The sequence below is a fragment of the Ischnura elegans genome, chromosome 3 (genome assembly GCF_921293095.1).
Source record: "Ischnura elegans chromosome 3, ioIscEleg1.1, whole genome shotgun sequence".
Lineage (NCBI taxonomy): Eukaryota > Metazoa > Arthropoda > Insecta > Odonata > Coenagrionidae > Ischnura > Ischnura elegans.
The window spans coordinates 35779156-36355871 of record NC_060248.1 but is presented as its reverse complement, the minus strand read 5'-3'; the positions used below and the strand labels follow the sequence as shown (position 1 = coordinate 36355871).

Below are 576716 nucleotides of genomic sequence, written 5' to 3'. Positions count from 1 at the left end.
TTTTACGGCTTTCTGTGGGATATTTTGTTAAAGCTTACACTATTCTAAAAGTAATATTAATGCAATTACGTAAAATGGATTAAACTTTAAAATCTCTCTGAGCTCTGGAGAGGGGGGTTTATCCCCCAAGCTCCCCCTTCGCTGCGTCACTGCTCGTACGTATTTTACGAATGTTTAGCATTTCAATACTCCACCCTGACTGAGCTGAAACATCGGGTTTCGCTGTGTTTGTATTTGGATATTAAAAATAGGCGGTTCCAATAAATTTGTTTCCAATTCCTATCTAAATCATTTTTCTTCTTGTATTATGCTAAAAATGTTTGACTGTGAGACTCGGCGTCTCCATTTTTTTCTCCTTTGTTTTTTTCATGTATTTGAATTTACTGAGCCTTGCTGTCGTGTTTTTTACTTTGAACTTCAGTGAAATGCTTTTTTTCTGAATAGTTGTGCTCTTGTAAAATATCTCATGGGCCAAAAAGGCCCACGTTAACATATTAATTGAAATTAAAATTAACACTTTTCATAAAAAGTCCGCATGACTTCGCGTGGTATTTCATTTGAGCAATGAGCAACCATATTTTGATTTCAACCAATGAAAAGGAAAGTAGCAACGTCCATTGATAGTCCTAAAAAACATCGATAGCTCTCTTAATTCGTTTCCACGATAGTTGCACAGTTTGAGCTGTGATTCATGAAATTTTCACATGCTAGTCTTGGTTATCGCCATGTAAAGTAGTTACGAATGAGGCTCATCTCTACTACTGCGCCCTAGCTTTATAAATAATTGACTTGAAGCGACAAATATCTCAGTATTTCAAACATCATCACTGGTGGCCCCCAGGGGCGGTTATAGAAGTTTGAGAAAGGAGGGGCGTGTGGAGTTAGAGGGGAAATTAAAACTTGCAACTATAAAAAATTAAATTCATGTTTCGCTACAATGAAATATTATATTGGAGCTTTCAAATGCTATTTTATTTTTATTAACAGTACTTCTGAAACTATCCTTCACCTCTTCAGTTTATTGTGATCATTCTTTGCACGCCTACTTAAGACTTTCTATTTGCCTTCGCAGCTTTTTTTTACATAATAATATGCTAAGCGCTACCTAACCTTCCATGGATTCGTCCTGAACGTTTCGCTCATGGTCATCACGGTTCAAGTATCTCAAGCGCCATACCGTTTATAATTGCGTCCCCATGAAGAAGATATACGAACCGGCTAGTAGAAGCCATATTGATTCGGATGAACAGTATAATATATTCAATTATATACTACTATACAAGCCGCTTCAATAGGAGTGTGGCGAGGGGTGCTAAGATAAGTGCTAAGAGCAGCCGTTAATAAATAAAAAGGAAATATACTTACGAAGTTCCGTCCAGTTTTTACTAAAGTCCTTATTTGTGCGGGGAGAGAAGTGAATTCCTATACCTATCCGTTCGGCTAAATGTCTCTCTCAATTCATCGTTTCTGTAGTACCTGGAAATATAGTACAGTCCTATTATGATGAAATGAACAAAGACAGCGGCTCTATACATCTGCAGAACGGGGGACTATCTCCTGAAAGCCAGAGGTGACGGCCGACGGAACAGGAGACCCTTCGAGAGGGAGCAGAGGAGCCCAGACCAGAGGAAAAAAGTATTTGAACATGCAGCTATTAAATGGAATGGCTTTTGAACTCTTGCATCCCAGATGACGATGGGCGAACCTCTGGAATGAGAGAACCTAACCCGGTCACGTGGAACTCGAAAAATCTTCACCGACAACATTTTCCTGCGTTGATAGTGATCTTGCGATTGTATTAGTACATTATATATTAATTTAATAAATATGACCAAATATTCAAGTAAATTTATCGATTACGCTCTCATAAAGGCGGTTGCAGTGGGTGCAACCGCAGCCAGTAATCCAAATGCACTCTTCTGGTCCAACTCAGTGCCCTTAGTGTGCCTAATAAACCCAACTTTCAATTCCAACCAAACCATCCCTGATTTCTGAAGCCTTTTCCCCAGCGTATTCCACCCCTCAGTCACGTGGTCGCTCGCCGTCGTCATGACGATTCCCGTCTCCTCCCCCGCGCGCCAGTCACGACTTTCCTCGCAGTGAAAGTCTCGTCTTCCCCCGCCCTCATATTCCTTGGATAACCATCATAGCCCAGCTCCATACAATCAAAGAGCCAAGAGGACGAAACTGATCATATCCCTCCCTGGCCCTGTGATTGCCATTAATACTGATATATTGATCTAGGGCAAGCTCTGTAAGAACAAGGATATACAATCATGGGCGTACCCAGAATCAAAACTAGGGGGGCTGGGGGGGGGGGGGGGGGGCGCAAAAATAGCTGTGGTCATTCATAAAAGGTTAATGAAAGCAAAATTTTAAGGAAATAATGACAGCAATTTATTAGTTTTTATAATAATCATTTGCTTGAAAAAATAATGATTTTTGTTTTAGTTTCAAGTCATATACTAATATAATTTTTCTTCAAAAGGAAAATTTGTTCATAAATTTTGTTTTGAACTAAATTTATTTTCGCTTCTAGAGGGGGGCAGTTGCCCCACCGCTGGGTACGCCCAATTATACAATGCGTCCATGTTTATGTCCGGTTTTACTATGGCAGTCACATATTTTGAGTACATTACAATCAATTACAAGGAAGCAGAAACTGAAGACGTACGTGCATAGTTTTTAATTTGACACAATGTAACTATCACACAGAAGGCATTTATAGAACATTCTTTTGATTCATTTGTAATGAAATATTATTAGATCAATTTTTTTCCGCCTTAAGATACATCTATTCATACTGTTTCGTTGTTCTGACCAAAACCCAACTTCAAATATTCTGCCGCTGCATTGAATACTCCTATGATTTTATTGAAAAATCTAGTGTTTTTTTAACTATTAAATAGTGTATATTTACTGTTCCAATTTGATTCGTTGATGTTGGGTGGGTGTTCTATTATTTTATTAATTATTGAGTTCGAATACCGGTGGCAATGTTTCTACCAAAGAACGGCGGAATACCATAACCTCGTGATTTATGAGGGACCTTCGTGATAGAATACTGCCATCTTCTGGTTTTTTAAGAATATCGGGTAAACAAACGAGTGAGGATGGTCGTAGATTTTTTCGGAGGCCTCTTTTCGCTTACGATGAAGCTATGCAATTGTCTGGCACAATATTTGAGGATGGCGCGGCGGCCAAAAGAAATCGCATTGATACATGCAAAATAAAAAAGTAGCCATTTTTGTGCATTGTTATGCTACAAAGGTCACGCATACTCCAGTCATTCCTCACCCCTCTCGGACGCTGAAAAATGTTGTATTTATCAGTTACGCCATGGTGAAATAAGCCGTCCCGGTACGCACTTTCCTTAACTTTTTTTAGAAGTGAAATATTACTGTTGAAGAAGTTAGAAGTAACTATTATGTGTTTTTATTACAAGTTATTATTTACATTTTACTACATTTTTTGTTTTGTTTACGAATGTATGTAATTGATATTGAAGGCGATACGGCGCGTTCTGACACCATGACACCACTGGTATTTATTGGGAATATTGATAATTACTTCGCGATTGAACGCGTAATTGATTTAAATGCCTACATCAGGTTGCATTCCAACCTTTCCACTTGCCTACCACAACTCGACTATGATTTTGCTCGATGCAGCTTTCCCATCAATGAAATTCAGGACGTCCCTGGCTGCTCCGCCGTGTACGCACAGCCCGTTTCGTGGGCGGATTAAAGTCGTTGTTTGGTTGAGGAGGTTCTTTACTTTCCGAGGCACATGCGTGGAATGCAACATCTCTCAGCCTAATGTGTCTTAGATAAGCGTTGACAAGTGAAATTTAGATATTCATTGGTTATTTTTAAGTATTTTTAGTTTACCTAGTGAAATAAAACACTTTCATTGGAAAATCACCATTACCATCTTCTCAATTAGCCAGAAATTACTGGGGGGCGGCCGTTCCCTTCCCAGCGCGACTCGGCGGCCGCTTGTCAACTGGGCCTTGCGTTCCTAACTGAATGTCGCGGGCAGGGCGCGAATCGTGCGAATAATTCCACCTTTTCAGTGAGATTAAGGAGGAACCATCATTTCAAACATGCCCGAAAACCTCCCCTTATTTTGACATATGTTGTTGCTCATTATTTTTTCTATCGAATAGTGAAAAAATATTACTATGTCACCGGCCATTTAAGAAAGATTTATGGATTTGAAAATGACGGATTTCCACCTTGAAATACATTGTCTTTATGGGAGAATGATGACCTTCCCTTGTAAAACATTTTTTATCTCAAATTTGGCCCGAAATTTATCGTTGAAAAATTAGCACAGCATAGAATAGACATCGATGCTTAATATATGTATTTTTTTAGAAGGGGTTACCGATATGTTAGCGCCAGTATTTAAGTTTAAAGAACATACTTCCGGTTTTCTGCAGAGCGAGCAGCCATTATGCGGCGGAGGTAGTGGCAACGTTGCAAATATACGGAGGTTAAATATGAAGAGCGATATTGCACCTGTCGACCGCTGCATAATTCCAGTGAATTGGATTTTTCGGAGTCATTTTTATACGTATTCATTAAACGAATATTCAGTTCATCTCGAAACGTGCTATACACCGAAGTATGAAATTTATCAGAGCTGGTTGTTAAAGTAATTCCTATATGCGACTACATTTTATTAAACATGCGAATAATCATGACCGGAATTCAATACATCCCTTGAAATTGTCGACGTATCGCTTCAAAAGCGAAAATGATATAATATAATGAGACTTGCGATAGTTTATCTGTTCTTCTGAATACTACTTAAATTTTTTTTACGTTTATTACGAAATATATGCATCGTTTTCAACTTGTAGAAAATACTTATTTAAATAGAAGTTCTAAGCGTAAAGTAGAAAATCTAGCGCATTATGTATTTAATCATCAGTTTAATTGATATTAAATGTCTAGAATAAGGTGTACAGGTAAATGAATATACCACGAGACAAGCATATTGCCGTTGGGTACCGACTATGTAGTATTTGGAAATACAACTTCGCGAACGTACTAATTAATCGAATATTCACCCATGTAATTCTTCGAAAGTATAAAATAAAATAGACAAGAGTACTTCCTTTTTCACTGACCAAACAATTTACTTTGATACGTTTTCCAAAGGTCCAATTAGCATAATTTGAAAAAACAACAGTAAATACATTTACCTATTCATGAAGTCATTGCAGGAGGATAAAAATTAGGATGCATTCCTGAACAATCGATGGCAGCTGACATAAGTGAGTCCGTAGAAGTTGTAATGCCAGCCTTCCAAATTTACTGAAACTTCGGCACTAGGAACAAGTATTATTTAATTATCCTGATACTAATGATTCGAATTACATTTGGGTTATAACTGACACATTAGTTTCTAATTTTCACTAATCAACTCCTTATTAATAGTATGGATGAGGCTATTGATTGGAAAATCTACGAAGAAATAAACATTAAAGAGCTTTGTGTCAGTCATTCGACAGGGACTTTAATCTTCATAAATCAAGGCATAAACATTGATTATTTAAACAATGATGGACACTTTATGTTGGGAAATATTGCAAAAATTTCTTAAGAAATTAAAAATGCACGTAAACGATTCGGTATCCTTCAACAGATGCACTCGTTGAAATCGCTTCGATGGAATTGATGGATTCACTTTCGGCCACATTTCGTTTCCTCAAATAATCCAAGCTCTTACCTTTACCTTCAGACACAAATTTGCCTTTAAATCGGCATAAAGACGCCATCACTTCAGCCCAAAGGTATATTTAATAACTTAAGGCTAAGTAAAAGGGATAATAAAACGAGTAATATTGTCACAATGCAACATAACTCTACGAGGTAACGTAAACAAACAAAGGTGCTTAACCGCTGTGAAACTACGATATGTTGGCAGCGTTGTCAAGTTGGTGGTCAGCAATTATAAATAAACCATTTTTCCAAATTAGGTTGAAATTAACAGAGCAAAAGGTCTCATTAGTTAAGTTCATTTTTTCATCACAAATGATGTAGTTATAAAGCTTTACTGTATTTCCAGAGAAAGTACTTAAATTCTTCCGATACCTAAGAGTCAATATAACAGCCATTCTTCATATCACTAGATTATTCCATTTTAAGTAAAATTCATGCATTGTACAGCTATTTTGATTGATTTAGCATTACTTTAAATTTTTTTGAATGACTAATTTAGCGATTTTAACTCGTTGTTATCGAGTTTATCTAACTAATGAAAGCAGTATTTCGAAGCGCAGGTTCCTCCTTAAGGGGCTAAAGCACGAAGGGGCGAATGGAAACGAGTGTAGGTACCAGTGTGATACATATCGGGGATACATGGGGGGTGCGCGCTCTCCATTGCGGGGCCGCCCGCTTTACCGAACATTGTAGAACCACAATTGTCACTTTTTCATATCATAAAATGGCATTGTCCTGCATATGTGCATAATCAGTTTAAACGAAACTTTCTTAAACTTTGCATTTGACTTGATTATTTTTTTATTGCGATAAAAGAAAAGGTATATTGTGTATACCGTAAGTTGGCGCACGGGCCCACGAAGTACCTGAGCCGCGAGCAAAGGAAGGGAGGAAATGACCGACAAAAAAACAGTATAGGACCGACACAGGTATCTGGCGGGTCCGTTCGCCCGTCCCTTTATTCCTCCCCCGACGAAGGCAAACTAGCACCTCTAATAGAATTATTAACTTTTTTTCTTTCTCATAATATCTCAATCTAAATAGTATATTTGTAAAGTACTAAAAAAGCTAAGAAGAATGATGTAAAACACGAAGTGCTCCGATCATAAATAACGAAATGGTCGAAAGTTATTTTTTAGCCGCTATACTGTATGTTTTGTTTTAACTCAAAGGTATATCTAAAGATGTCTATTGCGCCCCTCCCCTAGAGTGTTTTTCTGTATCTGCAGTGTGATCATTCCAATGTTAACTAATGTAATTGCGAATCGGGAAGGGAATTAGGTACTGTTAACGCTACGGGAAAAGCTCTCGTTCGATAATGGGAATGACTGCTAGCATTGCCTCAAATTAAATAACTATTTGTAACAATGTGTCTTTGTAAGCCGCATGTTGCTGTTGTGACGGTGACTGTTTTGTCGTGAGTCATTTGTAATTTTAAACTACATGTTGCCCGCATATCGCAATGAATACTTACCGTTCAAAAATGCCGAGTGCAAGGAAAAGAGTTCGCTTTAGCTTTCCCCAGGTACAACTGGATAGAAACTCCAATCCAAATCGTAAGTTTCCGTACTTTCAGCGATAATTACTAGTGTATGTAATTACTAATGTATCTGCTTGCTACCATCAGTGGCGTAGCCAGGAATTTCGCTCGCGGGGGGGGCGGTCCAAAACCAGGGGGGAAACTTTTTGAAAACAGGGCACTAAGTAATGGATTTAAAACTAATTTTAACACTTTTCATAATCGAAAAAGCATAATTTGTTAAATAACCATTTTGTAAATTCCTGATTTTTCAATATTTTATTTTCTTTTATGATGGACAATAATTGTGTTTTTGTATTTTGGCCCCCCGGATCCCCCCTGGGTACGCCACTGGCTACCATCTCCGAATTTCTTTGTTAGCGGTGATGGGAGCTACCGCCCAACAATTCTGCATGCTATGTATTGTTTTCACGATCCTCATCACTTAAACTTTTCATAATATTGCGTATCTTTCAAGTTAGCATTTGAACACACAATATATTCTGATTCTCAGTCATAGCTAGAGACGTGCAGCTACCCTCCCCCCAAAAAGTAAGTGGTTGATGTATTATTTGATTTGAACCTACGGGAAATACGGCACGAGATACCCTGTCCATGTGTAAATCCTGTCCACGCCCATATTTTGGCCCTCGGCGAAAATAAAAAGGGTGTTGCACCTTTATTTTGGAGCTCCTTCTCAGATAGTAATTGAATGTTACCTTTCATTCCTTGACAAAAGTATAAAGGAGTGAAGTACCGATTAACCTCCAGTTTTTACCAACCCTTGCTTGCTATACGCATGCATTCATTTTTCCATCTTAATATGTTTTTCCTTAAGAGCCGGTTTTAGAATGTACAGATAAATTTTTTGGAGTATGGATACAGGAGCCAAAGAATTCTTCCATTTATGGCAGCTTGTTAGCATTATTTTAATATTAACAGACGGCCATAAATGTTACGTATCGTTAACTTTAATGTCATTCTGAGCTACTGAAAAAAATATTACTGTAACCTAATAATCTATTAGAATAACTAGGATAAATAAGATGCTTAAACAACCAATAAATCACATATGAAAAAGAAGAAGCCTCCAGCCAGAATCAGACAAGGCAGGGGACGATAGGTGGGGTGAGGGGGAATGGGGTGGAATAGGGCAGCCACCCCCTATAATTGCTGGAAAAATAGAAAAGGTTGATAAACATTGGTTTGGATCCCTAATGCAAGTTTTAATTTCACTAGCTCAACAAACATTATTTTAAGATATTTGAAAAGGCATCTTAAAGGCAATTGTATAAACAAGAAAATTTTCATTCAAAGGTATTGCATACCACCAAGGCATCATGGAAAGTAGTGAACCTCCCCCAACCTCCTACGTAACAACGCCCTTGATCCGACTTTGCCTTCAAAATGGGAGAAGTAATTGTAATAATTTAAAAGACATGGCCTAAAAAATAATTAATTGTGACCTACAGTATAGATATTTCAAAAGACACAAAGTGCAGAAATGGAGAGCAACTTAATTTCAGGGTTTGTGGTACCAAAATCGCCAGCATGAGGCTGGATCTCGGGTGAGCTCTACTTTCATCTATCCTAGCCTTAGTTTGAATTATCTAGTGAGCACTATGGAGCATATTGTATTATTTCAGAGTGTTCAAAAACTATCTTGGTGAGGTTTGTGAATTTATTGACAGCGATATTGCTTTTTCTTCATGGAAGTAAGTACTAAGTATCTCAGAAGCTGAGATGATATTTTCAGTTATCTTGAAAGTTAAATTTAAAAGTGACATTTTATTTTTGTGAGCAGTCTCATTTCCAGACTTTTCTTTTAACTCCTAATCTGCAACCCTACCTTAGCCCTTAGAAATTATAAGTGCCTAGTTCTTTGATAATGATATTCTTTTAGCCAGCTAAGCAACCAAGGTGTCATTCCCCTCAGCGGAAATTTGTGGATCAAACCTTTCCACTCTTTCTCTTAGTTTCACTCTGTGGAAATTTCAGCAGCTCAGGGGAGTGATGCCTCGGAAGTTTAGCAGTCAAAAGTACTAGACCGAAAATCAAAGTATCCAGGTTTGAATACTGATCAAGGTGAATGATTTTTCTCTGTAGAATTTTTGCCCAATTTGTGCATAGTGGGTGACTCCATAAAGTTATCACTGTGGCTAGTCCCGGTATACTCAAATTTACATCCACGTTAAGTTTCAAATTGTGTCTTATTGAAACTTTAAAACACTGCATGGCAGGTGCGCAGCTAGGAATTAAGGGTGAGGGGGGGCATTTGGAGCAAATAATACTGGAAGGTCTGGGGGGTATGTAATGCCTGCCAGGGTAAGCGGGAGGTTGATGCTCACCAATGAGTACTCACTATCAAAAATGGCTTATTAGCATTTTTATGCCAAGTATTACTTCAGTTTTTTTCCTTCCTATCCAATCCAGTGAAATCTAATGCCAGAAATGCACTTTCATTGTCAGTGCATTTTTAGTATTTAATTTTCCTAATGTCAGGAAGTCTTCTTCAGGGTCAGGGTCTCTTGCCACCCTAGGAACATAGGTAGCAATAATAAGTCAATCTGTGTGGAAGATTTGAGAAGACTTTCTGAATTTTGTGATGTACCTATACCCATATACATTCAGTATGACCTGATATTCATCTTTCATGTTCGATTTTTGATAATTTTTTTGTATTCATAATTTACTTTTACCATTGTTGTGACTACTAAAAAGTTTATAAAAACAAATCTTATTTTCTTCATAGCTTTTGAATATCTTCAACTCTTACAATGAATGCGTGTGACTAACAATGCCAATCAACCTGCCCTCCAACTAAGTATCATCAAAATCCAATGCCAGATATGTACTCCCCTTGTAAGTGAATTTTCTTTATTTAAAATTCAAAAATAATTTTGTTAAGTTTCCTTTCTTTTCATCATTTGTTGGAAGTATGTAGTACAATCTGTCGAAGTAGATATGTAATGATATCAATTTTACTCTGATGGTATTAACTAGCATGGAGTAGTTTATTGCATTTAAACTAATATTTTCAGTGCCCACTATCACTGACATATCTATGGTTTAAAATGAATGCAAATTCACACCAAGAAATTGCATAAACGCTCAATAATCACCCACCGAATCATATCCGCTCATCTACATAGCCTTTATTCTACTAGATGAGCGGATTTGATTTGGTGGGCGATTGTTGAGCATTTATGCAGTGGAGGTATCGATTACTTAATAAAAATTAGTATTTTTTGATCTGAACTAATTATAATAGAATTTAATTCAGGATTTAGAGCTTTTCAGATTAAAGTATACAATTATGCTATTTTCTTTTTATGTATTCATGGTAACTTAATTGCAACCCTCGGATATTGTAAGCGGGTGCCACGGCTACCACTGTAGAGGAGTGTCTATGGCTATGAGGGTCAGTGAATACGGAAAATTTCTCCCATAAGCCAAAACAAAAGTCTTTTTTCCATAAAGCTAGCAATTCAGCTCTTTCGAAATGTAAATTTTAGTAGATGATGGAAGAAATTTTATTTTATAGGTGTGAGCCCTTGTTATAGGTTGGAAAAGAATTCGATCGGTTAAAGGAAATACCATGGGGCCTGAACCTACCGATAAGAATGATTCAACAATTCAATCTTGTATTCAATTATTCAATAAATGGACAGGGTTATTTAAAACTTCTTTACATTTACAAGGAAATCTTACTTATACTTATGAGGAGATCACCCCTTCTTCCCAACAAAAGGGTTGGAGTTTTAGGTCAACCAACTGAAGTGTCCAACTGCAGCGAAATGTTTTCCAACCGACGGTTTCTAACCTGTGCCCTGATGACTAACTTTCATTCCAAACTGCAGATTATGGGGCTGGAAAATACTCCCCTGGTTCCCCAAAAACCCATGTATTCATCCCTAGGTCTGTTATTTTAAGAGTTGAACTGGTGATAGGCTAGGGTTGTGGCCAGGGTTGAGATAGGGTCAAGCCAGAAGTCTGAGACAGAGTTACCAGCTAGAGTTCCTAGTCTCCAGCATTTTGAGTTGGAGGATTTTGAGCAGTCTTTTGTGCAAATGTCCTTAGCGTGGATGTCATGCGGCTAAGTCCGCGGGGTAAGATTTCCGCAGAGGGTATATTTTCAAGGGAAGGGGGGTACTTGAAAAATGCCACACAGCTGAAGAATGAGAGATTTCTTGAAACATGATTGAGAGGGTTGGTTAGGGAATCAGTGCCTGAGCTACCGATCCCTCAAAAATCAGATAAACTTATCAGATTTGAAGAGAGAATTTTTTCTTCATGGAAGTTACCTTATTTAAAACTATTGTCTAGTTTTGATGTATAACAACTGGGTCCGCTGAAAGTTAAATTTTATGTGCCAACATGATGTAAAATGCATTTCCAGGCATGTCATTTTTCAAAAATTTTCCCGGACCTCCAGTTGCCGGAGAGGAGAGGGGGAAGTCGTTTCCCCATGCCCCTCATCCCCCTCCAAAGCATATTACTAGTTATGCCGCTGGACATGCGCATTAATTCTCTTTTACCTTCCTAATAACCTGTCTACTGTAAGTCATTAGGAGCCACCATTGGCCATATCATGTCTCATGATGTATCTGTTCAGTTGTCCCCTCTTCCTCTTGAAGCTTTAGAAAACTTCTTTTTTTCCCACCACTTTTTTCAGCACTTCCTCATTACCTATTTGGTTGATCCATTTTATCTTCATCATTTTTTGGTAGCACCACACCTTGAAAGCTTCCACTCAAGACTTCCTGCTGCTTCCAGTACCCATGTCTTGATCTCACAGGGAAAACTCCATTGGTACCATTTAATGAATTGTTTTCTTACTTCTATGGTAGTATTCTCAACTGTACGCAGACACTTTATTTTGTGGAATTCTCTTATTTGCCTGTGCTATTGTACTGGTAATTTCTTTCTAGTGGGATAATGTGGAAAATATGATACCTGTAGAAATAATGCTAGTTAAAAACAATTTATGGGTATTCTACTTTTCTCCTCTCACTCGGGCTGATCCTGGTGTTGATGACAGGGCTTGCAATTTCCTATGATACTTATAGTAGAGGAGATTACCTGTTTGACTCCAAGTAATGCCTCTATACAGGATGAGTTGAAGGGACAGAGTCTGATGAAAGTATTTCCATCTTTGTCGCATGGAAAACAAGGTCCACATGGGTATGGACAGCCCTACCTATTACTGTATCCCAGAAGACATGGAGCAAAATAGGTAATGAGTCTTGGAATCTCATAAAAAGGGACCCCCTCCTCCTCTAACAAACATCCACAAATTAAGAGAGGAAGAAGATGAAGATGGGGAAGAATAAATCAAAAATGAATGTTAAGATAGTGATGATGGCAAAAGGCTAGATAATATCACACACGAAATGAAGAAATGGCTACACCATTGTATGCTGGGTGAAATATTAGTTGCTCATGTTATTTGGGCATACTATTTATTGCGGTATGCAGTGGAACTACAGGGTTCATGCTGTTTATCCCTATAGCAACAATCAGCCGGTGGGAAATTATATCTGAACTCAATGATGAAAGAAGGGCAAAAAACCTACAATATTGAGGGCACATCTTAGCACATTCTTAGTACAATCCCTCTCCCCACTTAGCAGACTCAATATTGATGGCATGGCATGAGCTAATTTTTGGCATTGGCAGCATGACTGCACCAAGTTTTTAGAGAGTTGAATCTGTTTTTAATGGGGAAGTGAGGAACACGTAGTAGGACTTGTAAGTGATCGTGGTTATGGAGAGAGAAGCGCACTTATCTCAGTAACTTTGACGTGATCCTGGCTGACCAGAAACCAGAGTTCACAATTTCTAGGATGAGGAGGTGAGAAGAATAGTCTTTTGAAAACCTTAGGTAGAAAACAGGACAATTTAATCGATCACATCGTGAGATACGAGAGTTTGATGAAATTCATTGTTGAAAGACAGTTGGAAGAGAAAAATGGCAGAGAGAGGCCACAGTTGAAATACATAGAGAATGTGATGAAGGATATATAGCAGGAGAATTACGATGGTGTTAAAAGATACCCTGATGGGAGGATTGAGCGGGGAGCTGCGTCAAACTAATCTCAGGATTGATGGCTGACAATGACGAAGGAGAAACCGATTAGATGCTTAGAGAGTAGTATGTCTTTCTAAGAAATCAAGTATTATGTAAGAAATTGGTAAGAAAATGGAGGAGAGAAAGAAGTGGAAGAAAATGTATTAGAGCAAGTTAGAAATAAATATGTATAGGGATCCCTGCGCCTATTCCTAACTTGATTTCAATTGATTTTGACCAAAAAATGGATTACAGATAGAAATGAAACAACAGGAGAAGCTTAGTTGAAAGGGCAACTTAATGAAAAAGAAAAGCTGAAGAATAGATAGTGCCCACTATGCCAATGATGAGGTCAGTGCTGGATGGAAATATGTAAATGATATCATACCATACCAAATACTTCAGTTTGTAAGGGTGGATGTTTGAAATGGGTAGAGTTCTGAGTAGTTGGGAGGAATGTGAGGAGAATTTGTATGAATGTAGGAACAGGCCTTAGAGATTACACATGAGCGATTAACACTGTAATTGTTCTGGGTTTGGAGTCGACTTTTAATTCTCGTAGTTGGTAAGCTGGCTGCAGAAAATAGCCAAAAGCTGGCAGCTGACATCGTCCAAATGGTTATGCAAGTATTATCATTTTGGCATTGGACCAATATCAACAGCTTGACGAGCTTAAAACAACTGCCTGGCATTACAGGCCACTACAGGCCCTTTTGTCGTTTTGCTTTTTGGGTAAACACTTGGGAAAGCTTGGGATGTAATAATGTTCTATTGACACCTATTAAATTGGTCAGTTGTATTTTGATATGCTATATGGCTACTTAGTTGTCAGTCAGCAGTTTTAGATATTTTACATCATATGTATAGGACCAGTGAATTGGAGATTGTCAGTGGTGGATCTATGAGGGGGGGGGGCTAAGGGGGCTATAGCCCCTAGGGGCACAGCTAGGGATTAGGTGCAAAACACTGGGGTGTCTGAGGGTGTGGAACACCCGCCAGGGTAAGCGGGAGGTGTGGGGACTCTCCCCTAGAAAAATTTTCATATAAATGGTTCAAAATGGTGAGATTTACGGCCTTCCGAGGGATATTTTATTGATGTTTACACTATTCTATAAGTAATATTAATCCAATTAAGTGAACTGGATTAAACTTAAAAAATTATCTGAGCTCAGGGGGGGTTTTATCCCCCAAAACCTCCCCCCATGGACATCCAATTTACACCACATAGCAAATTTTTGTTCGGACCCGCAATACTTCTGGGTGTTTACCCCATACTTAGCCCTCCCCTTGTCCCTATCCTGGTTCCGCTACTGGAGATTGTCACAGGTCCGTGCAGCCGGTCACTCAAGGATAGTCGAATGAGCATGTTAATTGATACACTTCTTCCTTTCTCAGTACCTTCAAAAGAGAAAATCCCGTATGTCATACATTTATTGAAAGTAATGAAATTTATGATGGGTAGTAACTCACAAGTCGACCATTCATCATGGAGTAAAAGTCTCTTCTGAATTACCCAAAATATTGTATCCCATTAATAGCAAACTGCCATCATAACATTATAGTTTATTTTAAGAGGTGTTATTGATTTTCTTGTGGGCTATGTTGTTGTACCATTCACATTCAGATCTGTCATGAGGAAAGGCAACTCTGTTAGAGTGTTGGTAATTGCTGGTATCGCTGGGACGTTCTTGGAGTGAGGTTATAGGCGTGAAAGGGCTATCAGCCAAAGTATGGTGCTCAGAGAGTTTGGCATGGATATGAGAACCAGTTAGGCCTTTTTAGGCAATATAACTGATTTTCCTTGAAGAGTGAACGCTTATGCTGCTACTATGGAAGAACTCTCAGCATGATCAGCAATTGCAGGCTAAGAGTTATCCACTTTTTTCGGTGAACCGTAAATTATGGGGGCTAATCTCTCATAATCTCGCCGGTTCACATTCCTCTTGATACCTCAAGCGGTTAATTGAACGCTGCTCTTTGAGTTCCATTGCATGATAAAGACCTTTTTTCTAATCAGTTTTGCCTAGGTGTCCTATGGGAGTTTTAGGGAGCTAGCGATTACGCTGATTCAGCATTTCTATCCTCCAAAGTTTGCGCCATCGTTGCATTACTTACTAAGCGTCACATGAGGGGTGTTATTTAAACTGTTGATGGCTATAATACTAACCTCTAGGCATCCATTCCTACGTCAGATGAAAAGTAAATCTTTTAAAAACACCCTCTTATTCTAAAAATAGCCTGAAGGTTGACCTATCGGGACAGTTTCTCCAACAAACATTCAGCATCCGCATTTGCATAACAGGTGTAAGCGGTGCAGGTTACTTGGTACGATATGATTTTCATGAATATTATTTCTCTGTATTAGGATATTCCTTGGGTTATCAGCCTGAATCAATCCATTTAATTTGTTTTTCCTCTAATTAGGATATTTTTCGGCTAAAATTGATTTTCTCCATCTGTTTCCTTACATGAATCGCTGACTAACGTAGTTCATACAGCAAATATGGTCGGATGTAAGTTATCTTGTCACCGAGATGTGCATGTTTTTTTTCTTGTTTTGATAGGAATACGTCCTTCGAAGGATTGCGGTTATTTTATTTAAGATAATGGTCTAATCCTATTTCATGAAAACCCTACCTTTTAATTGCTATTCGTGTAAAACCTGAGTATCCTTCAACCATATATAGTCGTCGTTATCACTGAAGTTCTCAAGATGTTTTAATGTTAAATATTGCATTGGTTATCTTGTCTCGCAGTTTGGTTTCCTATGATGAAGCTTAAATTTTTAATCGGCAGTTCTTCGAAAGACGTCTTGAATCCCATTTTCTTTCGCTTTATCTGAGTTATGTTGTTGTACCGTTCACATTTATTAACACTAATTCGATAAACAAAACTGTTCTTACCTCAGCACCGTTGAGCCCGGAAACTCTCCAAAAGTTTCGATCCAGCTTTTATTCGGATCATAAGAACATTTTGGCCCAAAATGTATGCACCCGGGTTGATCCTTTGGAGGCTTGTTTATCAAGGAAACACCTTGAAGAAACCCAACATGTATTCACCCATAAGGTTGGTTCGTTTTGTTTAATTCTTTTTAATGAACACCACTGATGAATATTGAATATAATTTGTTCGTTTCAAATGACAGGTGGAAGTTGAAGGAAAACCAATGACTAATCAAAAAAATTCTGGCAGATGTTGGATCTTCGCAAGTCTGAATGTCATACGTATACCATTTATGAAACAACACAATATAGATGAATTTGAATTTAGTCAGGCTTATTTGTTTTTCTGGGACAAGGTGTGTATAATGATTTTTATGCACTGTGGTTCAAAGCTTTGTTTCCCATATTAATGGTCTCCCTACCATTTCAGATTGAGCGGAGTAACTACTTCCTTAGTAATGTTGTAAATACTGCTCGGAGGGGTGAACCTGTGGATGGAAGGCTGGTTTCGTTTCTTCTACATGTAAGCTATTTTCATGAGGATAAATTAAGGCACATCAACGTTCGATTCAGTCGGTAATGTGTATGCATAATTTCATAGGATCCTTCTTGTGATGGTGGACAATGGGACATGCTTGTGAACCTAATCAATCGGCATGGATTAATGCCGAAGAAGTGTTTTCCCGAATCATTTAGCTGTGAATCAAGTTTAAGGATGGACACGATACTTAGGAGTAAGGTGAGTAAAGTTACTGTTATTCTAGGTCAGTGACAGGGGGTCCCGAGGGCCCTTGTGTTCATACCCATATGTTTAAATTGTTGTCTGTGCGATCACCAGGTTGGATCGCATTGCTTCTAAGAAAAGTACCAATACGGTCATTATGCGTGCTTAAAGTAAACTATACATTAAGAATAATATAGAGAATGCACCGAAATTAGGAATGTGACCTGCATAACCTGGCTATGCTCAACCATTTACTAGTTAATCCTTTTAAATGCTGATAGTTCAAAGACATTCTCCTTAGTGATCTGGATCTTTTATGGGTAAATTAAAACCTGGTTTGGCTAAAGATTTACTTTTCCAGGTGTAATTACAATTCTATTTATCATTATCAGAAATCTTGTAAATGCTGAGTATGCCCCTTAATCAGAATCTTGCTGCATCCTTTTGTAATGGCTGATGCTAATTGTAAGACAAAATCGTAATCCAAATGGAGATGTTCTATGATTGAATCATATATCTTAGGTATTTTTCTTTTTGTACCACTCATATTCAGTCTATAACAGTATCACTTCATCGTTTGTTATTTTAGTTAGCTTGTTTTTATATATGCCAAACGTAAAAATGGAATTGAATGAGGTTGTATCTCGAGAATAGGCTTCTAATGTATACACCCTATGGTGAATCCTTCTTGACTAAAATATATGTCAGGTAAAATTACCTAAGTCTGCTAAATTATTTTGCTGTACCCCAGTAATAGAAGTAGATCATTGTGTGCAATATTTCTTTGAGAACAATTTTCAGTTTGGGATTATGTATGCATATTGACTGATAGGCTGTAAGGGCTATTCAGTGGTGTTGGAGTTATCAGGGAATCACATTGAGAATATTCAAGTCTTGTCTTGGTTACACTTCCCACTAAAAAATCCACATGTAACTCAAGAAGAAGAATTATATCCAGGTATTCTATTCTACTTGATCCTGCTATAGCGGATGCTTTTCACTAATTTTTATGTGGAATGTCTTTTGAATTTTGGTAATTTGTGTAACATGATTCTATGCAGGGATGGGTTACTGATTATTGTAGCTAGTAATCATTATGGTATACCATAGGAAAATATACATTATGTAATTTTGAGGCTTTTCTCACTTACAACGTGGAACAACCCTCAAAGTTCTCATATGCACCTCAACTGTGATCTTCTCATGGAATAGGCATTAAACCTTTGAGGTGGTTGTTGTTTATTGTCCCTAGATTGATAACTAGTGTCCTTTTTTGGAATTCCACTTTCATAGGTTTACCACCAAAACATACCAGGTTTTTGTAGTCATTACTTTCTCAGTTATTCATATTATGGAGCTGGCTGTATCCATTTCTTACTGCTTCAACTTATAGCCCCACGTCCTTTCAAATTCAATCTGTCAAGTATGTAGAACCATCAAGGCAGTTACCTCTCCATCTAACTTCATACAGCATTCCATTAAAATGAATAACTTTTTTACATTTCACCAATAATAATAATTATTATTCAAGTATTCAACTAATTAAGGTAGGTTTGCTTGGAGCATTTTCAAATCATTCAGGTTGTCTCTATATTCCCTTTTTTCTATTTATATTGAAATCCTATTCTTTTCGTTCTCCACCTTTCATGCATTCTTTTTATATAATGCATCAACCAGTGCCTGTACCTTTTCTGCCAGCTGACTGATCAATTCCTTTTAAACTGCAAACCTCACTGATTTAAACATTAAATCTCATACTCCCGCATCAACTCACCCCACCCACTATTTCTTCAGCAAAAACTGATTACAGAAAAGGTGATGGTAGACAGTTTCCATCGATATGAGATTGAGTTTTGGGCTTTTCAAGGCTGAAATATCCATGTAAGATTTCATTCGCGAAGATAATCTGAAAAGGCTCCCATTATTATCATGAAGAGGCACTTTTTTTGTGGCATATAATTTTACTCATCATATCAGCCTCTTTTTCTGTTTTTTCTTTGAACATTTGTACAATGTACTTTAGGCAATTCCTCCTGCCAAGTGTTACTTAGCACTATTTTTGGCATTATTACAGCCTAAAAGAATGAATATATTTTCCCTACAAATGAAAAAGTTGTTGGTGAATTTTTTTCATTAAGAACATAATTTGACATCCATTTGTGATTTTCAAAATGCAACTGTGTAAAATAACTTAAACTGGAATTGATATTTTTATGTCTACGTAAGAGATAATGGCATGTGCGATAGGAAAAATTTTGGAAACAAAATAAGGCACCTATATTTGTGGTATCACTTGTGGCAGTTATGTACATATCCTTTACTTATGAATCCATTTTGTCTTCTGCAGCTCAAATCTTCAGATGTGGGTCCTAATGAACTTGTAATTCATTTTTCAGTTGCGTGAATACACCAAAGTTTTAAGGGATTTAATTGATTCGGGTGCCAGTGATGAAGCAGTACAGGAGAAAATAGAAGAGCAAATGTCCGAAATTTACAGGATTGTTGGAATTTGTTTGGGTATTCCATCAGAGACATTTACTTGGGAATACTATGATAAGAATAAGCAGTACAATAGTGTTGGACCAGTCACTCCTCAAGAGTTCTATGAGAAGTATGTGAAGCCTTGTTACAATGTTGATGATAAGGTAAGTGAAAATTAACTTTCAATAATCAAGTGAAATTGTTTTATTATTGCTTTTACATGGTTTTAAATGTGGATTCTTAAAGAAAAAGTTCATTTCTGAAATGGAAAATATAAAAAAAAATACCTCTTAAGCCTAATTGATGGAATTAGGGTAATTTCTTGAAGAATCCTCCTCTAGTGTCAAGCGATTCTTGATACTTGTGGAATGGTGACTTTGCAGCAACTTATTGTGAGCAATGAACGGGATTTAAACAATCTTGCCTGCGTATTTCTCATTATTGAAAAGAAATATCAACTATACCATTAAATGATCACCTACTCAATAAAAAATCATCGCTTGACTCACTTCTGGGTTGAGTAAGCACGCTTGAATCACCCATATTGGTGCGCTGTTAGCCCAGTGATGAACTGCTTCGGCTGATGTTTTGGCACAGATGACATCACCGAAGCTTATTCAGCTGTGGCTTGGGGGAGGGAGTTTTTGGCACACTTTAAAATTTGTTGTATTTATCATTGAATATCTTACGTTGGAAAACTCAAATTGAAGTGCGGTTTTCTTTGTTGAATTCAGAAAATAATTTTCTGTCTGCCTGTGGAATAAAAATAGTCCATTCAAGTTCCCCATTGAACAGAAAAAGTAGGTATTTTCTTTTCCATATTATGATATTCCATGGTGGCTCTGACACTGTTATTGCATATTCTAAGTAACCCACAGAAACAAACTTTTCCTGTTTCATATTTCTAAAGTTGTAATGTAATGATTTTTCAGTAAAATATGCACTTGCCAAGCTGGTCAACATGAGACACAGAGTTGTGGAGGCCACTTAATTAATTATTATGTATATGCCCATAGAACTCTAATTAACCTCAAAATGATTAAGACTTTATAAAAATGACGCAGGGTGTTCATTGGATGCTGATGAGTTCCTGGCACTCTAAGGATTCATTACTTGGATAATCTCACTTTCTAATGTATTCCTTCATTCAATTCCCATACTCAGTGGCATAGTGAGGGGTCTGGATGCCTTCCCCAAGTACAATAACACAATTACTTTGCTTCATAAAAGAAAACAAAATATTAAAAAATCGTGAATACACTAAAGATTTCTTTGAGGATTGATGTTTTATCCATAATGAAAACTGTTAAAAATAGTTAAAAACCCTCTTCTTAATACCCTGTTTTTCAAAAATTTCCCCTACTGGTTTTGATCCCTATGAAATTCCTGGCTACCCCACTGCACATTCACCATGTGAATAGCCAAGGAGCTGAAATCAATGGGCGATGAAAGTTCACAGTGTCCATAATTTTAGATGCTCAATAATTTCTCAACTGTCTTTCCAGCTCATGATCATTGACAAAAAAACAACCACTTAAATGCCCTCAAATATTTATACCAATTTATCCCTTTACTTCATACATATCAGGATATAAATTGATGAAGAAAGGAAACAAAAATAATTTTTAATCTGTTGTGTATCTGTTGCCTCCCATGATCTTCAATTGGTGTGGAGGCCATGGTACTACAAGGCACATTTTGTTCTCTGAAATTATTTGTGCTGGTTAGAATAGTTAACAAATTATTCTCTCATCTTAGATTTTTCGTTATCTAATGTAATTTATGTACCAACATTTGATTGATAATCATTTTACATCATTTTGAAAGATTTCCTTCATGCTCAAGCTGCGGTGGAGGTTCAAGTCCTCTCTTGTTAGCCTTTAGGTTACCAATTTGAATCCCACATAGGCAGGCTTTTTATCTCCCTGAATGTCGCTGGCTGAGTTTTGTTGTCTGGAAAGTCTGTTTCAAGAGAATACATACCTACTGCCTGGTCCAAATTCCTTATTGTTGATTTAACGCACATTTAAAGTAATCATTTTATTGTTCCTTTTTACCTGAACCTTATTGACTGGACTAATTATTTCAGGTTTGCCTCGTTACTGATCCCAGGCCAACAAATCCTTATGGAAAGGCTTACACTATTGATTGCCTTGGTAACGTAATTGGAGGAAGAGGTATCATATACAATAATCAACCTGCTGAGCTGCTTATGAAGCTTGCTGCAAAGTCCATTAGAGCTCAGGAAGCAGTATGGTTTGGGTGTGAAGTCAGCAAACGCTTCGCCGGAAAACAAGGGATTGAAGACATTAATGTGTAAGGAAAAGTTTTATGCATTCACTTATACATCATGGTAATTATGTAAGTAGATAATTGGAGGAGTGAGTTAAGGGTGTTATATAAACCAGGGTATAAAGTTAAGGGTGTTATATTAAGAGCAGCTTTTGTTGACTATTGTGACATTACCAATAGTGAGTTTACTATCAACTCTATAGTACAAGTTTTCACAGATCATTGGAGAACAAATGATTGAGGTGAATTGATCAATCATCTCTTCACTGTTATTTTATTAGTATTGCTAATAATAATCGGCTCTGAAGTGCCTTAAAAAGAGGCAATATTATCCTCCCATTCATGTGATGAAGACAGCAAACACTAAAGAGTTATTTTGATAACTTTCAATGTACAGCCTTTTTCTTTACAATAGTGTCAGTATTTGTACAATAACCTCACTAGGGCCTGCATAAACTCAATCAAGGAATGATTTTTGTTAATTTTAATCACAAATGTTCTTGCTGCTTCTTTCCCTGTTTGCCGTGCTTTCTTAGCAAGGCCAATTCTGCTTAGCGGAATCCAAACCAAAGATTTATTAATGGTTTCTTGCCACAATAACTCATAGTAGGCTTAATTCATTTATTTTTTGGTTCATTTGTTTAGTACTTGGAAGTTGTCACCATTCTCATGAATATTTTCTTTAAAGTAGAGATGGGACGTTCAAATAGTCGAAACACGGAATACCTCAAATAATGAGCTTTACACTATTTGATACTCCATGACACAAAGTTATTCATTGTTCAAATTACGAAAACACAGCACAGATCTTCCGTGATTCTCTTTAAATCCGTAGAAAATGGTTGGGTCTTGCATGAAGGTTTGCACATTTGGTTGGTTCCATTCTTTAATTATAAATGTGATGTTGGGTGGCGTTACTGGGTGGAACTCCGTCATGATGCACAAATATAAGAAAAAAAAGACTGCTGTTCCACAAATATATATTTTATTTTGTGGGAGAGCAAAGTCTTTTTTTCTTACCGTTTGTGCATCTTTAATTATGTTTTTACGAAAACTTATCATTGAAAGTAAGCTCTAAAATATGTAAAATGCTGATGCCTCCAAGAGAAAAACATTACGAAGGATGTATGTATATGTTCAGATGCAAACGTGATTGGCTGTTCCTTTTCCGACTCCCTGTTGCATGATGAAATTTATGTTTTACATATTCCAATTATAAAGTTATTGTCAATTTTTTATGTAAGTTTTTCATAAATGTAGTGAAGCATTACTATGTAATAATACTCCCTTCTATGTGCATATAATAAAAAAACAAAGGAATTGGGGTACTCCATGCACGCAAGTTTGATGGTAATACATAGTTGCATCAGGATTTAGGAGCCTTATTGAAGTAGAATGACTTGCAAAGTGTTAAGCATTTTTTTTTTGTTTTAACTGTCGTTTATATTTAAAATTGGCGGAAAAATGCATATTCAGTAATGCAGCATTCGTTATCCAGAAAATGATTAAATATTCGTATTCGAGAAAAATGCTATTCAACCCATCTCTAGTTAAAAGTGAATGGACAAAATTTCCTTCAATTTTAATTTTTTAGGTTTTTTTTCTGTTAAGTACCAACTTTTGGGGCTCAGCCGTCATTTATAAATTGGTGTTTCTTGTCCGTCTCAGCAAAAAACCCACTAGAAATATAATTAATTAAATGATGATAAGATGGTATTGTTCATTTTATTTATATTTATTATCTCCCATTGATATTTAGGGCCTCTTTCCAAAAATGGATTTTATTTTCTTCTGTCAAATGAGATTTGTTGCATCCATGATGAAAGAACGCAAATGGCAATTTCCACACTTTTTAATTCCAAAACTTTAAAACCGACCCAGGTTTCCACACATCGTTTCATTTTCAAGGGATACTTCAAGACCTTGAACATGACACAATGTGTTGAAACCTGGGTCGGTTGTTGAGTTTTGGAATTAAAATGTGTGGATATTACCATTTGTTTTTCATCATGGATATACCGTATATCTCCGAATATAGTCCCCCCCCGAATATAGTCCCCCCCCCCCCAATTTTGAGACCTCAGTTTTGGGAAAAATTTTAAAATGTAAAGGAAGGCAATTTTTCTGTGGTTAGCAAGTTAAGATTCTAGATTCGATAAAAACTATTATTTTCTGTGAAGATTAAGAACAAATCTGTTCACATATTTTCCATCACAACAAAATAACTACAGGCATCCCCCGAGTTACGTATGTCTCGACTTACGTAAATCCGTATTTACGTAAGTGATAACCGTATTTCAAATGATTACGTTAATTTTCGAATGCGAGCGCGTAGAAGTAGATATTCGCTCGTACAAACTATGGTAGAAAAAATATCGAATAGTTATCGAGTTTTTTACGTGCTAGAAATAACAAAGTGACCCTTTTTTGTCATTCCTCGAAGGAATTTCCATTAATTTCTGTAGAAAAATCGCTTATAAATCCCAAGTCAGCAATCAACGTGAAAATTTGCAGTTCTAGCAATGGAAGTGGTTATGCTCACTCCTATACCATACAGCTTGTTACACAGCATACACACCCAAACTCCGATTTTCAACTATTTAAAAATTGTATCCTTAAGTTTGGACATGTCCATCTGTGGAATTAAAATAAATTGAAGTTCAAGCAGAAATCTTTATTGCGGAAAAGAATTGTTTAGTACCCACGTAACGGGATTGAAATTTTGAGTGTTGGTAATGAACGCTGCGAAAAAGTTAAGAAAAAGTTGACACACGATGTTAATTGCGTAATTGTTTACATGTTTCTGGCGGAAGATTTTATTAAGCTGCATTTTCTTGTTCTCTCATATTGTGTGTAATTGTAAATGAATATTGCTTCATTGAAAGCTTTTCCCCACTAACTTTGTTGCACGTAAATGACGGAGTTGGCTGAATAAAAGCTCACTTTTATTAGCTTCGTGCATTTGAAATACTCTTCGATGTTTCCAGCGAAGTAAATATTCAAATGTTGACATTTTCACGTTATTTTATTGAGATATGAGAGAATGAAAGTATGTTTCCGTGCGTGAAAGATTGTGGATATATGCGTGTGAATGTATCTAAGAATATAGTAATTAACTGGTATTTTTTTGTGTTATTTGCCCGTAATCCTAGACTCTCTTCCTACGTGTATTAACTGTGACCGTGAAACCACCAGATTCATCGATTAACGTAATATATTAAAGGCAGAAGATATAATGACTATAGGTAGGTAGACAATGCATTCTTTGGGCCCTTATATCGCAGTATAACATAATGAATCAATTTAAGTACATATTCAGTTTAGTAATGTAGCGTTGAGATACCGTACTTTCCCGAATCCACGCGATCGGTCAACTCTGGGAATAATATTACGCATTTTGATTGGCAATGCTCAAGATACAACTATCAGACTATATTAATGTTTATTGATATTGTATCTAATAACGTAAGAATACGCGGAAAAGTTAATGAATATCGCAGTGAATTGAATGAAACTTCACCGAGAATTTACTGCGCATTTCTCCGCTGAGAATTCGGAGCCCCAGCGATCGAAATGTCTGAAGCACTAACGCAAAGGTTCGACTTACGTAAATTTCGACTTACGCAGAGTCTGCCGGAACGCATCTCTTACGTAACTCGGGGGATGCCTGTATACCTAAAACATGTTGTGATCCATTGCATGTATCAGTAATTTATAGTTCCTTAACCAGATGTAATGAAGAAATGAGAAATTTTTTTAAGTATCCAAGGCTATTGTATTTTTTAAACCTTCACAAATTATTAATATTTTTGATTTCCAAATGACTACAGACAATGTCAATATATAAGCTTTAACTTAAAGCCCATAAACAGTATTGCATTTGGCCCTGAAACTTCCTTAGATCCAGTGTAACACACCCATCAAGTCATCACAAATCCAAGTGACCTGAAGAATTTAGGAAATCTAAATAAAATTGTGTTAAATAAATTATAAATATTATAAAAATATTGCTATCAAATGCCTGCTAAGCAAAACAATTAAACTACAGGACTTACAAATATCAAAGTAATAAAATTAAGAAATAAACTTTTTCAACAAACATTAAAACTAAAAAAAAAAATTATATCAATTTTCAATGCCTCGTCGCGAATCATTGCATAGGTTACACAAAGAGCTTCTGCTCTGCATTTGCGCACAAATTCGACGATATTTTCCTCTAATTCTTTGAATCTGCCGCATCGAGACCCCCGAAAAGACTTCCGCGATGTATTAGCGCTTTGCAAGCGCTGTAAATACTATGATTTACGGCGTATTCTGCAACGGCTATTTTTAAATTGGCATCGAAACTCCGTCTTTGAAGGCCTCTAATCTGCGGCAGGATTGATCCTCATCTTTCTACTTGATCCATCACCGCACTGTTGAACGTAAAATTATTTTTAATAAAGAAAATATCGCGGAAATAATTGCGAAACGTTATGCGACGTAATTTATCGATCCTATTTACCCTGACGAATTGAAGATATTCCTCAATAAATTGATTACACTTTCGATGCTGAGTCGCTGTATTTCGATCAAATGCAGTAATGCCGGCGCTTCTGGTTTAAAGTCGTCGATTATTGCGCCTTTTCAGAAACAAATGCATCACCTATTGCGCATTCTTGTCCAGCGAAGGCGGTAAAGGAAGTGGTTGTAAACACGAACCGCACGGGTAGGCATGGGCGGTACTTGAAAAAGTACCGGTATTTTTGTGATGAGTATTAAAAAGCAATATTAGTACTCTCCCGGTAGTACCAGCTAAAAAATACCGGTATACCGGTACTTTCATAATTGATAAAATATGTTAATAAGTTGAGATTTAACGATTGTATTGCCCTAATTATCCGGTATTTCGGCGAATTAGCGTAATATACAGAAAGAACACACTGAAAAAATCATGAACTGGATTTTTTTACAAAAATTTATCGGAAAAATACATGAAGGATAGAGTCTCTAATAGTGAGAAGGGTGATAGCGATGAAGTTTTTAAAGGCAATGATTTTGGTGCATACCATTAAATTTTGGTGTTTTCCTGGCGTATATGAAGTGTAAAGGTCTCTTGGGTATCAGATGACTTGTTTTCCTAAAGCCACCGGTTTTTTTCAGACTTGGGCACAACATTAGAACGTCTTCTGCCGAGAACTTATAATGAAAAGTCTTCTTTTTCAAAGAGCTTACGCTGTCAGTCTGAGATTACCAAGAAAAAGCCCCTCTAAAGTTAAGATATTTAATTTTATGATTTTACACAACAAGAATCGGTGTTAGTTAAGGCTAAAACACTGCGATCGAATAAAATTTGACGTGTAGGCCTCTGTTTCATTTATTTCAGATAAAAAAATACATACATGGAGCGCGATAACTTTGACTTTTCTTGCCTTATTTGAGTAAATAAATATCTTCTATATCAATAATGATAACACTTGTCTCGAACTCACAGTTTAGTAAAAGTGCCGTTAAATGACTAGAAAACAAGGAAGAAACTAAGGAAGGAAGACACATCTTAATAATTAAGGAGCAAAATAAATTTGGTCCTCTTTTGGTGGTGCACTTCATTGGTTGCATGTAAAATAAAGAGAAACGGATGAACATTGTTAATACATTAAAAAAGTTGATGGCTATTTTAAATAAGCTTAGCCTATATCATGATAGCACCGCTATTTTTCAGTCTCTTCCTACGTTGATTAACTGTATCAGTGCTTATACTATCAGTTTAAATTAATAAACGGATGGTATTATTTTAAGTGAGCTTAAATACAAGTTGTGCACTTATTGCATAAGTCTGCATCTACATTTTCTCGTCTCTTGTTATGATTTCTTTAGAAATATCCTTGGCATTAATTAAAAAAATTCTTGCTCAAAGTCATTGTGAATTTGTGTTTATTTCTTGGAAATGGCCTACTTCGCTTGATATATTATCAACATTCAATTATTTAAGTAGCTGGGTATAAAGTTGATTGATAACACATAAGATGGCAGCGCCGTCGACGTACCGGTATTTCTAGTACCGGTAGTACCGCTAAAAAAATACTGGCCGGTACTACCGAAGTGGAAAAAAAATAATACTCGGTACTACCGAATACCGGTATTTTTTGCCCATGCCTACGCACGGGCACATGGACGTATAGTAGCTACGGACGCAATGAAATGCTAAATCGTCACGAAAGGTTTACTTTATCTGTTTATTTTTCGCAATTATTTAAATCGTGTAGTTATTAAATGAGCGACGGGTACATATACTATTGATTCAAATCTAGTGTTCGATTAATGTAATGATAGTGTGTGTTTAGTTTTCATTTTAATTATTTACTGTTTTGCGTCATTAAGTGATCAGTGTCGATTGAATTATTCTAACAATACTTTTCCAAGAAAAATTAGCGGCTACCCGATGGATTCCGTGAAAACGCATATTCGATATGCTATTTGAATCGGAATAATCGTATCTGTACAACATTTGTGGTAAAAATTGTCTTAATTTCTGGTAAAACGTGGCAGTATTTACTAATATCTCCGATTATAATCCTCATAAATATACTCAAATAGAAAGACTACGAGAACATTAGCCATTATGCCGTTATTTATTACTTTATGGTCACCTTTAGTATGCTAAACTGGATTATACTCGATTATAGTCCCCCCCCTTACTTTTCCGCGGCCATTTTTGGAAAAAAAGGGGGGACTATATTCGGAGATATACGGTATGTATCACCAAATCAAGCCAGAAATAATTTTATAGATTTTTTGCATTTTGCATCTAGAAAAAAATTCTGATGCATGACTGAAAAGGAAAAGGAATTGGGAGTGAATATCCATGGAGAAAAAATTAGCATGCTAAGATTTGCCGATGACATAGCCGTTATAGCAGAAACGGAGAAGGATTTGAAAAATATTCTGGTTAATATGGGTAGGGTAATGAGTAGGTATCAACTGAAAATAAGCACGAAGAAAACCTAGATCTTAGTATGCAGCAGAAGAGAAGAAGTCAAGACCAACATTAAAATAGGGAGGCAAAATCTGATAGAGGTGGATGAATTCTGTTATTTGGGAAGCAAGATAACTAGTGACGGGAGAAGCTAGAAAGAAATTATCAGCAGAATAGCCCAGGCGAAGAGAGCATTCCACCAAAAGAGAGACCTGCTTACAGCAGGAAACGTAAATATGGAAGTAAAGAAACAATTTGTAAGAACCTACATCTGGAGTACGCTCCTATACGGAAGTGAGGCATGGACAATGGCTGCAGCGGAGAAAGCAAGGATAGAGGCCTTTGAAATGTGGTGCTACAGAAGAATGATGAAAATCAAATGGATCGACCGAGTTAGTAACGAGGAAGTCCTAAGAAGGGTAGGAGAGAAGAGAAGCCTCATGAAAACCTTAATAAGAAGACGGAACAACCTTATAGGCCACATCTTGAGACATGATGGCCTGATGAAGACAATCGTCGAAGGAGAAGTGGAAGGCAAGAATGGAAAAGGAAGACCTCAAACAAAATATATGGAACAAGTAAAGAGAGATATGAAAGAGAAGAAATACGTAGGTGTGAAAAGATTAGCTGATAGGAGAACTGAGTGGAGAGCTGCGTCAAACCAATCCTAGGATTGTTGACCAGTGATGATGATGACTGTTAAATAATTACTGCCAATTTTATTTCTGTTAAAATCTCTTAAATTAATTGAGTAAATATTACGCTTTTTTGTCATTAGTCAAAATCACTACTGTATCTCTAAATCTGCCTCCAGTGATGTCATTATTGAGTAGAAGTTTTTGTTGCTATTGAGTAATTCCTGATAGTCATATATGTATTCTGAAAGTCTATAATCCTAAAATTTTGCATCCCATTAGTTTTGGTAAATAATAATAAAGAATTCCGTAATCACGTACATACGTTGAATGCCACAGATTGTGGTCACTCACTCCTCCAACTCTCAAATTTGTTGGGTTGAATGTAGAAATTAATGACTCCATGTATAGCATAACTATTAGTTTAACTTGGGCATTTATTAAATACTAAAATGTGAATACCTCCATTACGCAAGCTCCACATGAATACATGTCAGAGCTTGCATAATATGCATGTAGAGCATATTATGCTGTCATGTATTCATGTAGAGCTTGCATAATAATTTGAATATCCAAGCAAACATTTGGGAAGTTAAGTAACTGTGACTGCATTTGATGAAATAATGACTGACTAGTCCTCAGCACATCTGTATAGAGTTGCCTGCAAGTGCACTTTGAAAAAAGAGGAAACATCAGCCTTAACCAGGATTTCAGTTTGATTTTACCACTGTCAAATTTAAGCACCTTACATGAGCTTGCAGGTGACTCCCTTACGTTGCACCATGCATTCCTTTTTATATATGTACTTGTCTAATTGTACTAGTCAGCATTTATTTCTTTGGATAATGTTAATGGTGAAACCCTAGCTGTCAAAGATGTGCTTTTAGCCTTGAGACTGTGGTGCTATACACTCAGAGATGCTGACTGGTGGAATTGTATGTGTGGCTGCATGAACCATCATGTCCTCTAAATTCAGCATAACTCTGCAGAGGAAGAATATGCATTGATAGCTTTAGTGGTAAAGCACCTGAATGGATTTTAGAGGTCGAAGGTTGAACCTTGGTCAAGGCAAATGATATTTCCTTTGTGGAATTTTAACAATGACCGACTACTTTGGCACACTCCTTTATTTGTAGTCATAAGACCTTCATAATTGCGCTATAGAGAAATGGCAATCTCGAATTTATGCAATTGTTGTTGTCCCACCTCCAATTTAATAGAATTCTGAAGTTTATTGCAAATAATTTGATGAAAATTCATGTTACTGATGCACCTGTTTCAAAAATGTCTGTCCCAAACTCTTTGGAAAATTTTTCTTAGTTTTGGAAAATAGAGGAACCTCTATTTTTCAAAACTATTATAGTGCATTGGCAGTGACATAGTACATCTGAAACATAAATTTTCATTTTTTTGATGATGATTAAGTTAATGTAAAAACTTATTTCTTTTTAGACACGACTACAAACTTGTATTTGGAGTTGATGTGACCATGGGCCTTAGTAAAGCAGAGCGTTTAATGTTTGGAGAGTCAATGATGACTCATGCCATGGTGTTTACTGCAGTATCCTTGGATGTGAGTATAATATTTTAAAATAATATTTACAATTGATGCAGTTAATGTGTGAAGATTTTGAATATGATAGACTTATATTATTGATTATTGAATGTATTGCTCTTAGCAAAATTATGACTTACCTGGACAGTTGTAACTTTCTATGTTCACGACTGTCAGTCAGTATTATTGATCTAGCCAGGTAATTAGAGGTGACTGATTTTCGAGGAAGATTTTTAAGAAGGGAAGCATAGCAAATTTACTTATAAACCTAACTTTTCTCAAGTTCTTAGGTTTATTTTTTTCTTTAATTTAGGTATGGCATATGGCTGTTTGTATTCTCTGTGAATCCTTTTATCTTTCTCCAGCTTACTGAAGATCTCCCTCTCCAGTATGATTTTCAGCCTTTCAGCATGTAGACGGTCCCAATCTTCAGCCTCCTCCATCCTCTAGCCGTTAGGTATTTTACCCCCAATGCACTCTTCTTTCCTACTTTTTGTTATTCATGTTACCTTGGTTAAATCTCAGTTCATCTGAGTATATTCTCTTTGCTTCATAATAGTACATACCTTGATAGCACTTAAGGATATCTGCATGTTTTGACAAAAACTATGGAATTTATTAAGGAATACAATGGATAGATTTTGAGTTAATCTCAATAAGATTATTTCTATCTGTTGAATGTATGTAATAAAAAGTAATATAGTAAGTATAGGTACTCGAAGACATATGAAATATTATTGTAGAACAAATTCATGGTTGTAAAATATTAGTTGCAGTAAAGATTCAAAGATACAATGTAATCCTATATGAATACTTGTTCATGGAATAACCATGGACTAGCAAATGGTATACTTATACATTCATCTGGAAGTGAACACATGCCTGTGGTTATTCCTTCATTTATGTCTCAATGAACGCTTCAGCATTCATAGTTCTGACTTTACCCTCAAGACTATGGTGCTGTGAGCATGCATCCTAATGGCTATTTATTTCCAGCAGCAAAAAAGTGTCTTGGAGGAGAGGATGCCTTGATAGTTCATGTGGTAGGATACCTGGTGCGAATTTGAAAGGTTAAGGCAAAACTCACCTTCCGGTGGTGAGCTATGCTCTCACCTCTTCTGACCAATTTTGGCAGAATCACTGCAGGGGTGACACGCTATCTGATCAAAGCATGTTCAATGTAGGAAATTGTGTAAACAGTAATCCTATCAATAATTGATGGAGTTGGTTTATTTTTGTGCTGATAATATTATCATGCTTACATATCTTCTTCCTGTCCATTAAAATCTTGTCGTTGGGTTTATAATGTGTCATTAGGTGCCTACTATTTGTGAAAAGCATAATTTATGATAGATATTAGTTATGTGTACATGAATTGTATGTCTCATTTCAGGGTAGTGCCTTTATAGCTCGGTGTCTAAATATCTTTTACAGTACTCTCGTTATTACGAACAACCCTATTACGAAGTCCTCGTTATAACGAAGGAAATCATTGGTCCCGACGAAACGGCCTATCCAATCTATGGTATGAGAAACATTATTACGAAATTACGAACTTCAGTCCTGGTCCTGCCACCTTCAAAAAGAACTTTATTACGAAGTTCCAGGTATAAGCAACGGCATTTAAGCGGATATACACTTCTCTACATTATAATCATTGCGCTACGTTTAAGTTCTCCTCGTGATTTGAAAATTATGGTAATTTCTTCAGTAGGAGATACTTTAGCATGCGTGCAACATCATATTATAAGCTTCATTCCTGTGGAGTCATGGTGACCCACTCATTACCGCTCGTAAATTGGACGTTAAGTAAGTCCTCTTCTAACGAATATACCATTTACAAATTTTCGGAGATAATGAAAATTGGAAAAGGTCATGCATGCCAGAAATTTGAAATTTGGTGCCTTTTGAGTTGGCTGATTCGATGTTTGGAATAAGGAACTCGCACTTAAGGCATAATCTGAATAAGTACCACTTAATCCGAGATGAAGTCAGGAACTGTTCAGTGTTTTGCACATTATTCTTTCCCGGGAATGTTGATTTTTTCAGCTCTGGCTGCGTCGCATGCCCAGCTACATCAGTTTTTCATGTTAGTGAGTTCACACAAAATTGTGATGCAGTGTTGCATTGTGCAGGATAACTGTGCTTCTCGATGCCTTTATAAACTAAAGATTCCCAAAAGAAACGTTCATACTAACTTTGTTATTATGAATCTCCGGTTTTTCGGTCCTGTGAACGTAATAATGAGAGTCTGTTGTATTTTCTTTGGCTTGGAATCTGTCACTGAGGTAAAAAGATTTTAATTCATATTTCTTTTTGCAGAGTGAAGGAAACCCAGTGAAATGGAGGGTGGAGAATTCATGGGGAGATGAACGAGGTGAAAAGGGATTTCTTGTGATGAGTAGCGAATGGTTCAAGGAATTTGTGTTTGAAGTGGTCGTGGACAAGAAGTTTGTGCCGCAAGAAGTCATGGATGTTTTTGAATTGAAGCCCATCGTCCTGCCTGCCTGGGATCCAATGGGGACCTTGGCCAATTGATGTGTGCTGAAGTTAATTACTTACCCCTACCTCGTTACTCTCCCTTTGAAATGGTTTACAGCTCAGTCTTTAAAAACCATGGGGATGTGGACTTAGGTGTAATTTCATTGCTAATTTACAAGCTTAGATAAAATTGTTTATAACTGAGGGTATATTTATTGAGGTGAAGAAAATGAAAAACATGGCCACAAGAACGAAGTATCAGCTGGCAAGGAGTTTTGCTTAGGTTATGTGGATTTAAAATATTTACCATTAACCACTCAATAGTTTTGTGCCATTATAATGGATTTAAGGTTCAATATGTGCCAGAAGACATACTACATATTTGTTTTTTAAGTTTAATATAAAGTGATTAGTAGTAGATTTATGAGAAGTGAATCAGAAAAGTCATTCTGTAAATCAAGCACTGATGCTCTACATTTCTTTATGGCTTTGAGGATGTTTGAAATGATATTCCGATTGGTTAATGCATATTTCATGAAATTATCTTATTCTTATGATCAGAAGTAAAAAATTAATGCATTAATGACCTAAGCGAGCATGTACTGAAACCTAAAAATCTAAGGGCTGAGAACTGTGAGAGACAGCTGTAAATCGCTTTTAATACAACAAATATGAAGGAATTACTCTGTTGTTTCTTTTAAATACTGCCAAAATATGCTGGTTATCAGACTCACTAAATGGCTCAATCATGCAGACATAGAAGAGAAATGAGCAAAGGAGGATTTTAAATTATATAGCTTTGCCCTCTATTCAAGTGACCCCTTTCCCCAACAGTAAAGATGGTGTAGGCTCCTTATGGTTGCACAGCCTCACTTCCTGAATGGGATTGACTGGTCTATATTCTAAATACCTGTAAGTGATGTAAATGGAGTGGGCTCTAAGCCTAGCAGATGACTACTAGAGTAATAGGCAATCACTAGCTGAGAAATGTCTAATGGCAGTAATGATGCAAACAGCTGTAGTAATTTTTCCACACTTTCTAATTTGCTCAACCAGTTTCAATGCTTACACATCATTATTTAGAGCTGTCTAAATGAAGAGCTCCTTGCTAGGAGGTGTAAATGGGGTAAAATTTAGAAGTAGGAATGGGAGGTTAAGGTTCAGTGCTCATTTGCGTGACAGAGGCCTCGTCAGTATCATAGAACGAGGTTTTTAAGGGGGTAGGAAGGACTCTTAAAGAAACGAAAGTTCATTGTCGGCCCCACCTCATTAACCATACTTTCTCCAGCAAACTTAGAATACACTGCTTTTTAAAATTTCCTACAAAATCCAATTGTGTACCTTTGTCAAATACACGTAAAATTTCCAAGATAAAGTTGGATGAATGGTCACTAGTATGTAAACGTTTTGCAAAAATAGATTTGTTATTGCAGTTTAGAAATAATTCCTAAGGCTGATCAATTCTTAAATAAATTTCCTCCCAGTCTAGCCAACAACAATTACAATCATGTATGATACATCTCAGGAAATAAACATCACTATTTTCTTTATTATTAATGGGATCTCATGAATTAAACCAGTTTACGGGAGTTGATAGGATTACAAAAATAGGCACTTAAAACTATCTTCAGGAAACAATTTTCCTAGGATAGATGACCCAAAAATGGTAATTTTATCCACTTATCATTTCACTAAGGAACAGGGAAGATGTTTGTCATTGATAACAGAGTATTCTTCTTTAATTTTTCTACCAATTCTTCTTTATCATTCTTCCCGCGTACATATTTCAGGACGCTTTGTGTTCACCTCCTTTTCAAAACCTGAGTAAGGGGTATTGAAAGTAGGCAATGTATAACGCATCAAAAGCGACCAGTTTGTGCAAGTGGTGGTGATTAAAATCTTTTTGAAGAACCACACTACCACAATAAGCTGTATGTATCATTACCATTGATGAATTTCCATAAAATGAACTCATCAAAAATCAATCTAATGGCACTTTTTAGTTTGACGTACACTTCTAACTTTAACATTCGCCTTTGTTTAATGTTGATGGAGACTTTCGCGGGGTGGTGCAGCATGCGTAGCAAGGTTTTCGGGCTGACCTCCGCGTCGTTTCATCTTCATGACGACAGTTTCACTGGCGTTGCAGCTAGAGTCTTCAGGTACGAAGTGTTTGATGCAGGTTTTTGCCCGTCTTATAAAGGCCTTGGTTTGGGCTAGGTGCGTTCTGATTGGTCTGTTTGGGTAAGAGTCTCTTGCAGGTGTTTGAGAGCGAATAGCTGTCCTCCCTGTTGAAAGTGGATGTTTTCGCTATTTTGATAGCCTCTCGTATGAGTCGGGGAAAGTAATGCTTGCCATGAAATGTAATGCCATGAAATTCAGAATGCAAGAACACCTATGGGCCACCAAAAATAGACAGTTTCGGTTATCCGCCATCGCCGAGCACGTATGGGAAGGACCAACGCACGAAGTGGACTTTGAAAGTGCAAAAATCATGGCTAGAGAAAAGCATTACTTTCCCCAACTCATACGAGAGGCTATTGAAATAGCGGAACTTCAGGTTTAATTTTCCTGAAAGAGGGAGGATAGTGCAAGTTATATTAAAAAACTCAGCACCCTAATTGGTGTCCCTTTTTTGTTATTAGAAGTTGAAAAAGTGGCATTTTTCAACAAAAATCATTAGCGGAATGATCATTTTCATAATATTTATCAACAAATGAATTGAAAATTGCCCAAAACCTCACTCTATTTTAAAGTTGTTGGTCTTTACCATATTTACAGAGATTTTTATGTCTTTCATGTGATGAAAAAAGTTTTCAAGTGAAAATCGTTTAGATAACATTTTTGAAAACTATAGCAGCATGTTTATAGCCTCTAAAATTTTTACTATCTTCGCGCATTTGGTTTAGGTTTTACAGGGGCACAAAAATGGTAGTTTTGAATAATTTGACTGGTGCGCAGAATTTTTGTGTGTGCCTCATTGACTTCAAACACTCATATCTTGGAAAATACTTGCAATGGGTCTTTAATATATTGGATTTTTCTTAACTAAGGTTGAAACTAAAAACAGGGAAAAAATGATCAAAATCTGAGATGGTGGGCGTGGGACCCTGGTTGCGTTGACATGGAATGACCCAGGAGGGAAATTAAAGTTTCCCTGTTCTGTGTAGTCCAGCAAAAAAGATTTTCACATCCAAGAACTATGGTATCTCTAAGGTACAGGATATCAATCAGGTAGGCTAAATAACACCTCATGAGTACCTCTTACTTAGAGAGGTGGTGGGTGGTGAACTCCAATGAAGTGGTGGGTAAATGATAAAGCATCATTCGCTTCAAGAGATGATTTTATTTACAACCAAGGTAAATTAACACCGCTATCACAATTCAATGCTAGGGCTCTTTGGACATCAAATATTTCCTCTTTCCTTGTAACTTTCGGGTATACTTCAGTTTCGCCCACATTCCCTGGCACATACGTATCAGTCTTACATCTTTCACTTCCTCAGGCTCAGACTTGGCTATTTGGTATTGCCCATAAATTATCTTTCGCGCTATTTTTAACCTTCCACGTTGTATTAGGCTTAAGGCAAGATACAGTTTGCAGCGTGCCACTGTTTGGAGATCACCAAGTCGCATGGCAATCTTGAATTGGTGCACTGATATTCGTGCAGCAACCCCAGCCTAATTGGAAGGATGATGATATGTAAGTTACCAGAAGAGTTTTTATAAGATCCAAATAACATTTACGTAAGCCTAATAAACACTTACGCAGGATGTTTTGGCGTCCCCCAGTGCTGAGAAGGCCCCTCCGAGAGTTGACAACCAGGACATCGTTTCACTCAGCACCATCCTCTCGTAAGCGAGTTGTTCCAATTTCTTGGACCTAAGACAACATTTTATGTATTTAAAATTGGAATGAATTTGCAGACGGATCCAAACAAACACTCACCATGAATAATCGATGATATGTTGCTTGGGAGGCACCAACTTCACTTTAACAGGGATTACATTCACGTTTCTGAATGCCGTTGATTTCAAATAGGAAATTAAGTTACTTCTAAATATTTGAGAGCTAAGCAAGCAGTATAAAAACACCGATAACTCGTATCCATTGAAATGAAGTAATAACTTTGGTATTTTCACATGACCATTCAATCGCAAACTATCACACCACCAAGTAGTGGTGCAAACTGGATCCGAGCGTTCGCACTTGCCTCCGTCGGACCCCTCAAAACGTTCTGGAATGCAAACACAGCTTTTCTCACATCTACATATTTTTTCAACGCTTAAAAAATGCCCAAATGCCTTATTTTTTATATCCTCTTTGTATTGTACAAAAGCGTGATCGTTCGTAGCACAAATATCCTTTGACAGATAGTAAAGATCCCATTCCTGGCTATTCTCTACAACAACGAGCCGAATCACATCCATTTATGAGTTGTTACTATTCGAACATGACTAAAAACGTTAATTTACACTAATTCTGGCGGCTTTAACAACACCCGCGATGAAATCATAGAAATATCGAGGCAGCATATCGATCGGCATACGGCAACCTTTGAAGTTATCGACTGTTATCGACTTTCGATAGATCGAAATGAACGACACACCTATTTTTTCACCCAATCAAAATCCACGGTAGTAGTGACGTTACCAATGGCTGATGAAAAATTTAGTAATATACTCTGTGGTATCCTACATCAAGTCATCTCCCCTGCAAAGATATACGCCATCTAATTCATCAGATATTATTATATATATGCTATAATATAATATTAAATCGGAAGAACACTCATGAATTTTGAAATATTAAGAGTGAGAACATGGCATCTGTGAACTGCAACGATGAATTTTTCATAATGCTATGACGACAGAGTCAGGCGAGCTTTTTCTTTCGAAGCCGGATTGGGTTTATTCAGGTTTCAGTGGCGACGGAAGAGAGACGTCCTCCTCGAGTGTGCGACGAAAGTAACTGGCTTGCTGTTATCTGCCTAGGGTTTTGTGGTCAAGATTATTCTCTGTTTTGAAACGTAGCCCGCGGAAGGACTCGGACATATCTTTCAACGCTGCAGGAAATGGCGTTTTTGAGAGTGGCGGTTAGAAGCAGTGTTTCAAACAAAATTGGTTCTCGCCATCTTCTTAAGTACTTCCCGAAAAGTCGTTCGTTGGTTTTTGTAGAAACTTCCCCCTATGCCTGCAAGTCAACACACGCTACTGGAGCAATTGGCTTTGATTCAACGTTGGATAAGGCTGAAAGTAATCCTAGGCGAGACAAATTAGATCTAAGTTTCGAAGATACTCACGCCGCGTTCAAGAGCAAAACCAATTGGGAAATATTTCGAGCCTACATTGTCTACACAATATGTTCGTCGAATTACTTGGTCGAGAACAACATGAAGGTAAGTTGAACACTGCCATTGTTAAACGATACTTTCCAGACTTAGCCATAGTTCTAAAATTTATTCAATGTGGTACCGATGCACATGGATCGTGTGAAGATAGAAAAACACGCCATATCACTTTTTAATATCATTTTAGCTCTAAGAAGTGTCATAATTTTTGTTTGGAGATCCCGGTTATTGCCGATTTCTGGCTAGCTTTCGCAGTCTGTTTCTTTGGCTTCTGGTTTTTATCTTCCAAATGAAGAATTCTTAATTTTTGGTTGTCTACTGATATTAATTGATTTTCAATCTTTTGTGTATTATAGTTACGATTATTATTTACTTATCGTTATGTGTTTTCTGTACCCGATGCTTCTATGCAAAGCTGCTTTACCTTTATTTCTTCCCTCTTTTATAGGCCTTTTCGTTATACCTTGTTTCCACCACAATCGGATTGCAGATTTAATTTATTCTTTCTTTTGATGATTATCATGAAACCTGCAATTGTAAATATTCAATATCTATATTTGCTCCTTTCCCCTTTTTATAGACAGTAATTTTTTGTTTGGCTATGTTAAGCCTGGTAAACATCATAATGTAAATGTAGGATGGAAATTCCTTAAAAAACCATGGATCAATTATGGCTTTGACCTTTTGCTACTTTTTTTATCACATATTATTGCTCTATGTTGATGAAACCTGTTGTTTTCTTTTGCATAATATGTCACCCCTTCCGTCTTTCCCATCTCAAAATGCGGGATTGTCGGTGTATTGGAAAATATCTCGGTATTGAAGTGGTAAAGTGTACGAAGGGTTCACCTTTTTTAGGATTAGATTTCTAATAGTGGTGATGGATGTGGTCGAAAGGATTATGAAGCGTTAAATTTTGCTTAAGTTATCAAGCTATGGTTATTGCCGTCAAAAAAAGATTGCCTCGATGTGTGATGGGAATGTTATTATGCTAGATGGGATCCATGTGGCTGTTACGCTTGTAGCCCGCTTGTTTCATTGTTGACAATTTGGATTCCCTCGTCAGCTTGATGGTGTAGCTAAGTCGTATTAGTGTAATTTTGTGAATAATTCCAAGACCGGACTCCCTCTATGTGTCGGTAACGGAGGAAACCCCATTCTTTTTAGTGCCGCCCACCCCTTGCCGTCCCGACTGTACTCGATCGATGAATTGCATGTATGGAAGTAACACTTTCTGGAATATTCCGGCTTATCCTGAGTAGTGTCGTTTGTGGTACTGTCGTAGAAAATGTAATGAACACTTAGATGGTCATGCGTTTGTCTGGTGTTGGTTTCTATCTTATTTTTGCATCTGAAATTTTCCTTTGTCTTCTTTAATTAGTTTTTGGGCCGAGAGAGCGACGCAGGATCGTCTGCCCATTAATGTTTTCAAATGAGTATCTTGGTGTAATCACTAATTTTTTTACCCTTTGATACTTTTTTCATTTCGAATTTTCGGCTACATTTCTTTCGGTCGAATTAATGTATCACGGAGGCGTATCCTAAATAGTGAGCTGTGCGTAGTATCGAAAATAGGGGTTGGCAGGAAAGGTGTGCGTTATATCTTGCCGAAGTGGAAGGAACATTTTGTGCGTTTGCATGTAAACTTTGGCGTGCGAAAGCCCATTCCTCTACGCTTATCGTCTTACTCTTTCGAGCTTTAGTCGTCACCTTAACGCGTGTCGAACTCGTGAAATAAATTTTCTCCTCCACAGCCTGCGTGTGATTTCCGTTAACAACCGAAGGTGCTATGTAGTGCGTTGGGTCACTCTTCTCGCAAACCTGGGATGAGTTCAGCTTGGTAGCGATGGGATGAGGTTTTTGGGGTAAAAAAACTACCCTCGGGATACCAAGAGGCGACGCTGCCACTTACTTCCCCAGTGTTGTCAAGAGTAGAGCATTTCATGACCCCTGCTGATGTAGTTTTCCAAGCGTTGCACAGTCGTGACTGGAAGGCGTCCTGTTTCCACATTCCGCTCCTTCCGCGCTTGCCGTCTCTTCCGAAAGGAATGCAGTTTTCACTCGGAAAGAGGCGGTGCTGACAGAAACTTCCTCTTCGTGTGTCAGCGCTAGGTGCAGTGGGAGTGGAAATATGTTCATTAAAACTACTCCTACTGACCACACGGGGAAACTTGTTGGTTCGTGCCAAGGATGGAATTCGTTTCGCCTCATTTGTGTTATTTTCGAATTAAACTCAGTTGCCTCAACAATAAACGTGTAAAATAAAGTTTTACCTAATGCATATCCTGTTTATTATGTTCTCTTGTAGCGCACGAGGATTAAGGCCATATTTCAGATGTTCCACCTCGGTGTGTAAAATTCGTCTTGCAAACTCGGACGTTACAGCATCTTATACCAGACTAATGTGGACCTTTAACCGGTGTTCATTAGAGCGATTCTGTGCGTAGCTTAATTTTAAGAAAGTACGGGAATGGTTGCCTTCAGAAATAAGCGTCGGCAAGTAAAAAATCCTTTGTCGTTCACACACAAATTACTCTTTAAATCGTTGTCTTTTTGGAATGTGTAGCGTATTCATGTTTTGGAATATGTAGCATATTTATATACTTCAAAAGTGTCCATCTTGTCGGATCAGCCTTCAGCATTCCACTCCTATTTTAAATGAAAATCATTTCACGATTTACGTCATTATGCAATTGAATGATAATCAGACTGTCGGATAAACTGTCTAAAAATACAAATTTTCATGGCGTATATAAGCCCAATGAGGCAACTTCGTAGCTCCTTTTCATTGTCATTGTGATTTTTGTGGAAGAAATTGTAGTTGCTTATGTCAGTGCTTCTCGCTATAATTATATTCTTTAAGACGCATAGCGTTGCTTCCACCTGTTACTGCTCAATTGCTTGACCGTTATTGTACCCATCAACGTGTTGTGGTATTTTTATAAAGCCATAAAGGATGAAAACACGAATAATAGTGTTGTGTGTGGGAAAGATCTACGTCTTCTATGTAATCATGTGGTTTTTTTCTGATACGCCGGAGCTTGAAAATAAAATCTCGCATTTGGTCTAATTTGGGCATTATGCGTTTATGTAAAATTAAGTTTTCTTCCGATATTCCTTACTGCTGCGTTAGATTCCTTCCTGTTCTCAAATCAAATATTTTCTAGCCCTAATTCAGCTGTGCTGTAAACATTTTGAATTCTAAATCATGATCCGCATCGATGAGATGCTTTTATAAGTAAGAAAGATTTCCTGTGTCTTCTCCTGGGCCAGCATGAGCGTATCCACGTTGATTCTAAGAGGTGCACGTTGCATAAACCCAAGGATACATTTTGCTTTGTTTTTATAGCTTGGTCATATATTTTTCCCGATGGTCAGGACGCCAATAGTTTCGCTTTTTTGTCTTCCTGCTGATTGATGGGAATTATTTTTAATGGAATAATTTGAATTAATTCGGAGATGTCATTTTAATCGTCCCTTTTGCGTCCCTAAAACTCTCATATCTTTGGAGGATGTGGTTACCTTTTTCGGGAACCTCAGTGGCGCCTGAGATAATACGTGAAGGACTTTTTGAATATGCTCTGGGATTTTGGTAGGTTTATTATAATTTTATGTCCAGTAATGAGTGACTGTGAGGTTGTACATTGCTAGCCTGTTTAGCTGTTATTACAACTGCTAGTTTGGCCGGTAGAGTTTTTGGTAAAATGAGATTTGTGTCATGGGAATGTTATGGTTAACTCTCATTGTGTGGAAGTATACCATATTTATGGGATATTCAAGATAATTTGTGCTAATAATTCTTAAATTAATGGTTCTCGATCAAACAGATGCCATTACTGGGGTATTAGGCGGGCAGCGACGTTTTTATGTTTTATTTTTGAAAATCTATTCCAATTCATCTTTTAATTTGTGTGAAATACTTTTTGTTTGCATATCATTGGGTGGTTTGAATGTTGAAGTCACTGTTCCTTCGTCTTGATGTTCCATTTTCATATTTATCTGGTAAGTATTAAATGTGTCAGTAAAGAGTGCCATACCTAGGTTTTCGTTAAAGGTCTCATATGAGGTTTTTAATGGCTTTTTATCTGTGGTAGGTGACTTCTCGGATCAGCTATGTTTTTAAAATCCTTTATGCAATCAATGAATGCACGTTGCTCTCCTTTCATCAACTCTCCCCCGGAACTATGGCGCCACCTTCTGTTGCCATCAGACTTTTTTCATGCGCAGGGTGCTTCGTGGAATGTCGTATGGCTGAAATTCTGGTGAGGCTTAGCGCTGCGAAACCGTTTGTCGTCTCAATCTTGTAGCTATACTCGGTTGGAAGCGACTGTAAGGTTTCTATTTCATACGAGTTAGTTTCAGTTTCACGCTGTGATTAAGGCTTTCTTTTTGCCTGCGACCCAATGTTTTATGTAAATCGCTTATTTTTCTGTGAAGGCACGTTTTAATGCCTTACTGTGTCCTGTAATTCTGTTGAAAATACATTTCCGTGTATCCGCTGCAGTGAAATGTTTTTATTCGTAAAGAATCGCCTATACAGCAGTTTAGTTTTTGTAATGATGGCTTTAATTTTCTTTTTAATGGCCAAAGCTTTTTCGAAATGCATATGATTGCAATCTAGTGTATCGCGGGAAGCTTAATGGATGGAGGCCGGGGTCTAGTTATGAAAAATGCTCTTTTATTTGAGTTGTTTTAATTTTCAGGCATTGCTTTGTATGAAAAATGATTTAATCTCTTTCTGAATCTTACAGTTTTAAATGTAAAAAAACTGATTATGTTGTGTTTTTTAAAGATATGAGTTAATAAAAAAACATATTTTGCCTATCAATGTCCACTTCTCACCAGTAATTTGACCATTTAGGACCATGAGCACTTACAGATAATGTTGCGAGAAAAGCATTGTGTATTATCCCAGATCATAAAACTGTCTCCAAGAGTGGGACCGTGTTTGTGAAGTATCTGTTGTGGAAATGTCTATTTAGTTATCACTCTTCGTTAGTCTAATCGCTGTGTTATTTGTCCTGGTCCTTTATTCTCGCTGCAGTTGTATGTTTGTACTTTCCTTGACTCGAATCTCTTTAAGCTGTATCCCACTAATTTACTCAAAGAAAATAATCTGGTCTACGACGTACCTTGATCAGTGTTTTCATGTATGGTTTCTGATCCGTATCTATCCGCTATCGAATGTCCTATGTTACTCGGTAAATGAGATTAGTGCAGCGTCATTTTATTTTCAGTACGCTTCCAAGCCTTCGCGCATTTGATCATGTTATTGTCATCTCCCATCTCCTTATTTGGGTCTTAATGTTAAAATTCGCGTGTAAACGATATGAAATAGTTGTGTGAATCGGCTTTCAGGCACTATTTGCAATATTTACTGTGTTTTTCCAGTCTTTTATGACTAAAAATTAAAACTACTCTTCATCTCGAGGTGAGCCATTATAATTTTAGTACTTTTGTGTCCTTTTATGTTCTTTTTCATCTTTGTCCTAGCTATTTTCCGAGTGGTATACTCTGGTAATAGTTTCGTTTCCTGTTTAATATGTTGCGCCCAACATTTTCTCTTCTAGTATTTGGATTTTGTGTCGTTTCACATACCTATAGTGTTAGATAAACTGTACCGTTCATCCAACCTTCGTTATTTCACAGGTTATTACATTTTAGCTACAGGGCTAGCGGCTATTATTAGATTATGCGGTTTGCATGATTCTTTCTTATTTTTTATCGGTGTTCCGTTTAGCTCTTCCTTTAACGTGTTGATATTTATATCATTTTAATATTACCTGACGACTAATGGCGTCAATTCTCTGCGCGATTTCCTCCGGGCTATGTCTTCTCATGAAGGCGTTTCGTTGGCTAACTCCGCCATCGTTTTCAGGGCGTTAACCGTTTAACTTTTTAACGATGATTTAAGGCCTGAGGACAATGGTGCAGTTTGAAATCGAAACGACGGCGGAAAAATTCCCGACCCGTTGGAAACCCCGAGAAGAATGTACTTGAATAGATAGTTCTTCCGCAATCCAAAGACGTTCGTAATGATTGCCGAAATTCAATGCCAAGTCATCGTTATCTTAGTAGCCACGGCTATCAACATGCGAATCAAGGGATGACTCATTCATAATGCCCTGTGTGGTCCTCAAATCCTGACGCACATGTTGCGGGAATCGTGAGTTACGAATGCCAGCTTCCGGTGCAGATAAATCGGAAGTTTTTTCTTCTCATTCGTCGGGGCTTCATTCCTCCGTCAAAGGAGTTACTCAAGACGACTATCTCCACCCCCTTCTTCCCACCTTGGCCGAGCTGCCTCTTCGTTATCTTACAGCAACAATGTTAGTTAGGTCCCTTCCGCGCCCCTCCGTCGCGCTCTTCAAGGTTGCAACCACCCCTTCCTCCTGTCCCCTTGCCCCGTTCTCTTCCCGTGACTGCAGTGATTTCTCCTGGCCCGCGTCTGCGCTGCTTTCCTCGACCTTCCCTCGGAGTCCATCGCGAGGTTTTCGCCCGTGGTTGGTCGGCGCTTATTACTTCATGGATCATTACCTCTCTCCCGATGTTGCACATTTGTCTGGGGAGCGCTTTTTTCCGGCAAAAGTCTATTGCCCCTCGTGTGGAGGCGTATTTGAATGTTTTACCGCTTTACGAAAAATGAACATATATTCTACATATTTTGGAGTATTTAAATTTTTCATTTAGTTGCACTGGAAGTCTTGAAAACGCTTCTTTGCGGTGATTGGCCGACGTATCTAGTTATATTAGAATAAATGTGTTTTCCTTTATATAGTGGTATTAAATTATATGTGTTATTTTTAAAGAAGGCTAATTTTTAATGAAAATATTTTGAGAACTAATTGATGTATTATTATTAAGTGATACTTCGGAATATCTGACAATGGGACCAAGCAAATTTCTCTTTATCCAACATTTCTTACATACCAACTAATTCACCGAAACAAGCTTGAATTTTTGCATTCCTTTAGCCTGAAGTGAGCGGCATCGCTCTGTTAACTAGCGCAGACCTGCATTCGTCTCATTAGCAATTATTCCGGATGATGTGTGTAGAAAAATGACGTGCGTGGATATCCTCCGCTTTGATTGCTCTTTAACTCCTCAAAATTATTGCACGGACGACAAATGCCCAAATGCAAGCGTTGTCTTGGCATTCCTTCCTGCGTACATTATATGATATTGTGCCATTACATTTACCATTGATGATATTGAGCTTAACCGCGGCAGAGGATTGAGGAGTTCACTTGATCGATTTTTGGGGATCGATCAATCTTCGTTGAGTCATTGAGTGTTATTGTGCAATAAATTTATTAAATATTCTTCCATTTCTCATCTTTCACCACGCCACCCTATGTGACCTTCGAGTAACATCTAGCAATGTTATGACACGCATACAGTTTGAGCTAGTTAAAGCCCTTATTTTAAGGTTGTACCTTCGAATTATATTACCGCCACCTTAAAAAGTACTAGTGCATATGTTGTCCTTTACACCGCACTTGTAAATTCCTCTAATTTATAAGAGTAACTTTCAATGAAAATATTAGTAGTCGCGCCACAGTCAGAAAATATCTAACATAAGAAATTGTAGCGGTCCAAAAATCAGGTTGGATTTTAAGAGTGCAAACGTCGTCGCTTATCTAGTCTGTGATTCTTACGTAACGGCTAAGTCTGTTATTACATTGTAGTTCGTAGTGTTCATCTAGCGATTGATTGTATCTGCCAGTGCCACACGATAGGGGACCGTGTCATCGAGAGGGATATGCCATAGCATGGAGTTGCAGTAGCCAGGCGACAGTTAGACACAATAGGGGTTATAAATAACAGGGTTCCCACTCAACCGTGAAAACCTTAAAACCGTGAATAAGCCGTGAATTTCGTCATAAAACCTTAAAAATCTCTCAAACTTGATTGTAGAACAACAATAGACGGGTTAAAAGAAAAAAAAACGATATTTCAATCATGTTTCAAGGTCATTCACGTGCAGGCAATGCCCACGCATTTAGCTGCACACGTGTATTCGAAAGCGCAACTATTAATTGGTCCGTGTGTGCCATGACAGCACATTGACCTTAAGCCTGCGATTGGAAGACGTTAATCCTGGCAAAAAATCAGGCTCTTCTTCACTTCCCTGCCACCCTGCTCTCTCCATTTTCCCACTCACATCCTTTTAGCCGGACCTGAATTTTGCTTACGATAGGTGACGTCATGAGAGATAGCACTGTCATTGCTGCGTTTGCATTCAAGGCATCTGTCGCGTTTGTTACATTTTTAGTTAACATGCGGCCGATGATTGTTACGTGATCAATATTTCTGACTAAAATGCCTTATCTAAAAACCATGAATATGATGACATTTAGACCCAGAAAACCTGGAAAAACCGTGAATTTTATGTAGTTGGAGTTGGAACCCTGAATAAAAATACACGGCAGCCAAAGGTACAATTCTTTCGATATTACTTCTGGAATATTTCTTTTCATTGTGTCGTATGACTGCGGGGTGTTAGGCCGTGGTTTTTTATTGTCTCTCATAGGTTGCAGTAAAAAAAATAATTTGTCTAATAATGTTATAACTCGTTGTACTGAGAGATTTGACGGCCTGCTACCATAAGATATACGGTAAATGGATTATTGAGAAGTTGCTCAAAATACCCAGAAATCGTTTTAGATCGTCCTCCATAAATCCAAGGTCTTTGCCGGATTATTCGAGGGTTAGGCAAGTGTTAGGATGCTCATTTGTACCCCTAAATATGTACAAAAGTTTAACTCCTTGATATCCCCCCTTTTGGAGGCTGGCTGCATACTGAAGCTGCGTATTCTGAGTAACATGTTATATAAACAAGTTACATGTAACATGTTTTACGAAAAAGTTACGAAACCGTGTAACATGTTACATTGTGTTATAAAACAAATATTCATGCTATACGAGTTTTTGGTTTCCCACACGAAGCGGAACACCAAAAACTTGTTGTACAACACGACTTTTTGTATTATTACACAGCGTTACATGGAACATGGTGCACGGATTTGTAACTTTTTCTTAAAAAATGTTGTATGTGCCTAGTTTGTATAACATGTTACTCCGTGTAAAAGCAGCTAGACTCTGCGTTCTCCACGCTGTCCTGTCCAATTATTTTCACTCCATCCATTTGGTTATCTGGCTGATCTTTTTCACTCTCCTTTCCCCGAATCTCATCTTTGCCTTTTTTGTCCACCAAACGTGTGACTTCTCTTCCACCGCCCCTTGCAAATACTTCTGTTATTTCATTATGTCTCACCGTCCACATTCCACATCTCACGATCATGCATTGCCGTACTCCGCACACAGCCCTTTTTTACCCTTTTCCTAATTCAGGTTTAATCCTTTATTTATTTTCTGAATTCATATTTTGCCATTCTGACCTCTCTGTTCTCAAATCTTTCGTTTTCTCTGCCACCATCATGCTATTATTTTATTCTTGCCCACTCTATTCTTCATCATTTTATAAAAATGCATTCATCCCCATATTTTTAATTATTCCTAGTCTTTTCGTACTCAGCCTTCCCCACATTTAAACATCATTGGAAAAGTGATGGTTCTGAGAATTATCCTTTTTAGCTTTCTAATGGTGGAGGTTAGGTTACTGAATCCCTTCGAGCTTAATCATGTTGGCCGTAGATGTAGATTTGTAAAAATGTCATGAACAAAGTTGAGTGAGATTCTATGCGGCAAAGTGTTGAGACCGTAGTGATTAACTTAATGTATGTGCATACCTTGCCTATTTACCCTAAGTCCGTAGTGTAATTAATTTGAAACTATTTTCTCAGGCAATGGCTTTTATTACAAACAAATTAAACTATGGTTCTTAAAAGTACTTATTCTTTTATTGAAGATTCGCTTTGCTGGGCACTAAACGGAGAATTCATCTATTAATGGTGGTGTACATTTTCTTCCTGCGTTAGTGAAGTTACCTGTGACACTCCATGGACTTCGATTTGCGCTCCAGCAGCGTTCGGTGTGCGCCTGCGCATGCTTCGAGGGCGTTCCGCAAGGTGTTCTCTCCGTCCCCACTTTCCTTTTACGGTGTCATGCGCCGAGCTCCCATGAATGAGCGTGCGTGGCGTGCTAGCGGTTGCGCAATCAATGCTGCCATGTGTCGCCAAGGTAACCTCTGATCGGTCATGTCGTCGCCGCTTGCCCGCTTTCTTTCCCACCGACCCGCACTTTTTGTTCATTACCTTTTTGACTTTGGCGTAATCTTGAATGGCTATGGTGAAGTAGACCGTCACCCCAATTTAGGAAATTCGAATTACTCCGTCGCTGTACTCCTCCCCGATTGCGTTACTTAAGTGATCTACTAATTGATTGATATTTAGTAGATCTGAATGTATCTATAATTATTGTTTTCATACGTATTATATCACGTTTATAATATTGTCGTGCCGTTGAATATAATATTCCTTTTCTGATTGAATCTTTGTTCAATTATGGATGTTTATTATTTGTAAAACTTATTATCTCACATACTTATCTCTGCTCTTATTTTTTAATGTAGAATCAGGGTTTTATGCAATTACACTAGTTAGGCCTTTGATTGTAATTTAGTCTTTTTTCTTGGTACAGCTTCCTTAATGGTTCTTTGTTTGCATATTTAACGCAGGATTAAGCTATCCTGTAGCATCATTGCGTTGTGAAAGAATGAAATGTTTACGGATAATGGTAGTTCGTAGACATTGATACCAGCTTCGAATTCGATAGGCCTTTCTATGCTCGACACTTCCCTTGGTATTCATACATTTTTTAAACCATTGTCTATAAGTATGCCTGTATACCCATCGTTGGTAGTGGTGGTGCAGGTGGAAATGTCGTTATCATCGAATTTTTGTCCCTCAAACAATTATGTTGAAGTCCAAGTAATGAAAGTCGCATACGTATGTTTATGTTTTATGTATAAGCGCTTTGTGGGAATAAGTACCGGGTAAGGCTTGAATTAGAATTTGTCGAAACACTGGATTCAATGGAACGACCAATTTTAGTTCCATTGAATGGGTAGCATTGGTGTGCGTTTTCTTATCGGATGAGACCTCGTCTCTATTGTTAGCTTTCCCCTCTGCTCAGAATGTTCTCATTTAGTGGCATCGTTTTTCCCTAAATGTTTTGCCCTCCGGCACTCAGTATGGTGTTTTCAGGGCGGCTTCATGTGTTAATTTTGGTTTGTTAAGAAAACTGTGTGAATGTTTACGGAATGTTTATTGTAATGCAGTTTGAACTATTGTTTAACTGCAGGAATTGTTCCTTTTTTAGTAGTTCTTCAGTTCCTTTTTCCTTTCCATATTCCTTTTTTTAATTTATGAATTTGAAGAATTCTATTCATGAAATAATTTCGATCGCGTTTAGCGATGTAGTTCACTGAAATTAATTTTGCTTCGAAATTCGTTTATTTTGTGAGAAGTGGACATTTTTTTATCGAAATCGACAATCGTTGCCAGAAAATTTAGTCGCAACCTTAATTTTTGGTGAAGCGGGATCAAGTACAATAAAACTGTTCAATGATATTTGAATATTCAGGTCTATGGGAATTCTCCTGTGGGTGAATAAAAGTATGATTTACGTTCATTTGGTTCGAATTCGGTCTTAATTTTCGGTGGTCCTTGTAATGGAGAATGGTTACATGTTCGTCACGCGGCTGGAAGTAGTGTCTCAGTTTCCATGGTGGGGTTCATGTTCCATGGTTCCCATGTTGCCAGAGACTTGCCGAATAGAGGCTACGCATTTACGATTATTTCGTAAGGTGAAAGGGCTACGAACCGTGTGGGGAGTAAAAGACGAAAGGGAAAGATAATAGACTCTGCGGTCCCCCATCATTTTGAAACTATTTTACAGGAAAAAATCGTCCGAGCCGCAAGATTGTTTTCGTCTAGTTAGCCAGGATAGACGGACGAACAGGAATGAGCCTAGGCGAAAGTGAAAGTTTTCTTTTCCTTGGCATAGTTTCGTGGGCTATTCTGATTATTGATTTTCCAACCTTAGAGACTTCATAGACCGCGAAAGATTTACAAGCATTCGCTTCGTCATCCACGTTCCGTTATTGTTTTCCTTCTGTTTGGAGTGTATAAGTATATGATGTTTTTTTTGCCTTGTGACCCAAAATGCTGGCCTCGTTCTCTTTTCGTAGTTAGCAGTATTTTATTCCTCATTGTGTGTAGTTACATCGTTTCTCGGAAATGATATAGGCTTCCTACTGCTGCTTCCGCATGATGGAGTGAAAATGCGGTTCCCTATCACGCGCGTCACCCCTTAGGAGTGACTTAATCGCAGTGGTTGCAAGAAACGTAGCGGGTCAAAGAATTTATTGTAGCCTTTTTAATTGAGGCCTCGAAATTAACGAGACACAATATTCATGCCGATATTTCTGATGAAGTTTGCTCGAACCTTTCTGGTAATAACTACTGTCAATTAATCACGCCAATATTTGGAAAGAAGATACGAGAAGGAAGACAGGTTTTTTATGTAGGAATTAGTAAAACTTAAACCAAAAACAAAAAGGAAAGGATGCTCGAAGAGCAGGGAACGTGGAACATAATGGGATTTTGCATAAAATGAAATGGGATAGACATGAGTGATTAGTTTGTAATTGGCTTATGCATTAGTTAATTAACTTTAATCGTAGTTTGATTTTTGACTGAATGAGATTCAAAAGGTAGAAATTTTTCACGCTCTCGGGAAAATCGGGACTTCACCCAGAGGCGGATACAGAAAAAACTCAAGGGGGGGGGGGCGCAACATATCTTGAGTGGTCTTTACTTTTATCGTAATAAAAGGTGATCAAGTCACAGGCAAAGTATATGAAAATTTTATTTAAAGTGATTATAAAGATGTAAAAGACAATGCCATCTTATGATAAATAAGCTCTTATAAAAAAATTTTTTTTAAAAACCAGCCTTTATATTTAGATTACAGGGGATGAGCAACGTTTATATATGACACAAAGCAAAAAAACTCAGTGACCCCGAAAAACCAAAAGTGACGTATTAAAAAAGTCACTATATTTAATAAATTTTCAGTGAATGGTAAGCCCCCTATGTTTCAAAATGCCACCCCTATGCTTTTAAATGCCTACCCCTATGTTAAAAATGCCACGAAACACGAAAATCGACCATTTGGAACTTCTTAGATCAAAAACATGTTTTGGGGGGCTATAGGTTGACTGGGGGGTGGTTAAAGGGGGGTTGGAGAGAAAAAGTTATATTTTCATGTATTGTCATCGGAAATGAAGAAGTGTGCAAAATTTCAGCGTTTTTGCTTCACAGGAAGTGAGTCAAATTTCAGTTACAAGATTTGTACCAGACAAACAGACAGGTTGGTGAGTTGATATAAAGACTGTAAAAAAAGTTACAATTGTGGTTTTGCAATGTTCGGCAATACAAGCGGACCCGCAAGGGGGGGGGCGCGCGCCCCCTGCGCCCCCCATCTGTATCCGCCACTGACTTCACCACATGCTTACTGAATGCGGTCTTAGAAATGGCCGATATAAGACTGCATTTGAAAATGATGGAACGTCTCCGATCACAGTCTCCGTCGGGTATTTCCAGTCTTCGAGTTGGTATTCCGCTTGTTGATAGCTTTTCCCCGAGCGCGGTGAGGAAGAGGGTGGGCATAGGAAGTGGAGGTAAACGCTGGGTTTGGTCAATAATGGCGTGCGCATTCGTCGTCACGGATATTTTCTATTGTTTCCCCTCGTTCGTCGTTCTGAGCCACTCCCCCTTAGTCACGTTAATAACGCAGAGAGTTTTTGCGGACATCTCCCATGTTAGAGAGCGCTCTTACTCGATTCCCCATGGCATTCTAAGCTTGTTCAACACCGCTTTGGTTTTGTGGAAGAAACCGGTCAGGAACTACTCAGTATCTCAACTTCGGAGTTTGGTATCCTGATTTTTAACCTGATGACGACCTAATGCTTTTTGTATCTTCAGTTATCATATTTTAATCACCAATTTCCTCTCTTTTATTGTATTTTTTCTCTAATGGTTCCTTACCTTTTATAGGTTATTTCCATGTTACTGTTATTTCTCCGTGTCCCAATATTTTCGCGAATTCTCTTGATATCATGCGTTACCGTCATTAAGTGTTGTATGCGGTTGTAATTCCATAGCGTTTAAGAAAGTATATCTGCTGCTATTTTATGGGGCTAATGATATTAATTTTGTCGGCTACCTACTCTCCGGTTATCCTCCTCATTTGCCTCCTTCTTTACTTAGGGGAGAATTTATTAATGTTGTGACTAAATGTGTCTACTGTTATGGTGGTGAATATCTGTTTTAAGTTGTGGAAATAGATTATTTTTCCTTTATGGAGCTTTAAATTTTTTTTATGCGTTTGCCGTTTTACTCATCTTCATAGATTTTTTTATAGTAGTGTTACAAGTTGGATAAGAATTTTCTTTGAATATCTTCATGTATGCATGCTTTGTATATTAGCTTCTCCCCTTTGCTTTCATTTATTCTGTGACTAAGTGGTGGCCGAAGAAAATTTTGTGGGAACAGTTGCATTCAGCATTTGGTGCAGTCTTCGCAAGTGTACTTTATCCTGTTTTTCTTGAATTATTATGGATATTTCTAGTGATAATTATCTTCTAAGCTAGGGTTGGAGGTTAGGAACATTTTTACGTGGTATTCAGTTTCACGGAACGTCTTCGAGTAGATCGGCTCTGTTGTGTTATCCACGTCTTCGTCAGTTGGGCGTGTAGGGCCTGCTTCCTCGCAAGCGAGGAATGCCCTTCCCGTCTTTTTATACTCTTCTGCCCTCCGTCTAACGTCATCCGATCTCCTGTAAACAAGCATGAGAGCATTTTTCCGGGCATTTCTGTTCCATTTTTTTTCTTATTTACACAAAAAAGGCTGGGCGCGGCGGTGCACCCGAACCGTGTTCACTCCCTCGTCCTGCGCGAAATATTATTCAGTAATAGCAGGTAGCAGGAATAGCTGGTGGCTTCGAAACCTCGCCCTTGTTTATTTACATTCCGCCGTCTTATAGGGCGCCTACCGTCTTGTTTACCCCGCAGAGGGCGCGCTACCTGTGTTTTACTCGCCGCTTCTTGCTTTTTAATCTATCCTTCCATCTTGCAGAAAAGTTTCTTCGGTTTTCCACCAGTTGATGTCGTCCACGTCTCCCGACGTTTCGATCCGCGACTTGCTGATCGAAATGTCGGGAGACATGGACGACATCAACTGGTGGAAAACCCGAGAAACTTTTCTGCAACTGATACGCCGGGAAAACCTAAGATCTTTCCATCTCTTTCCTCGTCTGTTGCTTGCTTCTCCTTAATCGTCCGCGACGACGCCACCACGAGTATGGTTTTCTCCTATTTTTACTTTCCCATTAGCATCCCCTCATTTCCTTCTTCATTTCCTTCTCGAACTCAGGTTATCCTTTTTCTCGGTAGGCCGCCAGTCTTCTAGTTACCTTTGATGAGGTGTTTTGAGATTAGTCTAAATGCTTTCTAAATGTGTCATTGACTATTTTCGGTTGCAACGAATCATTTAAATCCGTCAATGTGACTTTTTTTCTAGCTTCTAATGGTATTCGCTCATTTTGAAGTGGTGGTGCTGGCGTATGTTTAACATCGTCGGGAAAGAGAAGTTTGACTCCTTTCCTTCGTAGAGACCGTAATGTTGCTGAGCATCGTGTTTCTGTCCGTGATAGTCATAATGTAGAAAGGTTTTCGTTCGCCGCCCGAAATTTCAATTATTGACTCCTTTTTTATAGTCGTAGAATCGCACATGAATTTACATTTTCTGTCGCCGATACCCCGTGGCACCCTCTCTAGCCGTTTCAAGTCATTATCCCCACGTTCCTTTACCCTTCTTCCTCATCTAGCTGCATTTGTTTCGTATATACTGTCTTTCTTTATCCTCTCTCAAATCTCTAGCATTTGTCTATCCATTCTGAGCTTCCGTGACAGCTTGGTTCGTTGAGCATTTAGGAATTCTAGGATTGTTTCATGTTATTCTTCTTTGAAGTATATCGCTTCGTCCATTCCATTGCTTCTTATAATCGTAAATTTGCTTATCTCAATTCTCTTATGAGAATTATCGTTGAAAACGGGTATTAGGAAGGATGGTAGAATTGGCCTCATAGGATGGTACATAGAGCAGGCGATGAAACATGTCCATGTTAAATGCCCAGCTGAGAATTGGGTTGACAGCTGCTTCTTACCAATCTTGGAATTGATGACTTTTGATGATGACACAATCCTTAGCTTTATGGTCATGCGACTGACATTATTCTCCTCTAGAGCTCTTCGCATGTGTTTGGTGTACTGAGTAATTAAATCTCCTATCTTAGGTATAAGGTTCATCTAAGATCTTATTATTACTTAGTTTCCCACTTTAGCTTTTTTAGCTGGGTCAATAAGGGATACCCACAAAGTAGGTATCCCTTATTGACCCAGCCATATTATTACGAAGACTTAAGTATCCGAGAGCCCTCTCAATATAGTCCCGATTCAGGCGTTAGCGTTTCGGAAGCCCCCCTTAAGAATAAACTGACGACGTTACAAGCAATCGCACAACCTATTCATGGTTTTATATCCTAATAAGTGAGCTCTTTGCTTCATTGTGAGTGGCATGGAGTCCCATCTTCCATGAATCGCCCTCGCTAACCAGTCGCCTGTATCATTTGCTTGCATGTAAGATGGGCGAAAATGATGAACGTCATTCGTTTATGTCATTATCTGGTAGATGAATGTGTGTCATGAGATATTCGAAGGTAAAAAGTCTGAAGGAGAGTCTTATGTATGTGACTAAGAGAGCTTTCTGAACCGGTTTGGGCGTGTGTGAGCGGGAGGCTGTGATGAAAATGCAGTGTAATTTGATGTCTTGGAATTACTTGATTTTTTTTCCTCAAATTATGGCCATTACGTAATACTTAAACTTGTTCTACTATTTTTTACGAAATATTTTTCGCCGCTGTTGGGTATGGTCGGAGCGTAATGTGGAAAACTTCATCACGGAATTTTGATGTGGGGTTTTGAATAATGGTTCGATGTTGTGAAGATTCTGTATTAGGTTGGGACTTCCGTTTCGAAACATATACTCTTCCGTATTCCAATATATTTGTTTACCATTGCTAAGGATTAGTGGAGTACTACGAGTATCTTTGGCTTGAATCATCCAAGAACCTCTTATATACTCTAATTGACATTGAGGGCTCCTTAAAAAGAACTTCATGGCATGGGCAATATTTGTTTAATAAAAATATAGAGCAAATGAATCAAGATGTGATAGATGCATCTATTTATTCACTATATATTTATAATCAATCAGAATCGGTGTTGATATGAATTGCGTTAATCCGAGTGTACTCAGTGGTTTAGCCTTAGCAATGCACAGTGATACTCTTCCGATTTTAATTTGCGATATACAAAGAGCTGTGCTGAAGATTATTCTAATTTGATCTTTATGTTTAATTTTAAGAAAGCGCTTCGGCTTTTACTTTAAATTTTATATAAGTACGTCAAAGCGAATACAGTTTATTTACGAATTTACGTAGCGAATAGATTATTCGGTAATGATATTTCGTCAGAAATCGACTATTGATATTAGGAGGGAAGGTGGAGAGAGTTTGACGTGAATTGGTGGGGAATACCCTTTCCAGTAGTGACCCTCCCCTTGATGTCATCGTGCGGCAGACTGTGGAACAGGCACCGATAATGGCTTGATGTCCGAACTGCGACGTCTCTGCCTCCTGTGATCCTTCATCGTTCACGTTACGCGGTCGCTCTGCAGTTTTTATGTCCTCGTTCGTTATTCGTGTTTGACTCGGTGGCGCAATTTATTCATCCACCCTCGTCAAAGAGAGAGAGAGGTGGGCCACATTGCGCTCAATTTCTCCCAAGGTCGGCATAAGTTTTTTTTTTCAGGGTGTTTGTTCGCGCCCGCAAGGGCAGTCGATCTCCGCCCATGTTTTACTGCCGCCCAATTGAGTCCCGTGGGGGTGTGATTCGGTCGTCCTGCATTGAACGCCCTCCTCCCTTCATTTTACTGCCATAGTCTCCGTTGCCGTTACATTTTTTATTCCCATTTCCCTTGGGGGCCGAGAAGACAGGGGAGGTCGTCATCCCTTGATGTTTCTCAGAGTCACGTGTTGTTTGCTGAGACTTAATGACCTTTATGTCCCTATCCACTCTTTCGCGAACGTTTTAGCATGTCTCGTTTCCACGGATATCTTGAGACGACAACATCCTTTCCTCTCGATTGGTTGTACTTGGTCTTTCTTGGTGGCGGATTACTCGCTCAAAACATGCGGTATCATCTTGATAATTTTCTGTAAATAGATGTTACCTTCTGTAACGTTTTCTTTATGTTGAAAATTAAAAAAAAACAGATCTTATAAATTGCTGAAGTGAAACCGTCAAATTTTTAAAATAGTTATGAAAATGTTGACCAGGGTCTACACTTTTATGCCCGGCAATTTTCAATATTTTAGCCTAAGTTTGTATGAGAGTTATCCGTAAACAAAATGATACGGTCCAGCAGGAGGTTGCCTAGCTGTCAGCCGCCCTGCTTCTAGTATTCTTCGTGTAAGAAGTTTTCAGCAAATGATGGCTTAGTGTGTATATTCTCTAAAGTTCAAGCCATTATCAAGCCCTTAAGGCAGTATGTTTCAATCCAACGAGTTACTCAACCCTTACATTGATTTGTACTATTGATTGAGTGATTTAACAACGGGCCATCGCTATTGAATTCGTGATTCAGAAATGTTTCGGGAGGATGAATCAAGTTACCAAATCGGTGGCGAAAGTTAACGTTATTGTCGTCGACGTGTAATTAATTCTCTCTCTACTGACGCCAAATGGCAATGCTGAAATCCAAGAAAAAACATTGGTAGAGTGCGGAATGATCTTTAGCTCAATGCACCCACTAATGTTAAATCTACCGGGGGGTCATTGGCAGTAAGTTTTAACATGTAGTTACACGAGTCGTGGTTATATGCTTTTTTGTGCTCTTGTTAAACGTTATCATTATACACATCGAAGTGGTAACAATAAGTTAAAGCATCTACTCATTTCACGCATCAGCAAAGGCTTCGAAATCAAAGTTTCAAGAATAATGTTTGTCGTTTGTCGCTATACATTTCTTAGTCGTAATCCTCAGACGCCATTCACTTTTCGTCATTCGTAAATATTCGTCTGCTCGTAGATGAGGATCCTTAATGGTAATGTGTGTTCTGGTGTTGAGGTTGAATTTTAATGAAGTGTAGACGGGGAGATGCCCTATGTTTTCTTTCGAACGCCTTAACCTTCCCTTTAATTGCTCTTCTGTCCGTCAGGAGTCATTCCGGTTAATAAGATAGTCGGCGACAACATCCCCTTTGACTTCTTTCGTGACGCGGACCCCATATGCATAATTACGGATTTCATTGTCATGAGATGCTATGAAACAGTCTTTTTTGAATGCATCTCAAAATGACGTTCTTTGACCCTACAAGATTTTTTATCTGCTTCTCTTCAGCTTCGAGTCATATTAAAAGTTTTCCATTTACATTATACGTAATGGTGGATTATTCATTTTCTCATTTCGCACTTTTAAATGTTTTGATATAAGTCATTTACATAATCTATGTAAAATATCGTATTATTCTTAGTTTATTTTATTAGTTTTGCACGCATTTAGTGTCTTCTAAAATTTGGTGATGCTGTAGTTATTTAATTTTATACCATCTTGATGGTGTTACTGTTTTGACCGTCTATTTTTTTCTAATAGTTCCCAGGAAGCCTGCTAAAAATTTGAATTTTTCCACTATAGGGCATGTATAAATATACTTGACCGCTGGGGATAATATTTTGTTCTAAAATTGTGTTAGTTAAGTATCGCATAGGTTTTGCAATAAAGTGTTTTCGTTAAATGTGTACCATTTCTTCACATATTGTGTGCTTGCATCGGTCCAGCTGAACTTGAAATTATGACTTCTTGTTGTAAAAAATCCAATATAACTTTTTCACTTTGATGTATTATTAAATATCAATCAACATTTTAGTGAGGATTAAATATAAGTTCTGGGGAGAGGAGGTTCTATTGTTTTTAGATTTAATTTAATTGGGGAAAACACTTGACTTTTAAAGAGGGATAACTGTTTCAAGTGTCTCGTATTACGTGTAAACTTGCCACTCTTCGTGTGTAAACTTGTCACTAAACGTATTTATGTCTAACGTAATATTAGCGGCCTAGAATTCACGTTGAGATAGGTCTAGTATGGCGAAAGGCCAAGGATGTTACTGGGAACGGTTCTGAAAATAAACTGGTGAATTATAGTTTTGGCAATAAGGATGAGTCGCGTGACCGTTAAAATGTTTTCAGTTCTGCTTAGCATGTTTGAAATTCCGATGCTCGAGTCCGGAATACGTTTTTACTTTCATCGAAATCTGCTGCGAATGATCATTATTTTCTTCTCACAAATTTTCTTGTCAGCATGAGGGGCAGTCTCGTGTCTCGTCTACAAGCTAGCGCGATAGATATGGCTTACCAAACTAACTCAAAGGAGTTGTAGCATAGTTCTGTATGAATTGTTCTATTACAGCTGCCTTTCGGTCCCTGTAATTTGCTACGATGAACACAGCGCGTTCCTTGAAAATCGAAGCTGATTGGTGGTTTTTAGAGGGCAGTAGTATAACGCACGGAGACTTTCTTCAAAGTACACGTCATGGAATATGCGATAGAGAATTGTCTACTGGTCCTTTTATTGGAAGCGCCACAACTTTTTTCTCGCCTCACCAAATTCGCCGTCTATACGCAGGGATACTCACAAACTGGTATACATCGCCGTCTATTATTGCATTCTTTTGGTTTGACTACCACGGTTGGATTATGAATTTGGTTGTCAGAATATTTGAATTTCTCGGAATTTCCTCTCCTTGACGGACCGACGCAATAGTTCCTGTTCTGTCTTTTCCACTAATATCATTTCCCAAAAGTAAATTGTAAGAACATTTTTATTCATGACTCGATTATATTTTAATGCGTTGAAAATTATTTCCAAATGTGATCATTTTTGTTCTCCTGGGGAAAGAGAACGCGCGGGGTCTTTGGTCGAACGGTTTACTCAATGTCACGGCACGAATCTCGGGCAGTGGTTCTGTATCTAGATCAGACTGGTGGCAGGTGATGGCCGCCCAGTCCTGAGGCGCCCTTAATTTTGATGAGGTGGATTGAGTAATACGTCGTGGCTTGTTTTATTACGCGTCGCATTTTAATTTTTGACCAGTTCTACCTCTGAAATCGTTTCTTCGCTCTTAAGCTTTCCTCGTCTAAGAGACGCACTCCTATAATGATTGCATAATTGCCTACTTCCTTCCTCACGTTGAAAACCGCACCATGGTGGTGGTTTCCTACGGTTCTTCTTTGGCCTGACTTTTTAGGTCTTTTTACGTAAAATCAAAATTACTCTCTGCTCTTTGCATGCATTTTGCTCTTTCGCGTATTAACTAAGTATATCAATTTTCCTCCTCGTCGCACCCCTTCTTCAGGTGAAAGGCATGAACAATATTTTGTTCATCGGAAAAAGCAGTTTTGGTTGGAAGTTATTCGCGGAGGCATTAACGTTAAATTGTGACTGTTTTATAGGCTGATATTATGCCGTCCCTTTGCGCTAACAAGGTATCTATTCGTCACATGACGTAGAGCTACCATTCATTTAGCTTTAGTTAGTAATTCATAGCAAAAGTTTATGTAGAATACTATATTTTTTCATTCCCTCCATCGATTTTTCTATTCACGGGGGAAGGAAATACTTCTCATAGTTCTATTTTTATCTCCTCGGAGTTTCTTGGGATCTACTTTTCTTGTAAGTCCATCGAGTTATGCGGAAGAACCGCCGGAATTCGCGTGAACTAAGTGTACCGGCAACCTCGCTGATGGAGGCTACTGAAGTTGAACTAATTCTTTTGGTGTATGTGCTGAACCCTATCCTGGCGACGTCGATGGGGGGCATTAATCCAATTATGTATCATAGTCTCCTTAAGTTGGCTTCGGCTGGTTTTTATCATTATCCTTGACCTAAGGTTTGGTTTTACGAAGCCAAGAAAATGCCAATGAGCATTTTTTGCGAATGAAATGGCGATCGTTCGCGTGACATGTTGAATTCCGATGCTTATAAGGTACAGGTTTGTTGCTGTTGAACATCATAAATATCGTGCCACATTAGAAGTACCTTATAATAATTGTGATATATCTATTATATATCGTCATTATTGTCGGATACTGGTGCCCCAAATTCCTCTTTAGAAGTTAATCGCCGAAAGGATTCATATGTATATTTATTCAGTCAGTGAAAATAAAGTTAAAATGCTTATGGGGTTAATTGATTATAATTAGTTGTGGTTGGTCGACCCATTTCTATTAGAGTGGAATTTCACTGCTGACGTTTTTACTACAATCGTGGCTAACATATTTATCGGCCAGCATGTAATGAAGATAAAAATGTTTGTATTTCAGTGTTTAAATTAACTTTTCAGAGCTCTCTCACCTCATTTTTGTGTAGTAGTGGAAATCTCATTATCTGGAGCCTTTTGATCTTGACATTAGGTTCGTATGCCCAATTATTTTTTGTCTACCTACCTCTTTGCTAAATTCAATGGCATGTGTGTCATGAGAAATGAGTGCGCTGTGGTAATTAGAGAAGAAATGGATTCCTCATGATCTTCAGCTATTCTGTCTGCCCGTATTTGTTACGGTGTTTTTTTTAAATGTAATTGCTTTCCCTTATAAAAAATGAGACTAAGTATAGTTCCTTGTTTCTCACGCCATGTGTCTTGTCATATTGAATTTCGAGATGATATGAGAAATTCTTTAGTGTATATTTGTATCATAACTTCCCGGTGTGGGCTCAACAGTTTCTCAATTCAAGGAATATTTTACCTGACCTGTAGTATACTACTTTAATGAATACCTCTGATGCTATTTGTATCTGTATTGTGCATATAGTAAATCAATTTACCATGATCCCTCCATTTGGCTCGCTATTGTTATACCTCCTCAACATGAAACTTCCATTTTCATCTAGCTTCTGGCCACTAATAGAAGTCGTTGGTTTCTTCTTTCGTTTTGTTACTGCGTAAACTGCGCCATCGGTTAGCGAATCGATTAAGCGCGTATTTACCAGTTCGCTAATGGGTTACTCGAGAGGTGTGACTTTTAGATTGTCGGTCTCCTTAATTACTAGGTTGCTACCTGCATCATGGCGTAGGTTTTAACTGTTGGATCAAATTTTCCATTCACTTATGCTCACCATTTTGCAAGAACATCGTTATTTTTATTGAATTTCAAGATTTTATGTGAAATCTCTTTCATGGGTCTTAAATTTTTCTAATTATTATAATGCTGATGTGAGAATTGCCTTCTTTTGCAGAAGCTTAATTGAATATTAGATGATGAATATGATCAGTCTTTGTCTAGATCGTTTCGTCTTTATGCGTCGCTCTCATCTGGTTGTTTATTTTTTGTTTAATTTTAGGTTGTTCTGTTGGTTATAGTGGGGAGATAAATTCCTACTTGTCTTTTACGAGACCTCCGGTGCATTTTACCATTTTAAGGGCCCGATTAATTATTTCCTGGCGGTGGATGTTGAGGACTTGTTGTGGTCGTAAGTTTTATTCTTCAGGTTAAAAATCTTGCCTTCCCATAATCGAGTTCGCGATGGATGATCATTCTTATGGTTTGGCTCTCATTGGATGGACAAAATTACCTAAATATTGCCTGTAATATTCACCCTTGTGATCGTCATTTTTTCTTCAGTTGGAGAAAAATAGTAATTTACTCATGAGGTCTCTCTATGGGTTATATTTAGTTCATTGTGTCCATTTTAATTGGAATTCGATTTATGGTTTCTTGGAAACGTGCGCTTCGAGCATAATATTCCATTCCATTATGAGCATTCCATTTCCCACTATTCTCAATTATCTACTTCGGTTTGGGTTTCAAGAAAAACGTGGCATATTTCATCTTTAGCGTGCTGAATTTTTTATCTTGTAACTGATCGTTTATAGCCGTGCGGGTTTCGAACCCTTTCAACAATATTTTGGTTGTACATTAGGCATGTTGTTGTTTCCCATCGATTAAATGAATACCAGATTGAAGCTGTTATGCAACTGTGGTAAAGTATTTCTTCGTATGAGGTGGATTTAGTTCATATTCTCAGTCGGGTATGGGTAAATACCGTGTGATTATTGGACTTTGTATCCATTGATTGTGACTTTTTCTCATCTGTAGTTTGTACTTTACCATATGAAATAATTTTTATCAGAGAAAAGTCTTGTGTATTCATAGTGAATAAACGAAGAATAATGGGTTTAGTAAAAAAATATGTGTGTAGCAATAGCTCCTTAGTTTTTTTTTTCTAATCCCGTCAATGGGTTTTAATGATGAAGCCCGCACACCAGTTACAGATTGTGAGACTGGGCCATTCTAGTGACTGTAGTCGTTGATGTCATTCCAAAAATCTCTTCTTGTGTTCTCAGCAAAGGAGGGGATACACCCAATTTACACAAAAAAGATCTGTGTATCAAGCCGTCGCCGCGAGATCTCTATCCGAGACTGAATCAGCGTAAACAAGGTCGTTGACGCCTGTCATATTTGCCCAACGGTCCTTTTCCCTAGCTCTCGAGGCTTTCTTACTTTCCTACTGAGGGGGACAACTTCTATTTGATCTCCCGTCTGCCGCGTTTCTCACGGGCACACTCGAGCTGCCCGCGTATTAAATGGAGAAAGGCGAAATCATCGAAGACATATCGATTGAAATGGGCCGTTTTTATCGACCTGGTTAAATAAATAAAGTTAAGTGGAGCTGTGCGGGTTCGATGAAATGCATTCTTTCATTTTCCATTGTAATCCGCATTTGATGGCCATTTTCTTGCCTCGTGCGCGACTAGCGGTTTCGTTATTTCGAGCAAGTGATTCTCATATGCATGTACAAGTACTTAGGCGCGCAAAATTTTATGATTTTGGTAGCTGTTCAGAGAAGATAACTAGTTGAACTGACATGTTTAGAAACTCTCTTCGTAAGGAAATTATCATGCATTACTCTAGGGATATATGCATTTACTTAGAAATAATAACTAATTTTTAAAATGATTTGAATCTGTAATTCCGCTCAAATATGGTATTATGTCGCTTTTGTTTTTTTTTCTCAGTCATTCCAGTACTGCCTAGTTTTCATTTTTTTGACAAGATATTGTCTTAAAGTAGATGTTAATTTGGTAGTCTGTGATGTCAAGTAAACATCATTAGCTATTATATGTCATGCTACTTTTTTCAACCGGGAAATTCAAAAAAATGTTTTATGGGCACGCAATGTCTGAAGGATCGAGGTGCCCTCAAACCTGTGAACCTTTTTTGCGTCCTGGCTTTAGTGGCGCTTCCAGCTGCGTATCATTTCGCGAAGTCTCCGGTGCGCATTTTCGATTGATTGGTGCGGATGTCGATACATTCGTCCGTTCCCCTGATTTCTCTTTAAATGGCAGTTTTGATACTACAGACGCCCAAGTTTTACCACGAAATGCCCGATCCACTGAAATGTAATCAAAATAATATTGCAAACATCATTGATGTTTATGAAGCTTGATGGACTACTGCGAGACCCATTTACCATCATATTTAATTTTTTTAATTAGACCTTGTCGACTTTCAGGATGTGGGGTACGTCAATTGTACAGATAACGTTTTATGGCGCAATTTATTGGGGAATATTGATTTTAGGGGGTTGAATTTATGCGTTAGTCAACTCGAATCAGCTCGATCTTACTTTGCAAAGACGAATACGTATTTAACTATATGGGGACGCCGTGTTTTCGTTGTCCTGAAATCTTGAAAACATACTTCAACTATGGTTTTTAGGGAATTCGTAAACCCATTAGAGATTAATAGAAAAATTGTACACCACAGAGGAAATATTTTACTCTGTAAATCCCACTTCGATGCATCGATTAAAAAAATTGCTGTAGATTTTGCATTCTTGAGAATATTGGACTGTTAATCTGTACCAAATCGCCAAGAAAAAGTACTGGCTCTAATATTACATGCGTGTTTCCCTAAATGTTTATCCCTGCTGTTATGGAGAGTAAACGAGGACATTATTTTCGGCATTGATAGCGGTAACCGTTCGGTATCATGATTTCCCTATTAAATTTTCTCCCTCACCCACTCTCCCATAAGTCCCACATGAAAGGGGTAATTATTATGATCCATAGGGGGCGTGACGGGAGCATGTACTCCTTGTTACGCTCGTGATATTGGCGTGGCCTATATTTCGGGTAAGTTAGCTCTCGTACCTTTCAGGGAAGTCACTATTTCCACTAGAGTACGGAGCAATGACCCCGGATCACATTCACCTCTTTATCCAGAAATAGTGACTACTCCGGTAATTGCTTTTCTGTTATCCCCTTAAAACTATTCGTGACGGAGTGTAATAAGGATTTGGCGTCACGTTAGAAAAGATAGAGCTGGAATATGATCTTATAGAGAACAAAAAAACATTAAAACCCACTAGCAGAGTATTTTTGTGACTGGGCGTATCATTATTCAAATGATACGCCCAGAATTTACGCCTATGATGTGCACGAAGCTGGTGTCGTCCGGAGGAAAAAAACATTTCCTGCGCGAAAATAATTGTTTCAGGGTTAATCAGTGGTTTAATGACATAGTGCAGTATTTTGGAAAATTCTTTTAACTCCTATTTATTTCTCTTTCCTTTCTACCGCATTCCCTGCCCTACTTCCCTGACTTCAATCGCAATTTTTGTTTTTATTGGACATGTTTGTCCAATTTGTTTTTTTTTTTGACATGCTTGTCACGCGAGGATGATGTAAACTGCTACGATAACTTTCGAAAGTTAAATTCTTATTGTACGAAATTGCCATATATTCTCGTAACCATATTTTAAAGATATAACTCTTCGGGCATTTATAACAAAAAAATGTCATGTCACGTCTCAAAGAAAATTGTATTTTGCGCGAACAGATAAAAATTATTACGATACTGAACTTGCGGAAAAGCATTTTCAATATCTCAGGTTTTTAACTTTTACCAACGGATTTTGCCATGACACCTTTCATTGAAGGGTAAGATTAGTTAATGAAAATTCACATAGTGCCTAAAAAGAGAATGCGGTACTTCCATAGAACTTGGAGGCCACTTGTAATTGTGGGTTTGGATCATAGTTCCCTTGGGAATTGATAGCACTTACTAGTATTGACCTGTGTCTAAAGCATAGAAAAAATTCTTCGGTATTTTGTTCGAAGGTTTTTTTAAATTTATTTCGTGGAGGAATTTTATATTTATTTGTACTGAAAAACGTAAGCCACTCTCAGTTTTAAATCTAATATATCAAGCAGAGAAATTTGTTATTTTTTCATCATAAATGCCGCGAACATCCACAAAGCCTGAACCGATTACTTATGATTTTTTGTGCATGATAAATGTGTAAGTTGACAAATACCTTGAAAATGTATGTGGTGATAGAGAGGGAGTTTTAATCAAGTAATAAGCCAGTCAATCGAGGCAAAATATCCTTGAGCCGGAGTGATGCGTCCTCTTAATTTCCCCCCTCCCCATCTCCCTCCAACCCCTGGGCCTTTACGCGCTAATTACTTCTCGCCCTGCCCTCGTCTCCCCATCGTGCTTCTTCGCTTTAGGTTCCTCTCGTTGTCATGACCGTGGTGCGGCGGGCTGTCGCGCTCAGCGGGTGCGGGGACATATTGGGAGCGGTGTAACGTGTTTTCCACTCCCCCGCCCCCCGTGCATCCTCGGAAGAAACGCCTCCCACTCCCTCCGGCGACCCATTTAATGGCTTTCGGTGACGACGGACGCCTTCATCGCGCGCGCACTTGTAAATCCTTCCGACGAGGAAACTGTACTCGCCAGTCGCTGCTACTGGTGCTCGAGGGCGAAAACAAGCAAGGGAGGAAAATTTATGTTTTTTTTTCGATTTTACGAAGCTCTCAGTTACGCTATAACTTATGAAATGCTAAAATATTCTGTCATAAATCTTTTCTTTTGAATAATGAAATTGAATCGTGATTGTCTTGTGGGGAGATGGCTTGCCTGCTCTGATCGAAGGGTCCAGGTTAGTTAAGTGAAACATTGTGTGAAAATTGTACGGAGGAAAAAAGTCATTCGCCGACGCCTTGGTAGCTTAACTGGCTCAAGCACTCGACCGGAAATCGGAGAACCCGGTTTCGAATCCCGGCCAAGGCGAATGATTTTCCCCGTAGAATTTTCGCACAGTTAGCGAATTGCGGGTGAGTCCGTTAGGTCATCGCCGTGGCTAGTCCCGGTATGCTTGAATTAAAATTAAATGTATAATTGCAATATTTCCACTGGATTTATTCGAACACGACGCGTTTCGTTGTTGTAACAACATAATCGAGTGCAACATATGCTGCCAAGTTCTTCCTTAAATATACCCACGAGCTAAAGGTGAGGGGCTAAATGGAAGAGAGGTATACCTTCAATATTCCCACTTTCCGACATCCAAACCCCATCCTTCCTCTTACCCCCTTCTCTTTTGGCACTACGCCTGTCTTTACAGCCTCTCCACATACTCCTAAGAATTTTCTGCTTACCATTCTTGAATATTTTCATTTTCTCGTTGACCCAGTCCCTAGCCCTGCAGATCCAGTCGCCCTTCTTCAAATTTTTAAGCAATTCTCCGCTGCTGTCTCAGTTTCCCTTTTCAGAAGATCTGCCCCTGATTGCTTCTCTAGACATTGATATTCCCTTCCTCGCCCATTCCCATTGTAATTCCCAGCCTCGTGCCTCGTGGTCACCATGTACATATAATTACTGCACTAACGCATTGCTAGAATTCGAAATGCTCTTTTAATTTCCTTCTTCGCGTCTTAGGTTTGTGGTTACATTCGATCGAATGCCGAATAGGGTGGTTTCCTATTTTATTTTTATTGCCTAAATCGAAAGATTGTTACTCCTGGAGTACTTATTTCACGCTTTAGATTTTTAAATGACTGTATCTATTCTTCGTGATTTAATGTAAAGTGAACAATTTCAAGCGCTCGAAAACGCGACGGTTTAATCTCAGACGATTTAAAAGTCATGACTACTCGTATAGCATCTAGGTCCCTTTGACGTCACGTGGAGTAACATAGGATGGGCGCAATCTGGCCTTTTTCAAATGAGGTCAAAATTGACCATTAACATTCCTCTAAACTGGGATTTCTAAAACCAAATAATTTGTATATCATGAATACACTAATGGTGGGTAACGAATCGCTATCAATGCCTTTCGTTTTCTTTGATGAAGGAAACTACCCTATTGTTCATTGCACAGCCGGCCGACAATGTCATTTGCCCCGGGAGGATGATTTAGTTTAGATAGGAGGTTTAGTTTACTAGAATAGATTGTTGGAACTTCGCTACGTGATTGGCTTACTTATGGTGGAATGAATAGGAGTAATCAACCTGCAGTGACGCATGGTGGTCTACCCTGCAACCCTATTCTATTAGGACCATTGTAGGTAACAAGATTATTCTGAAAACATGTATTCATATTTATTTAAATTTGAAGCGAGAGCTTAAAGCTGCCTCTTGTAAAGTACGTGGGTGATGGTTTTTATCATCAAGCACTTCTCGTCTTTTGTAACGCCATGAAAACGTGTTACTTATTGCGTATCGAAGCCAGTGCTCAAAGCCTCGTTAATATTTTTAGTTTGGTTTTGTAGGGATTACGTAATTTTGGTGAATTTGTAAATACGAATCCGGAAAGCCATGGTTGGGTCATTAACGTCCGAATCAATACGAAAACAAGTTATTTTTTCAGTCCTTTTAGGATTTATGCTTCCACTCTGGCCGGTAAATGTGTTGCCTTGACGATTTAGCGATGTTTATCGCCTACCATGAGCTGATTGCGTTATTATAAGAGTAGGGTCGTTAAAATGGCATGTGTGATGCCATTAATTTCGTCATCAAGTTGATTGAAAAAGTGCTTCAATTAAAGTACTCAGGTTTGGCGAAGGTTATATTTTTATATTTAATCGCGTGCCTTGGTTTTACAATGAGTGGCGGTGGAGGCTTCAAGTCTCCGTATCTCCGTAACGATTTCTCTTTCTTTCTCCTCGCCCGCTTGGCACCGTTTCATCAATTCGTACAGAAGTGAAGATATTCCGCTCGCTCTCTTCCATCCCCTGCCCATATTCATATGCATCCATACCCCTACGTCCCTCAACCCCTTTCCGACTTTTTCCCTCTTGCAACCCCTCCACAAAATCGGCGGAGATTCTGGAGGGCCGCCTCTTCTCCTTATTTGGAGGATTGCGACTGCGCGATTCAAAGGGAATACTCTCCAACCTACATATAATTTTACCCTTTTATAAAAATATTTTATAAAATACTGGTTTCGCCTGACGCTTCCTTATTGAAGTAGTTTGGTGAGGTTGCGATGCGCATTATATCAAAACAGCATTGGTATTTTTGTAGCAATTAACAAGATGAGTTTCCTGTGCTACTTATAGGCATCCATCATTAATGTAGAAAATGAAGTTATTGCAGCTCACGTAGAAACTATATTAATTGTATATTTTACGGATGATAGGCATTCTTCGCCAACTTTCTTCCTTCTTATTCTATATAATATTTCTGCCAAATATCTAAGTATTTATGGATCTTTACATATTTTTTTAACGAATTTACAGTTATATCGTCATCTATTTTCTTAAGAAATATTTTTTTCTGCACTCATTGTCAGTCATGCTCCGCCAGAAAAACCTACTTAGATATTTGGGTTTCAGCGGAAATTTGTAATAACTATGGCTAGGTGAGCCCAATTGTACATATCGTCAGTTGATGAAGTATAGCTATATGGGCACATATGATGATAGCTCCTCCGTTTCCTGGCGTAATATCCTTTGCACCTCCAAATTTTCGCATCGGCCAACCCCTTCACTTTGAGTTCGTCGGAGGTCCTCGAGGACCGCCTTTGCTCCGCATAACACGCCCCCGCGAAGAGACAGTCAGAAAAACTCCCCCGTCGGAGCTCACCTACTTTTCTCCCTCCGCCCACGCCATCCATCCACCCTCCCGAAATCCTCCCAGCCAGCCAGACTCTCCTGCACGTCAGCGCGGGGGTGGGCGGGTAGGGGAAGGAGAGAGGGGAGGTGGCTGAGGGTGTGAGGAAGGTATCGATTCCCAGCCACGGCACAATGAGTGCCGACTCCTGGACGATGTCGCTTCCCCTGCCTCCCTTCCTCGCCGTTCTGCTTTTTGCGGATCGGTGTTGGGGGATGAACGGGTATGGATGGGGTGAGGAAAAGGGTATAGCTAGTTGTCGTTGATGTGACCGCTGTGTTATCCACCTCCTACACGTATCGAGTACATGCTGTGAACCTTTTCATTGCGGTAGTGTTGAGATAAGGGTTAATTCCTACTCCACAAAGGGAGAAAAAGGGCTTGACTAGCTCTCGTTGATGCTGTAACTGTCTCCACCCTACTACACCTATTGAACTCAAACTATATATGGTTTTCATTTCATTGGTGCTGATAGAGAAGTTTATTCCTACCCCAAATCGGTGGCGGAATTTAAACGGCGGTTTTCTGCGATGGCGTTATGGTTTGCGTGCTTCCAAACTCATTCGCGCAAAGATTCAGGTTTAGTCCAGTGTGAATTAGACGATCTGCGGAATGTTGGCACTTCACAGTTTGTATACTGGTGACTCATGCAAATACCAGCGTTGAGTGATCCATGGTTTTCATACACCAGTATTTCCGCTCTTCCGTAATATTTGAAAATGGAGATTTATTCAAAACTAATTAATGAAGATCATGAACTCCGCGGAAGACTGTATCATTTATATTATTATTCTTAATTACGGAACAAATTCGCTGTTGTGATTCCGAATAGGTCGTTTAAAAAACTATAGAACCCTGTTAGGGAGTGACGCGGATTTTTACTTTCAGCTGGACGTAATGTCCCATTCTCCTCCTCCCTTCCTACCTACCTATCCCCCTCCCGTTCTAGTTTTGCTGATCTATGCTCGGTAGGGGACTAGCGATGAGTGAGCAGAAAAGCTTAGCCGGCAATCGTTGATTCGACCTCCGTCTACTTCTTAACCTATTGAGCACATAGTAGACGTGGTGATCGTTTTCATTGCGACGGTATTGAGAGAGCAGTTAATTCCCACCCTGTAGTAAAGGCTGTGGAAATGAAATGGCAGTTTTACACATTGAAACTTTGGCTTGCTCGCTTCATGTTATCCATCTCTATCTTCAGAGTCTTCGTTGGGTAGTCCAGGCCATGAATTGATTAACCAACACTTTTGCTTTTTAGCGTATTTGCAAATGGCCATAATGCACAGGTAGGAGATTAAAGAAATATTTCTCCGCCAAAAGATATCCGATTTTCATCGTTCTCAGGAAAAAATCGATGTTGCTATCCCGGTAGGTAAAATAAAATTACTGCTCCTCTCTCTGAAGACCCCTGCGTTTGAATTAGGTAGATTTTTCGTTTCTGCTAGAATGGCATGGAAAGAACTTCCTTACACTCCCCGAACGTCATTTCAAAGCAAACTGAAACTAATTCGAGTCTACTAAAGCCCTTTACCTCTTGAAATCGATAATCCCCTTTTAAATTGCGCCATAAAACGTTATCTATATGCGTGACGTACTCCACATCGTGAAATTCGACCTCTCCTTTTATGATTGCATGGCTGGTCCGTTACAGGTGCGCAAGGTTTCATATTTTATTCTGTAGTTTTGGTCTGTTTACGTGTTATTTTTGACTCTGGGCTTAGTCCTGCTGTGTTTAGCCATTTGTTTTTGTTTACTGTTATATCTTTTTTATGAAATTCGAAAAATCCAACCGAATGATATTTTGGTGAGGTTTAATCTCCAGGGAAGTGAAATTTGTATTCAGTTCTCATATCGTCAAGTATTGTATGTCCCAAGCCTAGGGTATTTCCCCCGTCCTGTGGTCCTGACCGACTTCCCGGCCTTACTATATTTTTTTAAGTTTCTTTTTTGTAAATAGAAGTTCAAGGGAAAAGGACTCATGCCCTGAGGCATGCGAGTGGTATTACCTCTCCGCAGAAGGGAAACCTTATGACTACTGGTCTCATAGACAGGTACGCTCTCGTGTCGGCGAGAGTATGAAAGTGGTGAGGCAGGGAGACTGGATCGCTTATTCGGCACTACTCGAGAGGGGGTGGGGGTGAAGGGTTTGCGAGGGAACTTGAGGGCTCCGGAGTGGGCAAGGAGGTAGTGGAAGGGGAGGAGAGAGGTCGCACGCAAACTTCAGGGTGCGACGCTGTCGACGAAAGCATGGCGGCAACTTGGGGAAGACTACATTACTGCATGGCCAATTCATGGAAGAAAGGTGGCAATAAATTAAGCTCGGGGACCACTTATTAGCTTGAAATCACCGTACCCATAATGAGTGACTGGTTTCATAGAAAAAATCACGTGAAGTTAAGCGTGGAGTTTGGTCGGTTTTGTATTAGCGTAAAATCTTTGAAATGGGCCATCGTCATTCTTGTAGTCGTCTGTTGTGACTGTATTTACGTTTTAGTATCGTGTTTGGTTAACTCTTTCTTTATACGATTTATGCAAACTGCTAATCATGTTAGACAGCTCGGTATATAAAATATGAAATGAATAGCCTGGGTGCAATGATGTAGTGGATAAGCAAGCTCATGATAACAAATCGAGGCAACTAAGGAACTACTCACTTATTTGTAATACATTATGTACTACAGTTTGCACTCAGTTTTTCGGAAGAATGATAGATTGCGTTCAACCCGCGTCTATCAGTAAATTTTTTGTATTTTAAGTTAATAGTAGCATAAAGTGGTAGTGTTATCTAGTTTTGTTTATAAACACCCAAGGTCCATGAAACATATTTTTCGTTATGTGCTTAATTTTAATTTTAGAACATATTTTTGCAAACCGGTCGCTATGCGTTCTATTGAAGATAACTCAATCAGCGCTCAAATCAGAGTAAATTTCATTTTTAAGATATTGACTTATCTTGATTTCTCTCTCTCCCTTTATTCAGTGGTGAGGATATATTTTTTTTTCAACGGAGTGTGTTTCAGTCATCATTTTATGGCGCTATATTCTTTTAGGGGGGGCATAGTGTGCCTCTAATATATGGATTTTACTGTCAGTTGTCATATTTCTCTTGCTTTAGATATTTTTCAACGACTTTCGTAGGAATTTTCGAAATTCTTGTCATAAAATCTAACTACATAGTAGAAACTACTACTTTATCCTATTAAACGATTTTTAAAACTCAATATCGTACGAGTATTAAGGTGACAATTGGGTTGCTTTGGTGGCCACTGCTACTAGTAGAATACTGGCTTCCACCCTGTGGTATCCTTGCGTGGCTGCCGAGTGGAGGGCACTTGCGGCATAGCTTTTCGTCCGTCGGATGGGGTGTACTCCCCTTGACGCCTTTCGTAAAGATCAGGCTGATGCCGGCGCCAGGTTTCTCTCCAAACTTCCTTCCCTACCATTCTGTATAGCGAAAATGACCTTCGCTTTCGCTCTCTTCCTCCAAATACCGTGTATTAAGGTTTTGCTTTCGCTTTAATTATTTATTTTCTTTTGGACTCCCTGGTACCCGGTCAGCACGGTGGTCGTTGGATGTGTTTTGAAGTTGGGAGGGGTGGGTTGGTTGTGGGACACGTTCCGGTTTGTTTTATTGAGCGTGGAAAACTTTCCGTTGTTCTTTTCGGTAACGATGCATTGTTGGCTGCACGTATCCGTGGTGGCATTTTTCTATGTTTTTGCTGAATTCCTCTTTTTCTCCCTCCCTTGGGGATTCTGCTGTGTTTTTTCTATTCCGGCATGTATAAGAATATAGTCAAATAATGAGGTCGGAGCTGGTGTATCGATTCTCAGTATACCTTCCTCGTGTCGTCGGTTCTTCTGTTTTTTTAGTCAAGTACACTGTATCTTTAGACGGTATATCTTCAGAAGAGGGGAGATTTTGACTTGGGCATAATAATGTCCGGTACTTGCGATGAAAATTGCCTCCGCCCACGGAGTTTTTATGCTGTCTATCGCACTTTTATCTTGTGGCAATATTTCATTTATTTTATAATGTAGCATTAAATGCCGTTTTATCATACAATGTTTCGAAAAGGTTGCATTGGAGAAGCTGGCCTAAAAAAGGGTTTCTTAGCAAAGGCTTCACATATTCCATCTCGTTTGAGATTATTATCCCTCAAAATAAAATGAACTAGAATAAATCCGGGTTTATCTTTTGTCGTCATACCATATGCATTGCCTCGCAGAATGAATTTATGCTATAAATTAACGTAGCGTGAAATGGTTATCGTTCTTAGAGCCGTATTAGTCGATTATGCGATGATTTTATTAAATAATTATCTGAACTATTGATTAAAACAAATCATTCAAGTAAGGAAGGTATTACTGCCGTTTAAAATCAGCGTGATGGTGCATAGTTTTATCATAGAGTAAGTATATTCTTATACTTACTCTATGGTTTTATTCACATGTATAGATGTATATACTAGCCCATTTTTGAAAGTCTGTTGTCTTTAACCTTACTTTTTATTTCAATTGTGCATGAGTAAATCAGGATATGTAGCTTAAGTGCTCTTAGTAAATAGTTGGAGGGATGAAAGGTTCATATTTTTTGTTTATGTAGTTTGAAGGTTTTATGCTGTCGTACTACCTTTATGGTCTGGAATCACTTTTCGAGTCTCTATTTTTGACGTCGCAGACGTTACAGCACTCGCATTCTTTTTAAATTATCTTTTCAAAATTGGAACGTTTTTTCGTAGACATGATTATTATGGTAGATATTATCACTCGAAATATTCCCTTCCCCTATCGATTTTTGGGAATTAGAATCTATTATCTAGGAAAATACTCACTTCCGTGGTGCGTATTTGAGCTGAAAGAAGTGTTCGTGTCCGCCAGTTGTTACGTGATACCTACAGCTAGCCAATTCTGCCGGAACTGTGATCGGCCTTAAACCGGTTGGTTCTTTTGGATTCGCCGCCATCTGTCGAAATTTTCTCCCCGGCCAATTTCTCCAGCTCCGCCATTAGGGGTAATAGAATGGGAGGTGGCCTCTGACCTTGATCGAAGGGAAAGAGCTTACGGGAGAGGGCCAGCCGCCGTTTCGCAATCGAAAATTCGCGTGTGTTGCAATATGCCTTGACAATTAAGAGGTATTCCTTCTGCGTTGCTCGGGAGCCCAAGTTGCTTGTTTTTTCATTTTATATTACTGAGGAAGCTTCCTACCTGTTCACCTTGCCCTGATATACGATTTGATGCTGATGAACTGCGGTGTTGACAGTTTTCCGATGTTTCCTGCCTAATCTTAAACCTGAAAAAAAATTTTTCGTAGGTTTGTACATGGTACAGACATTATCGTGGGAATATTGGTGATTTGATTTGCTGAAGCAATATATTATAGGAAAAGTGTCTTCGTTTAAAAATGATAGCGAGTGAAATTATTGAACCATCTTTGCCTCTAGCGATCATTTTCACTGTTGTCATTATTTTTACTTTTTCAAATTAGTGACATTGCAATAATCTTTTCGCCAAAAAATGACGAATGTGATGGTACTTAACCTTTTTCTTCTATGCTAGTTGATGTTATTAGTAAACCGCTTATCATCCTTACAAGTCGCCGAATTTCTTGTGACCAAGGCTCCCCTCTCTTTTACAATGGTTGTCTTCAAGAGTCTTTCAGTCCTCCCCATACTCGGTGCTAAATCCCGATGGTTTTTCTACATTCTCCTGCATCTTTACCCGACTCCCTCACCTCATAAGTGGTTTTTCTCCACACTTTTTTTCATCCTCATCCGTATCTGAAACCACTCACAGAAAAGCCCCTTGTCTTTGCTGATCGTTATTCTCGAAGAACAGTTATCGAAGCCACGTAGCGCTAAACTCATACAAATCTTGACTGCTTTTACGTTGAGACTTCATCTCATAAGCTTTCCCTATTTTCTTCCTTGGCTAGTTCAGAGCGTCTAAAATTTGGTTTAGTTATGATGTAATATATACGTGCCGTAAATGTGCCGCAAAGACAGCTTATTTTTCTTATCAGTACAAAAACGTGGAATATCTTAGTTGATCAAGTGAAACGATAAGCTCCACCATCTCGTTTTCCAATTAAAGATTTTACAGGGTGTTGAGGCAATCGTATACCAAAATTGGGTTCCTGAAGGTCATCAGTCGGGCTTATAAAACTTACTTATGCTATTGAAATTAAAAAGTGTTTGCTAAGTGTTCATAAGAATCGTTTAAAGAGTAGAAACTACAATTCTGTTGGTATGCATTTCCTTTTTTCGTTTGTATTCGCATGTTTTTAGAGGAGCTGAGGTGTGAAAAATATTTTAATAATACTGATTAACTACTCACAGAAAAGTCGTTCCGTGCCTTATCCGTTATTCCCATGAAAAAAGTCTATTCATATTTTATATTGCCCTGAGGTTTTTATCTTTTTTTCCTTTTTCACCCTCAATAAGTAGACTAATTTCATATTTAGATTTTCTCTGCTCCTCCTTGGCTTTCTGTTTGGTCTGCCGACGGCAGCATTTATTCGAGCGAGGGAATTTTTTTTTTAATCCCATTTATTTTGTGTAGAATACTTCTCCGTTTAATGTTCGACGTAGTCATAATTTGTTGTGGAAATAAGGAGACCGTGGGAGAGGTAATTTAGAAACAGGAACGAGTGACCGAGAAAAGAACGATGAAAAACACGCCATTGGTTAAATTTCTCTGGGAATGTTTAGTGGGAGGAGTGACAGCCATTAAGAGTAATTGGCGTCATTTTCTCGACGTTTTCTAAAGCCGCGGGATACGTATTTTTTCCTCCTCTGTCGTATTGAGAGAGGCTAGCGTGGAAGCCAGCGGGGTCTCCAGGTATTCTGAAACGTAATTCTCTCAACGCTGCGTCCGTCAACTGTTGGATTGTTGTCTCGACCTCCTTAACAAAGGGGAGGAATAAAAAGAGCCCTACTTCTCTATGTCAATGGTATGGGTATAACTGCCGCGCAAGGTATGGAATCAACTTAACGAATTTGGTCATTCTGATCCTTAGCTACTCTCGTGGCGTAGCGAGGGGGGGAAGGTCATGGGGCTCCGAACCCCTTCCCCCGAAATATTGCCTAATTATTATAACAAAATATTACGATTGTTATAACACAATTACTTTCCTTGTAAAAGAAAACAAAATATTGAAAAATCATGAATTTACAAAAGATTTTTTGACGAGTGTTTTATCGGTTATGAAAAGTTTTAAAATTAGTTTAAAACCTTCTACTTAGTACCCTGTTTTAAAAACATTTCCCCACCTGGTTTTGGACCCCCCCGAACGAAATTGCTGGCTACCGCACTGGCTACTCTAGTGTGCTCCTCGCTTTGAAAATTAATTATTATGCGGATTCATTTAATTCGGCTTATATGTGAGTTATATCCTTCTTGGAATATTTCAGTGCAGCTTTTTGATGTGTTCATAAAGTTACCGTATTCATTGTAGCCAATGTAGATTTTGTTTTCCGAGGAGAAACGATAATGCCTACTGTTAAGATAGGTGAATGGCTAGATCATTTTCCCATAATTACAAGTTCATTTTCGCTCTACGTCTTGTGGATAGTGTTTCTTCTCTTTAAATACCATAGTAAAATGTAATTTGTACTTAAGGTTTTTTTATTGCAAGTATATATTTTAGGTTTTTAAAGGAACAAAATTCTATCCTTACGTCATCCGTTGGTAGCTGTAACTTTACATTTCAATTTATGGCCTTCTGTTTTGGCGAAATCGGATTTATTCTGTGATGTTTTTGTATCGCTCAATTTTTATTACTTTTAACGAGCTATTATCGACGGTGGATAATGGAAGTAGACTTTAAATTCAATGACCTTCGTACAACTTCGTCTTAAGACGTAGGAACTACTTTCGTCATACGATACGTCGAAAATAACGCTGCACCTCTATGGTGAATGCATCGCAATTTAAAATATATTCATGAATCCGTCAGCAATTCTTTAGTCTTTTACTGCTAAGGCATCTGAACTGGTGAAGGTGTAATTACATTTGGGAGTGAGCTTTGCGAACAATATGGTAAAATTTTGCTCCTTCCTCGAAGCACACAATTTGTATTACTTCTTTTGTGAGGTTATTCCGTTTTTATGTTGCTCTAGTGTTTATGCCAGTTGCGTGCTATGCAAGTTTTCTCTCCTTATTGTCTTTCAATTCCTATTATCATCTCGATAAAATTTACTCTTATTCCGCCGTCGCCTTTTGAGCAGTTTAAAATCCTCCGTTTTGCGACAGTGTTCATTGGTATGTAGCAATGGTAGTATTGCGGCGGGTTGGTCATATATATTTATTTTTCTTCGGATTATTTTATTTTTTAAGCTGACTATTTCGTTTCCTCAACTGTCGGTTATTTTTCCCACTTTAACTTTACTGATAAAATTAGTTCTCGTGTATTTTGTGCTTACTGGAATGCAGGTATATTTTTTTATGTATTGAGAGATTCTTTTCATGGCAGTCGTCAATTAGTTTGTTTTTCGTTTTGCGGTGTGGTTTCCTTCTGCACACGTGTCAATAAATATTTAGTGCATATTTTTCTGACATAACGAGAGTCGTATATGTCTGGGAACCATCGTGTAGCTGAAGCCACTTCTTTGAGTCGCGATATCCATAAAATATCACTTACGGGTCAAACTCGCGAGGTAAAATTCATCAATTTTAATGCTTTTGAATAAGGCAAGCAATTCATTCGGTGCCTGTTTGTCGTAAAATAAGAAAATATTTATTACATAGGTTTCAATTGGTTGTGCACGTGCAAGTGGTGCTCCTTCAAATTTTTAGCCCTCTCTTCCTCAAGGTCAAGTACACGTGTAGTTGCGAGCGGTCGTCGGCAGTTACGCTGCTTAGGCAGCACTTGAGATGGCCGTAAAAATATTCTGCGTGCCGAAGGGAGAGGAATGTGCTATTTTTTTGGCTGAGCTGGCGTCATGCAGCATTTTTTCAATTATGCCATGTTCACCCCGAAAACTTTATATATGAAAGGGATTGATAGACAGGGTTGGGATATCTGTGTAGGACCCTCGATGTTGTTGGGCAGGGGGTTTCTAACAACACGAACCCGCTACTCCGTAACGTCATTGCTTTTTAAGAACATATTTAATATATTCATACTTATGCGGATATCTATAAACTACTGGTGTCGACCTTTAAAGGTCATGAAGCATGCCGTGATGAATAAATACACTACTATTCCGGGTTTGTAAAAATACGCTTTGTTATATCACTTTTGATATTTTATATTTAAAAGGGAGTTAACATGTAATTGAATGACATGAATTTTTTCATCCTAGGAGTTGGCGGAAAGATGTCGAAATCTTAAGGATTTTCCGTGTTGAACTGAATAATTTTTAATAGCATTCGCTCAGTTTATCTTGAGGCTTAGGACATCCTCAATAGTTCTTGAATATTGCAATCAGTTCCGGTGGTGTTGGCTCTTTTTCTCCGTTATGGCTCTGGAGAGCCAACGTCAAACCTTATCATGCCTGCCCTGCCGCTAATAGCCGTTCCTGTTGCATTTGGGAATGGAGGGAGGATAGAGCGCGGCCCTTGTGATTTTAATGAGCTGAGATGACGTACTTTACTCATGAATATGAAACTGATCATAGGCGAGGCATTTTTCCTTGTTGTTCTCTCGTATTCGTTGTTATCACCCAATTAATGGCGGTATATCATTGACTCGCCATGAGAAACTTAAGTTTGGTAATGGGGTGATTTTTTCATAGTTGGCTTTCCAGATGGCTGAAATGAGCGTTGTTAAGCCTTGGTGCGAATCAGCACCGTGCAACGTGCTCCATCCCTCTCCCCTGCCGCGTTCAGACGAGGGATTTCGGTCAATATCGGCCGAAAAGAGGTTAGCCATGTGGCGGGTCTGGTGCTGCGCAGCCTAGCGGTTGCATTGAGCGCTGCAGGATACTATTCCGTGGTCTCTGACGGTGAAAATGCCTTTTTATATGCCCACAACCGAAAAATTGGGAAAAAATTGCTAGGTATAGGGAATGTTAGCTTTATGGAGTAGAAATGTCTTCAACCTTTGCAACTAGCGTTTTTTGTGTCAGATGTTAACGGTTCCAAGGGGAAATGAAAAATCACACTCCCAATTGTCAATTTCTAAGTCCGACAGAAACGAATAAATAAGAGAGATATTTTGACGAACCGATGGGTATTGAAATTTTTATGTCACCCGAACGATTGAGGAATGAATAATAGATGGAGCTCAGTAGACGCATTTATCTTGCGCGCATCTCATTGTCTTTTTTATGTCAGCTGATATACCCCCGCCGCCCATTGAAGCGGCTTGCGGAGTAGTTAGTAGTTGTAAATGTATTATTTTTAGATAAAATTTATTTTTTCCTTGCTTATATATGTGATACTTCGAAAACAACCTTCATATACTGATGTATACTATACTGCATTTTTCCCCGAGTAGAGAGCGCTCTCTGTGGAAGCATTTGCGATATTATTTCAAAGTGAAACCTCTCCCTAAAGACCTAAAGATCTTTTTTTCCCATATTTCCCGCTTTTCGTTCCCATATTTCCAAATTATGTGTTGGAAATTACCAACGCTCTCCAGAATTTATCCTCCCAACTTTTTCACGTTCAATCTCAAATCCACACCTGGCCTCTAATAATAAATATTTCTATGTATTTATATTTGTGAAAAAGAGCTTGGCTTAATTAGTCTTTAAAAGGCGTAGTTCAACAAAGAGTTATGTCACCTTACGATTCGTTATGTTGCTGTGATTTATCTCATTCTCATAGCATGTATGAGGTTTTTTTATTTTTGTATCCATAGATTGAAAGCTGGAGTAAGTCATTATTTATTGAATAGAGGTTTTTGTTGAATTAAAGTTGTGGATGTTACTTTTCCTGGATACTTCAGGTAGTAGATTACGCTGAATAACAGTGGAACTCCTTTTCAGACGCGGCTGAACTTAACGGTATCGTATCCATTTATTCTGCGTCGCAAGTTGCTTTCATTATGGCGTGTCTAACCTTTAATATGGTTACTACCATCCTGGAAAACCAACTTGCAATAACGGCTAAAGAATCCATATATGGACTGTGATAGAAGAGTAACTCAATTTAGCCATCGGAATGGGAGCGCACTCTGAAGATCAAAAAAAGTATTCCACGTGTTTCCTCTGAATTGTCTCTTGCATTCAGTCTCGAGCTCCATGTAGAAAATAGTTCTTTTTCAATGGTATTTCTCAACAAGTTTTGGTTGTAGTCGGTGATAAAGCATGAAAATTTATGAAATAATTATTTTCTCGTGTTTTTAGTATGTCGCCTACATTTCTAGATATTCGTGACGAAAAATCTACGACCAGATAAGTTGATGGCGTCACGAACTCGTGTCGAGCAGGTCACAGCTACACCTTTGTCTTGTATGGTTCTTTATTTTGTGAGCTCGTGTAAGGGATGTCTTCTCCAATGAGCGGTTTTCTCTGGGCGATAATGCCCTTAAACACTTAACGTCATTTACTCATGAAATGTTAGCAGCGAAGTTCAGATTGTTTTATTTTAAAATTACGAGAGAATGTCGAATGAGGAAGTTATTTTTCGTTGTATGCTGTCTCTCCCTTCCATTTAATGAATTGCTTTGAAGAATTGGGCTTTCGGCTCTGGATGAACGAGCCAAGTCGTGAGAATTGAAACTCTACAAAATGTTTGATCAAAGAATTTAATAAAGTTAGTACATATATACGAATAGTGATGCATTTTCTTGGCAGTTGATTTTTTTTCAACTTTCAACCAATTTCCAACCGATTTCAACCAATGAAAGGTGATATCGCTTAAAATTTTGTAGACTTTTTAGGTTTCCAATCTGTGCTGTAGATCGTCCGCGTTCTCCCAGCGGCAATGCATAATTCGGCGACCATATAGCTTTTTCGCACGCGAAGTATCGATCGATATGCTCCCTGGCTAGTGTCTTCGTATTTCCAGGAGAATTTTTTCACGTGTGAGGTAACGTTGTACAGTTTGAAACAAATACCCTTTTTACCGATACTAATCGGTATTTTTTAGTCTTTAGTTCCATTCGGTTGTTTCAGGTCGCCACGTATTTAGGGTTGTTAGAAATATGTATGTATTATCTATGTCACTATCTGTGTGATTGACCTTATTTGTCTTAAATTTTATGTGAAAGCTCGCAGTGCTTGATGAACACCCGAGAACTTGCTGAAACTGCTTTTAGCTTCTGTGAAACACTCGGTTTACTACTGTGAGGCCGCAAAACTTAACCGAACGGGAGAAGTACCGAATTTTTGCGAAGAGTTATTTTATGTGGGTATAGTTTTTTTCAACAATATTCATATCCATAATTGTTATAAAACTTGACAACTATGTCTACTTTCTAAGCATCTATAACATTTCCATTCAGTCTGTATCACAATCATGATGAGAAAAATCGTGAAGCTGATCTCAGAGATTTCGCTGTTTGTGTTTCGGTTCCTCTAACGCATTGATGATTTTTTGTAAGTGGATTCGGCGTGGAAGGGTTTTTAAATTATTCCTCATCGTACCTCATCCCATCTCGAGTTCATATTTAAGCCATAAACGATCACTATATGGATTTCCCTGATGAAAGTAAACCAGATTTAGGATCTGTACCATGATTTAATATTTGTAACTGAAATCCTGCGGGTTTTTTGATCCAATCGGTTTTGTCGTGATACTATGCCTTGAAAATATTTCTTCTTCTGAACTTGTAATGGATAATTCTAAGTCCGAATTGTCTTATATCTTTGTAGAATTTAATTTGTCGGGTGAAGTGGAGACTGTATTTTTATCGATCCATCGGTGCACCGTAAGAATTCATACCCAACTTAAATTTGCAATAAAAAATTCCTTTCTCTTCAGTTTTCCCTCTTATCGAAATGATTCCCGTTAAAATTGCTTAGAGAACTTTCTGATCTGTCTTCCATTATTGATGTATTTCCTAGTAGACTAGCGTATTCAGTGCATAAAAATCCTCTCCTGATATCTGAGGGAAGATCGATTTACCTACTTGAACTCATTGAACTTGCATCAGCGTGTAAATAAGTTATTAAAAGAGGACATTGGTGTTTGAAAAATGGAATACATAATTTTAAAGTTTTTAATATCGCTTAAATTCAAGGCTAATATCTGCGTGATGACACGAGCGCCCTATTTTGCTTCAGCAACGGTTGTGGGTTGCCTAATATCGTTCTCATTCGATAGCTTTTTAATGTGGCTTCCTTTGTCGGCTGGCTCGATGAAATTGGTAATGGTAATAAATTCCACACCGCTTGCTTACCTGCGTTTATTTGACAAAATGCCCTGTTTGATTGGTAGCTGGCCAAAGACTGTGCCTTTTATCGGATTGTTTTGAATTCAGGGAAGGGGTTCTCGTTGCATTAGTTTGCTATCGCGACCGCATCCACCATGTACGTAATTGGCAAAAGGTCACGAATCGTCGCCAAGTGGTAGTTTCAAAGGGAACTTTGGTGTTAATTTAGGCTTATAGGATGATTTACACTGTTCAGAAGTCGAGGCCAATGTATCATGTGGTTCCGCGGACTATTTTTCTAATTGTTATGCGTAGCAACACGTAAGGGGATTTTTGTTTTTTAATCTAAATAAATTAAAGAGAATGTATGTTTATCTGTCCGCTATGCGTTTCCATTCAACGGTACGTATTCGAACCAAAGTTAGTGGATAGGTGCATCTCGTGTTCCCAAAGCAAAAGTGCTACTTTTGGTTGCGTCCGACGCGTCCTTAGTGTCGTTTTTCCATTACAATTTGTTGCGTCACGTCATGCAACTTCTGCGGTTGGACATCCTGCCGGGTAGGCACACGTATTGACATGCTCAAATCCTGCTATGCGATTATTAATTCCAAGTTACAAGTTTTCCACATCTCTATGATCCTATATACTTCCCGAGCAACGCCGGGTGGCCTGCTTGTAATGTATAAAAGTTACCGAGCGCCCTAATTTGCTTATGTTAAACATGACAGAGAGAGAGAGAGTATGAGGGTTCTGGGCGAACCCTTCGAAGGATACAACACACCGGGGCCGGGAACCAAGCCCGTGGCTTATACGCCCGATCACCCGGGGAGGGGCTGGAGAGGAAGGAAAAAGAAAAGAGGCGCCGCCGCGATAGGAGCCCGTCGACGCCTCTGGGAAGGGTAAGGGACGGAAGGGACGGGACGAGGGAAAAACACCCCAACGCTATAGAAGCGAAGAGGGCCCTACTATTAGCGAAACCAAGCATACGCAATTAATGTGCCAGCGATTTTAGTGGGTTTTCCTATAAGGAAGAAAAATCCATCGATCAAATCGCTAGATTTAAACATAGCTTTTAGTTCCTGATTTTATTTCCCAATTTTCTCGGGCTTTTCGCATTTTTAAAGCTGTTAGGAATATAATCGATGTAGGGAGGAAATTGAAGACAGTGTCATGCAATGCCTGTTAAGCTGTCGTTATGCGCTGTGCAGAATATCATTTCCTACAACAACTGATCTTTGGTTATTGAAATGCCCATTTTATTTCACTTGATTTCTCTGCATAATCTATTTTTCCTAATTTCGTGTGAAGCCGCTATTCTTATTAATATGAAAAGAAATCCTGAACTTAAGTTACCCACAGTAGTTTTTCTAAATATTTTACGTACAAGAGGAGGTTTTATGACCAAGGTTGATTTTTTGCTATTATCTTTTGATCTTTTGCCATTATATAACTTACATTATACCACATTGCCGTCGAACCTACACGATTCGATAAATTTGATCCTTATTGTTTCTCAGCAATCTTAAGTCCTTGAGGCTTGGTCGGTGTTTTGGTAACCTTGGAATGTGTACTATGTGATCCTCCAAATTTCTCTCTCGGAATTATGTTTTTTTTACCCGAAAATTGAACCATATTTTGTCGAGATTATCTCCAATTTGCGTTGTTTTTGTTACATAATCTAGATAGGATTCCGTGATATTCGTGGCAAAAATTGTTTATTTCCTGCCGTAAAGAATTGTATAGTTAGGTCATTAAAATTGATCATCCTATTACATAAATTTTCCTTAGCACGCAGTGTTCGTTTCAACTTCAATTTTTTTTCTCGACTTTTTTCTGTGCAGAACGGGCAAAATTCGCGGTATTTGATCCAACCGTGGCAGCTTGTTACTCGGATTCTCAGAAAATTGAAAATCATACTTTTTCAGTTCTCGTCCTTGAAAACCGTAGTGACCCAATTTTGAACTCTTCTGGGAATGTCTGAGCTTGAAAAATGAAAGCCTGCTCTAATTTCTTTTCAGTGGAATTTTTGGTTGGTGGTGCGAGTAATGACTTTATCGGGTTACTCTTTCGCCTATTCTATGCCGGAAAATTTAAAATCTCCATTCTGGTCATTCGTTACATGTCTGAGGAAAGCTGTCTTAGCTAATTTGACAAATGTAGTTAGTCGTAGTATCTGTCTTCCTAGTAGATCTATAATGTGACCACGAATGTGAACTAGTTCATTTCATTCTTCGTTGTGTTTTTTTGATGACTTATGATGAAATTCGCCATTTTTATGAAGAAGCTGTCGGAATCGATCTTTCAAATGATTGAAATCTGAAAGTCGAATGTTAATTATTCGGTATTCTTGGCCCTCAAATAAAGATATTGTATTTTTAATTGTTTCTGGTGCTGCAGATGTTGTTTACGATCCAAAACCTGGGGGTAGGACCCGCGTGTAGGATGAATTTTACGTCAAGGTGGAGATGTTTCTAAGTCGTCCATCTCCCGAAAAGGCGCTTCGCACTTAACTACCGTAGTCTTTTTACAATTACACCCAATGAACTCCGATGTAAATACCTTACGTCCGTAGCTAAAACAATATTTCGGGTCATCGGATTTCAATGTGTCTTCTAATGAAGGAATGGTGGTTCACGTTTGAGACTCCGAAAAATCAGGTTTATCTTAAGCACAGTATGAGCCTGAGGCATTAGTTTTTATACGTAAAAAGTTAGCTGTTCTTTAAGTCGATGCTTGTGTAAATTTCACCGGTAACTTTGCGGGTTGCGATTAAAATTCAAGTTGTTACCAGTGCACTATTATCTATTATTACTTTTTTATCAATAGCCGTACTATTTTTTGCTATTTTGCGTCGCTGAATGGAATTTTCGGAAATAAAATATTACAAAATGGTGATTATAGTTAGCTTTCCGTCCCGTGTTAATTCATACAATGGTATTTAGAATTGGCTTCTCGTGTGTTTATATTTTATGTAGCACGTTCGAGTTGTCAGTAGAAAGTCACGGGGAGTACCGATTGGGCCATAAAGTAGTAATATGAGTGAATCCAGTCAAATGTAGTTTTTATTTAAGGAATTAAAATATTTTAGTAAGACTTACAGGAAGAGTGTAGGATTACATTATTATTATTTTTTTCCTTTTCTTGACCTTGTTTAATATACGATATAATATTTCCTGGAGTTAGGTCAATTTTAAAACAAGTTTCAGCCAAAGTTTAGATTTATTTTTAAATCATCATCAGGGCTATGTAAGAAAAAAGTATGAACAATATAAAATACAAAGATTAAAACGATATACAATATTTATTCATTAAAAAATGTACAATCGGTTTTTTTATACAATAATATAATTTTAAAATTAATTTTTTTTGTATATATATTTTTTTAAATTATATTATTGTAGAAAAAAAACCGATTGTACTTTTTTATGTATAAATATTGTATATCGTTTTAATCTTTGTATTTTATATTGTTCATACTTTTTTCTTACATAGCCCTGATGATGATTTAAAAAGAAATCAAAACGTTGGCTGAAACTTGTTTTAAAATTGACCTAAACTCCAGGAAATATTATATCGTGGATTACATAATGTGAGGACGATACTAGTTTGTAAGTCAAGATAGTGTGGTAGTGAAGGTTGCTCGGATGCTCCACCGTGTAATCCCCTCCATGGCTGCCGACGTTTCGGTCGCACTCCATCAGCAGGGCAGAATCCAGATAGTGTGTATCAGCTGTGTAAAATTGATGAAATTTTATTCTATATGGCAATCAGCTGTTAGTATACCAAACGGGTGTTTGTGTAAGGATAATTAGGCTACTTAAAGATAAAGTAAAAGGAGAACCTCTTTTACGGGTTTGCGTTTGAAACTGTTTTCGTAATTGGGAAGTGGTTGATGGGGAGGGAGGATCCCAGAATTCTTCTCAAGTACTCCATGGAAACCTAACTCAAACGGTAGAGTACTTAATAATATAAGATAATTAATAATAATATTTTATAATTATATAAGAATATATACTTAATAATAATAATATTTTAAAATTAGCCCTTAACCTTATCCTTTCTCATCAGTTTTTTCCCATTTACTTCCTTGATTATATTTCAAAAGATGGGCAGCTCCCATGTCGAAAACGCAATGTTTGTAACTTATAGTAATATATTAATGCTGCCGCAAAAATGCTGGCCTTGGTCTCTGCACGCAATGCCGTTATCAGGGTGTTATTGACACGCATCAGCACTTTCATTACCAAGGCCTTTTGTGAAGGCTCTGCGTGCCAAAGCTACCATAAATTTTTTAGTGACTGCAACAAAACAGTGAGAGAAGTTTGTTTTTCTTTTACAAAGAAATACTTTTGAAATTTTCCGCCAAATACGGACTAATTTAATTTTGTGGAAGATAGTTTCAATTTTATCGTCTTCATTCCGAGCTTTTTCTCCATCTCTTCATAGGATTTCTTTATCAGTAAATATTTGAGATCAGTTGAATCGTTGTGTCGTTTTCCTTTAAAACGTACCTCGTTCAATAGATTACCCGTATTGGGATCTTACTCGAAAGAAATACCAGGTCATTGAAAGAATTCGGTGAATGGATGGGACAGATAAGGTACGACGAAAAAAGATTAACGTTTCAGCCATTCTCTCGGAAGTTTGAAATAAGATAATGATAAAACGGCCGCTCGTTTTGGATAAGCTTTTGGCGTCATTGCGTTCATTTGCTCATTTTGGGAGAACCTTTCATTGGGAAAAGGATTCGCCTAAATGAGTGTAAACAACGTTGAACCGATTGAGACCGAAGAAAAGAGTAGGAGTAGCTGAGCATAAGTGATGCGCTGTACTTAACGCTCGTGATGCCCTCAACTTATCAGATTTTTAGACAGAATGAAAGGGAGTAGGCCTTACTGTGATTTGAGGTCCATGAAGGGAGGGGATATTACCTGAATGCATCTTTAAGTACTCCATGGAAACCTACCTTAATCGGTAGAATACTTTAATTATAATTAGCTCGAAAAGTAACTGATGAATCGAAAGATAGGAAAATAAGGGTCTTATTATTTTTCAAACGCCTTCGAAATGGATCAAAAAATTGTTAAACGAACCTACTATAGTGACTTCACTGTGAAATGTTTAAGGTGCCATAGTAATTCATGCAAACTTTCCTTGCGAGCCAGATATTCGATGGAGTACTGGTCCTGTTACAATGATTTCCGTTGTGCAGGTTGCCGTGCGCCGTGGATGAGGATCACGAGATCTGGAGGAAGGGCGTGAATCACGGCTGGAAGGAAGGCGGGGATTGGGAAATGGACGTCGTTCAGCGGTGTTGCTGGGTGAGGTGATCAGCCGATGCCTTGCGTCGATCTGCAGTGGGGTGATAAATGAATGGGAAAGCACCTGAGCCCCTCTGTACTCTCGCCGCGGTTATTTAGGGCCCATGGGTCACGTGACTCGGTACCTGCGTATGCATCGAGATGCTCTTGGCATCATCCGGCGCATATTTTTTTCTTATTTTTCTGCTGGATATTACGGAGGCTAATGAGCTGATGAAGGAACTATGTAGGAGTGCGTATGGGAAAATATTTGTGGAATCCCTTTTGTGGTCCACTCACTTGAGTCATTTAGGGGTGGAAATGGACTGGAGGTTTTTACGAGTCGGGGTAGAGCAGTGTTTGGAAGGTGCGCAAATGAGGATTGTGCAAGCTTCATCGTTTGAGTGTGTGAAGGAAGCTTGGTGGGAAAATTTGGTAGGCTAAGGTAACTGGAGGACTAATTAAGAGGGTGATGATATTCATACTCCTAGTACTGCCCATCTTGGAGTTAAGCAATAGTGTGGAGCTGCACGTGGAGAAGGATCCGTAACATTTTAAAAAAGATAAAATTTTGAAGAAAGTTTGATGTATGAATCCCCGCTCTGAGTTGCAAATCATAGGGCTGTCATTGGAAGTAAAATGCAATTTGGCCTGCTATCAATGACTGTCTTTAGTGCCAAGTTGCGTGATGTATTCTTCTACTACTCCACTTCTTAAACACTCCTCATACTTCAAGATATTCTTATATTTTTCCTTCGCCTTTGTTTGTAGCTATAAATTCCTCTAAATTCCTGGTTGATCATGTTTTTTTTTGCGCTCACTGTCCCCTTCTTTGACACGTTCAGGATTTGAAATCAACCTTCATATTTTTTCTTCTTCGCTTTCTTCGTATTGATTTCATGAATAGTAGCTGTATTTTTTTTCTGTAGCCGACTGATACAAGGACTTCATTTGATGCGACTTGAACATTTTTATACTCCATTCGTGTGTATTACCTTAATGCCATAAGGCTCTTTCTTTCCTAACACTTCTGTTATCTCTTAACTCCTCTATTTTAATATGAACATTCCTCGTGTCATAGTTTTTTTTTTAGTCTTTCATTCCTAATTAAGTGCTTACATTCATGTCTACATTTTTGCATTCTCTTTCATGACCCAATTGTGGTTGGCTGATTAAAAGATAGTTCATTTATAAATCATACTAAGCCAATACCTTAGTAATAGTTTGGCTTTTTAGTTTCCCTAAGCATTTTGTTTTTCGAAGTCTTTTTGTTTAACTAAAATTTACATTTTTAAAAAGTTAAAAAATATGTTTGGCATGGATGACATTGACATGGCACGAATCAATTGGTTTGATGCAGGTGTTTGTCAGTTTTTGCATTTTTTAATCAGAAATCGTCGTGGGTGATTAATTTGTAAAGGAAGAATACAAGTGGGAGATGTGGATAGGATGAAGGGCTAAGGGCTTACGTCGAGCATGTGAACAAATTCTCGTCAGAATGAATATGGCGTTTTAAATACTCATGTCTCTATCAAATTTTAATTTTATCTACGATCGCAGTTTTATATTTTTGATGAGACGGTGTACGAAGGGCATCGTTTAGATATAGGAATGATTGACATTAAATCTTTGATAAATCTGGTTTTACAAAATCAGTTTGGTTTGTCTTCGCCTGTAAAATTTCATTTAGGATAGATTGATGCGTAATCCAAATTCAAATTCTTCATTCATAAATGAAATCAGTAGGCTCAGTATTCTACATCACTCCACATGATGATGACGATAAATGACAGGATGATATTTGGCGAAACTGTTTGTATTGTTAATATTCGCGAAAATCTTGTGGGATTATTATAATAATAAATCATAGTACGTATTGCTGTGATTTACGTTGCATAAACGCGATCCCTGTAGAAGGAGGACGAGAAAAGATTTGAAGGCGTTGGAAACGTGGTTACGAAGAGGCATGGAGTTTAGATGTACGTAGAGGAAAAGGAACGAGGAAGTGATGGACGTGCTGGGCGTGGAGCGGAAACTGAACTTTTAGATGCTGATATAAGATTCGTAAGAAAAATGGTTTGAAAGGAGCAAGTTTTAAGGGAAAGCGGGTGTTAAAAACAGGGTTAGATGTAAGAATGTATGGTTAGCGGGGGAAAAGACCGGGATGATGGGGAAAATGCCTGTAAAATTAAAAAAAAATACTATCCGAGAGAATTATTAATTTTTAAAATCTGCATGTACACTCCTTTTACTCCTTTGCAAGGATACAAAAACTATCGAACTGATAAAAAATAAAATTTTTGGTGAAATTTGGGGGGATCAACCTGTGTCCCTCCCCTAAATCCGCCACTGATGTAGACCTGCTTAGAAACCTGTAATATCAATCGTTCTGTTAATTTGAAAAAAAAATGAAATAATGGACGAAAGGATTAGTCTCTTATAAAGAAATATTCGACATCTAATCTTCGAAACTTTTTGTGAACTGTGATGAGGTCCCTTGGCTTTTGGTTCTACATAGTGAAATTAATTTCGAGAAGATGAAATTAAATCGATTGAGGCAATGTATTCTCTAATCAAAACAATATACATCTGCTTTCAAAAAATATTTTTCCTCACTCCGCATGGCGATGATTTTGGCTACTTGGTGAAAGTGGTAGTACCGTCTGTATTTGTGGGTAGTACATTCTGTGAAGCAGGGACGGATCCAGGATTTCTTTCTGGGGGGGGGGGAGGGGCACAAGGATACCTCGTAATACAAAATGAACGCAATGATGATGGGACCGTATTAAAAACCTTACTTTTTTTTAAGGGTCTGGGGGAGTCACGTGCCCCCGTGCCCCCCTAGATCCGCCTAGGCTGTGAAGTATTCACCCGCCCTTGGCCCGAGTATTGCTACTCGCTCGGAGCGCGGTGGGATCGGGGTCTCGTATTTCGGGGCGACCGCGTGCAGATAGCCTTGGGTGGAGGGCGGCTCAGTCAGTGGAGGGGAGACTATTCTCTCCCTCTGGATCGGGAGAGCGCACTTCTCCTCTCAGATTTATTTCGGAGTCCCACTCTCCCCCCTCCTACATTTTGCGTCGTCGCTTCCCTCCCCTCCCTTCGCGCTGCACCTTGTGACGTCTGCCCCTCTGACGACCAGTCTGTGACTCACTTTCGCTCCCTCTCCCATCTACTCCTCCCACCATCTCCCGCAGCTCGCGTGGTCCTCGGCGTCAGCCCACACAGACTCCCGTGCAACCCGACTGTCCGTTTGAACTACACCGCCGCAAACTCCTTGGGATGGGTGTCGCGCGTCCATCGCCGACGGATGAAAGTTGCATAGCTTACCAATAGTGGGAAAAGATGATTAGTAGTTGTCAGGACCTATAAATCCAGTTTCATTCCTTCGTACAACGAACCAAGTGTCATATAATCTTTCTGTTTATAAGTGCAGCGACGTATGGCATCTTACCCGATTTTTCCTGAACTCAGGGTTGAAATACGGCTGCGATATAGAGTCAAAATTAAAATAAAAGTTTTTTGTCCCTATATCAATTATGTATTGACTGTCTGGCGCAATTGATGCGCTAAATTGATTCTTTAATTTGGAGAGCTTACGTAAACCACACGCTCGCTCATGTATGGGTTAATGTGGTGATTGCCATGTAGCAGATGATGAATAAATGGCTACTTGGGTATTTCCACAATTTTTTATTTTTTAGCGCCCACTATTTACATCTACTATCTACCATTGACTGGCTTAGCGGTCGTGCTATTGTTGGCCTTTCACCACGTCGCGGCGTTTTGAATTAATCCTTTCGAATCCTCTCTTTAGAATTTTCTGTATAATGTTTTTGCTTCATTGGAAGTCACCTTCAGCTGTTTTTCTGCCCTTCACAGGCAGGTCCCAAACACCAAAGTCATCTCCACCTCACTCTGTCCAAGACCTCCCCTTTAGTTTCCATGCAGCGTCTTCCTAACCTCACCGCGTCCGTCATCTTTAGCCTTCTTCTTCCTCTTCTCATTTTTCCTTCCACTGTTCCCTCGGCTGCTGCATTCAAAATCCCATTCCCTCTCAAAACATGCCCTATCCAATACCCTTTTCTCTTCATTACAGTTCTCAGTTGTTTTCTTTCCTTTCCAACTCTTTCCAGCACCTCTTTATTCCTTACTTTATCCTCCCACTTCACTCTTTCCAGCCTTCTCCTCGATACCATCTCAAAAGCATTTATCCTTTACCTATCTCTTCTTCCCATGGTCCATGTTTCACATTCATATAACATAGCACTCCAAACGTAGCATTTCTCCATTCTCTTCCTCAGACGTAAGGCCATGCTGCTACAGAATACCTCTGTGTTCTTATTAAATGCTACCTTTCCCATAGCTATTATTGTCTTTATCTTTGTCTCACTCCTCCAGCTTTCAGTCTGCACGCATCCTAAATTTCTATGCGTTATAACTTGCTCTTTTTTTCTTCATTGAACATAGCCGCTATAATTTCACATTTCCGCTATAATTTACTGTCATAACTTTCGTTTTCACAACGTTTACTTTCATTTAATAGTCTTTCATTCCTTCCTCTAAAGTTTTTATCATTCTTTGAAGTGCCAAATTGTCTTCGGCAAGAATATCCATGTCATCGACAAACCAGATGCATTTTATCTCGCGTCCTCCAGTGCCTATCCCTTTTCACTTTTCATAGTTTTACTGGCCATATCCTTTATTTATATATTATATACGGTGGGTGAAAGGCAGCATCCCTGCCTTACCCCCCTGCCCAGGTCCATTCTTTCTGTCAATTTTTCATCGACTTTCATAGACACCGTCCTTGTTTTGTACAATTCCCTAATCAGCCTCCTATCCTTCCAGTCCACTTTCTTCATTTAAAGAATACCCGTTAGCTTATCCCATTTTACCCTGTCAAATGCTTTTCCCATAACCGTAAAGCAAAGACTTAAACCTTTTCCTCTTTCCCAGTGTCTTTCACAATTGCTCATTGGGAGTATTCAATTCTAAAATGTCCTTGTTTATCGAGTTGTGCTACAAATCAGGTAGTATCATGCTGAGAAATATCTTAAGTGATTTTAATCTCTGATTAATAATTAAATATAAAAAATATTCGTTAGAAACAAAATAAATGCTTGTGATAGGATCCCATGTTGCGACATGTTCCTTTAGTAACCCATGAAACCCTTGCGCTTACTCGTTGAAGGAAAATTTCGTTAGTATACTTAATTTGCTGGAGTGTTTCTCAAACGCAGTCGATTTCTTCCTTCACCTAGGCAGTGGGTAATTAATAAAGGCCGTCGTTCATTCCTCTGTGTATCTTGATCTGACGATGGATTGTGATTTTCCCATGCCTTTGTTGTGTGGATACGAGGAAATTCCTGAGGCTGGCGGAGCCCTAGGACGTGGTAGCCTTTAACGCGTGTTGTCGCCGCAGCTGCAGTCGTGAGCCCATTCCAGCCGTGTGTATTTTCGGCCGCCTCTTGGCTCCGAGTAAACTACCTTTCGAGATACGGTCAGTGTTATATTTTTTTGCCTCCCCTCCCCTGAGGAGTCGTCCGTCACGCCGCTGTGTCATCGGCGCCCTACTTAACGAAAAATAGCACCCCTCTTCTTAAGGCGCGGACAGTGGTTTTACTGTACTTCATGGCCGCCCTCATCTTGGTCCGTTAAGAAATGTACCCGCGAAAAAACTGAGGAAAGTGATTACTCTTGGTCGCCGTACGTTTACTCCCTCCCGGATCTTGTCACATTTTACTTGCCTGGATGTATGGGTAACTTTGAAAAGACTTTCAATTAAATAAAAAAACTTTTTGAGGCAGTTTAAATTCGCAGAGTGCTTGTATGTTGTAAGTGTTGCGGTTAAAATTAATGAGATTCCATCGCGACGGATCAACTCAATAGAGATACTATTCACTCATTTTTTGTTTACTAAGAATGGATTTCGTAAATGACAATTTTAATGAGTAAAATCAGGGTAAAATAAATTTGGAATATGTAGTGGTTATATGCTTAAACGAATGCTTTTTCTATCTTGATGATTCTCCCGTAACCCCGTTTTCATGTATCGTTTGCTAATTACTCAAAAAAAAGTTGTTTAGTGACGAGCTTTAGTTTTGTTGTTATAATGATTCTTTCGGTAGAGAAAACTTGCTTGCTTTTTTTTGTCATAACTAAGTTTATACTGTCGTTGTAATTGACAAGTTTCCTGCCCTCATACCAGCTCTTCCGTTTGTGTTTTCAAATTTAGTTTTCAGAAAATGTTGCTTGACAATGCTAAATTTACTTTTCTACTTTCTAAATACTTTCTAAATTTACAGTTGATGAAGTGCCATCATGAAGTCCGTTTTACTAGAAGCACATTACTGTAGAACCTGATGCGCGTACGACAATGTAAATTCCAAAATTCATCGTGTGAAGTTCTGAATTGGATGAGCCCTATTGCGTGAAATCTGAGTGGTAGAGCTGTAATTTTGAAATATTTGCAAGCCCGGTCGAGATAAACGTGCAGTTTGGGGATGTCGTTAAATGGCATGATTGCATTTTATATTACTGTCGAAAATGACGTTATTTTCGCTTCTAAGACCTTTGAAATTCGCGCAAATGTGTGAGCTCTGCCGGAGGTGTGTTATTACAAATTTTTGGTTGCACTTAAAGCTAGGAAGTCTGGAAATCCTCGCATTTGGATTGCCCTAGCGCATTGCGATGCGTCTTGTGAACTCAACCGAGTAATAATAGATCCTTGCTCCGCTCCAGGATTCAAAGAATGTTTTTTTTCCTCTCAGCCCTAACAGTGCTAAGCCAACATCTTGAGAGAGTTTAGGGCGACCGAAAATGCTCCTTTCGTGGATAGATTTACGTCCCTCTGACGCACATCTGCGGCTTGATTTCATTCCGTCTGTGAGTTCTCCTCTATGTTAATTCATGGCACCCATTTGCAGTGGTCGTTTCTTTTCACACAGTTTAGGCTCCGCGAATACGGAAACCAAATCGTTTAACAATATGGCCATAACTTAAATTATCACATTCAGTAAAATCACAATTTTTATTTTTTATATGCATTGATATCTTAATGTTGAACCCTTAATTACCCTGGAATTACGTAACATAACGAGATTTCATAGTTAACTTTACATGCTTAAATTCGTAACGTAGGACCTCCGCCTTATGTTAATTTCTCATAACTTATTGATGCATTTTGATTGCCTATCTTGTGTCTCTAGGGGCTGCATGGAACCTTGACCTGGTATTTACTTTGCCAATTCTAATTTGATATTCATGTCGTGCGTGAATTGATACTCATAGATTTGAAGCGCCTTTAAGTTTGGCACAAATGAATGGGAATACCTGTGTCTTGCCAAGGGCTTGAATAGTTGCCTAAGTATTACATTGTTAGCTTTTGTTATTGTCATGTGGTCATCCTTTATCGAGTTTTCATTTCTCCCATTCGTTCAACATCACTTTTATTTCTTCTTACTCCGGAAATATCGTATAGAAACAATGTGAAACGTTCCCATCTTGCGGCCCAATTAATTGGTGCTTAAATTTTTTCTAATCCCGGTAGCGATGCTCTTTAGTCAGTTGACATTTTAATGCGTGATTGAGTAACTTGATGAATTAAGCTTTAACATTTGACTGGAGATTTAATTAAAGGCATACGTTATTTAATTTTCGCTTTAACATTTTTACACAAGTGCAGAAATTGTTTGATTAGCTGATCTTTCCGTCATACCACGGTGTATTCAATGCCTGCCATCTCATTATATGTACGGAATTTTTCGATTCTTAATTTTTAATATATTCCGGAATCAACGGGAGAGCAGGAGTTGTGTATGATAACTTTTACAGGGCGTGGGGAGTATCCTAAATTTGATTCAAGTAGACGTAGATCGTCCCTTGTGGGTCATTTTTTCTCTCAAATTGGTCCTAATGCTGCGATAAACGCTCGCGCTGCTACCCTGTTTAAGCTTGCTTGAATGTGGGATGGCGGAAAGCGAGGATCGCCTGTCCGGCAGTATCGTAACGCGGCCTTGTGATGTAACGAGGTATTTGCGGCCATGCGGTGCTTTCTCTACTGGGAAGTGAGCGTAGGTAGCGAGAAGAGACGTGGAAGAGTCGTAAATTGCGTCTTTGTAAATTGGATGAGAATCAAGGTATTCTACGCGTCGACGACTGATTCATTGTGCGTAAAATGTGTTCGTTGGACGAAAATCTATGGATTACGATTATCAGCCAGTATGTAATATTTTCGAAACGGCTTGAGAAAGCGATGGATTGTTCCCGAAGGAATTAGTTTGCAGAATAAGAAGGGAATGACCTTTTTGGAGCGCAGCAGGTGACATTTGGCTCGCGTGCCATCATTTCGGCCAAGGAATCTAATTCTTATCGATATATTTGGTTCTCTTTCTGTTCACGTTGTCATGGAAAAAATACCCCCTGACCGAGAATCGAACTTCGGACCTTTGGCTTGGTTCGATCTCCGTTCGAGGGGAATTTTTTCACGGCGACAAATGTGAATTTATGCGTACTCATGGTGCGCCTAGGTTCTATCTTCCAGCACAGCTACCTGATGCTATAAACCTAATTGAAGTGCTAAAAGGGAATATTCCTGAAGCGATTGAGCTGTTGGTATTCCATGATCACTCACCGGTTCTCGAACAAGTTCATGAAGTTTTACCGTTACTCTTTGTCTCCCAAGTGATGCCCTTCAAGATACAGGAACTCTCTTTAAAGGAAAGCCACTCGGTATTGACTTCTTGTGTGTTTGCCACTTGTAATATTTTTTATCGTTGTAAGGCATTCATGATCCTCGGTTTTATAATGTTGTGCGGTAGTAGCAGTTTGTGCTGGAAGTATGCCGAATCTTAGAACAGGTGTCAGTTCGAAATTGCATCGTGTAAACATCGGAGTTTAGCACGCACATCACAGAGAGTATTGTGAAAGCGCTGATGAATGCTCGTGAAACAGTACTTTGCTTTTTCTATTCTTTCTTTCACGTGTGTTCTCGCCTAAAAGGGTGCAACCCAGTGTCTCCTACGAACGAGTCTTCTCGCCATTATCTTTAACTTTCCTTCTAAACTATTGCGTAATTATGTAGTTGAATATTTTTTAAGGGGACTTGGTAAATTCGCTCCCATTTTTTTGTTTGCGACTTTTGGAGATAACGTTAGCCAAATGAAGCGTGCATGCTAGCTCGAATCTCCCGTCACTGGCATTTTATTTCGCAATAAATTCTATGTTTGTAATCGCACATGCTTGACAAGATGAGGTTATACGTCAGTCGTGAACATTTTCTTCTTTTTTTTAGAAGGATGCCTTAAGTCTGGAACGCGATTGCTATCTAGCGTGGAAGTGACCTACTAGGTTTTTGGCAGAAGATTTTATCGTATGATATGAGTTGAAATGAGCAGGTACTGAATGGTTGAAATCTCTAGCAGCTAGTATCTGCTAGGGAAATCGTCTCCTGCCAAAACTTCCTGTTCCCTCTCTCGTCATTTCCGCTGTCTCTTAGTGACTCATTCGTTAGGTTTTCGGGCGTCTGTCGGTGCCCAAATTGACAGCACGTGCTTTTCATGAGTGAAAGTCTGCCTGCCACCCTTATCTGAGATACAGTCCTATTTATCTAGAATTTTATAAAATTGATGCATTAATGGCGATTTTTTAATATGCTTATTTAAATTTCTCCTAGTTTCAAATGCACTTAAATGCTCATGCATTGGCATTTTTGCTTCAAACTGAACTATGTAATATTAAATACTTGAATGAAACTTCTCCTTGCCCTAGGGTAGGCGCACAGAAACACTTAGTTATACAGGAAAAATAAAAAAAATAAAAGGAGGGAACTTAAGGGGTTCTATGTGTCCATCCTAGTGCAAGAGGAAGTTTAATTTATGTATTTATAAATAATATTATATATACTTCTACAATTAAATTGCCAGTGCAATCTGTCCCCAAGCTATACTACACCGCCGAACGCTTTTAACGAAGTAATCGTGTAGTCTCTTTCATTGCGTCTTTTAAAACTTAACCTACGGTCTTGCAGGAGCACCGAAAATTCAGTTTGGTGTTAGTGCCAGAGCTATGGCGCAAGAAATCGTGCTTCTTTTCCTTCGATAGTTGAAGAGTTTTTGGTAAAGATTTTAGCTTCTTGTGAAGAGATAGCTATGGATTATGAAAGCCCTTCTCCGTGACCATACCAGTTCCCGAGTTTATTTAATGGGCCCACAGCGAACTCTCCTATGAACTATAAAATATTCGAACTCTGCCGCGTGAACTCAAACTTAAGTCGCAGAAAATATGACAGTTATGTACATTACGTTTAAAATCGAAGTTTTCAATGGCCATACCTGTTTCTTTTTTAACTTGTAGGTTGATTGTTCAAATTTGTCTTATCCTGGAAAAACTAATCCTCCTCAGAGTATTAAAAACTTAACTGGATAGCTCACAAAATTCCTACGGACTACCGCTGACTGTTACGTTTTTCTTTCTTTCATTTTTAAGCGAACTTCAAAATAGTTATCCACTTCTCTCATCTTTTCTTGGCAATGTTCATAGAATTTAATAAATAGGTGAATGCAGGAATAATTGATTGGGGAATCTGTCAGTTATTTCTTTTTCATTTAGCCTCGTTATGGCGGAATCCCAAAATCTTGCCAATTGAGTGCATTTTGCGTTAAGTAAATGTATAGCTGAGAAATATATTAAGTAATTCAGTACAACCTCAACTTTTCTGCGCCAGTAATATTTTAATATACCAAAAAAATAATCACCGTGAAAATCTCCTGCTAAATTTTATATTTTCGGGCTAAGTTGAGCCAATGGTAATGATGATATTTGTTTTTTTTTACATTCCGTGCTAGTATTCGTGAATTTTCCCTTTGTATGCAGAATCTTTGATTCTCAAGATGCATTACAGAAATCGTCATCATCAGTCTCGGGTGCCTAAGGCTTATGTCTTGTTTACCCATCCACTCGAAAACCAACTTGTAAACAAGTCTCAGAAAGTGAAATGTTTGGGAAATTTGATGGAGGCTGATGGGAATTCCTCCTCAAGTTGCACGTGTGCATAGAGCGAACTCTCACTGAACCAAGTTCCGGAATGTTACCGTTATGCTTGTCTTCTGTGTTGCTTGAAGGCATATTGCATGTCGCCATAGTCTGTTAGCTACAGAAGAGCATTACTCTATTCGTCATTGTCATTGCCACCGGTGTCCTCCGTCGGCAACCTTGATGTACGTGTAAATAGATACAGTCAGGTAGAAATGGTACGTTTAATCCGAAGGTATGGAACGTAGAGGTGTTTCGGTAACATCGATGCTGTCGTAATAAGGTTTGCCCCGCGCGGTTCACGGAGGCGATTTCTTTACCTTCACAGAGGAAGCTTTCGCTTTGGCATTGACCTCAAGCGAAACTTGCGTTTGCGCCAGTTGGTTGTGCAACGAGACTGAAAAGGCCGTCCTTCAGAGTTATTACTACCCTGGGGTGTTACTTGGCGACGAAATGCAACTTTCAGTTGCTTAGCTCCTGCAACAGTTAAGTATAACATATAAAATACCCTGAGCTTGCAAGTTTCAATGCCTATGCGAACGCTGTGATCGCAATCAAAGAATGAATTTGAAAGTTTTGTTGAGCAATATAGTCTAATTACAAGGTATACGTCTTGGGAATCCCTGATTCCTGCTCGTAAATAATCTTAAAATGGGAGTTACTAACATTACTTTCGTTTTGTTATGACTCTCTAAATTATCAACTCTCGTTGTTTTCCATGTGGCCTCTTTTCTCTTCCTTTGCTATTCCGCATGGCTGTAACGTCTGTAACACCAATTTTTTCGCCAGTTTAACGGAGAATTATCGCATGTTAGACTCCCTAGAGCCTGTTGACGATGGTACAAATCCACATTGACATCCTGATTAAGTATAATATCTATATGTATAATGTATATAGGTTGTCTGTTTGTCTGTCCGCTATGGGTTTCCATACGGCTTCACGGATTACGACCTAAGTTTGTACATAGGTGCATCCTATGCTGTCAAACTCCGAAGTGCTATTTTCTGCTACATCCGACGCGTCCATTGCGTTGTTTTCTCGCTACAGTGTGTTACATCACGTCGTACAACGTTTGCGGTTGAACATCCTACCGGGTAGGCACACTTCTTGACACGCTCAAAGGGAAAGCATAACTCAAAGGATTCTACACTTAACTATTAATCCTCTATGTGCAGCCTTTTTGCTGGGGTATGCGTCCACACGACGTATTTTGGTTTACGCACGTATGGATACACATTACAATCAATATTTTGGAGCGGTGTATAAGCTGAAATATATTAAAATCGTTTTTTCTATTGCTTACTGTTATTTATGTATGTATATGAAAGACTGGAGGCATTCGAAATGTGGGTGTGGTGAAGAATGTTGAAGTTGAAGTGGACGGAGAGGAGGAGGAAGGACGAAGTGCTGGATATGGTGGGAGAGGAGAGGCAGCTTGTAGATGAGATGCGGGGGAGACAGAAGGTATGGATGGAACGAGTACTTAGCGGGGAGGGGATGTTGAAAACAGTGTTGGAGGGTAGAACGTTAGGTAAACGAGGTAGAGGAAGGAAAAGATTGGATTTTAAGGTAGAATGAAAGGGAGTAGGCCTTATTGTGAATTGAAGAGGGAAGTGGTTGACGGGGAGGTAGGATCCCAGAATTCTTCTCAAGTACTCCATGGAAACCTACCTCAATCGGTAGAATACTTTATTAATATATATGTATACCGTCATCATTTGTGCTTTATTTATTTACATAAAAATCCTGCCATAAATGACAAGTTTTCCCAGAATCTTAGATTTATGATTGGCCAGAAATCTCTTTCATTCGTTTGTGCTACCTTGAAATAGCTGGCCAAATAACGTTGCTGGCAACGATACTTCAATCTCGGTGATGGAGGCGCGTGAGGGAGCCTCTGGAGAGTTTGGTGCCGCGGGCAAGTTCAGCGATTCCTGGGAATGCGAGGGGGAGGGTGGACGTTGAGATCACAGCGCTCCCATTAACCCGAAGGGAAAAGTGTAAACGAACCTCATCTCTACGTCCCGCGTCCCTTTCGTGCGGCCGGGCGGAAATCGTTAAGAGCGGGGTGGGGGCTATGAGGGGCTGTCTTCGAGGAGGCGTCTGGCGCGGAAGGGGAGGCGGCCGGCGAGGAGTTATCCTTGGGGAGGGAAGAATGGGGTCGGAGCGGGGGTGGAGTGGACAGCCAGATTCTAAAAAAACGGCAACCTCGCGACCACAGATGTAGTAGATTATTGTATATGGGTGGGAATTGATCGTTATGCTTCATAATAACGATAGCTTTGCATGTATCGTATTAGTATAATAAAATTACTGGCAATTTTTCAACAAAACTTTTATTCTACTTCACGACCGGTTTCCACACAAGTTGTATTATCCTCGCGTGAAATAATAAAAAAAATTATCTCTTGAAGAAAATGCGAAATATATTGAAACTGGTCGTGCATTAACATTAAAATAATGGTGGAAAGTTGCCTGTAACTTTTAATTTATCAATATGTTAGAATTCCGCCAGATCAATCCTGAATCAACTCTCGTTAAAGGTATAGAATTTTATACGAATCATTCTGGCGTGCCCACTCCTACATTGAACATTCCTCCGGCGTTCACTATAAATCCTTTTCTCTTCCCCCTTCCCCGCTGATCTAACATTCTTTCCTCCAACAATTTTCAGCACCCCCTCCTAGCATAGTATTTGCTGCATCCAAACCTTCGGTCTCCTACGCATCTCCTCTGGGGGTTTTCTCTACTTTTCACCATGCATTGCACCTCCTCGTTCTTATTCATCGTCGACCATTCACCTTCATACCCACATTTCGCACGCTTCCTGTCTCCTCTCGTCCTTATCCCTCATAGTCCACGTTTCTTCATTTTTGACCGTGTTCGATGTAATATTGCCTATTTTGCGGTCTTTTTTAGGAACATGAAAACACCATCATGCTTGAAATAGTCAATTTCCACTTGAAATGTATACTTATAGCACTCATCTCGCTAGTTTAGATTCTTGCGATGATGCTGTAGCATGCAAAACCGATAGTGGTGAAAAAATTAATTGGAAGTCACCTATTAATTTTTAAATGCGATGGTGCATCACTTCTACTCAATATCATCTCTAATCTAGGATTATATGAACGCTAAGTGAAAAGATAATGAAATTGTATTGGCCACGTAACAAATTCAAGTATATACATCGAAGCATTGCGCCTTCCTGAAAACTGTGGGGCGCCAGCGTGGGAAAATCTTCTGGAATTCATCCCGGAATAGTGAAAGTTACGTATTTTCTGTTTTAGGGCTTTTGAAAGTCTCCTGTAGTCATATGTGCCAGGATTTCTGTTTTTGGAACCTTTCAGGTGAGGAAATGACGAATTCCTCCCTCGTCATAATTGTTTTTCCCACCGTTGTCATTAGGGGAGCTTACAAGTTTTTTCCATGATGGCTCATGACACAATTCGGGGGTCCTCCGTCGCCAGTGCCCAGGTGCAATCTTCAGCCCCGTCGTCGCCGCCCGTCTGTTGCGACACAGACTTGCCTTGACCATTCATTCCACGTTCCATTGGAATGCGTCCAGGTAGGCAGGGGCCCTGGCGATGGAGCCGACGCGACGTACGATTGCGCGCGGAAGCGTCGGCAAGTTGACTCGATTTCCCGCGCGGTGGGTGATGGCAGCACTTGAATTCTCATGGGGCTCATGGGGAAGGGGATGGTTGAGCGCGGTCTCTGGTTTTCCGGGAGAAAAAATGGGTAGCGGGGGGGGGGAAGGGGTAGTTGTCTGCTGATGTGCCAGTCGCAGTCTAGTCTAATGGGATGGGGGGGTGGAGAGGGCTGCGGCCAATCAGGAGGCTCCGCGTATGCTCACACACCTCCGTCGATGAGTGACGTAACTGTGGCGCTAAAATATTTTTCCTGGAAATGCCTGGAAACTGAAAGTCTAATCGAGCGATGGGAGACGGCCACGAGTGGGCTATCGATGTCCGAGAAGCCTCGTAAATTCCACCAGGAAGTCAAGCGGGGAGCTTCTTTTTCAAATGATGAAAAAATTAATATAATTCTTTTATGCAGCCATTCCTCTGGGAATGTCGCAGTTGGGTTTCATATGTATGGCGGCAGTGATAATTAGTTGGCTTGATTACGTTGAGCCCGCTAAATGAGCAATATAGTGGGCGAATAATGGAACGCTATGATTTTTTTTGCCATTTACTTGAGTTATATAGCATTTTTATGTATTTATAATTTAATTTGTCCTTTACGGTTATCAGGGTAAATCGAATTCCCATATCTATCCGTTCGGCTAAATATATCTCTTAATTAATCATTTCTAAGTTAATATGTGTCATAATAAATTATAATATAATGAAGCTAATATCTCCCACAGAATGGTAGCGTTAAAATGTCTTACTTTCTGAAAATACTTTTCACACCGCGAAAATATCTTTAGGAAATATCCGACTCTAATTTGCATCTGTGGCTAAATTTTCGATTCAGTTATATGCACGTACTCAGTTTTTCAATAAGTGAAAGAGACTCTCCATTGTATGGAGTCGCCAATAAATCAGGGCCAAAATTTTATCTGTAAATCCAAAAAAAAAACAATTACGTACTTATCTATAATTTTGTTATTTGGCGGTTGTGAATATTTAGTGGTAGCTCTAAGATGTAATCTTTCACTTTGATGTATCTTGTTAAATAATTTATGCTTTCCTAGCTAGTGGTTTGAGTATGTACATTCAGCTGTGTGCACAATGTGGATTTTTATTACAATTTAGTTGCTGAAAATATCTTTCTATCTTTTTATTAATTGCAGTTGATGAGGCTTGCCAAATCCATCATGGGGAAACGCCTCTTCACATTGGCCATGAAAGCAACATTTTACGGACACTTTGTTGGTGGAGAAGATCAGGAGAAAGTCAAGCCAACATTGAAGCGTTTGCGATCTTTTGGCGTCAAGCCCATCCTCGACTACTCGGTAGAGGAGGACCTCAGCTCGGAGGAGGCTGAACGTCGAGAATTTGAGTAAGTAGTAATAATATCTTAGTTTGCATAGAAATGATTAGTGGAGACATTTATTCAGTGCAAGTTGTATTTCACTCTCTCCAGATCTCTGTACAGCTCCAGGACTTGCATCTGGAGTGGTAAATACTTTTGCCAGCTTTGTTAAATAATTTGATTATAAGGTATTTGTTAAGTATCAATTAAACATGTTCAGTTCAGTTGTGGGATTCACCTTTATCATCACCTATAAGATTGAGCATTCTCTAAAAATGCTGATTCATAACTCTTCTTTATTTAGTTAATTGTATTGAATTTGGTTATTTTCCTTTTACCAAAAATAAATATATCCACGAAATGTTGGGATCTCATAAGTACGAAGCAGTTTTTCTCCCTTTTAATGGCAAAGGGCCAAGTCGATATGTTGGTTTGACTTTTTTGACTGATTTTATTTCATGATCGTGGGCTCGAAGTATAACTTTAGTATTGGGGAAAAAATCTAGATATATTCACTAAAATTAAGTACTTATGATACTTTAAAACCTGAAATCTTGCACATTCCGGAAAATGGCCTTGACAGTCTATGCATATCCCACCCAAAATGGACTTGCAGTAAAAGGATTTAAACATTTCTGTTCATTGGTATTATTGAATCAAATTGATTGATTTGATTTAGTTTTTATATCTTTTTTATTTTAAACGAGATGATGCGGTGAACTTCGTATCACCTTCATCTACTTATCAATGTATGCAAAAATCAATTGCTGTTCGTTTATCTCTCTAAAACTCGAAATAAGCGTAACTGATATGGCTAATTTTGATTATAAAATATTTATGGAAGTCCAAACATTTGATGTTCAACCCGTTCCTGACTTTTAACGTCACATGACTGGTTACAAAGTAATTAGAAAATAACTGTTATATATTTTTTTAATTTTGGCCAAGAAAGGCTTAGAATCATTTCCCATCCAAGAAACTAATGAGGGTAATGAAGGTGGCGCCAATCATGGCAGTTTAAGTTTTCCACCAGCGCAACATAATACATTAGATTTTCAGCTGTATTTTAATGCTTTACAATATAGAAAAAATGTTTTTCATTTCGCCAATTGTTATTGCTTTGTTGGCTAGGAATGATATTCTCAGCTTTCAAACCTTCCCTGTACTTCCTCAAATATTTTAAAACGTTAATTAGCCAAATCGGTCCCTGGGTTTAATATTCATTTATGAGCATGAATTTTCACTTTCAGTGAAAGTGGAGAGGATTTAGCTTCACTCTTTATCAACTTCTCTCTTTACTTTCAGGTCCTGTGTATCAGAGGCAGGAGATGAACAGTCTCAAGTTAAGTATCTAATATTTTTAATTACTTTACCCGTAATAAATTTTTACAATTTTAAGACTTGAGTTTTATATTGTGGTGTTTTAACCTGTTTCTTAGATTATTTTGGTTTTTCCCAGTTTATTATTGGTGTACTTTCTACTTAACTCATTTGACGTTCTTTTGTAGATTTTATTATTTTCTTTTTTGCATTTATCAATTTTTTGGGAAATTTTAATCACTCTTTTATTTGCTTTTTTAATGTGAAAATTTTCTCTCGTATTAAGTGTTGCTAATTTCTTGAAAAAAACATGTTTGACTGAAGCATGAAACCATGGTGTATGGATTTCTTAAGAATAATAATTTCTGATGCTTTCTTTTTTATTAAAATATTTTCCACATTTCCATTCTTCTTGAATAAAATATTTTGATTTTTCATTCCTAGTGCTATGCCTGAAAAATTGATGGAATTACAGTGTTAAAACTTTTTAGTACTCTCAAATAACCATTAATCTTTGAATTTTCAGTAAAAATTGTTTGTTGTTTAGAACCAGATTTCAGATGTTGAAGTAGAAGTAAAGTTACCGAGATTACCCTGAAAATGTGTACATTTTAGCTTTTCAAATGATAATGGCGATGAAATGTCTCGATTCATACCTGGAAATATTTTTACCTCTTTGTGTTGCATGATCTTCTTCTTCGTTCATGTGTATTATATTTGTCCATTTATTGATAGAATGATTATCTAGAAAATTTGGATGGGAATAAAGGAATGAATGCAATTGAAGTGTACCATTGGCTATGAATGATGGACTTTTAGTTGCAAACTACCATATTTATCTGAATATTTTCCCTCCCCCCCTTTTTTCAAAAAATGCTCATGGTAAAAGTAAGCGGGGGCTATATTCAAACAGATTTTTTTTAAGTCTTCCAGAAACTGAAGCTTCAACATCAGGGGGCGGTGTGGTGCTATAATCAGGGAGGGACTAGATTTGGAGAAATACCGTAATTAAAAAGGTGTTGTTATTATGTCAGAGTAATATTATGCTTGTGAATACGGAAGGCAGGGCTTGAGTATGATGAAAAATTTGTATCGTAGATGCTATCAATGATTAATTGAACAGTATCTCCATTCCTAAGTATACTCAGAAATGAGTTTACTCCTCCTTATGTTAATATCATAGCTTAGCTTTATTTTATAATCAAGGTCAATACTTCTATTAGAGACACTATCTTAGGAGAGTGCTTGATGGAGTAAGACATCTTAATGCAAAATCGATTTCCTATGTATAGTACCCTAATTTTAAATTCTGGGTGAGAAGTTTCCTTACAGGATTTCCCAAGATAATCAAACTTGTCTAAATATTAGACTTATCCTCGAAAATTTGATTTGCATCTCAATATTTACAATCTTTTGTTACAGCACAGAATTCATTTTCACTATGACATGTACCTTGGGCTTCAGAAATGGAAAACGGTCAGTAAATTCAATGCCTAAATTTGCCAGCTCATGTCCAGAAGAGAACCATTGTAAGCTCATGTTTTTTTCCCGGAGTACTTTATTCATTCATGTAGCTACCATCACTTTTAAATTTTATCTATTTTTAAGTAGGTTTGAAGGTTGGACCTTTGGCATAAAATTTTTGGTTTTCATATACATTGAATTTTTTTAGGGCTTGTAGAAGATACTGCCAGGTTAGTGTAAGCAGTCATTTTTCTTTGATTGGGTTCAATGTAAATATTGAATATTAAATTAAAAATTAAATTTTCGGCCATTTTCATGGCATTTTGCTGAAATTTCTGTGTTACCCAGGACTCCCGTTTGATTTTCATTTTTGAAAGTTAGTTAATTTAACAACATCTAATACATTTTTGGTGTTCATGTGAGGAAACTTGCTGTTTATTTACACAATTACTGGGTGCTGTTAACTGTGGAGATTATTCGCTAACGCGTTATCCATCCCTTTATTGTATGCTACTTACAGAGTGATATGAATTGGGTACCATAACTGTTTGTGTTAACCAGAATTAATGTTTTCGCACTAACACATCCAATCACGAGAACCTGAAAAGTAGTCTTAAAGGTTTTAATTTACCCAAACAGACATCTCAGTCAAGTGCAATTAGTGTTTTATTTTCACTCAAATTCACAATTAAGTTCTTATTGAATGAGCACTTGATCTCACCAAAATCATTGCCATTGCCTTTCAACTTCCGCAAGAAGATTACATAACGTAGGCCTAATGATTGCAAGTCATTGACTATTCAAAAATGGGTGGTTGGTTTCAAATACATGATGGCTTTATAATGTAATTATTATTTGAAGTAAATGATCCAATTATGCATGTACGTGATTAATAATCTTTTACTGTTTGAAATGCAGTAGTGCTTCGATTAGTTTTCATTGTAATGAGTTGTTAAAGTGCAGGGAAATCAAGGAATTCAGAGAAAAGTCTGGGGGTTTGAAATGTGTGAGGTAAATCAGGTGCAATTGTTGAGATTATTATTATGAAATTGTAGATTTTATAGCATTGTTTATGTTTTATCACCAAATATATATTTCTTTCCTCCAAGAAATTCTAGGAGTTAATTCCTCTCCTTCATGCTCAGCATCACCCTATATCTCTGAAAGAAAATTTTATTCAAGTGTGAGTGTCTTTGAATGTTGCATAGAAAACTATGTCATGCATTTCCCATGCAAACTGGAATTGGTGGTGAGGTTGGCCATGATGCATTGAGCCGAGAAAAAAATGCAATATGCTGATTGAAAGGAATGTGTGCTCAAGTCAGGGAAAATGGAGTTCTTGTCAGGAAATTTGAGTTCAGAAATCTTGTGAAAATGCTAGGGAGGAAAACAAAGCAGATAAATCCTTACATAATCATTGTCTTAGCAGTTTTTTCTTTTATTTTGGTGCCATACTTACCCTGCATCTTTTTTTTCCATTTTCATTTATCAGTGCAGTTAGTTGTTTTCAGGTGGGGAAGGCCAGGTAGGTTGAAGGGATAGCAGAGGAGAGTAGGAAAAGTCCAGTATGGAGAGTAGGAGAAGTGGAGTAAGGAGAGTTTGGGGGTTGGAAAATGATACGTAGATGATCAAATGAATGTTTTATCAAATGGCAAGTAATACAGGGTGCGTTCTGAAGGTAATGCAATGGAATTTCTTGTGTCACTCCTGCTGGTCTGAATGGTATCAAGCAACTTGGGAGTCGGTGGATCCTGAAGTTGCCCCAGCAGACTTCTTTCTGCTCCCTCAGATTTAGGCAACCCTGAAATGAACCCATTTTTTGTCCATAGAACAGATCCAATCACCCGCGACGAAGACTTTTGCGAGAGGTCCCCGAACAAGCCTTCCAGTGTGCATACTGGTCCTGGCAGAGTTGCTGGAAAAAATGTGTGGAAGCCCAAGGAGAGTAATTTGAAGAATTTAAAGTGTTTATGCAAATTTTTTCTATAAATTACTTTAAAAAATAATTGCATTACTTTTGGAAAGCTCCCTACATCCAGGCTTTTCTGTACAGTTAAAATTGACATTGGTGTGTAAAGGACTATAAATAACTAATCTATATATCGGTCAGTACGTTTTTTTTTTAATTGCTGTATATTTGTTCAGGATTTAGTTCTATTCTAACTGGGCGAAGCTTTCCTTTTCCCCTCCATCAAATATGATACAGTTGGGAAAAAAAGTATTTCACGCTTTTGGATTTTTAAATGACATTATTTTTTGCGATTAAATGTAAAGTGAAAAATTTCAAGCGCGCAAAAACGCGATGGCTTAGTATGAATGCTGGGAAAAGCCCGTGTGACATCATTCTGGTTCCAGCTGCCAACGTGTGAGGCCACCTTGGTGCGAGGCTATGAGCGCTGCTACGATGCAGACTGCTAGCAGGTAGCGCTTGGCTTAGATAAGGATTGTTAACCCGGCAGTGGTCGCGTGGGGTGTCCCAGACACCCCAGTCTTATATAAGCGCTATTTTTTCATGCAATTGTGACTGCAATGACCTGTAACCTCCTCTAGCTGATTTTTTAAGCTTTCTGAGGGTACATGTAAAAGATAATTATAAAATCAATGCAAGTTTTTAAGAAAAATTACTTTTGTCAAAGCTCTGCAGAGTGGGGTGCGCCAGACACCCCACGCGACCGTTCTCGTTAAGGTTTGCCGCCGAATGTTTTTCATCCATTTTCATCACATTTGATAGCTACTTTTCTGAAACTGGCCATTCAAGTTGTCTTTTACGTTTACATTAATAAATATTTATTTATTGGTATATTTTTTGCCTAAATTTATGTAAACAAATAGAAAGTTAGTATTTTTTTTATAATATTACAGTGATTTTTCTCGAAGTGAGCCACGAAAAATCGATCATGTAATACATTTAGCACGTTCATTCAGTACACTATGGATTCCTGCAGTCTTTCTAAAAAAAGGAAAAAGCTAATATACTTTGACTTTTGACTGAAATTTTGGATGAGGATTTATTTGTTTCTGACGTCAACTTTTGTAGAAAATGCGATTTCTTAGAAGTGATTTTTTGAAGACTTCGTTCAATTACGTTAGTGCAGTAGTTATTCAAAAAAAGTCGTTATTTACATGTTTCTGTGAATTTACCAGTGAGGGTTGGCTTTATAATACTTACATTCATCGATTTCAATTCATACTAGATGTCAGCTACCTCTAGAGTAAAAGAATGAGTCTTTGCCTTTTCAATGAATCTTTGAGGGAAGAAGATTGATTCTGATGAAAAAGAAGATGGGTGTCATGTAGCTGCGCATGACACTTACACTGAACAACAGTGCAGAGATGATTAACTTTTGTAAAAGGGAAGGGAGCTTATGTACGTTGGGAAGTATGGAGTTGAAACGTGTAATACGCAGGGATCAAGACCAAACATAAGAACATAAAATTGTAGCAGTGTTACTGAGAGGAGTGGACTTATTAGAAAAATAAATTGGATTCAAAACTCGAATGGTTTGTTTTCGTATGATGTTCATTGAAAGAATGGTAGAGAAAATTGTGAATTGCACTAATATTCAGGTAGAGAAAGTCACTGAAAATAATTCTCGTAAAAGAGATAGTGAAACAGACAGGAAAGAATTAGTGTTCCTGAATAGTATTTTACTTTTAGCCAGGGCAAATAAAACTGAGTAACAGAATTTTTTATAGTTTTGGAACCACAATGGATTAGGAGTGGAAATATGTTATTCCTCCATGAGCCATAACATATTTCTCTTTTCCCCTTTATCTTTTCGTTTCCACAACGTGACTGCTAAAGTAGAGAAAATGAAAAGTGGAAAATTAGCACAAAGTACAGATGTATTTGAGATGTTTGCTCGCAATACACGGCAACATTATAGAATTGGGCCATGAGAAAAAGCTGATGAGCAATTGATTCCTTTTCAAAGAAGATGTTCATATAGGCAATATTTACCTTCCAACCCCGCAAAATATAGCATCAAAAGTTTTGCATTGGCAAATTCGATTGTATTTGAAGATGTACCTACTCAGAGTGGCAACCAGAGGGTCCATTTTTTTTAGTTAACGGTCCAAAAGAGGAGTTAAAGCGAATGTTTTCTTTTGTAAACAGAAACGGGAGGAACATAGTTTGAACTACTGATTCAATAATATTCCGCAAGTACATGAAATTCTAAGCAATAATTTGACGGTTGCGGGAACAGTGCGCAAAAAATAAAAGAGATTTAGCACTGAAAGTCGTATAAGTAAAAGAAAGAAGATAATAGCAGCTTATTTTGGTTTAGGAAGAAAAAAGCTCTAGTTTCCTGCGTCGTAAAATGGTCAAAGAATGTAATTCTTTCGCCAACAATTCACACAGCTATATCTATCAATGAATCCAAGACGAACAGATAATAAAAGAAAACCGGAAATATTGGCCTTTTATAACTGCACTGAAGGAGGTGTAGCCACATTAGACAAAATAGGCAGCACCTATCATACAAGCAGAAACATCAGGAGATGGTCCATGGCCATTTTCTTTCATTTGCCAAACACTGCTGACATCAGTGCATTTGTTATACGTAGGTATTCTAATTCACTATTACATTGCAAAGAAGTTTTCTTCGTGAGATAACTCGATCGTTAACTTTTCCATACAGTAAAATTAGATCGATATTGAACACGATCTCTAGAGACTTGAAAAATAGAGGAATATGCGTAAAATGAGCCTGAGAAAAGGATGTGGAGAAAAATAGAAAAAAGTAGGAAGATGTGTTTTTTTCCCCACAGATATAAAAACAAAAATATACTGTAAACTGTGTTAGAAACTAATGTGCGGTACACATTTGCTGAAAATTTTGAGAAGTGATTAGAAGCAAATAAATAGTTTACATGATTTATTTTCTGCATTCTTTAGATTCAATAAAACTTTTCAATAGCGTGAAATTGAACTTCTATTGAGGACTACATATTTGTTAGTTTACCTTTCCAATGCTGTATATAATTTGTAACAGGAGTATTTCAATAGTTATAAGTGACCGTAATATCATCTTAAATTTTTCCTCAAGAATACATTTTTGGAAATCGATTCAATATCGATAAGTAAATTAATTTAGTACAATTATTAGTATTTACGTAAGGCAAATAGAGGTCGACGCTGAAAATATGATGAGATACAGTGATTGATGTTTATAAAAGTATATGCCATGTATTTATATCTCAACATTTCAACTGTGTCCTTTGGCTGAAACAAAAAAAATTGGCAATTTTTTCGGAGGAACTGGGACTGCCTACTGGAAAATAGGGTAGGTATTCAAAAATATTTTCTTAAAAAAATAAAAGTTGAATTATGGTTTGAAATATATAGTATAGCCATTCCTAAATAAACAAAGGATACGTCGAGATGTGAAATTTTTAAATGATATATACTATTTGAAAGAAATTGAAGAAAATCTTTTGGGGTGTCAGAGACACCCCACGCGACCGTTTATGTTCGGAAAATGGGCGCGACTACCGCCGGGTTAATACCTTATCAAACGAAGGAAACTTTTCTACCTGAGGCAATTTTAATAGGTGATTATTAAGAAATGTTTCCCTGAGCTCCGTGCCACATGCATGCATTGGTAATCTCAGACGATGTAAAACTCCTGACTACTCGTATAGCATCTAGGTCCCTGTGACATCCTGTGGAGTGACATCGTATGGGTGCCAATCTGGCCTTTTTCAAATGAGGTTAAAATTGACCATTAACATTCGTCTAAACTGGGATTCTAAAACCAAATAATTTCTATATCATGAACACACTAATGTTGGGTAACGAATCGCAATCATTGCCTTTAGTTTTCTTTGATGAAGGAAGCTACCCTATTCAATATTAGGGCTTATTATGGAAGCTGTCTTTCGAATATGGCTATTGTTTAGGTAGCTTGATCAGTAGGTCCACAATTATTATTTCATCCCTTTTACAATGTCCATATTTGCTTCATTTATGTGTATTTTCAATGTAACCCTTATGAATATCTAAATAAATTTACAACACAATCTTAGTATTTTCCTTGGTACAAATCACGTACAGGTAATAGTGTGGTAGATTTTGACAAATCCAGGAAAGTAGTGATTTTGGTGTAATAAGGATCCATGGTATTTATGCTTTGAACATATAGACATTACCTCTTCCAACTCCAATTCTGTGATGTCATTTTTAATTCAATATTTTAAATCATTTCACTTCTTAGTGCCCTTTGTAAATGGTCTTAGTGATTGGTGATGGGGTCTACCTGGACATTGTGGATAAAGGGCGTAATGTAAACATTTTTGTTGCTGTCTGGTTTGTTTGGTTCCCATTATAAACTGTGTGGACTAACTAAATTAATCACTATTCATAAAGCCATTGTATATAAATCCTGAACCCTTTGTATAAAAACATTGTGAACCTTAGATTTTTTGTGGAATACATGTCAGATGTTTTTCTACCCTGAATTAGTAATGGTGTGGACTATTCTTTATCACTATTTATCATGACTAATATGTCTTAGAAATGTGTAAAATCAAATTTGGATATATTTTTCATGGCTTTGACATTTATCTCTATCATCCACTGGGAAAAACTGTAGTGAGCTCTAAAATAATTTATTCAATTATGAATATTGATTGCTCAGTTTTTGGATTATTTTGGAGACAAATAATCATTGATGTATGCTTGAAAATCTTAGTGGAGTAGCATTGGAGAGGATTTTTTATTTTCATGTGGTTTTATTGTTTTGAGTGAAGGGTATCACTCGTTCTCATTATCGATTTCTGTGTCAATACAATTATTTTAATTTGACCTCTTTTCATCACATATAGGCACAATCAAAAGGTATCATGTGCACAGGGAGTTTGCCGATCGACGTTACAAGGTGGAAGGTGCAAGAACATATTTCTACCTCAATGAAGCCCAATGTGAAAGAAACCTGGAAGTATTTCAGAGATGCTTGGAAGCTACCTCAGGTAAAGTTACTTTCCTGGGGTTTCCCACTCATGTGTTTGTTAGTCTTCATTTTAGTGTCATTCATACATGTTAGAATTAAGAGAGAGTTGAAGTTATGGACACGTTTTGCTTGGCTTTAAGATTTTGTCATTTTTAATTATTTTTTGACATTCAGTGAAATTATCAAAGCTTAACAGTTAGTTTCCCATTGTTTAATTTGTTGTTCAAGAATGGATTTAATTGGAATATCAGTAACTGTGAGACTAAACTTTGAATCAAGGAAATAAATTCCTTGAAAATACTATTGAAATTTTTATACCTTCCATTCTTGCTACAATGAGCTTGTATATGTCCAATTTAAAGAAAATTATGTTAAATATGCTTATTGTTAGTTTTAAATTTGTTTTGCCAATTTTTATTAACTTGCTGTTTTCTTTGTCCATCCATCTGTACTGCTTGATGTGGGAAGTATTTTTTCTCATAGTTTATTTTTTCGGTGTTGAATTATATAAATTTGTCCCTGTTGTATCTGCAATGTTTTGCCCCTCCCAATTTGATTTTCAAATGGTTTTAATGGAGAAAAGGTTTGCTCCTTAAGATGGTTCTTCTGCATATTTAGATCATCAACTCTTCAGGTTTACTTTTATTGCAAACCTGTTCAGCTGTGTGAATGCCATGCGTAGTTGCTGTTGTTATTCACTTGGTGAAACAGCCTGATAATTCAGCCTTATTTTCTTGACGTTGATGTCAAAAATCTATTCAAATTTCTAAGTATAGTTGTGCTTTAAGTATTCTCCCCAAATGAAGGAAGACGTAATGATTGATAATTAATTAAGATGAACAATCTTTTAATTGCAATTTTATTAGCAGTTTTTAAGTTAGTTCTTTTGCCATGCCTTTTGTGCATATTTGGTGCCCATTCCATTGAAGTAGTAAATATTTTCTGATGGGAAACATAAACTATTTTAGGAATATTTTCTTGTAGGTTTTTGAGTGCTTATTAGACCCCTTCCAATTTATTGTCTCTTACATGAATGGTTATGAACCAAGGGCAGTAATGAATGTAAATTTAAAAAAAGTTAGTTGGAGCGGTTACCTCCTTATCTTGTGTTTGTGGGATTAAAGGTTAAATTTATATTGCATAGTTTTTGTAGGTTTTCAAGTCTACTCTTATGCCTCTAACAGATCACATGTGGGAGTTCTCACTATATAGCTTTTGGTGGGAAGGGTGTAAATGGGTGAATAGAGGAAGATATGAGTGGGAAATAATTAATACTTTGTTCAACTTGTGTGTAGTCAAATGGTATAAAATTGTGACTCTGTTGTATATCATCAAGTGAAAAGTCTTCCTTTATATTGGGTTGTTGGATTGTGGTCTTATTTCTCTTTCGATAGGAATGCATTTCAATATGACCAATTAATGTTAAACATTCAAGAGGTTATGTTCATTGTGGTGACCAATCTCTTAAGGAGCAGACCATTTCCCTCTCTGATGATGCAATTTGAAGTTTGTTGGTTGGTCTCCATCCGGGGTGGGTGTTGTGTGCAAATTGTTTAGTGGGATAAGCGGGTGGGCTTTCACCTTTGTGTGATGCAAACACTCTTTTCCAGACTTTTGAGCCCCTGTAGCAACGCATACGGTACACACCCTCAAGAGGAGATTGCATACAAGTATGGGGGCGCATTGGGTTTAAATGGGTGCATAATTGGTGCCCCAACTCCAGTCAGTCCACCCCCTGTCACCACCTCACCCTCCGTGGTTCTCGCTACCACCATTTGCCTCCATCTGATCTCATGCTGAAACAGGGTTGTTACGGGATTAGGTTATTCAGTTGGGCTCATATCGGGGGGGGGGGGGGGGGGGGAAGTAATAGAAATACCAGAGAAATAAAAATAAGGGCTATGAATCATGGAAATATCAGGGGCATAAAGTTATGGTCCTGAAATAATGCCAAAGATGCATCAGAGGGATGAAAATTTTGGTTGATTGCATGGGATGTTGCGGAGTACGCATGGCAAGGTGGGTGTTTTAATGTCATCTAGGCTGGATAGCTCATTTTTCCACTGTACAACTACTTTGAGATAGATATAAATGAGGATTGTTTTGAAAAATCTTACTGGAAATCAGGGAAGAGTCGGTGGGAACGCTGGAAATGTCAGTGAAAACGACTTGGGGCTTTTTGACGTTGTATATGCTACTACTACATAAAACTAGGTAGTTGAATTAATTCCAAAACATACCTTGCTGCATTTATTCATAATTTGGTTGCGTTGCCAGTGATTTGATGGCAGGGAAATTAATAAAAATTGGGACTGAAAATAGTCAGGGAATCATAATAGGGTAATCTTGTAACAACCCTGTAAATTTCCTATCCCTACCCCCCTTTCTTCTCTGGTCCTGCTCCTTCCTTACCATCTTCATCTCAACTGGCCGTCATCATGCAAGGTGCCCACAAACTCATTCCCCCCCGACCAACCTGTCATCCCATAGTCCATTTTTTCGCATTTGCCCATCCTTAGGTACCTTTCAGGTGAGCAATAACCTCGGAAAATGAATGAAAAGAGTAAATTGTTTGCATTTTTTCACATGATCTGGACTTGTAGAAGAATGATTTTTTGTCTGCTAAATTTTGCTTAGCCTCATTTTAAGACTCACTAAGCCTGAAGCCAAAAATAGAGCTTTTTTTTGAGAAATGAATATTTTCTGGCTATTATTAAATACTGGTTTCAAAGTTGTTTTTTGTGCATTTGCCTGTTAGACTATATTGAAGTTTTTTTAACTCTGGATGTTCCACAATGATTGATAGATATGAAATGAGGAGGACATGAGAAATAATATGTTATTTAATTGCATAAAAAAAGTAGATGTAGATGTAAAGAAAAATTACTAAAAAAAACTTACATTGCATAGTCAAATTTCATAAGTTGTAAAAAAAAATACTAGTAAGTTAGGATAGATTTTATGTACCATACCATTCTCCATAGGCTGTGCTACTGTTTGTTGATAAAAGTTAAGAAGCCAAGGGAAAATAATAGTTGTACCATGTATGATTAACTAAACTTAATTTTAAAATATGTACTATGCAGATAGATGTAATTGAGGTACTGAAAAAGTGGACGAATTAGATTTCTGGAATTATTCGTGGTAGAAGTTTTGTCCTAAACGTTAGACTTTCTGGGTGTCTGAGTCAGATATCTCTATCCTTTATTTAGATTTCTTGTGGTCCATGTTGAGAAGACAATATATATGCATTTTTTGTCATAGCGACAGAACTGTGAAAATTATGTGATTTTTCTCATCGCTGTAGATACTTTGTCCCTCTTTAATAGGTACTTGGCTGTACTACGTTTTAGATTCCCACTAATTTAAAAAAGTGATGACCATGTGAAACATAAATCTTTTTTTAAAAGCTATTTTGTCATTGTTGTTTTCATTTTACCATAGTAGGGTTGCTCTGATAGGATATCTATCAATCTTTGTGGAAATATTTCATGCCAGTCGTTTTGGAGAATATTCATTTTCTCATTCAATGCATATAATATTTTGGCTAGCTAGAACTATGAATGAACCAGATATTTTTATATCTTGCCACTTAATCTTTTACACCTTGATTCATATTATTTACACCAGTTAAATTAAATGCTGAATACATATATGGCAAGTTAATATTTATTTTGCCTCATCTTCATTGGAAATGTCAAGAAACTATCTGGTAATTTTTTGTTCTAACTAGTTACACAATTTCATAAGTGATCATTCACCCTTAAAGAAATTTCTCCCCTGGAATTTTATCATCTCTCTATCTGCCAATCCTATAAAGAATTTTCCCAAATAATCACTTCCTGAAAAGTTGGAAGACTTTTGCAGAAAGGAGGGAAAATTATTTTAAGTCCTTCAAACTTTATGTAGAGATTGTTTTTCAGGTGTAATGGAATCTCATGTAGTCTGGGTTGAAACATAACTTAAGTATGCATTTGACAGTTGGTGATAATAATTTTATCTTACTTTGCAAAACTTTTGTTTATTATTTCTGGTGAGAAAAATTCTCTGCTCATAGATTCTTGGGAACTTAAAACCTTGAGGAGGTACCCATGTTTACAAAAAGGAAAATACATTAATTTTTATTTTCCTTCTGCGGCAGAGTTGTGTGAAGTTTTGCAGCCTAATCATGCCAACTTATTCTTGAAAAAATGTTGTTGACCATTGTTTAATCTGCAATTAAGAGGCCCTTTGTGTGTTAGAAGTAATGGTCGGACTGCATGGGATTCGATTGCATCTTCATGTAATGAGTGATTTTCTATGAAACTTGATTAGATTGCTTAGGAGTAATAACCACACTCTTTCCAGGAGTGTACATATGAGATTGTATAAATGAATGACCATAGAAAACCATTTGAAACACAAAAAACCCAACTGGCCTGATTCATATGGTGCTTAGAAAAAGCCCTTTCAAAGCCTGCTCTCCAAATTAAGAGAGAATCACAAATGTTAATTTTTGCCTGTGATAAGGCTGTAGATAACTTGGAGAAACCAGATTTGTTTCGTCTCAGGTTTGTACTTGGTAATACTTGTGTGAAAGGTGTGAGAAGGACCCTATATAGCTCACAAATAAAATTAATTTGATTTGACATTGATGATTTGCCAAAGTATATTCATGCTTTGGTGGACATCTATGGAAGTTTTCATTTTCTGTTTCCCTTCACCTGACCAGTTTTGTGAGGTTTGTGTTTCAAAGGTTGTTCTCTGTTTTCTGAAAATTATCTCTTGTCAACGATTGCAGAAAGGACAGTGATTTGTTGCTTGTCAGTGCAAAAGAGTATGTAACAAAACAAAAAAAAGAGAGAGAGAGAACAGAAGGCAATAAAAGGCGCTTAGCCGTGGCGATTTGGTGGCTGTCTGCTCTCGGAACTGTAGTAATTGGATGGAGCGGAGAGGATTTAATGGAGGGTGGGACAGAGGATGGGGAATTGCTGGATATAGGGGATCGTAGCGAGAGGTGGTCGAGAGAGGGGAAGGCGAGCAGGAGGAGGTGGTGCGTATGGGGCAGGGGGACGTGGGGGCGGAGAAGTGGTGGTCGACGCCCCCTACGGTCCTCTCCTCCTTCCCCCTCTCTCCCTCCCGTTTCCCTCCACGCAAGGAAGCTAAGCGTGCACTCTGTTCAGCTTCCGCAACCGCACACCAGAAGATGACGAGAGAGGAGATGGATGAGGGTAGATAAGTCTTAATTCCAACCTTACTACATATTTAAAAGAAAGTTCATTTCAATAAAGTTTTTGGAACTCTTCATGCAGATAAAGTATCTTTTTTTTTAAGTGCCAGAAAATCATGTGTATGCATAACTTGTATCTATCCCAGGCTCTCTGTTGCTGTTCATTCATTTCTTTTGAAAAGATACATTCAAGACTCTTAAAAGTGAAGGCATTTAATGAGTGGATTTTCATTTGAGGAAATTTTTACGTGGTGTGTGAATTTGTTGCTCTTACCCTTGTAATGTTCTTGTTTGCGATTGTTAATTGTTCAGTGCCAATATATTGATATATTTCCTTTGTCTCAAATGTAGGGATGAGCAGGATAGTATTCTTAATCTCTTTTCATTAAATTTCGTTTTTCGTGATTAAAAAAATGCTTTTAGGTCTAGGGTATGATTGGATTATATAGTGAATACCTTGAGTTGGAATTAAAATTGTAATTTTATGCTGTTATGTTTTGAAGGTGTCTTCCTTTCATTGCATGATTGCAATAGAATGATTGATTTTGATACCTGAATAGTTGTGTTTTACTGCTTTTAGTTGTTTTAATTGGTGATCTTGGCATAGAATTGCTATCACTCAAACTGCTCTTGTCTTTAAACAAATCAGGAGATTAATGTTGAGAGCCATAAAATGCTTGTGAAAGTGGAAGAGAAATTTTTTAGTTCTTACATATCTTTAGCTTCACGTGACAACACACTGCAAATGCTGGAATTAATTAAAATGGTAATTACTCCCTTGATTTATTGGTTCACAATAATGTTTTGATGGTTCCTAACTCTAATGTCAACTAATTTTTATCCTGTCCTTGGTGCGTGGTATAAATTATTCTACTTAAAATATGGAAATCATGATTAAATTGTGACTTCGACTCTTCATGTACCCCATAAATAGGGCTGCAGTGTTAGGCATGTTGAGATACTTCTGCGTGCTTTCAATTGATTTTCCAGTGATTTTAATGTGTAAATTATGCCATAAAAATGCTCTTTTAGCAGAATTTAAATCAAATAACAATCCAAATTAAATGTAAAATTGTTGCTAATATTCAAAATCCATCCCTGTTGCCTTCTCAGCTTTTGTTTGTGGAGTGGTTTTGCATTAGCCATGGATTTGTTATAGTCGATACAATTTCTTGTGTGTAGTGATCTTTCTGTTTGATTCCAATCTATTATTCACTATATTGAATTCTGTCGTGTAATGATGCACATTTAACTAATATGAGTTTGCCTTGGAATGTATAATCATTTCATGAGGTCAGCTACTGTTCTACTTTCCATGGGCACACAAAGGTCTCTCGATCATAACAAACTATCTACTTGTTGTCTACCATTCTTCAGAAATCTTGTCTTATTAATTAGACTTACATTTTATTTTTATTTTGAATAATTTTCCTTCCTGTGGTTTTATTCGTGAAATGACTTCTTGTCTTCAGTAAAATCATAAGCATAATTAATTGCTTACCTTTTTTATCCTGCTTATCCCTACACTCTTCAACTACTAAGAAAATGAATTAACCTCATTTAATAATGGCTTTATTCCATTTTATGATAACTTTGAGTGCGCAAGTTAAATTTTGATGATTATCGTTTTTATATTGTTTTATTAATGCTATAGTCACTCATTATCTAGACTTGGTTTGCAATCATCAAATATATTTTAATCATTCTTTTCATACCATAATCTCATTAACTATTTATTGTTGGCCACGGAATTGCAAGCTGTGCTTAGTTCTTATTCTGTAATTAAGGTCAACCAAGCATTGAATTCTCACACCACTCTTGTCTATTGAATTATAACCTACAATGGCTAAGTTTTCCTTTATCTTTCTTTTATAGTATGCTTTGGAATGTAATTGAAAGTATTCTTATATACCTGACTTAAAATTTTGCCAACTAAATCTTTCAAGAACTTTTGATTCTAAAACTTAAAACTTAGCCATTGTGAAAACTTACTGATGTTAAAGACTCCCTCTTTCTCAATTAAGTGATTTTGTTGAATATGAATATTTATTCACCACTTAAATGAACTTTATATTCCTTTCCTTTGGAATGGAATATTTTTATAAACCTCTGACAAATAGAGAAACTATCAAATTATACTAGCTGGCTCACCTTATACCTCACATATCATCTCTGCAATAAGGAATCATCATGTGTCCTTTTCACCAAGCATATGGTAACAGATCATTGCTTGTATTACAGGTTCCACCTATGGAACTGGATTTACTGCTGTAAAATTGACTGCTCTTGGTCGACCTCAGCTTTTGGTAAGCATCATCATCCTTAGTCAGCAGTCCAAATATTGATTTGAGACAGCTCTTTTCTCAATATTGATATCACCTTGTCTTTTAACTCCTATAGAGCGTTCCACATTTAGTTGACAGTATGGGCTCTTATGGAGAATCGTTTCCCATGTTATTCTCCATAAGGCCAGGAGCCTGTCAACAACAGCACGAAAATTAATGTTGCGTTATGCACTGATTAAAAATTGCATTCTAATGTAGAAAAAGGTGCTGCATTCATTGGTACCAATAGTTTTTCGATAAAATTTATAACAAAAGCTATAAAAAACATTTCCGTAAATTTCCGTCAGAAACGTGTATTTTTTTACTTTATCTTCTTCTCGCAATTTCTACCTGACCGTTGTCTGTATTGAATTGAGTCTTCGGCACAAAATTCTTCACACTATTTTCTCCTTGAAGGCCCTCACCAATTGTACAAATATGGAGTTTTAATGTTGTTATGCCGACGTAACACACTTTAGGACAAGAAAATTTTGATTTTGCAAGGTAAAAAGTAGTTGCTTACTAACTTACGTTTCTTACGTCGTAGGTCCCTATATGCTGCGTATCAAATGTGAAGAAAACTACAAGGTTATTTTTGGTGAAAAAATCATTAACTTACATCAATTCTGAAGCGAGTTACAAGGTTTTTATCTTAAGAAAAAATATTACGGTGCCACTGGGCCAGGCTTCTTGCTTTTTCTTGCGTGCAGAGGGAAAATTCTCGGGCGGAAAAGGAGTTTTTTGTCAATGCATACTATGAAATGTATTTATCTATTCGTTTGATATCGTAAACAGAGAATACCTCGTAACAGCAGTGTTTTTATCTGAATACATTGATACACGAAAGTAAGCAAGTGGCTTGGAAGTAAGACTCTTTCGCCTAGGGTGTTTAGGTCACATCGTGGAAACCTTGAAAAAGAATATCTCATAATCTGTACCAAACACTACCCCACCCAGTGCACGCATTTACAAAAGGGGGCTTGGGTTTTTTCTGAGTTCCTTTCATAGGGTACCATAAAACCTGCCCCAAAAGCGACCCAGGCCGAAGGGGCCGAGGGAAGAATTTACGAAGGCGTTCAGTTTGTCATTGCATTTTTTTGGAGTGAACAAGTGTTGTGTGGTGTATTGAACTTGAGAATTGCGAAGTGTGTTTTACACTTATCTTTGCTGTAACACGCCCAATCAATATGCCCGATACAAAGAAGAGGAGAAAAGGTGAGAAGCTCATAAGCCGCGAAAGACGGTTGGTGCTCAAAGTCTTCTCGTACATAGGAAATCTCTCAGCATTAGTGAGGCCTGCCGAGAAGCTTCGAAGGCTACAGGGTGCTAGGAGTACACTATTTACAGAGTGAGAAAGGAAAGCTCCCGTGGTTCATTGGTAACTCCTTCAAAAACTAAATAAATTATACAGCTTTACAGAAATTCGAGGGCAGTGATTTTCGACGGTTTGGTGAGATCGGGAATTAGAAGGAAGGTACATGAATCCTTCGTGAAAATTATTCCTCCGACTTTAAAATCCATCTGAAACCTGGTGAATATGGATAGTCTTCTTTTGGACATAGGCTTCGTGTACGAACGCAGGGGGAAAAGAATCATCCTTATCGAAAGGGATGATATTATTCGTTGGTGGCACAATTAATTATCTAAGGTAGCTAAAAAAATATCGTCGCGAACACAGAACGAGTGTATTTACAGGCGAAAGTTGGATTAATGTTGGACAAATAGTGAACATTAGTTTGCGAAACAAACAATTAGAAAATCCGCGTCAAGCTTTCCTTGCTGGACTAAATACTGGGCTTGGCCCCCACTTCCCGAGGAGGACGATTTGCAATTATACACGCAGGAACGGAAAATGGCTTCATAAAAGGAGCATCGCATGTGTTTCTGTACAAAAAGAACTCAATGGATGAGCATGAAGAAGTGGGTGGCGAGTGTTACGAGAGATTGTTTGAGCACTTACTTCTTGCAAACTTACCCGAAGGATCAATTATAGTGGTAGATAGTGCCTCTTATTACTCAAGGAAATTGGAATTCTTGCCTACTACAAGGTGGAGGAAAGAGAACATTAAGGAAATTAGCTTTGAAGATGTCAGCTTGAGAAGAGATCTTTATTTTAGATCTTTAATTTACATTAAACCAAGTACGGGAAAATTTTGAAAAATTAAAGATTGATGATGTCTTATACAACATTGCCTTTCATGTAATACTAGCTAAAGCCAAAAAATATTGCATAATATGGAAGGAATAGAAATTTTGTCTCATTCAGGAGCGGCTATAATTTTTATTATCCTTCAATTTATTGTTATTTTTTACATTACAGATTATTCATTATTCATCTTGTGCATTGAATAAGTACGTACATAAAATAACAAAAGACTTTTCCTCTTATATTGCAGCAAAGGTATTGTAATTTACGCTAAAAAATTCCTTAATTTACGTCGTCTTTCGTGCGATCCCCAACTCCTTTTTGAACTTAACCATTTTGGCGCTCTATTATGTGTGGTTGCATACGCTGTTAGGATGCCTTCCGGCGGAGCGGAAGCTTGGCAACACTGTTATCCATAAGGCCCGTACTGTCAACTAAATGTGGAACGCTCTATACATAATTCTTCTACTGTACGTCCTTCATCACCCATATATGTGTATCATGTAAGACCTTCATTATTACCTGCCTTATTCATTAAGACCTGCCTTCCTTATTCCATGCCACTCTTCCTTCAATGATAATTTCCATTATTTCATTGTATCTTCTGGTTATTTGGCTGATTAAGTTTTGTTCTCTTCCATCCAAGGTTTCCAAAAGAACTCTTTTCTCTAACCTTTTTTTTAAAACTTATTTACTACTCACCAGAGTGAATTATGTTAGTAGAAATATTAGTTTCAGTAGTGAATGTTATCTTATTTTCTTTGTTTCCATCATATTTGGTACGAGAGCACAAATGTGGCAGCATAATTAATTAATGTTGCCGAATTTCCAGAATTCAAGGTGGAACATTGATGTTTCACCTAGAATTCTTTCATTGTGAGGAATAAAACCAGCTCTATGATACGCGGAATTGTTATATAACTTTTTCAGGCCTAGTCATGTGTCAATCAGTAAATACCAATGTTTCATCTTATGAATTGATTTCTCTCTCTCTTCTTTTGGTTCATCCATGTCGCTTTGTCCTCTAAGCCCCACCTTATGATTTCATTGGCAAAAATAATCAAGCTTTGATCTGTCATAGTTTTCAGTTCTTGTTTTCCTTTTTCCTTCTTTTCTTTATTCTGAATCATATAATTAATTAATATGGCATTAGGAGTAAGAAAATAAAGACTCATATTGGCATTTCTCTTAAAATTCTCACAGAAAAAATGTTAATCTTGAAAATTGTTTTCCTGAGCAAGGGTTTAGCTCTCGCTTGATGTACCTGCTTTTTTGTTTATTGTCCTGAAAAGAATATGAAATTTAATTATTTCAGAATTTATAAAACTTAGAAAATGAATATTAACAATACATTAAAAAGCAATGGAAATATTTTTTTGAAAATGAATTACGTATGTACTGAATTGGGGAGTGTACTATGTGATCGTTAATTGTAATTCCTGTGCCAATCAAATTTAAAAACAAGTTCTCTGAATTTTACTGTACTCTTAGAAGTTTTTCATCTTTAAGGCAAAGTTGATGTATGTATTATTTCCCATCATTTATTTATAATTTTTTCCTAATGCATCCTTTTCGTTTTCAGCTTCAGCTTTCTGAAGTAATCATGCGCACACGTCAGTATTTCTCAGAAATGACTGGTGAGAAAGGACCAGTCAAAAATGTGCTTCAAAAGCATGTGCACCCTGAAGATTTGCAGAAAAAATTCGAGCAGGCACACATTCTTGGTGAAGCCCCAGTGAAGAAATTTTTGGACAAAATTACATACGACAGGGATGGGTAAGAATCTTTTATTCTATTGTTATATCAACTTGCATTTATTTTTAATATGTGCTGATGTTAGGCATTTCAGCATGTTGGGTTGAGAGCTTGGCTACGGACTGAGGGTTGCTGGGTTCAAAGCCTGGCTGAAGCCTATGGTTATATATCTTCAAAGTTTGAGATGGCCCAGGGAAAGGGAGTGGCCTCCCTTCTCTGAATGTGTGTTTGTCAAATGCTTCAGGCTTTGTCTGGGTGGGCTCTACCCTCGCCTGTTATCCTATCCAATTTCAGATTGATTACTAGGTGATTAAGTTGTCTCAATGGGGTCATTCACTTTGTTCAGTAAGCTCAATTTATAAAGAGAATTTAGGAGGTGAATGGGAAAGGTGATATGGGACAAAAAACCGTTCATATGTATTTCCTTTTCATCTATTTGCTTGTAAGTGTACAAAAAGATGGGAACAAAGTTGCCACCCACTTTTTGATTTTAGAGTAGCTGATGTCATAGAAGATGTGTCATATACCTGTTCTTTGAACGTAGGTTTTCGCAGCGAGAGGCATCGTCACTAATGGCTTCCGGGTGCAGCTGCGTGTTGCGCTTTGCCGTGCAAGCTTTCGCGGCCGTTGCAGGACGCATCATCAGGCGATGAATGAAATTACGGAAATTGGTGGTCAATTAATATACTCGTCCAACCTCCCCCATCCACCGAAGTAGTGGGGGAGGAGGGCGGAGCTGACGTCAGCAGAACTCTCACCCCTGTCCTTGAGCGGCGAGCGGCGATAAGAAGAGTCCGCTCGCCGCTCAAGGACAGGGGTGAGAGTTCTGCTGACGTCAGCTCCACCCTCCTCCCCCACTACTCCGGTGGATGGGGGAGGTTGGACGAGTATATTAATTGACCACCAATTTCCGTAATTTCATTCATCTCCTGATGATGCGTCCTGCAACGGCCGCGAAAGCTTGCACGGCAAAGCGCAACACGCAGCTGCACCCGGAAGCCGTTTGTGACAATATACCAGTTCAGTGAGAAACTTTCACTGAAGGATGGAAACGATATGAAGTGTGTGAACAATACTGAACCACATGAGTTTAATGTGCAAGGTACATGGGTAGCAGAGACATTTTAATGTGATCAGCATGAGCTCGCGACATCATGAACTTACCTGCTAAAAGGTTTATGCCTTTTTTTTATTTTTCACCACAAATATTCGAGAAGGAATCTACGGATTGAAAAATGGAAAAAGTTTTGTCTATGTATTTTTCAAACTTGATCATGATTAGCTACGAAAGAAGATTGGTGATCAAGGCCATTACTTTACTATGTATCACAAAAATAAGAATTATTTTGGTCATACATGTTTTTTGTTGTGCTCACTTTACCCTTAACATCATCCCTCCCAATGGCCTTTGAAAAGTTTATGTTAATGTGCCATCGCCGTGCGAAATGATTTTTTTTCCTGAAATCTATGTGATAATGAAATGATTTTCCCTTGTTTAGTTTGTTAATGATTGTCCCTGTGCTTAGTTTCACAAATTAAAGGCTTCGTAATCAATGAAAGAGTACTTTCTACACCCAATAATATTTCAGCAATTTACTCAGAATATTAACGATTTTGTAAAGATTGTTTCTGGGATTTTTTTATTGAAAGTGACTGCATGCTATATGAGAACTATGAGGGACAAAATACAGAAGAAGAGCTACATATTATTAAATTAATGATCACTCAGCAGTAATGTAGGCCTATTGCAGTTAGTAGGTTGCCAGCCGATGATACATTCCTATTCATTTTTGTCCTTTTATAAGGTAATAATACTGCACCCCTGTGATTTATTCTTATAAGTACGAGTTTAACTCTGGGTATCAACCTGTGCTATTTGATTAATATATTTCTTATGCATAGTAATTATTTCTGTCCTCAGTGTGATCCACTTGTTTCCTTGGAGTGGAATTATCGATGAGAATGCTCAATTGAGTGAGACCTTCAGAGTACCAGATCTCAAAACTGGTAGGATGGTACGTCTTATTACTCAGCTCACCCCCAAGGAAGAAGAAATGTTCCGAAATATGATCCGACGTCTGGACACCATATGCAAGGTAAGCTAATTTTTACCTCAATCTACCTAACTACAGTGGAACCTCGTTAAAGCGAGTACGGGCTACAGCGACACCCCCGCTATTACGAGAGATAGCCGATGCACTGTCAATTGACCCTATAATAAGCGTGTTAAAAATTCGTATTTACGAGATCCTTTCGGTGTTGGCTCTCGCCATAGCGAGGGTTTCACCGCCGGAAGACTTTCATCAAGACTCCTTAACCTCTGTAATTGCTAGCGATCTGTTAGAAATGAAGTTAATGGAGTGCTCAGTCTCAAATTTATGTGGTAAACTGTCGTTCGATAAATATAATGATTGACGAAACAATGCTTTGCATGATTTGTATTCAGTGCGGCGCTTATAAATTGTTTGAATAGTTAGTCGTTATTTGAGTAAAGAAATTTAGTGATGCAAAAAAACATCGCCTTTCGTCTGGATTTATGCTTACGTTTATCGGATAGATGTTTATCTGTCGCCGCACCACTCCTGTTCCTGTATATCTGTTCGCAACAGGTATATTGGCTATTATTTGCTCCACCTCTTGTAAAGCGACAATTCGCTATAGCGAGTGTTTATTAGTGCACCGTGGGGTGTCGAGGTTGCACTGTATTTCAGGAAAGATATGGAGTAATAAAATTTCAACAATATTGTAAAAATTTGTAGAACTGTGCTGTTTATGATTTTTATTCAATAGAAATGACAGTACACTCGCTATTATCTGGGCTAATGATGGGGAGAGACGGCAGGAATAATCAGGAAACACGGATAACCCAAACTTTCACTTTAATGTCTTGTAATGTTCATAATTTACATAAAACAAACAATATATGTATTTATACAGTTATTCTTTTATTGTAAAATGTTTCCCGGACACATTGAGAGCTTTCTTTGCCAGCTCGCAGTCTTTTTAGCGACGATAACATGATTGTACTCGTATTATTGATGCTCCATGTAAGGCCTGGTTTCGAAAACCACACATCCTTGGCCATGTGATCATGGATACAGAAAAATTGTTTGCACGAATGCTTCAAAATCACTGCTCGACGTCGGAAACTACACCATGCCACGTAGTCGAGTCTCACACAAGTCACCCGGGTTGCAACTGTAGTGGGAGGTGTATTCATGATCACGGAGCGCGGTCGCGCACTGTAAGGCTTGGAAAACAGGGACACGGTGCTCCAGTGAATGCAGATAGCGTGCGATCGCTTCCGTTTTTACGAAGGGGATTCTAATGGAAATAATTAGCCCAGTGTATCGAAGAATTAATTCAGTCATTCCGATAATTTTGCATCCGATTTTATTTTTTTATAAATACCACGGAATATATTGAGCAAAAGTGAAATTATGCACGGATAATCCACAACACGGATGTGCCGCGGCCAGATGATCGGGAGTCTGCTGTATGTGCAAATTTTTTTTTTTTTTTTTTTGACACCTCAGGCCTAGTCTGACAATGATATTTTAGTGTCGAAACTTAGTGTTTTTAAAAATTAAAAATTGTGGGCTGTGCAGTACTCATGAGGTTTTGATTCATTTTTTTGTATTGAATTAATTTTTAAATTCTGAGTGCCTTGAAGAAAGCTTAATCTCAAGTGCTCATTCTTATTATTACCACATCTATCCTATGTAAGTGGTTTTAAGGAAGTGGTGGAAGTCTGTGGTGTAAAACAATTTGTTTTTCATCGATATTAATTTTGAGTGGAGTCTGAGTAGTAAAAATTGGTAATGGAAGGAAGTGGGCTTAAAACTAATTGAACCATTGGAAGTAAATCTCTAAACAGGAGTAATTATGGGCATTTTTAATATTAATCCTTGAAATGAACTTTTTTGACTTCATTTATTTGATTAACGAGCAGCCATTGAATCGGTGGTTGGAAGAGCTGTTTCATGGTTCCATTTTTTCAAATATTATACTATAGGTGGTAATTTCCGTAGCATAAATATTCTTGGATGATCTTTTAATTTCAATGAAAGCATATTCAATTGCTTTGAATTGCAATTGTGGGTGAGTGAGCAAAGTATTATGTGGATCATTCATTATACAGTGTGTCCCAAAAAGAATGACCCGATTTTAAATAAGATTATTTATTAGGAAGAAGGGCTTGACATCAACATATTGTATACTAAATTACTCAAAAAAGGCAAAAGTTTATAAAAAACCATCATAAATGTTCAATACGTCCTCCATTGGCTGCGCGGACGACATCTAGCCGATAGCTGAATTCATCCCAAACTGAGTGTAAGGTGTCTTCTGTCACTGAAGCTACAGCAGCTGATATTCATGTTTTTTGTTCATCAATGTCACGAGGTAAGGGAGGAACGTAAACACGCCGTTTAACATTTCCCAAAAGGAAGAAATCGCATGGTGTTATGTCAGGGGACCTAGGAGGCCAAGAGTGTAAAGCCCGTTCTCGTGGTCCTGTACGTCATCTTCAGTGAGACTGGCTGCACCTTATTGTTAGACCTAATTGTTAGACCAATGGTCTAAGGGTTTCATGCTAAACATCAGCACTCGTAGTGACATTCAGCGGATTTTTCTAAAACTCTAAACAATGCCGATCACATCTGGTGCTGTTTCGCTTGCCTAGTGACATTTTTTTCAATATAATTACAAATTAAAATCGGGTCTTTTTTTTGGGGACACACTGTATAATGGAGTACGAATGGGTTAACTCTAAAATCCAAGTGTTATACATAACTTTACAAAACCGTGATTGTTCTGTGGCCCTTGTTTGGGCTAATACTTCTCAAATGGAAACTTGTGGACCAGTAATTCATCTCCTACCTACTCGTAAATGTTAGAACACTGCAATAATTACATTTATTTCTTAGTGTAAAGTATTTGTTACATTATTAACCATTTAAAGTAAAATTTTATGAAAAAACACATGTGGATGTATAAAATGTAGCGTCATAATGTTTTTTTTTCTCCAAGCTGCTATATTTTATTAAGTTGCCCTCAGCATTTCTGATTAGTACACCGGGAAGGTTATAGCTGAGAGGGTTAAACGTGATCCTGGTAAATATTTTTGTATAATTTAAAGTCTTGATCACATAATAAATTGCAATGGTTGCCAAACTTAAGATGGAATATTTTTATAGGGAAGCAGTCTGTGTATCTTTTACTTTTTTATGTAATTTGTCATTTTCCAATATTTTAGATGGCACAAGAATTGGATGTTCGCATGATGATTGATGCTGAACAGACTTACTTCCAGCCGGCTATATCGCGGATAACTTTGGAAATGATGAGGAAATACAATAAAGAGAAGGTAAGAGTGGATGTATTCAATATCTCTGTGCTTGACTAATGCGGATAGTGCTGTTAGAAGTATGACTTTTGCTGTTAATTTCTCATGGAGCTCATATCCAGTCCTTGGTTATAATTTTTGTATTGGTGACCTCATTTTTAATTTTTGAGGAATCTATATTAGCAGTTTTTTAAATTCTTATTTAGGTGATGTTTTCTTTTCAATGAATGGTATTGGTGATGGTTTTCCGGGTTTCCGGGTTGATGTGTAAACCCGGAAAACCATCACAAATCAACTAACCGCGGAAGCCTCCGTAATAATGAATGGTATTGTTAAGATTCATATTTAGACAATTTTGATGCTTTTCCTACAGACAAAACCCATTTTTCAGATCATCCAAGACTTGGTGTTCAAGTACCGTATATCTCCGAATATAGTCCCCCCTTTTTTTCCAAAAATGGCCGCGGAAAAGTAAGGGGGGGGACTATAATCGAGTGTAATCCAGTTTAGCATACTAAAGGTGACCATAAAGTAATAAATAACGGCATAATGGCTAATGTTCTCGTAATCTTTCTATTTGAGTATATTTATGAGGATTATAATCGGAGATATTAGTAAATACTGCCACGTTTTACCGGAAATTAAGACAATTTTTACCACAAATGTTGTACAGATACGATTATTCCGATTCAAATAGCATATCGAATATGCGTTTTCACGGAATCCATCGGGGTAGCCGCTAATTTTTCTTGGAAAAGTATTGTTAGAATAATTCAATCGACACTGATTACTTAATGATGCAAAACAGTAAATAATTAAAATGAAAACTAAACACACACTATCATTACATTAATCGAACACTAGAATTGAATCAATGGTATATGTACCCGTCGCTCATTTAATAACTACACGATTTAAATAATTGCGAAAAATAAACAGATAAAGTTAACCTTTCGTGACGATTTAGCATTTCATTGCGTCTGTAGCTACTATACGTCCATGTGCCCGTGCGGTTCGTGTTTACAACCACTGCCTTTACCGCCTTCGCAGGACAAGAATGCGCAATAGGTGATGCATTTGTTTCTGAAAAGGCGCAATAATCGACGACTTTAAACCAGAAGCGCCGGCATTACTGCATTTGATCGAAATACAGCGACTCAGCATCGAAAGTGTAATCAATTTATTGAGGAATATCTTCAATTCGTCAGGGTAAATAGGATCGATAAATTACGTCGCATAACGTTTCGCAATTATTTCCGCGATATTTTCTTTATTAAAAATAATTTTACGTTCAACAGTGTGGATGGATCAAGTAGAAAGATGAGGATCAATCCTGCCGCAGATTAGAGGCCTTCAAAGACGGAGTTTCGATGCCAATTTAAAAATAGCCGTTGCAGAATACGCCGTAAATCATATAATTTACAGCGCTTGCAAAGCGCTAATACATCGCGGAAGTCATTTCGGGGGTCTCGATGCGGCAGATTCAAAGAATTAGAGGAAAATATCGTCGAATTTGTGCGCTAATGCAGAGCAGAAGCTCTTTGTGTAACTTATGCAATGATTCGCGACGAGGCATTGAAAATTGATATAATTTTTTTTCAGTTTTAATGTTTGTTGGAAAAAGTTTATTTCTTAATTTTATTACTTTGATATTTGTAAATCCTGTAGTTTAATTGTTTTGCTTAGCAGGCATTTGATAGCAATATTTTTATAATATTTATAATTTATTTAACACAATTTTATTTAGATTTCCTAAATTCTTCAGGTCACTTGGATTTGTGATGACTTGATGGGTGTGTTACACTGGATCTAAGGAAGTTTCAGGGCCAAATGCAATACTGTTTATGGGCTTTAAGTTAAAGCTTATATATTGACATTGTCTGTAGTCATTTGGAAATCAAAAATATTAATAATTTGTGAAGGTTTAAAAAATACAATAGCCTTGGATACTTAAAAAAATTTCTCATTTCTTCATTACATCTGGTTAAGGAACTATAAATTACTGATACATGCAATGGATCACAACATGTTTTAGGTATAGTTATTTTGTTGTGATGGAAAATATGTGAACAGATTTGTTCTTAATCTTCACAGAAAATAATAGTTTTTATCGAATCTAGAATCTTAACTTGCTAACCACAGAAAAATTGCCTTCCTTTACATTTTAAAATTTTTCCCAAAACTGAGGTCTCAAAATTGGGGGGGGGGACTATATTCGGAGATATACGGTATTTCACTTTTTAAAGTTGCTTATCCTGCAGTTTTTATACATTACTTTTATTAAGGTCATTGATCAAATATTAATTTATATTTCATTTTATTGTACTTTTAGGGAATTGTTTTTAATACATACCAATGTTATCTGAAAGATGCATTTGACAATGTCACCATTGACTTGGAGCAAAGTGCGAGGCAAAACTTTGTGTTTGGGGCAAAACTGGTACGAGGAGCCTATTTGGAACAAGTAAGTGAATTAATTCATTATATCAATGTTTATTTTTGTCCATCAAGTTTGATATCATTCTTAAAAATTATTTAGGTACTCTTTGATAGTTGTTGCAAATGTGAGGATTTACATTAAATTTTATCCTTCAGCGTTTTGTTGCCCTATGGCATTTTGATGCATTTTTATTAAATCTTCATTATCAGGCTGTTGATTTCATTTTGTAAGTTTTTATTATCGCTGACATTATGAAGTGCCCCATATTTATCACCATAGGCTACCATTCTGAAGAGTTTTATTAATTTACTTGTTTGATGAAAGTCATAATTTATAAAAATGGGTGTACTAATATAATCTACTGCCTATACTTTAGTTGGGAAAGTGTTGCAGCATATTTTTCTCTACAATGAATATTTAATTTATTTTTCATGACAAATGTTTATGTGTTCTCTTTTTCTCATCTGTTTCAAAATTGTTTCATTGATTGTATTGTTTGACTGCAGGAAAGAGCTCGAGCAGCAGCATTGGGCTATGAAGACCCCACCAACCCATCATTTGAAGCCACATCAGAAATGTTCCATAAAACACTAACTGAGTGCTTACGTCGCATCAAAGACAACAAGGAGAAAGGGCAGGAGCGAAGAATAGCCATCATGGTTGCTAGTCACAACGAGGACACAGTTCGTTTTGCAATTGATAAGTAAGTATGAAACAGTTGCCAGGGAGAAAAAGATTTTTATTCCTTGAGACCCAAAATATGAAATAAATCATGAAATTAAGTCTTCATTTATCTTATTACCCGCCTTTTTAGCATGTTGTTAATTGTGTTCTCTGAATTTTTAATCTAGAATAAAAATTTGACTATAATAAATGTCATTATTTAAATATAATCCTAATTACTACCTTGTGTAAATGTATGCACCGCAAAATCAGCACAACTCTGTTAATGCATCAGTGATATACTTGCCGAGTGATTGAAGGTAGTTTGTGCTTTCTTGAGGTGCTGGAATCCCAGATGGAAAGAGGTGTTCATGCTTATGCTCTGCATTTTTGTTGTGCTTTGCTTCAAGATATGCTTGAAGTTTATGCCACATTTACAAGCATTTAATTATTTATCGCAAGCGACTTTTGCATGCAAAGGAAATCATTAGTAATACTTTGTTAGTATTTTGGCTTGTCATGTGTATATGTACAGTATTATAGATTGTTTTTATTTTTATAGTTTCATGTTTTGTATCTTCCATTTGAGCCAATTTTTAACTCTTCCCTTTAAAGTTTGATTTTTGTAAAGTGCGCAGCGAAATGGGCTGTGTGGGTTGCCTAGCTCCTCTGGAATCTTTCTTGCTTGTGTTCACTGCTTTGGATAGATGTTTATGGCAGGCAATGACAATTATGAATCCATTCCATCCTAGAATTGCAGAAATTACCTTCTGTTAAACACATAAAGTATCTCATGTTTCATTTTTGGTATGGGATAGTGACAAATTTTTATTTTGAATTTTCAGGATGAACGAACTTGGTTTCACACCACAGGAGAAGGTGTTGTGCTTTGGGCAGCTCCTTGGCATGTGTGACTATATCACATTTCCATTAGGTAAGACTCAACCCTTGTCTCCCTATAGGTCCAATCGTTTCGTTGTCTAGTACATTTAATCATACTTTCAACAGCAAAAACCAAATAGTAATCAGTAATCAGAAAAGGTCTAGTGGCCGCAGTCCCAGAATTAGAGCAGGGCGGGCACATGCCCCGGGTTGCATATTTCATGGGACGGCAAAATGTGAAAAGTTTATTTAAAAAATGTATTTAATATTGTAGTTATTCTAAAAAATAGCCTATGGATGTCTTATATTTTAATAGTGAGGAGAGGGGGTGTGGCAATCTGATATTTGCCCACCCCTGACAAAAATCCTAGTTCTGGCTCTGTTTGGCAGTTATAATTGTAAGACTCACGAAGATATCATTATCTGGTCAAACGTGGGTCGTAAATTAAGAAATTAACTACTTATGTAGTGTAATGTAACCATTATGTAGTGTAATTATTTTTTAAACGGAAAGGTTTTTATAGTTAAGTTTAGTATTCTTAGTGTTGGTCATGGGAAAAGTATCTTTCATTGGATCCTATGTTTCATTGAGTTGTAGTGGATTAAATTGATCGAAAAAAAGATTTTTTCATGGACAAAATATGATTATTGTGAATATATCATGAAGAGAGAAGTCATTGGATAAATATAACACAAGTAAATGTAGAATCTAAACTCATGAGAATGAGGTTTATTTATGAATGCTTGGAACGTATATGGTCATTTCAGGGCTTCTATAGTATTATTATGATTAAATTTTAAACTGAAATAAAATTTTTAATGTTCCTAATTAAATTTGTGTGCTACATTATGCACATACGGTATGTATGCTTATTACATTCCCCCAGTCCGTGAAGAATGCTCCTAATTAATTCCTTCAAAATCAAGTACCAATTGGATAAATGCCATTCAAGTTACCAAGTTCGATTAAATCTTATGTTATTGGTCTTAATTCATCCCTTAGACGTCACTTTCACAAGTTTCATACAGTAGGAATTTGGCTAGTTTTATCTGGTTCTCTGCTTTTCTTTCTCTCAAAAATATATTCACCATGAACTATTGTATTTCTTAGGATTGTGCATTTTCTAACTCTAATCATTTTTGTATGTATTTTAGGTCAGGCAGGCTACTCAGCATACAAGTACATACCATATGGTCCTGTTGATGAGGTCCTCCCTTACCTATCTCGAAGGACTCATGAAAATAAGGGTATTTTGAAAAAGATCAAGAAGGAGAAGAGACTTCTGATTTCAGAGCTGCGTAAAAGGTTAATGCGGGGGCAAATATTTTACCGTCCCAAGGGCAACTATGTGCCAGTGTGAATCACTTCTGGCAGAAGTTGAAGATGCTATGGATTCCTTGAGAAGAATAGTGAAGATTAGCTTGCCTTGTCTCTGATAATTGATCTGAAGGGACAAGTGACAGTTGTGAAAATGGATTTAGTCTGTGTGTAAACATGAGTGAGAGGTTGAGTGTGTTTGGAGTATATATATTGCTGAGTGGTTGTGTGTGACTGTGATGTATGTTCTTCTACTGTCTGCCTGTGACTGTAAATTGTTTTTTTTTTCTTTGGGTAACTGCAGTTTTGTGTGTTTTGAGAGTAAGGGAGAGAGAAAAAGAGGCATGTGTTTGTAAATAGTGAAGTGAATAGGGCTTGAGGGTCCTAAATGCTTGTTAAATGTGTACTTGCATTTTATGTATGGTTGCTACCCAAATGTTTTTGTAAGACTGAAGAGTTCGGGTTCATTGAAGGGTAAATGCAATTCCAGGATTGCATCTACTAAAATTTTCTTGTTTTAATGAGCTTAGGATTTTGGCATTTTGCTGAGAAAATCTTCCTTTTTTTAAACAAGTTGAAAATATTTAATGCTTCTTCAATGTTTTGGTCAGTTTTGGGCGTGAATCTCAAAGTCGTGTAATCCATTCTTGAAAGTTTCTCTTGGTTTGCTCAAAACCATGAGTCACTACCAAAATCCACAATCTCTTGATTATTATTTGTCAAGGTGGTGTATTATTTATTAATGTGAATTACTGAAAGTATTAAAGGTGATAGAACATCAAGTATAGGCATGATTTACATGAAAGTATTGTTTAAAAGATCACTCTACTTTACAAATTACATTGTATGTGTTTCTCGATCAAAGATCTCTTGTCGTTCCTTGGGTGGTAATACTCTTATTTTCAACAGAAAGCCCGTAACTTCGGGCCGATAAGGTATTATTTTAAAGACTTGTTTGCCACAGGTGAAGTATTAATTTCTCGAAGTTACTGAGGGACTCAAATTGGCCCAGGAGAACAGATGGAAATTTTTGCTGGAATTTTGATATCTTTGCTAGCAGAAATTTTGAAGCGGTTAAAAATTGCATGAAGAGGCTATATTATCTCTATAAATGATTATTCTCAACAAAAATTTTTCCAAAAGCACTTTGAGAATGCAAATGTTTTACATCTTAACTTTCTGGCCTTATTTGTTATGTAAATGGGCTTGAGTAGATGAACATTATTTTGCTCAAATTTCGAATTGCCTGAGATCATTTATGGCTCTAAGCAAATAAAGTGATATTGCCTTTTAGTGCTGGGTGTATGCATAAATGGATGCATCTTTGAAAGTCCCGATTGTGTACGATGTGTTCCATGTGTGGGGGATGATGGAAATCTATCGATATGTCGTATAAGAGCACACTTCAGCTAATCGTGGCTGTAGAAGGTACCTTGTTGATGAAGCATCCGGGTAAATGGTTCAGACTAGTATCAGTTAGCAAAAATGTTTTCTCGTAACAAAGTATTTTGTGTCTAATTGTAGTAGTGGTGGCAAAGTGGAAGCAATTATGATAATATGCCAAGACAATAAATTTTCACAGCCATTTAATGCAAAAATAACTTGCAATAGGCGCAAGTAACTTCAATTAATGTCCACTACTTAATAAGGAATGAAACGATTGTGATACGCTCGTAGAGGTAAAATTGAGATAAAACTTCAATTTTTTAATCTGATTTTTTTAAATTCAGCAACTTAGGTTATTGCATCTACTTGCGGTAACATGTTTTGAGATGCAAATTTCATTGTAAGCATTTATAATTGAAAGTAAAAAAAAATTGTTTTTGGTTGAGTAATTAGGATTTAGGTTCTGTGTACATTTTTAGACGATTTATTTTGTTTTTATGGTGGAAGCATTTTAAGTGAAAACATGTCCAAAGATATGGTGGTTTTTTGTGGAAATGTGTATTCGTAAGTGGTAGCCTGATGTCTATTGGAGTATTAAACCATCACATATTACCTTAGTTGATGGTATGTATGTGACAGAACTTAGATTCAAGATGTCTGAACAAGGAATGATTTTTTTAATGGAAAAAGATCTGATTTTTTTCAGTTATCTATCATTTCAAGAGTTAAAATTTATTTTTGTTTAACTGATCTGTTAATCAATCAGTAGAGGAAAAAAATGTGTAACTGCTGTCTGTAAAACAAATTGTAGGAACCTTGACCACCCATCATTCCTATTCATCAATAAAATGGAAATTTGTGAAAGTCAATTCTGTTGAGATTTTTTCAACTTTATTGCACATTATTTGGTTGTATGTATTGAGTAGCAAAGTTAGGGAATCACAGTGGATATTCTAGATCATATTTTCATTGTGGAAATTACTTCTGCCAATGGAATTTTGGACAGGAATTACACATCAAGTCTGATTGTTAGATTAGGCTGATTAATGCTGTGGTTTAGGTGTGAGTTCCTCAGTTTCCATGGTCTTTTACAATGCCTCTCCGTGAAAATGCATCTGAGTTCTGACATGCATAAACGGCCTGCTTTAAGGTATTCTTCAGTTATTTTAAAACTGTTTTCAAGCTGATGAAGAAAAAACTTAATGGGGGGCTTAAAGGTTGCTATCTTTCCAATTTTTCCAAGAATTTCAGCGGGCAGCCTCCTCCTTCTGCCCTTCCCACTTAATTGTAGTATCCTCCAAAAAAGTAACCTTTCCAGAGGTTTGAAAGTGGTACTACATGTCTTTACAATGAATGTTAGGCTTTCAGAAAGTAGTTAGTTGTGCTTTTATGTGCTGTATAAAGTTTTCATGTCACATGATTCTTCCTAAAATCAGCACAAAAAATAGAAAAGTCAGTATTGTCCAGGAATCATGGTACACTCTACCAACCCTTAAGCTGCTCAAAATTTTTCTTCCACTGTGTGCGGGACTCGAGCGGGGAAGATATTTTTCCCTCGACCCCGGGCGTGTGTCTAGCAGGTAATGGACCCTCATAATCTGGGACTGTCCACCCTACCACCAGATGACAGACCATGAATTCAATTGAGCCATTTCTAAGAATAATAATTGGAATTCAAATATTTGAACGTGAATTTTTGCAAATCGAATGTAAATGAATTTTTTCCTCAAATTTGGCGATCATGACATAATTATGAGTGATTTGATATCAAACGGTAATAAAATTCATTGATTTTTATCCATATTGCTTGATATTTCAACCATATTTCAGCCGATTTGAACTTCGTGAAGAAGTTTGCATGAATCTTTGGAATTACTGAGAGTAGGTAGTTGATTAGGAGCAAACAAACACCACCGAAACTGAGCAAAGCTCTGGAAAAACTGAGCAAAGATCAGTAGAGCATGTTGAAAAGGCAGGGTATTCAAAGGGAAATCCAGAATGAGATTATAACACTCAAAGGAAAGAAATGTCCTTGGTTATTACGCAGGGGCAAAAGACCCACCACCGAAATAATAAGAAAGAGAGACCAATGCTTTCAAATAAGTTTCCCTGGTTAATGGACAATGACAAGATAAATTAATTACTAGGAAATGCAAGAATTCATTGGAATTGTTTTCATTGTGAATGCGCCGTGGAGAGCAGGGAGTTCTCTCTTGGAGAAGGGATAATCCAGGTAGTGCTCCCAGTGGTGAGGGTGCCCAGTCCGTGAAAGATGCCTTTGTGCTCCCTGCCTTTAGGTTTCACCGAGTTCAAGCAACCACCGAAAGGATGGCAATAAAATCTTAAGGAAAGGCTGCCAGTGGTAAGATTCTGGTCACCCATTGAAAAACGTTTTTCCCACACTCACCACGCAGGCCGTTTAAAAACGTTCTCACAGCCTAAGGGATAAAGGTCAGGGTAGAAGCCAAAACACTTAACATCAGCCACCACAAACTGCGTGCTATGTGGAATTTCTCAAAGAAATGTCTAGTGACGTAAATAGATCTCAGGGGTCCTCCATCTCCATTCTTGCTGTTGTTTTGATGAATGACCTTGTCATCGTCATCAGGGCTGTTGATGCTGGTTCTCGAGTGGACAGATTTATATAGTGTGTTGCTCAGGTGAGGTTGTTTCCTATTGGTGGATTCATTTTTGCTTTTTCCCACCATATGGTAGGGATAGAGATGGGGGATCGAACGTGGATGGAAACCCAAGAAATGTTTTATGTCAGCCATTCGCTGGGAGAAAGTTAAATCTTTCATAAATGCCTAGTGAGGCTGATTGTTTCAATCAGAAACTCACAAATCTGCAGTTCCTGGGTTGCTGATGGTGCACACTGGGCCATTGAAATTTGGGGATTGAATGGGTGGGTTCATAGATAGGGTGACCAGATGTTAAGAGATGAAAAAGAGGACAGCACCCTGTGAAAAAGGACTAAGGGGAAAAAGTAGGACACTTGAAAAAATTTGGCTATTTCATAAGTAAGGATAGTAAAAATTTATTAGCACTATTCTTTAATATATTAAATCTGATCTGTGGATCTAATTTTTTCAAGCAATATTGGAATTTTTACCTGAAAACTATAAAATTCCATGAGAGAATATGTTTGAAATTGTAATTGACCATTATAAGAGCCTTTCCTGAGGCAAATTTTTTCTCTCATCTGTCCACTGAGATGAAATAAGAGAAAGTACCCTTTCTCCCTTTACATTGTGACCTGGCATGCTGGAGAAATGTTCGGAAATTTTGATAAGTTCCAAATGGCTATCAACAGATTTATTTACTATATATATTTAATCATAATGACCGGAAAGGAGGACGTACATGGTCCGTTCAACAAGTATCGGGACTGGTTCCAAAAATAAAAATTTATCGCAGTTATAATAATCTCTTAATAATCTTCGAAATACATTCCTCCTGCCAGTGGCGCAGCGAGGGGGGGGGGGGGGGTTTGGGGGGTAAACCCCCCCCCCCCAGAGCTCACAGAAATTTTTAAATTAAAGCTATTTTACTTAAATGGATTAATATTGCTAATAGAATAGTGTGAGAATTAATAACATATCCCTCATAAGGCCGTAAAAATCACTATTATGAACCATTTATCTTAAATTTTTCCGGGGGAAGGCCTCCGCACCTCCCGCTTACCCTGGCGGGTATGCAATACCCCCAAACCCCCAGTATTACTTGCGCCTGAAACCCCCCCCCCCCCCTAGCCTTAATTTTCTAGCTGCGCCCCTGCCTCCTGCATCAATACACTTCTCGGCGCGCCTGGCACGTCAAAAGCCCGCTGGAAGTCAGTTTTCGGAATCTTGTTCAGAACCTTTGCCGTCGCCGCTTGAACCGCCTGGCTGGAGTCGAACCCTTATCCTTTGAACTCCCTTTTTATTCGCGGAAGCAAGAAAGTCAGGTGGAGACAGATCGGGGCTGTAGGGGGGAGGTGAGGCAGCGTTACCACGCCGAATTTCGCTAGGAGCTGCCGCACAACAATCGCACTGTGGCACGGTGCATTATCATGGTGAAGTTTCCAATTCTTGGCTTTGGCTGATTACACGTGCGTTACGCGATGTCGCACCAGCTTCGCGCACATTTCCTCATCGCAAGATCTTCTATTACAATGGTGTGGACAGTTCCGACTGAAAGGCCGGACTCCTCACTGATAAGAGCAATGGCTAAACACCTGTCAAGAGTCCAAAACGTTTTTCACTTTGCTCACCTGAGCATCGGTTCCAGCGGTCGTCGGGCGCCCGACGCGGTACTCGTCTTCGACGAGCCGTCGGCCTTTCTAAAAAATTCTGTGCCACTCAAAAGCTCTTGTGCGGCTTAAGGAACCATCCCGATAAGCCTATTTTATAAGTTCAAGGGTCTCCGATGCGGATTTCCCGAGTTTAATGCAAAAATTCACAGCGTAGCGTTGCTCGACAGTGAGCTCCATGCAGGGAAGCGACGGCACCACAAACAATCACACGACACAACATTAAGCCCGATGTCTCAACACATGCCCGGAGGCAGGGGCGCAGCTAATAATTAAGGCTAGGGGGGGTTTTATGCGCCACTAATACTTACGGGTGTGGGGGTAATGCATTCCTACCAGGATACGCAGGGGTTGCGGGGGCCTTCCGCCAGAAATTTTTTAAGAATAATGGTTCAAAATGGCGAGTTTTAAGGCTTTTTGAGGGATATTTGCTTAATCCTATCACAATTCTATAAGTAATACTGATCCAAATAAGTAAAATGGATTAAACTTAAAAATTTATCTGAGCTCTGGGGGGGGGGGGGGGGTTTATCCCCTAAAACCCCCCCTCGCTGCGCCACTGCCCGGAGGCGACTGAACTAAAGTGCGCCTGAGTGGTGGGGGACCCCTCTACCGAGCCGACAAGTCGGACCCCCTATCCACCACATTGTGGAGGCTACAGCGAATCAGTCCCGATACTTATTGAACGGACCTTGTATATCCGATACTTAAAAAATCCGCCCGGATACCGGACAAACATTTAAAAGAATGACTCACTGGATTAATTTGGACGTCTGGTCACCCTAATTCATCAGATGCGACGTATGGAGTATGTTTCTCTATGGAAGCGAGGCTTGGACGTTGACAGCAGCAGAGAAGTCTAGAGTGGGAGCATTCGAAATGTGGTGCTGCAGAAGAATGATGAAGATAAGATGGATTGATCGTATAAGTAACAAGGAAGTGCTGAGAAGAGTGGGAGAAAAGAAAAGCATACTAAAAACCTTAATGAGAAGATGGGATGATTTAGTAGGCCACATTTTGAGGCACGATGGTCTGATGAAGACAATCGTTGAAGGACAAGTGGAAGGGAAAAAGGGCAAGGGACGGCCCCGAATGAGTTACATAGGACAGGTTATAAAAAATGTAAAAGAGAAGAAATACGTCGCTATAAAAATGTTAGTGGGTAGGAGAGAGAAATGGAGAGCTGCGTCAAACCAACCTTAGGATTGTTGACTGATGATGAATGATGATGATGGTCACCCTACTCATAAAGCGTCTGGGCAGGGTTAGTGGAGATAAAATAGTCAAAATGGGTACCGGTGGCCAATGAAATATTTCAGTTTTGAGGGGGGAGTGAGTTATCGTTTTATTGATGAATTTAGTCGTCAGTTTGTGGTTGATGACAACTCTCCAGTAATACCTCTAAGCCCAGGGGTGGATTAAAGCCACTTTTTATGGGGCGTTCATTTTCTCGGCGCCTTGGGGGACATCCGTCAATTACGTGAGGCGTTTACGGAGGGGAAGGCCGATTCTCGCACTATCTCACGTGAGGGTGGAGGGGGTCCTGCAAGTGTCTTGTAATTTTTTTTAATGAAAGAATCAGTGTAAAATGTGATTCTAGACTATGATCTTAGTAATATTAAACACTAGTCTTCACTAATCTTAAACATTTTTTTTATAAATCCAACGCAATGAAGAATTGATTAATGTATTTACACCGAAAACACGCATTTTGAACAATCTCACGTGAGGTTAGAAATCTCATGATATCTCACTAAAGGGGAAGAGGAGATCCAAAAATAGCCAAAATCACCTCACGTAAAAATGGAGGTCCCCTTGGTTGTGTGCAATTCCTCTCAGGGATAATGCTTCCGAGGTCTGATATGCGTTGACAGGTAGCTTTTAGATAAAGGTCCGGGGGGTCCGGACCCCCCTCCCCCGAAATATAAAAACACAATCCACAATCATTTTGCTTCACGAAAGAAAACAAAATATTGAAACATCGTCAATTTACAAAATATTTCTTTAACAAATGAAGTTTTTTCGATTGTGAAAAGTGTTAAAATTAGTTAAAAACCTATTACTTAGTACCCTGTTTTTCATAAAATTTTCCCCCTGGTTTTGGACCCCCCCCCGAACGAAATTCCTGGCTACGCCACTGTTTGTGGAGATCCATTTTGAGGTATGAAGTGAAACGCTTTGCAATTTCCATGTAAAAATTTATCTAACTACCTTTGACATGTTTCGCAAAACATGTCGACGGTAGTTTAATAAATTTTTATGTGGAAAGTGCAGTGTTTTTTTTTCATATCCCCTAGCTTATAGACATTTTTTTATAATTTTTAAACTTCGTTCGCTAAGTAAGTGAAATAAAAACCTTGATTGGGGAGTCACCTTAAAGATTACCATCCTTTTCATTTTTTTGGAAATTCCGGGGAGAATCGTTCCACCAGCCCTGTAATCCCTGTACAACTAATTAAGCAGCGCCTTCATATCTCGCAATTAAATTTCATTCTCAAGATCATCCAAAAAATCGCCTTATTGTCCGTTGGAAGAACTCCAATCGAATTATCTTTCGCAAGATCTTTCGTCGTATATGACGGCCTAAAAATTCGTGGCATTAACATCAGTTTTTGTCATCGGCGTCTAAATCGACAGTATATCTACATCTACATCTACATAATACCCTGCAAGCCGCCTAAAAGGCGTGTGGCAGGGGGTGTTAGGACACCAGCCGTTTACAGCTATAAAAAAAAGAAGTGCTCTAACGAGGTTGGGAGAAGCGTTTATTAAAGTCCTTTATTGATCGGGGGAAAAACGAATTCCCATATCTATCCGTTCGGCAAAAAATCTCTCTTAATTTATCGCTTCTGTCGGACCTGGAAATATGAAAGCTTACGCTGAATATATAATTACATACCCACCATAACACGCAGTTCGCTACTCTGATCGATAATTTGGTATAGCTTACTTTTTGATCTTTTATTCATGCACACACGGAACGAAAAATCACATATTCGATTCCTAAACAGAATGTGAAATCATTTTGCGGGAATGATTCATCTCCGAAAGAGGGCAAGTAGTTTATAATTCTTCCCTCAAACAGCGATATAATTGGTGCGAGTAAAGAAAGATTTCGCACAGTCACTTGAACTCGTATCTTCTACCTTCATTATTGTGTGGCAGTATATCAGCCTAGAATGGGCCGGCAAGGAATCAGTTATCTCAACTTTACCTACGACTTCCAGAACTTATTTTGCCTATTTTCTAGCTTGAACAAGGGATGGGCACAAACCATCATTGTATCAATTTTTCAGTGGTCCATTGTGTCAGCAATGGGGCTAAGGTAATGGTAAATTGGAGATTGGCGGTAAGTTTATAATATTCATATTGGATTATCAGGTGATGTAGCAAGTTGGCTCCCAACGCGGATAATGGTATTGGTTAGTAGTCTCGGGAATGGAATGAACACCACTGCAACGGCGGTTGGTTTATGGCTCTCTTTCCGATTAAACCTCTCTAAAAATTTTGTCATTTTTCAACTAATTGTCGCCTCGATCCAGCAGAAGATTCACGGGTAAATGGAATACCTTTCGGGGAGGTTACGACCGTATCTGCCAGATATTTCAGGGGGTTTTGAACCCCCATACCCTCCCTCTCGATAAAAGCTCGTGCCTAGCCAGAAATTTGCTTCGGGGAGGGCTAGGGTGGAGCAGATTAGGCGAGCTCTACAACCCAAATAGTGAACCAGAAAAGAAGTCTCCAATGGCCGTAAAGTTACTACTTTTCTGTTTTAGGACGGGTGGTATGTGGGTTGCCTATTGTGATGAATTTTGCTAATTCCTACGCATCGGAAAACCATAAACTTTTTTGAATATGATTTTATATTAATTTCAACGATGCTGAAATTCATTTTCATCGTTGTTTTTTTTCCGAGATGGTCGTAGTAAATTTGGCTTGGTCTTCGTAGGCATTTATTTCCAAAATCCGCCTGATTCTCCGAAAAGAATAATTCTTTGGGGTTCTGACGACAGTTGTTAAAACTCATGCCCAGAGTTATCCAACTCTGGGCATATATCGAATCTGAGACCCTGATCATAGTCCATAATTTATAATAGTTGAGAGACAGTTGGAGGAGAAGCGACCCTGGACTAGTTGTCTCCCAAGGGGAAGTATGGCAGTCACCGCAAGGGTTAATAACTCTGGGAAGGGTTCCCCGAAGCCCTCAGAGCCCGCGTTGGAATGCGTGCCAAATGTGACATTTTTCATAAAACAATTTGAAATAAAAAGTAAACTTAGATATGCAATTCTGCCTTTCCCAAATTAGTCCGTCTCCCTCTCTTAAGGCGCAGCACGCAATACTTTTTCCCCAATCATCTTCTGCGCTCTCTGATAGTCTCACTTGAAGTGGGTAAACATTAAAGGATTCCGTAAGTGATTGAGATCGAATGGAATAGAGTATCAGAAAATCACGAAAAAAATGAAGACCAGTTTCGTAGACCTGAGACAGCTTATTTGCCCAATTATCTTCTCTCAATTGACGATTGTCCACCATCCCTTCATTCTTAAGGGTGACTGATAGTCTTCTTGTTGAATAGCTGTGGTAACTGCATTAACCAGATGATAAACAAATTAGGCTGGGAGCCGCTGGAGACTCGGAGGCTGCGCTCTAGGCTTAGATTGCTTGAACGATTGTGAATGGATATCTTCAGGAGCGACACAGAGAACATAATATTAGAGCCACACTATATTTCCAGGTCCGATAGAAGCGATAAATTAAGAGAGATGTTTTGCCGAACGAACAGATATGGGAATTCGTTTTTCTCCCGAACCATAAAGGACTTTAATAAACGCTAGTCCCAACTTCGTTAGAGCACTTCATTTATTTTATGTGCAAACGGCTGATGTCCTAACACCCCGTGCCACGCGCCTTTTAGGCGGCTTGCGGGGTATGATGTAGATGTAGAACTGAAGTGGACACTTCCCTCCTGCCCTACCGTAGGGGTCGTTTTTCTAGGGGGGCTTCCATTTCTTTCCACGGCGCATTGGTGGTATACAATACCTCTCAACGATAATGCGTCTGACGTTTGATATGCGTAGACAAATGGCTCTTAGGTAACCATCAAATATTTTAAAATATTGTTCGTTAACCTGGTGAAATAAAAAAAATTATTGGAGAGCCACCTGAAAGGCTACCATCTTTACAATTTTTCCAGAAATCACGGGGAAAGCCCCATTGCCCCATTAATCCGCCATTGCCATATCGGTCCAGCTTACTTTAATTCTTCCCCCCAAATTTTTTTCAATCGCCCAACTTGCGCCATACAAAATCCCTATTGGCGGTCCTGCTCACTTGTGCACATATTGCCAGCTCTCTTTGCCTAATCATCATTTCTTTTGTCAACTTCAGATTGGCAGGAGAGATCATGGTTTTCTACATGCATATGGACCGGAGGGATGCTTGGCTGGAGATAACGTGTCTCTTTCTAAACTCGCTGACCACCATTACGAGAATGACATTTTTAAAACTGAAGAGAGAGAGCGTTTTCAAGATTATGTATCATTGGGAGGAGATGTTCGTTCGGAATCCTTTGATCAAGGCGAACGTGAAGAAGGTGAGGCAGAAGATTCGCAGGATGGACATCTTCATGAAGATTCTCATACTCCTCACCGTCCTTTCTTACTTACACTGGATCCTGAACCCCAATTTCGGACCCGGAGACGGAGGACGGAAACTCCCGCTCAAGTCTTGGTACCCTTACGACATGTACGCCAGCCCAAATTACGAGATCACCTTCGCCTTCCAGGCGTTCGTGGCCCTCGTGTCCGTGTACTCGATGTTCGGCGTTCAAGGGTTTTTCATAACAATTTGCGTGCTCGCCAAGTTTCAAGTGAGGGAACTTCAGGGCAAGCTGGTGTCGATCGGGAAGAGCGGACGAGGACGGATGTCGATCGAAGAGCCGAGAGAGAAACGGAGGAGGAAGATGGAGAGGAGACTGGTCGAATGCGTGCAGCACCACAGGCTGATCAGAAGGTTTGCCGATATTCCTTACAATTTCAATGAATATATATTTTAAGTTTTTTGAGTGTCAGTCTGTCTGCATCACACATCCAGACACATTCAAGGGTCCATCTGGTATGGTATGGTATTTGGGAAAGGCGACGGACAGCTGAGGTCATTTGCGCCATAAGGGAAGGGTGGAGAGAAACCCGGCGTCGGCATTAGCCTGCTCTTAACGAAAGGTGCCAAGGGGACCACGGATAAACGTCCCATCCGACGTACGGAGTGTTGCGCTTGAAATGTCCTCCAGACAACACTCAAGCAGGGATCGGGCAGTGTCTGAAAATTCTCTGCCACTGACGGGATTTGAACCCGAACCCGCCGGGTGGGAAGCCAACACTCTAGCCACCACACCAACCCGATCCCCCGGGTCTATCTCAGACGCACAAATTGCTACAGGGATGGGGTTACCAAGCGTAATAGGGAATCTCTGTACGCACATTTTAGCCCTTTCGCTGCTGTTCAATCTCCGAAAACCTCCTCAAATGCGGCGAAAAGGTTAAAATGCGTTTCATGGGGCCATGGAGCAGGTACTTCCAGGATGGGCGTGGTACACCCTCCGAAGGGTCGCTAATCCGAGACCCTTTCTTCGACGAGTTCACCCTCGCTGGCCGGTATCTTCGACCCTCCGAACGGGGGGCCTCCCTCCCCAAAAGTGACCGCTCCACAGTAGGCGGAAATCGGAAAAAGCCGGATAAAATTACAAAATGGCTTTTTTTGAGTTATAAACTTGAAAATTTGCAATTATACTCAAAAACGATTGAAATTTATGGATATGTACTTCATTTGACATAGATCCCACCCGTTACTGAAGGTATGATACACATTTTAAAAACCTAGACGATCCCGTGGAAATACCCCGTTAAGACGGTCAAAGGCTCCGCTCCGCGGTGTCATAAAACGACCGTTTTCGCAGTAGAATCCTGGGAGTCATGGATCGGAGAGTAAAGAAGGTATAAGAGTCTCAGCTGGTGTCTTTCTGGTAGGTCTTTTTGTATGAGTCCCAGGAAAACAACTCACTTTTTCGAGGTTTGAAAGCTTTTAATAGAAGCATGGTCTTCGATCGTATCCAAAGAAAACGAAATGAACTTCAATGAAACGTGCATTTACCTCGGCTGATAAACCTCCAACGTGTTCACCATAGACCATTTAAGAATCGGTGTCTTGAAGCAAAACATAAAAATGGTGAATGCTGAGCGTTAAAACCCATAAAGCTTCAATAACCTTACCGCGTCGCGGCTAATCCAACTCCCGACGCGCGGAGACGAACCCTGCCGCGCGATCAAAAAATCGATATAATTTCCGGCGACGCAAACTTATTTCAAAGATAACTGAATAAGCACGTCAATAAATCTTCAAAAAATGCTCTCATATAAGTTACTCCGCGTGACTTTGCCAAAAACCTATTTGAAACTCTACCTAAATGTAAAACTTTGTCGAAAAACAGTGTCCGCCATTTTGTAACTGCACGGTAACAATTTATCGATGATATTCTTTAAGATTACGGAAAATTAAATAAAAAACCCTGTGCCAATAGATTATGTGGTTTTTTATTCCGCAAGAATACACCCATAACTTCACCATCTACATACTTTGAAAGATTTTCAGAGAAAATTGTAGACGGGCGTTTTTATGGAAATTAGTTCAAGTTTGAGCCTCTGTATCTCAGTAACGGGTGGGATCTATGTCAAATGAATTACATATCCATAAATTTCAATCGTTTTTGAGTATAATTGCAAATTTTCAAGTTTATAACTCAAAAAAAGCCATTTTGTAATTTTGTCCGGCTTTTTCCGATTTCCGCCCACTGTGCGCTCTGACTGCAATTAGAAAATCAATCAATCAATCCGATCATCACAAAATGATTGTTTGCACCGCACTCCTGCCAGTCAAGAACGTCTTTGAACCGTGTTTCTGCGATGAAAAATAATGAATTGATAACTTTACTAAAATGGCCATTTTCCGGTGGTCCGCAGCCACGTTTTTAGCACAGTTAACAAAATCGTTATTTTCCATCGCAGAAACACGGTTCAAGGACGTGCTTGATTGGCAGGAGTGCGATGCAAGCAATAATTTTTTGATGGTCGGATTAATTGATAGATTTTTCAAATTGCAGTCAGAGCGGTCACTTTTGGAGAGGGAGGCCCCCCGCTCGGAGGGTCGAAGATACCGGCCAGCGAGGGTGAGCTCGTCGAGGAAAGGGTTCCGGATTAGCGACCCTTCGGAGTGCTTCGGTGAAAGTGGTGAGGGCATGGTAGGGAGAAAGAAAAGGTACGTTCACAGCAGTCTGCCGTGCGAACGTACCAGATACGCTCGCAGCAGTGAAAGGGTTAGATGCCCAGTTAACTACGTAAACTCTTCGTAGCACAAGCAATAATTTGGACGAAATGAAACTCCCGGTTCTAGATGTATAGCAAAACGCGGAGCAGGATAAACCAAATGAGGGAGAGGAGGAAACTATACTAGGTAACAGGGCAGGAGATCGAAAAGGAAAGATCCACATGGTCCCAATGCTCTAGCTCGACATTGCGTAAAGTTGTGTGCAAAAAAACGTGTACAAACTGACCAAAGACTTTCTGCCCACAATGCGGGAGAATACGGGAGAGGCAAGCCGCAATTAAATCCTGTCTTCCCACTGCAGTGGTTCACCTTTGCAAAATCAATCGACCAGAAACAGATGCAACACTAAGACAGGCAACAGCGCCACAATGATAGGCGATAAGGCGGCGACCGGAAGCGCAGCAGAGTCAACCTCATTCTTTCGTTCCATTTGATATTCTTAGATCAAATGGATCGACCATGTGTAACGGAATGCTATTAACTGACCATTAAGACAAGTAGTTATGCAAAGCTTCAGCATCTCCTATAATTTATTCAGGTTTGCCAAAAATATTGTGTACGCAGTCTTCTGTGTAGTCTGGTATTCTCGTCCATCTTCGGGGTCACCGTCGCGTTAGTTGACTTTTATTGAAACCAGTTTCTTCCCCTAGCCTAGAGACTGGGGAACTGGAAAAGGACTGGAGGACCCGAAAGATAAACGCTGAGCATTGTGAACGGCTAAATTGAATGGGAGTGAATACAAAGTTCATGTAAAACTAATAATTTTCTTCAATATAATTCTAAGTCAATTCAGTTGATCATAATGTAATGAGTAGGGTTTAATTTCATTCATTTTTACTCCTTTAAACAGGTTCATCCAAGAGATAGATGAACTTTTCGGATATGTTCTCTTGATCGATTTCTTGCAACTAGCCGCTGTGATGTGTTTGACGACAGTTGAAGCCACATATGTGAGTCGACTGTATTTCTAAATTCTGTATGTTCTGTGGCTATCTTGTCGTTGCAAACATTCTAGGTTTCTGAGTTATGTTAAACGGTTGAGATAAAAATCATGGGATGGACTCCTGGTATTTATTATTTTTCTTATCTCCAGACAAACCTGAGTGAATCTAGATCTCTCGCGTGGCTGGAATACCTTCTGACCTCTCTTCAGCAGCTCTTCCTATGCTGCTGGTGTGCGAACGAAGTGACAGTTCAGGTATAGTACCGAGGAGAGGAGGACCAAGCCCATGTTATCAGAGCGTATGCGTTTTTGACGTAGTTCTGGAGCTGTGGCTCAGATGGCTCTAAGGCTCACAGCTCCAATCGCGCGGGCTATTTGACTCTCGTCGTATAAAGCGCTCCACATTCAGTTGACAGTATGGTTTCTTATGGAGATTCGTTTCCCATGTTATTCTCCATAAGGCTGGGAGCGCGGTTCCAAGTCGTCAATTACAGCATGAAAATTAAGATTGCGCCCTGCATTAGTTAAAAAATGCATTCTAATGTAGAATAAGACGCTTCATTCATTGGTACCAATAGTTTTTCAATAAAAGTTATAACAAAAGCTATAAAAAACATTTCCTTAACTTTCCGTTAGAAACGTGTATTTTTTTACTTTGTCTTCTTCTCGCAATTGCCGCCTAACCGTTGAGTGTATTGAATTGAATCTTCTGCATAAATTTCTTCATACTATTTTCTCTTTGAAGGTTTTCACCTTTTTTTAAAGTTATTGGGAAAAAAATTGTTATACCGATGTTACACCCACCAGGACAAGAAAATTGGGATTTTTGTAAGGTAAAAAGTAGTCGCCTACTAGCTTACGTTTCTTACATCATAGGTCCCTATATGCTGTGAATCAAATTTGAAGAAAACTATATAGCTATTTTTAGTGAAAAAATCATTCACCTATCTCAATTTGGAAGGGAGTTACAAGGTTTTGTTATTACGAAAAAATATTACGGCGCCACTGAGCCGAGCTTCTCGCAACCTCCATGCGCGCGGAGAGAAAATTCTCGAGCGGGAAAGGATATTTTTGTCAATGCTTACTAGGAAATATGTACTCCTTCGTTACATATCCCTAAAGGAGAATACTGATTCGCTGTAACTTCAATACTTACTTACTTATTCAGGAAATAAAGCAATTTTTGACGGCTTGGAACGACGAATTTCGCCTTGGGTCTTTATAATGAGGTGGTTTCGAATTCTGGGGCCTTGCTACCCAACATAAAGTTTATTTTCACTAATTTGGGGAGTTATTCTGACCAAAGACAATGTTTTCGGAGGATGAGTAGTGGGTTTCTCGAGAGAATAGCAAAGGTTTATTTTTCATTTTTAAGAAAGTTTACCAATTTTGGTTGTAGGAAGACTTGTCTGCTGTAGAAGGGCTTGTCGGCCCTTGTATACATATACTCTAAAAAACATCGGTTGCTGTATCATAATTTATAACACAATTTTCAAGGTTCTAGGCTCCATTTACTATCATTTTACTTCTGCGTTTACCGCATCAAGAATCTTGAATTTCTGTCTTTGTATGGGGAAGATCTTCTGGCATCCCTATTGTGGTAATTAAATCGTATTGTTTTTTAATAACACCAGTGTGGGATGCTTTATAAGTTTTCACAACATTCACTTCTACAAAAATCCGAAAATTAATATTTCATAGATGAGGAAACCATTTTTGCGACTAGGTTTCTATTTTTCCCGATAGAAACTCCATATACACGCTCACATATACTTCCCATCATTTTCGATTAGTCTGCATTTTTTCAAAACAACATTAAAATTACTTGACCGCATTGAATTTTGTCAATTTTACGTAGGCCGTTTAAAACATCTTTATAAAATTCTTTAGTGCAATGTGGGCATTAAATGTTTCAAGACAGTCCATACATATTTTGATAGTATATAATATTTCAGAGAGCTGTTGCCACTATTCACCTGAGTTACCATTTGAAGCTTTTTCTCTGCTACTGTAGTTTTTTGTGTAGTTCAATACAGTTACATCAAGTTACACCCTGAATCTATCCGTCTATCACGTAATAAGTCGAACTCAATTCTTAATTCTTGAATTTTTTCGGCGCCAAAGAATTTTTACCTCATTCGAAGACAAATATCCTAGAAAGTGAACCGTTAACTTTACTGTTTCAGCTTATGATTGATTCCAAGTATTTTGGAGCCATGATTTACCAATTAAGAAATTAATATAGTATTTATTTAATATAATTAATTGCCATGTTAAGGTAATTTGTCTTCTAACTTATCTCAAAACGTTCAAGCTTGTAATCATTGAAAATTACTTTCTATTTTGGTATAAATAAATCCGATGACCTTCGATATCGTTTTTATAGTCGTTCAAGAGATTTCCAGAGAATATTTTCAGTAAAGAGTAATTTTATAAAAAATGAGTTTTTTGATGGAGAGAATAAAATAACATGATTTGTGTAAAGAAGAGTGTACTAACTTCAGTTTTTTACTACAAACACATATATACCACTTTTTTTTATTTATGAGAAAAAATTCTTATCTTATCTCTGCTATTGCGTTTACTGACTGACATCCATTTACAATTTTTTAAATTGGGCACGTAAAAAGCAGGTCAAATGCATAGAATAGATGCAATTTGCATTCAAATTGAATGCTCGCGTCGGTGTGGCCCTCTAGTTTCTATTTCAGATTTCTTTTCAACTTAGAAATTAAATTTTTTCATACATTTTGTTTATGTGAAATTTTTTGAAAATTCTTTTGGAAACTTTCAAGGCAGCTTTAGTAAAAACAAAAAAAGTCACTGGATGGGTAATGAAGACCAGAAGATGTATTCTTCAGGCCAGGAAAGGTCTTATATAAAATTAGGAGTTGAGACTTATCGCTCATGTCCTCCTTGTGTACAAACATTTCCTTGCACTTGGGACAGGAAAATCTTTCTTCTTACCAAGTACCCTGAGAAGTATACGTCGGAGCAATCCTGGAGGGTGATCACATCCGTTCCGATATCAGAGTTGACGTCAACATGCTCCTCGGAGGAGTTTGTTGAAGTGTCTTCTTCACCTTCTTCCATATCGGTAGGCAAAGTTGAAGAGCATGGCTCCATGGATCTAATCCATTCCTCATTCTGTATGTCCAGCATGTAGCTATCATCCAAGTCGTAGCTTGAAGATCTAGGAGGTTTCAGCAAACTTCTTTCAGCACTGAAACTTGCCTGTAGCTCGTTCTGAATCCCTTTACTGTGGGATTGCGATTAAATCTCCCCTTCTGCCTCATCACGGGTAAAAATTTTTCCAGGGCGTCTTGGTTTAGTTTTGCTGTCGCAACTCCCTCTTCACTAGATTATAAAAGTGCCATAATTGACTTAATCGACAAAAGAAAGCCGTCGAAACACGGAGGTCGACTTCCGTCTACTTTTGTTATCCCACTCATTATCCGATACCCTTCATGCAGCAGGTCCTTGGTTTTAATATTGCTATCACAAAGGCGGACATTTAATTTACAGTTGAGCAAATAAAAAATGTTGTTTATCATCTCAATGAAGTCCGCAGTAGAGGTAGCTGATGGTAGTATCAGCTCTTCTGTGGAGCAACTCGCACGGATTGCGGCGGCGACGGACAAACTGAATATTTGAGTAGCCAGCTTCACTGACATCTTCTGAAAGGCATTTGGCCACAAATGAGCCGGCGTTAATTTCCACATCGCTCTTGTGGTTGAGCTCGAAGTGTCGCTCTTATGGACACTGCGGATATTTTCGAATGAAATTATTTTTCCATCCGCTACAAAGTCACTAGTAAGTAAGTTATTTCTTAAAGATTTGACTAGATGAGGCACATCTAATATGCAATAAATTTTTCTATTTTTTACCTCGAAATAAGGATTTTCAAACGAGACGACCAAGTCTTTTAGAGCTTTTCTGTTTCAGCTTCCCTGATCACAAATAAAACTTTGTGGACTTAATCCAACGTCCAAAACCTTAAACCGCCATCGCGTAAGTATTTTGAGTTATCCATTCATTGAAGGCTACAAAATATTTGATGTTCTGTACTTTAGATATTTATTGACTTTTTGCAAAGAATGTAACGAGCCAAAACTAATTGTTTGTCTTAGATAACAAATTATTCAATTAAATATCGATTTTCAATGTTAGTACAGTATTTGTTCCCAGTGTGCAACATGAAGTTCAAAGTTCTAGCTGCAAACGACCTGTTGACGAGCCCCTTCGGAGATACTTTCACTGACATGTATTCTATAAATAATTTTCCCGAAGTAAAGCCCTCAATTTCCTCCATTGTTAGGGACTATTTTCCCTACGATTGAAAACTAGTAAAATGTTTTCAGACGTTAAAAAATACTTCCAACAGAGGAAAAATATTTTGTAGGAGTGTGTGTGTGATCGTTTAACTTAGAATTTGTCCGAAAATAACCTATTTTCAGCGTATATAAAAAACATCTGTTCGCAGGAGAATGTTTGAGTTAATCAAAAGGATTGAGATAGTGAACTATTTTGTGTAATTCTTTTCGCATGTTGTTGTGCGCCAACTTTTACGTTTTATATGCTCTTCATTCCTGAAATAAGAAACTCCGAACGAAAGATTCCTACTTTAATAAATTTGTCTCCACTTTTGCGTCAACTTATCAGCGGATAATATTTAATTGCCTCATTTAATGGAGCCCAATAAGTTTCACAAAGTGGCTTATCTCTTCCGACAAAATACTATAAACGTTATTATCTTTCAAATTTGCCTTGGTGCCAGTACCGAATTGCGGAAGGCTGCAGAACTTCGTCAAAGGACTCATTGAGTTTCACATTGCTGAATATAAAATCCTCTGTTAAATGAAATAAAATAACTATGCTTTATTTCATTGAACATGAAGCAATTCCATAAAATAACGCCTGAGACCTTGTCTTATATTGAAATCCTCTGAACGTCCATTCGATATTCGTGGATTTCTCCTCTCAAAATTTCATAAAAATCCCTGGAGGTCGAGTGGATACTTCCCTGAAGTTTTCTCACTGATAGCTTATTCGTTTAGTTTATCAATATGGAACAAAATACCCTAAAGGAATATGACCCGGAATGGAGATGCATTCAGAATTTAAGAATCTGTTCTTTCGGACTGATGGATAATATTTTTGCGGAAGCGATGATTAATTCAAGGTTAGATTACATAATTTTGAGTTTTCAATAATGAAGGATGCTTCATTTTTCACTTATAACCATCAAACCGGGGGTCCCGGTGCCCTGAAATTTTTTTCTCTCCTGCCTTCGGACCGCATTCTTTGAACTATGAGACTGTTTCAACAGTTATTCACAGCTGCATGTTGTAAAAGTGTTTTCAGTAGTAACGGGAAGATCCAAGCAGAGAGATGAGGGAAGGATTTGTGGAAGACGCAGCTCGCCAGGCGATAAAAAAATCCCTCCTATCCATGCTTCTTTTGTCCCAACAGCCCTCTCCCTCACACAGCCCGATCTGATTTCGTCTCCCGTCGGACCAAGGTGTCGAATGTCACGAGTGTCCCCCCGTCAAATAGTGAGGGGAAAGAAGGGAGGGAGAGGACCCAAGGTCAGCTTACCCGTGCGAGAGTACGCCACTGCCCTCTCTCGACAGCAATTCACAACAACAAATGTATATCCTTTTCCCCATAAAGGCTGGCCCTCTCTTCTCCTCTCTGATAGTACTAAAGAAATCTGTTTTTCTTGAATGAAAGCAAGCACTAGATTTAATAACTGAAATGTTGCAAACGTCTTTGAAGCAGCCAGTGGCGTAGCGAGGGGGAAGGTACAAGAGGTCCGGACCCCCCCGAATTATAAAAATACAATTTCTCTCTTCCAGACTCTGATTTTCTCTTCCTTTATTTCTCAATATCACTAAAAAAGGAAACAAAACATTGAAAAATCATGAATTTAGAAAAGATTTCTTTGACAAATAAAGCTTTTATTCGATTATAAAAAGTGCTAAAATTAGTTTTAAACCCTCTATTTAGTACTCGTTTTTTTTCAAATATTTTCCTCCCTAGTTTTGGACTCCCCCTTGAACGAAATAACTGGCTATCCCACTAAAAGCAGCCTTAACAGTCTTCGCCCATCCCACACAAAATCGGATGGCATTAATAGGGTTGAATTAATATCTTGGAAGGGGAAAAAAATCATTGAACAGTGCATGCTCCCGCTTTAAGATGGATTTGACTTACGAAGGACTCGGCTCACGTTCTGAGCTGATTTTGCGCACGATCAATTATTTTTGTCACAATGTGCCACCATTTATGTAATTCTGTGCCTTATTCGCTAACTAAGAATATTTTTTAACATAGCAGCATTTGCATGCCCTAATGCTGCGAGTTATCTTATCATTATCATAGCGTGTCACTCACATCTCTTTTTATTTATTCATTTTCATATCCCCGAAAATAGCACAATATGGGTTTTTACTGTGGGTGTTTTCAGCATACAAGAATAAATAACGGTCACATCCATTTGTCCTTAAATATTATCTGGTGAATAATTTGTATTGAGCCTTTTTTCAATAATTCAATGTAACCGAATACAATAAATAAAAATTGTTGAAAACGATTCCATTAACTTTCGTGTGGACGATTTTCGAATCACATGAATATTCGTGTGATACATAACTCGTCTTTAAACCCGGTCCTCGCCCGGTAATAATGATATCGTTTTAACAAATGATGGGGTTTGCTTTATGATCGGTCGTCTGGAACGGATTAATATGGTAAAGCGAGGATCTACTGTGGATTTGTAAGCACTGTAGCTTCCGGAGGAATGAGAAAAGTTTCTTGAGAGAGTGAAACGAAATATAAATGACATGAACAGGCGTAATTGCTTTATTTTTTCTCAGATGAAGCGCATCACAATTGCTGTGACGGAAGCCATCAGCGGTTACATTACGAATGAAATGAGATGGAACCTTAATTTCATGGTGCTTCACTGCAGCGGAGAGGTTCTCTTGACAGGAGGGGGCTTTATAATTCTCTCCATCGATACGTTCACGAAGGTGAGAATCATTATTTTAGCACTACGGCTATTAAAGCAATGTACTTGCTCTGTGACAAGAAGAGCAATATGTAGGCTCAATTCACTTATAATTGGAATTTTTTTATATAAATTCTTGTAATCCTTCATGAATAGAAACAATGATTATTAGACAAAAAAGATAATAATTCGCATTGTTTTTTCATTCTAGGTGATCGGCTTGGTTCTGTCAAATTATGTTGTCTTGAGACAACTGAGAGAGTCAAGAAAGCAGTGAATAACGCATCTATTTCAATATTTTTTTACAGTATTTCCATTTAATCAAATACAATAAACTGATATTGTGGGAAACGATTTCATCAACTTGCGTATGGAAGATTTCCGAATTCTTCATAGTGTATAATGACAAGATTTTATTTCGACTTTATTTTTAAGATTAAAACTCATGCTATAAAATTTATTTGTAAAATAAATCTGTCTTACTTGGCAGGAATTTGATGTATTCTTATTATATGTGTAAAATAAGACGGAGATTTGGTATTATTGAGCCAACGGACAAAACCATATGATGTTAATCAATTCTGCATCCTTTCTTCTTTAGCTTCAGAATTTTTCATTGGAAAAGGAACTGGCGCTACTGCTCAGTTAATTTTTTTTGTTAAAGATGATTTAGTGTTTTTATATTAAAAGCCTTGTGTATATTCCTCCGACCTTTCGTTCAAATTATTTACCTTTTGCCCTATAGTTACTGCGCCACTTGTATCACACCCCTCGTCATACACATTCGAATTTTTCCTCATCTCATTATTGCCTTTGATAAATGTTCTTCAAAGGCGTGTCGAAGGTATAGACCTCGCAACTAGATATACATGCAATGAAAAGTAGCTTACATTGAGGTAGAGGGATCGAGGTCAATCAAGACTGAATACCTGGTGAACTACAATCGCTGAGTTATAACTTATGTTTGACTTAACTTTAAGTAATAAATACAATAATGGAGTAGTTCACTCAGATCTGAAATTGAAATTCATAAAAGAATTCGGTACATGGAAAGGAAAGATAAGTCTAGATGAAAAATCTTCGTATTATGTGTAATAAATATCACGGCTACGTACTATTAATTACATAAAAATTATAATAAACTATACACTCGCTCTGGAGATGGCACATGGCTCATATATGTATTTTGTTATACTTTTGAACCAGAAAGGTTTTTACTGATTTTACTAGATTGAGACTTAGGTTTTTTTGTTTAATAGATAAGATAATTTTAATTATAGACGGTAATTTCATACCTAATTGCTGAAGCTAAACATCAGAAGGGTGTACCTTCCGTGCAACGAATGCGGTGAGAAGAAAGGGTAGTTTCCTTCATCAAATAAAACGAAAGGCATTGATTGCGATTCGTTACCCACCATTACTGTATTCATAATATACAAATTATTTCGTTTTAGAAATACCGGTTTAGACGAACGGCAATGGTCCATTTTTATCCTCATTTGAAAAGGGCCAGATTGGTGCCCATGCGATGCCACTCCACGTGACGTCACAGGGACCTAGTTTATATACGAGAAGATAGGAGTTATACATCGTCTGAGGTTACCAATGCATGCATGAGGCGCAGAGCTCAGGGAAACATGTCTTAATAATCACTTATTTAAAATGGCTAAGGTCGGAAAGTTTTCTTCATTTGATAAGGCATTAATAATCCTTATTTAAGCCAAGCGCTACCAGCCAGCAGGGTACTCAGCTACCCGCTTGCAGCCTGCGTCGTATCAGCGCTCAACTCGCCTCAAGGTCACCTCACAGGGCGGCAGCGGGAACCAGAAATACGCCACACGGAGATAGATTTCCCGGCATTCATACTTACGCGTCTCGTTTTCGCGCGCTTGAAAATGTTCACTTTTCATTTAATCGCGAAAAATAGATATCGTCCTTTTATAAATCTAAAAGCGTGAAATACGTACTCCAGGAGTAATAATCTTTCGATTTAGGCAATAAAAAAATAATAGGAAACCACCCTATTGGTCTACATATTCTCAAATTACGTATGAGTAATTGACCGATAGAATAAAAAAAAAGTCTCTTCGTGTGATGATTGGCGTGAACTTTCTCCATCGAAGCTCTTACGAATGCCTTTGATTATTTATTTAAGCAAAATATTCTATCGATCTCGCAGTTACCTTCGACTGCACATCGGTCACGAATGCTCGAAACATATTATTAGTTCTCGATCGCGCAGCTTATTGATCAAAAGTCGGGAGCTTTTCAGGATTCTTTTGTGATTGGCACCTTTTAAAGTTCAAAGGTTACAATTGAGAAAGAGGAATTGAGGACACTCAAGATTGAATACGTGATGAACTACAATCGCTCACTTTTCACTTATGTTTAAATTAACTTTAAGTTGTGAATAACGGAGTAGTTCACGAAGATCTGAAATTGAAATTTATGGAAGAATTCGGTAAATTAAAAGGAAAGATGAGTATAAATGAAAAATCTTTGTATTGTACCTAATAAATAGCACGGCTATGTATAATTAATTAATTACATCAAACTTAAAATAAAGTATATACTCGGTCTGGAGATGGTATGCGGCCTGAAATAGCAAAGAAATTTCCTATAGGAGGCTTGCAAATGGACATTCTCGCCGTAAAGATATATTCTCTCTTGGACGGATAAACTGTCAGCCACGCAATTTTGCTGGCCTTTTACGCAGTGGATAACGAAACGAAAAGAGGATTAATTTGGAGACCAACATCTAAGAAACTTTCAAAATGGTGGCACGAGGTTTGAATGAGTAATGCGTTACCAAAATTACTTTTTTTCTTCGTCTCTGCCAAGGATTGAGTGTAACGTTCTTCAATATACGTGTCATTGAATGCAGGGCCGGAATTGGGAGTTTTGTCAGGCGGGGCAAAGATCAGTTTGCCACCCCTCCTTCCCTAACGTCCCCTCCCCCAACCACTAAAACACAATAAGTCAGTATACTATTTTTTTGAGATACAGTTTTCGAAATTACGCCCTGCATGTCTGCTCTTAAGAAGTTAATTAATATTATAGTGACAAAATGTGATAGATGATGTCATGAAGAACATGAATATGGATGAACAGGCTGAATTATAGCTCAATTCTTTGTGAAATTCGGATTGATCTAACCTTCAGTGATGCGAGTGGCGACTTTTGTAAGCCCGTTTCAATGCTCGGTGGGTGACAAAACATCTTCCCATGTCGGCCTCTAAATGTGTTGTTACCCGCCGCGCATTTAAATTTCGTGTTGCTGGCGGAAAAATTGATCCGAGTTACACGGGGTAATAAGGTATAATAGGTTTGAACGTAGGTTTTCGCAGCGAGGGGCATCGTTGATAATGGCTTCCGGGTGCAGCTGCGTGTTGCGCTTTGTCGTGCAAGCTTTCGCGACCGTTGCAGGACGCATCATCAGGCGATGAATGAAATTACGGAAATCGGTGGTCAATTACGGTGGACGAGTATATTAATTGACCACCGATTTCCGTAATTTCATTCATCGCCTGATGATGCGTCCTGCAACGGTCGCGAAAGCTTGCACGACAAAGCGCAACACGCAGCTGCACCCGGAAGCCATTATCAAGGTATAATAGGGTAGTTTCCTTCATCAAAGAAGACGAAAGGCATTGATTGCGATACGTTACCCACCATTAGTGTATTCATAATATACAAATTATTTGGTTTTAGAAATACCGCTTTAGACGAATGGCAATGGTCAATTTTTATCCTCATTTGAAAAAGGCCAGATTGGCGCCCATGCGATGCCACTCCACGTGACGTCACAGGGACCTACTTTTTACACGAGAGGAAAGGAGTTTTACATTGTCTGAGGTTACCAATGCATGCATGAGGCACAGCGCTCAAGGAAACATGTCTTAATAATCACCTATTAAAACTGGCTAAGGTCGAAAAGTTTTCCTCGTTTGATAAGGTATTAATAATCCTTATTTAAGCCAAGCGCTACCAGCTAGCATGGTACTCTGCTACCCGCTAGCAGCCTGCGTCGTATCAGCGCTCAACTCGCCTCAAGGTCACCTCACTTGCGGCAGCGGGAACCAGGACGATGCCACACGGGAGTTTTCCCGGCATTTATACTTACCCGTCGCGTTTTCGCGCGCTTGAAATTTTTCACTTTTCATTTAATCGCGAAAAATAGATGTCGTCATTTATAAATCTAAAAGCGTGAAATACGTACTCCAGGAGTAATAATCTTTCGATTTAGGCAATAAAAAAACAATAGGAAACCACCCTATTAGGGGTATTAACCAAATTTTATGCACATAATGATGTGATGTATGAGATGCAATACAATTCAATGCTTTTTCCTGCAGTGACAAACATTATACTGCAAAATATTTGTAAAAAATTAAATCAAGTTGCACTCCTCACTGCGCCACGGACATTGCTGAAAACTGATTAAAATGCGACCGAAGTGGCAACTGAAATCAGCCTTATGAGATGGAATTGTGCCCCCTATATGAAGTCCCGTTGGAGGAATCCTCTATATTAATATTTGTGCCATAAATGCTCTACACAGGATTCTCCACTCCCATGGTTCCATTGATTCCCACCGGTCGCAATAAATAGCGTCGCTCTAGTTACTAGGATACGAGTCTGCCCATACTTATTTGCCCGCAAGAGTTACGCTACGCGTTGAATGATATCGTTTAATGCTCAAAATCAAGCTCAATTAAATAATATTAAGCTCAATTTCATATCAAATAGTTAAAATAGAATTAAACATTTACAAGTGAAATGTAGTCCCTTCAAAAACTTCTTGTAAATATAGTCTAGTGGTTACGGTGCTGGAATACTATTTAAGGTTCCATGTTGGAATACTATTAGTGGCATTTAAAAAAATAATGTCCTACTTTTCTTTTTGCAGAAACCTGCTGTTCAAAATTATATTCATAATTTTCACTGAAAATTTTTAATCTGTGCGAGGAAATGTTTTTGTACACTTGCGACGTCTGATGTTTCCCCATTTTTTCATACAGTAAGCTTTCTTTGAATTATTTCATTTTCGTGTCGCAACGCGACGCGTTATTAAGATACACATGTACATGGATGTCTTTTATGTTGCAATTTCATATCGAGGACTCATTATTACCATTTGTACCTAGTTTTCGAATCGGATTTCGTTATTAGTTGACCGTTTAATACCCTGCGGAGTAGGATAAACATAACCGGAAGAGATATATGCTTTGATGATTAAAATTGATAATTTTCTTGATGGAAATAGAAAAATTCACCAAAAAGACGCTTCTCTGTACAGTGGCGTAGCGAGGGTGGGGGTTTTGGGGGATAAACCCTCCCCCCCACCCCCCCTGAGCTCAGAGAAATTTTTAAGTTTAACCCATTTTACTTAATTGGATTGATATTACTAATAGAATAGTGTAAGGATGAATAAAATATCCCTCAGAAAGCAGTAAAATTCACCATTTTGAACCATTTATCTTTATATTTCCGCAATTTATTAATCTCGCACCTACCGATTATCCTGGTGAGTATACCATACGCCCACACACCCCGGTGTTAGTTGCACCTAAACCCTCCTAGCCTTAATTCCTGGCTGCGCCCCTGTCTCTGTAGCCTTTTGTTGGATGACTGACAGCTAGCTGAGGGAAAAGATGGTTGGCCGTCCCCAACTTCGAAAGGAGCTTCCCTGGCTCTCTCTATCTGGATTCCAAAGGTTGTTTTCCAACGATTCGAAAACTAGGCTTGAATTGTAAGAGTTCACAAACCAGTACTACAATATGAAAGGAGTGAGAGTACATGTATATCTTAAAAATGCATCGTGTTGCGACAAGGAAATAAAATAATTTAAAGAGAAAACCTGGCAAAATATCGCATACCGCATGAGCAAAAAAATCCTCGCACAGAAAAACTGAAAATTTCAATGAAAATCAAGAAAATAATTTTGAAAATCAGGCTTCTGTAAAAGAAAAAGAAAGGAATATTTAAAAAAGTACCAATGATGTGCCTTGTTCTTAGAATCGCGACATAGAATTCGAGCACTAGAGCCACTGGGCCGTGCATAGTTTGTCTCATAAGAAGTTCTGAAGGGAATTCAAAGCCAAATACATTGACAGCTCGTGCCTCTAGCGACTAAAGTTGGAGTGCAAATTAATGCGAGGAGAACAGTTTCACATTAATAAAAATTACAAGTATTGTCTTTTTTCTTATCGGAAAAAGTCATGGCTCGCCGAAAGTTTACAAAAAAGTTTCCTAAAAAAGTTATTGCAAGGGTTTTATTTGATGCAAGCAGTGAAGATGTATATTTTAAAACTCAAAAGTCCGGCCTGTACACAAAATTGAAAGACATTATTCTGGCGCTATGGTTATTTGCCATTGAAATTCTGAAAACTCCTATTGTTATGTATGTCCCTCATTGACGCAAAAGCGTCTTATTTAATCCTTTGAAATAGCATGTAAAGATGTTTGAATTGTAACAGCATGGAGTTTGAACCAAAAGGATTTTGTAAATTTATGACAATGAGCTCTGCTGCCATTCCAGAATTCGATGAAACAGTATCATTGAGTATGCCACCCGCGACACAGCCATTATTATTCCGTGGATTTGTTTTGATTTCACGGATCTCTGCAAGAAGCCCTCCTTGTCGTTTGATTGAAACAAGCACGTGTTTGTCATAAAATATCGTAATATATATGTTAAAGTGTATCATTACCATTTTTACTTCATCCAAGAGCGTTTATTAACGATTTGTAATGCTATGTCGCATATAGTGAAGATGAATATAAATGAAGTCCCTTCAGATTTGTGAAAATTCACTCCACCCTTGCTGAATGGCCCAATACTCTAATTAAAAAAGCAACTTTTCTCAGTACGGCTTGAATCCGAACCAGATGCAGTATTTCATGAGAACATGACGCAAATGAATCGCGATATCATATAAGTAATCATAAGTAATAAGTACTATAGATACTGTGTGCAGCTTATTTTTATTTATAACAGTTATCTTACACATCGGTGTTTATTATATTCAATTCTTCCATAAAAATTCCCGAATCATTATTAAAGTTTATTCTCTGTCCTTATAAGTGGATTTGGTTGAAGTAGTTGGAAAAATATGCTATGAAATGAGCAGTTTTCCATCAAAAAACTATCAAAAATTCGAGAGTTGATTGAAGAGATAGGGTTAATTTATTAATGGGAGAATGTTTTTAGTTTAACTATCATAAATTGATAGCAATTATATTAGGTACATAAAAATTATTTCCCCCGAAAAGGCGGACAGAGGTTCTGATCAAAGGTAGTGAAAGGTCAAATAAATAAATAAAATTCACATTCTGAATAATTGGGTTCAAGGTTTAATTCAACAATGAAACTTGTGGAATACTTATCTCAATTTGAATATCACAGGGAGAGAAGTAGAAAGACAAGTCAAATACATTGTTCCCTCATCAAAATATCTCAGTCACAACTGCATCTGAAATTCTTTAAAAGAGACAGGACACTAAAACAGAGATGTGTAATCAAACTTATGACAGAACATACAAAAAGTTTATACAATCCTCATATCTTTTGAGCAAATATCTAGTTCTACATTTTTATACAAATTGTATCAAAACTTTAGCTGCCCCTGGGAAACCAGTTGCACTCTCAAATCATTCTGTGAACATGGACATAATATACAACAGTGAATGAAAAATATCTTGGAAGTAGGAATAATGAAGTGAGTTCTTTTGTTATGAAGGTAGATTTTCTCTCTCTCTCTCTAGCTTTGCCGCAAGAATAATTCATACTGCAATAAAAAAGATACTTCCTCTTCCATGACTGATTCATCATGGTAAAAAACGCACTGCATAATTGGTACAAAGAGCTCACCAAATTGAAATAAGGTGACTCACAAATCTCATTTTTTTACATCTCCAATGCTCTAGATATGATAATTTCTTTTCTGCGCTGACTCTGTACTATATGAGAACACTTGCATTCTAAAAAATTATTATTTATGAGGAAATGATACATATGGCATACAAGAGGCAGGTCTATCATATATGTGTAAAAGTACACGTGTTTTGATTACCACATACTGCAAATGAATCATTTGATGCAAGGGAAGTTAATGCTACCAGTTTTTCATGTGATGCATATTCTTTTGTTGACTCTGGCTTTTGTTTTCCTGAGGAACTCTAAGTTATTTAGTAAGTTATCCAATGGTGGAAAATCAAAATGATGCATTTTGGATCCACAGGGTCATACCTGTCCTCCTATTATATGTGGTGGGATATATCTGAGGTGTTGTTGGAACAATTTTTCAAAACTCCACTAGACATTTTGTTTGATATGTAATATACTACAAGCAACCTAGGAAACGCTTGATGTAATGCTGCCAATAGAAATATATTCTAATTTTTTTCCACAATCAGTTCCAAAAAGAGGTGAGTAATAAGAAATTGGACATAGTTATTAGACATTTCTTTGATCCCAAAAAAGTGATAGTTGATACTGCTGAAAAGCTGAATGATATTCCTCAGGTATTGTAAATGCATCAGTTCCAACCCATGAATAAATTCAAATGGAAAATTTCCTATGCCCAAAGGTGAATGGCTCATTTATCTAATATTTGGGCTGAGATCTATAAGCATGAGGCTTTTATTTGGTTCTTTTATGAATTTCTATTGACAAATAATGCACTCTCCTCAAGAAAATAAATGAGTAATGGGTATAATATTTTTACAGTGGATATCACAACATTTGAAGGGATCAATTTTCACTGATAGAGTTTTTAAACAAAGAAATCCATAAAACTTAATCACCAGCCATTTAAAAGAAATATGTAGATCTGATACTCTTGAAGTAACCGCAGGGTTCTTTAAGAATCATTTGTGGGCCCTGTTATTTTATTAAAAATATTCTTTAATACCCTTCACTCTAATGCACCAACAGACAAAGTGATATTGTTCAATAATAACAAGTCTACTTCAAATATAGGTGGCACTTTTACAGACACTACTGGCATTTCAGCTCAATGCAAGTATATTTTAGAGTATTAGCAGGCATTATTTTTTGCTAATAATTAATGTGCTTTTTAAATTTGCTTAATATTGTGCTCATACTGCTAGACTTCTCAAACATATGCAATAAAGAGACGTAATTCACCTATGTGAAAGCAGTTACCTTTTAGCATTGCCAGGAACTGAAAATCTCGACTGCCAATCTCATGACTATAGGATTTAAATAAACCATGAAATGACAAAAAAGATGAAACACACCATGGGAAAATTCCTCGGATGGCAATTTTAAAATCTATGGAGCAGCCAAAAATTCTCTCATTGTTAGCCTGAAGCATGGCCTCATTATCAAGAATGGTTTTTAAAGTAAGGCCTAAACAATAAATAAAATTGGTAGCTTGCATTGGAACAGTCAATAAAAGGCTCTCGCCACTCTACTGCTGTGGTACCTATTCATAACTTAAGTTATAGTTAATCAAAAATAGTCAAATGATTAATCTGTAGCTATTGTGTATTACTACAGCATCACTGAATTTATGTTTGACCATTGGGGAATAAATATTTAACATAGGATTTTCATATAGGATTTATATATAATTTTCATTTGCACTCCTACCGGTCTGATCTGCTACTTGTACACTGATCAATTCCTTTTATCCCATGCTTTTCACTGAAGCTGTTCTATGCCAGAAAATAAATTAAAATTTTTCCTATTCTTTCTCCAAGACCTATTCTTCAATTTTAGGTGAACACATTAAAAATATTAACAATGAGTCAATCAAAATTAAAAAAAAAGTTTTTTACAACTGACGAAATCACAAAATATACATTGAGAAATGAATATGGAGACAACTTATGTCTAGTCGGATAAAACTTCTTCAGAGAGATGATGCCAGCGCTCATGGGTCCGATCAGGGAATTTGATTGTGTCCACCCAGTGCTGTAATCTCTCTCCTTTAGATTTCCACCCAAGTTCAAGGCCACCTGTTTTGAACAAAAGAAAAAGAATGTTAAGAAGATAAGGCAAGGACCCAGTGAGAAATGGGTGGTGGAATCCACGTGGAACCCACGTGGAATCCACGTTGAGTGGTGGATATTTGGTGGTGGTGGATATTGAGTGGTTGGACCCACGTGGAATCCACATTGATTTCAAGTGGATTTGTGGTGATTATCATAAAATGTTAAACAGAATTTCTAATTTGTGGAACTTAACTCTCTGGTGATATTGCGTCATTTATCATCCTGAAACCACGCTAGTTATGTGAAAATGTATCACACATTCTATTTTTATATAATTCGTGGAAAGGCAGCCATGAGAGCACATGAAAAATCGTAGACACATATATAGAAGGTTTAGATATAGAGTGGTTGAGGTTTTAATGGTTTTAGGACAGCACCAACTGCTGTTTTAATTTTTCCACCAAATTTCCACGTGGGTTCCACGTTGATTCCACGACCAAAAACACGTGGTATCCACGTTAATTCTCCACGTGGGTTCCACGTGGATTCCACCACCCATTTCTCACTGGGGATAAGATTAACCTTAGATAAGTTATAAAATGCTGGTATCCCATTACCCAAGTAACATTTTTGGTTGGCCCTCTGTTGGCAGATGGTGGGACACAGCGGTTGGCCCATGGTATGATTTGGCCACCTCGCCAACCGTATCCCAACCAACGATTCCCCAACGATGGGCCAACAGAGCATTACAGTCGGGCCTTCGTATTCCCAACCCAAGGCCAACAAATCTCCAACGATACACCGTTGGCCCTTTTAAATTCTGCCATCCGTTTCCCAACAAAAGCTATATTTTACTGGCATTTCTTATTTTTATAGAATGAGAGTTAAATTAATTTGCCTTCTCACTTGATATGATACCGGTAGATAGAATCTTTACCTTTAACTCCCTATAAATCAAAATGAAATTAAATACATTAACAATCAATGCTATAGGACAAAGTAAGGTTACAGTGGTTAAAAGTGGAAAACAAAAAATCAATATCAGTTCAGAAGGTCCCCAACTTTTATTTTCACAAATTAGGACAATTTTTATTAGGACAAAAGTAGGAAAATTTCAACAGCACCTTTCCATATTACAATATGGCACACACAAAAACTGTCCATCTTCTTTGTAGGGCAACAAAACACACTTAGATAAAATCTGGGTGGACTGCAATTTGCATCCAGGTACTATTTTTTTTACTACAAATATACCAATGGTACCACTTCTAAGAGGTAATTCAAAGAAATCCTCCTTAATTTCAAACATGTCACACTGCAAGATGTACACCCCTGAGTTATTTGATTCAATTGCCTTCACAATTCCTATTCTCTGGTCTTCGGTAACAAAATTGTTAAGTTTAGTCCATTTTACTTAATTGGATTAATAAGTGCAAGATTTAGGGATATTAATAGGAATCACAGAAACACTGATTGAGTATAATAGTTGATGTATTTTCCATAAAATAATAATTGTGCAGTTGTTATTTAGGTTTACTCATACAAATTCAATCTCATTCTCTTCAGAGAGGACTAAATCACTCACTTTGTCCATTGAAACACTGTTTTCATTAAAACTTCCACTGATACTAGATATGCCACAATCTGAAAAAAATATACATATCGATCTATCTAAATTAATGATGAAAAGTTTAAAATTCCACGAAACTATCTGTGTAAGGTAACATGATTTTAGGAATGCCAGTTTTGTAAGACTTACCAAATGAGGTCAATGACTTATTTTTGTTAGAAGCACTCGACTTATTTTATTTAACTGCTATCACAAAGACATAGTGAATGATTAACATATAAAAGCAATCCCTAACAACCAAACAAGTTTTGGTTGTTAGGTTGCTAGGGAACCATGTGAACCGTATCCTGCAACGTATGCAATCGTACTATAATGTTATGATGTCCCAACGGTGGCCCAATGATAATCCATTTCGTAGGGCCATCGTTGGGGATTTCCGTTGGGCCAACAGCATAAACCCTTTCGTTGGGCCGACGAACAATATCTGCGTTGGGCCAACAGTGGAATTTGGTAGGCATATCCACCCACAATGAGCCAACCGTGACTACGGTTCCCCAACCGAGGCCCAACGGTCAATGTTACTTGGGTAAATGCCATGGAATTTGTTAATATACACTTCATATCATATAAATTACCCTTACGTGGTTACATTTGTCAAAAGAAAATATTTAAAATGAGTAATATTTTTTTTTTTAATTTTCAGCAATTTATGATGAAAATTTCTGGTTTGATACTTGATACATATTACCAATGTATTTCTTTCCCAATATTCTACAGACAATTGAGGTTAAAGTAGTGTAGAGATTTTTTAGTGTTCCCCCCCAAATTTCTGGTACCCCCCAAGAAATTCCTCCGAACTTATCCGCAGAACTTAGCGCGAAAAGTCCTTAGCGGGAGAAGTTCTGCAGATAAGTTTGGAGGAAGTTCGGAGGAATTCGGAGGAATTTCTGGGGGGGGGTACCAGAAATTTGGGGGGGAGGACACTAAAAAATGCCACAGTAGTGTCAAGAAGTTCCACTGTAGTCATGAGGTCCAATTTTCTACTGGGTGCTTAAAGTGCCAATTGTGAACACATTTAAATATATATGTATGTATAAAACATTTCTGTTCTGCTATAAAATAAAATGATCATAAGAAAAATTCTTAAAATGCTAATGACTTTTTTCAGCTAGTATGCTGATTGCATGTTATAATAATAGTTAAAAAATCTGAAGATTCATATACTATTTTCTAGCATTCCTCAATTAAAAAAAATAAATCTTATTTTCGGTAAGATTAATGGTATAAAACTAAGTTATTTACATCAAACAATGGTAAATCAGAGTCTTGATTAATTTTATTACATGTATGGTAATTATTTTAAGCTTAAAAGCAAAATTTGTGAACTTGACACATGCCTAGGTAGTCATTACTCTTTCCGTAATCCTTGTCCCAAACAGTGATTACAAGAGCCTGCCGAGATAGGTCAGTAGCTTTGGTCTCAAACACAAATTGTTCATTGAATTCAGGGTTGAGATTTTTCCATTTGATGGATGTCTTGTATTTTCTGTGGTGAGGATCTGGTTTCAAATGTCTGCAAAATAAATTTCATGATTTTACTTATGGGAAAAATATGACCAACTTTCAAAATTAATGGGATAGGCAGAATTCTTTATTTTGAAATGAACAAAATATCAAGCTGGTTTTGTATGTATTTGAAATAATTATGAAGTTTTTGTGTGATACAGTTTAGGCAGAAAATGATTTAAACAATACATGATTTTGATTTAATGATTTTGTTGAGAAAATATATGAGAATATAAGAGAAATATGAGAATATATGAGCATATTTTAAAAATTAACTTATTTAGTGTTCATGACCAGTCAATGGAATTGATCATTTACTCAGGTCATCTATGCTTGAAATTTTTAAACTGAACTTTTTTTAGGTTTGGAACACAGTATATTACCTCAAAATTTGTATTATCAGTAAAATATGAGGTATGTACACTATGAAGAAAGTATAACATAACAAAATTTGATGTTGCTACGTACCATAAGTTGGCAAGAAACATGGTTTCCTTTCTAATGGCACACTATTCTTTGTATTGATACAGAATAAAAGAAACTTAATCAAGTCTGTCATATTTCTCTCTTAACTTAACTGCTCTAAGTTAGACTGCACTTTCAACAGTACTCTGTCACTATGTAGAGCATACACTTTCAAAATGGGTAAGATGGTTTTCACCATTGTTAGGCTAAATGCCACTGATCGCCTTATTAGGAAATGGACAGATATTATGATTTTTTAACATGTTAATAGAACTTTTATGATGATCCTTATGCATTCAAAAAGAGTTGAGGTGATTTTCTGAGCCTATGAGAACCAAAGTACATACAAAACATTTTAAGGGTGGCCCCAATGAGAAGGTCTAAAATAAAGTGAAAGCTTTGACATTTATTCTTGGTGTCATTAGAAATGTTTTTTGCTGAAAAATTGCCCATATTTCTTCATTTTCAATTGAAAAATTGAAAATAAGCAAACACCATTCACTATGATGACTATGATGCCACACAGCCCACCATTAATGATGTGGAAAACAATAGTGAGCGGCAATGACTCTACTTCATACTTATTATGAGGCAAGTTTTTATTCTAATTGATTGATTTTGTAGTATACTATTGAAAGCTCCGTCCAAAAATTCTGCCCACGTTTCCTCTATCACCTATTCTTACTTCAAACCTACAAATTCTCTTGGACAAGGTCCCATAATTCACTCTGAGTCTGTCTAAGAGCTTGAATTTCCCTCTATAGAATTTAACATGAGAATAAAACAGTCAGAATGGAAAAATTCTCTCATTGAATTATATTGGCGACAAAAGCATTGCCTGCGTTATTTTTTCTACCATATAGCTTGTAGCCGCACTACGTATCCTGAAAGATAAGCAACCCACACACCTCCTACAAACCGAGTCTGGGTATCCTGAGACACCAGCAACCCTTTTAACATATATGAAATATGCACTCAATCCTCCATATAACGGATTTTTTAAATTATAATGGGAATGGGAATATTAGGGTCTCAAATCTGAAATTCGCTCAAATTATATTAGGTTCTAGAGCCATAAAGTTTCAAGTTTTAGAAAAATTTTGTGGAGTTCCTAAACAAATGCATATGGAAACCAAACCATTCAAACTAACCTATGATGACTTTAAATTCCAGCTCCATGCAAACAATATAGATAGCTTAAGTTATGGTTTTCCAATGAGTGCAAATTGTGCACTAACTACCATTGCAGGTGACCCACATACCCTAGCCCTTCTCACAGAAAATATACGGCTATGTGCTAGGTATGCGGAGGTGTCTGCTAAGGCAGGTTTGATTATAATTTAAAAAAACATGTTTTCCATGACTTTTCTGAAGTATGGGTGAATAGCAAAAATACTCACAGCTTTACAAAAGGATCTGAGAATCCATTGGTGTCCATGGCTGCAAGATTTACACAACGGATAACACCGACAACGAGAGCTCTCCTCCGTGTAGAGTAGCAAAGAGTCAGAAGAATTCGACCCCTATCCCAGTCGCCCACGTCCTCCCAATCCTCTTCATCAGGGGTTTTGTCTTCATCATCTATGCTGTCCACAGAATAGCTCCAGCTGTTCTGGTCCAGCCACATTTTGCCCTTGCCGTAACTCCCCCTGCAGTCATCGTACCTGCCACTGTCGTCTGAATTTTGCCGCCATTTTTGTGTGACCTAAGAATTCCAAGATAAATAGATATTTAGAGAGAGGGTCATGAAGTTGAGACACACTAAATACATGCATGCAGTGATTAAGAAAAAAAGCCATCAAATTATGCTCTACAGCGCATGTAGTATATAAATAAAATGGGTACCTTTGTTTTTCGATCTCTGATCAAAATTTACAGTGAAAAATTTTTAAGAACAAGTCCTTTCCATTATATCCACCTATTGGACCTGCCATTGATACCAGTAGACTCTGATCAAATAAAAACTTCCCATCTTCCAAACATGGAGAATTCAAAAAATTAACCATCACACAAGTATTATTTCAGAATATCACATTAACAATTGCAAGGAATGTCGCTAAAATTCTCAGTGGATTACTATTATGGCACAATCTTATAATGGGTAAAACACTCGCAAAAATTTCATGAATGACATAAAAATTTTGATAAAATCACTTACTGGAATATGTTGTCCTAAGTACACATTTAAATGCCGTGTTTGCTGGGGCCGGAGGCCTTTCAGAGGAGCTCGAACTTCACCAATGAAGTCATGACCATATTTGTCATCATCTTCAAAAATGAAAAATACCAAAAGATAATCAGTAGAAAAATTTCTTTCAGGTTACTTACAGCGTCAGTACAACTACAAGACAAATTAAGAAATGTTGAATTTAAAATAACATGCAGAAATGAATGCAGTGACTAATTCCACAAATCTCATGAACGCTTCAAGTCTGTGTGTTCATTCAGGAGAAAGGATTTTTATTGCTTTCCCAAAATTTGTTCTTGAAAGCTAAATTTGTGAACTGTATCATACATTAAGTATGCACATAGAGTAATACAAGGCATGTGTTGGGTTGTGGAAGATTATAAAATATGGATTGGTAAATGCTTGAATTCATCAAGCTGGTAGCTATAAGTACCGAGACATGATTATGTTATTTGATTGGCATAAAGCACAGGTAAGTGGTTTTAAAAATGAAATAGAGTCAATGAAACAAATAGATGTGTGAAAGGAATTATGTAAATTAGAATGTAAGTCAAATCAGATATTTTCAACATTAACAATGCTGGTAAGGTCTGTTCACTTTATCTTTGCGGGTGAGCTGGTGTGGCTTAACCGAGTTGGGGTGAGAGGAGGGAAAGTTTATCTACACGTGACTTTCCCTCTGCCAATCAGCAGACAGTAGGCGTGGCCTAGCACTTCGGAACTTCAGTCGCTCTCAGACCTCCGTCGTGTCAACTTCGTGAATCTGCTAGCTGTGTTACCAAATCTTGCGCATTCTCTTGGTGCTCTTCGATTCTTCCATTTAAATCCAACTTATAACTTACTGTTCCTTATTCTTCTACTTCAATCCTTTTCCATCTCCTTTCCAGAAAATTTTTATTCATCTTTTGCATTCCCATCAGCACCGACTCCCTCCCTCCACCTATTCCCTCTCAGTACTTTTCCGATCCCTTTCTTACCAAACCCTAACCCTTTTCCTTAACTCCGTATTTACTTTTGGGTATTACAACCTATATAGTTTTGGATACCTTGGGTGTTTATTGAAGACGCTATGGAGAAGAAAGTCAACGTGCTGCTTCGCAGTAGCGCGAAGAGCATTGTGTTTAATGTTCTTCGTTATTTTCGATGGGAAAAGGAATTGGGCTGCATGTGTCCGTCACGCAGAACAGCTGCAAGATGAAGATCTGAAAAAAGAAATTGCTAGGGACTCTATTATGGAGCCGATAATTATACAGATCACGGAAAGTGACTCTGAAAATGAAGACACTGGCAGGAGGGAAGACAAGGAGGTTGATTTATTATCCACACCACTCCAGCAATAAGTTACAAAATAAATTATTTAATAAAATACCCGTCGTGCTACTTTTCTCCATTCTTTTTGCATCCTCATCCTTGCGAATTCCCTTGCACTCCCCCTTTATAAGAATGTTACGCCTATGTATGCCTTTCACCAGCGGTCTCGCGTTTAGCGGACAATATCCTGGCTTCTGAGATGGGATTATCCTCAATCCCCTCTAAATGAGTAGGTATACATTGTATGCATTGTTTCACCGCCGGGCCCAAAATATCTGTGGCCACGTATGAGTCACACCTTTTCAGTGAGACACACGGGCGGCTATATACATTTGGCAGCGTTAAGGTCGCTCCTGCTCTCTCTCTCTCGGTACTACCCCTTCCCCTTCAGCGAGGCCCTCCGAGAGTGTCCGGGATCTCACGAAAGCTGACCCGCAGAGATAAAATGAACAGATAATAGTCATGTTAGCATCCATTCCGAAAACAAGGATAAAATCGACAAAAAAATACATTGGAACAAATTATTTGCCAAATTTGAGAGCAAGTGAAATCAAAGGATTTATAAAACAAGAAACTTTATCTGCTCCTCCTCTTTATGGTCCAAGTCAGAAGATTGAAGCTTGTTTTTCATACTTTAACCCCTCAACGCCGTCATGCGTACCCAGTACGCGCCCTTTAAATTTCGTATGCCGCCGTCATGCGTACCCAGTACGCTTCCTGACGTACTGTTTATAATATTTTTTCTCCGCCAGATATTGTATGTTAAATTAAAACTAATTACTCTATCTTTTGAAGAAATGTTTTTCCTTTCCAATAAAATATTCATAGCGGTTTTATGCCTTCAAGATTTTTAAAAAATGCTTCGATAAAATTCCGTTTTAAACCAGCGCCTTGACGACTTCGGTCCAAAAACTCATCGCTTTTTTCAGCTGTTCTATCATGAAAACTTCCGCCTATTCTGCTTGAGAGACGTCTAGAAGGGTCAGCTACTTTAGCTTGAGATACGGTATCTTCTAAGCTCAATGCCATCTCTCCGTCTTCTCCTTGTTTGTCGTCACCTCGAGCCCCAAGTGTGTTTGGACCGCCTCGTTAGTCCTAAGCGTCCTAAGCGAAGGGGCCATGTGTTTCGCTCTGCATTTATTTTTTTATTTTTTTTCTGGACAGTAATCAACGAAGATAAGATTCCATCTAAACAGCCAGCGTATACCAGGGCCCCTTCGAGATATTTTGTCGTCTCTTGAGGGAGCTTCTAAACCACGAGCTTCAGTCCACCCAGTCCACCAGAGTCATTCATGCTGTGTGGTGTTCGTTCAGGCAGTGTGCTGAAATTCTCATCGGGTGTACTTCCTGTGTGTGGTATTTTTTTATAATTGGGGATCCTACGAAATGGGAATAGTATTGAAAGGCAAAAAAGAGACTCGGAAGTCTGTTTGTGTGTTAGGCTATAGTAAAATCATTGGTGGGGTGAATTTCAAGGACCTGTTATTGCATTCGTAGGTAATGGAAAGAAAACGCCATTACAAGTGATGTATGAAGTTATTTAGGAGACTATTGAATGAGGCAGTCCTAAATTCATATGTTGTTCACAGGAAAAACACGTATAAAATTTTGACTTATCATTTCGCGTGCCATTGGGCGAGATAATATTTTTGAAATATCCAACGTCATACGAACTGTATGGACTTGGCCGTCACTCATTACACAATTTAGTACCAAGACTCACTAAAATTGATTTCCTAAAGACAATTCCTGCAGCTGGGAAGAAATCAAAGTCTCAAAGGAGGTGTGCAGTTTGTGCGTAACATGGGAAATGAAGAGTTTGCGTGTACTGTGGTGAAAAATGTGCAGTGGGATTATGTTTGGATTGCTTCACATCATGTCAGAGCAGATTTTCTAAGGTAAATCATTTGAATATTTGGATATTGACGTGTGAAACTTTAGCAAGTGATTACCTACATGAAATGATACGGTAATAATGGAACAAAGTCAGAGAAGTGGGCGGAGTGGTAAATTTTCAAGTAGGCGAAACGGGTAATCCTATCGAAAGTATCCAATCTGTTATGAAATGTTCAACCCCAAATAACTAAATTACATCATGTAATTGTATTTTTTAAATGCATGAAATGTTAGAGATCTCGCAGCTTATTCGAAACCAAATAAAAATCTTTCAAAATTGAAAATTTATTCATTAGTTCATAAAAAGAGATACTTAAAACAATAAATATTTTTTCCAATCGCTCGAAAAATTAATATATTGTAGCGCATTATAACACGCAAGTTTACAAAAATTTTCAACGATACTGATCGTATATTATGAAAGATATAAATTATTGAATGATAGTATACAAAAAAGGCGAAGATTTTTAAATCTCATCCGGCCGCTGAGATGGGATTTAATTAAATGCCTGCCGCGCTTGAGGGGTTAATAATGGAACGAATACTGCCTAACAGAAATAGTTTTAGATTATATTTAAACCAAAGGAAATTTTTCAGCTAAGTAGATTTCATTGTTTAAGATTTTCAGTTGTTTGTTAATTGATATACTTAACATTAAGACCCTCTGAAAATCAGAAACTTCCATGAAATTTCCAAGTAAACATTCTTTTGAGTCAATGAGTCGGTCAATTAGTCAGTGTTTTTTGAGTACTTGTGCACAGCAAATGTAGAAAAACCCATGAAAATATACTTGTCTAATAATTAACTTACCAAGCACCACAATCCTCAAAACAGTGACCTCAATATCTGCTTCGGTTACACCATGGAAGGATAGGGTTTCATTAAATTCAGGGTTCCTTGTTTTATGAACTGTTTTACTCCGCAACCCATGAGACTGAAAAGAAAAAAAATGGATTTTAACCGCATGAATTTCATAGGGAACACTTTTTTGTAATACATATGAAGTGAGGACTTTATATCTTCAAAAAGATCCGAAAAATTCACTGCAGGTACAGACAGATAATGACAGATTTAAATTAAATGCATGCACAAAACACAAAAAGTATTGGATCAAATTGCAATGAATATGTAATTCTCTTACATTTGATGATCGTGGAAGAAGAAAAAGCTTGCAGAATGGATCAGCTAAACCATGTATATCCATAGCTCTTAAACCCTGCGGATAAGAATGGTTCAATATCAGGTGACCAGTTGCAATGCATTGAGTATATCCTAACATTATGTGGAAAATTGCACCATGACTTAATTATTCAATGTAACTTCCATGAAGTGTTCCCCAAAATATTTCAAGTTTCATTCCACCACAAAACAGGAGAAAACAGCAAAAGAATTCATTAAGTCCTTCATTTTGAAGGAAATTTCTCATAAGGATATCAGTGTTGCGTCATTTAGAGGATATTTTTTGTTTTTACCTTGGCACGATGTAACAGGCAATGCAGCGCACATGTTACTGAGTCATACAGCAGAGAAAATTCCAAGATACCCAGGTAAGCTGTAAAAAGAAAGACAAAATGAAAGGGATCAGCAAGCACGGAAACAATTTTATTTTCCATGGGAAAAAATAAGGCTTTGCACATCATGATCAATTTGAAACATGTGTGCTTTCATATTTGCATGAAAACTTAGCATTTATTTATGCAATTCATCTCATATAATTAGCTGCTGAGTCACTATATTCCCAGTGAGAAATGGGTGGTGGAATCCACGTGGAACCCACGTGGAATCCACGTTGAGTGGTGGATATTTGGTGGTGGTGGATATTGAGTGGTTGGACCCACGTGGAATCCACGTTGATTTCAAGTGGATTTATGGTGATTATCATAAAATGTTAAACAGAATTTTTAATTTGTGGAACTTAACTCTCTGGTGACATCGCGTCATTTATCATCCTGAAACCACGCTAGTTATGTGAAAATGTATCGCACATTCTATTTTTATATAATTCGTGGAAAGGCAGCCATGAGAGCACATGAAAAATCGTAGACACATATATAGAAGGTTTAGATATAGAGTGGTTGAGGTTTTAATGGTTTTAGGACAGCACCAACTGCTGTTTTAATTTTTCCACCAAATTTCCACGTGGGTTCCACGTTGTTTCCACCAAATTTCCATGTGGATTCCACGTTGATTCCACCAACTTTCCACGTGGGTTCCACGTTGATTCCACCAAATTTCCACGTGGATTTCACGTTGATTCCACGACCAAAAACACGTGGTATCCACGTTACATTTCCACCTAATCTCCACCGTAATTTCCACGTGGGTTCCACGTGGATTCCACCACCCATTTCTCACTGGGTTTGGCCTATTTGGTTACAATGTTACTTTGGCTTTATTAGAAAAAAGAGTGAACCATAAAAAGTCAATAATACAAGTACATATGTACATATAGAATTTAAATTCAACCACTATTTTACGGATTATTACAAATTTTGTTTTCTTTCATATCAGTGGTTCCTAACCCAGTGAGAAATGGGTGGTGGAATCCACGTGGAACCCACGTGGAATCCACGTTGAGTGGTGGATATTTGGTGGTGGTGGATATTGAGTGGTTGGACCCACGTGGAATCCACATTGATTTCAAGTGGATTTGTGGTGATTAGCATAAAATGTTAAACAGAATTTCTAATTTGTGGAACTTAACTCTCTGGTGACATTGCGTCATTTATCATCCTGAAACCACGCTAGTTATGTGAAAATGTATCGCACATTCTATTTTTATATAATTCGTGGAAAGGCAGCCATGAGAGCACATGAAAAATCGTAGACATATATATAGAAGGTTTAGATATAGAGTGGTTGAGGTTTTAATGGTTTTAGGACAGCACCTACTGCTGTTTTAATTTTTCCACCAAATTTCCATGTGGATTCCACGTTGATTCCACGACCAAAAACACGTGGTATCCACGTTACATCTCCACGTGGGTTCCACGTGGATTCCACCGCCCATTTCTCACTGGGAACCTATATGAGTTTATAGTCTACTCTCACCCAGTGAGAAATGGGTGGTGGAATCCACGTGGAACCCACGTGGAGAATTAACATGGATACCACGTGTTTTTGGTCGTGGAATCAACGTGGAACCCACGTGGAAATTTGGTGGAAAAATTAAAACAGCAGTTGGTGCTGTCCTAAAACCATTAAAACCTCAACCACTCTATATCTAAACCTTCTATATATGTGTCTACAATTTTTCATGTGCTCTCATGGCTGCCTTTCCACGAATTATATAAAAATAGAATGTGCGATACATTTTCACATAACTAGCGTGGTTTCAGGATGATAAATGACGCAATGTCACCAGAGCGAGTTAAGTTCCACAAATTAGAAATTCTGTTAAACATTTTATGATAATCACCACAAATCCACTTGAAATCAACGTGGATTCCACGTGGGTCCAACCACTCAATATCCACCACCACCAAATATCCACCACTCAACGTGGATTCCACGTGGATTCCACCACCCATTTCTCACTGGGCAGCTAGAAAATAAATCATTTTCAAGGTATGATAAAAAAAAGACCGGACTGATTCTTTGCAAACCATTCAAAGGATCAAAATGACCATCTTGCGACACATCTGACGATGAAAACGAAAGGTGTTGCGTTTGTTTATGTCGTGCCGTTACTTAGCAGCAGCTGTATGTGTCTTAACCTATTTGTCGTCACGTGCAACGGTAGCAATGAAAGAGCTAGAGGAATGGCTTGTGCGCATGAAATTTTGTTTCAAACTTGGAAAAAGTGCTTCAGAGACATTGAATGATTCAGCAAGCCTTTGTTAACCCTCCGTCAGGCGCAATGGATCTGACAGGCACAGCGTGTGTGCTTTTTCATTTCTTCGCTCTATTAGGTGGCATAGACCCTTGACGCTCTTAGTAGCCGTTCGTTTAAAAATGCTCTATGCAGCCTTCTTGCTTAGTTTGACTCCGGCCATCCCAACAGGAAGTTGTTTAAGTTTCGATCAGAGAAGCTCATTGCGCCCGAACTCGTAGCAATTTTTAAGATATGTATTTTTGATAGGCGGAATGGTTTTTTTTAGGCATTTTCACTTGAAGGTTCTATGATGTTTGTTACTCGATGCTTGAATACACTTAGTGAAACATAATTACCTAAAGAGCACATTAAATCACAGCTAGCTGTATCAGTTTGGAGCAGTATAAAGGGGTGAAAAGGGATGTATGTATTACACGTAAGACATCATTTAAGTGTTTGACCACACTGATAATAGTGCATTAACGTTTCAAGTAGCAGCTCTGAGCCAAGCTTTGACTTAATCATGTCTTTTCGTATATGTGCCTATCAGGCACATTTTGCCTGAACTCAGGAGTTCAAATATTGTGCCTGACAGAAGGTTAATGAAACTATCCCTATTGGAAAATTCTTATAAGAAAATTTCCTATCAGAAATTGGGCATTTTTTCTTATAAGAAAATGTCTTAGAAAATGGACGTTTTTCTTATAAGAATATGTCTTATAAAGCAAGGCTTATATAATATTAACAAGTTTCATATAAAGAAGCCTCCACTTCTTGGAACCATTTATGTCAAATACCATGCTGAGAATGCCAATAAATTAGCAGAAAATTACTTAACAAAGACTTATACATAATTTCCCAAAAAATCTTATAAGAATTTCTTAAATAATTATCAATTGCCAACATAAGTTATGGTGATTTAAATGCCTGCCGGATAAAAACCTGAAAGTTGTGCGACCTGCGCAACATTCTTATAGAATTCTATTAGAAATGCAAAGTTCTTATAAGAATTTCTTTAAGACTTATAGAATCCCATAAGAATTCTGTAAGACTTATAGAATCCTATCAGAATTCTGTAAGACTTATAGAAATCTAAAAGTCTTACAGAATTCTTAAAAGAATTTCTGTAAGACTTATAAGAAATTTCCAAAAGGGATGAGTCGAAGCCAATCTTTAACCAGTAAAGTATCATGAACGGCATGGAGCAGGGAAAGACCTACCCTCTTCGGGTGGATCTTGACCATCAACAGGTAACAATTGGCCAACATCTTGATTACTGTGGTGGTAGTAGTGAACATGACGAGACTGCTGAGGTGGGTATGAAAAATCCTGCTGCTGAAATTCTAGAGGAGTTGGTTGATAATAGCCAGGCTGAGGTAGAGGTGGATGCGATTGGTATCCATGAGGTACTCCAGGTGGCAAGGAATGAGACTCTGGCCACATTTGCTGTGATGACTCCGACAACCTACAAGGTCAGGATGGAACCATGTAAGCACAAGAATGTCACATTAAACAAAAAAATGCAATGAATAAAATAATAAAATGCAATATAGTGAATTGAGATGGAAATAGAAAAGATAAAGAGAACTATGTATCAGATTACTTAGAACTGTTAATGCTTTAATTTACATAATTGTAGTTTTACTTGATAATTGTATTTATTGATGATGCTTGAAGGACATTGAGTGCAAGATGAAAAATAAACTATGTACCTATAAGATAGAAACTTGGCTAGCTAATACAGGTCTATTAATCATAATTCAAATGAGCCAAATTAGATAAGAAAGATTTTCATTGAAAATAATAATATACTGAAGTTAGTCCTTAGTACTTGAGGTTAATGGGCAATTTCAATGGTGAATTTCCTGTAAATGCAAAGTTTCAAGTAGTACTGACTCCCACATTATTACAGCCTTATAGGTGAAGATAATAATATCATATGAGATATCATACGAAAATGCACACAAATAAACAAAATTGTAGTTCGCTGGTATAAGATTTGAACCTCAGAGCAGATACATTATATTAAAAGTTATTTGTGATTTTATATGTAAAATTTTGCTCTATTAGAGCCTTCAATACTTTAAAAAAAAAAACCTTCCGTGTGTGTTGTCTATTTGAGGTGAGTAAAATTTTAGCATTTAGAACCCTCTAACCGAGTCAGGCAAACATATTAGCTTTTGTAAGTTGAGCAAAAAGAGCAAAGGGTGGCTCAATCCTCAAAATTTCTACCCAGAGGACCAAAATCAAAGACAAAACAATAATGGGATTTAATTAAAAAATGGGGAAATGATATGAAGTTTTGATATAATTTTGTCAAAATTAGATAATATGTACTTGTTACTCTGCGGAGCTGGTGTGAATGATAGTACTGTCCAATGCCTAATTTTGGCAATGCACATGACCAAACAAAAATTATTTATCAAGGAAAATATATGCCAGGCATGAGTTATGAGTTAAAATTATAAACGAGCATCAAAAATTAGCATCTAAAAATTTATGGCAGCTGAAAACGATATTTTCCAGCTGTTTGTATTGTTTTACAAAGCTTTCTCCTGGGGTTCCCTTAACAAACTAATTTTAGTCTAATTTTAGAAATGAAAGCACCAAAAGTACACCAAGAAAAGCATGGGATTTAGCACCTTAAAACATACAGTAGCATTGCTAGTGACTAGAAGTACCTGACAGAATGAAAAATATAGCAGAAGAAGTACAAAAGAATATTGCAAGAAAATTAAGTATCCCACCACCTATGGAAAAACCCACAGATGAAATTCGAAGACATGGAAAAAAAGCAACTGGATATGATGAATGCATAGCCCAACTAGGTTAATTAAAGGACTATGATTTTCCTCTGTGTCTTTTTCAGCTGCTTCATGAATTGGGTCATCACTTCATACCTAACATAACTCAGTTAAATTGAAACAAAACCATTTCAGAGTGTCCAGCAAACGCTAGAATAGGATTAGTATGTACTGCTACATATCTCAACTAGGTGCATGCTCTTAGGCCCAAATTGATATGTCATAAATAATCTTCTATTTCTAATCAAAGGACAAGAGATTTCCACAGAAGAAAAATGCTGAAGAAATAGTATAGGTAGTAGTTAAGCGAGGAGAGAGGAGGCATATTTGAAAAAAAGATTAGTTTTCCATTCCAGATTAGCTGATCAGTAAACAAAAGCCCATTTCAATATAAATAAGACAGAGTCAAATGCACAGTGTGGTTTTGTTGAGCAAATTTGCCTCTTCAAGAGAGTCAAAATTACAGCTGGTAAGAAAATTTTGAAAAGACGTTAGCAAGAAAATAAATGCATAAAGAAAAATTCTGGCTGACACTTACAGTCTGCGTATATTTTGAACCTGTCAATGAATCTCACAGCACATGAGGACACTGTCCACTGTTAACCGAGGATTCTGCTAATATGATGAAATCACTCTGCTGCTACTACAAATGAATATGCATTAGGAGGTTGTCAGGTAGATGTTTGATTCTTTAACTTTTGATTCCAAACTTGAATGTCCGTCTTAGAGATGAAACACAAAGTATTGATGAGTCTCTTCACAGCCATTATCCAAGCACAATTACTATGAATGAGGAAAACTCCCACAATTTGTTTACTTAGTGTGGTACGTAGCCCATTTGCATCTCACTCAAGCTAGGAGATTATGGGCAAAGTCTGGAGATAAAACTTGGATGAATCATACTTGCTACAGCTTTAACGGTAACTTCTGACATTTTTCTATAATTATACATTGCCTAGGAAATTCTGAGATATTGATTTCTATGAGACAATAATCAATAGGTGTGTTAAAAATATTTGATTATTTAAAATCTTCTCTATTACAAAAGGTGGCTACCAAAGATTGGTAATTGCTTTCAGTGGATGTTTTGTCATTTTGATTTTTAGTTCTGCATTATTAATTCAATGATTTATAAATTTCCAATTTATAGAAAAACCCTGAATAAAAGGTAAATGAATTTATATCATATCAGTGCTTTTAATGTAATTGAAATAGTATGAGCTAGTTCTGTTTTCATAAACTATTTCATTCATTAACTTTCAATGTTAAGGTGACAATGGGGCTATATCAATAAAATAAAATAGACAGCAAAATTATCTACCCAATATTTTTCTAAATGACCAGAAAGGTAATCATTTCTCTAAAATCACATTCATTGCACCATTGAATGATGAATTATTTTCACTGGAGGTGAGTAGAAAAACACTCTGCTTTTGTAAGCATAAGAAGAAAAATATTTAAGCCTATTTTTTAAAACTGGGCAGGCATTCATTCAAAATAAAATGAGTTCAATGAATTTTTATTGGTTATTCTTTGAGGCATAAAGCACAAGTTTATATTCTTGCAATTTTAATTGATAATTCACTAACCATCCTTACTATATCAAATACATTTGAATTTTTCATTCTAACTACTTCCTATCATGTCAAATGCATGCTGGACACCCCGATTGGGTCAATGTCTCTTCAGTAAAGAAAGATGATCTGTTCAGTTCATACAAGTTTAAGACCAATCAGAAGCTGTACAATAATAGTTTCAATAATCACAGAATAGTAACACTCATAGTTTTCTTTTTCTGCAATCATCTGTCACGAGATCTATTTTAAAAATAGGCCTATGCATATAATTTCTGCTAAGAAAGCCTAAGCACCTGAATATATTTACACAAGTGCTATCAAAATAAACTCCATTAATAGAAAATTCATTTAGGGACTTTATACAAAAAAATCAGCAAAATATTTAAGTGAAATGGATTTCCTAATCTTCCCATTAGTATATAGTCAGATAAATTCAGTCATGCTTTCATAAGCACTCTCTTGTCTCAAGTCTTTCCATCATTTCCCATTCCAACTCATTTCTCCTGCATGAAAATCTCTGCTATACATCACGCTGAAACTAACTTTTGCTACTCGTTCCTAAGAAAAAGTAAAATGCCAACACTACATGACTTGGCAACCACTCGCGGCTTCATCTCCTGAGACGCAATTCCTCCTCCACAAGTTTGAACGTTCTCCCCTCGCTTTAGAGCACCTGCGCCTCCGACTGAGATGGGGCTGCTTCTGCAAGCGGTTGGCCGACGAGTCAGGGATAGCCTTGGGCGTAGACTGGTGGTGATGGTGGTGGGGGTCTCCACCGTCTGTCGACTCCCACGTCTTCTGACGCCCGCCGCTCGAGAAAGACGAGGAGGAAGAGGATGCCGATCGGCCGCCGATGGACTCCACTGTCCCCTGTCGACTGACTCCTGAGGAGCCAGCTGAATCCCCACTCTCGGCGCTGCCCTCACGGTGGAAATCCCTAGATGATCCTGGAGAGAGAAATGATAGCACTAAGCAACAAACTGCAAGGTCACAAAATCTTCAAAATCAATATAGGCCTCTACTTTAATACTGAGCAAAACTAGGTATCTACATACTGTTTTCTTTGTTTTCGCCTTCGTTGACTGGACATAAATCCCCTCAATATGAGTGAAATAATGAGCAATGAAAAGCCAATGTTAATCTGAAAGAAAAAGTAATGACCATTGCTAATAATATGCATGACCTATCACTTCTAAAGTAAGATACATATTTTATTTTAGCACAAGGTCCTGGAGCAAAAATACATGTGTGCACTCCAGGAAAGTAAAAATATTCAGAGATGGACACTCGATGAAAATATTTAAATTAGGAAGCAACAGGCAGGGAGGTCCAGAGAATGCACTGAAAAAAGGTGTCAAGGTATGGCTAAATAAGAGTGGAGTTTCATAATAGGCTATTCAAATCATTTGATTACCTACTGATCATAGGCAGATTTAGGGGGGGTGTACATACCCCTTCCGATGCTTAAAAATAAAGACAAGATTTATTAGATTTGTTTTGTTTTGTGCATCATAGATCCTAAATAATTTTATTGCATATAAAAATTAAGAGAATATTTTGCGCAGTAATTGTTGTATGTTGTTTTTAATATCAAATATAAGAAGAGTATTTGCCTGTAAGACCCTTGTGCCTGCACTAGAAAAAAATCCCGAATCCAGTCTTGCTACAGATGGTTCTGATTGAGAGGTAAAATAACATTTTTAACTATATCCTTACAGTTCAAATAAAAAAATACCCTTAGTTTAATTCATTAATATGATGTAGCAGCTATTCAAAATAAACCTCGTTGCTGATTAAAAAATTTTATAATAATTTTTTAAGGTCATCATAAAATCATCTTCCTGAGCTATAGTCTCAAGATGTACTTCAAGAAAGAACACTTCAAAGCTGTTACAGGAAAGGGGTTAAGAAAGCAAAAACAGGATGCAGGGCCAGAGTTGAAGTTCTGTTATAACACTCCCCCACTAAGTGAGGTACATATAGCCAATAACAGATTTTTCATCTTTGTGCATTGAATCGTATTCAATCTATGCATATTTAACCTGAACACATTATAAGTAACTTTCACCACTAAAAAAAGAGGTAATTACAAAGAGATTTTATTTCATTTCATTATACTATTCCACCATATCCCCATAGGTACAGTGGAGATTATTAGTTGTCATGCAAACTGGCCCCAAGTGGAGAACATAAATTAATGATAGAGCAAATAATTTTTGTTCAATGGAATTTTTCCTTTTTACATGCATTCATGGGTGACTCCTAAATGATACACCACAGAACTTTCCACTGTCATTTCTTTGATTGATATCTATTGTGAAAACTCAATATAGCATTTGAAGTTCTGACTTAAATCTTGGGACTGTGGCACTATGTGTACAAACATACTGCGCTCTGATGTTAATTTCCATGCAACATAAACTAAACCTCTTTTATACTCTTAAATCAGTAGAGCTGTGCAGAGAACAAAAGATGCATATGAAGTTTTAAAGGTAGCAAACCTGAGGAAAATTTCAGAGATCAGGGTCTGAATCATGGCCAAGACATATGATTTTACCTTTTATGGAATTTTCACCCTCACCTTTTAAAGACTACAATATTTATGCTCAGACTTCCAAAGACTACATAGTAGGAAACGTACCTTCCTTCTCATCAAATCAAATAAGGGGAATGTGGATAAAAGCAATTTCATTCCTTAATTTGATAATCTGAGCAAGTAGGCAACATTAACTGCATAGAGAAGAAAGCACCACTAACGAACAACCAAAAGAGAACACAAGTGAGACATATGTACATATTATCCATTTTTGATGGAAACTAGTACATTTCATGTGCATCTAATTTTAAGCATGTTAGTTCCCATTTATTAGTACATTGCGTGCATATAATCATGATTTTCATGAATATATCTTGCTGATTGTCACTTTTGCTAAATGCATATCAGTAGTGGATACAGAAAAAACTCAAGGGGCGGGCGCAAAAGATATCTTGGGCTACCTTTAATTTTGTGGTAATGACAAATAATTAAGTGACATTCAAAGTTTAAGAAAGTTTCTTTTAAACTGATGGTATGCATACACAAGTATATCTGTATATACATAAAATAGTTACAACTGTGGATCTGCAGTGTTCGGCAATGCGGGCTGCCCTGCAAGGATGGGGCACTTGCCTCTGCGCCCCCATATGTATCCGCCACTGTACATATGCATGTGTGCTTATTCAATTTGCATTTATACTTCAAACATGTTAGTCATAATTTAATTTTCTAATTGGTAATTACATATATTAATTGCTGGGTTTTATGGAAAATAAACTTGGAGTTTACTTAGAGTTGCAATTTACTAAATTACTACAGGATGTCATTCTGTTGATGAATTAGTGATTGCTGAATATTCGATGTGGTTAACCATCAGTAATCCACCAGTAAGGAACTATGAGCATATTCTGTGGTATTAATCAAATGAAGATTTTGAGAGGGTTTGATAGGGATAGTTTTTACCATCCAGATACATATTTATTTTAATCTGACAGCAAGGAGTAAAAATGTATTGTAGTACACAACTTTTTATAAAACAATTGGTCCACTAAAATGGAAACTAAATAAACTACCCAATTATGGCATGTTATGTTTTTCACAGGAGGCAATTGATATTTAAGGTCATTTTCATCGAAAGGTAGAGATGGAAGGGTAGAAGGTAACCTTGCATTAGCGTTAGTCTGATCTTAATGATAAGTATGGAGAAGAAGCAATGAATTATGCAAGGCATTGAGGGAAATCTACTTATTGCAGAATAAATTTAAAAGAAAGTCAGACAGTATGTATTTACATGGTTATAAGGAGGTGACAGGGAATACACAGAAATAAAAGCACCACAAACCAAAGTTTATTAGAGATTAGCACCACCACCAAAAGTACATAAATGCCAAGACTTATAAATATGTAGGTGTGAATACAAGCTATAAAGCATTAGCAAAGCATCAAGTGATCATTTGGACATAATCATGGTTAGTACATAGGTAACAATATTTCTCCAGGAAAAATATTCCGGCCAGTTCAGAGCATTTCAAGCCAAAATAGTCTCTTGAATGCTTTAGCATTTATCCACAAGGTGAATCGGCATCAGAATATAACTTTATTACTATCTCATCTTGGAATCCAGATCAGAATGAATTTATCTCCAACACTAGAAGACACATGATGTAAACCTGTCTCTTGAGCATGCTTTCATTGCTCAATACAACATCTTTAGATTCCAAATATGTGTAAATATGTATATAGTATATCCATTGTCTTAAAACCTGATTGAAGATATAATACTTACAGTTGAATGATTTTTTCGTTTCCATTATTAAATAAGTATACCAAGATATTGAGCATAGATGCACGACATCTTTCCTCTTCTTCCATTAAGAGCTTACGTGGTTCTTGACTCCATGTGCTTGGTTTATCTCATTTTTTGACTTTTCCTCTATATGATGACCATTCTCTATGCTTATGTGTGAGTTCAATGGATTCCATTACATTCTGAATTATCTCGGGCTTGCTGTTTAAGTTTACCTTCAATCTCTATAATTCTTCCTCGACACCATCTCCGGTAAACACTAGGCTTTCGTAATTCGACTTTTTCTAACCCTGAGTCTAGATGGGAGTCTTCTTTGCGTCTTTCATACTCATGAAGTTGACTAGTACTGCCTTTATCACTTTCAGTCACCAAATTATTCCAATATTCTCTTTTGGTTGGATTGGTTTTCATGGCTGATCTAATTGGTAAATCTTCTGGCCCTGAAAGATAATTAATGGAAATTTGCATGTGTGCCACTAAATTTCTGACTGAAACAAACAAAATGAAATTTTGAATAAATTTTCATGCGTAAATCACAAAAAGAAAAGATGAAAATCAGACTATCCATCAGCATAGTACATATACAAATCCGAAAATCAGACTATACACTAAGTAGTACTCATTCATGTACATTCCATGGTTTTTTATTCTTATATACTAGCTTGTTACAGCAGTGGATTAAATGCAACTCAAAAATAGCTAAAATTATCTTTAGACATACATATTTCCATTCAATTTCAAAGTTTTCCCATAGGGTTCTTCAGGCCTCTTAAATTTTACAGATTTTTACCTGAATTCCTTGAAACAGCGGTAGTTTTCTGTGTTACATACATGGCTGATGGCTCCACATAAATACAAGATTCATCCCATGACTTGGCAGTATACTAGAGTATATACAGTATAAGAGTTCGAATGGAACAGGTCATACCCTGAAAGTTCAGAAAAATGATTTCCAAGGAAGATCATAACATCTCATGCTTTGAGATTCCAATGGTTTGAAGAATCACATCAACAATGGCATTGTTTATAGGTAAAATGTATATACCCAAGCTTCCAACTATGCCTATTAATAAATCTGAGATGATAAAATTTCTGGGTTTGCATTTCCGTATCAATGAATAAATTCAACCTTGTAAAGTGACCTTAATGAAAAATTGTAGCAAACAATAGTTAAGAATGATTACCACTTGGTTACAGTTGAATATTGACAAGAACCAGTTAAAACAATCTTTTGATGCATCATATAAATTTCAGCTTATAAAATTAACAAAAATGGCACTTCTCTGTGAACAAATACAACATGCATGGCTTTAAAAGACAAAATTATTAAACATACATAAGTTATAACATTGAAACAAATGTCATGCTTTGGCACAAAATAAACTGTCCATATAGATAAGACCAATGAATTCGCTTAATCTCTGAACTCCAAAACACTTATGACTAAGTAAATACAGTGCGAAAACATGTGAGCAGAGCAATGCTCTGTAGATTATTTTCACGGAATGTACAATAGTCTAAAATGAGATAAACAACGAAATAATAAACACCTGAGTAAGAGGAATGACAAAGTATTTCTATTCCAACGTTTTTTAACACACAATGGTGTATTTTCGTGTAAATTGATGCATTCATACATTTAGACAATGACTCCTACGAGTTAATGTACAGTGTAAACATGCCTTCAGGAAGAATGTGGATTAATAGATACGAATTATCTTCATCAACCTCCTCGTTACCATTTCCGGGGATTACATGGCACATTTGCACCTCCTTGGGCTCTTCATGCTCCTGCAGTAGCTATAGAATTTTTCTCTTCCTAGTTACGGGGCGGTCTGGAGAGACTGGAATGTTCTGATCCCGGCATTCACACTGTTGTTTTTATCCTCGAAGGACCTCACGTCATTTTCCAGAAGATGTATTTTTCTGCATCCTCTTCTAACTGTAAGGCATTAGCGAATATTTTACTAAAGACACAAATCAATACCTAAATGATAATGATCGGAGAGAGTTAATTGATGGCTATGTCCTGAACTGCTCATTAATTACTATAATTCTTCGACATATTCTCAATAGTTATTCATTTGTGAGAAAAACCCTTCATATACGAGTTCATTGTGATAGAGAATTATACTTAAATGCCATAAAAAACAGCTAAAAAATGGATTCTACTGCGAGAACTGATATTTAAACTTAATCGGTCTGAATGGATTGTATTTTATCACGCAAAGATCATACAAAATATTAATTACACTGAGAAATTAATTAGTCCTGAAAGGCTAGATACACACAAGTTCGTTGGTTTACTATCGAATAGAGAAAAAATTTCCGTTTACTTACATTTAAATGGTCAGTAAACAGTAGATGGGTCAATGATGCTGACAAACTGATGCTGTATTCTATTAATCCCTTTTTGCCAGTCTCCACTGCAAAAAAGGGATCATTTTCCTCTTCCATGGCGTACGTCAACGTAAATTTGCTTGTAAAATAAGATTTTACCGCACAGCTAAATTCACAAAGTCAAAAATACAGTACCTACGAATGTAAACACAACGAACACAACTTTAGTGGCGATGGCTGTGGGCGCTGTAAGTAGAGCTGTGCGAGAGTCTCGTCTCGACGGTTGAGACGAGAAATTCATTTCTCGGCATTGTCGGGACGAGACTCTCGGCGCGGCGAGAGTCTCGCCTGGGTCGAGAGTCTTGACGAGAGTCGAGAAGTCTCGCCCCTTCGAGACTCCCGAGCAAGGCGAGAAATTCCGATGAATACCGCAATCAGTCGTTAATAGAGATTACTGGGGTATCCCTTACTACTTTTATGGATTTATTCACACTATAAAAATATTTTATTTAATTGTAAATTTAATCATATTTTATTACTTAATCAACCAAAATTGACTGGTAACCATGAACCTTAGTTACCATAAATAAACATTTCAAAAAGATACATAAAATTCTATTGAATTCTATAGAAAAAATAAAACTGTGCTTAAATTGTCAATGTCGATCTTATGTTATAACTAATTTTAGTTTTGGAAATATTTAATATAAAATTTGAATCATGGAGTGTAGGTCTTTAAATTGAAATGTAAATTGTGCCAACGTTTCCGTTTATTTACAATCCATTATCAGGGCTTGTAATGAAATTGAGCAAATAATTTTGATACACAGGCATGTTAAAGAGTTACATCAATGTTAAATATTATAGTAATATAATAGAAAAGAAACATTCACTTGATCATAAAAAAAAGAATAGATCATCGTTTATTTCTATAGAATTTTATATATTTTTTGAAATGTTTATTTATGGTAACTAAGGTTCATGGTTACCAGTCAATTTTGCCTGATTAAATAATAAAATATGCTTAAATTGTCAATGTCGATCTCATATTACAACTATTTTTAGTTTTGGAGATATATATGATGTCTTAAAATAATCTTTTTGCTAAATTATTTTCAATGTCTAAAATAGAAATAGTGTTATTTTTTCGAGGAAGCGGGAGTCTCGACGGGTGTCGAGAAATCTCGAAGGGGCGAGACTTCTCGACTCTCGTCAAGACTCTCGACCCAGGCGAGACTCTCGGCGCGGCGAGAGTCTCGTCCCGACAATGTCGAGAAATGAAATTCTCGTCTCGACCGTCGAGACTCTCGGGTGGTCGAGAGTCTCGCACAGCCCTAGCTGTAAGTCACATGTTATATAAGATGGCCGCCGGTCGTTATGGCGCAAGTTTCGAAATACGATTTTCCAAGTCCAAGTATATTTGTCGTGGTTGTTTTCCGCTGTTCCCAGCTTTGCAGCTGTCTCCTGGGGGGTTCGTTTAGTAATAATGCAGGCAGAATAGTTTATCACGTTTTACAGATTAAAAGAGTCATGGCATAATAATACTTGACAGGGAATTAGGGGATAGGGATATGGGAAGGGTTGAGGGCACATCTGGGGAGGCGGTATTTTGGTTTCAGCGGATGTTCATAGTCCCAAAGATTTTTTAACAGTGCATTATTTGTTTTATCAAATGTAAGGGCAAATTTTTCTAGAGCAGATTTTAGTTTCGCTAGAATAGAAATATGATTTTTAATCCGTTATTATTAGATAAGTACGTAATATAATGGTTCCAACGAAAAATATAATAATTATCACCGTGGAGGAAATTTGTAAATGCTATAATCACCAATTCCAAACTATAGGTGCTTGTATTCGACAGAAAACCTATATTAATAATGAGCGAAAACCAAAACTTGCAGGAAAAACTTCGAATGCCAATTCGAATAATTTTTGCATTCAGAGTTGCTATTTGTATTCAGTTAGTTTTCATCAATGAATTTGCTGTAACTGCATTGGTATTGTGCAAATCTGAATGCAATAATGGTTACAATTGTATATTATTGTTATTAAAGCTCTGTAACCTATGATCATCCCATTCGGACATTTTTCGGATAATCCGACTTCGGATATCCGTGGGAGATCCGATGGATATCCTGATTGCCGGCAGACCTAGATAGGACATAGCGGACCTGAAACGGATATTCTGCTTGCATTGCTATATGCTTGCATTCGACAGAAAACCCGCATTAAAAATGAGCGAAAACCAAAAATTGCAGGAAAAACTTCAAATGTTAACTCGAATATTTTTTTGCAGTCAGAGTTGTTATTTGTATTCATTTAGTTTTCATCAATGAATATGGTACAACTGCATTGGTATTGTGCAAATCTGAATGCAATAATGGTAACAATTGTATATTATTGTTATTATAGCTAAGTAACAGAATATCCTATGATCATCCCATTCGGACATTTTTCGGATCATCCGGCTTCGGATATCCGTGGGAGATCCGACGGATATCCTGATTGCCGGCGGACCTAGATAGGACATAGCGGACCTGAAACGGATATCCGTAGGATATCCGGTGTTGTTAGGGTAGTCAGGAAAGAAAATCCACCTTATATCAAAGAAACAAAATTAACTTTAGAACTATGTAAAAATCTATTTACCAACATAATGACTTCTAATAAAGTATTATTACATCTAAGAAACATTTCATTTTTCTTGCATTTCAATAAAAATATCAGTAAATAATTTTTATAAAGTAACTTACCTTATTTCAGGGTTAACTCCTTATCTTTTGCAGACTATAATGGCATATTTCATTAAACCTCACTGAGAAGTTACACTAGAGTTTGCTTGTATTAGTACAGAAAACAGATGGCAGTATATTCCAATTCAAAGTGGGCAAAGATAATTCTTTTGCCTAACACTTCAGTCTATGTGCTAATTAAGATGGTTTACAGTGAGATACATACATGGTGTCAAGACGTATGCAATGCATTCAGATGGTACAGTACTGGTTGAGAGGCAATATACAGGTTTTCCTTCAGACCAGTAGCCAAATATTCGCATAGGGGAGGGCTTGGATGGTATGTAGTTTGCATACACTGTCAATGCCTATGCATTGGAAAAACATACTATATATTTCGTTAAATGAGTTACAAATTTTGTTGACGTATAGTCTATGTTGGTTTTTACCAGTGCTTAATTTCTGGTGGAACAGCATTCTAGCACCTTCCAGGTAATTTAATTTGGCTCTGAGAGGTGATAAAGAGTATGAAGAAGGCAACATTTTTCCTGATTTAAGTCCGACTCAATACAGTTTTTTTTAAGCAAATGATTGAAGATGAAAAGTAAAGTTGATATGATTTATCTTAATTTGAGAGTACCGTACATAAAAAAGTTTTAACAATGTCATCACTTTTAATACTTGGTAAAACATGATTCCCGATTTTGAATTTTACTTCAAGTTCCAAAAAAACAGAAGTTTTAGGGGCTCACACTTGAAAATAATATGTGGACTAATTGTGTGGGTAAGCATTCTGATACCTAAAATTTTAGAAATTGAGCACTGGTTTTCACCAAATGGCTGTGGTTATGATGGCTCAGTCCTATAACGCATTTATTTCTGAAAATAGCGAGGCATAATTCCAGAAGAAGTTGAAAATCCACATCCTATGAAAGCAGTGGTGTATTTCATGGGAGGGAGAGGGAGATTTTCTTGGTTATAACCCTCCCCTTGAGACTTTAAAGCTTTTAAGCCATCCAATTTATATACTATATTTTAAAAATATTCATGCAAAATTAATGTTTTTGAGTCCTAAGAATCACGTTTTCAACATAAAAAAATCCCAAAATTTTCCAGGGGAAGACCTGCCTTTGCCCTGGGGCATTTAGGAAGGCCCTGTAATCTTCGGTTAATCCCCCCAATTCAAAATCCTGGCCACGCCACTGGTTGAAAGTATTTCTTAATCGAACAATGGAATTTCATTCTCTTAAAGTTATTTCTATTCTACATCCACGTTCATTTCTCTTCATCCCTTAATCTATCATCTGTAATCCTTTATCAGTTTCTTAATTCTTCATATCTTCATCCAGTTTAAAGAAAATATTAGCTGTAAATCATCCATACGTGGAAACAAGTGTACGTGTTCATATAAGTATATACTTGAGATTTCCAGTACACTCACGTCTGTGGCTGTGTTTGTTTGAATAATTATTGTGGAACCCAGTAAAATTAGCATGAGGTCTTGTCGATTTTGAATGATTGGGAAAATTAGAGAAAAGAGGGTTAGAGGGGAAGAGAATGACTTAGGTAAGGAAGACAAAAGTGAGTCTACAGGTTGGGAGTGGATGTGACCAGATATTTTCTTGAAGGGGGAATGGGGATTAGGCAGTGAGGAGAATGCTATCAAGTCATTTGACAAATCCTTATCGAAGAGCCAATATAGTGAGAGAATGTGACATAATTTCAAATTTATCAATAAAACCCAGTTCAGCACCTTCCTCAACAACATTGAAATGTCTAATCAAAAATTAGACACAGGATTAAAATTTAATAAATGATCAGTAAAAACTGACATGATGTTACCAAAGGTAAAACATTTAAAATGCTGGACTGCCCTTGCACTAAATTACATGATTTTTTTTCAACAGGAACAAAAGGACTCACTCACCAGTTATTGATTTACCGTCTTGCTCTGAGACCTGCAAATTCGTCGTTGCTGCAGGTGGGTTCTTTGTCGGATGGTGTTTTTGGGCTTCAAGTGCTGAAGGTGGCAAATGATCTCCATCCACTCCAGCATAACTGGATGATTCGGAACGCTGATGCTGCAGTGTCCCCCGGTTTGGACTCTTTGTGGCCCATGAAGGCATTATGGTGGATTCAGTAGACATAGAACGGGACCTGATGGGTACAAACAGTTGATGGAGAAGAAATTAACTTGTTTATTTCAAAACATATTTCACATGTAGTGCCAGTTAATGGTATAATATTAAGAAAATATGAAAGAGGACAAAATATTTACCCAGGAGTGAGCTCTGTAGCTCTATCATCAACTATCCAAACCATCCTTCATGATGAATCACAATGAGATGTGAGTTTATGAATATTTCAATTTGGGATATGGGTATCTCTAGTGTTCAAATAACTAATATTTTAATATTTATTGATTCCATCCATATCTGCATTTTTGATTAAGAATTCACAATAGGTTCACAAAACAAATAATTTGCTTTAATCAAAATAAGTACCTGGACACCCCAAAATTGCATGAGGTACTTATGTCTTTGCAGCCGAAAATTTCAGCTGAATATGAAGCTGCCTCAGTATCTATGGTAGTGAAGTATTCATTGAAATTTGAAGGGAAGGGAATATGGACCTGCCTCTTCCTGTAGTGAACCCTATATGTACCACCACTGAAGCTATGCTGGATTGTAACTGTGGTATATTTCAATTGTACCATGCTAGCAGTAGTGAAATTTACATTTGATCTGCACAGTAGCCTGGAAAGCTAAAAGTCTGTGGTTTGACTTGCTGTCCGACAGAATTTTTTCCTGAGGAATTTAACATGTGTCTGGTGCAATGCTGTGCAAGTTGGCATCCTTGCTAAGAAAAACGATTTTCCTCCGTGAAATTTTTGCACTTAACATGCATGAAATTATTTTCAGAAACTTCAATTTTTGATCTGGATACCTCCACCCCAGTTTTTATGATTTGATTCCATGATTTTCCAGCATTTGAATGATTAAGAGACAATTACAATCACTCACCAATGGGCCCCATGGTCAGTGCTCCTATTCAAGGCAGCCGCTATTGGTGCCATCCGCCCAGCCCCTATCACTTGGTCCCCTGATGAGGTCTGGTTTTGACCCGAAGCGGCATCCGATGCCCACGTGAGTCGAGCACGCCTCCCCAGCTCGTCCTCTGAGCTGCTCTCCTCGTCATGGTCCAGAGATCGATTGACTTCACCATTCAATCCAATGATTGCATGCATAGTGAAACAAAAGTGAAAAATAAAACTGGCAGAAAAAATAGAACCAAAAATTTAAGGGTATGGTAAGAACCACACTTTTAAAAGTAAATTTGCTGCTACTGATAAATTGGGAGGCTAATTGTTTCTTCGCATGGGTATAGTTCTCTTGGTATATTTAAGATTGTAAATTGATTTTCATGAAGACAAGGATTCCACAGTTATGTTCATTATTTATAATTCTTTTTTCTAAAAATTCTAGTTTCTCATTTATTATCTCATTATCATCAGACCATCAAAGCTGTCATATACTTTAGAACACAATGTATGAATGAACTTTTATGTTACTTTGATGAGTCGTAAATGAGCTGTTTTTGCTAACTCTGCTGCTCTCAAATTTACTGCTGAAAAATGCCATATTTTCATTGAATGGAAACCCTTATATGAATTATATCTCTGTGGTGCCCAGTTTCACTAATTTTGTAAAATTTTGGTTTGTATTTACTGCAGGGACATAAATATTTTTTTAAATATTGGACAACAGTGAATATAATATTTTTATGGATGAGTAAAATTCTTTTCCCCACGAACACTGGAGCATGTAGTGTGAACATCAAATTTTGTCATGAATATTGTGGTTGAATGTCAAATTATCACGACAGGAATTCAGTTATTTTCTTGCTTCACTTAACAATGGCCTTTGATGAACATTCATTTCTATAGTAGAGCTTTCTAATCTGCATGGAGAAGAAATCCCAGATAGATGATTGAAAGAGAAGTAAAATCTGTTAAAAATCTTTTTTTAATGTAATTTGTATTTGAGTTTCTGAGTCATTCTCTTTCAGTATTATTTGAGTTTATTCCATTGAAAAAAATAGTAGTTGGGAAAGTAAACAGGTGGGAAAGGGTAGAAAAGAGGAGGGTAGGTAAGGGAGAATAGGGAAATATTTGGAAGGAACTGCATAGGCAAGCAATAAGAGGATTGTGCTATGAACAGTTGAACGAATGAAAAATTGTAGCTTCTCTGGGTGAAAATCAATTTTTTGGTATTTCTAAGTTTTAGTGACAGCACTAAGTTCCTTTAAATTCAATAACAATTCATAATATTTATAAACAGCTCATAAGGCATTCTTGATTGAAATTGATTTCTGCAGTAATGGTATTGCTAATGTACTTTTAATCATTCAACATATTTTTAAACATTAAAAAATGCATAAAATGGTTTTCCACTAAGATTGAAAATGAAAATTATTGTCATATCTTGAAGGGCATTTGAGGCAAAAACTGGATTCCTTCTTGAATATCAAATGCTAAGAATAATAATCATGTATTCATGTTATTGAAGCAGTCAATCAATCTGGTGACCCATATTCAGCGAAAACAAATATTACTGACAGTGGGGATAGCGGAGAATCTCACTCACCTAGTATTCCCCCCCCTTTTGCCCAGCTAGCTCTCTGCAGGGGCGGTCTGCTCCGAGAGCTGGATCCCGAGGAACTTTTCCCAGTCTTAGGCACTCCAGTCTTAAGGATACCCACATCACGGTTCTTTGATGAGGACTGAGGCTTCTTCTCAGGTATCACATATTTAGGTATTCCCTGGAAGGCAGATAATTAAATAAGGTAAAAGATGAAAAATAAAGATACCTGAAGATTAGAAAATCCCGATGAAAATTAAAGTTGGAAAATGTATGACATATTATTATCATTCATTTATGGCCAGTTAGGCCACATTTTTACCCTCTGATTTCTAGCTTTTTCCATTTACCACAGCACTATTGTCCTTGTCCTTTTTCTGACATGTGTTCTTCCTATCCCTTTCTTTCCTTACCTGTGAATTTATTTGCATGTATTATTATATTTATATATATATTAAATAAAAATATATACTCTAAAACCTTGGCCTATTGAGCACCTTCATTTCATAAACCTCCTGTTACACAAATATTGGCAGAGTACCAGCCATACACAATAAATTAAAATACAAAAGACCTCTCTATTTAGTGCCTATTTTACTAGTAATCCTTCATGTATTTGTTATGCATGCTTTGCGAGATGTTTTTTGATGTTCATTTGTTTACTTGTGTGTAGCAGTCCTGTTCAGCAGGAGAAAGCGACAATTCACGACAGTTGCTATCAAACTTCCGGGCATAGGCGGTTTTAGGGGGGGGGACATGTGCCCCTCTACACGCTTAAAAATAGACAAGATTTTTAATGAAAGTATTAACACTTATTATATTTTAATATAATAAGTCATAAACAAATATTTACATAATGACAACTGTTACATTGAAAGTAAGAGTATATTTCGTAATTGTTGCATGCAGTTATTAATCCCTAATATGAGAAGACCGCTTGCCTGTCAGACCCTAATGCCCCCCCCCAGAAAAAATCCTGGATCCGTCCTTGTTTCCAGGCTTGCAGGATACAGCCCTGACTAGCTGCCGTAGTATCTTGTATAGAGTGACGTTGAGGATAAGTCCTGTGACATCCAACGTAGAAAGTGTTATTGCAACCCGGAGACAAAACAGTACATATTGAGAGGAATTGGAAGCATGAAAAGTTAAAATTAAAAGTCCACCTATGTTCTGTTTCACTAAAAAAGCTCAACAGACAGCAAATTCAATTGTTAAACTTTACCGCTTCACTGATGTTTTTATTCTTGAGTTTTAAACTTTACCTCACCTCTGGAATATTACCATTTAATAATAACATTTAGGTGTCTATTCCATCTTTGAGAGTAAGACTTCCATTTACATACCTTGAAGAACCATGCCCCAGACTTCTTCCACATCTCCCGCGTCTCTGAGCAAATTTTGCACAGCCATTGGACTTCCTTCTGGTTCGAGGAGGTTGGGTTCGTGCTGGACGAAGGCAATGCTGGGGTCGTCTCGATGCCACACTTACCACACACGGCCTGCCAAGGAAATAAAGGATTCATGTGAGATGATAAAAAAAACAATTAATGAGACCATTCAAGTTAATGTGAGACAAAAGAAAATGGAGGATTTTCATAAATAAAAAAATATGCCAACGTTTTAGTGAAAACCAAAAATTGCCAATTTGTATTTACATCGATGGTTGGTTTCCGGGTTATTTCCGAGTTGACTCATTTTTGGGTCCAGCACATTTTTGAGTACCGTCTCCGGGAAGGAAGCTGGAACGTGCCCGAAACTGTCGTCCACCAAAAGTGAGTCAACGCGGAACTATCCGGGAAACCAATCATCAATTCAATTTCCGCGGAAGCCTCCGTAATAATTCTATTTACATGGTTTGAAATCAGATACTGTGGTCTAAAGTCTGGCGTGATGAGGGTATCGTGACGACAGGGTGAGTGTATTCCTAGAGCATGCATGCAAGTTATACAAGCTGTTTCAGGAGTAAACCGCAATACTTCAGGGGCAGGTAAAGGAGACAATTTATGCATTTTTTGCCCATAAAAATAGAGTCACGACTCCGTTGTAACTGAGCTATGGGGATAAAAACTTTTTTTGGATGATCTTTGCAGTTTACTACCATGATTACGGTTTTTCTTGGGTATTCAGTCTCAACGAAATTTAAAAAAATATTATGGATTTCTAAGGACGTCAAATAATTAAGATTGGACGAAAATGTGTGACTATAAATGCCTGAAACAATTAATTTTTGAACTTAATTAAACGAAAGCTTTGAGCGAGTATCAACAATATGATTGCAAAATCTCACCCATTTTGAGATTAATTGTTTCAGACAGTATTACAATCTAACATTTCTGTCCAACCTCAATTATTTAATACCCTTAAAAATCCAGGGTATTAAGTAAAATACCGAAAAGGCTGGATACCCAAGAAAGCCGTTTTCGTGATTACTGGACCGTACAGTCAAAAAAATGCTTCCGTTGTCTTGTCTCAGTAACTAAGGGGACAAAAATGCTTAACTTTGTCTCCCCTTCCACCTCCTGCAGATTCCTTCTGAAACACATTGCATTTATGATCTAAGGCTGGATACCCAAGAAAGCCGTTTTCGTGATTACTGGAACGTACAGCTTGTTTTTACGTCATTTTTCACTAAATAGATTAATAAATATTTCCTATTTAGAAGCGCTCAGGCAGGGTATAACTGCTATGCGCACAATCCAAAAGTTAAAATCGCTCATGTGTATTCTATGATCATTGAAAGTTTCAATAAATTGCAAATTTGTCCATTTGTCAAGTCGGTCTTATAATGTAATGTCACCCACCGCGCATTTAAATGTGCTTAAGGCCGCTATATACGACGAACGATGATTGCATGATCATTCAGCATGATCATGCGCATGATCATTCACCGTGTATGACGGAACAATTCGCGAATGAACCTTCATGCGCATGATCATTCACTGAAAATTAGAGCATGTTCTATTTCGCTCGCATGATCCTGTGAATGATCACGTGATCATTAAGCATGATCATTCGCATGATCATTCATCGTGTATAGCGGCCTTTACAGAAGTCGCCACTCACGTCGCTGACGGAGAAATTGATGCGAGTTTCATTTTTTACAGGAAACACGGTAAAATTAGGGGTGCTAACCGAAGGGTGTATGTTAGATATCAAAGTCATAACTCTTCAATGCTATTCCTCGCAATCACAAACATTGTAATGCAAATGATTGGAAAAATAGTGGATCGGATTGCACTCATCAGCGCTTTACGGACATTTTTGAAAAACGATTAAAATGCGACCGAAGCGGCAACAGAAATCAACCTTCTCAGAGATGTGATTGGGCCTCCTCTATGCAGTCCCATTGGTCATCGATTTCGTGGCTCCACCTAAAGACGGAGAGAGAAAATTGCTGAGCCTCAAATGCGAGCGTCATCGAAAGATGAGACGGTGAGTGATCGATAAAATTCCCGCAAGAGCTTCGAAATTCAGACAGACGCTCGCTCCGGAAAATTCGAGGTGAAGTCAATGGGACGACACTCGAAGAGTGTCATCGAAAGACCGAATTCGGGAACTAATGCCTTAATGCGATTTGCGGAGGTCCACGCGGCTCAGCCTTTCACTTTTTTCCTCCTGCCATCATTCTCCCGCCACGAACCCACCAGCGGGTGTGAAAGATGGCACAAAGCGTTCGGAGGAGGCACTCGAGACAATCTTTGATCAAAAACCAATAACGAATTATCGAATTATTTCTAATAAGCCACTTTCATCTGTTTTACCCTCGCTCGATATCGCGATAATCCTCTTAAGAAGCGTTTTCAGGAAATCAAAGGAAAGAACAATAGACCGAGTTTCTCGATAGGTTGATCAACTGATTGGTAACAGACAGGTTATCTGAACAAAAAGAAAGAACACGGTAGATTTTCCTAAATTAAATATGAAACCAATTTTGTTTCCTCGATGCCAGTTGATTCAACTTTGTGGGATAGCTACTGTTAAGCTCCACATAAACTATACTATGGATCTGATAATTGCACGGTTCTAAAATGTTAAAAATCTGTAAATATATGTATTTGGCCAAAATTAAGGTTTATTTTAACTGTCCTTGTTAACTAGATACTTGACCAGTAAGTGAGCCGAGATAGTTTCAATAGAAAGAAATACATTTTCCCGAAAGGGAAAAAAATTGATTTCCTACATTGTTAAATAATTTTAATGTCTTTTGACAACGGTAATGGAATATGTGGGGCAAAAGAAGAGTTTTGCACAAAATAAAACACAAGATACATAACTGTTTACTACAAGCACATGATACTCCTTGTGATACAATGATGACTTATTTCAAGGGAAAAATTGCAAATTCTCATGAACATGTTGAGAATGATGAAGGAAGATATAGAAGAACCTTCTACTCTGAGTTTGCGTACCCTCATTTTACGACGGCAGAAAAATAATTTAATGGTACCCTATTATTCTTTCGTAACTCAATTTTAGATTCATCATGAACGACGGGGTGAAGTTACTCCAAATTATTAGCTTGATGAGAAGTAGCCTCAGATTTACTCAGAAAAACAATAATTTCTTCATTTTCTAAGGAAGCATGGCATTAAAAAGAAGCTTGCATTAAAAACTTATTTCGTCCAAATTGTGCTTTCTATTCCAACGAAACGTGGGGTGATCTCACAAAATTTTGGCTCCTCTTAGGTGACATATTTGCGGTCAGAAAGACAACTGTTATTATTACCATTAGAATGAGCAAAATGTTTCATACCGACGAAGAACCGCCAGTACATATATAAAATCCGACAAAGAGAAGAAGGGACATAATATGTGCAAAATGAGAGCTGTTTTTTTACAGCATTTCCATGACAGCAGAGATGAAAAATATAAAACTTTATAACTGGCTTTTTAATATTATATATACTGGTCAATGTACGTTCACATGGACACGATACATAAATCATTTTCTAAATTTATGGAACGAGGAGCCTTGAAAAAAGTTTCGAATTACATCAACAATCCGATATCCAGAACATCTGTATTATTTTCGCTTGAGCTACCTTCTTGGGTCCAATGCCCAAACCTAGTTGTATAAGTATCCTGTATGTTATACAACTTATACATACACAACAGTGTTTTTAGTTGCCGCTGCTCCAGGATAGAATAAGCTGTCCCAGTTGTCGCCTACGTTTTATGAGTTGGTGACGTCATGAGTTTCGACTCGTGAATTCGTTCGTGGGGGGTGGCTCTTATTGAATGAAGGACACCCTTACGATTGTATTATCAACAACACAATACTCGAGGTCGATGCACGAGGTCCATGCAAAGCAGAGACGCGGTGAACCGCTCGGCAGGAGTCAATGACTTCATCAACTTACTGGTGAAAGCGTAAAGGGCGCCAAATTTTCGTCACGAATAGCTCGAGAGGCAGGCGATGGATCAAATAGGGGTCTCATTAGTTTTCTCACTCTTTTACAAACGAAGGGGTTAAAAATTGGTAAAAAAGTCCATTAAAATAGGTCACTAAAAGAGGATTATAATTTATGCAATGACGGAGATTATAAAAAATAAAGCCTCACATCGTGAAAAATATATTCCATAACAAATAAATCTAGGAATTATAGGTAGAAGAATACGTTCTTTCCCTAAAAAAAGAGGAATTAAGCTAGGATAAATGCTAAGTCGAACTCAAGCTGTCCAATCTCTCGCAACACGCACCCAATCATTTTATTCTCGAACACATTAACAGTTTGTGTCTAGCAACTCCTGCCACACTCCAATTGATACGGATTGCTGTGTAGTTCGTCGGTGCAGATGTATCAAGATGAAAAGTAACGATGAAGCTTAAACATTTCGATAGCCTCTCTTCCTATGCATAACATAACCCCAACCCAATTCAAAAGAATATTATCCTGAGAGATCTCTTGGGCAATATGCCCATTTAAATAACATAATTCTACGGATGAAAAAGTTTGATAGGAAAGGATCCACTAAAAATTATTCGCGAGCCTGGTAAAAAACTATAAAAATTCCACTGCTTGAGATACTTAGAATTTCCTTCAGATCCGCAACTTAAATTGAAACGACCCTTTGCGAAAGTCTGACTGGACCATTAAAGTGGTTTAACTGATCAAATTTGACCCAAGAGAGGGAGTAAGCGGGCGAGATACTCACCGTTATTATACATCGGGAAACGATGCACTTCCATCAAGCGATCCGGCGCATATTAAAAAACTTTTAAAATGAAACACCGGACTCCGCAGAATCTGAAGCAAAAAGAGGACTTATTTCGTAATCGCCATTCCTTTTCATTTTGGCCCTCATATCTGGGGAGGGAGGGATGCAAACTTTCTCGTCTCGGCGACGAGGGCGACCTTGGTTACGACAACGTGTACCACCCATACCCTCCCACATTCTCTTCACCCAACCTCCCGCTAAAAAAATCGAAAAACGGAATTCTCCTCCCATTTCAACAGCCTGAATCCACACGCGCGCTTACCCTCTTTTTGTTTTCATCATTATTATTCAGGGAGGATTCCGACCGAATTCTTCTTATTCTCGTCTCCTCCTTTTTCTTTCCATTCCTTAGCGCCATTTTGCCAACACCGGGACTCTTGTATACGTTTATATCTTTGTCTCTCCTCGGGAATTCCGAAAATATTTCCGCTTTAATAATGCACGCGGAATGCTTCTCTCCTCTCCCCTCCTACTACACGATCGCAAACGGATGAGAATGGAGACAAGTGAAATAGCCAAGGAGTCGCTTTCCTCTCTTTTTTTGTTTTTATTCTGCCGTGTCTTCGCTTCATTGCGTCTTTTTCTCCCTCTCTTTCTTCCCTACGGCCGATCGGAGCGCCAAGCTGGCAAATTCGGAAGACGGAATTCGGAAAATGTGCCACTTAGATTCATGGAGAGGGCAATATTAAAGTGTTTTTTAATCAATTTTCTTACTGTCGCACTGGCTTTCATCATTCGCAAATGCGATTTTTAGACAAGCCGGACGACAGTTGTGATCAATTCCAGAATCTCAAAGCTAATAAGTACTGATGGAAGATGAAATGCTCAAGTTCTCCATAGATTTCCGCGGCAATGTTCACTATGAAAACACGATTTCAGGATTTCCGGCCACGTTTGCTGATTTAAAGAGAAAAAAGTTTCAAATGCAAACCTGTTTTCACTTTCAGGATAAATTTGGATACCTGGAGACGAAAGTAGGATGGCTTTTGATACTGTTGCCTCTTTATATCAACAAACGCAACTGGTTAACCAGGAATTTGGCACAATTCAAGATGAAATGTAATGAATATCTGATAAAAAACGTTGAATATTTCACAGCACTATTCGTACCTCTACCTGGATAAAATTCATAACGAACCTTTATAATCATCAGACGGTGCTTTTTCCATCCAACCTGATTATGAAAGGATCCTGAAACATAAATTAAACAGCTCAGAGACTCATGAGTGTGAAGAGGATAAGATAGCGTCTCCCATCCACTCCTAGTGGCCAAAAACATCGCTGCCTAATGCACTGCTGGCCTTGTTTATTTAAGTGGATTAAACGCCAAACGCGAAGCAATATATGCATGCTGTAATGAAAATTATTTTCAGCGATATAGGAACAAAAAGTGTGAAATCTGACCCATAATGACTACTTCGGATTCAGGTCATTTCCGTAAAGGATTTCTTACGCTGTGATATGATTGCTACCAAGTGTTCCGAGCAGTACAAAAAAAAGTTTGTCGCATTACCTCTTGTAAACAAGTCTATATTCGGGGATTATTTTCCGAGATATTTACAACATATCCTAAACCTGATTGAGAAGCGATTAGTAAACATTAAATACCAATAGTTAGCAAATAGAGATAATGAAAGGAAAACAGGTGAAAAAAAACCAACGCCATTGGTAGGGACCGAGCTCATTACAACCTTTGGATGGAAGTATTCCATTAATTTTAAAATATTTAAAGAAATTAGAGCTGTTAAATGATAAATAATAATAAATTTGTTATATTGTAAAGCTCATAATTTGGAGGCCCCTTAGAAAAGTGAAAATAAATTGCAATAAAAATAAAAATAAATGAGGAACTGATAATTACTTCCACCGCGAAACATCAGATCAAAATATCAAAAAAGAAATAAATTTTATCATTGCATGGGTAATATATATTGTATGTTTCATTAATCTAAATCTTAACAATTTTGCGTTTATTTGTATTAAGGAAAGAAAATAAATGATTTTAGCAGCGACCGAATCATATTTTTCGTTAGCTCTTACAAATTTCAACAGGCATAGGTCTGTCATGGGTCAAAGGCAACGATTTGATTGAAATAACTCTCGCTTACGTGATTTCTGTTCCCGGAATTTGCGATGGCAAAACGAGGTCTCTCCTGTTCCAGCTGCAGCTTCTCCATAATTGAGAGTCATTTTCACTTGGCTTTTCCAACAACTCACTACCCACTGAACCTATCACACCACTTCTGACGCCTGATTAGGAAAATATGCGAATTATTAGAAAAGCTCTTTATCCCACCGTTTATCAAAAAAGTAATTAAACCAAAATCACGACAAAACCCGAGATATTACATTTCCCATTTAAGAATAAAATTTAAAGTAACTAATAGTAAGTTAATACCCTGGTTTTTATTGAATACCTCGATATTTTTTTAACATTATATTTGATTTATTCTCCAGCACTAAGGGAAAAATGAACACATGAGTGTCTATATTTTTCAAAGCACTAATAAGAATAATGTATTGACCCTAGACCTGGCTCTCTCCTATATCGGATAATAATTTTCCCAATTCAAAAGCATTAGCAAATAAATCTTGACGGTGACTAGTGAAAAAGAAAAAAAAATGTAAAGATAATGTGATCTTCGGATGTATTGAGATTCAAAAATCCAAATCCAACGAGATGATAAAATCGAGCACCTCCGTTTCCGAAATTTATCACCACTCTCAAGCCATTCGGTAGGGATGAGAAATGCAGTCTCAAGCGAAAGAATACCTAGACGGTGCAGTGGAATTTTCATTGAGATAACTCCGAACATAGTTAATCACAGGGCAACATGGGATGGGAATAGTGTGGAGGAAGTTGGACAGTACTGAGAGGTTTGTGAATCCAGCACTCGATCGGCAAAATAGTGTTATGACCCAAGGCTTTCCAGACCGCCGTCCTTTAGGATCAGTAGAAACACACTACAACACGTGAGGGGACCATGGTTTTGGTAAGCCAGATAATGGTGTGAATTTCAAACATGGCACATTTATTGCTAGTAATCTAGGATTCCCTTAAGACACCAAATATAGGCATGTTATTTAAAAAACATTGAAGGATTAGTTAATAACTTTGAACGTTATTCGACATTACTCGGAGAATTCTTTGAGCTACATGACGACAACGACCTATTTTCAAGTATAATATTACCACACATGAATGTGCATTTAACACATCACATGTGCTAAGTGCAATGGTTGGTATACTGAAGGGCAAATCAATCGTATAATATCGTTCGGGCGTATTAATCGTAAAAGAAGGCGATATTTGTGACGGTACGATGCCATTTAACCCTTAGACTGCGGGAACGTTTCTATACGTATTGTACGCTGACTGCGGAAAAAAACGTTCTTAAATGTTTGGCCATTGCTTGACTACCTTCTTCAGTTTCCCAAAATTTTTATTACTATCCAGGTTGAGCCCAAGTGTACTTTCCCTCACTGGGAATAGGTAAGTAGGTAGGGATAGGTAATGCAGCTTAAATCTCTCCGACAATCTCAGAAAAAACAATGCGTTTAAAAACGTTCCCGCAGACTAATTGTTAAACAATTAAGGTAAGAAAGCCTTCAGAGTTTACATACATCGTTCCAAAAGTCCTTAAAAACTACAAAATATAGCTTTCGTAGTTTTTAAGGACTTTAACTTTTTTTAACAAACTCCATTCAAGTTTCAGTGAAAGTAGATTGAAAAATATTGATAATGGTTGATAAAGATTGTCGATTGAGGTTTTTGCTTAAATGTAAATATCCATGAAAATATAATAATTCAAGCGTTCCTAGATGTATTTTATTCGAAACGGCAGCTACAGTGGCTGATGATATATGCATTACTTTCAATTCCAATACATCTCTCTCATTCTAGAAATTTTCCCCTTCCCCTAATCAAAACGCTTACCCCGATCTTCCTCTGTGTCTCCTTCCAGCTTCCTCCATTCAATCCAATAAGAAACCCCCACATCGATGACCTTTCTTCGGATTTTGTTTGCCTACACGAAGACCGGATACCAATTCGTTTCCTCCAAAGCCCCTCCCTTTCCTCCAGTTTCATCTCGTTGCTCCTCTGTGTAATTTATTTCCTTCAATACACAACCCTCTTCCAACGCCCATGCTTATTTCGCCTTCATTTTTAGTGGAATAGCTGAAGTACGATTCATGTTTACTGTAGCAATGGAACTGAGTGTTTCGAAGTCAGACAGTTGGGCGGAGGAAGATACGATAACTGAAAAAAATGCATTTACACAATACATAAAAAAATTCACAAAATATGGTACACGTGAAGTAGCTCCTTAGGGGAAAAACTGGTCAACTATACTGCTTGTTAGCTGCACAATTTAATATGCAAATTAAAGATTTGTACGCTTTCGTACTGTACAAATGAGTAATGTACTTTTACACCCTAAGCTTTGTTTAAATAACTATATCTACCATATGTGGATTAAAAACGAAAAAAAGAGAGAAATTGAGGAAAATATGAAAACTGCAAATAAAAATTTGAGTACATGAATGTCTTTTTTCCTTCACTCACTTTTAAAATTTTCTCACTTCCCTATGAAGTCTATTAACTACATTTTGCAATTAAAAATACGAAAGAATCTCTTCATTAAAGTGGAAAATGCATTAGGAGTAAAAGTTGATAATATAAACTTCACTATGCTATGTCCATATCACTTGTAAAATACATACATTTTCACGTCACATTTAAGGGAATATACAATTCTGAAAGTGGCACGCCCATTGACAGATAGTCAAAGACAAACATGTAGGAAGGATAGTGCGGTAGTGATTAGTATACTGAAGGTCATGTTAACGGAGAGAAGGCGAAATTTGTGAAGGTACGAAGCTACTTAACAATTTAGGAGAAAAAGCCTTCGGAGACAACATATTTCGTTCCAAAAGTTCTTAATAACTACGATATACAGTCAAACTCCATTCGTATTTACGTGAAACTAGATTGGAAAATATTGATAAACACTTTCACAAAAAAGCAAAACGTCAAAGGGACGGATATTTGTGCTAAAAAGGTAGTAGGTTCTACGCATTCATAAGTGGAGTTAGGAGGCTGAGTAGAAGGCATGTACGGTAAGAATATATAGAGATGGGCGGAGAGAAAGATAAGTGGAGATGCAGCAGATGGGGTTGAAGTGAGGAAGTTGGACGATAAGTAAGAAATATGGTCGAATATTATTTAAGAGACAGTGAAACGTAAGGGACTGAGAGAGGATGAAAAAAAGTTGGATAAAAACAGAAGAAACGACTAAAGAGAAGGAATTTTGGACGAAACAACGGGGGAAAAAATATCCGAGATAAATTTGAGGATCTGAAAAGGGAAGGGTGAAGGATATATTAGCTGGGAGGAGGTATAAAGAGGCTCCCCAATATACTGCCTTCTTCCCTGGTTTTCGGGGCACTGCCAACGTGCAAGTGATGGTAAATTGTAAGCTTTCACTGAATGGAGAGAAACAAAAAGACTTTTTTCCAACCTTTAAGAACCGTGCAGCATGATTGAAAGGGACCTTGAGTAATACGATTTGGTAGGGCCGTTGCAGCAGGCGATACAAGAAACTCGCGCTGAAAGCAGCATCACAAGAAAATATTTCACCGACATCTACATAGTTAAAAATATATCAGTGCATTGAATTTATTGATTATTTTTTATACAAGTCGCGCTGGGTCGTACGGGATTATTTGGGTGAGTTGATTGTTGTAGAAGAAGGATGTCGGTTAAGAAGAATGAGGTACCTAATTGAAAAATAAGATGACTTTTTATAGAATTCTATTTTGCAAAACAATAGATTAGAATAGGAATACATTTTGACAGATAATCTTACGAATGCTACTGGAAATGTACATAACAATACCTTATTATTTTACTATGCCAGAAAAATATTTACAACGCATTATTATTGCTTAAGGGTTAGAAATGTAATTTTTTTAAATACTAGCGATCGAAATTAACGCTGACAAAATTTTTAACAACACCCTTTAGTAAAAAAGGAGTTAGAGGGCATTCATCAATTTTGTATCAGGCGAAAACTACGGGAGTTCAAGTGAAAAAGAGGCAACTTCTCTATCTTCCGTGCTTTAGCATCATGTTATACATATAGACATATTGGTATGTTCTTCCTTAATAATATTCTGAATAATAAGATTAAATCTCCTGATTTATTGTCCTTAGTAACTTTCCGAATCCCAAACATCCATACGAGAAATTCATCTACATTCTGTGTTCCTTTTCAACCATCCAATTATACAAAAAACTTGATTATTTTCAGAGCAATGTCAGAAATTAACTTATATTGTGATAACTTCGATCTATTCCATTCTTCATATACTTGTTTTAAGAAATATGTAATAAATAACGTAAAATGTGATACCGTTACATATATACTTTGTATACATATATACTTATAATATATACTTTGTTATTATATCTCATGTATAAAAAAAGTTCTCTGTATACTTATGTATTTTATGTATGTATCTTTTCAATTTTTTTTCTTTCTTTGTAAAACTTTCTGTAAACTTGAAAAAGGGTGTAAAGGGTGTAAAAAGGGCCGGCCTCGGTGGGGTAAAGTCCTCGCCTGCCAAACCGTAGGTCGTGGGTTCGAATCCCGCCTGGGTAGGTGATCCCTATCCAGGGCATGGGTGTTTGTGTTGTAATTTGTTAATATTGGAAACCCTCGTTGTAAGAGGCCGTTATGTGCTGTTTACGGGGGATGTGATAAATAAATAAATCCCGTTGAATAAATATTATTATTATTATCGTCAAAGTTTGGCGATGATCCACCTGCCGATCCCTCGCAGTGTCGTATTTAATTTTGGTTTAAATGTTAATGCACTTGCATTCTATAGTTCTGTTTAGGGCGAAAATATAAAAAAAGCCAAGTATTACTCTTTAAATGAGTGATTCACATTTATTTATTATAGATATGTTTCTAAGGAAAGTTAACGTATTTTTTAGCAGAAGCTTAAATCATCCCCTGTGTAAGAACGCCGTGGGAGAGCCATTTTTGATGTCATTTTATGTGAATGATTACAATGGTGATTTTAACCCGCAATTCCTACATATATAATGCAAAATTTACATGAGATTTCTTGGAAAAATAAGTCTTTTATTTGTGCAATCATGAATTTCCACCCAGTGAAGGCTGATGTTTTACGTAATGTGAACCGTTATTATAGCAGAGAAAAAATTAAAACTTTTATTTCATAAGCCCTGGTCTCCTCAGCGCAAAAAAAGAATACCTCAAAGATTCTCTATGCAAGAGAATCCGCGTCTTCTCATTTCCTGTCACATTGTCTCACATATTTATTATGGCATGAACGTGACCCCTTTTCAGCTTTTTTTTCCACTAAAACCCTAGTAATTAGGTAGAAGGCTGGGATCGTCGCACAAGATGAAAGCACATGCACATATTATGATAATGGACTTGAGAAATAATCCAAGGTCTTTCGACGTCGACATAGTTATGAGAAATTGCAATTTACTGAGGTTCGGCCTTACTTATTAATTTTTTATTGGAGTTGCTAGGCTTCCGAGCCAGCGAGATACGACAACTGCACCACTCCGCGGACATTTTTATTGGAGTGTACGGTGAACAGTCATGCCTTAATTTAAACCCCTCTATTGTGTAATACAAAGAGGAAATAATTTGATACCATCCTTATCGATATTGAGTGATATGATGCCACAAACAAAATGTCCATGCATGTAATCGCATTCATTTTTCCTTCCAAACATTGCGTTTGTCACTTTTTACAGCGTCATAAACTTACTTCGTTTTTTGCCGTCTTGCCCGGTTAAAATCTCGAAACTTAATTTTGACCCACTTTCCAATTATCAATCAACCTGGAATTTTCAGGATAAATCAGAATCAGATGATAATTCGGCACTATACCATTTTTATAATGATTGGAACTATATCTCGATTTTTATTCAGAATTTAAAATATAAAATGGAGATTGGTATAAAAAATGGCCACCACAAACCTATGTCGACGCTGCGATCACGAAATGGAAGGAGAATGATTGGAAATCATAACAACAAATGTGTTTACATCAAAGTTTACCGAATCATTGGTTGAACTAAAATTTCCAAACCAAAGAGGCAGAAGTGAAAGAAAAAGAGGAAAATAGGAAAAGGAGGAGCGAAAACGAAAAGAGGAGGAAGATAAAGTAGGACATTTGCAATGTAGTTCAGAAAAGTCAGATTCTTCATGGCTTGTTATTATTCACTAATTTAATTTTTATGAATTCTAATTTTTTTTAGCCACACGCGAGACGGAAAGGGATCGTTCAACCAGACCCGAAATCGTGTTTCCTTTAAAGAATTCAGTGGATGAAAGCAAAAGAAAAGCTACGACAAAAAAATCTTTCACCTTCATCCATTCTCTCGTAAGTTTAGAACAAGAATACGCGGAATTCCCTTCAACTTTTCCTCACTTGGCGACGCAATTTGGGTCGAGACATACCTAATTTAATTTACCTAACCTTGAAATTGAAGTTGAAATGACACACCTGTAATATTTGGAACATTATTTTAGTTATGATACATAGGAAGTCTTCACTAAACAACTTTCTTAATACGCAGAATTATGTGCGAATATTGTTAAAATAAAGGTTCAAGCCGGAGTTAAATTCATTACCACATAATAATTGAAGGATTCATTCACTCGTTCCTGGAGACCATTTAGTTCAGGAATGGAATCATTCACGAGACTTAAAACAACAAGGAACGGTGCGAAGACGGTGAGAGAATCCGAGGTATGTCTGAGAAGAGATAACCCTTGTTGCTTTGAGTTGGAGACGTCATCAACTAATCTTCAAAATGGTTAACGTCGTCGATTTTTGCCACGAGAAAAGTAAGAGATGGATCGAGAAACGGAAAAATATCAGCCCCTCAGTATTCAAGCTCCATCATAAATGACAATGAAATAAAATTGGTCTCTTCGTCGCATTTCTAGCAATGAATCCATTACGATATCAAAACGTTGATTAGTGACAAACATAAGCACCTACTAGTAGTAGCCGTTACCTACTTTTTTCAGTATGTAACGGCTGTCAATCGTAGTTTTATTCATACATACTACTGTAACGGTTGACTCTTGGTAAACTGCTATAAATAATCATTTTGAAAACGTCAACCGCAAAGGAGACATAGGGGATACATTTGAAAAATAATTTGTACATTTCTTGACTATTGCACATTTTTTCGGTCGTCTAGCAGTTGATACCATTTCTGGTTTTCTTTTGAAAAGAAAGTAATTTAACTAACCTAAATTTAAAGCGGGAAAGGCATATTTATACAGTCTTTATTCGTGATACTTTGGCAGATACATAGTCTGCAGGAAACAGCTTTTTAAGTACACGGATTTTAATGGAAAATATTATAACGAAATAATAGGAGTCATTAATTGTCCGAGTAATACTTATTACCACTCAATAAATAATCTCTGAGGGATTTATAAATAAACAAAAGGTTATTCCCTAAATTAATGACTCCATGAAATTATCACGAGGTATTTGTAGTTTGTTTTAGTCGAGTGGTCCGAGTTGGGTCGGCAGGCATCATCCAATCTTTCACGGGGGTGATTTTTAGTTCTCCTGGTTTTGATTACAGTGTTAACATATTTTGAGCCAACTCTTGAAAACGTACACTATTTTTCATCACCTGAAACACACCAAATTGCCCTTGCAAGCAAGTAATTTACCTAACCTTGAAACTGCAGTTGAAACGACACATATATAACGTCTGGAACATTCTTTTAGCTGTGATGTATCAGCACCTTTTTAAATAAGTAGAGGAATTAAGGTTAAAAAGATTGATGTAACGTTGAAAAATATAGGCCAAACTTATGTTAACATAGAGTAACTCCGGACGAGACTTTATAAAGTAAGGGTAAAAGTGAGAGTTTAATTAATCGTTGCATAATAATCGAGAGAATCATCACCTCTCCAAGCAGTGATAAATTAAATGTGAGGTTTATTCCCCAAATAAATGCTTCCGGCAACTTCTCGCGAAGTATTATTTTTTTACTGAATGGTACGGGCCTGTTAAATATTAGACCAGCATCATCCAACCTTTCTTGAGAGGACCCATTTTTTTCTCGAAGAAAAGCTCGCGTCTGTGGGTGATTCTTTCTCAGAAGACAAAGGCTTTCGGAAGGGATGGGGGATCCGGAGAATCTCGGGAATTCCGTCCGTGGCTGTCCGGAGAGAGCGCTCACCTTCAGTCGGACTGCACGTGTCGGCCGGGCTGCAATACGGGGGAACGAAACGCCGCGCCACCGTTACGGGTGGTTGATTAAGGATTCCGGCTACCTGGCATGTTACAAAGGCTAAGGCTAAAGGATGGGGGAGAAGGGACGAACAATGAACAGGAAAGGGTGAAAAAATAATCAGACGGGTTGTAGACAAAAGGTAACTGCTCTCGATGGAGAAGTCTAAGAGGAAGAAGGAGTTTAGATGGTGGTAGGAGAAAGTAGATGTTTTAGAGTCGGGTATTTAACGCCTATTGGTATAATGCATAAGCTACATCACCGGAATAATAAGGATGAGGTGATGGTTGCCTATACATTCTCATAGTAGGTGAAGAGGATAATGAAAAACGTGTACAATAAGGAACGTAGTTAGGCAAAAGGAGTTTCACCGGTATAATAAAATTTAAAATTTCAATATACTGACATTAATTGACAATGTTAACATTAGTTTACCAGTCAGAGTAATACTTCCTACTGCTTAATGAATCATCTCTGCATACAATGAAAGATAAAAGACTTGGGCCGCTATCTCTCGATATTCTCCAAGTTAATGACTCCGGCAACTTCTCACGAGGTATTCGTATTTTTTAGTCGAATGGTACAATCCAGGTTTATTACAAATTACAACTTATTACAAAAATTAAACAGGCGTCATCTAATATTTCACGGGGACGATAGAAATTTCAAAAAGGGATAAGTCACTGTGTTTTCCAAGTAAGTTCATGTTTCCGTAGCCCATGATATGAAAGTGTAATTTCTATACCTCTATTATTTTTGCCTTTTGCGTTTCAGCGACATAAACTGTAACTTAGATGAATGACTCACATCACTTTTATGTATTTTTTATAAAAAAATTTATTTTGCTTCATTTTTTTGAAGTTCGTTTGTTGTATGTTTTAGTTGCTTTTTGATTATTTAGTGTTTTGGTTGAGTTGGCGCCTTGGTAACAGGGATAAAAACAAAGGATCGTTGTACCATCAAGATTGTTGAAGTTTCTATCATCACTTTGATACATTAAATTCCTTTTCTACATATTTTCTCTGGTTGAAAACTTCAACTAATAATTTAAAGCCAGCAAATAAATTTGGCGCGTTTTAGCGGCGCTGCTTCCTTTGAAGTTTTTGGTTTGAAATTGTGCTCATAGGGGGAACTGGAGAGGGACACGTTACGTTTCATACCATTGGTCGTATTAGGAAAAGAGAGAGTTGGGAGAGAAAGAAATAGAGAGAGGGAGAGAGAGAGAGAGATTGGGAAATGAGTCAATTAACCAACGGATGAAGGGAGCGAACACGGAAAGTTGAATGCGTCTGGTTTTCTCATCAGTCCTATTAAGGGGTAATAAAATGGACATTTTCCTGCTTTCACTAATTAGAGCGTTAACTTCATCGATTGCCTTTCTTGATATTTTTTTCAGGGGATAAACAATTTGCTGCGCCATTTCGGAAATCATGATCCTTGACAATACTGTTATTAACGTCATTATTATTTCAACACCATTAAAATCACATAAGGAGATTGCACAAAAATCGCGATTAATTATTTATTAACTGGTGACACCACAAGAGTGAATATTACACCTATTTTTCAGCCTTCGGAGTTCACCCAAACTGTAAAATTCCCAGCAATTTACTTGCCCATATATTTTTCTAATGAATAGCTTTCACTCGTAATTGATATTCCGCAAATAAACTTGATTAATTTCCAAGAACACTGCTTAATAAGTGGCGATTAAAATTATCATGATTGAAGGCGTTATCATGACACTCCCACTCATTCTCAGAAATTTACGGGGAGGGAATTAATATTTCAATGATCAAAGACATTCCTCGTTTATCTCCATATTGTTCACATGAAATAAAATAGGAAAATCCAAGTTAATGTAAATTTTACCACGCGCATTTCACAAAAAATCTTTCATTAACTGATGAAATCAAACGGGTCACAGTCGCTGAACATGTAACACGTGTTTCGTAACCGCTGTAACATAAAACATCCGAAGCATATACCTCCATTTAATTGCAACTCAACATTTTTGATTTGCTTATCCTTGAAACTAAAACAGGACAGATGAATAATATACGTAACAATGAAACTCAATAGGACATATCGAATTCTAGTCTTTGAATAACAAATATTTTTTTTAATAATAAAGAAAGGGACTTTTTATTCCATTTTTATATCCAATAGAAAATATGTTTTCAGATAAATGGAAATATTCGGAGGGATTCTATTTTATGAAAAAGGAAAAAGTCAAACGAAAAATAGTAATATATTTCAACGTCAACACATAGACGACCTAAAAGATATTTTATATTTATTCTGTCGTAAGCATGGGGCGTGAAGCATATAAAAATATGGGCTGTATATACATGAATCCACTGTTACAAATCCAATGTTTTCGTAGTTTACCCTACATTGCGAAGTAAAGAACGTCATTGTCTTCACCCACCAGATTATATTTCTCATTTCCAAATCGAAGAAACCCTGGTTCAAATCTGGCTCAAGCACATCCCGCTACTCCGAACTAAAATTCTCTTATTTCGATGTGGTCTATGGACTGGCCACCCTGACCTGCAGGTGAAATATTAACCCCACATTAATTAACTTTATGGAGAGCTCTACCCTCATATTATCAAACAACCTTCGGGTCCAAGCACAGGAGGAAATACTTTGATCTATATAAGTTATGTTTCACGCTAGAAGTCATTAAGGAGAGTATAATGATTTATCGTACACACGTAGCCCTAACATAAATGCGTTGAACAAGTTTACGTATCACGACAGTTACTAAAATTTAAAATTTTCTGTAAAGGCCTGTTTACCTGGTACATTATCTCCTACGAGTTAACGTGTAAATGCGTGAACAATTTTGGTGGACCGGAACGGAACATCGATGTACATCAAACTGAGGGAGAAGTAGTAGGTAGTGACACATTGCACATACAGCTAATGTTAGGGGCCTTGAAGCTGGATTGGACGACGCGGAAATGGTAGTCAAAATTCACTCCACAGTCAACTGCCCAAATTGTTATGCAATATAGTAGTTGAATTTCAACAAATAAATAAGCGCGTGATAATTCAATAGCCATGCAACATCTTATGGACCTGTTGATAGGTATTGCGAAGTTTTAAGATCAGAAAAATGTTTAAAATGTGTGTGTGTGTGTGTGTGCAGCATCAAGTCATCCATCACTGAGACTTGATCCGTGGAACCTCTGATTCGTAGAGTTATACTTTACCCACTACACCGGAACGATTGGGTTTTAAGGCAGTCTCAATGCCCAATATGTCGGCTATGTCCGCTGATGTCCCGACGAGAGTAGATTCTATTGTAGGTGAGTCGAGGGCGAAGCATACTTCGGAGAATATGGCGAAGAATTCGCAGCTGGATCTTTTGCGCCTAGTCATAATGCGACAGGTATGATTATTTCCCCGGTATAAGGGATATATTGATTTTAAAACTCCCGGTTGTATGAGAGCATTACGAGGGCAAAATTTGGAAGACAAGTAGTTCCTGAACTGGCCGCTGTCAGACGCCAACAAGCTTTGCGTTAATTTTTTCCGCCACTGTGCGATACGAACGCATGAACCAAATTAGAACAGTTTATATTTCCTGTTCGGTCCTATGCGTTCGCATAAGATGGGTGGTTACACGGTAAAATTCCGTGTTAATCCACGTGTTCATACACTCAGATATTAGCTCATACGGGTTTATTTACCGTGTAAACCGCCCTTAAAAATGAATTTCAGCGCTACTTGAACGGGAAGAGCAAACTCTGTAACTGTTAGAATCGAAAAATATCATAAGATACAGAATGCATATAAGTTAAGGCGCTCGATAAAGGCGTTTAGCCTTCAACAGCATAAATGTATAATTAAGCCCCTGGAAACACTTTAGCGTTAAGGCAGTTAGTCCCACATTCAACTCTGGCCCCTGACATTTTCGAAAGTTAACCATAGCTGCAAAATCATTAACGCGGCTTTGATCGATAATGATGACCGATAGATGTCTCTACCGTTGGCCATAGTAACTTTTTATATGGGCTCGTTCTCTTTCGTCATCAATTGCACTCAAAATTCAGTCAACTGAATAATAGACATTTTTGAAAACACCCTTAATACAAGTTGTTATTTATATGCTGTTTTACCATAACGATTGGGGGTTAGAATTCGCTCACGTAAACAGTAGATGTGTTGCTATGGAATATTTTGGCTCCATTACCATAACTAATAAGGGAGTCATGAGGAGTTTGCTTTGACCACTACTGAAACACGCCTTTTGAGACGTGCAGCATATGCCCGAATCGAAACGACCATATCGGGCATGGACTCCTCAGGTGAAAATATAAACAGCGCTACGTCAGTGGCTCGTGCTGATGGCGTAACCAACTGGTTCAATGGTGAAGCATATCAAGGGACCAGTAGCGTAGTCGCGGGAGGGGGTTTCCGGGTTATAACCCCCCCCCCCCCCCTTGAGCCTTTAAGAGAAGTGCCAAAAACGAGAATGATGGCATCAATAAATAACTTTTAATAAATACTCTAAAAAACTACTGTTCTTATTATATATTGTAATGTTTTTGAGTCCTAAAAATCACGTTTTCTGCACCAAAAATCCCGAAATTTTCCTGGGGTAGGACTTGCCTTTGCTCTGGGGTGTTTTTCATACATCCCGGAAGGACCCAGAAATCTCCGGTGAGCCCCCTTATTTCAAAATCCTGGCTACGCCAAGAGACACTCCCGTGTATGTACATGCTCAAAGTGTTAAGGTGACAATAAATAAGAAGAGATATTACGCCGCACGACAAGCGGGACAGTACAGGAGTTGAACAATGAATTTTTATTCTCGAGATGAACACATTAATAAATGGCAAGCGCATACAATTTTTATACATTAATTAACTGCAACACTGCGAGGAAATGACAGAGGAATTATAAAAAAAATTTGGCGAAAATATGATGATTAGAAACGGAGGATTGTGGAAATGACAACGTTTTTTCATTTCTGCATCATTTCCGCAGTAATTTTCACGTGATAAGGGTTTGAAAAATACACTCCAACATGTTCTTAAGGTAATTAGGGCGCCTCGATAAGAGTATAAAAAATTTGATAAAAATTTGGCCACATATTCTTTGAAATACGCACTTTAAATTATCCAAATAAAAATTAATTATCATGTGCCGTTTTTGAGATATTTCACGGTCAAATTAGGATAATGTAACGTGGGCTCTTATGGAGAAATAAGTTTTTTTTCGAGCCAGTGAAGCCGTTTGTATCAAGACGCTGTTGTGACGGCATTCATTAGAAGCAAAATTTTGTGACCAACCTAAATATGTCCGGGAAAATATAAGTTCATGATGAAATATTTACAAAAATCTACCTGAAACTAGGAAAATGGTCGCCGGGATCTCTGGTACCAACATCGCAAAACAAAAGCCACTACACCGACTTCATTTATTACTTACCGACAAATTATGTAAATTTTTGCAACTTTCCGGCTTTTACATTCGTCATTTCGAGCCTTACATATCTTTTGTTAATAAATAAATACATTTTTTTAAAGGATTTACCACTTAGATTGTAAATATTTAGTCATGGTGTGTCGTCAACTGTTCAGTGTGCATCGGTTGGAACCAGTGTTGAAACTAGTCAAGTTAACTACTGTATATACCTTTAAAAGAATCACTTATGACGTTTTCATTGTGCTAAGGTGTAAAATTACACTCATATGTGATTCCTAATTATGTTTTCTTTTGTTTAAATTTTTTTGGCCACTTTTACGTAAATAATAGGTAGCTTGAGTACATCACTTGACTTCAACCGACGCTACTCCAACTACATTAATAAAAAAACTGTTAAAATTACTACTACGCCGCAAATGTTATATACAAAGGCACATATTCTAAGAATATGATCGATGCTACAAGGTGACAAAACATCGGAAGAGATATTAATATTAAATCGCAAAGCAGAGCAGTGCAGGAGTGACAAATGTTGGCGACAAGAACACGCTGAATCATTGAATGTATGAATAAGTCCTGCACAATATTTGTTAATGCAGTCATTTTCTCCCAGCTTCCACAGAGCAGCGTGGGTGATAATGGGAAGGGCTCGGGTCTACTCGACCGAGTGAAAGCTTTGGTACGGAGCAGGGGAAACGGAGGCGAGTGTTTTTCCTTCCGGACGCGACGAGCACCCTGTTGAATCAGCGGCGACGCCGAAATATGACGCTCGAAAAACCTTTTTGATATCTATTATTGTCTGCAGAGACGATTTATTAAGTGGTGATAAATATATATCTGACTAATAAATAAATATTGAAACATTTTCTACAAATTCCCGTTGATTTTTAAAAGATGTTTCATGCAGACTTAACCTATCTGACAATATCTACGGGTAACGCATAAACGCATGCTTCAGACCAAACAACTATGCCATTTCCACTTCGTGATTAGGTGAATTTATTAATTTATTAAAGTAATTGCTCATATACAGAATTTCCGCCAATTTATTGTGACGCAGTAATAAGCATGAATTATGAACGTAAATAGTCAAAACAAAGAGTAGAGAGTAAAAATAGTAAAGAACACAAATACGAGATACGTGGAAAGGTTTATTTATTCACCGTGGAATGGGTCATGGTGAGATTGAAAAATGAGTTTCAGGGCAGAAAAATCGGATCAATACTATCCAGCAAGGTTTCAGCAAGGAGTAAAGGCAGTGGTAGTGTGAGCGCTTAACGTGGGATAGGCGTATGGAGTTAGGAATGCGTACGTGTGAGTCGACTAGGGACTCTGATGTTAACAGAGGAAAACAAATCAGGATAATCAATTGGTGAATTTAGAATATTGAAAACAAATTTTAAATCTACAAGAATGCCATGAGAAAAAATTCCCCTGGACCGCGAATCGAACCACGGACCTTTCCATGGCAATTATACCGAGGCTCATGGTGCTAGGTGTTAGGCCCTCGCGGTCCATCAAGGATGGCAACGCGAGGGAGAACATGGATAGCGTAGTGGTCTGCGCAGTACCCGGAAAGCCAAAGGTCCGTGGTTCGATTCCCGGTCCAGGGGAATTTTTTTCTCACGGTAATTCTTGTATATTTCTCTGCCGTTCACGTGGCAGGATTAGAAATATTACACAAATTTTAAATCTACTTTAATTCTTTGACAGCAGATATCAAGGATTGACAGAGAAGGTAGACTCGAGCTTGTAGGCATGTTACAGAAGCGGGGAACTCTGTGTTTCACAATTATGACGAAGAAACTAGATACACTGTGAGGAGAGGTGAGATTGGAGGGAACTGCGATGGACCATATGGGAGAATAATATCCTGTGACTTGAAGGATAAATGCTGTGAAATAATGATTTAAGATCTTGAGGCTCGGTTATATCCGTGAGGTGCTTTTTTATTGAGGCAAAGTAAAATTTTTTATTTATAAGTCAGATGATTCAAAATATTGCAAGTTATCGAGCTTAAAATTTGCCAAAAATATTTCAAATGTATCCTTTCAAAGAATAGTTACACGTAAAATCATTACATGAATCACTAACGTCCCACGCAATTGACGTTTATTCCGTCATTTCAGCCCGACTTCCACGGTGATCATGGGAAGTTCTCGTCTCCTCTCGGTGGAGTGAAAGCTTTGGCTCGGAGCAGTGGAAGCGGGGGCGAGTGTTTTTCCTTCCGGATGCGATGAGAGCCCTGTTGAATCGGCGCCGGAATAGCGGCGCTCGGAAAAAGCAAGCAAGATTAAAGGCTGAGAGTCCACTCTCTCTCCCTTTCGACCGCCGCCACGTCCATTCATGTGGCGGAGTTTTTTTTTGCGGATATAGGGCGGGAAACTCTCACCAGACCTCGCGACGGAAACTGAGACTGGAACGAAGTCGATGCTCCATTTAAGGATGTTGGTGCGATACGCGAAAAGCATGTCATTTCCATGAAATTTTCAAATTACAGGGACTTGCGACCTTTGAAAACCCGCCAAAATTTCCTCTTCGACTTCCGTTGGTTACCCTTTTTCTAAGACACTGAGTTCGCTCAATTTACATTATCATTTAATCATATCGTATCAATTTTTTTGTTTTGAGGGAAGTATTTAGATTTCGCAATTTCGTTTTCATTCATTAGTATCAATAATATTTTTAAAATATTTAGATGACCTTAAGGTACATCACTCGGCGAATCTATGTCAGTCGGCAGAGCAGCATGCAATGCAAGATTTTGGCCCGTAGATGATGTAATACCTGTATATTTTTGTAATTTTTGACTTTCGACCAAGTGTACGGAACGCATTTTGTTCATAAGTTTTGGCGCAACTGCTTACTCAATATTGAAATAACCCAGTTGAAATTTTCCACAAAATATACTTAAAACACGCTATTAACCAAGATTTCACCAGGTAATGACATTCTCAAGGTTCTTGCTTTGCGAAGTGTGAAGTGGGTGTACCTTGATAGTGGCATTGCGTGCCGAAAATTTAGTGGTACACGGAAGAAATTTTGGATATTTTTGGTCATTCGATTCAATTTCAAACCAAATTTAGTGGGTGGCTGGGGTATGACCCCTATTACCCCCCTAAATCCGCCCCTGGACATGAGTCACTAACAAAAAAACAACTTAATTTTTCGGCCCACACCAACAGATTCAACAGTGAAACATATGATTGAACTTGTTGTTCCGGGTTGGTTTTCAAGCTGGGTCGAAATTAATTAGCGACTTGAATCTTAAAAGCACTTGTATTCTCTATGTAAGATTTTACATTTTCCCGGCGAACAATATGTTTAGACTCTTCTCGGGATACCGCGCGGGTAAGATTATGTAAGAGCGCCGACGCGACGTTTCGGGTACCGACTCGTTACCCATTCTCACGGCTACAAATGAGAATGCCGTGAGAGTGTGTAACGAGTCGGTACCCGCAACGTCGGCGCTCTTGCATAATCTTGCCCGCGTGGTATCCCGAGAGGAGTTTATACACATGTATTCTCTGTTTTAAGATCCAAAAACTGAAACGTATAAAAAAATCAACAAACAACAATTAAAATGCTAACTCAGAGAAATAAATATTTGTAAGTGTCACGCTGACTTGCATTCCCACCATGGTTAGCTGTAGAGCATGCAGATACATAATGCCTTCCTCCCACCACACCTGCATCCGGTGAGGAAAAGCTGGGAAATGCAAGCTAACGGATGCGTTGGTGGGAAGAAAACACGACGTTGGGAGTTGGTTTCGGGACGACTTGCGGGATGGTTGTACCTGAACGCGAATAAAGTGGGGTTATGCAAAAGACCGGATTTTTGGTATTAATTCTTTAATTCCCTTCCTCGCGTTCCCTCTGCGGCCTCCGGCGCAACCGAGAGACTTACATATTGAAATTTCATAAACATGTATGAAAACAGAAATAAGGATGACTAGAGCTAAAAAAAAAGTTACAAAAATAACAAGCCCAGTGCAATGATGGACGAGTGATGATGGTATGTGCAGTTGATCATTACCTTTTTACAGTCGTGGCAGAGGAGTGAGGGGGCTCCTAACATGCCGAACGAGTCACCGCAAAGGACGCACTGACTCGTCCCGTTGCCCATGGCATTCCTCTTCATGTTGTCCAGTCGCTCGACCAGGCGGCTACGGGTTGAAAGAGCCACAGCCGCAGATGCAATGGAAAGAAGAAAAAAAAACAGGAGATCAGGCAAATGAAAAAAAAACAGCAGTAGCGAGGATGACGGGTATAATTAGAACGTGCATGGCCGGGGGGAAATAAAAGGAGCCGACGACGCTTCTAGCATTTAGTTTTTATTTTTCACTTTTTTCGTCCAGTGTTCCAGGGTCAGCCTTGTTCGAGAAGTCTTTCTGAAAGAGAAGACCGTTTTCGGTCTTGCAAATTAGGGCCGAAATCATTTCACCCCCTCGGACGACCCCCTCACTTCGACGAGCAATCACACGATAGAGGTGCGAGAGAACCGTGGAAGGGTAAAAAAAAGATGCCGTCAGGATAGGAGTGGATAGTTGAGGTCGTAAGGGGTAAAAAGAACTAGGGTCTTAGTGAAAAAGAACTTTTGCACGAATTTTAACCTATATCATCCTACCATAGCCGCATGGATACATCCTACCATTCTGAGCTTACGAGGCTCTTGAAGAGCATCCGCTCTCCCTATCGTTGTCTTATTTGCCACTAATATGTTTTTGAAGCTTGTTATATCTTAATCCACTTGTTAGCAAAATTTTGAAGCCAGTCAAAATAAACCCACTGATGGGAAGAGACGTGTGCCAAAAGGATATCCAATATGTACGTCTACTGGCTATAAATTCCATGCAAATGTCATTAAAGTAAACAGGAAATGTAATAGCATGCATTATTTTAACTTACTTTCGCAAAAAAATTGCCCTAAAGATTCATCCTCTCTATCACCCTTAGATCACTCTCAGAAATTGAAAAATATTACATTCCTACCTCGTTACCACCCACAGTGGCCACGAGCTTTTATGAAGGAAAACGTTCATGTACATATAACCGAAATATTTAACTGGTTTACTAAAGACGACCAAAAAAGCAACGTATATAAATATATTCGCAATTGCAAGCAGAAATTTTTATGGCTGGAAATGGGTTAAATTTTATTTACGATACTTTTAATACCACTTTCAACAATCGAAAAACTTAGTTTAGTCGAAATGCGACGTTAATCAACTAATACAAAATCGGCCTCTTCATTCAATAGGTGAACAATTTTACTGGTGAGGACTTTAAGATAACTTATGTCCTTTTAAAAAATTTAAAATTTTTTAATCTGAAAAGTAAGGTCTAAAAGTCAATTTTTTCTTCGCCCATCCAAAAAAAATTAAATTGCGTTATGGCTTGGATCACTGAGAGTTAAAAATCACAAAAAAGTTGCTCTCTAAAGGAATTATAATATGAATTTCACATTCACGCAATTATACGTTAAATTCAGAACAGCGGTTCTTCTCATGGGATTCAGGCAGGAATCCAGTTTAAGTATGCATCTGACCTCCAACCCATCCCCAATAGGATCAATTAGGATCATACACTGAAAGTTTTCACATCATTTGTAAGCCCATAAACACAAGTTTTCGTTTTTATTTACTTAAAGTGAAACTAGGTAGTTGTCTGCACATAATACATAGGTATGTGCTAAAGAAATATATATTAGAATTTTTAAGAACTTCACTTTTATGTAATCGCATCTGATAAAAATTTGGTTTTACTCACTACTTCAAAATTTAAAACCAAAAGTAAAGTTCCACCCAAACCTTGGGTCGGTCACGCAATTTAACTCGAGAGGAAAGTTGCAGCTGATTTCTGACTTCGACGCGGAAAAAACCACATATTTTAGTGTGTTTGAATGTGCAGTTAAGGACTCCCAGATATTATTTACGCCCTTTTTGAAAACTTTTGACTTTTCGTTTAATAATTGTAACACTGTTGGTAAATAGATCGCAAAAAGATGATTTCATGGTTATGCCTAATCAAAATTAGTTTAATTACATTATATGTGTACATTACCTAAGATGAGATATCTACACACGTGTTTTACCTTTTATTATTCGTTCCTGGCGACAATTCCACTCAAAGCGAATCCCTATGAAGCTGAATGGGTGTGATGGCGTCAATAACGGTGTTCATTCTCTTAGGCTTCTGGCATTTCCGTTCAATAGACGTGCGGCTGTCGACACGGAAACATCAAAGAGCCGATTAATCATTTCGACTGTCATGAGCAACGTATGTCCTCTTTTGACTCAATCGCTGTGGCTCAACTTGGTAGTAATTCGTCTTGATGGTGGGTGTAATAACTACATAGTAATTTTCCACATAACGATTATTAAAGCCAACCGGTTTCGACACTTACTGTGTCATTATCAAGGGTTCAACTCAGGGTACCAGGGTACAAGGAATTTAACTTTTAACGATGAAAAATTAAGTGTACAATATGGTTGGGTTTAATAAACGTTGCGAGGAAAATAAATGATTCGTAATTGCTTCCACATCACGTCAAGTCCCTTTTATCCATTTCGCTAATAAAAATTCAAGAGTTCGAAAAGTTGTTTAGTCCTTCAAAATAAGGAAGAGCTGCAGTGAATAACTCAAAGGGACCTGAAAAACTGCTCGTCAAGAGGATAAGGTCATTGTTGAATCATTTGATTTGTAAATTAGTAATAAATTTCTGTAGTGGTTGAGGTCACGTATTGTTGATCCCACTCCAAGAAACACTAATGATTTCTCTTTGAAATTTATAAAGAAAATATATTTATTTAAGAGTTCTTTAGCGATAATGCACAAAACCTTACAGGGCACTTACGTTAGACTAAGGGTTCAGTATTTTGAGTAATACAGGAAAGAAAAATAGAAGTTCAGGAACAGAAAAAACCAGATCAGCAATAATAAATTTCAGGAAAGTCATACTGAATATTATCTGGACGAGTGTAGCTAAATTAAAAGTGAAAGAAAAAAATCTCTAAAGAAATGGTTAAATTTCACATTTTAGAGGCGATTCTAAAGGAATGGAGCACAATAAAAGCTTATAATTCAAGATTGCTTCATATTTGGGTGAGTCGAAAACAGAAGGGACAAATTAGTACTTCACGTTGCTCTAATTCACCTAAAGAGTAACCTGCAATGAAAAGTTTTGGGGATTAACAAATATGGGCAGTTGAAGAGAAATCAGAGGCATTAGAATAAGAATAATGATATTCTTACTGATTAAAATATATATCTCATTTGTAATGCCAAACTGTCATGTTTTAAGGGAGATCATAAAAGTAAAGGAAACTGTAATCGTATTGAAGTAAAATGTGATGCTTTCCCGGCGAATATATTCGAAAAAGGCTATTCGGGGGGCTGCCTCAATTTTTAGCAGAATGGGGGGAGACCAACCGGCTGGAAGCCCGAATAGCCTTTTTGTAATCGTATTGCTCTGATGCGTTGAAAAAATTATTTCACAGACGATTGCAATTCCACCGAGAAAAGGGGCGTCAGGGCATTGTAAACTCATTCTTTACGGATAGTGCTTCTGCTGCCTAAGACCTGTGCGCGTTGATTTCAAAATATCAGTTTATTATGAAAGGCTGTAACGTTTACTTCATCCCGTTATTTCAAAAATCTAGTTAATTTACAAACAGATTGCCAACACACTTTATAAATTCTTCGGCGAAAACCTTGGGAGCGACGACACGCACACCTTAACACCACTCTTTTCACAACCATACTCATCTATTTTCTGTTCCGTGCCGTCAGCAACAATTGTTGTACATTTTAGTTTTGTTGTCAATTATCGCTTGACTCATTGTTTTTTTCCCATTGTCAACATTAATTGTTACATTATTCCTATTAGAAGTAACGTTGTAAGGGACTTAAAACATTTTCTTTTAAAAGCCTTCGAAACTCAACTTTTTTTAGACAATTAACAATTTAGACAATAAACTTGGCAACTTTTAAAAAATTTGGCAACGATATCCTTATTTTCATTTTACGATGGAACCGTTCAGGTTCAACCGTTTAAAGCGGGTTTACATGGAGAATTTTGCGAATCAACCCGCATGTTCCGCACGCGTCGTGCTTATTGTTGTGGTAGTGCGCCATTTTTATCTCACATAGATAATGGTTATAGAGGGCACACTGGATGATAGCTGCAGTGGATGAAACTTTCGTAGTTAATATATTTTTTTAAACAAAAGACTTATCTAATTAACCCACAAAAAATAATCATCTAATAATGAAACTTATAAAATTAAAAGATTCACCACGCTGTTTTCACACCAACACTAACAAAACCAAAGAGCAAGAGGCGAACCAGTAAAACGCAAGACCTCTGGTATTACTGCAAATGAGCAGCAGTTATGCTAGAATATCAGAAGTTTTACTTCAAGTCCAGAAATTTGATTACGAAGTTAATTAGACCCAGTTTTAACTTCGTTGCTCCATTACGAAAGGAGGGTTGAAGATTAAAAATTATAAAATAAGCACAAGAATTCAGCATCAAAAGAATCAGTTTCAAAATAAATAAAAAAGTGGATTAGGATGAAAGTTCCGCGGCTTTTGTCGTTGATTTAAAGACCTCACAAGCGAAATTTCATTTTAGCCCAGAACAATATTAGACCGGCAGGTTTACAAGATCAAAGAGAAAGAATATTATAAAGAGAATTTAGTATAAAAATAACGACCTCAACACAATTGTCATATTTAAGTTGAGCCGTTAAAAATATTCGTTGGATTTCATAATAAAACCTTTTTCTCATTCGCACAAAAAAACAGCAAATTCAGATACAGAATTATATGCGGGAAAAAACCCTTCACTTGGCAATTATGACAAAGAAATGTTAACAATAGCGGAAAATTCAGATAGCAACTGGAACTATGAGCAAGATAATAAGGAAGTAGCTATGAGTTATTTCATATATAGGGAAGTGCACTAGTGTTTCAAATGTACCAAACACATTTTTTAAATTAGAGTTCAGAATAACATAATGTCGTAAAACCACAGTTTAAATCCTAATAGTGAATACTTTATTCGAGATGACCGTCTGAAATATGGAAAAATTCAAAGGCCGCGAAAACGGGTGTCCATGTTGAATATTGGCCGTGACGTCACAAGGCAGTAGCAGAAGGCACCTTCTACACCGTTTAGTTATACCACTATTATTGCATAGAAAAATTACAGAATTTGAGGGTATCCGTTTTTTGCTGTCATAAAATATCTTCAGAATATATATGTGGCTGCTTCTCTTTTGAGTAAACGACTTCATCATTGCGTAATATATTAATATTCATTTACGTGTCAACTTCAAGTTTGGAAAGAGTAGTACGAATAGCACATTGAATCTTTAATAAAGGCATGATGGCATTTATTTTTCGCTGGGTATATTTTGACACAATGCCGTTTATCATGCCAAAACTTTTGTTGTAAGAACCGAGTCAAACTAATAAACCTATTTCAGACGTTTGCTGCAAGACATATTCGTTGCGTATGTATTCACGCCGGCCGGAACGTTCGCCCTTCGCAACTAGAATCATGGGATGTTAGCCTTATTTCCGAGCTCGCTGGTTGTTGCAATGGTTCGCTGTCCAGGATGGGTTCAAGAAAAGATAATCTTGGTTGGGAGAAGGAAAATTCCAACGATTTATAAATGGTACACCAAACTTTGATGTAATTATGGTTACTGAATTTTTGAATAAGGAGGACAGGTTCAACGCTCCATAGAAATGCGAGACGTTAAGGCTAACAAGGGGAGACCGCGTACCTTGCTGCATCTTTTTCAATTAGGGCGTTAGTTAGGCTGTAATTAATTAATTTTCATGCGTGACTTTTTACAAGTTATATATATAAATACAAAATGTCCATCATTACGTGATGGGTCGGTTGGGGTAGTGGTAGCGTGCGCGTATCGAAGGATATATCTCACCCGAAGGACCGTGGTTCAAGACTGCGGCATGGCATTATTTTTTGTTGTCTTCATTGTGATTATACGGCATCAAGTTTATCATTAATTATAATTGCAGCAATCATTGACATGAGACAATTTTTTTATCATCATTATGGCGTTTAGGTATTTTAGCAGTGTCATTACAAACGCAGAGCTACGATGACTACAAGGGTTGGTGTGCGCTAAAATGTTAATTTTTTCTTTGCTTATACTGACCAACTTCCACATTAAAAATGAAAACCACTCTTGCAAGAGCACATACCATTAAAGGCTCGCGGCAAGCAACAATATGCGTACAGGCATAATTAATAAGAACACAAAGCGAATATAAAATGCCATATATCTTGAACACTTGTAATTCACATTACTCCAAAGGGAGTTTACTTACTCAGTACATACCTCAGTACCTACCAGTTTACCTCAGTAGCAGTGCTAAAAGAACCATTCTGAAATATAATTTCAACTAACAAATAGGATGAAATAAAAGTTGATAACCCTGGACCGGGCGCGCTGGCGTATAAAATACGTCAATCTTTGAAAACCAAGGATTTCGACATTGTACGTACATTCTGGGCTATAATGGTCTCGTGTATTCTTACAATGTACTTTGACTGCCTGTATTGCGAGTTTTCAAAGTTCGAGGTATTATTGTAGCTAATTTTTTGGATCAGCAAGATGAACCCGTCCATGGCCAACTTTAAACGTATTAGAGTTGGCCATGACCCGTCACCAGTGGAGTACAAATTACGCCGCGCGACCTGCCGTGTACCTTTATATCTGTATCACCTATAAATGTACTAATTTCAACAAATAAAGATTAACTTTAACAAAAATCGTTTGTTATCATATATGCACATATCATGGGCAAAATACGCATTTTGCCCGGTCGTGTAAAAAAAACAGTCGCGCCATAATTCTTTAACCAAACTACTTTCAGTTTATAAATTACGTAGGTCTACGCGGAAGATGCTATATTTTGACTCAACACACTTTCTGATGTGACTGAGGTACCTATTAAGTAAATTATCTATATATATAAAAGAAAGTTGAAAATCGTGTTAGTTAGAACACTTATAACTCGAGAACGGCTGCACCGATTTCAATGAGATATGGTTCTTTGGATTCGTCTCAGGCGGGGTTAACATATAGACCATTAAAAAAAGGATAATTTCAAACAAAAAATTCATCTCTTTCCTATGGACATGCTTTTAGGAGTTATAGTAACACAACAATTGATAAGTCGGTCAAAACTACAAATTAAATAATTTTTTTTTTACCACTTTAATAACTGAATTTAGTAACAATATAACATTTTAATTACTAAATATATTCAAAATATTAATTAAATTGAAATTACATTTCAAAAGTTTAATTCGAGCTGATTGTAAGCCCAGCCGTGGCCCAGCTCGAGTTGACACTTCACTACCGTGTTTGTAAACAAATCTCCAAGCAATTGTTGACAAACGGTAACGTCCGTGTTCCTGTCGAGGAATCGAGTAGTTTTAACTCATTAATGATTGCAAATTAATTTCAGCGGAAGGTGAGCTCATCAACAAAGAGTTCCAGAATATGATTGATCACCAAAAGAATCAAAGATGGTTGATTTAGCGAGCAAGAACGAAGATGTGGATGACTAAAACGAGGTAAATTCAAATAGTTCGTACTCTGCATGGATTCGAATCTTTTAAATGTGCAACAAACGAAGACGAAATCACCAATTATTTATCTGAATATTTTAAGTCCTTGGACGGACCTGGCTTACCAAGGCACGATTTACAGAAAAATGTAGTTTCTGTGCTCGTGATCTTTCGAAGCCTAAACCAACCATAACTATCCAACGGAACGTGTTTGATCATTAAAAAAATTGGTGATGAATGTGATTCACGCAACTTTACTCAACGGAAAATTCAAAGGTTAGGAAGTCCTCATTCCGTAGATTCCATGAACAACTCATATGCCCTTTTGAGCTTAAACGTATTCAATTTACAATTCGTGTTGCATTCGTGATAACGATTAAAAAATCGCATGGTCATTCTTTCAGTTTTTGTGTTGTTTGTGCTCATGTGCTAATGAAAACCCATGATTTTCTCATGGTCAATTCAGCGTGCTATGTTCACGAGTCGATAAACCATCCTCTGTATTTCTTCCTTCGCTTCAAGTGCGTAGCTAGGATAGGGGGTTTTGGGCGCAGCTAATACCACGGGTCTGTAGGGTATAGAAAACTCGCTAAGGCAAGCGGGAAGTGTGGGGGCACTTCCCCCAGACATTTCTTAAGAGAAATGGTTCAAAATAGTGGGTTTTGTGGCTGTGTGAATAGTTAAATATGTTTTGTTTGTTAGTCATCCGTCCCCCAAATATTAATAACAAAATCTTTCATAAAAAAATTCTCTAAGCTCTTGGGGGGGGGGGGATTTATCCCCCAAAACCTCCTCTCGCTGCGTCACTGCTTTGCTTCGCTATATTTATTTAGCTTCATCCGCTTCATCTTGCGCCTGATAACAAAACAAAAACTGTTGTTTCTCAGAAGGTGCTTGACGCAAGACATTAAACCCGAATGTGTAGCGCTCACCGTGGTGCGTTTACGCATGCAGTACGTTTACGCAGTGCATTTTTTCCAAACAGAGATACTAAAACTGGCGCGCCTTAAGTCATTTAATGCGAATGCTGCTTCATAGGGGCTTTTTTTGCACGATTTTGAGCATTAGTCAAGCGTCGGTCTGGGGTCGTGTCAACCTGCCCCCTGAATGGGCCAAGTGTATGCAACAGACTTGGACCTAAAAACATTTTTTTACAGCTAATAACGCAAATAGGCAACAACTGAATGCGTATAATTTTTATTTCATGAACTGCTTTATTAAACCACAATGCCCAAAATTTCTTAAGCTAAAACGTAAGAAAATTTGTTGAAAAAAATCCGCGTTAACGTGCTCCGATTCACCCTATGTAGATTCAATAAAGAAAATGTCTTTCTGACAAGCAATTTTGGTACTCATTTACGTAGTTTTATTGAATTTGTATCCTTATTTTATTATAATAAATTAAACATGATTAAAAACGATACAGCCGCTCTTGATTTATAAATGGTGTAAGTAAACTGTAAGTTCATTGATTGTTAGGCGGTACGAAGTTCGCCGGGTCAGCTAGTTATAATATAAATATCAATTTGATCTTACAATACCTCCAAATGATCTTCAAAACAGAATATCATCGATAGGTAAGAGTCAGGAGCAGCCTTGAACCATTTATTCCGTATAGCTTGTGCTTAAGGCACGAGAATGAATATCTTCTCCAGGCTTTTGTTTCGACGTCGAGATGAAATTTGGAACAAAAAATCATTTATAATTCTATTTTGAATTCATGTTTTCGGTACTAGACGACATTTTTAGGAAGCAAACTCCACCGATTCCCGGAAACTCTCGCCGCGCTAAAGAAGGCGACGTAATACAGCGATACTCCAGTGGCGACTACTGCCTTGTGACGTCACATCTCAATCAAGATGGAGGCACTGTGTTTCAGCGCAACATGAAATTTTCCGACTTTCAAAACGTTTTAAAGTGCATACCCCAGATGCAGAAAATAAAAGTGACTATACTAATGTTTCTTTTTTAGGCTAAACTTTCAAATTCAGCAATAAAAAAAAATTAGTGCACTTCCCTATTGACTCCAACTCGATCGGTGTTAATGAAAATAACCGAAAAGTTATTTCCACGCTTTATTAATATCATCAGCGACTCATACTTATATTTAACAATTTTTACCGGATTTGAATATAAAAGGTTAGATTATTTACGCTCGGAAAACGGTAGTTGCTCTTTGAACGCTTTTTTAAAAAGTTCACCATGATTTGAATGAGAGTCGATAGGATGAAGAAAGACTATTATACGTGGATAGGCTTATATTTTGACTTTTCCACACTCCATTGCAATTTTCTTCTGAACACGCAATGTATATTTTATACCATCGTCTAATTAGAGCATGACAATTGTTCACCAAAGATTCTAGGTTCACAAACTCCTGACTAATTAATTCACTTTTAGCTTGACTAATAAAACCATGGAAAATAAAAAGAGACAGTGCAATAAATAGCATCAATTTTTTCGTATTTTTTGTCTTCGTGGCTTGGTCCAAATTTAATCTTGGTTTAACCGTTAACCTTGGCTTTAAAATAATTTTTTTCAATCACCGGTCAAATCCAACCTTTTACATCATCAGAGATCGTCAGTCATAAATTTTTCATGTCATTTTGGTGAGCCAGAGCGACAGTGCAGTATTTGGTCTCCAATACTTCACTATAGAAAACGCAAATATACATTTCATAATTTCTTAGTAGCTAGTTTACAAAGAGTACGTGCAAATTTTGATCCATCGGTGGGTATTAACTTGTAAAAAATACTATCTTAGAATTTAATAAAAAATGATGGTAACGATGACCATGTTATTACAATAAACAAATATAAATGATTTATATATAACTAAACATAATTTCAAAAGACACCTTAGGGATCTAATACCCTTTTACTCACAAAAGCATTGAGAAAACATCACGGATGTTAATTATTTAACGTCTCTCAAATAAATTATATTGAAACATTCAAATATGCGTAAAAGTATTCAAGAAATTGAATGTCAAGGAATTCACTGTTTTCTGTGTGAACGAAGAGTTTGGTTTGAAGAAATATGAGCGATAGCGAGCAGCAAATATAAACCTGACTTTCAAGCGATCTTCAGAATAAGAAATATATATATTTTTCCCTCGCGTGTCAGTAAGAACCAAGATAATCCATTGTGCATCAAAACGCTTTTTTTAATTTTTATACCTGAGTGGATAGCACCTCCAAAGGGATTATAGCGAGGGAGAAAAAAACCTGGAAACGAAGCCACGACAGAAATCGCACGTGGATGCAAATAAAAATTCTTGCTCTTTTGGACTGCCACTGATTTTAGGACAGGGAAGTAAAATTATGTAAATTAGTACTGATAAAATTCCTCTCGACTGCAGTGACTCAGTGAGCAGAAAGAGTACGGAGTTAGTCTCGGGAAAATGGAGGATGACAACGTCGCTTTCGCGAGATGAACAGCACGTGGCGGCTCGCCCGATCTACAAAGACGGTCGAGCGAGAGAATGGCGCTACCAAACCAACGATGCTGGAAGAGAGAGGGAAAAAAAGAAGACAGTCGAGCAGCGCGAGGAAGACGAAGTCGGAGAAGCGGGAGAATCGATATTACGGCAGGTCCGCCTCGAGACTGCTTCACTCTCCGGTGTGCCCAGGAATTTAGACCGCAGTGAGCTACGACGCTGTACGTCTACACGAGCGTTGAAAGAACGGAAAAAAAGATAAGATAATCATGGGGGTGAAAAAAGACGGTTGCACAGTCACTGAAAATCATGGCCACCGCTATGTTTTAAGGTGGAAGTCATTCTTAACTTCAATCAAATAATTAAGAGGCACTGAACGAAATTCGAAGGTCCTGTGTTCAAATCCCAAGTAAATCCTTCGGGGTGAAAAAAGAACGGTTGCGCACTTACTGCAAATCATGGCCGCCGCTAGTTTTTATGGTCAAAATTTATTCTTCACTTCAATGAAATAAAGAACAGGCACGAAACAAAAATTCGAAGGGTCGTATGCTCAATTCCATATGGTAAATCCTTCGGAAATTCCAGAATTAAATCCTCGAAGAGCCCAAAGTAAGGAACTAGCACCATTATCTGAATGTGTGATATTTTTTTTAACAATCAAAGTTATTTATTGGAACAAAGATCATTTTACATTATATAAAAAAATATATGATTCATTAATGGTTATACCCACGCAAGTAGCCTATAAAAATGCATTATAGTTGCCAAGCCTTGTCACTAAGTAGGTATTTTTAATCAAATAGCAATATTATTAAAAGTTTGCAATATAACACGGTAGAGTGTGTAATTAGATTGCATCGAAATGATATAAACGTTCACAATCGCAACGGCTCCGAGAGACGTGGATGAACATTTCGAAGTTATGCATTTTTTTTTAAACAAAAGACTTATCTAATTACCCCCCAGAAAATAATCTTCTCATACTGAAACTGATAAAATTAAAAGATTCACCACGCTGTTTTCGCACCAACACAAACAAAACCAAAGACCAAGAGGTGAACCAGTGAAACGCAAGACCTCTTGTATTGCAAATGAGCAGCAGTTATGCTAGAATGTATCAGAGATTTTACTTCAAGTCCAGAAATTTGACTACGAAGTTAATTATACTCAGTTTTAACTTCTTTGCTCTATTACAAAAGCAGGGTTGAAGATTAAAAATTATAAAATAAGCAAAAGAATTCAGCGTCAAAATAATCAGTTTCGTAATAAACAAAAAGTGGTTTAGGATTAAAGTTTTGGAAGCTCGTCAGGAGATGCTTGCACAGGAAAAAATAGTGAGGAAGAGGAAAGCGCATTATTTGATGAGGTACAATTGATATTTTCTCTTATTATGAAGTAACTATATCTAAATTAATTACTTGTTATCAATTAAGCATATGTACAGAAAAAAAACCAATCCATTTCATTAAGTTATAGTTGATATTCTAGTAATAGCTTCTTAGAACTTCTTTTTATTTACGAAATTATATTTATATTCGGTGTTCTAAAATTTAAATTGTTAAAAAATTCACACGTCTTTACCTAAGTCTGAGGTTATCTCTTCCTTCATCTACCCAAACCAGTAGTCTGGTTGTATCACTGAGTGAATGAATTAAAATGAAATAAAAAGTAATGTCTATAATTTTTGGACCACGAGCCAGTAATTTCAAATGAATAGTTACCTTAAAAGTATTAAGAGTAGAATAGCTGTTTCTCGTTTGAGACAACGTTTTGATAAACTAATCGGTGAAAGAAGAGTTGAATTTGCATCTAAAAACAATAGATAAACTTAGTAAAAGGGTATTTTCGTCCATTTATCTCAAACTTCTCTTTTAATACTTTTGAGGTAATTATTCTTTTGAAATAACTGGTTAGGTCTTTCCTTAAGCACCGCGGAATGAACGCATCACTCTTGCTTGACTAGTGTTTCCTCGTGACATAATATTTGTTTAAAATTTTCCTGAGCGTCTTGATATTTTTAAAGTTCAAATATAGAAAAAGATCACCTCGGTAAAATTTTTGTATCTAAGGTGAGGCAAAATACTAGTAAGTCCGGCGCTATTACACTTTTCAACACGGTAGCTTAAAATGCCAACTCAATAGATCAAAGCAGTATAAATGCATTAACCCTCCGTTGGTCACGTGGCGTCTACCGGACGCCAAGCCATTTTATTTTTCTTTACCCACATAGTGTTTTCAAAGTTAGGAAACTGTCTGTCCTTGCATATTATTGTTTGATGCTTCTAAATTAGTCACCTATATAATTTTATGTTTCGTCGCATTTCTGGAATTAATACGAATATTTCGTTGCTTTTGGCATCTGGTAGACGCCGCGCGACAACTTGAGGTACAATACGTTAATTAAAAAATTATAAAAATTCCTTAGCGATATTCATGGAAAAGTTTTAAATGCGTTTAATAATTTAAACCAGCATTATTAACATCTATTTAAAACATTAAATTTGGGGTACGCGACTTTTTGCTGCACCTTTATGATTGTAATTAATATATCTTACGAATGAAATTATTATTGCTATAAAAAACGTGTTTTAAGTATTTTATTAATATGTATGTGAGTGACGCGTCTTCTTAAGCCCCTTAACCAACGTGATGTTGCCTAAACACTGACGAAATGTCCGTTAAAGATCGAAAAAACAAATGAAGCAGCTACTTTATGCGTGATAGGAAGTCTAAAGTAATCGCAAACTTTAATCAAACGATATAAGGGCCAGAAGTGACTTAGCTATATAATTTACACTACGGCTTTCTAAGCCCAAGCATTTTTTTAAATGAATAGCTACCTCGTAATTTGAGAGATCAGTGCCGCAAGGCCTTCATTCGCCCCTCCCAGCTCTCAAATTGGCACTTATACGAGTCTGCTATTTAATTCGTAGAAGCAGACTGCAAATAAGGCATCCTTTCTTCCCATAATGGTTCCTCATAATGGTTTTTTCAACCCCACACTTAGAGCATGTCTTAATCCTTGTCTCACCACGGCGAAGATATGCTCGTTTAAAATTAAAAATGTCAAATTAGTTTATCTGCGATTTTAATTCATGTCAAAGTCAAATAACTACTAAATTTTGTGAAAAACTTAACCTTAATACATGATGAATATGCAATGGTTTGGTATTTTTAACAAATAAGGTCTCTTATTCCGCAGAAATTTTTATTAAATCACGATCATAATTTCGACCGTTATTGCCATCTTCTGTTGAGGAATACATTGGTGCACCATCTTAAAACGGGAACCACCCACTCTATGGTTTGGTACTTGGAGGAGGCGACCGATAGCTGGGGCTATTTTCGTCATGATGAAACCCGGCGTCGGCATTAGCCTGCTCTTAAAGAAAAACGCCAAGGGGACTACAGGTTAAAGGCTCATCCCTCGGACGGTATGCTGTACTTGAACTGACTTTTTAGCAACCATTAAATTACACCTTTTAACCATTAAATGTTTTCCAAATGAAATTTAAATCACGCATCACGCAGTTTACATGAAAACAGTGCTGTAGTTCACCGAAATATCTTTAAAATGTCTTCACTGAAAAATATAAGCATTAAAATATCCAGATTTTTTATATTCTAATTTTGCTTTTAAGCCCCAGCAAATTTGATCTATGATGTCACGACATTTTTCAGTAACTTACTCGAATAGAATTTGTTTTTAAATAGCGTACCCACGTATCTAACTGCTACCAGGTTGCTATGAATAAATATAGTACATGTATAATGTAATGTAACTTACAGTTAGCCTTTTGTGTTTAAGGAGAACAGTAGAAAATGAAAAATCATGGAATGAGATTCAATGCTAAAATTAAATCTAAGAAAAACGAGGAAAAAATCCAAGGGAATGACATTGGCTCCCGTACTATGAATGATTGAAATTCACAAGCCTTTGGTTTACTTTGTGATGAGCTCGGCCCTCACCTATTCCATCCAGCCTTAGGGTTGAAACACTGAGAGAGTGAGCTACTAAACGCGCTGTCCACTGTTCATTATATCCATTTATTCTATTCTTATTATCGGTAGAAGTTAATTTAATTAATTTTAAAGCCTCATTCAGTCAAAATATTTGTGGCGCAACAAAGAAGTAGCCACTAGGCAGTTTTTCCTGAGTTTGAATACCCATGGACATTACAAAAGGGGATCCTCATGTCGGCCTCTAAATGTGTTGTCACCCACCGCGCATTAAAATGGGTTTACAAAAGTCGCCACTCGCGTCGCTGACGGACAAATTGATCCGATTTTCACGGGGAAATATGGTATAATTAGGGGTGTCAACCAAAATTTACGCACATGATGATGTTATATGAGTGAGTCAGAAGACAAGGGGTACAGGTTATTTCTTTTTTCTATGCAGTGTTAGGTATAGAAATTAGATGTAGAAAACTAACGAGATCAATTAGATATTTAGGTGTAAACCTGATTTTCCACTCGATGTCAATAAAAAACGGAGACTCACTCGTATCCCATGACAACCAAGTTTCTATGTATTTCTTCTAACCAATAACTCTACCTTACTCTGTTGAGAAAAATATCATTACGATACATCCACTGCAAAAACGCTCAACAATCGCCCACCGAATCAAATCCGCTCATCTAGTAGCCCAACAATACGAATCCTCTCAGCTGGCAGTGTCCAGAGCATAAACGCTCACCTCCAAGCTTGGAGAATAGGAGATGAGCGTTTATGCTCCAGACACTGCGGATTCGTATTGTTGTGCTATTGTTGAGGTATCGACTAGTACCCCTTGACTTCTCACCCTCTCATATATCAAACTCATAACTCTTTAATGCTATTTATCGCAATCACAAGCATTGTACTGCAATTTATTGGAAAAAAGTGGATCGCATCGCAGTTATCACCGCGCCGCGGACATTTTAGAAAACAGATTAAAATGCGACCGAAGTGGCAGCAGAAATCGCACTTCTATAGGATATAATTGCGCCTCCTATATGCGGTCCTCTAATGAATGCCAATTGATTAAAATGAAAAGTTCTTAATATGCTTATGAAAAGAGAAACGATAAAAAAGACGCGAAAATATCAAACCAAAAGTGCGACTTTACAGTTAACTCCGTTTGAGTTTTCTGTGTTTCAATGAGTCACCTAAAAAAAGAAATTGACCTTGACCTGGAATTGAACCAGGAAAATCCTCAATCAGCCTCTAGTGCTCTTCCACTTAATCTACCGAGGGATTTGCTTTTCACACTTTGAGTGCACTTGCAAAAGTTACTCCAACACTTTTCAACGCCGGCTACCGCGCAATCGATTACTTAAATTAGCGTCGTCTAATTTATTTAGCACCAAAATTTTACTTGTCTTTAGCTTGATAAACTCAGTTAAAATAATAAATTTTAGGTTATAGATTTATGCTAGTTCTCGAAAGACTAGAAATACAGCTATTTCATAGAAGCTGCCATTCTTATTTGCCTCTGTTAGCCTTCACACAAAATCTGCACGATAATCAGCACAATAAAATATAGGTTTCGACCTGAATGATTTGAATATCAGTGAACACATCGTACATGGAAGGTAGAAATACAATAAAATATTACCTCTACAAACGGAATACGTCTCAAAAATATTTTATGTTATATAAGTAATGAGGAAGTAGATTAGTTTAACTTTATATCCTGACAAAAAATGGTGAAAGTCCATTGAATATGCTAGGAGTAGTTGCCTCGATAAGGGTTGAAATCGGAGATAAAATTAGGAAAAGGTCCAAAGATATTCGGCGGCATTAAAATTAAAAAATGGTCCCAAGTTCCTTAACATGTTCAAAATACAGGTTTCATCCCCTACCTGTCGCAGGATACAAATAAAGAATAGCGTAGAAAATGAAATAGACAATTGGACTATATATCTTAGTATTTTGCAGATTCCAAATACGGATTGGGAAAATTAAACGATGCTCTAGAATCCTATGCCTGCTTTTAAGCTCCCAGGTCCGTCCGTTATTTATAAATTAACATGAAGTTAAGAACACCGATAAGAACATCATAGCAATTTACGGATGACGCGTTTCCACGCAGGTTACCCTCTAGTTAATATTAATAAATTCATGCACTCAACGTCAATATTTTCATAATAACACAAAGATGAAACATGCTTCTTTCCATTCCAACATTTTCAACAAAATGAGCAGCCTTAGGGGTTAAGCAATGAAAAATATTGAAGGAGGTTCCCTTCGAAGTTTCCATTTGTGGAGGATTGGCATGTTATTTTAAGCTCACATTATTAAAACACGCTCCCAAATGAAGTTCCGCCTGCGGGTAGAGATAGTAAAAATGTGTTTTAGGGTTATAAACTGGAGGTAAATTTAATCTTGGAGAAGGCCACATAAAAAATTTACTCTAAAGTTACTGTCAGCAGGTTTTAAATTTTCAAGGAACTTTAATCTTTCCATTTAGCCAAATATCCCCAGAAAAACATTTACAATACAAATATTTTTATTTTAAATTTTTGATTTGAGCATTTTGACTTGATATATATTTGAGATATATTTTTCTTGTAAAATTAGGCTGTTTGGATAGTTAAAAATTGACTGTACAATTTTCCCCAGTAAAATATATTTTAAATATAATATCTGGGTAAGTTTTTCTTCTAGGAAAGATAAAAATTTCATGTTATAGTTTACTAGAAAATATACATTTTTAGCACAATTTTCTGGGAAAATTTGGCTATTAGGGAAGATGAAAATTCCTTGTATACCACATACACGAAAAGAATATCATATAAGCGTAATTAAAATATGGAAAATGTGAATAAAAGTGTTTGTGAAACGGAATGATCATAATGTAAATGGACCCCTAAGGAAGTAAATTTGATTAGTGAGATGACTTTAAGGAAGGTATCAGTTTTAATCAACACTTGGAAGGAGCGAGGCAGACAAAAAAGAAGCGAGGAAGCGAGAGGAGCTAAACTGTAAGCTCCTTATAAAGAGAATGCTAATTTTCATCGCACCTTTTAAAACTTTTCCACTCCAACTAACTCGAAGCGTCTTATGGCTATGTTGCAGAGACTCGCGGAAAAATGAATGGAAGATGTTCTCGGGAAAAGCTTTGATTATTACGGCAAAATGAGCCGATATAACCATTATACCGCCTCAAACTTTCAAAATAGCAGGTGCTCGACGTACTATGACTACCAGCTCGCAAAAAAGTAGGCAATTTCCTTTAAAAGCCATACCGAGCAATTACTACCCTGTTAGCAGAGAGAGTATGAATAATTTACTTTTCAGCCGCAAAATTTGGATGAAAATGGACATGCTTTGAAGTGTTATTAATTAATCACAAAAGAGTCCATCAAATACGAAACGTTTAGTTACATTATCATTAATAATGCTGAGCAAATGTTGGCGAAGAGCATACTACCAAGAATGTTGGAGGAGCTTGCAATACCGCAAGAAATGGGTGGAGACACATGAGCAGTATAAGAAAAGGTTAATCACAAGGAGGGTGCATAAATAATGAAGGAAAATAAAATATAGGTCAAAGAGAGAGGAGAGAGAGGCAAAACCTAAGTTGGTCAGTTGATAATGCAAAGGGACATGTATTATCGCTGTTGCGATTGGAAAGCACTGCAAATGTAGTCATGAAATTTGAGATAAGATTCAGATATGAGAGGGTTGGAAGCCGAGGGGTACAAGTGATTTCTCTTTTCTATACCGAGTTAGGTACAGAAATTAGGCATAGAAAACAAACGAGATCAATTAGATATATAGTAGTGAATTTAATTTTCCAATCGATGTCAGCACAGGACAGAGACTCACTCGTTTCCCTTGGCAACCAGGTTTTTGTGTATTTATTCTAACAACTAACTTTAAGTAACTCTGTTGAGAAAAAACTCACTTGTATCCCTTGGCTTCCCACCCGCTCATATGAGGTCTGCTTGTAGGCAGGTAAAACGTTTCAAAAAAACTTAGGACACGTAATGGAAGAAGATGGAAACAACCAACTGAATGGGGTAAAAATTGAATTAACCCTAAAACTAATTTGATAGATGCCACTTAAACTTATCCAGCGCTTGCCAAATATGATATGTTAACTTCACAGATTAAGGAGTCATATTCTTCACCATGGAATTTATATTGAGAGAACATCACATCATGGACGTTTTTACGTGAAAATTGGAAATGTAGTTAAGGCGCAGATTTTTTGAAATTTTGATGAGGCTGACCTGAAAGGTTTAATCCTGATTTAAATCCGGGAACCTACATTGTGCAGCCAAATAATCCTCCAGGTCACCTCGAAATACGATACAAATGAACTGAGAAAAAAGGAAGCTAATAAATTCTTATCTATATACAAATTAGAACCTATGAAAACTCAAAAGTAAAATTTTTATAGACCCTTTTTTATTTATTTTTATATAGATAAATAAGGTAATAGAGAAAATAATATTTCTAATCATAACATTTTACCTAATATTTGCAGATACTTCATTGACAAAGACTTGATTTTTTACTTCATGGATTCAATGGTGCATCGTTTTTCCTCTAATTTCACGGATCGAATTGCAACGCCTCGTAGAAGTTGACCTGTGCCACCCATATCGATGTTATGGATAAATTGTTTTCAAGGAATTTGAATTTTTAATTTGAATGATTCTTCATCGTCCAAAAATATTGCACTCTGACTAACTCTATCTAATCATTGGCTAAAATACTGGCTCTGAAAAAATCACTTTAATTGTGTAACCTTTTGGTATGGTATGGTATGGTATTTGGAGGAGGCGACCGACAGCTGAGGTCATTTGCGCCATGAGGGTAGGGTATGGAAGGAAGGGTGGAGAGCAACCCGGCGTCGGCATTAGCCTGCTCTTAACGAAAGGCGCCAAGGGGACCACGGCTTAACGTCCCATCCGACGGACGGAGTGTTGCGCTTGAAATGTCCTCCACACAGCACTCAAGCAGGGATCGGGCAGTCATTGAAAATTCTCTGCCACTGCCGGGATTTGAACCCGAGCCCGCCGGGTGGGAAGCCAACACTCTAGCCACCACACCAACCCGATCCCCCAGTGTAACCTTTTCAGGGAGGTTTTCACATGATATTTACACTTTCAATCTCCGCAGCACCGTCATCTCAAATAGTACATTTCTTTGAATTGAGTGAGTCTTGAGAACATGTATTAGTATTTCACAACATTTTCCGATATAATTCGTGGAATAAATTAAAAAATTGATGAATTATATCATGACTATTATTCGGCCAAAATTTCAACTTATTGCTGTCACAGTTTATTTAAAGAATAGTCTAAGAATTTGAAGTAAGAAACTTGGCAGAGAAATAAAAGCATCATAATAATTGAAGCGCTGTCATGGGAGAGGAAGGGAGTCACTAAATGTGGATTTTACAGGAGACTAAAGAAAGAGGTTTACCAGCATTGTGAAGCTTACATTAGTGTACTAACTTCATCAATCATAGCAACTGATATATTGTACCAATTGACTTTCTACCTTATCCATGCCTTTGGCACGTGCATGTACAACCTTCTCCATGAAAAAACGAAATTTCGATTTGAGACTCAAGGTAAAGTAGGTGGGGAAAAGCTTGAGCAGGTAGAGCAATTCAACTATTAAGGTGGCACATTAGAGGAAAATGGATACAATAGTAAGGTCATCTGAAAGCGAATTACATTATCAAAGGAGGCATTCATGAACAGGAAGGAGCTTCTGAGAGGATCGTTATGTAAGAGTTTAAAGAAAAGGTTAGTGAAGAGTCTGATCTGGAGTGTAGCTCTCTACGGTGCGGAGACATGGATACTAAGGAAGGAGGACGAGAGAAGATTGGAAGCATTCGAGATGTGGGTATGTAGAAGAATGGAGAAGGTGATATGGACAGAGAGGAGGAGGAACGACGAAGTGCTGGACATAGTGGGTGAGAAGAGACAGCTTTTAGATGAGATACGGAGGAGGCAGAAGGTATGGATGGCGGGAGTACTTAGCGGAGAGGGGATGTTGAAAACGGTGTTAAGAGGGTAGAATGTTAGGTAAAAGAGGGAGGGGAAGTAAGAGAATAGGATTTTTAGATAGATTGAAAGGGAGTAGGCCTTGCAGTGAATTAAAGAAGGCAGTGCTGGAAGGAAAGGGAGGCTTCCAGATCACTTGTTGAACACTCCATGGAAACCTACCTTAATCGGTAGAATACAACAATAATAAATAACTTTCCCATGTTAACGCTTCAATTACTTCAATTAATGAAGTTATTTATCCATTAAGTATTAATATGCATGCATTGAAACGTTACATTTTAGAATAATTATTTATACTTTATTTGCCAATACTATTATATTTAAATATTCTTCCTTTATTATCTTCCACTTCGTAAGATGCCGCTACTCAAACGATTGATACCATACACGTGAGAATTCCCACGTGAAAAAACATGGCACTAAACGAGATCGGAGTAAACTCGTTGTAAGAAGATCCTTCCTTCCATTCGCAGCATAAAAGCAGATTCACCTCGGGTCGCCTTGGGATCTCCGGAGTGCTGAAATTCCCCTTCGATGGCAATGTAACACCACCTACCGTGGACTTGCGAGTCAGCTCCGAAAAGAGATAGTAAAACAAGTGAAAGCCGAAATCGGATCGGAGATCTTGAGCTTCGGGGGCGACCCGGCATTCTCGGAAATTCACCCGGGCCAATATGGACCCCGGGAGCCCAACGGGCGTAAAAATGAAGAAGGGAGGAGGAAAAAAAAAACAGGCGTGCCTCGTAAGCCGCCGCGTACTTCGACGCCGCCGTGCGTGGACTGCCGCCGAACTTCATTTCCCAATGGGGACGAGGAGTCCCCCAGGGGGAAAGGCTGAGTGACCTTTGGCCTCATGCGGCCTCAGAATCAGAATGGAGACAATCGCGTGGACCCACTGTAGGGGCTGGACGAAATAGCACATAATATGATCGGTCAAACATTTGAGAAAACCCACACAGCAGAAGCCTTAATGCGAATATCAAACGGATTGATTACATTTTATATCGTATTTAAGACGTATTGGATATTTTCTAATGTCATACTTTGGAAATAAGCTAAATGCATATTTCAGAACGAAGTGAACACAAATATGGGGACATATTCAAAATATATATATAGCAGGGTGGTCGGAACATGTTTCACCACTTAATACGTATGTTAAAAATTTGTTATTAAGAAGAAAGAAAGCTACTTTGCCGGACAGGACTTCATGTAATTGTGAAATTCATTGACTTGCGGCTAATAATTTATATTAACTTCATGCATAGGACGAGAATCATTGAAATTTTATTCTTTAAACTGCCATTTTCTCGTACGCATGTGCTATACACTTATTTTGTCTCGTAAAACGAAAAAGACGAATCATTTAACAGCCTCTTTAAAGGTAACTTCTTTTTATGTGTGACGAAGCTATTGGGAATACCTTACATGCAATGAAAATATTTATGCATGGTAACTTATAATTAAAAAAGTGTTATGAGATTAACATTTTAATAAATTAGTCAGACATATCTGATTCGTGATTATTCACAGGTAAGCACTCTGAAGATAGATCAGTATTATGGAATAGAGTAAATGAAACGAGGAATCCTCAATATGAACGCTAAAGGGAGCGTAAATTGAACCAATTGTTTCTACGTGAAGGTAATATGAGCCAGTAACATCATATTCCACGGGTTTACAGCTCGTGTGGCCACAATAATGACATTAATTACAGCCTATCTCTCATTTAGAAATGAAAACGTACAATGGATCTTTTCACGGCGAAACGAATCCTTTCTACGTGCACAAAGCTACAGGATAGATTATGTGAAAAAAATAAAGTACACGAGGCTCATAATAGCCGCTCTTATCTTTATCCCTTTCCCACCAGAGGTACAAAGCGTTTACAGCGTTACCCACACGTACGTTGCCTTTATATCCAGCCACAGCAGCCACTGAGCACGAAAAAAAAGGCAGAAACAAACCAGCAAAATCTGTTACGGGGGAGTGAAATGGAAAATGTGTCGCAGTGTCGGGGAAATGGGGGATGCGGGTGAGATATTGAAAGCGTGATACGGCGGCGGAGTGAGGCGACCAGACGGAGAGATGGACGGAAAGTTGCGATTCGACGACCGGAAAAGGTATCGCTACAAAACGGCTCGGCTCCGGCCAGGATCAAAAACACGCTAGGGGATTCTTTCGTCCTTTTCGCTTCCACTATCTCAGCACGGGCGAATAAATCGCAAGTCCGGCGAGCTGGCTAGAAGCTCAGAGGAAAATACATGCAAGGGCGCTAAAATCGGCTGCGGATCAAAAAAAAAAAAAAAAAAAACTGAAGCCAAAATTGAACGCCTAACTTGAGTATTAATGGGGAAAAGTTATAAAATTCCAGTCCGGCCGCATTTTTACCCTCTGATTTCTGGCCTTTTTCCATCTACCACAGAACCGTTGTCCTCGTCCATTATATGTTCCTATCCCTTTCTGTGCTTACCTATGAATTTATTTGTATAATTATAGTAAAAGTTATTCTACCTGTTAAGTTAGGTTCCCAGGAATCAGTAGGAAAATCACTGGTGCTTATGTTGTACTAGAAGATTTTAGAATATTTAGTTCGAAGCTAATAGGAATGAGAGTTTTTGTTTCTAGTAAACAAGGTAGTATTACTATTACCGGTTAAGGCACGTGCAGCACCTTGCATCAAGTATTTTGCGAATAATCCTCGCCAGTCTTTATGCACAAAATAAACTTTCCTCTTCAATTCGCCATAAAAACTTTTCTCTCCCTTTCATTCTATTTAGTAATACCATTCTTCTCCTACCCCGATTACCCTATATTAATTATCTCCTAATCTTTTACATGAGACTCATTTTACCTCTTGTGCGTATTTTTAACATTCTCTCCCCGTTTAGTACTCGCTACATCCTCTCGGTCTCCTGTCTACTCTTGAGGCTTGCAATCCTCGCCCACCATGTCTAGCACTTCTTGTCCCTCTTTTTCTCCATCCACATCACCTTCTATAATCATCTCCAAACTCACGTATCGAAATCCCTAGACTTATCAAGTCCTTATCCTCAGTATCCAAATTTACCAAATATCCAAAACGCTACATTCCTGACTGGATTCTTCACTAGTCAATCCTCAATATTCCGAAATGACGATTCTCTCATTAACTCTGTCCTGTGCATAAGCGCCTTCTTTGTGAACACAAATGAATAACTTTGACGAAATACAAATGCTTATGCGATTGCATTAATTTGAATAATTTTTAGATAAAAATAAACAGCATGAAGTTGTTCATCGTCGTAGTCTGCGAAAGAGACCCATCGAGTGATCTCTGACTCATCCATTTTAATAATGGCCCCATGCATAGAATCCGGATATTGATAATGTTTATATCTACTTTGACACCAGACTCCTCTAGATTGTTTTAATATGAGAGGACGGAGATTTCCGTGGTGTTCAATAAAATTCTTCATTTTCCGTTACTTCCGCGACGGTTGCAATGGCCAATTGGCCAATACAACAGTTTTGCTGGCACTACTGCCATCGTTTTTGTGGGGACACTTCAAATACAGCACTCCTATTGGTATGAAGTTGATGGTATTTGGAGGAGGCGACCGACAGCTGAGGTCATTCGCGCCATGAGGATAGGGGTAGTTAAGGAAGGGTGGAGAGAAATCCGGCGTCGGCATTAGCCTGCTCTTAACGAATGATGCCAAGGGGACCACGGCTTAACGTCTCATCCGGCGGACGGAGTGTTGCGCTTTAAATGTTATCCACACAACATTCAAGCAGGGATCGGGCTGTCTCTGAAAATTCACTGCCATCGCCAGGAATTGAATCCGAGCCCGCCGGATGGGAAGCCTTTAGCCACCACACCAACCTGATCCCCTACAGCACTCCTTCCGTCAGATGGGACGTTGAACCGTGGTCCTCTAGGCACCTTTCGGTAGCAGTAGTTAATGCTGACGCCGAGTTTCTCTCCATCTTTTCTTCTCCACCCTCCCCTATGGTGCAAAAGATCTTAGCTGTGGGTCGCCTCCTTCAAATCCTCCCAATTATCGTATTCGACACCTTCCATTGCCGTTCTTCCCTCTCAATTATCTTTCAACAAGTGCGTCTATTAAAATCATCATAATTTTCACATCGACAATGCCAATGGGTTTTCGAATACTTTGATACTCTAATTGGATTATTATTTGATTATGAATTCTACCAACGAAGAAGGGTAACATCTTCACGACATACACCAGAAGAAGGGACGGAAGACGTTGGATCCGCTCAGAATGGTGTGGTGAGATAGCGCAACAAGGGAAGAGCGAATCGATGCCTCATGCGTTGTACGCGAACCCTTGGGGGTAATAAAACACGAATATAAATTTATTCTCCCAGTTCCGAGACTCGCATTCACGGAAATCGCTACGTTTCAGGTTTCAAAGGGACCGTATTCGATGTTTGTTCGTCATTTTCCCCCAGCGATGATGCAGGAGTTCTCAATTTATGGCAGACATTCCAAAGTTGGCCGAGGAGGACTGTTCTCATAAGAATGGGGTTTATTGAATCCACATGCAGGTTGCACAAAAGGCACGAAAAAAATTCTCTTAAGCTTCCACGTATTCTTCTCTTTTGATTTGGATTAGATTTATTCCTGCATGCGCTTTTCACATGTGTTGATGATTTACTTCAGGCAAATTATACTTAACTCTATAATTGTGCGAAAAATCCACAGAGAAAAAAGTCATTCGCCTCTCCCCTGTGGAAATTTGTGGACTATACCGAGCAAGGTGGTATTGACTGCTGAGCATACTATGCGACTAGCGGTCCAAATCGTGCGAACAGCGCCTCAGCCGGAGAGCAAGCCCGAACTTTGAACACAAAGAGGTGTTGATTTTTTCTCTGTTGATTTTTCGCACAATTTGTTCATTGCGGGTGACTCTTGTAAAGTTATCACCGTGGCTAGTTCCGGTATTCTTAAATTTAACCTATAAGATTTACTCCGCGAGCTGACCACCTTCGTGTGGTTTCAGTGGGATGCAATATTTGCATTCACGAACCCGCATTCAACAAACGCAAATCAATCCTATCCGTATATTTACGCTATGTTCTCCTTCCCCATTCTACCTCAGACGACACGGACGTTCGGCGGCAGCTTAAAGCGATTTTTATGAAAAATTTGCAAGCAATCGAGTCCGCCAAGAAAAATTATTTTTGTGGCAAATATATTCTTTCTCTTTTACTTCGATTTCATTAATTCAATTTCTAACTATAAACAAAGGGCACTATTCCTGGAGCTTACTTAACTGCGGTAAGTGGATTCCTTCTCAGGTGAAAAGAGCACAGTCACTTCTTTCTACCCTCAAGACTCCCTTCTAAGCTTTAAAGAGAGCTTTCGCTTGATTAACTCCATACCTCACGTAACGTACCGTACGCACTCAGTAGGCTTTCCGCGGCAGACCCGACTATACTTGGTAAGCAATCTTTGAAGGTAGGTTTCACCCGTAAAAAGGTGCAAAAAAGCTGAAAATAACAGTAAGGTTGCACATTGAGCAATAATTACTTATTCAGCTACAAAGTAAAGACTTAGGCAACGGAGAATAGAACATATTGAAGTTCATGTTCACTCTGATTAAAAACTTTTGAAAGATATGAAAAGCTTTAAAACTTTTCCACTGCATGACTTCTTTGATAAAAATCTCTAATATTAAAAAAATATTCGAACATTTAATTTTTTTAAAGCAACTAATGAAGTTATATTATGCACATTAAAAATTTTATGAAAATTAAAACTATATCAGTTTCAAAAAAGGCGTTAAATGGCATGAAATTATAATGAGGATTGATAAAATATATCAGGTGCTGATATGCATAATAATGACTCACAAATTGGTGACTTCTTTCGCACCCTTTTTGCTTCCTTGTGAACATATTAAGTTTGCATTAACTATTAGGGGAGGGAGTTTTCGGGCCGGTGGAAAATTTTGTCACTACCCCATTGAGTTCACAAAATTTGACTTCGGTGTGAACCAAAAGCACCAATAATCTAATAAATTTGCAGAAAAATACTCAATCGCAATATAAATTGACCGGCCTCGGTGGCGGTTGAGTAAAGTCCTCGCCTACTAAAGTAGGAACTAAATAAATGTATAAATCAAATGCCTTTGGAGCGAAGTTCAAGCAATTGAAAAAAATAGAAGTCTACGGGGAAAAATACTCGGAATGAGGTCCTGCAAAAGTCCTGAAAAAAAGGTCTCGCAAAAGGTCCCGAAAAGGTTCTGCAAAGTGCACCGAGTCACTTTACAACAAGATGTAAAGGTATGTGCACTCGAATGAGAACATCATCAGCGTGTTAGGATCTACTAAGGGCAGAAATTGTTGCGCATGAAGGCAGGTACAGAGATAAAAAATACTGCTATAGAAGATAACAAAGCAAAGGAAATGCACATACAGACCAACGTTAAAAAGCTAGATGATGGCCTGCGAGGAGAAAGATAAAACGTTAGAGCAAAGCAAAACAAAACTAAAATAGGACAGTTTTAATAGATAACTGCCTAAAAGTTATTTTTCATTACTATAGAAAGTGCTTCTATTGGGCTCTCTGAATTGGCATTAGCTTTCGAAACCCCGCCACTTATATGAAAAGAATGCAGAGTAACAGATTATTTGTTAGGAGATTTAATTAGATAGGAGATTTAATTAGGAGAGAATTTCAGTATATATGAGAAAAGTTAAAGCAAAAATTGTGAAGAGTGGAAAAAATAAATAGCCAAAATGATGAGATCAGCAATGAGGAGATGAAAAGTGCAGCCGAGGAACAGTTTTAAGGTGAGTGAGAATTTATTTCACCCCTGGTTACTCACAGCCAACGGCGAATAAAAACAGATTTCTAAGTTTCTGGATTCAAAAAGGTTTTTCACTGAAAAGTAAATGGATAGCAGAGGTAGGCATAAATTGGTTCAGCGAAATTACATGGCAGCGAAGGTTGATCCACTACGCTACAAAGTTTAAACTCATACCCAGCTGAAGTTTTCGCATATTCTTTTACAGAAGAATGGCACTGAGAAAAGTGTAAAGACTAAATTATCGAAAAACAGTTACGTTGAGCCGTCATCAATTCATACTTAATGAGAGCAGAGTGGGTGTACTCCCCTTCGATGGGTAATCATGGATTTGAAAGAATGTATACTGACAGAAAAAATTGTAAAACGGTCTCAAGAAATTAAAACCACGAAAGTGAAACTCAAGAATTGAGGAAACACTCAATAAATAGAAGTTCAAGTTGAGTTCAATAGATGTTTAGCAATGAGGGTGGAATATCATGAGGAGAAGCCAGAGAAATCATTATGAAAATTGTCGTATCTGTCTGAGACTGATTGCAGTACGTCTAAATACTCGAGTATTTGCAATAGGCATAGAAAGTAATGGAATTTGTTATTCCACATAAAACTTTTATTCCAAGACCGGGATTTCGTCGAGGATAGAAAACATCAGGTGGTCGACATATAAAGATTTTTATGTGGAATAACAATTATTAAAAAAAATATTTTCCACTGTATTGTATTTACATAACTAAATATGGATACAGTAAATTACAGCAAAAATTGATAGGAGAGAGATATTCGTTACGTAAAATAGTTGCCTAAAATATTCGATAAAGTGTTTGGACACCTCGACGAAGTTGCTAGTCTTCTTATGGGACGGGCATTTTTTCAAGGATTCAAAAGCAAGAAGACTAATTAAAGTTTTGCTTAAAAGACATTGTAATTCATTTGTGTATCAAACTACTTTTACTCAGACTTTCTGAAATCCAAAAATATATTGCATATTTTTCGAGTCTTTGTTATCGAAAACACGATGCCACTTAATAAAACAAGGCAATAAAATTTAAGCAAAGAGAATTTGCCGAACGATATCGTGTTTGCTTTCAAAAAGACCATATCAAAAATTAGATACTATTACATGAAGTTGATGGTAGGTGAATTAACTTTGGGGAAGTTATACATGATATAATAAAATAAAATCAAATCACTCAATACTTTCCACAAAATTTTGATGTTTAGCGACCAGTTTCGACGTGTTCTGCATCATTTTCATGTCAGTCTAGCTTGAAAATGACGTAGAACACGTCGAAACCGGTCGCTAAATATTAAAATTTTGGGGAAATCACCAAGTGATTTTATTTTATCACTATCACATGCATCACTAAAAGGAAGAGAAAGTAACAACATTGAAAATAAGGCTTATTTCCATTTTTACATAAGAAACTAGATCCAAATGTTTATTGCTGAAAGATTGCGAGTCAGTCTATCAATTACAATGACCCCAGTGTGCACCACTTTGGGTCCCTTAGAAAGATATTGCTATCATTATTATCAATTAATTTTGCTTGCATCAATGGCCAAGTACTTTCATTGGGGTGAATGGGTACAGAATAAAAAATGTCCTATGGATAGCGCTACACTTCTACTGTGCATGTGAAGTATATTATCAAAATTCTTGGTGGATTATTTTATATGGGCTTCATAACTGAGGGCAATACGCATTCATCACACACAAATAAAAGCAAGAGCAATCGCTACACTCGAATCAGACTTTTACTTAAAAACAAAGAAGAACAAAAACACCTTCGGTGGCGAGATGAGGCCGTAAAATATGAGACCTTAAAAAAATGAAGAAGAAAGATACTAAAAGAGGGCGTCATGAAAGGGGAAAGGAATCACAGGCATTTCTGAATGATACGACGTAAATAAGGAGACTTGTTGCAGCCAAGAGAGAACGAGAAAGGGGATGAGTGAGTTTCGTTTTTTTGAAAAAAAAATATATATATATGAATAGGCACTTCACTCCTTTATTCCTTTCCGCGCCAGAACGAGCCCCTGTCTCGCCCATAACAAAAGAAGTATGAGATTCGTGTGGCGGAGGAATTTTTCTATTCCCGTTCTCGGAGAGATCGTGGAACCACGATGATGGTGTTGAGAGAAGACACAACTGGGGCTAAAAAAATAAGAAGGCCGGGTTGGGGTCGAAAATCAGACTCTCGACTTGGCAGGTGGGAAGGAAATGGAGTCCATGTTTCTCGTAATGGACTCGGGGATTGAGGCAGAAACGAAAAGGATTGCAGGGGGCATTACGAAGGGGAGGGGGGGGGGGGGGAAAGGGATGCCAAAGGAATTTCCAGTGACGAGATGGACAGAGATGTCCTTTTCCAACATTTTCTGCAGTTTGATTAAGAGATCAAGCAAAAAAAAACACGAGTGATTTTCCACACTTTCAAATTTATCGAGCGATTAAAGTGATTTACATAGTCATTTTGAAGAGGCTTCTGTCGAGTAACTTTTCCTTTGTCTTGGTTGAAAGACTCGCGCGTTCAGAGAACATCAAGAATAATTCGTTTGAGTAGAAGAAATTAAATTATGCTTTTCCTACATGATATTTTATTTTTTCCAAACATGGTTTACAGGATAAAATTTTAATATATTAATTCCTTCAACTCCTACGATATACGATTTCCACCAATGCATGCTACCATTACTTACGCATAGAATAAATCTTGAAAAATCTGCATCTTATCGCATTTTTAAATTTATTAATTTCCTTCAATCCTATCTGCATTCAGCACTTATACGACGGGCCTATGAAATTTCTGAAGCCAAGTCAATAACATCGGAGAAAAAAACTCTGATGGTTACTCTAAGACGTAATAGTTGGAACGATAAGGAAGTCCTAAGAGGGGAGTGAAATACGCAGGTGCACGAAATCTCGTCTCCAGGAGCATTAAGGGGCCACAAAACTATCTCAAATAACCTGACCTTGCAGAGTTAACCTATATTCGCTTTTCCTCTCTTTTTCTTTTTGTGCATTGACCCTAACTCTCATCTAGCCACATATATAAGGCAATATGGATGTGCGAGTACTCGAAAATTCGAGTCGAGTAGTTGGTACACGAATCAAAAGCTTCAGGTAGTATTACGAATGCCGAGTCGAGTTGAGTAGTTTCAGTTACGGAACTGTTGACGCCAGTAAGTTCAGAAATCTGCCGACAGGGGGCGCTATCAGAAAACTCATGTAATAATACCGTTTTTAAGGTCAATAAGTCGCTCTAAATCCGTAGCCTTTGAGATTCAGCTTGTTGTATGCGTAGCAGTCAACCACCATAGTAGTCGATGTGGGCGCCGGATACTTTTTTGTCAGACGCGGTGGCCGACCGTCATCCGACCCGGCGGCGTAATCGCAGTGGACCACTGTACCGCTCATATTTTCTCATTGGATACTTTTGTATCCTATCGTATTTTCTTTACTTTCCTAATTCTGACTCGATTTATATCAACGTTCCTCATTATCTTTTCCTTTTTACATCAAGCTAAGCATAGAAATATCACTATTTAATAGAAAATTGGGAATAGGAAAAATGAGTATGTGTTCGAGCATGCATTCCTGTATTTCCTAGTTCAATAATTACCGTACTCGACTCGAGATCAAAAAGTACTACTCGTACATCCCTATAAGGCTATAATAAGCTGCAACTCGATAGTCACTCATGTTTGGATTGGCGAGAGTTGAGTTCACCTCAGAGTAAGCCACGAGAGTATCAATTTCTCATATTACGGAAATCAAAGGACAGTGCTCTTCACGGAGTCACGTCGCACTCCGAGGATTTTTGTTCGGGGAGTCGAAAGGATTCACTCGGGATAAGAATTTAGGATCTTTCAATCAGTAGCCCTACGCTCTAATGCTTAATAATATTCTCAATTTAATGACACTGCAAACGTTCGAAACCGATTGAGGTGTTTAAAATTGAATAAGAGAAAAAAAAACTAGCCAGTTCATTTATTCCCTTCATCACATTGATTTCCACGCAGTGAACTCGTCAAAAATTGATCTTATTTCTGCCGTCCTTACTGACGGGAAAAAATTTGGGCCATCTCTCTCTATTTATTTTCTGGTCTCCCGACCACCTAGGGTTTAATCAGATTGCTGGGGAAAATTAAGATCTCACCCCTCAGGGGTTTGGACCAGGAAGAGACTATAAAAAGAATGGAGCATAGGATATTCCCAAGACTCCAATAATCGAATCTGCCAATGATTACTAGCGGATTATATTATGATGAGATTAGCAGGGCAAGATGTGGACACAATGCGGAAGTCAGCGAGGCACAAAAAGGCAATACAAGAAGAAAGGTTCTTTGCAGTAGGTAATATGAGGCCGATAAAAGATTTGAAGGGAAGGAGCACTTCGCTTTCGGATCAGGTCATGTTCGGCTCCACCTCATAAAGTTACCGAATCAGTGACACGTCAGTCAAAAATGACTGCTAAATAAAGCTAATGAATATTCATTGATTTTAACGTCCGTTTGAGAGAAAATTGTAACCGATTGGGTAGTTGAGATACCAAAAAGAATGTAAAAGCCAACATTGAAAATATTGCAGAGAATATTTAAATTTACTTTTAGCAGCATAAGTATTTCAAAAAATATTTGAATGCCATTTTTTTTAAAGATTTGATCATAAAAAATGAAATAAATATGACAAACTAGAGACTAATAGGCACCAGGCACATTAATTGATAAAAGAGGACTTACACTCTTATAAACCCCTCCTCCCCCAGCAAAATTGCATTTACTCATGAAAAAATATGTATTTGCTATTTTTTAAACTTATCCATTTTAGGTACAACATTTTTATAACTATAACGCTTGTCAAGTATTTTTAAATTTAACTTACAAGCAAGGGTGGTAATCATTTAGATGCTTCTTATTTAAAAATTTTGCCTCTTGCATGATTTTATGTGAGTTATATTTATAAAGCAGAATAACATAATTCACTTAAATTACTTACGATTAGCGCAAAAAATAGTGGTAACGTATGCTACTGAAATGTTGTAGTAAAGATGAATTATTAAGGGGAATATGATAATTGAGACGTATTATTATTCCTTATAGAGTAAAAATTGATCTCAAAGCTATTTCAAATACCAGCAGTGATTGGAAAATCCTTCATTAATCCTTAAATTACATAATGTTAACGAATCAGGAGACTTTCCACAAAAATTCCAATCAAATTCCCGAAAATATTTTCTTGCCTAAAGGGTGAACGCAATTCAGCGCATACTTCAATGACTTAATGGATAATAAACAACCTGCTAAACGAAATGACTGTAAATAAAATCAATTTCGCTAGATTTGCTATTATGTAAAGGAAAATAATCAATCAATTATACAAATTAAACAGACTAATTGATAAAAACGATGGAGAGATTGTTTTCGACACTTGATTGACGGTTGATACGTTTTAACGAGGAAAATTTAGGAAATAATTACTGCCAAATAGTGAATTATTATCCAGAAATACCTTGTGAAACTGTAACACCAGCATAGTGCATAAAAGAATGCAATTCTTTCTGCCAGAATAAAAAAATCGGAATACGCAACACGTTTCCTGATCTGAATCTGACATAGGCCAACTAATCTGTTAAAAAAAGTACCTTTTCCCTTGCTGTGATTTTTTTCATCTTCCATTTCTCCATAACTCCAAGGAGGCAAAACTTTACTTCCATCCGTAAAAATAGCAAGAATTCGGTAAAAAGCCTTCAATTTATCCACCCCAATGAGGAAGAGACAGGAGGTAAAAAAGAAGAGGAGCCTCTCTGTCTTCCAAATCTCTCGTCATCCAATTGAAAAAGGAAATCATATTTTTTATATTGATCACCGAAATTACTTCAATCCAAACGAGAGGAAATGACCAAATTCGATAAATTCCTTGAAACCCTCAACAACATAACTTTATCGTCGGATTGTAAAGTAACGAGATTATCATTAACGAGCATTAACTTTATCGACTTCTACAACGAGACTTTGTCCTCTGCACGTGGGTAAGTTAAATTACATGTTCATTAAGGTTAGGAATACTAAATATATTTCTTTTTCTCATTTTTTCGGTGATGAAATGTTCACCCGGTTAATTATAGTTACTTTTATAAACCTGGTAAATATTTTGGCTCGCATTTACTCATTAAATAATAGTTTTTTACTCTTGCAACTTTAAGGGTCAAGGAAAACCTACACGTCGTGCATGATTAAAAGCCCACGAAACAACTTGAATAGCTAAAACTGTCACCAAGATGATCGTGTATGCTGGCTACATGCCTATTTATTAGCAGTGATGGGTAAGAAATCTAGATTTATATTACAAAATATCATAGTATATGAGTGGGTTGGAAGCCGAGGGGTACAAGTGATTTCTCTTTTCTATGAAGTGGTAGGTACAGCAATTAGGTATAGAAAACAAACGAGATCAATAAGATACTTAGTATGCGATATAATATTTCCTGGAGTTTAGGTCAATTTAAAAACAAGTTTCAGCCAACGTTTCGATTTATTTTTAAATCATCATCAGGGCTATGTAAGAAAAAAGTATGAAGAGTATAAAATGCAAAGAAACCTTAGGTGTGGCAATACCTTAGCAACAAAACATCAATAAATATGTTCAAAGTTAAGAGGTATATCAACATTTTTTGTGTATTCCATTCTGTTCTTATATATATATGTCTATATACATATATTTAAAAAAAATTATATTATTTTATAAAAAACCGATTGTACGAATTTCACATTCCCACTGGCACAGAAACAAGAATTCTCGATTATTTCGCACAAAACTTTGGCCCCGCTCCAAGACGAGTGATACTACATCTTGTTCGATTGGAGATTTAAATTCCTTGGAGAAAATGATAGTATTGACGTGTAAGACTAGCGTTCACCACGAACGGCCGCACGCTCTCCGCTCGGATAAGGGATGGGAATCCAAAAAAATAAATAAAACTTATTTGCTGATTTGTGAAACATTTCTTTCATCGTGTTCCCGATTTCGATAAACAAGAGAGGCGCCTCTTTTCTCCCTCCCTCCTACTTGCTCGCTGTGACCGTAAGAAGGGTAAAAAGAACAGTACAGTATATGCACATGGAATGGAAAATCCATAGTGAACGAAAGTTTCACAGAGAGAGGAAATGCTTTGCTTTCATAAAAATTCAAGATTCTGCTCATCTAAGTCAACGCGGTTCCTCTTCTCACGATAGGAACGAGAGGGCTTTCCTGTCTTGGTACATCCACTGGAAATCGCATTGAATATATGTACCAGGAACTGGACAGTAAGGATTTTGAATGAGCTCTTTTGGCAAAGCTAACCTAGCCGTAGGCAAATGTGAATTAGAACAAATATTTTGTAATAAAATGGCAATAAAAAGTCATTTATCAAAAAATAATCTGGGTAAAAGCGAGCACTTCAATATGATTTAGACTGATTGTCGACGAGTTGACTTTGCGAAAGTCCATTTACGCATCATTTTCCATTATTACTTCAACATGATATATTTTGAGTTTTAAATAGCGTTCCTTATTTTCGGGAAGGCGAGGTTTAGCTCTGCATACATGGCTGCTGTTTTTAAACTATTTTTAATGTAGTTGCTATCACTTCCGATGTTTTTCATTTCGATTTATCAGGTTTTTAGGTCTTGAAATATCAAGTGACATCTGAAAACAATAATGGTACCGTGTAAATACGTATTCGCGAAAATCAAGGAGCCCGAGGAAGGATCTGGTGCTTCCCTTGCGAAACAATTGGAAAATTCTTCTCTCATGTTTCCAACTGGGCGAGAGAATCCATCGGGTCCAACGCGATGGATCTTGAAAACACTGGATCTAACTCCATTCTATTACCCAGCACGAAACCCGAAATAACTTTATTCAAGGAGCCCAAGTTACTAACGAAAGAATTCCATAACTGAAGTAAAATCGAGTAAGTAATATGAAAATGGCGTTGCGGTCGGGTCGGACAAAAATATAACCTTTCGTTAACTATAATGGCTTCAGAATTTTGAAACTCTCAAGAAAAGGGATATTGACAATTTCCCTTTTTATGGTCCGATTCACATGCTATTTTTTCACTTATGGCCAAATTAATATCATTTACGACTAGATTATTACCACGATTATCGCTCGGTGATTCAAAAGGGGTTCTCAAAATGACCGTAAAATTTTTTGACACCACTCGTCAGAGGAAAAAACCTAAAAACACTTCACCAAAATGCCCTCCTGTGGCAGGGAATTACTTCCACGCCAGGGACTACCACGGACACAAGCACCCACCCCCGAATGGACACCTCAGCAAGGCTGTCGGACCTCACTAAGGTGACATTGGGTTGTAAACTGGGACCCTTCGTAGAGCTGAATGGTCTCTCCTAAGGAGGTCAGGTTATTACACACTCACACTTCTGTGTGTGGCGCAAAAGATTTTTACGGCCATTTGAGAACCCCTTTTGAATCACCTTTCTTTAGAGGCCATAAAACTCATTTCCCTTGTTATCTAACCACGATTAACGGTAAAAATAATAATCATCGCCAGTAAAGGTCAGACTCATATACTCTGTTCTTATAGATCGAAACGTTGATCATTTGTTACTGCTTATTTACTGTTACTACTAATCATGGAATAGTAACTTAATGAGGAAGTACGTGCATAGTTGGGATTGTGGGATCATAATTCCAAACGCCTGTGAGTAATGTGTTATCGGCTGCCCAGACCCTGTACTTAAATCAGTTGCATACCATAGGTTAAAATATAAGAAAATGAGTTTAACATCAATGTAAGCAAGTATATACGTCAATATGATAGTATAATGTACGAGCTTCTTCCTACAAGACCTTATTGCGTCACGAGTAATTAAAAAGAGAACACACCTGAGTGTATTGAACGTCCCAAGGGTCGTCTTGCCAGGCTCTGCTTTTAGTAAATACTTAAAAAAAAATAGAATATACGGATGTATTTTATTATTCGTTCCGCCACGATGAAACCTCCTCAAGACTATCGAATGAAGGCATCGGCATACCTTCGGTGAGGCGTTTAAACGACGCAAGCAGAGAGCAGAAATAATTATAAAAAACAAAAGAGCAAACACAGACAGACTCATGTGTGCGCGCGCCGCGCCGCACAGTGGGCTAGAATCGAAAAAAGCTGGCCAAAACCTCAAAATCGATTTTTTTGAGCTAGGAAGTTGAAACTTCGCATACACATTCTCAAATAAATTGTGCATAACTACCCAGATTATTTTGGTCCTGTGTTTTCACTTTAACAATATATGTGAGGTCAAAGTTGAGCAAATTTAGCGAAAAACGACCACCCTCGATTTTTTCTGAAAATTGCCGACTTTATCCTCGTGCAGTGGTTTTATAAATAGTTTTATCGACAAAACTGTTATACCATCTTAATTGACACTTCTTATTCTTTCATTTTAAAGGTTTTTAAAGATTTTGTTTCATCAACAACCATAGATACATAACAAAATGGCGGAGCCTGTTTTCAACCCATTTTTTTTACATAAACGTAGAAAAAAAGTAGACATTGTCACCGGCTTACACTAAGTAACTTATATCATGTCGTTCTTTGAAGCTTCTACATTGTGAATCTAAAGTCAAACCTTGCACCAATTTGCAACCCCGAATTTTAAATCGTTTTTTCGAACGCACGGACGACTCCGGTTCTGGCCGGCGGCGGCGGAGAGTACGGCGACGCGGCAAGCGGGTGGATGCAATATGGTCTCATTCACTTTTATGTGTGGATAACAGATATATTAGTGACAGAAAATAATCACCAGAAAGTAAAATTTATAAATATTGCTACGAATGACTCTCATTATGCAATCGCTGGGCACTGCAAGAGGTGCACTGGAAGGTTTCTTTCTTTGAGTGCATTCCATGGAGAATGGACCTAAATCGCGTTCTTGAAACGGGGAAACGGACTCTTTCACTAACTAATAAACTTTTTAAAAATAACAGTTAATGTATTCCTTAAACGTGATGGAAAATGGCTCAATACAGTACTTGATTTTGCCGTATTTTGCCAAATCAAGTACTGTCTTGGTGCTTGAAGAGTTCATTATTCGTATTTAGTTTATATTCTTGATTTAAAGCAATTAATAACTATTCCTTATGCAGCACAATTTACATTTTGCTCTAGTTTAGCCAGTGCAGATGGACGTCAATTCATGTTTTCAGGGTTGTATCGAAAGAACGAATAGGAGGAAAACGAATGCAAAAGGAAGATACAGTGACCATCCTCGGAGGCAAGAAGAACTCTTGCCAAGTGGATAAAATGCAACCCCAAATATTATGTTATGTCAGATTAAGAGGCCCTCCTACTAAGTAATTGTGTCCATGCAGCTCACAAAATTTCGGTGCAAGGGTGTTATTTGTAAATTATTGTAGCAGAGGTTATATAAGAAGTTTCCAAAAACGGTTCTGCATCTTACTGCGACTCGAATCTTAAAGTGCATTTCCACAGATCCAAGTTTCGCGTCGCATATAAAGTGCACTTTAATTTGCAAACACGGCTTTGACAGCAGTTAGGACATGCGCAATATAATCGCACGTGGGAACGAGGGCCTATGTCTCATGAATTATTGCTCGTGAGCACTTTTGTGCCTTCTTGTTAAGGTAAAAAATGCTGTCCGTTAGGCGAAGCATGAAACAGGCACGAGTATTCAAAAGTCTTCACAATTATTCTAGATTTCCTCTCCAAATAATTTAATTTTCTCTCTCTCTCGAACTGACGCTTTAAATACAATTATGGTATGCCACCAACCGTACATAAGGTCTTCATTGAAGGAGCTGACATTGCTAAAGAGTCCATTCTTAATTGCGACAACTGTCAGGGGAAGCAATATAGGCACGGTATAAGGACGTGAGAAAGTTCCGTGAACGGTTGACTAGAAAAATGGCACGAGTGGCCCCAAATAGGGATTTATTCCGAAGAAAACTCCTGATGTAATAACTGATAATGACAAAAATTAAGCCAATTAAACTGGAGGAAACACACACCTTGCCGAAAAATGTATTGGATCTGTTTTTGAAAAATGAAAACAATGCTATAGCTCAGACAGTGAAAGTGATAAAAACTCGTCAGATAGTGAATGAAAAACAGTAACCTTTTATTGCTGACAGTGCTAATTGCAGAATGTTAGTTGGGAAGAGCGTAAATTGTGTTGCTTTTGTTTATGTTATGTTTGTATGGTAAAATATTCCTGAAAAATAACCATTTTGTCAGCAGCGCAGTTTTAAGAATAATGACGTTGATATATAGGTAAGAGTTTTAAATCAATAATTTATATTGAGCATAAGACATAGATTAAAATGAACTGTTATTCTTAGAAAGAATACATTATTCGATGTGAGTAATATGCCTTCCGAAGCTTTTAAAGTTAAAAGGAGTTCAAACCAAAAACAAGTTCGAAGGACTCGGAACTACAAAAATACTATAAAACGACCGTTGTCCGAAGGCCTTTAAATATGTATGGCTGGTTAGGAAGTGGAGGCCATGGATCATCGAGGGCTCTTGCCTAGAAATAGAGCTTGTTAGTTAATAAAAGAGTCCGTTTCCCCACTTTAAGAACGCGGTTTAGGTCCATTCTCCATGGAATGCACTCAAAGAAAGAAACCTTCCAGTGCACCTCTTGCAGTGCCCAGCGATTGCATAATGAGAGTCATTCGTAGCAATATTTATAAATTTTACTTTCTGGTGATTATTTTCTGTCACTAATATATCTGTTATCCACACATAAAAGTGAATGAGACCATATTGCATCCACCCGCTTGCCGCGTCGCCGTACTCTCCGCCGCCGCCGGCCAGAACCGGAGTCGTCCGTGCGTTCGAAAAAACGATTTAAAATTCGGGGTTGCAAATTGGTGCAAGGTTTGACTTTAGATTCACAATGTAGAAGCTTCAAAGAACGACATGATATAAGTTACTTAGTGTAAGCCGGTGACAATGTCTACTTTTTTTCTACGTTTATGTAAAAAAAATGGGTTGAAAACAGGCTCCGCCATTTTGTTATGTATCTATGGTTGTTGATGAAACAAAATCTTTAAAAACCTTTCAAATGAAAGAATAAGAAGTGTCAATTAAGATGGTATAACAGTTTTGTCGATAAAACTATTTATAAAACCACTGCACGAGGATAAAGTCGGCAATTTTCAGAAAAAATCGAGGGTGGTCGTTTTTCGCTAAATTTGCTCGACTTTGACCTCACATATATTGTTAAAGTGAAAACACAGGACCAAAATAATCTGGGTAGTTATGCACAATTTATTTGAGAATGTGTATGCGAAGTTTCAACTTCCTAGCTCAAAAAAATCGATTTTGAGGTTTTGGCCAGCTTTTTTCGATTCTAGCCCACTGTGCGCGCCGTGGTGGAAAAAGCGGAGGAACACGGCAGGGCTCCGGAATGAAGGACGACCCAATTTCTAAAAGCGCTGACGGAGGACAAGGGAGGAAAAAGAATCTGCGAGGCAGCGGATGGGACACCACCGAGGGACGCCCGCCGTCGCGGGAAAAAATAATAAGAATCACGGCGAAGTATGGCATCGTGATTAGCGAGAAGGGATGGTGGGGATGCGGAATTCCACTGTCCCTCTTTCGTTTTACTCTTCCCCATACCTTTTATCTTCTCCTCCGCGAATCGTATAACTCGCTCGCCGTCGTCTCCGCGAAATAATCATTGCGTTCGTCTTTTGGAACTGGGATAGGGAGCCACGCCCCCTTCTGGCCTGAATATTCTACTTTTGAAGGTGAAAGGAGATCCATATTAAGTCCGTCAACTTTTCCGATAACACTTGCAGGACAATTTTTTTTTCGAGCAGTTGCAACTGTGAGCAATGATGATGACAGTTATGACCAGGCTATGTAAAGTGGATGTGATACTATTTATTACGGGATATTGTTAAACACATGATGACAAATTGCATAAAAATCATAAAGTATTACGTTAAAGATTGGATAAAATCAATCTCCTAGTGTTTATTCACTTTTATTTATTATTTGCTGCATAAAATATAATATTACGGTTACAGTTAATTTAAATGCCAAATTTATTGTGCTCAGGTCTGAGTTAAATCAAGAGATGCAGTTGAGTAGCCTGAGAAACTGGCGGCGTAATATCATTCGATGACACAAATATAGATCAGTCACGGAATTAGTAGTCGAACAATTATAAATCGAATACCTACGGATAATATTCAGTTATAATGTTCATTGAGTATTTTTCTAGAATGGAAATTTCCTACGCTTGTATCCACATAAGTAATTTCTGGTGCATACAGTAACTTCATATTTTGCCATTAACCTAAATCCTAAATAATTTAATACTGCCATACAAGTTTCGCAATGATAACACTGAAATATTGGTATTAATGGTTTCCAAACATTTTGAAGAAATTCAGAAAATCTCAATTATGGATAAGTCTACATCTGATCATAACTTTTTCAAGGCTAAAATCTGTCAAAATTAAATTAATATGATTTTTTTCGGGGATATTTATAAATAAGCGAGAAAATTTCATAAAAATTTATAACAAAATACGTTTTGCATTTATTTACTTTTGCTTTATTCTCTGCTGCATAGGAAGTGATATTACGTAATAAATTAATTATGACTGCCACGTTCATCTTGCTAAGGCCCAAGTTTAGTTCAAAGTTATATGACAGACAATAATGATTGACCAGCGTTTCCCGGTTAATTAATGGCATTAAATTCATGCAAATTTAATCGTAACATAAGGAAATTATTCATAATTACTACGAAGTGTAATGACAAACAACAATATCATGAGTTGCCACTGAAAAGATCCCATTAAATGGACGGAGAATGGAAATTTACCGCCAGAATGGGGAGTGAAATTGACGCAAACTTTCCAAAAACTCGGCAGTGCAATGCGGCTTTATAATCCAATTTATCCTCAAGGCTGCGGTTTCGAAGGTCCCACGCTATCGTGAAACAGATGATACATCTATGGTGCGATTTCAATTCATTTTAAGAGCGGGGAGCGGTAAATACCTACCGCCTTTTGCATCATCAAGCATTTCGTAAAATACGTAAACACCATACAAAGTATTGGTTTATATTGGTACTAAAGTGTCGAAATCACGGTTGGTAGAAAAATTTCACTTTGTAACAAAAGGAGTAAATTTGCTTTTCCAATACAAAGTACATCATATACTTAGCCAATAGGTAACCAAAAAAAGCTCTGTACATGCTAAAAAAGATCAAGGACATATATTATATTGCTGGGAGTACTTAAAATAGCAAGCTAAGTCCATTTAACGCAATGTATAGAAAATATGACACAATTAGAAGATCTATGTTCCGATCATTCGAATTATTCCGTTGGGCAAGAGAATATATAAAGTACTAGAAAGAGTTACCATTGTAATGCGACATCTTTTATTATCTAGATTACATCTTGTTTCACGACTTGCATTGGTCCTTCGAAACTCCGGAAATGCGTAGGAGGAACCAATTCATATTCAGGTGCCATTTCATGGTGATGAAAAACTTTGTTGTTTTTCAAATCGTAATAAAGAAAATGAATTTCTCACGTTTCGTCTTTCCTAATTGTACAAATTTACATTAAACATGATTTAAAAACTATGATAATTTCCTTGCTGAGAGTATATAATTGGAAACATAATAAAAATTGTTGAAGATTTTGGGAATATTCTCCGAAAGCGTTGTCACAAACAACTTCGAGAGTATAAATTTTCCATAAGTAGATATTGCAAACGTTAGTTTCACTCGTTAACTAGGAAAAAGTAAATAGTACAAGGTTTTTCTATCTCAAAGACAACCTTGCACGTCAAAATGTGCATCCTACACCTGATTAACATTTCATGAGCCCAATTCACATTTTGCTTTTTTGTTACCTAAAGCTCTAAATCAAAACAGACCAAAATAAATTCGTTATTAATCCTTTACCTTATATTTCAGCTCTATGTCGAACAGTATCAGCTAACAGGATTCAGTTAGTATTATTATTCACTTTTTCGTTCAAAAAAAAGTTCCGTGCCTCTTGCGAATAATTCTTATGTAATAATTTACATATTTTTCGCAACATAAATTGACTAAATCAATACAAAAATCCTGTCCCTCGTATATTCTATGTACTTCATTTAAGCAATTAAAAACATATGTATTTAACTTTTTAATTCCTTAAAAAATGAACTCTGAATTGTTACTGTTTTAGCAAGTAGCCATTTTGTATGTACGCAACGAAACCGCAAGTCTTATTTCAATTCCTATATCCGTTTATGCCATTCACTTATTGCTTGGTTTTTGGTATTATCATGTAAATATTAAGAAATAGTTAAATATGAGGGAATAGTCAATACTGTTCATAGGTACTGCCCTGTATGGACTAAATATACAACAAATACTGTAAAATAATGATAATTCATTGTCCCGGTATTATACATCACACTTGAGAGGAAAAATTTCAAGGATCACTTTAAAGATAGGGGGATTTTCAGCTCACGTTATCATCCCTCGGCCTAAGGGTCCTTAGCAAGTTTCAGTTTCCGACACTGGAGAACCAAATATTTTTCCCTTATCTGACGTCATTAGCGTATATTCGTAGCAGCAGCATGTCTTAACGCCCGCTTTCACATCGAAAAATCCCTACAAATCGTGGAACGCCGACGTAAAGGAGCGTTGAAACACATCAGCTTGAAGCGTCGCATTTTGCGAACTCATTTTCGTAATTCTGACCAAATCTCCGCTCCGAGACCGGTCGAAAATCTCTCCTCCCTTTCCTTTCTCCTCAGTTTCTTTCTTTTTTTTTGACCAGTTCTTCCGCCGATCGATAACATCAACTATCTCACGTTTGCTCTCGTTTCTGATGGACGCGACTAAATAAAAAAAAGCAAAGCCTTGAAAAGCGTAACGGTTTTTCAGAGGACCACTCGTCTGCTAAAATATTTACGATGGCCCACGCGGACGTTAATATTCAGGATTTTTTTTTGTCGGCATAAAAGATAGGTGAGCTTTTTTAAGATCTTTTTCTTTTGCAGGGGCTCCAACGCGCTGTGCATGCGAAAGGCCCCGGATATGGCTTGATTAAAGGGGCCAATTTTTTTATGCGCACTATATATTTATTTTTAGAAAACCGCACACGTTTTAAAGAATTAGTGCGAACAAAAAGCGCTAAAATGCAACCTTGCAGGCAGAAACAGATTCATGCTACTGTCCGAGCGATGCTTCGTTGCTTACTCAGCACTATATTTTGAGAACGCGCTTGTAAAATAATATAATGCTATCCGTGCCAAAAAGGTTTCGTGCACGCGATCACAACATTCAACGGAAGTAAATGAAACCACATCCATAAAGCATCACCAAACATGGAATATAGTTATTTTTTAAGCACTCACACGGCTAAATAAAACAGAGAAAAGAATGTGGCAATACGCGAGGCCTTGATGGATAGGAAAATAGCACTTGCAACAATGACGGCATGTATGTATAACAAATATTTGACAAAAGCTGCAATAGCGCTCTCCACAAATGTACGTAAAAAGTCTCGGAGTTCCGATTTCGAGTTCATATTAAATCATTCGGCAGACGCATTAAGCACTCTAGTATATCAAAAGGCTACCGATCCAATGCAAATTTGATCGATGGAATTCAAGCTACAAATTCACGCAGAAAAAAACCTCGCTTCGTCGCTAAGTGCTGAATTGGAAGTGCAAAAGCGCGAAGGGAAATGAAAACTGAAAGCAACCACGAATATAAAGGCATTATGGTAAGACCTGGAATGGTGAGGAATTAGGCCAGGCGAACTAAGAGTGGTTTCACCAACAAAATATAAATAATTCAAATAAATGTTTGCAGTACAATACAGGCAGCACTGAAAGTCGACCAATCAGAAACTAGGTCACCAATATTATCTTTGAGGAATACCTTCTATAAAAACCCATTGGTAGCGAAATGGAATTGAGTCACGCTGTGAGGAATAAGTGCTCTTATGATCCACAAAATATACTCCATCTAACAAGATGTAAAGCCTGGAAGCACTTTATCAATTAAATAATGTGGTGGCACCTCCAATAAATCACCGCTGCTAATGGGATTTGCGGATTTATCAAATTATCTCATGAAACAAGAATCACGATCTCAATCGGCACCTGCGTGACTACATTTGAGAATAAATTCCATTTTGATACCTATGGTTTATGATAAAGATAATATAGAAGAGCATAGACTGAATCAGAGCAAATGATTTAGCGCTTTGGATGTTTTTTTAAAAGTGAAAAGGCTCTGTACTAAAGATATCAAGCAGAGAATTGAACCGATAAAGGAGGTGAGCACCGAGAGAATAGTCGACGACTGAAGTATTGGATGAGAGTAAAAAATCCCACGAATGGGACCGGGTTTGGAGAATATCTCGTAGTTTTGAACAGAGAGGGATTGCAGATTACCTATCCCTCTAATACACGCCTGTCAAAGAAAGCCCGTTAGCTTTACAAAGCCAACACCACAAATGCTTTTCAAAATCCACAAAGCAAGAGTACACATCTTGGTTATATTACATGCTCCTCTTCACTAGGTTTCTTATTATTGCTATCGCATCACGGGTCGACTTATTTTTCTGAAACTTTCGGGTAATTTCCTCAATAGATTTAGCCTAGTCTCCATTCTATTTAATTTAACTTTCATTCCACTGCTTTCATTTTCACTAGAAACCACATGGTTTCCACATTCTTGAACCTTTGATAAGATTATGAGGGGGAAGGAAGAGGCCGCCAAACGCGAGGGAGATTTGGAGAAGTAGGTGTGAAGGAGGCGAGAGATAGATCAAGGCCGCGGGAGGGGGGGTGTTCAAGAGGTTCATCCCCTCGAAATATATTTACAGGAGGTACCGTCTTCGTTGTACCTCCTCCAAATGAAACTCCCCTCTCAAAATGCAATCACACCTTATGAAAACCCCCCAGAATTTTTTTCTGACCACGGCCATGATTGAGGCGGACGGAGACAGTGGCGCTGCGAGGGGGGTTTTGGGGATAAACCCCACCTCACCATTTTGAACCATTTGCCATAAACATTTTCTGGGAGAGGGCACCCGCTCCTCCCGTGTTCCATACTCGCGGCCCCCGGTATTAGTTGCTCCTAAAATTCCCCCTAGCCTTAATTCGTCGCTAATTCTCTCAATCCTTTCGGGGAATACTTTCTTAAGTTGCGGGAAAAATAAATTTCCTTTGAATCCTTTCTTTCAAAAGTAACTTCTTGAAAGCATTATACATTTTAGAAACACTGGAAAAAAATCCTCTGGAGAATTTTTTTGAGAAATAAAAAATGAGGTGAAGGGAGAATGAGATTTCACTGAACCAAAAGGATACATCTCGAAATTTGAGAAGTTCAAGTCACCAAATGGAAAGAATTTTTTGCATTTTATTTCATAGAGAAGAGTACTAGATCTCATAGCAGTAGTGAAGAGGCAATATGGACGGCTATGAATTCTTCTTTTCCTTTTAAAAAGAGTTTCAAACGCGATACAGCTCTCGAGTTCAATGACGCGTATCGAAAAATAGTGTCAGGGGATGAATATATCCCCCAGCGTAAAAAAAACTAGGGATGAACATTATACTATTTCATTCAGTGAGTTTTGCAATACCTTAATACGAAAATACGTGAATTATAATTCTGTTTCTTGCTCTAAGTAAGAGGTTGGTTAAACTGTTCATTTTCATTCTGTTCAGTAAAAAAGCAATTCTAAATATTTAGTCTTGATGAACAGTGACAATTATATATATTGTCATATTTTACATATTATTTACTGTTAGAGCTCTTCTTTAGAGAACGATGGGGGCTGATGATATTCCTATATTTTACTATGACACCCGGTGAATGAATCTTCCTCCTAGAATTTTCTCCTTATTCAGTGCTCACAATTCGCAAATACAGTTCCTACCGCTATAAATAGCATATGCGATTCAAAGCCGTGGTTCTTACATATTCCACGATGCTGACTTTTACGATTCTACACACACTTAAATTTGAAAAGTAAATATTTATTCATAACTTCCTGAGGCGGAATAAAACTTCCTTTAAAACACGTTGCGAATTTTGGTCGATTCGTTCAACATTAGTGTATGTGTCCCTTTAAAATGCCTCGATCCGGTAAAATAGTGCTTACCGTCGGTTTCACGCCTTCAAGTTTGCTGTTGCTTACCCCTTGCCACGATTTCTGCAATTACTGTGATCTGGAACACACGAATATTAGGTCGACCGCAATACGTAATATTTGAGTACTCATAAATGCAGCTTAAGAGGAGGTATCCATCCCGTTCAAATGCGCTTTACTGTAACGAATTGCACACTTGAAGTTAATGCATTCGTCTTGAAATTTTTAGGTTAGATAAATTACACCCTGATTTACATTCGACTCAAACAATAATTTGAAAATTTTGCCTTATTTTTCTCTCAGTTGCAATGTTATTAAAATTTGATGCTAAAAGTGATGTTGAAAAATGCCTACTCGAGTTGAAACCTGAAAATTTCAAGATAATAGCGAAAGATTCTATTAATTAGCGATACCGGCCTCGTTTGCGGTGAGGTAAAGTCCTCGCCTACCAAATCGTAAGTCGTGGGTTCGAAGATTCCGGGGCCCTTCCATGGTGTATGAAAAACACCCCAGGGCAAAGGGAATTTTTAAAAGGATTTTTGATGTTGATAACGTGCTTTATAGGACTCAGTAGGTTTTATTTATTGAGGCCATTTTACTCGTTTTTTATAAATCTTTTAAAGACTCGAGGTGGGGGGGGGGGGGGGGGGGTTATAACCCGGAAACCCCCTCCCCCACCACGTGGCTATGCCACTGCCTATCCAGGGTATGGATGTTTGGGTTGTTCTGTGTTAATGCTGGAAACCCAGTTGTAAAGGTTTGTTCACAGGGATGTTAGTACTAAATAAAATATAAGTCATCAAAAGTGAAAAAATGGGAACGATATGAGAAAGAGATATGCATCATCTTAAATTCATTATCATACATTCTCTCTCTCTCTTAAATCTCTCTCACAAATAAAATAAGTGATGATGATTAATGGAGAGCAAAGGGTCTAGCAGGTTAAGATGGTAAAAAGTGCCCCCAGATATTTTGAGAAAAAAAAATATACACTTAAAGTGCATCCAAAATTATATATTTCCCCAAAGTTTCAGGCCTCAACAATGGAAAATAACCCCAGAAAAAATTGAAACACGATGTTTAGTTTTTTAACCATATTTCCAGTTTTTATTTTTGTAAAATCGTTTTCTTGATTTTAAATTGTGTTTACTATTATGGCCTACCATCCTGATTTTTTTCAAAAATTTTGAACCGTAAACTAAACTTTTACATAAGTTTGAAAATTTCAAAATTAAATTAAAAATTTTAGGGCACAATAGACACGCCGAAAAAATATATGTTGTTACCTCTATTTTAAATTATAATCCTCATTTTTTTCAGATTTTTAAAATTGGTTTTTTATTTTTTTTAAAATTTCCATTGTTGAGGCCTGAAACTTTGGGTAAACATAAAATTTTGGATGCACTTTAAGTGTACATTTTTTATTTCTCAAAATATCTGGGGGAACTTTTCTTCATCTCAACCTGCTAGACCCTTTGGAATTTGGATTAATTAAGAAGGGTAATCGAACGACAATATACGGCAGGATGAAAAAGAAAAACATGGATGAGGCAGAGGCAACTGTTTTGAGAACTGGAGTAGAAGCTAGCGCAAGGAGATAACGAGAGCAACGTGAGATGAAAACGGGAGTTTCAAAGTAAAGGTTTGCGGAGGCAAACTTAATTTGCGCCCGTCGAACGCCTCGCCTATTGCGAGGCAGAAATGGCGATGCCCTGAGGAAATCAGTCTCCACCCTTCCGCTGAAAGCTTTAATTCCTACTCTCGATAATTAGCCCACGTATTCTCCGGTTCACGTCTTGCTTTCAAGAATCGTGATGATGAATGAACGCCCCAGCTCTTTGAATCACTCTTCAGGCAACAGCAAACGACTTTTCATTAATGATGAGGACGTCAAAGAAAAAGAAGAAACTAACAGTTTATGGCTATTACGATCAAAAACATTTTAAGTTTCAAAAGGGAGTGCTCGAAATATCATCTTAGCAGAACCTTGGGCAAACCCAAAGTAAATACGAGTACAGTGGAAAACAAAGACAGTTAAAAATGATCAATCAGACTTGAAAAAATATTTTTTTTTCATAATATCAGTGCAAAGTGTGCTAGAGTTATTTAAAGCAGCTGCTGACATTGGCTATCGGAATTTTCTTGACGTGTGAGTAATTATCAAGCAACGGAGTTACGAGCACTACGATTGGATTAATAAATATTTATTGCTAGCTAAAACTAGGTGCGTAATGCAAGGTGGGCTAAGATTGGACATTTTCTGGGGGAAATATTTAATCAATAAATACATTAATGCCATTTCTTTCAAAAAAGGATTTATTAATCGATGCGGACAGATATGCTATATTTTAATACATTAAACCTAGCATTATTACTAGAATATCAACAACATTTTAAGATGACGTGCTGTCAAATTAATGCTGCTTATTTGATTTTCCTCCGCATTTCCCGAAATGTTCTATCGCTAACGCAAATTAGCTGGGATTACCCTCCTCCAGATTCTTGCATGAAATCCTAGTATAGAATAATATATCTCCTGTCCCAATATTTTAAAACACGGACGTAATAAACACAGCGACATATTATCCTATAACTTGTTATGTATAAAATTCTCATCAACTACTGGTTATCTACAGAAATTTTCCTTTGTGTCAACAATTATTGCTTGCCATTCTCAAAGATATCGTACAGTCCTCATCTTTCCTCATTACCACATCCCTAATGCCTCAACTCGAGGGCTATTCGGGGAGAGATGACTCAAAACTTGGTCACATACACCACTGTGAAAAGTAAACTAGAGGATGGAAGAGAAAGTCTGGTTGCAGAATAACCTACCGTTAATTATACATATGGGGTAAGTAATAGTTTTTCGTGTATAGAAGCTTCCACTAAACGAGAGAGCTTCTATACACTTGAAAATCTTTTAACGTACCACCATGTAGTATAAAATATTCATTCACATAAAAACTCTAACCACTCAAGTACTATATCCCTGCATTCTGAATGGATATCAAATAATGCAATTACTTATTGATAGGAATATATTACTGGTTAGTTCCCATCACGCCAATCAGAAATATTTTCGCTTAAATAATGATTTCCGCACAATCCTGAGGTTCACCAATAGTAGATGTAATTAACAAAATCAATCATTTATACAGACTAAGTGCTTTATTTCAGTTGAACCAAGGCTTAAAATTTGCTGGCAAAAATAATGCATCCAACAATTTAATTAATATTGTTTAAGATAGTATTTTTGTAAATTAAGATATTGGTATGATGTATAACTATGGATAATTATTATTATTATTTTTTTTCCTCTTCTATTCTTGACCTTGTTTAATACATTTAATAATATTTCTTGGAGTTTTAGGTCAATGTAAAAACAAGTTACAGCCAACGGTTCGATTTATTTAAAATCATCCTCAGGGCTATGAAAGAGAAAACATGAACAATATAAAATACAAAGATGACAACGATATACAATATTTTTACATAAAAATGTTACGATCGCGTTTTTTATACAGTAATGCAATTTAAAGTATACACATATATATTAGAACAGAATAGAATACACAAAATTTTTTGACATACCTCTTAACTTTGTACATATTTCTTGATGTTGTGTTACTAAGGTATTGCCACACCTAGTTACCATTAATTTTGATTGATTTTCAATAAATCGAAACGTTGGCTATAACTTGTTTTTACATTGACCTAAAACTCCAAGAAATATTATTAAATAAATATGGATATGCATATAACCTCCAATTAGTATTAAAATATAAACGTTGGTGAAATTATTCCTCAATGTTGGTCATGTAAGCCAGAAACTATCCTCAGAACTTCTTTTTCAATTTCCTTTCTGTATAATTTTGTAGAAATTATAAACATATTTCTTTAAATATCTATTATTAACACTAAATTATCGCCACAATAGTCGCTTGTAAACTCTTCCGTTTACTTTATCTTCCGTTTACCTCATCTTCCGTTTAATAGGTTAAATAACAGGTTTATCCTCGCAGAAAATGTTTTAATATTATAACAATATTTATATTCTCCAGAGAACTTTAATAAAAGAAAACTAGCGTTAAATGAACACAGGATGACGGACTAAAAAGAAAAAGAAAGTATCCAACGAAAGATTAGATAAGAATTGCTGAGGAGATTGTGGTATAAACATACTATGTTGTTGATCTTAATTTTAATAATTGTATTTGTCGTGGCAACACTTAAGTTGTTTACTTAAACTGTGTTATTCTTGCTGAATAAAACCTTGATTAGGTTTTTACTGAAACTGATATTTTACTACAATTTATTCAGCAAGAATTCTTTAGTAAGATGGAACAGCTTTTAAAGCCAGAAAGATTTGATACTGACCCTTCACATGTGGGTGCTGAATCGAAGTGGAAACACTGGAAAAGAACATTTGCTAATTTCCTGGGCCAAGTGAACAAGGTTTCAGAAGATAGTAAACTGCAATTACTCTGCAATTATGTATCTGCTAACGTCTTTCGGTATATTAGTGACTCAGAAAACTACTCAGATGCCATCAAAATACTAGATTCATTATATATCACAAAACGAAATGAAATATTTGCAAGACACTGCCTAGCATCTAGAACTCAGCAGACGGGTGAATCAGTCGATGAATATCTCCAGGTATTAAAACAAATGAGCAAAGATTGTGAATTTCAAGCAGTAACAGCTGATAAATATAAAGATGAGTACATAAGGGATTCTTTCATACGAGGCCTCAAGAGCTCTCGTATTCGAGAAAGATTACTGGAAAACACCAACGTCACATTAGAGAAGGCCCATGACCAGGCTAGGTCACTTGAGCTGGCTGAGCTACATTCAGCGTCTTATCTGAATACAGCAGATTCAACTCCTGTTGCTGCTGCTGACCATAGAGAAGATAGCCCTGAAGATACTACAACAACATCAGCTGCTTTGGTACGATCTGAAAAATGTTTCTTTTGTGGTAACAAACGGCACCCAAGGGACTCTTGCCCAGCAAAGGATATTATCTGTAGAGGTTGCGGAAAAAAAGGACATTACCAAAAAGTATGTAAATCAAGATTTAAACATTCATCTACAAATTCAACAGCTTCTACGTCGTTTTTGGCTTCTGCAGTAACAGCACCTCTATGCCTTCAAAAATCCATGACTAAGGTATTGATCAATGGAGTGGAACTAAATGCACTTATCGATACTGGAAGTTCTCTTAGTTTCTTGAATGAACGTTTTGTGGAGAGATGCGGAATAGTCGTTAAGCCTTACTCCGGTAAGATAACCATGGCTAATTCTTCTTTGAGTTCTGATGTTACTGGATGTGGTACGCTGACCTTGAAGATTCAGACCTATACATATGCAAATATTAAGGTGTTAATCATGAAAAATCTGTGTGCTGACTTCCTGATTGGGCACGATCTTCTGAAGAGTCACTCATCTGTAGAAATAGAATTCCATGGAGAACAAACACCTCTTAAAATCTGCTCACTAGCTACTGCTCGAGTTCCAGCAGCATCGCTATTTGCCAATCTCACACCAGACTGCAAACCCGTCATAACTAAGTCAAGACGTCACACAGAATCCGACAAAATATTCATCGCTGCTGAAGTGGAAAAATTGCTCAAAGAAGGTGTAATAGAACCTAGTAACTCACCATGGCGTGCTCAAGTTTTTGTAGTTAAGGGAGAAAATCATAAACCTAGGATGGTAGTTGACTACTCACAAACTATTAATAAATTTACAATGCTTGATGCCTACCCTCTCCCAAGAATAGAGGAGTTGGTACGGAATGTATCACAATACAAGATATTCAGCACCATTGACCTCAAGAGTGCCTATCACCAAGTACCTATTCTAGAATCAGATAAGCCATATACTGCTTTTGAAGCTGCTGGAAAACTTTACCAGTTCCGCAGAATTCCTTTCGGGGTAACTAACGGTGTCCCAGCTTTCCAGAGAAACATTGACAGAATTATCAAGGAAGAAAAGCTCAAAGGTACTTTTCCTTATCTAGATGATGTAACAGTTTGCGGCCATGACCAACAGGAACATGACCAAAATTTGGAAAGATTTTTAGGTGCAGTAGAAAAGTATAATCTGACATTAAACCAAGATAAATGTAAATATTCAACTAAATCTGTGAAAATATTAGGATATCTGATCGAAGATAGAGTTATAAAGCCTGATCCGGATAGGCTTGCACCTTTGATGAACCTACCTGTCCCAAATGACATGCCAGCCCTTCAGAGAACCTTAGGTATGTTTGCTCACTATTGCCGATGGATTCCCAAATTTTCAGAGAAGATTCGCCCTTTTCTGGTAAAAGGACCATTCCCGCTGTCTGAAGAAGCTGTGACAACATTCAATTCACTCAAGAAAGATGTAGCAGAGGCATCACTCTCTGCAATAGAAGAAAATACACCTTTTCGAGTAGAAACTGACGCTTCAGAGTTTGCCATTGGGGCCACCCTGAGTCAAGCCGAACGTCCCATTGCCTTTTTCTCTAGGACACTTAATGCAGCTGAGCAAAGACATTCCTCTGTTGAGAAGGAAGCTTATGCTATTGTGGAATCACTGAGGAACTGGAGACACTACCTTATCGGAAGACATTTTGAGGTCATCACTGACCAGAGGTCTGTTGCCTTCATGTTTGATCAGTATCACTCAAGTAAAATAAAGAATGAGAAAATTATGAGATGGCGACTTGAATTAGCTAATTACAAATTCGATATCATTTACCGACCAGGCAACCAAAACACAACTGCAGACACAATGTCGAGGATTACAGCAAGTACCTACTTAGAGGGAAGAATGAACCTCAAAGAACTACATGATGCTTTATGTCATCCGGGTGTAACAAGAATGCACCACTGGGTTAGAGCTAAAAACCTGCCCTACACACTAGAAGAAATTAAAGGAGTGATTAATTCTTGCACCTGCTGCAATGAATTAAAACCTCGATTCTGTAGAAATGAAGGGCAGCTTATAAAGGCAACTTCTCCATTTGAGAGATTAAGCTTAGACTTCAAAGGACCCTTACCTAGCTCATCCAAGAACCGTTTTCTACTGACTATTGTTGATGAATATTCAAGGTTCCCTTTTGCATTTCCTTGTACAGATATTTCGGCATCTACTGTTGTGAGAGTATTGACTATGGTGTTTTCGCTCTTTGGTACGCCAGCTTATATACATTCCGACAGAGGAGCTTCGTTCATGTCACATGAACTGAAATCATTTCTCACCTCCTTAGGCGTTGCTACAAGTAGAACTACTGCCTACAGCCCCCAAGGAAATGGTCAGGTCGAAAGATACAATGGAATAATATGGAAGACTGTACTTTTGACCTTAAAGTCAAAAGGGTTAAAGACAGAACAATGGGAAGAAGTGCTTCAGTCAGCACTTCACTCTATTAGATCACTGTTGTGCACCTCAACAAATGCTACCCCACATGAACGTATGTTCACTCATCCCAGAAGATCTTTCAATGGTCGCTCCTTGCCTACATGGTTAACTAAACCAGGTCAAGTTTTAATGAAAAACCATTTGCGGCACAGCAAGTATGACCCGATTGTTCAGGAAGTCGAATTAATAGAGGCAAATCCAGACTATGCATATGTAAAGCTTCCCAATGGGCAAGAATCAAGTGTTTCCATTAGACATTTGGCTCCAAGAGGGGACTTCCCAGTCAAGCTTGACGGACCTCCCTTGAGCCCATCTATTGACTCCGGAGAACTGACATCACAAAACTCCTCATGCGATGAAGAGACAGGGCAAGATAAGGGCATACCTAATTCGAGTAAGAGTGTCTCTGAACAACCCAAGAGTCCATCTCCACAGAAAGGTTCTCCACGTGGACGGCAGCGAAGGCTACCAGCCTATCTAAATGACTACATCAGATACTAATCGATTTTTAGTGGGGGTGAATGTGGTATAAACATACTATGTTGTTGATCTTAATTTTAATAATTGTATTTGTCGTGGCAACACTTAAGTTGTTTACTTAAACTGTGTTATTCTTGCTGAATAAAACCTTGATTAGGTTTTTACTGAAACTGATATTTTACTACAGAGATGTTAAAAGTACGCCTTCACACGAAAAATCACCTCCTTTAGTGATCGCTATCGCTACACTTTTTTCGGAAATGCTTCCTTTTATGAAGGTAATAAAGTATGAGATGGACGGCTAAAATGATCATTAATTACACTCAATGTCAATATCTGACGGGATTCCTAGGGTAAAAAAATATAAATGCATACCACACGTTATTAAATTGAGGGGTAATTTGAGCCTTAAAATGTAGAGAGCGCTACAATGGTTCAGGCGAAAATTGTATTGCGGGAGATATAAAGGAATGTAGAGTCATAAAAAACGAATTAAGATCTAAACCTCGAGGAGAAGACGGATACCCGCGGAATTAAGGCAATAAAAGATGAAAAATTGCCACGGGAGCTTGCTCTCGGGATAATGGAGCTTATAAATGCTCCGCCGCGGGCACTGCGAACGAGATTTAAAGGCTAACAACCTCCTCAGGGAATGGAGCTCACTCTGTGAAGAAACAAAGGCAACTATGAAGAAGAGGGCAAAGAAAGGGATCGAGTTGGCTAAAAGATTAAGGCCAATGATAAACCTTGCATTTTAACTCTTACTTTCCACGAGGAAATATGGAGTATGTACCAGGAAAACGTCAGAGATTAAACTCTTTCGTAAAAAAAACATTTTTAGCAGCGAACATCAGAAATATCATAATCATAAGGTTAAGAAGTTTTTAAAATACTCAAACAGTTTAAATTCCACAGAATACACTCTCCATTGAGAAGAACAAAAAATTATATTAGAATTATCTAGGTTATTACTACATATGGTCATGATAAAAATATAAAATAAAGTAAACACATTTTATGTGCTCAGAATGCTCTTAATTTCAACTAACTTTCCTTCAAACGAATGAAAACAACAGAACTAACAAGGTTAAGAATTATTTTTTTAATACGGAAGGAAGGAAAAAGAAGTTCAAATTTCATATAGGATACTTTCAGAATATTGAAAAGATTAGCTAATGGCATGGTTAAGCAGACAACTGCGCATTAGGAATCTCAAGATTAATGTTCAATGACGATGATTCATATCTACAAAGGGTAAAGTGCTAACAATTCCTCCACAATATACAAGAACCCACAATGATTATTACGTATGATACTTAAGGTAATTGGATATAAAAGGCGCACTACCAATTACTGGGTAAAACTTAGGTCGGTACAGTCCTCGCTATAGCCACTCGAGAGGACTTTTCATAGACCATAGGCTCCTTTCCTGCGTTCTCGGATCTAAAAATATTTAATCATATCTCTAAAAGTTGTTAACATCGATTTGTTTAACGCCGACGAGGCGCCCAATAAGGGACAAGTCGTCTCACTACGCTTCCTTTATTACCTTCTACCATCTTCCGATTTATATAATCAAAGATAAACGTCCTCCTAGCAGCATGCGCGGGATGAATTTTGCTGTATTGGAGGCGTGGGAGGGGGAGAAGCGAGCGTGGAGGGGAAGGGATCGGCCTGCGGCTCTTGTATCCGCGACGCTGCGTGGGCGTTGGAATATTTTCTTCGCGGACTCGGACTCAAATTAGGCATTTCGTGGCTAAACGGTGGCAGATACGTCAAAATACACGAACTTTTTGATCTAAAGGGAAGTAGCTTGGCAAAATCTATAGGGAATGACCATAAAATACTATATTTCTCGAATTTCGACCCTCCTCCCCTAAAATGCATTTGAGCGAGGGTCAGGGGTTCACCTAGAGGTCTCAAATTTTTCAGGCCTTATTTTTGATCGGTCCCACAACTTTTTTTCATTGGGCCAGATGGATTTGAAAAAAAATCGATTTTTCCGATCCGCCCTAATATTCAATGAGTATATGTGATCCGGAGCAACAGGACTTAATGCATGAACTTAATAAAATACAAAGGAAAGTTGCGCTTTTCGTCAAAAACTGCTACGGGCGTAAGGAAAGATTTACACGGATGTTAATTAAATTTGGCTGGGGGCCGCTAGGGTCTCGGAGGCATCTCGCTTGACTTACAGTGCTTGAGAAATTGAGAATGTACATCTTTCAGAGTGACAAGGACAGTGGCGTAGCCAGGAATTTCGTTCAGGGGGGGAGTCCAAAAAAAACAAGGGGGAAAAATTTTTGAAAAACAGTACCAAGTAATGGGTTTTAAACTAATTTTAACACTTTTCCTAAACGACAAACTTGATTTGTCAAAGAAATATTGTAAATTCATGATTTTTCAATATTTTGTTTTCTTTTTTGAAAGAAAAAATGTGTTTTTATATTTATTTAAAATTGTATTTTTTATATTTCGTTTCCGAACCCCCCAAACCCTCCCCCCTGGCTAAGCCACTGGACAATGAACATCATATTAGAGCCCTACTACATATCCACTTCCGATAGAAACGATAAATTAAGAGAGATATGTTGCCGAACGGATAGGTATGGGAATTCGTTTTTTCTCCGAGCGATAAAGGACTTAAATAAATGTTAGGCGATACTTGAAAGCATTTCCTTTCTATTTATTAACGACTGGAGTCCGAACGCCACCCGCCACTCACCTATTGAGACGGCTTGCAGGGCAGTATGTAAACGTGGATGTAGACATATCTGGGGAGAATCGCGTCGCGCATAAATTACACTCACCCTATCCTCTCCTGCTCGTTGGCTTCAAGTGCCTCGGCCCTCTTGATCACCCGCAAGATAGCCGCCTGCTCCGTCTCGTCCAGAGCCGCCGGCTTCGGAGTCCCGAAGGACTGAAGCTGCTGCGTCTTCACCGACCATCCCGTCTTCAGCCTGTAAAAAGACAATAAGAAAAAAAGTCCATTATGAACTACTCTATGCCTCCAAATTGTTTTTTAAGTTTATGAGTAAGTGAGACGAGAAATTATGGGAAGCGTTCGGAGAAATCAAGGATAGAGGCGAAATGTGGTGCTACAGAACAATGATGAGGATCAGATGGATCGACCGAGTTAGAGATGAGGAAGTCCTTAGACGAGTAAGAGAGAAGAGAAGCCTCATGAAAACCTTTACAAGAAGACGGGACAACCTTAAAGGCCACATCTTGAGACATGATGGCCAGATGAAGACAATCGTCGAGGGAGAACTTGTAACTTCAACTTCAAAATCACTGGATTGTGGTCGTGATTAAAGGCGGTGGGAAGTAGGATCACAAGCGACGGGAGAAGCAAGAAAGAAATTATCAGCAGAATAGCCCGGGCAAAGAGAGCATTCCACCATAAGGGAGACCTGCCTACAGCGGTAAACTTAAATATGGAGGTGAAGAAACAATTTGTAAGAACTTACATTTGGAGTATGCTCCTATATGGAAGTGAAGCATGGATAATGACAGCAGCGGAGAAAGCAAGGATAGTGGCTTTCGAAATGTGGTTTGTGGTGCTACAGAAGAATGATGATGGTGAAATGGATCGACCTGGTTAGTAATGAGGAAGTCCTTAGACGAGTAAGAGAGAAGAGAAGCCTCATGAAAACCTTGACAAGAAGACGGAACAACCTTAAAGGCCACATCTTGAGACATGATAGCATGATGAAGACAATCGTCGAGGGAAAAGTGGATGACAAGAACGGATAAAGATGACCTCGAATGAAATATTTGGAAGAATGGCTTAAAATGACGCAGTCGTGTTCACGGCAGGGCCGGATAAGTAAAAAGTCGGATTATAGAGAAAGTGCTGTAACTGCATTTTTCTTTTAACGAGATTTTTGTACACCAATTGATCCGTAAGTATTCAAAGATTAAGAAAAGATATTCTTAAACAAATCAATGTAAACGATATTAAGGATACGCAGAAGACCCATTTTCATTTATTTGAGGAGGGGCCCGTTCACCACAGCATATTTATAATTCGTTTTCTTCCTCGACGTGAGATGGGATTGGAGAAGGGGGGATCGACAGAGTCTATGGGAAGACCCTCAAGGAAGATATTGAAGGAAAAAGAAATGGAATCTCACGGAGGGAGACGCATCAGCGAGATCCCATATAGGATTCTCAGCTGCTTCGGAGAGGAGTGGGCGATTACTGGGGAGGACGACGTGAGACACAGCTCTTCTTTGCTTCCCAGCGGAAGAATAAAAAATAAGATCCATTGGACCGATTCCCTCGGCGTACACTTGGCTCATACATTGTATTCCCTTTTTCTTAAGGAGCCTCTACCACTACCACATAATTCAAAACAAAAGCTTAGTCATACAACGATCGTTTAAATAAATTAATTTTCCACATTTGGCATTCTTGGATAATAATAAGTGAATTTATAATAATAATAATAAATTTACAGAAAACACTCTCCTTCAGAATTAATAAATATGTAGAACTTGCTGCAGAGAATAACGCCATGTGGGAAATAGAATTGTTGCACGTATGCCCAATATGCATAACAACAGCAGGAATCACACCACGTGAAGTGCTACATCAATTATAAAAAAACTAAATATGGAATGTAACCTAGGAAAAATATAAAAATCATTCATCCTAAATCCTAGAACAATAAATAGTATAATTATTATTATAATTATACGATTTATTGTTGTTTAGACTTGTCCATTCTTAGAACATGTTGGCGTTATACAATGCAATAGAGCTCATAAAAGGCAAATAACAAAAAATTATATGGGAAAATATAGCGACGGACGACAACAATAGTGAAAATAACATGAGAATATAAAAGAGATGAAGTAATAACAATAGTTATGCATTTTTGATGGTTTGCGTGTAGCGAAAATATATTTTTGCTCACAAAAAGACAAAGAGACAGAAACCGTCACATTTTTTTGAAAAATGTTACATTATACATAATTTAGGCCATAAAACAAGTGGATTCGTAAAATTATAATATGGGTCAGTGGTATGAGCCATGGGTTTCTCCAGAGGAGAGAGTCCGCAGCCCACTGCTGGCATCATTTTTTTTTATTTCGGACTCTTTAAAATTACATTTCCAGATGTTGTCTGGGATTTTATTGTATACAAGACTATGTAAAGAATTCTGCCCATTGATTAATCGAGAAATACCGATCTTCAATGGTTCAACATACGATCGAAACATTGTACAACAATGGCGTAAACAAGCAGTTTGAAGGAACTATCTCATAGTTAATTTACTTAACTACTAGCGTCAGTTACTGCATTCATTTCCTACAAATTTAGGGCAGCATGAGAATTGTCATAACTCCTATGTTTACCGGCAAATTTTACCCGTTACTTTTGCTAACTATAAAAATCGTCTATCTTTAATTTTATATTTTTACTAACAAAAGATGAGTACCGTCGAGAACGCTACAATTATTGAAATAGATTCCGAGACAACATTTTCTTTTATTCGATGATAGAAATCAAAGAAAGTCGATATAGCATAGAGATTAATACATGAACGTAATATGATGACATTCGCAACTGTGACATATTTATATTCTGCCGCGTGAACGGCGGTGAACTTCAATATAATCGCATGAAACAAATCACCAACGCTGGAAATTTAGCCTCGGGCCAACTCGGTTTTCCGAGTCATTGCGCAGACCATTACGCTATAAATGCACCGTATGTTCCCATGGCAATTGAACCTCTGGATGTCGGACCCATGAAGATCATCTAAGATGGAAACGCAAGGGAGAACACATGGCTCCCTGAATCTTGGAAAATTGCCGCAGGACTTGAGAAACATCAGTATCGAAGCAGTATGTGCAGTGGCCGGGAAAGCCAAAGGCTCGGGAAACGAAGAGGGAAAACTCTAACTGCAGTTACAATTTGATTTTATCTTTTCGTTTAAAAATTGACACCGTAAAGCCTAATTTCCCTATTCAAAGGCCAATGGATCGCAGCACAGAGAACTTTTTCCAATGGCAATTGGTGTGAACACAGTAGCTTTTTTGAAAGATATTAGGACCAGTTTCACTTAGCTGTTAGTTTCAGAAACACAAAAATAATTTCCCGCAAATTAAGGCTGTACAAAAACTACTTTTTATACTTTTCATGACTCCTATCACACACGTACCTTATAACTAATTTTGGACCAAACGACGCGAGTTATAAATTAGCATTATGCACTTATACTGATGACAAATAAGTATCATACTTGGATACTAAAAATGTAGGTGAATTGAAATTTTGGGTTGGAAAGCGCACTTTATTGCACCGAAATTCCATATAATGTAAACAGAAGAGTATTATGTGAAATTTTGATGGAAATTTCTCTCATCTCAGGTATTTCAGTGAAACTTCTTCAACTGTTTTATAGCGGAGAGGGCGATTACTGAGGATGACATGAGATGCAGCCTCACCGCTTCGACACACTCCAGTGGAAGACCAAAAAAGATTCATTCGACCGATTCCCTCTCGCAAATCCCATATCCTCTTTTTCTTTAGGAGGCTCCTCCACAGTTGCGCAGTGCAAAACAAATACTAAATTTCGTTCCATTCTTGAACTTTATTATTCTTACTCACTGCTGCAAAACTTCTTTTCGGTTGAAGCGGTCATATAATGGAATTCATTCCCTCAACAGATCCGTCAAGCAGCAAGATCAATACGCTCCGGTCACATTAGAGCATTTGCTCACTTTTGGGAAACTGCGTTAAAGCGGATTCTATGCCAGATAAAAATGCTAAATTTTAAATATTTCATCCACAGGAGTCACCATTACTTCATTATAAATTGTTAAAATGTAAAGAATTGCGATTGCAATGAAACACATGAACACGTACCAGACTCCCTACTATATTTCCAGGTTCGACAGAAAAAATTAACTAAGATAAAATTAAGAGATATTCGGTCAAACGTATAGGTATAAGAATTCTTTTTCCCCCCGAACAATCAAGGGCTTTTATTAAAGTTAGGCGGAACTTCGTTCAAGAATTTCCTTTTTATTCGTCAACGCCTGGTGCCTTAGCACCCCTGCCAAACCCCTATTGAGTCGGCTTGCGGGGTACGGTGTAGATGTACTTGTTACATTATTACTGTCTTGTGGTGTTTTATTTTCTTTACTCCACATATTGATGTACCGTATTCAATAAAAATGCTCAATAATATTATTTGTTTTTTAATAATGGGGAAAACAAGGTGAAAAAGCCAAAATACTTCGAAAAATAACCTGGTATAAACATAATCTTTTAGTAAACTAAGAAAAGATAATATTCGAAGGTATTATTAATATTACCTATACTATGACTACAAGATCCTAAAGAAATGTGTTGGGTTTCAAAATGCTTCGTACAAAAAAATAAAATTCTGAGAGCCGAATATTCATTGCCAGGTGTCAACGGTGCAAACAGAGAAGCATTTGTTTCGTGAGGGTGACGTTTATTTCACGTCTCCTAGGAGGAGCTTCCTCCAGAATCGTTTCCACCGCACGTGAGGGGTTTGCCGTTTCAGCGGAGGGAAGAGCCTTCCTTCGATCGGTCTCTCGTAGTCGCGCCACGCATGGCTTGGAGCAGGTAATCGGTTCACGTTCCCCTGAAGCACTGATTGTTTTCAATTGTCAAAGGAGACTTCCCGATTTGTACTCTCCCCTAAAATCACGAATCACGAGAAAGTGAAAGAGGCATCAATTTTAACGATACGCAAACAATGCATACGGAAAGTTGAAAGAAATAAATCAATCCATAAATGAACTGGCTGTTTTGATTTTAAACAACATACCATCCAATGCAATAAATTTTATGGAAATACATCGCGGTGTTTTGAGTTTCAGAGGCTTTAAAATACGACCAAAACTTACGCGTCGGCAGTTATCCAGCTCCTGACCCGGTGGTGATCCCGAAAACATTTTACGAAGTCTATTTGCTGGGAATGCACCAAATAGTTTTTACCTATTTGTTAAGTTTTGGTCGTATTTTAAAGCCTCTGAAACTCAAAACACCGCGATGTATTTCCATAACATTTATTGCATTGGATGGTATGACGTTTCGACGTCCGACTCGGCCATCGCCCTCAGGGCTGTGAGTGATCCGACTTGGCCATCGAAACGTCGGCAGTTATGCAGTTCCTGACCCGGTGGCGATCCTGAAAACATTTTACGAAGGTAAAAATTAGTCTGTTGCCGATTATGATTTCTCTGCATCAAGTCAATAAAGGTAAGAGGTATTCTAGCAGAAGATGGCAGCTGAAAAATTCAACCACTTGTGAAGTTAAGTGTCAGTGACTGAATGCACTTCGTGAAAGTTGTCGCACATGGAAGAATCCATGACTTTAGTACTTTTGCATACTTGAATTATAAAAAAAGTGTACCCACTGGAGAATGCAAGATAAAACCGCCAAAAATGTAGATGGAATACACGCTTAATCACACGAGGGAAAGTACTAACAATAAGTTGATTGATGCTTCCATCACGCTACAGAAATACTAGCGTTAATAACGCTACAGAAAATGAAATAAAACAAATAATATGAAAAAAATGAATATAGTTATGCATTAATGAGACATGAGCAAAATACATATGAAATAACGGAATATTTCGGGAAAAGGTTACCGCTAGATGTGTTATCAGGGGACTAGTTGACTATCCTTATAGAGGGACCTCAACGATAAAAAAGTAAACATAATTTTCATGAACATTTTACAATACGCTATTCCAACTGAAATTTATTGACACATTAATATAACTGAGTATACTTCCACGGCAGATGTGATACAATTTTCCAAAACGGAGTTAGAAGAGGAAGAATAAATTAGAGTTAAATGTCAATATTTCTCCACTGCTTGTACTACCATACTGTCAATTTTTCATTGAATAGTACTATCATGTGTCAGAAAGAAAACTGTATAAAACTAGGTATATACGCAAATCACATTGTAAAGAGTTAAGAGTAACAATGGAAAATTACCAGTGTTTCCATGCATGTCAATATCGACGGTATTTCCAAATAGCAACGTGAAGTAACTATTCCGTCTCACAGGCATCCCCAACTCATTTTTGCCTTCCGATTCGTAGTCCCATTGGGTCGCATTTGGGCCCTTTGGAGCAAAATATACAAACCCCCTTTGTGCAGAGGAATTCTTTCGATGATTTCAACGGGGGAAATATTTCGTCGACAAAGATCGCATGTGCCAAACGCCCGTACTCCTGGGAGCCAAAATCTGGAAAGGAGGCAATAACCGAATAGCTGTCAGCCGAGAGGGGATTCACGCGCTTTGGGGAAGTAAGAGGAAACATTCCTCAGCTCTGATTCAAACCCTCGTTCCTTCAATTTTAACCCAAAATTCTTGAGAACTTAAAAATAAAATATGAGACGGACTATATACACAGAAAAAGAGTCATTGCATGCATAGAAAAATATTACATTAATAAATATATTTATTTCGCGTGCAAAGAGAATAAGACTCAAGGTTAAAGTAGGTGGGCAAAAACTTGCGTAGTTAGAGCCAATCAACTATTTGGGCAGCACATCAGAGGAAAAATGATACGGAAATAAGGACATAAGGAAGAGAATTGCGTAAGCAACTTGTATAGACTTGTATAGAAAGGGGCTTATGAGAGGATCGTTATGCAAGAATTTAAATGAAAGTGCATTGAAGAGTCTGATCTTAAGTGTGGCGCTGTACGGTGCGGAAACATGGTCACCTCCTAAGGGGGACGAAAGAAGATTGGAGGTGTTTGAGATGCGGGTGTGTAGAAGAATGGAGAAGGTGAAGTGGACGGAGAGGAGGAGGAACGACGAAGTGTTTGTCAAGGTGGGTGAGGAGAGGCAGCGTCTAGATGAGATACGGAGGAGGAACAACATACCAAAAGATTGGTTTGACGCACCTCTTAACTCAAATCTCCTATTAGCTAATCTTTTCACACCTACGTATTTGTTATCTTTCACATCATTCTTTACCTTTTTCATATACATATAAATATTTTTGAAGTCTTCCTTTTCCATACTTCCCATCTCTTGTCTTTCGATCATCAGGCCATTATGTTTCAAGATATGGCTGAAAATGTTGTTTCGTCTTTTTTATCAAGTTTTTCATGAGGCTTCTCTTCCATTCTTTTAACGACTTTCTCATTGCTTACTCGGTCGATCCATTTGTTCCTCATCATTCTTCCTTAACGCCACATTTGGAAAGCCTCTACCTTTTTTCCTCCGCGGCTGTCATTGTCCATTCCTCCCTTCCTTACAGAAGTATATTACAAATGTAAGTTCTGATTAACTGTTTTTTTACTTCTAGGTCTAAATTTTCCGCTGTAATTAGATCTTTCTCAAGGTGGAACGCTCTCTTCGCCAAGGCTATTATTCTGATAATTTATTTCTTTTCCTTCCATCGAAAATGTGTTTTAATTAAAAAATTAATGAACAAGGACTCTCTGTTCTTCAGCTTAGTTATGCTGGTTGTCAAAAACTCACCACTATATACTCTTCCTTGCTTTCCACTTGAAATTTGAAACTCTCAGCTCTCGGACTCTAAATTTACATCAGAGTAGTGCCATTCGTGGATACAGGACATTCATGAAAGGACTCTACGCGCATTTCGTCTTTAGTCTATGGTTTCCATGCACTGTCTCATCACGATGCGGTATGCGCTCCAAGAAATTGGCTATCCTCTTTTTCATTTCCCTCGACAAGCTCCTTTTTTGTGAAGGTCTCCCTAGGCTCTCTTTCAATTGTAATTTCTTTGATCCAACCTGCTTCTCCCAGGCTTCTGAAGCACCATCTATTTTTTCTTCTTTATCTTCTTGTGTACGGTCATGAAAGGCACTCCTCCATAAGTAAATTTTTCATTAAATTTTCTTTACTGCTGCACGAAAGCAGTTTGGTCAAAGAGCTTTGTTTATTTAAGAACTTTTTGTACCTTCTCTGGTATTATTATTTCTTAGCGGAATTAAATCCAAACAACCTTTCCTTGAAAGAATTCATGGAAATAGAAAACCATCATTCTTACTACACTTTCATTTCTAAGAGGTTACAAGAATGAGGGTTCAAGGGTACAAGGATTACACACGAGTGAAGAAACTAAAGCGTTTGGTATGCTTAAAAAATAGTGTAAATTATACTATGAATTGGATCACAAAGCATCATCTGGTCCAATTTAAGTCATTACCCTTTACTTGCTTCTCCTGTAATAGAAAACCGTATTAGCGAAAAATGAACGCACTTGCATAGAGCCTCACCTTAACTACTACGGAGATATTTACAGAGCTTGTAAATAGACTTCAAGATCCAGCTTCAAAAGCTTGCGAGCAAGACTCGATATATATTTATGGCCTTAGAAAGCATGTTCATAGCACTCTGTACCAGGCGCGCAGTTAAGAATTAAAGCTAGGGGGTGTTTTAGGAGCAACTAATACTGGGAGTATGAAATACGGGAGGTGCGGGGGCCCTCCCACAAAATTTTTTTAAGAGAAATGGTTCAAAATGGTTAGTTTTACGACTTTCTGAGGGATATTTTTGTTAATTCTTCAGTATTTCTCTGTATTTCTATTCCTCTGTATCTGCTATTATGTAAGTAGTAACTGTTATCAAATGAAGCAAAATGGATTAATTTTTAAAATTTCTCTTAGTTCTGGGGGGGGGGGAGTTATCCCCCAAATCCCCCCTCGCTGCGCCACTGCCCGTACTGACGGGAACTGAAACGATTGTGGACAAATGTTCGGGCTAACTTTGGTGATTGAGAAATGTATTAGGCATTGCGACTGAAGGATTCATCGTACCTAGCACCGCTATTCAAGCCATACATATCCACCAAGCCAAAATAATGCCGCCGTCGAGACACAGGAATATCTCCTATATCCTTTCACTAGCTGTGAAATTTATTGTGCTTCTTCAATGATTCGCCGCTGAAAAGTGAATAGAGATAGTTGGCCAGTCATTTTGCTTTGCGATCCATTTGGACGTTCTATTCCTTTGTATTTTAAGAAATAACACACGAGACGTAGAATTCCATGGGAAAAGTAACAGCTGATTCCAAGATTAACTTTCATGGATAGGAACTCGAGATTGGATAGGAACTTACATGGATAAGAATTCAGGGATTCGAAACGTGAAGTTACGATATCTGCAAGAAAGGATCGGGAATTGACTCTGGAACGACATTTAGTTTTTATATATCCTGCATGCACCGCAACCAGCAATTCTCAATCGCAAATTTGGCTACTTATTTCTTCCCCAAAATTTCCCAAAAACTTCAACCAATACTAAGCAAAACGATATAGTAACCAGTACCACGCCGGAAAGACATCCTCGCGGATCATAAAAGGATAGCTTGCCAAAAATAGTGTTAAAATTATTTTCTCATCCCAGACATGCACACAATTAAATAAATATAGTTAATGTGATGTAAGAATTGCCGAGACATGATGAGGCAGGTTGGAGTAACTAGAGACGTTTAAAAGTAATAAAACAACACTCAGAGCCTAGATGTTTGGTGAAGATTTGGATTTTTTTCCCTTAAAGGTAGGCGGATGATCATCGAGGGAGTTGTACCACTGGAGGCACGACGCATTGAAAGAACAAGAAGGTGGGGGAAGGCACGGAGCGGCAAGAGAAACTGCTACAGAGCTGGGGAAGTGAAATAGACTGAGATAATCGAACGATAGTAAAAAAGGGTTACTGAAGCGGTGACGTACTAACGCCAATCGATGAACGAAAATAATCTTGGTTTTCCTTCACAGGCAAAAAAACGGAAGATTATCTCCTCATTTCTTTCCTCGCATCTTGAGGCTCAAGATCTCCTACACATAAGTCTCATGTTCACAAATTCTTCAATTCTATCAGAAAGCTCTAATATTAACTCAAATTTACCTATATTAATTGACTGGATCTGCATTTTGACCTGTAGACAATTTGAGCCTTGAGAAAATGTATTATAGAGTAACCCTTAGGTGCACGCTAAGCCGGGATTTTGCCGCATTTTTCAAAAATTCGAAATAGCGCGTTTACTGTGTATGGATCACTTGTGGCACACTTTGATATTCTATTACTGTACTTTTCCCTCCACCAAGAACATATGTTTGCGTCAATTTGACGGCCAACTATTGTGTAAGTGAGAACGACGTAACTTCGGGTGATTTGCCGCTAGATGGCGTTCACCCGATCCTAAGGAACTTCTGAAAATCTGTCGTTACCGTGGAAACTTGGAAGCATAATTCTTTTTGCAACACTATGTTAATATTGTGTCTCGTATATATTATATTTTTTGTAAGCATTTGCATTATCATTTCTTCACTATTATTATTTGTTTATTTATTTATCTCAACCTCAAACTATTTACACTTGAGAAAATAAGTTATGCACGTTCTTCATAATATATTATGCATTGGAGTTTGAAGGCGAATAGTCGGCACTTGGTATATCTACTGCGAGAAAAGAACATAATGCTGAAAAGGCATTATAACAAGATTTAGGAATCGTAACCCCCTTATGGATGTAAATTGTATTATGATTTTATCGAATTGTGAACAAATGGAGCCGGTGGTGACTAATGTAGAGTATATGATATTCCAAGGTGAGAACGTATTTATCACCCTGATGAGTTCTAACGAGTGCTTCAAAAGCTTGATAATGCTTGAGCTTGTTTTCCAGAAATCAGTTGGAAAAACTTAGGCTTTTTCTTTACTTACATGAATTTATTTTAGCATGTTTTTAATATCGTTAATATTTGTTAACAAATTACATATATATTTTTTTCAGAAGATAGTTTAATATTACTTTGTATTACCGTGCAATACCCGAGAAAATAGATGGCGATTTTCTGTATTTTATCGATTCATTATAATTGCTTTACTCACTTTATTCCATTAAAAGACCATTTTGGAGGAAGAACCGTGTTCCACAAACAATAAGGAGGAATGGAGTTGTGAGTTCATTTTCAGAAGAATTTAGGGCAAACTGATAAGAAAGGATTAATTATAGCATTTTCATTAGTAGCAAGGAAGTGTGAAAAGTTTCAAGCAGATCAGAAAATTGAATCGTTTCAGGCTTGATTTTGTGGAAGTTTGATATATCTATGATAAAAACACGAATGGTAATTTCCACACTATTTAATTAAACACTCAGCGACCGACTATGGTTTCAACACTTTGTGTCATTTTCAAGAAAATGACATGAAGTCTTAAAACCATGGCCGGTCGTTGAGGGTTAAATTAAAAAGTGTGGAAGTTACCATTTGTGTTTTTATCACAGAAATGAAAAGTAGGTTAAAAATCAAATACAAGATTTCATCGATGATACAGACAAATAGACAAGGCAAGTTTAGAAAACGCGTGTAAATAAAAAGGAAAAGTGGGTAGAGATGCTAGTACAATGTGGATGCGTAGTTTTCCGCGGCGTTGTCTAGATGATGTCTCCATGTTCCTGGGTTTCACCGCGTGGATTTTCTTTGTGACGACAGTTTCGCCGGTATTCCAACCGGCGTCTTCAGGTCGAACTGTCGTCACAAAGAAAATCCACGCGGTGAAACCCAGGAACATGGAGACATCATGCTAGTACAATGATGAATACATAAACTAGGGTGTGGACATTTTGCAGTGAAAAACCTGCACAAAAATGCGTGAGGTAGCGAAAGCCTTCAGGAGAATCAAGAGCCTTGGCTGACTTCCCCAAAATCTTCACCTACTCTTCTCAATCAACCTAAATGAAACCGTTCCCGTTTTACCCCCGGAACACGAGTTTTTCAATCAGCCGCCGAACCAACTCCTGCGTACAAACCTACCAGAGAGCATCACCCTCTTCCACTCTCTACCTCCCCCTTTCGCCATGACGCACCCCAGGGGATGAGAAGGGAGTGGTTCAGGGTTCCCCCAAACCCTTGCGAACGCACCGTCGGAACTCCGACACGCGGGTAGGGAGAGGCAGGCGACGACGCGGCGTTGCCAGTTTTACGGAGGACGGGAAGTGTAACGGGGTAAGCAACGCACGGGGGCTTAAAAGGTACGCAGAGTGGAAATATCCGCAGCCTGGGAAAAGGGAAAGACGAGGTGCGGAGGAATTAGAAATGAGCCAGAAGAAAGGTTCCGTTAAAGTCAGTGAGCGACCCAATGTTAAGTGCGAATTTCTAATAAAAAATAGAACTAATTGCTTGATGGGTAACTAGAAATGAGACAAGAAACGTCAGGTGAAAATCAGTGAGCGTTCTAATATTAAGAGCGAATTCATCATCAACTAGTTTTCTGCCCACTGGCAGGTACCAAACAGCAAAGTTATCTCCACCGCCTTCTGCCAACGGCCACCTCATTGTTTTCTTTAGACCTTCTTTTTCAGGGGCGCAGCTAGGAATTAAGGCTAGGGGGGGTTTAGGCACAACTAATACTGGGGTGTCTGGGGGAGTGGAATACCCGCCAGGGTTAGCGGGAGATGCGTTGGCACTCCTTCAGAAAAATTTCAAGATAAATAGTTCAAAATGGCGAGTTTTACGGCTTTCGGAGGGATATTTTATTTATATTTACACTATTCAGTGAGTAATATTAATCCAATTAAGTAAAATGGATTAAACTTTTAAAAATTTTCTGAGCTCTGGGGGGGTTATATCCCCCAAAACCCCCCCCCTCGCTGCACCCCTGTTCTTTTTAACCTCATTGCATCTTTCATCCTCAGCCCTCTTCTTACTCTTCTCCTTCTAGTGCCCCCTCGACTGCAGTATTTAAAATCCTCACCCCTCTTAAAAATATGCCCGATTCAATGACTCTTTCTCTTTAATATAGTTCCCAATAATTTTCATTCCTCCCCAACTCTTTCCAGCACCTCCTCATTGCTCAATTTATCCACCCAATTCACTCACTCCAGCCTCCTCCACATCCATATCTCAAAAGCGTTAGCTATTCTTCCCAAGGTCCACGTTTCACATTCATACTTTGGATTGCTCGATAGGCAATCAACTAGTTAAGGAAGGACATAATAATGATGGATATCAAATAACTCGTAATTATCATTCTAACTTGTAACTAATATGGCAAACATACTTTCCTTCATTGCGGCTTTCTGTATTCTCCAGATTACTTGCGAGTGGGTAATTAGGAAGTAATAAGAACAACGGGAGAAAAAGCGGAGTATCTAATCGATTGTTGACGAGTTCTCTTTGAGGAAACTCGTGCTAACAAGTTAGAAACAGCCGCAGTAGTTTTCCTCATTTGCTTACCTGAAACGATTTCAACGTTTACACACACGTCATTAGCAAGACCTGTCTATCTTGAAAACGTCGTGTGATAGCTCTTGAAACTTCCGCATTGACAATGTTGAAAACAGTTGATAAAAATAAATGTGTAGAAAATTACTACGGCTGCTTCTATCTTGTTAAAATAAAGTATGTCGTAATATTTGCGAAGAAGGCGGAACAACTTATCAACCACGTGAGGCCTGATGAATACAATCGCTGAGGTACTCCGGGATGGCAAGTATGGCAAAGGAAAACCTCAGATGAAACAAGTATATGGAGCAGGTATTGAACGATGTGAAATATTTCAAACACCATCCCAGAATATTCTGCTGCCCATATTAAAATTTCCTCAGTAATTTGGCATGTAACTTTATTTTTTTCATATAACCATAATTCATGTTTTCTACTTCTAAATTTCTTGTTATCCTAAAAAAACTTCCCATTGTCATTGTTTTCTTCATTCTCTATCTTCAGAGTAGGTACTTGCTTTATCCTCACCCACTATACCTTGTTTATCTCCCATAAGAATAACTGAGTCGTTGTAATTCATCTCTTTGATGGAGTTTGGTATGACGATCCAGCTTTTTCAGATTCAAGTGTCAATTTATCGAAAATGATCTATTCAATTGCAAATAGTTTAGAGACAAAAGTCTCGTTTTCTGATTGGTAATAGTTTATCATCTGTTAAGTGCTGATCTGATATGAAAATCTAAATTTTCCATTCGGCCGGGGGACTGTCAATTTTATTACTGAGAAACTCTATCCACCTTAGATATAATGTGGGGAGAGAAAGGACACAAGTCTTTCTAAATTGGGAAGGATAATGAAAACTGCACCGCATGCTGGCATGGATAATTAATTTGGAAATATTGAGAAAATGGATGAAAAGCCTAGCAATAGAACAGATAATTGAAAAAAAAATGTAACAACAAAAAACAATCGGCAATTAAAAAGTCGGAAGAAAAAGCATCCATACCTCTGTGACAATAAAATTCACGATGCCAAAGGTTTTTCTTGATTTTTTCAAAGCGGTATTTTTTTCAACTACTTATGCAGGAGCTTAAGTTTTTCCGAGTTAAATAGTAACATTAAACCTAAACATCAATTTCTCCTTAACCAAGCCGAAGTGTTAAATAACCTAGAGGAGTGGCTTTCAAATGAGCTCTGAATTAATTGCTGATGATGGTGATGCCATTTATTTTTGTTCCAACAAAAGAACCCTCCACTCGGACCATCTTTCCCTTGAATAATGCCCGTTTCACTACAGAATCATTATTCAGGGTAATGCATCTTCAGCTCAAGTCTTCACCCTAGGAATGATGCCAGTCTTATTAACAATTTGAGTCGCGCAAAACAAAAGAGGTAGCTTTACATTCTGTGGGCCAGAGGTGGGCAATCTGCGACCTGCGGACGATCTGAATATTTCACTTTCAATTCGCCCATTAAATTAGAATCACTTAAGGTTTTAAAGCCTTAATTGCTGTTATGGTTTTCCGTGGTTTGCTGTGTTAAAAAAAAAACATTCACATATTTGAGGAAGTCAACACAGCAAACCGACCCTCTCTGACGCCTTTCATATTTGGCTTTTTTTAAAGATTTTCGCTGGGAATTAAATGAACGCCATATTTTTACAAATAAGTTGCAGGACTCCGAAATTGCGAAATTCTTATAAAAATTAGCGTGTGTATTGCAAGATAAACAATATGCATTTACAATAATATTGCAGTACTTATATATGCATTTTCAGAAACGAAAGAGCAAGAGCAACGAATTGCGTGGCGTCTACCAGACGCCAGGCCATTTCCTTTTCTTTGCCCGCATCGTATTTTTATAATTAGGACACTCATATTTTTTGTGAGTTATTATTTTATGAGTGTGAATAAGCCACCTATATGATTACATGTTTTGGTAAATTTATGAAATAAATTTTGATATTTTATTGCTTTTGGAGTTTGGTAGACGCCACTCGACAAGTTGAGCTTGAGACAATCCGTCATATGCTACTAGCGTCGTGATATTCATCAAAAAGTTTTTAAATACGTTTAAAATTAAAAAAACAACTATTTAAACAATTAAATTTTGGATATGCGTCTTATTTCTTCGAATTTTTTACTGCAATCGATTTAACACCTGAATAAAACTATTATTACATAGAATTTACTATGGTTCTCACATAACTGGAGTTAACTTTGGCGTATAATACACCATTTTTCCCTTCTGTTACAAACATTCATGGTGGCTTATAACATTGATGTAGACGCATAACATTAGCCGTAACGATACACATACTTTTTTTGTTGCATCGAATAACAACTTTCCAATCTGATATTTTGGTTCAAGTTCAACTGAACGGGCTATCAATATAAAATGCCTCCAAAATAAATAATTTATCCTGTCGTAAAAATTATTTGTTACGTTATTAGCAAAATGCGTACTGTGAAACTGTAAAAAATTTGTGTGTATTTACTGCTCAAATTAAGCATATTGATATAATTTCGGTGAAAGAATATCGGTAAGAAATGTCAAAATAAGTTGTTTACAGTCTTTTATTAAAACAAATATCTCCATCTTTATTAAGCATAAATGTGTTGTCCATTCATGGAATTAAGTATTCCATGAAAGATTGATTGTAGTTAAAACAGTTATTTCTACTTCCATGCGTTTTATTTTACCATTCCTATTCTGTGAGACGTCGCGCGAAAAATAGCGTTCATAAATGTGACGCGACTGACGGAGGGTTAAGAATGACAATGGTTAACAGAATAAATTTAACTGTAATTTTGTTTGAGGCTGTTGCCATTAATGTGATCTGATATTTTTTAAGGATAGAATACCAGAATTTTACCATAAGAAAGAGCACATTTTCAAAATTAAGGAGGAAGTATTCAGACAATCGAAGTCGAAGTTTAAAAATGTAGTTTAAATTTCATACAAACATGAAACCAGATCCATCAAAATAGTTATAAAATTTTTAAGTTAACTGAATTGGCTAAAATGAATCTTCTAACTGTAGATTTTTTCCTCCGACTTCATAATTTCATTGACCATGTAACCTGGTACTAGTTATGGCAGGAGTAATTTTAATTAGTATTATTTCGCCATGCGTTAGAGAGGAAGAATTGCACGCTCTTCAGAAACAAACGGCAATGAGTGTAGTGTATCTTATGAGTGGGTTGAAAGACAAGGGATACAAGTGATTTCTTTTTTCTGTGGGCAGCTAGCCACAGAAATTAGGTTTAGAAAACAAACTAGATCGATTTTCCACTCGATGTCAGGACAGAACTGACAATGAGACTCACTCGTATCCCTTGGCAACCAATTTTTGTGTATTTTTCCTAGCAATTAACTTCACCTCAGCAATTAGCTTCTAGCAATTAACTCAGAGAAATAAATCACTTGTAACCCTTGTATTCTCACCCCCTTACATATGATACAAAATGCAGTGAAGGTTTAACCTGGCTTACTGAGTTTTGCTGTAAATCTGAGTCATTTCAACAAGCATTTTTTCGCCTGGAACCATAAAGTTTATTTTTTCATTTAAATGCCACGGAGAGTTATGAAAAACGACTCCACATTCCGCTTCACGGTGATATCATCGCCTTATCGGGGCGCTTTCGTCTGCTCTGTGATTACCAACACATAAAACCGTGAATGGGATACGAACAGTGGCATCAGCTCAGTGTTGGAAGGCGAGAAATCTCGGCGAACGCTAACAGGCTCGCGTCGACCCGAGACAAAGCCTAGAGATGAGGATGGAACTAGATACGTGCTCGAGATAAGTAATCCGCTTGACGAGGATCGGTTGGATTACACGCGCTTGGAGAGAGACAATGAAGGAGGGAAATTGGATGGAATGAGAGACGCATCTGAACGGGAGGGAGAGCGAGAAGTGGGAACATTCAAAAGAAATAAGCGGGCAGCACGACGAGTAAAGCATTCCGTTCCTAAGAGAACAAAGGATTATGGGAAAGATGGAGTCAAAAATCTTCAGCTACACCATCACCCTTGGAATACATAGAGATCAAACATTCAAGGAGAACAAATCAGATGCTATTAGGTAATGTATATCAACAATTAAATTATCGTAGGCTTTCCCGGCGAAAGCTAATGATAAAATTTTCTCGGGTTCGGCACCGGCCAAGGCTAATGACGATGATAAGGAAGCTTCTCATCGAAACGTTGGTCTCGAACAGCCTTACTCGGCGCCGAAACTGAGAAGATTTTATCAATACATCAACAGTTACGTAACAGTGTGCGCTATTCAATTTATTGAATTGAGTCCACTCTCTTCTAAGGCTTAGGAAAGTTATAGGAAGGTTGTACTCCCTCGTGACCCAACATGTATACTATTGCCCTGCGGAGGGTTTTTAAATTAGTATTTTTATATGTAAACATGCGGGCAGCATGATGAGTTTAGCGTTCTGTATATAAGAGGACAAAGGATTATGGAAAAGAAGGAGCCGAAACCCTTCAGCCAATACTTCACCCCTGAAATATAGATATATCAAACATTCAGCTAGATAAAATCAGATAATTTCGGGTAAAATATATCAACGGTCATGCAATAGTGAGCAATGTTCAAAATTTCAAATTGAGACCGCTCGGTTTTCAGGCTTGGGCATGTAGAAAGTAGGTTTAACAACCTCGTAACCCAACTTGTATCCTATCATCTTGCTGAGAATTTTTAAATGAAAAAAGAAATACGCGGGTGGCGTGATGAGTAGAGCATTCCGTCCATGAAAAGACAAAGAATTATGGGAAACATGGAGTGGAATCTATTTAGTCAAAACATCACCCCTGAAATACATCGAGATCAAGCAAAGAAAAGACCTGAGGATTCGAGATGGATAACGAGAAATAGCTTTGTGCTATCAGGTAAAATATATCAACAGTTATGTAATAATGCGCCATTTTCAATTTATCAATTTGAGAGCACTCTTTCTGAAGGTCTAGACAAGTTGAAAGAAAGTTTTACTACCTTGCAACCCAACTTGTATTTTAGTCATCCAGCAATGGTTTTTTAAATTACAATGCCAATAAATAATAACTATTAATTAGGGGGTTTACTACTCACAATAAATGGCTGTCATATAATAATGGTTGCGGTTTCAGTAGTTCATAGCAAAATAGTAAGGATAGAGTGGCAGAGATTTTGAAAGGCTGCCCGATCCCTCCTTGAGTGCCACTTCAAGTACAACACTCCGCCCGTCGAATGGGACATTGAGCCGTGGTCTCGTTGGCATTTCCCTTTAGGAGTAGGCTAATGGTGACGCTGGTTTCTCTCTTGCATTGCCACTAAGGGGGCACATTATGAAATTTATTAAATATGCAAAAATAACCTGCTTGAGACGATACATTTGAAAAATAGAAAAACATAAAATTTAATTGTTTTAACTTAAACCATGCTCAAAGACACCATTCTTTTATTAGAACTATTTGTATCAACACATATTTATCATGAAGTATTTAGTGCTTTCCCAGCGAATCTTGCTGATGAAGTCTTCTCGGGAAACAGCCGGGTCAGCATGGGCATTGGTGCCAACGTTTCGATAGCCTTCTCTGCCATCGTCATCCGGGCGAATAGCGGACCTGGTTAATGCCGGGTTTATATACGCAGCTGGGGCGGTCAAGTCTTCCCTGATTGGTCCGTTTTTGGTGTCCTTCTTCCCCTAAGCTTACTCATTCATTTGATGACTGGATTCCATGTTTTGCTCAGGTTGAAACCCGCGTTTCTATTCATTGAGTTCTTTGGAAGTCTTCTTTCAATTGCCTCTTTGGCAAGCCGATTCTAATATCCGTTTGTCATGCAGAGGATCGGTTTCATCGAACGGAATGGCATGAGCCGAACACATCGCAGATGGCCTTCTCTACCACCGTCATGACGATGGCAGAGAAGGGCAACGAAACATTGGCAGCATTGTCAATCCCGACCAGGCTGATTTCCCGAGAAGAGCTCATCAACTTATTTATCAGATTGAGAGCACTCTCTACTAGGGCTTGAGTAGCTGAAAGAAAGTTTTATTGCCTCGTAACCCAAATTGCAACCAGTCAAGAGATTTAAAAAAATTAAGCCTTTCAATCTCACAAAAAGTAGTAATTTTAGAAAAAACACACACCTGAGGACAGAATCAAACAAGAGACGTGCCTTTCCCTTCAAAATCTCCGGGTAGGGCTTTAATTTCTCATAGAATGCTGGGAATATGAAAATTAAATGCCGCCATAAATCACGGCTACAATCCAGTGATTTTGACGTAGTGGTTAGGAGGGCACAGAAAAGCCCCCTTACTCGACGAACCGAAAGGTTTCTCAGAGAGAGAGAGAGAGAGGTGAAAAAAATATGCGGGAGAACCTTTTCCTGACCACCAGGGTAAAATTCCTCTGGTCCTTGCGTATTTCAATACGAAGGGCAAGCCAGGAATAATCTTTCCCCGGGGAGACATTCTAGCGCGTTGTAATCAGGCCTCCTTCAGGGATGTTTCCGAATAAAAATTTCAGAAGCGAAGAAGAGGTGGAACAAGATATTTTTTTAAGATGAGATCTTTTGGAAAAGCGACCAAAGAATTTTAAAGCGGCTAGAAAGGTATAAATCTCGAAAGGGTAATTTTCTGCGACGGAAAAAGGGGTCAAACAAGAATTGTGCGGTAAGAAAGTAAACTTCCAGCAACACTTCTAATAGAGGCGATTGCATTGGAAAAAATTACTATTTCTTAGTTTCTTTAATCCACTGAGTGTATCTAAGAACGCAAAAGAGTGTATATCTCGGGGAAATGTCAGCTCGAAGCCAGTAAAATGCGATTTTATTCGCGAACATTTAAAGAATTTAGGTAAGGTCTCGTAAGAGAAACTGTGATTAGGGTTTCAATTTTTCATGCGGTGCGGTGAATTTGAATATTAAATCATCATCATCATCACTGGTCAAAAATCCTACGATTGGTTTGACGCAGCTCTCCACTCAATTCTCCAACCAGCTAATCTTGTCACACCTATACTTATTTCTTCTCTATCATATCTTTCTTTACCTGTTCCATGCATTTTGTTTGAGGTCTTATTTTTGCATTCTTGCCATCCACTTGTCACTCGACGATTGTCTTCATCTGGCCATCATGTCTCAAGATATGGCCTATGAGGTTGTTCCGTCTTCTTATTAAGGTTTTCATCAGGCTTCTCTTTTCTCCTAATCTTCTTAGAACTTCCTCATTACTAACCAGGTCGATCCATTTCACCATTATCATTCTTCTGTAGCACCACAAACCACATTTCGAAAGCAACTATCCTTGCTTTCTCCGCTGCTGTCATTGTCCATGCTCCACTTCCATATAGGAGCATACTCCAAATTTAGGTTCTTATAAATTGTTTCTTCACCTCCATATTTAAGTTTCCCTCTGTAGGCAGGTCTCTCTTATGGTGAAATGCTCTCTTTGCCCGGGCTTTGCTGATAATTTCTTTCTTGCTTCTCCCGTCGCTTGTGATCCTACTTCCCACCGCCTTTATTCACGACCACAATCCAGTGATTTTGAAGTTGAAGTTACGAGGGCACAGGAAAGCCTCCCTTACTCGACGAACTGAAAGGTTTCTCAGGGAAAGAGAGAAGAAAAATTATTCAGCAAAAACTTTTCCTGGCCGTCACGGTAAAATTATATTGCTATTTTTCTCCTTAGATTTACTTTTTGACTCCAACTTCCCAAGCTTACGCTCTTAGTTTTAACCAACTCAAGTGAAAATGTGGAAGCCTAAATCAGCCAACAAAACTAAAAGTTAGAAGATATCAATGTTAAGAAGCTACAAAGAGGTAAATTCAGCCCATTAAAAAAGATAAGCGCTTTTATGTAAATGTGCGCTAACTCAATTAGATAGACCGTGTGAGGACTCTTTCGAAATATGTATAAAATCCAAACTAACACAACCGTAATGTATTTACTTATTGGAAAATATTAAAAAATAACGCAGCAATGTTTTTAAAATAGAATTTAATCGATCTCAATATTTGCCAGATATACTTTTCCCGCAAACTCATAGACGATCGTTATGGTATCGTGGGATTGGGTGCTGTTCGATGTTTTAGGATTAAAATTTGTGCAGAGTCTTTGCACAACCTAAAAAGTCTTGCAGAAACAATGTGAACCAGGGAAAGTAACTATTCCTCTTACCCTGATGAAGTAAAAATCACGCGCCTATCGCTTAGTAAGGGTTAAACTTCTTTTTCGCCCATCAAACGCAACCATAGGGTTGAAGTAATGAGTACTCATAAGACTGAGATTAAGGCTATGAAATTAGAATAGGGATCACTGATATATCACCCACTTCACATTCTGCTATACATCTCCAATATCTGCTATACATCTCCAAATTCTGCTATACATCTCCAAATTTATGACGTGTTACCAATGTTCAAATCACATTATCATCTAGACTATTTGCATAAAACGATAATCTATTATTGAATAAAAAATAAGTTAGATATTATTAGCAATAGGCATAGAAATTCTCAGTCTCAACGAAATCTCAACAACAATAAATAAAGCTTATCCGTGGATATTTAATTTGATTTGAAGTAAAATAATGATTTTAAAAATTTTCAGTTTAAAATCATTATTTTGCCTCACTGCACTTTGCAAAAATTAAAGAGAATAAAAATTCAAATATCAATGGATAATGTAAGTAGCATTAGTACGGAAAGTAATAATGTCATTTAAAAAAAAACAGCTTCGAAAATTTTTAAATTATTTATGTAGTGCGTGCTTCGTCTTCCCTCGCTTTCCTATCCTAAGTCTTCACTTGTAGAATAACTCGTAAAATTTTATAAAGTTTTCGTCTCGTAAATTGTCCTTAGTATTACATTTCTTTTACTTTTATTGATTTATGCATTTTTATGTTCTTCCATATTCTTTTGACGACATTGTCATTTATATTCCTTGACTCCCAACTGATTCTTAGGATTCTTCCGTTCACTAACACTTCAAAAGCTTCTATCCTGTCTATATCTCTCCTTTTCATGATTTAGTATCCCATTCCATGTAATAAAGTTGAAAATACATTTTAAAAGCCATATTATAGTATTTAAAATAACGTACCTTATGCAGAAGCATTCATCATTTTGTTAACAATGCTTATGGCTCTCCCTATCCTAGCTTTAATCTCCATCTAGCTGTTGGCATCTTATTTTAAAGTCGTTCCTTAATATTTGTACCTCTGAACTTGATCAACTCTCTCCCGATTGAGCGAAAAGTTCTCTTGCTGATGGATTTTAGAAGTCTTAGCCTTGTTTACATAGTGGGTCAAAACTAATTCTTCGCTCTTTTCTGCTACTTTGCTGTGAATTTTCTGCAATTCCTCTAGATTTACAGCCTACAGTACAGTATGACGGTAATAATACATACCTACAGTAATAAGGATCTGAAGGCCGCTATACACGGCAAATGATTACATTCGCATGATCATTCACCGTGTATGACGGAACAATTCGCGAATGAACCGTCATGCGCATGATCATTCAGTGAAAATTAGAACATGCTCTATTTTGCTCGCATGATCCTGTGAATGATCATGTGATCATTCAGCATAATCATTCGCATGATCATTCACCGTGTATAGCGGCCTTTATGGTATAATAATAGTAACTTTTGGAATAGATCAAGTTTCACTTTCGTTAAAAATCATTCCCTTTCCAGCCCAGGTGGGTACAAAAAATGTTTCACAGCGGACAAGACGTACTTTAGAGGCCCAAAGAATTTACGACAGCCCAAAATTGTCGGTGGCATTGAAGAGAGAGAACTCGTTGACTCCATTCTCTCTCCACGAGTCTTAAGTCGGATTGACCGACGAACATTGATGACGCTCCAACACAAGCACCAAGAGACCTTCCCATTCTCCGCAACGTCCCTCGTTCACTCGGCTTCTTTTATCCATCATTCCTCGGTCTGATCTCTTCCCCTGCGAACTTTTTCCAACCCGTTTCTTGCGCTGCCGTCTTTCAGGCACTTCCGCCTCTCCACGCCAACCCATCCACCCTCCCGAAGAGACTTTTTCCGTCATCGCGGACAAGAGAGAGAGAGAGAGAATTCTAGGGATCTCGAGCTGAGAAGGACGACAGCCCCTCCTCGCAGAAAGACACTTGACGTCTTTCTTTTCTCTCCGAACAACTCCGCGTTGTATGTGTGTGGGAGGGGGGCGGGGTCTCAAGGAGAAGGTATGGAAGGAAAGGTAGAAAGGAAGAATGAAAAGGACAAGGATAAAGAATCACGACAACTCAGCTTAACTTAAGGGGACGCATGCGAGGGTAGCCATTTCAGTGTCGGGAATCGAACGTTCCTTACCACCTAGAAACTATGAATGGGGTTTATAAACAACTTTTTGAGTTATAAACGATTTAAGTTTTTCCTGGTGAATACTTCTGACAAATATTTCTCCTGTTTGCATCTAGGTTAAAGCTTTTATGCAAGCCGACGTAGTGAAGGAAGCAATAGAGATCCGCCTCAATCCCAAAAATTTCATTCGGGACACCGGCTTTAATCTAAGCACTACATGGAGACCTGTAATCAGCTGTATGAAAAACATAAGGGAAAACGTGAAGAATTTCAAAAGACCTACAGTCAATCGGACGACACCTGAGCCGTATTGTTGTCCTCGGTAAACGGTCGATCCAGTTCAGTGTGAAATTGAACTTCGATAAAGTAACACAGCCTTGAGGATAGAAGACAAGTCGTCTTCCGAAACGTCGGCTTGCATAGAAGCTTTAACCTGGATGCAAACCCGAGAAATATTTTTCAGAACTTTTTCAGTTGGTTAATGCCCATGCAAAGTTTTATTAACCCATTATAACCCCAAGCAACATCAAAAATTAATTAATTTTCTGTTCTATTGAGGACATATCTAAACTATGCATTATTTTGTGGTGTAAATTGTAAAGGCGAAATATATAGATGCCATGATAATTATTTATAAGTGGAGAATATTTAAACTCTCAATTTGAAAAATCGTGATATTTGGTTTCCCCTAGAAACAGCTCTGGGTTAGAAAGAGTTAATATCGGCCTGATAGTTTTAAAATGGTGGCGTGACAAAGCTCCCAAGTCACTGTACGAGATGGAATTAAGTCATGAACAGTACCGCACCATAATTTTCTATAACTTTCGACGAAGCCTTACCCAGCAAGATTGCGTTACTGAACCTTTTGTTGTTTTTGGCGAAGAAGCACCATCAAAGATAACCGTTTATCGCTGTTATGCAGAGTTTCAGCGTGGACGCTCTAGCCTCAGTGACGAACCGCGTGAAGGGCGAGCAAAAACCGTTGCATAAGTGCATTGACTATCGTGGAGAGTACTTTGAAAAAAAATTGAAAAATTGCGTTAGTGTACCTCTTATAGTTTTCTTTATTCCCGACGCTTAAAAGGCTACCCTCTCATCTCCAGTTCGATCGGTATTTTAAGTTTAAGAAGTACTTGCTTAATACTTATGCTCTCACCTTGAAAATGTCAGGATTCACAGAGTATTTCAGGAGGAATCTACAATACTTCAGGGGGTGATTGGGAAGACAATTTCGAGCATTTTTGCCTGTAAACATGGGGTCGAAACTCCTTGGCTACTCAGCTATGGCAACGCAAACATTATTTTGGATGCACTTTGCAGATAATTTCAGTACGAATGTGTTGGGGGAATGAAAAAAAATATTAATACCCAATTATAAAAATATTAGCGAATGGGATGATTAACTGGACAACTGTGTCACAGGAATCTCAAGATTTATAACGAATAATGATGATTCGTATCTACGAAAGTTAAAGTGCCAAGAATTCTTCCACAATATGCAGGGCATTTCAGGATGAATCTGGAGTACTTCACGAGGTAATAGAGGAGACAATTTTAAGTATTTTTTGTCCATAAATATGGGCTCGAACCTCCTTAGTTACTGAGTTATGGCAACGAAAACATTTTTGTAATGCACTTTGCCTTTAAAATGAAAACGGTATTTCTTGGGTATCCAGCCATTTCGACATTTTATTCCACAAGCTAGATTTTTTAGCACATTAAATACTTTTGGTTGAACGAAAATATACGGCTATAATTGCCTTAAACAGTTAATTTCGAAATGAGTGAGATTGTCCATTCGTATAATCGACACTCTTGCTCAAATCTCTCGCTTAATGGAGCTCAATGGTTAATTTAGTAATTTTATTTTGTTAATAAAAGTACTGTTGATTTTTTCTGTAACTCCCTGAATGAAACAGACCCCTTTAAAATTTTTTTTATTTTTTAGGCTATATTTTTAGAGGGAAAGGGGTTTTAAATGCAGCAGCCAAGGGAAAAGTGCATAGAGTTTATATTACCTACTATAGGAGGCTCCAATAGGGAGAAGTTGCCGCGTTACTGTGAAACCGGTCTCCACGCATTAATTCGCACTCCACATTTAGTCACTAGTGGTGCAAGGACCGGTGGCTGTCAATGCACTTGGTTTTGAGTTCCCTTCAGAACACTTTTCGAAACGAACAATGTTGTGGCCCAGTGGCAACGGTGTTCCACTCCTACGTCCAAGTTTAAAGATCAAGTCTCGTCTATGGTACTTTTAAAATATTACTTTCTACTTTTCCTTTTAAAGAAGCCTGCTTTTCACAATTATTTTCATGATTTTCACTGAAATTTTCACCTTTTCTCTACGAGGATTTTTTTTGCTCATACGGCATGTGATGTTTTCCCAATATTTCTCTTTGAATTATTTTGTTTCCTTTTCACAACACGACGCATTTTTAAGATACACGTTTAAGTACTTGGATTCCTTTTAATATTGTATTACGGGTTGTCGACTAGTTTTCGATTCGTTAGAAAAGAACCGTTGAAATCCAGAGAGAGCGAGTCAGGGAGGGAATCGATTCTTCCTCTGGAGTTGGAGACGGTCTTTTCACACAGGAAGCTGTCAATCATCTAGCAAGAGGTTCCTTAGAACTGCCTTGTAGGTAAATTTTGCTCTTTAGATCAGGAGAACTATCAATTTTTATCATCAAAGAATATGGCTTTTCCGATTATGTTTTTTCCTACTCCTCAGGGTGTTAAAAGTTCGACTAGTAACGGAAGCCGATTCGAAAACTTAGCATAAATGGTAAGAAATAATCCAAAATATCATATTGAAACATGGAAGGAAGCCAAATACATGTGCATCTTAATAATACGTCGTGTTGCGACACTAAAATGAAATAATTCGAAGCAAGCTTCCGTGTGAAAAAATGGGAAAACATCAGGCTTTGCAAGTGTGCAAAGACATTTCCTCGCACAGAATCAAAATTTTCAGTGAAAACCGTGAATTTAACTGTTGATACCAGGTTTTATCAGAAGAAAATGTAAAAGGAAATTATGAAAAAAAATTACTACGGATGGAAATCGAGCATGGAACTTCAGAATGGTATTCCAGCGCCGTAAGACAAGACCACATTTACAAATACATGCATACAGTTTTGGAGGGAATTAAATTCATATGTAAATGTTTAATTCCTTTTTTAACTATTAGATATGAAATAAAGCTTTATATTAATTAATTGAAATTGAGTTTGAGCAATAAACGATGACATTCAATGCGTAGCGTATCTCTTGGGAGCTAATACGTATGTTGACTTGTATCCTATCTGGTATTCTAGCTACTGGAGCGCCGCTATTTATTGCAACCGATGGGGATCAATTGAACCATGAGAGTGGAGAATCCTGTGTAGAGTATTTATGGAGCAGTGGATTGAGAAAATCGAAAGGGTAGAAGCGGGTTGAAGGTGACTGACCAAGTGAGGTTAAAAAGAAGATATAAGGAAACCAAGACGGACGCACGGGGCAGGAGGAGGTTGAGACGACTTTGGTGTTTGGGACCTGCAAGTGTGCAGGAAACCAGTGGATGATTATTATTTTCTCAGATTTCCACATTTGAGAATTACGCCACGGTAGCTTAAATGACTAAAGCACTCGGCCGGAAATCGAAGGATCCGGGTTCCAATCCCGGTCAAGTCGAATGATTTTTTCTTTGTGAATTTTTCGCACAACTTGATAATCACATTGATATCAAGTTAACTTGATTACTGGCGATTTGAAAAAAACGCCCATAGGGATGGTAAACCTAATTATCATGGAATCGTATTTGGCACAGTATGCCAAGTTACGCCAAGCCATGGGCGTACCCAGCGAGGGGTAGGGGGGGGGCAGCTACTTCCAACCCCCCTAGAAGCAAAAATCGCAAAAGCCTTTAAGCAAAATCAGCACTGAATTGAAACGAAAGTATTCAACAATTTTTATTTAAAGCCACGAAAAAATATATGAATTAGCATAAGATATGTAACTAAAATAAAACTACATTTTCAAGGAAATAATCTCATAAACTAATAAAGCGCTGTAATAATATTCTTAAAATGTTGTTTTCATTCTCCTTTTCCATGCTAAAATGTCACAACTTGGCTTGCCCCCACTAGACCATGACTTGCCCCTCCCTACTCATGATCCTGGGTACGTCCTTGCGTCAAGCTAAGTTGTTGTGAACGGTGCTGTACACTGTACAGAGGAGGAATATAGGCTCCTTAGAGGAGAAGGTCGGTAGGGAAGGGAGGAACGAGACAAAAGTGAGGATAAGAATACGAATGGAAAAGGGCAAGAAAAGATCCTGTCTCTCCTCCTTTTATCGCGTCTTCCTCGATCTGGCCCCACTCTAGGGGAAGAGGGACACGACAGGGACTAAGGCCGCTCCCCCACCCCCTTCACGTTTTCCCAGCTAAAAAATCCCCCGTCCTCCCCTCTCTGCTCGCCACTCTTATTTTTTTACGATTCCCCGTCGCCCAACACCTCAAAAAGTTCTCCCTCGAGCCATTGTCGTCATTCAAAATTTTCCACCACCAACGCACTCGTAATAACCATGGAGACTTCTCCGAGAGGGAAAGAGAGTCCGTGATCTGCCTCTCTTTTCTCCTTCCCGTCTTTTGTTTGCGACCGGCAGTGGGCTTACCTTTCCAACCCCACTCCACCCGCCTTCTCTAGTTCCATCTCATTCCCCCCGCCCTCCAGACTATTGCGCTTGATATCGATGTAAAAACATGTAGCAAGGTAAAGAATATGGGATGAAAGTAGAAAAAGTAAAGGTTACCGTTAAAAAATTGTACCTTAAAAAACTGAATAAGAGTTAAGAGTATGTACCCTTCGACCTCACCAAAAATAATCCAGATTATCAGCACACCTGTGCAATTCCCCGAGAGAGACGTAAAAACTGCGAAAATTTTGCTTTATTTCCGGACATTAATTTTTTCTATCGAACTATGCGTTTTCACGGGTAATTAGTTATAATGACTATTTAAGATGAATAAATTTTCAATGCTTACATATATTTTCAATTTTTGGTGAAGTTGAGCTAATTAAAAACTTAGGCTATCATCTCGAAATTCTCAGGATATGTGGATTTGAACCTTTGCCAGCGCTTACTTTTATCTTAAATATAAATAAATGACATCTGATAAAATTCTGTGTTACAATTTTCAAATTTGAGGCTCCGGCACATGTTTACCAGGGGTCAAATGTTTACTTTATCTACTTCCCCTTAAAATATCAAGATGATAGCATGAGTTTTGAGAGAGTAGTAATATAAAGCAAATAGACCAGCCGAACAGGAGGAATGCATGACGTTAAAAATAGTATTTCAAAGTACTTTCAACTCATATTATTCATCAAATCTATTTTTGAAACATAAAATCATTATACTTTGGGGGGTGTATATAATAAAGGTAAACAGATTCGGGAATCAACTAGAAAATTGAAAATTCACGCATGGCAATATTAACAAAAAGTAGGTTTGTTGCGCATATAGAATTGACGCATTGAGGCGTATATCTTGAGTCAACAACTTCGGAGCCGAAAGCCCGGTTTATTCTCACAAGTAAAAAGAGGACTAACTTGAGATTCTATGTACATAATATTATATATTAAATGCACTGCGTATTGAAAATGAATCTACGCCATATATTGAACTGACAAAGAAATCGAAGCTATTTTATATTACATTTTTAAGATTCAGAGCTAATAAAGAAAGCTGGTTAATGTAACCGCTCGGTTTGTGAGAAGAAAACAATATTGGCATGATGTAAACCTATTAATATCGTTGACTCCATGGTTTGATACGAAATGAAAAAAAGGATAAGTGGAACCCAATAAAGTATTAATATTACCTAGAATTCGCACCTCCTAACAATGTTTTCAACCAGGAAAAGTAAGTTAACATTTAATTTTCAACCCTTGCTTACCCCGGACGTATTCCCGTAATGGCCTAATTATCCAGGTCAATTCACGATTATTAAAAGTAACCTTATTACATTAAATGAATTATGGTTGTTATCGTATGATACTTATGACTGACAAAGTGGCTAAATATAATGTAATGCAGGGAGCATAATTAACTGAACATACACGTGCAAGAAATGCTATTGGCGTCAAAAACATAATGCGGAGTCATTAAAAAATACTCAATTCTGAAACGAAAAGAAACTAAAAATATCCACCCACCTGTATTTATCTGCATTAAATTTATTCAACTAATCCGAACCTTTTGAATTTGAGGAGGCTTAGAAGACCTTTTTTTAAACTTTGAAATTCGGGACGAAATGCCAAATCCTGAAAATCTGAGAAAGGAACCGGTGGATAGGTCATGTCATTATGAGCTATTCCAGAATCTCATGGCTTATTCATCGGGTCCTTCTCTGACGCATTATACTCCAGTTCCCTTTTATCTCCCATTCTTCCTTACGCCTCCACGTTTATCAAATAAATAAATTTGAGCCTTCATGTAACGGCCACAAACATAAAGCAGTTAATTTTGTAATTCTTTATCTTACATAAACATAAAAACCAGATGATTTCCTTGGCATCAATAATAATTTGATGCCTCCATTCACGGCGCCACGTAAGAAATGATTAAAATATATATTTTACGATTAAGAAGTTCTCTTTCATCGGTACACGTCTCATTTCTTACCCTATTCATTCATAATATATGTGGAGATGAGTGAGTGAGAAGTACTCCGCGTTTATCAGATAAATTAATTAGGGCCTTTTTATAATGGCCAAGAAAATATCAATGCTATAACCGCTATAACATACATGAAAATACACAAATAAAAAGGTGTCCTTGGCAACAATAAACAGATGACACCTCCATTGAATACCGTCACATAAGAAAATTTTTTACCATATATTTTAATCATAAGAAAGTATTCAAACTGACTTGTACATAGTGAGGTACTTGGAGACAATCGATATGAAAAAAATAAATTAGAGCCTTTATTTAATGGTTACAAAAATCTAAATATTACTACTTTTATAAATATAAACAAATCAGAAGGTCTCCTAGGCAACAATGATTAGATGATATCCCCATTTATGGCTGTCACGGAAGAAAATGTTATATTATATATATTTTACTAAGAAGAAAGTATTCAAATTGGCTTGCACTCAAGTACGTATTTGGAGACAATCGATACGTGCTTATTCACGGTCGCATCGCTGAATGCCACTTGTAAAGGGATGTGGAGATCTCCTCATTTCACTCGCGCCATCAATCCCTTTCTTCTCAAGCTCTATATTCCGTGTTCAGCGAGGGAGTTCATCCCGCTCTACCAATCCCCGCGCACTTCCTGTGCACATCCGTCATAAAACTCGATGCGCCCCAAACCACTACACCCTCACCGTTTCCTTCCCTCCTCCCCTCTGTGCCATTCAACCTAAGACCCCCGTATTTTATGCTCATACCCCCCCCCTCCATCACGTGGTCCGAATTCCAACTCAAAACCCACCCTCCCATCACCGTATCTCTCCACTATTCACATTGACTAGTCCTCGGGTCGCTCATATACGCTTCCCCATCCTCAGAAAAGGGAGTCCCTTCACCAGGGGCTCTTTCTACTGATAGCCTAGTCCTAGTTTCTCCTCTCTCTCCTAGTCTCCTCATCTAGTTTTCTCAAGTAGGCAGGGAATGGATTCCTCGTCACCTTGCACAGCAGTTAAAATGGGTTTCTAGTTCATCCAGTCATTGGGCTGAAAAGGTATAAAGCCATTGTATTGGTACTGGGTCCAGCGTAAGAGTATGCTCTATTGGTCTGGATTTCTTCATCTCATACTTCGGACCTTCATCTCACAAATCGGAATATATAGTCCTGTACGTGCAGAGCTTAGGAAAGCTTAAACGAGGATGAGATCTAACGCACAATAAAAATAAAACCAATAAGTATTATGAAACACTGACTTGTAATATTTATCGCCTTGTAACTAGGAAGGCGGACTTAATAATAAAGAAAAAATGAACGGAAGCAGTTAGTAATTAAGGCGCCTTAATTCACACAGGGGAGAGAATGATACATGGAATGAAGGAAATTATCTATCTCGCCAGATGAAAAACAACTTCTGAACTCACATATAAATTTCAGACACGTAAGCGACCTGTATTTTGGCCTTTTTTTCTATCGATAAAGTTTTCAGGAGCCTAAGTAAAAGAGAATGGAAACCAGATTTGACGGGCAGTTAAATTGGCAGTGAAAATCACAAAATTGTTCACAATTTTCCGCGAATATTTTAATTAAGCATGGAACGGACTGCACGGAACAACTGGAAACACAGTTGGGTATCATAGAAAAAGTTGATTCGATCGTGATTCAGACGAATAATTCTTGATAAAATTGAAAATCTCATGAGAAACGAGTAAGATTAAAGAAGACAAGAAATGGATAACAAGGGTGGTGGGAAGAACAAACAATGTGAGAAGAATCAGGAAAATATTTTACCCCTAAAGGAATTGAAAAAGAAAGAAAAGAGACCATATTAGAAACCAGTTTTCCTTACCCTAGGTCATAAATTGCGTACATTCTTAGGAAAGTATTCTACTGGTAATTGTAGGCATACACGACGCATTTCGAAGATGACCCCTGCCTATCAACCCTCCCAGCTGGGACTCCCCTATTCAATTTCCAATATGGCATAATTTCTTTTGTTTAACGCTTAAATTCTATTCCCATCCTTCCTCCCCTTACTCACCAAACATACTTCCCCCGACACTCTTTTTAACACTCCATCCTCTCACAGTGCTCGTTCTATCAGAACATTCTGTCTCCTCAGTATCTCATATGGGAGCTTTCTCTCCTCTCCCACCATGCCCAACATGTCGGTCCTCTTATTCTCCGTCCGTATGTTGAACGCTTCATGTCATTCCTCGTCCTTCTTCCGTAGTGTTCATGTTTCCACACAGTGAAGCGCTACACTCCACATGAGACGCTTCGCTAACCTTTTATTTAAACTCGCACACAACTCTTTCCTGTTCATGAACGCTACCTTTGATAATGCATTCTTTATCTGATTTTCTCGTTGCTGTAACCGTTTTCCTCAAGTGTGCTGCCCATATGATTTGAAAGAGAGGCTTTTTCTAGATAAACCTTTATTTACCACTGAATAAATATGTCTAACGTCGTACTTCATTGCAATAAAACAGCGCTTCATGTTTACTCAGCTAATGAGCGACAACGATAACGATGTAACTGAAGTTAGGACGAGAATAGTTATTTATTTGTGAGACCATCAAGAGGAGGATGCAGTAATGAATGGCAACGACAACCGAAATTCGGAGATAAGGTGCGTGTAAGAGCATCCATTGTTTGCAAGTAAAGCTAAAATATAGGGTTCATCTGAATTTAGGAAGCAGTGGAGAGAACAGATCGTGTGATAAAGTGTTTGTGCGAGGATAAAATCAAAGATTATTGAATCACAAAGCAAAGGGATTTCATTGTAAAGATACTGATTTTCTATGAGAACTAAGACGAATCTTAAATCACCTTGAATAGGAATAATACCTAGTTCCAAGGCCATTCACCTACTGAGGAACAACGGAAATGAAGTCAAGACCAGATTAAGTTAGTTGCTTTTCATCCAGAAAAATTTTGAATGGTAATGATGATAGGTCCAGAAATTCTGATTCCTGATTCTGATAAATTTTCCTATAGAAATGAGCCTACTATCTGGATACTAATAGATCGAAGATCAGGGACGCTAATTTGGGGAACAAGTCACCTTAACAAGGGATAATGATGTTGGTATACCACTCCATAATTGCTTTGAGTGAGGAAATGTTTGAGTTGCAGTGTTTATCTCCACGTAACTAAGCCTACGGGCATAATAACGAAGAAAACCCGTTTGAAACACAGCAGGGGATCATAATGGCTCGCAGATATATATATTCAGCGGAGGGTCTTGGGGTGAAAATTCTCGCAAAGTTCCGAAAATTTCCCATTCAAGTTGGAAACTTCAACCAAACCCTAAAACTCTGCGAGTTCCCCATCCTACCTTTTCTTCGCCGGTGACAAATTTTCCACAACTCTCTTCCCGATTCAAAGAGAAGAGGGGGAATAGGTATGAGAAACTTGGTGTTGGACGTGGCTGCTGAAAATCAAGACGTCGAGAGTAATGGTAAATCAGGGAGGGTTGTGGGAAAAATGTAGGGTATCCAGTGTCACATCCAGTGTTATCAAAGCTTACTTAATCATAAGTTCGTAAGAGTTCTGGACAGGAACCTGATTAGCTCAACCCGATGTCATGTGCTCATTTTCATGTCTCAAAAAATTTCCTGACAGAAGTCCTTACACATGACATGTACGTACTCTTTCTCCTCGTTCTTCCTCGTATAAAGCAAAATATACCAATGATGGCTTACTCTTTCCAATATGGACAAGCATAAAAATGCATCACCCGACCTTTTCGACCACGAAATTTCTCGTCTACTGCAAAAAAATACTTACTACTTTTTCATCAAGGCTTCTCATGCCATGGATCAAGGCTTTCACACCTTGGAAAAAAAATTGACATTCAGCAAGAATGGCAAAGGTAAGGAAGAGATGACTTTCAAAACATTCATATTTTGCAAGTTAATTCGGTATGCCTCACAAATTTCAGTAAAGAATTTCACAAATTTTTGCACATTTTTCTTTAAAACTGCAACAGATTAGAAATAATTTGCAATTTCATGCTGAGGAAAAGATGCGAATTTCAAAAATAACGTAGATCCACTGTGATACACGTCATCACCAAGAAACGTATCAAGATTACATTCTAAGAGAGCATGTACAGTTATAGAATCTCTTAACAATGATTTTATTTGACAAAGTGCATTTGTGCTGTAGAAGCCAATATAGCATCTATTCTCTGAAAAAACTTCACTTACTACCAGGCACTTTAACATAAAGTAGCTAAAATTCTGAAAGGCAAGGCTAAAAAATAAAAAAATTAAAAGGTGAAGGAAGAGATAACTAACTAATCTAATTCACATTCATACTTTCGCTAGTGGTCTTGCTCTGTGAACCAAGTTTAGCATCGTAGCTCGACGATCAAAATAAATAGGCTCTATTTTGGCGGTTGGAACTTGAAAAATCCAAAAAATAATCAGTCGTAATTATGACCGAGAACGAATAGGGTCGAATTAGGATTATTGTTTCGGGGGAAGTCCACTGCTACACCAAAAATATACTACGTTGCGTTCGGGAGAAGCTCAACGAATCGGGGGTTCTAGAGGACTTATTTCGGAAGGTGTAAGAAAAGCGAATGAACATCCACGCGAAAGATAAAAGTAATAAATCTAGAACAGGCGAAATAAAAGCCTGAAATTACTGATGCCCCTCTTCTTCTGCGAGTTGATGATGACCTGCGTATCCTGATCGACTATCTACATAGGAATGGCTTTTGGGAAGTCAAGTGATTACAGAAAATCGCTTGACTGCCGGTATTCGATTGGTTTTAGATGATTTGTTTCCCGCCAAAAATCAGTTGATTGCTGATGGTTGATCATCAAAAATGTTGATTATCGATAATTGCTTGACTTATAATAAACAGCTTACCATAAAAAATCGAGTAAAAATCGACAATAGCTCGGAATAAAGTTTAGCATGCATGATGCATTCAAAATAAAACACAAAAGTAAACTCCACCATTAATTTAATATCGATCGACCCGGGTTACGACAGCGGAGAACCACATTATAAAAAACGATAATGAGAAGAAATGACCCAAAAAATGGTCCTGAGCTGCCGAACCCCGTTTTGATCGATTTCAAATGAAGAGACGAATTTACCTTTAATCTACGTCTACATACTACCCTGCAAGCCGCCTAAAACAGCATGTGGCATGGGGTTTAAGGACACCAGTCGTTTAATATAAAAAGCAAACCCTAAAAAAAATTACGACTAGTATTTATTAAAGGCATTTATGGTCCGATATCATCAAATTAACTATTATCAATAAAAAACAATTTTTTACTTCCACACAATATATTTAAAATTCCGACCGGTTGCGGCTGTTACACCATTGAAGCACATATATTATCAAAAAATTTTGTGAGGACAGGTTTATATGTAGGGTAGAGTGTTGTACCAAGGAACACTTTTTCAATTGTTTTAATAAAGCAAAATAAATTTACTGAAGATTCAGTCTAGTGGTAAAAATTCAATCCATCAGGCTTACTTAACATAAGTTTTAAGTTTTATACTTGTACCTTTACTATTAATGGATCTAATAAAAACTTCTAAAAGCGTTTAAAATTTTTCCTAGGTACATCACGTTCAAGTGCCTAGGAACACTACTTGTTGTACCAAGGAGCACAAGTTGGATTGGTGGGAATAGTAATTAAAAAGTAAAAATGGAAATAAAGATGATTTGTTTATTAAATTTGAATATAAATTAACGTGCCTTATAAAGAAAATTAACCTTGCTTAGGTGAACACTTAATTTTAAAATATAAATCCTTTCAAGTAAAAATGAACTTAGGTTAAACCCTCCTAAATTAAGAGCGTTCTTTAAAGTGCAATTATATAATGAATTTCACACAGAAAAGCAAATTATAGAATATTAGATCATAAATTACGGTTGACGACTAAAACCACAAACACAGTAACATGTTTCTAGGTTAATCATGGGCTTGCGTTCCTTGGTACAAGAGGTAGCCATTTTTTTTGTCGGCTGAATTTATTGTTTAATATTACGTCTAAAATACCAAATAAGTAGCTAATACTAATCACCATTATTTGTCGATGTTACCAATGCCACGATAGCCACTGTTGGAGTGATCAATTTTTGGTAAAAGACTTCGAGATGCTACCAAATATTTTTACTTTTCGGCGTCAAAAACTTCAAACTAGCGTCTTCTTTGTAAACAATATCCAAATGAACTTAAATTGACCTATGCTGTACTCAAGTACTCATTTCACGTAATAGCTTACTTTAAAGCCCCTAGGTCGCAGCACTTGCCAATAGTTTCAAGTGTTTCTAGGTACACCTAGGTACACCACTCTCCCCTACTATGGTTATTAATGGAGTGGGCGTGGTTCAGAGCTAGGATTCGTAATTCCTGGAGGGGATTCCAAGACCAATCCCAGCTTTGAGCTAACCCCCCCTACATTAATAACCATAGAACATAGTAGGTCCTCACCAGATTTTTGATACTTTATGCACCTGATAATGGTGTAACAGCTGAAATCGGTCGGAAATTTAAAATATATTGTGGAAGTAACGAAGTGTCTGTTACTGATAATATGGAGCGCTTCCACCACGTATAAGATTCAACTTTTGATTTAATGAAGATTAATTACATCTATAAATTCATGCCTGAAAAGATTTTTTATGTGCTAGACGTCAGAAACGTAAGCACAGTGGCACCATCGACACCAAACAAATCAGGGTAAATGTCTCCGATTAAAGGAATAACCTAACTCCCTGCTGTAGCGCCACAAGTGGGACTGAGAGCAGCTTCTCTCGGAGGTGAGGCAAAGTTTAGCTTTCCCCGTCGGCCTTATGGAGTTCTCTCCCGGGGGTCGCAATAGCCAGCGCACCTGGAGGCGAAAGGAAATTGGGGGGGGGGAGAGGGGGAGGGTTGGAGCAGCCCCCAGGCCACCAACCCCGCCACAATGCGGACTTGGTTTAACAACCTTGTTGTCGGGTAGCCTGGGATGACAGGAGGAGGGAGGGGAAGGTGAGATGCTGCTCAGGCGTGGGCGCCAAGTCGTGAGACAAAGAGGGGGGTTGGAGGTGGGCGTCTAGTTAGCCAAGGGGGTATGGTCGCCATCACATCCCCAAGACGGCGCACGGCCGCAGAGAGAGTTACATGGCAACCACTTGGTGGTATTACCTTGTTAGAGGAGGAGACAGAGATAAGACGTGCAATAGCGCATGAAGGGCAGCGAGGAAATGGATATCGTTTCCATCCCATTTATGAGCAGATCGGTCGAAATTCCGATAAAAATATTGGATGAAATTCAACCAGAGGATTTACAACAGGCGCAGTTTTTTAATGATTTTATTTTATTAAATGTATGAGCGATAACAGATATTTTGCTTTATTTATCAAAATCATAACTTAATTGCACCAAGTCATACGACACAATAGATCATTTCAATTTCAAACGTGAGATAAAAATTTTTCTTATAATAAAAGAAATTTTAATACTTTAAATGTATTTATTTTAACAAATTAATTTTTTTAAACCAAAATTATAACCTAATTTCTCAAAATGTCGATGGATGAATACGATTTAATTAAAAAATATCGATTTTTCGTATTTAATCGTATTCATAGTTTAAACTTGGCTTCATATTCACAGGTGTATGACATGTACGTAGAAGCTGACATTTATATATTTATCCACGAATACTACATGGATACATAGGCATCTTTTTCTATAAATATTTTATGTTCAACTACAATTTACTTTTTCATCACAAACAGCGTAATCCACGAAATACAATTTCTATATTTTATAGTAGCTGTCTCCGGCAAATGTTATAGAGGAGATTTAAAGATCTATGGCCAGCTGCGAAATTAAATAGATGGAGAAAAAATAGTCAAGCTGCAAGTCTAACCAGAAATCCTTCCTAAGGGTGACTAAGGGCAAAAATTAAAGCCAAGCTAAATCAAAACAGAAAATGCCATAAAAAAATACAGTCAAACCCACCCGCGAGAAATATTCTTCAATGTTTAACAATACAAACATTCACTAATATGCTTCTGACAGTGATGATAATTGCTAATTAAACCGACTAGTCATACAAATCAGTATCTAAATAACTAATTATTAAGACATACTAACGGATAAATTAGAACACCCATACCGAAACTGGAGAATATGAACGGCAACTAATTAACTAATTATTAGGAAATGAGACATCTGACATAAACATTTTTTACACAACTGTTTATCACGAATAAACTAGCATTTTACTTTCAATTTCATTCTTATGCATCCAAAACTTCACTTAGCCCTTTATAATTAACCGAGAAATTATTAAAATATTTTATAATAATTAATAATTATTGGATTTTGGTTCCTCAAACGATTCTCCCGATAGAAAATCAATGGAGAATTTTTTAAATAGTTTTAAGTCGGTCGCAATTTATACCAACGCTTGCAGAATTATTAGAAGAATTTGGGATTGGCAGAATAAGGAAAGGCCAAGAGAAATACAAAAACTGACTGTGAGATAGATGAGTCAACATAGAGGTGAAATACATTCCTTTTATTGAAATATAGCGTGTTAAAAGAACAGAAGATGACACAGTTTTCGAAACGTAGACCGACCAACAGAGTGCATTTTTGCATCAATCTTTGAAAATTTAAGTCTGCTCGATAAGCTTCCTAACATAAAACTTTCGTAATTAAATTATAATTTCAAATAGGAGAAAAAGAGTTGCGGCTTGAGACTCATAAATTTTAGAACAAATTACACAAAAAAACTGCCGTAAACCTAAAGTAATGAAAAACGCACTCAAAAACTTTTCCGCGCATGCAATTTCGATAAATTTTAACGCGAGTCTTATACTGAGCTACTGAGACTCACGACCCCCGTAGATAGTGTCCATTTAGAGATTTAACAACCCAAGAGTCAATGATCATCTTAAAATATCACTCAAAGTCGTGAAACGAAAACGACGCACTCAAGGACGAACATCACCTAGACCTTGTGGTTAATGCATTTTAAAAACGGATTCTGAGCCCACAACGAGAAGTTAAACCGAATTGAGCTCTTTATTAAGGTTTAAGGTCACTAAGCCCTCCGGATATCAAGAAAATCGACCATACCTTTGCACCTTGTATCCACGTTCATCGTGCTTCTATACGAATGGCGATAACTCCGTTTACTTTCTCGGATCAATGCTAACCGGTAACTCACTTTCCCTTCTTTTTTATCTCAACGACGGTTTCCACTGGACCATAAAATGCGATAGCTTCCATGTCCGTGGATTCGGGGAGACGGAGAAAGAGACCCGCGTCGGGATAGCCCTCGTTCGGCGAAAAATAAAATAAAAAAGGATGGAATGTGTGGGGATGCTTAGACCATATAAGAACTAGACCCGCCATTCCCCACCCCTACCCATGTCTCGCCGTGTGGCCAACATCTCCCCTCCGCTCCCTTCCTTCCCCACCCACTTTTAAAGCGGCGTGACGTCACGGTTGGGACGCTCATCGTCGTAGCGCATGGCTACGAATGGGGACTCACTGTATCACTGCGGTATTTTGACCATATTCTTCGCGATTTTTCAATTAAAAGTACTAATATTTATTGCGTTATGTATGAGAAGTATTCTCTCAGCCATGGTTGGATTGGTGAACTTACAATTAATGAACATTGGCATTTTTCGGCATTGGCAGCGACGAAAAATATTGTGGCAGTAAAATGAAAACAAAGCCCTTTGTAAACTTCCGCAGATTTTTTCTTATCTCGTTAGCGATCTAGCATTATTCGGAACATCGTTATAAAAACATGAAATCTTGTACAAAAGTTGTAAACGGGGGGAATTTTAGAGAGGAAAAGGGTCATGGTGTAAAGAATTTGCCGGTCATTCACGAAGTAACGCGGCAACGCCTTCGCATATAGTAATTTTTAAACGGTCAATTATGCGATGCAAATCGAGCTGCGCGCTAGCGCTACTAAAAAGGGTTGTCAACAAATCAGCATTTATATTATTTAGGTAAGTAATTTAGTTATTTCATAAATGCATAATTTTTTACTTAGCAGACAGCTCTCGTGTTATATATATTTTGCGATGGTGGAAAAAGGTCTAGCGCCGGCTTTGCAAGTGACACCTACGATTTACGTACGCTACGGAAAATTCTGGGAATAAATAATACCTATTAACATATTTATAATTAGAAAGAAAGAGAGGATTGGATTAAAATAATTTTAAAAATAAATTTGCTTTATAACAATCAATTATATTTAATATATTGAATAACTTATTAAATATTTTTATGTAATTTTGTACGTATGTACTTACAGAGCTTTCAATAAAATTTTTTAAAACAATTTACGACATAATTTAATTTTTTATATTCTTGTCACAATACGTAAGAAAAAAGGATGTGGATTCAAATATCATCTAAGAAGTGAATCTCATTTTATTAAAAAAAATCCAGACGCGATTACTCTGTCAAATGTGTGAAGTGTAACAGATAAATTTCTATTTTTCACGGCAGTATGATATTTCGAAGCACTTGGAGACGCAAGACCATAAAAGATATTTAAATACTGCTCTATCTTCCTCCAAAATACAGAAATTTTAAGTAAAAACAATTTATGAAAACGAAGAAAAGAAACTAGCATTAGCAGAAGGATGTATTTCCATTCTATTTTTTATAGTCATTCCTTCAGATCTAAGGTCTATACATCACAAGTTATCAAATCGGTTTTGCAGCGCACATGATACATAAGGCCGTTCAAACAGCTGCTGTTTTGTTGCCCGCAGATGTGGAAAATATTGTCATTAAAATATATTTCTATTTCTACATTACACTGTGCGTCTTCAAATGCTGAAAGAATTTTGTGAAACTGCGGAAGTCGCATGTATAAGAAAATACTTGGTTACTGTAAAACGCGCTAGTTACCTCTTTCGTCAGCTGTAGATAGAATTTTTAAATTATACCACACCATGAATTCCTACTTTCTATATCAGGCTTAATGTCCTAGAATTGTAGAAGAGAGTTTTAATAAAGAATCCTCAAATTTAGCTAAAGTTTAAAAACAATCAATCGCCTTTTTTAAAAATGCTATTGAAGTTATTGAGGGATATAAAATTTTGGTAATCGAAGTAGCGAATGAAGTTTAAAATATCTGAATCAAAAGCGGTCAGAAAGTCAAAGCGGTCGACTAAAATCTCTATGACCTTTGACCCCCATTATGACTTTCGGAGGTCAAAATAAATTGTTGTACGGATGAATGAACTGCGTAACCGACTTTGGGACCCTTCAAAACCTATGGTTTGACACGTTAGTTGTCATGATGGCCAGACATTTAACTCTATGACCTTTGACCCCCATTGAGACCTCGGTGGTCAACAAATCAACAATACGGATCTATTAACTGAAAAATCGACTTTGGCACCCTTTAAAACATACGGTTCGAAACCTGGGTGTCACGATGGCCGGACGTTTACCTCTACGGCCTTTGACATCCGTATTAACCTTGGAGGTCAATTAGTGAATAATACAGGTATTTGGACAATACCAATGACTTGGGTGCCCTATAAAATCCATGGATCGACACCTTTGTTGGTATGCTATTCTTTTTGCCCCCCTTATGACCTTGACGGTGACCTTACTGGGTCAACGGTTGAATTTTCGTAAATTAAAGTGTTTTTTTTTCGGGTTTCTTGTGTCCGAAAACCCAAGAATTGACATTTTTGGTCAATGAAATTTAGACATTTTTCAATCTCGATTTTTTACATTAAAACCACATAAGGCAAATTAAAATTTTTGGTTTGGACCCACATTGTGAGGTCAAAAGGTCAAAATTGTAAAATTTTTCCTTAAACTCAACAAAACTTAGGACCTTTCCCCATAAGTGTGCCAATTTTTATGAATATTGCTCGATGCAAAGTTACTAAAATTACGGGTCAAAAATGACACACAACCGTTGGGACAGTCTTAATATTCATTTTCTAGGAATGTCACCGTTAGGTTAATCTACTACTAATAAGGAATATTTCAAAAATAATTTTGCCTTTTTATGGACCCCTCCCTTCACCCTTTGTGAAATATCGTAGGATTTTGCTCCACGCCTTCTTTTTAATCTCACGTAGGATTTTTCAAAATGTGTATTTTCAGTGTAAATACGTTAATCTAGGCTTCATTGTACTGGGCTTATAAATAAAACGATTTGTTTAATTATTTTTATTGAAGATTACCGAGATCGCAATAAACTGGTTTTTGCGGAAAAAATTACGTGATACTTGCCAGGACCCCTTCTTTTTAACCAGAGGGGGTGAAAAGGTATGGTCTAGGGGGAGGAAAGCCATGGTGTAGGGGGGGAAGCCATGTTCTAGGAGGGGGGGGGCAAGCCAAGTTGAGACATTTTAGCATGGAAAAGATGAATGAAACCAACATTATAAGAACATTATAACAGCGCTTTATTAGTTTATGAGATCATTTCCTTGAAAAAATAGTTTTATTTCAGTTAATTAACTTATGTTAATACATATCATTTTTCGTTGGTTTGAAGAAAATTTGTTGAATACTTTCGTTCCAATTCAGTACTGATTTTGCTTAAAGACTTTTGCGATTTTTGCTTCTAGGGGGACAGCTACACCCCCTGGCCTTCGCTGGGTACGCTCATGTTTACATATGACATTCTTAATCAATTTATTTAATACGATCGCTTCTAGCTTTATCTTGATTTATTTAGCTTTTTTCTCACAGTCAAGGCTATAAAATGCCTTAGTTTATCGTAAAAATATATTTATTAAGTGTATAATCATTTTGCGTGCCCAATATCGTCACTTTTCAGCGACTTTGCAGCGAATGAGCGTTAAAATATCTCAAGCGCGCATACGGAATATCGTCTGCAGTCCCAACCGTGACGTCACGCTCCCTCATCCCACTCACTTCCCCGCCGTGCGATGTTGGCCACAGCGTTCCGCCCGAATGGCACGTCTACTTACTTAAATGGTCTAAGTGGGGATGTAAAAAAAGTTGAAGGTCCGATTGCGCACACATATCACATGCGAAAAGAAGCGAGATGACGTCCGTAAAAGTTGTCCGTAAAATATGAGGGAAATGTCTGGCTTTATTGCTGGTCTATTTTTACACCTACTCGACCAGAAAAAACACTTCCACAAGGTATTTTTTTAATCCTATGTTATTGAGTATCCACAATTTCAAGCTGTCTCGGAGATTTTCTAGGTGAGTTTTTTTGGTTTGGGACTATGATGAATGGTACCGCTAGAATTCACGCCATTCTACTCTTTCATTTTTGCGTCAACGATGAAACGACGAAAATAACACTGGCGAAAGCATCGCCCTACAGTGATAAAGATTGGAGCATATTAAGGATGATATGTAATAATTCTGATTTTTGTTTGTTTGATTTGTTTTTTTAATGAAATCATCACATTATGGGTTACCTATGTTATTCACATGACATATTTTCAAAGTAAATCACCGGCAGATGATCATTGTAGCGACCAGCATGAGAATAACTTTTTTCCATCATATATGACTACCATAGAGGTTAAAAAGATAACCAAGCTACAGATTACGTTCCACAGTACTGGCTACCACAATTGAACTACAAACTCCTCAGTGCCATGGAGAAAAAGCATAAGCAGTAAAATAAAATTAACTGCGTCTTGTTAATCTTGAACTGCTCGCTTCTCGAACTATTAGAGAGAGGCCCTTACAACTTGGATATACTCTTTGAACTAATATTTAAAATACTTTAAGAGATGGCAACCCCAACACTGGTTCTTACCACAGGGATGCCTATATTCCACCTTTGTAAAAACTCATGCTTGAGTAACCTATTAAAATTTCATGTACCATAATGTGGAATAAATGTATATTATTATTATTATTATAATAGGCCAGGTGAGTGTTTGTACTGGCTTCATGAGTATCTTGAAAATAACTCCGATTAGGCATCCTTGCATGTCAGTATTGATTTAATTCTCCAATACACTCCAAACGCACGGTTGAATAATTCGACATAAGGTCGTGCCATACGCCACCGTAAAAAAATTCTCGAAGCAAAGAATCTAGAATTTACGGTAGTTCAAGGAATTTTGAAAAACCAAGCCAACAACCACTGCTGGAATCAAATTTTGAAAGGATGCAAATAACTGAGCTTACTTTGCCCTCAGCGCCAGCTGCCTGTCGTTTGGACACACCCATCTGTCCTTCGTTGTCCCGAAGTCCACCATCTCCGCAAACGATGTTCGTCACAGGCACTGGAAAATTAAATAAGTGTATGAAGGTATGTTGTTGTAAATAAAATAGTTTTAAATTTAATATTACCACACATCCATGAAAAGAATCGCCAAGATAATAAAAATAATTCTTTCTAAAAATAATAGCACATTAATATCCTTTCTAGTAAAAACAAATTTAGAAAAAAGGTGACCTGATAAATCAATAAATATAAAAGTGTTTGTAAGCAGTATCAAAAGCTCATTTCATACATTCTGTATTTTTATTCTCGTAACAGGATGTCAGGTAGGAAAAAGAATTGTTAGATAGAATGAAAGGGAGCAGCTATGAATTAAAGAGGGAAATACATAAAGGATGGGAGCCTTTCAGTATACATTGTAAGTGCTCCATAGAGACCCATCTTAATCGGTAGAATAATTTCATAAAATAAAATATAGAGGACATAGGGTAAATTGGGGAGAGACGCCAAATACGGGATGGAGTGTGCACCCATCTTAGTTACGGCGCTTCCTGAAGATTGCGTGAAAATGCCCAATGCAGAAACGGAGAAGATGCCAGAGAATAAGTAATAAATACTGAGTAAGTGTGATATTTTACCTTCAATTTTTTTTCTCACCTTTCACTGAATTCCAATCGGACGTTGAACTACTGTTTTATTAAGATTGTTTGAGGTGTCCAGAAACCGTAAGTTCTTCTCAAAATGCTTTCCATCTAGCTACGCCATATTGGCTTAAAAGGCCATAGAGCCATGAGGTGTGGCGTCTCTCTAGTAGAGAAAGGGAGAGACGTCGCACTGAACGTCGGTACACATGCCGTATTCCTCTCATGCAGGTTATACGCTACACGGAATGAAAAAAGATAACAAATGATTTATAACACGTTTTATCAACGTGTTAACTGTTTTAGTTTGTATTCTAAAACTAAAAATTGATTTTGTGTTGTGCGGTATTTAACTATTTGTACGCATATTTTGAACACCACAATGCTAACTTTGTAGGTACCGCAAGTTTTGACTCGAGCGAGGTATAAATTTAGTTAATTTAATTTTCAATTTGTATTTTGAAATTTAAAAAAAAAATCTTAAATTAAGTCTCTGTTAACTGAATGTCTTCGGTTCAACTTGTATTTTTCAATAAAAATTGGAGAAATAATGTCAAAGCTGTTTATTCATGCATTTGGTGAAACTCTATATGATGATTAGGACCTCAATTGAACTTGGGTCATTGATATTAAAGCATTAGTGAGTTTAAGGAGGATTCTGAAAGTAAAATGGTCTTTTTGATGAACCATACAAAAGGATAATATTCAACCGAAAATTTCATGTGGATGAGGTGAAGAGGCCTGAAGGTTACTGGCATTGAAATGATGAATGAAATGGCAAGTAAACTTTCAGCCTATTCATTCCCTCTTTCAGATGAAATTGACTGCTTTCCTATGCGACTTTTGAAATCCTTGAATAACTTTTCTGAGGATATTCAGCGAAGCAGTTTCTTATTTTCAACCTCGAAAACCTTTGTGATCATCATTGACGTTTTGAGAGGGTGCTTCTAAGGAAAATGGAAGTATTCATCGAGAAGGCGGTATGCAAATTCGCTTTCGCTAAAGGGTGTGATGTGGGAGGTTTACTCAAAATGTGACAAAGAACTTGCCCATAAAAAAGTGAGAGTTCCCTGACATTAAAAAAAAATCGATTTGCGTTCACTTTCCGCGTACAGATGGAGTGAAAAAGGGTCACTGCGTAGTTATTGCATCGGTGTTCAATGCATTTGAAGCTGTAATAAAGTCAAAATCAAAGCTGAAACTTCAATTAAGTTTAAACCGATGATAATCCATGCAAGTTCCGTTATTTTCTGACGGAATAAGAGGTCAAAAATTGTAAAATAAAATTTAATAATTTTTTCACTTAGTAATAAGGGTTCTTGCGAGTTTTTTTTAAAAACTTAATTAAAATAAAAGAACGAAATGAGAAATCAAACTCATTTGATGTGCAGTCTATTGTAATTAAAACCCGAATGCCTGTTTATTTATTTTAAACGTAATAACTTGCATATCAGCAATGCAAAACGATCAATATAAAATTAACACTCGATAAAACAATAAAATAATAAAACCAAAACGATAAAAACCAAACCATACAAAAATGTAATAAGGACGCCTTTGTTATTGTAGAAGACTCTTGTTCTGACAAAGGTTTTCTATTTCATTTCCAATTATTGCCGAAAACATTTTCAATCTGAATAGGGAAGTGCGCAATGCTCAAAGCGAAGTTTCACAAAGTTAAGAAAAATTCGCAAAAAAGCAAAACCATTCTTGAGCTTTAAAATAACGAACTTAAAATTAGAAAATTTTCAATTCGCAGACGATAAGGCACAATGATCTCAATTATTTTTCTAAAACTTTTTGTGCCGGAGAGGAATTAAAAGGAGAAGTAGAATTATGAATAAGGTTACCATAGCATAAAAATGGAAAAATTGGGCACCTAATATCCTTATCGCCATTATTGCAAGCAAACATTAGCAAAATTATGGCTATTCAGAAGGGAGTCCTCTTGGGTCGCCAATTGGAGTAAAATCTTACTATTGCCAACGTTCAACAATGGCACTTCATTTCAAGAATTACTGTGGACGAAAAATATAATTTATCACAAAATATTTTCTACTCATGCTGCATAATATAAATGCTTATTAAAATTTTTGGAAGAATCCCGATCAAATGTACCTACGAATAAACTCCGTATTATTTATAGATGCTGTGCAATATTTTCAATTTGACAGAAAATAATTTAGCCATTCGAATATTTTGGGTTCGCCATAGCCAATCGAATATTTTGGGTTAAATATATTAGAATCATTCCTATTCCACTTCCTTTGTATCTTTACAAGATATCTACAATTCATGACTTCGCAACGTTTGTAAATGTAGAATAACATTATTTGTAACTGACATAAATCCATTATTCCTCTCAAATCCACTCTCATTGCCAAAATGAAATGAGTGTACTAATCTAATAAACTAATTACGACATAAAAATATTCCGTCATTTCAATTATTCAATTTTTGAAGGGGCGTGGAAAGATTATTTAACTTATTATAATAATGTCATACAAGATGACAAAAATGACTAATTATGGTATTCTGAATTTCGCACCACGAGGCTGTATCACGCTTTAGTCCGCAGAATACCAACGCAATAAGTTTAATACAAAGAGGTAAATAAACTGGAACAGTAATGGAATTCTACCATTCATCTTTGCCTGTCGTGAATCGATGGCCACGGTTCGATCATTGATAGCCATTCACAATCGATAAGTTAATTTGGATGACAACCATTAGTATTAACCCTTCCATGACTGTGCGGGGCAACTCAATTACCCCCAAATAATATTTTTTATATTGTCCTTTTGATATTTTTTGTATTTGAGCTCAACCACTTTGCCGTTATTTAGCTGACGAGTGATTTTTTTAAATATTGAAATTGTTTTTGAAAACTTCAATTTTTTTAGTGCGGTAACTGAGTTACCCCGCACAGCTGCTGGCGGGAAGAAAAAAAAACTTGTTTGTTATACGAGTGCAGTGATGAAAGTCAAATGTAATAAATTTTATTGGATGATAACTTCAATAACGCCAATATTCTACATGATGGTACCTTTTTTTTACATGTTTTTGTAAGGCATGTTAGTCAATGTACAGTTGCATTTGAAAAATATGAAAGATTCCTGCCATTTCGCACAAAATCAATGTAGAAACCTAAATGTTTCCTCTAACGTATTTATAAATGATACAAAACAAGATATTATGTCATTAAAAAAAGAGCCATGGTATCGAATTACAGGAAATAATAAAATACAACATATAAATTATAAACGCAGTGCCTAAGATACTCCACACAATCGTTCGCCTAAGTTTTTTAGGCACAACCACGGAGGGATAAGGGTCATCCTTTATTTTCAAACCTCAGACTTCAAAACGGCCTCGGTGGCGGCGGGGTAAAGTCCTCGCCTTCAGGTTTGAGTCAAGAGGTCGTTGGTTCCAGTCCGGCCTGGCTAGGTGGCGCCGCTATCCAGGACATGGTTTTTCATGGGCGCGAAATCGTAGGTATGGTATGGTATTTGGAGGAGCCGACCGATAGCTTAGGCCATTTCGATACCTCCACTGCATAAACGCTCAACAATCGCCCACTGAATCAAATCCGCTCATCTAGTACTATAAGGGTACTAGTACTAGATGAGTGGATTTGATTCGGTGAGCGACTGTTGAGCGTTTATGCAGTTGAGGTATCGATTTGCGCGAAGAGGGGAGGGAAGGGAAGGAAGGGTGGAGAGAAACCCGGTGTCGACATTAGCTTGCTCTAAACCAGGGGTTCCCAAACTTTTTTGAACCACGCCCCCCCCCCCCCCCCGCTACACATATCAGCTTTCCATTTTGCAATACCCTATTTCCACGGTGCCGTTCATACAAACTCCTACTTGTACAAGTACTTGTACTCGTACAAGTATGTGCCTACTTGATTCGGTGAGTAGGTAGATTTTTTTGTTCACTGATGAATGCGGTAACGCAGAATGGAAAGATTCAAAAATTGTACGCATGATGAAAATTAAAACAAGTATTGCATGAAAAACGAATATAATTACTGATACAAAATTTAACATTGTAACACAGATACATTTTCAATTTAACACTAGGAGGACGGGAGTTTCGCGCTACCTGGAAGGACGGCTAGGGGTCATTTGACCCCAAAAATGTATTTAGGAATAAAACGCCTAATTTTCATCCAATATTCAGTTTAATCGTATTAATTGTTGAATCAGTTCATTAATAACACTATTTAACAGTATTAAATATTATTTCCATCGTCAAAAGTTAATAACAATTATTTTAAAGAATTATAAATTAAACCGTATTTAGTAGTCGATCGCAAATCTAATAATGAAAATACATACACTCAATACAAAAGTTGAGTTACATGTTTAAACAATAGGCGTACTGGGTTTACAAAATTTGCATTAAAATTTTTTAAACTTATTACTTTGTTGTAAATCTCAGACAGATTTCAGCGCTGTTTCCACAAAATGTTTTTTGCACTGAATGTGTGCATTGCACGATTTATTCATCTACTTATAAATCTACACACTAACACGCAAGCCGCTTAAAAGCGGGTGGCAGGGGGTGTTAGGACACCAGCCATTTGCACATGAAAAGGAATTCGGAAAATGCAAAGGAAACTGGGGCAAAGATTCAATTTGATGGTATTTGGCACCTTTTTTTTGTGCCCGTGGAGATATAGCTGTTGGATTTGGAGACGTGTAAACACATTGATACATGCTATCCATCATATCTACTCCCGCTTTGTTTTTATTATGAAATAGGATGGTCTCTGGTATCCTTTTATTCGTTTCGGAAAAAGTGTCGTCTGAGATCATGCTGCTGAGTAAAAGTACATAATTGTTCTAGTTTGCCTGATTCTACGCAAGAGTATGGCCTAAGGTATTTTTGAACACTCGCTTTGAATGGATTACGTGGCTATTTTAGGGGTCATGGATATTCGTGCGTCACGCCTGTTTTTTTCAGATTTTCCGTGCAAGAGAAGTTTTCCATTTCTTTATGATTTTCTGCCAGCTGTATAAATGGAAAATAATTGTTAAAAGTTACATTTATTCCTGAATTCTTGTATGTTACGGTCACTTTAGTAACTATTTATTTCCCCAACGCTTGATTTGATGGCCAATCATCATCTTTGCCACAATATAGAAATTCATTTAGGCTGTATTTTCATTTCACATCTGTCAAAACCCAGCACTCGATTCCAAATTTGACTGGTTTATTTGGAATATAGGTACCTCATAAAAGGACAGCTGCATTTTGTTGGATAGAGCTGTGCATTTGGTGTTACGCCAAAGTCACCATCGGATTCACTATCTTGGACTTCGTCGCTTCCATCACACGCAGATGTTGATGGATTGGTCAGAATGTCCTTGAACTGATGTTTCCGATTGACTGCCAGACTGACCCTCAATATTCCCTACAGCTATTTGCATCGCGACGATTCTCTTCTTATGATATATTTCTCGATTTCTTACTTTCTTCCTCAACTCGCTACTGATATGCATGCGAAAAAATCTACAAACAATGCCCATTATGGTAGAATCTTCTCCAGTTGCATTGGAGGTATAGAGAGCTGGATAGCATTAGAAATTCATACAAAAGGACAAAGATTTCAAAAGTAACGCTAAATACCGTTCGAAAGGCAGGGACTCAACCGCCAACCGTATCCTGATTCGTATCTTCCAAGAACTTGCAGTAATGCTTCTTCTCCGACCTACGTGCGGATTCCATGGGTAGGATTTAGGCAGAATTTTATAAGTCAACCCAATTCCTCCGCTCTCTCAAAAGGAGACAGGATTTTTCCCAAGGGCGCAGTGTGCAGTCAACCCACCCCAAACCCCGACGGGGTGAGGCGGCACTAATGCTGGACACAAGGCAAAGGGGCAAGGCTAAGTGACAGTGCCGTCAGGCCAGAAAAATGAAACAGTTATTCTTAAACTTGATGAGGCGATATTGAAAATAATGTCTCTAGAAGCTCTGAATCTTGGCCGACGGAAAAAATTCATGGGGTACGTGACGATTGTATTTTTGTTTACGTCCTTTTTTTCGTTAATGTCCTTTTTAATGTGAAATGTTATCCGTGAGATGGTGCATCAAACGTAGTGAATAATAAAATATGGAGGATAAATTCAATTAAAGGTATTATTCTTATTCAATTATTTGTCTTGCGAAAATCACGTTTCCTTGAGTGAATAAGTTATTCAACTGTACACATTATCGAAATCTTAACATTCACAATATTTTGTTCACCAAAGGCTGTCATCTGCTACTCACCAGATTTATTGTGCATTGCGTTTGATATGAAAGCTGTACATTTGTGAGCTGAGATATTTGTGTATCCCGATTCATTAAAACTTTAAATAGAGGTATTTCTGAAGTGAAATCATTTGCGATCATGATAAATAATATTTCGATAAAATTCGTCATACTAGCCCCAATTCATGCAAAGGAACTCCAACTGGCGCATTTGCACTAGATATTGATATTCAGTTCCTACGTAGTTCTATTGTGTGTACCATCTCTCTCTAAAGCTTACCAAGCGAAACATGTCACATCTTATTCATAAATCAAGAATTTAGTGAGTTATGTAAAAAATAATTAACTAGCGTGTTTTTCAGTGTAAATTCGTTATGATATTACGTAGGAACTGAGTGTTACAGTGGAACATGGTCACAAAGTTTTTTGTATTTGAATTAGATAATTTAGAGACTGTCAGACTCGTAGAAATTTATTTTCCTTTTTTTAGCGCCTCAGAAAAACGTTTCTCTTTATAAATATTTACATTCATACTGTAGCCTACGTACCATGCGCTCGTTTTACGTGAAAGTGGAAATATTGCTTATACCTTATCTAGCAAACTTAAAAGTAAACGATCCGTAATTAACAAGCGGCAAAATAAAGTGTAAGACCTCCCACAGTGACCATAACAGGCCGCAGGCCTTTTTCGGGGGGCCTGGGGGGGCAGAGCCCCCCAACGAGCAAAGCGAGTTTATCAAAATATAGACCAAAATGATCAAAGTGAAAAAATTTCAAAATTTAAAAAAATATTTTAATAAGATAAAAATAAATTTGAATTCTGAAAATGGGTCAAATGACCCCTGCCGTCCTTCTAGTGTTAAGGAAGGTGAAGATGCTTCATTTTTGTAAGCAGATGCATTGAAAATAAAAAGATCTTTTTATCTTACAATGAATATGATCTATTGAGGTAAGTATCACACTCCTATTGCACTATCAATTGGGGTTGTTTTTTTTTTATGTTTTCAAGTTTCGAAAAAAATGGAGAAATCTTCAAAAATTTATTGATAAAATTTTTGTAATTTTTTTATTTATATCATTTGGGTGTCACGCCCCCCCTGGACTTTCTCCACGCCCCCCAGGGGGGCGCGCCCCCCAGTTTAGGAACCCCTGCTCTAAATGAAAGGCGCCAAGGGGACCACGGCTTAACGTCCCATCCGACCGACGGAGTGTTGCGCTTGAAATGTCCTCCACACAACATTCAAGCAGGGATCAGGCAGTGTCCCAAAATTCTCTGCTACCGCCGGGATTTGAACCCGAGCCCAGGGGATGGGAAGCCAACACTCTAGCCACCACACCAACCCGATCCCCGACGAAATCGTTAACTGATTGAAGAACTCCGACGCAGAAGGCCAATGTGCTGATTTTGGTGGTATGGGAATAAATGAATAAAAAATAAATTCGGCGATAAATAAGTCCTGGGAGCACTTACAGGCAAATTCAGGGGCTCTAGAGTATCCTCCAAAAATCTGATAAAAATTCTACATGCATTGTGTTTTCCGTTACATCCGATGCATCCTCAACCAAAGCCGCAACGTAGGGCTATTTGCTAGAAATCGACCCCCAGTCCCACCATTGTCCGCGGTAGGTATATAGAGTGAATTGCGTTTTTGCATCCTGGAGCTGTTTGAGGGTGAATACACAACAAATCGAGGCCAGAGGACTGAAAGAAATCAAAGAATGAAGTAGGTACGTAAAGTTCATAGCCCACCGACGCACAGTGGGCTAGAATCGAAAAAAGCTGGCCAAAACCTCAAAATCGATTTTTTTGAGCTAGGAAATTGAAACTTCGCATACACATTCTCAAATAAATTGTGCATAACTACCCAGATTATTTTGGTCCTGTGTTTTCACTTTAACAATATATGTGAGGTCAAAGTTGAGCAAATTTAGCGAAAAACGACCACCCTCGATTTTTTCTGAAAATTGCCGACTTTATCCTCTTGCAGTGGTTTTATAAATAGTTTTATCGACAAAACTGTTATACCATCTTAATTGACACTTCTTATTCTTTCATTTGAAGGGGTTTTAAAGATTTTGTTTCATCAATAACCATAGATACATAACAAAATGGCGGAGCCTGTTTTCAACCCATTTTTTCACATAAACGTAGAAAAAAAGTAGACATTGTCACCGGCTTACACTAAGTAACTTATATCATGTCGTTCTTAGAAGCTTCTATATTGTGAATCTAAAGTCAAACCTTGCACCAATTTGCAACCCCGAATTTTAAATAGTTTTTTCGAACGCACGGACGGCACCAGTTCTGGCCGGCGGCGGCGGAGAGTACGGCGACGCGGCAAGCGGGTGGATGCAATATGGTCTCATTCACTTTTATGTGTGGATAATAGATATATAAGTGACAGAAAATAATCACCAGAAAGTAAAATTTATAAATATTGCTACGAATGACTCTCATTATGCAATCGCTGGGCACTGCAAGAGGTGCACTGAAAGGTTTCTTTCTTTGAGTGCATTCCATGGAAAATGGACTTAAATCGCGTGCTTAAAGTGGGGAAACGGACTCTTTTATTATCAAACAAGCTCTATTTCTAGGCAAGAGCCTTCGATGACCCATAGCCTCCACTTCCTAACCCTCCATACATATTTAGAGGCCTTCTGACCACGGTCGTTTTACAGTATTGTTGTAGTGCCGAGCCCTTCGAACTTGTTTTTGGTTTGAACTCCTGCTAGCTTTAAAAGTTTCGGAAGGCATATTACTCACATCAAATAATGTATTCTTCCTAAGAAATACAGTTTATTTTAATGTATGCCTTATGCTCAATTTAAAGTATTGATTTAAATCTCTTACCTATATATCAACGTCATTATTCTTATTAAACTGCGCTGCTGACAAAATGGTTTTTTCAGAAATATTTTACCATACAAACATAACATAAACAAAAGCAGCACAATTTACACTTTTCCCAACTAACATACTGCAATTATCACCGTCAGCAACAAAAGGTTACTGTTTTTCATTCACTATCTGACGAGTTTTTATCACTTTCACTGTCTGAGCTAAAGCATTGTTTTCCTTTTTCAAAAACAGATCCATTACATTTTTCGGCAAGCTGTGTGTTTCCTCCAGTTTAATTGGCGTAATTTTTGTCATTATCAGTTATGACATTAGGAGTTATCTTCGGAATAAATCCCTATTTGTGGCCACTCGTGCCATTTTTCTAGTCAACCGTTCACGGAACTTTCTCACGTCCTTATACCGTGCCTATATCGCTTCCCCTGTCAGTTGTCGCAATTAGGAATGGACTCTTTTGCAATGTCAGCTCCTTGAATGAAGACCTTATGTACGGTTGGTGGCATACCATAATTGTATTTAAAGCGTCAGTGTGAGAGAGAGAAAATTAAATTATTTGGAGAGGAAATCTAGAATAATTGTGATGACTTTTGAATACTCGTGCCTGTTTCATGCTTGGCCTAAGGAACAGCATTTTTTACCTAAACAAGAAGGCACAAAGGTGCTCACGAGCAATAATTCATGAGACATAGGCCCTCGTTCTCACGTGTGATTATATTGCGCATGTCCTAACTGCTGTCAAAGCCGTGTTTGCAAATTTAAGTGCACTTTATATGCGACGCGAAACTTGGATCTGTGGAAATGTACGTGAAGATTCGAGTCGCAGTAAGATGCAGAACCATTTTTCGAAACTTCTTATATAACCTCTGCTACAATAATTTCACTCGGGTAAATGAAATCATATACTCGCGTCACTCTCTCATCGCTGGGGTTAATATAATATCCCTGGCATTTCAGATTTTCGAAGAACCTTGCACCGAAATTTTGTGAGCTGCATGGACACGATTACTTAGTGAGAGGGCCTCTTAATCTGACATAACATAATACTCGGGGTTGCATTTTATTCACTTGGCAAGAGTTCTTGCCTCCGAGGATGGTCACTGAATCTTCCTTTTGCATTCGTTTTCCTCCTAGTCGTTCTCTTGATACAACCCTGAAAACATGAATTGACGTCCATCTGCACTGGCTTAACTAGAGCAACATGTAAATTGTGCTGCATAAGGAATAGTTATTAATGGCTTTAAATCAAGAATATAAATTAAATAACCTTACTGGATAAGAATAATGAACTCTTCAAGCACCAAGACAGTACTTGATTTGGCAAATTTCGGCAAAATCAAGTACTGTATTGAGCCATTTTCCATCACGTTTAAGGAATATATTATCTGTTATTGTTAAAAAGTTTATTAGTTAGTAAAGCACGCGATTTAAGTCCATTCCCCATGGAATGCACTCAAAGAAGGAAACCTTTCAGTGCACCTCTTGCAGTGCCCAGCGATTGCATAATGAGAGTCATTCGTAGCAATATTTATAAATTTTACTTTCTTGTGATTATTTTCTGTCACTAAAATATCTGTTATCCACACATAAAAGTGAATGAGACCATATTGCATCCACCCGCTTGCCGCGTCGCCGTACTCTCCGCCGCCGCCGGCCAGAACTGGTGCCGTCCGTGCGTTCGAAAAAACTATTTAAAATTCGGGGTTGCAAATTGGTGCAAGGTTTGACTTTAGATTCACAATATAGAAGCTTCTAAGAACGACATGATATAAGTTACTTAGTGTAAGCCGGTGACAATGTCTACTTTTTTTCTACGTTTATGTGAAAAAATGGGTTGAAAACAGGCTCCGCCATTTTGTTATGTATCTATGGTTATTGATGAAACAAAATCTTTAAAACCCCTTCAAATGAAAGAATAAGAAGTGTCAATTAAGATGGTATAACAGTTTTGTCGATAAAACTATTTATAAAACCACTGCAAGAGGATAAAGTCGGCAATTTTCAGAAAAAATCGAGGGTGGTCGTTTTTCGCTAAATTTGCTCAACTTTCACCTCACATATATTGTTAAAGTGAAAACACAGGACCAAAATAATCTGGGTAGTTATGCACAATTTATTTGAGAATGTGTATGCGAAGTTTCAATTTCCTAGCTCAAAAAAATCGATTTTGAGGTTTTGGCCAGCTTTTTTCGATTCTAGCCCACTGTGCGACGTAACCAGGGAAACGCAATTGGTTCAGACTAAACTAAAATCATCTATTTTTTTTCCTTGAATTGCCCAGGGCTATTTATTCCCTTCAAAATATCCCGATGTGTTTCCAAGGTCCCAACGGAGAGTTATATTCGGTTGTAATAACTGTAATCGTAACTGTAACACGTTCCCTAATTCGAAGTAACGATCTATTTTTATTATGACGTTTCGACATTGGCCGCCATTATTTCTCTGTGCTGCGTTACAATTAATTTCTAAGCTGCATATTGTAATTCAACAATTGTAATAATTTTAGGTCAACAAATTAACCTTACATACATATTTGTGAAAGAAACAGATGTTTGTTGCAACATAATTTTCCAGTTATTTATTACTTTGTAATGATTAACTCGAAAAGCATACTATTCTTTTAAATTCTATATCCATCTGACGATCCCTTTCAAAATTGGAGCAGTTACGCATAAAATAAATACAATTCAGATACAATTTTTGCAATTAACAGAGATACGTAATGCATGCAAGTTTCACTGAAATAATTGAAAACTTTGCTATAAACTTAACCATAGCACGAAACTGGTTTCTCCTAAAACATTTCGAAATCTATTCAAGTTTTTTCTTAAATTGCCATGGGCTATTATTCCCTTCGAAATATCCCGCTGTGTTTCTGCAGTCACCATGGAGAGAGGGAGAGAGAGATACTCGCAATAATCGTAATTCACGGTCCCCCATCCTTTTTTTTCATCCGGACGTTTGATTTTTTTATCAGTCAAGCGTCTCTTCCTCCCCTAGCGTGCCATCGTTTTCCGATAAAGACCCAAGGACTTCTTTGGAAGGGCGGCAGGAATTAATAATGGGCACTTAGGATTGGATTCTGGCAAAGAGGACTTGGGAAATGTTTAAGCGGAAGCGTTTAACCCTCAAATGCGTCTTCCTTTTTCAGTAGCGTGAAACGCCGAAAATCACTGGAGACATGTGAAATATTGATATTCTTAATGAATAACCTGCGTAATTTTTAATTGATGGAAAGGGAAAGTCTCATGAGTGTATTGAGCGGTACCTACAGTGCAGTTACCCATAGAATAAATATAATACGGGAAAATTTCCGCAATAGACAGAGGTTGTTAAAGTATAAAAGATTCAATAACATACTTGAAATTTCGCTAAAAACTTGACCATGACACACAATATGAATTCCGAAAGTTCATGTCATAAAAATATCTAGCCAGGATATCGTTTTTCTCATATTGACCTTCAACAAGAAAATTAAATAAATATGTATTTTTATTATATATTTTCGGAAAGGTTGATTCCTTCACTCACGTATATTATAATTGGTCTTTTTAAAATAGTATGTAGCAAAGCACTGAGAAATAATGATGGCCACTGTTAAAAAGCGGGTGTTAAGTACAACTTAATACCCTATTTCGCATTGATTTCCTGGAAATGAACATATGCTAATTTTATGCACGTATTATTCACATAGTACATGATTATAAAATATAATGAGATAGTGGTATTTCCCGGAAACTCTCAAGTAATCCAATAACTTCGGTGTAGCAACCCAACAAATTTAATGGAGGACTTCTTCCATTTCCCCAAAGATAGGAATAGAATTTAAAAGAATAGTTGGTCATTTAAGTTCACGAATCGATCCCCTGGGTACAATTCTACCTTTATTTTATGAAGGGTTCTTCTTACATTATAAAAAAATTATCCAAATCCATATCAAGATAATAAACATAGCATTGCGCCTTCAAAAACGTCTCTGTGTTGCTATGCACGGTAATGGAAATTGAAGAATGGGGACGCAGAAACATAGGTTCTGACCCGAATATATGTACATATATCTATAGACTATTGGCAGCCTCAAATATCAAAGATCCCATACTTATGTTGCCATTTTTCACACATTCAAAACTATCGGAAAACTTTTTATCGTTACGTTGTTTGATATATTTTAAAGTTCTAATTTATTTTAAAAAAAGCTCGAAAGTTGTTGGCGTCACCAGAGAAAAGAGATGGAAGAGAACTCTTGCGTGGTGTCCATGGTGATTGGGCGAAAGTACCTCGTTATTTCATTCGCAATCTTTTAAATTATCCACGTGTCTCCTCTTCAAAGGTTTATAACTTCAATTTTTCTCCGTCAATATCTAGAGGAGAAGAGGTGACAAACACCTAGGGCATTTTTGGTCTTTAACTTTAAAAGTTATAATTGAGTAATAAAAATGATGGTAAACATCATTGGACAAATATAGTCCTCCAATCCTCCATTTTTAAGCAATTTATGAACTTTTTGGAAAGGCTTACTTTATCTTTCCATACTCAGCGATTGTTTTTTTTTTATACTGGGCGCCTTTTCCGACTGAAGAGCCGCGGTAAATTCTTGAACACATTCATTATTTTCATCCACATGCCCTCCCTTCAGTTATTTATCCTGCATAACTTATGAGTGACAAGATTCATATTATTGATGGTCCAGACACACCGTGTTTATAATTCGATATCGACAGTGTAATACAAGTAATTTTACAGACCACGTCAAATTATGGAAATAGCGACGTGTTTGCAATGAAAAATATGTAGTGATAAACGATAATTCTTGCGAGAAAAAAGAAAGTATAGACGAAAATAAATTTCGAATCACGACTTTTTATCGACGTTAACTGATACAAGACTTATAAAAAGTGCTAATTATCGAGCTCATACAAATATCCCATGCTGGTAGAACTATTTTTTTCAAAAGGAACGTGACCGGAGAGGAGATATAATTTTTTCCTCTTGTTTGCTAAAACTGGAATGAAATGACGTAAAATTCATTTTAAGTTGGCACCCATTTGGAGGGAACTACGGGAGTATTGGTTTCCGATTACACTAGTCGACTCACCGAGTGCTGTCGCAAACCTACTTCAGAACGCCGCGCTATTTGTAATTTCTCTCCCTCCGTCTGGCGACCACAATTTAATTTCTAAATTCACCAGTAAAACACGAAAGAAGTTTTCTTATCCGTGTCTATTTATTCACCTCAGATTGAATATCAAGTACTAATTAAAAAAACCAAGGGCTATTCATCAACATATTTCCACCTGGAAAACTTTCTTCTGACAATTGTGAAGATATTTAAGTGCGTTGCTCATATGATCGTCTTCAGTAAACCACAGAGGTGTCGTGGTGCTGCAACGCGCCGGAACGCCGTTCCGGCACTGGTTAACAAAATACATAACAGTCAAATAGCGCTTTTATCAATTTTGTTGCGTCAAAATTTGTAATACATGGATTCGTGGCGAAAACAAAAAAATTGTAATATAATGTCAATGATAACTTTTAATAAAAAACACACAGAACCATATTTCACTTCGAAAAAATTTAAGGAAAGTGTGTTCCGACACTGCTAATGTTTCCATGACGTCACCGGTAAACCAGTGGAAAATTTTTGTGATACATCAACTTCATTCTTCATACTGACCCCGTAGACAAGTAGCTCAATTGGGTGGCAACGAGGTAAGGATCTAATGTTGTTCAATTTATACGTGTGACCATGTTAGGAAGGATGAATATTCAGGGAAAGCATATTTGTGGATGAAGGAAATTTAAAATAATTCATACAATTCCATTCTCTGTTTGCTTTTGTGATACCTGCTAGTAATTCGTTGAATTGGATGGATGAGGTAGATACTTTGTGAAGATCCATTATGAGATATGAAGTGAAACACTTTGCACTTTCCACATAAAAATTTATTAAACTACAGTCGACATGTTTCACTGCACTGCAGCATTATCACGACTCAATATCAATCTTGATAATGCTGCAGTGCAGCGAAACATGCCGACTGTAGTTAAATAAATTTTTATGTGGAAAGTGCAAAATGTTTCACTTCATATCTTGCTCGTAATTCGCAGTCAGTTAGCACCGATTGTGAATTTCCGTTTCGCACCCGTCTCTTTTCATCAGTGGGATTATTTTGACCGTCTTCAAAAGCAAAATAATGATGGTATTAAGTTAATGCAAAGTTCAACAACACTTGTTATTGCTTATTTAATTTTGCAGTTTTTCTTGATAGATGTGGTCATTATAGTATGGTGTTTGGAGGAGACGACCGATTCCTTAGGTCATTTAAACCATGCAGGAGAGGGAGGGAGGAGAGAAATCTGGCGCGGGCATTAGTCTACTTTTAACGGTAAGCCCTTAGGGAGCCTTAACGTACCCTCTGACGGATGAAGTGTTCTTTTTGAAGTATCTACGTAACATAAGGCATTAAAGCAGGGATCGGGTAGTTGAGAAATCTGTGACACAACCGGGATTTGGACCCGGAACAACGGGGTGGCAGGCCAACACAACCCACATCAACATAAACATCAACCCGATCGTTTGGGTTATTAAAAGCGTGTACTTAGGGCTTTATCGACGTTTCGGCAAAATTATATTTGCAACCCTGAGGGTTTTACAATTTCACTTAAAATGTGGTGGGTAAAATGACACCATTGAGTAATTTATAAAATATGTAACTTATACCTTCAGGCTTAACTTTGTGAAACCTTTCCATTTTGGAAAATAAACTGAAGACGTATACATGTTAAGTAACCTGGTTTGTACTTATTTTCAAATTATATTATGGAACTTTGAAAAGTTTATTCTTTTATTTTCCACCACAAATGATGTATTCTCAAATTATTTATTTAAAAAAATGAGACTTTTCAGTTAAAAACGTGATTTATAGAAACATACAAAGCCCAAATTATATCAATCAAAAGATATACTAAACTTTTCAATCAGACATCCGTTAAAAAAAATCAGACCTTAAAAAATCTTTTAAAAACTTTTTAATTTAAACTTAACTTAAACTTAACTTAAAGGCTTTTAAAAAATAAAAGATGAAAGGCATGCAGTGAAAAAATTCATAGGTCATGGACCACCAGGTATGGGCCTTGAGGGCCAGTTAAAATAAATTTGATAGCACATACACCTTCTTCAGGAAACATTGCACAGATACATTTTCCAAATGTCATGTTGATCTTTGAATCAAAATCTATTTATTGATCTCGGAAAAACCAACCAAGAGCCTCGTATATGTACATATATCAAGTAAGTAGTGCGAGATAAAAACCGAAACAAAAAAATGAAACGCTGATCTAATGGATTGGAATCCGATGCTTATAAAAATATACACATCTGTTATTTTATCGTCAATTTATAAAATGAAATTAAAGCACTCAAAGAGATCGACCAAATACTAAAACCCAAAGCTGATGGAGAAATATCCAAAGCTTTTAGCTTAAAATCGCGGCGAAACTATTTTAAGGTGTTTTTCACAGCAGAGGCATGTGAACGAAAAACTCTGAGAGAAATATATTGGTTCACCTCATTGGATATGGTAAACTTCCATAACCTTGCACGCGAAAAAAATATGTAATCAATTATTCAGTGAGGATATTTTATATCAACGGCGTTTTGCATTATTTTTATTTGATGCAGTTTCAAGGCTATAATAATAATTTCAAATCAGTTAAATAGATTCAGGCTTCAATTGGTGGAAGTAAGACACATTCAAATAAATAAAAGATCGTAGCACTTTTCCAAAAAAAGTTTTACTGCGTACAACGCGTTTCGGCTCACTGAGCCATCATCTGGTACAAGACCAGATTCGCATATGCATCACAGTGGTACGCAGTAAAAAATTTGTGGATAAGTGCTACGATCTTTTATTTATTTAAATATAACAATAATAGCGATGCGATTAACTATTTAACGTAAATACAAACGAGAAATATAAAAATAAACAATGATAATGAGACTAGCAACGAGACGCTGCCGGCGTTAGCTGATAAATTCTTCTTTCTTTTAAGAATTATTACGAAATGTATCTTTTCGAACGCTGGTATATGAACGGTTAATTTTCGTTAACCAAAATTTTTAACTATAAATCTAGAAATGCAAGATAATTATCATTAAATCTTTAAAATTTTTCCCTTACGAATCTGTAATAAGTATATAAGTTAATAAACTAGTGCTCATATCTACGTTATATTATGAATAGTTAAAAAGCCGTTGCTGAAAATATTTAATTATCTGTTATCTTGGATGCCGCCACAAAACGTTATTCACTTGGTGCCCTAATGAGAAGGCATTTTCAGACACTTAGGCTCCTACAGCGTGGTGTCAGTTTTTAAGTGTAGAATGTAAATTTTGTATTCTCCTTTTTGTATACGAAACTTGAAATCCCGTACTTGAACTGATCCGCTAAGGCTTCAACGACTCGATCAGAGCCTCGTACATAGCAACTCAATTTGATGCAGCTTGCTAATTGTATCCGAGACCGATGACATATTTCACCAAACACAATCCTGCATCTGTTGCTAAGGATTTTTTATTACTTTCAACATTTCCAAGGACAATCGAAACGCAATGCTGTATTTGTTGCTGTCAGCTGTACTAAAAGAAAACATGAGCTTTCTAAAACTAAGGTCACGTTAACTCGGTTTACGTCGTTTTCAATGGTTGTGAATCACCTGGCACCTATATAAAATTCTTAACTTGAAGCTCAAAGGACAATAAACAAGTCACAGTTTACGAGGCCTTTGTGCTTTCATCGAATAACCCGTGCATTTTGAATGAACGTAAGCTGAGGTCCTCGCCAAGCTTTGCTAAAGCAAATGAGATACAAATACTTTTAGTGTACTTTATAGTAAAATTGTATAGTAAACACTTTATACGTTATAGTAAATACTTTTAGTGTAAAGTCTTTGACATCCTGTGGCATTCTACAGCACGATACAGGCACAGAATATTTGTTACGTAATCTTTATATTTTAATTTAAAAATTGTGCCAGCCTGAATAATGCCAGCTATTGAGCTATCAGTCGCGTCAATTGAATGTATCAAGCCTGATATGACCTGTTGTACGAGCAACTCAAAAAGTAGTTCGGTGAAAGGAATAGATTTTATGTTTATCGTGATTATTAAGATAAAATTAAATTTATTTCAGCTCTACTGTCACAAAAACATGATTAATGAAGAAATAAACAATAATAACAACATTTATCTTATGCTTTGACAAGTAAGTATCGCCTTAACAACCTGCATATATAAATGCGCATTTTTGAACGTACTTTTCAGTAAATAAGGCACCGAAAGCCTATTTTTCGTGGATGTAGGTCGATGAGGCATGCTTAGAAGAGCATACCTTGAATTTTAGAAATTTTCCGGAAAATTTATAACACCATGTTACGTTTCTCGGAAATAAAGACTACTTTCAGGCCTCATCTAGTGGAAGTCTAGCATATTATAAAGTTGACCTGCAATTTTACACAAAGAGGCTTCAATCACATACGCGGTTCCAATAAATTTTGTAACAATATGAGGTTACATTGAACTGCCAGTCAATATTTCAATAAGTTTCCCTAACATATATTGTAAACCCTGAGTGCCACCGATTTTGGGGTGGACACAACCAAAAGTGCCGTGGTTATTTTTCTTACTTTCTAGGCCTTTATTTGAAAAATAATTATCAGTTTATTTATCTCTATATTTTCATGATTATCTCTGCTTCCCAATGGCTGCGAAAAAATACAGTTTTTTTCAATGAGCTGCAATTTTAATGGATTATTTTCAATATAAAAAATGGAATATCGTTATTTTTCACTTCTGAATATAAAAGGTAAACACTAAAAACCAATTTTACAAAATTAAAACATCGATAACTACGAAAATAACCTATTGTCTATGAAATAAGGATTTTATATTCTGGGAAACTACACGAGTTAAAATAAATATAGGTCAATATATTTATTTTGTTCTTGACCTCTTGTTCTATTTTTTATGAATGTGAAATCATTAGACTTAGGTCCTGTAATGTAAAAAAACATATGTTCCAACGTTTTTGAAATTTATTTTTCCGTCTTCAATGCTTACATGTAGTTTTTTAGCTTTTAAACAACTATTTTAAAGCCTAGGAAATGGAAAATAAATTCCCGAAATGTCGGCATGGATGTTTTTTTTAAATAAATAGGACCTAATACTCAAAATTCCACATTCATAAAAATAGAAGAAGACGTCAAGAACAAAAGAAATATATTTATTTTTAGCTCGTGTAGTTTTCTAGAATATAACTTTGTTATTTCATGAAAACACGGTTGTTTTCATAATTGAGATTAGATAAATTAGATAAGATTTTCGTTATAATTTTGTAAAATTGATAAGTAGTTATTGATTTATATATTCATAGGCGAAAAATCACAATATTCAATTGGTTTATTAGCATGTATGTTTTAAAAAAATAGGGCCTACAACTCAAACTTTAATAACAACAAAAAATAAATAAACGTTGGAATATATAATTTTATAATCCTAATTTCATAAAGTTCAGGGAATATGACTATGAATGTCAACGGTGAATATTATCCCAAACAAGAGAAGACGATTTAGTTTTTTGTTTGAAATTAAAATAATAGTTATATAAAAAAATACTGGCCATTTTATATGCGTGTAAATACAGATACTTGAGATACTATGGATGCTAAAATAGTACTTTTGAAGGTGATGAATCTAAGGAAGGCGCGTGATACGCATGTTTTCCATTCGCTCAGACGGAATGTTGCATCTTTCATTCGCCATATTTCTCTCTCACTTGGGAATGCCATCGGAGCCGCGCGAAAGCTTTTGAGAAATGGCGAAAGCACAAAAAGGGCAGGAAACCGTGCCGAATGACGTCTCTGTAAAGTTCCCCGCCGTGATCCATCTTCCACTTCCCTCCTACTTTACTGCATTACTTCCAAGCATCGGAGATTGCCGCGAAAACGGACCTATCAAACATGTATCGAGATTGATGCGTGCATTTTGGTTCGTCAGTTATACAACTCGGCGGCGGAAACACTTCACCGGTGGTGGCTCTCACGTAGTAGAGTGCCGAAGGAGTTACTCTTAATGGATGGCCTTGAAGCTCATCTAAAGGTGATAGGATATCTGAGGTTGAGGGAGAAGGTTAGCTCCAAAAAGTCAAATACAGATGCAATCTTAATGTCATCTTAAATTCTCATGTACATATCCGAATTTCAGAAATACATAATATATTCAAAACATATTTAGGGAATATTCCCTTGTTTATAGTTTTAACTCTTCATGATTATATTCACTTACTATCAAATTCTAATCACTTACTCAAGCTATATTCACTTACTATCTCATAATAATGACAGCAATATCATAATCAGGAAAGAAAGATAGTACCATAAAAGAAAGAAGATTTTCTATCGCGTGGGAATGCCTAAGATTTTAGTAAATATGGCTCGTATGCCTATTTATGTATATGAAATACATATTATAGATGACATTAAGATTATATAAATTCATTTAAGATTTTTGAAGGTACTTCAATCCCGCGCCCTCGGACCTCCCGTCATTTTTAGATCTGCTTAAAAGCCATTCATGGCAGCTATCTTTCCTGCCTTCCCGACAAGAATGCATTGGAAAATTGACCTGCCATATTTGACTGCCAGTTATGTTGTATTCCGCGACGACTTTACTGATTTCATTGCAACTTTCAAGAAAGTAGATGGATCGGCCTCGGTGGCGGCGGGGTCCTCGTCTCTCGCCTGCCAAATCGAAGGTCGCGGGTTCGAGTCCCTCCTGGGTAAGTTACCCTTATCCAGGGCATGGACGTTTGTGATTGTTAAATGTTATCAACCCCGATGTAAAGGCCGAACAGTGCTGTTTTCGGTGGTGTGTGAAATAAATAAAAATAAATAACAAACAATTTACGCCTTAGTGTTTCCAATAACGGTGCGGTGAACACCAGAATGTGTGTGTGCATCTCAAGGAATCCTTGTTTTCGTGAATATTACTGTTTTTTCATTCATAATGTTCTATCTGGCCTTAAAAGTTTTTATCTTCCTTTAATAAGAGCGTAGAGAAGGACATATCCACAGGCATTGGAAATGTATACTGTTTTTTAAGTGAGAATAATGTAAGTATGGAAATATTTCTCGCTTTACAGTTGTAACTATTCATATTTGCAATTTAATTCACTGAAAACCTCTTAAATGTGATGGATGTGACATAATTCAGTGAGCAACATAATAATCATAAATAAAAAATATTTTCTATCACGAAGCAAGCTTGAATTTTTAATAAATTTGGGCCGTGCTCCCGACCGATTTGAAATATAGAATTAAGCCATTATTTTCTCCCATTTTTTCTCCCGAATTATGGTAGTCAATGTTTTTACCCTGTTCCTTGTACGTACAACATAGTATTTTTTTAATATAATGAAAAAAATGTGTCTTAGAGAAAATAAAAGAAGTACCCATAGGACTAATATAAGGTAGATATGATGAAGAAAAGTGCTAGAAACAAATGTGTATAAATTGCATTCACGTTAAAGGGGTGATAACACTCTATGAGAGCAATATGGCAAAGTCAACAGCCATATCTCAAAAGCCGGAACACTTTTATATCTAGATTGGTATGGAGTGTATCCACTTCCACCCACTGCCCTTAACAGACTCCCCGGATATCGCATGATTTATTGGAGAGGCGAAAAGACCATCCAATGAATCAAGTTGAAAACGTTTTCAGGAACTTAGGCAATCATGGCAGCAGATCCACTTACTTGGATAAGAAACTCTAGGCAAAAAGAAAAACAACACACAAGCGAAAAGCAAATGCAAGGTTTAGTAAAATGTTCCTTATTTTTACCGGGTACCCTTTTACCTACCGCACGCCCTATCGTACCTCATAAAGAATAAGAAACATGTGGTAATATCCACGCATCATTTCATGAAAATAATCAATATATTTTTCAATTTCTGTTTCTTTTCAAATATTGAAATAAACACTTGCAATTTTCCAATATTATGAAATTTTCTCCCGACCTAATAGGTTTCGATGTTACTAAAATGTATTCAAGGTACAAAAAGAACCATTTTGTGTCTTAAAGATGATTTAGTAACATCGGAACTTAGATCGGGAATAAATTTGATGGTCGTGGAAGTCTCCACATTGAAGTGTCTACTTCAATGTGGAGAAATTCCTCTCCATCATGCTTGGATCTTCGGATTTTATGCTTTTCAAATACTTGAAAAACGTTACACTTTCTCTCATCAGTAATCCAGCATTAAAACCTTCGAGATATTTTCTGGTGGAATAAACGCGAAAACAAGAAACTATTAGATGATATGGATTTCACGTTCTAAAGCCACTACCTATCCAGGAAAATGCAATAACAGGCTATGAGGCGTCAAATAACTATTTCTAGGAAGAAACTTGATGCAGGAAGAATGCGTAGAGTACATATTCTAGAAGAAATACTTTCAATTCAGCAGAACTCCTTTCCAACAGAGGAATATTACTTCATCCACTCCTAAATTCGTTCTAAAATATGTGAGAGCTGCTATCGCATGAACAATCTGTTTGTTCTGCAATTGAATCTTAAATATTCTTATTTGCGACTCATTTAATTCAGTAACTCAACGAAATTATCTTTGCATAGTATCTACAAGTCCTTTCACTATCTTTTCTTCGCTCCATATTGAAGATTGTATCTAAATGCATCGATCCTAATTATACAAATATTCCAAGCTTCACCTGGAATTTGAGCAAGCTTCGTCAGTAGCCAAGGTATGTAACTACTAGGCAACCACTCTCCTCTTCACTGAATGTTTTTTACATTTTCATTACAAAAAAAATATATATTCAATCTTGGAGTTATACTATTTGCGCTCCCTATGTACCCTCGAGTAAATTTTATGAACTAGCTCTTCGTTGTTGGTGTCTTCTATTGAGATGGTATCGAAAAAATCCAGATTACATTTCAGCTCTTAGAAAATACTAAAGATCCTCAAAGAGTGCTCTAGAATCTATCATGTAACTTCGACTGAATCTATAACTGTACAAAGTCACAACCTCATGATATCATAATTATCGAGCCTTCTAATCGTGAAAAATTCGTTTCATGAAATAAATTATCCGATGAATAAAAATACTTCTACTTTCAGGAGTTAGTTTCACAATTATACAACTAATGATAAAATATTAAGCTACGAAGCTTAAGCTAAATATTAAGCTCGTATCCCGTTTCCCTCCAAGTATTCTCTGAATCTATAAATACATCCATTAGCATCATCATACAAGGAAATACACGAAATAGCCCAGCTGCATCGATTCTAATTCTACAATTATTCCAGGCTGGGATTTGTTCTCGGTCAGCAGCCAGGGTGCTACTAGGCTAGAGTCTAGGGTGGGTTCGAGTCCCGCCTGGAAATGTCGCCCCTTATGGGACATGGGTGTGTCTAATCGTCCGTTGTCGATTGTTTAAACTCACGATGTTAAGGCCACATTGTGCTGTTTTCGGGGGTAATTGAGAAAAATAAATAATATAAGTAAATAAAATAAATAAATTTATGTAAGCCAAATAAAAAAACATATCAGTTCCAGATACTTAATTTCCACAAAAACATATTTAAGTATTTTAAATTAGAGTATAACCATGGAAAAATTAAAAAAATATCTTGTTGGAAAAAGCATTCACTGGAATAAATGCGTAAACAAGAAACTATTAATATGACATTGAAATTACGTTCGATATTTTAAATTAGAGTATAAAAATGGAAAATTTAAAAAAATATCTTTTTGGAAAAATCAGGGTAAACTAAATAGATTCTTGCCTCTGCATGTATCCAAAAACATTAGTATGACGAATGATACTGTCGTTTTGACTTCGAAATTTCATTAAAATAAGGTTCCAGATTAGATGAGTCCATTGTAAGTAAACACAAAGGGATTTCTTTGCCTAGCTGGATGTTCCCCGCCGGCCATAGTTTCGAGAACCCAAGACTAGGCCACCACGCTTCTCTACGGGGAGCGCTAGTTCTATTTTCATTATACAATAAATAAAATTTATTAATAAATCATTAACTATCCACTGGAATAAATGCGTGAACAAGTTACTATTAATGCGACATTGAAATTACGTTCGAAAACCAGTGGACCAAAATAAAAAAAACAAAATATCAGAATGGACTCCCGGTTTCATCGAATAATTTCTCACCAGCGCTTCAGAAAATTGTTTTCCATTACAGCCGTCCTTCATTACCCGCGCGCTCCGTAGTCAGGTTGGACTAATACCCAGAAAACTCTAAATCCAATCACTTTTAGCGAAATAACACTCGATCGATGGAGATGGAGCGATGCAAGTCCGGCAAACATCCGCGCTTACTTTGCTAGAGGAACCAAATGGCTCACAGGAAACTCGCAGTGGAAATTGGAATGTTTGAGAATGACTTTCTATCGACGAATTAACAGCATTTCGAATGTAACAAATTGCGCTCAACTTGGCGCGTAGCTTCATTAAGGATGGTATTCGACACAGGGACGTTAATTAACCCAGCGACACACTAGTGCAGTCGTCAATAATTTTGACGCCGTGATATTAAAATTTAATTACGTATTCTACTGAGTAAATCCTACGAAAGAAAATAATGGAGGTAGCATGGGAGGGTGCTCAAAAAGATTAGGTATGCTTCTATGCATTTCAATCGAGAGCCATAACCGCAAATATTTGTCCGTGGAAATTGTATGATTGATGTCCGCAGGCATATGATGCTTTTCTGGTCATCTGTGTGATGATTCCCCGTTTGCGACAGTAAAGGTCAACTATTTCATCAAAAACGATGGAGGTCATGCTTTCACGGCAAAGGTGACATTTTATAAATGGATATAAAACAGTTTCTGCGAAGTGCAATAGTAACAGGTTCGGTACTTTCACGATTCGTCGTCAAAGTGTGAAATCACGAATCAAGCCCCGGGGAATCTTAATAAACACATTATCAAAAAAGTGGCACACATGAGTCAAAGATCAATTCAGGAAACCTTTCGATGCATTGAACTTGATTCCATTCAGTAATTACTTTTCGGAATCCTAAATATATCAGAAGATTCCCTTCCTTGTCTGTGAACTACGAAAAATGGTTGAAAATCTGAATAACATGCGATTAATTATTGTGGTTACGAGGGTTTGAGAAGGAAGGGAAAATATGAAGGTAACCATTAGAAGCGCGTTTCAACTATGTATTTCAACAATAATTTGCGTTAGACCATAATTTCTCACGATGTGATAGACAAATTTGCAAGTAGAATTGCTGGAGAAAGAATTTCCGAAGCATAATAGGGAAAATAGGAATCAGAAGGCCAGGAAATGGATTTTAGGACAGGATATGGTTTAGGACGGATTTATTTTTGGACTAAGTCTACAAACATATAGGCCAAAAATTCATTAACTCATTACTCACTTTGTGGTATTCCATTATACGTTTTCTTGGATATTATACTATTACTCATACCACTTCTTTTTTACATAGCACGACTCGGAGTTTGATGAATTATCATCATCTCAATAATTATAATTTACGCCTGAAGATGATGATAAGTCATCGAAACCCGGGTCGCGCTGTGTAAAAAAGAAGTGGTATAAGTAATATGTAATACCCAAGAAAACCCATATAGGCCAAGGCAGCCATTTCTCCACATTGGGGATACCAAGAACAAATTATCACAGACTCCTCAAAATATCATTTTTGCTAGTAAAAGGTTTGTTAGTTAGGCCAGTCATACGGTTTGGTAACACGTCATGGATCAACGCACAAAGAATTTCCGGAGAAAGACATAAGTAGAACAGGCATCTGAAGGTCAGGTATTTTAAGGTAGACAGGATATTTATAGGACGGAAATATTTTTTAACATAATCCACAAAATTGAGGCTTTTATAGAATCTTGATTGAATTTTCAGAATCATAATCCGAAAATTTGAGGGTATTAAGAAAAGGAACTTATTTTTTATCTTTTTTAGCTTCATTCGCGGCATTGACGACACTGGGGATACCAAGAACAAAGATCACAGACTCCTCAAAATATCATTTTTGCTAGTAAACGGTTTGTTAGTTAGGCCAGTCATACGGTTTGGTAACACGTCATGGATCAACGCACAAAGAATTTCCGGAGAAAGACATTTCGAAGTAGAACAGGGATATGAAGGTCAGGGATTTTAAGGTAGGCAGGATTTTTATAGAACAGAAATATTTTTGAACAGAATCCACAAAACTGAGGCGTGCATGGTTTTATAGAATCTTGATTGAATTTTCAGAATCATAATCCGAAAATTTGAGGGTATTAAGAAAAGGAACTTATTTTTTTTCTCTTTTTTAGCTTCATTCGCGGCATTGACGTTATTAATAAGAAACACTTATTCAATAAGATTTGAAGATGCCAAAAATATTTCACCATTGTCATCAAACAGGAATCCAAAGATTGACGTGTTGAAGTTCTACATTCAATCCTCTCAGGTGTTCCTTTAATCACTTGCATTATAATGAAAATAATTGACTCTCCATATTTTTCATTGCCTCCTCAATACATATCGCATCCGAGGTCTTTTTCTGACAGTCTTCCCTTCCGCATGAATTTCAACGGTGATTGTTATCAGACCATCATGTCTCATGATTTGACAAACATTTTCAAATACGAAAAAGATATTGCTCAGTATTTCAAGACGAAACAGAGAACTGAGCCGTTTTCTGGCCTGAAGAAGATCGACTTTCCAAATAAATCAACTAAAGCTCTGTGCAGTACCAGAAAGGTCGAAAAAGTCAATAATTTGCGATGAATAATAGCGGCTGCGATAGTCAGAGAAGGAGGGGAAAATTTAAAGGACAAGAAACCAATAGCAGCGCATTTCATCCAGCATACGCTCCGCTGAACTTCAAACAATAGCCTCGGAAAATACGGAACGGCTGCGATTTTCCTCTTCTCCTTCTCAGGGAGTTTCAGACTCGAACCCTTTTTAATTCACCATTTCTCTTCTGTCCAAATCCCGTCGTCCATGTCTCTTTCAGACAATGCTCACTTCTCACAACTATTTCATACCCTCCGATACTAAATAAGACTTTTCACCACAAATATAACGCTTGTAAATTTGCCTTCTTGAAGACCGTGAGTAATAAAAGTAATGTATGCGTAATACGTTCTGATGAAACGATCGCATTATTTTTTGATCATGAATTTCTTTTTCATAATATATATTATGGAAAGCCTCATTTTAAATCAGTGCTATGTTTCGAGTAAATGACAGACGTTTATGAACACGAAGGAGCCTATGTGAGGATAGTTAAATGCAAGAGAATTTAAAGGAAAGGATAGTAAGGAGTCTTATCTGGAGCGTAGCGTTTTACAGGCCGAAAATATGGACATATTTGAAAAGTGTCGAGAGAAGAATGGAGGGGATCACGACGTGGGTCTGTAAAAGAGAGGAGAAGGCGAATTGTACGGAAAGGAGTAGGAACGACGAAATTCTGGACATGGTGGGTGAGGATTGATTTTTAGATGGAATGAAAGTGAGTAGGCCTAATTGTGAATTAAAGAGTGAAGTCCATATAGGGAGGAGAGACTGCCAGAATACTTCTTAAATATTCCATGCAAACCTACTTCAATCAGTAAATTACTGTCGTATCTTCGCAAAAAATGTCGCAATTTTAAAGAATCAGGCAGAAATAGAGGAGCTTAACCGCAGGGCGCAGCAGGAAAGAGTGCCAAAAGCGTGTATGGCATTCTACTGGATTTTACGAATAATTCAAAAGTATTGAAAGTAGGAAATACTGCCATCAAATTCAAGTTTTCAGTTGATTCAGGAAATATTCTCTTAGTCAACCATTTCCCCGATATTGGCCAAAATATTGATCTCCCCAATGTCAAAGGAAACCGAAATACCCGTTTCCGTGACTTCATGTCTCATACCGTCATTGACTTCCGGATTTTTTTATTTGGAATAAATAATTATCTCACGATAACTCATACATAACATTTTCACCACGCATAAAAGGTGATACAAATAGGTAAAAATGTTTATAACTGAGCAGTAAACTCATATAATACTGAAAGAGCACTAAGGAACTAACTTTATGACTGGGTTGCAGCTTGGGAAAAGGACTATAAATAATGTTACAATATAAAAAATGATATTTTTTAAATTACTTCCTAAGTATTTCTACCAAATAAATGATGATATGTTTTTTATTATTTATTTTTATATTCATATTATTTTGGATTCATTAATTGTGTAAGAGTGGAATAACGTCTGTTCGTGACAAAATGGCCAAAAAAAGCTTCGATCCGGGCTCCCCCACTCAGGAGTCACCCACTATGGCGTCTTTGCATCGGCGGACGTTAATGTACCAGAATTCTGAAGAGACTTGCGCCAGTAATTATTAATACCTCCAGTGCATTTTAGTGGCCTATTTTGGAACTAATCACAATATTTAACTTTTATTTCTGTACATTACTTGAGATACTGTTCTAATAAAGGTAAAAGAACAAGAACATTGCACTGTCATCCAATTCTGAGCTACCTAGAAAATTTCAGCGCACTAGCTAATCAGGAAAAAGTGAAAATTTGAGTTGATAGATTTTTCCCGGAAGGACAACCACAGAAACAAACGATAAAATGGGTATAATAAAACGCGGTTCTAATCTAATCTTTCCTAAGTGACCACTCGAAGATAAAAATACAGAAAACGCAGTCGTTTACATATATCCACAACGCGAAGCAACCTTTGTTCTTTTTTGGAACATATCTCAGTATATAATATTTATAATTGAATATCACTCCAGACACTGTACCGATTAAGGTAAATGTACAAGAAAATTGGATTGCCATCCAGTTTTGAGCTATCGCGAACAATTCAGCACTCTAGCTAATCAGGAAAAGGTAAAAATTTGAACTGCAAGATTATTTCCCGGTAGGACAAACTCACAAAAAACAAGACGGCGAGTATAGTAAAAGGTGGTAAAATCTAATCTTCCCTTAGTGACCACCCAAAGAGTCAATGCAGAAGACGCCACCGTTAATTCATATTCATAAAGCAAAGTAAACCTTTGTTCTTTCTTGGAACATATCTTAATATTTAATTTCTATTTCTGAATATTACTCGAGATACAATCCCAATCGTAATAAAAGTGTTAGAATATTACATCGTGATCCAGGTATGAGCTATCCTGAAAATTTCAGCGCTCTAGCTATTCAGAAAGGGGTCGAAATTTGAGTTGCAGGCTTTTTTTCACGGAAGGATAAACTCAAAAACAAAGAAGAAGGCTAGCGTAATAACACGTGGTAAAATCTAATCTTCTGTAAGTGACCACCCGAGGAGGAAAATGCAGACGACGCCACCGTTAATGCATAACCTACATTCATAGAGCGAATGAAACCTTTATCGCAACCCGCTGTTCGCCCCCTGCACTAGTTTCCACGCTGGCAGCGGCGGGACCTCTTCCTCTCATTGATCAAGCCGACTCCAGCCTACGCACCGCACAGCTTCCCACCCGCGCCGCCGCTCCGCCACAATCCCAGTCTTACGCCCACGCACCCGAGACCGTGTTCTCCTCCTTTCTCCAGCCCCAGGGATTGGGTGAGAGAGGGGAGGCTGATATAGCCTTTGGCGTGGAAAACCTACTCGCGCGTCACCTTCATCCGGACTCTGTTCTTCGGAAACTCCGCCGCAAAACCCAATTCTCTCTCTTTCTCTCCTCCACGGTTGGTCGTCGTCGGACGAAAATGGAGCCATAGTTTGTCCCTCTACTTTCGCAGTGAACGTTATAGGATCGCCCAGGAATTGTTTAATCAATTAAAGCGGTTCCCAACCTCATTTATCCTCCCGCATCCTTCGGCTGGCCTTTGTGGCGCCGGCGTACCTAGGTTTGCAGTCGGGGTAAAGTCCCCCGACTGCAAACTTAAAGGTCGTGGATTCGAATCCCGTCTGGGTGGTTTCACCACCATCCAGGGCATGGATGTATGTGATTGTCAAGCAAGCTAATTGCAAAGAGAGTAATCGAATAAGAGAGTAGTAAAAGAATATCTAGTCCTGAATTCGCTAATGAAATAAAGACAACAATATTATTATTATTATTACCCCTCTATGAATATAAGTAAGATTGTACCTCCGAAAATGTAACGTAGACATTTTATTATAAAATTTCACTATGGGTAGGTGAAACTTTTAGCTTTAAATAATTTTATAATTTGAAAGTTTGATTTAAATTCTTCATGTGATATGTATTCATATTTCCTAGTTAAGACATATATATTTCGTGGCTTCCGCCATCACCGATTATTATGAGTCTACGAGTTACGTGTTTTGTATTATAAAAATTATATATTTACCATCCACTTTTTTACGACTATGTGTGTATTTTACAGAGTGTTTTCAAATGAAAGGTAGATAATTCACGGTAACCCAGTGGGTTTTCTTTTATGATTTAAACATATCCCAGATGAAGGTGAATAATCACCGAAGCGTATTAATTACTCCGAGACAAAAAAATATGTTATTACGAGCACTCCAAAAAGGGCACAACATAGTTGAAATTCTTTATTTTTTACTTTTATTTTTGTTTATATTTATTGTTTACCTTCTGTGTCGGAGCAACCTAAGTACAAACATCCTCGAAAAAGAGTTTTGATACGGTTGCAGAACTAAAAAAAATAGCTCAGAGTGGCTCTAGCCGAAATAAGAAATAAGCAAAGAAGAAAGAAAAATAAATACACTGTAGCAACTGTTGATAAATACAAATTATAGGAAGAGGCTCGTTATCATACCGTATCAAAGTTATACCCATCTCACATATCGCCTATTATGGATACACAGTGTACCTATATAAATCGTTAATCATAACCTTTGACGCAGATTTCATTCGAGGAAAAAAGAATACCATACGGCCTCGGTCATATAATTTATGAAGACCAGTTGATGGACACCCATTTAATTTTAGAATAAAAAGAATGAGGAGGATATTATAACAATAATAATAATAATACGAATTTAATAGAAAATGTAAGAAAAGGCAGTCTTTCAGTAACTTTTCCGATTCAACAATGGACCATTCTCATTCATTGAATCGTACGAAGTACGACTGAACAGTACAATCGGTAATCCTCCTGACCTTTTCCCTCTGCTCTAGCATTACCTAAATCTGTTTTCAGAACAATAGAGGAAAAGGACAAAGCAATTGGGTTATCAGGAAGAGAATCGTAATGGCCGGAGAGGATTTTACGAATAGTAAAGAGCTACAGAGATGATCGTTCTGTAACAGTATACGAAACCAATAGTGAAGCTATCATCAAATTATGCATTGCTAATCGCTCATAAATGTTCATTTTTAAAATTTGATCGTAAATCAATCAGTCACCCCTTAAATATTTAGCGTTTAAATTTTCAGTTCTTAGTAAAATTAAATATCGACTGCATAAACATTTTTCTGTTAAATCACATTTTTACCTTCAATTCCTTATAGAAATATCCCCTCCTCATAGATGAAGTCCAAGACTTTATTCTTTCTTTTTATCTCAGTCCACAACACTCCTGCATTCTTCTCCACACCCAAGTCGTCTCAGCGCCACCGGTACTCTTTCCTCAACGTAGTGTCCACGCTTCCGCACCGTAAAGCGCTGCACACTAGATCAGCCACTTTCCCCTAGCCTTTCCTATGCAATCTTACAAAGCGTTTCTCCCGTCAGCTCTATTGTATTTATGGACGCTTCTTCTGCGAACGCACTTATCTTCCCAATTTCCTAACCGTTTTCTTCTAGTGTGCTGCAAGAAATTTAGACGGCAACTAATTACTTTCGAACGTCAATTACATTCTACACGCACCAATGAAAATAAAAAAGAACAATTCCATTAAGCGAGGGAAAATAGCCTTCCTAGGACTTTGAAGCATGAATCGTTTTAGCCTCCCGTGGGAGTGAGGGAATAAGTTTCAAAGGAATGAATGGCTATAATCAAACCTCAAAAGCTGGCACCTTTCCAAAATGGACTTCAAATTTCCTTTTCCCATTTTAATACAGTCAAAATCGTTAGCGACAGAGAAACAGGATTTCGAAAAACGAAATGAACGAATGAAAAAGTGCGAAATAACTAACTCTGTCATGTTTCACAAAACTTTATCATTCCGACTCCGGGTTTCAACTATTAGGTAGTCATTAGGAAGGCAAATTGATTTATGAATGAAAAATACTCATCCTTAATATAACAGCCAAATTTACCAAAGAAAAGAGCTGCAGGAACAAGTGACTTAGTACGCAGTCACGCGCACGGTTGCAAAGTTAAATACACCAAAGGATGATGTTCGCCATGAAAAAATATTTGACTTAGCCGGGATAAAATAAAAATATAGGATTAAACATCGAAGGAAGTGTTAATCACTATCGTGGCGTGAATGATTACTCAGTCGGTCATCATTAACCCCGTAAATTGAGCTATAGAGGCCAAAGGAATGAGATTACCTCGGACAATTACTCCGGACACACAATGGTTATTCATTATGTCACAGTGAAGTGGCAGTTAAACGGATGAGTGCTGAGACTTTGATGGTGGTGCTGAGAATGATGGAGCTAAGCCCATTTCACTCCAGTGCACCTCCAACCGGAGTTTCACAGCCGCATTCACTTAAAATCTTCCCGCTCCTTTACGACCCTCGGTTCACCTTTCCGCCGGTATCCTCTATTGTCCTCTCATCATCCCCGCGAAAGGGTGCGAACGGAGGTCGTTTCAACCCCCTATTGTCTCTCCATCCAGACCAACGGAGAACGCTCTCTAGACGCACAGAGGTGGGTCAGCCCCCCTTGTGTCTACGTCACCCGGGGGCCCCGTTGTTCCACGAACCTCTTTCTGCCTGCCCGCAGCCCAAACGGCTGTCCAAGTGAAGGCGCCGGGTGACATAAGGCCAGACAGTGCTGCTGAAATGGCAGTGAGAGAGGCGTTTGTTGAAAGAACAGAGGGATCGATTCCCAGACGTTCCGCAGGATGTTCCTGGAGGAATCTGCAATATTTCAGGAGATGTTAGGGAGACAATTTTTAACCATTTTTTTATCCCATGAAAATGGTGTAGCAACTCTTTACTTACTGATTATGGCAGCACAAACAATTTTTTTGGAATGTACTATGCGGTTACCACCAAACGGTTTTATTTGGCATCCAGCCATTTCAAAATCTTATTTGATAACTGAATTTTTAAGGACATTAATTAAGATTAGACGAAAATGTGCGATTATCATTTTTTGAAACAAATAATCTAAAAATTAGTGAGATTGCGCGATCGTATTATGGACTCTCAAAGATTTTGTTTAATTAACCTCCAAAATTAATTGATCCAGACAGGTATAATTGCATATTTATGTCTAACTTTAATTATTTAATGTCCTTCAAATCCAGAGTATTAAATAATATTTGGAAAAGACCAGATATATTTTTTTTCTGTTTTCATGGTAACAACAAAATGAATTCAAAAATCCTTACGTTGACATAGCTCAGTAACTAAGGAGTGTCGACTTCATGTTCATAGGATAAAAAATGCTTAAAATTATCTGCCGTAACTCCTCCTGAAGTATTGCAGATTTCTCCTGAAACACCCTGTATATTTTTGGATACGTGGCGAAAGATGATTCCCGTTTGGAGAAGGCGACTTTCTCGCGAAGATTTCCTTCAAAGGTGGTGTTTTTAGCCCTCTTGTGACAGCAACCAACTTGGAGTGGTACAAGCGGGAAATCCCAAAGGCATTTAAATTATAAGTAACATCTTAAAAATATCTGTTATATCATCCTTTGGTATATCAACACGCTGTTTTTAAAATGCAACTCTTCCTATATTAATTTATAACGGTATAATTAATTCTGATTCTTTTATTCATGAGATTAGCTGACACGTCATTATAAATTTGAATATTTATCTACCTCAAAGCCAATATTTCGGCTCGTGGAACTTATCAGCTGAGAAGCAAATGCCGATATATTGACCTGCCGCACTGAGAGGGTTAAAAAGGTAAAAATGATACTTGAGGATATGCAAATATAAATAAAGCAGGAATTGGACGCTAAAAATTAATAGACCCGCAAAATAATATAATAATGCCGCGAATATAATATTATATGAAAATGAACATCAAACATGGGGAGGAACGGTTCACTAGGGGATACAACTACTACTAGGCTTGCTTTCTCCTTGAAGCTGATACCAAATTTTGCAAATCATTCAAAGCTTAGTTCCAATTGGGTAACCTAAAGATAACCTCCCCATAGTTAACCCCAAAGTTAACCTCCCCATAGACAACAGCTTTAATCAGCCGAAACAGTATTCCAAGAAAAGAATATTTCCTATTTTATGTGGCTCCAGATACTTATTCTCGTTTGCAATTTAATTATTCTCTGAATATCTTTATTCTCCACATCTAAACATCCCAAGCTGCTCCTACACTGGTGACCGTGAGGGACAAGTACCCAGTTCATTGGACTTCAGCAGAATCATATCCCTGCATTCAAGGGTCAACTGGAACTTAGGTGATTGAAAGTCCACTGAAAGAAGACCGGATAGTATCCAGAATTTTAATTTTTTAATGACGAGTTAGAGGCTGAGACAAGAATAATCAATGAGTAATTTAATGCATTCAATTTTAGCCCTAAAGCTTCCATTATTTAGCTCAATTATTAATACCGATCCCAGGCATATTTACTCTTATCAACTGATCCATGGGCGTACCCAGCGAGGACCAGGGGAAGGGACAGCTGCCCCGCCTAGAAGCAAAAATCGCAAGTCTTTTAGCAAAATCGGTACTGAATTGAAACGAAAGTATTCAACAAATTTTCTCTAAACCCACGAAAAAGATATGAATTAGTTTAAGATAAGTAACTTAAGTAAAACTATTTTTCCAAGGAAATAATCTCATAAACTAATAAAGCGCAGTTAGAAATAATTTTCTTAAAATGTTGGTTTCATTCGCCTTTTCCATGCTAAAATGTCACAACTTGGCTTGCCCCTCCCTAGACCATGAGTTGCCAACCCCTAGACCATGGCTTGCCCTCCCCCCCAGTTATGATCCTGGGTAGGCCCTTGAACTGACCCTTTATAGCAAGATCTAGATTCTTCGCCAACTTTTTTTATTTTGAAACATAAGAAGTCATTATCATGATGTTCCAAATTCCCTTATTAGTACTTTCATTCGTAATTCAAACCGAATGTGTCCAGCTTACATTGCAAAGATGCAGGACAACGGTTTATTCCGCGCATAACAAATGGAAAAATAACTATATCTGTCTTCACAGCATAGAGTAAAAAATAGCCAGGATTACTAGATCATTATCGTAATTTTTGCACGAAATGATAGAGATTTTATCGTAGTTTGCCAACTCAAAACTCAATAATGCGTGTGAAAACATTAAGATGATGACAAATTCACCAATGATTACAAGAGAGCACAATATCTCCGAAAGGAGAATAGTAAATTAATTTAAAAAAATAAAAAAATAATAATTTAGAAAGAAATAACATTTTTCTTATAGATTCTTTGAATAGATCCTTGACAGTATCTCGTGAATGAATTTACAGAATTGGATATTAATGTGCTACCAAGCATCATCTAAAAATTGAAAGAAGTTGTAATGAGTGCCTTCCGAGTTACCCACGCCAACCGTATTGGTAGGTACAAAGGGAAAGATAGAAAAACCATGCAAAGAACACAAATGGCAAAGAGCCCCTGTGTGTCACCTAGAGTTTTTACTATCCGAATAAAAGAGGACATGAAGTAAATTAAGAATAAAACAATATCTAAGAATGCGGAAAAGAATATTCGCTATTTCGCTGTACACTGAAAGGGGAACTTGTAAAAGGATACTCTCGTACCGAACAAGCCAGGGGCTCCAGATTAAAAGAATAGCACTGCAATCAACCCCGCTGGCGGATCCAAAAACCGAAAATCACGCGTTGAGATATTGGTTTTACGTTTTACCCCTGATCCTCACACTTTTTCCATTACCTTTTGTAACCCGCACTCGCCCTCTAAATCCTTATGGTACGATCCGGAGGAGATTAGATTTCCGATAATCCCACAAACCAAGCTTCATATAAAGTTGAAAATATGTTTTTTTAAGGGAAGATTTTCATTGAGATTTACAGAGGGACAGTTTATAAAAAGTAAAAAAAAATAAATATTACCTTAATAAAATCGAGAGCTGGAATGAAATTTTCTTACCAAAGCAACCATTAGAGTCACACAATTGCGAACTCATTCCTTTCTTATTTCAAGCTGGGTTATTGAAAAAAAACACTTTTTTCTCAGTAAATTCAAATTAAATATCAAGATTATAAAAAGTTATATCGATGAAATGTTTAAAAACTATTTTTACGAACGTAGCTCGCGAACAACTTTTCTCCGTAGGAAACTGGTTATCACTTAAACAATTGCACATGATAGCAATTCAGGGATAATGTATAAATCGGAAACTAGGTACCAACATGTAGGATCTCCTAAAATCCCCTAACAGATACGTTTGAGTAAGTTTATGGGCGCTATTCCGAAAACTTTTTGGTATGAGAGATGGATGATTCTCAGCACATAATCATCATGAAAAACCGACCGAGACCCACAAAGGAGAGATTTCACTACAACTTTCAGTCGTAAACAAGCACGCCAGCATGCAATATGGCTGTTAAAGTTAACTCTAAATTATGCCCTAATTTATTGTCAGTCCTAAATATAACTTAATTTAGAGGAAATCGTCATGTCCGTGGACGTCTTGTCCGTCCATGTTTGTGAACTCTACAGTCCATGGATATGACAGATGGTAACGGACATGATGATAAACCATGACTAGTTATAGAATGTTAAATGACAAATAAAACAAACTTTTTCTCATGAGTAAACAAAATATTCCTCCTCTGCTGTGCCCGTGAACATGTATATCAAGTCCGTGGACAGCACAAAAGTAAAAAAAAATATTGTAAATATCGTCAAAGATCTCTGGCACTTACGTCGTTAGATTGTATGACTGATATTCTGTAATTACACAATTTTGATTCCTATATAAACAAAAACTATTTCTTATAATTTTGCCTGCGGAAAATATACGCTTTTTGGAGATTGACCCACCTTTGCAACGTTTGGGGAAAAACTCTCACTATAGTAAAATAAAAACGTGTCGACAGCACGTCATCCATAGCATGAAGTTTGAAATGCGCATCACCACTACACCACACGCGAACGAAAGAAAGAAAAATGGGAAAAAGAGCAGGTTGTCTGACAGAAAATCGAAAATGCAAGAAGATAAAAACCTGGTCTTATACGAGCATCTGTAACGCTTGAAAGCCGACAGAGTTTTGAAACATCGCTGACGGATTGGTTGCCATCCACGTGGAAAAGAAGCTGAGCATATGAAAATCCGATCCATAGAGGCAACCCGACGACAAACAAATGTCCCTACATTTACACTTGGGCTTGGCTGACCACTTTGAGGGCAAGCCCAATGGAGTGTAAGACTTACGCAGTGGCTCCCTACAGCTAGGAAAAGGAAAACCGATTATAGGATTATTATCTGTAGAAAAACACAACGCAACCACGAGTTAACAGATCTAAACACGACGAATAGAGGAAAGAAAAATATCTAGGCCTAACGGAATGGTATTTTTAACCTACGCTTTATAAAGTCTATGATAAACTAAAACGTCCCTTAGGAAATATGAATTGTAGAACACCGCTACATTCTAAGCAGTTATTAATAAAGCATTATAAGGATGAAGACAGGCTTACATGGAGTACCTGCGAAGTGTTTTGGCACTATTCCCTCCCTCATAGACTTCCCTATACAATTCACAGTAAGGTCTACTCCCCTTCATTCTCTTAAAATAATCATATTCTCTTCCTCCTCCTCCGTTTACCCTGAATTCTACCCTCTAACAATGTTTTCGACATCCCCTCCCGGCTCAGTACTCGCTCCATCCAAACATTTTGTCTCCTCAGTATCTCCTCTTCAAGCTGTATCTCCTCACCCACCATGTCGTGCACTTCGTCGTTCCTATCCCTTACTGTCCATTTCACGAACTCCATTCTTCTCCACAACCACATCTCTAACGCATCCAGTCTTCTGTCGTCAAGAATCCATGTTTCTGTACTGCAAAGAGGTCGGTAAAAGGAAGTCCCTGCGGAATTTGTGGCATTGGGTAACAATAAGCAAGGTAATAGCTTTACTTGAAGAGGATAAACGAAATTTTCGACAGAAGTTTTCCGTGATAAATTAATTAATGAATTTAACTATGTACTACCACAGGGGCGTTTTTAATATATGAATAACTATACTTATCATCGGACTTAAGATATGTATGGAAGCCTGAAACTGCATTGTAGACGTTTCGTTATTAACATTCAATTTTATAAAGCATGCGAAAAAATTGCAGATGAAAGAGAAATAGACATATGAAGTGTTGAAAGAATGACTAATTCAGGAAAAGAAGGATATGTAAAGGTCTGAGAATGTATAGAAAGAAATAAAAAGAGCATTTTGAATGCAAATAATATGCAACGGACTGAGGGCACAAGAAATAAATTGTGTAAGGAGATAATGTTTAAGTTACCGTTGGAGAGAAGTAGAATTGGAAAAATTTCTTTAATCGGTACATTACCTTGAATAGTTGAAAGCTTTCTCAAGATTATGACTAGATATTACCAGCAACCATAGCCAGCGGAACGTATAGATTCAATTAACATTGCACCATATTAGTTCTTGGCCCCAACTTAAACGAAATGAGGAGTAGTTTACTCTGGTTTTTCCACTCTTTTCCAGAAATTAAAATTTTTACGAATAAAAAAACTGATTAAATGCGGGACGAAGTTCCCGATATAAATAAATAACTATGCCGAAGGCCAATGGGAAAAACAGATTAAAATGGACACACCACGTTTCCTCAAGGAAATTTAACGTTCCAAATTCTTTTGCCCTCTCCTTCAGCCCTTCATCAATTCGTTCCACAGCATGGAATTGGAAATTCAATACGGGTGGAAAGGAGACACCATTCACCTCGCAAAAAATATGCAAATGCAAAATATTCATAAAGGGAGAAATCTTCCTACGACATTCCATCTCACGTCTTGGTTCGACTCGATGTCTTTACACTAAGCGACTTAAGGATGGCCAGGAACGAAGCCTAAAAAACGAGATAGCATGCACCTCCGTGTCTTGTGTTGGAACTGATGCTACAACGGCATCCATAAGTAGGGCGTAAGAGCGAGCGTGATCTCAATTTGAAAACCTTTATTTCAATATCGCCGAGTGAATTAGCGACTACTCCAAGGGTTTCTCCCTATGATGCAACCGAGTGCATCTTGAAACTTGGGCTAAAAAGGGAGAATATCATAATGTTTGAAAACAAATACGCGAGGTGCAGTCAATAAAAAAGTCGCAAATAAATGGATGAAATAAAAAATACTTAAATTAACTTTTGAATAACATTTTCATTTTCTACATGAAGATTTCCATGATGAAATTGGCATGCTTGGGATTATGATTAATAAATGTAAACCGGCTTTTGAATTGGCGTGTGACGGTACATTCTGTTCACTGTCATGTAACTATTAGTATTTGTGTTGTATGCACGTAATATACATTTCTGGGGTTTTCATTATCTTTATAAGATTTTAAAATTTTTTGGCGAAAGTTAAATATTCCTAGCAGCCAGTTTTACTTAGCTTCGGAAAATGGAATTCGTGAAGTGCCAGCAGTGTTATATTTATTACGGCAATATCCTTACTGGTAACACCTTTGAGACTGCGTAAAGTTCATAATTTATTGAGAAAAAATATGAATGCAATTGTAGAATAAAATATATTATCATTTCAAATTCGCGACAACCGCCACATTGAAAATATTAGTTATTTTGCTTTTGCTTCGATTTGCGAAAAACGCTTGCAATTGTGTAATTCAGTTAAGGGAGTAAACGTTTATATTAATTATCAAAAAAATTTGAGAGGTCGAGGTTCATTTTCAGTCTGAAACGGTAAGAAATAACCAGCATATTCATAAGTAATCCATGAAACATGAAAGTTTTACGAGGCCGCGCGAACGAGTACAAAAATCATTTAGCTTAGCCGAGGATTCGTACCTTCATCTTCCACTTGCCAGTTTGATACGCTACCACCTACGACACCAAGCCAGATGCGACCTCAAATGCAAACACCACGTATTTAACCTGAACATTCCTTAACTCACCCTTTATATTTTCTCGATTCCAACGACCTGATACAGGGGAAACCCAAAAGAAAACGTAGCCGTGAATTACGAAATAGAAAGAATCCGTTCAGGGAAGTTTTGAGACATTTTTTCTTTGAATCCTCATAGCTTTCACTAAATACCTTTTTTCTTGAATACATATATAACTTCACGCCATGGCATTCTCGAATAAGTCTATGCTAATACTCTCCTCTCTGCAAAGATACAGAAAACTCCCCGCCCAGTGACCTTTTGTCATGGAATTTAGAACTTTCGTTCCTTTACAAGCGCATTTTTCAAAATTGAAACCAATATTATGTTTTGTGCATATAAGCTAACATTCGCAATTATATTCCAAGGATACTTAACATAAATGGTCAGTATCCATAGCAAAATAAATGCTAATAGCAGTAGAGGAAATAAATGGGCTTCGCAAACACCAATAGGATGAAATTTTTTTACTATTGTATTAAAAATAATCGTATCACCGACTTAAAAGTTCGAACTCATAGAAAATGAGGTAACTCTGTATGCAATGGAGATAATAGCCTTAAAAATATTTTCATTTTATATTGCAATGCTTAATTATTGCTGCTGAAACCCAGGTAATTTTCTTTCGTGGAACGAGTTCTACCATACGAAATATTGTGAATATAGAAACAAACAATGGAAAGGATTTCATTAAAAATGTCAACAGCGAATATCAAGACTGCAGCATTACGATTGATAGGTAACATCTCGGCACTCGGATTCCTATTGACAGTCATGGAAAAAGACTGTTTTCGACATATTCAAAAACTTGCGCCAAGCAATTATCCATTGCCGTGAGCAGGTTTATACAACAGAATTGACATTCCTATATGGTGAGCAGAAAGGGAGTTAGGAGTTTCCATACAAATTTGCAGCTAATTGGCCCATTTATTCTCCAACATAAAGATGCAGGCTAAGGATAAGAAATACTGAACGAAATGTTACAACGATAAGTATATTTCGCCTACTTATATTCCAGCTCGATGTAATTCAGTATCAGTTACCCAGTGGGATAATTAAAATCATCTACAAATAGCTAAGTTCATTCTTAGCCGGCTGTAAGCAAATGTAGCTAACTCAGAAAAAGGTCTTAAACAGCGATTGAACTGCTATTATGGCTTGCTATTTTCATTACAAGAAAAATTATAAATTCTTGAAATTTGATTACAACGCTCTGCTAAACATAAAACAATTTTAATTTACTTCAGGTAATACAATTATCACACGCGAGACCATTAAATTGAATTCAGTACAAAATTACCCTTAAAAAATTTCCAAACAAGATTTCAGAGGAAGGTGTTTGAAAATATGTTATTTCAATACACGTTCATCACTCCATTGCGAGGAGAAGTATGAATTGGAGGTGGAAATGAGTAAATCTGTTTTGCAAACAACAATATGATGGATTTGCACAAAAAAGTTTGATATCACATCAAAGAACTGATTCAGCGAAAAATCTGGATTTAATTCCACGTATAAGGGAAAATCATGAAATTGCATAATCGATTTCGCTTCGTAGAATGTGGAGCAATTTAAAATATCCACGTGTTTTCAAGCTCTCAAGAATAAAAAAAACACTGTATAGTAGATACACATTCAAAAGATTCCGGACCTTTCTTTCCATTTAATCACATTGAAAAATCAAAAAAGAGTATTAAAAAACGATAATAAAAAATCTTGATCGACACGTGTATGTCTATGCTTCAGAGCCAGTAAATAGTAATAATGGCAAAGAAATGATATGAATTCAAATTGAAGTGCGACAAAAAATAGTCTTTTTTTATGGAAAATTCCTGGAGTTTAGGTCATATAATACAATATGTATATTCTATACTCCAGGAATTTTTAATCATTAATTAAAAGAGGTCATTGCAAGAGAAAAAAGAAAATCTAATTTTCTAAGAAAGAGGAGAATGAGCAAAACCATTTTCCCGCAAACAACGGCATTGATAATTGTTCTGCCAATGCTTTTATCATAAAAAATTGTAAATCTCCAATTATCTAGTTGAAACAAGAACTAGTTTCTTAAACGGTAAGCTTCAAACTCAAGATCTATCAACAAAATCGGGGAGATAAATCTACTTTTCTCACAACTCTAGAAAACTCGCTACTGATAAATATGCCAAGCGTCCATAAATGTTTATCCAGAATTCTATTTCAAGATAAAATAAAAGGTATGCATTAGCACAACGAGGGACAACATTATAACTACCTATTTGGGTGTCACCACAAAAGGATTATTACTTAGTTTTACGAAAATGCGAATGAAGACGACCGTTATGCTCTTAACTCACAGTGAATACAACAGTGTGATTGAACAAGGGAAACAATGACTACTAGGCCATCGAGTGGAATGGTAAAGAAATTACATCAAGGCGGAACTGGAAGGAGAGAATTTAACGCGTGCCGAAGGAATCGTTGCCAGATTTATGAAGTAAACATAAAACGCTATTAAGATAATAAGTATATAGAATTACCAATTGTCCAGTAGAACAAAAATCATGGAACGAAATAGTTTCTACATAAATACTGCATAAAATGTTACAAATAAAAATTGATAACTGTCTGCTAACCAACAAGAATCTCATGATACTATGTCTATATCGAAAAAAGTGATAAAATTATTTTTCAATAAATTTAATTTGAATAACCTGTCCCTTCAAAGGGGAACAATTTATGAGCATATTGCTGCTCATTAATTCCCTGAAGTTGTCAGTAACGGAAAAGAAAATCCATAAAAATTGCTTGAAACAGGCATGAAAAAATGAAAAAAATTCCACGAGACCAGCGAGCATTTTTTATAAAGATAAAGAAACATCGGAAGATAAATAAATAATTAGGTGACTAATACATTGGAGATATAAACTCTTCTACTGTATTATCAGCATAAATAATTGGCCCAAACAATGAAACGAGAAGTAGAATCCTGTCGAATACTAGACAAACTGTCACCATTATTCTATTATGCTCTCCAAAGAGACGAGCGATAGAATCCTACACCGTAGAGGCATTTGATATTAAGGTATGAATGGAGCGAGTACTTAGTGGGGAGGGGATGTTGAAAACGGTGTTAGAGGGCAGAATGTTTGGTAAACGGGGGAGAGGAAGGAAAATAATAGGATTTTTAGATGGAATGAGAGGGAGTAGGCCTTATTTTGAATTGAAGAGGCAAGTGCTTTTAAAAAGGAAGGCTCCCATTATTCTTCTTAAGTTATCGTTGAAATCTTACCTTAATCAGTATAAACCTTTAATAATAAATGTAAGATATTCTATGTCTTATTGTATAAGTAATTCTCATTTAAATTATAAAATATTTTTAAAAATTGCTTTTTCACACTTTCTGTTCCCCAAAATTAAATTCTCATTTACAAATGACCTATACACAAAATGAGGCAATGGAGAACCTATTGATAATCCTTAAGGGGCATATCAACGGGAAAAGGCCCACAGAAAGGCTACGTCTCCAGTTTATGGGCCAGATAATAAAGTTCGATAGGGGTGAGAAATGAGGAATATTAACCGACCAAGCGACTACAAAAAATAACATCAAACTGATTACCTGAGAAAATGCAATGATCAGCCTCATAAGCTTCGAAGGAAAATCAGCTTCACGATACAATGCTTGATGGCGTAAGACTTCAAATATTTGGGGGGAAACTCCTCATGAAACAAATTTTTATTAGAGGGTTTCTAGGCCGAGACAAATGTTTCGTAGCACCTTATCCAGGCATCCTCGATTTGAGTTTACATAATTAATTAAGGATTGTACCGGTAAATGCATTCAAAGTAAAACTCACCCCTTTTATTAAATCTAAAAATCCTATTCCCTTCCTTACCTTTCCCGCTAAGTACTCGCTCCATCCATACTTTCTGTCTCTCCTGCATCTCATCTAGAAGCTGCCTCCCCTCATCCACCATGCCCAGCACTTCGTAGTTCCCCCACCTCCACATCCACTTCATCGTCTCCTCACCCGCATCTCGAAGTTCTCCATTCTTCTCTAATCCTCCTTTCTAAGTGTCAACATTTCCGCATCCCAAATCGCTACAATCAAGATCGGACTCTTCACTAGACTTTTCTTTAAAATCTTAAGATAACCATCCTCTCATCTGCTCTTTCAAGTAACATCAGCGAGGGCTAAATTTCAACTGCAGCAGGTGCAACGGTTGCGATAGAATATGAAAAGGAAAGAGGGATAAAAGAGCAGAGAATCTGAGAAAACAGGAAGAGTCGTCAGAGAAAACACAATCGGCAATGGGAACGGGGTCAGAAGAGCATATAATGATGCGACCCTCTCGCACGTTATTTTAACGCCGCCGGCGCTGGCTTGGCGATTCACTCCGGGAATGATAGTGGAGCACTACCTCGTTTAGAACGACCCTTATGGAGGCTACGCGTCCACGCAAGCAGGGCACGAAAAAAATATCCCTCACGTGAACCGAAGAAAATGTAAAAAAAAATACAAACACACGAGTAGGTATGTACGAGTGTGTATGTAAAAAGGACGCATCCGCGTAAAAATAGGTACGTATTGCACGGGGGAACGTTCTTTTTTAAAATCACGATTTTCCTAGCTCCTCTCTACGTAGAAGGGGGGACACGTGCGAGCGTTTTGAGTTGTTATGGTTGGGAAAAAGGGCCTCGCATGAGTGAAGGAAGGCCTCGCGAATTGGGGCGCGCCTGCTCCGCGGCAGATAAGGCTCTCCCTACGGGATGTTCCGGGTCACTGGAACGAGGACATATCTACTCACTTTGGGGCACTCCGTCCATGTTTCATGGGGCTTACGTCAATCACTACATTAACAGTTGGATGTACCGACATCCATTCATGATCCAAACGGGTACTCGTCTTGCGCGGGAAGTAAACCATACTCCTGGTGTAACTTATATCTACGCTATATTTTTTTTTAACAAACGATGATTTTTCTAACATTACTGCTCTTTCTACCCCAGTTAGAGTTGAGTTGAATAAAAAAATGAGGTACACACCACGAATACAATAGGGAATTCTTCGTTTAATCTTATTTAGTTATAATCTTAATTTTCTTAAAAAGTACATTAATTTACCGATATTAAAATGTCCTTGAAAAGTTACCTTTCACGACACTGAAGGTAGAGGGAGCCAAGTTTTGCGGGAAAATAAACTTTGATCAACGCATTAAACCGAAATTGCCATTAAAAATGCTAAAATCGGTTGAGATCTTGACTTTCAATTCTATTTATAACGTGAACAAATATTCTATTGCAAACAGTGGGAATAAATGGATCAGCCAGCAGTAATTGCCTTGAATCTGAAAACTGATTTAAATGCGAGCGAAACGGCAGCATAAAAAAGCATCAATAGGACGGATTTGGGCGTCGTCTATGCAGTTTACTAAACACTAACATGCATTTATGGGTACCACCTCCAGGGTAATAAAGTGGCTTTCAGAAATAATATATTATTTCTAGTGATGGGCCGATTCCAAAATTTTATCGATTCCGATCCCGATTCCGATTCTGTCATTTCGATTCCGATTCTACCGATACCGATTCCATCGATTCTGGTGCCATTGGCTCCAAGAAAAATATCACTTAATTGCAACAAGAAAACCACTTTTAAAATATTACTCTGTGAAAGAGTCAGTTGACAAAAGCATCTTTCATATCAGCACTATGTAATTAAAATATAATAGCTAAATTTCAAAACAGAACATACCTGCAAAGTGGTGTTACATGATAGGTATTACTTTAGAATATTGGCACTCATAATATGTATCCAAACTACAAGGGACAGCCCTGAGTACATGAATTTTCATAGCTGTAATAAAGATTACATATTACGTACATGAATCATGTAATATTTGGCCCTTTCAAATTCTCAAGCAGAAAAAACAATTATTTTACATGATCAGCCAGCAGGTTTTGACGTCTCCATGTTAAAGTATTACTGCCTGCAGAAAATTGCCTTTTGCTACACACTTGTGTGATTGGGCAAGTACTTTCCTATCAAAATTGCAAGATTTCTGAGACTTGGGAATTTTTATTAAAAATAATATCAACGATTTTTTTGGATCTTGAATCTTCATGGAATTCAAGTGGACGAAGCGAACGAACTATAGAACTTAACTTTAGTTTTGTAGAGCCAAAAAAATTCTATACTTCTCACGTCATTTAATCAGCGTTAAAATCTCTTGCTTTTTTTAAGCTCAAGAAAGAAACTAAACGCTACAAATGAATATCACATCGGACGGACGCAGTAATAAAAAAGGCTAAAAGATGCCTTGTGATATGAAAACTCCCCCTTCCTCGCGACTCACCTCGGCGAAGGTGGAAAGGAAAAAAGGGTATCAGTTGTTGCCTTTCATGGAAACAGTTCATTTTACTCTCTCTTAAGCATGCTGACTTAATTTCTTCACTTTACTTCAATACCCGAGCCATATTTCTTATGCGTGGGATGGTTCCGAAAAATATCCAATCCTTAGTATTTTCTTTCGAGTAATGCGCTAAATGGCCTAGTCGATCTATACATAATCCTTTTTAACATCCTCTGTTTTAAGTCAATGAAGACGATTATCCATGCTTTACATGACGATTTTCAAGACTAATGTTTTAAAAAACTTGAAAAATCGGCTTCAGTTACCGGGCCTCAGAGGTCCGCGGCGTGTAGGTCATCCTTGACGCGCGATTGAAAAATCGCTCTTATTTCCTTCGTCACAAACTTTTTTCCAAGATTTCTACTTAGTAATCCTTAGAAATCTATACTTCATATTTTGGTTCAAATTTTCCGAGTTATATTTTTCGTAGACGAAAGATAATGTCTACTTTATATCAAATTTCACGTGAAAAACGGGTCGGCCATTTTGCGTAGTAAAACCAGACAGATGAGAGCCAAAATCTTCAAAAGTCATTGAAAATATAGGAAAATCACCAGGTCAAAGGAATATTGCGTTTATTTATTCCATAAAACTCATACCAACGCAAAACTACCTGGATAAATTCAAAGATTTTTTAAGGAAAAACGGTATCTCGCGTGGCATTGAAAAATTGGTCATGTTTGGGCCACTGTATCTCACTAAAGGGTCGTATTTATGTAAAACGGCATATAAATCTATATCTGGTAATAATTTTTGAGAATTTACGCTAAGTTTCAAGTCTCTATCCCCAAAAAGGTCGTTTTGGACTTCATTCCAGCTTTTTCCCATTTCGGACCATTGCGCGCCGGGTAGGAAGACGATCGACCGCCGCGGCTGGCGTAAAGGTATTCGGCGCCCACGTCGACAACTATATAGTGTACTCGGCAGGCTGAAACTACCAGGCAAGGCATCAAAATGACTTATCGGCTTTAAAAACTGCATTATTACATGAGTTTCATGATAGCGCTTCCTGTCGGCAGATCGCTGGACCTACTAGACTCGAAAGCTCTGTAACCTTAACTACTCGACTCGACATTCGTAATGCTACTCGAAACGCTCGAGTCGAGTACCAACTACTCGACTCGACTTGAATTTTCGAGTACTCGCACATCCCTAGAATATATGTGTTTTGTTTTCACGATTACGTGGCGCGAAAATTCAAATGACTGTTGGAAACGCGGTCGTATATTTTGTGGTTTGAAGTACTACTGGAATCGGAATCGATTTTTCACCTTGGCAAGTACTCGTTTTCGATTCCGGTTCTTGGTCGAGAATCGAGGAATCGAAGAATCGAGGAATCGAACCGACCCATCACTAAATTTATTTCCCAGGTGTAACTGGAGAGAATGTTTAGGAAATAAACTATTATTTTCAAGTATAACAGCTCTTTCCTTTACATTCACAGTTTCTTATGGATATTTAGGCATCAATTTCACAGCTTGATGAAGGTTGTAGAAATGAGAGGTAATAAATACGGAAATATCGTGAACGTTCCATTATATCGGTGAATAAATGCATTATATTATTAAAATAGAATTATTGCCTATTTACTTCGGCAAATGTTTCCTCTTTTCAATCGATCTCTTTTTTTTAGGCAAAGGAATTTTTCAATAGTAAACATCTCTATCGGTTAGAACACGAACATTGAACTTCAATACATATAAGCAATAATAAAAAGCAGTAAATAAATAAGGAATCCACAGTAAATGTTTTGAAAGCATCGAGATTAAAAGCTGACTTCTGAAAAATTCGCTATGTTATTATCAAGGAGCTGGAACATTCATCAAGAGGGTAAAATTTCTTCTTTTGATAAAAAGAACCACTTTCGTATCTCTAGACCTAACCTATTCCCATACTCATATGCTTTCTGGTTCATCACAAAATATGATAGAAAACAAATGTCCACACCTCCAAGAGAGTTAAAGGCAAGATTAAATTTAAACGTGCATAAATAAAACCTGCAGTTTAGTTGGGCCAGCTTCTGATACAAAATTTCGAATGATATTAAAAGGGAAAACAGGACCAGAATAAAAGGAGAAGTACCCAAGCTCAGAAAATTCGAGATATTTTTCTTTTGATTATTAAGGCAGGAGAAAATTTCATAAAATGTCACAAGCTGCAAATTCTTTCGCAGAGAGTTGTGACGTGAGTGTGATTTCATTTGGAACCAATAAAAGCCGTGCGTTCGTTTATGTCTCACGGATTCCTTAGCTGATGGAATGCTTAAAATCCCACGCAAGCCAAGATTACACATTCCATTTGGTTCTTATTAAATTCCATCATAGCTCAGTGATACCTAGTAATAAAATGATGTGATGAATAAGAACAATTCGCATGGAAAGCGATTTTAGACAATAATGTCAGGCTTTCTGTGAAAACAGGGAAATTGGGTGATAAAAATTACGGTACGCAAACGCATGATCAAATCACGAACATGAAACATTTTAAAAAGGTGTATAAAATTGTGTTCAGGTAACTGTAAACTAAAGTGATAAAAAGGGAAACTAAATTCCTTGAAATTTTTGCTAACATATTTTATTAAGCCCCTTACGCATTCCTATCTCACGGATTAAGAATAAATAATAATCCCATAAATGCGTGGAATGGGAGCGATTCGGCAAGCATCTTTTAATGCCAGCTTAGACATATTTTTTTGTGCATAAGTATTTTGTTTACTGCTAGAGCAGAGATTTTGAATAACTCACATTATTAGGCAGTTAATACAATAATGTACCTACAGGGCCCCACCATTAAATACAGTAGATTCCGGTTAATTGGGACATATCGGGACTTGTGCACTTTGCCCCAATTAAGCGGCTGCCCCAACTAGGCGAACTATCCTGTATATGGGCATAAATAAACTTTTATACTGTAGAAAGAAGACTAAAGAATGTTTATAATGCAACATAAGTTTATTAAAGCATTAATTTGATTAATAAATCAGTGAGTTTTGTAAATTTATTATCATTTTTGTTAAAAATATTTTTCACAGCCTCGGGCGATGCTGAATAAATGTCTTTTACTAAGTCCTATTAAAGAGAAGTCCTATCCTCTTGCGGATAGTATAACAACAAGAGCTTTCAAAATAGGGTAAGAATAGGATCATTTTTGAAAAATAAGAGTAAATCAAAGGAGGAAAATATAAAAAATAGTATTCTGAAAACAAAAAACTTTAATTTTGTCGCGAGAATAGAGACTATGTCGCCGACTCATGCCCCAATAATGCGGCATGCTGCCCCAATTAAGCGGAGAATACTCTGGGATATTCCTCCATCGGGTTCTGTTCTTCAAGATCTGCCCCAATTAAGCGGCTGCCCCTAGTAACCGGTGGACCCATTAAACGGAATCTACTGTACAAAAATTCCCCAATTCATTGCAAGGAAGCCTATTTTTTTCTAGTAATCCTCTGGCCACATAGGATTCAAAAACCATATCTATGAAACTTAAATTGTCAAATATATCTATGGGAGTAGGTAAGCAAATTATATACGACATTCTGCTAACTATTTATAAGAGGAAATACTTAAGTATCATAATTGAGGATAATCGTCGATAGATAGCATTCCCTATAAATTCACATCCTAAATGCGCAAAAAATCTGTAAATTCACCATTCAATTTCCTTGTCTCGGAAGGAGGGGAGTCAAGTCTTTTGGATGTGTCTATTTTTTCAATCCCTTACCGCCTGCTGTTTGAATATACGAGTCATAACCGCATAACCGTCATAACCGTACCTGAATAAGCAACACTTCTCACGGGTTCTCTCTGCGCTAACGAGAAGAAAAACTTGAACTTTTATTTTTTAACATAAAATTTGAAACGGATTGAAAACTTATCATGGAGTATAAATCAATTTTGGCACTGCTTTTCACTTTTTAGAATACTTTATAAAGATTAAAGAAGACAGAAATAATTAAAAATGCAGACAACTGAAAAGTATGAAATATGTATTTCAACAAATAATTGGGCTTTGGGGAAATATGTCACTTATATCTCATGACATTCAGTCTAAACATACGTGATGACGTTTCTGCCGACAACTGCGTAAAATAGAACGTCTTGCCAATAGCATTTCGGATTAACCCTTTCAAGCTCAGAGTTGCTTCTGTGAGAAGTTAAATTTCTAGACTTCTCATTTCAAAATATGATCATTTTCTATTCAATCATTAGCATTGTGGCAGCTACAAATTTCGCCATTTAACTATACAGCAAAAACGAACATGTCGTATAAATCTTCCCTGAATAGAGCTGAAAATGTATACATTTTTGATATTACTATTAATCAACATTGGGTTACAGGTTGCGTTTCCATCTACTTCGTGGTTTCCAAGAGTTTTTGTTTTTCTTCTTTCAACCTTATCGTCAGCCATTTAATGTATCGGAGATATTCAATACCTATTCAAATTTAAAAGACATCAATTCCAACAGAAATACATTTCGGAAGCTTTCAATCTTTTTTTTACGGACGCATTTCCCTCCAACGCACCAAAACCGTAAATATTGACACTAGAACTCGAAACATATGTTTTGATAATATTTTTCTGAACTCATATTCTAAATGGTGAGAACATACATTTTAAAGCGTCTTTTGTTGAATTTTCACCGTATTTACTCTTCTTTATGTAGTATGCAAGCTTCGTATTGCTATTTTTGTGTTATTTTTCAAGTATTAAATTTTCTTCAATTACCAATTTTTACCCTCTTTATCTTTCCGCAATAACCAAGCATTTATTACATTTTTATGCGATGACTGCTTGAAAATGCAAATTTCTGGCTCGTTAGGATCAGGGTTCCGTTAAAAATAATAGCTTCTTTTTTTCCAGCCTTTATATCAACTCACCAACCTGTCTGTTTGTTTGTTTGTTTGTCTGGTACAAATCTTGTAACTCAAATTTGACTCACTTCCTGTGAAGCAAAAACGCTGAAATTTTGCACACTTCTTCATTTCCGATGACAATACATGAAAATATAACTTTTTCTCTCCAACCCCCCTTTAACCACCCCCCAGTCAACCCCCCCCAAAACATGTTTTTGATCTAAGAAGTTCCAAATGGTCAATTTTCGTGTTTCGTGGCATTTTTAACATAGGGGTAGGCATTTAAAAGCATAGGGGTGGCATTTTGAAACATAGGGGGCTTACCATTCACTGAAAATTTAATAAATATAGTGACTTTTGGTTTGGTTTTTCTTTTGGTTTTTCGGGGTCACTGAGTTTTTTTGCTTTGTGTCATATATAAACGTTGCTCATTCCCTGTAATCTAAATATAAAGGCTGGTTTAAAAAAAAAATTTTTATAAGAGCTTATTTCTTCATGGATGGGCAAATGACGTTAACTTTAAAATATAAATTGTCTCAGACACTCCATAATTTTTACTCAAGCCATAAATTTTCCCTAATTATTTTAATAACAATCCAATGATAAAAAGATGAAAAGGCGATCAATTTTAAATAAATTTAAATGCATGTTGAGCTTGTAAGGGGAAAACTGCAATAGAAAAATGTTCATTCTGTACAATTTAAGTACGCCAGTTTTGTTATGAAAAAAGGTAAAAAGGATCTAGTATGGCAAGTATTTAATGCCTAAAACAAACTCGAAATACAGCAAAAATATCTTTTAAAGTGAGCCTATCCTTACCACAAGCTCATCGCAAAATAATATTGGCTTGAAAATGAACATGATGAATAAGAAAATCAACAAAAAAATGAACAATATGATAGAGAAAAAAATTATATTAGCTTGAAATATCTTCATTACGGTTATTTGGATAATTTAGTTCTTTTACTATCTAGAATGATTTACCAACGAGGAAATCAGTTTTCTGGTCGTCTCGTATTCCTTAATATTTTTTCAATTCTTCTTCCTCGCCAGACCAATATCTTACCAGTCCCCATAACACATCGCCTTTTTCCTCCCTGGCTCCTTTCCTCATTTGTCACAGCCTTCATAGCGGATCAATTCATATTCTCCGCCCGAACACCGCCCTCCGCCTCTCAAATCCACGTCATTTGTCTTCTGCTGCCTTGTTCTGTTGGTTTTCGAGGAAAGAGAAAAGGATCTCTCGAAATGAAAAAGTAAAGATTGCTCGGAAAAGTCTGGGCTCGCATTGGTTCAAGTTGTCAACACTATCTAAATCTATCAGTTTTGACTTGGTTATTTCAGACGTAACAAAATGAAATAAAAGAGAATAGATGTGAGGAAAAAATATTATTGTGATCATGGATTGAATAATTGAATGTAAGCAAACATAGAGGTCACACGACGCTGAAATGACTTAAAGTAATTCATTTTCTAAACGGATAGAATGTTAAATTAAACAATTAAAGACACAATTTAGAATTATTCCTGAAAATAAAGATGAAGGAGGGTGGATCCTGGATTTTTTTTCTGGAGCAGGGGGCACAAAGGTCTGACATGCAAGCGGTCTCCTCATATTTGAGGTTGAAAACAACACAAAAATTGCAACTATACGAAATATTCTCTATATTTTAATATGGGAGTTATTAATTATTCTGTGATATAAATGATTGACCCTCCGTAATCTTTATATATAAAAGAAATCGATAATTGTGTTAGTTTGACCATTTATAAGTCAAGAACGGTGGACCGATTTTAATGATATCTGTTTTTTGGACTCGTCTCAGTCCCGGATAGCAGAATAAACATTATAAATATAAATAGTTCGCGAAAAAAATAATCTTTATCGTAGAGTTATTTTTTTAGGAGTTGGTAGCAATGCAAAAAGTTGGATAAACTAGATGATTTGTTTTGTTTTAACCAATTTAATGATTGAGATTCTTAATAATACTTAAAACATTTCAATAGTTAAACCATAATTAAAATAATAATAAAATCATTAAATTTAAGCTAATTCCAGCTCTAAATGAGATGTCAACAAACAATGCTCTACCGTGTGTGTAAACAAATCTGCAAGCAACTGACTAACAGTAATGCCCGTCGAAAAATCGTGCGGATTGATTTCCTTTCCTCGGAAGTTTTGCAATTTCTTATCATCGACCCTCATAGCACAAAATATCCTCTAGATATCTAGAAAATATCTTCAATGTCTTGGATATCTGAAATATCTACTAGATGTCTAGAAAATATTTTCAATGTCTTGGATATTTTAAATACCTACTAAATGCCTAGAATATGTCTTTTATGAGCGGAGACAAATATTACATATGTCCAGTGAAATTGGCTAAAAAGCACCCGAATCTTGAAAAAAAAGTGTAACTACTATGCTTTTTGGTTGGTAGATAGATTAAGTCATTGTACGCACATGCACTAAAAAAGCAAAGGCAATTATTCTGGTAAATGTTTATAAAAGCTATTTAAAGTTAGGAAAGCTTCTTTTTTTTTTAATATCTTCCAGATATAAAAACTCTTCTCGGGATACCGCCTGGTTAAGATTATAAGAGATCGCCGACGTTTCGGGTACCGACACGCTACCTATTCTCACGGCTACCCGCGCGGTATCCCGAGAAGAGTTTTTACATGGTGTTCGCCGGGAGAGTGTTAAATCTTACATATCTTCTAGATGTCTATATTAGTCTATTCTATGAAAGCATGGAATATCTTCTTCCATGTTATGGACACTTCTTATCCTTCAATAATACAGGAATTTTATATACTGAAAGTAATTTAACAAAAATATCATTTAAAGAAATGATACATATTTAAAAAAACCAAAATATTTGTGTTAAAGGAGCAGACATCGGCAATTTAAGCAGAATTTATTATAATTTAATCAATCAAAACTGATAGGTAATTATGAACTGCCTCAGCTCAGTTAGATGAAGAAGTTCTTATTTCGAGGATTCCCATGATACCATCCGATATGCCCTTTGAGTTAAAACGAGTTGCATTTTCCCGTCGTGTTGGATTCGTGATGACAATTATCATGTAACAAGGTGAGTGTTTGTGCTCTGAAACTAGAAACGCCATGAATTTTCTCATGGTCAAATATATGTTGCACGTTCACGTGTTAGTAAACCATCCGCTTCATTTGTCCTTCCGCCTGACAAAACAAAAACTATTGTATATCAGGAGGTACTTGACACAAGTGAATAAAGCCGAATGTGTAGGGCAGACCGGGGCACGTTTATGCATCGGGCACGGGGGTAGGTTTACTCAGTGCACTTTTCCGAACCAAATTATAACCAGCGCGCCACAAGACATGGCACATTATTGCTGCTCTCTAGGGGCTATTTTCACGAGACGTTTTTGCGTCAGTCAAGCATCGGTTTAGCGTTGCATAAACTTGCCCCAAGAACGGGGCAAGACTTGGACACTATACAAAGTACAGCTAGTACACTAAACAAAACGAACGTAATAGTACCGTTTTAAAAATTTCGGGGTACGTGCCCCCATTCCGACCCCTAAATCCGCCTGTTAAGATGAATATATTAAAATGAATAAAAATCAATAGCACCAATGTAAAAGTTCCTCAGCCCACTTTCCATGCCCATTATTCAGCAGAAAAATGGTGGAAGAAAATGTGAGAGAGAGTAACAAACGACGATAATCTAATTTCTGAAAAGTATTCAATGCCAACGACGCATATACAACGCAACATCATATTTTCATTTGTATAATATAATTTTTCAAATATGGGATCGGGTTGATGTGGCTGTTAGAGTGTTGGCTTCACACAGTATGGGCCTGTGTTCAAATCCCAGCTGTGGCAGAGAATTTAAAGAGTTTAACCGATCCCTGCTTGAGAATTAAGTGGAGGCCACTTCAAGCGCACATACCCTGTCCTTCGGATGGGACGTTAAGCCATGGCCCCTTGGCGGCTTTCTCTATAAGCTATAAAGGCGTGACAACACCGAGTCTCCCTTACCCTTGCATATCAGCGCAAATGGCTTTAGCTTTCGGTCGCCTCCGAATAATATTTTTCGACTCCATTGCACAGTATCAATCGCATTCAGAAAAATATATACCTGTAAGAGGTGGCTGTCGTCTTCCTTGCCTCATTTCCTTTCCCATCCAAACTCAGCGATAACTTCTTTCCTTTTGGCTCTCACGGTCCCCCACCACGCAACCCCGACAGGAATTGCTTTCATGGCCACGTAAGGTAAGAAATCTTTCTTAAGAACGTGATCCTGCTATGCGCCCGAGAGAATAACAGAAAAACGCTTACCAGAGGAAGACGACAGTACGCTGAGCAGTCGACGTGTGTATTCAAATGAAGGAAGAATAAAGTGTAATTTCTCCGACATGTGACTTCTCCATTTTTCTGCGCGACTATCCTTATACTCCTATACTCCTGCGGATGACGAGGACGAGAGCGCCCGCCAACTTACATACCTACTAAAAATTCCTTCAGTAAGGATTGGCCATAAATACCAGTGATAATGGAGGCCTCTTAATTTCTCTTGCAAAGAAAATTCTCTTCTAGCAAAGTATGAACTAAGGAGTACATGTCAAACCCATGTGTCAAATTTCAACGACTTCAATGCATGGTCATTTAAAGGCTATTTAGCGTAGGCATCAGAGACGGAATAACAGTTTTACATTATGCCCGCTCATGTAACAATGTGGGCCAAATAAATGCGCAGTTGGTGGCTAACAATTAACAAATGGTTAAATGCAAGCCCATGGCCTGAGCAACAACCGAAAACGAGGTCATCTGAAGCAAAGTCTCGTATGTATTCCCAAAAGTTTGGCTCCTGCCAAGTTTGCACGTAAACGGGTCAATTCATGTAATTTAAACGCAGCACACAACCCGGCCTTCTCCTATTCCTATCAAATTGGGCATATTTAGTTACCTTTTTAAGAAATCAAGACGTCGGCAGACATGCAGCTAATAACACTGTGGAGAACCAAATAAACCTTTTTGCAGTAGATATTTTCCTCCCTTTCGGAGCGATTTTAACTAGTAATTCTCGATCACGTCACGATTTCGATGGCTTTTGTCGAAAGATAATGAGAGGATTGGTTAACCGATAGGGTAGAAAATATCACGAAACAGAAAATAATGACTCATTTACAGTATCTAAAATAGCGTTCCCATTTCGAGAGATATTTTTATCCAGCTGTTATGTTTTTGCAGATTATTCACCAATTAAACTGCATTGAATAATTCACCCCACTACCAACTTTGAAAAAATAAATATTTATCGCTCACTCCGAAGCTCACCATTTTTCATGACTCCACCGCTAATATATGACTCCGCAGCTTCCCATACTCTCCAAGACTCTTCTTCTTGGGAGCCGCCCACTTAACTAGGTCTTCCGATTCCTCTGCGTCTAATTACTCTCCCGTCGCTGACGGACGAGCCACTCGGGAGGAAACTAATTTCTTTTTGATCCGCGCGAGATAGGCGATCCCACGATCTCAAACGCCTCCGAGTCGGAGTGAGGGACGGCTCGCAGTGATTCGGGATGAATGACAGCACTTCCCGCCCGGGGAAAGGCGAGGGGATTTGGGATAGGTTCAGGGCGATCGGGGGAGGAAATGATTAATTAAAAACGCTCATCAATCAACCTTAAATGAAAATCATGACCGCCTCCCCGTAAATTCGAGTGGATTGATTGAGCACGTAATTATTGAACGTAGCTGGATAAAAATATTTCGTTACTCGATGACGAAAGATGTTGCACAATACAATAAACATTAGCGTGTTTTGAATTTTTCAAATAGGTCCCAAGAAGGCTCAAGCAAAAATCCTTCCCCTAAATATTTATGAATCATTATGATGAATAAATATGAATCGTTACCATTAAACCTAACATTATTTGAGAAGTCATGTGTTTACTCAGAACCTAAACTATTAAATGAGATACCACAGCGTCAAAAAATTCCAGAAAACAATTGAAAAATTTAAAGCTGTAAAATGAATGGATACTATACAAAAAGAAAATGTTTTATTAGATTTTTAACTCATATTCCAAATTGTAACTAACTATTTTAAGTGTTTATATAATATTGGTAGAATTGGTAAAAGAAGCCGCATGTGTTACGCCTTTGATCACAAACTGGAATTAATAAAATAGGCCTTGATTGTGTATATATATATTTTGGGAAATATTCAGTTTTTGCACAGCAGCAACAGAAATGGCATGTAATTATCGGAAGGCAGTCTCGATGAAGGTAGTTGTATCTTAGAGGCAGCCTTTAGCTCCGAATTCTTTGTAGTTATTATAAATAGTGTAATAGCTATGGAGTAAATAAACATTATTATTATTTTGATGAAGATTGTTGTTTTTATTAAATGATATATTAACTTCTACGAATATAGCTTTTACCAATTTCATACCTTGGGTTTTAAGATTAGTCTCCATTTTATACCACTTTCCAGTTAAAAGATCTGTTTGCAGTTTAAATAAGAATAAAGCTTGTTTTACACGTTGAAGGGTGACGATGTAGATGTGGTTATTGTTATTAGAAGATATTTTTATAAATCGAGGTGGAGAAAAGTATATGTTTTTCGGTGAAAAACATGTACCTGGATCATCACACATTGTAGACCACCCAAATACGATATATATTAGGTCTCATACGTATGCCTAACTGAGGACTATTTTGAGGTGTTTAACAATAGAGTGATCAATTTTCACCTTTATGATAACTACTTACGACTGGTACCATATATCTGATATATTTAACAACAAATCTCGGCAGCCTATGCTATTGCAGAACCAGTGGATGACGATGGATTCCTGAGTGTACATAGAAACAGATATAATTTCAGAGTATTCAATCTTTGACTACCCCTGGTGAAATTAGTGATCTTTTTAAGAATTAACCAGAAGGTGTCGCAAGAAGGGAGCGTGTTTCGCGATTAATCAAAATGGAAGAGAACCCAGCATCGTTTCGTATCTTGTTGTTTCATTTTTCAAGGACAAATATTTTGGTGTCATCTGAATGATATGGATGTATCTTTAATGGAGCTGTTACAATTTTCTCCACTTTTCATTTATAAATAGAAATGTTTGCCCCGAGACATCACGGTAATCCAATATATTCCTAAAAACTTGTCAAAATTAGAGGATTTTTTAAAGGACAACAAAAAATACAGGTAGTCACAAATTACCGAACGAAAGAAATTTGATGAAATGTAAAAACGAAATGAACAACAATTAATTCATTTTTTAGTAACTTAGTTTTTAATGATTTCGTTCGGCAATCAAAAAGTTGATCATGGCATCAGTGACTAGACTTTGGCGTCGTAAGTAATAGTATCATCTAATTTTTATAATTTACTATTCTACATGTCCAATGATTTCTTTTTAATATAAGCATACTTTCAGGGAACGTAATATTTAAAATGATGTACATCCAGCAATTGTCAAAAATATTCATAGAATTTCTATGATTTTCACGTATTCTGTGAATTATCCTATCGAAAAAGGTGAAATGCTATTCAAATAATAATAGAGGATAGCTGGAAGGTAATTATCTCATACAGCAGCGCGTGAAATATGCAGACAGTAATAAATTTCAATTCCGATTTAATCGTCCCATCAATGCTACTTTATTTGGAAACGCCGCTGTCGCCTTTGACAATCGCTAGAATATGGAATGCTTCATCAATTACGTTTCGGATCGAAAAACTACTTTTATCGTTTAAATATTCATTAAAGGCTTATATTCGCTGGATACCCACTCCTCGAGGTACTAATTGACGTGAATCGTTTCAATTAGCTCCCAGTTTAGAGGTACGGGAGGACAAATAATAACAATTTTGAGTTCTCGTGATAAAAAATGTGAGTTTTTAAACCAACAATGCTAAAATGGCTGGCGATAAAAATCTCAGAGTAACATATAGAACAGCACTCTAGATTGGCATACAGTAACCTAAATCAGAGGTCGAGATTTAAATTAAATCATCATTATGGTAAATGCAAAGAGTTAGAGAACCAACTATTCATAAATTGTTATTATCAAACTCCTGATGCTCCTCCTCCTCCGTGATTCTTAATTTTAATGTAAATAAAATGTCCGATAATAATACACAACATTTAAGTAGTAATACATCGTCGGAAACAGGTGATCAAGGGATTTTGACCATTCAATTTCACTTACAATGATGAACCACTCCAGATCGATGTATGGTTCGTCGTTCTAAATAGTGATCTACAGGATGTTTAAAAAAGAATACTATACGTATTAAAAAGTATTATTTCGTCCAAACTAGCGATCGTTACGCCTCGGTTGTTTCCGAGGCTGCACTAAGGTAACTTAATTTTTCTCACACTGGAGTCGCCAAGTGCGTAAATATGTGAGTGATATTCTACCGAACCATTGGATTGGTTGACAGGGAGCTGGCGACTTAGCATGTCTCAGCTGGGCTCCACGGTCATCTTATTCGACACCGTGTGACTTCTTCCTGCGGAGTTTCGTTAAAGACAACGTTTATGTACCACCACTCCCACAGAACCTGGAAGAGGTGCAGAACAGGATCCATACTGTCATAACATCATTCACGAAGGACATGCTTACCCGAGTAAGGGATGAATTTGAGTATGGATGTGATATTGTTCCTGTCGCCGAATGGAGACGCTTTACTCCCTACCCACGGCAACACCATTTCAGGAATTTGACTTTTCCACCCAACTCTCTGAATTTGTCAAGCGCAGGCTCACGCTGAGGATGTTATTACGCTTTAAAAGAAACACCATTGCTCTAATTGAGAAACTATAATAGCTCAAAAAATTGTTTCATATTCATACTTCGTCTCGGACGGACGGAATACATTGCTAGGGTATGGAAGTCGTGGCTGACATTTCTGCAGAAACAAGCTAACGCATAAGAAGTATGTCCTAATAGTTTCTCCAATTAAAATAGGAATTATGTGATTGAAGAAGTACGCATTATCCCCTTCAATTGTTTATGCGAGCTATTCTTTCCAAAGGACGAATGTTCGCGCTGGCATCAAACGGAAAATTTTTGCCAAGGCGATAATAAGTTGGACGTGTTTTGGCACAGTCAGTGTAGGAAGGTTCACCGACATGGAAGCTCTTCTTTTATTCATTTCTCTAACTTACGGTTGGAGGGGGGTGGTACATTGGTACGGTCACCTGTCCCCAAACGTGTTTATTCCGCTCTGGTGTATCTGAGCCGTCATCATCGCTGCGTCACCTGTCCGCCGACGCTCCGCTTCGCAGCCTCACTGTGTGTGGAGCGCGACACGCGTCGAAAACAGCGGTAATCCGTGGAGGAGGATTAAAAACGAGGGGGAAAAATAGGGCGTATTCCCCGTGGGCGGACGGTGACCGGTAGGGGAAAACTCGTGGACAGAGCGCCACCGCTGTCGACCCTCCCGCCCACAACTCGCCTTGTCGACTTCGGCTGTTTTTCGCTCGTAAAGCTCTCGTCCTCTCCCACGCTTGTAGGCGAGACACCCGTCAGGTATTTCATTTCCACTCTCCCTAGATCCACTCCATTCGTCACGTTTACCTCTTTTTTTTTTACTTTTTCGCGGTCTGCTTATCACCGAATTTTGTTTCGGACGTCTTATTTATTCGCAAGTCTCCGTTTCGTACACTTCAAGCAATGGTATTACGTAAAGAAGGCCCCAGTCTGTCCCGTAGTAGATTTATATATGCTGCTATATGCGGATAAAGGGGAGGGGCACAGGTGTACGTGCCCCCCTAGATTCTTAAAAAATTGGAAAAGATTTTGGATGCGGTTGTCATTACATTCGTTTTGTTTTTGTATAAGGGAGCCTCAATCACTTAATTTCATATCAATAGCTTTCCTATTAAATTAAAGAAAATATTTCGTGCAGAAATTTTTGTATATTATTTTTAATCTCAAATAATAGAAGACCGTTTGCCTGTCAGTCGCCCACCCCCAAAAATATATCCTGGATCCGACCTTGTCTGTTATCACTTCGAGCACATTTTAATCGGTTTCCAAAATGCCCGCAGTGCAAATCAATGGTATTAAAAATGAGCCAAACTATCCTAAACGTCTAGTACTTTCATTTCACCCTCAGCTTCTGAGCTGGCCGTTTCACCAGCCTTTTCTCTTTCCCTTCGTTTTCATTTCCCTTACCCATTCCACACATTTTGCCTTCCCCATTTTGCGCATTCAAATGACGTAAACTCTTTTGATGGCAACATTTGGTCTACCTTCTTTCCGGTAAGCAGGTGAACGATCTCTTGAATTGAGTTTTATGTTACTGCTCCCAGTCCCATTCAAAATAATTAAAACATATTGCAGATTTACTTCCACTTAATTTTCAAGTCTGACATACTAGCATTTCCACCTGATATGCCAGTTGCTTGCGCAAAACTCACCATAAATGTTAAATTTAAGGAGAGCTTTAATATTTGAACACTGAGAAGGGATTAGCTGACCAGTGTCCATAGCAAAAGGGCCGAATTCGACTCTTGAAATGCCTCGTCAAGCAAGCCATGGTGGCGGTATAAAGAAATAGCCTTATTTCATCATAGTTAGAAAAAAATTTTTCTCCGAATAGATGCTGAGGTTGAGTTCCATCGATAAAATGCCAAATCCTCCGCAGGTAACCGCATAAGTATCAGCCACTTTGCCCCTGGGGGCAAAGCAAAAGATAAATAGTCTCTTGTGCATTATTCAACGCGCCCCGAACGCCAGGATATTCAGTCTGCCTCTAAAAAATTCAAATCCGTTAACCCCACAAACAAATCTCACAAAGGACCCATCCAGATATCCGCTTTTACATTGTAAATTTGTTGGAGGCTATTTTTTCAAAGAGACAAATACTTTACAGAGTCAAACAAGGGTCACGCGTATATGCTTCGAGATTTTTAGCGGATTTGTTTAAACTTAAACAAGTAAATAATACGGAAATCTAAATGATTGCACAAGCCTTTTTACTCCTCGACATTTATGCTACGGTAAATCATTAAGAAGGTAGGCTGAAGTTGATTATTCTAACTGGCAAAGAATATCAATTAACTCGCGTGAATGTCTTATTTTCTTCCATTTTTTGGAAATGTAAACGGAACAGAATGCAAACAGCTATCCACAAATGTATTAGTAGCAGCCTGGTTTTACGATCGATACTCTCGGCTTCCAGGAAAATCAAAATAACCTCAATATCTCAGAGTTTTGAGCCAAAGAACAGTTTATTTGGTGAAAATACAGTTCCACAGACAAACCTTTAGAGCTCGAGTCTCACATATTAAGTATAAGGGGCAGTTCCTTTCCTCCCGATGATTTCTATACTTCGTTGATGCCGAAATGTTTTCCCAAAATTTGAACCTAAAACCCATGAATCATTGGCATAGCGCTCTGCCTACCGCCACTACGCTCCCCAAATAAAAAACAAGGAAATGACTGAAGCTAAAAAAATAATCAAATTTTAGGAGTGAGAGTTTTTGGTGAAGAATGAGTCAGGTAATTACGAAATTTCACTATAAATTAACTATTTTTTCACGTAGTGAAACCGAAACAATTCATTGATTTTATTTCATCATGCTTTCCGGGGCAGCGAAAATTCTGTAATCATCGGAAAAATCACGTATAAACAAGGAACTACATACAAAAAGATTACCTCCACGGTTAACCACGGAACGTAGACAATTTCCCATCGCCTACGTTTCCCACTTCTCTGTTCTTTCCGCGAGAGACCAAGCATAGTGAGGTATCCCACCAGTGGGGTAGCTAGGAATTTCGTTCGGGGGCAGAGGGGGTTAGGACCAAAACCAGGGGGGAATATTATTTAAAGATAGGGTTCTAAATAGAGGGTTTAAAACTAAATTTAACACTTTTCATAATAAAAAAAACTTCATTAGTCAACTAAACCTTCTGTAAATTCACGATTTTTCAATATTTTGTTTTCTTTTATGAAGGAAAGTAATTGTGTTTTTATATTTCAAGGGTGGTCCGCACCTCCCTCCTAGCTACGCCACTGCATCCCACCTACTAACGATCGACAAAGGATTGGAAAATATTTAACGCAAAGCATCTTACAGTTACGCAAAAATGGCTTTTGTATATTGTCAGTGGCGTTTCCAGGATAGAGACAAGGGGGGGCTAAGTGGGTGTTAAAATACCAGCAGTATTGAGGGTCGGACAAAATTACCAATCTATCTATTGCAAATTGGATTCCCAGGTGGGACTATAGCCCCCTTAGTCCCCCCTCCCCCCATAGATCTACTGTGTACTGTCTAATTCCGCAGAGGGATACGCACAAATCCTTTCTGCGGATGAAAACTTCTTAAGCTCCACAAAATTTCCTTACTTTCCTCCGTGAAGATTTCTCGATCGTGTGGGAGCTGAGAATATTTGGCCCATACTCCGTTGTATTAATCGCGGGTCAAAATGACATCCTTCGGTGGGCTTCTAAATCCTTTTAGAGCAGCAGGGTTGAAGGACCTCCCTCAACGCTTAGTTTGTTTCTCTTTGCTGCGCGGACGTGGATCAGCAGCCTTGCCATGTCGGGGTCAATTGGGGGTAAGGAAAATTCCCGGCTACTCTGTGATAAGGTTTTGTATCTGGATCTGTACTTCGAATCAACAAAAGCTACTTACAAATGCCATAAGTACTTAAAAGACTCATTTTTCAATTTTTTATTATGACCTGAAACAGTCATACTCAGAATACTGTTATGGTATGGTACTCGGAGGAGGCTACCGTAAGCTTAGGTCATTTGCGCCATGAGGAAAGGGTAGGTAAGGAAGGGTGGAAAGAAACCCGGCGTCGGCGTTAGCCTGCTCTTAACGAGATGCGCCAAGGGGACCACGGCTTAACATCACATCCGACGGACGGAGTGTTGTACCTGAAATGTTCTACACATAGCATAAAAGTAGTAATCGGACAGTCTCTGAAAAATCTCTGCCACCGCTGGGATTTGAACCCGAGCCCACGAGGTGGGAAGCCAACCAACACAACAAGACCCCCCCTCTCCGAATATTCCTATATCTTGGAGGAATAGAAAGAATAAAAGTGTAGAGATAACTGAACTTATGATGACTTTGGCATATGTTCCGTGGTCAGTTTCAATTTTTCAAGTTAAATATTATCGCGAAATGTACCAATAATTACAAAAGTGTTACCATAAAAAGAATTAATTTTTACTCCATTGATAACAATTTATTAACAATAATTCCAAAATGTGAGAGATTGTAACATAAAGGGTTCAGATAGTATTTTTTTAGCCGTGTGTCAATGAAAAAGAAAAAATGATTTTGAAATTTTAACAAAATCACCACTCACATTTAATGAATGATTAAAAACGTTGTTCGCAATCGGAAGATTAGAATTAGAAATTTCGCAATTAGAAGATTGGAAGAATCGGAAAATCCAATAAAAAGATATGTCATTACGGACAGAGTTTGTTGCAAAGTCTGTGGCACCGCCATTTTCATGAGCTTGGGTAAAAGAAAAATTATGCATGAAATTCATTTTTAATGGAGTTTATAAAGTTTAAAACCGACTTATTGTGACAATCGCATGAAGATTATAGGATTATGGTAATCAAAAACAAAATTAAATGTTAAACTCCTAACTACTGTTGGTGTTATGAAATTTAGGCTAATGTAACTGACACAATAGAGACACATCAGTGTCTCATCATGATTTGCGTGAGAGAGCGTTCAAAAACTTAATGCACGAAATTGATTGGCATCCATTAATATACCGTCATCTCCATCCATCGATAGAGTGACATAATTGCATCAAATTTCCAGCTTAAGCTTGACAGGTAGAATATGGACTATTTATGATTTGGACGGATTCTTTCTACAACCTTTAAATAATGATTATTTCGACCACGGGCCACATTTTGCACCCGACACCATTTCGTGAGGTACGAAAAAGGTATCAAATTTAATTATTTCGACACTTCTGACAGTAAAAGAGATAAGGGAGAGAATGGGGTCGTTCACTTAGATCCGAAATAACAATTCATTTACCGGAATCACCTCCCATTTTTCCTGAAGGTCTGACGTCATTAGAGTTATGGTTCCCATGGGCGTACCCAGGCAGGGGGGGGGGCAACTGCCCCCCTAAAAGCGAAAATAAATTTAGTTCAAATAAAAAGTTATGAACAAATTTTCCTTTTGAAGAAAAATGACATTAGTGTAAGACATGGAGCTAAAATTAAATTAATTATGTTTTCAAGAAAATAATTATAAGAACTAATAAATTGCAGTCATAATTTCCTTAAAATTTTGGTTTCATTAATCTTTTCTGTGCAAAAATGCTACAACTTGAGCTACGCAAAAGTAACAACGACCACGGTTAGTTTTGCCTCCTCTGGCTTTGATTCAGGGTACACTTATGATGGTTCCTATGCTCGATCATGAAGAACCTTAGATTTAGGGATGGCATCTCAAAGCCAGGTGTTCCACGGTTAATTATTTCGTAAAACTTTTCATGAATATTTCATGAATGCTCTCAAAGCTTCACTGCAAATGCGCACGACGACGCTCGGTAAATTTCTGTATACATAGGTGAACTCTCTAAACTTCTCATAAAACTCGGCTCCTGATTGACTTCGTTGTGCGCATGCGCTTTGACTACTTCCCTTCCAATGTCTGGCAATGTAGGAAGAAAGGCAAACGTGGAGTAACCCGCCATTTTTCCCTACGTTTCACGAATGAGAGCAAGGTAGGTTTTGGAAAAAGTCGGACATTCGAGGTGATTGGTAGTATCACACAAAAATACTCATGCGTAAAATTGTATGCGTTAGATAAATTATTGCGCTGATAATGATCAAATCGTCGCAAGAATCAACGGAATTACTCAGAGAAAAAAATCACATAGGCCAAATTAATGAATGTTTCTCTTCTTTGTGCGACGGAGGGTGCAAACCTTGACAAAAAAGGTTTCATGAACATAGAATTCATGTAAAAATCAATGAATAAATCAACGGTGGGACTCCGGCTTCACAAGAGTGCAAATAACAACGAATCCCTTGCGGACCAAGACGATTTAACAACTCATTAAAGCGTTCATCCCATGAAAATACAAGGTGATGAATGTGCCACTGGTGGCCATTAACCCCGAACATATGAAAAGGTTTTCGACCTTCGCTTTTAAGAATTTCATTGGAATCCAATTTGGAGTTAGTCTGAATGCATTCTAATGTCTAACAATTAGCATACGACATTTTAGCATCGGGCGTGCCCCGTGTGTTACAAGCCGGAATGACGTGAAAAAATGCGCATCCTCGATTACTAATTCACAAGGAATAGCTGAGGTAATGGATAGAGAATTTAAACCATGAGAGGAGTATGAAATAATCATTCTTTACTTTCAATAAGCAGCATGTTCAATTTTGAACACCAACTGCAATTTATAATGATTGTGCAGTAATGAAATAACAGTTTATAATTTTATACTGGAATGATTTTTTTGTGCACGACAATGATTCAATTGCCTTATAAATGTAGAGATCAGCAGTTGGCACAAAATTATTATCAAACGTGACTAAAAACGCGAAAGTAAAATGGATGGCTCAAATTCCTCAGAAGTTCTCATCTTTGGCCTCTGGTAAATTTCTCGCTAAGTTTTGAAAAAAATTCTCTATAGACTTACTCATTATGGCTATTTGATAGCAATCGGAAATAGAAGCATGCAAAATTTAATTTTCTTGCGTTCATTTGACGTGTAGTTACCTCTGCATTACCTATAAAAAACTACACAGGTTTTGGAATTCTGAACAGTGTTTTCAAAAATTACCAAGTAATTTAATCCTCTGAGACAAATAAATGGGGCAAATTAACTATTAATTTCAGCTGTTTTCCGATATAAAGTGAGGGAATTACCGTTAAATAAATAAGCAATACTACACTACCAGTTGAGATGCAACGAAGTGAATTAGCGAAGGTACTCCTAATTTAAGTTAAAATACGCGTTAAAGAAGACTTTTTAAGGAGAAAAATATAATTGCCCGTCCTCTATTATGCCATTTTTGTCACATTTAGTCGATCCCACAAAAGGAATGTCTGTACAGTGAAAAAGGCAGTTCCAAATCCACTAATCCCGTGGCAATTTAAACTTAACGATGCTGAATCCGTTTGAGGCACCAGGAGTTTACTTATTACTTGAAGAAACACCCTTATATACGTTGATACCTAAAAATACGCAATTGTGAAATCACTAATAAGCGGATAAAGGAAGGGTATCAAAATTTTGAAGTGAATACGTGGCAGTATCATCGCGCCATCCAGTAGTATTATCCAGCCATCCAAGAGATTCAAGTTTGGAGATTAATCGTCGGCCGAAATTTTATCGGCGAGCAGCAGGGGGCGACAGAACGAGTTAATTAGACGGAACGGCATAAACCAACTAGGTGGCTCCCATTCAACTCCTCAAGTGTCGTCATAAACTGTGCCAACTTTACTTCCACTCACATTCGCTAACAATCACGCTTTTTCAAGTGAACATTACCAAGTATATGTTGCCATAACATATTATCACCCCGCAGGTATTCCTAACGAACCCCCAAATTACATTAACGGAATTGAATAGTTTTCTACTTCTATGAGAAAAGTCTCCATGCTTGAATATTTAATAAGGAAATTTGGGTTACTCTGGCAATGCTTAGACGAAGGCAAGGAAAGGCTTTTAAGAGTATCTTCCTGCGTTATGCCCGCATGAAGTATGCATACGATTTTAACGATTCAATCACGCCAGACCTCATAATATGAAGTTGTCGTACACCTGAAATGCAGCCGACATCAACTTTGAAATACACGGTTTATCATAACAGTGTCCTAGTGTAAGTATTCGGAATAAATAATACACCTACGGTCAGTTTGAATTCATTAATATATCGCTCATTTATGGGCTCAATAAATAATGCTTTAATGGTTTATAAGTTGATATGCCTAAAGAGTGTGTTAGCAAACGCTGTGGTCTCATAAGTCAAATCCATCTACCGGTATAAAGTCCAGGTACATCAAGAACTCTTTATGGAAGTCAGTTGTAATCTAAAACCTTAGGGTAAGCAATGATTATAGATAAAACTGTTTCCTCACAAAAAATAGAATATCCCTAATTCTGTATCTTCTAAATCATCATCATCATTAGTCAACAATCCAAAGATTGGTTTGACGTAGCTCTCCATTTCTCTCTCCTATCCGCTAGCCTTTTTTTATAGCGACGTATTTCTTCTCTTTTACATCCTTTATAAACTGTCCTATGTATCTCATTCGGGGCCGTCCCTTGCCCTTTTTCCCTTCCACTAGTCCTTCAACGATTGTCTTCATCAGACCATCATGCCTCAAAATGTGGCCAATTAAGTTGTCCCGTCTTCTGTTTAAGATTTTTAGGAGGCTTCTCTTTTCTCCCACTCTTCTTCGCACTTCCTCGTTACTTACACGATCAATCCATTTTATCTTCTACATTGAGCATGAAATGATTGACGAACTCGGATCCGACTGAATATGAAAGAGTATGGGTTTGTGGATAATTTTATTTCGGTCATTATAATTACATTGGCCTATCCTCGACATGCTCTGCCCATTTGAGTAGCGTGCAATGATTAAAATCCAGCCTTACCTGTGAAGAGATGTGTCTTTGGAAGCGGGTGATCCCAGCGGCAACACTGTTCACCGAATCCTGTTCCTTGCCGCACATTCACCACGCCACACAGCCCCTATCCAGCACCATTTTTAAGATTTGATTTCTTGCACTTGCATCTACAGAAAAAAGAAATAGTACATTAGTCTGAGAGCTTTCAACGTCGAAAACTATGTAATATAAATTTACATAAAGAATGATATTCTCCACGAACAATTCATTTGGCTCTACGGATATACGAATCCCGTCTACTATGTTGACGGTCAGGTGTGCCACCAGATACAACTCAAATCTATTTTTCTTACGAAGTTCATCATTATAGTCTCGGCCACGTCAATTAATTTTTTTTAGATATCACTCTTATCCTTGGTGTACAAAACATTACACAGGTGCACTTGATTGTGTTTGAAGTTATTTGCTAAACGCAGAACTTGAAAGATTCCTGGAAATATTTATTATAGTTATTAAAAATAGGGAAGTGTAATAGCCTAGGTGATCAAACATTTGTGCGTTCACATCCCGGGTGAGGACTTTGCACAGTTGGGTAGTCCTTATTTTTAGATTTTTCGAATTTCTTTCGGGACACCCCCTCATTTTATGCCAATTGGTGTAAAAAGATTGTATTATTGCAATTGGATAACGGAAGACGTGCCGCATTGCACTCAAAGTTGAGAAATTTAGGCATTTTTGGCTGTTTTTCGCATATGAATGGCGATAAGAAGGCGCTAGTATTTGGGCTTAGTTATTTATTCTCCAAGGTTTGGAAATATTTAAAACAGAGGAACAATAGTCTTCCCGAAGACTTTCCAAACCTTGCGTCGAAGATAATTTTTGACACCAGCTGGTATATGTTGTGCCGGCTTGGTGAAAGCAAATTATACTTTTTGAGAAGCAGATCTAATAAGGCACATGCGCACCGGGGTCTCTAAATGCTGGTCGATGTTGTATTGCAGCAGAATGCTTGGACATTTTCATGTAGGTTCCACTCCTTCAGCATCTGGGCTTCGAGGGTTTTGGATTCCAAAGTCCTTGAAGTGCGAGATAGCCCAGGAAATGCTACTTCATTGAATGTGTGAATTCACACGCCTGTGGCTGAATTCAAAGTGAGCTTTCCCATATCATATGATCAAAATTACCAACGCGTTGTGTTACTTAGTGGTTATTACATTTAAATGGCATAAAAATATATAATTACGTAGAATTAAAATATGACCATCGGCAGCTTAATTTTGCCACTGAAACCGAAATACCAAATCTACTTGTGCCAGTTTTCTTCACGATGTATCAGCCTCTTAAGAAAATTACAAGCACAATATTCAGTCATTCAATTCAATGGTTCTGTTGACTACATAAAATGAACTTTCAGTATTAGTTAAGATGAATTAAACCTGAAAGTCTGGACCTATGTCATTCTCAAGCGAAAACTATTGTATAGATATAGATATCGATCAAGCTAGAAGGAATTACAATCCGAATCGGTAAAATATTTCTCTTAATCTCAGCGATTATAATTTTAAGCATCATAAGGTCGTTTACACTATTGTAAAGAGATAAATGAATTCCGTACGCTATTAGATGCATTATCTGAGGCACAAAGAAGAAGTACGTACAATTGAAATGTGTAAGCACGAAAAATCATCCAATAAATATCCCCGGTCTCCTTTCATTTTTAGTTTTTACATTTTTACTTTTAAAAAGGCAACGTTATGTGACAGTATACTTATAAAATCACAAAATCTTAAATACTTTTCAACCAATTCTTATTTACACCGAAGGACATACTATTGCTTTCTGGGAGGTCGATCGAGTTATGGTAATGACAATCGGTAATATAGGGTAGGTGAAAAAATGAAGGATAATGATGGGTTTCCATTTTAACCGGGTTAATTTCCATATCAATATAAAGAAATAACGCAATAATACAAAGCAGTAACTAACTATTGCAATATTAAACACGATCCCACATAATTACAAAACATATCATGCAATATTTTTTAGTCATGATTCAATGCTGAATTCTGAGATGAGTCGAAAGCAGGTACAAGGATATTTACAGAACGTTTATTTAGCCACTAATGGTAGATTAGCATAATATTGAGGAAATGGATCACGAGAAATCTCAAACCATGACCGACGCTTTTTCCATGGCTTATCGCTACGTTTGAATACATTTTTAGTCCGCAAGGGACTGCATTTATGAGTCATAAAATTCAAGCTCTTGCCCGGGACCACTGTTAAACCGGAATCCGTGCGAAAATACGAGCATAGTTATCTTAACCTGAAAAGGATAAATGGCGTCATCGTCTTCGTGACGACTACTTCTGCGACGCAATTCTCCCGTAATTACGGAATTTAAAGGGAAGCTGCGGTGGGATGCGACTCCGGAATCCTAATCGGATAAGATGGATGATGCGACGACGATACGGAAGAGGCATAAAATGCCAACTCGTCCCCTTACGAGCCGCTCTTTACGAAGGCGTCCTAGTGAAGGCCAGTGGTAAACCACTCATAAAGTAACCGAGTGAATTCTTTCCGGCTTGTGGCTTGAGCACTTGCGTCACCCATTCTGAGAGAAAATATTCCAGAATGAACGCTAAATTCGTTCATATGTTATCATAATAAATGACTGCTTCGTATTACCTTAAACCGGGGCCCCACCGTTAATTTATGTCATATTTTTTTCCTGAACGCTCTCAAGAGGCACACTGCGCATGCTCACGGCTATATTCGATAAATTTCTGCAAGTATGGAAACTCTGTGAACTTTTCACGAGACCAGTACACTAATTAGCTTCTTTGTGCGCATGCGATTTTATCACTTCCTTCCATGTGTGGAGTAGTCTGCCATTTTTTCATCCGTTTCGCTACGGAGATCTAGTTTAAGTTTCAAACAAGTATATGAGGTGGTTGGTAATATTATACTTTATAGTCTCATGGGTAAAAGTTCCGCCAGTCAGCCAATCAGTGCCAAGTTAGTTATTGTTTTCTTTCTCGTGCGGCATAGGGTAGACATGTTGATGAATCAGATTCCATAAATATAGAATTCACGAAAAATTTACAAAAAAATATGCGTGGCGCACCAGCTTTTACGAGGGTTGCCCAGGAAGTTTTGTACCACAATTATTTTCTCAGCCGACAACATTGGTGCGAATGCGAAACTTTATGTACGCATTATCTGAAGTTTTATGGGTGCGCACGCCAAAATGTTTTGCTTTTCCGACTGATGGATTAGCAGCAGGACTGTTTCGAAGTGGCATCTGTCGGTGATGTGCGTTACCAGCAGCATGCCGTGATTGAATTTCTCACTGAGGAGAAAAAAAAAACTGTGGAGGATATTCACAAACGTTTGTGAAAAGTCAATGGACCATCTGCTTTCAATAGGTCTACAGTTAGTCGCTGGGTTCTAAGGACAAGGACATCAGAAGGCAGTTAGGCGGTGTTCCAAGATTTGCAGCGATCAGGGAGACTACCCAAGGCTGTCGCACCTGACACGTCGCTATTGTCATGCCATTAATGCCAAGAGGCGGAACCATTAATTCAAAAGCATATGTCAACATATTAACAAGCCTCAAGATGTGCTTCCAGCGACTTCGGCGCCATACACACCGAGGAGATGTTTTGATTCAACATGATAACCCCGCCGCGGCCCACACAATTTCAAGGACTACTGAACACATGGTAAAAAATTGTTTGACATTGTTACCCCATCGTCCGTACAGCCCTGAACTGGCTACCACGGACTTCCACTTGTTTGGGCCATGACAGGTTACCATCAAGGAAGACATTTTGAGGCCAACGAGGATGTGATTCACTCAGAGAAGAAATGACTCCGTGACCAGAAGAAGGATTCGTACCAACAGGGCAAACACGCCCTTGTTTGCCGCTGGAGGAGGACCATAGAACGGGACGGAGATTGTGCAGAAAAATAGGGTGTGTAGTTGAAACATAATTCTTTCGTGTGTGTGATTCTCATAACGTTCAATTCATAAATGTCGAAGAAAAAAAATATGGTGCGTTATTTTCTGGGCAACCCTCATGTATACACTTTTTAGGTTTAACAGGCTTGCGGAATGCAAATAACAAGTAACATTTAGGAATTGGTGGCATTTCTTGTGGTCAGATGATGGAAAAACTGACTTAGATAAATATTACCTATTCGTATTTATATATTATTGATAGGATATTCCTCCCAAGTCAATACTTCCTTATGAAGATTTTTTATAAGGTTATTGGAGTAAATTACACTTCTATTTGTGAAATAAGTTGAAAGGGATAGCTTCATTATTTTTGCAAACTAACCGATGGTAACTCTTCTAGTTTATTCTTAAATTATTTAGAGTTCTCTTGGGGTTTTTAAGTGCTTCATTTGCTAATGGGACTCGACTAACCAAACGATGTCACATCCATGAATTACCATTGACTAACTCAATAGCTATCATGAGCAATGCTGGTTTAATTTAGCTGATTGGATGCTTGGAGAGGCGTCAGAAAATAAATCACAGGCGCCGATTAGGAAAGGGATGGAAGATATGAACGTGGGGATCAACTGGTGGTGAGAGGCCCGAGAGGGGGAGAAACCCGAGGTAAAAATGACGTTTCTAGTTTAATTACAGAAAGAATTCACGTCATTACGTTCTTTCAGTCGGAGTAAAGGAATTTTTTAAATGCCCGAAAAATTAAACCAAAATGTGGTTCGTAATTTTATCAGTTTATCTCCCTCTTTTTCGAGATTCAAACATCGTTCATATGATACATGGAATTGTGGTTACAAACCCAACCATTTATGGGGTTGAAGTTTTCTCACGCAAAGCCTTTCTTGAATCAAGATAGCTATAATTAAGTCATCATTCCTCCACAAAAAAAATGTGAGGATTCATCTAACCTTCCGTTTGGGGGAAACTGAGAAAATTTTATACTTTTCTTTCAATCACTAGGTGGATAATTCATACTTCTCTATGAGCAGCAGCCAACTTAGACATGCATTAATCAGCCTTTCGCTTACTTTTGCTTTGAACCTCACCACGTTGCAGTTATTCAAGTTAGGTTCTGAGAAACTCATTGTCCCCGAACTGGTCATGGGCCTAAAGAGATGCGTTTTCATTTTAAGTAAATACTAAAGTTTTATACTGAAACTTGTAGACTGAAAATATTATTAGTGTCTAAATTATTTTTGGAGGTACAAATTAAAAAAATAAATAACAAGTTAACGTGAAGTACACTAAATAGCTCGTGGAAAGAGCATGCTACTTTTTACGGTGCAAATACGACGACGCCTTAAATGAGGACAAAAGGACCGATGCCAGGAATCTACAAATGAATAAAATTATGTTACTTGTAATTTTCCACGATTATGAAACTTATTGCGATCTAGGTTTTCATGATACTACATCACCTTCAAAGTAAAAATGATGCGTAGTGCATCCAATTTATACAAGTATTCATGCCAATTGGCATGAATGCTTGTAATTTTCCATGATCATAAAATTGCCCCGAACTGGTCATGGACCTAAAGAGATGCGTTTTCATTTTAAGTAAATACAATAGTTTTATACTGAAACTTGTAAACTGAATATATTATTACTGGTACGGCATACATGGAATTGGCATGCCATGCCAATGCCATTCCACTTTCAATGCCTACAAATGACAACAGTACTCATGGAAATGAAAGTAAATTTACCTGTTTTGCAAAAATATCTCCTGGCCACTGAAAATCCACCATTAAATACCCATTCGGAACAAGAACAATCCAAAAACGCAACTGTCAGAACCTCAAAATCCGCACTTTAACCCAACCGTATCCTTTCCCCTTAGTTTACCCATAAGCTATACTGTGGCTAAACTGTGAGCATTTTAATTTAAATGACTTTTACTGAAACGAACCATAGGCAATTTTTGTCTAGGACTGATGAAAGATAAAAACAAAGTGATATTCCGGGAGGCGTGACCAACGAAATCGTTAAGAGATATAACCATACTATCGATGTTAATAATTTGAAATTCATATATGAGTGGGTGAGAAGTCAAGGGGCACAAGTGATTTATTTTTCCAGACAGAGCTATGTGCAGAAATTAGGAATAGAAAACGAAGGAGATCGATTAGATGTTTATTAGTGCATTTGATTTTCCTCTCGCTGTCAGCGCAGAACAGAGACTCACTCATATGCCATGGCAACCAAGTTTTTGTGTAGTTATTCTAACAATTATACCATTTTTCTGAACTGACGGCGGCTGACCTTGAGCGTGCTCGAAACCCACCCACTCTTCTAGCCAATCACAGAAGAATTCTCTCTCCGAACTCCGAGCAGTGCACATCACTCTCCAGCTGGCAGTGTTGCCAATCCGAATCTTTGGAGATCGCACAGCACTCGTTCTGCCGCCCCCAAAAGTACCGTTATTCCCAAGGATGGCAACGCCGGTCAGCCGGATGGAGGGGAGCAGAGGGGAAAAGGGAAGGGGATGTAGGGGAATGGAGGGGTGGAAGGGGCAGCGCTTCTCATTGGCTAGTTTCTATTTTCCTTCCAGCCGCCGTCAGTTTGGAAAAATGGTATAACTCAACTTAGTTTAAAAAAATCACTAGTACCCCTTGGCTTCTCAACCCCTCAAACATGAACAAAGTTAGGAGTTTCTCATGTTTTTTTCCTGATGCGTGATTACTAAAATCATTGCGCTTGAACTCAGTGGTATAAATATTCCGCCTGGTCAACAAAAAGAGGTCACTTCATCACATGTCACCCGATGAATTTCTTCGGCGTGTTGTCCCGATACTAGAAAAAAGGAATAAAATTTCAAGTGCTGAGCAGTCGACCCTAATTCAAGCACTGGGGGTCTGAAAGAGCTAAGGTCACACGAACTTGAATTCTATGGCCGCACAGTTCCCTTCACAAATTAAGAGTTCCAGTAAGTTTCCCTTTTTGATGCTTCACCGCTTCAAAGAAAACTGATACCGAATGTTCATTCAAACGAAAAGGCTTATTGCTTCCTTTCAAGTTAGGCATATCTGATTGCCGCAAGGTTAAAAGATGGTGGGTCTAAAGTCAAGGGATGAAACTGTATGAGACAAGAGAGATCAAAATGAGATTAAGGCCTTTCTGCAAATGACGCTGGGCGAAATAAAAATATACTGCCGCAATTTTTCTCCAAAGATTTGTCGTTTAATTTGCTTCCAAAGGGTTGGAAAGTTAATTGACTTGAGTGAGGGTTACAACTTTATTTTCAGCAAGAGTGAGTTACTGACAAAATATTTGATGGGGACACCAGATAATTACAAATCAACTCCATCTTTCTTGCAAAGAAAAATGTACAGAAATTTAAAATTCTTCCCGACTCACCTATCATGATCAACTACACTCGTTATCTTTTACAGCCGAAATTGACTAGAAATTTATGAAAATTCATGATCATGATGATTTAAGTGTGTGTGTGTGTGTACCCTTTAATGAGATTGTATTTAATGTCATACAAAGTAACCTTGAAGGGGATTTTTAATTCCATATTTGCTATTCTACGCTATAACAACTGCCAGTACAGGTTCCTTGTTACAGTTCCTTGGTTTTATTTCATGTAATCCATGTTTTCGGCCATGAAAACTATAAAAAATACCAAAATATATTATGAAATTATGAGTAAAATGAAATTATGGTAAATGTATGCGATTTGATTGAGGACATCACAATGATAAATCAACACAGCAGATGAACTTATTAAAAACTATAAATCCTAACAAACTTAGCAGGACCAAAATTTTAACTAATATTTATAAAAGATATGTAATTAATGAGCACAAGAAATTCTTTTGTTTATACATTAAATTTGTAATATGTTTTGGTGCATTGATCATGTTTTTTTATGTTAAGTGTCAATAAATGTCATACTTAATTGTCGTTTATAAATAACGGGCGAAATAACTGGTAAATAGTACATTTCCACATTTGCTAACCTGAAAATGAGATTAAATTTGCCTAAAGATTCACCTCAACGTGGCAGCAGTATAAAGAATAGTTGCCGCACTCTTCCTTCATTAATTGGTCTATTTGTATATCTAATTACTGAGGCGTCTCTCTGAAAAGAATATCGTGATGGGCTCTGAAAGATACAGAGAGGAGAAAGATAAGATCCGCTTTGAAAAGGGAGCCTGGAGAATGTGAAATCTTTACGAATTCCCAGATGGGCAAGGACCCGGAAAATCTTCTTTTTCCAGATCTCCAGAGATTCGCGCGCAGAAAAGAAAGGAATTAATGAGAAAGGGAGAATGAGCAAGGTTTTACGAAATGTCTAGGACGGGCATCCCCAAAAAGCTGGAAACAATGGGAAGCGGTGCGGTGTCCTCCAAAGCATAATAGCAAAGGATGTGGGAAAGTTCGGAAATAGGGAGGGAGGCAGTTTAACGAGGACGGAATGTGAATGCATCGGAGGCGAGACAAGTCTTCGACGAACAATGATTTCGCAAAGGATTACGCCGGAAAAGGAAAGAGAAATTACATTACGGCGTTCCCTCATTACTCCTTCGCCAGCGATGCACTTCCATCGAGATTGAATTTCTCGAGACGGAAAAAGAAACACTCGGGATAGAAATCCTTCGAAACCCCATTTGTGAGGAATTTAATTAGATTTCTGATTCTCGATGTGAAGAAAATGTTACATAGTTACTTAAAGAGTGGGACACATTCAACGAGTCTCATTATAAAGGATTGGAGAACGTAAAAAAAGCAGTTTTGCAATTCGGCAAGGGAAGGTCCCAAATGAGTCGCAGAAATCAGTATTTGCTGATTCAAAGAGAAGAAATACATACATGTAAGTATGTAAAAAATGAAAAAGATTGAATAGCGAGCAGAAGAGCTGCGTCAAATGAATCGCTGGATAGATGATAAATGATAATGAATGAAATAAGTGTAAGATCGTATCTCCCACATGAAAATGTTCTAGCAAGAGAATATCTTTCTTCTCCATCTCCTGAAGATGATATTCGTTTTATCCTACGTCTATTTCGCGTAACATTGTGCTAAGCTCGCTCCTACAGCTGTTGAATATCGCGGGTTTGAGTCCTGAAGGGGCCTTTCTCTGATAGGGTCAGCCTTTGTGGAACCTCATGAATGCTCTAGCCCACTGAGACACCGGAATGCAATCCGAAGGGCTTTCTCAGATTTCAGAGGGACACTGTTCACTAGGAAAGCCCAGGAGGCTCCTCAAAAACGGTTAAATTGCTACTAAAAGGGTGGAAAACAAATAAAGTTTCCTAAGTGAAGAGGTTGATGAAAGAAAAAGGCTAAATGAGGCTTCAGGAAGCAAAGATAAAAAGTTAGTCAACTTAGAGTACACAATTTCGTGCGCAAGAGGCGAGCAATTTACAACCCTTCAGCAGATTTCTCACGTGAATTTATGACCCAAGGGTCGGATATGATTTCGGCAACATATTTGAAAAATACGCCAACAGGAAGGCAGAAATATCGTATTCACTTCTTAACCGGTCGGAATCCAATTGGCGAAATATAGCATCGAACAGTTCTAATACAAGGAATATTCATAAAGTGAGGTCCGTTTGATCACAAGTAAATATATACTCATATGAAACAAATTTTATTGGCACTTTTAGTTAGCTACAAACCTACTTCACCTCTCTAAATAATTTCCGTTCATTTCTAAGCATTTTTCGTATCGCTCCATCAGCTTCTTTAACCCCTCTGCTTAGAAGTTCGTCGACTGAGAGTCAAACCCTTTGACAACGCCGATGATTTCCTCTTAGGTTTCGAAAATTTGTCAACCGTGCCACTGTTTCAAGTGCAAGAAGAGGAAGTAGTCGCTAGGTGCAAGGTAAGGACTTTAGGGTGAGTGGTCAAAGAGTTCCCAATAAAAATCTTGAATTTTCTAATTAGATTTGACAGAAGTGTGAGCCTGTGGCTTTGCCCAATTGGTTCAACTCTCAGGTGGCGAAATTATAATTGCATAGGGGTTAAAGAATCTAGTGCAGAGGTACGAAAAATGCTTAGAAATGAACGGCAATTATGTAGATAATGGAAGTAGGTTCGTTGCTAACTAAAAGTGCCAATGATATGTGTTTCATATGAGTATATTTTTTCTCGTGATCAAACGGCCCTTACTTTATGAGTACACGGCGTATTTTTCGGAAAACAGCTCGATGACCTTTACAGCGAGTTAATCATTTATTTTGCGTGCAAGATAATTATCAATAATGACAAAAAGATAATGTCTCTCATACTGAATCATTTTTTATGCTTGCGCATTGGCTTCTACGGCTTCTATTTAAACGCCAATGTCCTAGGTCAGTGAATTACATATTCATTTCTGTGTATTCGCAGCCATCCTTAATTTTTTTAATGTATCATGCATTGATGAATTTCACAGATTGGTAATTTTATAAATGATATCAAGCAAATAACTAAATTGCAAATACTTCTGTAAGTTCAATGAAAAGTGCTTACTATGGTTATTTTCTCCTTTTGAAACAATAAGAAACTTCAGAAAATATTATTTCCCCCAGATATTTAAGGAAACACCCATGCCCACCCTCTTGAAGTGGATTTCGCAGGAAAAACCGGTAATACGTATTTCAATTGTCATCATTCATTCCACATCGACGCTTATCACGCGACGATACGTGAAGCGACATGACATTCCAATTCCCTATAAATGGTCCGTTTCGAAATTTTACGTTCATGCCGATATTCTTTCTAAATATTTCAGAGCGTAAGAAAAAATTGCTCAGGCACGTCTGACCCATTTGCCATAATTTAATCATAAAATTGATTTTTTTCAAGGAAATTTTGAATATCCATTTAGTGCGATTGGGTTTTCCAATTCATCTAAACGATATACCTTTATTCAGTAAAATACCTTTGACATATAGCTCAAGGAAATGGTTTGATTTAAAACTATGGTTTTTATATGCAATATTCTTCTTCCTCAGGCCAGATTATATCTATAGAAACGGCAATGCTCCAATAAAAACACATTATGGTGAAATAATTCTCTCTTGCTTTGTCCCATTTGAGTCACAAACGTGGGATAAAAAAAAAGATCTCCTCCATGGCTCCAACTCGACGAGGATATTCAATTAAATTTCATTATAAAAGGTATAAGCCTACGCGCCTAGGTAAACCGTTGAGCTAAAGCGAAAAAAATTAGTATAAACGATTTTGCTAGCTATGAATTATCTCTACCTCAAAGGAAATAGTTTCCTCCCACATCGCGTCGTATCTCGGAAACAGGCCGTCGAAAGATGAAAGGACTCCAATGGAGAGGGGAAGGGGAGCGTGGAATAATGCGAGGGGTTGTGAAAGTGACGGGAATGGAGGAAAACAGAATCCAGAGGTGGAGAGGGGGATGTGGGAAGACTCGAAGGGGTTTGGTGGAATGAAGACAAGTGGCCTCAAGCGGGGAATACATGCCTTTAAACTCCTAGTTGAAACTTGACAAGTGAACGCAAGAAAGCGTGCCGTAAGCGACGGGGTTCCCCTTCAGCGACGATTTATCTTTTTTTTTAATTCCTCACCCGCGAAAACAATGAAAAAAGCCGAGGCATAAATCAAAGATTATTAAATGTGTTTGCATGGAGCCACATTAAACCATAAGAGTACATTATAATCCAATAGAGGTGACAAAAATTGACTTACTAAGGCAGTGTTATTCAATCTATTCATATATGGTACTGGATTCATCGACGCAATATAAAATCAAAAGGTTTCAAATTCAAAAGATTAAGGTTGTCGGCAGGGGCGGACTCAGGATTTCTTTCTGGGGGGGGGGGGGACAAGGATACCTCATAATATAAAACGAACGCAATGATAATGGGACCGTATAAAAAATCTTGCTAATTTTTTAAGGGTCTGGGGGGGTGCACGTGCCCCCGTGCCCCCATCCCCTAGATCAGCCTATGGTTGTCGGGCAAGTTGGCGGCGGTGATAAGTCCCCATATATCATAATGAAGGCCGCGGATTTGAAGCCCGCCTGAATACGTTGCTCCTATCCAGGGGATGGATGGATGTGATCGTCCGTTGATGTTGAAACTCCCGATGTCAAGGCCTCATTGTGCTGTTTTCAAGGGTACTTTATGTTCATAAAAAAAATAATAAATAGTGACAATTTTCTCCGATAGCACAAGGTTCCTTAAGGCAACGTAGCTCAATTCATGAAATAACCCGCGGCAAATGGAAGTTCATTAATATATTGATGAAATGGGGTGGGTTTCTCTTCATTTACCCATCTCATATAATCTTCACCAACAAAACCAATAAAAAGTATCAAGACATATATATGAGTTTTTGTGCTGTCATGGAATCAATCCAATAAAAAATCCAAAATAAACGAAATAAAATCAAATTGGGAAGCGTGGAGGTCAACAGCGTAGAGAGTTGAGTATCTGACGGGAGGTTCCCGGATTAAATAACCCAGTGAAACCTTCTTGCACCCCTGAGCGAGAAGGCCAGGTAGCCTAGTGTAAAAACTGACTCCCCTACTGAAAACCAGCTATGACAATCGAAACAAAACGAAAGTCAAAACCAGTAAAATTTCTATAGTTTTGTTCCTGGGAGCGAAATGTAGAAACAAAACGAAATGGATTCAAACCAGTGTTGAAACGAAATCGGAGTCAAAACTACATCGGGACGAAGCGAAACGCAGATAATGTTTCGCACCACAGGGACCACTCGCTTCACCTTCGAACAGTTTAGTTTCGACCCACACACTGAGTAAGAAGCATAATCGACGTAGAGGTTAGGCCTACCGCCAATAGATGCATAGGGAACTCATATTTTTACCACTTAAGGAAGAACGGTGAACGCAAACCGGCAATTTGATTTTTATGCTCAATGTTTTAACCTCTCTAAAGGTATGTCAGATATAATGGGTCAAAACTATTCACTCTTTTCCCCCTCCACTCACTCCCCCCAACACACAACCACAGAGGAGTTTTGTCTAATTTAGTTTCGTATCTAGGAGTAAAGTTTCGTCCCGGGTTGAAACTAAACTCCTTGGTTATATTAATGTCGCGCGGGAACGAAACTAAACCAAGTCCTCGTATTTTCGTTTCCCGCCGGGTCAAAACGAAATATTTTCGTTTCGTTTCATTCCATTCACGCCATTCCTGCTGAAAACGCGTGACACTTGAAGCTTAGTCTGGGGTATGCTTTATCCTCACATCCCTCTTTATGTAATGACTTATGAATCCGTCTCTTATATTAGACTTGTAGGTTATCCAGAATTGCGGGTGAATTATTGTCTACCAAATTACAGCATTAATGTCCTTAAATCTGTATTCATATTCCTCAAATGTGTTGCCCAAATAGTTGAATTTAAACGGATGATAAGCCCTCTAAAAATTCGATATAATATGCTCATTTTTAACGGAAAAATCGTGAAATAAAGGAGAGTAATTGTAATATTTTTGGCAGATATACCCATAATATCTTAATGAACGGGCCCAGGCACGCAGCTAGGAATTAATGCTGGGGGGGTTTTGGGAGGAATTAATACTGGGGGTAAGGAATACGGGAGATGCGGGTGCCCCTCCCAGAAAAAACTTACGATAAATGGTTCAAAATGGTGAGTTTTACGGCTTTCTGTGGACTATTTTATTAATCCTTACACTATTCTCTTTGTAATATTTATCGAATTATGTAAAATGGATTAACTTTCAAAATATCTATGACTTCTGGGGGGTTTATCCCCCAAATCCCTCCTTGCTGCGCCACTGAACGGGCCAATTATAATTATAATCATTTTCCTCGTCCGATCCACAGCTTAAACCGAGCACTACGACTCGACGCGACGGGGCAATATTCACCACGAGCCAACGAAGAGGCAGGCGACGGGAACGCAAAGAGGATAAATAAATAAAATTCAAGGAAGAAGGCCGGAAAATGAACTTCAGAGAAGGAAGGAGGAGGGCGTTCGTCTCAGGGGCGGTTGCGGCGTTCCGAAGGAAGGAGGCGAAAAGGCAGACGCGGGCGCCCTGTCCCTTTCATCCCCAAGGAGAGAAAGAATGCCCCGCTCGGAATGCACACCGTGGTACGCATACAGCATGCACGCGGAGAGCCGTCGACAAAGAGGAAGGCGAAGAGCAGACATGCCTTTCCCTCGTGAACACCTCTCTATAAGAATAAACGTTTGCTCACGCAGAACGTGAGAACTGGTAGAAGGAAAAACGGTGGTAGGTAATTTCTACATTCCGCCCGTCATTTCTGTGAAGTAAATCCGGTGTGTACTGTAAATACAACCACTATTTCCCTATTCCCAACTCGCATGAATACGCTTAAATATATTGTTGCACTTGGACCAATAAGTCCATGTTTTCAAAGCGTCTGCCAGAAAGAGGACACCTCTGATTTAAACTTCCTGTGTTACCTAACACTAATCAACACTACACTCAATATGCAACTTTACACGAGAGCTGCTTGTCTTTAATTAAATACGAACCAGCTTCGCAGCAGATATCACGAATGTAAAGAAACAACCACGTGAATGTGGCAAATGGGTGCACGCCTAACCAAAAATCACACTTACTGAGGAACCAAATAAATCGATCTCTTCTCTAATGCACCAATGCCCAGGAGAACAACTGCAAGTCATTTATTAGGAGGGTGTATTGAAACGTAAGGTCTCCAACGATGCCATTTCCGAACGCGAGCCGCTAGGCAAAATTTGACTACAGCATTACATTCCGTAGTTCCTATGCTAAAATTTAGAGACACTCACGGTACCTTCGGTCACACAGTCGCTGTGTAGTAGTCGTTAAGGATAAAGCTCCCGGTTAGCGCGCCCGCCAGGTGCGAACTACGCTAAGTTATTCGGTTTTTGAGAGCGAAAAAGGTTTCTTCGATAGAAATTCGTCACCAGTTAGTGGAAATATATAGCGAGAAGTGTATGGGAATCAAAAACGTGCGAAAATGGAGCCGGGAGTTCTCTGATGGACGGGAAAACGTCCATGATGAATAGCGGTCGGTGAGGCCGAGTTTACCGGAATCAACTGCGGCTCAAATTGACGAGACGGTGAATAATTGAAAATGACCCTTCATGACAAGAAGGAAGGTTTAAATAAAGTGTGTGGCAACTTCTCCATGCAGAATATTCTGTCGGAGGTCCTCTGCTACAACATGGCGTGGGGGTACTATCTTAATTATCCATCAAAAACTGACGCCATTCCCTCCATTTTAAATATTTCTGATTAATACTACTAATCAATCATTGATCAATATTAATACTTTGTAACAAATATGTACGACGATTTATAAATGCCAAATTATTCTATTTTTTGGTTCAGGCTTTTTAAGCTGGTTAAAAGGATACAAAAATTAATCGATCATCAAGGCGTCTCTGTAGAAAAATAGCAAAATGCTCAGCCTTTCCAATGATATACGCAAAGTTGAGAATAAATTTACTACACATTTTTTTTATAAATAGAAGGCAACACTCCAATTTCACTACCCCCTCGTATAAGCGGGGCGTAAAAAATATATTCCCGCGGAAAAGCCATTATTAAAGGAACTGAATATAACATGCAAAGTCAAATGTACGAGTGAAGACACAGCATCGTCGAACCTAGTAAATTTCATGCGAGCGAATGCTAAACTATACTGGAACTTAGATATAAAATTAAATCATGGCCTTGGACAAATATTATTTAGCTTTATGCACACTCATGGATATGGATATTGTTTCATTTGTCACACTCATATGTTTATGGATATTGCTCACTATTCACATTCAGCGTACCAGAGAACTAATTATATTCGAAAAGAGCCTGGTATTCTGCTGGACGACAAGATATGCGTATGTTGAAGAGATAGAAAAAATTAAGTACCTCAACATTACCAAGCACCTCTCAGGAAAACAATACGGACATTTCCCCAAAACAATAAAGTCATTTACCCTACTTTACAATGATGCGCCGTTCCTTATCACTAGAACTACCAATGGAGTCATTGTGACTCCTCGCGATTTTTTTTGAAAGCGTGTAGGTACTATTTTATTTTATTGAACTATTTTAATTGCTAAACCTTATTTAGTGTCAAAAATGAATAAAAGTCACGGAATATCAGGTCAGAATTCGGAAAATTTTTGTCAGGGCGGAGAAATAAAAATCGCGAGGAGTCAAAATGACTCCATCGGTAGTTCTAATGTTAATGTGATAAATTAGCTAATTAAAGTGAGGGCTTGCTTATGAAATGCTCAGTGTAAACTGACCGTGTAAATTCTCAAAGACTTTTGTCAGGCGCAAGAAAGTTTGATACGGTTCTGCGGATAAGTGACTTGGTCGGGACGAGGTAAAATTACGCGGGAAGCGGAAAGTTGGTGAATTTGGTGAAATGCCCCGCAAATAGACTTCTCCTTACGATAGTCATATTGCATCCGCGTTTGAACGAAGCTCTTAACAGATGATTAAACTCAGGACTGTTCCACAAATTAGAAGCAGGTTAACTCCCGTACGGATGCGAGTGTCGCCAGAAGTTCACTAACTCTATTGACAAATTCCTGGATATAATTGAAACGATGGCGCAAATCGACATTCTCTAGGCAGTAATGACGTCAGACTGATTTAAGCCCGTAAAAGAGTATACAGGATGGGAATCACTACATAGTGAAGAAGCATAGAAGGATACTTTGAAACAAAACGAAACAATGATAAGAAGAGGCATGAAAATAAAACTTGTATTCACCAGAAATATTTAAAATGGAGGAAATTGCGTCAACTTTTGATGGATAATTAAGATAGATAGGCTCCAAAATTTATTTTCTGTCCTACTTTGTAACAAATATCTACGACGATTTATAAATGCCAAATTGTTCTATTTTTTGGTGAGAATAAAAAGACGCAACATTGGACTACGACATTAACAAAGCAGTAGACTAATCCATTTCACAAAAGATGACTGAAAAATTAAATCTTTACGATTTTTTTTATGAAAGAAAATTCACTAATTCATAATTTGCGCCTGAATATGATGATAATTCATCGAAACCCGGGTCGCGCTCTATAAAAAAGTGGCATAAGTAATTGTGTTATATCCAAGAAAACTTTTTTTATGAAAGCACGAAAATTATGTCTTTCAAATCGGGAAAAAACAGCAGAAACATTTAAAAAAGTACTAAATTCATAATATCATCATTATTTCCTGAATTTTATCAAAAGATGTGCGATCTTGCATTCATCGAATGCATCAATCAGACAATAAAGGAAACAAAGCAGTTTATATGAAAAATAGATACATTGAGTTGCGTTGCAACTTCACATAGTCATCGCGGTATCACACAAGCAACATATAAATCTTAATGTGCTCGAGGAGCATTGAAAAGGGAGGGGTGAGTGAAAGGCGCAATACGAGAGAGTTGAATTAAGAGAGAAGACAGGGGAAAGATGCGCTTGAGATGGTAAGGTTCTTCATTCATGCACGGAGAATTGAACGAAAAATTTGTTAATCTAATATAAAGAGGCCAAATCTCTGGTTTTTACCCACATAAATAAAGCAGTACTGATACGTCATCGGGTTACAAGATATCACGTGACGTAGCTACAAAACATATTTCCACGAAATTTACTGGCACAGAAAATTAATATGGCTCGAAATAGTTTCGAAACCGGGGAGGGGGGGGTCAGAATCATTCGGGAATGGCTTCAGAATAATGCTAAATGCTCAGTACTTTGAATAGTTAGTCATCAATATAATGCCTTGAAATTTTCAGGGTATATGGAGCATATCCTTGACAAATTTGCTATGTATCTCAAAATATAAACGTTGAAGTCTGAGAAAATTTTAAAATATAAAACCAGATGTGATGCAACAATTATTGACAAATATCTATTTAATAACACCTGAAAAATATGAGATGACAACAGTTACATTTAAGCGAGGAAGACGTCATCCTAAATGACTATGGAGCGTGCGTTATTAGTTATCATATGATGAAATACAGCTAAATGGACTGTAAAATATTTGATTTTTGGTGCACAACTTACTATGGCACGCAATAGAACCAACGACTTTTTATATATCCGTTGCACAAACTTAGAAGAAAACCAATCTCCCTCTTCTCATGCTGAGACCAAGGAGTCTATAGAATAAACGATTTTTACGCACTCTTTTAATAAACCAGTGAAATCATAAATATCTCTGACACAATGAAATCTACGAATTTTTTAATGTTACTAGAATGAACTAATAAAATTAAAAATGATACCAGTTCTCCCTTAACAGGACGAGACAGGATAAATTATGGAATAAGCGGATATTCTCTTCCATAAATTATTAAAATATATTAAAAAAACACACTATCTCCCCCTCAAACGGCGCGGTGGAACGTCAAGTGAAATGAAAGACTGGAAAGAAAAGAGAAGGCGAAGAAAAAAGGGCAGAGTGGTGAAAGAAAAGGAGAGAATTCGCAAAAGAGCCCCCAAAGCCGGTAATTGGTTTCGGCGCATTCAACGGGGGAGCGGCGTGCGAATTAAATGAGGCTCGGTCGCCGAGCGAGTCAAATGCGGCTCGTCGCTCGTTTCCCCGCCTCACCGGTAGAGGGAGACACCATCAGTGAAATTAGCACCGCGCCAAATCCGCCACGTGGATTTTTTCCATCGCTTCGCTTTTCAATGAGAAGTGCTGCTGCAAAGGTAGCTGCGCTGCTCAATTCTCCGGAATTGGGATTAGATTTTGCGAGCTTCGGGTCAGGTTGGCCGCGCGGCGAAAAAAAATGGAAATGGAGCCACGGATCTTATCTCCGAGAATAATACAACTTAACTCATTCGGATCCATCTCGTGTGCGTAATGAGAAGCAATCAACCGAGGATTCAAACGTCAAGGAGCACACGATAAAAATATCAACGTTTTCTACCCCTGTTCTGAGGTTTCAACTGACAGGATGATAGATGAATTTCATTAGTTTTAAAGAAAGGTAACTGGGTACGATGCTAATCTAAGAATTATATAGCACTATTAATGAATGTTCTTTTCCTGTTTGTCCAAGTGATACATGATAACTTCATCAATCAGTTTTATCCACCTGAAGTGCATCTGGAGAAATAAATAATTTTGACAAAGTTTTGATAAATAAGTATCCTAGAAGTTATGCATTACTAAACACACCTAGCCGCTGAAACTGCCTAAAAAAGCAATTCCCAGAAATCGTAAAGAGACGACGAAGAAGACTGAATAAAGGCGATGCATTAGAAAGCTAGACAGTTAATTTCACCTGATGGCGCGGTAATGGCGCCGCAATTAAAGTTTAAAAACTACACTAATTCCTCATTTATAGCCTCGGTGGTACGTATTTAAGTGCTTGCTTACTAATCTAGGCATTTAAGGCTCGTATTCCGCTTAGGTGGGGTTTCACCACCAATTCCGTCTGGGTGGTGCTCATGGTATATGGAGAAGGTGACCAACATCTGAGGATAATTGCGCCTTGAGAGAAGGGAATGAAAGGAAGGGTGGAGAGAAAGCCGGCGTCGCCATTAGCTTGCTCTTAATGACAGGCGCAAAGGGGACCACGTCTTAACGTCCCATCCGACGGACGGAGTGTTGCTCTTGAAATATCCACCACAGAACATACAAGCAGGGATCGGGCAATCTACGAAAATTCTCTACTACCGCCGGGATTTGAAACCGAGCGCAAGGAGTGGGAAGCCAACACTTCCCACCATAACAACCGTTCGTTTCGACTGGCGCTAACATGTTAATACCACAAATAAGTTTGAAAAAATAAGTTGAAATAAATGGGTTAGAAATACGATATTCTGCTTAGTTTTTCCTCGCAATACACATACTGATGTAAGCATTGAACGCTAGTAGGCTTTTAAGTAAAAAAAATTGAGTTGCTCTTTCATTTTAAGTATCATTTATAGCTGTAGGTAAAATTTAATACATATTATAAGGTGTTAGAACCCCGTTTTATAACGTCTCATTCTCACGGCAATATGTTTCCTTTGATGCTGTTCGATCATATACGCGTGTGGATACAAACAGAGGAAGAAATATAGTCCTCAATATCCGAACGAGAGAGAGAGAAATCGCAACAGGGCGTTAAACTGTTAACATGATGAAGGGATCACATCTGGTCACAAAAAGAGAGAATATGAACCGAGAGACACCTTGATGGGAGGCGGTTAAAAAAGTTTTGAAGGGCTGGACAAGGAAGAAGTATTGAGCGAGGGTTGGATTGTCACGAAGAGGAAGGGAGTCAGCCCATGGCATGACTTGGTATGACCACTCGCTAGACTTTTTTACAAATAAGAGCAAATATATTTTGGAGAGACACGGAGAGAATCGTCTTAGAACCTCATTGAGTTTCTATGTCCGATAGAAACGATAAAATGGGAGAGATATTTTTACGGTCTGATAAGGAAAGAAATATGTTTTTTCTCCTGAAGATTGAAGAGCTTAAAATAAATGCAAGTTGAGCGCTATTGCTAGTGGTCAAATCACTCCAATGCGCAGCTTATTTTCTTTATTTGTAAATTACTGGTGTCCAAACTTCCCTCTCGCCTCTTGAGGCCGCTTGGGTGGCAGTATGTAGAGTTTGAGTTGTTGGAACTAACGGCTCGACGAAATGAATAAGAACATGAATATGTTTTTGATTCTGATAAACGTTTCAGAGACTTATATAGTTCATATAGAATAATCCGCAGCTTCTGAGAGTAATTAATACCTCTAATTTCATCCTGGTGGCTAGCTTACAAAGATTTGATTGATATATGAATACACGTATTCTACATTTTCTTCAAAAGACAGACCTACAGCTTACGTGCATTGCATTATTTTTTTAGGGAGTCTACCTGCGACTAGGCGTTCAAAATTCAGTTTGAAAATAATCCATTCTTCTCCTTTTGCAAAAAAAATATGTATTTCAATAATGATTTGTGTTAGAAATTGAAAGAACGGATTCCCATCGTTATCAATCAGAGGCCTTGATAGTCATATTTAAAACGAGGGTCTTTATTCGATACAAATTGAGTGCACTTGCTTATGTCACATTATGACTTTTACGTAATCTTAATCGCTTTAAAAATAATGATTTAAAAAATCTCTCAATACAAGAAATTAAACTTGAAATTACAAATAAGGAGAAAAAAGAGACTCGTTCAGAATAAAAACGGTTCCGAATCCATGATGTTTGTTTCCATGGGGACACAATTAACTTTTTTGTCTTCTTCATTCTTAATACCCTGTCCTTATCCCCCTGTCTCTCGTTTACACTTGATACCAGGTAATTTGCAGAGAGTTTTGTAATGGGAACGCGACCCAGCTCGTAGGAATACTCCCTTTTGATTACAGGTATCAAGTTAAACCATCTAAAGCTGAGAGCAAATTAACGCCAGCGGATGTACTCAGCGCAAACAGTTCGCAGTACCCATCGATTAGCTAATCGGGGGTGTCCAATTTAACCAACCTATTTGCATGGGACCATTAAACCCCAGACGGTTGCGAAAACCATCATTTACATTCTTTTAGCATATCTTTCAAATGAAAACACGAGAGACAAGTGATTCCCTATGATTGTCTATGGATAGGGGATCAGCGCACGAGGCTTGTTTAGAAAATATCGGGAACTAGATTTTTAAATTTCCTGCAAGTTTTGAAGAGTCTTGTCGTCATTTTTTAATACGTTGGTACATATGCCCCTAAAATATGCCCACATTTTTTAGCGTTTTCATTTTCTGTGGTAGCGGGTAAGGTTAGACGTGTCTTCATGAGCTCGGCGATTTTCAACTCACAATTGAATGTCCGGGAAATTTTGGCCAAAGATAATACTGCAACGATCCCCCATCCAGCCCTTGGCCAGGTATGACTCCATGTGGCTGTTTTTGAAGATTTTACAAGCCATAGGCGGAATTAGGGGGAGGCAGAGGGACACATGCCCCCCCCCTCCCCGGTGCTTAAAAAATAAACGAGATTTTTTAAACAGTTTTGGATAAAATTTTATTTTAGCATAAAAGTTATAAATATTTACATATAAATAACCTTTTCAGTAAAATTTAGAGTATAATTCGTAGAGTAACTGTTGAATGTAGTTTTTAAATTCCAAGTATCAAATGACCGTTTGCCAGTTATACCCAGGTACCCTCCCCCCCCCCCCAGAACAAATCCTGGATCCACCCTTATTGCAAGCCACATAAAAAGTAACACGACACGAGCTTTGACGCATCACATCTTCATCAAAGTCCATCATCAAAGCTGATTGAAGTCAGCGTGGCCCTCCGAAACGTCGACAACTGAGGTGCATATATCACGGTTGGGATACCTTGAAGTCTAACGGCACATATTTTCCGGGAAAACAACCGAAGCTTAAAAAACCAAACCAAGTTTTTTTGTTAAAACTTTCGCGCGTACTCGTAATGTTATAAAAAAAATTTTGGGCTGTGCCGCCGCGTCAATTTTTGGATGGCCCCTACGTTTCCCAACCAATGCAGGTCGCTTTCTCAAGGGAATCTCAGGGGATGTCAATATATTCCCTTGATAAAGCGACCAGCTTCGATCGGGTAACGCTGGGGCCAGAAAAAATTGACGCAGCGGCATAGCACAGAAGTTTTTATAAAAAAACAAATGTATTTAATTTATTTATTTAACCTAAGCATGACGCTTGTCCATGAAAACCCAGATCGTGGTAGTGTTATTTTTATTATAGGTATATCAAAGTTTCTCCTTTTGAATATTGAATTGGAATGCTACGTAGTTGCATGAAAAAACGTGCTTTATTGATACTATTTTGCGGTTTAGAGCCCGCCAGCACTGACACCTTTAATAAATGGGCAAAGACACTACCAAAATTAACTTTACTACATTCAGGTGATTTCAAGGTTTACCTTCTATGATGAGATCTAGGAAATTCCAAGCTGTGAATAGCAGCGGTACTCTATCCTGTAGCAGAGCATATAAAAATACGATTAAGAGGGAATGCGATGCTAAAAGAGAGTCTTAACGGAGGGTTTTAACGGTGGAGACAAAGGAAAAAGCCTGTAATGAGAACGCGGAGTCTCCAATCTTCCTCCAAGCACACGAGTGGTATTTAATCAGTAAAATTTAAGAATGAATATTTGAATATTGAGGGTGTATTGTGCCTTCAAAATCATTTAAATAATTACAAAACTCGTGAAAAGAAAAACCTCTATCGAAAATGTGTACAAAATGACTCAGTAAAGTTTGTGAATAAGAAGTCAAGAGAAGGCATTTTATTCAACCTACGGAAGAAGACATGAAACAATAAAGTGATTTTATAAAAATATAATAAATTGAAGTTTTCAACGATCCAATTATAAATTGGGTCCCATTTACAAAAAAATCTACGATATGCTGTATGGCATTGGAATGAGCAATTTTTCACTTTTAGATTTAGATTTATGCCATTAAACATGAAAACACGAATTATTTTGAAAGTTTAAGACATGGGCAATATGCTAGAACCTGAATGTATTTATTAAGAATAACTAAAACAAGTCCTTCAATTTAGAGAAGACAGAATTCAAAGAAGACAAAAAAGTATTTCGCATCCATTCAAATCTATAACACTACATCAAGTTCGTTCCAAATAATATTTGTTGAACTGCGTATCACATTAAAAAAAATACAAATGGCCGCAAAGATTTTTTCAGAAGTCAAATCTTGTCAGTGAGAGGAAAAATTTAATACTGTTACATAATTTCATGCATTCCATTCACTCCAGCCCCGTGTATTTGAATATTTTTTTAATTAAAGGAAATATTATCCTAATATTAAATAAAATCGCGGGGAAAATACGGTTTTATTGATCAGTGATCACCAGAACCATTACCTGGTCTCGCATAGAATGAATCTGCCGCGCAAAACTAACTGGTTGTCATGAGGGGAGGGAAGGTAAGACAAGGCGGAGTGAAACCCGGCGTTGGCGTTGACCACCTCTCAACATAATGCGCAAAGAAGATCACAGTTTAACGTCCTACTCGACGGACGGTGTGCTGTGGCTTGGAACCCCGTAACACTGCATCGAAGATGCGATCGCGATTTTTCTGAAAAAATCTTCACCGACGCCGAGACTTGAACCCGGTCCTTCCGGGTAGGACGCTCAAACGTTTTACTTTACCCGCCTTTTTTTACAAACGCCAAATTCCGAAGGAAATTAGGGGAAAATGATGGAGAATTGAGGGGATCAAAAACTGGAATGCCGGACTAAACAACATACGCGAAAATATACCCAGTATAGCCACGTAGTGCTCTGGTCAACAGAAAAATTCCATACCTAAGCTTTACAGTCATTCCTCGTTCATATAGGGGTATAATTTTTTCGCCCTTATCATTTTTGGAAACTTGAAAATTGCCATTAGTGCATTTTGAGACAAGGTTTATCAGTGGGTACAGCAAGAGCAAGCGCTGCACTAAGCCTTATCTTGACCATTACAAAAAGGGGGTTAATTGCGTTGCGGGCGCAGATGTCCTTTATCTTCCGCGAAAGTAGAGAAGGCATACGGCTCGATTCAAGCAGAACGAGTTTTAAAGAAGGAAGGACTCCAACAATCTTACAAGGTGCAAGGGACCTTCAAATGAAACGATTTAAAAAAATGTAACCACTTCCATATGTTAGCCGGAGTGCTTGAAGGAGAAAAAAGTTTAAACCCCAACACTGAAGTTGAAGGGAAATGGCTTCAAAAAACGCCAAAGAATTGGAATCTTGAAGTTCTCTCCGAGTATAATTTGCGAGCATGATTTTTTGGACTGCACACTTCAGCGAGTGATCAGCAACCGTGATACTTAAACTAGATATAATTTAGTTGCATTGGAAGTTAGTACATTTCTGACGATGGAAACGGGGTCGAGAAAATTACAGCATTGTGAATAGTCCAAAGAGAGAAGCCGTATTGATGAAAGTCTCACATACATGTTAGAATTTCTAAATTCTATTGAAAATAATCTCACAATGAACAAAATATTTGAGAGCAACGTTTAAACCAATCTTAGGATTGTTGACTAATGATGATGAATTAATGCTATTTATGGTGGAACGCTTTTGGGTGTCAATTTCTGTTGATTATATCTAGGAGAAAATACACAATGGTTTGACGAAAATTTAGCTAGAATTCGTGGATAAAATACGAGTCTAGCCTAGACGCGATGATTTATTGTCAGCGGGTATGAACATACCGCACATAAAAACTCAGAGATTAATTAAAAGTTGCCATACTTTCATGCAAATGGTGGAGGTCACAAAATTTTAGATACCTAATGAGAAACAAATCAAACTTGTTTGATAATTTCATTGATGCATAACCATTTCAAATAAATTGCATTCTGAAAAAAGAGTATAGCCGTGTGACGGGACTGCTAAAGGTGCAAGGAATCTACAGAATATTTAGCTACTTTTGAATAAGGGTAATCTACCTATGACTAGAATGTATACGTAAATCATGGCAACTTCCAATAAGGCTAAGAAGACATTAAAAAAATGACATAAAAGTAATGACCATTATAGTGGAAACTAGCCTCGAAAATCATCAAGCCATGTTCGATTATTAAAATGCACCTGAAACATTAAATAAAAGGATAAGCAATGAAGATGATTAATCTAAATAGGCATACACTATAAGCGTAGATACCTAAGTTCTAGCCTCCTAATCGCTCCGACCATGGGATCGGGGGTGATCGAAGGATACTTAGGGTGGGTATTTTTTGGGTGAATATCAGAGAGAGGCTCTCCTCTCTCGTCTATGACTTCGGTAGGAGTTACCAGCATAAATTAAATAGTATACGTAAATACTAAATTCAGATAGATTAGCTTCAGCGGCTATGGATTATCACACATAAGTTTCACCAACAATGATGGTAAAAATTAAGAAAAAATACGATAAAGAGCATGAGTATCAATTTTAAATATCCCAAGTACATTTCATGGATGAATTTTATGCTGCATTCGGAATAAATATCATAATTTTTAAACTATGTCACAAGTTACTCGTTGCATGATGGAGAATTTGCGATTTTTGCTGGTGACTTCTTTAAATTTAGAATTGCACTATAGGTTTTCATCAGAGATTAGAACTTCAATTTGCTATTAATGTAGGTATGAGACCGAAAAAAGAATTAGAAGAAAATTTTTAACCACTTGTGTCATCTCCCCGGAGACATAAGAAGAGAGTCTTATAGAGATTAGAAATCAAATAATGTAAAAGAAAGCAATGACAAGTAGGGTAGATTTTATGACAGAGAGTTGGTGTGAGATGATAGAGAAAGGTGCGAAAACGCGTATCTTGAATAGGGGGATGAGAGTGGCCTCTATGGACACGAGTTGTCTGAGGTGGGCTTAGTTATTGGTGGGAGTAAATATCTGGATAAGAAAAAGTCGAACAAAATGGGCGGTATCATAAGAGACAACGGGAAGCTGTAGACTGACTTAGGGAGTATGATGCTGCATGTCCAATATGCTAGGCGTGTTCGGATGGGCATCTTTACGTGAGCGTAGAGCAAAGTGTAGGACAAATTTACTGAGTAAATTTGCAGAAGAATTTTTCTCGGAGGTAGTGAAAATTAGCATTCGTTTACCGTCGTACTATGGTTGACGTGATCACGGGAAGAAAATAGAGGAATTGGACTGCAAAATAGAGATGTTTAAAATGTCAACCATCCCTCATACTTATATCGGGGATAGCAAGGGTGTCTTGATTAATAAAATTAACCGCGTCATTTGCTAAGAGAATCATTGCATGCTTCTATTTTTCCATTGTTCTACCCTTGCATGGATTTTTCTGTAGGAATTACTAAGTGTTGGGAAGGTTTGCTTTTGCATAAATGTGCACGTATTTTGTTATTAGGCGTAATATTTTTATGACCAAGTGATGCGCATGTATGGATCCTCTTCCATTCTGCCTGGCGATTTGCCACCCGTGCCAAACACCTTGAGAGGTGGCTCGCAGGGTATTATGTAGTTGTAGATGATTATGGGTTGGCAGAGACGAAGATAACCGACTACGGAATAAACCAACAAGAAGTATGCTTATGCCATTTTTAGGGCTAGTATATGGATATAAATTCATAAGGAGACTAGAAAACTAAGGTATTAAGAGTGGTGTGCAAAATATCTATAGCACATACATGCTCAAATAGATAGACAAGCACTCTCAGGAGTAACAGCAGCACGGAAGTGCTCATCTAAACTAAAAATCCAACGAGGAGGATGAAAAAAGTCAAACCAAAATTTGAGCCTCATAGAAATGCATCCATATGTCCCTATAAAGGCAGCAATCCAAAAGACACTCCCTCCCATGCCGAGACCTCGATAGGCATAAAACTGAAAGACAGTGATTAAAAATAGGGATAAGAGTGTGGTTTTATTTCCCCTTATACATCACGATTGTGAAAAGGGGTGGATGTTTCGAGTGGACAAGAGAGCAATTAACTCACCAAACTACAGCCACTGTCGATTCCAGAGTGGAAACTCGCCTTTCTCCACAATCAATCAACGTTATCCTCCCTGGACACAACACCGACTGGACACACTGGAGGACAAGCGGCTGGGATCAGGGGGAGCGGGCGGGGACACAAATCCAGGGGGAAAGTGAAAACGAGTGTTGTGTAATAAATCAACCAAGTCCGGACTCAGAAGACGACGGGGACGGCCCGAAGAGAATTCCGCGGCGAGAGGAGGCACGATTGCCGGGAGAACACGAAACCACCGCCGGCACGCCACAGGAACATCCGTGGAGAGAGAGAAAGAAAACACTGGCGTAAAATCAGCCGCTCGCGTGCGTATTAAAGGGACGCGACCGCGGGGGCGGCGCTGGTTCGGGGACGCGACGCGCGGGGGAGGGCTGGTCGCGCGTTGTTAAGAGGGAGCCACAGCGAACGAACGCACACTCTCCGGCTCCCCCTGGACCGTCCAGACCACCGCGACACGCACTGCAGGAAGACGCCGGCGCGACTGAGGGTAAGAGAAGGGTCGCACGTTAACGGGGAGGCCTGCGCGGAGGGGAGGGGAAAAAAAGGGGTCCACACACTATACTCTCCGCAGCAGCACCAGCAGCATCCGTTTCCCCTCCCGCGTCGCTCGGACCCAACTGTTGCGCTCCACGTACCTACCCCTCACCCGCCACCCCGCGGGCAGAGGGAGGGACGGGCCATTTTAGGCACGGTGTGCGCAACTCAGCTGCGTCGCCTCACCTCTCCCGAGTCACCGCCGGTCGAGGCGAAAAGTGAAACCGAAAGCTTGAATGGTGCGTCGGTTTTATTCCTCGCTCGATCACGCCGGTGAACAGATATGTCACGGGAGAAAAATCACGAATTGAGAAAAAAATCGATGCTCAGATTCCTTAAGGCGTGTTTACACGATGCATGTGCCCGCGCGGGTACATGTGTGAACACATTCACCTTCAAAATTGCACAGTGTGAGCACTCATAAGAGGGAAAATGTACTGATGCACGCCCAGAGCCACTGAGCGAACGTCGTTTGTCATACCATGTACTTGCGCCGGATGTGGCGACCGTAAATGGTGCAATCATATTTTTATTGCTTCCAGGGAGGCCTGGGTGTTTTGTTTGTGTATCGAACTCCGAGACTTTGATTGCAAAGTGTTTGATTGAAGAAAACTAATAAATTAATTATATAAACTTTGAGATATTCTTATTTATCTATCTTCCTTAGGAAAATATATCGTGCGAACAAGTTTTTTTTCCAAATCTCACTTATAATTGAAGAGGTTAAGGTTAGTGTAGTGGTTAGAATGTTGGCTTCCCACCCTATGCTTGGCTCCCCATCGCCGGGTCCAAATCCCGGCGGTGGTGAAGATAATTTTCAGGAACTGCCCTAGTATTTGGGTACTCTGTGGAGGGCACTTCAAGTACAACACTCCGTCCGCTGGATGGGATGCTAAGCTGTGGTACCCTTGACGCCTAATAGCAGGGCAATAGTGACGCTGGAATTCTCTTAAACCTTTCCTTCCTACTCTCCCCTCATGACGCAAATTATCTATCGGTCACCCCCTCTATTTACCAGACAATGCCATACCATAGAATTATTGGCAAACATGTGGAATCTGACACAACTCTAAATAAAATTTTACAAACGTTTTTGAACACGATTAGTCCCGTTGCGTCAATTGAATACATGGACAGCTCCGAATGAGTTACATAGTACAGGTTATAGGTTATCAATTAAGGACAGGACGTAATAGAGAATAATTGCGAAAATATGTAAAGGCTAGCTGAGAGAGGAGTGGAGTGTAGAGCTTCGTCAAACCAATCTTGTGGTTGTTTACTTGTAATGATGACAAGATTAATAGAAATTGTGTGCCATTTATTCAAAAACAATAATTTCCAGGTATCGCAAGAGTTAACTCACTCCGTTCCAATGGAGGCGTAAGATTATTCCTTTCCAGATTTTTCCAAACCTACCTTAACCATGGTCGTGCTCACTACGGGGATGTCTCTTTCCTTAATTCCCTCCCAACTACAACCACTCTACAGGACGCAGGATAAAAAGTTTCGCACTTGATGAACCGGACTCTGGGGAGGCGAATGACTCTCTGGGATCTCTTTATTGGCTTCACGCTCGTCCGGCTGCACCTCAATTACGAGGCATGCACATGGGATCTAACACAGAGAGATTTAATCCGTGAAATTAGTAAAATACAGAGACAAGTAGCGCAAATCGTAAAAAAAACTACCAAGAGCAAATTGAAAGGATTTTATGTATTAGGAGACTCGAATGCTACGTTTAGAAATAAATTCCCCTAATTTAAATAAAGAGCACAAGATAGTAAAGTGAATGAAAATAACTTTGGATTTTCAGACTCAGTTAGGAATGAAACATAAATAAACTGAGTATAAGTTGATAATTTAGAAATATATGCGCGTAAATAATTTTCTTAATAACAGAAAAGGTGTACCGAAGACTTCATTAAATATATAGAATTGTACTGGTAAGGGAAAAGAATATAAAGCATGAGCACAATTGAAATTATATTGCATGTTGCCGTAATATATATTTGTATACTTGCATTTGAGACAGATATTAGCTTTTAAAAGATACTGAATATCGAAAAACGGTAAAAAGTAGTTTTTAGACCAAGGGTTGACAGTCTTATCAGCTATGTGACCTAGTACTAATTTCTCATGCCTTAACCTGCTCGACAAGTGCTACATCTAGAGCCGGAAAACGACATTTTTTAATATAGAAGTAGTTCTAAAAGCGATAGGATAAGGAAAACTGGTTGTGACAGTCAGTATTGCGAGGTTCTACACAAAACCCCGACCACGACTATGTTTTGATTTTTACCACCGAGATCTTAACTACCTCGGAACACGAAGGTCTCGAGTAAAAACCTTCGTATCACCCCCGTTGAGCCAAATACGGCCACGACAGGGGGCTGCCGGATAACGATAATGGAAGGCCCCAAGCGGGGAAAGGCGTTTCGATAACGCTCGGGGAGAAATAAATTCCGAGAGAGGTCGTTTTCTTCAAATTCATGACCACCGAAACAGAGACCAGCACATAGAGCGATGAATGGTCGTTTCAATTTTTCCCCGCGCAATCACGTCCGATACTTCGAGTCTAGTGATTGGATTCCCTCAATATTTTCCACCCTGCGGGTCTCATACACGTCGCAGTCCTGCCGATAGGATAATTGGCAGATGTACGAGATGGTAATAAAATGGTAAACTTGAGTATAGTTTTAGTATTTAAGTATACCCGGACTAGCCACTAAAAACTTGATGAAGTCGCCCGCAATTCACAAATTGTGCGAAATTTCCACAGAGAAAAAAAATCATTCGCCTTTACCGGGATTCGAACCCGGATCCAATGATTTCCGGTCGAGTGCTTCTGCCAGTTTATCCAAAGATTTAGCCAAAAAATTTCAACAGACATCTCGATAGCTTAACGGGCTAAAGAACTCTGCCGGGAAGTGAGGATCCGGGTTCGAATCCCGGTCTAGGAGAATAAATAGTTTTACAAATTTAAAAAAAATTTCGCCATTGTAAAAATAGATGTTGAATATAAAAGCACAAAAAGCTATCCACAAAACGAGGGGGTATAGAAATATTGGCATCTAATGGGCTCCAGTATCGATGAAGCTAATCCCGATCGATGCTTGGAATTAGCTTCACTGGTAACGGGGGAATCGATTGGCCCAAGTGACCCTCGTGCATCGTACGGAAAGTGTCAAACATTTACGTATCAACTATTTTCTTCAGTTAACCTTCAGGCCAATACGAAACATCCTATTTCTTACACTTTCCTACTGGAAGATGCATGAGCAAAACCATGGAAAAAACTAATACATATTCACGTAAACCAGAGCATACCACTCTTGTGCGCATATTGAAAGCAATGATATAAACGGCATCAGTATAATAGCGAGGCCAAAAGAAGTTGCTCCCTCATTTTTACGGCGAAAATCCCCATAATTGTCTTCAAGGAAGAGAGGATTCTAAGTTAATAAGACAAAATGTATCGTTCCCTCGAGGGTGGGGAGAAAAAAGAGAATAAATGCCTTTGATAAATAAATATTTATTTAAAACTGCTACCTAAGCTTCAAGGAAATGAGAGACTTCATTCCATTTTTCCTGGAAAAAACAACATTCCTGGTCCATTTCCAAAGGCGAGGGATAATATATCGACTCCAAGGGACAATACACAAGCCTTCAAGGTAACTAATTTGTTACTTTGAAAAAATATCTTCCTCCAAATCAAACGTAAAATGAACGAGCGATAATCTGCCATTATATTTATGACAGGAACGGGGTTGAAATACCCAGAAGAAAAGACCCCCAACGTTCTCAATTTTCGAGGAAAATTTTTCTTGACTCGAAGCAGCCACATTCAGAGTTAGTTTTGTTCATTATGAAGGTAAAAGAAGGCTCAACAGGATTCGTAAAAAATGAGTCTGAAACTAATGACAATAATTTTTCCGAGCTTCACCATACTGCTACAGTATAAAATATGGCAATATAATCCTCTTTTGGACGAAAGGAAAACGAAAGAGCCGAAGGTCTGTCGAAAAAATCCCAGTATGGATAGATTTTCAAGTATATTTCTTTCATACGGCTATGATCCTTTCCCCAAAGTTACTGGCATCCGACAGGACTTTGATTGACTTTTGCTTATTTTCGCGTCTTATTTTTGTGTGAAACGATATGGTTTATTAACGGAGAAACTTACGAAGGAGTGTTATATTTAGTTATCTTTATCAGCAACAGTAATCAAGTTGGTGGTTTCCGGCGTTACTTTGTGGAATTTGTTTAACATTTTGGATGAATGAAATTAAACTTCGTTTTTCCACATTTTATTTACGTAATTTTTACGCAAACACGACCATGGTTTCGAAGGTTAACATTATACCTAGAAGATGACCTTTACGATAAAAGTTAACAAAAGATGGTGATAATATGTCAAATTTGGTGCACATTTTATATGAATAAAATTTAAAATTTGTTTTCCATAGACTTTTTATTAAAACACCACCAACATCATCTTCTGAAGATGAAGATAACCGTCGATACGATGGTCGTGTTTTAAGAAAACGTTACCCATGGGGTGGGGTTTCCGGGTCACATCCCTAGAGCCTTTAAAGAAGGCGCCAAAAACGAGTAATATGGTCTTAATAAAAAATATTATATTTTTTTATAAATAATAGTAAAAAATTACTGTTTTTAAGTCCTAAAGTAACGTTTTCAATATTAAATTTCCCGGAACCCCCTTTGCCCTGGGGTGTTTTTCACACACCTCGGGAGGGCGCCGAAATCTCCGGAAACACCCCCCATTTCAAAATTCTGGCTACACCACTGGATGCATACATAATTATTCTGCTTTAAATCCCACATCTCTTGCTCTATATGAGGTATTCCTCTGCCGTTCGTCCGCTGTCCTTCCATCATGGTTTCCATCTGACCAACATTTCTCATGATATGATCGATCAAGTTGTTCCGTCTTTACCCAAGGTTTTAAAAATATTTCCACTCACTCCTTATCTTCTAAGAATTTCCTCATTACTCACACAATCTATCCATTCGATCATTATCTTTGTTAATTAAAATTCAAATTTTTTATTACAGCCTCGGCCGTAACGTAAATACGGATATAACCTCATTCGTTCCTAAGTCCCGCCAACTGAAAGCGTAAGCATTGAAAAAACCTCGGATTTATCTCCAATAGATTTCAAAACCTCGAATATAACGCCAATAAATATATAGTTCACCTATAAGAATAGGAGGCGTTTACAGCGGCGTATTCGTGAGTGGCATGAGCTTCGACGTGGTGAAATTCCATCATCTCAGGCAGCAGGCTTGTTTGGGGAATTTTGTAGCAGCCCTTACCAAGCCCTCCTCGTGGAGTTACCTCCTAATCTAATACCAACAGTACTACGCAGTAATCGCGTTTGTGGGTTTGTGCCCGCTGATTTACATGCGGCGACGTTTCTGGGAAATAGCACTTTGGCATTGGAACAGGACCAGCATCAAAGACAGTGGACTTCCTGGAGGCACTGTGCTTAGCAGCCACGCAAGGTGCCTCTGAAACGGAACTATAGTGTTTACTAGATTACTGGTGAGCCGTGTCAGGAGGTGAGTAGGATAAGGCAGAGTTAATGGAAGGACGCAGGTCACATCGTGGTTGACATGCCCAGAGATACATCAAACAAGTAATTCGATCAATCCGGTCGATGTCCCTGTATGCAACTGACAACGGTGAATAGCGTCAAGGAATCATTAAGGAGCCACGAGAATAATATTCAATAGCAATTTACTTGCACGCAAATATAAGATCACAATAACTCGAATACTAGTGGTCAAAAACATAATATCTCAAGCTTTCCGCGTCATAAAATTATAATATAATGTTAAAAATCATGTAGTTTATGATGTATTTCCTGACGAAAGTCTAAACACACACTGAATAGTTCTATATTAAAATACGCATTATGAATGGTAAGTTTCAGATGAAAAGTTGTTTGTAATCTTATGGTCCAAATGTGATCGAAACTTAAACTCATTCTTACAATATTCTGCAAAATTATTAGTCTGTCCTGTAGTTTTTTTCCTTTAATGTGACACATGATGCACCAAATCTACTTCTTAACCTTGCGCATCCTACAGTGAATTACATCCTTTACTTTGGACATTTTCTTACTTTCATTCATGAACCGTATTCTCTTTTTTACCATTGCTGAGCCGTAAAATTGATCAAATAATCTTCGCTTAAGTTAAAGCATGAAATTATTAAGGACATTTATTCACATCCTCGGTGCACATCTACTTATACCTATGTCTCGCAACATGCCAACAATGGCAGATAATTTTATTAGCAAACACTTGATTGAATTATTAATATGCTAAAAAATTCAGTGGGATACACATAACTGGGATTTCGCTCTCAGTTCTGACATTAAATGATAAGTAAGCATGTGTATTCCATCATAATAACCAATCAGTTCCCCGGATTTAACACGCATAGTTTGAAGAGCTTTTTTCAGTTTATACGCGATCCTAATCATTAATCATTTTTGATATTTTATTTCAAATATATTAGGATTACCAAAAAATTATCTACTCTAAGTTTCCGAAGTTTAAGCCTATGGTATTTCCAAAAAAGAAAAAATACCTTCGGCAGGTTTCCCGCATCCCAACATTACGGCTGATATATTCCTAAAAATTGGCGCCGAAGACGGAGGAGATAATATTGACATAGAGACACTATGCAAAAATTCCGCTACCCAAACAGACTACCAAAGACCAACTTAAATGTCACTCCGACCTCAAACTAACTACCTTCGAGCCGGGGAAATTTTAATCGCTCAATTCGCTTTAAAGACCTCGGCCTTCACTCAAGCTATAACACGATTACGCGCGGCGCCCCAGACCCAAAACATTTACCGTGACCTGAAAAGCCTCGTCCCCTTCTCCTCACTATCAAAACGCAATGTCGTGGCAGGTCTGGAGGGAGGGTTGGGCCGAGTAAGGGGCCGTGATAAGAATGTTTTCTCGCCCGCAAGACCCTCCTCCCCTTCGCTTTCGTCGGCACGCCGAAACGCGTCTTCGAGGCGCGATAACACATCCTCTCCTTCCTTCCTTCCTTCGAGACACATCGCATGCTTCCTTATCCCCGAGCAAGCTCTTCGCAGCCTTCAAGCCATCACTCATCCGCGCCCCTACCTCCTTCTCCTCCGCTCAAGCATGCTCCGAAAATGCCGTGACGTTGTCGTCCTCTATAAACAGATGTACGTTGTTTCCCGGAATAAAATTTCAATCGGAAGATCTGTTTATATTTTTCTCAAGCATGAGTGCAAATATTCATATTTTGCAAAAATATCAATATTTTAATCAGAGTTAACTTTGCGATATTCTGCGATATTCGCATGATCAAGATAACTTGTAAGGTCTTAAATTTTCCCGGCGTATCAAGTGCAGAAAGTGTTCTCGGGTTTCAATCCGATTAATTGGCTCTACGTCTCCCTACGTAATCATCATGTTTGTGGTCGATACCAACTGCATGAATTTATGCTGGAAAATTCTGGTTAAACGTTATTTTTTAATCAATTACTTTTCAAGAGCAATGCCTCGTATTATCTGTACATAGTCATCCTTGCCTCCGACTAAATTGAAATATTTAAATGCACCACGGCAAAGGTCGAGTAGCGACATGGGAAATCGTGATGGCTGACTGCGATATTTTTTGACAAGACAGTGAGTCCCCTTAAGGCTACCGGAGATGTGTGGAAAGAAGCATTAGGGTAGCAACCGGACAATTAATGTGGCAGAGAGAGTCATGCCGATCAGGAGAATGAAATGAAGCGATGAAATGAAGACAGGTGGGTAGATTAAACTAACTAGTATATTCTGTCCCTTATAACGATTAGGTATCTTAACCGGTGGATTGCAGTATAAAATCACGGTATATTCCTATAAATTAAACATATTGTTGTCGGAAGTTGGTCTTCTGGCTGGATGGAAATGCATTAGCAACTTCAACCTCAAATAACATGTATTATAATTTTTCAAAGATTCACAATAAACTCTGATATTAAAATTAACAACCAACAAAGCACACAGTAATTTCAGCGAGGTAAAGGGAGAAAATATAATGCACAATAGTTCTTCTTTTGTCCAGGAGAAAGAAATACCAAATTTGCACACATACACCTAAATGACTTACCTATAAGTATTACCAATTCTATTTTCGGAAAGAAAGTGGAGAAATACGACCAGACAAAAAATCACGTACATTATTTGAGCATAAGCAACAGAGAAAAAATAATAAAACCCGAAGATTGTCATCAAAGTATCGCATGAGCCGATGAATTTTTAATTCAATCTTTAAGTAACGTCAAATTTTCATTTGGAACACGTTCACTTAGTTACGAGATAGTTTTTTGTCTTTCATGGCAAAGAGTGATATAAAAACGACGGAAAACAGAAAGAAGTTTGTATGATGCAATTATTTGTGTCGCGAGTGTAATGCTATTCATTTTATTCTGGAACTCGGATCCTTCCGATAGAAAATCATGGGAAGAAGGCGAACTAGGTCGTAGCACAAGGAATTATCTCGATAGCACTAACACGAAGGCTATGAGACCAAGCGCTCAACTCCAGCGTTGATACCCCTTCGTATTCAGTAAATGATCCGTACAAAAGGAATGCTCAGTGAATCATGAATGTAATATATCGCCCGTCCGGGTTGGCAGAAAGGGAACAGTCGCTGCAAAGGGCCGCTCATGCCTTAAAGGACCCCTTTGCAGGTGCGGACGCATTGGGAATGTTTATCCGATGCGGAATCATAAGAGGATGGGCGTTGGTATGAGTGTCACTGTCGGTGCGGTAAACTGTCATAGTGCGTGGTGCTATCGAAGCTTACAGATGGCTCCGCGCGTGGACACCAAACGACATACCCGAGAGCAAGCAAAGCGAGGAGATCATGTGCAGTACGCAGTTACGTACTTCCATAACCAATGGGTAATGTGCCGGAATATCGCGTTTTGGAGTTTCAATTGTTGACATACGTCGATTCATCTCCGCTGACCTCCTTTGCAGACACTAAGAGCCTGTAGCATGCGGAGGAGATTGACCAGTGTCAATGGTTTCAATAAGCCTAAAAAAGTATGGAAATTGTCAATCATTTAGGTAACTAATCCCCAGACTGTGTTTCACAATCTCGTAGGGGATAAGCAAAAAATGCGATGATCCTACGGGTCCAGACTTTCCGGAAGAAACAAAGTACAAAGAAATTTTCGAATGCACTAATTCATTAATATTTGACCGATTTCAAAGCCACGGCATCATTATGAGGGCTACGATCCCGGGCATAATTGCTTGATTTCTCTGAGAATGAGGAAAACCGGCGCAACAGTGAGGACTTAAGGAAGTAAAAATTACGTTATCAAAGGAGGCGTTTATGAATAAGGAAGAACTCATGAGAGGATATCCGTGTAAGACTGTAAACTAAAGCCAGTAATGAGTATCATCTTGAGTGTATCACTATACGGTGCGGATACTTGGACACTGAAGGAAGAGAACGAGAAAAAAATGGAGGCTGGAGATGCGGATGGGGGTGAGAACAAAGACGGTGAGCTGGATGGAGGGAAAGAGGAATGACAAAGTGATGGACATGGTAGGGGAGGACAGTCAACTTCAAGATGAGATACAGCGAAGACAAGGCGTGGATAGGGAATAGGCCTTACTGGATACCGAGGATGCAAGTTCAACCTGGGACTAAGAATAGGCGGATTCACAAAATGACTCATGTAAACCTGACTGAACTAGAAAACGCATTTTATAATAGTTTATTCTATCATTCAGTTTTTATTTCCTGTCAGGTTCCATTACCTTAAAATTTGAAAGTGTGACAAAAATATTGAAATTATCATTTTTCAAGCATAATAATAATACATTTCCATTAATGGCGTCAATAATGATGTATGCTGAGATTGAAATATATGGAAACATAAGTTATTTTCTCTATTTTCATCGATAACACGACTTGACACGCAAATAGAAAATTCTCGACACACGTTCTTCTTTTCCCCAGATCTGCGAATAATGATCCGATAAAAATAATTTTTTCCGATCAATGCGAATAACTCAAGGGAGAAATTGAAGAGGGAACACACAAAATAGGTACTGTGCCTTGACTGAGCCATTTTTTGTTTTGTCACTATGCCGAAAAATTTCGTACATTTTCATATATTCTTATATTTCAAGAAAAGAAACGGCGTAAGATTCTATTTGCGTGACTCTTCATAGCAATACCTTGATCGGGGGGTGGGATTGACGAAAGGGGCCACTTCTTGCGGCCTTCAAATCTGCAACTCTCCAATGTCAGGGATCGTGAATTTCGATTCTAGGAGGTCCATTAGTATTAGTACTTTGGGTACTAGATCCTTCCTTATGAATCACGTAGTGAATCTCGTCGAAATTGGCGACGGATTAAAGCACGTGTTCTTCGAATGAACATTTCAAAACAACCGATCTTATTACCCGTTCCGAGTGGGCGAATAATTATATCGAGTATCGGTGAGCAACTTAACAAGTTTACTAATGCAAACTTGGGAAATCGAAAAACTCGGGAAGGAGGTACTTCGGATATTCTTGACCAGATTTTACGCAGTTACTTTGCTCTTTCTCATTCTGGTAAATTTTTGTTTATAATCATATATATCCTTTGAATGAATTGAAATATACCATTCGGTAATGCTATCAACGCTGCAATTCGATGCAGAGGAAAAGTACAACATTAAGGATTTTTTGCGGAGACCTTTATGAATAGCTAAAAGTTAATGAAAGACTCCCTGTGTAATTTCATTCCAAGAAAAGCCTAGCGAAGAATCTGAGCTAGAGTGTGGAGCTTTACGGTGCGGTGACGAGGACGCTGAGGACGAAAAGCGAGGAAAGACAGAAGGCTTTCGATACGTGCGGTTGTGAAAGGGAATGGAGAACGTGGACTTGACGGTGACCTACCTAATACCCTGCGAGCTATCTCTAAGGTGTCTGGCAGGTGTATCAATCATCAACATTCATCACTGAAGAGGAACCCCGCATGTGCACCACACGTGTACATTGATACATAAGCTAAAATACCCTACTCATGAAGGCATTCTGCCTATGAACCTAAAGGATATTATTTCTATATCGTGGTATTATTTTAAACTCATCAGTGGTGCTAGAGTAGAAAAAACGTGTACACGAGAAAAAAGGCTTTCCGAGGGCCTCGGTTTCGGCTCCCCCACTGGGTAAGGAGTGACCCACTGTAACATCTGGGCTAATGTGGACATTTGACATGGTAAGGAAATAAAGGAAACTTCTGGAAGAGATAAGGAGGAGTCAGAGGGTTTCGATGGAGTATGTAAGTAGCACTAAACGGAAAGGGGATATCAAAAACCGAGCTAAGGTTAGACGGAAGAATGTTAGCTAAACGAGGAAAAGAGAGGAAGAAAATGAGATTTTTATGTAGAGTGAAAGAATGTGGGGCTTGTAAAGAGAAAAAGTAAGATCAATTTGGGGCAAGCGGGAATGCGCAAAATGTATGTCATTAGAGTAGCTTCTATAGTAAAAAAACTGAAGCAGTTAAGTCAAGCAAGGTAATTATAATTCATTTATTAGAATGATGAAAAATTGATTGAAGTATGAATCGTTTACAGTCCAATTGGGAACAGATTTATAAACATTCATGAAAATAATATTCCGAGAACGCAGGAAAGGAGCCTACGGTCCATGAAAAGGCCTCTCGAGTGGCTATACAGGTGTGCTGACTTCGGATCTAAAAATATTTCATCACTTCTCTAAAAGTTGGTAACATCGATTTGTTTAACCCCGACGAGGAGCCTAATAATGGACAAGTCGTCTCACTAAGCTTCCTCCATTACCTTCTACCATCTTCCGATTTATATTATCAAAGATAAACGACCTCCTAGCAGCATACGCGGGATGAACTTTGCTGTACTGGAGGCGTGGGATGGGTAGAAGAGAGCGGGGAGGGGAGGAGATCGGCCTGCGGCTCTTGTATCCGCGACGCTGCGTGGGCGTTGGAATATTTTCTCCGCGGACGCGGACTCAAATTAGGCATTTTGTGGCTAAACGGTGGCAGATACGTCAAAATGCATGAAAAATTTTCCCAAAGAACAGTAACTCGGCAATCTATAGGAAATGACCATAAAATACTATATTTTTCGAATTTCGACCTTCCATCCCTAAATTGCATTTGAGCGAGGGTCAGGGGTTCACCTAGAGGTCTCAAATTTTTCAGGCCTTATTTTTGATCGGCCCCACAACTTTTTTTCATTGCGCCAGATGGGTTTGAAAAAATTCGATTTTTCCGATCCGCCCTATTGTGTACACATTGGTCGTTAATTATACATTTACAAAATTGGTTATTTTCATCACATCTGCAGTGAGTATGCGGTTTATTCGATATTTTTTCCAACACTCACTCTCCATTAACAAATGCTCATTTATTAAAACGATCAATATACATTGCATTGTTAAACTTAGTCTATAGGTCAAGTGCACATTTACTTTTCATAAAATAACAAAATTTTGTGGCGTGTTCCCATATGGGAAATCCATATGGGTTCCCATATGGATTGAAAACGCGTTTGAAATTTTTGTTCGGTTTTTCTTCAATAATATCTATTAATTGGCTGTAAAATGAATGGGATATGCCAAAAAATAATCAAAATCTGTTGTTAATTTATATTTGTCTTTAAAGAGTTAAGCTTAAGAACTGGAAAGTCACCAAATTGTGAACAAACTGGCTTTTCCCTTATGTTCGACGGACATTCAGCCCTCAACCATTACTAGTGTACTACGAGATAACTTTCGATAGCACGCATGCAATTTCCGGCATACTTATAATTCCGGGCGAAGATGTCGAGCGTGCAAATCAAAGATAATTTATGTTGTGAAAAGTGCTACGTTTAATTCCACACAGAATATTATGGAACATTACGTCCGAAAAGGCGATGGCAAATAAAATATGAACCCTAATTTTTGAAAAGTTCTTTTCTTGTTTCTATTTACCGGAGTTTTCCCAGTGTTGCGTAAACGCAACATGATGCAAATCATATATTATGATGAGTATAATAATTTTGTTTAAAAATTAATCTAATTCAGGCCAAAATTAACCGTAAAATACGAAATAACAGGAGTTTAATGCCCTAGATGCATTCTGGGGAATAATAGGTGAAGGAGATAACAAATATGGTAGAAAAAATAGGTTAATTACTTAATTGTTGAAAGGGAAACTATGACAGAGGAATTAAATGTTCCTATAATTGTCACATCCGTAATAAATGTTTTATTAGGTAACTTAAACAGCGGAATATTGATCAATTATTATTATCCTTTCACATTAACAAAGTAATAGTCATAATAATCTCGTGTTTTTCTTTATTTATAGTTTTCCGAACTTAAGCGGAAATTTGCGATTAGGTATATATACATGTAATTTTGAGACACAAATGCCAATAAAAATCCATCTTTTGATCCTGTTATGCAATTTTTTCTAGCCTATTAATATGCCTCATCTACGCGTACTTGGTATCTAAACACACTCAAAAGATGAAATTTTGACAACGGGATGCACCATAAATGCGATAAAGTTGATGTATTTTCACGATAAATTTTTTAAAATTACTCTAAGGCACCATCTATTGGACGAATAAAGAGGAGATACGATACGATCTTTAGGATAGAGGAAGTAGATACTAAGCTTAAAGGAGATGTAAAACCGAGCTATGGTTAGTCATCACGAATGGCTAGCGTCATGGAATCATGAGGAGCACGTTCTGAGGGAAAAATAATCCTCATTTATTCCCCGTTCGTAGGCAAAGTCATACCCCCGACCCGAACTAATGCCTCGTCGAGAAAACTTGCAGTAGACCCCGATAAATTTTCTCGTGCGGTTGAGGAAGCGATTGTGTCAGCCCTTAACTTTTACTATCCACCGCCACCCATTACTTTTTATTTAATTCCCTCGCTGCCGCCAGTTTATCGCGGAGACTCGCCCCCAAACCCAATAGCTTCCGAATCTCTCTCCTCTCAGACCAACAACCTCATGACATCGGCACTTAAAACCAGCATACCAGCCATCTCGCACGACCCATGTGGCTTATTGGGTCTTTTAAATCCTTTAAAGTCTTAGAGGGCAGGATTCAACGCCCCAAATACACAGAAAAATCTTACAGCTCCCTTAGAAGACGATTTTTACGGAAGAGAAATAAAAATTTCAAAGGAATTTTCCCATTTATCAAAATTCGTGTAAAAAAACACCTTGACCGGTTTACGTACAGGTATGTCACTAAGCTCTTGCGCTCAATTTATACAATGAAAACGAAACCCTTGGGTCGGGTTCGCTGGATACACTCCTGAGGCGAGGACTATAAGCGATTAGCTTTTCTCCTCGCCCCCAGAAGGGGAAGGACAGAAAGGAACAAGGAAAGGAGGCGCCGCCGCGATAGGAGCCCGACGACGCCTCCAAGGAAAGGACGGGGAAGGAAGGACGGGACGAGGAATCCTGCACCGTCACAAAGGCGGGCAGGTCCTACTACTAACGAAACCAAGCAATACGCAATTAATATGCTACCAATTTTAGTAGATTTTCCTTTAAGGAAGAAAAAGCTCAATTTATACAAAACAATCTCTCAATAAAAGGACACCATATAAAACTAAATTAATCTAGTTCTTTCTCGCGTGCGTCTTATGAAGGTATTTCGCGCGCCAAGCTCGGGCCGCGAAGCAAACACCACTGCGTTGAAGCATGGTTGGATTCATGTTTTTATATTTTAGGGTTTTTTCTTAATTTCATCATTTTACCTTCCATTGAATATACTACTAATTTCACAGAGGTCGCATTTAGCGGCCCTTCAATATGCACCGACAAAAATATGATTGAATAAACTGGAAAAAATGAGCTTATAGACACGCTTAAATGAAAAATGACTTTCCCAATTTGGAAATGAACATGAACTGCCCTCCAATTTTACGGTACTCGTTTTTCCAGCCTTTATATCAACTCACCAACCTGTCTGTTTGTTTGTCTGTTTGTTTGCCTGGTACAAATCTTGTAACTCAAATTTGACTCACTTCCTGTGAAGCAAAAACGCTGAAATTTTGCACACTTCTTCATTTCCGATGACAATACATGAAAATATAACTTTTTCTCTCCAACCCCCCTTTAACCACCCCCCAGTCAACCCCCCCCCAAAACATGTTTTTGATCTAAGAAGTTCCAAATGGTCGATTTTCGTGTTTCGTGGCATTTTTAACATAGGGGTAGGCATTTAAAAGCATAGGGGTGGCATTTTGAAACATAGGGGGCTTACCATTCACTGAAAATTTAATAAATATAGTGACTTTTTTAACACGTCACTTTTGGTTTTTCGGGGTCACTGAGTTTTTTTGCTTTGTGTCATATATAAACGTTGCTCATCCCCTGTAATCTAAATATAAAGGCTGGTTTTAAAAAAAAAAATTTTTATAAGAGCTTATTTTATCGTGAGGAGAGGATTCTAGTAAAAATGAATTATGAAGGTGAGCAATCAATAATTGAAGGCCATGTCCCTATTGAAAGTTATTAGGATGATAACTCATATTTCCGAAACTCATATCATTTTAGCAACTCATACCAAGTAAAATTTCAAGTCAGTAATACAGCCAAATATAAAGTTACCGCACAATAATTTCATACATAATATGCCGTAGGATTCAGGTGAAGATAAAGATAGATAGGAAAGTGATTGCAGTTTAGCTATTAAATAGATACCTGCGGGTGACCTGCCGCATATAAGAATGGAGTACTCTTCAAATTGTTGTATGAAGTAATAATAAACTAATTATTATTATATATACTATAATCAGATAGAACTCATTACCCAAATAGATATGAGCACGTGACTACCATTTATACTCTGCGTGGGAGGTGAAGAAAGAAATACGATGCAGTCATAAATCACGTGTCAATTTACAAGGACGATCAAGAGTACAGTAAACCGAAGAAATTTTGTAACTTTTCATTTAAAACTTTTATCAAGCAACATTTCATGGTAGGCAACATTTTTCACCCTTCGGGAATTCTATTTCAAGTCCGACTTAATAAATTCGACATCAATGAGGATGATTACCGGTTTTGCCATTAAGGTCAAGTTTCGATATTCCCGATTTTCACTCGATAAGTTGTGGTCGACTCGCCCTCACTTATCGATTTTCGGATCTCTATTTATTTTTACAGTTGTATTAAGATAAAATAGAAGGTTGAAGGCGCCATTTTAAGGTAATTGAAATTACGTCTCATAGCAAATGACTGCTCGGGAGGGTTATTTACATTTAAAAAAGCTGTATTATGTATAAAAATTCATTATGCTTGGGTAGTGGCTACAAAATTACTATTGGGATTATATTTATGGAGATTTTCTTTGATGAGATTTCAATTTGATAAACTTTGTCTGTGATCACGTTTCGACCGAGGGGAAAATTTTGACACTATCATTCCTCCCTATGATCCAGACCATTGATTTCATTGGATCAGGAACCTAATAAACAATGACATTAGAAAACATCATATTATCAATTTTGAGAGGCATATTTATACCTAAGCCGGAAAGGAAATCCATTTTATTAAAGTTATACATGAGTAAGTTCTACTTTTTAGTCCGTTCCGATCCCGCTTCGGTTCCTGATATCGGTTCCCGGATTCTGATCAAAAGTTTTATTTTTATTTCTTCAACTTAAAAAGGCATCAATGGTAATCATTATAGTATTGTAGTAACTGCCTCTAATGGCACGTCAGGTAATCTCATACGAGACAGTATCCAAAAACTCACACGAATAGAAATATGAAACGCAAGTATGCATAAGCAAAGTTTTCAAATTTGCTTAAATTATTTCGGTACCCTATCTTCGTGTCTACGGTACCGATTCCGGTTGTAAGATGAATTAAGGTTGGAACTGATGATGAGTACCGTAGAACCTAACTACGTCTCGTTATAATTGATATTATTGAAAGCATGTTTTCAATTGATATTTGCCTTACGTGAGACTTTGAATATTTAGAACCAACAGTCAATCCTGTCGATAATTATTTTTTAAATTTAATTGTTAAAAAGAAGAAATATTATTATGTTACTCGAGTGTGGGCATAATCTATGGGGAGAATTTAAAGTTACAATAGAATTATGACAGCGAAGAATCTCAATGCAAGAAAAATAATAGATTTAATTTTTACAAAAATCATATGCAATATATATTTAACCAGGAAATTTTATCCTTATGTAGAAATGTATGGATTTTTCTTTGGGAAATCGTTTGCAATACGAGAAAATATATAGCAGCATCATTCATAATGTAGCCCTTGGCTAATTGAAATGGATCTGCGCCTGAAGCTACACGCGGCCATAATTTGAGTGGCCATTAGGACAAAGCCTCTTTATACCTCCAATTATACATTTGGGAGGTGTCAGTGCGGAATTGATAGTTTCCAGCAAATGTCATGTTAAGCACAATGACCACATTTTAACCTCAAAAGGCATCATTTTCATTAATATCCATTGAGGAGAGGGAAATAGAGTATCTAATTTTTATGCTTTTTTTGACAAGAGCAAACTTATATGATGTAAAAAAATGCCCTCAGAGCTTGTTACAATCCGAGAATAATGACAATTGACTTATACTTTACAATGTGCAGCGATCTACAAAGCTAATGTCGACATCCATCAAAGTAGGTCAATGATAGAATGTTATAAACCCCTGAATTTTAGTTATGTTGTATAAATAACAAGATAAATCAATCATAAAAATAAAATGATGACAAAGAATTAGACCCCACTTTACATAGCGATAGAAAAATACATCTTTAATCCATTCATAATTTCACTATCCTATCTCTTCATCCTCCCTGGGTGATCATTTTTACTGCAATGCGAATATTGATGCAATACTTCATGCATGTAAAGGCATTTTACGCAATATAAAAAAAATCTCGAGCAAATTTGAACGTTTAGCCTGGATTTTGTTCTACGCTCTGATTGAGGCCCTCTATTATACATTTCTCTTCCAAAGTGGTAGTAATATTAGCACATGAGTATACGAGTGATCCAATTATACAGGAAATATAAATATAATACTCTGATTCGGGTATCTTTTTCGTAAATAAATTCTATCAAAGAATATTACGATCAAAAGAAATATCGGAATCATCGTGATGCTTATTTGTTAACCTTTCCACGGTGAGGTTAAGGCCACACATTGGAAGTGGCATACTTCATTTTAACGTCATTTTCCTGTCAAAGTTATTGAGATTCATTCCCTTCTCTTGACTTCTATGCTTCATATTGATTCAGAGACTTGGAGTATAGGTCTTGAAGACTTTTAAATGCAAATTTTTGCTAACGTTTCAGTATATTTATACAACTTCGTCGGGGCTAAAAATGAATACGAGTAAAGATAATTTTGTTAAATTATGGGCAAAAAAGTTTATAGAGTTTTATTTACAATAATAAAAAATACAAATAAAAAAATTCGTTTGTATATGAAGGAAAGATTAGAATTTCGACATACCTTTTTTGCAATTATTTTTCCTTGTTTATTGATGCAACTAAGCTAATATCATTCATAGCCACCGATCAATTTTAATTAATTAAAGCACGTTAAACTTTGTTTTAATTATCGATTTCTGATGTTTATTACATTTATTATTGCTTTTGTAATATGTTCAATTTTTATAAATAATCTTTTAATTATTTTCAATGACTAAAATTCAGTATCTATTTTCTGAGCTGAACCAAGACACTGAATCAACGTTAAACATTACTTAAAATGAATTTTTACTCGTAGCATAAGTGAGAAGTTAACAGGTCAAAATATGCCTTTAGGAATGAAGTAATGACGTAAAGAACTATTTAAACTATGACGTGAAGAACAGATCATTCGTGAGGATATACGCAGACAGGATAATAATTTTAAAAGCCCTTCCACTGAGGGATTTTCAGCAAGCAGTTGAAGTGAGGAGAGGGGTAGTAGAAGAGACGGAGGTAAGGGGATTAAGGGCACAAATGAATCCTCTAAGCCCCTCCGTCATGATACATCCCATATTCGTCTCCCTGCTTTATATAATTCGATGGATCCCAGGCATTAATATCAACGCATATGGTCGACGCGGTGAGATCATCGACATTGGAATCCTTTTAAATGATAAAAAAGAGATTATGCAGGATATTAATCTTGTATAAAAGCTTTGATGGGAAAATCATTTCGCGTACCTGCATCTCTTGATCTACGGGCTGGGTTTAGATGAAAGCGCGTATGGCCAGCCATAAGAAAAAATTACCCAAGCTTTGATATGACATGAATAATCCTTTAACTACTATTCCTTTAACCTTTGAAGCATTTTTTTAAACTTCCTCCATTTAAAATGGTAAATGTTTTATTGAATTTTTACGATGAAAACGGTTTATATTTTCAAAAGTACATCACGGTTTTACAGTGAAGGTCATACATCATCATACAAGGTGGGTCGTCGTGCATCCAGTGGTGACGTCAATGGAATGTATTTACAATTTTGAAACAATGGGTGCATAGCGAGGCGGCTTGGTAGTCAAGGAGTTTTGTTTAATTTTACGATGAAAAAGACCACTTTCTTACATTTAAGTCGGATTAATCTACACTATTAATGGGAATGACGAAGAATTCAGAGTCATTCTTCATTATTTTAGAGTCAGAAGTAACAATGAAAGTAACTTTGAATACCATCGTAGAATGGGCGCGAAGAATATTATTTGTTTCAACAAAACATGTAAATTTGAAGCTTCCTCTGATACTAATACCATAAATAAGGAGAAATGACTGGGTGTCAAAGCTTTCCCCTCGGTCGCAAGGTGATTACCGGTGAAGTTTATTAAACATAAATTTCGTCTTCACGTAATTGGAACATTGACCACAACATACCGTGACGTGACGATACCCAGGTTTCATGATTAAAAATCCAGAAAGGAAAATGAATTATTCTCTGATTTATCTATTTCAAAACAAGCTCCATGAGTGTATCTGACAATGCTCAAAAACCGTTATTTTACATTCAAATTCGATTACACCGTAAATGTGCAGAACACTAATGATAGAAGGACACTATTGGTAATTTCCACACTTTAGTTCAAAGCTCAACCGTTGCAACCGTTACAAAAAAATGTTTTCGAAGTCCCACTTTCGAGATCGATTAAAAATGCATACTCGGGGTATCGATAGTATCTCATGACATGGTTTCCACATATTATGTCATTGCATATTCAATATATTATGCAATGACATAGACATGGTTTCAACATACTATGTCATTTATAGAATAATGAATATATAGAACTTCCACAAAATCAAGCCTGAAACAATTTTATACGATGAATGTGTAAATTATGGAACATTTTATTCAGCAGCGTTCCTTTAAGATTACCAAACGACTCACAAAAACACCCGCACCTCCGCATTTCATTCTGATTTCAGTCCTAACAGCATAATTTACAAGATTGAGTGATTCCTCACCCCAACTTCCCTTCATCTTGATCGTAATGTACGCCAATCACGAGAGGGAAATACACAAATATCAAGTATTATAGGTAAGAGCAGGGATGAAACACGCCTGGAAGAACACACGCCCAAAGGCGTTCATCAACAGGCACAAGACTATGTCGCACTCTTTAAAAGAGTCTCCGAGGGCGTGGCCGATTTCACAAGGAACACGGAATTAACAGACGTTGGCGGTGGGTTCGAGTAGGATATGGCAAAATCCCTGTCCGACCAGCATACATCCATGCCGTCCACGGTAATTTTCGGCCATAAATCGTGCGGTATGCAAATCCCGCGCAATACTGAGCACTACCTCGGGCAGTTCGACCCTGAACTTTGTTTCTCCTCAAAGAGATATACAGCTGTGGGAGAGCGATAGAGGCCACCTGCTCCAGGATACGGAAACATAGAGTGCAGTTGGAGGCTTTTATTCCCCTGTGTATTGGAGTAAAATGCGCTACTGTCGGGAACACTTTGATGAAAAATTGGCAGCGGCTACAATCGTGGAGACGAATATTGCACTAGAAGGTTCTCCAGTACCATTGAGCCACCACGCATTTAAATGGATTAATACGAGACATCGGTCGCGTCGCTGTTGGCAGAACGATCGAACTTTAATGGGAAAATAAGCTACAATTACAGCTGTTATCCGAAACAAATATTCATCATGATGTCATCATCATTAGTCAACAATCCTAAGATTGGTTTGAAGCAGCTCTCCATTCCTCTCTCCTATTCGCTAGCCTTTTCATAGCTACGCATTTCTTCTCCAATCTGCCCTATGTAACTCATTCGTGGCCGTCCCTTGACCTTCTTCCCTTCCACCTGTCCTTCTACAATTGTTTACATCATGTTATCATGTCTCATAATGTGACCAACTAAGTTTATCCTGTCTTATCATTGAGGTTTTTAGAATACTTCTCTTTTCTCCCAATAATCTCCCTCGTTACTGACACAGTCGATCCATTTTATCTTTATCAGTCTTCAGCAGCACCATATTTTGAATGAGAATGCTTATAATCTTCACTTCTCTATTGCTGTAACGTCCAATCCTCGCTTCCATAGAGAAACATATCGATGGCTAAGTTCCAACAACAGAGTCTCAAATTCGGCCGGTTCGAGACAGGTATCTTAATATCAAAGTGTAATAACATTAAAAAAATAAAATACAAGCAAAAACAACTCTTTGTTTTCAAATGAATGCTTCTTTTTCAGTTTTATAAACTTTTGGTTTTTAATTTCAGAGTACAAGTAAAAAAATAATTGTTTTTTCGCTCTCTTGAAACGTTGCATTTTTTAAGATACGTGTTGTTAGAACTTAGCCATCGATATGTAAGCTATCCAATTCATAACTTTTCAATGCTATCCCTTGCGAGAGCAATAAGTCAATTTCATATATATTGATAGCCTTGCGCCCATCACCACGATGTGGAATTGTTTGAATACCGATGAAAAAGCGATCGAAGTTGCAGCATATATTATTAAGCTTCTTCGGGATGGTCCCCCTGATAGCGGGCAAGAATTGGGGGGACGAACAATGAGGGTTGTAGCGCAGGAGATGAAACAGTGGAAGGGGTGGAAATGTATTGATGGGCATCATTTTCGGTCCGTCGGAACACTCTGAGAATGTTAGATTCGATCCATTCCGAGGAGAACAGAAAAGAGAGGACTCTCTACGTTTCCGGAATACAAATGCGCATCGCCTCCCGAAAGCCGCGCATCGAGAGAGAGCGTAACTCCGTTCCGCTGACTGCCGTGCGAGACAAAAGGTTTAGAAATTCATGCGACCTCCGGTATCAGGCGCATGCACGGGAGGGAATTCTATGCTTTTATGTGACCTCCTCTGGGAAGTGTATCCCTAAAATACAAATATAGGTATTGTCACAAAAAGAATATAATGCGAGGAACGTCTGAACTTCCAAAGGGTAATACGAGGATTATTACAAAAGTAAGGCACGGTAAAGAAAAAAAATCAAAAGTAAATTTTTTCCCGAAACTATTGTTTTATTCACATCCTTACAACTTTCTCTATTTTTCTATATAATTTTCATACTTATTTAAACATTTGTCACATTATTCAACAAGCTTTTGAATGCCTAACTTGTAGAAAACGGCCGCCTGCGAAGATAACCAGTCTTTAACTGCTCCATTCACTTCACCATCTGTGTCGAAGCGCTTACCGCCAAGAAACTCCTTCAGGTAGCGGAACAAGTGGAAATCACATTGGCGCCAAATCCGGACTGCACGGTGAGTTGTCCATCCATTCTCATCCAAATTTCTTGATTAGAGCTTGCGTTTCTTTCGCAGCATGGGATTTTGCATAGCCATGAAACCACTAAGCTCGCATCCACTTGAATACTTTACTGTCACCCATCATGTTGGGACCGTATACTTTAGTAATCTGCCGATGAATTTCTGCCGCTGAAATGTTTCTTGCAGACAAAAACCGTATCACTGCCCTTACTTAACAATCGGTGGGCTGATGAACTGTCTTAAACATTGTAAACTGACACTATAAACAGCACACAGCAACAGTAGCAACAGTAATGGCGGCGCTTGACGCGCAAGGCATTCGGGTAGCCGGCGCGCATGCGATTTATGTCCTTGGCACCAAATTCAAATAGTTACGCCGAATCGTATCTTACTACTGGAATAACATTCGTATCTATTGGCAGTGGTGGACCCAGAAAGGATTGAGAGGGGCCAACCCCTCGCATCCCCAGGGGAATGCAATTTACACTTGATAATATAGTAATTTCAAAGCACTGCATGAAACAAATTACTCGGAAACGCAGTCATGCGAACGGGTGCAAATTACAAATCTCAAATTACATAATTTTCACGGCGAACTTCATTCTTCAGGGTAATTTTGTTCAGACTCCTACAACCACTGGGATGTTACCCACAAGGCATCCTACCCAGCCGCCCCCCTTGTCCCTATCCTATCATAATATTAGAGCCTCACTATATTTCCAGGTCCGACAGAAGCGATAAATTAAAAGCAAAAAAATGAAGAGAGAAATAAACTGATAAACTGTAAATCCTCGCATCCAATTTTAATTCTGAGACCTGGGACACAATATAATCAATAAGTTTTTATTAATTCCTTGAAGAATATCGTTGGAATTTTTAAAAATCCAAGATAAATGGTGTAACTGGAAGAATACACAGTATACGGCAATAAATATCCCCTTCTACCTCTCTAATTGAGTTATGTGTAATATGAAGGAAATGTGGAAGTACTCTGATTCCTCCATCACCAATGCCTACATTTTTAATGCATTATTTAGGAAATTTATCACAGGGATACCTTCAGAGTCCGTAGAAGGTGCTCGTAGTAAAATAAAATATTTATATACAGAGTTCGTAGATTTGTCAGTCATAAGAGACATATAATCTCGAGAAAGGCGTTCTAAGCGATCATAACTTAATAAAAAACAAATAAAATATATAGAATCACAGATGACAGGACATTCACACTCGTTTACGGGGCTTTCACATATTATTTCGCGAAAAAACTATTCAAAATAAAACCTTGCTCGCTTCTTTCTGCTCAACGTCCCCTTAATGTACCAGGAATTTTCGTGAACTGCTACATTCGGGCGAAGCTTTGGGCATCTCGCGAACGAAAATGAAACCAACGACGGGAGGAAAAGGTTTAGCTAACAACACAGGTCGTAAGAGGCTGCTCCTTGAGCCGCGAGTGGAGGGAAGAGAAAGAGGTTCGTACAGAGGGGAGAATGGAAACAGCAAGGGGAGAAAAGCAACGTTCGCTCGGAGCGAGTTGAGAATGTGGAGAAGGAGCAGGCGAGGTTGAAACGCTAAGAGAGGCACGTACGAGGGAGGGAGAAGAGTGCAGAAAGGCAGCTTCGCATCAGACTCAAAACACGATAAATTACGAACGTCGCATAATACGGTTGAATACCTCCATCCTCATCGAGCAAGTAGCGGTCACGCGACCTTAGTAGAGTTAACGAACCTGTTTTTGGAGGATATTACAATAAAGTAAAGCAGGGGTTTTGAGCCATTTTTTAATGCAAGGGCCAAAAATCGATTACACATCGTCCGGAGGGTCACAATCCCCCACGTGAATTCACCACTATATCAATGCAATTATAAAAAAACATAATTTCAAGGTAAAATAATCTATATTGGTTAAAATGTTAAATCGATCAATACGATTTTTGGCATTTTTTATTTTTGACGAGTGTGTCGATATATATTTTATATTATGTTGCGCGATACAATATTTTCATTAGCTTCCAAGGGCCGCGAGAAATCAGCCGGCGGGCCGTATTCATCCCGGGAGCCGCGGGTTGATGACCTTATAGGTAAAGGAAGACTAAAAAAGCAACCCATTTCCAAAAAACAGTATAAAATGCAGTAGGAAGTATAATATAAGGTTTTCATTCCTCTGAGAATAAAGCGTGGGGGCTTATTTAGCTGATTAGTGAATCTGATAAGTAAGTAATGATTGGCACGCAATATTTGAAATCTACACCTAATCAGCATTGAAACTTTATTTTCCGAGTGATGACAAGCTTATTTTTGTACTTTATTGTGCATTTTATACTGTTTACCATACATATCTACATATTGTTTTTGGAAAAGGCGTATTTTTCAATTTAATTTAATTTTTATATCCTACTTTTTAGTTATGAGTCATGTAATCGATTAAACCATAGCCGTTAGAGGTATTTCTGACAAAAAAATATGGCTGAATTCTTCTATTAAGCAAATTCAAATCTGTTTTTCCATTTGAAAATTTAGTTAATTATGTATAGCACAATTAAACAAAATTTCAAATGTCCGAGTTATAAATATTTTATTGTCACCAGTAGCGAGCTAGTGTGCCAAATTTCTAGCAAATCAGCCGAAGAAAAGTCGGTTAAATATCAATTTCAAGATTCCACCGATGAAACAGTCAAATTGACGAAGTAGATTAAGGAAAAGGATGTGAAAATTTTGATGTCGCTAATTTTTTGCACAGAGGCAGGGAGAAACTCATTAAAATAAGACTGTAATTAAAAAGAAACCTCAAAAGCAACTCATTAAAACCCCTGATGAGGTAAGCGAGGTTAAAACCTTTCAATAGTATCACTTTTTAGTTAGTGCAAGGGGCCCTCAAAATTGTCCAATAATGAAAACAACGCTATTCATCACTCATCTATCACTGATTCAGCTTATCAGCAGCTTGGGAAAGTGAGGGTAGATATCACCCCTTACTAAACCACATTTATGTGGATTATACACAGAGTAGAAGGGATGATTCCTTTCCCTGGGATACCTCTAACGTTCCATTTGTTTTTCGGTGCGTCCGAGAGCTCTCTCGGGGATTAGGAGTTAGGACCCATCAAATCTTTCGCTGCCGTATTTATGGAGGAAAAAATAGACTACGAAATTCCTAAAATGTTTTGACATTTAAAAAAAGATAAATTTCGAAGGGTGAAATTGTGCCTGCACAGTGTCGTTGAAATTTTGGGGCCTCTCCCTCAGAGTAAGCTGAAGAAAGGCTTCCCAGTAGCCGAAGTCTGAGAACAAAATGGGAACTACAAGCTTCATTACTATTGGAGAAAGGAAAAAGTAATAAAAGTTAATAAATGTAAATATATTTATTACAACTCTGATTACCCTTCCTTTATCGTGTGCGTTCAATTTAAGGTATAAACATTTTTCAATCAAAATCAACGAAATGTAAATGAACGCTACAGTCAGAATCTTCCAGTCAGCGATCTCCCCAGACACAAAATAGCTGGAGAGGGTGGCACGAGGGATCACGTGATCTAGAATTTTTCCTTTACTGTTACGACGATACATAAAGAAGCTGAAAACTACAATAGTTTATATGCAAAATATTTTGTCTTGCCCTTTTGTGTTTCGAGTGTTTCTGAATCAACTTGATTTATGTCAACTAATTGTATATGTAATTTGAATCTCTCAGCAAATGTTTCTTTACGTGGGTAAATGGCGAAGACTATTGAAAACCCGATTTCTTTAATGTCTAATAAAATCATTATTATTATTATTATTGCTATAACTATTACAACTATTAATACTACTATTGTGAGAACTTTTGGAGAGAAAGTTTTATGATTGAAGAGAAAGGCCCAATTCGGAAGGGGAGGCAGTCCGGGCTAAGGTTACCTGTAAACCTAATTAAACCTATAGAATACTGTATTAATAATAATGTCTCGACATAGCTATTATAATATGATCCTTCCAACACATCAGCTATGTCATTTATCCACCACGAATGCTTGCTCTATCGGAAAAGACGGGGGAGTTGAAGCTGACACGTGCAGTATCGTCGAAGAAGGAGACGCGTAATTGATGGACGTGTATCTTGGTGCGGATTGAGGCCTCAAGGAAGGAAATAAAGAGGCTGGAAGCTGAGTTGCAAGGGAGGGGTGGGGCTATAAAAAGAAGCCAAATGCTCCTCGGGGAGGAAAAGGGCTTGTCTGCCTTGATGCTCGGGAGATGAAGCCCCTAAGATGCGAATGAATGCGAGACGCCCTGTCCTCCACAAGTGGCCCCTTTAGCCGACGCGAGAGACCTCCCCTCCGCGGACGGATGTCTGCGAACCCCGCGTGAGGCTCATGAATAAAAGCACGAGGCCTTAAACCTTCTCCTTCTCTTCTTCTTCAATAGAGAGTTTATGACAGAGTACCTAGTAATGCACCTAAGAGAGCACATTAAATAATGAAGTGTGGGTGAGATTATTGTCTAGAGTGTACGGTGATATGAAAATAGACGAGAATTATTATTATAATTATTATATGATTAAGGCAGGTTTTCATGGAGTACTGAGGATGTAATCTAGGAGCCTCCCTTTCCTTCCAGCACTACCTTCTTCAATTCACTGTAAGGCCTACTCCCTTTCAATCCACCTAAAAATCATATTCCTTTCCTTCCCCTCCCTCGTTTACCTAGCATTCTACCCTCCAGCACCATTTTTAACATCCCCTCCCCGCTAAGTACTCCCTCCATCCATACCATCTGTCTCCTCCGTATCTCATCTAAAAGCTGCCTCTCCTCACCCACCATGTCAAACACTTCGTCGTTCCTCCTCCTCTCTGTCCATTTCCCCTTCATTCTTCTCCATACCCACATCTCGAATGGCTCCAATCTCATCTATAGACGAGAATATTAACGGAAAATAAAGAAGAGGATTCTGCAAGGAAATATGTTGTTTTGCCCAAAATAACACTGCTAAATATCAGAATCCCATCAAAAGATACCACATTAAAACTGCAATAGCATAGTATTTCCTGTAGTTTTACATCGATCGGAAGACTGACCTCCTGGCGAAGAGTCTGAAAATTGAATAATATTCTTTAAAAACAAAATAATACCTACTGTTTTCGGTCTAGTTTCCGATCAAAATGACTGAAGAATCCAGAATAATACAGAACTAACGAGTATTTTCCAAGCTCCTTAGGTATATCGCTGCATAAATTAAAATCAGAAGGTATAGTTGGGCTGGCCAAATCAGCAGGAGAGAGCCATACTCAATAGACACGATGGTAACAGAAAATGTTCCACATAGCATACGACCCCTGAGGTGACCAGAACTACGCTGGGAAATCAAAATGGTAAAGGATATTGTAAGAAGGAGCTAACTGGGCAGTGCACGCATGTAGGAATACTCGCCGCTGCTAGTACCCAGCCCTGCGATGGACCAGGGTTTGTACCTTTTTAATGAATTCGTGCTGACTGTCCCTTGATCCCGAGTATCTTGCGAGCCACGGGTCTATAAACATAAAAAGCTACTAACTTTTTTGCTGCATAGTTTTTTCTCTCAAAAATTTTCGAGAAATATTTGCTTGTTGACAGACTGTTGGCTTTTATGGTAGAATGCAACTTCTGTCATGTTTACTTAGACATCAGAATAACATATCACATTGCTGCTTTAAATTGTGAATTGAACTCTTTATCTCGAATAATTTCAGTTTTTCGAGGGGGAAATCAGATTGTTAGAATCAGAAACTCCCTGACCACGTCACTGCCGGGACTTTTCGGTGACGGCAACATCAAATGTAGCAACAGAAAAAATGAAGGTGCATGAGGAGAGGTGAGGCCACAAACCTACTCATGCTTGAGTGGCCACGTTAAGAAGTAAAAAAAGGAGAACATTAGCCCATAAAAATGAGTAACGGATGGAACGGGATGATAACCCTCTGGAATGAATGCATCAAGTGCGGATATACAACGGAGACAATTGTATGAAAGTGCTAAAATTTGTGAGAAAATCTCATTAGCATAAAAAATAACCGTGAAAGTATTATTTTTTGGAAAAATTTGCAAAGTAAATCAGTCTATTTCAAAAGGATTTCAATATCCACGTTTGCTAAAATTTTATTCTAAGGCGATTGCAGCAACGGAAGGATAAAATGAATGGAAGTGAATCATAGATGACCTACTAACCATTCTACTTCCATTAAACACCAAATAATTTAACACACGAATTATTTTACACATAAAACAATAGATTTATGGAATTAAATTTAAGGGATTCATGGATACTACACGAAAAATTTAACATTTCTCAATAATTGATTAATGTGCTGTACAATGAAGAGTTAAAGGAGAAATATTTGAAGACATGACATATTCGCAGCATACTGGGAGTTCATTCGGCTTACCTCGAGTCCAACTGTTCATTCTGGAGATTCCCGTGCCCGTACTAATTAAATAATCCCGTAATAATAAACTAATCCCGTGCCCGTTTCTCGCGACAGATAATGCGATTCTTTAATCTCATTCGCCCTTGAAGTAAAATTGTTTTGAACCCTTCTCTCGAAAAATCGATCAATGACCTTAGCCTTAAAAAAATTTCAACCTTGACACGCCAAGGCTTCAGATATGCCACGCAATTTTCAAACTCGAGAGACCTTTTCAATGACCTTTAGATATATCGTGCCGCGATTTCAACCAAGTCATATTTTTAGAAACAAAGGCTCAAATTTTCGCAGCGATCAAAACATGCAGGTTGATTCACGTTCATCCGGGATATTCCCTTTAAGAAAATCGATTAAAAATCGATTGAAACCTGCTCTCTGTAGAACTGAACAAATGCGATATAATCAAAGCTGACTTCGGAACTGAATGCGGCATTTAGGGGGACCATGAGATGGCGTGCTCAAAATTTAGTCTTAACGGGGAATAATCAGGCGATGTGATCACGGCAGGACACAAAATAGCCCTGAGTCCTCACCCCTATTCGTGTGAAAGGGTTAGCCTTCCCGACTTAATTTAAGGGCAAAAAATTGGATCCTTACTTGTTGAAGGGAACATAATTCCGATATAAGATGGATTTCTTCAACATACACTATAACTGACCTACACTCCAATAAGATATTGGATGGAAAAAAAATGAGATAACAGGAATGATAAAGGGTTTAGAATTGTGATTTACCATTTAAATTTAGATAAATTAATACTATCCAAGCTTTAGCTCTGAACGGGATGAGTAGCCTGTGGAATGAATACAGCAAGTATGGATACCCAACGTAGCGAAATGTATCAAGGCACTAATATTAGTGATAAGATTTTGGTGACATAAAAATAAATGTAAAAATATCATGTTTTGCAAAACTGCTACGTAGGTAATTCCCTTTAAAACGCATTTCAAGATCCGCTCTCCATTAAATCGTATTCTTAGATGAATGCAGTAGCTAAAGGAAAAAATGAGAGTGAGTCATAAATGACCTCCCTAAGTGTTCTCCAGTAGTTGTTACCATCAAACTTAGCTCTGACTGGCACCTCAAATTGTGCAAACTAGGCTACAGTCAATAAGATGTTAGACAATGCTTCCAGGATACAGTGTTCTCTAAAAAAAGGTTGATACTTTGGATTTGAGTGACATACACATAAGTTAATAATTGAAAACATATGTTGCATTTTCCACATGCCTATCGCAGCAATTAATTTTGCTTCGAGTCAGTGGCGGATCTATGGGGGGAGTGGGGGCTAAGGAGGCTTTTGCACCCCCTTGGACATCCAATTTACACTAGATAGAATGGTAATTTTTGTTCGGACCCGCAATACTTCGGGGAGTTTACCCCATACTTAGCCCCCCCTTGTCCCAACCCTGGATCCGCTACTGCTTCTAGTTATCCACCATTGTATTCACCTGACTCAGCTAAAATTCACCTGATTTTACACGTCTCTGGGTCTAAATATACATACTTCTCCACAAGCTGCCTCTATAGGGGTGTCAGGATACTAGTCGTTACACATAAAAAAGGAAATGGTCTAAAAATTTACGCTTAGTCCTCCATCGAGCGGGGAAACGAATTCCCATACCTATCCGTTCAGCAAAATCCCTCTCTTAATTTATCATATCTATCGGACCTAGAAACGTAGTGGGGTTCTAATATGTTCTCCGTGTCGCTCTTAAAGATATCCATTCTCCATTGCTTTAGCGATCTAAGCCAAGCGCGCAGCCCCTGAGTCTCTAGCGGTAACCAACCTTATTCGTCTATCATCTGTGTAATGCTTTCTGCACGTCCAAACCAGTTTTCGGCGGCTCGCGCAGCTTTCTTTCGTATTTTATTGAGTTCACAGGTTAAGTCTTTCTGCACCGGATCCATATGCTTTCTATATTCTAGATGTAACCCGTAGAGAGCGAAATAGCACCTCAAAATTACTTTCTTCTTAATCCTCCCACGGTATACTTTACGAATCCATGCTTCTTCAGGACTTTGCCACAAATATATGTATTATCTTAAACGCGGTCCACCCGGCTTTGCTCTGGAAGGATAGTATCCCTAGGAGTGGGAAACTTGGAATTCTTCGTTGATATTTGTGTGTCCGCTCGTGTATACACCAAAAACGTCGTACTAACGTATCACCCAGCAAAAATATTTGCTCTTAAAGGATTATTAGTTAAGTGTAGTATCCTTTGAGATATGTTTTCTCTCCAACCTTGTCAAGAGGTGTGACTACGCGGCAGGATGTCCAACTGCAGATTATTATTATTAAATTGTTACAAGTAGGCAATTGGCCTGGTGCTAACATGAACGTACGTTGAAAAAACAATTGTAAATATCATAAGAAACCATTGGTCTCTACTTCTTCAACCGCTTTTTAAAAATATGCACATTTTTCGGGAAGGGCTCAAATAGTTTTGCTGGTAGGGTTTTATGACGTGACATAACACGATATTGTCGGAATGCACGGTTAAAAGGACGGCAAGACTTTTCTTGGGCCTTCACCCTTGAACAGTGAAGTTGCGATAAAAGGCAGTCTTGAAGCTGGAAGTCGCCAAATGGGCCTTGGCCTCGAGCACAGCGGGCACAGAGATATACAAGCGTGGCAGAGAGAATGGAGATGTTATCGAAACGTGGGAGAGTAAGCAGAGGGTGGGGAATGGGTGCTAGGTAGCGCTGAGCGCACTTGCAGGTTTCGGTAATGAGTAAATGATGCAAAGGACGCGTCGGACAGGACCGAAGATAGCACTGCTGAGTTTAGCAGCATGTTATGCACCTGTGTACTAACTTTGGTCATAATCCGTGCAGCCGTGTGGAAACTCATAGCGGGAAAACAAACAGACATCCTATTTATATAAATATATAAATGTGTATTCCCCACGATAGGTCCGAAGTTATCGTAACTCCTGGATACTTCACTTCATCTGTCGCCTTTATGTTTTCACCATCCAACCTACTTACTCAGTATACACAACCCTACATACTGATTCAACGCTAAGGTTGGTAAGATATGCGAGGGTAGCGTTCATTCCATAATACGCCGCTGGCGAATGATACCATACTGCATTCAAGGTTGGGTAGCAAATCCCTTTCACTCATCTACCACGAACTTCTAGGATTTTTGTTTTGAGGTGTCACAAAGTTTCGGCCGGGATTCAAGCTTGGAATCATTCTGTCATTAACCCAATCCACCCACCAGGAAACCCTACTCCATATATCAAATCACTCTTGCTTTCTTCATTTTTTAGTGATTTTAATTTTAATTCATTGAAGACATTTAATAGAATCAGAAATCCAATTAATTTCAATTGAGTTTAAAAGGTTGTGCATTCTCCTCTTCGGAAGGTTATGACTGGATGACTCGAAATTATTCCGAGCGAGAACATCTCGATCTATATGTAATTGGCGTTTAATTCTTTAAAAAAAAACAATAAAATCCAAGTATCCAAGTGTGACGAAGTGGAATTTTTCCATGTTGAAATTCCAAATAAAATTGATTAGAGCCTAATGACAGTTCCATTAAAGACCCCCCAGATCCATATTTTCTCATTTTGAATTATCTCCTGCGGTTTGAACGTAACCTGTTGAATTCTATGATAATAGTTATGGAATTCATTGCATATTGATACATTAACGCTATCAAGTTCACCGTATAGTATTAAATTTTTACTATTGTAAGCCATAGTAACAATGAATCCAGAGCTCCCAATAGCCAAACCATCAATCATACTTGGAGAAATTCGTATTACAACGCAACCCCATCCTGTCGACACGATAATAATACAAAACCTTCATGATAATAAACCTTCTTCGAAGATCGGGAAACGCTGGAGTAATTTCTGCACCGTGTAAATGCTTAGAATAATTTCACCTGTATTATCTTAATCTGCTAACACTTTTATGCTATATCTACCTAGTCACAAGTACCCTTTTTCTGGTTTGTCTCTATAGGTAGTGCGGTGCCACAGTCGTGTGAAACCATAAATTCAACTCAGGGAGGGAGAGGGGGGGGGGTGATCGATTTCCCTGAGCCACCTTTAACTTCGAGGATTTTTGTTTTGAGATGAGCGAAAATTTCACCCGGGATTAGAACTCGGTTTCATTCTGTCTGCAGCCCAAATCCATGACCAGTTGACCACCTCAGAAGTATCTACTCTGTTGTGTCCCGAAAGACAGAACGCAAGATGGAATAAACAATATAGATCTCCGACCCGAGTGGCTAGGCCGAAGTCTCGAAGAGTGGGTATAGGCACCAAAGAGTAGAAACTCAAGCGTTGGCTTTAAAAGATGTTTATTTAGCCCTTGCCGGAGCGTAGCAGAGCCTCCGGCTGCACCTTGGAGATTGTTCCCCGAGTACCAAAATTCTGGGGTATTTATACGCTTCCCTGGACCAGGAGGCTGCAGTGGGTGGCGTGAGAAGGGTCCTTTGCGAAGGATTCCCACGGAAACAGTTTCCCAGGGAGAGCAACTGCAATAATCGGCCAGTGTGCTGGTGGCCCAATAAGCGAAACCTCTGTTTTAACATTTAAACCCCAACACGGTTTGGGAGGACGTCTTCCAAAATTATGACGCCTGACGAGTGGACCAGACCACCTAGAAATGGGCAGCTGGACCTTAAAATCTCCCCTTCACTCTAAGCGTGACCCCTGACGCTCCCACGCCAGCCTCCTGGACACATAAAGCACAATGACAGCTTCCACCCTGATACTTACATCTAGAAGAGGGGGCGACATACATAACAACTCATTGTAGCATGCTATTATATTTTGTTCTTGAGCAAGAAAAGTGGGCAAAAATACAGATTGAAGTAAAATGCGCTCATAAAATATACTAATCAGCATCGGCAATCAATATCCTTCATTTAACCTCGATAAGTCCTCACAATAAAACACTCTCTAATGCCATAGGCTGAAAACACAAGTGACTAATTGTGTTCCGAGGTGAGTGATTTCATTTCCTACACTAAAGCAAGACGTTTCGCGATCGACTGATTAGTTTTCCTCCATGCAGTTTAGAAATCGGAGGATATTTAGTTTTTTTTATATTTAATGTGTGACTTATATCTAAAATGATTTGTTATGAGTTTCTTGGGTATATTTCTTAATAAGAAGACTATAGACATATACTATCACATCAGCATCATGTTGTACAGTATAAAAATATCAGTAGATGGAGAACAAAGCCGCTTTGGGAAAGCCGACTAACAGGTTTACGTAATTAGAACACCCAACAATTCCATTTTCAGTATTTTACTCACAATTTCGAATATGGAAATATACAACGAGTAATTTCCCTGACAAGAGGCTCGCCACGCTGAATTTACCTTTCGCATTTTGTCGTTATTGCCAGCCTTCAGGCTCTCTACAGCGGGTTTCTGACATTGTCACTTCAAGGCTTGCTCATCATGAATAAGTTGCAGTGTGGCAGATAGGTGAGTTAAGGGGAAGGAGGGTATGTTTGGGAGTTTTATACTTTAAGACAAGGGGCTATAGGCCATAACATTGCCTAGAACTAAGAGGGAGAGGAAAACAGAAAAACGGAACAGGCTGAAAGAGATGGAGCAAACACCAATAAATGTGAATAAGCGTTGAAGAAAAGCGAACAAGGTTCTAAGGCAAACGGAGGAGTTTCATTAGCTATGTAGGCAAACTACTGATACAGGAGAAAGGGTAAATAACGGGGGCACTATTGCAAGATCCGATCCAAGAGCTCAACAACCAAGATCACGTTATATGATCCAGGAAACTATGACCGGAGGATGTTGATCTTCAAGCTTCAGGCATTCGAGACGTGAACTTGGCGTGGGATAAAGACGGCCAATGGATGGAGAGAGGAATATGAACGAGGAAGTCTGGGCATGTTTAGGGACGGAGGGAAACTTTTGGCAGCGATAAGGACACGAAATGAGTGGTTATTCAGGGAAGTGAGGGGGGAGAGGATGCTGAAGTTAGCGATAAGGAAAGATATTGGATACGAGAGGAAGGGGAAGGATAATGTGTGCCCACAGATGGATTGAGATAGATACAGAACCCACTTGAGCCATCAGACAAGGGATCCGGGGCTAGCAATATTCAAACTCAATACTGTCACTTATATTAAATTAACAATTATTGCAATAATAAACATGAGTCTCTTTAAAAGAATACTTAATTTAAAAATGCATTAATTTTTATATACAATACTGATTAGTCAACAATAATAACAACATACAGATAGTTCATATTAAAAGAAAAAATACTCTATAATCTATGCACAAAATGTAAAAAGCAAGGCGAGACATTAGAGCGTATTATGGGAATTTGCATAAACCTTCCTGCTAAGGAATACACGAGTAGATACCACATTGTGGGAATAATCATGCATCAGGAATTGGAAAGAAAAAATATAATTCTATTCTGAACACCGATACACCATATTACAAATACCATCCACCTGATTTAAGGAAAATTGTAAATGGAAAATATACTGGAATGCTAAAATAAGAGCTGACCGAACAATTCAAAGCAATAGAACGGTCAATAGATAAAATCAAGCGACACACTACACTCATAGACGTAACAATCCCATTAAACCATAATGCACAGAAAGCGCACCCTTCCAAAATTAATAAACATGCCGAACTTGCTGCAGAGATTAAATCCATGTGGAAAATGCAATCAGTGGATGTATGCCCAGTTTTCATAGAAACAACTGGAATCACACCGTGTGAAGTACTTAATCAATTTTAGAAACTAAACTTGAAAGGTATAGTAGGAAAAATACAAACTCAGTCATCCTGGACGCCTATCGTATTGTCCGATAGTTCCTATTTGTAGAATAACTGGACAAAACACAGTGGAATATGACTTGGTCCGCTCACTGTGATAACCTAGCGAGATAACAAGGGGGGAAACAAAGAAGATGATGATAATAATAATAATATAAAAATAATATTTTTTTACTTCAAAAACATAATGTTCTCAAAACATTTGAGAGAGTTTTTATAAAAACTATGGGAAACTTATGGTAGGAAAAATCTTGGTAAATAGGTTTAGACTATTTTGAATTAAAGATAGTTGAGTGAGATAATAATGGGAGTTTTAGGCACACTTTAAGATGGACCAGTGTTTTAATCGCCATCAATTTAAATCAATGACCATGAATAATAAAAAAGTATATAGAAGAAAGTGTGCACCCACATTTCAAAATGATTCCTTAAAAAAAAGCTATTTTCACAAAAAATTGACATATATTAGGAAAATGTGTGTTCAATAATTTTAATGAGTAAAATGGCAATTACAAGCCATTTTTTTAATGAAGCAAATTAGATAGTGAATGAAAATAGATCATTTGCAATATTTTTCATATGTGTATAGCTTGTTCCATTTTAATAAGTGAATTACTTATCATAACTGTTTCATCAGAAGGCTAGTATTTTAAATTAACTCATGAAATGACTTTTAAGTGCAAATTTGGGTTTTTATGGGGAAAATAACGGCATCAAGAGATATGGTGAAACATTGAGGCTTTCATGTTGAACTGGGTTTTTTATTTCATGAAAATTCATTTGGTGAACAAAAGCTTTGCCCCTCGGGAGTAATTAGTTTAATGATTTAATCAACCCGAAAAAAACTTTTCCGTCGTCAAAAAAGGTAATTACTACGCGTATCGCGATTAGCGAATTGATAATTCAATACAAGGCTGTTAAATATGTTGATTTATCAATATGAACATAATAACTGAAAGGAGATTTTTACTCGAAGCCTGAGGCATCCAAGGAAAATGCAATCAAAGCATACCCCGACATATTGTATGAAAATTCCCTCAGAATACACGAAATCTTTATAGTTCGATAAAAAATTATATTTTGTCACCAGTTGTTTAAAGTAATGAGAAAAATCATTTCAACATCAATGCATTGATATTCATGCGGTATTGTTGTCAGCAAAGATTTAATTTTCCCTATCGTACTAATGATTTTTGTATGGAAAGTTACACATCCTTAGATAAATCGTTTGGATGCACAAAAGATATTCGGAAAAGGCTATGAAAACAAGCTAAACAAAAATTGAAGCCATAGTTCCCAAAGCCGTACGAAGTCGGTAGGCGTTATTCCGGGATCCGCAGTTTCTCTGTTAATTTTTGGGCCTTTTATTGCTCTGTCTTCGATTTTTTCGTACTCATGGAGTTAAATATCCATTCAAGGAGAATAGTTGATGTTGTCTTTGAAAAAGTAACTCTTAATATGCATAGTGAAAGAATGTCTTAAAACTTTGCTTGAATGGACTTGTGCCCTTGTGGATTTCCCGATTTTAATTCAGTACTTTGTTTTGGTATACATAATTCACAAATACAGGAAAAATTAGCTTGAGGTGTACCTTAACGAAGTGAAAAGTGCAGGAAAGGTGAAATCCTGCAGAATACCTGCCTAGCCGTGATGTTGACTAGCGAGACTTAGTCGGAATTCTCATCATAAGGAATATTTGCTAGAAAATATTCAACTTGCCGTTCCTAAAGAATTTTATTCGTACGGGAAATTTATATTTGTATGTATATTGAATTATATTTGTCTTTATATCGTTTTTATAGACAAAAGCTATCGTCGGAAAAGGCTATTAAAAGGAAACGTAAAAAATTAATTTTGCAAAAGTTGATTTTCCAAATCACACAAAACTTCAAGACACCTAAGTCCAAAGTGAACTGTATTTTTCTAGGAGAGTATATGTGATTATAGGCATTGGGATAGTTATTAAACACTGCAACAAATTTTGTGGCCGAAGTTGCTTCATTTGTAGTGAATACCTGTGGTATTTTTGTATTCACTAAAAATTAAGCAATTAGAATATCAGTTGTTGCACCTTCAGTAGTTATAATAAATAACGATAGCCCATGACGCCGGCGACAAATAACTGGTCAGGTAAATCACTCTGAATGAACTCGAAAATATGTGCGCTATTCCTGGGCTCTAAAATTTTCTGCTGACATAATAAATGTTTAGGATCCGTCGCTAGGTGCCCATTCACGAGAAAAGAAAGCAGTCACTGGCTTTTTTTCCGCTTAGCTAATTGTAAAGTGAAAAGTATCGTTATAGCATTGAATATGTGAGGCTAAATTATCATTATTACATATACTACATACTACGCCACATGCTGCCTAAATTAGTGGTAGGCGGGGGGCATTAGGGCACCAGTCTTTTAAAAGATAAAAAAATGTTGCGCCGCGTTGGAGTGATTGAATTCCATGATTATCTGCTGTTTAAAAAGTTTAACAAAGAAAAATTCTCTTCAATTCATGGCATAAAACACCTATGAAACTGAATAATAACAACAATATAAAATGAGGCCTTAATGGAACGTTGGTAGTTATATTAAAGGAAACTCTCTTTCAATGATTCAATGAGCATCCCTTGTCTCGAGTCAATGGTGATATATACGGAAAAAATCATATCTAGCTGGTAACATGTTAAAAGGAAACTTCCATTAAGCAAAAACAGACTGGGAAAGTGTCTTTCTCTGTCGTCGCTATTCGGCGGGAGGCGGAGAGTGTGATCGAGACCCAGGAAAAACATCATATTGAAACAGCAGGCCATTGAGCAGCTTATCAAAACCATACTATTTTCCCCTTCACTTTTTCAGTACAAGCCAGCTGGGAAAGAAATCGCAACTATCCTTATTTAATGCCATAAAACGAATCATGGTAATGGGACATTCTGATGCAACTCAAACACACGAAAATTTTTCCGTAAGATATTTATTTAAGACCTGCTGCGTATCAACAATTTGATATCATTGGAGAAAACTTATTCCTATGGTCTTGGCTGCACCAAGTAAACCTAACATGATATACACTTCAAAAGTCAAGTAAAATAAAAATATACGCGATGCTTCGACTTGGAAAATGAATAATGACGTAAATATCAAGTACGTCGATTGAAAATCTCAAGCCATATCTTAGAATTTTAGGCATGAGCAAAGGGTACTCTGATAAGTAAAATACATTATTACCACTTTGATACTACTGTAAACTGAGGAAATAATCTATTTATTGCGCTCCCTCGCAATCAATAGAAAAGAAAAAGAAAACATTTTCTTGGAGTAATTTTTAAATTAGTAAATCAACTAACCTCAATATAAATCAATCTGCGGCATGAAGAATGCTATCTAAAATTGAAAAAATTCTGAGTCAGTCGATTTCTCTACCGTCAAAATATTTTTTGAACGGAATATATCATTTTGAGCTGTATTGAAGAACTGCATTTGAAGGCATTCGTAATGCAATGAGTGGCATAGTTTTTCGATATCATAATAGAGCAGGTTATCAAAACATACATCGAAAAACAGGTTTTAAGTAAAGCCAGAATTAAATCTGAATTAAAAACATACTGTGTTCCCCTTCACTTTTTCAGTACAAGCCTTGAGAAAGAAATCAAAACAATCCTTATTTAATGATATAAAGCGAATCATGGTTGTGGAGTGTTATGATGCAACTCAAAATCACGAGAATTTTTCCGTAAGATATTTATTTCTTTTGTAGGTGTAAAGTTAAATTCAAATTAAAAGTACGCATTAAAAATGGAACAGAAAATAAACAAAAAAATTATCTATTTAATTTATACACTAGCTTGAGCCGCCAATTTTCAACAACCATGTATGTAAATTATTAAATGAAAACGACATCGGAATAAGAGAGACCAAAATTACACTATTATCCCGGCAAGTGAAAATCTAAGCCTCGCGTTATACGCAACAGCTCCTCCAATTTGAGCTAGAATGGGGTTTTAGGCCATGCGGAGACAATGAGCGATGCGCTGAAATTGAGGCCACCACGCCAACGGCCGGGGAGATAGTAGAAAAAAAAGGATTACGGGATGCATTGCTCGCTCGCAAAGTTTTCGAAAAACATCAGCTCTCTCTGGTAATATGGCTCGCCGCACGAAAAAGCCGTGTTACGCGGCCTCGAAACGTCCGATGGACTATAGACTGCTCCATTTTTCTCCACCACTATGCATCCATGAAAGATTGGAGTGCTGAACGAGGGAAGACAACGGTGCTTGCCTATGCTGGCAGCGCAATCACGCCAGGTCAGTCATTTATCAGAGGTAATTCTCGCGGGGATTTACGTTCAAAAAATCAAAGGGCAAAGAAATATGTAGCATTTTAATACGCATACAACGGTTCGAAGAAAATAGCTCTGAAAACTAAACTAAAGTATCTAAGACAGGGAAATATAATTTTTATAACTTTGGTAATAATCGTCTCTAGCGTGCACTTTTATAGATTTGAATAATAGCCAAAATGTTAAAATCACTTGACTTTATTCAATGCAATCCTGATAATCAAATTATGGCATTGCCTTATTATGATCAGCGATAAGGATGTATCTTAACGAATTTCCTTTAAGTTAAACCTTTATGTGAAAATATTAATTCACGACTTTCGCAGCATCATTAATGACGAAGAAATTAGTGGTTACAATTATGATTTAGGTCAGTAAAAGGGTAGAGAAAAAAATATTATTTAAAAATATTGTCTAGTTTTGACTCAAAATAACTTCACCTGCGTAAATTTAGAGATCAGCTATTATTATCATGGTAGTGATACGATTACTGAATACCGACCGGTGACTAACACCCGGACCTCCCGTTGCCGGGGGAGGGGGAGGGGCGTCTCTCTCTCAAATTCTCCCCCACATCATCCGCAAAGAATATTCCTAGTTACACCACTGGTTTGGATATTGTTTACACCAAAATTACGGTCTAGATGCACTTATTTTGAAAACTCCAAAATCATGATAACTTGCAACGATGCACAGTCTACCCTATCGTAAATAACATAATTTCGAGAAGAAAAAAAGTATTCAAGTGAAAGAAGATAGCATGAAAACGGACGGGAGCGGTACTCGCCAACACTGTCATGATGTCACAGCCTATTTTGAACATTATTGCTTCATAAACGAACCAATAACGCATCAGTATAAATTCACGGTATCATACCAAAAAAATAACAAAAAGAGTGTACGCATAAAAATCAGATGCAATTCCAGGTAAGTGACTGAGGGCAGTTGAAGGAGTGGACGCAAGATTAGGGGGGAAGTAAGCTGGAAAGAAGTTATGGCTCGTCCTTCACTCTTGTCAGGTCAAATTACGTGACCCGGATAAGAAAATCCTTCAGATTTACGAGCTACCTCATTGCAAGAAGGAAGAAGGAGTTAGAATACGCATGCAAAAAGCTGGTAGGGGGTTCTGTTTAACGTAAGGAATCCATTAATATTATATGGTCCTTCTGACGAGATCTTTGTCGACAAAGTGTTGGAAAATAAGAAAAGAATGAATGATTGATAGCATTCTACCGATTGAGGTTGGTTTCCATGTATCACTAAATAAGTAATCTGGTAGCCTCCCTTTCCTTCCTGCACTGCCTTCTTCAATTCACTGTAAGACCTACTCCCTTTCAATCTATCTAAAAATCCTATTCTCTTCCTTCACCTACCTCCTTTACGTAAAATTCTACCCTCTAACACCGTTTTCAACATAATCTACCGGCTAAGTACTCCCTCCATCCATACCGTCTGATTCTCATTTAAAAGCTGCCTCTCCTCACCCACCACGTCCAACACTTCGTCGTTCCTCCTCCTATCTGTCCATTTCACCTTCTCCATTCTTCTCTCCAAGAAATGAATAAGCCGGTAAAATAATAGCTTAGCAAAAAATTATTGCTTTGATGATAATTAGGTTCACAAATTTTTCATCTCCATTCATACATTGAGATAATGCAGGGGAACCAGTTCCTGTTACCTTAGTTTTGAGCGAATCTCACCTTGAATACAATTGCAATGCTTCATTTTTCTCGAAGCGAAAAATTAAAATGGAAAATATAGGGTATAAGTTTGGTTGAGAATCGATGGAAAATAGGGGAGAAAATTTACTGTTTTCATTGTTTTTAACATGGGCGAATACAATACCATTGGAATACTTATCTCAGCATGGGATTCCGCAATCAACATGAGAGATAACAGCAGGATATTGGCGATATTTCGTACAGTTGAGTGGGGTTTTGTCACCTTCCCTTACCTAGTTTTGGTACTGAAATCCATACATGCAAACAAGAATGAAGAGTAATGTGAAATGTAATAATAATGCAATAAGAAAAAAGTGTACCGGGAGTGGCCTGGCTAACTGGCTGAAGCACTTGACCGGAAATCGAGGAATCCAGGCTCGTATCCTGGTCAAGACGAATGATTATTTTCTCTATGGAATTTTCGCACAATTTGTGCATCACGGTGACTCCCGTAAAAGTTGTCACCGTGGCTAGGCCCGGTATACTTAAAATTAGTCAAGAGCGAACACCTCTATGTGTTCTATGTCCGGGCCTGCTCTCAAGGTGTGGCGCTGTGCAAACAATTTGGACTGTTTGTGGCATCACATGCTCAGCAGTCCCTAGTCCGGTTGCGTCCAAAAATATCCACAGAGAGCCTCGGTAGCTGTCTTCGTCACTGGGTGAAGAGGAGCCTGCTTCTGGAAACTTTTAACCACTGGACACTGATTTGTGTTTAAAGGAAGATCTTCATTGTGTGATGTGGAGAATTGTACTGTGCTGCTTGACGGTTGAAATAAATATATATTTACCCAACTGGCTAAAGCACTCGACCGGAAATCGGAGGATCCGGGTTCGCATCCTGGTATAGGCGAATGATATTTTTCTCTGTGGATTTTTCGCACAAGAATAAAAAGAAAAATGTCGGCGATATTTAAACACCGCTTACGCTATCCGAAGGCCATAATCCATCTTCAAAGAAATTGTCATTTACCGTAATTTTAGTCACCAAGATTTGGTATTTTAGCATAATTCGTCTTTTATTGTAGATTACTATGGTTTTAAATCCAACAGAATGAAATTAAATGCATATGAGTGATACAAATATAAATTATATAATATAATGAGGATATTGATGATGCATATAATATAATACGAATTCGCTCCTTCCGTTCCGCATTCCACCTGCTCCAGAACTTGGACCCGGAATTGTAACCAGAGTAAAAGACAATTGGTACTGATACAATTCTTTCAAAACTCAGTATAAAATTATTTAATGTACAATACGTACTTTCAATGGAGAGATTCTATGGACCGAATGGCTTGAGAAGTGACTTTTTCTTATGCAGTTTACTTAAAACTCTGACAAAACAACATAGAAACCTTTTTAAGTTAAACAATGAAAATGAAGCATTTGATTGAGAGTCAGAAACGGGAGCTGATGATAGGAACCAAACCGTAATTGACTTAACTTGAGGCCAATGCATCCGTATAACTTATAAGTAGTTGATAAGGAAACATCGTGATTGGAGAAATTCCCTAAGCGTAAAAGCCCATTGGAATTGAACCATTTTTTTATTTTACCAACGGGTTTTCCAGAAAAGTTGTTTTTTTTACTTTATAGATACCTACTCACATAGTATAATGTGTATTTAATGGGACCGAAAATAAAAAATAAATTATCAGAGAGACAACTACGAGGCATAGTCAAATAAAAAAGCACCTTTCACCTAAATTTTCCTTACATATTTAATTACAGATATATAGAGGCCTTTGCTGAGCATATTCTTCGTACAACCAAGTTTAAGAAATTTTATGTTTCTATATTATATCTCCAGGAATATTGCAAAAACACACCTGTCCCATATTTATAGGTTCAAAATTAATTAGAATACGGAATGAATGTGAACAAAACTAGGAATATTGATTTTTTAAAAGGTATAGCTCATAAATATCATCATTACTGTTGGTAAAAATCAATTATAATGGTGAAAGTTACATGTCATTTTTAACATACAACGTCACATAAAAAAGATTCTCAGTAATTTTTAACTAAATACAAAAACATATCTCACAACGAAAAAAAGTTTGATTCATGGGAAAGGTTCGAGTTCAAAGCGGCGGTCATCACCTTGGCAACCAACTGTAGTGGCCATCACCCTCGCTTCGGACGGTCCAATAGGAATTTCAAGGGAACGTGGATCAAATTCCCCGTGTAAAACATTTTGCGCTCAGATTAACAGACCGAGATCAAAGCGCTCTGGAAAAGGTAATTCGACGTTTTGTAGCCTTTGATATTCGCTGGGGAAAAGAGCCAAATGAGTGGGCCTTCGTGCGACTCCAGATAATGTAACAAAATGGATGTACCTCGCGGTACAACGCTTAGCTGAGTCATTTTATCACTCAATAACGCTAATCTCTGCAACAACTCTCTCTTTGCCTATCGAATTAACACCATCAAAGGGTCTTAAGGTCTTTATACGGCAACACAAGTCGTAATTAGAAGGTTGGAAGTAACGGCAATATAAGAGCATTCACCAGCAATTACCATGATTGAAAGGGGAATAAGTGGTCTGATGTGATTTGATTCGCAATGGTTACATGAAGAATAAGCATATTTTAAAATGAATTCTCTTCACAATGATATTTATCTATCAAAGATAACTAAAGTCATAGTATGTATGTACTGTACAGGGTGGCTTACATATAGTTAGGAATTATGAAATAGCTGCAGAATTTTTAATATTGAAATAATGATAATGGAAAAAGTGTTTACACACAGGACATTAAGTAAGGTTTTGATTATCTGATGGTGTGTGTATATGCATGGCATAGCATCAATGATATTATTTTATGCAAGATGGCGCACCACCTCGCTTTGCAAATGTCGTGAGTGCGTGGTTGGATGAAAAGTTTTCAGGAGGTTGGCCTGGGAGACGCGGACCTCATGAGTGGCCTGCAGAGTCTACACCTGATACCATGTGACTTTAAAGGTGCTCGCCAAAAGATAAGGTATACCAGATAAAATCTCACGCACTATAACAGTTGGAAGCAAGGATTCATGAAGTCATGAACAATATCCCTCGCGCCTTCATACAGAAGACAGTGCACTCCATACCTGGCCACTAGAGACGCTTGGCCGATTTTACAGTCGCTTACTTTGAATTTTAATGTAAGAATAAACATTCTCACATAATACTGTATGAATGATATCAATTTCAATAATTTAATGCTGTTGATATAGAATCTATTCGCCTTTTTCTACACCTTCTTATAAACTTACCAGCCGGCAGTATGCGCCCATGAATTTCGGTGGAAAGTTGGATATCTTTCATTAAAAAGGATTAAGGGTAAAATAAAAATTATCATAGCATGATAAACCTTTCTCAAAAATTTAAAATGTTTACAAGTTTCCTTAATTCGACTCTAAATTTTATAAAAAAAAATTAGTACCCTCGCGCAAGCAATGTTATATTTGTCGTCGTTTTCTATCGAAAATACTTTCGCAGATAGGTTTAAACCTCTGAAATTTATCTTCATTGTAATGAATGTATGTTTTGTAGGTTCTGATGGAAAATAAGAAAGAGTAAAAATTAAGCACCAAAGCAAATAAACTTAGGGTCTGCAATGAAGTCAACCATTCCATTTGTTTTGCACACTCACAGTCTCTTTCTTTTTTCCAGGCAACACAGAGGCCATAAATATCCATGGCTATGAAAAGTCATCCCCTGAATTCAATACAGCAATCTTGAGTGAAATAATATCAAAAACATTTTTTTTGCTATTTTCAAGCTTCGACTTTCTGACCTTCGGTGGCATAATGAAAACATTGAGAACCCACGAAAGTGAGTTAAGCTAAACAATAACATAAAATTTTGGTCATTATGACAAACAATTATTATGACAAAAAACTCATTTGAATAAACGTTACTTAGTCAATGAATACGTAGGTTCAATGCCTATCGCGTTATCACAAATATGTAACAGGAATATTCTCAGAAGACAGTAGACACATCATTTAAATTAAATCACTGGTTTATGTAAAATTAACAGTCATGAGGGTAACATCAAGTTATCATAAATTTTGAATGACAATTTGTAAAAATAAGTGTAACAAAATATGGACTGTGCTCGGAGCTACTGCCCGCAAATTAACGATAATATTGTCCCTCATTGCTTGTTTTCGGCCTATCTTGTTAAGATCAAACATGATTCTTTTTTATCCCCCTGAAAGGTGAGGCTAAATGCTTTCAAAACAAATGTTAATTGCTCGCAAACGAATGTAAACACTCAGGCAAAAATAAACATCAACATTCCGGTGAAACAAATTGTTTCGGTAATCACAAAATTGAAACAGGAGAGATTACCTGAATTTCATTCCAAAAAAGAGATAAAATATTGGATTATGAGTGCGAATAAAACTGTAATCCGTTGATGGAGGGCTTGTTTTTACAAGGAATATCCAATGCTTCAAAAAGGCCAGTAAAAATTCTAATGAGTTGATATTATTTACATTCACGAGTCATCTACACAACAAAAACCTATTTATTTCCATTCTGGTAATATTTTACAATGCAAATGACAAAATAATTCAAGTTTTACAAGGATTTTGAGGTTACTCTGTGGCTACGCACTCAAGTTTTCTTTCGAATCTAATTTGTGGAAAGAGTTATCCCGGATTAACTAACGTTATTGAGCGTAATGTTACCATAATTTCCTGATAATTTTTAGCGGTAGGCATTTTATAACAGAACGTCTTCCGAAGAAAAAAAGCAGGAGAAAACGCACACGCCAATTTTATAAGTGATATGTTGCTCTTGTAGGCATACAAAGATTTAAATTGTTTTTCGGTCTACCTTCGGTCCTTCAGTACCAAGAAGGTGGATACGATTCAGTTTAATAGGGTCAAGCGCATAAGCAAAACACCTCAAAATAAACTTAGGCTTAATTAATCACGGATTAACTAGACTCAATAACCCAAAATGCAAGTGAAAATTTTTGAAACTATATATTTTACAGCAAAACCGTCACAAAATTCATTTTAGAGGATATTAGATTGTTTTAAGGTCTTTCTAATATTCCTCGCTACTGGCTACAATTATTAGAAATCGTACACTTGCTCAACTTATAGCTAAGACACGTTAATTTGTTGAAAACAAATCTTAGGAGGACGTGTCACTCGACCGGTCGTATTTAGTCTTAATTTCTTTACCCACTGCTTGTTTACAGTCTGCGTTTTCATCTTCAAATTTTCAGTGTGCGCACAATATACCCCTCCAAATTTCATTGAAGATAGGCATACCTATTTCTTCGTCAAAACTTTCGCGGGTGCTCGTCATTATGATTAAAAACTTTTGGGCTATGTCGCCGCGTCAAATTGACCCGGCGACATAGCCCAAAAGTTTTTAATCATAAAGGTATATCTATGTTCCCGAAAATTTCGAGACTGAGCAGGACGTTTTACAAAAGCAATACGCAAAGAGATGAAGACAAAAGTCGACGGATCTAGAGATAGTAATTCGTCATCTAAAGGAGGCTGGTCCGAGGCACGAAATTAATGTCAATATCAATAACATTTTAAAATTTAACTACATCTCAGAAGAATGCTACTAAAATAGGATTTCCATTCTTTATTTCCTGGAAAATGCATCTGAATATACATTTCCATACAGATTGCGATGGCAGTACCTGTTAAAGCACACGAAAAGTACTGATTGATACAATTGGGCATGTGTTTATTTCTATTACAGGTTAAAAACTGGAATATTGTGCACACTACCATAAAAATTTTGATGATAAGAAAATCTCATATCATAACATGACTTCTTTCTGAGTTATTAGCAAATCAATGTCGAAGTTGATGACAAAAATATGTTTAAAATACGAATAATACACCGGATGTAGCGAGCGAGAGCCGATGCAGCCAGTGGGATGGGGACCGGAAACTGACGTCACCATAAGGATTTTATATGGAGTTCTGGACTTTAAAATTTCATCAGACTTAAAAAATTATTCTAAGTTCGTTAATTCCGTACGCTCCTAAGTTATTCTAGGGAGCATACGACAGAAACTTTTTTTCTAAGTCCAGAAAATCCAAGATGGCGCTGGGCGCATTAACAAATGACAACACGCTATGCGCATGGTATAATAAACTATTTATTAACCTTTAACATAAAAATGTACATCACCAAAAACACCAATGGAAGTAGAATCAGGGGTCAAATTACTTTAACAAAATACAATTAAACGATCCTCAGGTTTGAATTTCATACACCTCTTAGATGTTAATACATTTGAAGAAACAGTAGTACAATGCTCCTTCTGATACGACTGAAAATTATTCATTTGAATTGTTTTAATATGACACAAAACATCAGATGCAGGAAAACTTTCAAGGCCACCAATATTCATCGTAACATTGTTAGGTATACGTGCGAAGCAAATTGTAAGCCAATATGAACCTTGTACATTGTGATCATTACCTACAGCAAAGGTAAACTTAAAACCAAAAGTGTTTCCATACGCGTAATACGAATTAAATATTGAACTTTCCACATTCTTTTCAGCCTATTTCTGCTTTTCAATCACGTCGGCTATGATGAAAAATACGTTTTACAAGACGTGTGAAGAGCATTTTGATTCCTCCACTGCACAAGCGCACAACAATCTCCCACCGAATCAAATCCGCTCATCTAACTAACTACTTCTAGGGCTACTAGATGAGCGGATTTGATTCGGTGGGCTATTGTTGACCGTTTACGCAGTGGAGGTATCGATTTTTTTTAATCGCGCAGTCGCTTGGATGCCTCCTGACGGTCTTGTTACTCAAGCTGAAAAGTTGCGCCCAAGAATTGCACTATATGACAATCCTTTTCACTCTCCAAACAAACTCTTTTCCCAAATCGGCCGTTACCTAGTTACTGCCTCTTCCTTTCGTTTTTATTTCCTTGCTCCATCCCGCAATCTCTTCCTCTCGCTTGGTCTCAATCCACCCGCTATATTTACCCTCCCAATGTTCCCTCCCTCGCTGTGTTCATCTCATATTCCATTATCCGCGTCCCTCCACCTCCTCCTTTATGATCTTTGCTCTCCACAAAGGACGCAGCCTTGTCTTTCAACCCCCTCTTCGCATGTAACGGCTCTTTCGACCGCGCCCCCTCAACCACGAGTTTTGCGAGAATATGCCATGAATTATACATCCCTCGACCGACCCTTGCATTAAAATTTTTGATAGGGCAGGTGAGAAGTCCTGCTGTATGCAAATTAAGAGATAAGTTACTGCGAAGGGAAGGGACCGTTCTTAAATTTGATTCCGCAATAATTCACGGAAGAGTGTGAGAGACGGCGAAAATAAAACAAGATTTCCAAGGTTCGAAAATAGAATAGTTTTAAATAAAAGTGGGTGAAGCTGCGCAGGGAGCGGATAGGAGATTAAACTTGTCCTATTTATACACTTATATCTTGAACGTAATTGCGCAATACAGAGAACATAGTTTTATGACTTAGCACTGTGCCCAGGTAAAGACAAGTGCCGAGAATTTCACAAAATATAATCAAGTATAACCTTTTCGGTTGCAACTTGCATTCCCAGGGCAACCTACATATTCGTTCATGAGACAATTTTTTTGCATTTGGATCTCCCTTATGGAACACAGGTTTAACTTTTAATCGTGATTTTTAAAGCTCTAACTTCACAGATGTCTACCAAAATGCCAAAACCGACATTAAAATAGGCACCACCTGAATGCTACCTGCGTCTTCATAGAGTGTAGCTAAGAAAAGACTTTTCTCCGAATATTATTTTCCCTTTTGGAAAACTGTGACATGCAACTAGAGATTTTTCAAAATCGAATATTGTTATCCACCACTATATCCCAACTACTTAAATTCAGCTTAAAGTGTATATAAAACGCCGATTTGAAGGTATCGTTTTCCTACGTAGGGTTATTTTAGTAACCAAAAACTTTATACCTCTACATTGAAAAAGTGAAATAAAAATTTTATGCTACAAAAATCTAAGATACTACGACATCCAAATGATAAACACGTATTGAAAGGAAATAAATCGCCAACGACCGATAATATCTGCAAATATATGAAATTAACTCGTTGATTTTCTTTTGAAACTTTATATAGCTAAAATAAAAAAAATTAATTTCTCTAAAAATCATTCGTTTGTTAGAAATAGTATGCAAAAGAATTAAAAAAATGTTAATGCTGAAATTTTCAAAATTAATGTCTGGGGCAATGGTGATTAAAATAATTTATTTTCTTAGTTTGAAATTTGAGATCTTAAGTGTAAGACCAAATATTTTCTACAAATTTAAAAACAATTTAAAAAATTAACGGATGGATGATAATAAGAGATAAAAGTTATTTCTAGCGTAACATGGAACTCCTAGCACACACCAAAACTTTGAAAGTGCACGCACTGCGGCGACGACCAAATGGGCATAATGAATTTAGGTGGAAGTTTTGATGCCTATTCAGCAACTTCCTTTGGTCACTAAGCAGAGAACACTGATTTGATCATGGCACCAGCATGTCTAAAACTCATGGAAAAACCCATTCTCACCCTCCTTACCTCAATTCCCAATCTCATCCCTTTCTACAATGTCTCTGAACAACCTAATTTGCACCATGATATCCTCTCCGGCCTCTCTGAGCACTAACTCAAGAGTTCTAGTGTTGGTCCAACGTATCATTTCCCTTTCTTTCCCAAAATACTTACTTCCATCCTCTCATATCAGTCCATTTTCGCAAAAACATTCAAAAAAGAAGAAACAAAACAAAAAAATTCGTTGCCAGGTACTTCTGGAGCACATTTTGACTGAACTACACGTTCCTAAGTATATGTTGTAATTAACATACAACTCATGACCCACTCTAATTATTCTTTTGCTTAATTAAATAAGTATTTTGTATAATTGCACCTCAATAAAAAAATGCCGTAAATTCTTCAGCAGAAAGCGAGTGTTTACATGGAGTGTCCCTCAACTCAAGAAAACAGTGTGTTTAACAATTATTTCATCGAGGCAAAATCTTATTCTCTCGATTTTCATCTATAGGGTTCATCTGTTATCTCAAGGTATTCCCGTAACTTCCTCTTAAAATATGTTTTTTCAGCAAGAAATCAATTCTCAAACAGTATTTTATGGGATATATCCCACCACCTATACACTCGTATAAAAATTGATGATCTTAGATCATTCACCTTTGAGTACCATAGACTTCTCATTTAGTCACAACCCCTTCAAGATTTTCCCTCATGAGATTCTAGTTCCAGTTAGTTACATTTCTCTAAATTTAACTGCTTTGCTCAACCAAACATTGGCTACCGTAAAAATCTGAAGACTCAATTATTGGTAATTTAAAACTCTATGAAAAACAAAAATATCATCGCAAAGGAGGTAGTGGATGTTACACCTTTCCTGATATTGCTTCGAAAATAATTATCATGAAAATAAAAATAATTATAATAATAAAGAAATAAAGTATATCTCTTTAAAACAGCACTATACTTTTACTCAGAAATCACGTTGCGGAGAATAACGCAAAAGTCGCGACGCATTTAAGCACAACCAGAGAAGGTAACCTTCTCTGGTTGTGCTAACTCCATTTCAAGTCATTTAGTCACATCAAAAACTCATTTTCCAAGCACCAAAAGGCTATTCCCACCCATTCCCGGATAATCCAAGAAGAATCGCTTCACATGTCATCGTTCCCCACTCGCCCACGCCAAAGAACACACCGATTTTCCTTCTTCTCCAAAAGGAAACATCGCCATATCCAAAGCCGTCCAATAGAAAACCCTCCGTACCATTTCCCCGTCTCCTTTCCAACTCCAGACCACCACAGTGGAAGATTCTCTTCCCGAAAGTTTCTTCCTTTCACTCCTTGCGCAAATACGACGACCCTTCAGTTGCCTTTAAGATTTCTGGCGTCGTCTCGAGCTCGGCGAAAGATCAAACGGAAACGCCTGGTGGTCTGGCGGTGAAATTTGCCACCCTTAACATCCCCCCCTCACTTCAGACCACCCGTAGGGTAAATTTCCTCCCAGCAACAACCGTCAACAAAGGAAAAGTCATTTAAGCGACACTAGGTCGGTGGTTTACGAATGTAATTAGTGACTCCTCAGGAATGTTGGTACTTTCCCGGAGACTCGAGACGAAAAGGGAAACCTCCAAGGATAGTTTAGGCAAGTGGGATAGTTGAAATTACTTGAGTAGGATAAAGAGCTAGTAAGGACATTCAAACAATGTGTACGCATATTAGAATTTTGCCAGCATGAGAATGGAACTTGCTAACTTGGTTGCTTGTAATCGGGGTAATTATTATTAGATAGAGTCGTAAGGAAATAGAGCTATAAAAAAGGTTTTCAGCGCCATTAGACATGGTATTTCCAAATATTTTACATTCGCGCTCTCATGAAAATAAAATAAAATGCTGCCGGTGGGACGGGACATGTACTGGTTTCAAAAATAATAATAAGTTTCTCTTTCACCAATAGTCAAAAGTGAAAACATCACTCATATAGAAGACTAACAACTAGCTAGTGCGTAGGAATAACTAGAAAAATTTCATTTCCAATCTCCTCGCAAAACTGAAGTTGAACAGTAAGTTAAAGTAAATACTAATTTACTCCTGGTGTATTTGGGCAAGATCAAACTTCATGATGAATAATTTACATTTGATTAACCAGTTATCACTTGCAAAAAACACGCTTGTGGACATACAATCAATACAATATGCAAAAAAATTAAAATCATACATTTAGAAAAGTTAAATTCAACATAATGTAAAAAATAATTCTAAATTAAATAATAACCAAGGCAATTGATTTTACATTGGCCATCCGGAAATATATTTTTTCAAAACTTAACAAAAATCATTTCAAGATTCATTCCATAGCCAGAAAGAGCAATAACATAAACCATGGAGGTAGGGGCTTGGAAGTGATTATTTTATTTATAGAAATTATTTCAAAAATTGGAAGTAGCGACCGTATAGATGCAAGCGAGATTAATGGCCAGGAATTTACATAGCATCCTTTACAATCTATATCGCATTTGAACGGGCACACAAGATTGTCCATGTAACTTCCGCCTTTTGGATCATGGATTTCCATATACCTTTTCGAAAATGAAACATTGAAACCAGGCTGATCCTCTATCACACAGCATATTCCACGCGGGTAAAAAAAATGCTGCAGATTTTCAACTGTTTTTGTAGTAAATGAAAGAGGAGCAAGCTATGAGGAAAATATCAAATTATGGAGAAAGAATTTCATGGTTGCGAACATGAACTCCATATTCATGCACGATACCCCAAGGGACTAGTCCGCCCTGAAAAGCAATTCCGAATTCTGAGGAATCCTAGCGCATATTTTACAATGCTCTCGTCGAGGTGAAGGGATATAAATGTTCAAATGATAAAATGTTTTTCTTGTTTTTCTTAAAATGAAATCAGAGAACGTACGCAGTTGAAAACTAAGAATGATTAGCACACAAAATAGGATTTTTTTAATGAATTTAGAGGTGGCGTAAAGAATAATTTGTGATTCGATTTAAAAAATATATTTAGGATCACCCATCCAATTCTTGAGTTGAAGATATGAGTTTAGGATACATATTTAGTCTTAAACGAGCGTTCGAGTGCTACGTTTGAGTATTTTTGTACTTTTCCCATTAATACGTCGCACTATCTCACTGGATTTACCGGCATTTGAATGAGATTTCAAGGGATAAGTGCTTTTCGCCAAGTATACAATGAGAATTAGCTTTCGAGATGTCGATTGAAAGTAATTGTACAACGCTTAGAATTATACAGGCCTCGAAACAAAAATATCCCGTATCAGGGCAATATAGCCCCCTCAGCGCTATGCGTAGATCCTTGCAACAGGAGATATCTCAGTAAATGCGAATGGGGCTATGTTGCAATCATGCAGCGGTATTTTGTATTGCTGGTTGCAGAAAATTCGGAGTTTTACTATATATTATTTCCTGTGGAGAATATATCGAAAACTAAGGCATATTGCGTTCATAACGATAATGCTCATCTCAAAAAATTTCATTTTCTATCAATTCCGCAAAGGAATATTCAGTTAATTATAATTAAGGAAATACTCGCGTAGCAATAAATTATAAATATTTTTTCGACAATTGTCCGTTTTCATGAAAACGCCCAAAATTGTAAATATCAAGTAATTCAATAATTTATAATTGTGGATTTTTTAATAATGGGTTATAATACTTAACTTGAGAAATATAACTGTAAATTGCATAACTAGGCTATTTTTTGGGAGTCAAAGGGGGAGAATGACTTTCTTTGGAGGTCAAGAGGGGAAAATATCGTCATAGATCGTGATGAGACTAAGGAATATTCAGTTGATAATATAAATTAGCGGTGATAAAGGGTTGCGTGGTTAACCAGTGAGGGGAGTGCATGCCTTTGCAGTGATCGAAGGACTTTAATACTTCAATCCCGGGTAAAGGCTTCAGACATCCACCGAAAATGTCCTCAAAATCCAAGATAGCTCAGAAAAAGAACTACCCGACACCCCGACTCCGTAATAAAAGTGAATAATTCACATTCAGCTCTAAACTCACCTAGCTAAACCTTGAGCTTGAAACACTGAGTGAGAGATCTCATCCATACAGAGCAAAGGTTCAATTTCTGCCAAATTGAATAACGTTCTGCCATTCCAGATGCACACTTGCTGGACGAAGACCTTCAAGCGAATAAAAAAAATCGGAGAGCCTCCATTGGATGAGGATAACGTTGATGGCTATTAACAGAAGAGAAGGGAGAGGAGTTTCTGCTTGACATCATTTTCCGGTGGGTCTATGGTCGAACGTCAACACTTAAATCAAGTAACACCAGGTCTGGAGGGCAATTGATCCTAAAATCTAAGTAGTTATGACTTAGGGAAGATGATTTCATCCTCAAAGTCCATTTCATAGAAAAAAATAATACTTAATTTCCATTTTGGGCATACAAAAATTCTTCCAAACCATTTCAAACGTCATTAGCATTGCCAAGACACGAACATGGTTTCACGTCATCCTTTTTTCTTTATCAAATCGCTTCCTCGAATTATCTAATAGGAAATAATACGTGCAAGGACCAAAGATGAACCCAATTCTAATATATCTCTTATCTTTTTCAAACTCCGCAAAGGAATATTCAGTTAATCACATTCTATTGAATGAAATAAGGAATCGCGTATCATTGCACTAAAAATATCGTTTTTTTAACATTCGTCCGAAAAATCGCAAACGCTGTCTAATACACCTCATTTACGATATCCTGCTGCACTCATATCAGATTATAACACTTAAATCGAGAAAAATTACTGCAGCGAATTCCATGAGTAAACTACTTTCTTTGGAAGTCAAGAGGGGAAATTTTCGTTGAAAATTCATAAAAATACGGTTCCACCATTTACCAACTCCCCTTCAGCTATCAAAACCCTACCTTCTCAATGACGGATCTGTTGTATCAATCACTTATCATACCTTTGCATCATACCGTTTATCAAATTTTACTCCAATTGCGTATCCGCATACCTTTCAATGAAAAGAAAATCAAAGATTATATTCTACTCTCATCAGCCTTTCCGATAGACCAAAGAAGTGATCTATTGGCCCATGCTTATTCAAAGAGCTGAAGAAAATACAGTCCGTCGAGTAATTTTACTCTCGATTATTTGATATTTAATGAAGGTCAATCCATCCTCTATAATTAATTTTATTTCCGCTCCATAAATTACAATTCATCCACTAACTCTAACCAATAAGAGAACTAGGGACTCTTAGAGCCAATATAAAGATGAAGATCAATTTATAAACGGGAAACAACAGTTAATTTTTTATACCTAAAACATTTGTTCGAAGGAGTGATAAAATATTTGTCCGATTAATATTCTCATCAAATGAAAGCACCCAGCGCATTTAAACGTATCACATCGATTGGCATTTTTCACCTTAAAATGAAATTACAGTTGGCAAGCATTTGCAGATGAATGGAAAAAAATAAGAGGATATATTAAAGGGAAGACGGCATTTAGTTGGAATTTCACGTTTTGATTGAATATTTTGCTTAAAATATGCAAACATGTTTTAAAAATATCAATTTGGAATTTTGATTAAAATCATTGTTTTTCGGATTCAAGCAATCTTAGTGTGTTGTCGAATAATGCCGGAGAGGAATTTTATCAGAAAGCCTTTCAAATTCATCAAAAGATTTCATTGGCACCTACGTACCACCACTTCTCTAGGGCTGACGACGACCTGAGGCTATATCATTGCATTTGCTGAGCGAATACGGTTCAAAAAATTTCAGATCGTTACACGGATGTTTACTTAAAAAAGCATATGGAAACAAAGCATCGAAATGGCGGAAATTAAATTTCCTGGTTGTCTGATAAAGCAAGATAACGCTTCTGGGAATAGGAAATTGAACTGACTCGCGCCCATTACAATAGCACAAGCCGCGATAAGAGAACACTAGTCCTTTTAATGCAACATTGGCTGAGCTCTCAGGGACTAACTGATGAAACTTTGACGGTAGTTCACACAAGCCAGGAGATATAAAGTTGGAACAGAGAGTGGATGTTATGGGCATTATATTCTTTTACTGATGAAAATTGAGAAGTTCAACATAAACCCTGAGGGCGAATTTGCATGCTCTATTCAATCTTAGTTCGCAAGCTCCATCCACCGATTTTCACATTGTGCAATATAGTTTTTGAGAAGGTATTTCAGGCGATATTAGTCATTTTCTCCCAAAGCTATACCAATGGCGATCTAAGGCAAGGTATATATATTTGGATCTCTTTATACGCTTTAGGAAACATGTATGTTTTCCGTGTTTGGTATAATTTCCTACTGAGTGTTACAGCTCCCAAAATAACAAGTGACAACCCAAAAAAAAGTTATTTCACAAAGACGATACCCAATACTGTGCTTTGGTTTAAGTAACTTTTAAAAAAAACCTCATGCACCGATGCCTTATGAACCCTGAATCTGATCACCTTTGCCTGGTTGATTTGTTTAATCAACCTAGGCATTAGTGGCGTAGAGTAGGATCAAGGCCGCCCTTTACTGATGTCCTGTGCTATAAACCTGTCTGAAGATTAAACTTTCTAATTGTTATATTTTTTTTACATGGAGTTGCCCTATTCGCGCAGTACCCGCCTGTCACTTGTATGCAGTATTTGCCGAGCGAACGGAGGTTGAAAAACAATTGCTCTCGTATAGGTATAGCTGCAAATTGATCGACTCACTGACTGATTCACACAATTTCGTAGCCCATACTGTATAAGGTGTGGGTATGCGATTTTTGGGAGGTAAAAGTTAAAAAAAATTCATCGGGGAAAAATCTGAAAGCTCGAAAAAATCGATTAGTTTACGAAATATATTGACTTTAATTAACATTTTCCTTTAATATTTTCAAGCTTTTAATGCCTCAGGAAATTGATCCGCCACGGACGATATCCAGGTTTTTTTGATTGATTTTTAATAGTAATTATGTTTTTGATCACATAACAGAGAGGAACCCTTAAGGTCTGTTTACACGATACATTAATGTGTAAACAGGTGAGTAACGTATTAGTTAATGTGTCATTGCATGAACCATTTTGGTGGACCGGAACGGAAAATTTACGAATGCATGAATCAAATTAGAACAGGTTCTATTTTCTATTTATCCAAGACTAACCTTTGCAATTGGAATGCGGTAGCAACAAAAACAGTAGCTTTGCAGATTTTGGGGCATATTTTGGGTACAACTAATTCTTAGCATAACACCATAGGTATGGATGGTCCTATGGGGATACACACGTAGAAAAGCGTAGAGAGTTTTCTTTCAGTTCCTTTTTTCTGTATTTGGTCTCATAATTGATTTTTCTCTCCCACCGTTCACATAGCAACCTTCCAAATACTCACACCGTAACTGCACAAGAAATGCCGAGAAATCACGCAGAAAAAAAACATCACAAGTACGATTAAAGATAACGCTTTAAAACCTCTACTTTTTTTTAAATTTTAGCTATCTTTTAAAAGAATCATAGAGTATCTTAAAGATGTCTAAATTTCCCGGAGATATACCGTCCCATCTCCAAGTGAGCGGCCAACCTTTGTTGACGAAACGAGCTGCCTCAGGGAAGAACGTGAGAGGAGGGAGGAGGGGAAAGATTATGGGATCAAGTAAATGAACTTCGCGAAACGAGAAACTTTGAAGGGAGGACGAGGATCATTCCTCTATTTCCCAAATCTAGACGAGTGGCCTGCGATCTTCTTCCCCTCGCCTCTCGACCCAGTTCCTGACTCCGCTTCCACACCTCCAGAGGGCTCGGAAGATTAATTTACGAGGAATTTGAAACTCGCCATAATGGAATCTCATACTAAATTACAAATTGGAAGAATTTTTTAAAAGTACCCCCCCCCCCCTCCGGGATGTTATCAATGCGGTGAGACCATCAAATAGACAAAGAGACGCCTCCAATTACAGTTTCTAGGGGCACGTATTATTCCCCGCGGCTAGCTGACTTAATTTGTGATCGCAGATAATTTCGATCGTTAGTGCAATATCAGGGATTTGCTCGTTTATGTATTAAGTTAATTCCGCAACGACCCTTTTCAATGATATTTCCCTTACAAGATACGTGCTTTCCAGATCTGGTGTTAATATTTTTATAATTATAGCCAATTTCAGAATTTATATATTTTAATATTAATATTAAAAAGAATACAAACATTTTTTTTCCTATGACGTGATTTCCCCAACAACTGTTACGATATGCAACTAGTTATGCATTGACTTTGTTGCGAGGAAATTTTGTTTTATGCGATTACACAGATTTTTCAGTAGTTTTCTCATCCACTTCATCACAAAAGAGGCGGATCAATAACACCCAACCGAAAAGAGCAACCGAAAAATAACCCAAATAGAACGGTGAGAGCTTTTCAATTAATTTTCTCCCCCCAAAAAAATGAACCCTCGCATTCTTAACCGAGGCCAATGAATATTAATTCAGTGCCAATCCACAAGACAAAAAATGGAGTCGGAAAGGAGACATCGCCCATCTGCATTCCCAGAATTCCAGGATCATCCTTCCCCCTTCAAGGCACGAATCATCCCTTCCTTTTACGGCACGCATCCATCCCTGCTTTCGGCGCTAGCCCTGGGCATCCCATTTCCCGATGGAAGACGGAAGGGGAGCCAGGAGTTAAGAAGATGCGGAGAAGGGTATGAGGAGAGTTTATAAGCCCTTGATTTCGAGGTAGCTTTGGCATCGAGATAAGGGAAAGAGGGACCTGAGACGCACCCCAACTGGGAAACAGGATATCTCGCGAAGTGAAACTGGCGAGGAAACACTCACAACCCCTCGCAACCATGCAATGCTACCGAAACAAGATATGTGAGTCAAGATTAGCAATACGACGACATGATAAAAGAACTCCCAGCTTTGCTCAATTTTCCTGGTGGGTATTCGGGAATCCAGGCTAACAATACGCCACCTATCGGCCGAATCCGGAGTTGTTGGGTATTTTCTGATTTTTCTAAATATATTTGTGGTAATAATTTATCGTAACGTCGTAATTTATATATTTTATGCATTGATATTCACATATACTGCCTTCTAGTTGCCATTTATTGCAACAATTCATCATTTACTGTGACGGACAAGGCGTTTAAAGTAACCAACGTATAAGACTTTTCATTTCCACCCTGGGGCCGTATTCTGTATTTCGTCGGTACCGCACCGGTCGGTTTCCCTTACCAGCCCACCGACAGCACATCATTCCGTACCGACGACGGTTTCCATACCGACGACGGCTAATTCAGCGATTTAGTATGGTCGTCGGTATCAAACCAGTCGGTACGGTTCCCCCTCCTCAAACAGGGAAAATCCGAATATATCCGAAGTTAGAAGTCATCTAACGTGTCTCCACCAATGAAAGAAGGGTAAAAACAAGTGAAGACTCATTGGCACAGTTTGTTGTCGTCATTCTCAATCTTTTTATTTGCGGAAATTACGACTTATTGCTAGATTAAGATAAACGATATTGGATAAGTTGTTAACAATGCTGATATAATGTGTGGTAGTAATGCTGTACCTACAGAATCGAAGTAAACAATATTACAACATCACAATAAAGTTTGTAAGTGATAGAGATTGTTGTTGCTGGAATGAATTATTGAAACTATCCTTGAGATCGTAGTTTATTTTTTAAAATATTGGTTCCGTTTAATGCTATCTATTCATGATTTGGTAATATAGTTGTTATTAAGTAAGTTCCGTCTAAATGTTATCAACGGAAGGTTATGCCATTGGCACCGTAGCAGACGAAAATAACATACCATGGAACGTGAACGTAGGATTCAAAAGCAAATGTAAATGTCATATTAGAGGAACAAGTTAGGAAATTGTTATAAAAATATGGAACTGGGTGTAAAAATAAAGAAGTGTAATGACGAGGAAGTAAAGAAATTGTGATTGGGTGAAATACATATGTTTAAGTTGCGCATTCCAAGTGAGAGAAAATGATAATATTGCGGTAAACCTCATACTTATTAACAAATATCTTCTTTTATCGTCAAGGGAATCAATGGCTGACGATAAAAGGAAATATAGTTGCCTGTTACAAATGAAAGAAACTGATACCGTTGTGGCAAACTTCATACTTAAATAAAAAGATCTTATCTATGCCGAGGGAAACGCCAAATGATGATTGAGTGAAACAATAGTTGCCTATTCAGAGTGATACAAAGTGATAACATTGCGGCAAAACTCATATTTAATCAAACATATCTTTTTTATGTCAAATGAGCAAATAAATGATGATAGAATGAAAGAAATCCTATTACAAGCGAGTGAAAGTGGTAACATAAACGAGAGAAAGTCATTATATAGTGGCAAACCTCATGTTTATTAACCAATATCTTATATTTATGTCAAGGAATCAATATAGATGTTGACACAGTGAATTATAGTGGCCTATTCGAAGGGGCAGAAAAAGATAACATTGCAGCAAACCTCATTATTTACTCGGTGATGAGATAAAAACAAAATAAAACGTACAATGCGCACCGGGGAGTTGATGAAACCCACTAGTCGGTGGCCGTACCGACACCTTTTTGCTGTCGGTACGGGTACCGACGATCTCTCGCCCTCACGTCGGTGCCGCACCGATTGGGTTCGTACAGAATCGCACGACTTCTTACCGGGAGTCGGTGTGACGTCGCACCCGACGAATCGGTGCCGCACCGATCGGTTTGGAGTTACAGAATACGGCCCCTGATACGGATAGTGTGATTTTATCGGAGTCACACAGTTATGGTCATTAAGAAGTCTTTGAGTAATCACCGAGAGTTAGTATAGCATACTTCAGGTGTATAATTTATTATTTCCTGAATCTTTACTGCTATTTGTCGTTTTCCCTAGATATCGAAATACCTCCTCAAAACCAATGAAAATCTTCCTTAATATTTTTTACTTTAATTTTCGCAGTGGCACGACGATTCATCCCTTTACACCAATGTTGTCATCACACCACTATCCTCGATGCTTCGGCCATATTGGCAAATGACATCATTGCCCTCAGCGCCGCCATCGGTGATTTGAGTCACGAAATATTACGCTTTTCGCGTCTTATCACGCTTTTGCAATGTCAATGTGAAGGAGGCTGGACAGAGTGAAGTGGGTGGATGGAGTGTTGGTGGTGTAAAGAGAGGAATGAAGAGGTGCTGTTGCAATAGTCGGGGAAGAAAGAAAATTATTGAAAACCATACAAAAGAGAGAGGGGAATTGGATCGGCCATATTTTAAGAGGGAAGGAGATTTTAGATATAGCCGTCGAGAGAACAGTGGAAAGAGAAGAGAGGAAGGGAGGAATGTTGAAGATAACCGACGCAGTGAGTTTAAAACGAAGGTATAAGGTAACCAAGGAGGAAGTACGGGATACGAGGAGTAGAAGAATACTTTGGTGTTTGGGACGTGCCAGTGGGCAGAAAACCAGTCGATGATAATGATGATGAATCCTTCAGGCTTTTTCAGATATTTTTTTCCCTAATAGCAAAGGACATTAATAAATGATAAGCGTAATTTCTTCAGAAGATTTTCTTTTACATTTGTTAACGGCTTTCGTCCTAACACCCTCCACCACAAGCCTATAAGGGGTTTAGTTTGCGGGTTAGCAGTAGATGTAGATCTCGGAGAGGTCATGTCAGGGTGAGACCGACTGATATAGGCTGGTGAGCAATGGTGTCATAGTGCTGGAACGCCGTTCCAGCACTGGTTAACAGAAGATACAACAGTCAAATAACACTTTTATCAATTTTGTTCCCTAAAAATTTCTCATACATACGTTCGTAACCAAAAACAGTAAAATTTTTAATAAAACGTAAAAAATAACTACTAATAAAAAACACAAGAGTAATATTTCACATCTAAAAAAAGTTACGGAAAGTGCGTTCCGGCACTACTAATGATGTCATGACGTCGCTGCTGGTGTGCACTTCGTGTATACTTCGTTTCGCATTCTCAATTGGTCCGTTAGTTGTCTTTTTTTTAATTGGATCTTCTTAGAATAGGGTTGCTGACAGCGGATAGTGGAGTGAAATGGAAAAGAGCTGACCAAAAACTCAAAAAAGTTTTTTTAGCAATGAAATTGAAACTTCTTAAAAACATTCTCCAATGCATTGTGCAATTGTGCATAACTAACGACTGGGATGACGTTCCTTGAGCATCCCCTGCCCTGATGCGACACAGGGAACACCTCCAAACTTTGCTAATAACTTTTAGGCCTTCGAGAAAAAGACTTCATTCTGTTTTCCCTCCATAGCGTGATCTGCCAGCGCCGAAAAATGGATATGCTTCTTTCCGAAGCTCATTCTCCAGCATCCGGGAGCAGAGTGCTCTCCAGGTTTCATGCTTTACACAGATGGGTACATTAGATCAAGTAGACAAACAAACGAGCTACATAGTTTGTCTTATGTCCCCAAAAATATTGAAGAAAATTCGGCAGATGCTTTCAGGTTTGGTAATGCCTTCTTGAATACGATTTAGTTGTGAGGAATAGCGTTTGAAAACCTAAAATTTAGGTCTACTAATAAAATGCTTTACGTCAAATTCGTAATCTATGCTATTTCAATTATTCTTTATCAAGTTACCTTTCAAATAATTTTTTCTTGTTTTAACAGGTTTAAACACATTACTAAAATATGAATGAGTTTTTCAGTAATTAAAAAATATTTTGAAACACCTTTAAAACTTAATATTTCACAATTTTTTCTTTCGAATTCCCTGAAAAAGTATGAAAACTTGAACTCTTTAAGGAATTCCGAAATGCTAGCATTCGGAATATTGTGAGCAATTATGCAGGCATTCAAATGAGCCAGGTTGAAATTCAAATGCTGATATTATTGTATCGCCTTCAATACCGAAAAAAGTATGAGTGACCTATTTAGGTGATAGTAAAGGGAAACCCTAAGATGCACGTGCTCATATTCCCGCATTTGACTAAATATGACGAATTGGCTCAAGGCATGTACACGTTCGCCGCTCTAACTACACATCACTCAGTCAACAACTCCAGCCCGACCGGCTCATCCCCTCCCATTTGACTCTGACTCGCCTGGCTGGCTTATTGCCTGGCAAATCCCAATGCGTCTCCAGAGAGCATCGAGCTCCGCACATGCATCCCGGGGTGAAAGAAACAGACGGCATATATTTTCTCCCGCCTGGGTCCGCTCGCAGAAGGTGCGGTTGAATTCACCACATCCCAAGGTCAGGGAGCATTAGCGAATGAATAAAAATAAACATCACGCCGGAATTTTCACCTCGAGGCCGTCATAGAGTAGAATTTTTCCCTGCCGCGATGACATACGACCGTGAATGCTCTAAAAATATTTTTGCAGAGCGAAGCGGGATGTTTCGCCAGAATACAGCGATTAAAAACATGAGCACTGCAGGAATACGACAACGTTTAAAAATATTAGTGCTTCCTGTGATTATTTAAACCGAGGTTACAGGCGGCCAAAAGATTTTCCCGGGGGCTTAGCTGTAGCTGCCGTGAACTATACTCCTTCCCCTTCCTGGAAAATAATACAAGGGACGTTACGCTGCCAACTAAAATATACAAGAAAATCCGTATCCAGGATTTGCACGGATGAAAAAGTAAAACGGATAAAATTTTGAATTAACAAGTGGTGAATACACGTTTACTCATTCAATCAGATCAAGGCAACATGGTTATTCATAATTGAAATGGAAGTTTCCAAAGCTAAAAGGTCTCTGAATAAATTGAATGAAATTTGATGAGCATCATTTGCTTCTACAAAATACGGAAAATATTTACAAGCAGGAAACAGGGCTTAAATTTAATCCTTATTGATTCATTATTTGCTTAATAACTCCCTAATTTTCCAAATACTTATATTGAGACACTTCCTAAGAATTAAAAAATAAAGCAACTCGGAAAAAATCAGCATAAGAGTCAATTATTTTCCTCCGTTTGCATTTCCAATTTATGCTGGTTTAAAATTAGGCCACTTTTCCAATATTTTCTTCGGTCATCCAAGTTTTTCCGATCTATTTCAAACCTTCAAAAGCATTGAAAAAGAGCGAACTACATACAGTACAAAGACTACAGTACCCATTTCTGTCAATTATTTATTTTGCAAGAATGATTAGAAATAAAACAAAACTCTCATATTCTAATATTATGGAATGATGAACATAAAACAATTTTGGAAAAGTGGGAAAGTTGTGGTGGAACGAGAAGTACATATCGGAACACTTTCATTAATATTTCCAAGTTAAATTAGATGAATACGAGCCAAAATTTTAAATAAAAAACGATGCGACGGTTACAATGACAAAAAGTGCATTTGATAGAGTAAAAATGGAGGAATAAGAAGTCAAAATTCACTAACTCTTGATTAACATTGTGGTGTTTCATTATAAGTTTTCCCGAATATCACACAATTACTTATACCACTTATTTTTTACAGAGCGCGACCCGGGTTTTAAAGAATTATCATCATCTTCTGGCGCAAATTATGATTTATCATAATATATTTATTTATTTTTTTAATTTGATTAATCATAATTTGCGTCTGAAGATGATGATAATTCATTGAAACCCGGGTCGCGCTCGGTAAAAAATAAGGGGTATAAGTAATTGTGTGATATCCAGGAAAACGAATAAGAAGTCGTCAAAAATATGAAATGGGAAGAGTGACATTTATCACGAATTTTCCCCTGCGGCTCTTCGAATAATATCTAATGTAAGGAGTCATTCGGATCTTCGCTCATTTGAGAATCCTGGAAATTTCAGTGCGGTAAAGAGCAACGCACACTTCAAGAAGACACTATCAACATGGAGTGAAAAGAGGACTCCCTCTTCTTTGATAACAAACGAACCAATACATTCAAGATTCTTCTCAGTCATACCGCTCGTAAACTTTTTTTATATCCTCCTGATGAAAGTAAAATTTTGGAATTTTACTGTCCTCAAGAGTGGAGTCTATTGACTAAATGACGATCGTATGGCTAACCGAAGCCTTTAACCAAACTAATGGCTTTCCAATTACGTTCACCATTTGTTCCTCTTGACTTTTTTTTACTTTTAAGAATGTGTGCCAATGATTTAACTCACACTTTTACGAAGCACAATTCTGCATGGGATCAATTAAGGATATGATAAAACTTATTTCATCCACAGTGTTGATGAACTGTTCATTAAAATAAAAAAAAACCTTTGCAGTACTACCAATGGAATAAAGCTGAGATTTTGTTGCGAAGTCAAAGTAATGGATTGTATTCGGTTTAACTAACTACAAATTTACTCAAGGGTCGCCTTACTCGACGATGGCATTTAAAGTCATAATTAGACCAAAAGCACGATGAATGAATGAATGAATGACGAGGCACTTTAAAAAAAAGAATAAAAAAACGAAGTAATTCAAATGGGATTCACTTTAATTACGAACAATGTGGAAATTTGTTTAAAAAATTCCTTACGTATGCTTATTTCGCTGCACAAATTTCTTTTCAATTTGGCTGAATATAAATATTATAGCTTTCACTTGAGATTAGAATATATTCCAAACTTTGAATACTAAAATAGGGATAAATTTCCGATCATAAAAAAAAGCTACTAAAAACAAAACCTAGGTTACAATTTGAAGCTTAGACGCCAGTTCTTTCACGTAATTCAATCTTTCTACATCGCAAATTGGGCAAAATATTATCCCATGCAAAATTCCATTCATGCATGATAGTATATCGATATAGCCCAAGATGAAAAATATACGTCAGAATCCCCGTCCTGTTTATTTTTGTTCGATGATTAATATCCGTCTTAGAGTTTCCCCAAGAGGTTTTTACCTCTTTCCATTCGATCAAATACGTCTCTGTAAGTTTCCTCAATAAGACTTACTTTATCTCCTTAAACGGCACCACCAAATATCAATTTAGACTTAGGCGCTTTCCTCACTGACCAATTTCCTGGTTCACCAATTTTGGCAATCAGCACTTAACGTCTTCATCGATCTTTTTATTCTTTGTCGTAACACCGATTCTCGTAATATCTCACTTCTCTCGTCACCTTGGCAACAAAGATTATTTTTACACTAAATGCACACAAGGAAAATTCTTTTTCCGAGTAAAACCGTAAAATGATGAAGCGGCTTTTTTCCAATTTTTATGCATGCCTACGAGATATTTCTTTTCCAAAATTAAAAAAATATTTTTCCATCTTTATGCAGTCATACATCCTTATGAAAAATGGAAAACGACTAAATAGTATCCTGGATTATGTATATCAAAGATGGAGTAAGTTTAGTATGGTGCATAACTTACATTCAGGTGAAAATTCACAATGCTAAATTTAAAAATATACCAAAATTAATTAGGCCTGCTTAGTTAGATACGATGACAAAGTTAAGTCATAAATGCAGGTCATAAAAGCAGAGTATTACTAAATATCAGTCACAGATATAGTGATTCAAATGGACAGATTTGAGCAGTTACAAGAGGCGCTACGCTAATCTCCATCACTTAAGTTGGAATGTTTGGTACAGGCTAAGATTGCTCGTTGTAACTATAATCCAAATTATTTACGACATAGTATGATATTCAATCTCAAGTAATGCAATTGACTGAGAACCATAAGCAAAAGAAAGTGTGGCAAAGTAGCAGATTAAATTTACCTCGGAACCAACGTACATAAGGAATCGACAATTTTTCGCAAAATAAATTTCACAAATGACGATGGAAGTTTTAACGACTTAGTAATCCGTAACACACATTTATTAAAACCAACCAACTCCGACACTTACTACGTAATGACTTTCAGGTAAATAACTACAACAGCAATAGCTTCGCTGGAGTTCGATAGAACTTCCTTGTTGGGAGAGAAAGAGTAATTACCCAGTTGCTGTTATTTTCATTGTCATGACGAAATTCCACAAATATGATCGATCAACGACTGACTAAAGTAGCACAAATGTACCTATTTTTTGGATTCCTTCCGACTGTAACGGTACTGGCGCTCCTATGTCAGCTTTTTGGCCCTCCATACAGTATTCAGTTGACACAAAGTCAAGCCGACGATGGGAGCAGGAGCGAGCGATCAAAAATACGTTACGAGAACGAACGTCAACGACAGAATAAGCCCTTGATGCTCAAAAGACGGTCGGAAAGATCCCAGCACTCAACAATTTCTCTCTACGCACTTTACGTTGATTGGACAAACGCTATCGCAAAATACAGGAAGGAGCAGAGCAGGTGATCTCGCCATAGATTACAAATGTTCTCTTATTCCTTTTTTAATCTTGATGGCTTCAAAGAAACATATTCTCACAGTGACAATAAAGTTACTTTATGATGTATTTCTGCTGCACAGAGGGTAAGAGCGGTCGGTACTCAAGGGGCATGTACATGGTGTTACATTTGCTTTTGTCTTGCCCATAAGGCATTTAATTCCATTTACCCCACAGTGGAGAATAAAGTATGAATTTACGCGAACTTCTAAAATCCATTTTAGATTTCCTTAGAATGTTATACTTCGAAAAAATTAGAATTGAAGTACTGAATTACATATTTTTTCCAAATATATTTTGAATCATTTTAAGGTATAATAATACGTTTAACTATTAAGTATGCTTTCAAAATCATGCACCACACTTGCACCTACGTAAAACCTGCATGGGGTACGCCTTTTTCGTGAACTTCCACGACTTGTTTTTAATAAAACCAGTTGCTTTCGGGGTTGCAAACTCGTGGTGTTTATCTGCCTTCGATGTGAGCGATGCAACCAAACTTTGACAAATTTTCAGCTGTAAAGGCTAACTGTGCTGATCAACTTGGCGTGAAATGCTTCTTAAATTATTAATTTACGACCGAGAGAATGGAAAGTCACAGACCGATTACCGTTTCGCATCATGTGGTGTAAAGTACTTAAAAATCACAAAGAATGAAAATAAATGGCGTAGTACCAATGACAAATAAATTTGAAATAAGTGATATCATTAGCCATGTATAACGAGAAAAAAAACACTCAGCATGGGCGATCTCAATGCCAAGCGTGAATAACAAGCTAATAAACCGTAAGCTAATAACATTCCCGTTCGTCTGGTCTTTTTCGTGGCGTATTACCCTGTAAAACTTTTACTATATACCTTCTAGAAATTGTGAGGGTATTTTCTAAGGGAGAAATTATAAAAATTTTCCTGCGTATCGATTTTTTTTATTTTCTCTGAAAATATTTTTACATGCAAGATTTACACACTTGATTAGAGGGTTAATGTTGAGAAAAGGTATACCCCGCATGCCTTGGGAAGTTTCAGCTGATAACTCAAATTTCAAATGAGCTATATGTTTACCAACGTGAGGCTTAATTCGTAGAAGTTTTTTTAATTCACAATTAAATATATATTCGTACTTTTACACAAAATTTTAATATTTGTATAACGTGTTCCACCGCATAGCGGGATCATTAGGAGTATTTACAGTACAGAGTTCGATCCCGAGATGAATCGATACCTATAAGCGATGAACCATGATGTACAAATATTAAAATTTGGTGGAAAATTGTGAATGTTTAATTACGAATATTTTAAATGAGTAACTATTCGCGAAAAATGGAAAAAATGTGAATGAGAGTGATGTTTCCACCAAAATAGCTTCATTAAAGACTATGATGACGTCAGAGAAATACAAGGGAAAAAAATCCTCCAAAAATTCGAATTCCCGCAGAAAATGGCCAGCCACAAAAACCAGCGCCGTATTTTTCCAAAGCTAATCCAGTTACGAGGGGAAACAAAAGGTTTTCTCGCCCATTCTGTGTTTAACGGCTGTAGTCTCTCTCTATCTCTCCAGAACCCTTTCCTAAATCCCCCTGGTCTGGCTTCACCCTGGCACCACCTGTGGAGAGAGAAGCAGCCCTCCCCAAGGGCTCATAGCAAAGTATCCTCAAACCAGAACAGGTCACGCAACACGACCCTCACGCCCCACCCTCTTCTCCCTCCATTCAATGAGCATTCCTGTCTGCGGGAAAAAATAAGGCTAAGTTTGAACCTAACTGCTTTGTGACACGCAAGGGGAGAAAATTTTTTCACGCGAGTGTATTCTTCATTCAACCGTAGTGATACAAAAAGATGAATAAGGCAAAAGTTTCTTTTTTATTCCAAGAATGACATGCCTGCATTACTCATCATTCTCTTCCCGTCATTGCGCTCCCGGTGAAATGGATGCGTAACGACTGGGGTGAATTATGAAGAGGTAATTGTCGACTGGAGATTAAAAGGGGCATTAAACGAGGAAGATTTGTCGTTTCTCTAGAGTTTCAAAGTTTTTTCCAAAGGAATACAATGCTATTACAATTTTTTTCGAGTATAAGTGATTTATAATGAAACACAAAAGCAATAATTCACAGGGAATACCACCCAACACAGGTTTCAAAAGCGCAGTGTCATTTTCTTGGAGTGCACTTACAATGAGCTTCTAAAACCCAGGATGATTGATATTAAATTAAGTGTGGAGTATTTCTACTGTGTTCCATAACGATCATTAGTAACTCCCACAGTGTCGATGACCGCTCATCACACGTTCCAGATAATCGACTCTGTTTTAATTGAAATGTTAATTGTTTAACAGATCTCTAAGATTCCGTTCAATCAATTAATTAAGTCACGCCTACAAGGATTCATTGATTAATTACAATTGAAGGATAATTTAATTGACAAAGCTATGAAAACGTAACACCCCTTTAAACCTAAAAATGTTTCACAGGAAAATATCGTTTCCCTTATGCTGTCGGGAATTATAGAAAACTTAATTCCCCTGCTTCATTTCTTCAGTCCTGTCAGCTGGCGTGGGGATCGGGTTGGTGCGGTGGCTAGAGTGTTGGCTTCCCACACCATGGGTTTGGGTTCAAATCCCGGAGGTGGCAGAGAATTTTCAGATACTGCCCGATCCCTGCTTGAATGTTGTGTGGAGGACATTTCAAGCGCAACACTCCGTCCGTCGGATGGGACGTAAAGCCGTGGTCCCCTTAGCGCCTTTCGTTAGGATCAGGCTAATGCCGACGCCGGGTTTCTCTCGACCCTTCCTTAACTACCCTTCCCTCATGGCGCAAATGACCTAAGCTGTCAATCGTCTCTTCTAAATACCATACCATATCAGCTGGCGTTATTTTTCGCTCACAGTTTTTTTTTCAGGGATAAATGCAAATATGGGCTACATACGAGGGAAATGATGTAATAAGTTTCTAATTCATGATCCCTCCGGAAAGATGCTCCCAAGAAATACAAGAGAAATTGAATTATTGTCTCCTTAACCTAATGCTAAACTTTATACCTAAATGCATAATTGACTTCATACAGTAATTCATTCCTAAAAATAATTTCGCAATAAGGAAATGATTTGGACCTAGGTGGATCAACAAATCTGCAGTCTTTGGATACAGGATACTAATATGGTCCTCTGATGAGTAAAGCCTGATGAAACTGGTAGTTCAGGTGAGATGCGGTGAATCCAATCCATCATTAATAAAAGAGATCTTGCAAGTCCCACTGGAAAGGTAACTTTTTCGCACACTTGAAAATGATTTAAGACGTGTCGGGTAGCGAATTAAGTTTTTCAGTAAAAACTCGCAACGTCTCCTTCGTTTTGAACTAAGGCCTAGTAACAAACTAAGTTGTGGTTATTCTAAAAAAAAATGGTATTAAAACTAGAAAGCTATGTTTGAATAATTTAATGATGATGGACTTCACTCAATAGCTGCAAAATAGCTCCCTTGAAATCTCAATGACATATGGACATTAGTGTCTCATTGTTGTTGCTACAGGTTCTTATGGAGACTATTCTAACTCCTCTTTATTATGAAAAGGATTCTTCCTCGTAATGCAGGCAGAAATCATTATCTAATAGCTCGAATTTTCATTCAATTTGCAGCTTGATATTGAACGACTCATTATAAGAAGATAAAGGTGATTCAGAGGTGACATCAGAGTGACACTTGCACAAAGTCACAAAAATGGTAGCAGGCTCTAATCCAGGATTCTGTTTTTAAGGAATAGCAACACGTAGCCGTACGGCTAGGCGTGTTTTACGTTACATATCCGCCCATACTCAATAATACCGTCCATAATCAATAATGCCCTTCAGTATGATGGCCTTAGGTCTCCAGGACAGGGGATTAGACGAAGAGGGCACCTCGCGATTGCACCCTATAGATGTCAGGGTATTAGAGCCTTGAAACCAAGAGACGTTGACAGCTCATCACTCGGTCCAGATCATTGACTCTGTTTTTAATTGAAAGATTAACCATTTACCAGGCCACTAGGAGCCAAATCAATCAAATAATTAATTTCTATACTGATATAATCAGAACAGTTTTTATGCAACATTCCATAATAGAACGTGGTTTTATAACGGTCAGCGAACTCCCACAGAGTCACGCCAGCAACGATTCATCGCAAACAAAAGAGATTTTCATTGACAAAGTTATGAAAAAGTAACACTCTTATAAGCCGTAAAATGTCTCTTGGGAAAATATCATTTTAATTATGCTGGTGCAAGTATAGGGCAATAAAATTCACCAGCTAAAAATATCGTCAGTCTAAATGTAAATATAGTTATTAATGCGGTTAAAAAGAATTTATAATAATGTTAGCAATGAATTACATAATCGGAAATTCAATTTTAATATGTCACTTTTTCCATTTATAATTGAACCTTATATTTTCTCCATCCAAACAAATAGCATCACTAAGTAGCATAAATGTGATAAAATTATCGATTAAAAGTACCAACAAGGGATATCATTATGTGACTTCCAAGAACAAGCATTTCACCACATTGAAACTTTATTTTTCACATGTGTAACTTCACTAATTAAATTTTTCCTTGGCTATTATATCATATTTATTTAATACTTTACGCATAATACGTTTGGAGTGATGGGATGGGATTCTTTATCAATAGTTTTGCTATTTACGAGGAAGACTAGCAGTCAATTTCCATAATATATCTCAAAAAGAAATGGACTTTAATGTGTTTTCATATTCAACGAAGCATGACAAAGCCTAGATCATTCTGTGTCAGAAAAAGTTTAAATGCGAGAGCGAAGACTTCGATGGTGGAAAGTGAAGTGTACAAGGATTAGGAAACCAAATAAACCAAAATATTGCTCCGTAAATAATAGAATGAGATTTTCAAAATTCATAAAATCAATCACGAATCCCTCTTTGATCGATCGTTCAATAAATTTTTGGCACAAAATCAACCCTTCCATAATTAAGCAGAATAACAGCCGGAATTAAGTAAGTATGATCGCAGTATCATTTAAATGACGGTTTCATATCAACCAATTTAATCCAGCGCAAAAAGTTTTGAGCCGTGACTTCTACAAATCGAATCATTATTTTACATCGTTTAAAAGGAATAAATGGAAAGGAGTAATGATATCATTCCAAGAAATAAAATTATTGGTGATTCGAATGATGTCACTCTTTCCGCCGCTAATTGACCCTAATTCATTCTTATTCGAAACAAATGGCACCACTAAATAACGTAGCATGTAATTAAGTACATCTGATACAAAGATGTTTTAGGGTGAATTACCTCAACACGTACTGATGATAATTTATCTGCAGCACATAAAAAGCGCATTTCTTGTAAGAGCTAGAGTAGGAATGTGCAGGCATGAATTGCCTATTTAAATCATTATTTAAAAGACCGTATCGCGCATAAGGCACCTTTATTATACATTAAGTCATAAGAAATGCAAGTGAAATAAGTGGAAAAAATCGAAAACGAGGTCAAGGCGATCAACGATGAGGCTAAGCAAACGGAGGAGGAAAATAACGTGGGTCCATAAATTAGTTGTAAACAAAAAAAATATTTTTGAGCTTGCACTTTCAAGAAATTCCCAGTTAAAATGCAGGTAAGTACTTACAAATTTGAAACCATGAGAATAAAATTTCTGAGACTCCATTTAACATGATGCACTATAACCTACTCCACAACTTTGACACTAATTCATTTTACACTGTTACATTTCGTTCATACGTTTGAAAAGATAATAATGCTGTACAGATGGTATTGAGAATGTAATCACCTTCATTCAATCTAGTCAAATATCTATTATTTCCGTGCTTTTAAAGTTTTTTTTATTACTACATGAAGAGGTGTAAGCATAAAATACGGTGATAGCTCACGGTTTGATACAATTTTTTGATTACGCGAGAGAAAACAAATCTCAGAAGTACTAAATCTCACTGGAAACATAATATTTAAGAATTATAATTATCGTATATGACTATATCTGTCAAATACGTGGTATAAATAGGCGGAGGATAATATTTGGCAGTAAAAACGGCATATTCCTACGAGACAGCAATGCGGGTAATGCGGGTTACATACCTGTCTATAGATACCGAATTCTGCCAAAGTTGCGAAAAATTAACATTATTTTTTTACCATAAGCAAATTTTTTGAAGGCCTATATTTTCAGTTTACCTTATTTGGCATGTTATTAAGAAAAATGAAGGGAAAAAATTATATATTTTCTAGTACAGTAGATTCCGGTTAATTGGGACACATCGGGACAGGCACACTTTGCCCCAATTAAGCGGCTGCCCCAATTAAGCGAACTATCCCATACATGTTCATAAACAAACTTTGAAATGATAGAAAGAAGACTAAAGAATGGTTATAATGCAAACAATGTTTATTAAACTATTAATTTGTTTAATAAATCAGCGAGATTAGTTAATTTATTAACATTTTTAAGGATGATAGTAATCTTAGTTGAAAATATTTTTCACAGTCTCAGGCGATGCTGGATGAAAGTCATTTATTAACTTCTATTTAAGACAAAGTCACGGTTAATTAGTTAATAATATGTGATTCCATAAATTCCTAAACATGCAAGTACTTTCATTTCAAATCGTATCTCCTCGCTCAAGGAATTTTTCTAATGTTCTCTGCAGCATTCTCGTCATCCTCGTCGTACGACCCAAGTCGGCACAGAAATCCAATGACGACCTTGGGCTATCTTCATTGCCTTTCACATGAAGAAGAGTCGCAAACCCTCAATGAACCTTCTTGCATCCAGAGTTATCACTTAGCTACGTTCAGGTGCGATTTCATCTCCATCACCATCCTCACCTTCAGCTTCAATGTTGCCTGTGTAATATGGTTTCAGCAATATCAAGTTCACAGTTTTCATTGGTCCAAATTGCAGTGAATATAATCGAGCTCTTCATGGCTTGTTATGTGGCACAGTTTTGAGTTGAATACATTTTCAGATTCTGCTGTAATGTTGTACACTGCACTGAAACTTTAGAAATCGCAATGAAAAAACAATGTTGAATTTTTTGACATTTGACATCGGGCCATCTTTTAGCCAGAAACAATATTGCTTGCTGAATGTTCACCTTTGAGCTTAGCGCATTGGCGGTGGATGATGATATCAGAAAGTTATATTCTATAGATTCTAGAATATCATCTACTTATTTCCCACGGTAAAGTGTTCTCAAATTTTTTATGATCCCCATATCCATTGGTTGCTCTAAGGACGTTATGTTTCCAAGCAGAAATTCCAACTGATAATTTTTTAACACACATTTTGGTAATTAGCATGTGCCGTACAGTTTTCAAGTACAAGAAGAACCTTTCTTGATTTCCATGCTAATTCTATATCCCCACTGGTCAATCATTGCGTAAAGAGACTCACTGTCATCGCTACCTTGCTATTGGCTTGGCACTCTGATGGTAAACTGCTTATTCTTAACCCTTTAAAGCATTGAGGCTTAGCACTTTCCAGAATTGCCAGAAGAGTTTTTTGTCAGTTCCCGAAACATTTTAACAATACTAAACAGTGACGCGATTCATCGATTTTTTGAAGCCCTTTGGTCCTACATGACTGTAATAAGAAGAGCCATTTGGTGTTGCTCGGTATTACAGCCCCGTTTCATTGGCATTGTAAATGCCATCAGCGCAAAAATTCAGGAGTAACTTGGGCAGTTTGTTCAATTTCCACTCCTCTGCACTCACGACATTAGCACTTTTTTCTCCGTTAGCTCTCTTGAATTTTATTTCGTTTCTGGTCTTCCATCGAGATGCCAACCATCTGTTGCCTTAAAATGGTCATGACCAAGTTTCAAAGCTAGTTCCTCCGACTTCTTATTTAATATTGGACCGCTTACACAAATCCCTCGATCGCTTACAATGGAATACCATTGATCAAAAGCGTCCTCAACATCTGGATCCTTACGTTGACGCTTGCGTTTCATAGACGATGCTTGCTTTCCTTTTTGACTCCATTCCTCTCTTAGTTTATCCTGTTGCTTCAATAACTGAGCTATCGTCAATTTTGGCCTCCCGGTAATCTCAGCCAAACGGAGATGACTGGATTGAGGATAATCTTTATTTCTGTCGCGTACCTATTGCAAATTTCAGCGAGTAAAAGGTCTTAACGTGGCATATTGTTCAAGAAATGGAGCGTCACTGAATCTTAGAACTAAAAAAATATCACTTATCCTAGGTTCACTTAGATCGTAGAGCACGAGATAAATCCCACCAAATATGCGCACCATTTAAACTGGTTTTAGACTGTTAGTTCACAGATGACTAGGTACAAGTGAAGAGAAAAGTGTCTTTTGTGGATGCATAGACTACTGGGAGAGTGATGGGAAAAAGAGAAAGGAACGAAGAAACGTAATTTTCCAATAGTGACTACTCAGTTGTATAGAGGAAAAGGAATTAAAAGGATAGATTTCATGAGTAAGTTGAATTTTGTTCAAGATGCTGCAAACAAAAAGCTCTTTGTAAGCGAAATTGTTCGCCTCGTACCGTCTCCTATATTCAAAAACAGCCAGTAATTCCTAGAAATTGGCCCGTACTCGCTCTTACACCCTCACCACGGGTGTCATTAGTTCTTTCTAACTATCCCGGTCTCATTCTATTACCTATAGCCTGCCACAGGAGTCCTCTCCTCTTGAACACATCACTACGTTGAATGAGGTTTCATGGTCGGGGAACGGAATCCGATTCCTCACACGGATGATATAAGAACAAGAGTTTTAAGATTAAGGCAAGAATAGGTACACTTGAGAAAAATACGACTAAATTAAAGAAGGAAAATATAAAAAACAGTATTGTGATACGAAAAAATTTTAATCTCGTCGCGAGCATAGAGTCAATGTCGCCGACTCATGGCCCAATAAAGCGGCATGCTGTCCCAATTAAGCGGAGAAAACTCTGGGATATTCTTCAATTGGATTCGGTTCTTCAAGATTTGCCCCAATTAAGCGGCTGCCCCAAGTAACCGGTGGACCCATTAACCGGAATCTACTGTATTTCTTTTCTCGGCCGGTAATGGGTTAATTGTTTGAAGAAGACTTTAACAAATATGGTAAGGACTATGACCAGGTATCAGCAGTAAATCAACTGAAAGAAGACCAAAAGTTAGCGTGCAGCAAAAGAGAGGAGGCTAGGACAAAAATTAAGCTAGGAAAGCATAAGCTTGAAGAGGTGAAAGAGTCTTCTTACCTGGGAAGTCATAGTCAAGAAATAGTCAATAAGCGCAGGCGAAGAGGGCTTTCTACAAAAAGAAGAATCTTCTTACAGCTGAGAATATAAGCATATTAGTAAGGAAACAATTAATGAGATGGAGCAACCATGCAATGCATCAGAAATCACATGGAGAATGTTTCTCTATGGAAGCGAGGCTTGGACGCTGATAGCAGCAAATCAGTGACCAGTGGAAGCATTCAAACTGCGGTCCTATCGAAAAATGATGGAGATAAAATGGGTCGACCGTGTTAGTAACGAGAAAGTGCTAGGAAGAGAAGCCTCCTAAAAACCTTAAGCAGAAGACGGGACCATTTCGTTACATTGGACAGGTTTTAGAGGATGTAAAAGAGAAAAATTCATAGCTATGAAAAGGCTAGCGGATAGAAGAGAGGAATGGAGAGCTGCGTAAAACCAATCTTAGGATTGTTGACTAATGATGATGATGATGATGAAGAGATTAATAAACCAGTCAACTAACCACCTTAATGAAAGACCCTATTATTACATTTTTTAAATTTATGTACATTTTTGGAACCAAAATTAAACTGACACCACGCAAGATGGACGATGTCATAAACTGTCATTTATGCCCGCAAAATGAAAGGCAAAACACCACGGAACGTGATTCAGGAACAGACGATGTTTATGTTCGTGCGCGAGAAACTCGAAGAAAGAATCTAGGAAACTCCATACTCGTTCACGTAACTTACGGCAGGATAATACGTAAAACAGAATTTAGTACTTCGGCTATGCAATTTTCTGATCTTCATTTAAATTTTTGAATTGTCCTTCTGTCATGATCGTAAGAAGCTTTGAATGGTGGGGTTGAATTTCACTCGCAGTGAAATTTAGAAAACTTTATTAAATTTGTAAAGACAAGGGTTGATATATATTATTCGCATGAAATTCTAGACATGTGTCACCTTTTTTTTCGCTAATTTTAGGATCTTTCAAGTAAGTGAGTTTAAATCATATTAAAAGATCTAAGTCCACCTGGCGAGAATTTGGGATGAATTGTTTTTATGCATATTTTTGAGACTGTTAGAGATGTTGCTTTGATTTTTTTATGTATGGAGCATTTGCATACACGCTTATCTATTCATGGAGAAAAGTTAAAGTGATGGAAATGATAGGATTGAATAAATGCAGTACATACGCAGATGAAAATGCAGAGGATTTGAAGACCCAAAATATTTCAATAAGAAAATATTCGTAGGCACCATAAAAGGACTCAACACTTCTTGCTCTCTTTTTTTAAGAATTACTTTAATATTTTAGCAATCAATGGCTAAAATCCTCATAATATGTCTTAAATTCAAGCTATCGAATAAGCTAATCGAATAGCTAGTTTACTGGTATTATGCTCAATAGCAGGAAAATAAAAAAAAACTAATACAAATGTCGCGTGGCAGACTTCGAGCGACACTCGGCAAACACTGGTCTTTCGCGCTCGGCGCGATGAGGTAAACAAAGAATGCTCCACGATGACATGGATGAGGTTCGATACGGGACCAAAAAACCCATCAAATCCACCGTGGAAAAAAATAAAGAGGAAAAGAAGGGAGAAAATCGATCACACTCACCGGATACTTCTTAGATCTTCGGACGCCTAGGCCTCTCTCGCTATTTATTTTTCTCAAACCACTCTTCCCAATGGCTTCTGTCTCCTCATGACCTGGCAGCGAAGGGCTTGAACCGGCGGCAGACGGCACGGCGGGGGTAACGCCTCCGTTACGTGAGGTGTTTGCAGGTGGAACAGGTGACGGTTCAGGCCGTCGTAACTCTTTTTAACTCTCGGACGAACGCGCGACTCTGGGTAAACACGAACGAGAAAAAAAACATTAAGGGAATGAGAGCTTCAGGTGTTGAACTGCGCGAAGCGCGAGGTAAACGAATGCCGAACGTGTCACTGCTCGGTCATGAAACTTCCTCGATCTTCACTCAACATACAGCACACTTCCCTATCACACGATAACTTCAGCGCACGTCAACGAATATTGGTACCATCCATTTTAGATGGGTATCCCAGCACTTGATGACACCTTCACAACAGAGGACTTGCTCCAGACGGAGACCAACATGAATGTACACGAGCAACTTTCAGCCGCAAAGGCAAAGTATATGATATACTATGATTGTGAAACCAGCAAAGTTTTTTTTTGTTGCCACAGTTGCTATTTTAAATTATCTCCGAAGTTTAGATATTGGATGTGAAGTATGGAAAGGCAAACAGGAATTCAAGGTTTGATTTATGTAAATCGCCAACAGAAAAGGCAGAGAATACAGTTAGTTAGTTCATAGCTTAGGTGCCAGAGGTTAGCGTGGTTCTTAAAAACAGAGAGGAGAATTGGTTTAACTTTTTGTTACAAATCGGGAACAGGTAGGTTAGATAAGGATCTGTAGACTGATAAATTGAAAATATTCTACAAGATTATCACCAGAATCTTCAAATTGCATATTTTCCTCCACCTCAACGATTCAGTAAAACAGCAAAACCACTAATTCATGCGTACTAAATCGAGTCAGGAGACAACTTTATGTAGAAAACAATAGTTTTGATTTGTAGACAAATTAACTGAAGTAGTGCCGCAAAGGCTGCAGTATAGACTCTCCCACACGACAATGCCCTGCCTCCAGACAGGTACCGCGCATGCGTTCTTCAACTTCACAAATACGTTCTGGTTGCCGATGCACGAAGAGAGATGTTTGTATATTGAAAAATAAAAAGTATCACTTAGGCCCCAGATGAAAATCTAACGTATGCACATTCCCTCCTCTACCTTGCAGCTTGGCACAAAGCAAGAGATAACCATCAACTTCAATAGCCATTTGTCCTTGAACATGAATGATAAGCGGAATAATAAGGAATTAAAGTCTTAGTTTGGACGAACAGAGAAACATCTTACGTGGACCTCATCAGGTAGCCAACTGAAAGCGTATTCTCTTCAATATTTTCATCGTCTTATAGACAAGTGATATTCACTGACTTTGTTATTAGTTGAATGAAACACAAGGAAATACAGCGTAGGTCTGACATATCAGAGGCAAGAGCCGGCGGCGATCCACAAGGGCCCCAACGGGACCCAAACTTTGGCACACACTTGCTATTGTCCCATTGTTGAACTGGGAATGGAACCACTGTTATACGTCACTCTCACGCGGCAGGCAAAGGAGATGGACGTTATATGTGTTCCACAGGGACCTCAACAGTAGGGCGGATCGCAAAAATCGATTTTTTTCAAATCCATCTGGCCCAATGAAAAAAAGTTGTGGGACCGATCAAAAATAAGGCCTGAAAAATTTGAGACCTGTACGTGAACCCCTGACCCTCGCTCAAATGCAATTTAGGGGGGGAGGGTCAAAATTCGAAAAATATAATATTTAATGGTCATTTCCTATAGATTTTGCCGAGTTACTGCCCTTTAGGGCAAAAATTTCGTGCATTTTGACGTATCTGCCACCGTTTAGCCACAAAATGCCTAATATGAGTCCGCGTCCGCGAAGAAAATATTCCAACGCCCACGCAGCGTCGCGGATACCAGAGCCGCAGGCCGATCCCTTCCCCTCCACGCTCGCTTCTCCCCCTCCCACGCCTCTAATACAGCAAAATTCATCCCGCGCATGCTGCTAGGAGGTCGTTTATCTTTGATAATATAAATCAGAAGATGGTAGAAGGTAAAAAACCATCCGTAGTGAGACGACTTGTCCCTTATTTGGCGCCTCGTCGGCGTTAAACAAATCGATGTTACCAACTTTTAGAGAAGTGATGAAATATTTTTAGACCTGCGCACGCAGGAAAGGAGACTACGGTCTATGAATACGCCTCTCGAGTGGCTATGAAGGTGTGCGAACTATGGTGACGTGCTTCTTTTCCATTATGAATGTGACAATTTTAAACTCAAACAATTTTAAAGGAACATTTTAAATTATGCGATATTTTTGCGTGTAAGGGCATGGAGGAGCATAAGGTTCCCACAATGAAGAAGTATTTTGAGAGACAATCTGACGAAATGAAAGATGATGGCTGCTGGATTGAACCCTAAATAAACTCGACAACTGAGGAAAAAAGGGAATCATAGAAGAGCGTTGAGTCATCATCGTCAGTTCTTGTACGGGAAAATAGTATCAAAAATTTTCTTCATCAATTCATCCGAAGAAAATTAAACTGGCGAGAAATCAGCCGATATGTATCTCTACTTTCCTCATGAAATAAACATTAAGGACTATAACCTCAAATTGGAACTTCTTCGGGGAAAACGCGTCTGCCAACTGTGATAGAGGTATATGCAAGAACCAAGCAACAGCAATTCCAACTTTGCCCGCAACTTTAGCTGACGCAGAAGTCATAACTTCGTAAGATACATCAAAGCTAATGTACCAGAATTACTTACGTAGACAGAAAAAGATGCTAATTACTGTGAATAAGAAAAGAGAGGTGTCATCAAAGGGCCTTATTTTATTGGAATGAAAGAATATACTCTTGTCTGATGAAAAAAGGGAAGAGGACTTACCAATACAAGTTTAGAGGGGAATGTGTGGTGTTAGTTGAAGAAACAGGGTCCCACTTTTGGAGGTTTGCCTCCCCCGTCGGAGGATTAGCAAAAGTTATAAAATCTGCGATTATCGATTCCTTTCCGAGTGAAAATTAGATACACAGAATTAAAAAGGATTTGATTATGATGGTACCAAGCAAATACCGCCCAAAAAGGAGGCATCATCCCTTTGCTATAAGCATAATTCCAACATCCGTTGTAGTGTGGGTAGACTCTTCTAGGGATTCCCACCGGGTTCATTTTTCCATAATGGCCAACATTTCAAGCTCTGACTGGGGGCTCATCCTAAGGGATAAATTTTGTTGAACCCCGAAAAGAGTTTACCCACATCATTCTCTGGGAAAGCATCAAATCGTATTTCATCCCTTACAGTGGTCTATTTGCTAATTGCACTATGCTGACTTGGATTTGCGAAATAAACGTTGGGAGGGTAATCTAGGGACCCAATTTGCGTTTCTGCAAGGATGCGTTTGGCGACCAATCCGAGATTTTTTTAATTGCTGGATTTTAATATCGACATAAAGGACTACCCGCTGATGATATATTGGAGGGAGACTCCGGTTCCTTCGGCTATATCTGAGCTTAGCGCTGTGGAATTTAAAAATCTATGGATGAAAGTTCTAATTTGAATATCAATATTCCTTTTATTATACATACGGACGAGAGATTCGCGAAAGAATTTACCAAAACTTTGTTGACAGCAGCAAAAGACGAGGAATGACACTAACATACGAAATACAGACTGGAAAGCAGGTAATTGAGTAATTCCTTCGTGATTGTTCCTCACTGGACGATGCTGATACAACAAATATTAGTAAGACTAACGAAGAAAGACGCACTTAGTGAAAATTTTGGTGCATTTGGGGCGCGGGAGAGGCGAGCGGGGACGGGACGCCGGCGGCCTTCACCCCTATTCATCCATTTAGTCACAGCTGTCGGACAATACCGGAATAGAAGTGCATAACCTAAGTTCCCAAACCTTCATAGCCACTCGAGAGGCGTATTCATAGACCGTAGTCTCCTTTCCTGCGTGCGCAGGTCTAAAAATATTTCATCACTTCTCTAAAAGTTGGTAACATCGATTTGTTTAACGCCGACGAGGCACCAAATAAGGGACAAGTCGTCTCACTACGCATGGTTTTTTACCTTCTACCATCTTCTGATTTATATTATCAAAGATAAACGACCTCCTAGCAGCATGCGCGGGATGAATTTTGCTGTATTAGAGGCGTGGGAGGGGGAGAAGCGAGCGTGGAGGGGAAGGGATCGGCCTGCGGCTCTGGTATCCGCGACGCTGCGTGGGCGTTGGAATATTTTCTTCGCGGACGCGGACTCATATTAGGCATTTTGTGGCTAAACGGTGGCAGATACGTCAAAATGCACGAAATTTTTGCCCTAAAGGGCAGTAACTCGGCAAAATCTATAGGAAATGACCATTAAATATTATATTTTTCGAATTTTGACCCTCCCCCCCTAAATTGCATTTGAGCGAGGGTCAGGGGTTCACGTACAGGTCTCAAATTTTTCAGGCCTTATTTTTGATCGGTCCCACAACTTTTTTTCATTGGGCCAGATGGATTTGAAAAAAATCGATTTTTGCGATCCGCCCTACTCAACAGGTACCCGAAAAGTTTAAACACGCTTTCCTATTGCTGGGGTGAGGCACTGAGCACATGATTACTATGGTAATTCTCAATACCACGTGGCAGGAAGCCTAATAGACGAGGAAAAAACGGCACCACGTTGTTCCTTTCGGGATTTCTTCCCACCAAAGCAGTGTGCACGTAAATGGAAGGATTCGCCGTTCGTATGCGTGTTCACGCCTCGTTTCCACACCGGGGCAGACGACTGTGCGGGTCGAAAACATTATTGGTGAGATGGCGGCACGGGGGAAACAAAGGGGTGTTAGAGGGAGGGAGGGGGGCTTCTCTTCTCCACGACCCCTCCTGCCCCACCTCCCAACGCCACATAAACTCCCTTCCTCCCCCTCCCCCGCTCCAAATCCTTCCTTCTCCTGCCGACGCTTTTTATCGCCACCATATACCTCCTCCTTCCCGCCCCTACCGCCAGATATCGCTGTTACTCCTCTCGCTCGCTCGCCCAACTGTTGCTCGCTCGACATAGACTAGCTCACACATATGAGCAGGCATCTAATATTACGCCTTCCTCCCTCGGTCCTGCCAGTTACTTCCTCCAAAAGTGACGATACGAACAGTGATATAGTCAGACGGATGAGAAGGTTGTTAACCTAACACAGAGCGTAAATAAGCTTGTATATATCGATGTCATGGGAGGTACCGGATAAAATAAAATTAATAAAAGGGAAAACCCCACTCGTGTCTCCATATCTCACTTAAAATAAATGCGTTTAGAAGCTTGATCAATGGTATAAGCATACTTTAGTATACAGCCTTAAGCCTAAATCACGCGTTCATTTCTTCCATCCCTCGTGAGCCTGCGCAGTAACCAAAATCTGAGGCCTAAGTTGAAACACCAACTTCAGTATTATCATGGTAAATGGAAAAAATAGATGTTCGTTAAAATCCTCATTCAAATCCTCCTCCGGGAGCTTTCAATTACAATTTCCAATTTTTATAAAAAACAAATTCTTATATTTGAGATGGAATCAGATGTTGAAATGGAACACCCTGAACCTTTAAATATTAAGCATAAAGGCATAAGGTATGGCCGAGTCATAAGCCGCAACAAAAAGGGCTATACACTACTACTCTAGTGAGAATTATTCATCCTTTTAGGAACTTAGGTTGTGTAGTGGTCTCCGAATCAGTTAACCCAAAAGAAAACGGATTTCGATTCTAATCCCGGTCAACATGAATTTTTCTTGCTTATATCTATTTGAAGGTTCCTGCCAGTTGCGTCAACAGGCGTTCACGAAACGTTTCTTTTTTTCGCCTGAGTTCTCTGTACGCTTGGATTGCTAATGCTCGTAAGGGCTATTGGTTGTTAAACGTGAAATAAATCAAATGCGGGTACCCGTCTGTTGGATGGCTGAGGGTGACCAAACACTCGCTCAGTGGACACCAGTGGGTAATAAAGGAGAAGCGAACTTTCCTTTCTTCTTTTGGATACATTCAACTTGAGTGATACTATATTGAAGTGAGAAAGTTGGTGCAATTCCACACTAAACGTTTATTAAACACCGAACAGGGTTTAACACATAGTGTCATTATCTCAAGTACCTTGGTACGCTCAAAATATCTGAGCATTTAGAGAAAAGAAACTCATAAGTATTTCTGTCATATTGGTAACGTATAGGTAAAGTATATTTTACCGAAATAAAAAGTATTTATTTAGCCGAAGTACTTTCTTGTTTCATGTTGGGAATTAGGGAAAGGATATTTTTTCCAAAACAATCCAAAGATATTTTTTCTCAATCCAATGGGATCCCAAAACGTGTCACTTTCCATCCTTCATTTTATCAAAATATCATCATTTTTATGGCTCAAAGGGAAAGCGCAAGATATGCTTAATATTGGACACGCAAGAAGAAATCTAAAAAACGTTTAAATACCATCTAGTATTTAAACTTTTAAATACCATTAAGTATTTTAGTATCTAGTATTTAAATATCTAGATACTAAAATACTTAATGGTATTTAAAAGTTTAAATACTAGATGGTATTTAAACGTTTTTTAGATTTCTTCTTGCGTGTCCAATATTAAGCATATCTTGCGCTTTCCCTTTGAGCCATAAAAATGATGATATTTTGATAAAATGAAGGATGGAAAGTGACACGTTTTGGGATCCCATTGGATTGAGAAAAAATATCTTTGGATTGTTTTGGAAAAAATATCCTTTCCCTAATTCCCAACATGAAACAAGAAAGTACTTCGGCTAAATAAATACTTTTTATTTCGGTAAAATATACTTTACCTATACGTTACCAATATGACAGAAATACTTATGAGTTTCTTTTCTCTAAATGCTCAGATATTTTGAGCGTACCAAGGTACTTGAGATAATGACACTATGTGTTAAACCCTGTGCGGTGTTTAATAAACGTTGGGATCCCATTGGAATCTCACTTTTCATCATTCAGCTAATGATGTGCTGGAAAAATTTACTTATTCAGTAAATTTGTTGAAATGTATTAGACATAACCTCTTCTTACTACTACAAAAGCTCCCTGCACATATCTCACTTTTGATCACCCAGCTAATGATATGCTGGAAAATTTTACTTATTCAATAAATTTGTTGAAATATATTGGATATAATCTCTTCTAACTACTACAAAAGTTATACTAACCTGGGATACAAATGGTAAATCTCTTTAATCATAGTATACCATTGACTTAAAATCATCCTGCAACTAACAGTGCGCTGACCATCGTGTAGGTTGGTGTAGAAGCACTTCATTAAAAACATTTGGCCGGTAATGTACGTTTACTCATCTCCCTTCAACGATGAGCCTAGAAAACTCACCCACAATCAAGCCCAGATCCGCCTACGGTTTAAACGCAAAAAACTGCGTTCATGCTAAGTGAAGCCGCGACATGATTACTAATGGCTTTTTATTGCACCAGCCCCACGATTCCATGCGGGTCCCCTCAGGCATACTAAATGGCTGAAGATAGAATGACTCGTTCAACATAGAGGACAATCCATGGAAACTGCATATAGGAGGCCTGATTCCATCCCATAAAAGGCTAATTTCTCTTGCCACTTCGTTCGCATTTAAAATGGCTTTCAAAAATTCCCGCGGCGCTGCAATGAGTGCAATCCGATCCGCTTTTCTACAATATTTTGGAGTAAAACTTTTGTAATTGCAAAAAAGAGCTTTGAAAAGTTATGAATTCAATAGATCACATCTTAATGTAAATAAATTTTTATAAAAACCCCTTATTTTACCTTATTTACCGGTGAAACTCGGATCACTTTGTCCGTCATCGAGGAGAGTGGCGACTTTAGTAAACCAATTTAAATGCGCGATGGGTGACAAAATGTTTAGAGGCGGACTTGAGGATCCTCTTTCATTATATACGTTGGACAATCGCTCAGCCAATGGCCGTTATATAGGGACCGTGATTCAATCATTAGACCTCGAGCCTAAAACCTCCACAGCGACGCGGCGAGCCAACACTAATGATCGCAACGCACCTCCGCGGATTGAACCGGGATCACAATTCGAAACACCGTTGCCTCAAATGCTGTTCTTACCAACCGGAGTACTTAGAAGAGGTCCCTGTCCGTCCCGTAGGAATCTGAATCATGTTTACCTGCAAGGAATCGTTTTTAAATGGTTTCGACAAATGCCCGCAGCGCAGCGACGAGTGTAGAGCGATCCATTTAGTAAAGATTTTTTGGAATATTTCCATACACAAGTAATAGAACTGGAAAGTTATAATTTTGATATATTATCTCACCTCAAATATAAATTTTAGGCCAACAGGGATATTATGAAGCGCCCGATCCCAAAAACTCCTAATTTTACGTCTTCAGTTAGGACGCAGCCGGATATGCTACGCTCTGCGGACGAAAGCTCAGAATATATTTATCATAATGTGATCGTTTAAAATACGAATACGAGAATGGAGGATTTTTTTTCCGGCCACAAGGTTTTTTGCCATCCACCGATTATTTAAATGGATTTTTAAAAATTTCGCCACATAGGTCGCTGACGTTAGAGCGATCTGAAAACAATACGGCAATCAACGACTGTACCGAAATTTGTGTGGGGATGTGTAAGTGAGAAGATCTCCATGTTTACCGAATCAATTTATGAGAGCTTATAAGCAGTGCCCCTTAAAATCTCAGTCTATCACTTAGATACATTAACATAAACAAATAAACAAGGCCTCCATGGCAACAATATAAAAATTAATGGAACCATTTGCGGCCGCCATATTTACATTTTATGATAAAATTCCATCCAACGCATGATTTTCAAAGATATTCCATGCAATTAAAAATATTTCATCGTAAATAATGAGAATGAATGAATCTCTCTGCAGCCATGACTGCACTGCTGTCGCACGGGACATGGGAGGGTTCAACTAGCAGGAAGCAGTTGGCGTCATTTATGATTAATTTAATATAACAATAATTATAATTTCAGGGAATTACTACTCAAGATTCTGGCACACTTACAATGCTAGCCCTGCGGGCTGGGTCGGTCAGGTCGGCCGTGAGTCTGCTCTGGGTAGCGGTGACACGAGCGAGTCGATCCTGAGGGGATAATTGATCTTACCGGTCGGTCGTTGGTCTGCGCTGAGTAGCGGTTGCACAGGCGAACCGATCCGGAGTGAGGAGGAGACACTGACTAGAGCACAAGTCGGCCTTTGGTCTGCGCTGTGTTGCGCTGACACGAGTGAGTCGATTCCGAGGGGATAATTGGTCTTACCGGTCGGTCGTCGGTCTGCGCTGAGTAGCGGTAACACAGGCGAACCGATCCGGTTGATTCCTAGGCCCTGATCGTGTGGGGGTTTGAGGAGAGACCTAACTTTTTTTCAATAACATTTAACGTGGACGCAAAATCCATCATGCTTCGCCGGTGAGTGGAATTTTCTTCCCAAACTAAGGGAAAGGCATGAGTCGTATTCACATCAGACATATCCATGGCAATGACATAGAAGCTTCTGCTCATCGAACCCTCCTATGTCATGTGCTACACTGCGGACATTTTTGGAAACGGATTCCCATAAGTGGCAACATAAATCAAGCTTCTTTGAGACGGACTGTGGCCTTCTCAACGTATTTCCTTCGTTTTAACTGTAGACGTAAAAAAAATAAACCAAAAAATTTTTTATTAAGCACGCTTTATAAATAAAACAGCATAAAAGTACTAAATAAATAAGTTTCTCACGACTTGGAGTATATAGCGTGAGTTATGATTAGATTTTATGGAAACGAGAGCAGAAGACGTTAGGTCGAGTGGTATCAATATTGTACGGCAATGATTGCCATACAATATTGATACCTAACCCATTATTGATATCTAAACTCAATCTGCACCCAGGCTATATTTTCCAGGAGGTGAAAAGCTTATTTTTTACTTTTTTAGTGTATTTTATACTGTTTTTTGGAAATATCTTAATATTTTTTGAATTCTTTTTTATTTTAAATTTTTTACTTTTTAGTGATGAATCATATAATCAGTTAAACCAGTGCATTTAAAAATATTTCTGCAAAAAAAAATATAATTGACGCCAACTGTTCGCACCGTAGGAAGTCCTATACTGTAATCGCCACTCACTTAGGATTGTTATTTGTTGTGCGCCCCTGAGGACGGGAGTCTTATTGTTCAAAGTTATAGTTTTCGTGGTTTATAGCCGTGAACGCTGAGTTGTGAATGTGTCGTCGAGTTGGATGGGTCTCGAGTCGACGCTGCCCCCATCTACTTGAGCCCGACATTCAAGTGAGTGTGATTTGGAGAATGTGGGACTTTCGGCGCATATACGAAATGCAGTCCACTGTAATAGTGCCGTATCGCTTACAGTTTTTTGGCGAGAAACTTTAAAGCTATAAAGAACTATTTTTCCATAAGGAAATTAAGTTAATTGAATGGAACAAAATCGAACTAAATTTCTAATGTTTGTTTATTAAATAATTTACTGTCATCAAAATTAAACAAATTTGCAGAATTTCATGCCGAATTAACAATGCGAAATGGGTTTAAAATCAATCACAAGATTCCATCGATGAAACAAACGAAGCAAGTTAAGAAAAAGTGTGTAAAACTGAGAGTAATTGATATAACGCCTCAGACGCTTCTTAACGCGCCCAGGTAATTGCCCGTTTTCTCTTTATGTTCATGGTACCACTCCTCCCCTCCACTGGAAAATACAGAAGAAAGAGAAAAAAGTATGTGAAGTCGCACCACGCAGTAACGGGGTCCCCTTTACCAGTCTGACACGTCTCAGTCAACGGTGCGAGCGCCGAGTAATGCAATAACCATGTCCCTCGGATCTAATTTGAGTGGAAGGGTCACGCGGCGGAGGACGCATTCGCAAATGTGACCTAATGGGCTAATCTAAACGAGTGAGGAGACATCGGAAGAATTCGGATGGATATGGCGAACCAGCTTTCACACGAATTAGGCTGGCAGCCGCTAAAGATTCTGAGGCCACGTGCTTGGCTAAGATTGCTGGGGAAATTAAGAATAGATACCATTTAGGGGAATACATAGTAAATCCACCGTATTATCAGGTCCACCGATACATCAGATAAATTATTAGCGAGTACACTTCATACTAGTGATTAGCCTAAAACGTTTCTTTACAAATTCATTCCCTTTAGCATCTTCTGCATTTTATTTCGTGGACTCTAAAAATGTTTTCTCTTTAACAATGTGTTGAGGTCCTTTATAATAGTTTTTATTTAAGTATTACACTGATTAAGGTAGGCTTCCATGGATAATTTAAGAAGAATTTTAGCAGTCTCCCCTCCCTTCATGGGCTTCCCTCTTCAACGTAAAGGATAAATAAGAAAGAAACTTTTCCGAAGGACTGGTGTATTTCGTTTTACCCTAGAACATTGAAGGAATTCAAAATATTGCTTCTCAGATTCCCGCGGAGTAATTAATGGAAATTCTCCATATTTCGGTTATCTACCGCGAAAGCGTTTTCGGCTGATGAAAGCTATTCAACCAGTGCCTCCATGTCGTAGGTGCTGAGCTTCCATTTCTTCCTACTAAGCAGGAAAAATGGCCCTATTATTATGACCAGTGTTTTACAGGTAGAGGATCAGTAGATCATCAAGATCTTCACGTATCAAGGTGGAAGAAGTACAAAGTGAAAAATAAACTGAATGATTAGCATATTTTAATTTTTATTCTTATTCAATCTTTGCTTCTCAACACTAAACCATATCCCTTGCGAAAGAAGAAATTTTTACGGGGATCGGGTTGTTGCGGTTGAGAGCTAGAGCGTTGGATTCTCACCCTGTGGGTCCAGGTTCAAATCCCAGTGTAGATGAGTATATTCGAAAACTAAAAATATACACGGCATGTTAAGCATAGCATTCCGTCCGTCGGATGGAACGTAAAGGCGTGATCCCCTTGAAATCTTTCGTTAATTGCATGCTAATGCCGACGCCGGGTATCACTCCATCCTTCCTTCCCTACCTTTCCTTAATGGCGCGAATGATCCAATCCGCTGGTGGCCTCCACCTAATACCATACAATTCACAGTACTACAACCCTGATATCACTGCACGACAGGCATTCATTGCTCCCTTTCTCATGCAATTTCCTTGAGCCCCTTGGTCATCTTCTTCCTCGTGACATTCTATATATCTCCATCGAATATTAATCTCTAGGTTTTCCTCGGGCGATTTCTTCAATTTTTTCCTCCATTAAAACTCTCACTTAATTGCATTATATTATGCATTCTTGTCCCAGGTAATGGTATTGGCTTCAAATATTCAGAAAAATAAACATACTTATTCCTAGGTAGCCTAAATTAAGAGACCGTTTCAACTCAGAATTATCATGTATGTATGTTCCGAATTTTTGTTGTGTATTTTCATTTGTTTGATTTCAATTTGCTGTCACACTATGGTATGAAACTGATTAATGAGCTGTGAACTGTTTAAAACAAAACTGATTTTGTCAAACTGATTTGGATTTAATAATCTGAGTACAATAAATTATATTGCTATTATTTTTATTTTTTTCCTCCGCTAAGCTGTTAATGATTTTGTTTTCGGAAAGATCTTCTGCAAAAATTTGTATTTCTTCTCTCATGTTGTTACCTACTTTAAAGTGGCTTTTGGATAATCATTATTAAAAACATTACAAACGTTATCCCATTTTATACAATTCGTCGAACATAAATAGAATTACAAAATTTTAATTTAAAAATGGAACCTGCTGACATACCTTAAAAGACTGGCAGGACAAAACATCATATTCCATAAAACATTGTTGTCAATGTGTCTAAAATATTGTTCTTTTATTACTCTCATTTGTTTAATTGTAATAACTGTAGTAATTATAACGTAATAATTTGGATCTCTCTTAAACTTTTTGTACTTACCTCATTCTTCATGTAAAAATAGATTAAATTGTTCCTATTATCAAAATATTATTATCGTTATCACCATAATTATCATTATTACGACCCTCCTCTAACGCATGGTGATCCACGGTTCGTTTTCTTCTCCCATACTTCGGTACATTTCTTCGTTGCTCATCCTATCCGTCCATTTGTTCTTCTCCAGTAACCATGCTATTATTTAAATAAATAACACATGTACTAAATGAATTAATTGATTTAAATAAATAATACTGACATTTAAAGAAACATCCGCATCATATCGACGGCTAAGTTCTAACAACCTGTATCTCAAAAATAGCAAATTTTAAGGAGAGCAAAAAAAAACGATTAATTTTTTTTTTAACTTTTACACTTAAATTAAAAGCCAAAAGTTCATAAAAATGTAAAGAAAGCATTCATTTGCAAACAAAGAGTTGTTTTTTTTGCTTTTGTTTTATTTTTTAAAAATGTTATTACATTTTGTTTAAGATACCTATCTCAAACCGGCCGAATTTGAGATAGGTACGTGTTGTTATAACTTAGCCATCGATGTGTACTTATTTGAACCGCGCCGTTGCGTTGGAATCTCCGTAAGTAGGTCGAGGACACGCAACGCAACATTAGCTAAACTGGCGCGAAGGGCAATTGCATTTCCACCCAGCCCACCCCCCCCCCCTTATTTCCACCCTCCCCGCTCTCACCGCTATCACCTCAGAGAGGTCGGGCTCAACTGGGACTAGTTTCGATCGTGGAGAGAATCCAAGAGAATGTGCCCGAGTTCCTTCCCGAGGATAGGCGTATATATTGGGTCGGAAATCGCAAGTGCGGGGCAATTAAGGGCAAGGTGTGCGTGGGAGAGAGACGGTATTACTAGAGGATTCGGCTCGCCGCGGAAACCATGTCGCCGTACGCCAAACGGAAATGTTACCCGGCGTGGGATGGGCAACCTGTAGACGCGAGGCCCATTGCAATGGGGAAAAGAAATAATCAACTTGTACAAGGTGTTTCGGGAGGAATTTGCAATACTACAGGGAGTGGTAGAGAAGAAGTAGAAGAAGCTCAAAACTGGACCATTCCGTGGACGGGTTCTAATTATCATTCGTTAATTTTAAATCAGCTACTTTAGTTCAGCCACTTTTTTATTGCGCTAACTCGCCATCATTAATCGAGGATTTCCTTTATAACAGTTAAATTTACTCATTGAAGTTCAACATTTGTAATTTTGAAGTATAACGAGACTAGCCACGGTGATAACTTTGCAGGAGTCACCCGCTATGCCCAAATTGTGCGAAAAATCGTTTGTGACATTTAAAATCATCCCGGTCAAAGCGAATGATTTTTACGCTGTGAATGTTTCGCACAATTCAAAATTTGTTTAATATTATGCTTTATAGTACGATAGAAGTTCTTATCATCAAATGCCATCTTTCCGTTTGTTGGTAATCCTTTTGAGACGCATGGTATCAACGTCTTTGTTGAAATAAATACCAGCGAATGGCCGTATCAGTATTTGCATATCACTATCGCGTTAGGAACCTTGTTAACTTGGCCTATGGCACTGCAAGGCGTTATGAACTACACCAACATCGCCTGCCTTTGGGAAAACGTTTCCTCGCGTGGTAGAATATATATAGAGTGTGTTATAGAAGGAATCTGCAAATACTTCAGGGGACAGTAGAGGAGAAAATACTAAGCATTTATGATCCATAAACATAGGGTCGCCACTCCTTAGTTACCGAGCTGTGGCAACGCAAACATTTTTTGGATGCATATTTCAGTTACCATGATTACACTTTTTCTTGGATATCCAGCATTTTCGTCATTTTATTTAATCCTCTGGATTTTTAGGGGCAAGGATAATTAAGTTTGGACGAAAATGTGCAAGTGCGTCTAACGTAATATAAGACATTGCATAAAAAATTTTGAACTTGTAAGATTAAATTCAACACTTGTAAAGAGATGCCTCCGATCCGAAGCTTATTAAAGATGAGTAGAAAATATAAGGATCTGCAAGTTTTTAGCAATAAAAAAAATTTCAACTGTCTTAGTTCAGTTAGCGATTGATTAAAAATTGTTACAAGATTATTGGAGCCTGTACATTAGGGTGGGCCGAAAAAAGGTTTTTTTTTTCCTGGTCAAATTTGCCCTATGCGGGAACGAAACTAGCAAAGAGCTACTTACATTAGTGAAATGCTTGGTGTTCAGGTTCTGTTCTTGCTCAGCCTTGGCTGAATTTCTTGTTGAAAATAGCTCCATAGGTACGTTATTCGTCATTATGATTGATGTTAATTTAAAATAATTTACCTTATTAATACTTTTTGTGGGATTATTTACTACCATATGATGACTTATTTGCTAAAACATTAAATTCAATCGAAATAAATATTATTTTCCCTGCAAATCAGCCCCCAAAATGGAATTTTAAAAACGTAGGCAAAAATGAGTTGTGTTGTGCGGGTGGTCTATACGCTAATTTTGTTGTTAATTCATAGACATTTCTTTAACCATAGATTTTGTCAAATAAACTTCAAATTTAATTTTTATAAACTATAAACATGTATATACTCTATTATCCATTATCCCATATTTTCATAAAATTCGTCTTCATAGCCGTTTGATTCTGAAATCAGCCTGATTTTTCGCAAAATATTAAACTTTAGAGCTCGGGCGGCAGTGGTTAATATTATCCGATTTGAAAAAAAATTTGTGTGCGAGATCCTTATATTATTTCGCAACTTTCCCGCACAGGGTAAATTTGATCAGGAAAAAAAGCCTTTTTTCGGCCCACCCTACTGTACATGTTCAGAGCCAGTTTTGAAATTACATGCCAAAATGTTGGAAATGAGAGTGTTTGTACATACTTAGGTAGGTAATTGCAAAAAGCAAGAGAAATTGAAAATTAATAAAATTTAATCATTATTAAATTTCATCAATCGGTGATCATTAAGCAATTTCTTTTTTCATTTCTATAAGTTTGAGATGTGATAATTAGCTTTGAAAATTGAAATTAATAAATGAACTTAAATTTCGTCCATTGAACTAGTAATGAACTAGGAGAATCACTTGTTACCAAGGAAAAGAAAACTCCAGTCTCCTGTCAATAAACCACGTCACGCGATACACGTCAGTTTCAACTAACTACTACTACGCTGCCAGTATGCGCGCCCTGGCATATATTTCCTCTATAGTCCCAGCATTCTATCCGACGGGACTATTCTCGCCGCGTCACTCCGACCGTGAATCCACCAACACGAACGAGTCCTTCCCCTCCATGCACGTGGGAAGTAGGTGTCACCTCCATTTAACCGGTTAAATGGGGAGTGAATTTGCGGGAGGTAACTTCCCCACTCTCCGGCCAAAAGCGCCCAGGTCTCTCCGCTCTCAATTAGAGAAAGACTGTATGATATTGTGATGCACAGCACTTGGTTTGGTATACAAGATATTGCAAGTATTTATGATTGAAAAATCAATATTAGGCGAAAAATATTTGTGAAAAAATGCTTTAAAATATCGATTTAAAAAATAATTCAAGTTTTAACTCACATTCACACAGTGTAAAATAACGTCACCGTAGCATAAATTTCAATAAGAACTTATAGTTCCTGAGTCGTTAAACCCATTAAAAGATATTTAATCGATTTAATTTAAGGAAGTAGCATAATATTAGCCAAAAAATTAAAAAAATATTAAATTATGACGGTGCCATAAAAATATCAGCTTTGACCTAGCAAAAAAATGGTGGCTTCAATGAATCCAATTGTAGTTTTAAAATCTTCATGATATTTTCGAAGTACTCCACGAGTAGGAATGGGTAATGACCATAAGTTTAGAAAGAAATGGTACTTGCATTTCTAGACCCTTGATGAAGACGGATGAGTCGCTCTTAGAAACGATGGAAGGAGATATGGAGAACGCACATCGGCGCGCCACGGTCTAATGCCTGAGAAATTTTCACCTGCATATATTTGATTTTAATTTTTGAAAAACGACAATGAAAATTCAAAATTACATGATGAAAACTACAGTCTTTTCAAGAATCCACACCCCACATATCAGGAAACGTGTAGCATGGAAAAATTTATCCATGCGAGCATCGTGAAAGAAATATCTTTATTATCAATACCCGATTTTGTAATAAAAGGAAAAAAATGTGTAAAATTTACGCCTGTTGGGCCGAATATTTAAAAATGCAACATTTTGATCTTAGCAGGACATTCAATTCACAATGAGCAATTTTTCCTATGAAAGGATCGAACAATGAATTGCATCGAGCATATGAACTTTTATATTCCATTTTACAATAAACACATCACCTTTATCACGCATCACGTTCTACCATTATTACACCACACTTTATAAACTGTCTTTGATAAGTATATCATGTTCATGGATATATTTGTGTCACTCCTTTGCCATTTCTTATTTCCTATTATTTTTTAAATCTTTTTATGAGGACTCTAACATTATCTATAGAGAAACACCCACTTACAGCGGGAAATTAAAACATGGAAGCGAGAAAATGGTTTATAACAACTTACATTTGAAGTACGCATCTTGGAAGTGAGGCATGGGCAGTGACACCCGCGGAGAAATCAAGGCCTTCAAAATTTAGTGTTACATAAAAATAGTAATGATCAAGTTAGCAATGAGGAAGTCCAAAGAAGAGTAGGAGAGTAGCCTCAGAAAACCTTGAGAAGAAGACGGAATAACCTTATAGGATATTGTCTTGAGACATGATGGCCTAATAAAGACAGTCGTCGAGGGACAAAAAGATGGCAAGAACGGAAAAGTAAGCCCTAGAACAAAATATACGAAACAGGTAAAGAAGGATGTAAATGAGAAGAAATACTAGGTTGGTAGGAAAAAATTAGCTGATAGAAGATTTGAGTGGAGAGCTGCGTCAAACCAATCTTAGGATTGTTGAGCAGTAATGATGATGCGTCCGGCCAATACTCTTTTGGTCTTCCAATATTTTTCAATAGATGGATTCGACGAATTTCAAAATATATATTCTTTACTTGAGTCGTATTGACAAACCGGTGATAGTTTTTGACCTGCGATGATGATGAAGGTCTTTATATTAGCCGCCGGCATCCTTTCACCATGATTTTTTTCTGAGGATGCACCAAGAGTCTTTTGCGATACCATACTTGTATCGGCATTTAATTTAAAATTCCGCAAAGACCCTCCTCAATCAAGCTCGCGTCCAGGATTATAACCTGACCAACACCCCATCAATGCAACACGAACACACTTCTCCCGAGGTAAGCCTCCGGGCCAATTCCAACACGATTCTCTCCTCCCGTCGTTCCATCTCTAATGCACGCTGCCTCTCGGTAATATCCTGCTTGCGGGTCGTAATCTAGGCCAGCAGACCTCAACGTCTTGGCTGCCGCTGCGGTGTGTGTGCTCTTTCACTACGTGCAGGTGGACGCAGAGGGATTTTCGGCGGGACCCGGGCGGTAATCAAGCCGCCATTATGTGACTCATTAAAATTGAACGCGCCGGCCGGAATGTTAATTACGGGGAGTGCACTACCAACACACTCGGATCACACCAAAACCTTGCTCTTTCCGTTTCGAGAGGGAAGAAGAAGGTCAACTTACAATGTTACGAGTATCGACATCGAATGTATGTTCGATTCTCGAGAATAATTATTGCTTTGATTTCACAAATTTTCATTTAAAATACCGGGTGTTTCAAAATTAATAGCGGTGTTTTTACGTTTTATAATATTTACCAAACTAAACCTACTGGTATATATCATACATCAAATGCGGCCACTCAGACATTTTTACTTAAAGCCTACAAGTTTTCAATGTGAGCACTATTCGTCGCACGTCAAGACGATATACGAGTTTTTCCAAATCGCTGAATATTGTCTCTCGAGTAATTCTTGTAGCAACTGCTTCGATAACCTTTCTTCTTCGGTAAGGTGAGCTGGTAGTGGAGGCACGGATGTTATTATCATCTGAAGGATCACAATGGAATTCAACAATGAACGCACGTTGCACAGCAACTACAAAATCCGTTTATCTCTATCGTCTCTGGCTAAACCTTTTGGAAGTAGGTACATTTTATCGTAAATAAAAAGAAAAACATTGTTATGGCCCACCAATTTAATCTCAGGTACACCTAAGTAGTTTCGACGCTGCGGCGGAATAAATTTGTGGAATTTAAAAAAGGTTTTTATTATCATTTACGATACACGGATTCCGTCTTTGTAAAACTGTAAAACACGAAAAGTTTACTGCTCAATATTCATCTTTGCTACTTGCACTTTCTAGCGGATGGGGGCGGAAGCATTGGGTGCACATGGGCATTTTTTCCAACTGGCAAAACTATTTTAGTTGACCATTGATTCGATTATCATTTATGGCTGCAAGTTTTATGTGATAAATATTACAAAACGTTTTAATCCCGCTATTAAAACACTTGCTATTGAAACACCCGGTATTAAGACTGAATTTTGTGCATAAAATATTAGCTTCTTGCTTACCCAATACACCCCATTTTCACGTTCAGAATATAAGGAAAAAATTGGTATTAAATTTTCGGCTATTGGAACGAGCCGAGTCTTTTGAGGTACTAACATTTTTTTTGAAGCAATACATGCCATTCACAGCTTTGACTATAACATTTAGCTTTATCTGTGTATTGCAAAGCTAACTCCTTTCAACTCAGTCCGTATCCTAGGCAAGTATATTTAAATGACTTCAATTAACCTACTAAAGGTATTATCTGGATAAGTATTAAGATATATTCTGAATTAAAACCAACCAAAATTATTGAGACCTTTAAAATTTTTAGCGCAACTACACAATTCAAATATTTTGGGTGGTTTATTTCAGAACTTTTTATTTCATTCATATAGGTGATTATGAAATGAGGCTTAACTCCTTGTTTGGTATCCCATTTCATACAACCCATGTCCCTTTCATGTAAATGTATATAAACTCAGGTGAATAAACTAAACCAAAAGTGTCAGGATCATCAGGAAAAAATAAATAAATTCTGAAATAAAACCAATCGAAAGTGTTGACGCCTGAAAAATTTTTGCGCACCTCCTACCCTCATAAACTTCTTAGCTTTTTGTTTGGTTGTAAATCAAGATATACCATAATTTTTAGCAGGAGTCTGAGACTTACTTACGGCTACCCGAGTACATTTCTGTAGTAAATGAATTGTAAAGCATAGTCAGGCTAATTATTGTATCCATAATCGAATGCATATTTCGTTCGAGTTTTCAAACTAACGTGTTTGCATGAAATGGGTAAAATCAACTCATTAAAAGCATTTTAAACTTACTAAGCTTAGAAATTAGCTGAGTGATGAGCAATAAAATACATTTCCAAGACGGATATAAATGTGAAAAATGTAAATCTTTCTGCCTCTTCTGCTCGGTGTAGTAATACAAACGATATTTATTTTTAGAATACTTTAAAGGACAACACTATTCACCTCCTAAATGACTACTAATCGCCTTATTAAATACTCAAAAATAAGCTATTTTTGAGCGCCAACGGATAGGTAAAAACATGAAATAGATTTGAATAAGGTGGTCGCTATAGAATGCAATTTTAAATAATTTCGTAGATCATGAAATGGTAAATGGAGTTGGAAATTAATTTTGACATGTGAAGAAAACTTTATTTCCAATTCGCAGAAAGTGTCTTTATTACTTCTTATTATTCCTTAAGCTTGATTTAATACTGATTCAAATTTATGATCAGGAGGTGGCTTAGTAATAGCAGCCCAATCCAAGCACAATTCAATAATCCAAGCACTTTGACCTGATGCTCTTAGCTAACTTCGGTTTACTGAATGTTTGCTCCTGGAACGCAGTGCTAAAGGTCAGGAAGCCCCTGCGGATTAATCCATAATGCCACTGACTTCTCAGAAAATGGGCGTCTAAGCAGTAATTTCGAATCCAGGGAACAGCAGAGATGAGAAAGATCATCACGTAATAAAACACTCGGAATATGTCAGCCTGAAAAAGCGTTTTTATAAGAAAGTGGATTTTAGGGAAGAGAGTCACTAAATAAGCATTCATATTTCATCCGTCCATTGATGTTTTTTCAAACGATGCAACCATCATATTTTACGCCACGCAAAACCAAACAGTTGATTGTTGAAGTTACAAGCAAGACTTAAAATGTACATATTTTCAGGTTAAATAGTCAATGAATATTTTGTACCCTTTGTGAAACGTTAGGTACTAAAAAAATACTCGCAATATGAGTATGTTTTATTAACGTTGCATACTGGTCTGTAGCGCAATAAATTCAACTAGGAAATGGTACCTGGCACAAAAATTCCGCTAGCAAACAAACATAATGTAATGTAATCATAGACTTAAATTCAGCAAAATCAAAGTATTAAAATAAATGCGTGTATCATGGGACATCGGAGAGAATTTTTTATCAAGAGAAATAAGCACGTGAAATGGCTCTAATACTACAAATGGAGCAAATATAAGTTTATGAAATGAAAAGATTGACGGAATAGATTTTTATTGTAACAATATTGGGCTCTCTGTTTGCGCTCCACAATTCACCATTGATGTATGTAGATATTCCCTAAGCATGGACCAATTGTGCGTATGTACCTATTTATTTAAGTTTATTGCTCTCAATTTTGCAATCCTGAATTATATCATCGAATTCAAATGCCTTTTATGTAAATACAAATCTAACTTATAATTTTTAATTCTTAAATTTAATTTATTGGGAAAACATTTATAAAAATAAAATTATCGCTACCCAATGGAAAATAAGCAATGTCTAAAAATTTAATTCAAAAACTGTTATGTCTTCTTATTCAAGCCAATAGTGAATGCTGTACAACGGATATAAAACATGAGCCTCTTATTTATATACATTTATTATACTCAATTTACGCAAACCTTAATCAGTGTTCAATAATATTACCAAGTTACTAAATGCCTCTCATATAAATAAAAATTGTATGCTGGGTAATGTGACACATAGCATATTTGAAACTTTTTTACAGAAGTTAAATTATTAGTTCTCAATCGACGATAAGCAAAATCCAAAACTGATGTGTCAAAAATTATTGTATATCTTTATTCAACTAAACAGTAAAAGCTCTGCGGCTGCAAGTAAAACAATGACAACAAGAGATGACGGAAAAAACTGAACAATCTCAAAAACTCAATCAACGGCAGCAAAAATCTCCAATAACATCAGCAAACGGCTAACACATGGCAATTTGTATTCCTATGCACTACTTTTCCACTCCTCACGCCAGCTGTTAAAATAAAGTATTCAAATAATAAAAGAAAATTATTATATCGATAAAAGCAGTCAAATTAAATAGTTTAAATTTGATACATATCTGAGTGAAAATTGGATATGCGTTAAAATGTGCTAAAAGCAGAAAATCATGGAAACTCCTCACCAGCAAATATTTTATCAATCTCGATTTCAACAGAACAAGTAAATCACCGGTATGATGGCATAATACATAGGTACAATGCGTTAAAAACTAGATATTTTGATGATTATACCATAGCGCTGGGTTGAAATGAATTTTTAAACCTTGAAGGGAAGCACACGGCGGTAATAGGCATAAGGGACTGAACGTTACGGTATCAGTACGATTCAGCACCCTCATTGGGAGTCGAGGATATAAGAAATCTATCATTTTGAAGATACAATCTAATTGACAAAATTACGAAAGCATAGTTAACGAACATGATGCTAATAATATTCCGACCCCGGGTGTGTAAATCCAGCCCACCTGAATGATAGATGAAGCAAAATCCGGAACCTTCCGGCATTAAGCGTGCTATTTTTATTCGATCTAAGGATAAAAACGTTACTTGGATCATTTTGACGTTTTTTCCTGCCCATCCGCAAGCAATAAACAGACTTGTATAAAAGGTAAAGAACGACTCAATTAATCAAATAAATAGGAGGGCAGACTAAGTCCTAGATACTTAAGTCAATGTACACGGTCATGTAGAATCTAAACCATATTTCGCTGATAATACCAACTGAAATAAGCCCTCAATATTGAATCAGAAATGTCATTGAATGAGTTACGCTCTACTTAGGTGATGGAAGGAGAAGAATTTGAATGGACTCCATGAACGCAATATGCCATACTTGCTATGCTCTACCCACTTTGACGTGTTCTAAAGTTTCCGATTCAATGAAATATACGTTACACTCGTCTGAACGAAAAGCAACTTCTCGTCGTCTTCGCATTTTGCAACTCACAATTTTCGTCGAAAATTGAGTTAACTAATCGCAAGAAAAGTAGACGACTAAATAGCACGGTATTTATCTACAATTTGGCTTCATAATTAGTACTAATGAGTGTAGAAATCATCATTCAATAGATACGATGAAATGGGCAGATGAAATCGACGACCGCAGTATGATTGAGTGGGGGAAATAGCACGACCATTCACGTTCTCCCTTTCATTGTAATGAAGCTTTTACACTATGAATAGAGTATGAGAATGATTTCGGCCATGATAAATTAGAAATTTTCCCTCACGAAAAATAAAAATAATGTTTTGATCTTCATAACAAATTTCACGGAAAGTGCAGGCCTCAATATTTTATGTCATCTTCAGGCCATGAAATAATTTGAAATATCTACACACTAAATTAATAAAATTCATGGCACATTAAAAAAAGGTTTCAATGAAGTTCACTGCAGAATAAACAATGCTTTTACTCATTCTCTATCACTTAATCTATTTAAACTATTTCAGACGAGAGGTTTAAGGCCGTTTTCACAGGCACAGGAAAAACTGGCGTCGGATGCAATGCAACCAAAAGGGAGTCTATACACGTAGTCCGATCCGGCATCATTGCCGGCGCAACCACCGGCACCTTCGAGTGAAGCCGGCGCCGCCACCGGTTGTCGATTACAATGTTATTTAAGTTTACTTGCACACGTAGATTTATTTTGCAAGTAACGGAGAGGATATGGTTTTCAGTTTTGTCGTTGGCTCTTGTTTCATAGTCTTGTAATCACTCTCATTCGTGGCTCTGTTTTATTCCCGAAAATCGGCAGTTTTAAAAATGATATAGCAAATTTGATCGAACTACTTAATACAGAGTAAGCCTCTTCTGAAGGATAAGGCTTCAGATTCCTTCAAAGACTAGCTGGAAAAACAAAAGGCATGGAGAAAAGCCTGAAAATTTCTAAGGGTTCTTAAAAGAGTTTTTGTAACTTAATTAAAATAAAAGTTAAATAACGACACGGAATTCAATGCACATCGCAACATCGTGACATCGCAAAATTTTTTCGCTACATTGTCGTTCTAACCCGACTGCCTGTTTATTTATCCTTTATTAACTTGCATGGCAAAAATTCAAAACCAATATAAAATACAAACACGATAAAGCTATAAAATAATATAACCAAAGCGATTAAAAAAAACAAATTGTATGTTTCATGTAATTAGGACGCCATAGACTTAATATACTTCAAAATATTTGAGAACGTTACGGGCGTTGTATCGGTTTATAAACGCGAAATGTTGGAACGGGGAAAGCGAAACGACTCAATCCACGGTAAGTACGTGTGGAAGGGCCAATCAAGGTGCGACGGTGAACAGGCGCTCTGATCCACAATTGCATTTGCTCAACCGCCATTTTAACACGCGGACGAGAGGAGGGTGGTAAAGAGCACACGTTTGACCCGGAGGGATGAAGTCAAGGGAGCCTCTTGGTGGACCATTCAGTTGGCAGCTCACGCTTCGCGGGCGCCACCGCATGGCATACGACACGACACTCGACCACAGACAATCTGGGTCGTCCGCTAATATTTGGCTCATTTAAAACTTCACCGCTTTCGACTCCTTCGGTCCGATTTATTTCGAACGACGGAATTTGTGAGTTTTTTCTCACGTGCTCTCGTCTAATTTAAATACTAATTGATCCACCCTCTGTACGACTGAGTTTCTTCCCCATTTCATTTGCTTGATGATTATGTATTTTTCTTGCGCGGTACATTCAGGATTGCAGAAAAATTTAGTTCATTTTCGAATTTTCTGAATTCCTTGGTATTTTTACTTCCAACCACACATCCCTTGCGTTTGTAGATAAATTTATCTATCTAAGGTGTTTTCATCGAAGTAGAAGTAACTTCATTGGTCAGGAAAAACCCACACTTCTCGTTGTCAGACAATTTTAGGGCACTTTATCATGAGATAATCACCATATAAAAGGTAATATACCGCTTAAATTATTATTTAAATGGACGATGACTTAGTTTTTTTAAATAAACCACGCCATTCCCGTTATACCTTTTTCTAGTCATTAAATAGAAAACACTAAGCAAATAAAGGTTAATAAATGCTAAAAATATCATAAAAAATATCACATATCAGCAGAGATCAGTGGTATCTCCATAGATGTGGATTCATAGGGGAACGGGAATGCACACAAAAATAACAGGCACATATATATCATGTTGGATGAATCTCCGATGAAGTAGTTTAAACCTTTGTTTACTATCTCCGAAAAAATGTCAAAATTTACAAAATCTTCGAGATAGATCGATGAGAAGACTTTATGATTAATTAATGAAGTATATAGGAGAATACTAAACGTAGGAGTTCGGAAAACGAGGATGTCGAGATGGAGGGAGAGATACGTAAATATGGAAGAGATCAAGAATGCCAACGGAGAGTGGATATTTTTAGAAAATACTAGGAGAAGGAATCTGGCTGGTGGAGGAATTGAAGAGGGAAAGAGCTAGGGGAGAAAAACTGTGAAGTCAGTAAATGTAAGGAATAATGAGAAAAGAAAAGACAGTCACTTATTGACGGCCTTCCAATAAAATGCCATGACAAACAATTCCACTATAGCTATACCGGAACCCAACCATTTTTAGAATAAGAATAGTTTTTAATCCACCATGGGCTCTGCTAAATGGGACTGCTGTGCAACTCTTGGCATATCTATGGCGGATTTACATTTTTTCCCCCGCAGTAAATAAAACCAGTTTCTAGATATTCATTGCACATTTTTACCTGGAAATTCATATTATAATATTCTACCGATTAAGGGAGGTCTCTTTTGAGTACTAAAGAAGTATTCTGGGAGCCTCCATTTCCATCCAGCCCAATTCACTGTAAGGCCTACTCCCTTTCAATTTATCTGGAAAATGTTCAAAAATTTAAAGTTCCTACATTATAGATAATCCCGTGTGTTGGGTACGTCATGTTGGTAGCAGGTGGTTTCAACTGTATGTACAATAAGAAGATTTACTTAGGTTATATCAGAGCTGATTAGCGAACATGATTGCTTGCAGTTCCTCACTTCCGGCATTATGTATGCTGACGGTCTAGGTAGGTTTGAATAGTGCATTTTGCCAATATGCATTTCAAAACAATTTACCAGAAATTCATAGTGGGTTTACTGTTTCAAAGATCGCCGTTAAAATTTCATATCCGTAAAGTACTCTCTGCACGTACCTATTAGGTTTGAGTATTCAACATACCAAAAAAATCGTTGGCGAACCATAACTTCTATCGGAGAATGTTAACTGCTCAGATAAATAATTTAATATGTAGCACCAAAACTGGCTTTAGCGGAATATCACACTGTGCCCTAATGACACGCTGTTAAGCGCATTAATCTTGTGGTTTTTTTCTCCATCTACACTCTTTGATCATAAAGTCAAGGATTTTTTACGGTTATCATCATCAAATAATTAGTGAATGTTGCCGTAACGCATATTCTGGGGAAAAGTCAATTTGAACCATTTTAATTTTGTATTTAATTCATCCATATCATTGAGCACGTAACGAAAAACATTGAAAAAAGTATTCTATTCATGCCTTCGGATTCAGAATGAAAAAATGTTAACATGAGAGTACCCTACTAGAAAGGTATTTGGAGTGGGAAAAACAAGAACGAATCCAACAAACGGCGTGTTAATATTTTGAGCTTAATTTGATAAGGCCCGGCTATAATCCGGAACGACGAGATGGAACCATGTTCCGCGGGAAAACATCAGCCCATTTTCCACCAGGCGTATTCTCGTTTCACACCTCCACCGCTATCCACAGGAGTCATGTTATATATGCCCCTTTTCGTTTCTTTGCATCCACGGCGGCAGAGGGCACATATGGGATGATGTGGATAAGGTACATGATAAGGCGAGTTACCGGTAAAAATCACGTTTCAAAGAAAGATCACTTGTAATAGTTTTACAATTGAACAAATTTAGCTACTATTTTTTATTTTCCCTTGCCTATTTTATTAAATCGTTTAGATTCTTTAAGCTACAGAAGCAACGTGTTTAGACCAAAATGCCGTGAGATAGCCTAAGGTAGCCCACATTATCTAAGCCTTCATTACACTGCAAGCCGCCTCAAAAGGCGTGTGGTGGGGAGTGTTGGAACCCCAGCCATTAATCAGTAAGAGAATACATTTTTGAAAATTTAGATATGTGTTTAGAGAGATTTAGCTACCCTAGTTCTACTAATAAAATTATGAATACTATTGATTAAAGCCCATTATTTTTCGAGTTTTTCTGGATAACACACAATTACTTATACCACTTATTTTTTTATCAGAGCGCCACCCGGGTTTCAATGAATTATCATCATCTTCAGGCGCAAATTATGATTCGCTTATCTTATTGTTGTTACCTAGTTACTTGATGAATTTTAAAACGGACGCCAGAATAGGGGTAAAGGATGGGTAGAGATATTCATTTATAAGAGTACTGTCCTGACTTTTGTGTGATATCCAGGAAAACTTACAATGGAATACCACAAAATAAATCAAGAAGTAGAGAATTTTGCCCATTATTTTTCGCTGGAAAAAATGTCTATATGTATACGTTCGGAAATTATCTCTCTTATTTCACCCTAACCGTCGGACTTGAAAATGCAGCGCATTCCTAAGATGATTTCCCCATGTGTTACCTCACTGAAAGGAGTCTGGTTTCAATTGTGGAAGTAATTCACGCGCACTACGTAGTTCCCAGTCTCTAGCGGCAGCTGGCCTAATTCGTTTAAAGGCTGCGAAACCATCTCCTTACACTCGCAGCAGTTTTAAAGAATATTTTCGCATCTTTCCTTTGTATTTTATTTATTTCACGTGTAAGTGTACTGTTGCGTCTTCTAGATAAAATAAATTAAAAATTTTGACTGCTATATCAAGTGCTAGAATTGTGACACCGATAAATAGATTATTAAGCATTTAATTCCCTGGAACTTTAAAGAAATATGGTACAAGTAATATGATTCCCAGGTGCGTCAAGAACTGTGGTCATCTTGCACACACTCAGTCCTGAGGTGATTAAAAGTTTTTTTTTCTGAAATTCCTTCTCTTTAGAATAAAAAAAAATTAAAACGTGCTCGGAATTGTCTAAATCACAGATAATTAGGTACGGTTTGCTTACAATGATTTTTTTTTATAGAATATTAATTTCATTAGGCTACTCTTGGATTCACCGAGAATTTATTGTTTTTGATGTTCCTTCAATCATGTATTTTTCACGAAGATATCGGTATTTCTCGCACTAGGAATATTTAGCACGCTCAATATCTAGCGGAAAATTGCAGTCATCAAAACGAGGTAATGTCTTCTCTAATGTAAATATGTGAGATTGTACAAGGGAAATATGCTCTATTTTAAGTTATTAAACAAGTTTTATTCGTAATAACTGCACCCTTCAAAAGAATCTAAATCCATGATAAAATGTAAGAAAACAAACTGTAATTTCCACAATTTAACGTACGACTCCACTACCGACCATGGTATCGAAACACTATCTCATTTTCAAGGAAATTGAAACAAAAATGAAAGAGCATTTCCTTGAAATTGATATAGAGTGTCGAAACCATGGTTGATAGCGAAGTTATATATAAGAGTGTGGAAATTTATATTTTTGTTTGTATTTAGTCATAGAAACACTGCATTTCCACCACTTAAAGCGTAAACGATTTCATGTGAATCTGATTAAATTTAGTACCTTTAATAATTAAATTTTTAAATGTATTCGTAATTAAACCTAGGTATTTTTTCCAGGTACTTAAACTATTTCTATTCAAAGAGAGGATAGTATGGTGTAGGAGGCGGCTCCACTTTCCGCTCACCACAAAGGTGGGGCAAAAGCCTTTGGACACGGTTACACGCGAGAACCCCCTTTCAATCCAATCTCCTCTGGGCAAGCCATTGTTACCATGCTACGGGCCGCGTAAGACCACGAACAGCGGCTTGCTTGCCTTGGATAACCCGTGGATTACGTGAGACGGTACCTTCAAGGCGTCTTGGCTCGGAGGATAATAAATTCCATTTTCAGCGAGATGAACGCTCTCGTGTAATCCTTGCACGACCGAATTGCGAGCATCTGCATGAACGGTATAGCCTCAAACCTACCTTACCCGTGATACACGGCAACAATTTCTTTTCCTTAATCATAATATGCAGCGAAGAAGGAAAAATAATTTTATGCGTAGATAAAATATTTAAAAAAAAGAAGCAACAAATATTAGATGTAAAACATCTCAATATGGCGCAAGAATACCTTGGAATGAATTTTAAACACTGGTGAAATACGGCCAGCTATAATCCTTTTTCCGACGTATATAGAATATTGAAACATAATTTAATAATTATATTATGCATGTTTCCGTCAGTAGTACTAATTGCACAAAGTAATTATAGCGAAATTATTCCAAATAGAGTATCCATTTCAAAAGGCAAATTTCCATTCCATATCGCAAAAACTATTGTTTACAAATTCGTCATTACTGTGATAGATTAATTGCTTTTGTAACACAAAATGACATGTTAGAACCATACATTAAGCATTCTCATTTGCTACTTAATTAAAGTTCATTAATTCTGATTACCCGGAATACATCACTCTATTTCAACTATTTATACCGTTCGCGGGAAAAAAGCAAACTTCATATTGAAACGTGCCCTATTATTTGAGATATACGTTATGCAATTAAATTCCATGATTTGACGTGGTTTTTTAAACGATAGAATACCCGCAATTTTCCGCTTACGTGAAAAGAAAAGAGTGAATAATGCTTCTACAGTGATTTAAAAACACATAATATCACGACTGGTAGAGGTCATAATAAATATAATTGGAATTTTTACCAGGCTTTATTCTCGTTATACCTTATGCTACCCAAACCATTGTCTTATTTTCTTAACTTCCTTCTCTCCCTCCTAACCGTTTGAATATTCCACGTAGTTTAATATGAAACCTTCTCCTTATAACGGCAAATTTGGCTTACTATGATCGTATAGAAGACTAGAAAAATAACAGTGCAGGGTCGCAAGAAACTTAAAGAAGAATTTACTTTGATAGCCACTGCTCATAAATTGTACCCGGAGTTGAAAACCCAGAGCCTACAGGATTGATGTTCCAATAGGTATTCCGATTAATTGAAGCCTAAACCAGATATGACAAGCCTCGATTATCCTTAAATTTAACGCTCAAAATAGTCAAGCGAAATCCAAACTTAACCTCGTTTGCTGAAGGAAAAATTGTAATATCGACAAAACTTCGAAGAAATATTGATACTGATGTATAGCTCTAATTTATTGAATTTTCAAATAATACGAATTGTAGATATTATACCGAGGTGAGTCAAATTTTGAACCAAAGTATCCATAACTTGGTGAAAACTTGAAGCTTAACTATAGGAATATTTTTTCTTTCAAGCCGATAGGATATCTAGGACGTTAACCGCGCATGAAGCAAGACCAGAAATTGAGAAAAGATACGCCTCTCCGGGAAAAGATATGTAACCCTCGTGAGGGAAAGACAGAGACATTATTCCGCTGGATGGAGGATATTTTAACTCGCACAGAAGAATAAATGTGAAATGGTAAAATGAGGTCTTACCTCCATAAAGTGCGCAAGCAAAAGATTGCCTACCCTATAGGTCATTTTGTACCAAAGCCTGGAATCTAGACATATGTAAAGACCGTGCGGTGAATGAAAGATGTATACTAAGCATAAGTAGTATCAATCAATTACTTTATGCCTGTGAGTAACGCTATCGTGAGCCAAGTAAAGTACTTTATTTCACCATTTTTTGAGGATTTTCACATTTTTGCTAATTTATTGTACATATCTTCATTTACTTTATAAGCGAATTTTCAGACGCAGAGAAAGTTGAGGTGTCTAAGTCATTCCATGGAAAATTTAGAGACTTCGAGGTACAGAAAATGATCTAAAATAATAGAGGCCAAATGCTTCACACAAAATTCAAAGCCATCCGTGTAAGAGTAAAATAGCATAAACAGAAGCAGTAGTAACAGGACCTTGACCCTAAATAAATATGTGTCAAAGCTGAAAGGTGTTCCTGATGTGTGTTGAGAGTTGGTATGCGGAGAGTATGATCTTCAGCCAGATACGTAAAATAAGATGATATTTGAAAGTGATGGTTCCTTTGCAGAAAATGGTGATGGAAGACAGCACGTAGATTCCCCATGGGATCTCGTGAAAGTAATTCCATGATTCATTTCACTTGACGTCCTTCATTCCTTAGTTCAATTCATGCTAGAGTTTTCACCGTGGATTAACAATTCTGCAGTTCCCTCCGCGATTTTAATTTTTATACTTGCATTCTCAATGAAATCATCAAAAATTATGGGGAACCGAGAACACCCTCTTCTCACTCCCTTCCCCATTTTTGCTTCTTCGCAGATGGGTGAATCCATTTAATAATTATCAAAATACACTCGTTCTACTATTTTCAGTTACATTAAAGGGAATATTTTCAAATGAACAACTTATTCTATTTTTCGACGGCTGCTACTGATCTCACGCAGCGACGCATTCCTCTTAAAAGGAAATAATGTAATGTGATTATTACATTGCTACAAGTCTTTAACTAAGAAGATATTAGTCCGCTATAATTACCTTTAACTCAAACCCGGAGTAAAAACTCAAAGCTTACAGGATTGAAGTACAAATTGGTATTCCCATTAATTAAAGTTTCATTCAGGTATTCTTCGATTATCTACTGATTAACAACTAAAATCTCGCGTCTCACAGAACATTTTTGTAATACATGAGATACATGCATATGTTGACAAAAGTTTACATATGTCTTCTCTTCGAAGGGTTTCTTTTGTTGCTGCAGCTATGACTTCCAACTCACACTTCAGCCCCATTCCCTCCATATCTGTATAGTAGGAATCTATTTCCCCAAGTCTACATTTACACTGGAACCACATTCCTACGCGCTACAACTTTCATCAACATCGACTTAATTAGCAAGGAAAATAAGTGAGCTAGCGACACCTGATGTAATTCTTTTCACGACAGGAGATTTCATCCCTCTCCCTCAGTCACGCAGCAAATACATTATTTCCTCAAAGTCATTTCGCAACAGGAGAGCGTCGGGCAGAATTTCTCGGTGGGAACAGCAATTTTCTTTCCGAGAACGTCGAATTCGAACGACCTGACTGACTACAAAGCATCACAAAAAGTTTCGATCGCAAATATTTATTTTATTTTTTAATGGTCCTCTCTCTGGCTTGACGACGACAGCACTTCGCATTTCCTTCCAGAAGTTTTAGTCACCTCACGAGGCCAATCACAACCTTCCTCCAAGAGGTGCTCTATTCCCGTCATCGTTAAAAGTTTATCGATAAGATTGCTGTTGACTCCACTCTCGTCGGTTCCATGGATTGTTTACGCGCCAAAGGACACCGGAGACGAGCTCATTTGAGGCGAGTCAAGAGGAAATAAGGGCCCCCGAAAGATGAAGGAATAACGTCTCCGGAGAATGTCTCTCTCGCGAGATAATTACTGATGTCATTTCACGCGACGGTAGCGAAATCATTCCTGGTAGGTACCACTTACTGCATTTGGTTTTTAATTTTAAATTATCAGATAGGCTTAGAGTTCAACCATAAAATATGTTTACTTGGGAATAATTATGCAGATATGTTATTTTGGCCATGAAATTGAATGGTTTTAATGAATTATAGTACAGTTAAATAAATACAAATAAACTTAAAACGTCACGGAATGGTACTGCACTAGCAGTAAGAAGCATATTAAATGGAGATATAAAAAATGTCACCTTAAAAAAAAATGTCACCGGAGAATGTCTCTCTCGCGAGATAACTACTGATGTCATTTCACGCGAAGATAGCGAAATCATTCCTGGCACTACTGACTGCATTTGGTGTCTAATTTTAAATGATCAGATAGGCATAGAGTTCAACCATAAAATATGTTCACTTGGGAATAATAATGCAAATATGTTATTTTGAACGTGAATTTGAATGGTTTTAATCATTTACAGTACATTTAAATAAAAACAAACAAAAAGTCACGGAATGGTATGGCAATAGCAGTAAGAAGCATAATTAAATGGAAATATAAAAATTGTCACCTTAAAGATTATGAGATGAATATGACTATTGTTTTTACTAGAATTATATTTACCAATTATTTTGATAAAATCGTACCTTATACGTCGCCGAATTAATGATTACTTCTATTATACGTTTAGAACCGAAATGACTTTTATCTTTGACAACCTAGCATAACATAATTGAAAAATATAACTACTTAAAATAGTAGACCATTCTATGCGATAAGGGCCTCGGGGCATTATGAAAGCTTGAACATCGAATAGAAAGAGAATACCCGCAGCATTACACATACTTTGGGTGTAAAAAATGTAATCTACGTATCGTATACATGGCTTTCAATGCATAAATTCACTGCGGTTAATAATAAAAACACATTCAAGTGGTTCTAGAACCCTTAATAGTACAGCGAGACCCTTAGATCGGGAAATGTAACAAATAACCCTTCTGTGACTGTGCGGGATAACTCGGTTACCCCGAATTATGTCAGTGCTGTATAATCTTTTAATTTTACATTCTGTCCCTTCGATATTTTTTCATTTGAGCTCAACCACGTTGTCCTTATTTAGGCGGCGAATTATTTTTTTTGCATTTAAAATGCTTTTGAAAACTTCAATTTTTATCGGTAAGGTAACCGAGTTACTCCGAACAGCTGTTGGCGGGACCAAAAAAAAAACGTGTTTGTTATATGAGTGCAGGGATAAAAGTTGAATGAAATAAATTTTATTATATTTTAACTTCAATAACGCCAATATTATAACTGACGGAACCTTCTTTTCTTGTTTTTTCATATCATGTTAGTCAATGTACAGTAACATTAGCCAAATTATAAATGAAAAATATGAAATATTCCTGCCATTTCGCACAAAATCAATGTAAAAACCTAAATGTTGCCTACAACGTATTTATAAACTATACAAAACAAGTGTCCGATATGTCCGATAACATTTACCTCTCTCGAGCCTTAATCACACGATCATTATTTCTGCCCCTTTTGGGCGATCGCTCTGATGATGGCGGTAAAATGATCAGTGCGCGCGATTATTTTCCCTGACGGCTCCAGGAATGGGATTCCAATGGCTTTTTCCATCACTCACCACGACCCTGAAACCATCGCCACCGCCGTTTTTCAACCAATTAGAACGCACGGCCGATGTAACGCCACGTAGGAGTAGTATTGTGATTTAGGGTGAGCAGACGGCTAAGTCATTTCGCAACACTACTATATCATTGAATTCCGATACTTCAATGGAAATAGAATAAAACGATAGCCACTGTACATTTTGACTTCGTAAAATGGGGTAGTTAACTTAAATTTTATTAAAAATACTTATTTCCTTGATGAACCGTTTATTCAAATTGGTAGGGTGCTCTCCTAGAAGGGATTTTAGGTCTCCCCCTAGATTAATCAGTCTCCGCGCCTTGCGGTACTTATCACATTCTATGAGGATATCTCGAATACTTGACGGGCATCTACAACCATCGCATTGGGGAGGTTCCTTATCTTCAGTAAAGAGATTCGCATGATTCAATATGTGAGGGCTCATGGGATCAATCACCAGGATCAGGTCCGAAGTCCGTGACTTATACGCTCGATCACCCGGGGAGGGAGAGGAGAGGAAGGAAAAAGGAATGAGGCGCCGCCGCGACGGGAGCCCGAGGATGCCTCTGGGGTAGGGAAAGGGTAGGAAGATATGGGACGGGGAAAAACACCTTAACGCCATAGAAGCCAAAAGAGCCCACCAAATAGCGAAACCAGGCAAATCCATTACTGTGCCAGCGATTTTAGAGGATTATCCTATGAGGAAGAAATGAGGAAGAATAATCCATCGATCAAATCGCTAGATATACGCATGAGTCAGTGGGCAGTGCCCTATCCTCAACCGTGCGATTACTACCTCCTCTATCCGATTGATCCGGGAAGAGGAGGGCCACGCTGCTGCTACGCCCTTTGATGCCACGGAGTTTGTTATTATTCAGAGTCCTCCACGACTCCTTCCACTGTTCCAGTACAGTATTTCTGAGTGAGGCTCTTAGGTCCTTGTAGGGAATTAGCGTCATCGCATACTCTTCGTCATTCAGAGCTTCATTGGCAATAGCATCTGCTTTCTCATTCCCGGAATTCTTTCCCAATCTCTTCTTTCTCTTTCCCATTCATTAATGGAATGAAAATTTTAGGGCTTGAACGACTAGTTGAAAGAGAATAACCGCAACATTACGGACCCTTTGGGTTAGTGGCGTCATGGCAAAATTAACAGTGCCGGAACGCACTTTTCTTAACTTTTTTTAAAAGAGAAATACTACTCTGTGGGCTTTCTTTTATTACAAGTCATTATTCACATTTTATTTCAATATTTTTAGCATAAATCATAAATTTCTAATATACATTTTTATATTAGAAATTTTGAGGCAGCAAAATTGATAAAAGTGTTATTTTACTGTTATGTCTTATGTTAACGAGTGCCGGAACGGCGTTCCGGAGCGTATCGGCACTACGACACCACTGCTTTGGATGTGAAATATGTAATATAGAGGATTTCAGCGCATAACTTCAGAGCGATCAATATTGAAATCATCTTTAAGGGGTATAACAAATTTTATTAGCGTATTTAGAAAATTAAATGCATCGATCACGGAAAACGTCAGAAGGGACGACAGGGATGACCGTGTAATTCAGAAAATGATTGGTCGAACGATCACATCTTCTGGTCCATGAAAACCTAACGCTGGAGCTATCACTCAGAGAGAGAGACGGAAAAAAGATCCTGTGAGTCAGGCTTCACTTTTCGTTTACCCAGCTGTTCTCTTCCTGCATGGACATTATTTACTACTTGAGGGGCCTTTTAGTAGCGTAGCTATGATATTGGGGGGTTTAGCGGGGAATTCGCGGATCTGCCAAGGTGTATAGAAAACATCCCAGGGCAAAAAGGGTCCGAAAAATTTTTGGGTTTTTTGTTGCTGAAGACATGATTTTTAGGACTCGAGAAGAGTTATTTTGATCTAGTAATTATTAAAGTAAAATATTTATTGTATATGAAATTAAGTAACAAAGACTTAAGGAGGGACTCTCGCGTGGCTACGCCACTGGGTCCTTCACTATATATCCTGAAGTTTTAAAGATAGTAGCCTGCTTTTTAAATGTATATTGTGAGTGAATTTTTTTACAAGTTATCATGGTAATTTATGAGTGATTCTACGACTCGTAAAAACACGATCTGTCGAGAGGTAGGCATGGGCTCTCTGAATACAATTTAACTCGCTTTTAAACTGATACAAGGGCACGTCCGCTAAAATGGTACCCTACAGCAGTGTTCAAACAAAGGGTCCACTCCGTCGAGATACGGGAGGAGTCAGGAGTATGGAGATGAAGTAGGTATGGGAGGCAATAGGTGTGCAAGGGCGAGTTGGTCGGAGGAGGCGTACGGTGCGGGGTGTATGGCGAAAGATTGTGGCGGATGTGGGGGTTGGTGGTGTTTCCGCAGAGAGAAACCTAGGCAACGGCACACAGGGGATGTGCACGTCAAAAGCGAAGACGAGATTTGGAGAGAAGGAAGAGAGAGGGAGTCTCGCTTGTGAAAGGTTTCCATGGGAACGTTATATACCTGTGGGATGAAAAGGGACGGACAAGGGGAGTTGCGGAACAGGTAGGTGGTGGCGCGCGGAAGTTAAATGCTCAGATTTTGGCCAGGTTTGGCTTTTATGGGGAGCAGTCAGCGGAAGGAGGACACATACAGAAGGCTTTGGAGGAATTCGAGGGGCTCGCGAGGAGAAAATAAATAAGCAGGCGAAATGGAGAAGGGAGTTGGCTATCGAGGCAAAATTAATGGTAGTAAAGGCGGACATGGGAAACATAGAAAATGACTTCATTTAACTGATGGAGAAACATAACTTTTTTATTCTATGCAAACGCATCAAGCACCTAAGAGGTACGATTTAAGGGTGGATGGCGATATTTGGTGGAAATGGGTAACACGGAGTATAATCACAGATACCCTAATATTGAATGTTTCACAGTTATTTTAACAGGTTTTAACACAAGCTCAGCTTTAACTGCGTATAAATTAATTTAAAAAACAATTCACCGAAAATTTCAATAAATAAATTCTGACTAAAATCATAAGATTAAATTTATTATTAAATTACTTAAGTTAGTCAAATTATTCCCCAATCATTTGAAATTTTCTCGTAAGGTGAGGTGAAACAGCATGACGACAAAAATTAAAAGACGAGAGACGAAGATATTTCCTCAAAATTAGAAACTAGCACGAAGGAAAGACTGGAAATGATCTCCACGCCCTTTTCCCTATGTTAATGGTATAATAGAGGTGGCACTTTTATCAATCACGGACGAAAGTCTGCCATCATGAGTGACAACTATTCAAATTTGTGAATGTATGTAATGGCATAAATTAATAATAACTCTATGCGATAATTGGAACATGTTCTTATACATTTGGTACCTTTTTCCATCACTATCATATTCAAACGCGATATTTTTCCTTCTCATTCGTATTAAAATCCATTGTAATTATCACTAAATTTATGAATCTGGATGCAGAAATAATTAACGAGATAGTGCCAGGGTGTTTACGGCGATATGTTTTCATATGCGATGGCAAACACACAATTTCTCTCTGTTATACTAACAACGGAAAATAAAATAGCTTCACCGATGTATTTTACCGAGAATAGTTTAAATGGCTAAAAGCTAAATCCGTCTCTTTTACGGACAGTTCAAATTGAGCACGTGAAGCAAATCTTCCAATATCGGCGCACAAGGCCAACGAGGAAATCTGATAATTGCGGAGAAGCGCTTCACCGAATAGTACGTTTGAGTAATTTTACGTAGCAAATCCACAGAAAAATCTTTAATTACAATAACGAGTGGCTTTAACAAATGCGGCGGTAATAACCAAGCAAAGGCTTTGCTAATTATATTTAAACATGATGTTGGCGCAAACTGAATAATTACTTCTCCTCCCAATTATTTACGACCATGAGCGCGTTTGGTAATTTAAAACTCTGCGATTAATTATAATTATTTTTTATATTTTATCAAAAAAAGTTCCATTGAAACTTCCTACCAAAAGGCACCAGGAATCTCTTTTCTCCACAGCTCTGACGGCTAAAATAGCGCACTTAAACGCAGTTTAATGCGTCATCTTAGATGTTTGCCGCCAAGAACTAAAGCGAAAGAAATCCAAGGCCAAAGAGGGTGAATTTAATTATTTTTTTAAAGTCAAATTTTTACACCACGCATACCCGAGCTGTATGGTTTCCCTTTGTGGTATTAATTACAGTTTCCAAGTGAAGCAAGGAACTCTCCATTGTGGAGAAGCTTTAAGATCCCATTACACGACTAATCCCGGTCCCAGACGTTCTTAATTGCTCCAGCAGACCCTCCGCCTACATCCGCAGCCTGCCCACACTTTCTTCCTTGTCCCTCATCTCCTCTTTCATTCATTATCCGCCGGCCCTGAGAACATACGCAAAAAATTCTCTCCCATCTACAGACGCTTTCTCAAAAAATATTCAGGCCTAGGTGGCGGAGGGGAAAAGACCCCGTCCCCTTGACCAGAGGCAGAAGGATTCGAGTCCCGCTATTTGTAGATTTTTCACGATTCAGGGCTTGGATACGCGTGTACGTTCATCGAATTGAATGCAAGGGAGGACTTAAAAAGTCATCATCTCACTCGGAAAATTAATACAGCATTAACATATTATCGAATAGCATTATATATGCTTTTCCGATCGTATTTTCTTTATTTCTTAAGTCTGAAAAATTATCTCGAGTTATGTCTTACAAATATAGTTAATACATCTCACAAACGTAATTAGTAACTTTATTTCACTGTTTGCTTTCTTCCTTCATTATTTTAGTATTCAACCGGTAATGGAAATGGAATATTTTTTCCAATTTTCCTTCCTCTCCTTCCCAATTTGAACTTTCTCCGTCCATTCCTAGAAAGGCCTATATCGATGGCTAAGTTCTAACAACACGTATCTCAAAAATAGCAACTTTTCATGAGGGTGAAAAATATTTACTTTATTAATTGTATATAATTTTTATTGAAATTAAAAACCAAAAATACATAAAACTGAAAAGGAAGTATACATTTGCTAATAAAGAGTTGTTTTTTGCTAGAATTATAGTTAATTAACAGTATTATCAGTATTAACTCAGACCGTAATTCACAGTGTCCGGCGATATCTGGTGGAAATGTTTTATAATCATGAGAATAAAAGAAAATGGTAAATTTCCACACAATTTTATTTACAAAATACCGACCCGGTTTTGATAATGACACTACGTGTCGAAACTGGGTCGGTATTTTGTAAATAAAATTGTGTGGATATTTACCATTTTATTTTATTCTCATTAACTCAGACCGGCCAAATTTTGAGATACGTGTTGTTAGAACATAGCTATCGATATCTTCTCACTATGCCTATAATTCTTATAGTGTTCATCCTCCACTGTACTCTTACCTATCATTCCTCCATCAAACACGATGCATGGAGTATTTAAGAAGTATTCTGGCAGTCTCTCCTCCCATTATGCAATTCCCTCTTCAATTCACAAAGGACCCTTTCATTCTATCTAAAAATCCTATTCTTTTCCTTCCCTTCCCTCGTTCACCCAACATTCCACCGTCTAAAACTTTTTCAACATCCCTTCCCTCTCGGTAGCAGCTCCATCCAAACCTTCTGTCTCCTCCGTGTCTCTAGAATTTCCAAATGAAAGTATTTAAAATTAAAATTGTTGAAACTGAATAGAAAAATTATACACTAAAGATAAAACTTCAAATATATTATGGGGAATGCAGTAAGGAAATAGGCCTAAACGTGCTAGGATTCGTTAAACGTTATTTTTTTTTAAAATACCCTCGCACTACAATAAGGGAGGGAGGTGAAACTTTTTACCAGTGAGATCGCAGCTCGAACTTGCTGCAAGTATGTAGGATCCAGTTTAGAAACATTGAATTCGAAAACCATTTAAGTACGAAGCAATTTTAACAGAATTGCTGTAAAGGAAAAGATAGTGATACACAGCTTTTGCATGGATTACGTTTGAACTACAGGAGGGGAGGGGTAAAAGTACTTCTAACGACCAAAACAAGTGAATTTTGCAGCACTGAACCGAAAGCTTATCACATTGACCACCATGGAAGGAAGTCATTCGGGAAAAATCCAAAATGACACTTGAATTCAAGCGCCTCTACTTAGAGTTGTAATGACTGCAAGAGAAAATCAAAATAGAGAGACGCGGGAGACTACGCACTGGGCTAAGATTTCCTGAGCAATTACGAATAGATACCATTCAGAGTGAAACGGAGGATGCCACCATGGAACCACGCTATTTTCAAAGTCCAACAGTAACTGCTTAATATGAGAGATCAATTTTGAATCTTTACAGCATTCCCTTATTTGTTATCAGTCGGTGGTCGAACACATACCCCGCAAGCCTACTCAGGCGGCTTATGGGACATTGCGTAGATGCGGTTGTTGATGTTTAAGGGTGAAAAGGTGATTCAAAACAGATACAGTGGGTGCAAAAAGTATTCGGACTGTACTTGTTTCCAGCCACTATCACTATTTTGACTCCGTTGCACTAGGTCTTCGGATTCAGCATAAATGTATTATTATCATGCAGAAAAGTTTCTCGGGTTTTCCATCGGTTGATGTCATCCATGTCTCCCGAAGTTTCGATCCGCGACTTGCTGATCATCCTCTGGGGATCTTCCGAATGCCGTTAACGGCGAAACGGCGAAACGTCGGGAGACATGGACGACATCAACCGGTGGAAAACCCGAGAAACTTTTCTGCAACTGATACGCCGGGAAAACCTAAGATCATACATGTATTATTATCATTTGCTGTTCTAGTAAAGGTTTACATGTTGAAAGAAGGAAAATTTGTTGATAAATTTGCTATAAATTGAGTCCATTAGACGAAAGTGCAAAACTTTTGCGCGCAAAAAAGTATTCGGACACACGGTGCAAACGTTGGAGTAGCGGCACTTTCAAACCCTAGCTCTCTGAGCGTGCGATTTCGTCTCCCAGCGGGTTCTCTCGCGACGTCGGCCTCTCCTCGGTGGCTGCACTTCTCCGCATCGACCGACAGCGTGGTAGCTCACTCACTGCCCGTGGAGAAGCAGTCGAGGGGAGGCAAACTAGAGCTGCTGCCCTCGTAATGGAAGGTGCGTACGGGGAATCGCAAGGGTTTAGTTTGCAACCGAGGGCGAAGGGGAGAGAAATGAGTGCCCTTGGACCAGAGGGGTAAGGCCATGGAGCTTTCTCTTACAAGGATAGAATTCCCAACAAATATCCCTAACCGTCCGAGCAGACATGTATTTATTTTATTTTACGTTTTCCCAATAACCCAAGGGAAAACATTTCAAAAAACTTATTACAAAACACTTTACAAAAGATATACCAAAAAAACGTAAAAATAAGTTATAAACAACCTGTTACATGGAACTATTACAATAATCTTCAAAGAAAATATTACATAAAATTCAACAATGCATACTTTTCAGGCTACAAATACATATTATTCTTAATTATGTTTATATGAGATACAAATTCATTTTTATCCCATGATAAATCTAACTGCTTACATATAGTATTGTAAGCCCCACATATTCTGATTAGTGGAGAGTTGCAACAATATTTTGATTTCGTAAACGGAATGAGAAAGGTTTGCTTGTGTCTTTGGTTATATTGCGGAACATAGAAGTTTAATTTCTAATGAATAGCTCCGTCTTTTCCATATTTTACTATTTCATATAAAAACTTAAGTCATATACTCTTCCTTCTTGCATTAATTGACATGATGCCATAAAACTTTAGCAAATTTTTACATGATATATGATTTTTGTATATTGGGTATACCTTATACTCCCTATAGAAAATAACTCTAAGAAATCTCTTTTGTATCCGTCCCATCAAGTCCATGTATTTCTTTATAAACGGTGCCCCCAGTATAGCCCCATATTCAGTTTGCGATCTTATTAGGCTATTCTATAGTATAAACATTGCTTTAATATTCTGAAAATCAATTGTACTTCTGATGATAAAGCCCAATGTCCTATATACAGTTTTCACCAAGTTTTCAGCTTGCGGTATGAAAGTGAATTTTTCATCAAAAGTAACTCCTAAGTCTTTACACTTACTTTCTTCTTTAATATAGTGCCACCCATAATATAGCAATAATAATAATGTCTTTTCTTCCCAGTATGCATAATCTTATAGCATCCCAATTGGAATATTTGACTGTAAACGGTTAATGCCAAGTACCGAACCTCAGCGATAATCCCATTCTTTTCAGCCCACATTCCGCCCGTGCCTTTAATTGTAACCACCCACTAACCCAATCTAAATGCAGTCTTTCTCTCTCCCAGAGATAACTTTTTTACAGACCTATACCTTTTTTCAACACCATTTTATTTACCAACCTTTACATTTTATTTAACTTAACTGAATCACTCAATGCCCTTGCGCATTGTTCAAGAGGCACCTTCGAAAAGCTATCTTCTCCTGGATCTTTGTTACACTCTTTTTATATTTTTTATATTTTATAATTGTTTAAGCTAAAGATTATTAGTTTCACATTCAATTTAAAGGTCTTATCGGATGTTTTTGAATAATTAAATAAATAAAGTAATTACCTTACTAGCCACCTACAGAGGTATCCATGAGGAAGAACACAATTGGTAATTTCCACACCTATTTATGAGTCCATATTCTGCCGTTGAGGTCTCTGATCGATCGTGGAAAAACACCATTATAAATCTAATAGTTCAATAATCAATCTCTCTTGTTTTATTCAAACCATCTAATTTACCTTGGTATGTTGACGTTCATAAGATATGACTCATTACGTCGGAAAGTAAACTGCTCTTAAATTTACATATTACTAGGGCTGATCGGAAAGTAACCTCAGTTTTTTATAAATAAAATGCTTGTGAAGATTTGCAAACATTATTATTTACATATTAAAACTAGGACTTTCCTTTACTTGTCAACATAATTTTCAAGAGCATTCAGGCTCATACATAAACTAACTATAAAATATCCTCTGCAAAAAAAACTTCCGCCTATACCTTGAGCTATCTGGTTACCACATTTTTGAGTTCTTCGTCATCCTCAAATCGCTGGAATCCAAGCCATTTCTTCATATGCGTGAACATATTCAGAACAACTCCTTCTCTCATAATCTTTGGGCTACACTCAGCACGAAGTTCTCTATGAATCGCTGCTTCCGAATATTGTGTTAAAAATGCATTGCAGCACGAATTCACACTTGGCATGATTTTTTATTGAAGCACACATTTTGACAAGCTACCAAAAAACAACTAGGTCTAAAATGACCTTCACTCTACCAAGACTGTACGCCGACTAACTTGCTGTGCGTGGCGCTACTGTGACGCAACAGTGACGGCACAACTCCCTCCGCTTTTCATCTGTTGAGCAATAGGACTTCATTCTTCGTCAAAAAAAGAGGTTACTTTCCGAACAGCTCTCTTAGGTTCAGTCTATTTTTCAATCTGTGGTCTGACAGAGATTCCCATTTGAGTTCAAGTAAGAGCTCAGTAACACTAACAAGACAATTGTAACGGCTTTTCATGCACTTGGCTGCTCTTCTCTGAACAAGTTCTATCTCAGTTTTTAATTGTATTTCATGTGGATCACAAAAAAAATATAATGAGTAACCGTGTCGCCTCTAACATGCTTTGGTTCGTTGACCTTGCTGGAGGGTACCAGCACTATCCAATCATGTTATTTTACGAGGTATTAAGGTAGGTAACCAATGATTTGCAGTTAATCCCGAAAGCGGATATCTCCTTTTTATCGAGTCTTTTACTGCGTCGTATTTTATTCCCAGACGTTCGACCAAATGGCGAAGTTTGAGAGTACTCTGAACAGCTAAGAATATCCTGAACTATTCCAGTAAGTCGTTAAAAATGAATAAAATATTCGTTATACTATTAATTTTTCCAATAAAGCACGCGAAAACGAAGATTTAGAAAACTTTCCTCTGTAGTTCTTTGCGTTTTTAGACCATAAATAAACGGACACAGTAGCAAGGATATCAGGAAGCGAATGGCACTAGCAAAGGAGGCGTTAATGAACAGGAAGGAGCTTCTGAGAGGATCGTTATGTAAGAGTTAAAGGAAAGGTTAGTGAAGAGTTTGATCTGGAGTGTAGCTCTCTACGGTGCAGAAACGTGTACACTGAAGAAAGAAGACGAGAGAAGATTGGAGGCATTTGAATGTGGGTACGGAGAAGAATGATGAAGGAGAAATGGACGGAGAGGAGGAGGAACGACGAAGTGCTGGACATGGTGTGAAGGAGAGGTGGCTTTTAGATGAGATACGGAGGAGACAAGGTGTGGATCGAGGGAGTACTTAGCGGGGAAGGGATATTGAAAATGGTGTTAGAGGGTAGAATGCTAGGGAAACGAGGGAGGGGAAGGAAAAGAATAGGATTTTTAGATAGATTGAAAGGAAGTAGGCCTTACAGTGAATTGAAGAAGGTAGCGCTGGAAGGAAAGGGAGGCTCCCTGATCACTTCTTTAGTACTCCATGGAAACCTACCTTAATCGGTAAAATTATATAATGATAATAATCTGTTCAGTAGGCCACTGAAGTGGTATCTACTTGCGATAAATACAATCGGTAAAATTATATAATGATAATATGCTGGTTTAACTTAGTGTTGCCACTTTATGAAAGCTTGGGAAGTTTCGTAACTTTACATCTCTCACGTAAACGAATGGCGCATGTGTGAAAGGTCATCTGCCGCCGCCCCGTGCGTACATTCGACTCTACGTGATTATAAGTGACCAGTGACTCTTGAACGCTTTTTAGTACCGAAAAGTAACTTAGCGGGGGAAAAACAGGCGCAGTAATAATTGACAGCTGATTAAAGAAAAAATGCAAAGTTTGGCAAAGAATTATCACCGCATTATTGTAATCTTAGCCATCTATTTATACACGTCCTCATTATGTATACAGCCCATAAGCGCTCAATGTTTTTTACTAAATCACACATCGTTCATTTTTATAAAATATGATACATATGAGCTCAACACAATCCAAACCGACTGATTAATAGAGGAAACCTTGTACTAAGCATGCGCACTGAAAGGTAAGCTAAAATTCACATATTACATGCATTGCTGGAGTATTGGCTCGGCACTGCACTTGGTGCCATATGGCGCCCGTGGGCGTTGACGGGTATTACGGGGTCAATGAGCTAAAGTATACACTTTTATCCCAATGACTTCGCCACTGGTTCCGTGACAAAAATCAAATTCCATGCTCAAGAGATGAATTTACCAAATAAAGAACTGATACTTTGATATCTCATGTAAAATGAATTTGGTGTGGCTGTATCAAGCATTAATCAAATCAAATGTGTAGGAGAAAAAATAAACATGATAAAAGAGATTAAACCTAGTCCAACACATATTTTCATTGCATTTTCTGTAACGAAAGCGAATATAATACACTGGCAACAGCATTTCAGGCAAGTTGTCATAATCCCGCGACTTGCACGCGGCTGCGAAAGAAATCCCATGTGGCCCTCAAAGCTAAGTAGTCTGCATGGATCTTTTTAGCCAAAAAAAATCTTTTTTTCACAAAAAATAAGAGGTCTTAGAAATGTCTCTGAAGAATTTTTTCAATAAGTTTATAACTTTTAACATTCCCTAAAAATTTTAAAAACGTTGTATAAAGACTGGAATCAGAAAAAAACATCCACTATTTTGCCCCTTTGGTCTGATTTGGTCCAATACAGAAATTAATTGAGATTTTTAAACTTTTGATTTTTTGCGCATTTTAAAATTTTTGGTGAAATTAATTTTGGTCTTCATAACATCGGTATGATTACTTAGTTCTCGTTTCCAACAAAACAAGTAGACCTATACACACTGCCCATAGTAACGGCTACAATAGATATACTCTTGCTTCGAAATCTACCAAAATCTTTCGCTTCACCCCGCACCATAAATGCCTCAAAACCTTTACATGAACGAGACCCAACGCACGACAGAGTCTCATGTGATCCCAAGAACCGCTATTTGCATATTTAACGCTAAGGGACCACCCCGCTGCATGCTCCCGATCTTGTCCGACAACATAGGCACGCGCTCCAAGGCATCTCGGGCATTGATTGCGTTCAAACATTCCTCGTCTTCCCCTCCGAGTAGCCAGGATGCATAGGCAAGGGTGCAGGGAAATTCCGAGAACACCAACCTCTACACATTCCTCGCCTATGTTCCGTAAACTGCCTCCTCAACGCCTAGCAGGACAACCCCGAGATCACGGGCGAGAAGCGAGAGCTGCATTCCGTTCGGAAGGCTATATTAACTCACAGGCAGAGCTTATTTTCGGTCACCACGACAACGACCCTTCCGGAGAAGAGGGAGGGAATGGACGAAAACGATCCAATAAACAACTAAAGAGCCCAATTTAGTTTAATTTTAAAATGTTATGCATAGAAATTTTGGACCTCCTCCTTCCTCACATAAGGCACCTCTTCTCTCGCTCAATATCAATCAAGGCCGTTTGATGCATATTTTAACCTTTTATCGGGTATATAGTAGATACTAAAGCCTGCATAACACGGTCATTTGTTTCGTCCTTCTTATTGATCAATCGAGGGATCGCTTTTTGGGACCGAAAAAGTGATCGCTCGAGTGATCATTTTTCTGAATCACACGGTCCCTCCCGCCGTCGCTTTTAGCACCATTTCCGATATCACAGCTCGTTGTCGTAGGACCTGCATCACGAAAATCTGTAGCCTGAATATGATATCATTGAAATTTGGCAGGACAAGAATACTATTAATATATCTAACGGGAAATTTCTCGTAATTACTGTTAAAGGTTTGCATGCATCTAAATAAGTCGCCACAGAGGGTTCACTGTTCTTCCAGTATCGATGCTGGGTAAAAATGGATAGTGTGGCATTCATGGGCTAGATTAAGGAGTTTGCCTCTTGACTGGTGCAAGTTGGGCAATATATAAGGGCCAATATGATGTAACGGCTCGTTATCGTCGGAATGTGTTCACCAATGTGTTCTTCGAAGATTCTAGAGCGGAAAATACATTTGCTGTAAACAAAACTCTACTGTGGAAAAACATGCCTGTGTAGTTCAAGTGGGAGAACACCTGGCATGAATTCGGGAGAGCCGGTTTCGTATCTAAGAGAGGGCGCATTATTTTTCCTCTGTAGAATTTTCGTGCTTTGAGTAGACCATTGTTACCATTTTCCTCTATCTCTAACATAAAAGTTTTACCTCGACGATAATTCTGAGATAAAGCTAATGAACTTGATTAGTGTTTAAGTTGATTCAATTTATTTTCGTACTGGTTGGCGTAATACGTTTTCTTCGCAAGCGGTTGCCATGTTTTTCCGTAAGAGTGACAAAATGCCTGCAATTTTGGTCTCACCACTCCGTTCTCTAATTACGCGAGCTTTTAAGTTGATTTGAAGTCAACAATCAGGGGTGTTTCAATTGCGCTGTGATCTCGTTGACAGCGGTATAAAATACTTGCGATTTGGTGGTTCTATTGCGATCGTGCCATAAACCCTGGCGGTAGTATTAATTTCCTTGACGCTTTTTTCTGAATTTTCGGTGGAAAACAACATTTTGAGTAGCTTTTCTGGTTAAAGCTCTCAGCATCAAATCTGCTGATACCAAGCCAGAATGATTTTTTTCTGAATTCCACTCTCAAAGCCGCAAGCACGTGTCACCATTATCCCCATGTCTGCTCGCTCTAATCCTCCGCACGAAAACACCTCTCGTTTCAAATCCCGGCTTGCTCTTATCTACATGCATCTATTCTTCCACTCGCTGACATATGACCTTACCCGTGCCGCTTCTAAGACGCAGTTTTCCTTATAGCGAGGCTGCTCGGTACATTTTGCGTCAAATACGCGATCCCAATTGCGCGGGCCCATGCTATAAGTCAAGTCAGGTGAACAGATGCCATATGCCATGTTACTACGAAGCGCGGGTATGGGACTAATGCTATTAAGTAGCACCATGCTTCATTCGATTACCAAGGAGTATTTGGAGGATCTATATGACAACAGGAATAGGCTGGAAAGATTATTTATTTTATGTATTTCCCACTTTCCCGTAGACAGCACATTGTGGCCTTTACAACGGAGTATCAACATTAACTAAGTACAACACAAACATCCATGCCCTGATTAGAGATCACCTTCCCGGACGGGATTCGGACCCACGACCTTTGGATTGACAGGCGAGGACTTTACCTCACCGCCACCGAGGCTGGCATTGATGAAGAAAGTACAGTGAATGACGGCAATCTTGGGCCGGGCGTCTTAGACGCAGAAATCTTTTTTTATGTACTAACATATAAATTTTTATTTACCATTTTATATATTTGATGATTGCATTTTTTTAAAACAAGTGTCAGATTATGATTTCTGCTTAAATATTCTCAACGTAGTGTGCATAGTCTGCACCATTTGCATAAATGATGCAAACTGGAGAGTATGGACTTGAAAGGCCATATAATTTTTACTACCACACGAAAATAATACGACACGCCGCAGCAGGCTGGGTTCAGAGATCTCCCGGAAGGGGAAGATGAATTTGTGGCGAAAGGGAGCGTGCATATCGCGAGGCCTCTAATTACAATCGGTGGCCCGAGTGGAAAGCGATAGTGAGAGTGGCATTGATCGTGCGCATCAAGTGCAACGGAGCGCTCACAGTGATCAAGGCCGCCGCGTCGCAATTCACACACTCCAATGCGATACTTCCCGGGCATTAATCGAATGAGATGGGCTCAAGGAAATGAAGGTTAAATAATGCATAAGAACAAAAATAAAATAAACAAGATATTTAACAAACACGCGTGTTCCAAACGCATTATAAAATCCACTAAAAAGTAAAAAAAATAGGCTTTTCATTAGTCGGAGAATAACGCGTGAGTGCTGATTTGTTTTACAAAAATAAGCGTAAAAAAGCCTTATGGGTGAGTGCGGTTTGGCATGAATACATAGATGAGGCCCAATTCCAACCCAAACAAGGCTATTTCAGTTGCAGCTTTGGTCGCATTTTAATCTGTTTTCAAAAATGTCCGTGGTGCGGTGATGAGTGCAATGCGATCCACTTTTTCTAATATTTTGTAGTATAATGTTTGCATTTGCAAGGATTAGCATGGAAAAGTTATGAATTTGATACATCACATCATCATGTGTAAAAAATTCGGTTAACACCCCTGATTATTCCTAATTTCTCCGTGAAACTCGGATCAATTTTTCCGTCATCGACTTTTGTAAACCCATTTAAATGCGTGGTAGGTGACAAACCTAAGGGTAAGAACCTACATCTGGAGTATGCTCCTATACGGAAGTGAGGCATGGACAATGACCGCAGCGGAGAAAGCAAGGATAGAGGCCTTTGAAATGTGGTGCTACAGAAGGATGATGAAAATCAAATGGATCGACCGAGTTAGTAACGAGGAAGTCCTAAGAAGGGTAGGAGAGAAGAGAAGCCTCATGAAACCCTTAATAAGAAGACGGAACAACCTTATAGGCCACATCTTGAGACATGATGGCCTGATGAAGACAATCGTCGAAGGATAGGTGGAAGGCAAGAATGGAAAAGGAAGACCCCGAACAAAATATATGGAACAAGTAAAGAGAGATGTGAAAGAGAAGAAATACGTAGGAATGAAAAGATTAGCTGATAGAAGAACTGAGTGGAGAGCTGCGTCAAACCAATCCTAGGATTGTTGACCAGTGATGATGATGTGGATGACAACACATTTAGAGGCCTATTTGAGGATCCTCTTATGTAGTATTCGTGGCTGATTTGGTTCATATCAATGAGCGTAAAAAAGCCGAATTGGTGAGTGCGGATCGGCGTGAAAAAGGGGACTACATAGGAGAGGCCCAATTCCATCCCAAACAAGGCCGATTTCTGTTTGCCCTTCGGTCGCATTTTCATCTGTTTTTAAAAATGTACCCGGGGCAGAAATGAGTGGAGTGCGATACACTTTTTCCCCACATACCTATTCACGAGTGATAAACGATTGATTCAATTTAAACAATCGACTAACTTCCTCCTTCGATATGAAAGTGATCCAGATTTCACTTCCAATGCTAGAATCGATTGGGAGGACTGCTTTGCCGTTTACAAAACAATTCTTTTCCTCACAGAAAATTGAAGTTTATTTTTATTCAATGTTTTGCTTTTTTTAGCATTAATATAACATTTACTACGTTCCACAAATTATTGGGACATTCTTCACCAATCCCAATACTTGCAAGTTTCTATACCTATATCTACGTTTTAAAATATCTTAACACTCCGAAGTCAATATCAATTTTTAGATATCATTAAAACGTAGAAGACAAGACGGGTAGTGTACGCCAAAAGCTGCCCTTTTAGTGTGTATTAAAGGAAATAAGTGTCTTTAAATGTAGGAAGCTGAGTGCGAGAAAGAGGAACTATTATTCAACAAGAGTGAGTCACTATTGTTCCTCAAGAGTCCGCTTTAAATCGAGCAAGACGCCCTAGATAAGGATGGCTTAAGAAAAATTCAACTGACTTTGCTCCGGGGATCATCAACGGACTTTGCTTCGGGGATTATGACCTACTTTCCTTAAGCCTCAAAACACAAACTCCTTGATTTTCACTTAGATTTCATGGCTTAAAATTTTAGGAAAATCATTAATATTAAGTTTTCGGATTTTAATTATTATCAACCAAGCGTAGACATAAAACTATATGCATATTACACAGTATTGATCATTATAATTCAAAATAGAGGAATTACTTTCAAAGGCACAAAGAGAGTCAAACTTATGTCACTTTAACTGATTCAAAACGGAATTATAGGCTGAAAATGGACTCGAGTGACGAAGTTCGATTAAAATATGAATAAATAATTTTACAAGCATCTTCAACATTAAGGAATGATTTAGCACTAAGTATCACGCCCTCTCGACCTTTCACTTTCTAACTTTTGTTCATGACACATAACTCACTTAAAACATATTTTTCATTTTGAAATTTTGAGGGAAAATAGAGTAGGCCTTTTTCAGCGTGTACCTGTGTCTAGAGTATTTTTTTAGTTCAATCAAAATATTTATGTAAACTATTTAAATTATTTTGCAAAAATTCTGTAAGGGTCTATTTTCACCGAAAACTCAATTCTCCGTGGCCGTTTTACGAAAAACAAATTGGTGTGTTTTATACTTTATTTCAATTTTTCGCATTTTTTCCGTGAGTAGCGAGTCCTTATTCGTATAATTTCATCTATTTCACCACCAAATTGTCGCACAGCCGTGATGAATAGCTAATTTTAAAGTAAGACTATTCGTAAGATACGAAGAGTGTAAAATTTCAATAAAATCCCATTTCTCCGATTTTTATGTATAAATATTTAAAAATGGTTAGTTGAGACACTCGGGAGCGTGCTAGCCTTGTAGTTAGAGGGCTTTGCTCCTTAGCGAACGGACCCGGGTTCAAATACCGGGTGAATGCATTCGGATACCCCCAAAATAACTCTTCGATGTACGACGTGGATCAGAGAAAGAAACTGGCCCACCTACTATAATCGTTTACCTGTGGCTTAGTGCAGGGCGATCTCTACCCTCACCTAAACAAATCAACCTTTGGTTTAAATTACAGAGTGAAGAGAAAAATTGAGAACCAAATTTCAAATTCAAGAAGTAACATATTTGAACTAGGGTCTACATTCCATTCCCAGAAATTGTTTAAGATTGAAGCGAATGACACGTCACGAAGATAGATCGAAGGAGAGTGATGCATCTCCTTCAATCTATCTTCGATATTACTTAATTATTTAAATTATTACTTAATAATATAAAGGGTTGCCTTTATTTGCATGTACAATGTGTTCCTTCTAAACCATAAGACTTGTCAGAATGTTCCATTTATACTACTCACTGGCATGTTGCGAGCATAACATTTATATTATATTTCAAACTTCAATTTCATAAACAAACTGAAGGAAAAAAGTAAAATTAAAGATATGAGGTACCAAATACTTAAATAACCTTTCACTATTCATATTATTGACAATATCAGCATATTTAATAACATAGATAATATTATTTACTGATTTATAATTATATCATAAGATATTATAATTATAGATAAGAGTCATAGATTTCTTCAAATTAATAACGCTGCCTACTCAATTCTCACATCGCAATACAATTTTCAGAGGATATCATGAAGCTATTTGCCAACAAACAGGCCGGGAGTGGTGGAGTGATGTCCCTAGCAACTATCCCCAGGGTCACGTGCAAGAGAACTTCCACGACTCGAGGCACGTGTGTTTGCATTATTCGGTCGCTTCTAGCTGTTTACCTTAACTATTAAACAAATGAGTACCTACATATTTCCGCGTTTGAAAAATATTCAGCACAATCTAAAATTTAGGCACCTGGGAGAGTTAAAAATTCTTATGCGTTCCACTTTCTGGGAATAGGGTCTTTCCAGCTTAATTCAAGAAACGTTTTTACCCTAGTGTGTGAGATTTTGACAAAAAATCTGCATGGGCACATATCCACCGAAAGCACAATTCTCCAAGGCCGTTTTATGATCAAAAAATGGTGCGTTTAATACGTTATTTTACTTTTCGCATTTATTTTCTAAATAGCGTGTCTTTAATCATATGATTTTCTCTATTTCACCAACAAATAATAACAAACCATGAATAACAACTTTTTTTAAAGCTCAGACTTTTTGCAAGACACTCAGTGTGTGAAAATTCATTGCATTCCCATTCCTCGGAATGTTATGTTCAAATATCAAACAAAATGCTAGTTGACTTTTCTAAAATACTCGTCATTCTTGTATGTGATAATAGACTAAATAAAAGTCTGGTATACTTGTGAGGTTGACGCAGGTTGACGCTTGATTCTGGGCACGTTTACTCATAAAAGATTTTACATAAATCTCATAATTGAAAAAATATCGGTAGAAAATGTGAAAAATGGAGAATGTTTTAACAACGTATTTAAAAAATAAACCTACCCAAAAAATAGAAAATATACTTGGTCGCCATCTTTCATTTCTTGATGACTTGGTTTCAATTCCTACAAGTGTATTCGAAAGCACTATACATCGGGGTAACAGTAAATTCAAGCAGAAAAAGTAGTTTAAAACAAGCACAAGCAAATAAACAAACACTATCATGAAAATAGTAAACGTAACAACGTGACATAAATTTAAATCATTTATGAAAATCACACTTAAAAACCAAATACTTAGGTCGAGACCAACTAGATATAATGAAAAACGACAGAAATATTGGAAATAAGCGGTCTCCGTTTATTATTTTACGATTTGACGCGTAAATTATTACTTTAGACTCGAGTGGAAAGAGATGCTTCTAGTCGGCACATGCATAGATAGCTACCCTATTGCCACCACTACGAAGTGGAAATTAGAACACAGGACTATATGCGAAACACCACGGGATGATCCCGTCAGCATAATTTCGTCGGTTAAATGATCGTAGAGCATACAGTACATTAACAGAGATTTCAATTGGAATCGCAGCAAATTAAAACGACTTCCGCCGGAGTGCATCCTCGACCCAAATGCGGGACCGCCATGTCAACACGCGGGAGTGAACCGCAGCGCCGCCACAGCCGATAGCAGGTACCATGCATCACCGCCTTCTCCTGCACCGACCTCATTCGCCTGAAACGCCCCCTCCGATATCATTAATTCGAACGTGCCTACGAAGACCCATATATTCCTAGATAAATACGACGTGCCAGAAAAATTTCCATGCAAAACCTAGTTCTTGTTCACCCTCCAAGTGGCGTAACTCGGAATATGCTTTGGGGGGGAGGGTGGAGAGGTTTGGGGGGCGACTCCCCCTCATGCAAGTCCGGGAAATTTTTTTATTTATTTATATGCCTGAAAATACATTTTAAATCATTTTGGCAATTGAAATTTAACTTTAAGCAGATGTAATTATTATATATAAAATCTAGACAATAGTTTTAAATTATTATTTTATTTCTCTGGGGCTTTGGGGGGATCTATCACCTCATATTTACGCCACTGCACCCTCCTATAGCGTAGTCAGCCGGAGGTGGCAAGTTAGTAGTACAGTGGTGGTTGTTTAAAAGCTTACTCCACTTTTCGGAGTAGAGCGAAAATATATTTTCCTTTCTTATTTTCATTTATATTAATCCGTCCCTGAAAATTGCGTTAACATTACCCCGCCCAAACCAAACACTATGAGGGTTCTAGGCGAACCCTTCAAAGGAACAACGCACTGGGGCCGGGACCCAAGCCCGTGGCTTATACGCCCGATCACCCGGGGAGGGGCTGGAGAGGAAGGATAAAGGAAAGAGGCGCCGCCGCGATGGGAGCCCGCCGACGCCTCTGGGAAGGGATAGGAGCGGAAGGGAGGGGACGAGGGAAAAACACCCCAACGCTATAGAAGCGAAGGCGGCCCTACTATTAGCGAAACCAAGCATACATATGCAATTAATTTTCTACCAATCCTAGTGGATTTTCCTATGAGGAAGAAAAATCCATCGTTCGAATCGATAGATAAATCGGCCGCCCAAACCAGTTATATGAGGAAGGGTAAGATGAAAAATGATGGGGCACGCTCAAGTTTCGTTAATTTGAGTTTTTTAATTGCTTAAAGGCATTGCCGTTCATTCATTCATCATATTTGGGGCGCTGTACCTGTTTTACGGCTGATAAATGCTCGACTTGATCCAACTTGGGTAATATTTCATCAGCTAAGCGTCTTCCCCATCGCCTTAAGGAAAATACCTAATGTAGTAACGGCTTGACGTTACATTTGGTAATAACTCCTTCAGAAGTGGTAAAAATCATTTAATTATTTTGAAAGTTTGGCACTACTCCAGAAACGAACAATTGATGTAAAGTGAATATATGGAATGTGTTTACGATGCTATACGTCAGGGAAAAAACAATACTTTTATCGGTGACTCACTGTCGTTCAGTCTTTCGTAATCATCGGTTTGAATATACATATGTTTTTCATTAAAGGTGCATCATATTTATTGTTATAAGTACATTGGCTGTAATGATAATCGTCGAACGTCTACTCAGCAGTTTCACGATATATATTCTTCTTTAAAAGTGACCTCAAATTCCTCCTGAACCCATCAGCTGAGATGAATCTTCCTACCAGGCGGAGTTCGCATGATATAAGGGTGAAAAAAGTACTCCGTCAAAGTTTACGCTAACATTATCGGTCTGTGAGAAAAAAGTTTCCTACTAATGGTATGTTATGCTTACCCCTAATTCACGACGAGGGAAATTCAAACTCATTGTACCTTCTTCATTTTATCCCTTTTGGGCTTTCAAATTAACGCCCAAGGGTTTCTTGCTCCAAGGTCAACACGGATTGATCGTTGCCCAAGAGCATGAGAAGATACGAGGTCGCAAGAAAATAGGTGGGGGTGAAGGGAAAAAATGCGGGGAATTTGCGACGTGAGAGTGAAATAGAATACCTTAACGGTATTATATAAAGAAGTTTTAATTGCCGCCATTCCGGGGACCAATTTTGCTCGGGGCATGCAGTCTGCCGATCAAGGGGACTGCCTATATAAGGCCCAATTTCCTCCCTCAGAAGGTTGATTTCTGTTGCCACTTTGGTCAAATTTTAATCGGCTTTCAAAATTGTACGCAGCGCGGAGATGATTGCGTAGAGACCCACTTTTTTTCAATATTTTCCAGCACAGTATTTGTAATTTTGAGAAATAGCATTGATGAGTTATGCATTTGATATATCACGTATATAAATTTCGGTCAACACCCCTAATCATACATTATTTCTCCGTGAAACTCGGATCAGTTTTTCCGTCAGCGAAGCAAGTGGCGACTTTTTTAAACCCATTTAAATGTGCGGTGGGCGACAACACATTACGATGCCGACTTGGGGATTCTGTATTGCAGTGGCGGATCTATGGGGGGGCTAAGGGGGCCAAGAACCCCCCGAGATTGGATCGAGACACACACTAGGCAAAATCGAAATTTTCGGAGGTAGTCACTTAGTACAAAAGTATTTAGTTATTTTTTCCGATATATTTACCAACTTTAACAAATTGAAATGCAAACTCAGGGCGTACTTCACACGATTTTGGTGTGAAATAATCCAGTTGCAGATTTTGAGAGGGGGTAGCGGGATCTGCAGCTCCCCTTCCATTGGGTATCCAATTTACACTAGATAGGTATGATTAGAATGATATTTTTTCGGAGCCCCACTACTGCTGGGAGGTTATTTGGCTCCCCCTTTTCCCTATCCTGGATCCGCCACTAATGTATTGTAATATTCGTTCTGCCGATATTCCTTCTCCGTATTGTAAACTAAGGATAGGTAGACGGTTAGCCGTGTTTGAATTTCCTTCATAGGATTTAGGCGAGAGAAAAATATGCCATTAAAATTGAAACTGATTTTCCTTCTGGCCTTTAGTGGCGTCACTAACTTTTTAGACATTCTTTTCGAAAGGAAAACATTCATAGGTATACCGATATCATAAATTCTTAAAGGGCTTAAACGAATTCTGGGCGTCAATATCTATCTCTCACGTTACGCTCGGCTATATAGAATCATAATATGGGAGGTGCACATGCATGTGTATTACCTATAGCAGTGTAGCAGAGCGCGGATGAGCACACACTGTGCAGTGTGGATGCTGTATGCATATCTTCAGACTCGTAAAAATATCAATTGATAATGCCCATTAGCAATATTAGGGAGGAAGAAGTAGTTAATAAGGAACCTATAATATATCCAGGAACGGCCGGTGGTGCCGGAACGCTATACCAGCACTGGTTTACAAAAGTCATAATAGTCAAATAACACGTTTATCAATTTTGCTGCCTCAATACATTCGTAACCCCAACAAAAAATTTGTAATAAAATGTAAATAATTAGAAGTAATAAAAAACACGCAGAGTAATATTTCACTTCTAAAAAAAGTTAAGTAAAGTGCGTTCCGGAACTGCTTATTTTGCCATGACGTCACTCGTGGGCTACCTTTCGTCTGACTCTTACCCTTCGACCTTTCTGACACGGGTGGCCCTATCAGGAGAAATTGAGAATTAATCCCACTAGTGCAGCTCTATGTATCATAGGGACGCGCAAATATTTCCAGCACGAGAAGGCTGACGCTTAAGGGAAAGTGTGACGAAAATATATGAGTATAAATGTATGTAGCAAAAATATATGTGCACCAAATAGATGTTGATGAAATAGATTTACGTTTCCAGAATTCTTTTTCCGTCGCGTTTGCAATCCCGAGAGCTTTCCACACTGCCCATCGCAATCGACGATAAAAAAATGATGGTTGACATCATTGTCCAGCTCCTGTATCAGGTCAACCGAATATTCTCCTAACCTAGAGTGAATTATGAAGAGCTCAAGTTCGTTCATCCTGTAAGTCACGACATAAGTTACGCATCTCCCATATTTCTATACTCTTACTTCTTCTATTCTCTACAATGCTTCTCCCCGCTGAATACGCACTCTGGAGAAAACCCAACAATGCCACAAGGAAACTCCCTCTAGCTCCCAAACGCGATCATTCCTCCCCATCATATGCAATCACTTCCCGCACTCACACAATTCGCCGCTCCCATAGAATCCGCGCCCCTTCACCTACTCCCGCATTCACCCGTCTCAGATTAAACCCCATTGCATTCGAGTAATCCGCGCTCCGGTGCACTCTCGAAATGCTGGCAATCTCGGAAGCGATTGGAGAATATGATGAAAGCACGAAAGAGCATACTGGGCATCGCGCGAATTGCTTGGTATTGAATAAAACCATCGTCGAGGTTCACAATTATAGGTAGGAGCATGGATTTTTACGGAGACACACGCCACGCGCTGCTAACTTGAAACCTATTATGAGTACCTATGTACGTGAACAAATTCATGCATATCGATCGATTATAATGTTCGAATATGTTGAAATTGTATATAGGTGGACGAATTCTGTCATTTGAGAAGCAGGATAACTAGCGATGTGAGAAGCAAGAAAGGAATTAGCAGCAGAATAGCCGAAGCGAAGAGGTCATTCAATCAAAAGAGAGACCTGCTTACAGCGGGAAATTTAAACATAGATGAATAAACACAATTTATTATAACTTACACTTGGAGCATTTTTTTTACGAAAATAATGCATGAATGCCTTCGAAACGCGATGCTGTCGAAGAATGATGAGAATTAAATGGATGCACCGAGTTATGTTTGAGAAAGTACTAAGAAGTGAAGGAAAGAAGAGGAGCCTTATGAAAACCTTGATAAGAAGATGCAGCAACCTTATTGGCTATATCCTTAGACATGATGACCTGATAAGGAAAATCTTCGACGGACAACTAGATGGCAAGAACGGGAAAAGGAAGACCTCGAACAAAACATAAGAAACAGGTAAAGAAGGATTTGAAAGAGAATAAATACTTAAGTGAGATAAGATTCGCTTATGGGAGAACTGAGTGGAGAGCTGGGTCACACCAATCATAAGTGTTTTGGCCAGTGGTGATGATTATATTTGAAGCCTGTTTCACCCGCCCTGAACCATTAAAAATTGAATGCTGATACCTCTTCCACTACTGGAGACAAGAAAATGCGCACCAGGTCGTTTTGGAAAGGCTCTAGTTAGTAGTATTCCATTTACATAAATACATGGGAATTCACGCATCTTTCATTATTTCTCTGCTAGCATGAAGGATGAAAAATGCGACTTGGGAGATAAATTACTTGGATCCCATGCGACATATTTGTGCCTTTAGCTCTGTAGCACAACGCTGATGAGTGCCTCGAAATGCTGATGCTGTACGTATATCTATATAGGCGCGTAAAAATTTCGGTGTCAATTACAAAGGCGAATATGTCGGTTTTTGATGATATTGATTTAGAGTTCCATGGGATAACGAGGTCCAAATATCAAGCATCGGAAAACCAAACATCTAGGTAATCAACAACAAGCTTTCCTATACACACTATGAAAATATCAATACTTTTCGATATCGATAAATATCACCTTACCAAAATACGTATGAAAAATAAATATCGATATCAATAACCCCTTAGAAGATATCCCTTTTTGATGATATGGGTATCGAAATCGGTATGGATACAGGGCTCCATGTACCGAACATCAAAATATCGCACATTTAAGTAAACAACGACAAAAATGCCAATATTCAGCTTGATCATATCGTTATTCTTCGATATTGATTAATGTCGCCCTACCAAAATGCACATGAGAAAAAATATGCGTATCGCAATCAATAACCTAGGAGAATCGCTTTTTAAGGGTATTGGTACGAATATTTTACGATTATATAGATACCGATACGACAGATTTAGGGGAGTTTCATGTCCTCAAAATGACTATCCGTACATTCGAATGCGACGCATTTTCTCATTTTTAATAAATGTTAAGTCGGCCATGCTTGGGGGTCCTAGGACTGCCTTCAGCCTGACTTCGACTTCTCCCGGCCCGGCGCATAGCGAAAAGTATGAAAAATTCCTTTGAGTTCAATCTTCGCAAATCAAAGTTGACTGCTAAGCAATATTATAATATATCATACTTATTGGCCACCCGAGGAAGAATTAGCACTAGTACCTCAAACACGTAAATCACACAAAAATTCATATGGCTGGGGATGTGATATAATTTAAGAGTTTCAAACATGAACCAATGACTGCTCGTTGGATAATTTATCAGTTCAAGTAACCTTTGTACGGAAAAATTACTCCTAAAGCTAAAATAGCTGTAGGACTGACCCTATTAGCACTGGAAGTCTTTCGTAAACATTATCGTTATATGCTGAGCCTTATAAAATCCATCGAGTATAGCTAATCAAGAGCCTGCCTCATGACAGTGGGGGTACTGAAAAAAATGTGCAGATTACGAAAGATTGATGAAGAAAAAAGAGAAAAATATTTGAAAAAAAAAGAAATTTATGACAAAAGAAACAAAAGACAAGAGCCTGGTGGAGGAAAACGAATAAGAAGATTAATTAATCTCTCCACTGAAATTAGTTGGGCATAAATATTTGCTGCGAGGAAAATGATGAAAATTAATCTCTTTTATAAGTTCTTTTGTGAGCAATGAATCGATCATAAGAGACACCACAAGAAAGCTATTGATAATACCTTAAAACTATGTTCAAACAAGAAAAAGGTTATCTTACGGCAATGCCTTATATAAACAGTTTTAATAGGGTATTTAATAAATTTCTTAGGACAAGGAACAAATGTTAATCGTAAGCACTTCAAAAATGATAAAATGCACCAACGTCCGGGTTGCAGGGTTGACCATAGATTCAACCCCCTTAGTGGGATAAATATTCTCCATACCCTCGCGAAAGAAAAAATAACATGTAAGCAATAACGAAAAAAAATACTGAGCTCTTGTACCTAACAGGTTATTTCACCCTCTGCTCAACTGAATGCGCCTTCATTTCTATCGAAAAGCATGATCATAAATTATGTTGTACATAAACTATCACGATACATATAATCGTGGAAGTTTAATCGCATGGGCACGAGAATTTACTATAAATCAATGGCATTCTTTTTGCTCTTGAACAAAATATAACTGCCTGGAAAAAAATTCATCATTTAAGGAAATTAAACTGTAATTACGTGGTTTGATAAAATTATACTACCCATCTGCCAACGCTTATGAATGTTACAATGTAGACTAATGGGAACATGAATAATATTACACTTAAATCTTTTCACATATATATTTATCTCTATCTAACAGAGACTAGGGATATATTTCATGAAACATATTTAGTCCGTATAACTTAGCATATCGGATAGCATAGTATTAATATTTCATATTCATATCACCCTTAAAATCCAATTAAATTTATTCGGAGCAAACAATCAAACGCCAATTCAAATCCGCACGGCAGAGCCAATTCAACTGCCCGCAACCAGTTTCAGTATGCAGCAAAACGCGTGAAACTATTCAGTGTACATGCGTGCATCGGCACATTATCACATGCAATGCACAAAAAAAACTTAATCAGCCCATCACTGTTTCATGTCGTCGAATTTTAGAAAGGATTAACAAGTTGGATATTCAAATTTTAGTCGACTAATAAAAAAAACAAGCAAACTGAAATCAAAAAATATTTCCGATTGCAGAATGTGAATACTGGTGTGCAGACTCCACTCAACAAGGATCATACAATCGGAGCAGTCGTCGTCCTACACTATACATTGAATGGGCCTAGATCTCATTCTCAATGCAGGCTATTCTTTCCGGTCACCGAGGATACTGAAATTGAACTGCATATGAAAAATGAGAGACTCTCATGCTTTCAATAAGTAACCACTCAACTACATCCGATTCTTTCTGGGATTCGATTCAAGGGAATGACAAGCGAGCAGTCCATATATATACTTCACACGGGAATACGATGGTCGCCCATAAATAAACCCAACCCATTTTATTAAGGTCTCAGAGGCAGGCTATATTCTGTTAAACCCGTTGGAATTCATCGGGTAGTGAAAAAAACTTGGCTTTCCAATTATTAAAAAAGAGAATATTATTGTTTAAAAATATTTAAAATAAATGCAAATGTTCTCACTATCTATTTTACGTATTTCTTAAATGCCCGAATACAAGAATTCTTTATACAGAAAAATATCCTGCCATTTTTTCCAACTCGTAATTCATCATTTTTCATTGTAATACCTTAGATAGTAAGTCTCCAAGTTTCATCCCTCAACGCATACTTACCTTATCCCTCACCTATTCATGCTGCTTCAAACTTCAGCTATGCTAGTTTTTTTTATTCTTGCAAATGCGTTCACTTTTATCAAGCCATATAAATTTTATCCCTTTCGTTCTTTTCATCTTGCACTTCATCATTAATTATCTCCCATTATTAGTTACTTAAATCACCAATAGCCAATCTTCGTTAAAATTTCCTGACTTGATGGATTTGAAGAGCTGATTCCGTCTATGACATTTTTCTAACGCCTGCCTTTTCCTTAATATATATATCCTCCCCCAACCAACCGCTTCACATGGCCACTCCAACGCACCATGGGTCTCCTCCTCCCCAGGGAAGAAGGTGAATCTCCGGGGCGCAGCCACCCCGCGGAGGACGCAAACGATTTCGCGAGAAAGGGGACGGGTTAATCTCGCCTCGCTGAGTCTTCCATCCTCGACCCAAAACCACTCACATCTCCTTTCGCACATTACACTCTTTCCACCGCGTCCCTCCCATCGCCACGTACATGGGTTGAGGCCCCCCTTACACACCTCAACTCTGTCGCCCACACGGCTTTCAAAATATATTTCGGCTAAAAATATTGAAACGCCGTGACCGGGAAGAAGGGGACTCCCATGATGAAATACGGACGGGTTTGCCATTATTATTCTTGAAGTATTCTACCGAATAAGGTAGGTTTCCATGGAGTACTCAAGAAGCATTCTGGCAGCCTCCCGTTCCTTCATGTACCTACTTGCCTCTTCAATTCACAATAAGGCCTATCCTCTTTCATCCTATCGAAAAATCCTATTCTTTTCCTTCCTCTCCCACGTTTACCTAGCATTCTACCCTCTAGCACTGTTTTCAGCCTCCCCTCCCCGCTAAGTTCTCCCTCCATCCATGCCTTCTGTCAGGGGTTTCAAAAATGTTATCTCCAATAAAAGATTGACATAAGTTCTCTATACGGTTCACATAATATAATAGCGCTGAATAAATTTGGAGACTTTTTAGAATTAAGAGGCATTAAAACGATATGTGGAATACGTTAATAATGAATTTAATTGGAAAATCTTTTGACAGAATCTAATTCAGTGTTACCACGAATTCTAAAAACCCATATTCATTGCCAGAAGAAAAAAAATGGCGGAAGTGAATTCAAAATAATCTAATTAATTAAGATACCACAAAATACCACCACATAGGTACCAAAGAATGGAAATAAGGCGCCCAAGCAAAAAGAGACACTTACCTTTAGCTAAAAATATACATACCTGGTTTTCATCGCACCAGGTCAACGGAGTTAGGAAAAACGATTATTGATTGTATGAAGCAAGCCTGTGTGATTTCTTATCGGTTACAAAACTGTCACCGATTCAGCAATAATACAAAAGTAAAGAATGTTGCATATATGTTTAAAAATTTGGTGAATTTCCATCCTGAAATTATTGGAAAATCAAAAACACATTGGCAAAGTAGACCATACAGCGATATCACCGTGACTTTATCAAGTAAGGTCAAGCATCGGCAAACGGGACCCTTCGGGAGAAGGTAATTTATTTGATTGCTATTCACTCACAGTGATAATCTAACCAATCGAAGTCAGTCCGAGGTAATCTGATGCTAAGTTAGTCATGAAGTAATGCAGGGATTCCTGTTATTTTGTCAAATAAATAAACTTGAGTTAACTCGAGATCTTACGGCTTAAAAATCAACGTTTCATCGCCTCTGCCTGAGACCTCCTCAGGAATAATGTCACTTTGATCCTAAAGAGGTCCTAGCGATACTCTTAAGCCATGAGATACGGGTTACTCCAAAAATTTTGTATTAATTGACATCATATGGACCACGCAAGTTTTTTATATACAATATTCATGCACAGATTATTGATGGCAAAGTAAATCTCATAGCGATGTCCCCCTGACAATAGCAAGCACAGTCAAGCGTCGACAAAGCGGACCCTATGGGAGGAGTATAGTTCACGCAGAGAGGGGCACGCTGCTCAGCCGCCAATCTGTTACGCTGACGTTAATTTGACGTTCAATTTACGTCACCTCCGTCAAGGAGGGCCTCCGCACCACCTCGGAGGCACTGACGATGGTATCAAAGAGGCCATCAAATTAATCGTCACGCCACCGCCCTGAGACATCTACAGCGAGGATAGTCATTACCTTTCCCTCGGCCCCTCCTCACACAGCGCCTCCTACAATAGTCTCCGTCGCTCTCCCATTACGCAATTCACACCCGAGGCATTTAACGCGGAGGCCGCAAAAGAAGCATCGCCCCACTAAACACTGCAATATAAAAGCTCTGGGACGACAGTAGGAGGAAGAGGAGGGGGGAGTCAGCGCGCTCATATTGCGTTCCTTTCCTAATTGCCAGGGCGTAGCAGTGCCACCCGTTGGGGACTTCATTTGACCGTAAAAACTCTTATTCCCTGCTATCGCGCCTGAACACCCAACGACCGCTCTTTCTTTTTTCTTTTCTTTGTTTACGACTTGGTTCGCACACTGAAATGAGGACTTTTTGGTCACGACCGTGAAGCAATAATTGCTCGAAGATTCGATTGAATACTTTTTTGCGATGTAGTTGAAAGAGTTAGAGAAGTCATTTTAACGATAAATTGAATTCTGCGACAAAGTGACAGCTAAATGCTTTTAAAAGCAGTAATGAATAGAAAGTAATTGAATCGTGCCAAGAAAATTTCCACTTTTGGATAGCATCTACACTAAACATCGGCAATTTTTACAAAGGAAGTATCAAAATTTTCCACAATTAATTCCCACACAATCCCACCTCAACTATTTAGCACTCTAGCCTCGTTTACGATCAGTTCACAACCAGCATAATTATTCGGCACGAAATTGAATGCTTCATTTTTCAAGACGGACATATTCATTTAAAAATTACTCTCAACATACAGAGGAAAAGTCAATGAGTCATCTAAAAAAAACGGCAAACCGCGAAGACGCAAAAGATGCTAAATTTAGAAGCATGGCAATCGGTAGTATTTATATCATGCCAGCAAAAAATTCTGCTATGCAATGATATTTTATGAACGAAGCAGGATGCGTTTCTTTATTCGAGCACTCTATTCGTTTGTGAACCGTTCACAGATAAATTGATATTGGGGCATAACTCATTCATTTTTAGAAAATTCAATTCCAAATTTTGATTAATGTAGTTAAGGTAGCCTACCTAAACTATAAATTAAAACTTTAAATTCAACTAAACTATAATTTAAAACTGCGATGAAGCAAAAACTAAAGTCGAGCAGTAATTACTCGGAAGTATATGTGTCATGCCAACAAAAATATTTAACCAAAGAAGAGGAAATAATTTTGTCAAATGCACATCACTACTTTCCTTATTATGTATTTTACTCCACCATCCCATATAGACTAATTACCACTTTCTCCTCGTTTACGACCTGTCCTTACTCAGCATAAACTATTATGGGGCTTTAAAGCATTCGAAACAAAGTTTAATGGAATATATTGGGCACTGAAAACAAAACAGACAAGAGACAACGAATGATAAGCAAGTAAAAACTGCGAGGAATTTAAACCAATATCAGACCATTATATTCATATTAGTATTTATGTCAATTAAATGCACAAAATGCGTTCGTAAAAGATTATTATAAGATCACTACAACAAAATTCATTAGCAATTATAGTGCCAATGATTCTTACTGAATCATCTCAAGAATTTTTTTTAAATTACAAGGGCTGCAGGATATTTTATGGAAGGGCTAGCATAGCTGAGATTACTTGCAGAAAATGTACTGAGTCAAATAATAAATAACAATTGTTTTCTTTATCAGTCGTTGAAGTGCTACAGTAGAAGGACATAGCTACGTAACCTTGGAAATGAAAACTGCCTTTGGGGGAGAGCTCTAAGAAAGTTAACGACATTCAAGGATTGGTAATAGAAATCACATACAAGGGCTGCAAGGCTTGATTTTATAAGATAAAGTATTTTATTTCATTTAAGTAAATGGTCATACAGCTATAAGCATGCTATTTAGAAATACTAAGAAACACAGACGCATTCATCAAGGAGTACATGAGTTAGTAGGCTCAACTAACCTATTTGGGAGTCCTAACGCTGCCGTTATATGTACTCTCTTATTAATCGAGGAAAAAACGACATTCTGCATCTATCTGATCTACAGTCCATCTCTCTTATTTTATTTATTTGATCTTATCTACCGTAGTATGTTGCCGTTCGTAAGATATGACTAACTTCGTCGTATAATACACTGATCTTGAATTTACATAATAGGTTTAGTCCATTTTTCAGTCAACGGTCTGGCAAAGATTTCCATCCCAGATTATCTAAGAGGTCAGCACCACTAACAAGACAATCGTAATTCATCGCATAACCAATGTCATCTATCGAAACTATTCACCCACCGAACAGCTCTTCTCTGTTTAAATTCTAACTGTTTTTAAGCTTATTTTACGAGGATACCGAACACGGAGAGTATATTCCTAATGGTGAATAACGAGAGAGAAGAAGACAACAAAATTTTTTTGTTGGCCTGTGTAATCTATCGTGGAATAAACGTATTCAGAAAATAACAGGTTAAGCTAATCTTAGTTGGAATTTAGAGGTTTTATTTAAAGAATATTACGATAGTGCGAGGACAGAGTGAGAGAAGTTTTCAAAAGTTAAAAAAGTTTTCAAACAAAAAAATTTTGTTTGAAAACTTTTTTATTTTAATAGCTTTAACTTGTCAACTGGAATATGTCTACATTTTCTTTCCCTTTTTTCCTTGAAGCTTCTTGTGTAGCTTTTCCTGCGATGAATCGCTTGCTGAACTTTTCGGTGAAGTACCAACAGTAATCCGCCATTCATCGTTCACTAGGCCTAGACTTTTAATTTTATTTCCACTATAAAGAAGATGTTAAATTCTAGCATATTGCTCGATTTCATAAATTTATCTGTAAAATGTGAACAAATGGTGGGTGATACAATTTTGTATGCATCACATTCGGATTCAGCAACTTAAAAAAATAAGAATAAGGTATTTTCAGTAAAAAAGTTTTTTCATTGTTGGCCTGTGTTATTGTTGAGTCTAATCCTTGGATATTTTACTTATTCTAAAGTCTCTAATTAGGTACCTTGAATAAAATAGCTCAGTGATGCATCATGTGATACCGGCACAGAGAGCCATAAATTGTCAGACACGCCACTCACAGCAGCAAGAACAGATTGGTGCAGTCATTTCACATAGACACATATCATCGCTCTCCTCTTCATATTGCTTTTTCTTTATGAGCTTTCTTTTCGTGGTAAGAGAACTCGCCGCGCAGTTCCGGAGCGCCCGGGTGCGACCTCTCCGAGCGTTGCGTATGCGTAAACAGAATCTATGTACTCCCACCCTCCCTACCATCAATTCGTTATTGAAGTACGAACTCTCACCTCTCGAGGCCTTCGACCTCATCTCTTTCGACCAAATTGGTTTTCCTCGCCTACCGCCACGGCTGACCTCTACCCTGATGTTCACTCTCCCGTCTCTTCTGAGGGAACAGCGCCACGGTACGGAACTACACAAGAGACTACATCTGAAATGACGCAGCGCCATAGCGGTTATTTTAAGAAATAATAGCAATATATAAAGACTATAAAATCTACAAAAACTTAGAGACAACGCAATGGCTACTTAGTATTTGCTGTAAATAGAGAAATATTAGCATTCAGTCGCAAATCCAAAGTTATTACTTCGATCATTGGTTTTCCAATGCACGTGGTGTAGAACGTTGTGAAATATAATCCCAGAAAATTGGACTTCTCTCAGTTTATCCCAAAAACTCACTGCGCAAATTATTTAGTTGAATCAATGAGGACAGTTTCTCGTTGGCGTTACACCAATGCCATATCTAAAATTCACTGATTGGAATCTAGTATCCCTGTATATTTACACCACTTGGTTACCTGAACGGAAAATAATTCAAGACTTCAAGTTTCACGCATTGCGGGGAGATTACGATTACCAAAGTTTGCTAAAGCAATATCAATCCATACAAAAGGGGGTATTCAACCCCAGGGGATATCACAAAAAGAATTATAAATTGGCTTTTACTATAAATTTGAAGAAAGATAATGCAAACCATGCGGAGAATACTTAAACAAAAAAATAAATTAAGAAAAACGTACCCACCAATCACATAAAACATTTATGTAATCAATTCCATACAATTTTTATTAGTATTCCACAAATGTAGCGGTTATTGGACGAATCCTTGGCGAAGGCATTTTTTTGTTTAAAGCAATGAAGAAGATTCCTTTTCCAAATAATGACACAACAAAGTTAACGACGTCCATACGCATGCATACTTTCACAAGATACAATTCGCCAATTTTCGATGGTGATAATCAAAATAAGGTGTATACCCTTTCAAACGCTTTTGATGAAAATGATTTCACCTTCGAGAAATACTGTCATGGAGGACGCCACCGATAGCTCTAGTTATCTGCGTCATGTAGTTAATTAGGAAAATAATAGTGGCGAGAAAGCCGGTGTCAGCTTGAATGCGCCACTAATAGGACCACTTAGTAATACCCCTGGCGTCTGACAAAGTGCTGCTCTTGTAGTCCCACTCTCGACAAAGCAATCAAGCACTGATCAGGCAGCCTGAAGGCTAACTTTTCTTCATCAAAGGCAGGGGATTTGAGCTTGGACACATTGGTTGACAAGTAAACAAGTGAAATGTGGGGTTGAGAGAATGAAGTGGACTGTACGCGCGACGTTATAATGCTACATTTCACAAGATGTGAGGGCTCAGGGGAGCCCTTCGAGGATACAACACACCGGGGCCGGGACCCAGTAATTCAACTGATACGCCCGATCACCCGGGGAGGGGATTGGAAGGGAAGGAACAAGGAAAGAGGCACCATCGCGATAGGAGCCCGTCGACGCCTCTGGGGTAGGGAAAGGGATGGGACGGGGAAAAACACCTTAACGTTATAGAAGCGGAAAGGGCCCACTCACTAGCGAAACCAGGCATCAGCCATTAATGTGCCAAGGATTTTGGAGGATTTTCCTATTAAAGAGAAAAGCCCAGCGATCAAACCGTTGCATAATTTAACAGTGGGTAATATCACAGTACAGCCATAGAGTAACTAAGAATACTTTTCCGTAGATTTCTGTAGAGTACAGGGTCTGACCACAAAGGTCTCCACCTTCACTCATATGAAGAAGAGCTGCTCCCCTCTCCTCTAGGTGATGTGAGACATTGTTGGCGGCCTCCCATCGCCAAGTCACGGCATCTTCATGGGTTTAATGTATCATTTTTATGGCCTATCTTACCCAAGAACCCAGACCCAAACCACCTCGGAATGCCGCCACTTTTTGTCCACGACAGCTTATTTGACCAGTAAATTCGCTTATATCGCAGCTAATCTCTATATCTAGAGGTTGACCCACCATCCACAACCGGTGGACGCACTCGGTGGCTCAGCCGCAAAACTGGTAGGGATATCCTTGAAAATATACTTTTTCACTGGAATTTTAAGACATTCATTGGCTATAACAAAAATTATATACCAGTGCAAGTGCAGGGAAATGATTAATTGAACTCGTAAAATTTTATTTTCAGCCAAGCTGGTTGTAGAACGTAACCTTGGTGATTGATAATAATTTTTCCCTGCGAAAATATATTCGAGACATAACTTCGCGAACCCTACCAATTAAGAAATTAAATAAGATTAAATGTGTGCATTTCATAGAGTATTTTAAAGTGCTAACGAGTTATAACCAAAAATTTCGAAAACGTACCCATGAGCTATTATGAGATTGCCTATGTTCTGGTCAGAGTAGGCGTGACTAATTGTACCCAAGCACCCCTAATCCTGCCACTCTTCGCTCCTCGGTCGGAAACAGTGGTGCCACCTCCAGTATATTACAACCTCCTTGTCACAAGCAGACGAAAACAAGTGAATAACAATAAATGTACTACACAATGCTAATAAATGAATACTGGACAAACGTAGACAGAAAACCGACCCAATTTGCTCGAGAAATTTTGAACCCAGAGGGGAATATGACGCACAATATCCCTCTTTCGAGGAAAACAAGTGAAAATCAAAATTCAATCAGTTAATTCCAACCGCAAACAAGGAAAACCAGCTCAAGAGGTTTTGTCCACAATCATGCTGGAGTGATAATAGCATACTCATTTCCTCCGTGTTACCAAGCTAAAAGCCAAACACAAAGTAGGAGGCGAGAATATTTGTCTGTATTTGCTTGGCCTTAAAGTCATGCCTTCCTCTCCCGTCCCCTGATAATCACTCAAAGCCTAGGAAAAGATGTGGCCAACTGCATATTCACCTCGGTGGAACTTTTCTTGTCTTGCCGGAGGTAGGTTCCGCAAGGATGAGGGTTTATTAACCGTCACCAGAACTTGGGCAAGAAATGTAATAAAAACAGGGTACATTATTGCAGAATATACAAGCAAGGACTACAGAGGCTTAAGTGCTGACCTTGCGCTTGTACTTATTTGTGAAATTCTACTAGCTCGAACTCATTAGACAAAGGGTTTCCCACTCGATAAAAAGCCAAATAAATGCGCAATACGGGTACGTATTGTTGAAGTTAATGAATTAACCAATTTCTAATTTAAATTAAAAGAAATAAGCAAAACGGTTGCCAAGGGTCAAGAGTTGTTGATTAGTTACAGGTAAAGATGAATCAGTCAAAGAGACAACTACGGTGTGTATAATTTGAGATTAATAAGATGATTATTTACATTAATACTGTGTCTAATGGTAGTTTATGGAGCAAAAGAAGAATTAAAGCCAATACGCATATTTTCACATTGTGAAAATTTCATAATATGAAATTATGTCCTTTAAAATGACATAATATGTTGAAACTATGGTCGGTTGTTGAGGTTTGAAGTGAAGTGTGGAAATTACCATTTGTGTTTTGTTATCATGGATACGCAATACGGGTACACGTCACTAACTAAATTTCGTGAAACGCGTGGCCTCGTAGGAGGGTATCCTAAAGAATTTGCAATAAAAAAATTCATTTTACAATAAGACGATGATAGTGACTAAAGCAAGTGAAAAAGTCCTTTCAACTTTTATAAAAATTGGGTCTTATGTGCTTTAAAACATAAGTCTTCACATAGTTTATCAAATTACAAAAAAATTTTATAACTAATACCAGAGACGTTTTGGGATTCATTCCGCCTTTTTCGGCGTACCGGGAATTCTCCTTAAAAAGCCACTCCCGGGACTTAGGCTTAATCGTCATGACCAAGTTAATGTTTGATGAGATTACCTGCTTTTTTCAAAACTAAAGAAAAAAAGGAAAGAAATAATTTAGTTTTACAAAAATTCATAGAAAAAGACAAGATCTACAGATTTTGCTACGAAAAATCAGCAAAAGGCGTGGATTATCAAATATTTTGAACGATCGCCGCGCCGTGTGAGACAAAAAGTTTTCCACTCACGGCTTTATGCTTTTTATATATGTATCTAATACTTTTTTCAATACCAAATTGCTCAATCTTCATTTTTTTATTTTCATGAAGGGTCTAAAAGACGTTTAAAATTAATTAATGGTAATCAAGTCTGTTAGGTTCTTAATGGGCGCGCTGGCGGGCCGCCAGTTGATTGGTCTGTCACTTGATGGCGTTGGAGTGCACAGCTGTGTTGGCTGTATTGTTCCGGGGATACTTACCACTCTCTCATCCGGTAGCCAGCATATGCTGATGAAGTGTCAATCTGTATCCCTCAGTATCTAAAATATATCCTTTCGTCGGGCTTGAGTTATTATCTTTTAACATACAATCCCATGTCTCAACTAAGTCCCATAATAGGACAAAATATATTTAAGAAGAGGATTTGCATTTACGGATAGGACAAAGATGTCACGTCCGCGGTTATAGATTTAACACGCATCACAACTTGCCTTCATACAAACCTCAAGTGTCTTTAACTATCACTAGAATGGATACTCTTTGCCCTATGATCTACTCTTTATTTCTTCGCTTTGGCAAAAAAATAGAGGGGGGCGTGACCACTTGACCCTCTCCCCCCATTATTTCTGTACCTGCAGCAGTCTTTCATTTAGATGAAAAATGCAAAAAATATTTTACAGCAATTACCTCCTAATTTTGTTCGCAAATTCACCTGTGTTTGAATCCAGAAAATAATTGAATTGAGATTGCTGCGGTAAGTGAAATTATTTTCTCTGGTTTCCTCTGTCAAAAATGTTGTCACGAGGAGAATTTCGGCATTCTAGTTACAAAAATTTCTGTTCAAAATGTTTCTTCATCTACTGAAA

General features: G+C 37.8%; 4 protein-coding genes across 9 annotated transcripts; 2 read left to right on the top strand and 2 right to left on the bottom strand.

Annotated features, from left to right (window-relative positions):
• The first annotated feature begins 7176 nt into the window (after nt 1–7176).
• Nucleotides 7177–34069, top strand: LOC124155663 (bleomycin hydrolase). Of its 3 annotated transcripts, none has more exons than XM_046529676.1 (10): nt 7177–7288; nt 10004–10113; nt 16230–16387; nt 16467–16619; nt 16694–16786; nt 16865–17002; nt 19384–19632; nt 21558–21784; nt 30803–30923; nt 33228–34069. In XM_046529676.1, the coding sequence occupies exons 2-10, from the start codon at nt 10092–10094 to the stop codon at nt 33441–33443; spliced, it is 1377 nt and encodes a 458-aa protein (XP_046385632.1). In that variant the 5' UTR covers nt 7177–7288; nt 10004–10091; the 3' UTR covers nt 33444–34069. The 3 variants fall into 3 exon arrangements, with proteins under 3 accessions (XP_046385632.1, XP_046385631.1, XP_046385633.1); XM_046529677.1 differs by lacking the exons at nt 7177–7288; nt 10004–10113 and adding exons at nt 15420–15646; nt 15811–15834; XM_046529675.1 differs by lacking the exon at nt 10004–10113.
• A 2643-nt stretch (nt 34070–36712) lies between these two features.
• On the bottom strand, nt 36713–37945 carry LOC124155004. Its single transcript, XM_046528754.1, has 3 exons — nt 37336–37945; nt 37155–37269; nt 36713–37067 (listed from the first exon to the last, which is right to left on the bottom strand). The coding sequence occupies exons 1-3, from the start codon at nt 37815–37817 to the stop codon at nt 36777–36779; spliced, it is 888 nt and encodes a 295-aa protein (XP_046384710.1). The 5' UTR covers nt 37818–37945; the 3' UTR covers nt 36713–36776.
• Nucleotides 37946–38295: 350 nt separating this feature from the next.
• On the top strand, nt 38296–138435 carry LOC124155662 (proline dehydrogenase 1, mitochondrial). Of its 3 annotated transcripts, XM_046529672.1 has the most exons (12): nt 38296–38785; nt 104178–104386; nt 105665–105702; nt 113972–114115; nt 121547–121611; nt 125358–125551; nt 127452–127626; nt 130788–130898; nt 133210–133341; nt 133824–134020; nt 134826–134914; nt 136018–138435. In XM_046529672.1, the coding sequence occupies exons 1-12, from the start codon at nt 38462–38464 to the stop codon at nt 136221–136223; spliced, it is 1884 nt and encodes a 627-aa protein (XP_046385628.1). In that variant the 5' UTR covers nt 38296–38461; the 3' UTR covers nt 136224–138435. The 3 variants fall into 3 exon arrangements, with proteins under 3 accessions (XP_046385628.1, XP_046385629.1, XP_046385630.1); XM_046529673.1 differs by lacking the exons at nt 38296–38785; nt 104178–104386; nt 105665–105702 and adding an exon at nt 107126–107208; XM_046529674.1 differs by lacking the exons at nt 38296–38785; nt 104178–104386; nt 105665–105702; nt 113972–114115 and adding an exon at nt 119133–119306.
• Nucleotides 138436–165525: 27090 nt separating this feature from the next.
• Nucleotides 165526–505940, bottom strand: LOC124155661 (rabphilin-3A). 2 transcript variants are annotated; one of them, XM_046529670.1, is made up of 18 exons: nt 504320–505940; nt 397633–397772; nt 327705–327802; nt 283133–283282; nt 225418–225547; nt 200745–200900; nt 199408–199582; nt 197785–197977; nt 196689–196918; nt 186020–186293; nt 182186–182430; nt 178624–178703; nt 178293–178367; nt 177962–178085; nt 173915–174024; nt 173157–173461; nt 171123–171298; nt 165526–168179 (listed from the first exon to the last, which is right to left on the bottom strand). In XM_046529670.1, exons 3-18 carry the CDS (start codon nt 327773–327775, stop codon nt 168055–168057), a joined length of 2619 nt encoding a protein of 872 aa, XP_046385626.1. In that variant the 5' UTR covers nt 327776–327802; nt 397633–397772; nt 504320–505940; the 3' UTR covers nt 165526–168054. The 2 variants fall into 2 exon arrangements, with proteins under 2 accessions (XP_046385626.1, XP_046385625.1); XM_046529669.1 differs by lacking the exon at nt 504320–505940 and adding an exon at nt 425015–425519.
• Nucleotides 505941–576716: the final 70776 nt, after the last annotated feature.

What these genes read in the sequence shown, in the direction of transcription:
- LOC124155662 (XM_046529672.1), top strand. Translation starts at nt 38,462, where the DNA reads ATGGCGTTTTTGAGAGTGGCGGTTAGAAGCAGTGTTTCAAACAAAATT. An exon ending in GCTGAACGTCGAGAATTTGA is followed by an intron (nt 104,387 to 105,664) that starts GTAAGTAGTAAT and finishes CTTTACTTTCAG; the next exon opens with GTCCTGTGTATCAGAGGCAG. An exon ending in TTGGTCGACCTCAGCTTTTG is followed by an intron (nt 121,612 to 125,357) that starts GTAAGCATCATC and finishes TTTCGTTTTCAG; the next exon opens with CTTCAGCTTTCTGAAGTAAT.
- LOC124155661 (XM_046529670.1), bottom strand. Translation starts at nt 327,775, where the DNA reads ATGGTGGACTTCGGGACAACGAAGGACAGATGGGTGTGTCCAAACGAC. An exon ending in ACTGACCATGGGGCCCATTG is followed by an intron (nt 196,919 to 197,784) that starts GTGAGTGATTGT and finishes TGTACCCATCAG; the next exon opens with GTCCCGTTCTATGTCTACTG. An exon ending in AGACGGTAAATCAATAACTG is followed by an intron (nt 186,294 to 196,688) that starts GTGAGTGAGTCC and finishes TTCTCTCTCCAG; the next exon opens with GATCATCTAGGGATTTCCAC.
- LOC124155004 (XM_046528754.1), bottom strand. Translation starts at nt 37,817, where the DNA reads ATGGATGTGATTCGGCTCGTTGTTGTAGAGAATAGCCAGGAATGGGAT. An exon ending in CATATCATCGATTATTCATG is followed by an intron (nt 37,270 to 37,335) that starts GTGAGTGTTTGT and finishes ATGTTGTCTTAG; the next exon opens with GTCCAAGAAATTGGAACAAC. An exon ending in GGGACGCCAAAACATCCTGC is followed by an intron (nt 37,068 to 37,154) that starts GTAAGTGTTTAT and finishes CCTTCCAATTAG; the next exon opens with GCTGGGGTTGCTGCACGAAT.
- LOC124155663 (XM_046529675.1), top strand. Translation starts at nt 7,195, where the DNA reads ATGAATACTTACCGTTCAAAAATGCCGAGTGCAAGGAAAAGAGTTCGC. An exon ending in AACATGTATTCACCCATAAG is followed by an intron (nt 16,388 to 16,466) that starts GTTGGTTCGTTT and finishes TTCAAATGACAG; the next exon opens with GTGGAAGTTGAAGGAAAACC. An exon ending in TGGTTTCGTTTCTTCTACAT is followed by an intron (nt 16,787 to 16,864) that starts GTAAGCTATTTT and finishes ATAATTTCATAG; the next exon opens with GATCCTTCTTGTGATGGTGG.